Source organism: Columba livia, chromosome 7, assembly GCF_036013475.1.
Source record: "Columba livia isolate bColLiv1 breed racing homer chromosome 7, bColLiv1.pat.W.v2, whole genome shotgun sequence".
NCBI classification, from domain to species: Eukaryota; Metazoa; Chordata; class Aves; order Columbiformes; family Columbidae; genus Columba; species Columba livia.
The window spans coordinates 25,615-556,117 of record NC_088608.1 but is presented as its reverse complement, the minus strand read 5'-3'; the positions used below and the strand labels follow the sequence as shown (position 1 = coordinate 556,117).

General features: G+C 48.8%; 9 protein-coding genes and 5 long non-coding RNA genes across 94 annotated transcripts; 7 read left to right on the top strand and 7 right to left on the bottom strand.

The window, feature by feature from the left end:
* Positions 1–12,499: 12,499 nt before the first annotated feature.
* Positions 12,500–63,378, bottom strand: ACVR1 (activin A receptor type 1). 3 transcript variants are annotated; one of them, XM_065070122.1, is made up of 10 exons: positions 63,214–63,378; positions 32,996–33,069; positions 28,677–28,943; positions 28,086–28,303; positions 25,958–26,057; positions 24,654–24,800; positions 22,242–22,517; positions 18,741–18,938; positions 14,239–14,369; positions 12,500–13,773 (listed from the first exon to the last, which is right to left on the bottom strand). In XM_065070122.1, exons 1-10 carry the CDS (start codon positions 63,219–63,221, stop codon positions 13,639–13,641), a joined length of 1,554 nt encoding a protein of 517 aa, XP_064926194.1. In that variant the 5' UTR covers positions 63,222–63,378; the 3' UTR covers positions 12,500–13,638. The 3 variants fall into 3 exon arrangements, with proteins under 3 accessions (XP_064926194.1, XP_064926195.1, XP_064926196.1); XM_065070123.1 differs by lacking the exon at positions 32,996–33,069 and having other exon boundaries at positions 63,214–63,368; XM_065070124.1 differs by lacking the exons at positions 18,741–18,938; positions 63,214–63,378.
* A 21,543-nt stretch (positions 63,379–84,921) lies between these two features.
* Positions 84,922–89,086, bottom strand: LOC110364175 (keratin-associated protein 10-7). Of its 3 annotated transcripts, none has more exons than XM_065070120.1 (3): positions 87,500–89,086; positions 86,861–87,080; positions 84,922–86,756 (listed from the first exon to the last, which is right to left on the bottom strand). In XM_065070120.1, the coding sequence occupies exons 2-3, from the start codon at positions 86,983–86,985 to the stop codon at positions 85,721–85,723; spliced, it is 1,161 nt and encodes a 386-aa protein (XP_064926192.1). In that variant the 5' UTR covers positions 86,986–87,080; positions 87,500–89,086; the 3' UTR covers positions 84,922–85,720. The 3 variants fall into 3 exon arrangements, with proteins under 3 accessions (XP_064926192.1, XP_064926191.1, XP_064926193.1); XM_065070119.1 differs by having other exon boundaries at positions 86,861–87,096; positions 87,500–89,084; XM_065070121.1 differs by having other exon boundaries at positions 86,903–87,096; positions 87,500–89,080.
* A 4,016-nt stretch (positions 89,087–93,102) lies between these two features.
* Positions 93,103–148,612, bottom strand: CCDC148 (coiled-coil domain containing 148). 6 transcript variants are annotated; one of them, XM_065070114.1, is made up of 17 exons: positions 148,408–148,610; positions 147,765–147,910; positions 145,590–145,694; positions 136,449–136,529; positions 131,405–131,532; positions 127,675–127,778; positions 126,738–126,820; positions 126,441–126,604; positions 126,105–126,200; positions 125,838–126,019; positions 122,378–122,516; positions 120,100–120,306; positions 107,436–107,576; positions 105,245–105,363; positions 99,386–99,503; positions 95,826–95,966; positions 93,103–94,082 (listed from the first exon to the last, which is right to left on the bottom strand). In XM_065070114.1, exons 4-17 carry the CDS (start codon positions 136,507–136,509, stop codon positions 93,936–93,938), a joined length of 1,830 nt encoding a protein of 609 aa, XP_064926186.1. In that variant the 5' UTR covers positions 136,510–136,529; positions 145,590–145,694; positions 147,765–147,910; positions 148,408–148,610; the 3' UTR covers positions 93,103–93,935. The 6 variants fall into 6 exon arrangements, with proteins under 6 accessions (XP_064926186.1, XP_064926185.1, XP_064926184.1 ...); XM_065070113.1 differs by lacking the exon at positions 145,590–145,694; XM_065070112.1 differs by lacking the exons at positions 145,590–145,694; positions 147,765–147,910.
* Positions 148,613–148,738: 126 nt separating this feature from the next.
* PKP4 (plakophilin 4) lies at positions 148,739–219,492 on the top strand. Of its 12 annotated transcripts, none has more exons than XM_065070106.1 (22): positions 148,739–148,897; positions 174,874–175,004; positions 185,828–185,940; positions 196,852–196,886; positions 201,136–201,261; positions 201,422–201,612; positions 202,446–203,001; positions 204,679–204,870; positions 206,362–206,542; positions 208,848–208,980; positions 209,899–210,112; positions 210,914–211,097; positions 212,115–212,232; positions 212,714–212,905; positions 213,037–213,210; positions 213,581–213,731; positions 215,770–215,965; positions 216,230–216,314; positions 216,419–216,536; positions 217,026–217,157; positions 217,868–217,941; positions 218,451–219,492. In XM_065070106.1, exons 2-22 carry the CDS (start codon positions 174,879–174,881, stop codon positions 218,697–218,699), a joined length of 3,540 nt encoding a protein of 1,179 aa, XP_064926178.1. In that variant the 5' UTR covers positions 148,739–148,897; positions 174,874–174,878; the 3' UTR covers positions 218,700–219,492. The 12 variants fall into 12 exon arrangements, with proteins under 12 accessions (XP_064926178.1, XP_064926176.1, XP_064926181.1 ...); XM_065070104.1 differs by having other exon boundaries at positions 201,136–201,267; XM_065070102.1 differs by lacking the exon at positions 148,739–148,897 and adding an exon at positions 161,622–161,640.
* A 9,782-nt stretch (positions 219,493–229,274) lies between these two features.
* On the top strand, positions 229,275–236,358 carry DAPL1 (death associated protein like 1). The gene is made up of 4 exons (XM_065070099.1): positions 229,275–229,431; positions 232,670–232,757; positions 233,819–233,882; positions 236,095–236,358. Exons 1-4 carry the CDS (start codon positions 229,374–229,376, stop codon positions 236,212–236,214), a joined length of 330 nt encoding a protein of 109 aa, XP_064926171.1. The 5' UTR covers positions 229,275–229,373; the 3' UTR covers positions 236,215–236,358.
* A 1,401-nt stretch (positions 236,359–237,759) lies between these two features.
* On the top strand, positions 237,760–242,927 carry LOC110364202 (uncharacterized). Its single transcript, XR_010473928.1, has 3 exons — positions 237,760–239,488; positions 241,443–241,532; positions 242,159–242,927. It is a non-coding gene; the product is annotated as an uncharacterized LOC110364202 (long non-coding RNA).
* Positions 242,928–244,742: 1,815 nt separating this feature from the next.
* TANC1 (tetratricopeptide repeat, ankyrin repeat and coiled-coil containing 1) lies at positions 244,743–312,396 on the top strand. 3 transcript variants are annotated; one of them, XM_065070088.1, is made up of 26 exons: positions 244,743–244,902; positions 271,969–272,043; positions 277,154–277,354; positions 281,375–281,476; positions 283,947–284,068; positions 284,943–285,171; positions 288,996–289,244; positions 290,488–290,613; positions 291,340–291,621; positions 292,432–292,568; positions 293,582–293,813; positions 294,868–295,034; positions 297,044–297,651; positions 298,376–298,484; positions 298,701–298,823; positions 299,676–299,912; positions 300,444–300,620; positions 302,518–302,596; positions 303,429–303,562; positions 304,052–304,175; positions 304,291–304,466; positions 307,003–307,135; positions 308,088–308,179; positions 308,981–309,127; positions 309,481–309,581; positions 309,881–312,396. In XM_065070088.1, exons 2-26 carry the CDS (start codon positions 271,983–271,985, stop codon positions 311,202–311,204), a joined length of 5,472 nt encoding a protein of 1,823 aa, XP_064926160.1. In that variant the 5' UTR covers positions 244,743–244,902; positions 271,969–271,982; the 3' UTR covers positions 311,205–312,396. The 3 variants fall into 3 exon arrangements, with proteins under 3 accessions (XP_064926160.1, XP_064926162.1, XP_064926161.1); XM_065070089.1 differs by lacking the exon at positions 244,743–244,902 and adding an exon at positions 257,952–258,174; XM_065070090.1 differs by lacking the exon at positions 281,375–281,476.
* Positions 312,397–312,583: 187 nt separating this feature from the next.
* WDSUB1 (WD repeat, sterile alpha motif and U-box domain containing 1) lies at positions 312,584–332,112 on the bottom strand. 9 transcript variants are annotated; one of them, XM_065070093.1, is made up of 13 exons: positions 331,299–332,109; positions 329,344–329,765; positions 327,592–327,776; positions 325,884–325,976; positions 325,379–325,498; positions 325,019–325,112; positions 323,486–323,519; positions 321,959–321,999; positions 321,755–321,861; positions 320,730–320,909; positions 314,804–314,944; positions 314,111–314,226; positions 312,584–313,016 (listed from the first exon to the last, which is right to left on the bottom strand). In XM_065070093.1, the coding sequence occupies exons 2-12, from the start codon at positions 329,739–329,741 to the stop codon at positions 314,153–314,155; spliced, it is 1,467 nt and encodes a 488-aa protein (XP_064926165.1). In that variant the 5' UTR covers positions 329,742–329,765; positions 331,299–332,109; the 3' UTR covers positions 312,584–313,016; positions 314,111–314,152. The 9 variants fall into 9 exon arrangements, 8 of the variants coding, with proteins under 8 accessions (XP_064926165.1, XP_064926164.1, XP_064926163.1 ...); XR_010473927.1 differs by having other exon boundaries at positions 312,918–313,016; positions 314,111–314,197; positions 331,299–332,108; XM_065070092.1 differs by lacking the exon at positions 314,111–314,226 and having other exon boundaries at positions 331,661–332,105.
* A 2,060-nt stretch (positions 332,113–334,172) lies between these two features.
* Positions 334,173–442,519, bottom strand: BAZ2B (bromodomain adjacent to zinc finger domain 2B). Of its 22 annotated transcripts, XM_065070078.1 has the most exons (38): positions 442,320–442,502; positions 414,414–414,456; positions 396,547–396,623; positions 390,985–391,140; positions 386,259–386,420; positions 384,653–384,846; positions 384,153–384,353; positions 383,121–383,519; positions 380,213–380,822; positions 378,778–379,074; positions 377,215–377,275; positions 376,574–376,682; positions 376,197–376,298; positions 369,616–369,826; positions 366,642–366,734; positions 366,453–366,514; positions 363,348–363,413; positions 362,544–362,609; positions 361,831–361,875; positions 361,554–361,586; positions 360,301–360,366; positions 359,233–359,373; positions 358,227–358,481; positions 357,280–357,494; positions 356,385–356,459; positions 351,097–351,328; positions 349,387–349,449; positions 348,049–348,193; positions 344,451–345,112; positions 343,638–343,914; positions 343,313–343,468; positions 342,701–342,861; positions 341,513–341,823; positions 340,996–341,131; positions 339,211–339,357; positions 337,641–337,900; positions 336,640–336,783; positions 334,173–335,625 (listed from the first exon to the last, which is right to left on the bottom strand). In XM_065070078.1, exons 4-38 carry the CDS (start codon positions 391,136–391,138, stop codon positions 335,472–335,474), a joined length of 6,465 nt encoding a protein of 2,154 aa, XP_064926150.1. In that variant the 5' UTR covers positions 391,139–391,140; positions 396,547–396,623; positions 414,414–414,456; positions 442,320–442,502; the 3' UTR covers positions 334,173–335,471. The 22 variants fall into 22 exon arrangements, with proteins under 22 accessions (XP_064926150.1, XP_064926149.1, XP_064926152.1 ...); XM_065070077.1 differs by lacking the exon at positions 396,547–396,623; XM_065070080.1 differs by lacking the exon at positions 414,414–414,456.
* A 3,299-nt stretch (positions 442,520–445,818) lies between these two features.
* LOC110364499 (uncharacterized) lies at positions 445,819–451,190 on the bottom strand. Its single transcript, XR_002423294.2, has 3 exons — positions 450,621–451,190; positions 448,856–448,950; positions 445,819–446,541 (listed from the first exon to the last, which is right to left on the bottom strand). It is a non-coding gene; the product is annotated as an uncharacterized LOC110364499 (long non-coding RNA).
* Positions 451,191–456,070: 4,880 nt separating this feature from the next.
* On the top strand, positions 456,071–459,117 carry LOC135579967 (uncharacterized). The gene is made up of 2 exons (XR_010473903.1): positions 456,071–456,242; positions 458,820–459,117. It is a non-coding gene; the product is annotated as an uncharacterized LOC135579967 (long non-coding RNA).
* LOC135579968 (uncharacterized) lies at positions 457,848–461,137 on the bottom strand. Its single transcript, XR_010473904.1, has 2 exons — positions 460,847–461,137; positions 457,848–458,969 (listed from the first exon to the last, which is right to left on the bottom strand). It is a non-coding gene; the product is annotated as an uncharacterized LOC135579968 (long non-coding RNA).
* A 19,729-nt stretch (positions 461,138–480,866) lies between these two features.
* On the top strand, positions 480,867–504,830 carry MARCHF7 (membrane associated ring-CH-type finger 7). Of its 29 annotated transcripts, none has more exons than XM_065070055.1 (12): positions 480,869–481,038; positions 485,459–485,514; positions 486,053–486,251; positions 489,269–489,466; positions 491,153–491,324; positions 492,921–493,088; positions 495,928–497,044; positions 497,310–497,479; positions 498,672–498,781; positions 500,144–500,257; positions 502,079–502,127; positions 503,910–504,830. In XM_065070055.1, exons 3-12 carry the CDS (start codon positions 486,096–486,098, stop codon positions 503,933–503,935), a joined length of 2,280 nt encoding a protein of 759 aa, XP_064926127.1. In that variant the 5' UTR covers positions 480,869–481,038; positions 485,459–485,514; positions 486,053–486,095; the 3' UTR covers positions 503,936–504,830. The 29 variants fall into 29 exon arrangements, 21 of the variants coding, with proteins under 21 accessions (XP_064926129.1, XP_064926131.1, XP_064926123.1 ...); XR_010473922.1 differs by having other exon boundaries at positions 480,870–481,038; positions 486,095–486,251; positions 489,308–489,466; positions 498,672–498,804; XM_065070061.1 differs by having other exon boundaries at positions 480,870–481,038; positions 486,095–486,251; positions 489,308–489,466.
* A 6,892-nt stretch (positions 504,831–511,722) lies between these two features.
* On the top strand, positions 511,723–516,234 carry LOC135579991 (uncharacterized). 2 transcript variants are annotated; one of them, XR_010473925.1, is made up of 3 exons: positions 511,723–512,344; positions 514,271–514,356; positions 514,568–516,234. It is a non-coding gene; the product is annotated as an uncharacterized LOC135579991 (long non-coding RNA). The 2 variants fall into 2 exon arrangements; XR_010473924.1 differs by lacking the exon at positions 511,723–512,344 and having other exon boundaries at positions 512,832–514,356.
* The last annotated feature ends 14,269 nt before the right edge of the window (positions 516,235–530,503 follow it).

Here is a 530,503-nt window from a genome sequence, read left to right as displayed (position 1 = left end):
TACCGGCACCCTCAACCCTGCCCGCCCCATCTCCCTGCAGCATCCCAGAAGCTCTCTCATACACTAGAAACCACCACGACATTGTTTAAAGCCATTGTGTCACTAGAAGCTAGAAGTGCTTACAGGTATCATCATAAAAATCAACTAAATTTAAATCAAGATACAATAAAGTCTATTCTAAAACTGCTTGTTAGAGGACCAGACCATATAGTCTAATTTGTCTTTAGGAAGGTGTTGGATGATTCATTTCTCTGTATTCGTTTTAAAGTAAAAATACTAGAAAGATCCCCATTTCCCACACATTGTTAGATGCATCTCTAGATTTTTATCACCGTCACGTAATAGTTCATTATTATTATTATTATTATGACATACCTATTAAGCCCCAGACAGTAATTCCTAGCAGTGATTTTTTCCATTTTTTTTTTGAATACAGAAGTTAGTGACATTTGTCAAATCAGCTTTTTCAGCCTACCTTGTTCTGCCTCATATTTCCACATGTGCTGGCTGAGGTTCCATAATTGTACTAAAATCCTGAAAAAAAAATTACCTTCTGTTGATTTTGTTAATGTAGTTTTCTTTATGTATTTATTCGGGGTTACAGCACTGGCCCTATTCATAAGGTCTTCACAAGCTTCTAATCCCAGGGTTGTCTCCACTGTAGGAATCACACAATCATTTTGGTTGGAAAAGACCTTCAGGATCATTAAGTCCAACTGTTACCCACCCCTGTCCCTGCCCCATGTCCTGAGAACCTCATCTCCGTCTCTCCACCCCTCCAGGGCTGGTGACTCCAGCACTGCCCTGGGCAGCCTGTTCCAATGCCCCACAGCCCTTTGGGGAAGAAATTGTTCCCCTGATCCAACCTCAACCTCCCCTGGGCAACTTGAGGCCGTTTCCTCTGCTCCTGGCGCTTGTTCCTGGGGAGCAGAGCCCGACCCCCCTGGCTCCAAGCTCCTTTCAGGCAGTTCAGAGATCAGAAGGTCTCCCCTCAGCCCCTGTTCTCCAGCTGAACCCCCAGGTCCCTCAGCCGCTCCATCACACTTGTGCTCCAGCCCCTCACCAGCTCCGTTCCCTTCTCTCCACTCGCTCCAGCACCTCAAGGCCTTTCTTGGTGTGAGGGGCCCAGAACTGCCCCCAGGATTCATGGTTTGTCCTCCCCAGGTCCCAGCACAGGGACGGTCACTGCCCTGGGCCTGCTGGCCACACCAGTGCTGGTACCAGCCAGGATGCTGGTGGCCTCTTGGCCACCTGGGCACACACTGGCTCATGTTCAGCTGCTGTCACCAACACCCCCAGGGCCTTTTCCAGCCGCTCTTCCCCAGCTGCAGCGTCCATGGGGTTGTTGTGACCCCAGTGCAGGACCCAGCATTGGCCTTGCTGTACCTCCCTGACCCGCTGCTTCCACACACCGTGAGGGCTCATGCTGCTCCCAATGCCTTTTCCAAGGCAACTACAGTTAGGGAGCTTCAGCAAGGTCCTGGGATTTGGGAATTCCATGCATTCCAAGGCTTTGCTGCTAACATTAGAAAATTAATTTAGAGCTCGGTTCAATTAAGAGTCTGACGCTGTGGAATGGCGACCCAAACAACCCAAATGAAAACTCACCTACAGTAAATGCTCGCGGACCTGCCGCTGCTCCTGCTCTGTCCCTCGGGCTCAGACACCACGGTGAGGCTGCGCTGCTGCCCTGGGACCCGAGCCTCGCGTCCCCCTTCGCACCCTGCTGTTGAAAAGTCATTGTGTTAAACTACCCCAGCCCCTGCGCAGGCTGCTGAGCCCAGCACGGGGCTGTAACCCAGGGACGTCCAACCCTCAGCTCGGGGGGGCAAACCCAGCCTGGCTGCTGTTCGTTCCACTGTTGTGAGTATGGTCTGTCCATTTTTGTGTGTGTTTATCTGAACTGATGTGCTCAAATGAATATTACTCAATCTCCATGTTTCTGCATTACGCTTTCATGAGCAAAAATCATTTGACGAAATGCTTTTAAAGAGAAAATGAATTAAGCTATACCAAGATACAAATACAGCGAAGATGAAATCCAAGTAGTCTAGGATTAAGTAGCCACTAAATAAGACAAAAAAAAACCCCAAACCAAACTAAACCAAACCCAACCAAACCAAACCCAACCAAACCAAAGCTGCTCTTCTACAACTTTTTTTTTCTTTAGTTGTGATCCAAATATACCCAGGGAAGGTATTCTGGACTCCCACATCACCCATTGCCAGTTAAACACAATGGGAATTACATCATCTATTTACAATTAAGTCCAACATGTTGACTATTTCATAGCAAGTACGAAAGGTATATGTAATATCCTACTGCAATATAACACAGCAGCATGTTATATAACTTACCGTTTTATAAATAATGGAGAGTTTAGAAAATGGAGAGTTTAGAAAATACATGCCAAGATCCAATTAAAGACGCAGGTTTGGGTGTCGAAGCAATGAAACAAGGCTGGCGCCAGCAGCCGCTCCTGCTGCACCTCGCCAGCGCCCGGCGAGGCCAGCGGGGACGGTCCCCTGGAGCCGGGGATGCCCGTGGGGACGCAGAACCTCCCCACACCCAGCCAGCGCGCGGCTTCCCGGCGGCACCGGGCGAACACAGCACCGCTTGGCAAATCCACCTCTCCTTGCTCTCCGAGACTTACAAACAATTCACTCTATTTGCTCAGTGCTGCTAGAAAGTGTAAATACATCTCAAGCAATTACTACATCTGCTTTTTTGTTTGAAGGAAGACATAGCTCATGAATTATGTAATTAAAGCAGTTAAGGTTATTCTTCAAGTTTATGGAACACGTTTGCTCACCTTTTGCAGAAGCGATGGAGAACACAGCGTCTCCTGCGCCCGTTAAGAACAGAGCAGCACGTGCACAGGTTCCCGTCCATCTGAGGAGCGGGGCCCTGGCCGGAGGAGGGGAGCGCTAATTACCAACTCCAATTAGCGCTGCGCCCCGGCGTCCCGTCCCGCGGCTCACGGCCCCGGCTCTTGCTTCGGTCGCTCCTCCGCAGCGCCGCACACGCTGGAAGGGCCGCGCTCCGCGTCCTCAGCAACGCCAGCGCCAAACTCCACTTGTCCTCGTTAGTTTGTCCTTAGCGTACCATGGCTTTTATTCAGTAAAATTTGTGAATGTTAATGGTTTTTAGTTTGATTTCCAGAAAGACAAAGACCTTGCGCTGAAGTCAGTGGGAGCTCAGGTTATAAATAGCTGCAAACGCTTCTCTCCTATGTACCAACCACTACAAATCAGATACATTAGTAGTGGGCAAAGTTCTATCAGAGGTTTGGTGTCGTTAACCCTCGCACTCCCGCCGCACAAACACAGAGTGGCTGCTAAATCAGCCAGGCAGACAACGCAGAGCCTCAGCTTTCACTCAGAAGTTCAGGAAGAGGTCGGTGTGCAGTTCCCTGTTCCTGCCCCCTGGCTCCCCATTGTAACAGCTTTTTAGCTGCATCTGCATTATTCCTTGAATAATACAGATACTGAGGTTTTTTCAAGAATTACTTTGTTCTGTCTCCTGGCTTTCAGGTTGGGTTTTGGGTTTTTTTAGCATCTCCGTTCCTTCTCGCATCCACCATCGTTATTGCATTTTTTTTCTTGAGAATCCATAATGTATAAACATTTAAATGACTAAACTCTCCCACAATAAGTTTGCCGTTTTAATTACTTATTGCAGCAACCCAAATCCCTTCCTTCCCCACCGTCCCTAATAACACGTGCATGAGTTTACTTGTTGAGAGCAAAAAGCATCTCGTAGTTAAACAGATCTAATCCAAGAACTGCTACCTACAATTAATATGGTAGATAGAAAAGTCTCATCAAATCTCTACTGCTTCCAAAAAATGAGGGCTGCTCTATAATCCATTGTCGAGGAAACATGTATATGAAGAGCACCTTAGAAACTCATGAAGAATAAAGTTATTTTAATGGACTTATTATTATTATATATGAATGATTTGCAACCAGACAGTGCCTCTTGTTATTGCATCTTAGTCACAGAGGCAGGGGCTGAAGTGGCTCATTACTGCAGAGCTTTGGTATGTCACTCAGCTGCCAAGTGCTGCATGACGTCTTTATAAATCTGAGCGAAACCTCTGACAGTAACTTTAGTTCTTGTTTGGAGCAGGTCTAACCACGACCGTCCGGCTGAGAGGATGCACGAAGGTGACAAGGTTGTTTTCCAAGGGCCGCGGTGAAGCAGGGGGGCTGCGCGGCCGGTCACCGCTGAGGAGCTGCGTGACCACGGCTCGGCCGCCGACCCCAGCGCTCGGCTCCGGAGCCAGAACCCTCCTGCCCACCGAGTCCTGGTGCAGGTGCGGCCGAGGGCTCCCGAGGTTTGCTCGCGGTTTGGGGGGGTGTCAGTGACGTCCTACCTGGTGCCAGGTTTTAAACCCTTGTACGCAATATTCCCTGGGTGTTCGGGCTGCAGGGAACCTCCAGATTCACACCCTTGTACTCCTGCTGTGTGAAGACAGTGACTCATGTGGAAATCCCATGGCATCATTTGTACCCGGCAAGGGACATCACAGCAGTGCAGGGTCTGTCCCACCGGCACAGGCTCTGTCCCACGGGTACATGGTCTGTCCCACGGGTACATGGTCTGTCCCACCGGCACAGGCTCTGTCCCACGGGTACATGGTCTGTCCCACCGGCACAGGCTCTGTCCCACGGGTACATGGTCTGTCCCACTGGCACAGGCTCTGTCCCACGGGTACATGGTCTGTCCCACTGGCACAGGCTCTGTCCCACGGGTACATGGTCTGTCCCACAGGTACATGGTCTGTCCCACTGGCACAGGCTCTGTCCCACGGGTACATGGTCTGTCCCACGGGTACATGGTCTGTCCCACTGGCACAGGCTCTGTCCCACGGGTACATGGTCTGTCCCACTGGCACAGGCTCTGTCCCACGGGTACATGGTCTGTCCCACAGGTACATGGTCTGTCCCACTGGCACGGGCTCTGTCACCCCGAGCAGCGCTGACGGCGAGTGATGCTGCAGCGGGATGGCCCGAGAGCAGCAGAGCAGCGGGAAAGCAGTTGAGGCCAGCACAGCGGCTGTGACTCTGCGTCCTGCCCTGACCAGCGCCACCCATCCCACAGCTCCTCACGGAGCCCAGGCCGCAGTTCCTGAGCAGCACAAAGCCGATGAGTTGACCCTCACCTCCTCCAAGCTTCTGGTTCCTGGGACAGTTCTCATCTCAGGTTATTTTTTACCCCCGGCAATTTTCTATCCTCAGTTCAACATAACATTTTTAGGGTGAGGAGATTCATAGTAAATTATCTCTCACCTGAATATACTCCATTTCAGAACATTTTATCTTCACATCGTGACGAGACCCGGACACGCAGATTTGCACCAGGAGCAGCACACAAGTGCATGATAACCAAAACCGAAATAACTTTGAAAAGGAAGAAACCCTACTTAGGAAAAATGGAACTTTTGGGTCTGCAATCAATATAAAACAAAACACCACCACCACAAAGCCACAAAACACAACCAAGCAAAGCCACCAAAAGCAGAGGCAAACCCCTCGGCCCCGCGTGCGCCGGGCTTGCTGCGCCTGCCCGGGGGCGCGCGGGGCTGAGCGCTTGGCCAAAGAACACTGCTCGCTGGAAACTGCGTTTCCTCTTGCACCACAACACCGCCTTGGTTCCAGCGTAACATCCATAACAGCAGTGCCATGGAGCCCTGCGCGAGAGGTGATTAATGACTTCTAACACACTGACAAATTACATCAAAAAACTTATTAAAACTACAGATATTTTTTTTTGAGGGCAAAGAATCCAATCATTTATTTTTCTGTTGTTTGATTGATGATAGAATACTGATGATGCATTAAGGCAAGAAAGTCTCAGTGAAATAGATCCTTGAAATCGAGTTCCACTAAAGTGGACAGCAAGAAGTCCACCCAAATTGGAGAATGTATCCACGTGAATGCGGCACCCACCAGCGCGAACAAGCAGGAACACGGGTTGCGTCCGTCCAGCGCTCGCTGAGGTCCCACCGAAGACTGTGCACTGAAAGCAGGGCTGCAGGCACCCGCACACCGAAGCTGCTGTGTGCTTCTTTGGGACCTCAGTTCATATCTACCACAAGCTTTAACGCTCGATCTCACAAATCAAACCATACTGCTGAGAACATGGATATTGGCAGTATGAATACCTGACAAGGCTTTCCATTTCCTCCCTCGTTTATATTTGTATTTATGAAAGTAGCACAGCAGAATACTGATCAGTGCTCTGCCATCCCCACCAGGTCAGACGCTCTACCCAGCTTTTCCACCCATCCCAGGGCATCGCTGCCAGTGTTATCTGTTTCAAACAAGACCCCCTTCACACTGTTTAACACTGATAATGCTGCGTGTCTTCAAAACACACTTGAGACCTTTTGTTTCCATCTAGGCCATTAAAAACTGATTGTCTGGGCACTACATATGCGATTATATTCTGTATTATAGGATGCCTGCAAAATCTGAGAGAGTGCATTTTGAATTGTCTGTTGGGTCTTAACCCTCGACTTCAACACTTTTCATTAAATAAACATCATTATAGCTACCATCGATACAGAATTACAAGCCGCTTACGTTTCAAAATGGTTCTGAAACTGATTTTGACAAACAGGAAACAAACCACCCCCCACTACCAAAGCCGTTCGCCGTTTCGCCCCCTCTGCCCAGCGCTGTCGGCATCGGCTCGTCCGCAGCGCCCAGGCGCCGGGGAGCAGCCGGCACGGCGCTGCGCGGCACAGCCCGGCGCGGGGCAGCAGCACCTGCACTCGCACACCTCGCACGGTTCGTGCTCCGAACTTTGGCCTTCTCTTGTTTTTGCAGGATTACCCACATCGCTTAACTCTACAGCCACGAATCCGGTGAACTGCTTGAGATGCGATAAGAGCAGAAGAGACAACAGCATGCATTTAAACTGAATTTCTGTGATGTAAGAGCAGAATGCTCTCTGTTTGTGTCTCCCAGCACAGCCATGAGAACGGCTGAGCCACCCGCCATCGCTGGTCCCTCGCCCTGTGTCTCAGCGTCGTCAGGCCTTTGACACACCAAACGCCAGCGAGACAGAACAACAACCAAGGGGATGGAGGAAAAACAGAACCCACCGTGTGCTGAGGCTGCTGTGAGGCAAGTGTGCTCCCAGGTTGGATGTTCGCATGGCACAGTTCATCGTAGGACAGAAATAGCGCATCCTGGGGACTTAAGAGTCTTTGGAAATGGTAACACCATAAAGACATTTGCCAACTGGAAGTACTTCTAGGGTTGGCTGCAAAACAATAATTTTGTTTTGTAATTTGTTTTCCTCCGCATCAGGACAAAACTAAGACCTATTGAGACTTTGTGCAAGCAAAACAAACCGAAATGCACAGACAGCCGGAACGGCAGGTCGGTACTTACCGCTCACCCGGGTCCTCCACGTCCCGGGAACCGCGTTCCCAGAACCGTTTTACAATTCTCCAGTGTCGCCACCATAACGCCGCTTGCTACAGCTCTGACCTCTATTACACAGTAGCCCATACATCTATTGCTAAGTTCATATTAATCCGAGTGGGTGCCTTTTTGATTAAGAGAGTAACGCTAAAGATTTGGGCACAGTAACAAACACATGGAGTTGCTAAAACCGCTGCTGGCATGTGAACGTTGTTATCTCAGGGGTTCGGGGTGTCGGTGGAATCCCCAGCAGCTGCTCTGGGAAACGCGGCCAGCGTTTGGCGGGAAAGAGCTGTTGGTACTGACTGACGGTGGGTCGCTGCTCAAACCCGCCTCACATCACCTGCAAATCACCTGCTTTGTCACTGGCGCACTTTGCAAAGGCGAGGAATCTGGTAAAGACCCGCGGCACGCTCCGAGACCCCGCAGACGGGCGAGGGCCCGCGGGAGCACCGAGCCCTGGTTTGGGCTTCCCCTCCATCGGGGGTGCCGGTCCCCGCAGGACACAGCCTGGGGACACACAGCCTAGGACAGACAGCCTGGGGACACACACACAGCCCCATCGACGCAGCCATAGGTGTGAGGGAGAACGTTTGGTCAAGGACAAGCAGAGATACTGATGGGATGTGCAGTACGAGGGGTCCTGGGGAGGCCCAGCGCCGCAGGTCCTGCCCGCTCTGCCAGGGCCGCAGCCCCGGCTCACACACGGCGCTGGGACAAACACCACCACGCACCAAGCGACACACAACGACTGTGGTGAGAAGGGGGAGACCTTTTCTTGTTAAAGACCACAACAGCACCAAGCGTCCCCGTGCCGGGGTGGGCAGGCGCTGCGGTGAATGGTGTCACAGGCCGCCGTGCCCAGAACCACGTCCGCAGCTCCCGCAGCCGGGCTGGCCCTGCCAGCACACGTCCCAAACCCTCCGAGCGCCCTGCACCACACAGGGCCCGGGGCGGCGACACCAGGCTGTGACCCGTGAGAAACGGCACTTTGCACAGACACGGTCCCGGCTTCTCGGGGACCAGAGCTCCATCCGCAGCCTCTCCCACGCCGCCCGCGCCCACGTGGCTGGTCCTGGCTCGGTTTGGCTCGGCACGGTTCCCGGGTTCAGGCCCTGAGGTGTGGGGGGATTTTTCCTTCCAGCTGGGGATAAAGCAAATGTGCTGCTCCCAGGTGAGAGCATCTGTCACAACACAATTAACTCTACACGTGATGAAATACTTACTTTTCCCACACAAATCTTAGCTTTAAAATGTAAAAATGCATTCTGTGTTTGAGGGAGGTCTGTGCTCTCTCTAAATGAACGAACAGCACCTCTAACAGCCTTGTTTCCCTCGTCCACCACGCCAAGGCGGATCTCTGCACAGCAGACACTCGGCCCTGCAGGGCAGAGAATTCTGCTTGTCCTTCCCTGTCAAAATAGTTTAATCCTGGTAAATAAAACAAAACCTAGAAGGCTCGATAAGGATTTTTCATGGACAATTCCAGCACCGGAGGCCCATGAGGGAAGTTACGGTCAAGCGGGAAGAAGCCTTCAGTGACTGCAGCGCAGCAACACCAGCACAAGTTGGTGTCCCCAGGACAGCAGCCGCAGTGCCAGGAATAAACACGCAAAAAGAGAAATCTAAGCAAAAAGCAACAGCCTTCCCTCCCAAACCTGAAGCACCTCCATTTCCTGCCCAGCCTTCCTCCTGCAGCCGGCAGTACGTGCCAGCAGGACGGCTGAACCAGACCGACACCCCCGCTGATTTAGTTTTCACGTGAGGAGCCTCCTCTGACCAGGGCTCTGGTGGACGGGCGGCACCGCTCGGTGCCGGTGACACCAGTGCCAACCCATCAGACACATCCGCAGTTCAACTACGGAACTGCTTGTGCCATCTCCATAGTAATAAATGCAGCAACGCCCTTAATGCAGCAGATTATATATAAGCATTCCAAATCTCTTTAGAAGATTAGATTTTACAGGGGTTCTGGAGGAACATCAATTAATAAACATGCTGGAAAAATAGCGCGGGAGGTGTGGGCGTTATCTCCAGGTACATCACCCGCAAACCTCCCGCTGCCCAGGCCTTGACACCCCGAGGGGAAAAGCAGCAACACATTTTCTCCTACGACTGTCCAGACACTGGAGACCGAGGTTCAAGACGCCAGGCGCAGACAACCCTTCACTGGCCGCCACCGGGGTCTCCTCCTCTGGTTCCCAAGGGCCTGCTCAGAGCTGCCGCTCCTGCTGGCGCGTGGAGCGCGGCCCTGCCCGCCCTCGGCAGTGCTGCACGTCGGACAAGGGCAGCGCGGAATGACTTATCCCTGAGTCGAGAGACAAGAAATTGCTGAGAAATTACTCCTTATGATGATTTTCCACTCAGTTTTCTCAATTCAAGTTTGTAAAGGAGTTACCTAATTAGAAAAAAACCCCAAACAAACAGTTAACCATTCGAATAGTCCAGTCAAAGCCTGGACCAGGGCATGAATGTGAATTTTGTTTAAAGTAATCCCGGGATGTTTGGCCATGCCAAAGGAAGCTGTGAGCAGCAGCACCCCTAAGACGACCTTGTCCATCAGCACGGTCCCAGCAGCCCCAGCACTGGACAGACACCCCCTGCCAGGAGCTCACGGGGATAATCTTCTTTACCTAACGCAGGATGAACGGGATATTACTGGGGTGGTTTTATGGTTTGTGGTTTTATCCTTTGGTTGGTTATTCCTGCTTCATGGACAGGGACAGCCAAGGCTCCGGTTTTAACTCACGCTGAAGTTCCTCAGTCTGGTCCATATCCAAACTGGAAGAGGCCGGTGGTTCCCAGTGCTGGCACTGGCTGCCCTGGAGACACACACTGCAGATCCCTCCAGCACCACCGACCAGCAGCACCGCCGACCAGCACCACCGACCAGCACCATCACTGACCAGCACCACCGACCAGCACCGCCGACCAGCACAGCCGCCGACCAGCAGCATCACTGACCAGCACCGCCGACCAGCACCATCACTGACCAGCACCGCCGACCAGCACCACCGACCAGCAGCACCGCCGACCAGCAGCACCGCCGACCAGCAGCACCGCCGACCAGCAGCACCGCCGACCAGCAGCACCGCCGACCAGCAGCACCGCCGACCAGCAGCACCGCCGACCAGCAGCACCGCCGACCAGCAGCACCGCCGACCAGCAGCACCGCCGACCAGCAGCACCGCCGACCAGCACCGCCGACCAGCACCGCCGACCAGCAGTGCCCAGGGGCCCCAGCTCACAGCTGCAGAGACAGCAGAGGGAAGCACTGGGGAGCATACGGAGCTGTTTCCACCCAAAGTCACGTCGTTCTTATACATACACAGTGCTTTTGAGAAGATGCTTCAGTGCAGAGAAGATACGGATGAAGTATCTAACATGACTGTCTTCCCTAACATCTAGTACGATGCTGTGACTCGGTACCTTAGTGATTGAGAAAGGCACCGCAAATTCAGCCAAAGGGGTCAGAACTGTTGTTAATCATCAGCATGACAGACTGTCGCTCTCCTCCAACACCTGCACTGGAAGTGCTGGAGATGTGAAAACTCAAAGCAAAAAGCCGAACCAGGCACTTGGCACTTGCCGCACTGCAGAGCCGCATCCCCCCATCCTCTCTGGCTACCCCGGGACCGCCGCGAGCAGCTGCCTCGCGTCCTTCGCTTTTAAATGCTGATGCCTGTTCCATCTCATAAACACATAGGAAAGAAACACTCACGCGTGTGCATCAGGCACCCAGAGCTGGAGAAGTCCAGGCAAAACTCTATATCGGAAGACGATCGCTAACATAACACAGCTCCTCGTGCTGCAGTTGAACTGTCACTAGACACCTCCGTTCCCAGAGCATCTCCAGCCCAGACCGACCCCCTCGAGTCACTGTCTGTCCCTCCTGCACCCCAGTTATTTAACAGCCCAGCACCCACCACATGCACAAACCAGTTTAGAGCAAACTGGAATGCATTCAGGCAACTGAGCCTTTGGCTTCCTATTAAAAGCTAACAATAAAAACTAATCACATTCTGCTTTTCCTGTGTCTTTTGCAGCACTGGATCTGCTCAGATTCTCATCAAACACAATTTAGAGACCTAGCAAGCGGTACCGAGCCGGCCAGCCCCGCAGCGCTGCTGTGCACGCAGCCTCTTGGCCCTGCCAGCCTGCTTCTCTGCGCCAGAAATACAGAATGGGAGGCGCGCCCCCGGCCAGAGCCGGCGAGGGCGACCGGGCCGGCACGGAAACGTTAGAGAACCGGGAGAGCGGGATCCGGCAGGCTCAGAGGGAACCCCGGACAAAGATTGTACCCCAGAGAAGACATGTCCCAATGGCTAATTACTGTCCAGGCCCTCAGGTCACCAGGGTTCCACCTGCCCCACAGCCGCGCACAGCCGCAGCACCGGGGGTTCCACCCGCACAGCAGCAGAGCCGACCTAACAGCCGTGCACAACCACAGCACCGGGGTTCCACCTGCACAGCAGCAGAGCCGACCTAACAGCCGTGCACAACCACAGCACCGGGGTTCCACCTGCACAACAGCAGAGCCGACCTAACAGCCGCGCACAACCACAGCACCGGGGTTCCACCTGCACAACAGCAGAGCCGACCTAACAGCCGTGCACAACCACAGCACCGGGGTTCCACCTGCACAACAGCAGAGCCGGCGCCACAGCCACACAGGAACAGCAGAGCCGGCCCAACAGCCACACAGGAACAGCAGAGCCGGCCCAACAGCCGCGCACAGCCGCAGCACCGGGGGTTCGCCCTGCACAACAGCAGAGCCAGCCCCACAGCCGCGCACAACCACACACCTGCACAACAGCAGAGCCGGCCCCGCAGCCACACAGGAACAGCAGAGCCGGCCCAACAGCCACACAGGAACAGCAGAGCCGGCCCAACAGCCGCGCACAGCCGCAGCACCGGGGGTTCGCCCTGCACAACAGCAGAGCCGGCCCCGCAGCCACACAGGAACAGCAGAGCCGGCCCCACAGCCGCGCACAGCCGCAGCACCGGGGCACGGCACAGCCCTTCCGCGCTGGCGGCAGCGAGAGAACTAAACCACTCTGTTGTTTGACTTGAAAACATTCTATTTAATTTATACAAATAACTACTAAATAGAAAAAGTAGATTAAAACAAAATAGTTATTTTTCTGGCAGAGTTTAAATGCATATTATATAGCTTAGAAGAAATAAAATGCATTTTCCCCACAGCATTCATGACCTAAAATTGTAGTTAATTCCTCCATTGCTCTCCTTTTCTAGATCAGTAAGATAGCAGACACAACGTCATGTGGGTAATGGCTATATATATGTTCCGTATTTGAACTGAAAATATGTTACAGACCACACACCTACAAATGTGAAGCACTTAAAATGTGACTATTGAGTTGTAATATGATAATACAGAAAACAATTTATGTTTCAGGTTATATTGTGTTACAAAAACATCTGTGTAAGAAATCATGAAAGAGGCCACATAAAAATAAGCTTTAACTTTATGCACTTATTTTACAGTTTAGAAAACTGGCAAGTGCACTAGTAATAAATAATTTGCAAGTTTTGTATAAACGAGAAATTCCTAATGTTCAGCATTATTGTAAACATCAGTACACATGTAATATGCAGCTAAAATCTGACAGTTACATTTTCAGTTTACCAAATTCGTTTCCTATTAATCAGGCATAGATCAATGTAGTGTACAGCCAATCTTATTTTTGGCAAGTCATGTCATTAAAATTAACAGTGACAGTGCAAGTAAGGAATGCAAAGAATTCCTAGTGCAATAAAGAAGAGAAGCACAGGCAATATTGCTGATTAAAATTCACCACTTCCACGTGTTCACCCTGGGAGTGATCAGGAGAATTAAAAAAGAAAAAAAAAGGAAAAAAAAGAAACCAAAAGAAAAAAGCCGTTCAAAGCCATTATTTAATGCCCTGATCTTGTCTTAGGATTTCTCTGTCTTCCTTCAGGCCACTACCTCCGCAACAGTCCATCCGCGCGAGTCCTTAGAGCTTGACCGTCTGTGAAATGCCGCTGTGCTCACCGAGCAGAGTCCACGCGGCGCCGCTGTCCCCAGAGCGACGGCGCGGCGACAGCGCGGCGACAGCGCGGTGACAACGCGTGCCGGGCCGCGCGGGGACCAGGCGCGTGAGCGTCCGGCCGGGCCGCGGCCGCCGTCGCCTTCCCGCAGGAGAGCACCAGAGGGTCAACAGTCCGCTTTCAGTTTATCTAAGGAATTGTCAATTTTGGTCAAAGTCTTTTTGATGCGCAGGGCTGTTAGTCTCGCTGATGGGTTTTGATACCAGCATTCTTTCATCAGCTTGGCAAGAGACGTTAGTGTCTGGGAAAAGAATAAAAACCAAAACACGAGCGTGAGTCCACAAATCACAAGCCAAGGCAGCCCTACATTGGGCTAAGCACTAACACAACAAGGTTTTATTGCTGTATTAATACTCAATTTTCAGTGTCTACAGGGAGTTTATGGTTATCTATCAAATATACAGCTTTCATGTGTTGAAAAAACCCAAGTCTGCTAAACTGGTTAAACCAAGAGCAGCTTTAGAAGAGGCACCGCTGAACGGTGCTGCTGCAAGGCCGACCTGTGGGGAGCTCAGACTCGGCAGCCACAGATCTGCCCGTTGTGTTTCCCCCCGGCGCACAGAGCCAGGCGCACGCCGGCGTGCTCCTGAGGCCTCACCGGTAGCGCCTCACCAGCAGCACCGAGACCGTTCCCGTTTCCAGCGATAACTGGAAAGCACGCTCGAAAGCAGACGGGTCAGCAGGCATCGCCGGCACAGCCACTTACGGGGTCTGAGAACCATCTGTTGGGAATGTTCGGCCTCTGCTGATCCACACAGACCACCTTCCTCATGTCTTCAAAACTGGGATCGTTGGGAACCAAGTCATAGAACGGTGGTTTATAGTCCTCCACGATACCTAGTGAGACACAACCGAGAGGCGTTAGTCAAAGGCTGTGCCAGAGAAACAGCACTTTGCACACAAACACAACAGACGGCCGAGCCAAGAAGCTCAAAAATCTTCTAAGAGTTAACACCACAGCATCAAGCAGCCATTGAACTACAGAAGAGCACTTACTGTCATAGGAACACCTTCTTCTACCCAAAATGCTAATTAATTGGCTCATATTACAATTCTCTAAAGAAAGAACTATATCCATTTTGCAGATGCTCGAGCTAAAATGACGAGAAATAAATTCACTCGCCAAAAGGCCTTGTTGTAGAAAGCAGGGAGGTTTGCTGACTACGCAAAACCGGGATTTCTACTAGCAAACGTAAAACACTTGAGGTCTGCGTTGTGCTTTTCCATATGTTTACCACGCACTGCGCGGTTTTATGATTCCTGGAATAGTCCAGTGAGCGTGTCAGCATCGACGCACCCTCCCACTGCTGCTCGGAGTAATTGGGTTTCTGGTTATTAAGGCAGTAAACCAGCCAGGGCAACTGGCAGCACATGCCACCACAAAGCCAAACACCGGCGAGCGTGTGGCTCCCGTGTCTGAGTGCATCACCCAGGACTCAGGGCTGAACACGTGAGCCCACGCGTGCGCCCTCGCAAGCGTCACCCGGCGGGCTCCGAGGCCTCGGCTGCTCCCCAAGGCACGGTGCCGCGCTGCCGCCTCACCGGCGCACTGACTCGCAGGTGATCAGCTTGCTTAGGAAGCCGGTTTCAAGACTGGTGTTCAAAGACAGGCACTCGGGTCTCGGCTTGTGCAAACACCGGGCGAATGAGGCCTTTGTGTCCAGTAGAAACACGGGCAGAACCATCTCAAAACTGCTTTTTAGCAGCCTGAGAGCTGTGCCACAGCCAGGCATACACAACATCCAGGAGACTTTCTGTTGCTTTGGATATATTGAAATAGAGAAGAGATTCTCAAGCTTTGCTACAGTGGTTGGGATTTAGTTTTCTTGTTCTACTGGGGATGAAGATCAAAATCCCACAGATCTTCTGTAAAAACCTGTAAACCCCTCCCTGTGCTGACAACCGCAAAGGGGAGCGGCCTTGAGGAAACGACAGCTCCTCCGGGAGGCAGGGCAGCGCGGACCCCCGGAGCCCTCCTCCTCCGAGCAGTTCACCACCGCGCACCGAGCAGCACCGGCAGCGCCCACTGCTCCTGCTTCCTCCCACAACACACAATGAAGTCTGCTCTGAGAACTCAAGAACACAGAAACACTGCCACGTCAGATAAAGCAGAGGCTTTACACTCAAACGCAGAGCTTCGGCGCTATGGCACACGGCTCTGAAAACGGTCCCAGGGTCCGTAGGGTATTACAGATGAACTCTGTCACAAAAAGAGAGAGTTTGGCTCTGATTTACTATTTTCACGTGGTCTTTCCAAAGCATGGGGTGTGTAAGCGGCTATTCCAGCTAAGGCCCATGGCAGTAAGTGTGAAGTGCCCTGGGTCTGGCCTTTGCTCCAGCAGAGCCGGGTGCCCAGGCAGCCGTCCCGGCGCCCGCCAGCCCGTGTGCTGCCGCCAGCCCGGCCACCGCGGCCACCCCCGGCACGCTGCCCCGGCCGCGGCCCCCGGCACGCCTGGGCTCGCTGCCCTCCGCGGTTTACAGTACATTGTAGCTTTTCCCCGGGGCTGCTGGCTTTCCGCTGCTCAAATCCACTAAGGCACGCACACGCAGCAGCGTTTTCTTCACCTTTAGTTCTCGTTACTCAACGCCAGCTTGTCCTGTGCATGCAGGAACCTCGCTGCCGGAGCAAGCGGGATCCGCACCGCGCCCGGCACAGCCTGGTAGCGGTGACCACACACCGTGGTGGCTCGGGCAGGAACCAGCTTTCGGCTCTGGTCTTGTGTTAATATTGAATAACATCCCAACGCTGGAAGGACGGTGAAGATTCACACGGAATGGAACCGTGAGCGCCGGGCGAGCAGCGACGCGAGGCACCGTGCGCTGGGGAGGGAGCGCGCCCCAGGGCACCGCACCTGCGCTCTGCCAGGAACTAGCACTGCTCTGTTCAAAGACAGCAGATCCACGATCTGGGGCTTAACCCGCATGTTCGAGTACAGGGAGAAATGCTGAGTGGCTCCTGCTACAGCACAGAGACCACGCACGAGCACTCCTGCTTGTGGAGGAGGCATTTCCGAGCACACGTTCCTCCTTTCAGTAAGCCACAACGGGAAAGTACTGAAAACTGCTGTGCCACCTTGAGAACCATTAGATAAGTTTAAAAAAAATAAATAAATTAAAAATGTAAAGTAAACATTAAAATAATAAAAACACAAAAACAATTTTTTCAAATTTTAAAAACTATCAGGCTTATTATTAGTCAGAATACAACTTCAGAGTCTCCGTGAACTGAAGCACCAAGCCAGGCTGACTCCCTGGAACAGACTCTGCATTTCCACCCAGTAAGAGGTGACACGCGTCCCTCGGCAGGGGACAGCAGCGAACGTGCCAGCACACACGGCTGACAAGGCAGGCGGGTCACACCGGCGTCCTCGCCGACCTCGGCAGCTCACCCCAGTACCACAGTCTGCTGCAAATCACACAGGGTGACCCCAGCGACCACCTGATGGAGCAACGACGTCCGCACAGCTAAGCACCCGGCGGGGAGGGAAAAATGCCTATTCCATTTCAAACCAGCGCAAGGAAACGTGATTACCTACGGCAACAGCCAGAAATACAGAGCGACTGGAAAGAAGTGCTGTGGAATAAGCATCGCTGTTGTCTTAAGCTTAAGACGTTATGGCCCGTCTCATGTCATACCTGCGCCACCGTTCACAGTGCTTCCTTCCCCGGCGGCACCGAGCTCAGCCCGAACCGAACCCCCCAGCGCCCCGTCACCAGCAGCTCCGCAGCCCACGCCGGGTTCCACAGCCCTCGCTGCAGCTGCCGGCACTACCTGAGCTCCCGAGTTTCAATGTAGCTCGGGTGAGTTGTCTGTGAACTGCAGTTACTGCAGTAGTACATGTATATCTAAACTTAAGCATGGGAACATTTAAATAATACATACAATTTAATGAAGTTTTTATTGCAAGAGGCACCTAGGTAAGACTGTGTGTATTTTTATATATGCTATGTACAGCACCAAATCACACAATCATTTTGGTTGGAAAAGACCCTCAGGATCATTAAGTCCAACCGTTCCCCACCCCTGGCACTGCCCCATGTCCTGAGAACCTCATGTCCGTCTGTCCAACCCTCCAGGGCTGGTGACTCCAGCACTGCCCTGGGCAGCCTGTTCAATGCCCCACAGCCCTTTGGGGAAGAAATTGTTCCCACATCCAACCTCAACCTCCCCTGGGCAACTTGAGGCCGTTTCCTCTGCTCCTGGCGCTTGTTCCTGGGGAGCAGAGCCCGACCCCCCTGGCTCCAAGCTCCTTTCAGGCAGTTCAGAGATCAGAAGGTCTCCCCTCAGCTCCTGCTCTCCAGCTGAACCCCCAGGTCCCTCAGCCGCTCCATCACACTTGTGCTCCAGCCCCTCACCAGCTCCGTTCCCTTCTCTCCACTCGCTCCAGCACCTCAAGGCCTTTCTTGGTGTGAGGGGCCCAACACTGACCACAGGGTTTGAGGAAGGCCGACTGCCTCCTCCTCCTCCTCCTCCTCCCTTCCCCTCGCAGCACCACGTCCAGCACAGGGAATTCACCAGGGCCCGGCAAGCCCATCACACGATGCAATGGCTGAGCTACCGTGCTCACAGATTGCTGAGACACAAAGTGTGGAATATAAAACTGTGTTTTTCAGTGTTTTCACATTCTCAAGGCATTCGCACTGATGTGAACTGCAACCCAGAGGCATCCAAGTATTGGGAAATGCAATGAGCAAGTCTTCGTGACTGTCCATGACAGCCATTTGCCAATAAACAGAGAACATCATAAAAAAAAAACCACTGTGTGTTGGCAAGACTTTACTCCTTTGTCTAATTAACCACATAGACCTTCACCCGACATCATCATGCTCTGTGATTCAGCTGACATACGTTCTTGTATCAGAACAATACCTGTTCCCGATGCTGCCCACATCTGCAGGTAACTCCTCTGACAGAAAAGTTTTGAGACTTTATGATCTGACTATTTGGCATGAATTATTTCTCATCACAATTTGGGATGTGTCAGGGAACCCTGTCTCTTCTGTACCTGAACAGAAACGGCAACAATATTCAGCCATGGCACCCAGCACACCAACGACTTCAACACGGGCAGCAGTGTCAGGAACCGAAGTACTTTGGTGGTCTGGTACCTGCGGGGCATGCTGTGCGCTTTGGTGGCAGATGCTTTGCTGTGAATTACCACTTGCTGAACCCCTTCTACAACCAAGCAGAGGAGTCCCCGAACTTACCGTTGCTAACCATGCGCCTGGCTACCTCCCAGAGGACCAGCCCGAAGGCCCAGATGTCGACCCTCTTGTAGGAGTCGAAGCAGTCTGCCTGGATGCTCTCGTCCAGCACCTCCGGGGCCATGTAGCGCTTGGTGCCCACGCGCGGGTTGTTCCCCACGTCCAGCTGGTTGGTGCTCTGGGAGTGCATCACTGCCAGGCCTGCGGGACACACAAACGTCACTCGTAAGGCCCCTTCGCAACTACAGCAGCGTATGTTCAAAATCACATGCGAGCAGTGACACTCAGACAGTTGCTTAAAAAGAAGGAGCTGAGAGTGCAACTGTCCAAAGACCAACTGGGTCAGCTCCAAACGCGCCGTCAAAAACAGCCCCTGTGGCCTAGACCGAGACCAATTATCTCCTCAGGGATTACCATTAAGCATGTTATTGCACTGTTGCAAAACGTCGTCATTAAGTGTTTTGCGGCCACTGGATGTCACCAGCGCTCTGGGCACGTATACACAGAGGGCCAAGCATCTGTTACTTAGAAGAAAACAATTTTACACTGCATTCGCATTTATTTATAGAGCTTTTGGGTAGGTGGATATATCCGAACCGCGGGGCAGAGAGAAGAAAAACACTGCCTGACGGATATACACAAGTTAAAAAAATCAAGCTGGAAAACAAAAAACACCATATTTGCAGCAGCTTGAAAAATAAACATCCTCAAGCGGATCTAAAATGAGTCAGTCAAAACCACTCTACCTGGTTTCTACTAATTACTAAACATTTAAGCAAAGAACATGATGTGAGGGACTAAATGCCTGTAAATTTGGAAACACAGAGTACTCGTTTTGCCACGGTAAACAGAGAGCACTGCAAATTGAACAGCAACAAGTGCACGACACAACCAAGCAATCGAAAAGATGACACAAACTCTCCCTAATTTCCTCAACAACTCCTGGAAGAACAACATATACTATTTACATTTAACATGAGGTTTTCAGAATAAACTTCAAAAGCTTTTTAACTCAATCTCACAAAAAATACCCTATCAGCTGATCAAGATTCTTTTTCTTTCCAAAAAGCAGCCTGTACTTCACTGTAATGGCAATTTGGAAAACACTTCACTACAATCTCAATGCACTTCCAAGTCATTTCAAGATGCTACGAAAATGCTTCTGGCACCTCCAGAAAGGCACCATCTACTAACCCGTGATGGCTAAGGAGATCGTTCAGAAAGCCTTTTCGGTCATATCCATGTATACACACATGGGGGACATATATTGATAAACACTCTTAACATGTATGTATTTTTTATATTTATATTCATTTATATTATACAATAGATATGAATTCTAACACTAAAAAAACCTGAGTTGCCCAATTTCCTGGCAAAGTCTGAAGACTTCAAGACTCTGGAGAAGGCTCTGATAAGAACAGTAACACTCAAGCCAACTGGGCAAACCAGATTCAACAAACTGACAGGCCAAAGGTTGCAGGCTGAGGGAGCGAGCGGCCGTCCCGCACGCTGCGAGCGGACAAGTGTTGCAAGGGGGTCAGGGGCCAGCAGTGTTGTAACCGGGCTCTCGCCGCGGGGGCATCTCCGCAGCCTTTGCGCTGCTTTGGCTCTTCTCACAGCAGACCTGGGTGCGCACCGGCCTTCAGGCCGCGAGGGCCCGTCCCGGGAACTCTTACAGGAAGACTCCAATCCTTTACAAAAATGCTTTTTAGAAAATAAAAAGTTTGACAGGAATACAAATTGATGAAACACATCGGTTTTCAAGACACCAAAAAATCCTCTTTAGTATACTGGTATAGCTGCTAGAAACAAAAAGTGAGCAAAAATAGTTTTTCAGCATTCTTTGCACCTTCCCTACAAATAGCAGTGCTTGTTTCAGACAGACATTCACTACTCTGCATGGACAGGGAACGAAGGAGTAAGTGGAAGGTTGGGCTTTTTCTTCTTTGCCCTAAGCATTACTCTGCTGCTCTGTGCAGCTGCTCAACTGAGACCTGTGACCATGCGTGTGAATTGCGTTGGAAGGGCAGAACTCCTCCACAGCGCGGACAGACTGACGCCAGACTGACATCCTCGGGCTTTATCGCGCCGCTGCTGCTCAGCTAGAACGTCCTGCAGCAGCGGCCTGGGTGCTCGGCTGCTGCTCCGGGCAGGACGAGCGGCCGGTTCCCAAGTGCGGGGGACGGGACCGCGGCAGCAAGTCCAGCCCGGCTGCCGGCAGGACGGGCGGGTACCACACACAGCCAGGTTACCGCGCTGGCTTTAGAGCTGGCACCTCATCCTAACGGGTACATGGAAGCGCAGAAGCCGGTGTGACGGACAGGAGCCCAGTCCAGCTCAGCTCTGGCAGCTGCAGCGCACCTTTCCATCTGCTCACACCATCTTTCCTGTGCCGTGCATGTGTTTAAACACAGAACGAGACCAGAGGAGGAAAAGAACGACAAAGCTCTACAGAAAAAAAGGGCGTGAATATATCTGGCAGATGCAACAAACTCTTTGGTAACTCTCCTTTACAGATAAGGAACAAAGGGAAAACACGTCGGATACACGCCTGAAGATTTCGTGTTTAAAAAATTGCGAATTCATCACCGAAAGAACTAACTGGGAAATGTTTATTGCTGCACTCTCTTCAAAAATCTCTCCCATATCTGAAGTCTCTCAACAAATGATGTGGTAGATTTCACTTTATTAGTGTGATGTCAATCAACGTCAGCGTGTGCTGCCTCCTCCTCAGTGTCAGCTGCAAATTTATTTAAAAGCCAATCTCTGAAGTTTTGTATTTTCAACTTACTGTACCACCTTTCACTTACTATTCCCTCTGCAAATTTAGAGAGGCCTGGGTGTGTGGCTTTCATGTCTGCCCTGTAGCTCCTGCCCCTCAGGCAGAAGGGATAGGAGCTATGCAGTGGAATCATTACGGAAAAAATCCCATCTCCCAATACACTTTTTACCTAGCTAATGACTCCCAATACTGCTGTTCTGCCGCTATCTCCTCCCTTGTCTTCAAAGAACAAAACACCAGTGTCAGACACAGCCGGGAGGCGTGAATGAGCCACCATGCTGCAGCTGTTCCTCAGCACCCCGCCAGCTCCAAGCCTGAAACCCGCGGGTCACCGAGAGCCCAGCTCTGGGCGCACAGCAGGGGGCTCGGGCTGGACAGACAGACAGAGCCCGGGACAGACACCTAGTTCTGTACGCGGAAGGACGTTGATGAGTTCAGAGATGGGCTGAAGCCCAACAGCAGCTGTCTGCCGGGATCCACGAACAGCATTTAACACCAAACACCCGAGAGGTGCTGGAGTGTCGGTGTCAGGGCTGCTCCTGGTCACAGTGACATTCCCGAGGTCTAAGTGCCATCTAGTGGCTGTTGCAGACCTGCCCGCAGCACCGCACCAGAGTAAGGCTGTTGTAAGTTACTCAGGACTTCTACAGCTGCAGTTATCCAATGGATTTGATTTCCACAGGAATGTGCAGAGCGCACCAGCACTGAGGCGGACTCACCCAGATCCGCTATGCAGCACTGCCCGTTTTTCTTCACGAGGATGTTTTTGCTCTTCAAGTCCCGGTGGGAAATGGCAGGCTTGCCCTGGGTGCCGAAGATCTCGATGTGCAAATGCGCCAGGCCGCTGGCTATGGAGAGCACGATGCGCAGGCAGCTGACGGTGTCCAGCGTGGTGAGCTGCAGGTAGTCGTACAGAGAGCCCATCTCGTGGTAGTGGGTGATGAGCCACAGCTGCGTGCTGGAGTTCCTGGACGTCATGTCAGACGCAATGAAACCTGAGAGGGGGAGGAGGAAAGGAGGAACAGCCACGTGAAATGACAGAGCTCCTTCAAGACCCCCCCAAGAAGAGAATCAACACTACACTTAGGCACTGCTTACAATTTAAAACTGTTTAATTAAAACGCTTCCACAATTGTTCTGCACTGAAAACAAACTACAGGTGTTACCATGATGAAATAAGCTGACATATTCTAGAACTCGTCTATTCACAAGAACGTATTCATGTATTTTGTCAGCCTCACCAAGCACAAGCACAAGCACTTGTTAGAACCACATCCTTTAAAAGAAAAAAAGGTTGTTTTGCTCCGTTTTCTTTCTTTTTGAAGAACCTTGGGTGGGGAAGTTTCCAGTAACGGACCGGCCGGTCACAGCACATCTGCTGCCCACTGCAGAGAAGCCATGCCTGCGACACACAGCCCAGCACATCTGCTCTGCACTGCAGAGAAGCCATGTCTGCAACACACAGCCCAGCACATCTGCTCTGCACTGCAGAGAAGCCACGTCTCCAACACACAGCCCAGCACATCTGCTCTGCACTGCAGAGAAGCCATGTCTGCGACACACAAGTCCTATGGAATCCCGTCCACTTTCAAGGCCTCGGGGCACGCTGGCTTTGCCGGTGGCAGAAGGCACAGCCCCTCCACACATCACAGCTGCATCTCACTGTGACTTTCTACAAAGGAACTGAGCAAAACTTCTCTCTGGAGCTCCAGAGCTGCTTTCCAAACTGTGGAGTCCTGGCGAACCCGAACGACAGGAGCCGCTCCCGCCCGTCCCCGCGCTCGCTGCGCCTCGGCACACACTGTTGACCTCAACAGCCTGAGCTGGGAGCAACTCCAGTTTCATTCCCCAGTCAGAGGAACAAATCACCTTTATTAAAAGCCTGCATATGACATTTGTCAGGAAGAACACCCGCTGCTTCCTCTCTTGAACTCAGATTTCTGCACAATGACATACTTCTGTAATCTCTGATATTGTTTAGTACTGCATCTAAAAAAATTCTATAAAATAGCCAACAAATGTGACAGTTATCAAGAAAGACTAAACACAGACAGAGGAACATGGGAAACGTGTAATGTAATTTCAGCCAAGTTACTTGCTCTCTCGGGAAGGAAAGTTCAATAATTCACATTTCAGAAAGCCACCAAATTATTTTTGTAGTACCAAAGGAACTGCTTCAGGAAACATTAGACAAACGTCTGGAGGGTGAGCTATGGAGCCAAGGAACATTCTCTGACAGGAAACAAGAATAAGGAGCCCAAGTGAAACTGATTGAAGAAAGACGGATTGCGGGCGAGGTAACGTCAGCACACGGAAAACGCTGTCCTGCCTGGAGCGCAGAAGGGGCACAGCCCTGAAAGGAGGTTGTGTCCACCAGGAACCAAAGGGCTGCTCACACCTCAGCCGCGCCTCACAACGCACACCAGCCATTTTCTAAGCTCTCAGAACTGAGCGCACAATGTACGAGGGATGCAGAAGATTCAAAATCATCACACTTTCATATTTACAGGGAAATGGGATACATCATAGAGGGGCAAATCTAGCTGAAGCTTAAACACCAAGGGAGTTTAGTTGGTGCCTGAGCAGAACAGTTAAACAAAGAAAATCATGGGTTCACACTGCAGGTTATTCAGGCACAGGGAAAACTATTCAAGGATTTACATCTCATGATAAACTCCTCCCCACCGTTTCTCCCTTTGCTTTTCCCAGGTAAACCGAAGCTACGTGAACCCAGGCGCACCGGAAGCTCGGCACTGACGCTCCGCACGCCGCTCTTGCCATGTGGCTGCCCGCAAGGCTCCGTCCTTGCCGTGCAGGCCTGTGGCGCCTCCTCCCCTGCACACTGCACGGCCAACAACCCCTCCACCTGCCCGGCTGCTCCTCCCGCAACACTCCCACAGGAAGACAACGATTCACGGTTGTTTCGACACTTCCCCCAGCTGAGACTCAGACTTCAGCACCCCCTGCAAGTCTCCTCCTCAAAATTTCCCTTATTTATGGCAAACACAAGAGCCTAATCTCAAAGAGTGCAAGATACCTGGTGAACCCGCAGTGTTCGCAAGGGAAGTGTTCAGTGAACTCACCTTTACGCCAGCTACATGAGGAAACGCGAGTACGGTTGCTCTGCTTACCTAAAATATTCTCATGCCGCAGCAACACAGTGTTGTACAGTTCGGTTTCCCTGAACCAGGATTTTTCATCTCTAGAAGAGAAGATCTTCACAGCGACATTTTCTCCTTGCCACTGCCCCCTCCAGACCTCTCCGTATCGGCCCTTTCCTGGGGGCGAAAACACAGCAGAGTTGTCAGCTAACCGCCGCACCGGCAGGACGGGAGCAGCTCACAGGAGGGAAACTCGGCAGCTCTGGCCCAAATATCCCGCAGACACCCTCTGATCACCCCCGCGTACACTTGGCACCACTCCACAGTCACACAAAATGCACAACGACAATCAGAAAAAACAAACAAACCAGCCCACGCAGATCATGTTCTACAGTTTCCGATAAAGAGCAATTGCAGAGCCTCAGAGCACGTACACGTGGATTTAAAGCAGGTGTGAACATCTGCGCTACTCAGTGAACACAATAAGCCAAAAGCAAAGGACACTGGTAAAATGTGGGCCCAGATTCCCTGCTTTAGTCTAGGGCCTGGTTTAACACCCTGAGGAGCTCAGACTCGCAGTGACCTGCAGGAAGGTGTTAACTCATCCAAGTTCAACTCACTGAAGAAGCACCACAAAACATATTTAAACCAGTCTTTTTGTTTCTCTCAATAGACAGAACGGCATCTTGGCTCAGTGGCCCTGCCCCAGGGCCTCTCTGACCCAAATGCCTCCTAAAATTACTAAATTCAATTCTAACACTATTCAAGTAGCACACAAATATACCAAAGAAAAAATTAAGGCATCCTGAAAATGAACACTGAAGGCCCACAAAAAAGCCTTAGGACCCAGAAGAGTTTTAGGGGAAGACAGCGAGAGCGCAGCGGTGGCACCGAGCCGGTGGCAATCACCACGCTGCTTTAAACGCCACTTCAGCTCCACTCCTCACACCTGCACTGTTCCCTCCTAACTGAACAAAGGATTGCATCAGTTTGACAGTTTCAGACTGCAAACTCAGCTTGCTTTTCTAAATAAAATAGTTTCTTGTGCTTACACAGTACCCAAACAAGCCTAGTTTGTATTTTCTAACATCACTTTACCGAACAAAGCTTTAATTCTTTGATCATAAAGCACAGATGATATTTGCCTTTTTTTCTGCATAGATCTGAAAGGAGTTTTTTCACTTCACTTTCCAAAACCAAATATGTTCCATACACCAAAGCCTGAAAAGTATCATATGCTATATAAGCAACAAAGGCAAACCAGTTGATTAGCACGGGAGATCAAAGCTTCCTCTCCGCGTTTGGCGCGGGACACGAACAAGGTTGTCACTGACCCACACACTCCACGAGCGTGATCTGGCGAGCCACTGTTCTCTGCACCAGGAACGGCAGCCCCGAGCCACTGCCCGACGTGCAGGAATGGTCCAACAAGTCCTGTGCAGAAGGAAAGCGCAGGTTTACAAGCCATGCGAAGCCCCGTTCCCGCCGAACGCACCGCGGCACGCGGCTCCAGCGGGCAGGCCAGGCCCAAGCCCACCGGGACCTCGGCGGCCCTGCTGCTGCCCAAGCTGTTCCAGTTCGGTACAGCCATTTAAAACTGAAACTAGTTTGAAATAAACAAGGTGACAGGAGTATTACCTGTATCACCCACACTAGATATGTCACTGATACTCCAGAAAATTGTCCATAATAAGTCCTTCTTAGAAGCTTTTTATGAGTTTCTGGTATTCTCGGTGCCTGGAAGCCAGCCTTGAAACTGTAAGCTCACAAAAACCCCGATGAGGGAGATTCTCATTGAATGTTAAAATCTTATTAGCCTTTTGAAATGCTAATAGCCAGCTACTGTTATGGCTGGGCATTCTGAACTAGTTGAAGTATTACCAACTGCATTAGTGCACAATTCTTTCTTCACAAAGGAAAATAAGATCAAAAAACCCATAAGCATAATCAACTTTAATATTTTTAGCAAACTGCACTACTGGGCTTTAACCAGACCTGATGAAGCCCCATGTTTCCTAATGGTGTTTTAAATGAGTACTCAAGAAAAAGATAATCTAAGAATGACAGGAGGCTGCTATTTAACGTTTTAATGCAAACTGAGAGCTCGTTTTCCTTCCTGCTTGTATCAGAGGGAGAAAGAAACATAAAGAAAAAAGCTTATCTTCTGCAACTGTTAAAACAAGATTTGCTGAGGCCACAGCTCTTCCCTTTCCCCGTTAGGAAGCTTAGGGTTTTAAGCATTTGCTACACTACAGAGACTAATCCTAAATGTAAAGTAATCTAACGGGTAACAAAGCCGGTGATTTAAAACGCACAATGGAGAAAATGTGGACTGTAAAAAAGGCCTGCGGTTCAGACGAACATTTGGAAGCACAGGGCTAGCGATGCTCCTCCATCAGCAGCAGCGGCACCACGCGCGCCCTGAGAGGGCTGCGGACAGCGCCGCTCCGCCAGACCAGCGCTCGGCAACTCCTCCGCTTGCCTTTAAAACCAAGATTGATTTATTCTCCCCAGGCTTTATCACCGTTTCCAAGTAACATTAAATGACTGGAAGTGCAAAAGGTTTGCAAACGGAATGGCAATGGTCTCACACTGATAAGAGGTGAGAGCTGGCAACAGCTGCAAGTCAGGCCCAGAGACAGAACCAGCTGCACACACGCCTGGTTTATGGTGACCAGACCAAAACCGGCCGTTTTAAAACACTAGCACACAATCAAGCCTCGGGGGCTAATTAAAGAGAGACAAAGGCATTAAAAAGAGAGTCCCGGTGCAGTTTGTCTAAACTGCCTCCGCAGCCTCGCTGGCTCCGTCTCCATAACGCACGGGAAAGCTGCTGGCAACGTTTCTTTTCTGGCCTCAAGTGAAAGGGTAAGAGAAACAAGTCTTTAAAAAGGAAACACTGCCCCGTGTCATTTTATTTTCCAGAGAACGCACAAACAAGAACATATTTTAAAAACTGAATTCTGAGTAAGCGGTTCTTGTTTCTTTAAGTTCCTACTGCACTTCTGTCAACAAAATTCCAGTGATTTCTTAGAGCCCCTCTACTAAGGACATGGGAGCCAGGTTTGGAGTTTGTAAGAGTTAAACATAGCAGTATTTTCTTCTTCCACTAACACCTCATCTTCTTCAGCCTTTCATATATCAAATTCGCAGGACACTCTGCACCTTTCCTATCCCTTCAGGCTGCCCAAGGAGCAGGCAGGCTCCGTTTCGCTGTTCAGACATCGCTTCTAGGAACAGCCGCCTGATTCTCCAGGTCAGGAGCTACACTTGCCACATCTATCTTTTGGTTAAAATCCATTTAACTACGGCTTTAGCACAGGGATGTCACCACAGACGTGCTGCCTGGCAGCAGCCCTGGCAGCCGGAGGCCTGTCCCCTGCGGATGTGGCCGTGTCCGGGGGGCCCGAGCGCTGCCAAGGGCAGAAAGCGCGCCCAGATTCACCACGCACGGGTACTTACTGCCAACGTGCTGTCTCCAACGTTTGATGCGATGAGCCCCTCGATTGTGCCATATTCTGCATCTCTAGAATTCAGCCTCTCCATGTGGTTCTTCTGTATTCTCCGGATGATCAGCACAGCTACCGCAGAAAACACTATCAGCACCGTCACAGGTGCCAGGATGACGATGATCAGTGTTTCCACGCTGTAACCTGCAGCTTCTCCTTGAAACGTTTGGCCTTGAAGATGGGGGAAAAAAATAAAAGCGGGGGGGAAATAACTGTGAATTCCAAATTGCGAAAACCAGAAGCGCTGAACTTGGCAGCCAGCCGGTGTGACAGAGAGGCCACCCGGTGTGACAGAGGCCACCTGGTGTGACAGAGAGGCCACCCGGTGTGACAGAGGCCACTGGGAGCCAGCCGTGTGCCCCCAGAGCCAGCCGCAGGCCCGGCCCTGCTGGACTGCCCCACCGCTCACCCCGCGGCAGGACGGGCCGTCCCGTGCCGACTGAGCCCCCGCTTCCAGCGCTGAGCCAGCTCGTCCCAGCACACCGGATGAAGGCACAGCCTTCGCACTTTCTCCACACCCAGCCCTTGGCCGTTGAGCTCTCACCTTTAGAAGAAGGCAGCTGCGCGGTGATGTTCATGTTGCACAGGTACCCCTGGCAGCACTCCACAGCCTGGTCAGGGGACGGAGGGGTTTTGCACGTCATTTTCCCTTGTTCGTAGACTTGGAAGCAGCCTTTCTGGTAAACCTTAGCACCATCGTTAATGCTCAGGGAAGCAAAACACTGCTGGCCTTGGCAACGGTCTCCATTCCCACAGGACATGCCTTCACACACACACTCGTAGTGGACCATACTGAGCTTCAGTTCGTCATCTGTCAAAGGGGAGAGTTAAGGAGAAAACACCATTGTATGCTTAATATCTTCAGAGAGATAAAGGAATCACTAGACAACAGAATCTTCTGTTTAAGAGAATAAATATTACCTGTAGCTAGTGCTGAAGAACCACCAAGTAGGAGCTAACGACACTAATTTAGCCGCTTCAGCAAGACAAAGATATGAGCTTGAACCATCAAAGAAATACCAGCCATATCTGCGCACCCCAAGTCATCAAGTTTTGAGAGTTCAGTGACATTCTACATCACATCTGGCGCACACACTGCTGCGGGTGCACAGCGCGGGAGGGGAAAAACCTATCAAACAGCGTACATTTAAAATTGCTTTATACTTCTACATGGAAATAGTTGTTCTCAAGCATTGCAGAAATTAACCAAATCAAATGAAGGCCATTTAAATTTGCAGTGGACTCGGCCACACAGGATTTATCAGGTTTAACGACTTTGTTTGGAAAGTTCATCTGTAGTGCCTTTGAGGAGAGAGTGCGGTCCCAGCAGCCACGGGCATCACAGCCAGGTGAGAAGCAGCGCCCGCTGCCAGCAGCTACAGCGCCTCCTTCCAACCCCAGGTGCTCTGGCTGAGTAAGAGGAAGAACTTCTACGAGAGTGCAGAGGGCAGGAGACTGAGCCGGCAAGCACCCTCAGCAGAGACGGCCAGCAGGGAACAGCCGCTCTGCCGGCGCGGAGCCGCGGGCACAGAGCCGCTTTCCCAACGGACGTGCCACGAAGCACGGGCACTGGGTCACGCTGGTGTCTGCGGGAAGGACACGGCTCCACGGGCTAACGGACAACACGGGAAGCTCCTCAGTGTCCTGCAAACGCCAGGTGCCGTGGTGGTGACAGCCAGGGCTGGCGGAGCACAGGCAGAGCCGCCGGGACAGCACAGGTCACCGCTCTCCGTCACACACACGACAGGGCAACTTAACTCCTACCGACATCGTCTTTTTCAGTTCTAACACACAAGAGAAATGTCCAGCCACAAGTACAGTGGATGCTCCTAAAATACCAGCTGAGCATACCATGTGCTGGACTTCTTCGAGCCTATCATTAGAGTCTGCCCACAGGGAACATGACTGTTTTCTGCCTTGTCCTCCTTCCGCCTCCCAGAGTGAGCAAATACACAAATATAATTTTCCATTTTTGAACCACTAACGGAGTAAATTAGAGAAAGAATCCTGCAGTCAGACAGCATCTGTCACATTGAGTTCAAGTACCCGTATGCACAAACCGTCACACACATACCAAGTAATAACTTCACAGAATCACGGAACTTTGCTAATTTTGTGGAACTTTTTTAAAAGGAAGAAAGAAAAAAATATGGCAAACTTTCCTATAATGAAAGCTCCGGTCCTTCTCATCCCACAAGAGCAGCAGTTAAGACACAACCGGCACTGTACCACACAGGCCCTTCATCTGGGGTGCCCAGGCTGAACGGCAGAAGGCCCTCGAAGCCAGGGACCATGGGGACCTGTCCCGAGCCACGGTCACCACCTGCCTTGTGAAAGCACCGACTGGGAGCGCTGGCTCTGAATGTCCGGGCATTCCAAGGGAACGGGAACCCAGCCGCCCCGCGTCTGAGCGCAGGGGAAGGTGCAGTGTCAGCCCTCTGGTGACAGGGACGTGTCACCGCGCGTGGTGAGCAGGCCCGACACCGGACCCGGAATGGGCTAAGTGGACAACGACACCTTATTCGCTGCTGTGGGGAGTTTATTTCACACGACCCCTTACCCATCTAGACAGTTTCATTTCATATTTTATAAACAATTCCCGGACTCTAAACACTGTCAGCTGTTTGGGAAAATACTAAACAACAACTCTCCGAGGAGATATACACAACCTGTTTCTGGTAGCACATCTTAATTTTGAGGTGATCTCTTCAGCAAATACCGAAGTAATTTTTAAAAGCATAAAGAAGTAAAACCAAATACCGTAAGGGTCTCAGTTTCTTCCTAAAGACAGTGTATCTAATTCCATTACACGTACCTTTTAAAGGAGGCTGTTAGCAACATCCAGCATCCCCCCAGCAACGCAGCCCAGAGCCACACCGCACCTCCAGCTGCAGGGGACCCACAGGCACCAGCAGGCCCAGCTCCCGCCCCGCGCAGGTAACACCGGCACACCCCACCGCACAGCTAAACACACAGCGAGCGCTCCCGCCAGCGACTGCTCAGCGGGATGACGCCGGCACCAGAGGCCGCTCAGGATGCGGCTGCGACAAAAGCCAGCTGGCCAGGGCGACCGAGGCGAAGAACTGGCGCTTTGCTCACCCAGACGCAGCTCTGTAACTCTGCAGGTTGAAGAGAGCGGTGCCGGCGGGTGGATCCCTCTTTGCTGCCGGCACTGGGGGCACGGGCAGCACTCACCGCGCCCGGTGCCGGCAGCTCCGGACACCGCACGCGGGCACTGCCAAGGACAAACCTCGCCCTCAGCAGAGCCGCGGTGTTATCCAGCAAGTGCTCTGGTTCAGCCAGGCTTCCGCTTCTTGGGAAACGAAGAAAAGCCTCCTTCCCCACCTACCACGGCTAATAAGAAGGGGCACAGAAGTTAGTGCTGCAATAAACCTTTAGAATAAAAGGATTTTCTGGACACTCAGGTAGGGAAGAGCCATGTTTCTGCACTTAGATTTCTACACAGTTTGATTTGTTCGGGTTGGGCTGTGGGGTTGCTTTCTCTCTCTTGTTTTTTTGAGTGATATCTAATCTCGTCATGTGAAGCGTCCTGGCAATGCAGAAATGGCCAGTCTGCCCCCGAGCGCTACCCAAAGGCATGCCCAGACATCTTTCACCGGTCAGAAACGCAGAACTCCCAGCAGCCGGAGGTGCAAGAGGCGGGTGTGCGGGGCGGCTGCTCCGCAGGGGACACTCGCAGGCCCTGCACACCGAGCGAGAGAAGCCCACCAGCGCTCCACACCTCCACACGCACCTCCTGCCCCGCTGCCCCACCACGGCTCTCCGCTTTAGGGTGTGAGAGGCAGGGCCTTTAACGACAAGATTTTTAACATAAGAAGCTCTGAAAGCTGAAAACAAAAGTTGTAGAGAAGCAGACAGATGCATGTCAAGAGTGATAAGAAGGTACAGTGTGATAACTGCTACCAAGCCTTATTTCAAGATAATGTTGTATCAATAACATCAGCAGTTTAATGTGTTTCCAAAAACACTCAATGTTTCTCCCTTTTTTGCCCCAATTTCCTATTCACAGACAGGACTAAAGTCAAGCACTAGACCTCCATGTGTTTTTAATGTTCACCTTCCACCATCCATTCTGGCATTCCACTTAATATACTCCGCCTTTTATCATTTGCATCAACGTTTGAAAATAAATGCATTTCAGCAGAGTATTCAGAAAGAGATTTCACAGGGTAAATGCAAAAGAGCACAGATAGGCCCTGACAAACACTAGATACACCTCTCAAGTCACTTAAAATTTAAAGCTGAAAAAACCAAGTCACTCACAGGAAACCTTTATTCATCATTTTTAAAAGGCTGGTTGCTAAGTAGCAAGTATGAATCTTTCAGGTCTTGTCCCACAACATCCAGACGACCTTCAGATGAGCCACTCCTGCCTCTCCAGGGCAGCGAAAGCCCCTTCTCCTGTTCCGAGGCAAACCTGGGACACACTGCGTGCCATCAAACCCTTACGTGCACGCAGCTGCGGAAACCTCTTATGAAAAAGTCACTTCCCATATTCAAAGGCCTTACTGGAGCAATCATGGAAAAACATCAGACACCATACTACGTACTCTGAAGAGCCTTCCCCAAGAAAAGACTTGGCTTTTAAGAATGCGACACAAACTGCACCTCAGCCCGCGGGCGAGAAAGACCAATCCATGACACGGCTCGATGATTTGCCTTCAAACAAGGTTTCCCACTTTCCCCCCCAGGCCCTGCAAGACCCACGCCAGTCACACGTGCTGGGAATTCTATCCACGGGCGGGCTGCGATTCTCTTCGCGCGCGTTGCAGCGGGCAGCAGGGCGCCACCGGTGCCGCAGCGGCGCTGCGCCGGCTCCCCCGCGGCACCGCGCACACTCACCTTGCCAGCTCGGGGACGGCAGCGCCAGCAGCAGCAGCACCGGGAGAACCATCACTCCGTGCACCAGGGCAGAGCTGCGGGGAGAGGAGACACGTGAGAGCCGGGGACCCCTTCACCGTCCTCCTTAACTGGAACCTCCCAACACCCACCCTCGGCAACCCCGCGTCCACTCCTTTACAGCCCGCAGAGCCACCCAGCCTGACTGGTCTCCTTGTGACTGTGGCTTCTTTCCCGAGTCATGTCTCCATTTATAACATTCCTAATTTACTGCAATTTCTTTTAATTTTTTTAAAACTTTTATTTAATTTTATTTTTTTTAGAGCCACAGAAACAGCACATGCAACAATAGTGCATGTATAGAAGCACGACAGCAGGAAAACATGAACCCTTTCAGTACCCAGCAGGCACGTAAAAGACAAGATGCCTTCTTTCAACCAGCTACTAGACCGTTAAATTGCGAGCGGAGAAGAAGGTTTGCAAAACTGTGTATTATTTGGACTTGGAGGGGAAACAGAAAAGATCTCACCCACAATACCTACATAACTATATTTAACCAGCAGAAACCATTGCTAGACGGTAAGAAAAAAAGTCAGACGTATCTAAGGGAGACACCACTCTTGGAAGAGTAACTCTGCAGTTTAAGTTGCTTTTCAAAGGGTTTTCCTTTCAATGGCCCGGCTTCATTCCCCTGCCCTTGAAGACGGGTGACTACACCTGATGCGGCAGCTACACCTGATGCGGCAGCTACACCTGATGCGGCAGCTACACCTGATGCGGCAGCTACACCTGATGCGGCAGCTACACCTGATGGGGTCAAAAGCAGCGCTGAGCGGGGTGTGCAAAGCAAAGCTGCCCTCCTTCAGCAAGGCCCCGAGTCACCACCATTCTTGGGTTTGTGTGTACGTGTACGCATTTGTCTTCATTTTTCAGATTTAATTCCAGTGAAGCAGATGAAACTTGAAAATAAATTGGATATTGCCATTTTTCCTTCAGATATCTTCTGTTGCTGCCTTTTGAAACCATTAGCAGGCTGCTTAAGTGCTTGGTGATGAAAGCCAAGCCATTTACTTCTATATTTATTTCCTGACATGGATTTGTTTTGCAGAACAAGAAACATTTCAGTAATTGCTTCATCATCAGTTAAAATGAACCCAAATTTCTGAACCCAAGCATTCAAAGTTCCCATCCTCGCAGAACGGGTGAGGCAGCGCTCGCTACTGAACCTCCAGGAGGGAAACTCTCCCTTGCAAACATCCATTCACCAAATAACTCTGTGTTCCTCATTCCTGATACACATCAATGCATTCTTAATGCTTAATCCAACAATTAACCTTCAACAGCTAGGCTGCAAACACGACGACACGGCCACCTCAGGACGGCTGAGCGATCCCACGTGCAAGTCCAGAGCAGCAGAAGGCTGTGCCAGGGAGCGGCGGGCTGCTTAAGGCTCCCGTGGGCTCAGAGGGGCCCGAGTCCCAACGGGGGCGGCTGCAGGGCACGAGACGCGTCCCCCAGCCACCCCGCGCTCCTGCGGCTCCACGGCTCCGGCACGCGGAAAACGGGCTTGACAAGAGGGGTCCCGTCCCCCCGGCCCCAGCCGGCAGCGAGCGGGGCTCAGTTCTGCCAGAGAGCAGCTCCGGTGCGGGAAGCACGAGCTGCCTGGAGACAGGAGTTAGAGACGCTGCAAGCAAACAGCAGCACGGAAACCTGGACACTCGGTAAGCTGCATGTGCCTCTTGGTTTTCTTTTCAAACAGTTTATTTCAATTTCTTAACAAAAATATATCCACATACCTACACAACCTCCACCCTGTTTTCCTCAGAGGGAGGAGGAAGGAAATGCAAACTGCACCCCCAGAGAGCAAACACCATCTCATAGGAGCTGGCCTGCGGTGACGATGTCCATCTCGAGAAGGCAAGCGTAACACACTCAGGGTGCTAAACCACTCCTCGTCCTCCGATTCCATGTGTCCCAGGTCCCCAGCCCATGTCTGCTCCTCGAGGTGAAGCCAGCACGGCTTGAGACAGACAGCAGCTCATCCACAAGCACCAGGACTCCTACCAGTCCTCCCCAAAGGGACCAAACCAGGAAAAAAGCCACAAAACCATTACAACAGTCATTCTTGATCCCAGATCCTCGTCAACACAGCTCAGGGATGACTCCACTGAGTAACGCTCTGGAAATTACACCAGATTTGTCTGTTAAATGCATTTAAGCACCTAACGCCGGAACGCCGGCATCTCTCCCGCGCTCCCGGCTGCCGTGACCAGCAGGGACGGGGCGCTGGGCCAGGGCTGCTCCCCCGGGTCTCGCTCCCCAGCTCCATGGGCCACAACAGCTCGTCCAGGGCCGACAGAAAGGCCCGAGCACCCGCATTCACTCTGCCGTAGCGAGAAACCGGTTGTGCAAGCCTCTTTGGAAAGGTTACATCTATGAATGGGCTTCTGCTATCATAAACGTGAACAACAGAAATCAGACTGTTAACAGACTTCATGCATTTCACAGCACGTATGGTCCCAAAGATGAAAGTCAAATCCTAAGAACTGGAACCCTGCTTCTGTGAAACTTTGTTTCTGCACACATTCGTTTTCCCCAAAGCTTCAAAGAATATTCCGTCTGCTTTCGCTGAGAAGTGCTGTGCGTGCTTACAACCACCCATGAAACCCATCCTGTGTGTGCTTATCAGCGATTAAAGCCCTGTGCTGTGTGTGTGCCGGCTGGGAACAGCTCCCGCGTGTTTGGCAAGCTGCCGCACAGCCCCGTTTCGCCACCTCACCTGGCTCTGCGGAGCTGGGACACCAGAGCCTCCTGCCTTTGAAAACACTGATTTTCCTTCAAAAATGATTTGAGAGCAAGCGCACCCACTGCAAACATTGAAAATGATAAATGAAACTCTTCACCATATTAAAAGCGTGTCACGTGCTTAATCCCTGTTCTGAGACTAAGGGATGTTGCAGGTGGGACGCGGCGAGGCCGGCGCTGCCCAGACAGCTGGAACGCCAGCGGGTGGCCGTCCCTCGCGGGTGGCCTGCGCTCGGCCGCCCCGTCTGCCGCGGAGAGCGGGGAGCTGGCACGGCAGCGCCGCGCAGGGTCCCAGCGCCACCGCCCGCGGCTGCAGAACAGGGCTCCGAGCCGCAGCCTCCGTGTTCCGCCCGCACGCAGCGCTGCAGCCAGGCCCTGCCTCTGCTTCGCTTCCATGTCACCCAGCTGCAAACCGCAAACGCACCAGGGGACGAGCTTAACAGTCCTGTTTCTGTTGCTTTAGAAAATATTGCTTTTCAAAAAATGCAATTAATAATACACACACATAGGAACCACAACCTGGTTCCAGTGACAGCAGCAAGCATGTCTCTTCCACTTGCTACCTGTTGAAAGAGAAAGGAAATGTAACCTTTTATTAAAGAATGTTTTGCTCTTTACATTAACTCCATAGCAAGTTGCTATAGATTCAGAGATCCGCAAGAGATCCAGCTACTGTCTGGTGTTTTATTTCACAAGAACTTTTTCCAAATGGAAGGACTGGTGTTTAACCCAGATAAAGAAAGAGGAACTAGGGAGCAACCAGCGAATGACGCACAGAATTCATTGTCCTCTCTGGACACACAAGTCTCGACTCCTCCTTGGCGCTGGAGGTGTCCAGCGGGAGGGCACTCACCGCACACACCGGCTCCGCAGCCCGTGCTGGACGCCGTGTGCCGGAGCTGGAGCCGGCTTGCGGGGCTGTGAACTCCACCCACGGACAGAGGAAAAACACCTTTTGGTTTTAACTTTTTCCTACAAAAGCATCTCGTTAGAAACCCAAAACTTGCTACAGGTCGCAATGGAAAAGTCTCATTTAAAGCGGCAGCTAGCAAATTTCCAAACAAACCCGTTGCGAGGTGTAGACAACGACGTGAACCTGTAACAGCTCCAGAGCAGGCTGGTATCTGCTCTGAGGCCAGCTCTGGACTCCAGCTGCATTCAGAAGCCTAAATGAACAACGGCACACATAATACTTGGTTAGGATACCCAACTTAACAGACAGATACACTGCTAATTGTTCTAGACAAAAGAGTTGTCAGAATTCTTACAGTTTGTATTCATACAGTCCCAACACTTTAAAGAATCTACCCTGAAAACCCCAATACCTTTTCCACTTCTACAGCAAATATAAACTGCTTTCTCTTTTTTTCCTAAGAAAACCATTTGTCTCCTGCCAAATCGTTCAGCACATGGGGCAGGGGAAGCCTCGGGCCCACGGCTGCGGCTGTCGGGATCGCTGCTGCGAGAAGCCCCGGGGGCCAGAAGAACCGGGAGTTAACAGGACACAGAACCCCAGACACCGGCACGGGCTGTTGGCAAACGGCATCGGGTCTCTAATGCCACCACCCGCCACCGAGCAAAGGCCACGCCGCGACAGAGCAAGTCCAATCAGTGAAGAAACTTCAGATTACATTTCATCTTGATGTGACGCAGCCATGGGAACACGAACCATTAGAGGAGTCCAGCCTTTCCTGATGAGATCAGAAGCACCCACGCCATCGCTGACAGCCCGCCTGGCAACCCGCCAAGAGCCCAAGGGCTGCACATACTTTGCATGTACCTCACCGGATTTGTATCAAAAGAAAACATCCCTAATGCTGGATTGTAATTCTACCATCCACAGTAGCCACACACCAGCTGAATTCATCAACAGCTGCGTCATTAGAAGGAAAGATGTGCGCTTAAAAGCAATCTTTCACAGCTTGCCTTTATTTTTTTCTCAATTGAAACTCTCACAAACCACCAAGCTCGGAGCAGCACACACAAAGGCAGCGCTGGGTCAGAGAAGAGCAGCCTCGAGCGTTCCTTCCTCAAGCTCTAAACCTCACTGCCCGAATCCAGCAAGATGGAAGCTGGCCACAAACTCCCTTTGGCGCCCAGGTGCGAGCACACGAGGCGCACACGCAGCACACATAGCGCACGAGGCGCACACGCAGCACACATAGCGCACGAGGCGCACACGCAGCACACATAGCACACGAGGCGCACACGCAGCACACATAGCGCACGAGGCGCACACGCAGCACACATAGCGCACGAGGCGCACACGCAGCACACATAGCACACGAGGCGCACACGCAGCACACATAGCACACGAGGCGCACACGCAGCACACATAGCACACGAGGCGCACACGCAGCACACATAGCACACGAGGCGCACACGCAGCGGTGCGCGGCATGAGGCGCACACGCGGCACACATAGCACACACACAGCAGTGCGCGGCACGAGGCACACACACAGCACACACACAGCACGCACACAGTGGTGCGCAGCACGAGGCGCACACACAGCGCACACAGCGGTGCATGGTACGAGGCGCACACACAGCGCACACACAGCGGTGCATGGTACGAGGCACACACACAGCACACGCACGGCGCACACGCACGGCGCACACAGCGCACACACAGCGCACACACAGCGCACACAGCGCACGCGGCGGTGCGCGGCACGAGGCACACACAGGGGTGCACAGCACGAGGCGCACATGCAGCGGTGCACGGCAGTGCCAGAAAACATGCCAGAGACTGCTGCCCCGAGAGGCTGAGTGCCCCAGCTGCAAATCACCCAACCCAGACCTGTGTTGTCCTGTGCTCCTCACACACAAAGCAAAATCACACCACCGCTGAATGGAAACAAAACCACCAGTAGGAAAACAACCCATACAACGTAAAGTGCCATGAAAGTTACCACTTAGGAGATTAATAGCTCCGAATATGCTCGTGAAGAGCTGCTCCCTAAGTGCTTAAAAGAAAGAGGTAAAAAGCACAAGCGGTAAAATCCTGCTCAGTCTCCCTCCCGGCATATGCAAGTAAGAATCCATGTGTTGACCATGCTGTCACCCAAAGGCTGCGGCTGGCACAGCAACTGCAGGAATGGTAGAGCAACAGGCGGCACACGAGTAACGTTCGGTGTCGGGCTGGGGGACAGACACATGGTGACATGGAGGGACAACACAACCACTTACCCAAGAGAAAAAATCCTACCTAGGCAGCCAGCAGGGGACCAGCACCCGCTCCTTCCTGAGCCGGACGGGGACGGCGGGGGACACGCAGACACTAGCAGAGGGACACAGCGCTCGCTGGTGCTGGAGCAGGGGCGGCCCTGGGGACAGGCAGAGCAGCTGAAGGCCCAGACGCAGAGGGACACAGAAGGGACCAAGTAATGCAGGTCACCAGCGAGCAGGGACTCCGCAGCTGGCGTGGGCTGCACAACTCCTCTGGGGGAAGCGGACGGGAGGCAGAAGAGGCTTGTCGTGAGACAGCCCCAACGTACGAGCTGGGCCTGTGTCTTGGGCAACCTGCCGCTGGATGGCTTACTCACATGATGAGGTAAGCACAGACACTTTCAAATTGATCTGAAAACCCAAATACGTATTGCAACTTCCTGGTGCCTTTGAAGCCACATGCGTATCTTTCTGTATCGTTCACTGCCTTGCAGGGTAAATAAGGTCACAGAAGAACACTGCAGCACGGAGCACCTTTCCTCCGCAGAGCCTGCACACGGCAACATCCCTTCAAATGCTCATTCACTGAGTTAGTGCATATGGCTCACTGAGAGGGTCATCGCTGGGAGCGCCTGGAAGGCTGGTGTGCGACTCCACGTGTGCAAGGACCCAGCCACACGTGCTTCCATTTGTACGGGTAAGTTACACACAGGCATTCGCAGTTTCATGAACAGTCGAGCAGGCAGTAGCTTCGTCTTACAGCTCCTGTGCCAGAGGCATCGAGGAGGTATCTGTTCAATAGACTGTCAGATATACATGAACTATTGTGGCTTCTCACATATTTCACACATAAACAAAGATGCTATTTTATTATGCTACATACATCTTATTGCTACACAGGTATTATCACACGGTGCACAGACAGTTCCCACCAGCAGAGAACACTGCACTCTGCAACTGCCACGAGAAAGGCTCCCTTGCACAGCTGCAACATGACATTTCTCAGACGTTTTCCCTGTTAGAAGCAATCCAGGGCTGCAGACAACCCTGGGCACCACTCACCTGGCCAAGGCCATTCCAGGTGCCCACACAGAGTGGAGACAGCTGCCACTAACACCTGTTGACTTAATTTGTGCTGGGGCCTTGGGCATAAGAGGCAAAACAGCCTTGGAGATGCTGCTGCAAGACACGGTACTTTTCCCCTAGAACTGCTCTCGGAAGCTCCTGCTGTCCGATCTCAGCACGGAGCTTCCAGAAGATACAAACTCCCCCTAATCTAAACGGAACACCTGGATCTATCCACCTGCTGTGAATAAGACCCAAACACAAATATTTGCAACTGACAAATTATCAGAAATCGCCTGTAAAAGCTGTTTCTGCACTCTTCAGGAGAAGGAACCACACAGACCCAAAACGCACACAGTAACAGCCACTTCCTTTTAACTTGGCCCAAGTCTCCTCTTTGGGCCTCGGCCTGCTTTCAGCCAGCTCCCAATGCTTTGTTTGTTAAAGATCTTATCTGTGCACGACTGATGAAGGAGAATACACCTTCACAGCATACAGGAATTCCAAAATCACCCATCCAACCCTGCTTGTATCATATCCCGGGCACGTCTGTCTTGACGGGTGATGGAAACAAGAAGTATGGGCAGAAACCCTGAGCTTAATTCATATCTGCACAGAAAGGGCACACGGTCTGACCCAGGATCAGAGTCAGGTTTTATTGGGGGACGTTTGACAACCAGCTTGGCGCACCCTAAGACACAGCCGTGCCCAAAGCGGCTGCTGGGCCGTGTCCTCCGCTCCTCAAAAAGGTTGGGGGTTTTTCTTTCTGTCTTTCCCCTTTTTTCTTTAGACAAATTTTAAACACCCATTTCTTTGCCCTGGGCTGGTTTCGTGGTGTGGTTTGTGTTTTCTTTGAGAAGGCAGGGTCTATGATATGACATGAACAGCATTTACAGACCATCTCTCACCCTGGCAGCCCTGCAGACAGATGTAAGTGTAGACTAGTTCCCCAAACAGATGATTCAGCAGTGTCTCACTGCAGTCCAGTTCTGTGCTTTCAACATGCAGGGACCCGATGAGGTGCTAATGGATTTATTTCCAGGCCCTGGTGCTCTCGGGGTGGGGGGGGCCCTGTGCAGGGTCTCACCACCGGGACCCTCTTTTGCACAGCAATGATCCCAGCAGGATCTTGCCTGCCTGGGGAAATCTGAACCTCTACAATTACTTTCACAGGGTCATTTTCACTTACATCCCTTAGCTCAAGCATCATAACCATCATGCAACCCATGGTATTTTGATAAGAGTGAGCTTAAAAAAAAACAATCATTTTTTTAATGCATGTCATTGCATTGGCAGAATACAACAACTGCAGCATGACACAGCAAACAACACAGCCCTTTGCTAAAACAAAGCCAACCAACCTGTGAGGGTGAGCAGCACAGCAGAGCGAGATGCACGGGGATCTCTGCCAAGGGACACGCGTCTCCCCAGGCGATGGCGAGGGGCGCGGGGGGCGCGGAGGCTCGGGCAGAGCTGGGCTTTAGCCCTGGGGCTCATCGCCCCCCGCTGCGCTGGGCTCAGAATAGCGTTCTTCAGCAGCCACGGGTGCCCACAGAGCAGCAAAGCTGAAGGGACATGAAAACGTCAGGTATTCATTTCACGCGCCACTTGGAGCTCCACCGCTCCCAGACACCGGCAGCCCAAAGGAAGCCAATCACAAACTAACAAAATATTTTTAGAACAAATCAGACCGAGAACAGAAGTTCCCAACACCCCACAGGCACGTGTCGCTGAACAGCCTTTCATCTCATCAGATTCTTTCATTAACTATTACTTTGGAGTCCAAAAAGCTGAATGCAATTAGCAACCCAGAAAAGAAGGAAACACCCTGCTGCACAAGAAAGCAAAATTCTTCATGGGTTATATTACACCACCACAGAATTTTAACAACATTGTTCTACAATTTGGCCTTGCCTGTTCGGACAGGCCAGAGCTGTATTACTCTGTTCTCGATACAAAGTTCAGACAGGCCCAGGCTATATTACAGGCGCGGTGGTCCACGTGCTTCAAAGCAAAGCCGCAGCGGGGGCGCGCGGCGCGGGCCGCCCCGGGCTCCGGCCAGCCCTGCAGCTCCCGCTGCTGCCGCCGCGCGCTGGACGCTGCCGCACAGGGGACTCAGAGCCTCACCAGACCTGGAGGTGAACACCGCAGGGCCAGTCTTCGCTAAAACAAATGGAACTCAACGCTGAGTTTAAGAAGCTTCTAAGGTAAAGAACAACCGGGGGTTTTCTCCATCCTAGCACTCTCCCCGGAGCACAGCAGGCCTGGCTGCCAGCAGAGCTGCGGCTCCAGACCCCTCTTTCCAAATCGCTCTGTCCCGGCATTCCTTAGCTGCTGTTTCAGCTGTGCTTATCTTGATCTTCCAGGCAAACATCTGTGTCCCTCCTGGTAATGGAATTACCCGCATAGTCACAACTGCCATCCAGCATTGCCATATTACACAAGCCTCGGTCCAATAATTGGGCATCCTGTCACCTCTCCCTATGTCAAATTTACTCTAAATATCTACAATCCTGACACTTCTTTCCAGAGCTGTTGTAAGTATTCCCTTTCCACCTATTTACCTGTAAGCTTTCAAACTCACACATCTCACGTGGTCTTGCCAAACCCAACTGCACTTGTGTGTATCTTCAGAAAACCATTCCATACATTCACCCAGAGTTTTGTTTTAATAGCTACTACAGACGCCAAATGCAATCAGATTATATTTCACAGCTAACTTACGGCGGCTGACCTAGCACAGCCTCCTAGCTGCAGACGGCAAATGTGGAGTAGGATGAAAGCCAGAAATCTCTCAGCAGACAAGCCCAGGTTTGGATCTCTGAATGAGGGACTAGGAGCAACCCATCCACCATCACACAGGAACAAAGCCACACTTCTCTCGATTAAAGCGAGCCTGTGATACACATCCAACCGGCAATTCCCGAGAGCAGGCATCTCCAGAGAGGATCCAGCCACTCCTGTTAACAGAACAGACCGCAGACAAGGCAAAGACAGCCCTCACCAGCTGCTTCTGAAAAGGAAGCACCCAAATGTGCTCTGGGTCAATGGCCATGCTCACGAACGGGAGCAGATGGAGTAGGAGACCGTTCGGAACAAAGACAAGACAGCACTTGTTCAGACAGAGGTGACACACCACTCTCCTTCAATGTCAGGAATTATTTGGTATGAAGCCATTTTCCTCCGAGATGAGTACGCATGGGTTCAAGGAGTGAATATATTTCCCACAAGTAAGCTTTTATGGAAACTGTTCCTACAAAAGGGGCCGAGAGCACTGCCAGAGGCGCAAGGAACTGAATTGTGCATGCGCTGGATAGTTAGTGCCAGATGATAACACCGATGAAAGGCTCCAGCCTTCAGTATGAGAAGGTTTCCAAGTCCTTGCTGCTATTAAGTGGAAACACAAAACCAGATTGGTCGGCAAGGCAGGTCCACAGGAACCTGTTGGGCTTTCACCTATGTCCTGGTCACAAAACAGACTCTCCTAGTTTCATGCTGCAAAACTTTCCCCTCAAGGAAAACCAGCATCAAGAAGCAAGCTCGGGCTCCCAGGAGCATGGCCCCAGTTCAGAGCGCTCTGCAGCGCGCAGGAACACAGCTGCAGAGACAAAGCAGCGGCTGCCATGTCTGCCTGCGAGTGTCCAATTAGGCCAGGAGTCATCTTCACTTCAGCTGGACCAGACACTAAGGAAACCACAATAAAATGGACTGAGGCAAACAAAATTATTCTCAGCAAACAGGCCAGACCAGGCATGAAAACATCTGGGCTTGGCTTGACTCATGAAGCACATGAGCAAGACGGCCCAGCGCTGCCCGCGGGCAGCCGAGCGAGGAATGCAGAGGGCTCAGAGGCAGGCAGCAGGACTCTCCTACACCCAGATTTGCCTTCTGTACCTTCCTCCAGCAAACATGTGCGGCAGCCCACTTATTCTGCAGCTTTTCCGTAGGACTGCTGGGGATGGCGTTCCCAGGGCACCAGGCGATGCCCACACAGCCACAGCGGGTCAGCAGGCGGCTCCAGGCACGTACTCCCACCTCTGCGGCAAAAATGGGGCACAAAGGGCCAGAACATGGCAATCCTAGCCTACGTTAACATGCATGGCCAACTGGCTAAGACTGTACATGCTCCACGCTTTTCTTACTCCGTTACAGCCACACGCTCCAGCTTCCTCCCACCCACCCGAAACACACAGCCAAGCCCTTGTTTCAATGAATTACACAAATCGTGATGTGGACAAGCAGCAAACAAACAAGACTTGAGATATCAGAAGTGCTGTAACAGCCCGGCTCCTCTCTAACTTACATATCTAAGTCAGCACTACTAACTTTTAGCTTTATAGTATTAAACAGGGCAAGGGAACAGAGCATTCTTACAGGAGCTGAGGACAAGCACACCCCCGGGAGGACCGGGACAGGGACAGCAGCCCGCTGCCGAAACCTGCTGTTCTGTACCCTCAACAGGGACAAAAACGTAAGGAGGATATAAGCAGAACTACAGTGATAATTTTAAAAAACTGCTCATACACTTTAGAAATAAGCATGAACAGGTCAGGAAGAAACACAGCATATTTATGGATTTAATATAATGTAACATGGAAAATGGATATACGATCATACACAAAACCTATAGACTAGTACAGGAAATGGCATTCCTGCCCACCATATATCCACCTAACACACATTCCAGCAGTCTGACTATACTTCAGGGTGGATTTAGCCTGGTCCCTTTACTGGAAGTTGCCCAAAGCCGTCCAGAAGAGCCGCGCTGGCTGGGCCCTTTCTGCCCGCGCGCCAGGACGCGGCACAGCGGGCACGCCCGGCAGAACCCAGCCCCTGCACGCACACACTGCGCGGCAACGCACACGCAGCCGAGCTCACGGGGCCCAGCGCCAGAACCAGTGCGGTGCTGCAGGACAGAGCTCCGGGGCAGCAGAGAGCCAGAGCACGTCTGGTGCCGTCCCCGCGCTCGGCTCTGCTCCCAGCGCCGGCACTGGGGGCACAGCACCACGGGGCACGTGGGGCAGGAGAGGGGGCAGAGAACCAGCTCTTGGCTGGAGCAGGGCCGGATCGGCGCACCCAAACAGAGCGCCCTGCTAGCCCCGCCAGTCGGTGCTCGGTTTAGCACCCGGCCGCGGCAGCTGTCTCCGCCGGCAGTCGGCACCCACCAGTGCCGGGTCGGGGCGCGTTTCCAGAGACGGCAGCACTGGTTTATTGGCTACTTACGCAGTGCAGGCACCAGTAATGGAGTTTTTATCTCTCGATTTTCCTGTCAGTACAGACCCAGCCAGTCTGACTCTGTTGACATTAAGAACGCTTATTTTTCCGCCATTCACTATCTCCAAGCCAAAACAACATCTGGATCTCCAGCTTGCCATACGAAGACAGACTGATTAAAACTGGAAAAAGCAACACATCAGCTTCCAGAGCTCTAACACTGCTGCTTTTATCCAAGTTTCCCACACGCACCTTCCAAAACGGCTCTAGTGGGAGAAGAACCCAGTCTCCCATACAGACTCCCACACACAACGTAAAGCCCGTTTCACTTCAAAATAACCTCAAAAAGCATTATCAGAAAAACAACAGGAACAAAACTGATACAAAAGTTTAGAGTAAGAATTTACCATAGCTCTTTAAACAAAACAAAGGTGACATGCCAGTGACCCAGCAGAGGAAATTAAATAAAGAAATATTACTGGTGTGTGTTACTTGATAAAGTAATGGAAAAAAACCTGGCGCCATTTCAGCATACAGAAACGTCCCCTTTAACAGACAGCTGTCTCCAGTGTCATTTAAGTACGCTTTTTGCTTAGATCATGTGCAATGAATCATGAAAATCAATACAGAGAAAAAACATCAAACCACGCTGCAGACATGCACAGAAATCGAGCGTGTACCAACAAGCACCAGCCTTTTCTGGAGAAAGACGTGCCAAATAAACACAGACTAGTTTTCCCAACAACATTTACTTAACTCTTGGTAGTTAATTAACAGAAGTCATGACTACTGGTTATTTTCTAACCAGCCATCCCACTGGAGTTCTGAACCTCAGGCTCACCACCCCAGAAACGCTCTCCCACCCATGTGCTGCCTTCCCCGCCAGAGGCCACGGCGAGCCCCGGCACACGCCTTCCACCCAAGCCCGCAGGCACGGTGCTGCCTGCGGCACCAGCCCTGCCCAGTGCTGCCCCAGCTCTCCTGCAGTGCTCCTGGCCAGTGCTGCCCCAGCTCTCCTGCAGTGCCCCCGGCAGTGCTGCCCCAGCTCTCCTGCAGTGCCCCCGGCAGTGCTGCCCCAGCTCTCCTGCAGTGCCCCCGGCAGTGCCGCCCCAGCTCTCCTGCAGTGCCCCTGGTCAGTGCTGCCCCAGCTCTCCTGCAGTGCCCCCGGCAGTGCCGCCCCAGCTCTCCTGCAGTGCCCCTGGCAGTGCTGCCCCAGCTCTCCTGCAGTGTCCCCGGCCCTGGCAGTGCTGCCCCTGCTCTCCTGCAGTGCCCCCGGCAGTGCCGCCCCAGCTCTCCTGCAGTGCCCCTGGCAGTGCCGCCCCAGCTCTCCTGCAGTGCCCCTGGCAGTGCTGCCCCAGCTCTCCTGCAGTGCCCCTGGCAGTGCCGCCCCTGCTCTCCTGCAGTGCCCCCGGCAGTGCCGCCCCAGCTCTCCTGCAGTGCCCCCGGCAGTGCTGCCCCAGCTCTCCTGCAGTGCCCCCGGCAGTGCTGCCCCAGCTCTCCTGCAGTGCCCCCGGCAGTGCTGCCCCAGCTCTCCTGCAGTGCCCCCGGCAGTGCTGCCCCAGCTCTCCTGCAGTGCCCCCGGCAGTGCTGCCCCAGCTCTCCTGCAGTGCCCCCGGCAGTGCTGCCCCAGCTCTCCTGCAGTGCCCCTGCCCAGTGCTGCCCCAGCTCTCCTGCAGTGCCGCCCCCAGCCCCACAGCCGCGCTGCCGTGCGGAGCAGAGCGCTGCCAGAGGAGGAACCTTCACTTTCCCATGCACAGGCCCCCTGCACAAACCATCCCGCCCGCCGTCCTGGGCCGCAGGGAGCTGCCTTGCTGCTGAAGTGCCGCCAAACGCAGTGCTTTTTCAGCTGACAATCACGTAAAACAAATTAGAACAAGCAAAGCGCAATAAAGTGTATGTTTTCAGGAACAAACAAAACACATGTCACAGGTTTTCTACATCCAACAGCAGAGTTTTAACATAACACAGAGTGGAAACCAATTAAAATAGTTCCCGTTGACCAGAATCCATCGCGTTGCAAGTGGAGGGACAGAGTGCCAACCAGTACCCTGTACAGCCGTTCTAACAAAGTCTCGTAGCAGTGACCATCGGCTTCAACCAGACATCTCGTGCCAGCTTCAGGGAAGCAACAACAGCGTACGCTCCAATGGTAATGTGCTGCTGAATATATACAAAACCCCTACGCGACACTTTAGAAATTACTACTCTTCCAGTAGATTTTTGCTTTGCACGCAGCTGCCGCCTGTTCCCAAGGCATCCACTAACCTATTAGCTATTTCCTTTTTGAAAAGAAGGATTAACCAAAAGCAATAGTGCTGAGGAGCACTGACACCTCAACGGCTTCCCCACAGACCCAGCTCGGCTATCAGCAGCTCAGTGCCACCACCCCACAGGGCCCAGCACAGGGCCCTGTCACCCCGTGTCCCCCCAGCACAGGGCCCTGTCACCCTGTGTCCCCCCAGCACAGGGCCCTGTCACCCCGTGTCCCACCAGCACAGGGCCCTGTCACCCCGTGTCCCCCCAGCACAGGGCCCTGTCACCCCGTGTCCCCCCAGCACAGGGCCCTGTCACCCTGTGTCCCCCCAGCGCAGGGCCCTGTCACCCCGTGTCCCACCAGCGCAGGGCCCTGTCACCCCGTGTGCCCCCAGCACAGGGCCCTGTCACCCTGTGTCCCACCAGCACAGGGCCCTGTCACCCTGTGTCCCCACCAGCACAGGGCCCTGTCACCCTGTAGTCCCCCCAGCGCAGGGCCCTGTCACCCTGTGTCCCACCAGCGCAGGGCCCTGTCACCCTGTGTCCCCCCAGCACAGGGCCCTGTCACCCTGTGTCCCCCCAGCACAGGGCCCTGTCACCCTGTGTCCCACCAGCGCAGGGCCCTGTCACCCTGTGTCCCCTGCAGCAGAGGGCCCTGTCACCCTGTGTCCCACCAGCACAGGGCCCTGTCACCCCGTGTCCCCCCAGCACAGGGCCCTGTCACCCTGTGTCCCACCAGCACAGGGCCCTGTCACCCTGTGTCCCCACCAGCACAGGGCCCTGTCACCCTGTAGTCCCCCCAGCACAGGGCCCTGTCACCCTGTGTCCCACCAGCGCAGGGCCCTGTCACCCTGTGTCCCCCCAGCGCAGGGCCCTGTCACCCTGTGTCCCCTGCAGCAGAGGGCCCTGTCACCCTGTGTCCCACCAGCGCAGGGCCCTGTCACCCTGTGTCCCACCAGCACAGGGCCCTGTCACCCTGTGTCCCCCCAACACAGGGCCCTGTCACCCTGTGTCCCCTGCAGCAGAGGGCCCTGTCACCCTGACACTCCAAACAACACCGAGCACCCGCGAGCAAACCGATTAGAGCCGAGTTAGTGAATTCTTTATTATTGCGTTTAATACACTATTTTTCTATGTCAGTTGGCTGACGAAACACAGAAATTACTAAAAAAAAAATCTCAAACACTCCCAGAATTGACTGAACAATATGAGCTCACTTGAGCTAGCAAAAGTCACCTCTATGATCTGTGCAACAGTTCTTTGCCTTTTGTTTGTGTAACACACCGCGGACACGGCTAAGAGTGAATGTGCCTGGACCAGCGCTTTGGGCTGAACTGCCTCACTGCTGTGGAGGGAAGGTGCTTCCTCCGTGTCCTGCCCACAGCTTTCACAAAGTACCACCTGACACTGCCCACGGATTCCCAGAGCACAGACGAGCAAGCCCAGGCCAGCAGGCTGCGGAACTACCGGTCAGGTTTGGTTTTCACCAACAGCCATTTATATGATCAAACAAAATCTCTCTGCCTGGAGTTTCCCTAAGTTAAAGGAGCAATGCAGCATTTTCTTAATACCTACTTCATGGCAATGCACTACAGTGAAATTTAGCTACCTACAAAAATTACATGGCATAAATCATTTAAATAAGAAAAGCACTTTGATTGCTCCTCTTTTTCTGTTCTTTCACTAACATGATCGTTTTCCCTCAGTACAAGTCCATCAAAGCTATCTTTCCTCTCCACCACCTTTCCGGACGTCTCCCTCACCTCCACGCTGGCCGCGCAGTGCAGGCACTCCCCTCCCGCCACCTTCTGCACCGCAACAACTCCACACACACCACACAGCAGAAAGCTTTCAAACGCTGTCACCTCGCTTGCAAAACGATTAGACTGAACTTGTGCTAATGTCAAAGGAAGACGTTCAGGGAGGCAATAACGAGGTGTCTGGACTATTTCCGCCTCCAGCCCTGCAGGAACGCAGGTGGACCTCACCCGGGACAGCGGGCAGCAGCCGCTGAGCACAGGGAGGTGACCGGCCGCCTCTTCCACCCTCAGCCTCTTTTTCTTTTCTTAAGTAGTTTCTATGACTGCATACAGTGCACGATCTCAAACTGCCTTTTCCCTAGCTGGGCCCAACACCTTTTTGCTCCCCATTGCGTTCTGAAGGGCGCACCAGGTGCCAGCCCACTGCGATCTTCAGCAAACACACCGAACGTTCGGCAGCACAGCACCTGGGTTCTGGTGAAGACAAGCGCTGCTGGTCACAAGCCAGCACTGATCCGTACGTGTAAAAAACCCTGCTGAAAGAAACAACAATTAACAACAGATCTTCAAATAACAGCCCTTTCCAGAGGCGACTTCTTACCTACAGCTGTTCAGAGAATCGTGCATTTCTGGACCTGCAACTGCACATTAATCGCTGCTTGAGAACTGGCAGGTAAATATATATGTCACCACAGCACTCAGTCTGTTCTGTTTCTTTAAAGCACTGTGACTGCTATACCTCTGTATGACCAGAGGCACACCATCTCACATTAGCAGCGTATGGAAGCCAGACGGCACAAGGCAGCTCTGGTCTACAAAGTGCTGGGAACACAAAACCTGAGCAAAGGTTCTGCTCGACGGTCTCTATTTGACCACATAACAGCTGGGCTTGGTCTTACAGGGTCTCTTCCAGCCTAAACAATTCTATGATTCTACATCAACGCAGCCCTAGCTCACCTGTCCCCCGGCTGGGCAGGAGAGGGTGCGAGCCGTCTGAGCAGCTCTGCCACTGCCCGTGCAGAGGCACCGCGGGCAGACTGAGCCGCGGCACAAAGCCCGAAAACACGGAGGTTCCCACAAGCAGCGCTGCAAAGAAATCAAACGGCTTCAGAATAATCTTGTGGTAAACTTCCTAGGGGCAGAGTTGCCAAACCAGCAGTTCTGGGGAGGGCTGTGCAAGCCTGGGATCTGTGCAGGTCTGCACTGCTCCCCAGCAGCAAAGCGTCCCCGGCCACCTGAAAATCCAGCCGGTCTGCACACGCTGCCGCGGGCGAGCCGCGCTGCCCAGCGCTGCCCAGCGCTGCCCCGGCACTACACGCAGCGTTCCCGCCTTCCCAGACTGCCCCAGCCCTCTGCACCGCAGCTCCGGGGGCTGGGCTACGCCACACCTGGCATTAGAGAAACCTTCTTAGAGAAGGGGAAAGGTCTCTTTGGACCTTCCACACCGCTTTAAGATTTCACTCCATCTTCATCCCCTCTGTCCTGCCTCCTCCCTCAAACTCAATCTCTTATTCTTACAAGTGCACAAAATGATTGTGGCATTATTTCAAAGCACTTCACACCCCTAACCGTTCTCAGCTCACACTGGATAAACCCAGAGAAGGACCGTGGGACCCCCTGACCACAGCCACACTCCCTGTGCCGCAGCCCCTGCCACAGGGAATCCTGCACGGCGTGGAAGCGCGTTTGGACTGCTACCAGGAAACAGCTACGGGAACGCAAAATAAACCCTACTGAGTAGCTGTGGGAGCAAAACGATCCAAATAAAAGCTAAGCAAAATTCAAGGTTAAAACAAACAAACAAAACACAACACGCCAGTTGGAATTTTTCGTGGTTTTGTGAAATTGTCAGAACAGCGTTTTGCGTTTGCACAGGTGGAATATTCATCTCACGTTTGGTATGTATTTAAATACTTCCAAGTTGATCAAGGTGATATAAGTTACCAAGTTGAGTCACAATTTAAACAACCAATTTTACATCTGGTTTTGCACTTATTTTTTGGCTCTTTTCTAAAGAAAGGTTAATTACTGTCCAACACAAATGAACATAATGTTAGGACTAACTGAATACGGACTTTGAAGAGCATTTCCCAGGGCAAAAGGCAGTCTTGGCCAGAGGAACGGGGGCTGGAAGGGCAGAAGATGACTGGCGGCTGTTACGGAGCACCCGCCGTGCACCCCAGGTGCCAGCCCTGAGCCCCCGCTGACGGGAAAGGACCCAACAGCCCTGCGGAACCGCCCCAGCCTGGGACCGGGACGAGCGCTCAGTCACCTTTACACCACCCTCGGCCCGCAGCCAGGGCCAGCAGCTCATCAACGTCACGCAGCATTTACTGTGTTCTTTTGCAAAAAACAACAAGCAAACAAAAACATGAATTAAATTAAACCCAAAACAGTTCAAGCATTTAGGTTCATTTTAACTTTTATACTCGAAACACACCAGAGCAAAGGTGACGCCTGTTTCTGCAGGACCTGGCTATACCTCAGTACTGCTGCAGGGCCAGGTCAGCTCAGGGACCAAAACCTCATTATTTCCTCAAATTCTTCCACAGAGGTGTAAGCTTTAGCTTTCTAGTTTTAAACTCAATTCAGAGTAAAAATCAAATGCTAACTCTATTTTGCATGTTTTACATGGAAAATCTTTATTATGTTTGTTTATTTTACTGAAACGTTAATTACTTGCAACAGAGAAGACGTGTTTTTGCAGGTTTTTTGTTTTATAAGAAAGTGGCCTTTCAAGAGCAGAGAATAAACAGCATCTCCTTTTAACATTTCGATACTCAAATATTTCCTCTGTGTCTCAAGATACTCATCAAGCACCACTCAGCAAACCCACTGTACTTTCTCTTGCTGTGTGACAAAAGCCACCTCCACCCTATGCTGTAACTCATGGTTTGCCATACAAGCCGAATTTCTTTCCTTTGGTGTTGGTTTGCTTCTTGACACAGTAGCTGCTGCAGCCTTCTTGATCGGTAACTATTGCCCAAAAAGAGAACATATTAAGCATCCAGTTTTCTTCAGTTGTTAGAACCAAAGATGACTGCGTGTCAGCTGTAATCCTAAAAACAATTTGGGTAAAAACCATAAACTGCATCAAGCTGTCGACACATTTGATAGACATCTTTTTTTATACCATTGTGATACATAAATTTAGGGTTAACTCAGGTATTCTTGGCTTGTCCAACATTCAGTTTGTAATTACCGTGACATTAGGAGCTGCCGTGCGGCAGTGCTAAAGGGGCACACAGCACCGGGGACACGCAACCGCCCACACCGAGCCCAGGCAAACGGGAAGCTGAGAAAGGATCCGTTCCACCCGTCCCAGGCCAGCGGTGGCTGCAGAGGACGAGCTGCAGAGAGCCCGGCGGAGCTGTCTCACAGCACCCCGAGAGCTGAGGGTCAGCAGGCACTGCATGTTCATGCACCAACTGTCTCAACTGCAACATGTTCCTTTGCTGAAGAATCCCTCACCTCACATAGGACCGAACACACCCGTGGGACTGAAACGAGATCAATCATGTCAAAAGAGCCTGGACATTTTTGGAAGAACATTTCAGAACTTTGAGCAAAAAAATACACTTAATATCCTTGCACACTACTGGCACGCCAAACCCTGAGAGATTTCATTTTACAAGCTAATCATTCGCTTCTGTTTGCAGGTTTGGTTGGGTTTGTTGGGTTGTTGTTGCTGTTGGGGTTTTCAGTGTCTTTTGTTTGGTATTTGTTTGTTTGTTTGTTTTCCCTTCATGTTCACATTGGTCAGCACTTCAGAAATAAACAGTTTCTACGCAGGCTGATGCTCCCCGAGCCCCGCGCCTGCGAGGGCCCGCGAGGCCGGGCCCACCGAGGGGCAGCGCCCGTGCGGCCCGCGCCCGGGACAGCGGGCGCCCAGCTCGCGCCCCGGCGGGGTCCCTCCCACCTGCCCCAGAAAGCTGCTAAAAGCCACAGCCCCCACCCTGTAAGGTGCTGCACGTGCTCCTAGAACTGTTCAGGGAAGACAGTCCCGAAGCAAACACGCAATCCGATGTCATCACATTTCTTCTGACTTGTCACCAAGAGCCTCACCAGGGTGCTACAGCACCAGGGCATAGCAGGTGGTGCATCACCTGGGACACTGCGGGTGACACCCCGACACACCACCCCAGTCTCAATGAAACATTCACAGAGCTCTAAGTGTACACACAGAGCTGAAAAGCACCAATTAACAGCTGATAAGCAACAACTTTTTTATTATGGACACTCAGCCACATGCCTGGCCTGTTGCCATCTGTCCCTCTCCCGGTGACATCTAAGAGTCCCATGCGGCCTCCGACGCCTGTTCCACCCGCACCATCCCCCTGCACCTGCGCAGAGATGCAGAGCACAGCCCGGCGAGCGCTGTCAGGCCTGCAGAGCAGACCCTTGGCCCAGAACAGCCCGCGCCCCAGCGCCACGGCCACCTCCAGCTCACAGGCACTGCAGCTCCCAGCTGCACACCCTGCACAAAGCAGGTCGCATCGGTTCTCCGAGCTCCAGGCTGGTTCCAGTCTCACTTCTCCAGGCAGTTACCTCCACCCAAATTCCACGGTCCTCTTTGCCTACCAGTCCCTCAGGTCCCCTCCAAACTTGTTGGAGGAGGTTCCTTTGCTCTCCCAGATTCTCCACAAACTCCTCCAATTTCCCCAGCTGCTGTGAAGTCCCACAGGCACAGGATCCTGCCAAGAAGCCTATCTATCCTGTTAGCAATCTTCCAGGAGCAACAAGGGCACAGAGAGAACTCTTCCAGGAAAGGACCGTGTGCTACCCTCAGCTAGGCAGCATCAGGGAAACAAGAGCCCCAGCATTCCTACCAGAAGGCAGTCAAAAGTCATGAGTCGGGATCCTTCCCTGCCTAGAAAAAGGGGGTTTTGCCAATTTGTTTAGCTTTCAGTCATCTTGTGGCACACACATGCCTGACAAAGTGAAGTTGCTTCTCTTTCCAGGTTTTCCATCATGGCCAGGAAAAACTGCAAATCTCCCTGTTGATTTATTCAACCGGGTGCCAAAAGAACCATCAAGTTCCACAAGACAAACGCCACAGTCCGCAGGTTGCAGGTTCCTGCATCAGAAAGCGGCTGGGAACAGCCCTCACTGTTCCCTGGGGGACACTCGCCTGGGCCATACAAGCACTGATGCTGCAGAGCAAGAACGACAAGGGGACTGTGCAGGGGAACAGGAGCCTCTGAACTGCATCTACTTCACTTCTGAATAGCCTCAAATACAAACAAGCTCTAAAATCGCTTTCTTTTGTCTTCATCTGCCACTGCGTTCGTGTGCTGTGGCTCTATTAACCCAGCCTTGCGGAACAACTTCAAGTTAATTCACCTTTTCCATTTGCTTTAGCCCGGTCCCCAGAGGTCTATAGCCAGTAGATATTTATTTTAAAGCTAAGCCAAACCCATTCAAATGCTGATATTTCAGGGCCTTCAGTGTTCTTGTTTGCATGCAGGAGGGCCCCTGTTCGAATAAAGAGCATCCACTTTGGGAACTAAACCAACATAATTATAATTGGTCTACACGTCAAAGTATTACAAATCCCCGGACTGGACACAAAGCAAGTTTTACCCCTAGCGAACCCTTTGTGAAGGAAGGCATCAAACTGCACTGCAGACTCGGAAACACTGACTTCTCACCAGAGACTCCAGTAACTGCATAAGAGAACTGACAGCTCCAAAAGGGAGTTTGGTCTTCTGGCTCCTACCTGCGCGGCATTTTGGCCTTCCTAACGAAGAGACGGGATCAAACTCCCCCAAAATCCTGACCTTGTTGTACACCAGAGTCCAGCAAACGTTTTAGTGGAATGTCTAACCAACATCCAGGTCAAATCCCAACCAAAAAGATGAAGTCAAAGACTTTTCCAGGCATTAAAGAAATGCCACTTTTGCACAAAGTATGGAAATACCGTACTTCTTTCAAAAAGTATTTTAATGGTGCTTAGCTTTTTATTTCCATAATTTAGGAACAGTCATACTGATGCACTCATTCTACAACATATTATTTATGTCGTAAGGAACATGTATGGAGGGAAGGGTCTAAATAGCTTCAGATTTTAGAACAGGTTTTGCAGAACGATTATGCACAAGTTTACTTCAGAGGTATGGACATGAGCCTCACAAATGTGTAAAACGCCTACACAAAGACAGAAAAAACACCCTATTGTTCAGGCAAGTTGGAACATGTTACTCATTTAGATTATTCTCTACTAAAGGCTGATGCAAACATGCTGGGTCCACAAACACACACAAAAGTGTCTACGTGGCATTTCTGGCACATTTGCAAAGCCCTACCTGACAATCAGCTCATGGGAGGTTAAGACATGGCAAGAGCTGAGCTGAGCCCAGGAGCTGCTCAAGGACTGGAGAAGTGCACAGTCCCAATAACAAAAGCCAAGGGGCAGGATCCATGAGGACAGACATGGAAAACAGTCCAAGCTACAACACATTCGATAATGAGGGGGCCACCAGCCCCCTCCGAGCTGCACCTTCAGCGGTGCTGCACGTGCACCATGCAGGAACTTGGAGGCAAGGACACCAAACCCCAGGTTTCTTCACAGGCTCTTAGGCGGAGCTGCTGCTTCTATCCCAGGGACATGAAGCACCGTGCATGTTTCTCTCTGGACAGAGCAGGGTTCACATGACGTAAGGATGCCGGGGGCAGGCCGGCACTGCAGCGATCTCCCCTCCAGCACCACAAGGCGAGCCGGGCTCTGCCCAGGGCCGCTGGCGGGGCACCCGGGGACCACAGCAGAGCTCTGCCCGGGCTGCCCCTCACCTCCAGAGGGAAACTGCCCTGCGAGCAGCTTGTTGTCATCAACTCTGCATTCAGGCTCCACGTGCACACGAGGTTTTACACTTCAGCCCAAAAATACCAGTCTAGCGGAAAAAAAGTTACTTAGATCAGTGCCCAGTAAGAACGAACGTCCGGAAATGAATTTCAGCCCAAGTTTTCAAAATATTCAAAATATCACAGTCACCAAAAGCATATACCCACCCTTTTTTTTAATTCATGACAATTGGCACGTTTTTCATGACTTAAGAGTACATCTAAAATACTTTATTATAATTTAACTCGAGTCAGTATTTAAAAGTCAAATTGAAAATACCTTTTTTCTTAAAAAATGCACAGCTTATTTTAATTCCACTCCTAAAATAGGAATTAACTAATCTAGTACTCAGACAAGTACACAACAAGTCATGTACCTTCATTCTGACAATAGAAAATAAGGAGTCACACACACTCTAGACTACCAGAGTGACTGTCACATCAAATCCGTTGCCACACCGTCCTACAGGCTGAGCTCCAGCAGGCTGAGCTCCAGCAGGCTGAGCTCCAGCAGGCTGAGCTCCAGCAGGCTGAGCTCAACTGCCGCTGCAGCAGCCGCGCACGCTCCAGCATCAGCGAGGAGTGCAGCTTCACACACCACAAACATCAAAACCACTCCTTACGAAGTCAAGAGGAGTTTCAACGTGCAACATGGACATGATTTCTACCAATAATAAACAACTGTAAGGTAACATCTATCTTTTCTCTAAACATAACACGATGCAATTTATTCTCTTAAACCAAACCATTATCTTTTCATTTTATTTTCTCTTTTAAGATTCAGCCTTTAAAATGACTTAATTGTTGCAGTCCACCCACACAAACACAAGAGACAACTTTATTGCAGTGAAGCACCCTAAATAGCACAGTCTGTTTTAGGCTGACTAATACAAACACGCATTTTGTTTAATTTTACATTTGTTCCTAGGGAGATTCAGATCTCTCCTACCTCCCGGTGCACACTGCCTGACGCCGCAGGGAGCTCTCTGTCCCTAACCGAGCACTGCGTGTGGGTCTCACGGCTGCCACGCTGGTCACAACCCTCACCAGAGACCTGAGAACCACGGCAGAGGAGCCCTGGTGTGCACAGCGTCCAAAACGTGCGGCTGAGCCGGCCGCGCTGCCAGCCCCAGGGACGGAGCCAGCAGGGGCCCTAACCCGGCAAAGACAGACCACGCTTTTACCACATTAATGGCCACATATAGCCACAGAGATGCCAGGCCTGGAGAAAGAACTGCACATGGAGAGGGAAAAGCACAACTACTCACTCCCCTGGCATTAGCAGCCAGGGAAAAGGCTTGCACAACCCCAGCACCAGCTGCCTGGCATGGCTCAGCCAGGACCCCAGGCCATGGGGACACACTGACCCCCCGGCCATGGGGAGACAGGGACACACTGACCCCCCGGCCATGGGGAGACACTGACCCCCCGGCCATGGGGAGACACTGACCCCCCGGCCATGGGGAGACACTGACCCCCCGGCCATGGGGAGACACTGACCCCCCGGCCATGGGGAGACAGGGGGCCTGTGGGGCACACCGGCTCACCAGAGCAGGGACCAGCAGCTTGCAGCACTTCAAAAAGCAGGCACTTGGAGCCCCTGAGCTATCTGTCCAGCCAAAGGCAGCTGTGGAAAAGCTGCCAACCTGCTCCTACAGTTACAGGATACTTGCCAGACAAACAGCAGACCTGCAATTAGAAGAGGTGTTTGTTGGCCACTCTTCTGCAGCTTATTAGCAGAGGTAAGGTTTGCAGTCGGAACAAGGCCTGACCTCCAGTGAGCACAACTGGTTACAACTGCTCCGCGAGACAAGGAAGGAGTTCTGAAGTTCCATTCGACTGAGGACAATCTGTGGCTTCAGCATGCTGAGGAGGAACGTTCCAGGTACTCAGGACAGGAGGCAGGAGTTGCAGCATCATCTTGTCTGTAAGAAGGCCCCGATGACAGCCCTTGGTGTTCCCCTCCACCATCTTCCTTCATTTCAAACAAGACAATTGGAGACTCCAAAGTCAGCCTCAGAGAAACACCAAACTGGAGGTCTGCTGTTTTAATAAGCTTTGCCTAATCAAGCCATAGCCTCCTTTTCCTAAGAGAGAGCTAATTTAAAACAAGCTACAGACACTTCCATCTGCATCTTTCCAGAAGCACCTCAGATAGAAAACAGCAACAGGGATGACACTGCCAGGAGCATTTCAACACGGGGAGACTCACTGACAAGCATTATTTCTGGGGATGAGCGACCATTTAACTGCCTTTTCAGGTCAGCAGGAGAAACAGGAAAACAAAACGTACGCCTAACTGGACAACAGCCTGCCGACTGCAGAAGAGGCCGGCAGCGGATGACGAGGAGACCTGAGGACACAGCATGGACCGTCACTCTGCCGCCCTCCTTGCCCCCGGGCCATGCTTCCCAGCCAGAGGTGAATTCCCAAGCCCAAAACTGCATCTGGACCACTGCATTTAATGGTCTACCACAGACCTACAAACATGTCCAACTCCTTGCTTAAAGAACAAATCTCTCTTGAATTTCCCATTGCAATCATTCTATTGTATAACTTGAACAGGCACCACACAAAAACTACTTTTAAAAACTTTTAAAATGGCTATTGACTACACATGGTACTCCCTATTTCTTACATCATAAGAAATAAGGTAAAAGCATCACTTCCCGTTTACTCAGAGCTCAGCCATGACCTTAAGGCCCCTATAATATTTCCTTTCACACATTTTATCTCCCGAGCAAGAGAGTTGGTTTATTTGGACATGCTGCATCTACACCATCTCACAAAGCCTTGCAGAAGACGACTGAGCCAAACCCGTGTAAAACTAAAACAACAGGTCCTGAGCATGAAGGAACTGCCAATCTGAAGGACAAGATATCCCAATTGTTGAGAGACTTACGCTGCCTTTGAGCTTCAACAGAACAGAGCATGATCACTTGAGACGAGGGACGATGACCCTGGGGGCTCCAGGGGGGTTTCAGAGCTGGTGGCACGCTGATGTGCGCACACAGAGAACGCAGAACATGTCCTAACGAGACCAAGGCAGACTCCTGCGTCCAGCAGGCCCTGGGCCGAGCAGACGGCCCGCCAGGCACAGCCACCCTGCGCAGGGCCACGGCCACGGCCAGCACTGCTCCAGCAAACAACATGGAGCACCGGCAGCCAGGCTGAATTCAGCATGAAACGAGCACATCAAAAGAACCCTGGTTACAGACGGGACCGGGTAATGACTGGCTAAAACCGCGATGCAGCACCTGATGTTGACTATTCACCAGCAAATGAATCACAAAGTCAGTCCTGGCCTTCCAGGGGAAAGGCAGCATCTGAACTGCTAGCAAAGGCACCGGTACATTTCTAACATACAGTACTACTTTCTTTCACATAAGGAAGCAGTAACGTACTTATGTCACTAGGATTATCGGTACACTCTTTAAGTTCCTTCTAGAAAACAGTCAGCATGTCACGGAATGAGCGTCAAAGGTTTTCAGACAGCGCTGGATACCTCTATAACTAACATGCTCTTAAACTGTCTCAGTCTTGACCACCGTCAGGTCTCAAAGCAAATGAACTACCCCAACGCACATGCACACCCTCATCAAGGCTGCCTGCACCCCACCCCAATGGGTCTCCAGGAATTCCCATCCACAGAGAGGCTGCAAAAGCACAATTATCACTCGGAAATCGACCGCAATCAACACCACCATTGTAATCTGTAGCTCTATACAGCTGCACAGGTGAGTGGGCTAAGCTTTTCACCTGTTCATGTGCAGGGAAAAGATAAAAGATACAACAGCAGGCACTGAGATGCCCATTTGAGAGTTCAAATACTGAAGAACACCAGTGAATTCAATCAGGGTTTTTTTTGGCAGGGACAAGGGGGCTAAAAGGGTGCCTAATTATTTTACAACGGCTGTCCCTCGATCCTATTTTAGCATCAGGCTTTCATTAAATTTAAGCATGACTTCAGCGTACCAGCTGGCCAAAAAAAAAAACAACACAACAAAACCCACAAACAGCCCACCCACAACACCCCACTGGTGTTCTTTCCCCCGCCTATGTTCTCTTCCTACCCCAAGAGCTTCTTTGCTGCTAACGAGCCCACTGCTTTGTACTTCCCCAGAAGCAGGCAGCTTGTGGCAGAGCAAAGCAAGGACGGAGCAGGGGCTGGCAGAGAGGCCGTTTCTCTAAATGACTTCTGTCCCTCTCCCAGACTCGTCTGCATCCCTCCCAAAGAAGCTGTTTGCTGCCCGTGCAGTCGCCGTGCCCGGCAGCCCCGCAGGCCAGCACAAGCCTCCGTCCCTGCCCCGCAGCACACGGGCTGCAGCCACGCAAACCAGCCCGGTGGGGCTGCCCCGTGTCCCCAGCCCTGGCCAGCACCCCTCGGTGTGCCCCCACGCCTGCACCGGGACCTGCCCGCCCGCCAGGTGTGGTAACTGCAGCGCTAGCCGTGAGCGGCAACACAGGAGCAGAACCGCTCTCTGCGGGCTGGGGCAGACACGTTTCATGTGGACAGCGAGCCCCAAACCCAGATAAGTTCTGCAGGAAACGGCTATATTTAGCCCTCCCCTTTCACCTCAGCTCCTCAACACATTCACATTCTCCTACAGAAGAACCTAAGTGGTGTTAGAGGTAAGCTTTATCAGGTCACCTCAGCAGAAAAAAATGCAACCAACTTATTATATCTTAATTTAGAAGAGCGTAAACAACCATAATAATATCAAATATACAGCTATTAAGGCTTAAAAAAACCAACTCATGTCTCTGAAGTGTGTGAAACTCCAAGCTCCAAAACCAGAATAGGGACAAAGTTACTTTATGAGTTAAGTCTATGGAGGGCAAAGCTGAATTTCTGCGTGCATCGTTCAGGTCTTCACAAGTACTTTCGTAAATAACTAGTGCAGCTATAGTATTCTCTACTGAGAGTAAAAACACTAAGGAACAACCTCAACAGCTACACAACCAAAATATTTCCATTTTCCTAACGTACACACAAGTCATGAGAAGACAAGTTATCAACAGTTACTGTGCAGTGGGACTTCTGCAGGGACTGTCAACAGGGTCTCTGGAAACACCCTCAGGACCAGGTCAGGATCCACGTTTCTCATCTTGCAACTTGGAAACATGGTAGAAGACTTAAAACAAAAAATATGTAACAGAGTTTTCTCCCCTCAGGCTGTTTCATTTAAACAACAGACTCACCTTCTACAGTGTTGGCCTAACTATGATTTAAGCCTGTAAAAGCTGATTATTTACAAACCGAAATAGTTGAGAGGTGACCTAAGTCACAGCAACAGACCTCAAAGTCTGTCCTGACGCAGACAAGAGCAGACAACAAACGAGCAGAGATTTACAGTCAGTCACTTCTCCCAGGCGTGTGGCACGGGCGAGGACAGCACCCCCGCCCCCAAACGCAGAGGAATGCGGGTCTTACCCCAGCAAACCCCGTCCTGGAGGGACCGCAAACCTCCCAAGACATTGCACACACTTAGCACCTCCCAGGGACAGCACAGCGCACACAGGAACTTTTGGTTCCCCTAAAGCAGGTCTGTAACACCTCCTCCAATAAGAAGTTACGGTCATGGTCATCAAAGGAACCAGACATGCACTTGAGAGCTTTCCACATCCAGGATTCCAGCTTTCACGCATTTCAATTTCAAGGCGCCCCAGCACTCTTCAAACAGCACTAGACCTTCAAGGGCAGGACCTGGAGAGTATTTACAAAGTGCCTGCTGCATTCCAGGCCACTGCCCTTTCTCTGAAGATGAGGTATAAGGATCACTGTGAAAATCCTATTACAGCAAGCAAACAAACAAACAAAGAAACCTGAAGAGTTGAAAATATACTTGTCATTGACCACAGAAACCTGCTGCAACCAAAAGAGTTTTCATGAATGAAAAGCTGAGATCTGGGACAGATTAACTTTAACACATACCAAGAAAATGTGAGATTTGGGAAAAGAATCTGTTCTCTTCTGAAAGCTCATTGCACCATTTCTAAAAAGTGTTTTAATACAAGAGTGCCAGTTCTGCAGCTCCATCCTGAATCTGAAAGCTTCCAGCTCACGATGCCACCAGTAACAAGACTGTTGTGATGGATTAGTCCCTACAGCACACCTACACAAACCCCTGCTCTCCCCAAACCTCCTGAAGACGAGTTTCTCTTTCAATTTGGGAACAATGAAGTGGTTTAGTAAGTACTGCTGGAAATAAGTTATTTTAACACATTTTTATAGACTAGCAGAGTTGGAAAGACTGCCCAGACAGCTTCCCCCGCTGTATTCATGCCACAGACTTCACAGCCCAGCATGTGGTTCTAAAAGCCTCGAGGTGAGCAGGCGGACCTGAGCAGGCTGAAGTGACTGCCGGCTTCTAGCGACCCGTCCTCGTCACCAGCAAAGGCCCTGAGAGGAGCTCGGGCAGCAGTCCCGCCACCCCCTTTGTCTCCTCCCGAATGCGGAGCTGTAAATAAGCCGGCTGACTTAGACCTCTCCTGACTCACTGTGCGAAACGCCATCATGTTTGGCAGGGGAAGAAGCACCTTCAGCTGATTAACACCACAAAGGAGACACTCTGGCCTGTAACTTTATTTTCCCAATCAAACTACGGAACTCCAGCACGGCCACGCTTCGAGAGCTCACCCTGATACAGCACAGCTTCGCACCTCCCATTTGGATAAGCGTATGGAGTTTGCTAAAAATGAAGCCAGAGGCGCAGGGCAGGCGGTGCGGGCAGGCAGGGCAGCCCCGCTCCCCGCAGCATCAACCGCTACTCGCGCAGTTTCGGGAGCCCCAGCGAGCCCTCTGTGTCCCGCCCGCAGCGCGGCCGCGGCTCCGTGCGGGGCTGACAGCCCGGGCGGGGAGCGGCGCCCGCTCCACCCCGCTGCGGGCCCGCCGCCGCTCCAACCCGCTCCGGGTCTCAGGGCGCTGCCCCCCGCCCAGGGCGGGCACCGCGGCGGGGCCGGGGCTCGGGCAGCGCGGCGGGGGACAGAGCCCCTCCGCCCGCCCACAGGGCCCGGCCCGGCCGCAGCGCTGCCCCGCTCCCTCGGCCGCTCACCGGCGCGGCCCAACCCGACTCCTCCCGCAGTCCCGCTCCCGGCCGGCGGCTGCACTCACCTCGTCATGGCGGCGGCGGGCTGGCCATGGGCGGCACGGCCGGCGCTCTCCGCCCGGCGCTGTCCCGGCCCGCCCGCACGCCCGCGGCGCGGCGCTCACAAAGGGGCGGCGGCGGCAGCGCCCGCCCGCAATGGCCGCCGGCAGCCGGCACTCCCGGCCCGCCGCGTCACTTCCGGCCGCCGCGCAGCGCCGCGCCCCCTGGCGGCGCCCCGGCGTCCCCGCGCTGGCCGAGCGGCACTGGGGGCGGCAGCGGCACTGGGGGCGGCAGCGGCACTGGGGGCGGCAGCGGCACTGGGGGCGGCAGCGGCACTGGGGGCGGCAGCGGCACTGGGGGCGGCAGCGGCACTGGGGGCGGCAGCGGCACTGGGGGCGGCAGCGGCACTGGGGGCGGCAGCGGCACTGGGGGCGGCAGCGGCACTGGGGGCGGCAGCGGCACTGGGGGCGGCAGCTCGGGACACGAGCCCTGCGTGTTAGACCGCCCTGGGCGACCCTGAGCACACTGCCCGCACCGGAAATCCCCGAACGGCGCTGACCCCCGGGGCTCCGCACACCCTCCCGACCCCGTCCATGACACGGGGCTGTCCGGGAACCTCCCTTTCCCTCGGCACGGGGACTCGGCGGGCAGCGGGAAGGCGAGTCCCAGCCCCAGCCGCTCGGGCTGTGAGTCCGTCCTGCCGGCGCTTGTGTGCCAAACCCGCCGGGACACGGACCGTGTCCCCGACGGCTCGGACGGTCCCGCCGTCCCCCGTCCCCGCCGTCCCCCGTCCCCGCCGTCCCCCGTCCCCGCCGTCCCCCGTCCCCGCCGTCCCCCGTCCCCGCTCCCGCGGCCCGGCCGTGCGGACAGCCCGTTAACGCGCTCCGGGCGGGCCGGGGTTTGACTCGGCGTGAGTAACGGGGGTGTTTTAAACTGGGAAAAGAACACTAATTCCCTTAAAATACACACAGGTCTGCATTCGGCTCAGCGGTACAAAGCCAGTCATTCCTCACAGTGTACCGCCAAATCACCACATGTGACATTGGAGCAGCTCATGTGTAGCTGTTCCTCAGGAGAAAACGCAGCTCCAACAAGGACCATTTTCCAAAAGGGAAGACTAGAGGTTGAGTATCTAAACACAGCTTTACAGAACCTAAGTACACAGCTGAATTTCCAGACACGCCAAGGCTTCCCTTGGGGCTCCACAGGTGGTGCTGACAGCCAACACTTCTGAAAATCTAGGTGCTTATTTGCAGCCCAAGGCACTTTTGGAAATAGTAGCACACGTGGTTAATAGAGCTCATAACAAAGGGTGACGTTGTTGGATTAAAAGCCATCTCCAACTAATGACAGGTTGCAGGATTTCCAGGCAACATGAGAAACTGCATGGGTTAGAAACTCTTTGCACGAGGAAGTTTCTGCTTCAGTTTTGGTAAAACAAGGTCAGTTTAGGAAACTGTCGTTTTCTGAAGAGCCCGCCCGCGGCTCGCTGCGGGACAGCTGTTGCCAAGTGCTCGTCCAAGGCCACGGAAGGAACCAGTGCTAGAAACTGGAATTAGGACCCAGCAGTGCTTGCCCACAGCCTCCCATAGCTGGATCGTGTGCAGTTTGCACGCAGCTGATTTTTAATTAATAGTGAAGATCAGGGAAGAATTTCGTTAGTGATCTCAGCATAATCTGTAAATATAACTAATTTTCTGCCCTTTTGAATACCATCATTCATCATCATAAGCATCCTTACAAATAAATTTGCTTTCCAAAAGATGCGGGGGGTTTTTCAATTAACTTTTCTGTCAGTATCATAAGTGTTGACAGGAAATTCCAGCTGTAAGTAGAATTTTATCTGTAATAACATTATTTGAGGAGAAAACCAGGGCTGCAATGTAAGCGGAATGCGGTGACAAGGTTGAATGGCTGCGGCGGTGTCTCGGAAGCAGGGCTGCTGGTTGTGCCTCAGGCTGGTGTGTCGGGAGGATCCCGGGGCCGTCGCTCTGTGCTCGGTCACCGGGGCAGCACAGCGAGGACAACGAAACACGGCTTTTCGGGTGTTCTACAGCCCCCCAAGGAAAGGTGTTACGGATTTAATGAGCGTGTTCATGCGTAGCTGACTCTGCACGGCTGTACAGGGAGCGGCGCCTGATTAAATTTGGGGTTCACAGCAGAGCACCTCTTGTAGCTGCTCTTGCCATGTCAGAGTCCAGCCTGAACATTTTTCCTGGATAATGTTTGCATTAATCAAGGTGTAATAATGGCGTGTCCCTGTGAAAGGAGTTCTATGCACATAAATTGCCGCACACAGACATTAGAAGAAACCCACTAATGTTCATGCAAATACCAAGCTCTTTGGAAAGACGTGGGCCTCAGAAGAAAACTGCATGCAGAGCGCGGCTTGGGCGGCAGAGCAGGTTCGCCCTGTCAGCCTCCACCGAGAAAACGCCCGACAAGACAGCCAGCACAGCAGAATCGGGCTTCTCTGTTTTGAAGTTATTGCCATGGTAACCTGAAGCCCCTTGTACTTCACCAGTTCTGCCGCCCTCTGGAGCAGCTGCAATTTCCAGTCAGAGCGCGTCGCAGTGCTTTCGAGTGCAGAAACAGCTCACACCGTTCAACGATGACAGACAGGAAACGCTTGGAGGACTGAGGAGCTGTTGGACCCCCGACCAGCCACCTCACTCAGCAAAACGCACTCCGTGTGTGTTTTCAGTGCAGCGGGGGGTTTGCATCCCGCCGGCCACGGCCGCGGGTGAGGCGCGGGACGCTTCTTCGCACAGGAGGGCTGTATTCCTTCTAAAATACACTGAAGAAGAGATCTTTTTTTTAAGTACATAAAATGAGGCCGTACATGAAAAAGCCTTCTTAATAATTACTTGGAGCGTTGCTAAGGTTTTAAACTCTTTTAGCATTATTAAAAACAGTACATAAAGACTTGGCTTATGTGTTGGAGGTGAGCTGCGGTACAGAAATAATAATCCTGGTGACCTTCCAAGCTGCTGCTTGTCATGAATTATTTTCTTTTGCCTTGGGGAAATTTCTAAATATATATCTATATATATACATGCAAATAAGCAAATCTTTCAGCTGTAATGTGGCAACGGTTACATCACTGCCCCTTCTCAAGTGAACAGCACAGCGTCGTTCTGAGTGCAGCTGCTGAGAAAACCCCGGGAAGTACTTGGGTTTGAAATTAAAGAGTTGTTTTAATATTTAGCTGTGACAGACTGGACTGCGGGTACATGTGTTTCATCAGGCGTCTGTGAGTCAGGCGCGTGAGTCACCAAAGGAGCTGTGCTCGGGCTGCTGCAGACAGGCGGCGAGGCCTGTCCCAACAGTTCAGCGCATGCAGAGCTCCCATTAATTCCTCTAGGAGATTTAATTAGCGTGAGGACAGGGCTGAGGACACGTGTGCGGTCCCAGCTGCTCGGAGGGGGCCTGACCCCGGGCACCTCCTGTGTTCCTCGCTGTCCCTCCATTGCAGGTACAGCTCTGTTGTGTGAGCCCAGGGACCGCGGGGGCGCCGGGGGCCAGGTGAGCGCAGAGGGGAGAACCCATCTCCAAGTAACTAACAATAGCGTGGAGTTGCTACTAATTCACTTTTACACAAATTACACGCTGATACTATTATAAATCAAGCTATCCATATTCTTGCATCTGACCATTAGTAGCACAACTCATATTCACTCGATTTTTTAAAATAGCACTTGTAATTAGTCATCTCTGCTTTCCAAACCGATCACATGCAACATTTTGTTTTTACTGAAACACCCACCAAAAAGTGTTCGAGTTCTCTAATTGTGAAGATTCGCTTCACGTGGCTGAGCAACTTCTTTCTGCTCTGGGTGTTATTTAGGAGCAGCCAACTGGAATTTATTGAAGTTATGTCGAAAAATCAATGATTAAAACTGCTCCCCAGCTGGGTGGGAGGCTGCGCGTGCCAAGTCCCAGCCCACGAGAGCAATGCCGCCGGCGGCGCGGGGCGCAGGGCTGGGCGCGGGACGCTTCAAAGGCCAGAACCCTCACCGGGTGGGTTGTCCCCTGCAGGCGCTGGGCTGGGACACGTCCCCGCGCACACCCGCGGGTGCAGCTCGGTGACTTTGCTGAGCGATGCACCGGCCCTCGCTCCCCGGTGCCTGCGGCTGGGCTGTCCCCCTGCCCGCTTCCACCTGGCACCAGTGTCCCCAGCATGTCCAGCACCCATCCTGCACCCAACAGCCCTGCTGGCCCAGTCACCCCCTTCTCTTTCCGCTTGGCTGGGGACGGTGCTTTTTTTGGCCTCTGCTGCTGTCATCTGGCATTTAAATGTAACGAGATCACTCGTTGCTAACATTTATAGCAGCAAAATATTTAAGTTCCAGGGTTTGTAACACATGTTAATGTCCCGTTGCCAAGCCCAGCTGAAGGCTGAGTGCTCTGCGCTCGCTCGGGTCCGTGCCAGCGCATGGCCGGCACCCCTGGCTGCACCGCGGCTGCGTGGGAGCTGCCGGGGGACCACTGGGCGCCGGTGCCAGGAGGGAGAGGACAAGCCCCCTGCACCCCCAGTGCCACCAGCCATGAGGGGCTGCCGGTGATCCCCAGCTCACAGGCGCTGCCAGGTACCAGCTGGGTGGGAGGTGTTGAGCTCAGAGCTGGGACAGCCACAGCACCTCTGCAGTGACAGCCACGGCACCTCTGTCACCTCTGTCTCTGGCCAAGGCCTAGGCTCACGGCCGGAACCGACTCCAGTGCTGGTTAGTGCCACCACATGAAGGACCACGTAGGGTTTGTCCAACGGGTCCATGCAACAGGGCTGAGGAGGAAGCAGGAGAAGGACAAGCTACGATCATCAGCCTGCCATGACTTCAATCAAAGGCAGTAATTAAAGAGAGAAGGTGGTTTAATGTGCCTGATTTAGTAACGCCTGTGCCAGGGCATGTATTTACATGCTCCCACTGCAGCCTGGGCAGTCAGCCTGAGAACACCCTGGAAAGGTCAGGCAGGGAACAAGCACAGCAAGGCAGGGAGCGAACACGGCAAGGCAGGGAGCGAACACGGCAAGGCAGGGAACGAACACGGCAAGGCAGGGAGCGAACACGGCAAGGCAGGGAGCGAACACGGCAAGGCAGGGAACGAACACGGCAAGGCAGGGAGTGAACACGGCAAGGCAGGGAACGAACACGGCAAGGCAGGGAGTGAACACGGCAAGGCAGGGAGCGAACACGGCAAGGCAGGGAGTGAACACGGCAAGGCAGGGAGCGAACACGGCAAGGCAGGGAGCGAACACGGCAAGGCAGGGAGCACACACGGCAAGGCAGGGAACGAACACGGCAAGGCAGGGAACGAACACGGCAAGGCAGGGAGCGAACACGGCAAGGCAGGGAGCAAACACGGCAAGGCAGGGAGCACACACGGCAAGGCAGGGAACGAACACGGCAAGGCAGGGAGCACACACGGCAAGGCAGGGAATGAACACGGCAAGGCAGGGAGCACACACGGCAAGGCAGGGAACGAACACGGCAAGGCAGGGAGCACACACGGCAAGGCAGGGAACGAACACGGCAAGGCAGGGAGCGAACACGGCAAGGCAGGGAGTGAACACGGTAAGGCAGGGAGCGAGCACAGCAAGGCAGGGAGCGAGCATGGTGCATCCTGCGCACGGGGATGCTCCCATCCCTCAAGCCCCTGCTCTCCATGGAGCCCACAGTGCCCAGCTGGACGCTACTGCCCCCCTGCACCAACACGGGAGGGCAGCTGCAGGGGCACCGGGGCAGGCAGAAAGCAATGCCTCAGCCCCACAGTTGTCTGATAAAGATGTTCCTGGCTTTTGAGTCAATCTTCAGATGTCTCCCTGTGGTCTGAAGCTCTGGGGTCAACTCGAGAGAGCCGTGGCCTCTGCAGGAGCAAAACAAGTGGGCAGCAGCTGTCGTGAGCACTGCCATGAGCAAAACAAGCGGGCAGCAGCTGTCGTGGGCGCTGCCATCCCTTCTGCCACTCCTCTCTCCCGGGACTCGCACCTGCCCGTGGGCTAAGGGTCTGGTCAGCCCCAAAGGTCTGGTCACCTGCACCACCGCTGACAGACCCGCTCCGTGACAGGTTTCTTCAGCCTTCTGCTTGGGGTTCGTGGCCATGCTCTGTGCTGGAAAATCATGCCAAGTATTTGGAGTGGCTCATGACATCTGCTCTCCTGTTCAAAAGTGGACACAGGAAAGAGAAGTGGGCTGCAGCCGGTGAATTTACACCTAGGAGTGAGAGGAGGAGCTGGATGTGAGCTCTCAGTCCCCCCTTTTCCTGCATCTGCCATCAGAGACCATGGTTCAAATGCCTCCCAAGCACAGGGCATGAGATCAGAGCAGCAAAGGACAGGTCCTTACCGCTCCTCTGAGGTAAAGGCTAAAAGGGCTGGCAGCCTCGGTATGAACATGGTTCTCATCAATCAGTTCTCATGAAGCCAGGCACCATTTTTATTTCCCTCTCCAGCAGCAGATTAAGTAGCTGGTGAAGGGAGGACGTGTAATTCATCGTCTGACTCAGGAGAAGGAAGCGAAGTCTGCTCACTGTGATGCTTCTGAACAGCTGGAAAGGGAAACAGGGAGAATGTCTGTTAATATTGGACATGACAGAAATAGCCCAGCAATATATCAGAGGGCAGACAGCCTAATGCAGCTAAGGGCAGCGTGTGCTGCGAGATACCATTATATTTAAAGTAAAGCATTCTGGAAGGTCCCAGATTTCTTCAGATCTTTGGCAGCTGGCACAGATAAGGCTGCAGCCTCACTGATGTCCTTCTCTCTTGGACAAGCTCAAAGCGACTCAGCTGGATGCTGACCTGCAGGACCTTTCTGGGGAGAGCAGTTGTGTGTGTGACAAAACACGGCTGAAATATACTCTGGTCCACGGCAAAGTGCCCCTGCCGCTGCTCAGCCCCAAACAGCGCCTGCGCGGCTGAGCGGAGGGGCCGGGAGCAGTCACAGAACCTCCCGGAGCGGCTGCTCGCAGCAGGTAGGATTGCCGGCCGGAGGTAAGAAATAAAGCCAGGTCGTCGTTGTAGAAAGGATGCTTCGCTCTACTGGCCTTAATGGGATTTATTTGGCTTAGGTTTCTTTTTGCAAAGCAATAAGGAAATTTTACAGATTTGGTGATAATCTGAGATTCATCTATATGACAGAATTGCAACTGCTGGCCAAGTAAAGGAGTGCTTTCAGAATTCAGCAAAGTGAGACCTATGTGAAAACTCAGAGCAGCTACACAGAAAATATACTATGTGCACCCCTGACTCTCTTGCCGCATTATAACCCTGCATAGTTGGATAATTGGGAATTAGAGGAGTTAACAGCTCCTATATCAATTGTCCAGAAGCTGTGAGTGCTGAAATCAGGCTCCTCTATGGGTCGATTGGTAGGCTGTCCGCCCCGGCGTACTGAATTAAATTGTCTTTGTCTCATTACCTGCAACGGGAAATGAGCCAGCGGAGCTGTACCAGGCGTGGGGCTGAGCAGGCGGGAGGGCAGCCCCAGGGAGCACCCAAAACATGGGGTCAGGCAGCCCCAGGGAGCACCCAAAACCCAGGGTTGGCCAGCGCGCAGCTCAGTGCTGGGGTGACCGAATGGGCGGAATGAGCCTCCTTCACCAATCTGCCTTACTTCTGCCTTCTTTGACTGTCTCCTCCACAAAACAGACACCAGGGCTGTAGGGACAGGGCAGGGCTGCTCCGCAGGGAGTTTCCCTGGGTTCCCCATGGCCCCAGGAGATGTGCACATGCAGACCCTGTGCAGCCAGCAGCACCGCGCTGCACCGTTCTGTTCCTGCCTGCCCTCACCTGTGGCCTTTTCCAGCCCAGTGCAGAGATAAAAGAACTGCAAATGCAGTAGGAAGCAAGTGTAAGCTGGGATTTTGCTTGGCTGTCGGGAAAGCACCTGCCTGCTCTCAGCTGACTGGTCATGGAGCACTGAGTGACCGTGGGTGGCCCTCGAAATGCTGTTAATGCCAGAAGTGACATGTGTCCCTGAGCCAGGCACCTCCGGTGCACCGTCCGCCCCTGCCCAGCCCCTGCCCAGCCAGACCAGGCCCAGGGCTTGGGTGGAACTCGCCCACCACAGGACATTGAGCTGAGCCAAGACAGTGCAGGGAAGGGGGAAACCGTGCCTGGGCAGAGCCGGGGGGCGGGGAGCTGTCCCTGGCTGGGGGGGCTGGGACCAGCCTCACTGAACCAGGGCAAAGACAATAAAAGGGATGTGCTCTCCTGGTCGGGGATGCCTGTTTAACTTCACAGACGTGTAATTAAAAAATCTCTTCCAATAAAGGCAGAAGAATATTCGCACATTTTCTCAAAAAAGCCCATGAAGTTACTGAAATGAAGAGCTGGCTGCATTTCAGTGATAAGTGAAGAGTTTATCAAAGATGTGACCAAAAAAAAAGGAAAGAAATTCTCTGTCCGTGCCTCCTGCCTGAACAGAGGATTCCACACAAGGTGGCAGCTGCCTCCTTCCCTTCTGTCCTGCCGGCGAGAAGCTACGGGGTACCTGGGACTCTTCTCTGAAAATTAACTCCTAGCAACTGGAATGCATAGTTCGTCATTAATTCATTCATTAGCCATCATTTCTCCCCAGGCACTAACCAGACGTCAGTTTTGCCCTGATCAGCACTGGCACCCAGCAGGGGGGAGCGGGCAGGACAATGCTGACGGAAGCTGGGTCAGTGTCCCGGCTGTGGGACAGGTGCATGCCCCCGAGCCCCCAGGGACAAGGACAGTCCTGGGCCAGGGCTCCCGGGCTGGGGACACCTCGGTCCCCGGTGCTGCCCGTCCCGGGGCTGCTGGGCAGAGCCTTGTGTGCACCCAGCAGATCTGCCCTGCGCTTCAGCCCATGGAGCCTGGTGTTTCATGTCTATGATTCTGAACCGTGATTAAGGTATTTTACACAGAGCAGAGCAGTGACAGCTCTGCTGACCTGTGACGAGCTTTGTGTTCCCACGTGGGGTGTTGAAGGGGCCTGCCTTCCACTGCAGGCTTCTGCTTTCGGTCCTGACCTTTCCACACTAAGAAAATGCTAGATCATTAAATATTAGAAATGCAGTGTAGACAGAAACAGCCTCTTGCATCAAGTAGCGAGCTGTTAACACCGTGGTGGCCTGACGGAGATGCCGGGCGCGCCGGGCAGGGTGCTCACTGCCCGTGCCAGCAGGATGGCCCGAGTGTGACAGCCCAAGGTGCCGCCTCATCTGAGCCCATCCCGGCCCCGTCCTGGAGCTGGGCCATGGCGGGTGCCCTCGGAGAGGGGATGTTCCGCAGGATCTGTCCAGGTGAGCAGAATTCAGAGAGCAGCAGCGTCATGCAGGAGTCACAGAGAGAGCCTGTCATGTGTCCTGTAAAAAATGGAGGATCCGGGATGACGTGGCTTTGGCAAGGGGGCTCCATTTAGAGCCAGCTCCCCCCTGCATGCCCGGAGCTCAGCCTCACCGTGGCACAGCGCCCGCAAGCACCGGGAGCGCACAGGGTGTGCTGGGCTGGGGTCAGCGCAGCGGGGCACGACCCGTGCACACACGCCCGGGGACACGCACCTGGGCACACAGACCCTGGGCACCCAAACCCCTGGGCACCCACAGCCCCTCTGGCTCTGCAAACTCGTTGCCTGGAGCCCTGGGCATGCTGCAGTGCGGCTGTTAGAGCCATTGCTCCTGTCGTGGGATACAAACTGTCATTCCTGCCAGCAGCGCCAGTTAATGTCTGTCTCAATAGCGAGTGGAGGTTAAAGTTTCAGTATTCCTCCTAAAATCAGAGCTGGGTTGGGGTAGGCGTAGACTTTTCAGTGTGCTGCAATTTCAACTTCTTTTAAAATGGCCTTTTCTAACATAAAAAGAAACATATTTCAAAGCCATGAAGTTCCTATATGGCAATCCAGGCATCAAGTTGTGAGTGTGTCAGCTTGGGATGACATTAATGAATCCTCTTTTGTTTGGGTACTTTGCTGAAGTGGAAGTTCATCAAAATGGTCTGTCTCCACTTAAATGGATTTGCTTTCAATGAATTGGCCTTTTACAACGGGAAAAGGGTCTGTGTGGAAACAGCAGACAGCTGCAGCCAAGAGGAGCCCATTTTCCCTTCCGAACACGCCTGCCGCCGGCTGCAGCCTGTGCCCAGCTGTGCCTCACCTGTGCCGCTGTGACCCCCCAGCCCTGCTCCTCACCTGTGCCGCTGTGACCCCCCAGCCCTGCTCCTCACCTGTGCCGCTGTGACCCCCCAGCCCTGCTCCTCACCTGTGGGGTTGTGACCCCCCAGCCCTGCTCCTCACCTGTGCCGCTGTGACCCCCCAGCCCTGCTCCTCAACTGTGCCCCCGTGACCCCCCAGCCCTGCTCCTCACCTGTGCCCCTGTGACCCCCCAGCCCTGCTCCTCACCTGTGCCACTGTGACCCCCCAGCCCTGCTCCTCACCTGTGCCGCTGTGACCCCCCAGCCCTGCTCCTCACCTGTGCCGCTGTGACCCCCCAGCCCTGCTCCTCAACTGTGCCCCCGTGACCCCCCAGCCCTGCTCCTCACCTGTGCCACTGTGACCCCCCAGCCCTGCTCCTCACCTGTGCCACTGTGACCCCCCAGCCCTGCTCCTCACCTGTGCCGCTGTGACCCTAAAGCCCCTGCTCCTCACCTGTGCCGCTGTGACCCCCCAGCCCTGCTCCTCACCTGTGCCACTGTGACCCCCCAGCCCTGCTCCTCACCTGTGCCACTGTGACCCCCCCAGCCCCTGCTCCTCACCTGTGCCGCTGTGACCCCCCAATCCTGCTCCTCACCTGTGCCACTGTGACCCCCCAGCCCTGCTCCTCACCTGTGCCGCTGTGACCCCCCAGCCCCTGCTCCTCACCTGTGCCGCTGTGACCCCCCAATCCTGCTCCTCCCCTGTGCCACTGTGACCCCCCAATCCTGCTCCTCACCTGTGCCACTGTGACCCCCCCAGCCCTGCTCCTCACCTGTGCCGCTGTGACCCCCCAATCCTGCTCCTCACCTGTGCCGCTGTGACCCCCCAATCCTGCTCCTCACCTGTGCCGCTGTGACCCCCCAGCCCCTGCTCCTCACCTGTGCCACTGTGACCCCCCAATCCTGCTCCTCCCCTGTGCCACTGTGACCCCCCAATCCTGCTCCTCACCTGTGCCACTGTGACCCCCCAATCCTGCTCCTCACCTGTGCCACTGTGACCCCCCCAGCCCTGCTCCTCACCTGTGCCGCTGTGACCCCCCAACCCTGCTCCTCCCCTGTGCCACTGTGACCCCCCAATCCTGCTCCTCACCTGTGCCCCTGTGACCCCCCAGCCCTGCTCCTCACCTGTGCCGCTGTGACCCCCCAATCCTGCTCCTCACCTGTGCCGCTGTGACCCCCCAGCCCCTGCTCCTCACCTGTGCTGCTGTGACCCCCCAACCCTGCTCCTCACCTGTGCCCCTGTGACCCCCCAGCCCTGCTCCTCACCTGTGCCGCTGTGACCCTAAAGCCCCTGCTCCTCACCTGTGCCACTGTGACCCCCCCAGCCCTGCTCCTCACCTGTGCCACTGTGACCCCCCAGCCCTGCTCCTCACCTGTGCCGCTGTGACCCCCCAGCTCCTGCCCTCCCGTGGCTCAGCCCCAACCACCGCAGCCCTGGAGCTGTGTCAGCACCGATTGTTCCAGAGGGTGACCATTATCTCTGACTCCATGGCATCCAGCAGTGCCCACCCCACTTCCTCGACCTTGGCTCTGCCGCTGGCCCGTGGGTCTCTGCTGCCGGCCTTGCCCGTGGCCGTGGTGCCGGCTGGGTGCACTGAAGCCTCCAGCCCGGTGCTGGTGCCCCAGCCCAGCTGCACAGCCGGTGCAGCCCCAGCGGGTGCAGACATCGCGGGTACGCGGAGCCCAGAACAGCCCCAGCCGGAGCTGGTTCACACAAACCAGCTTCTGAGCAGGGACAGAAACCTGACAGAGCAGACATCTGAACCAATTAACAAAACTACATCCTGAGGCTGTGTCTCCAGCCCCTGCTTCCGAGACAAGCCATCGTTTTATCATCCATGAGCATCCGTGCTTTTGGAAGGAAAAGAGGTCTCGCGCCTGACCCCGCAGCTTCCCGCAGGCGAGGGCTGGAGACACACACGTCTGGGCTGTGCTGTGCAGAAGCTGCAGCCGCCTCTGCCTCGTGCTGCCTGTCACATCCCTGCCCGCGAGCCGCTGGCCCGTTGGGGGCTGCTGCTGGCAACGTGCTGGGACCCTGGGCCGCTCTGCCCCTGGCGGTGCTCTCAGTGTGCCGTGTCTGCACAAGCCTCCACAGGGGCTGGGGGGACACGGCCAGAGAGGGGCTGGGACAGTCCTTCCTTGCACCCACCGCTCCCCTCACGAAGGCTACACAGCTTGTAGCTGCCACCAGAGCGGTGCCGGGGCAGGAGCCGCAATGGCATGGAAGAGCACAAGGCAGCCTGGGACAAGGGGACAAAGGGACCCTGCGCCCATTGGTGCGGGATCCCAGCCACGGGATGGAGTCCAACAGCAGCGAGAACTGTACAACATCACAACACTGCACCGTGTTTACCAAGCACTTAAGAAAATTGCCGTTTTGGAATAAAAACACTTCACAGGATAAAGCGTGCTTATTGGCCGTGCCCCAGCTGAGGCGGGCCAGGGTAACAACCCACCCGCAGGGTGATGGCAGGAGCCAGAGGGCATTTCGGGGCCGGGGAGGGAGCTGCTGGCGGCAGGAGCAGGGAGGCAGCGGCCAGCCGGTGGCACAGCCCTGGCACAGGGCAGGGGGCACGAGCTCACCACGATCGCCTCGCTGTGCGCTCAGGCAGTGACATCCCCGGACACCGAGAAGGGGACCGCGCTAGTGATGGGACAGGGTGGCAGCTGCTCGCCCAGAGCTCTGCTGGTGACACGGCGTGGGACTGGCAGAGCTGACGGGCAAGGCTTCTGCTCACCACAGGCTGTTCTGACATTCACCAAAGTCTTCCAGGATCCAGTCCTGCTGCAGCAGCCCTGCTGGTTCAGCCCCCTCCAGACCGTCCCTGTCATCGGTCCTATGTGAGGGACGGGCAGGACAGCAGCGGCCGTCCCCAAAGGTGGGCTCACCACGGCTTTACCGCAGGGTCCCGGGGACCTGCTGCGCTGCCCTCCCACTTCCAAAGCACAGGTTGTGGCTGCAACAAGCAGGAACACAAAGCAGCTTAAAGGACAGCAAGGTGACACCTGACCTGGCGCCCCTGCCTCCAAACAGCCCCTCTGATGATCTGTCTCCTCACTTTGACTTCCACCCTGCACGAAGGCACAAAAGGAACACTGCGTGTGGGAAGCCACAGCCAAAACCAGTGTTTGCTGCGGGGGCTGATCCCCTGCGCTGGGCTGGGGCAGGAAGGCGTCTGGGAAGGGCAGTGATGGGCAGCAGAGACAGAGCAGGACACCCCTGCCCAGGCACAGCCCTCCCACATGGGCAGGATTGGGGCAGAACCGCGGCAGCACGCCGGAGCGCGGCTGCACGTGGGTACGGAGGGAACAGTGACCCAACCTTGTCCAAACCGCCAAGAAACGTTCCTGCAATGAGGCAGCAGCGCTCAGCGCCTCCAGCGCAGCAGACACCGGGGCTGGGGGATCAGCGGCTCCTCAAAGAGCTGCACAGGTCAGGCAGCTGATTTCTGCCTGAAATAAATGGGTTTAGGACCGTGCTTCACCTCAGGGGAAAACATGTCCTGCCAAGCTGTAGTTACCCAAGTGCCCCAGGGATTTGTGATGCCTGGTCTCAAAGCCAGAAACAGATTTATACCCAAAATGGACAAGGCAAAATAAAGAACCAGAGTAAACAGTTGACAAAAATGTGCATTTCGCCCACCTCATTAGTTATTCTGGATCTGCAGCACAGGGCAGGGGCTGGGAAGGGGAAACTCTGCTGTTGGCATGCAGCCTTGTGTCTGTCAGGTACAAACTCTCCCCCGTGCTTTTTCTGTTCGCTTATGCTGATTGCCAGAAATCGTTACTAGAGGAATACACCAAACATCCCCTAGGTTGTGAATTTTCACGAGCTCTCTGCTAACGAACCAGGACGGCTCATTTAGAAGCTGCCACTAATGCACTGGTGTGAGCTGGGCTGGCACACGCGGCTGTGTCGGAGGTGGCAGAGTCCCCTCCTGCCCCCAGCGCCTCCTGTCCCCCTCCCAGCCCTCGCGCGGGTCAGGGCAGCTCCGGGCTGTGCAGTCTGTGGATCAGCAGCAGCTGCAGGAGCAGCCCTGCAACAGCGGCACCGCAGGGAGGAGCACGAATGAGCTGACTCGAGAAGAAACTGCTCGGGCTTGTTGAGAGCAGCAGCCCGGGCAGGACACAGCGTGGAGCGTCACGTCCTCCCGCCGTGCAAGGCTGACATGACTGTCTGGTTTAAAATAGCGTTTAACATGGTGAGAGGTGTTGGATGGGTGCAGGGGCGCTGGCTCTCCGCAGCTCTTCCCTTGCTGAGAGCCTGTTACCATATGTTATTCTGCCATATACTTCATCGTGCTTTATTTGTCATCCGCTAGCACATATGCTTACAGCTCCACTGCCTGGCACTCAGAAAGGCTGAATTTAGCTCTGAATCAGTTACAAACAAACACTCGCTTAGGGCAGTAATCTCTGCTTCTCACCATCCTCGCTTCCCCACCCTGCCTCGCAAGAGAAGAGAAGGGTCAGGCAGTTGGACTAAGTGATTATTGTAGGTCCCTTTCAACTGGAAATCTATTATTCTATTCTATTCTATTCTATTCTATTCTATTCTATTCTATTCTATTCTATTCTATTCTATTCTATTCTATTCCTGCAGCTCCTGCTGTGGTGAGCAGGAGGGCAAATCATGTTTGTAGCACACCGAGTCACCCTACAGTCGTTGACAGAGCAGCCACACTTCAGTTTGGAAAACATTTAAAACCATTCTGAAAGAGAATAACCACCACAAAGGAGGGAACCAAACGTGAGGGACGTTTTGTACGGGCCAGGCAGCGCGCAGCCCTGCGTGCAAAAGCACAAGGCAACTGTTCCCCTCAGTGCAATCATGTTTACTTAAAAAGAACACACTTGTTCCTTTTATCTTGAATGCAGCAGGCACAAACGGCAGCAGGAACATTGCTTACTCAGGATTCCACAGCATACCTTTCCAGGCAGAGCCGCGGCACCAGGAGATTTCTGTCTCTGCTCCCTCAGCAGGGCCACCCTCCCAGCCCTCGCCTGTTGGCACAGAAGGTGCAGGTCACCATGGGGGGCACGGCGGGTGAGGATCACCATGGGGGGCACAGCAGGTACGGGTCCCTCCTCATCGGCACGGTGGGTGCAGGTCCCCATGTGGGGCATGGCGGGTGCAGGTCCCTCCTCATCGGCACGGTGGGTGCAGGTCCCCATGTGGGGCATGGCGGGTGCAGGTCCCTCCTCATCGGCACGGTGGGTGCAGGTCCCCATGTGGGGCATGGCGGGTGCAGGTCCCTCCTCGTTGGCACGGTGGGTACAGGTCCCCATGTGGGGCATGGCGGGTGCAGGTCCCTCCTCGTTGGCACGGTGGGTGCAGGTCCCCATGTGGGGCATGGCGGGTGCAGGTCCCTCCTCGTTGGCACGGTGGGTACAGGTCCCCATGTGGGGCACGGTGGGTGCGGATCCTTCCTTGTTGGCACGGTGGGTGCAGGTCCCCATGTGGGGGGCACGGCGGGTGTGGGTCCCTGCCCCACCAAGAGCCAGCACCTCGCTGCCCTCACTGAACAGCCGCAGCAGTGCAGGGGAAGCCCTGGGAAGCCCCGGCCCCAGCTCCCGCAGCGTGTGCACAGCCGCCGTTTGCCAGCAGCAATCCTTCCTGTTGCTTTCTCTAAACCAAGTAATGCTAATTGGACAAAACTGTGAAGATCTGCATGACAATCACTGCATTAACTGCAATGTGCCTGAAACATGGTGTTTTATGCTGAAAAATACAGCGATTGCACTGAGTGACTTAGGCAGCTGAAGACTGCAGGAGGAAGATGTGTGGATCCCTAAGGAAAGGTTTTTCTCTGTGCCTCGTGGTGCAATCTGGTGCACTCTGAAAGGAAAAAGAGACTCCAGATTCTTATTCTTCAGGAGTGCTGCGGAGTGTCAGTAATAAGTCATCTTTGGCAGCCGTGTGTTAACAGCATCCAGGGAGGGGAGAACTTCATCAGAGTAGAGAAATCGTTCCAGCCTGACTTTGGTACGGCTCCAGCAGTCTGAAATACCCGTTAGGGCTCTGCTCCCATCCCTCTCCAGATCCATCCTGACGCTGTCTGGGACAAGATACCCAATTTACACTTTTCTGTACCACTGGTTTGTAACACTAATTTGCTTTCACACAGCGTTTTGCCTTTTTAAGGGTTTGGACATGTGTTTGCTCAGCAAAAGGCTGCCTCAGTCACAGCAATTACCTTCCCCGCCCCGTTAGCGAAGCAGGACCTCGTTGGCGCCTGCACTGCGCTGCAAGCAGGCCAGCACGATGTGCTGTTAAGCAGGGCTGCAGCTTTGAATGGATGGCAACCATGCTTTGACTGCCTTTTGTTTATTTGTAGTGCTTATTAGCCAGGTAAATGGCAAAGAAGAAAACCACCATGCACGACGGGTAAAGGCATCTGGAAGGAGGGGGCCTTGCAAATCACTTTGAGAGAAACTGACACTGTTGCCAAGAACCAGAGGATGGGGGTGGCAGGAGCGGGGAAGCCAGGAGCCCCGTCCCCCAGCCCCGCGGGACACTGCGCAGCAGAGCTGCTGCCGTCCCCCAGCACCTGGCCCATCTTGGGGTTTGGTGCTGCTTTTGGGTAACTCTGGGCTGCCGGTTGCCCCACGTCACGAGCCCGGTGCTCAGCCCAGGACCTGGAGACGCAGGCACGGGCAGTGCCAGCTGGAGCAGGACGGCAGGGGACCAGCTGTTGGGCTGGGGGCATGGGGGCAATATGACAATAGTATAATATAGTTAAGGTCTCCCAGAGGCTGCGAGGAGCCCTGGCTGCTCCTGGTGCCTCTCTGCAGTCCACTGCTGGGACGAGCACTTGCCGAAACAGCTGGGGGAACTGCGATGGTGACACATGAGTCACAGAGAAGTGGCCTGAGACAGCAGCAGATCAAAAGCGTCGGCTGGCAGAGTCTGCACTGAAGTCAGACATGGGTTTTGGTTCAGCTCACCATGGCAATTAATTACCTAGCACTTATCTTATTAACCAGAGCTTTCATCTACCATTCCCAGAGGCCAAGACCAAATGCCAGATTCTGCCCCTTCAGCCGCTGTCTAAAATGTTTTCCAGAGCAACACCCCACGTTGTATCAGGTCGGGCAGCAGGACCAGCATCCCCAGCGCTCTCCTGCGGCTGCAGCAGCCCATGCACATCTGGCTCAAACAGCAGCTCGTTGCTGCCCAGACAAATGCAGGATGCAGAGCCCGAGCGCCCACAGCCTGGGCAGCAGCACCGTGGTGGGAGCTCGGACAGACCCTTGGCTCGACACCGTCACCACAGCGGGCAGGCATGAGCCGGCACGTGCCGCGGTGACCGGGCACACCTGCACAAACAGCTGTCGGGGACCAGCCCCTCGCTCCCACCGCGCAGAGGGACCGGCTGCAGTTGGTCTTGGGAGCCGCACAAAGCAGAGAGAGCGTATCTAACCCCGCAGAGCCCTGCAGAGCCCTGAGCTCCACAGCCCGGCACCTGAGGAAACAGCGGCGCCGCCTCTTCATGTTTTTGCAGAGTATCGCTTTCAGCTGACCCCGGCAGAGCCACTGGGGCCCAAACAGCGGGTTACTCCCAGTGACTAACACGAGGGGACTTGAATTTGTTTTAGTAAGACACGAAAAACATTCTCTGGGTTTTATTTAAGCCTTGTTTAATAAATGGACCTGTATTGTGACTTAGTTGCTTTCCCTCTATTGAAGCAGGTGAAAGGGGAAGGCAAAGTGGCCTCCTGCTGTCTGCAGAATCTGGATGTAATTTGCACTTGTACTGTGAGGCAGTTATTTGGGACAATATAAATGTAAAATCCTGATTTGCTAAGAGCTCAATAAGCTGTCACACACAAAATACAGCAGTACATTACTCTCAAGATATTTCTGGCAGAATTATATGAAAGAAAGAGCTAAGGTTCCTATTGGCAAAATTGGTGATAAATACTGAAAGACATTTTTTGCCAAAGACACAGACATAACAAGAGGGGTGTTGAAGAGGTTATCAGCGGTGACGGGCGGGCAGAGGGGGACAGCTCGTGTGGCCACAGGGCTCTGACAAACAGACAGACGGACAGCCCGGGCACCATGCAAAGCTGGCCGGTCCCTGGCACCAGGGCCGTGCGTGCCCCTTGCAGGGTCCCAGGCCACCCGTGCCCCGTCCTGCCCTGTCCCTGTCCCCGTGGGCGCTGCCTGACCCATCTCCCTGCAGCCCCAGCCTTGCCCATACCAGAAACCTGCACTTGGACTCAACACAGGAGGCTGTTCTGTGTCACTTGGACTTGGAAAGGAGCACACAAGCCGCTGGCAGTGTTTGGGAACATAGCGGTAAATAGCAGGTGCAAAAGGGAGGCAGCAGCTTCCACCCCGCAGGCTCTGCGGCCCCTCGTCCCACAGCTCTGCCGTCCCGCCACCCGCCGCTGCCGGCGCTCCCACCAGGGACAGGGACCGGCTGCTTGGCAGAGGGACTCGGCAACCCGGAGCATCCTGAGCAGGGAGCTCATCAGTCCTTGCTGTTCTGGGCAGAAATCCCAACCAAAAACTACCTTTTTAAAGACCTGTAGTTCTGCAAAAGCTGATTCTATATTGGCTCCTGTATCAGAGGACAGACGGAGAAAGCATTTGTCCAAAGCATCTGAGCGTCATCTACTGCAGACAAGGCAAAGAGGATGGAATATTTCTGGCAGAGACCTGCTGTCAAACCCAGCCTGTCAGGACCACATTCCTCTTCTGTTTTAAGCTACACCATTTCCCCAGTGGCGGGGGAAGATCCGCGGGGCCCCGGGGCTGCAGCAGCCCGGCAGAACCTGGTACAGCCCAGTACAGCCCGGCAGAACCTTGTACAGCCCGGTACAGCCCAGTACAACCCAGCAGAACATGGTACAGCCCGGCAGAACCTAGTACAGCCCGGCAGAACCTGGTACAGCCCAGTACAGCCCAGCGGAACCTAGTACAGCCCGGCAGAACCTGGTACAGCCCAGTACAGCCCGGCAGAACCTGTACAGCCCGGCAGAACCTGGTACAGCCCAGTACAGCCCAGTACAGCCCGGCAGAACATGGTAAAGCCCGGTACAGCCCAGCAGAACCTAGTACAGCCCGGCAGAACCTGATACAGCCCGGTACAGCCCAGCAGAACCTGGTACAGCCCGGCAGAACCTGGTACAGCCCAGTACAGCCCGGCAGAACCTGGTACAGCCCGGTACAGCCCGGCAGAACTTGGTACAGCCCAGTACAGCCCAGCAGAACCTAGTACAGCCCGGCAGAACTTGGTACAGCCCCACACGGCCCTGTCAGCGTGGTTCCCGCTCCTCTGTGCTGCTGGCAGCCGGAGCAGCAGCGCTGCCCTCACAGCCACATGCTGATCCCCCTCCTATCTCCAGGGAACATTTTTCCTTTAAAATGTAAAATTTGTCCTTTTTCCTCCCTGACTTTATGGCCTCTGTGTCCTCAGCAGTGCTCACTAATTGCTGTCGGCACTGTTGATAGAATAAATTAAACGATGAGCTACCCTAACATCTGGGTTTGCTTTGCTGTCAGTAGGAATACTAACAGCTTAAATTTGCTAAATTAATTTAGATTTTCTTGGCCCGGGACTGATACCCAAACACGTACAGCTGTGTGGACCTGCACAGCCACAGCCCCAAGGCAGCACCCGCTCGGTTCTGGTGCCGATTCCTTTGTGAGACCGCGGGTGGTTCTGATGTCCCTGGAGCACCTGTGGGGAAGCAGGGTCCTGCTGCCGCGGGGACAGCAGGGACAGCGGGGACGGTGGGGACGGCGGCACCGCACCTGCGTGGCCCCCGCGGGCACTGCCGTGTGACACCCCCTCCCTCCCACTCCCACAGCCCCCACCAGCAGGTTTCCCCCTCCTCTTTTCAGTTTTCAGCCGTTGCCACCAGTACAGCCTTTCAGCCGTGGTAAAGCTGCTTCTGTCTGAATGACGCTCCTGGGCACTCTGCATGTTCGGTTTAAACAGCATCGTAGTGAAAATGAACACACGCATGTTTTGCTCAGCTCAGCAGTCTGGCAATTGGAGAGGCAGAGACCGCTCCCCACCGTGCACCAACTACGAGATATTGCCGTACTAGTACATTGACATGAGCTCTGAAGTCAAAATCTTGCTTTATGATCCATCATTCTCTAAGAGCAGCAGAATTTTTGGCACTGCACAAAGGAAAAAGCAAATGCAGGCTGTGCCGTTGGGTGCTCATACCCCAAGGCTCAGACCTGGTATTATTTCTTCAGGCACAAGATTAGTCTTAAATCTGATATACAGGAGATGGCGTCACACAACAGAGCTCATATTTGGTCCCTCTGACAAATCCAAACCAAACTGACTGCCAGGAAAGCCTGAGGGGACCCAAGGGAAAAACCCCCACAAGTGCTGCTGTTCCCAGCATGGCAGCAGCTGTGACACTGCAGCCTGTGCTGAGCTCTGGGCCGTCACCACTTCTGCAGCTGTGACACTGCAGCCTGTGCTGAGCTCTGGGCCGTCACCACTTCTGCAGCTGTGACACTGCAGCCTGCGCTGAGCTCTGGGCTGTCAGTCACCACTTCTGCAGCTGTGACACTGCAGCCTGTGCTGAGCTCTGGGCTGTCACCACTTCTGCAGCTGTGACACTGCAGCCTGTGCTGAGCTCTGGGCTGTCACCACTTCTGCAGCTGTGACACTGCAGCCTGTGCTGAGCTCTGGGCCGTCACCACTTCTGCAGCTGTGACACTGCAGCCTGTGCTGAGCTCTGGGCCGTCACCACTTCTGCAGCTGTGACACTGCAGCCTGTGCTGAGCTCTGGGCCGTCACCACTTCTGCAGCTGTGACACTGCAGCCTGTGCTGAGCTCTGGGCCGTCACCACTTCTGCAGCTGTGACACTGCAGCCTGTGCTGAGCTCTGGGCTGTCACCACTTCTGCAGCTGTGACACTGCAGCCTGTGCTGAGCTCTGGGCTGTCACCACTTCTGCAGCTGTGACACTGCAGCCTGTGCTGAGCTCTGGGCCGTCAGTCACCACTTCTGCAGCTGTGACACTGCAGCCTGTGCTGAGCTCTGGGCCGTCACCACTTCTGCAGCTGTGACACTGCAGCCTGTGCTGAGCTCTGGGCCGTCACCACTTTGGCAGCTGTGACACTGCAGCCTGTGCTGAGCTCTGGGCCGTCACCACTTCTGCAGCTGTGACACTGCAGCCTGCGCTGAGCTCTGGGCCGTCACCACTTCTGCAGCTGTGACACTGCAGCCTGCGCTGAGCTCTGGGCCGTCACCACTTCTGCAGCTGTGACACTGCAGCCTGTGCTGAGCTCTGGGCCGTCACCACTTCTGCAGCTGTGACACTGCAGCCTGTGCTGAGCTCTGGGCCGTCACCACTTCTGCAGCTGTGACACTGCAGCCTGTGCTGAGCTCTGGGCCGTCAGTCACCACTTTGGCAGCGATGCCGAAGCCACCGGCGCCGCGCTCGTCCCTGCGAGGAGCACGGGGCAGAGCATCCCGCAAATCTCCCCCAAAACGCCTCGTGCGGAGCAGCTGCCAACATCACATTTTTGCAAGTTGCTTAGAAACACAAGTGAACTCGAACACACCGGAGGCAGGAACTGTTTCCTGCTTTGAATATTTACAATGAGAATAAATTTTTTAGGCATCGGCAAATAAGTCAGGCTGATGTTCCAGAATAACAACATGCAAAAAGTTTTCATATTTAAAGCACGACAGAAGCCTGATAGACCATCAGTCTCACAGCCAAATGAAAAGAGACAAAGCAATATGAAACCTGACTGCATATGTTACATTAACTGCGCTTCTTTGCGTTTGCTTCCTTCAGGTTTTTGAACACAACAGCAAAACCAGAAAAACGTGAGGCATTTTTCGTGGGGACAAAACAAACCCCACAGCAAACACCTTCTGCTTTCAAAGGTAGAGCTGAGAAAAGGACGTCAGGTGAGCGACGGAGCAGAAAACTGAGAAGACACTTGAGGGAGCGCTGGGCAGAAAGCAGAGGCAGCCTCGACAGCTCCAGACCTGCAGAACATCTGCCAGCCCAGAGGAGCAGCAGGGACAGGGCAGGGGACAGGGGACACCCCAGCTGGGGACAGGGATGGGGACAGGGGACAGGGGACACCCCAGCTGGGGACAGGGATGGGGACGGGGGACACCCCAGCTGGGGACAGGGACAGGGCAGGGGACAGGGGACACCCCAGCTGGGGACAGGGACAGGGCAGGGGACGGGGGACACCCCAGGTGGGGCAGGAGAACAGGGGACACGCGAGCTGGGGCAGGGCTGGTGCCTGTGGAGGGGACAGCCGGCACGTGGGCAGGTCTGGTGATGGGGAACACCGGGGTGGGCTCGTGGGCCAGGCAGCAGCACCGGAGGCACGAGGCTTCACGCGGCAACTGCCCGACCCCAAAACCAGTCTCAGGGTACAAAGCATCCGCCGTCCTTCACGCGCAGTGGGGCGGGCGGGGCCGGGGCGGCTGGGGGCGCTGGGCAAGCACAGACTCGGGCCGTCCTCACTGAAATTCCCCACTGCGGGGGCACGAGCGGGACGCGGCAGCAATTGGAGGTCGGCACATGGCAGCAGATGATGGAGGTCGGCACATGGCAGCAGATGATGGAGGTCAGCACATGGCAGCAGATGATGGAGGTTGGCACATGGCAGCAGATGATGGAGGTTGGCACATGGCAGCAGATGGAGGTCGACACATGGCAGCAGATGGAGGTCGACACATAGTAGCAGATGATGGAGGTCGGCACATGGCAGCAGATGATGGAGGTCAGCACATGGCAGCAGATGATGGAGGTTGGCACATGGCAGCAGATGATGGAGGTCGGCACATGGCAGCAGATGATGGAGGTTGGCACATGGCAGCAGATGATGGAGGTTGGCACATGGCAGCAGATGGAGGTCAGCACATGGTAGCAGATGATAGAGGTCGGCACATGGCAGCAGATGATGGAGGTCGGCACATGGCAGCAGATGAAGGTCGACACATGGTAGCAGATGATGGAGGTCAGCACATGGCAGCAGATGGAGGTCGACACATGGTAGCAGATGATGGAGGTCGGCACATGGCAGCAGATGATGGAGGTCGGCACATGGCAGCAGATGATGGAGGTCGGCACATGGTAGCAGATGATGGAGGTCGGCACATGGTAGCAGATGATGGAGGTCGGCACATGGCAGCAGATGGAGGTCGGCACATGGCAGCAGATGATGGAGGTCGGCACATGGCAGCAGATGGAGGTTGACACATGGTAGCAGATGATGGAGGTCGGCACATGGCAGCAGATGGAGGTCGGCACATGGCGTGAGGATGGGCAGCACAGGCAGGAGCTCTTGGAGCACCAGCCTTTGGGGTGTGTTTGTGCAGACCTTTCCTGAAGGACACGAGCCCTGTGCCTCTCACGCTCCAGTCCCAGGGATGAAGGCCAGCTCTGTGGCAAGAAGAGCCTTAAAAGCATGGGAGGAGGAGAAGAGGATTAGATGCTTTACCTGGACAGGCTACAAAGGCCCCGAGATGTCCCTCCCCACTAGAAAAATGCTGTTGGCCTCACCAGTGGAAAGAGGCCACAGCTGGGCCGGTTGCAGTCACACACCTGTCGCCTGCCGTGTCACATTTTCTTTTCTCTCCTCCCGGCAGCACGGGGAGGACATCCCTTCCATCTCCGTCCCACTCCATGGACTAAACGAACTGCTGCGCCGTGCAAAATGCCGAGATGGTTCTGTTACACACGTGGGCATTCCGGAGGCTTAGGTGAGCTATCCGTGGTCTTCCTTCAGAGCCAAAATGCTATTAAAAACAGATATTCTTAGCAATAGGTCATGCAATTATAAGCCTTAGCATTTTGCCAGGTCCCCAAATATCAAGCATGATATTTTGTTTTGTGTTAAAACCCAGCACACTTCTAGAGACCGGCTTCGCAGAGTGCATGTTCTCATAACGAACAAAGGCTCTGAATCCCCACCAACGGGTGTCACTTCTCAGACAACACACCTGAGCGATGCCCTTCTCGAGCCTGGGGACGCTTGGGCTGCGCGGGGACCTGCCGGGGGGGCACCTTCTGCCAGCCGGGAGCAATTAAAGCGGTCAGCATGTTCCCAGTCACTCATCATGTGCTGATTCTGGACATTTTACTGGCACATCTGTGCTACTGCATGAATCTCAATTATTGTCTCACATCTGCTTTACTCACCGAAAGAACCACCCCACAGTCGCACATAAATCCATGGAGATTTTCCCGTCAGGCTGAAATTGCCGAGCAGGTGACAAGCGCTGTGAGCTCTGGCTCTGCCTCAGCCTGTGTTCACAGGGACCGAGGCCGGGCGCGTTGTGAGCAGGGACACGGCTGTGGACTCCTCCTTCCGCCGCGGTGTGGGCGGGTGAGCTGGACCAGGCGCTGGGGCAGGGCACTGAGCGGGACAGGGAGCCACCCGCCTGCAGCGAGGAGACCCCGGCTTTCCCACACTCATCGGCCACCCCGCCTGCGCCTCCGACTCCTGCAAAGGTAAAACGGCCTTTGACTGCCCTTCCCCTCAGACATGATGACAAACCTCTACGTTCTTATGAAGGCAGAACCATGCCCAGGACCGCAACCTGAGAAGGGCTGCAGGAGCAGACCCACTGACACACCAGAGCCCGCTCAGCAGCCGGGCAGGGGAGCACCGGGTTCGGCACTTTGCCAGGGAACCCCTCTGCTCGCTGGTCTCTCGTGCAGCTCACAGGTGATTGTTCACTCTCGTGCAGCTCACAGGTGATTGTTCACTCGTGCAGCTCACAGGTGATTGTTCACTCTTGTGCAGCTCACAGGTGATTGTTCACTCGTGCAGCTCACAGGTGATTGTTCACTCTCGTGCAGCTCACAGGTGATTGTTCACTCGTGCAGCTCACAGGTGATTGTTCACTCTCGTGCAGCTCACAGGTGATTGTTCACTCGTGCAGCTCACAGGTGATTGCTCACTCGTGCAGCTCACAGGTGATTGTTCACTCTCGTGCAGCTCACAGGTGATTGCTCACTCGTGCAGCTCACAGGTGATTGCTCACTCTCGTGCAGCACACAGGTGATTGTTCACTCTCGTGCAGCTCACAGGTGATTGCTCACTCTCGTGCAGCTCACAGGTGATTGTTCACTCTCGTGCAGCTCACAGGTGATTGCTCACTCGTGCAGCTCACAGGTGATTGTTCACTCTCGTGCAGCACACAGGTGATTGTTCACTCTCGTGCAGCTCACAGGTGATTGCTCACTCGTGCAGCTCACAGGTGATTGCTCTGTCTCCTGCTGGGCCATGGCAGCGGCTGTCCCCGGACAGGCGGGTGCTGGGGACGGCAGGCGCCCTCCCGGAGCCGTGCGCGGGAGCACAGCCTCAGCTGCAGAGGAACGGCCCCTCGGCCCATCGCGCAGCGGGCCTGCGGCGGCTGGGAGAGCTCATGCCGCAGGACTGTAAATCCAGAGCTACCAGACACCAGCGAACCGTCAGCAAGCGTGCCTCGGTTACATAAACAAACTTTGGTTATCTGTAACAGTTTCCTTTGCAAAACTAAATGCTGATTGCAGAGTAGATGAAATGTAACCAATAAAGAATTAATAATCTGAGGGCTATTTACAAACCTTTGGATCTGTGTACAAACATGACCATCTGTGCATGTTTTATTTAAACAAAGAGCCACTTGAGAAGGTTCACAGCAGGAGCAGCGCTGGAAAGCAACACCACCAGGTGAGCACAGGTACAGTACAGTACAGCCGTTCCCAGCACCGCCAGGTGAGCACAGGTACAGTACAGTACAGCCGTTCCCAGCACCGCCAGGTGAGCACAGGTACAGTACAGTACAGCCGTTCCCAGCACCGCCAGGTGAGCACAGGTACAGTACAGTACAGCCGTTCCCAGCACCGCCAGGTGAGCACAGGTACAGTACAGTACAGCCGTTCCCAGCACCGCCAGGTGAGCACAGGTACAGTACAGTACAGCCGTTCCCAGCACCGCCAGGTGAGCACAGGTACAGTACAGTACAGTACAGCCGTTCCCAGCACCGCCAGGTGAGCACAGGTACAGTACAGTACAGCCGTTCCCCGCACCGCCAGGTGAGCACAGGTACAGTACTGTACAGCCGTTCCCCGCACCGCCAGGTGAGCACAGGTACAGTACAGTACAGCCGTTCCCAGCACCGCCAGGTGAGCACAGGTACAGTACAGTACAGCCGTTCCCAGCACCGCCAGGTGAGCACAGGTACAGTACAGTACAGCCGTTCCCAGCACCGCCAGGTGAGCACAGGTACAGTACAGTACAGCCGTTCCCAGCACCGCCAGGTGAGCACAGGTACAGTACAGTACAGTACAGCCGTTCCCAGCACCGCCAGGTGAGCACAGGTACAGTACAGTACAGCCGTTCCCCGCACCGCCAGGTGAGCACAGGTACAGTACTGTACAGCCGTTCCCCGCACCGCCAGGTGAGCACAGGTACAGTACAGTACAGCCGTTCCCAGCACCGCCAGGTGAGCACAGGTACAGTACAGTACAGCCGTTCCCAGCACCGCCAGGTGAGCACAGGTACAGTACAGTACAGTACAGCCGTTCCCAGCACCGCCAGGTGAGCACAGGTACAGTACAGTACAGCCGTTCCCCGCACCGCCAGGTGAGCACAGGTACAGTACTGTACAGCCGTTCCCCGCACCGCCAGGTGAGCACAGGTACAGTACAGTACAGCCGTTCCCAGCACCGCCAGGTGAGCACAGGTACAGTACAGTACAGCCGTTCCCAGCACCGCCAGGTGAGCACAGGTACAGTACAGTACAGCCGTTCCCAGCACCGCCAGGTGAGCACAGGTACAGTACAGTACAGCCGTTCCCAGCACCGCCAGGTGAGCACAGGTACAGTACAGTACAGTACAGCCGTTCCCAGCACCGCCAGGTGAGCACAGGTACAGTACAGTACAGCCGTTCCCCGCACCGCCAGGTGAGCACAGGTACAGTACTGTACAGCCGTTCCCCGCACCGCCAGGTGAGCACAGGTACAGTACAGTACAGCCGTTCCCAGCACCGCCAGGTGAGCACAGGTACAGTACAGTACAGCCGTTCCCCGCACCGCCAGGTGAGCACAGGTACAGTACAGTACAGCCGTTCCCCGCACCGCCAGGTGAGCACAGGTACAGTACAGTACAGTACAGCCGTTCCCAGCACCGCCAGGTGAGCACAGGTACAGTACAGTACAGCCGTTCCCCGCACCGCCAGGTGAGCACAGGTACAGTACTGTACAGCCGTTCCCAGCACCGCCAGGTGAGCACAGGTACAGTACAGTACAGCCGTTCCCAGCACCGCCAGGTGAGCACAGGTACAGTACAGTACAGCCGTTCCCAGCACCGCCAGGTGAGCACAGGTACAGTACAGTACAGCCGTTCCCCGCACCGCCAGGTGAGCACAGGTACAGTACAGTACAGTACAGCCGTTCCCAGCACCGCCAGGTGAGCACAGGTACAGTACAGTACAGCCGTTCCCAGCACCGCCAGGTGAGCACAGGTACAGTACTGTACAGCCGTTCCCAGCACCGCCAGGTGAGCACAGGTACAGTACAGTACAGCCGTTCCCAGCACCGCCAGGTGAGCACAGGTACAGTACAGTACAGCCGTTCCCAGCACCGCCAGGTGAGCACAGGTACAGTACAGTACAGCCGTTCCCCGCACCGCCAGGTGAGCACAGGTACAGTACAGTACAGCCGTGCTTCCCAGCAGCGCCAGAGCACGGGCTGTGCTGGGGCAGCCAGATCACCGCGGGGCACAGGAGACGGTTGCCATGGCGCCAGTGCCCCGTTCATCTGCTCAACACACAGCAACAACCCAGAAAACCATCTTTAAGTGTCTCCACAAACTGCAAGAGACTAAACTGTGCCTGGGCTGCACGGAGGATGTTTCCAGAGGGGTGCTGACAGCCTGAACAATCTCCACCAAAATCACCTCCAGTTCCTCATGGTTCCCAGTTTCTATTCCAAGGCTACAGTTTTTAGGCTCAACATGAATCTGACAGGGGAGGAACCGCAGAACAGGGCCAGTGTCCCCCCAGGACAGACACATCCACTCCCCTCACCTAACATGCAGTCTATTCAAACTCAGTCCTGCTACGTCCCATGTCCACTTAAGAAAATTCTGTACTAATAGCAATGTACCTCGAGTTCTTTGTGAATAATGTAAAAGCACTGCAGGAAAAGCAACGTGGTACTCGAGCAGTTTGCCTGGTTTGGCAGGCGAGGTTTGCTCTGCCCGGCTCACAGACACACAGCCCTGGTCACTCACTTTCTGGAGACAGAGAACTCTGTTTTCCAGGACATTGTCCAGCAAAGAGACTCCTGTTCCTCTTATTTTGCTTTTAGCTTAATGATTATGTTGTTAAACGGGTTTTCTGCTGCACCATTCTAAGTGTGACCCTCTGTAGGGGTTTCGGGTGAGTCAGTAGTTTGGAGCTCAGAACACGTGTCCTTGGGCTCCTTTTCCAAATATTGACCGTTGCTGCAAAGCTCTCTGTTCTCAGAGGGGTCAGAACTCATGTTTTTCTTTTTCTATAAATAAATGCAGAAATATGCATATAAGCTTACGTGCACAGAAGCTGGCACAAACTCTACATGTCCTGCAACAGCTGGATACAGCACTGACCGCCCTTGTGCCAGCTGGGTGCTTGGCTTTCAGGCATTACTCGACATTTAAGCCACTTTTCTCACTACCAGAATTCACTGGTAAGAAGTATCTCTTGAAACCAAATAACTTGATTTTCACAAAGAAGTTTTCCTCAGGCTTTAAAAAATCAGATTGTTAGACAAACTGCATACACTTCATATACGCTGGCATAGGGGACAGACGAATTCTGAACTGTTACCTCACTGAGTCAGAACCAACAAAGCAGGGCTGCAAGAGATGCTGGTTGAAGAGTCTATTTCCCATTAATAGCAATTTTATAAACTACTGGGTTTATATACAAATAATTTCCTGCATCTTTCCCTGGCCCCGGTCCCGCGGAGGCGCCGGCCAGGCCGGGACAGCGGCCGCGGGAGCTCCAGGAGTGGTGCTGAGCACAGTCCCCACACCTGTTCACACCGACCGCACCTTTTCCATGCTCCACCGGTGCAGGAAAACCCCTCTAAAAATCCTCATCTGGCCCCACTGTATCAAGAACAAGACCCGACCCACAGCTGCAGCGAGCAAGCACGAACTCATGCATGTGAGCGAACCTTCGTCCAGCCTGTTCCCTGAGAAACAACAGACCCGAGGACGATCACGAGACACTGCCTCAAAATCAGTGCCCTTCACTTTAAAAAAGTCTGCTTCGTTTAGATTTTTTTAATAGACGTTATAAAAGATAACTATAATCTGAAAAGATTTTGTACCGCCTAAATGATCTTAGAGATCTGCTTTTAAAGCTCTGTCTGCGGGAAGCCGGCCAGCAGCCAGCCTGCGCTCCACAAGAACGAAGAGCAGTGCTGGGCCCAGTGCAGAGCACCCGACAAGCAGCGAAGCTGGCCAAGCGTGCCTTGAAAACCATGAGCTGCCCCAAACGAGACACCGAAATAAATGCACAAATATACACAGAATCGTAATTTTAGCCCAAACATGCAAAAGCCAAGTGCAGACGACACGCAGCTCCCACGGCTTTCGGGCAGTCCTGCAGCGTTCCCCCGCTGGAACGACCCGGCTTCGACGCTCGGGCTGTGCTGCGGGTCGGGAGCGCGGCCGGTTCGCACAGCAGCTGTCGCTGTCCCCGTCCCCGTCCCCGTCCCTGTCCCGGGAACTTCCCGCAGTGATCCAGACACAGCCATGGATGTTCAGATCCTTCTCATGTCAATCATTGTTAGAAATTTTTGGTTAAACTGCTAATTGTCACTTGTTTACATACATTTTACACTCAGGTAAGGCTTGAAAACATAATTGGTTACAAAATGAAACTACATCCATTTCCCTTTCATTTAATAGCATCATTTTCGGTAATAATTTCAGCTCCAAAATAAAGATCCCAGATCTGAAATGTTATTTGTAATTTATACTGAAAGACCAATCTGCAATATAAAACTGCACGGCTGGTTTGCAGTAAATGTGATGCAGCAAATTGCTTTCTAAATATAGACAAAGGTTATGTTTCTTCTTATAACTATCAAGAAATAATAGAAACATTAATGATAATGAGGATTTTGTAATTAAAATGATCAAATTCTCAAGAAAGCTGGAATGAAAGTTGTGGGATGTGTTCACGTATCATAATATAAAGTGGCTGTTCTGCAAAGCTGTTTTGGATTTAGGGTGCCAGTTGAGCCCCGCCGCTCGCACTGGAGATGCCGTGAGTCGGCGCGGGCCGGCGGGAGGCTCGGTGCCGTGTCCTCGCTCCAGGACGGGACGTCAGCCCAGCCCTGGCCCTGCTGGCACGGCACGGCGGGGGGGACACACCCAGAACACAGCGGTTTGGGGACACATGAGAACGCGGCGGTTCGGGGACACGCCGAGAACACAGCGGTTCAGGGACACGCCGAGAACACAGCGGTTCAGGGACACGCCGAGAAAGCGGCGGTTCTGGGACATGGCCCCAGGGAAATTTATTTACAGTTTCCACATTATAGGCCGCACAACACCCCCGAGGCTTTTCTGCTCCTGATGTGAGCTACTCTACATCTTAAACGCTGTAGATTCCATGTCTCTTCTTGGAAGCTTCGGTGGAGGGATTTTTGGTAAGATCTCTCTCGCGTACGGTGCTCCATGAAGCCCAGCTTCCCGAAGAGCCAGCTCCACACGCAGTCTGGGGTCGGAAACGATCTGTTCAGATAAACCACAGCAATGAGAAGCAGAAACAAAACAATACTCTCCTTCTACACACAGTGTATCTTACTGGTTATCTGTGGATGTATATATTTTAAAAAATTTAAAAGACAGTCAGCAAATTAGGGCCGTAACATGAAGTCTTCAAAAGCAGAGAAACTCTACAGTGAACAACCCTGACATCACTGCACATATCTTCACATTATCCTTTTCAATATTAATGATCACACAGTATTTAATGATGAGCCCTAGTTGTCATTCCTCAGCAAAACTCGAAGGGTAGGCGAGAAGCAGGGAGACCTTTAGCTCCAGCTGCTCCTGGATGAACCGCGGGCTCCACCAGCGCTGCCATCAGCGCATCTGCCATCAGCACCTGCTCCGGCGCCATGCCGGAGCCCTCCGGCCTGTTCCACGGCACCCGGGTGCTTCCAACGCACCGACCGTTCTTCTCACGGTGCTGCCTTGTGACTACGTGGCAGCGCCACTTCCATTTACATGACAACAATCAGTGCCCAGGGAAATTACTTCTAAAACTTGTTGAAAGGTTATTTGACAAAACTGTTAAGCCTCTTTCAAAGGCTTCTTCCATGGGCTGCAGCGGGGGAGCACTGGAAGCGCAGGAGTCCCGTTGTGTCCAGTTCCAGCAGCCCCGGAACGTGACCCAGAGCCAGAGCCACTGCGGTGCGGGACGAGCACCCCAGATGTGGCAGGAATCGCCTGCGGCAGCACCACGGCTGCTGGGAGCCAGAACACGAGCCATAGTCCGATCATTCAGGTACCAGTCCCAAATACGCATTTTCTCAGAGCATTTTTAAGCGAAGGCTTTTCAGAACCTCATACATAGTTCAGATTTGGCTAAATTTTAAGAGCCAAATAAAATGTACGTCTCTTGTACCACATCTCTCCTTTACCGAACTGAGAAGCTTTAAAATGTCTTAAAATGGGAAGTGCTGGCCAAGCTTAGTTACACATACCATTACATTTCGGATTATTCATTGCTAAAAGAAAGCTTTTGTGCCATAGAATTATATCATGGCACTTCTCTTTCTCTAAACGTAACTTTCAAATTCCAGGGTGGGAATAATGTCAAATGACTGAGCAGATGGGGACAGTAAGGGAATCATAAAGTCCTCCCCTATGCTGTTGAATTCCATTTGCAAGTGAGCTAGCACTGTCCTCAGCAATCCGAGGGACCTGAAACTGGAGTGCAGTCCAGTTCCCTGCTTCGTTTACACTGGTTGCTTCTCCTTCAGCCCTTGCACATCACATCCCAAATGATCTTCAGTCCAGCAGTGGTGTAAAGACAGCCAAGGTACTACCTTTCACACTGAGCCTACTTACCTCAAATACTTAGTACAACGCAAAGTGGAGCAGTGGAAAGGAAGAAAAGGAGGAAGGGCTCTCTTGAACAGGCGTATAACAACGTGAAAGGGTTCTGCTCCTTGCAGGTTGCAGAGGATGCGCCCCGCACAGCGCAGCGGGAGACGCTGCTCGGGGAGCCCGGGACGCCTGCTCCGGCTGCAGGGACCCCCGTGTCCCCTCCCGCGTCCCCTCCGGCGCCTGCGCTGTGTCTGAGAGATCACCCCGCCTATTACTCCTAGTGTTTTTATTTTTACACACATTATATTCTATGTTCTACTGTTAATATTGCTGTTTAGTATATATTTTTAACATTATTATCATATATTGCTATTAAAATATATGTGCATACAATAAACTATACATCATGATTACAATTACCTGCTGTTCACTGTATGTGTGCAACTTAAACAGCGGCTTTTGAAGACAAAACTCTTCTTCGGCTCCGATGCCCATCCGAGCTCTAGAGGCCACCGTATCAGCCACTGCTCTGGCTGGATCTAACTTTGCAACAACGGCGACCTAAAGTACAGGGCATGGAAATAACAGTTACTCTATGTCACCTAACAACTACTCCATCTATGCAGACCTAAGGTGAGAAAAGTTATTAGCAATAAGCTGTCCTTTGAGAACATCACCATTTACCTGGTCTAAAAATGTCTGAAGTTGTCTAAAGCCACGTTGTACCCGTACATAAAAGTTGTAAAGCCTAGAACCTGAATCCAGAGAGGCCTGTCCCGGCGCAGCCAGGCGACCCGCGGCCACACGGCCGCACCGCGGCCCCCGAGGAGACGCCGCACGCGCTCCGACGCTCAGCGCCAGCGACCAGAACCAGCACACTCCTGACTCAGCAACACCCACAGCTCCTGAAGTACAAATTGCCCTCTTTTCCAAGGCGTTCACATCAGTAGTTCACAGTTTTAGAGTCCTGGCCAACAACATTGAGTGATTCACCACAAACCACACAATTCCTTGGGTGTTTTCTTAAGCCCCTCGGTTTTAACTGTCTGATTTCCCACGGGCAGATTAGTATCTAGATTCTCCCAGACACTACTGTGAAAGAATCAATCTTTCTCCATTGCTTGTTTCCTCCGTGTTAATATTTTCAGGTACCGGCTAACACTACTTTGGTAAATACAGGAAGATGCATGAGCAAAATAACCCAAGTCAGGACACCACCTGAATGGTTAAAGCCAGAAAAAAGATCTAAAATTGTGTATGATAATATTTTTTTCCGTCTCTTCAATAAAGTATCATCTTTGTATTTACAGGCTGTCAAAATATACAGACTGGATGACTTTACTAAAGATCCTTTCTGTTTTTCCACAAACAAGCAAGGGGCATGTTTTATGAAGCAATATTTCATCAGTGTGAAACACAAACGATAAATGTTAGTCAGCAAAATGCAATGAAGCGAGGCCTCTGCCGCCCTGGTCACAGGCCACTCTAGAAGCTTCTGCTTTGGTATGAGAGTTGGGTGGGTCAGAAAAGATCAACAGATCAAGACGCTCTTGTTAAATCCAACACAAAAGATAATGCAATTCAACCAGTAACTCCGAAAAGATGGAACAGAGTTATTGTTAAAAAAGCAATGACAACCTAAAATAACACTGTTAATACTGCAAAATGTTTAATTGAAGCAGGTTATTAGAAACAAAGCACTATTGACTGGAAACAAGCCTGAGTTCAGCAGCTGAAGAACGAGTGCAATAAGAGCCTGGTGAGGTTTGTGTGCTCCCGTGGCGCTCAGCTCCCCCACAGAAGGTGCCTGGGGACATTTGACCCCGCCACGTTTTTGTTTCTTCCCAGCTGCTGAAGGGTGAGCACCACGAGGCCACCAACGGCCCGCGAGGGACCACGGACCAGGTCACTGGGCGCGAATCCTGAACCAAGGGACGCGCCGAGGTGAGGTCAGGGCCGCTTCCGATACCGTACCTTGAACACGGGCAGTCCCGGGCAGGAACTGCTGCACTAACGATGTTTAAACTACCCCAGATCAGCAGGATTTTAGAGCACCTTTGCTCCCTCCCTTGCTTTGCTTTAGCTGCACCTTTGGGCTGCAGCTCCTGGGCTGTAAAGAATGTGAACTCCAGATTTTTGCTTTTAATCTTCAGAGGAAGAAACAAGGAGATAAGATACAAAAATATAAACAAAGGTAAAATTACTCCTTCAGAAGTCAGCACTAGGAAAAAAATCCCCCTACATTTATTATGACAAACATTAACAAGCATTTTCTGGGATGTCCTTCTGAAATAACATGCAAAAGTTTCGCAGAGTTAAATGTCTCTCTGAGGAAAAGTTGTCCCAGGTCTGTACATTTTCAGAATTTAAAAAGAATTTCAATTACTCATAAATCTCGTCTAAGACTCCAGGCAGACTTAGGATTATTAAAAAAAAGAGAAAGGAAGTCACATCCAACCCAGAAAAAACAGTATCTATCTGCTTTCGGATATCACCAGCTTCTACGGTGCAATTTAACATCATAATGTTAATGTTAACATTTAACATCATAATGTTAAATCATACTGTTGTCGGAGTGATAAAGCACAGAAGATTTACAACGCAACAGAATTACTGTTAAAGTCGGACTAAAAGCGCATTTTAACTTGTTCATTTATTTGCCTTTGCTAGGTTGTTCTTCCTATGGTTCACACAAACACCAGCGTGTGCCTGTGTCGCGACTGCATGTGAATGCAAGCAGGCGGTGCCAGCCGCACCTGCCGTGACAGCCCCACCTGCCGTGACAGCCCCACCTGCAGTGCCAGCCCCACCTGCCGTGACAGCCCCACCTGCACTGCCAGCCCCACCTGCACTGCCAGCCCCACCTGCCGTGACAGCCCCACCTGCACTGCCAGCCCCACCTGCACTGCCAGCCCCACCTGCCGTGCCAGCCCCACCTGCCGTGACAGCCCCACCTGCAGTGCCAGCCCCACCTGCCGTGACAGCCCCACCTGCACTGCCAGCCCCACCTGCACTGCCAGCCCCACCTGCCGTGACAGCCCCACCTGCACTGCCAGCCCCACCTGCCGTGACAGCCCCACCTGCACTGCCAGCCCCACCTGCAGTGCCAGCCCCACCTGCCGTGCCAGCCCCACCTGCACTGCCAGCCCCACCTGCCGTGCCAGCCCCACCTGCACTGCCAGCCCCACCTGCCGTGACAGCCCCACCTGCAGTGCCAGCCCCACCTGCCGTGACAGCCCCACCTGCATTGCCAGCCCCACCTGCACTGCCAGCCCCACCTGCCGTGCCAGCCCCACCTGCCGTGCCAGCCCCACCTGCACTGCCAGCCCCACCTGCACTGCCAGCCCCACCTGCCGTGACAGCCCCACCTGCAGTGCCAGCCCCACCTGCCGTGACAGCCCCACCTGCAGTGCCAGCCCCACCTGCACTGCCAGCCCCACCTGCACTGCCAGCCCCACCTGCCGTGACAGCCCCACCTGCACTGCCAGCCCCACCTGCAGTGCCAGCCCCACCTGCATTGCCAGCCCCACCAGCCGTGACAGCCCCACCTGCACTGCCAGCCCCACCTGCACTGCCAGCCCCACCTGCACTGCCAGCCCCACCTGCAGTGCCAGCCCCACCAGCCGTGACAGCCCCACCTGCACTGCCAGCCCCACCTGCAGTGCCAGCCCCACCTGCCGTGACAGCCCCACCTGCAGTGCCAGCCCCACCAGCCGTGCCAGCCCCACCTGCACTGCCAGCCCCACCAGCCGTGACAGCCCCACCTGCACTGCCAGCCCCACCTGCACTGCCAGCCCCACCTGCAGTGCCAGCCCCACCAGCCGTGACAGCCCCACCTGCACTGCCAGCCCCACCTGCAGTGCCAGCCCCACCTGCCGTGACAGCCCCACCTGCAGTGCCAGCCCCACCTGCCGTGACAGCCCCACCTGCAGTGCCAGCCCCACCTGCAGTGACAGCCCCACCAGCCGTGACAGCCCCACCTGCTGCCGGTGCGCCTGGCGGCCCCGCGCACTCTCCTCCTCCGCGCGGGCTCTTCGCAGGGCCAGCTCCCTTTTCTGCAGCAGCCGCTTCTCCAGTAGCGCCCGTCTATACCCAACCCTGCAAACCAGCACACACACAAACAGAAACAACATCGGTCAAGCGTGACTTCACACTTCTGTTATGTCAGTCTGAAACTAGTCTGATGGTTTCTGTATCTACCTAATAATAATATGGTGGTTCATCAAAACACCTGAAAAATGCCAAAAATGCTTTTTCATTTCAATGTGTTATTTTTGTTAGCTTTTTGACTTGGAGTTTTGGGAAAGTGGGGTTCGGGGAGTTGTATTTGTTACTTGTTTGGGGTTTTTCTTCTTTGGTCATGGTTGTTTTTTTAAACAACTTGGCCAACCTTTCAGATTTCATTTCCAGCACACAGACGTTCTCTAGCATGCTTTATATAGCCCTGTTACTCTTTTTTCCCTCGTTTTCTTTGCCAAGAGGAGGCACAGACATCTCTGACTTCTGTTCCCTGACATCCGTGTATGGCAGGAGAGTTCTTTCCTATAACCCTTTTCCATTATAAGAAACATCACTCCCAAGCTTCTTACTGGAAAAGGCAAGAAAGCTTTTCAAAAGGAAAACCCAGGAGGTTAGCACAAATCACCCTGGAATCCGCCCTACAGCGTTACTTTTGCTGGTCAGCCTGCCACCGTGGGATTTTCCAGCCCCGGCCGCAGCCCCACGGCCGCATTTGCGACACCCCGAGGCCTGTCTCTGGGAGCCACGGGCGGTCTTTGCCGAGGCGCTTCCAGGCCTCGCCCAGAGCTGCCCCGGCCATGCTTTGCATTCAGACAATCGTCCTTCTTTTGCCCTTCGCATTTCAACTTGCCTTTAGAGGAACGGGAAGGAAGAGCTGCTTCAATTACAATGAAACGTGCAGTTTTCTTTTCTTACTTTCGAAATTGTAGTAAGCTCAAAGGAGCATATAACTTGCGCTACAAACTGCAAAATCAGAATTATACATGCAGTTATGCTGGCAGCTGGAAAGCCCCCTACATCAACAACGCAATAACGATTATCTGGGCAAAGAAACGTGTCCCAAGAGTGGAACGAAGTGCCCGGGGACGTCCCCGAGGCGCCCGCAGCTCCCCAGCGCAGCCCGGCAGATGGACGCCTGCAGCGCTCATCGCCAGGAGACAGCACGGCCAGCTGCTTGTGGGATGGAAAATAAAAAGGAGATGTTCATATTTGTATGAAAAATTACAAGAAAAACACCCTATTGAAAACCTTTCACTCTGCTTGAGCTGACTGCTATGATACCTGTTCTAAAATACTCCAGGGTTACCAAACATGAAACTCAGTACCCTGAAAACTTCTGTAAATGGCCAAGAAGGAAAACGGAGGGGCACTCACACAGCCCTGAGTTCAGATGCTTCGTCTCCGCTGCGGAAGTTTCCCTGTACATCGGAAAGCAAAGTATTGGCAATGGGAACCTTTCTGGCATTTCCAGCCCCAGTGTGAGCAGATGTGATTGTAACCAGTGTGACCACGGGCAGCCGGCACAGCGAGGACGCGGCACCTCCAGCAGCAGCCTGTGTGACCGTCACCGGTGTGACCGTGGGCAGCCAGCATCTCCAGCAGCAGCCGGTGTGACCGTCACCGGTGTGACCGTGGGCACAGCGAGGACGCGGCACCTCCAGCAGCAGCCTGTGTGACCATCACCGGTGTGACCGTGGGCAGCCAGCACCTCCAGCAGCAGCCGGTGTGACCGTCACCGGTGTGACCGTGGGCACAGCGAGGACGCGGCACCTCCAGCAGCAGCCGGTGTGACCGTCACCGGTGTGACCGTGGGCACAGCGAGGACGCGGCACCTCCAGCAGCAGCCGGTGTGGCCATCACCGGTGTGACCGTGGGCACAGCGAGGACGTGGCACCTCCAGCAGCAGCTGGTGCTCCTGAGAAGGTGGCTCCTGTTTGCATGACCTGTCCCAAGATGTCACGTCGCCCGTCTGGAGAGGCCGAGGCCAGGATTAACAAGAATGAGGCTTCGCTGCCCGAGGGCAGCAGCAGGGCTGTGTGTGAGATCTGCACTCGGGGCAGGCAGAGAACCTTGTAAATACACACCCAGCCGTACATTGTGTTCCCAACTTGGAACATTCTTCCAATATTTTTATACTTGGCTTTAAATGTTTACTTGAGCGGTGGTTTCACAGTGTCCTCATCCAAATCAAGTCGTTAGTTCTCTTTCACCCTCTTATACTTAGTACTATTTTAGCTACTTCACAAATTTTATAGGAAAGCTTTAAATTAAAATGTTTTAATACTCGATTTTGGCTTTAAGTACCATGGTGAGTAACAATTTTACTAAATCACCAGCTTAAAAAATAAGCTTAGCTGCTTAGTTTCAGTAAAGCTACTTTTTTGAAGTATTGTGGATACACACTTATGTAATTTTTGACAAGCATGATTTCATTAAAACTCTGCTTTCAGACACCATCTCATAAGCATTCAATAGGAAATAATGAATTACTATGGTTATTATGAAAGCTTTAGCAAAACTTTAAAAAGCTGGGTTACTATATAGGGTTTTTTTCCATGTATCACAACTTATCCTGTTCTCTGCCGTCAGTCACCCGGCTGAGATGTCTGCTTGTGCTCCCAGCTGTGCAGCGGTGTGCGCACCGTCACAGCGCAGGCGGCGGGCGAATCTGGCGCTCCCCTGCCCGGCAGCGCGGCGGCACCATCTGCCCCGCACAGGTAGGGAGGAAAACACTTGCACAATTTCGTGCCAGTTTAATTCTTACCCTGCTACATTAATGCAAAATGTGTTGCTTGGGAGAGGTGGGGGAAATACTATTTCAGAATATTTTATGTACATTCAATCCAGTGCGTACCTACGGGACCTGATGGAGAACCTGACTGCAACTCACTGCATGGATCAGAAAAGGGAGAAGCAGGCTTCTGGCTACAGCCAAACGTGCCCTTTTGGAAGCTAATTCTTGAAGCTCAGTAAGACCTAAATGCAGTTTGTTGTTCTTGACACCACATTAAAAGAGCTTACAATTCAGTATCCTGAAGACACAGGTGCACAGCCCCAACTTCAGCCATAGGGAACAGCTGGCTTGTGAACCTGTGTCCGTACAAAGGCCCAGCTGCAGTGGCTGTACATCACCCACGGCTCTGCTGTACATCACCCATGGCTCTGCTTGCACACACGTGTGGTGTGTCAGTGCTCAGCTCTGGGCCTGCACTGGCTGTACATCACCCGTGGCTCTGCTGTACATCACCCGCAGTTCTGCTTGCACACACATCGTGCCAGTGCTCAGCTCTGAGCCCGCAGTGGCTGTACATCACCCGTGGCTCTGCTTGCACACACACATTGTCAGTACTCAGCTCTGGGCCCGCAGTGGCTGTACATCACCCATGGCTCTGCTGTACATCACCCGTGGCTCTGCTTGCACACACACATTGTCAGTACTCAGCTCTGGGCCCGCAGTGGCTGTACATCACCCACGGCTCTGCTGTACATCACCCACGGCTCTGCTTGCGTGGGGCTGCGGGCACACGTTTCGCTGTCACACACTCTGTCAGCTGCGCTCACCCCGCGCCGGCCCCGTCCCCCAGCCCTGCTCAGCGGGTGGGTGCGGGAAGGAGCGCGCTTCCCCAGTCCCGCGGCACCCGCTGTGCTTTGGGGCGTTCCTGTCCTGCAGCCCTCACCCGTCAAACCTTTCATTTGTATTGAAAAGGAGGATCAGAACTCTCTGCTTTCCTTTTCAAACGTGGCCAGACCCTTTATGATACACATCAGTAATCTGAGCTCTTATCCAGACAGTTTCAGTCTCAGGTTCTTAGCCTGAAAAGTTTAAATCTGTATTTCCTGCATTATCAGCAATTATCACCGTTAGAATATACAATAGTTTAGGTAAGGGCATGTCCACCCATTTTAACAGCAGGATCACTATCAGCAAACAATACAAAATGAATGGGAGTAGAAGAAATCGAAAAAGAAGTCTAATTTTTGCCTACTTGTTGGGGCATTTTTCAGAATCTCGGCAGACCCAGGTTCTTACCCCAGCCCCCACCATTTTTAAAAACAGTTTTACAATTCATTTTAAAAGCAAATCAGGATAAGAGCAGACCATTTTTTCATGTCTTACTGTACCTATTAGAAACTCTACGCACTGTATCTAGGCTACACCTTGTACTTGGAATAGTCAGTCAGCTCACAATCCAAAAACCTTTTCCTTTCCCAAAAGAGCCTGGAAACACATCCGAGCAGAACCGCGGTGCGGCCTGAGCTGCCTTCCTCATCACTGTGCAAAGACTCGAGCCAGCTGCGGTGGTGCGGCGGTGTGGCAGAGCGGCGGTGTGGCGGCGCGGCGGTGCAGTGGTGCGGCGGTGCGGCAGAGCGGCGGTGTGGCAGAGCTGCGGTGCGGCGGTGCGGAGGTGCAGTGGTGCGGCGGCGCAGCGGCGAGGGGCGAGGGCTCCGGGCTCTGCGCTCTGCGCTCACCGTGCCCGCGGCTCCTCAGCCCAGCCAGGACAGGCTGCACGCTGCCCTAAGCCAGACGTGTCGCACCACGCTACCTCACAACAGCAACAGCTCTCTGCCCTTCTGTGGTTAATGTTTCTAAGGCTTTGAAGATGAAAAGCATTAAGTAATTTCAAAGAATTATTAATCTCCACAAACAGTAAGCATTTTTCTCTAAACCGTGTTATTTTGTACAGTATGCCAATTCTGGGAAGCATAATGCTGAGCTTTTACTGGCTTTTGATTCATAATAGCCCGAAGGTGCGATTATTTCCTTCATGTGTTCCTCAATGAGCTGTGCCATCTCCTCACCTTTTATTCTGCAGCATTCATTAGCACCAGAAAAGAGCAAAGCTCAGCTGTGTGGCATAGTGCCGGACACAGGTTTAAATAAAATCACTTTTCCTGATCACTAGCTGAAAACTCAGTAATTCAAGTATGTGTTCCTTTCGCTATGTGCTAAAATCATTGCAGGTATGTGTAAGGAACGGTACAGATACATTTGTAGCATAAGGATGCAGACATTTAAGTTGAGCTGTCAGCATGGTATCAGAACACAATCCCATTTGAAGTAGTGTTTCCCACAGAATGCTTAAGACCAAGTTTAATATTCTAATGCCAGTGGTACTTTAATCTTAATTACATTTCTGGTCCATGCAATTTGGTGGCTCCCTCCATGTAAACAAAGTAAGCTTGTGATATGAGAGCAGTTAGAACCAGACCCCATATGGGGTTTCTATGCTCCTCTGTGACAGAGGATTTCCCTACGAAACCAAGTATTTCTTCACCAGGTCATTAGAGGGCATGTTCGGCAACAAAGACTTGGCAAGGATGCAGATGTGGCAGGTTGAACTCCTAAATTACATCCAACAGGCGAACAGCATCTACAACTACACACACAGTTTGAGACCCTCTAAAAGAATTGTAATTAGCTTTGAGGCTGTTAAGTGCTTAATGTGCTCCTCTCACTTGCCTCTCAAACAAAACAAACCTAGTTATAAATAATTTTGCAAAGTGGAAACGTAGAAGGTCTTATTATCAAGCTACAATTGAAAAAAACACAAAGGGAGCTGGTTTTAACGTGTGCAGCCTATCGTGATTACAGCAGTTGAGCACTTACAGAGGTCTAAAACCTCAATGGATATGAATGAATTCAAACTAAAGAAAAACTGACAGCCAGGATCCAAGCATGATGCAACTGCGGTGTATGGACTGGGCTAACCGTGAAACAGAAGTTAAAAACATACTTATCTCAATTTATTCTAATTTAGAAAGTCAATTATAAAAAGTTCCTACTGATACTATAGGTATTAACATTTGATTTCTTTTACCGTTCTCTGTCTCTAACTGCTTGTTCAGCCATTCGTTTTCTGAATTCCTCCAGACGCTGGAGATCTTTCTCTTCCTGTTCTTGCCACCTGAGTTGCTTCTCAGCCCAGTACTTTTTCACCTGGAGTTTGAACAAATACAGTAAACAAAAAACCAAATCACTCACAAGCCAGGACAGTGAGAACAAATAAAGTAAGAAAAGCATTAAAGAAAATCCAGGTTTGATCTGTTTAGAATAAAATTTGTATTTCAGAACAGTATGGGCTAACAAAAGGTTTGCAAGGAGAACAACAGAAAGAGTAAAATCAGACTGCAGGCACTACTGTGAATACAGGTTCTGACTGCGCAGACTAAAGATCACCCTTTGACGTGCTCCTCGCTCTCCTGCTCTGCCACCAAAACCTTCAGTCGCGCTGCTCCAGGCAGCCAAGGTTCCGGAGCAGGAGGCCCGGGGCAGCCCGGCCGCTGACCCGCGGCCCCAGGAGCGCTGGGCGGCCGCATGGGCGTCTGGAGCTCCGCAGAGCTGAGTGAGAAACTAAGGTCAGAGCAGGAAGGTGAGACCTGAGCAGGGAAGCCCGTCTGGAAAGATGAGGGGCTTTGGGTGCAAAATGAGGAATGGAGGTTTAAGAAAATATTGCTGAAGTGAAATTCCAAATTCTTCCTTTAAAAAAATCCTACAGGACTGTGTTCCTAAACCCAGGACAGTTCTTCAAAGACAAGCTGTGGAATTTGCAGCAAACTTGTAATTCCCACCTTGCCATGACATCTGTTACAAATCATAGAATCATTCAGGTTGGACAAGACCTTTAAGGTCATCAAGTCCAATTGTTAATGTAGCACTTGCCAAATCCACCATTGCCCCCTGTCCTGAGAACCTCCTGTCATCTGTCCAGCCCTCCAGGGCTGGTGACTCCAGCACTGCCCTGGGCAGCCTGTTCCAATGCCCCACAGCCCTTTGGGGAAGAAATTGTTCCCCAGATCCAACCTCAACCTCCCCTGGGCAACTTGAGGCCGTTTCCTCCGGTCCTGGCGCTTGTTCCTGGGGAGCAGAGCCCGACCCCCCTGGCTCCAAGCTCCTTTCAGGCAGTTCAGAGATCAGAAGGTCTCCCCTCAGCTCCTGTTCTCCAGCTGAACCCCCCAGGTCCCTCAGCCGCTCCATCACAGTTGTGCTGCAGCCCCTCACCAGCTCCGTTCCCTTCTCTCCACTCGCTCCAGCACCTCAAGGCCTTTCTTGGCGTGAGGGGCCCAAAACTGAACACAGTATTGGAGTTTTGTCCTCCCCAGGTCCCAGCACAGGGACGGTCACTGCCCTGGGCCTGCTGGCCACACCAGTGCTGGTACCAGCCAGGATGCTGTGGCCTCTCGGCCCCTGGGCACAGGCTGGCTCGCTCAGATGGCTCTCACCAACACCTTCAGGCTGCCTTAAGAAGAAAACCACTGCCACCCTTTTTAAGGATCTCAGGTGTAATATACTCAGATGAAACATGCGCCTCCTGACCTCCAACAGCTGCAACTCCACCTGTTCTGCCCCGGGGTCCCTGCGCCACCCTGGGGTCCCTGTGCTGTCCCGGGGTCCCTGTGCCACCCCAGGGTCCCTGCGCCGCCCCGGGGTCCCTGCGCCGCCCTGGGGTCCCTGTGCCACCCCGGGGTCCCCGTGCTGTCCCGGGGTCCCTGTGCCACCCCGGGGTCCCCGTGCCGCCCTGGGGTCCCTGCGCCGCCCTGGGGTCCCCGTGCCGCCCCGAGGTCCCTGCGCTGCCCTGGGGTCCCCATGCCGCCCCGTGCCGCGCTGGCTGGCAGGCGGCTCACGAGGGCTGGCTTGCTGCATTGCAGCACGCTGAAGTGCAGCGCTGGAGCCTGCAGCGGCTGTGCCACACTGCTGAACTGCAGAAGTCTGCAAGCCCCAGAAATCCAGTAGTGCATCTGCACAGACGCTTGTGACAGGGAGACAGTGACATACTCTTACTTGTGTACGCATTTTTCTTTTGACAAATGTAATGGAGTACCATAGCTGGTGTGTAAGAGCAGGTAGCTTTAAGGCTAAAATGGCCAGCAGCAAGGCTCAACTAACCATTCGCTCATCTCTATACTAATACTTAATACTTTACAAGAATATAAGGCAGTGAGATCAGTTAGGGATTTTAAAGGCAACTGTGCACATGAACATATGTAAAAATGTATAAAAGGTTCCCATACTTTCTCTCTCTCCTGAGCTCTGCGAATCATCTCCTGCTCTTTCCGAAGCCTCTCTTCCTCATCCTGCTCCTCTCTCCTCCTGGCAGCTCCAGCAGCCTCGAGCCTCGCAGCCTCCTCCTGCTGCGCCTTCCACTGCAGAACCTGCCGGCACGGGCGAGGAGACAGCGCTGCAGCAGCCGTGTCGCGCGGAGCTCCTGCCCACCCCACGCAACCCAGTTACAAACCACGATTTGTAATCCCATCAGCAATACATAATCATTGAGCAAGCACCACCTTTCGGCATGTTAATGTGCAATTCACACCTGACCGGCATAATATGCAATAAAATCTTATACGGAAAAGATTTTAGGCAAAATTGCCAAAAACATTTCAGTAACATCAGATCATAAATTCCTCTTCAGCACTCAAACTTTCAATACGTGTAAAATCCTTTAATGAACCTATGAACTAACAGAGGCCAGCGCTGCCAGCCCAGAGTCCACTCGCATCCTTCAACTTGGGCACGCCTGTAACCGCACGTCACTCCCAGCCAGGGCCCATGGAACTCAGCGGGCGCCGGCGACAGACGCTTCACCTTCTGGCAGCTTTTGAGCGGTGCAGTTAGCCAGGGGTCCCTGTCACCAGTCTGGGGACAGCAGCTCTGGCCAAGGGTCCCTGTCACGAGCCCAGGGACAGCAGCTCTGGCCAAGGGCCCCTGCCACCAGCCTGGGGACAGCAGCTCTGGCCAGGGTGGGCAGATACGGGGCAGGGCCCAGCCCCACGGCTCCTCTTGCCACCGGGCTGGCACCATTCCCAACAGAACGTGGCTGGGACAGCACAGATCACTGAGCCCAACGTGCCAAAATCCATGCCTGACGTACTCCTGGCACGCGGTGCTGGTTGACACAACGGCAAGCTCCCGGATCCCGATGCACGCCGCCGCTGTCCGGAGCAGCGGGATGCCCGTCCGCTCCACGCTGCTCCCAACAGGATTAACCACATCCCTCCTTTGTTGGCCTGCCAGCTCTTTTTGCAATGGATTCGTCAAGCACTAACAGAACTCTGTACTCCTCAAAGGAACAAGCATTGCACCCATTTTTCATCTGTTTTTCTATGCTACAGTAAGTGCTTTAATACCAAGATATTAAAATACTTTTTTTCCACCTCTAGCGCATTTCATTGTGCACACAGCCTCCAGTTCTTCTGCTCTGTGCTTGGGAAAGACTTCGGCTCAGAAAGCCAGCGCTGCCCGGTCCGAGCTCTCGGTGAGCGCCATCTCCAGGGACACCGTGCCTGCCCCACTTCTTGCTTAATAGCAATTCTGTTTTGTTCCTTGCAAAGTGTCCCACCAGGCTCAACACTGCTGTGAGTTCTCATGAAGTACAGGCAAATTAATAACATGAAAACAACAGGAAATTTTACAGTGGTTGTAAAATCAAAGTCTCTGTTAAAATATCTGCAGATAACTTGTTAGAGATACTCTGCCTGCAACGAATGCCACATTGACACAGACAAGCCAGCAGCCACTTTGCCTCCTGCAACCTGAGTGAATCTTCAAAAGTTCAGTGCAGTTTGTTAGCACAGCCAAGCACAAGCATTAACTGGTGTGTTGTCATGTTTTAATGAAAACTAACGAGTTTTGAGGTTCTTCAAGCAACTTCCATTTATGCTGCTATTCTCTCAGAACACACACAACTTTCCCCAGCTCCAACTCTACCTCCAAAGTTAAGAATTACGATTTAGCGGAGCATTAAACTCTTTTTAACCTATTTTATTCCATTTTGTAACTAATTCTCAGTGGAGGCCTGTTCACAACTGTGTTGCACTTGCTGAAATGTCCTTTCTAGAAAAAAAGGCAGCTAGAAAACAGCCATAATTGCTAATTAGATGTTTTAGAGGAGGAGAGCAGAGGCCCAAGACAAAACTTACCCTTGCAACCAGGGAAACACAGGCAGCCGGGAGAAAAAGGCACAAGATCCCAAAACCCAAAGCCCTCCACTTCCCGCCCTCTCCACCTCACCCGACAGCGCTGCCAGTGATCCATGGGCCACCGGCGCGGAAACCGGGTACGTTTGTCTGTGCCACCAAGGATTAACGGCACTGAACCAACTCAGAAACTGTAGTGGAATGGTTTGCGGTGGTTTACAAACACAGCAACTGCAGCTGGGCATGGATGCTTGAAATATGCAAGAGGGATTAATTAGGATATGTACATGCAAATGGCACTTGTCCATTCGCATTCCAGTGATGCAAAGGCACACAGCATGGAAACGGCTGCTTTTCTTTTAGCTATTCTTACAAAATTATTTCAAGCTAGAATTCAAACTTACACAGTATGGAAAGAAAAAAGGAAAGTGTTACAGCAGCGTTCCTTCACACAGACATTACTCTTCACATATGATCTTTCTCCTCAGAATTTTGCAGGCGTTCCCTTAGCAGGATCACAATTATGTAATAATAAATAAACAGTAATGAGAGACGTGTTTGGTAGAGCTGCTTTAGCAGTGGTAAAGCTGCCATTTCATTCCTAAAAAGAAGTAAGCACGCACCGCCCGCAGCCCCGAGCCCTGGGAGGTGCCGGGCCAGGTCTGCCGCCCTGCGCGAGCGGGGACGGGCGGAGCGCGCGGGGGGCGCACACGGCGCCCGCTCTCCCGGCGCCGGCGCTGCGTTAGCTGGGAGTGACGTGCTGACACAAACAACCCTTCCATGTAAGCACTGTGACACAAATAGCTCCAAGCATCCTCACTAAATCATGTCATTTTTCACAAAACAGAACTGAATGTGACTGGTCCCACCTGAAGAGACGCATATGAAGCATTTACCTTAATTTCCTCAGAAGAAATTATTAAAAGAAGTACTGGGCAATAATTTTTGCTAAGTAGTAGGTTTCCCCTCCACAAATTTCATGCTTTCGGTCATCCCAAATATTTAAATGAATTCAAGCAGTTTCCAAATTTTCCTTTAATGACTGGATTAATCAAGACTGCCATATCCAGCATAACTACCTTGAGCCCTCTTAGCCAAGCTGTGGGAGCCCCACGTTCAATTCTTTATTCTGTAAAAAAGCAATATGAAGCCATGTTTATTGTTAAACCTGTTCCAGGCTGCAGGAACCAGAATCAGAGCAGCTGAGGCGGGAAGGGACCTCTCAAGTCTATCTAGGTCGTGAGTGCGTTCACAAGTTGAAAACATCAGGCCAACAAGCGGATGCTGTAAGACTTCAGCAAGTTTCAAGAAAAAGAATCAGGCATTTAGCTCAGATTTTGTGCACAGCAGAAATGCATTTTCCTGAGGAACACACAACGCAAGGCTCTAGTGACGCAGCTGGGCGCAGGAAGGCAGCAGGTGAGGGATCTAACCCGCTGTCCCGGAGAGCGGCCTGAGCAGCCCCGGCGCTGCGCAGAGCCGCTGGGGGCGAGGAACCGCCAAGCAGAGGGAACAAGATGTGTGCAGACCTTATCTCAGGGCCTTCCCTAGTTCTGACGTCAGTACCAAATTCAGCACTAGACGGGGTCTAAACATCTTGCTTCGCCTGGCAAGAATGAAAAAGCATCAATGAGGACTTAGGTGAAACATTTGCTATGTAGCCAAGGTTTGTGAGCCGGATCCCGCAGAGGGCAGCGGGCCGGGCCCATCTCGAGCAGGGGAAGGGCAGATGGCCAGTCCCACGCCACACAAGGGTCACAACTGCAGCACCCTAAAGCAAGCGCCTTCCACGAGAAGTGTCAGCAGAAGAACGTGCCTCACGTCATAGAACAGCCAGCTATTAGTACAACTCTGAGCCATCCGTCTAAACAAACTCTCTCAACAGTCTTTCACTCTCTTCAGTAATGAGGCGCATGCCAGGGTAATGGGTTCGTGATTCAGCTTCAGTCTCCTCCAAGTCTCAGACCCTCTTGACCCTTTACTGGTCTTCACTAGATCCTCATTTCCCTGTCAACCAGGGATCTTTTAGTTGGTCGTTTGCAGCCACAAGTTAGAGTGGAGAGTCCGCTAAACTGGTGTCAGCACGAGCTGCAGTTAACTCGTACTTAGGGGAGCTGCTGCTGGAGACGGGTGTCGAGAGCAGAACGGCCCGGCAGAGCCTGTCAGGACAACCACCGGCCGCAGGACAGCAAACCACGGAGCGCTGAGCAGACACAGACACTGACCTGCACTCAAATCATCTCAAGCCTCCTTAATTCATTTGATTAGCAGTGGTTTGCATGGCAAATCTTACACAGCAAGTTCATGACAGGGCACAATCACTTTCCATAGCTATTTTCATGTAGCTCTTGTGTTATAGCCTTGTGATTCAAGAAGAAATCAATACTGGGATACAAGCTGGATTTCCAACAGCTTTCATACAAACCAGAGAGCACAAATAAGCATCAAATAGATAACTTTGCTCAGCTGACAAAACATGAATCGCACAATCGTGTTCCTCAGACAAAACTGCTGTGCCAGTAACTCTGTGCTGTCTCCACCGTTTGTACAGTGCTGTCTGCACTGCCCTAAATCACTGCACACACCTACCCACCCACTGCATAGAATCTGCTTTACATTTTTATCTTGTTAGTTTTTTCAGATACATGAGCCCATTGCCAATCAAGAAAATGGGTAATAAGAACGGCAGAGGGAAGGGAAGTTTCCCATAATACCCATTCACTTGTTCCTGTAAGCAGCATATGAAGTTAGTTTACATTATACCTGCCCTTCCCACGGTCATCCAATCCAGCCTTTTTATTAAGGCAAAAGAGGAGTCACTCCCTTTAAAAACAGATCCATTATTAGGGGAAAACACACAAGCAAACACACACACAACACCAAAACTAGTAAAAACCAGAAAAGCACTGTTTGCAAAATATTCACGAAATGCCATTCAGTAGGCTGGCATTGTGCCACATGAAGAGCTCAAGTCACATAGGCCAGAATGTTCTTAACAGAGCTGAGCTAAAAAGTGTTTTATTATGTAAGAAATATAAAAAATCAGGAATTAAATGGCTGATTCAAATGTCCAAATGCTTCACGTTTCCAACCACGTTCAAGCACTGAAACGTCTCTGTACCAGAGGGCAGCTCGGGTCCCACAGCCCCCACGTGTCTGGGGCCAGGCGGCCCCACGGGGCACGTCCCACGGGTGGCGTCCCAGCTGCAGCAGGGACCGAAGGGACAGGTTCCCAACCAGCCCACTGGCCACACGTTCAGCAATTTAATTCAGGGTAACAAGGGATACAGCCAGCTGCCTCGGACGCTGGATTTGCAGCATTCTGCACTTCACACTTCTCCAGGAAACCCACTGTATTCATCACATTTTTCCTCCACAGGTAGTTTCGTGCAGATCTGAAGAACAACAACAAAAGCCCTGAACAGTGATTCTGATTCACTAAGGCAGTAATGTGGGACCACAGAATCCACACCAAAAAATAATGTGTTCTTGATTGCATTCTTTCATTCCCATGAGTGCAAATCAGAAGGGCAGAGATTACTGTGTCAATAGTAAATGTTCTGTTTAAATATCTAAGAAATACCAGCAGTTGAACTATTACTGAACACAGACTGAAAACTGGATCCCCTCTCGCCTGTTTCGCAAAGCATCCACGTTCTAGCAGTGCATGTACTGCCAACGTGAAGTTTGAAAGTTCTTAATTACAACTGGCATTTCAAACACATTTCACAGTTCATGTATTATTAGAGGAGCTTTTGCCAAGTGAATTATTAAATTGCTGTGCTGAACAGAATGCACACATACCTCTTTTCTGTTCATTGTTTTAATATCGCACATTACAATAATGTAAAGTACACTACAAACTAATTAAAGTAATAAATTAGTTCTTTCTCTGCAATATCTGAATATTAACAATGTACTTAATGCCACAGATACAAGTCTTTTAATGACAAAACAATTGTTGAGATACTTTCGTTGGGAATTCCCATTGAGCCAGCACATGTACGGTTTGCTCTTTAAGCAGCACTGACACACGTTATAACCAGGTTACAAACGGCTGCCGGGGTGACACAGGGTTGGCATCGAGCTCCTTCTGGCCGGGGAGGGACATGGGCCGAGGGGCCAGTGCGCGGAGGGACATGGGGCGCGGGGCCGGTGCGGGGAGGGACACGAGGCGAGGGGCCGGTGCGGGGAGGGACACGGAAGGAGTGAAACCAGAGCCTGGGGGAAAAACGCACTGCAAACCAGAAGGACAGAAACGATCAGGAGAAACCGTACCAGGAGGACTACACAGAGCTCCAGCTCAGTTCTCACAGGCTACCCTGTGCTACACAGACAGAATAAGCTGCTAGAATTCCAATTCTAAGCAAGAATTCCCAATAACTGTGATAAGGTCAGCAGTGTTTCTCATAACTAAAGGCATGAAAAGAAAATCCTCTGATAGCCCTTCCCTGATTCTCTCTAGCTCACTTTTTCAGCCCTATACAATGACTCAATCCCAGTACACTTTCAAAACCTCCCACAGCTTTGCTAATCTTTGAAATATTTGTGCACACCTTTCTCTATTTTTATGACGGTTTGCAGGTTTGTTTCCTTCTTCCAGCTGTTCACAACTGGTTCACAACTGATTCTAGGAATGCCTGGGGAAAAACTCAGAGGATGTCTTGAAGAAGAACTTCACAAAGGATGCTGCCTAGCGCGAGGAGGACAGTGGGCTGGGAAGGACAGGCTGCGGGTGCACCAGAGCACCACTGCAGCACTGCGGAGACAGCCAGCGCTTCCTCGGCGCTGTCCCCACGCGGCGGAGAGCAACGGCAGCCGCAGCCATCGGCAAGCACGGCTGGAGCCGCTGAAACGCCACTGTGGGATGACTAGAGATTCAAATACTACTTGAAGGAATTCAATGTAATAGTAATGCTAATCATAAAACAAGCAATCACAGAATGCATGTACATACATTTGTTCCATGGTTCTCGCTAGTTGCTCTGCAAAGTGGTTGGGAAATGGCACCAAGTAATAGCCATAAATTGCTATTTCATGTTTCACAGTCAGGACAGCACAAACTACCCAAGATTAGTGTTGTGTCGTGCATGCCATTCTGCCAAAAGCTGGTTTAAGAAGCAATAAAATACCTCTTGTGTGGCAAAGTTCCACGTTAGGCTGCTGAAGGTACCCAAGAAAACACAGAACATCTCAGCAGCTTTTTGGCTTGACCAGCTAGAGCCCAAGTCACCACTCAGAACCACGAACTACGCTCTGGAAAGGAGAGTGCCCAGTTGTGTGGGAACCCGCTCCCTTTCCACAGGATTATCAGCCGGAGTCCTGCAGGTCACCTCGGGTCACCACAGCTGCCGGCACCGCGCTCGTGACACGCGGCAGGAAGAGGACGCTTGGGACCAGAGTCCAAAAGCTGAGCAAGAGACGTCCCCAGCTCGGCCAGCGCGGCGCACGGCTGCCGGCAGGACCGCTCCTCTCCCTTCCCACCCCTTCCCGACTTCACCGCCCCATTGCCACCTCGCTGTGCCCAGCTTTCCTGCCCTGCTCTCACTCCATATGGAATTGAGAGTTAACCCATTTATGGAAGTCAGAAATGCCTCTCTGTTTTTCCAGATCGAAGCCACAAGGCACAGAAGGGAAAAAATCTTACCCTTAATTGCAAGTTGGGATTCAAACCACATCAACCGTGTTGTTTTTCCTTCCTGTCTTTAAGATAAGGACTGGAGCCACAGAACGAGTTGGTGACTAAGGGATTCTGTTTACACAGAAGAGAGCTATGCATTTGTAGTGTGGCCTGAAAAGCAGAATCAAGCAAAGCAGATGTAAAAGCTGATTAAGTGATAAAAAGTTATGGGCTAAAGGAATTACAGGATTGCAACCTCAGGTGTTCAGTGAGGATATTCTTCTCAGTTCAGTTCCTAAGGACTCACCATCCAGTCAACTAAGTTGATTTAATAAATCTGTCAAACTTATTTCCCTGCACTAGAGAAGGTCATTACTTTTTATCTACTACAGAACTGGTCCAAGAGCACGGCCAAGCTGAGATCACTAGGAGATTAACATGGAAAGCTCATCAAGAGGTGACTCTCATTGCCAGCAGTGCAGCCTCTTCACCAGCGATCCGGCTGAGTCGTTAACGCTTCAGGTAAAAGCGCTGCATGCTGATCCACGTCTCCCGCCTGAGCAACTCCCTTCTGTTCCAAGGCGGAACAGACAGACTTCCGTGAAAAGGAGGAGGGAAAGGCAGAGAAAATAAAGAATTAAAGACCTGGTCTACCATAGGACAAGGATCCACCCAGATCATTTTTACTAAGGTTAATGGAAGTTAAGCACGTAAATTCCCCTTGGGTTAATGGGGTAATAGATCCCTCAGACTTAAATATTTTATAAACGGAAAATGACAATAGAAGCCTGTGTTACAAAATGAAAACTTTTTTTAAGTCGCTAATTATAGAGAGACGCCTGTTCAATGACTATTAAAAAGTAGCCCATTTCACTGAAAACAAAAAGCAGTTTTCAGCCCTGCTTGCGTTCACTCCGTTTCCCATTGCAAACCCTAGCTCGTCTGCTCAGATGTTAAGTCTTTCTGTGGGGACTGGGGAGGGAACCTTCTCACACCCGCCTGGTAGCAGTGCTGTAGCACCCTACAGCCCCGCCAACTTCCTGAATGAGGATCTCTATTTAAAACTGAGGTTATTAAAACTTCCCTGTATTTCCCATATCCAATAGACGAACAGGTCACACTTCTGAATAGAAAACTCTTCTTTTAAATATCCCACCTTTAAATGTTTATTTTTTTAAAGTTTTCTGCAAAGTATCAATTATTGTAAACATACTGGATTTTATACCTATCCAGGCTTTTTTTTTTTTTTACGTTCAGTTGTAGTATTTCAATGTTGATCTCCTATGGCAGCCAAATCATTCAAACCAGTGCTTGACTACATGCTAAACAGGGAGACACAACTACTCTTCCCCCAGGTTTCCTGACACATCCTTTCTTCTCCTTGTACCAGAAGGGAGAAGGAAGGCGACCTGCAACACACTTTACATGATTTGCAATATCCCAGGTAGCCCCACCCAACTCTTTTCCTTTTAAATGAACAGAAGGGACGCGAGGGTTGTGTGCGGCACTCGGGACGCGCTGCAGGGCGCGTGGGCCGGAGCGGGGCTGAGCGGGCGCAGCAGCCGGCAGGGCGGGCGGCACAGACGTGCGCGGCGGGAGCAGCCTCCTCCAGCCTTTGTACGTGAAGATGGGACGTACTGGGTTGTAAATACTTGAAGATACATTCAATGGAAAAACAATGTTCTGAACGCACGCAGATACCTCGACTGAATTTCTAAAGGTACCAGAGCAAGCACTCCGATCCTTCCCAGAGGCACCGGGAAGCAGCGCCTCCTAACCCTCCTGCGAGATCACGCTCTCACTTCTGCGCTTAACTACAGACAAGAATTTGCTCCTCTGTGTTGAGCAGAAAGAGGAATTTTATGCAGAAAGAGCGTTTTCCTTGTTTCACACGGTACCAGCCGCAGACCCCTGGAAGCGGTGAAATCCACCCGGGTCCAGCCCGTCGAATGGTGGTGATCCTGGCCACTCACCGAGGTGTAACCCCACCGGTTTGTTGTTGTGGTTTCCCACCGCAAGCGGTGTTGGAGACACACACCAGAAACATCTCCTCTTTAAGGACGTACAGGAGAGCCTCACTAGTGCTACCATTTCACACGTTATCTCATTTGGGTTACTGCCATATGGCCCTTGTGATTTATTCCACCTGAGCTTCTTGAGCTGCTCCAGAATTCCTCCTCAGAGACCCTGGTTTCTGTCGAGGATGCACATTGATCCGCTGTGAGATGGAACGGGGAATAAGAATTTGGAAGCGCTTTCCCAAGTAAAAACTGCTGGAAACACTCATTTAACTTCTCTGTTGCTTTACTTTTTAATTGTCAGCACCTCTTGTCAGTCAAAAGGCCTAGAATATCACTTACGGCATAGTTGCTTCTTGTGCATTCAAAACAGCTTTAAACAAAGTATTCCGTAGCATACTTTCTATGCCTTTGGTTTGTTGTTGACAGATTAAAAGACCTATACAAAAGCTAAGTTGTACCATGCGGTTATTGCAGTAATAAAGGTACGTAGCCTGTCATGTATGACTATTTTCTCTTTTCAATTGCTCAATCTGTACTACAATTAGGAACAAACTGATTTTCACACATGAAGAAAAACTCTTTTGAAAAGCCCCACAAGCTCAGAGCAGCATAGAAATTGACAGCAAGATATTCCTTTAAAGAAAATCAGTAAACCAGGCTGAGCGGTTTACCGACTGGAAGGGGTTGTATTCAGAGCCCAGTCTTCTCCCACGCTGTTGTTAACAGCTACTCAAACAATCCGCTTTGATTTTAAGGTCTTTCTGTATACCCTGTCTGCAGAACGGATCTAACGAGCCTTTGCATTTCTGGAATTGCTGACATCTCTTACAGCGTGTGTTATAACTCCATTTTACAGCTGATTTCAACAGCCCGCTGGCGTAACGAAGGAGATCTGCGCCTCGCGTTCAGGATGCAAGCTCTTCCCAAGCCTACCTGGAGCCTACCGCACAGGCAAACCAGAGCAGCTGCCTTTTCCCTCTGGCAAAGCGGCACATGTAAGATTTCCTTATGCTAGACTTACTGAAATGGGAAAAATAAAGTCAATTAATGGCCAAAAAGAAAAAGCGGGAGAACAGCCCTACTCCCCGATTTCCAGCTGCACGCTCGTCCCTTAGAGACAGGCTCACTTCTCAGCCCGGATGTGCGATGGCTCCTCGTCAGGACGTGTTCGTGCGGGTCGCCGTGCCTGCCCGCCGCTCCCACCGCGCGGGACTCGGAGCCGCAGGGAGACCGGTCTGTAAAATGAGCTGTAACGGGGTGAAGTGTGGGTTTCCAGATGTGTGCACCCATTGAATCCAAACACCGCCCGCACCTTCGGAATAACTTCTTTGAACAACAGCTAGCTCCTCACCCCATTTCACTTCCACCCGTCCAGCTGCAGAGCTGATCAAAACAAGGTCACAGTGATATCCTTCTTCAATGAAGAAAAAGTACCTTTTCCATTCCTCTTTTCTGGGAAACAGGTGAATTGGTTTTGTTCAAACGTTCGATATTGTAACAAAGCTGCCTTTGAAAGCCACCCTTAAAAAGTGTCGGCTTAATAGGTTTCCGTTTCAAACAGCTCCAGGTTACTGGAAACAGGAGGTCAGAATCCAAACAACTTTCAGACAATGTTCAATGCACCAGGGAGAACTTTAAGCTACGTGGAGACAACACAAGTATTCCAACACCGCTTGTTGCTGTTGTGGGGAGTCAAAAACTAGACTGACTCATAAATCTCATAAATTCCCAGCTCTGGAATAAATGGCCCTTCTAGCTCCAACTGTGTAGATAAGGGACACACAGCAACGCCAGAAAGGGTGGCCGAGGTGACAAAGAACCAGAGCCCCAGCTGCAGAGACACACTCCCGAGTCAGGGGACACGGCCCAGGAGGGGACACGGGGGCTCCCGCTCAGCCAGGTGTTGAGATCCAGACCTTCCTGCCACAGACAGCTCAGACAGCAGGGGTTTGTGTTACTGCTACAGCAAAGAACTATCATCCGCATCAAAAATCTTAATCACAGTAGAGGTTTGCCTGTGTTTTTCTACTGTAGAAAACCAAAATCAAGGGTTTAGTATTTCTGTGCAAAGTAAGGGTTCGACAGAGATAACGCTGGTGAAGCGAGAACAGCACAGAGTGTGCTCCGTGATTCCTGTGCTAGTGGAAGCCACGCCGAGCAGGTTAAACGAATCTTAACACGCCTCTCATGCCCAGAAAAGTGATTCCCCTTACAAACACCTGAGGCATCAACATCCCAACACCTTCCCCTTGTGCCCAGGCTCTTCCCATTTTAGGCTATTATCTGACAAAAAACAACAATTTCACCTCTTCACACAGTAAATCACCTTTCAGAATATTGTGAAACCTCCATAATAAGGGCAAACAAGTTATAGGATCCATTTTTTCAGGTCTTAAAAGCATTCTTAAATAGAAGGAAAGACATATTTATTATTTCTCTGAAAACAGACTAGCATTAATCTCAAACTCCTGTGGCTCTGATGATGAATAGAATGCTTTGCTTCCACTGCTGAGAACGCCAGTGTTAACAGCAGATATGAAGGAAGCCCCAGACAGTGTGGATACCAATCCCACTGCTGAGGAAGAAACAAACACACAAACAGTTTGTGACTTGCCAAGCTTACACAGGAGCCCAAGGAAGACGCTGCCAGACCTTCACTTCTGTAGCTTGCTCACAGTCTCCTAGGCCGTGAACCGCAGAACAAATCTGGTTCTTCCAACACTGAAATACAGTTCAAACTCTTCGATGGTGCTCAAAATCCACCAAAATAAATGTGATCGGGGCTTATACAGGTTATACCCACAGCATGAAACTCACAGTAGGGTCTAAAGTATGCTAGATAATCAAGACAAAGGTCAAGAGCTGGCTGAAACACTAACGAGGATCCTTGTCCGTAATGAAACAGAGCGTCTTCAAAACCACGCGCAAGTCGGGCTGCACCAACACCCTGATCTCTGCCAACGGATTACAGTTTGCTTTTTTCCTAACCACCCAAAACAACCACCAGGCCAGTAACAACAGGATTATGACAGCTAGCTTCAGTTCATTTTTCTTCACTTAAGCACTGTAACGGTAAACCCAGCAGAGGAGGACGCGGTGGGCGTGTAACTGACCGTACCTTAGCTTTCAGCTGAGCGCAGAGCTGCTGCTGCCGCAGCCGGGTCCCAGCCAGCGCCGCCGCCTCCTGCTGAGCGGCAGAGGCGCGGGCGGCGCTCGCCACCGCCCTGAGCAGGAGGGCTCTCCTGGCCTGAGCCCAGCCCAGCAGCAAGGCTCTGCGCTGGCTCCTGCCCAGCTGGTGACGATCCCAGGCTTCCTCGTGGACAACCTGGGAAAGTAAAGCATATCACAAACGTTTTAAACTACGCATCAATGAAATAACTCCAGATACTTTCGTAAACCTTGGCAATGATTGATTTAGTTATTATATCTCAAGTACTCCTATGGAATCCATGGCTTAGTGCCCAGCAGCTCTCTCAGGTGCCAGGTAGCTGCAGCCCCGGTGCGGGTGACACCACCCCAGCTGTTCCGTTGCCTGTGCCACACGGCGCTGCCACAGCGACATCCCGCTCTTCTTTTCTGAACTGTGCTTTTGCAATATGAATACACTGAATGCAATGGTTCCTTCCTGCCCTAAAGTACATCAATGCAATTAAGTCCTTTCAATATATCTTCAGAGATATCGAGCACTTTTAGCAAGATGAGGCTCTTTGTAGGAAATTACGATCTATAGAGAAACAGAACACCGATTAAAGCAATTGCACAAATGCAGTGCAGATGAGAAGTAGCTCCATGTTTTCTTTCCTAACAGGAAGTTTGGAAACAGATTTCTAGCTTGCCAGCTAGATTTCTAGCACAGATTTCTAGCACTGCCACCACCAATGTCACCACCCAACAAAAATGGTGTTTAATCTTCAATACACCTTAGTTGGCCTTATTCAGTGAGGTTCCTGAGGACATTCACCCTTCAAGATCTTGACAGATCTTGAAAACCTATCAGGTGAGGCTACATAGACCGATGCATTAGAGACTTGGACCTATCTTATATCCCAGCAATCACAAGCGACAGGGCTGAAGGAGGTTCTAGAGACGGCTGTCTGCTCACACGTGGCAAGGGGACCATTTCTGACACTCGTTTCCAGGCTGCTGGCAGGGACAGGGGATGCTGACCCGGCTGTGCCCAGCTCGCAGATGTTGCTCTCAGCTCACAGATGTTCCCATCAGCTCACAGCTGGATTAAGCTGAAGTGGTACCGCCACCTCCGGACCTTCTTTTGGGTCAATGGCACAAAGGCCACCGCACCAGAAGTTCCCGTTGCCAATGCTGCCGCGGACTCTGGTGAGCGGGTGCGAGGACGGAGCTCCCTGGTGAGCTGCCGCGGGCCCCGGCGCTCGGCTGCCGAGCCGCCCTCCGGGGCTGCAGAGCCTCCAAGGTCAGCGCTCTGATGTACCACAAACGTCTTCACAACAGGTTCTTAGTGCTGCTGTAACAGTGCTGTATTTGGCAAGCTCATATACATGTTAAGATGTATCAATTTAATGCAGAACTATGATTTTTAAATTTAGACTTTTTAAATTTTAAATGAACCTTCAAAGAATTACGGAAACCCATTAATAATGGCTATGCTTAAAATATACCTACACTGTACAAAGCAGGTAATTATTTAGCCCAGTTCTCCTAGTCAAAAGTTCTGAAATGCACAAGAACTTTATTTTTGGTGCAACTTTGCTGATTATCAGAACCGCTTTGGTGCTGCTCTCTTGCACTAGACCGCCCTCAAACACCAGCAAGTAGATGGTCTAAAAATACACACAGAGATAAAAAAAGATTCCTGCTTTACTTATGACATCCTGAAGTGTCCTGGCCTTGCAATGGGTTTCTCTATTAGCCGCTATGTGCTTAGTCACTGTGGAGCATAAAAGGAATCAGCAATCAATTTGAAAGGCATTATGCATATAAAAATAGCCTCTCCCTGAGAGCAGGAGATAACTTTCCTCTCTTCCTGCTATATATGTGCCACAGTCCAATTAAAATAGCTATTCCTAGACAGCGTGACGCTGCTATACATCCTCGTAAAGAATAAAACACAAAGAGCAGCAGACCAGCACGACACAGCTGTAAGCTGTACAGCAAAGCAACGCTAACAAACTGATCCTGTGGGTTTGGCTGTGAGAGTTATGTGGAACTATAAACTGCCCAGGGCTTATCTGAGGAAGAGATGGGTTTTCAGGTTACGCATTTTGAAGACAGGGACATCCCTTCCTCACTGTGCATAGTAAAATGAATTATTAAGAAATCTTTAAGTAAAAGCCTTTGATAAACATTTTTAACACGAATCTTAACTGCATGATTTATGTAAGAATTTCTGTATTTGCTGTGCTGTTTAAAACAAGACTGACCAGCTCATGCCTGGATTTGTGAGGAAGGTACCTCTGCAGCGCGTCCAGGTACAGCATCCTCCTCCGCTGAAGATCGCTTGGGTACTGGTGGATAACGGTCTGAAAAACCCACCGATCTTCCTCCGTCCAGTCCATGTTCCTACAGAAACACAAAACTATCAGCCCCGGTATAACTGGGGTGATTCAAAACAGGGGAGAGAAAAGACCTGGCTCCTGTAAAAAGGTCGTTTGCAGCGACTGACGGCTACCGAGCAGATGTTGGAGACAACATAACAAGTGAAATTACGTTAGCAAAAGCAGAAGAGCAATGAAGGTGTTTCTTATAGGTGACGGCTTAGGTTTCCCATGACAGACAATGAATATAGATGCCTGAGCTGAGGGTTTTTCGTACGCTGTGTCTGAAGAAGGTGAGAGGGACTGCAGCACGGCTGCAGGGACGTCTCGCAACCTCCAAGCTGCAGGCCCTGCAGGGCAGACACGGCTCTCCGGAGCCCCCGAGCTCTGACACCGAGGTGCTGTTGGACAGATGTGCTATTTCTGCAACATCTGCCGCGTCTCAGGAAAACATTGTGCAACTCATCCTCTGGAGTTAATGTCTTCACCGCCTTCCTTTTCTCTAGAAGGAGCTTTGCCATGAAATCAGTTCACTTATTAATTTTAGAATCTGTGTCATAATTTAATATAATGAGGTATAGGTTTTCTGAAGAATAACTTTAATGAACAAATTAATTATTCTTTGCTATGATTTAAATCACCTTTACCACAACTGCTCCTACTGACGCCAAACTGAGTACAAAAACTACTTTTTTCTTCAGATAACACCTGGCATTCTTGTCTTTCCAGCCCCCATATTTTACTTTTTTTTTTTTTTAGAAGAACCACCATAAGCTCCTGCTATTCTTCACTCAGATAGAGAACCAGCGATCCCCTCTGCCTCCAGCACACGGGGCGGCTGGACCAGCTGCCGCATCCCTTGCTGCTCCTGCATCCCTTGCTGCTCCTGCATCCCTTGCTGCTCCTGCATCCCTTGCTGCTCCTGCATCCCACGTCTCCCTCCAGGTTCCCTCTGGCCCAGACACTCCTCTAACAGCCATCTCACAATGCATCTGTGCGCCAACAGCTGTCGAACAATGCATCTGTGCACCAACAGCTGTCTCACAACGCACCCGTGCACTGCTCAGGAACAAGACAGAGACAGGAAGGTTTGTGGGAGCAAGAGCTAGAGCCACAAGCAGTCTATTGTAAGTAGGGACAAGCCACCCACCAATGCCTGGTTTGTCAGCAGTGCCAACGTTTGTCAGCTGTGCTGAGATTTTGTCAGCTGTTCACGGACAAACAGCCAAAAAAAGGAAAGAAAAGGGCATGATCCAGCCCTGTGTATTCGTTGCCATTAAATGCACGGAGAATTTCAAAACATCCTGCCCGACTGAATTCAAGTTGTCACCTCACTTAAACTTGTGTAAAATTCCAGAAAGGAAGATCTCATCTACAATGAGTTTGAGAAGCACCAACACATTTCCCATTTAATATTTGAGCTAATATCAGCTCTTCAGTGTCAAGATATTGACAACCTTTTACAAGGCTGGATGCATGACCCAAATTTTAAACATAGTGCTTGCTTCTCTTGTGTGAATCATTCTACTAGAAAACAGTGCAATCTTTATTCCGTGCCAGAACTGAAACACAGCAATTGTCTCGCATTCGCCAGCCCTGGGGCAGCTGCTTCCCTGGGAGCAGACGTAGCCAGCACTAATCCCCGCTCTGCGGGTTCTGAGGAGCTCAAGGCGGCGGGCGGGAGGCCGGTCCCGGCGCAGCAGCGATGTGCCAAACACGGGGAGAGCCCGGCCCGACCGCTGCGCCGGTGCTGCCGGACCGGGCACGGCCGGGAACAGCAGCGTGACGGAGTCCCACCGTCCCGCCCGTCTCACAGGATGCTGCAGAGCACGCAGCACTGCACACGTCAGACTCCATTCATCCTTCGCTTATTTACTGGATTCAGACATCCTTTTGACGTTGTGGCAAAAAACGTAACAGTGCTTAGAGAATCATCAGCTACAACTAACATGTCAGTTCCAAGCCCACCATTTCTGGGATAACTCAGGACTTGGGTATTTCCCAAACACAAAGATCTGTGTTTTAGCAGCAGTAAAAGCAGCAAATTCAGATGATAAAACATTATAATCCTATATTATCCTTGGAAAAACCCCCAAATCCTTACCCAGTTTCCAAAAGCAATAAACACTGTACCATGCATTCTAGTAGGACTACAAAGCACACAGAGAATGTAGCAGACCAGAATACAGTCTTATTCTGGTTTTTCTTTGGAAATTCTATGCACGTTCCCAGTTCTCTGTTCCAGACAGTCCCAACAGCTCGGCAATGAGATGTGCAGTGCCAGAAGACCGTATTAACTTCAGCTTTCCTCAGCTTTCCGTGCAGTCAGGCGCATGATGAGAGAGGCACAGCAGAAGTAATGCTAAGATAAAGTGACTAAATTACCACGTTATCATCTAATCACATTGTTCTTCTGAGCACCTTCTCCAAGTAGGAAAATTACTAAAAAAATGTATTGCAGGAGACTGTTTGGTATCTTTGTGTATAGAGCAATGACAGTAATTGCCGAGGCTTCAGTGAGGCTATATAATCAGTAGAGTATGGTGGGTGCATACCAAGGTCAAAAATCCATCACTCAGTTTTGACAGTTTTCTCTGTGTTAGTTGGATCAAGGTTGGTTCCGTTAATTATAGAATACTTAAATCACAAAGTTATATCTTTACATACATTAAAATATTTTTGTGCAAATTAGCCAATATAAAAGTAAGAGGTATCAGTGTTTTGTCTTTTAGAAAGCCCAGGTCTTGGAACCAAGCAATTCTACAACAACAGAGTCTTGGGTTTTTGTAATTGAAAACACATTTTTAACATTGTTGTGGCTGAAAACATAGAAACCTAAATGAGCAACACATGAAAGATTTGGAGACCAGAAGGCAAATTAAACAAAAATACCAGGATCTGGATTTAAACAAAACGCCTGAGATAATTGCTGGTGGTTCGTTTCTGATTTCATTCACTGCCAGCTAACGACACCGGCAGACGCTGGTGCCAATGGGGTGACCCGTCCTGCCCCCGTGGGCTGTGCCTCTGCCACCACCGCACACAAAGAACCACTGCGAGTCATACAAAGCCTGTGAAGAGGACACCTGATGCACACCAGATGGATCTTTATTCCACAAAACGTTTTGCGCGTCGTTTCCGCAGAGAGCTGACGGGGGAGCGCCTCAGCTCTCTCCTGGGCACCGGCTGCGCAAAGCGGTACCGAGCGCTCAACCGCAGCAGCTGCGCTCTGCTGCGCGAACGCCAGGCCGACTCCAGCGGCACGGGCAGCGCAGCATCCACAGGTCACAAAATGCATTAGAGTTATGTATTTTACACCCAACAAGAGAAATCCAGATGTCATTACCTATATGAAACTTGTAACTGTTCATCGATCTCTTGAAGCCTGGACCAGAATGCACCGGCAAGTGTTCGGTATTCATCGATAATTAAGGTCTTCAAGTCCGGGCAGGGGCATTCCAAAGACAGCAGTGCCGACGGAACTTCAAGGACAAGTCCATTTTTCTCTTCAAAAGAACGTGCTAGTGCCTGTCATGAAAACACGCTGCTCAGCAGACTACTCAGCATTTCTCTCTCAAGAAAGTGCTAATTAAACTTGTAAGGAAAAACTTACTTCTGGTTTATATTCCTCAAGCTCTCTTTCCAAAGCCAGACTTTCAAGGGCAAGGAATTCCAAAATTTCCTTCTGTTGCTTCTTCACAGATTCAATCTATTCCATGAAATACGTTAGTGTAACTTCTTTCTCGTAGTACGAAAGCTCTTTCTTATAAACAAAGAGCCAGATCTGCAGCTCTACACTGCTGTGCTTTGACAGACCTCAGTGGAGCAAGTACAGAGCTTACTGGATACTCCGAATGGGAGTTATGTTCTCAACATACTACAGGAAAATAAATGAAAATGCTAAAAATACATTTATAATAAATTGTAAAAATAAAGATAAAATACCGACCTGCTGTAACATGTCAAGTGGATTGATTTTAGATTTCAGAGGGGACTCTTCTGGGAGGTGACACTGCATCTCAGACAGCCTGGACTTCAAATCTTCTTTTAGTTGCCAGATAGGAGCTACAGTATTTGCTTGGTGTGTGTCCCGCTCCTTTGATAACTTATGTTCTATATCCAAATGAAACATAAAGCTTTCTCAAATACACAAGATACTACACAGCAATGTAAATTCTAAATCTAACCATGTCATGAAAGGGATCTAAAAACTCAAATACTCAAGAAACAAATAAAAAATTCTCACCCAAGTCGCTCATATCTGAAAAAAAGCCGTGCTTATGGCTTTCTTCATCCAGAAAAGTCTTTATGTCTGCTTCCACTTTTTGCCTGGAAGGTATGAATGTGAGTTTTACAGAAGCTTTAATTTCTTATTCATTACGTTTTCAAGAATTATAAGCCTCAAATACTCTAATAATTAAGTAAAAAGTGGAATTCTCTGCCTGGAAAAGTATGAAGTGCAGGACTCGGACAAGAAGGTGGTACAGAAGCTACACTCCTCTGAGCAAAACCAGGCTCCCGTGAATCTGCTGCATGCGTAACGTAACACACAGCTAACAGACCAGAACAACGTTAGCGCTCCCTGCTACACGTGTGAGCTCAGCACGCACATCTGGGGACAGTCGTGAACGGAGCAGTGTCCGAGAGCTTCGCTGTTCCTGCACACAGCCGCGCTCCCGCCGTGGACGGGCCAGCTGGACAGCTCCGGGATCCCCGAGGGGGCCGCGCAGACCCCCGCCCTGCTCTCCTGGCGCGTCCCCTGCAGACCCTGCACTGCAGACCCCGCACTGCAGAGCCCATCCCCTGCAGAGCCCGCACTGCAGACCCCGCACTGCAGAGCCCATCCCCTGCAGAGCCCGCACTGCAGACCCCGCACTGCAGAGCCCATCCCCTGCAGAGCCCGCACTGCAGACCCGTCCCCTGCAGACCCCGCACTGCAGAGCCGTCCCCTGCAGACCCCGCACTGCAGAGCCGTCCCCTGCAGACCCCGCACTGCAGAGCCGTCCCCTGCAGAGCCGGCCCCGCAGAGCACATCTCCCACAACACATCGTCTGCAGTGCAGCTATTTTGATTGTTTCCTCTTAATGTCCAAGTATGGACATTAAATCAAGTATGTCACACCAGACCCCTGCCTACTGCAGTATTTCTTCAATAACGGCTAATTACAATTGCTCGGCTCTTACCTGCTCTCCCTCAGTCTTTCATGCTCTCGCCACCACACCTGCCGATGCTGTTTCAGCAGCATCTGCTCTCTGTTCATTTTTGAAACTTGCTCTGTTTTTTTAATCTGCAGGAAAAATTAAAGCTTGTGTTTTGAGTCTGTTCAATGGCTTTATCAAATACCTTCCTATGGAAACTTCTAACTCCAGAATGGTGAGCTTATAAGACTTTTTCAAAACTGTTTTTTTCTAAAGAACAGCGGGTTCAAATGTAGCCAACTTTCATGAAAAAACATATACCATTTCAAATCACAATGAAACAAGAGGAGAAGGCAAAAAAATGCAGTACATTTTCTTCTTTCCTTTCCCAGCCGTCTCTGGGCGGTGGAGCCGGGGAAGGCGAGCGGGAGCAGGGAAAGCACACCTTCTGCGGGCGGGGATGGAAGCGTGTCTTTTGAGACAAAGAATTCAAAAATTGACTACTCAAGAAAGAGTGCTTTTCCAAATGTACCCAATTAAAGAGGGTCTGACGCTGTCTGAGGGCTTCACAGAAGCATCGCTTCCACCTTCAGATAACGCAGAAATACTCCGTTTGGAGACAGATGGAGTTCCGCCGAAGCAGAGGCCAGGCCGCCGGGAAGGGCGTGGGGCGGCAGCCGGGGGCCTCAGGGCACCCCGCAGCGGAGGGGAAGCCTCAGGAGCCGGGAGCCCCGGGACACGTCACTTCTCATCCTGCCACCACCACGGCTGCCTCTGGCCTCTCCATGGGCACTCGGCACAAAGCATTCCAGCTTGGAACTGGCTCCTTTCCTGCTCCTTCTCCTTTTGCCACCGTCCTCCCCTCAACACCAGCCCCGGCCCTGCCCCAGCCAGCGGCCAGACCCTCCGATGGCAGAGGCTCCCGCAGCTCACACCCGCTCCTCTCCGAGCTGCCTTCACACAGAGACATCCCGCTGCTGCAGAATGCAGCAAGGCAGGACAAGGATCTGGAAACTCTTGCCCTAGTTTGTAACAGGGACAAATGAATAACATCTCGCCCCACATCTAGTTCAGGAAAGAAACGCTGGTTTTCCACTTGCCCGACATGCAAGCAACCTGCTCTGTTCAAAGGCTTAGTGGGTGTCACTGCCCAGTGATGGCTGGACACAAGGACACGCCACCCACGCTAGAGCACGGAGACCAAACCCCTGTGGCATGTCCTCTGTCCCTGCTGCATGGGCACGCGTGTCAGAACACAGAGAGCAAACCCCTGCAGAGTGTCCTCTGTCCCTCCTGCATGGGCACGCGTGTCAGAACATGGAGAGCAAACCCCTGCAGAGTGTCCTCTGTCCCTGCTGCATGGGCACGTGTGTCAGAACATGGAGAGCAAACCCCTGCCCTGCAGAGTGTCCTCTGTCCCTCCTGCATGGGCACACGTGTCAGAACATGGAGAGCAAACCCCTGCCCTGCAGAGTGTCCTCTGTCCCTCCTGCATGGGCACGCGTGTCAGAACATGGAGAGCAAACCCCTGCCCTGCAGAGTGTCCTCTGTCCCTCCTGCATGGGCACGCGTGTCAGAACACAGAGAGCAAACCCCTGCCCTGCAGAGTGTCCTCTGTCCCTCCTGCATGGGCACACGTGTCAGAACATGGAGAGCAAACCCCTGCAGAGTGTCCTCTGTCCTTGCTGCATGGGCACGTGTGTCAGAACATGGAGAGCAAACCCCTGCCCTGCAGAGTGTCCTCTGTCCCTGCTGCATGGGCACGTGTGTCAGAACATGGAGAGCAAACCCCTGCCCTGCAGAGTGTCCTCCGTCCCTCCCGCGTGGGCAGGTGACATCGCGGCTGCTCCAGAGGAAGCTGCAGACCGGCGGGCACAGCGCTCCTGTGCAGGTGAGCAAGAACCCTCGCAAACCACAGCTACAACCTTACATCCAAACAAAGTACCTACAAAGTCAAAACCAGAAACACGTACACCTCTCAAATGAACCTGAGCTCAGCAGATCCGGTTGAAAACGCCTGGTTGTAGACAGTCACGTGAGGAAGCACCACAACCAGAATGCGGTTAATCCATTGTGCTCTTGCGGCAAACCTGCTGCACTCGCATCATTTGAGCAAGAAGCTGCAGTAGGTGCTGTGGAGAGATTTTGTGATGTGCTGAGAAGCAAGGTGTTCAGCGGAAGCTGCATACGTGACTGCTCGACAAGAGCCTGCACACGCCTGCTTGAGGCTTTCGGTCAGTGTCACAACGCTTCTGAATCAAAGACAATGTCTCCCTATTTTTATTGTTTGCATATTTTCATGCTTAAAAAATCTCTCATAGATTCATCTTGGTCACTATTAGGTGCATAAAACCAGACTGCGGCAAACAGGATACTGTATTTAAAGTATATAAAAATAAATACATCTTCAAATCAATTCTAAAACTAAAGGGAAACAAAAATTGTAGTAGATCTGTAGACAAAGTTTAATATGCTCTTGAAATTATTTTACCACAACAGCAATGACATTTATGCAGAACTGCTGCAGTATTAGCTTCTTTCTGTATGGGCTGTATTTTTCTTTCTTGAACGGTCAACTGATTGACCATTTGCTGCCTTGGTTCTACCGAACGGAGGAGGAGCTCAGCACTTCAAAAACGGCACAGCCTGAATCAGCAACAAAAAGCAGTAGGTGGGAACACATTCTATTCTCTGCGGAGCTTTCCGCAGATATATTGTACTGCCTACTCGGTTGGAAAACACTTGAAAAGGTGAAATACCAAAAGACAGATGACAAAAAATTAGTTTAACGCTTGAATGAATTCAGTAGGATTTTGTACTGCCGATTCATGAAGAAATAGTTGTCAGAACTTTTGATGTATTATACTCATCTGCATTAAAGGAAGCGATACTATACAGAAAGTATGTATTTTTTCTCCTGTCTGAATGAAGACCTCGGTTATATTTTCTACAGGCCAAAGCCCTCAGGCGATCGGGTCCCTCTGTCAGCCACGCCAGCACGCTCCCGCCACCGCAGGCTGCGCAGTTCCCGTTCTCTCAGCGCACTCCTCCGTTCCAAAGGCCACCCACGAATCGCAGCTGTTCAGGGCAGCGGCCAAGGACTGAGACACAAACGGCCATGGCAGCCCAGGTTAAGCCTCAAAACTCTGTAATCCTTCGGCTGCATTTGCAGTTCTCTGAAAAAGCATTCGAATGACGTTACTGCTGGAGCAGTCTCTTTCAAATCAATGTGTTTTCCGCTCTTCTATTGTTTCTCGGCCCAAAGGAACTATTTCAGCTGACTGCATCAGTGCCCGTTTCTTCAGAAGTCACTTTTTTCTGGGAATGTGACCGCCTTTTCAAATCGTGACACCCCAAGAGTCCCAGTGCTACACGCTGCAAGCATCTCCACGCTCAGGAGGAGCCGCTCCACGGCGTTTCTGGACCAGCGTCTCTCGCTGTTTCCGCCGAGCCGGAAGGAGCGCCGGCGGGCCAGCTGCGTGCCGGGACAGCCGCACCGCCGGGACAGCCGCACCGCCGGCACCGCCGCACCCAGCGCTGAAACACACACTGCTCCTGGCTTTGGGGAAGCAGCATGCAAACATATTCCGCACCTCCCATTCAAGGAAATCACAGTAACACTGACTATGATAAACGTCCATCTTTTGCCCCATTTTGCCGAACAGTTACAGCAATTGCTATCCCTACTCATTCTCAGATTCCTTGGGGCACTGACAAGAAATACGAACATTACATTTTAAAATAATTCCCATTACAAATACTATAGAAATCCTACCTTTAGTTGAATTTTTGCGGACACCAGTTTTTCCGCCGCAGCAAGTTCCCGCAGATGTTTGTAGCCGCCAGGTTTGGGTTTGTACCTCTGGCTGCAGAGACCGCTCCTCAGGGGAACAACCCGGTGTTCTAGTCAGCACATACAACACACACAGTCATTTCAAATGCTGCAGAAATATTTAAAGTCCGAGTCATAAAGTGAAAGCATCATAGATAGAAATTAGAAACAGTAGATTTTAAACATTAAAAGTTTCCATAACAAAGAGATTGTTAGTTGGTGAATCAGAATGTGAAACAAACGCCAGCTAGCAGAAGTTATTTGAGAAACATTACCCACTTTTCTGTTTACAAAGAGTAAATTTAAAAAGTTTTTTTAACATGTGAACTTAAATAATAATTCACTTTAAACTGAGTTTACTGGCATTTTAGTAAGTTCTGCTACAGAAGTACCTGGGTTTCAATATACGCACTATGGTTTCACGAATTGGAAAATGACCTCAATATGTATCACAATCCACAGACTGAACAATAGGAGCAATTTCTTTCTAAAAGGTATGCAGACTACTAGTTGTGCGTAAACAGGAGGAGTTGCAGTTACATTTCCCCTTGAACCTCCAGCCGTAAGAACAGCATCATTTGCCCACTAAACTTCTGTAGGGCCCTGGGAAAAGAAGGGATCTCCTTAAAAAAAGAGAAGGTGCTAAAAGGCAAGGAAAACGTCATTCTGGGTTTCTGCTGCGTGCACTCTGCATTGTAACGTCCACTCCACCAGTATGTGAAAGACCATGGCAGTGTGGGAAGACTTGTCCAAAACACCCAGAGGAAGTAGTTTTGCTGAAGAAGCATTTAAAGCCAATAAAGACTGAACCAGGCTGGTCTTTGGCCACACAGTGAAGACAACTCCCAACGGTCCCTTTGGCAAGTGCCATCGGGCGACTGCCATATTCGCTGAGCTGCAGTTACCTCAAGTTCACCACAGAGTCCCAGTTTGAGCTTATGTTCACACTCCTAAAACCCCCCCACTTCGTTTCCCCTCCCCCTCGCCAGCCCCCCAAGGACAGCCACCCCCAGCACGCATCCCACGAGCTGGCTGAGGACTGAGCAGAGCAGCAGCCACATCAGAGCGAACACAGAAACCCGAGGCTGCAGATCCTGTTTGAACGAGGTGAGTCAACAGACAAAGAGGAGGACGCTCAAGGTAACCTCAGACACATAGCTGCCTAATATTAATCAACACGTTTTCCTGGCTTATTGGCCTGTGCCAGACTCTCACAGAATCCCAAACAGCACCGCGTCCTCGTCCCCTGCAGCGGCGGCCGTTCCTGCAGGAGGTGTCGGGGGAGCGGGTCACCCGCGCGGGGCACGCCTGGCTCCCCACCCCGCACTACTGCCTTGCTCCCGCTGCCCCACACTCCTGCTTCAGTCCCCCAGCCCCACACTCCTGCCCCGCTCCCCCGGCCCCACACTCCTGCCCCGCTCCCCCGGCCCCACACTCCTGCCCCGCTCCCCTGGCCCCATGCTCCTGCCCCGCTCCCCCAGCCCTGCGCTCCTGCCCCGCTCCCACTCAGCTGCGCAACGTGCCAATTATTTCACCAAATCAGTGTTACGCTAACCAGGTTACAGCTTTGATCTTGTATTATGACTACTTTTTTTATTCTCTAAATACCTTACACAAAAAGCTATCAGTAGTTTGATTCACTCATTTCTTCCATTTTACCCCTCCTATGAGCTTGGTATGGATCTCCTTTCTCCCAGTTTTTAGGACTTGACGCAGCTTTGTTCATCTGGGGGCTTTTATCATCCATCCAAATTTGAAGTTCTCACTCCTAATTCAGCAAGATTTTGTGTGAAGATTTTTTTCCTTGTTTTTGAGATTGCTTCCAACATCGTCCAGCAGAGATTCTGGAACATAATTCCATGTTCAAAGAAACAAGAGTCCGGTCTCCAAACCCTCTGAAAAGCCACTGGTTCAGTTCTTCCTCCTAAGCCTATTACTCCTTCGTCCCTGCTCCCAGAGGCTCGCGGTCCCTTCCCACCCACAGCAGCCCCGGTGCCCACGCTGTGCAGGGCAGGGCCGGAGCTGCAGGGCAGCCCGTCACAGGCGGGGGCAGGCGGACGCTCAGGAGCGCCGGGGCAGCTCAGCTGCGTCCTGGCACGTTCACTAGGAGTCACTGAGCAAGCCTCCTTGGTACAGTGCTTTTGAATCGCACCATACTTGAAAAGCATGCTCGTGTGACGTCCCAGCATCAGAGATCCTCAGCTAATCCCAGGACAGCAACCTGTGTGCAGGTAAGTGATGGAACAGAGGTGGGACATGGTCACCTTCCCGAGGAAATGGAGATCTGAGTTGCTCCTTGCAGCACCTGCTGCAGAGACCTGCGCAGGCACCCGATGTCGGTGTTTCCGGAGCGTTACGCGTGTCAGTGCCTGTGTTGCCAAAGCCCTTGTGCTACAGCCAGCTCCTAGCTTTGTGGCTCCTCTTCTGTCCAGGGATCTGAGTTATTCCCAAATCATTTCACTTGTGTGCATCTCTCACATGGCTTGTTGTGAGTTGTGGTACCGATATCCAGGGGCAGGAGCCCTGTCTGGGTATGGCACTCAAAACTGCAATATCTTGACTAATTCTCTTTTCTTTGGCCTATATGTCAGCATTGTCATCTCAAACTACTCAAAGCGATCCCAGTTTGCAGTCCCTGTTTGACAGCTCTCACCGCCGGCTTTGCAACCCTACTTTCTCTATGCCACCTTTGTTCCTCAGGACAGAGCAGTAAGGATACGACGTGACCGCGAGACACATCCATGTAATCTTTTTTGCACCCTTTCTCACAATATGAAGTGAGAGAAGACGGTTGACAACAAAAAGCATGGAAAACCAGAATTAAAAATGTAAAGTGTATACTGGTATACAGGAAGCAATAACGAACACAGCCCAGAAGACAACTAGGAAGGGGGGCTGCGGGATCCCCCTGGATGAATAGATGGGAAGAACAAGGAATGCTGTAATTCAACAGGGAGAAGCACTGTTTTGCTTTGGCTGGGCTGTCTTAATCTGTACTACCCACAGAAAAATGTACCGGAGAGCAGTGAATAAGCAGAGAGAACCCATTTATGTAGAAAGGTTAAACACGGCGGTATGTAGATTGAAAAAATGTTACTATATTGGGTTTCTAAACAAAAGAGCTTGTGGTAATGTTTGGAAGCCTGAAAGTTGTCTCTGAAAGAACCCAGTTTAATTTAGCAACATCATCTGGTGTTTTCTACACTCTTAAAAATGTTTTGCATAGAACATATAAATATACATAGCTATACATAGAACTAATGTAAGAGGAAGTAGGTACCCGAGGTACTTCCCCAGGTAACTCATTCACCATCCCCCATATCTAAGAAAAGAACGAGGAAGAGTGAAAGACAGACAGACAGACATCTGCCCCCAGATAATTTCATTTATCTTTGCTTCTGATATGCTTTTTCCTTCAGCCTGTACATCTGAACCCCATGGATTGTTGCTACTAATCTTAATCTCTTTCTTCTTCTACTGAGGACTTAACTCGGAAGAATTTTCTGAAGTCAACAGGGTCTATCTGTGGGAGATTAACTCCAAAATCTGGCTCTTGTCCTGTAGGATGTAAACTTTGTATTTAATAGCTAACGTGTTGGATGTGCCTCATATTTTACAAAGAAAATTAATTTTATATCTTTTTATATGTATGTACATACCCACAAATATATACGCATGAATAAAAATAGAAAATATTAACCATTAAGATTTTAAAACGCATTTTCACAATCTTCTCTAACAAACATTTGCTAAAGCCTGAGATACAGTTATGATGGTATATGAAAATACTTGAACTTCTGTCCCAGTACTGTAAAGCATTAGCGCACAGATCCCCAGCAACTTTACATAAGCCAGGAAGCTTACAGGGATAAGGAAAGGGCCTTTTCATTCCAACCTCTTTTTTAGGTTCCCTTGGTAGTGAAACTTGCTGTCAGGTATTAGCAGAGAGATTTCTTGCCATTCACTGTTAGAACCACAGTGGCTGGAAGCGATGGGTCTGACAAACGGTTTTGCAGAAGAGCCCCATATAAAACAATAAGGTAAATCCCACCAAGCTATCTCATGGTTCTCCTTCGAGTCTCCCCTAAGGGTTTTCATTTGCCACCTGCCTACAGGCAGTTTGACACCATGACCCCAGGCAGTTCCTCACTGTGGAAAGATCCTTTTCCAAGTCAACCACCAGGACCATCCCCAGCGTCAGGGTCAGTACACACCGGGTGTTGGGCAGACCGGGAGCAGCCCTGCAGAGGACGACCTGGGGACTCTGCTGGACAAAAGAATGGGACAGGAGCCAGCAACGTGCACCCTGGGCTGTGTCCCCAGCCCCTGGGCAGCAGGTCAGGGAGGGCGTTGTCGCCTGTGCCCGCTCTGTGAGCCCCCTGCAGTGCTGGTCCAGCTCTGGGTCCCCAGCACAGGACACACATGGAGCTGCTGCAGAGGGGCCAGAGGAGCCCCAGGAGTGACCGAGGCTGGAGCAGCTCTGCTGGGGACAGGGGAGAGAGCTGGGCTGGTCAGCTGCACAGGAGAAGCTCTGGGGAGACCTGAGTGCGGCCTTTCAATATGTAAAGGGGGATCATAAGGAAAACAGAAAAAGTTTTTACCGGGGCCAGCAGTGACAGGACAAGGGGAAGTGATTTTGCACTAAAAGAGGGGAGATTTAGATTAGATATAAGGAAGGAATTGTTGACCTGAGGGTGGTGAGAGCCTGGGCAGGTACCAGAGAGGTGGTGGATGAACCATCCCTGGAGACATCCCAGGCCAGGCTGGACGGGCTCTGAGCAACCTGATCTGGTGAAGATGTCCCTGTCATGGCAGGGGGGGCACTGGGGGAGCTGGGGAGGTCCCTTCAACACAAACCAGCTGTGATTCTACAATCAGAATGCCATAGCAGTTTCCATATGTAGCTATAAATTTCACATGAATTTCATAAGTAGTTTTATTCTAGATTGTCATAAAGCAATTAAATTGAACATGATAGCATACCTACCTACACCACTAATCCTACGACTTGTAAAGGATGTTCCATGGTCTGGTTCGCTCATTTTCATTTTTCATGTATTTTTTGTATCTGTTGAGAAACAAACGAACGCTTTGAGAATACCAAGATTGTGGACACATGCTAAAAGCACATTAAAAGTATGTATTGTTTTCTGAGGAGAGAGGAAACATCTCCCTAAAAACATAATTGAACAGAAATTCCAGAAGTTCATCTTTGATTTTAAGAGAGATTTCATGTGCCTCTCTATTTAATAGCTAAGAAAAGGAAAACGCAATATTATTTCCTCGATGAATCTGTAATGCTGTCACATAGATCACCTATTCTTTGCTTTGTGCTTTTCAAAATATAACAGCCCTCTTGACCCAAACGTAAGTATTTGAAGTGGTCTTTGCTTTTCAGAAACAGCGCCTGAAATGATCCCTCTTTTCCTGCATTTAGAGACCACGGTTCATGTCTGGAACCCTGTCCACCCCTGTATGGCCTGTGCACCAGCCCTTGTCCGCCGAGGCCGCAGGGCAGTGCAGTTCAGCTCCCGAGGAGCAGCTCTGACAGGCGCCTGGCGAGCATCCATGTCATCCTGCCATAAACTTGACATTTAAGGTACAATAAGATATACAACATAGTAAAAAACCTTGATGTTTTAAAACCTGTACTTTCACCTTCATTAAACACGGATGGGCACCGTCGCAGGTCTGGCATACAAGGAAAAACAATCAATCAAACCAGGTGTTGCATTTGAGCTGAACTAATTGCTGCACAGTGCCAGAAGGTGAAGGTCACGTTCAACCAGCCTCACAAACCCTCTCCCTCAGACCCAGCTCTACATCGCCAAGATTTCCTACACACAAGATGCCGTCCGCTTTGTCACACCTTTGGCATTTGTCTGCTCTCACATTAATTCTGGACTTGTTAACCAAGCAAGACACAAGGCAAGTGATGTCATGAGCACCAGGCTTTGTACAGCGAGTATTCCGCGACCAAACCAACTAGAACACAGTGAACGCTCATTGATAAAGCGTGACGTTTCTCAGTGCTTCTTCATGGGTATTTGTCACTGCTATTTAACAATGCTATGAAACTGGCCCTTGCACTAAACCAAAAATATCAAAGTCTAAATGTCACCTGTCTTCACCTAGGAGTCACCCTTCATTAACAACAAAGGGCCCTTTTCCAATTTGTTCTGAAACTAATTGACAATATCAGCTGGCCAGAAGCTACATCAAACATCATCTAATGACAAAGGCTGACATTAAAGATACACCAGAGTTCATTCCCCTTTTGAACGATTAATGTGTATTTTACAATCTGATAGTAACCTGTAAATGAGTTCACAGTTTTATCTCAAAGTCACCACACTCCTCAAGAGTCGAGGGAAAAAGAGAGGGAGAGGAAGAGAAAGCTCAGCCCGCTCATCCCCTTGGTTCCATTTTTCCCCACTTAAAGTAACTATTTAGTTTCGACCTGTAACCACAGAATCACAGAAAGCTGGGGTTGGAAGGAACCTCTGGAGACCCCCAGTCCCACCCGCTCTCACGCAGGGGCACAGGGCGGGGGGGGGCACAGGGCCGGGGGGGGGCACAGGGCCGGGGGGGGGCACAGGGCCGGGGGGGGGCACAGGGCGACCCCTCACCCGCCCTGGGCAGCCCGGGGTGAGCTGTGAGAACGGAGCTGTCGCAAACACACTCACTGGCCAGTTGGTGTGCCCACTCCTTTCCAGCCTGTGTTTGTATTTGATCTCAGCCTTTTCATGGACATTATTTTCTGTTACGACAAATTCAACATTATGACTTGGCTAAAACAATGCAAATGAACACTAAGGTGGTTTTGGAAAGGGCAAGATCTGTATAACTCTGTATTTTGTCTTCAGTAACTAGAACATGTACCAATCAAAATTATAAAAGCCCTGCAAGTTAAATTTACTTCTGCTTTAATGCTGCTGCATGTAAAAACCCCTTCAATACTACGGAAGTTCGTCTGAGCCTGAATTCAGACGCCCGCTGCGAGGCTTTGTTCAAACTGCAAGGCAGCCCCTAGGTCGGGAGCCTGGACGCATCTCAGACAGCAAGAGTACAAAAGATGAAACAGGCACCCAGCAGAAGCCTTTAGTCCACAGAACACTGCTCCCCAAGAATGCTAAATCAGCTCTGTCTACAACCAGCCATGACTAAACCCTTTAGGAACAGGAAAAAACATGAGGTTTATCCATGCCCTGCTTCTCCTCCTGCTGACAGTTTGTAAAGATTATCTTCCAATTCAGCTCAACACTTGGGCGGATTCTTAATGTAAACACTTGCCGTGGCCTGAGGTGTATGGCTTAAGTACATTCTGAAGAATGGGAATAGCCAATAATAACGAAAGACCCTCCTCCCTTCCATCCGAATAGAAGTTGAACACTGAGTGTGGTGAGTCCGCTCCGGAGCCAGCGCAGCCGCGGCGGCTCCAGCCGTGACCCACCGGAGGGTCCGGTCCGCAGCCAGCTCAGCACTCCCCCAAAGCGGCCCGGAGCCCCCGCCCAGCTCACACCGTTTGCACACACATCCCCGCACACTCCCGCCCAGCTCACACCGTTTGCACACACATCCCCGCACACTCCCGCCCAGCTCACACCGTTTGCACACACACATCCCCGCACACTCCCGCCCAGCTCACACCGTTTGCACACACACATCCCCGCACACTCCCGCCCAGCTCACACCGTTTGCACACACATCCCCGCACACTCCCGCCCAGCTCACACCGTTTGCACACACACATCCCCGCACACTCCCGCCCAGCTCACACCGTTTGCACACACACATCCCCGCACACTCCCGCCCAGCTCACACCGTTTGCACACACACATCCCCGCACACTCCCGCCCAGCTCACACCCCCGCACACTCCCATCCAGCTCACACCGCTTGCACACACACATCCCCGCACACTCCCGCCCAGCTCACACCGTTTGCACACACATCCCCACACACTCCCGCCCAGCTCACACCGTTTGCACACACACATCCCTGCACACTCCCGCCCAGCTCACACCGTTTGCACACACATCCCCGCACACTCCCGCCCAGCTCACACCGTTTGCACACACATCCCCGCACACTCCCGCCCAGCTTACACCGTTTGCACACACATCCCCGCACACTCCCGCCCAGCTCACACCGTTTGCACACACACATCCCCGCACACTCCCGCCCAGCTCACACCGTTTGCACACACACATCCCCGCACACTCCCGCCCAGCTCACACCGTTTGCACACACATCCCCGCACACTCCCGCCCAGCTCACACCGTTTGCACACACACATCCCCGCACACTCCCGCCCAGCTCACACCGTTTGCACACACATCCCCGCACACTCCCGCCCAGCTCACACCGTTTGCACACACACATCCCCGCACACTCCCGCCCAGCTCACGCCGTTTGCACACACATCCCCGCACACTCCCGCCCAGCTCACACCGTTTGCACACACACATCCCTGCACACTCCCGCCCAGCTCACACCCCCGCACACTCCCATCCAGCTCACACCGCTTGCACACACACATCCCCGCACACTCCCGCCCAGCTCACACCGTTTGCACACACACATCCCCGCACACTCCCGCCCAGCTCACACCGTTTGCACACACACATCCCCGCACACTCCCGCCCAGCTCACACCGTTTGCACACACACATCCCCGCACACTCCCGCCCAGCTCACACCGTTTGCACACACACATCCCCGCACACTCCCGCCCAGCTCACACCGTTTGCACACACATCCCCGCACACTCCCGCCCAGCTCACACCGTTTGTACACACACATCCCCGCACACTCCCGCCCAGCTCACACCGTTTGCACACACACATCCCCGCACACTCCCGCCCAGCTCACACCGTTTGCACACACACATCCCCGCACACTCCCGCCCAGCTCACACCGTTTGCACACACATCCCCGCACACTCCCGCCCAGCTCACACCGTTTGCACACACACATCCCCGCACACTCCCGCCCAGCTCACGCCGTTTGCACACACATCCCCGCACACTCCCGCCCAGCTCACACCGTTTGCACACACACATCCCTGCACACTCCCGCCCAGCTCACACCCCCGCACACTCCCATCCAGCTCACACCGCTTGCACACACACATCCCCGCACACTCCCGCCCAGCTCACACCGTTTGCACACACACATCCCCGCACACTCCCGCCCAGCTCACACCGTTTGCACACACACATCCCCGCACACTCCCGCCCAGCTCACACCGTTTGCACACACACATCCCCGCACACTCCCGCCCAGCTCACACCGTTTGCACACACACATCCCCGCACACTCCCGCCCAGCTCACACCGTTTGCACACACATCCCCGCACACTCCCGCCCAGCTCACACCGTTTGTACACACACATCCCCGCACACTCCCGCCCAGCTCACACCGTTTGCACACACACATCCCCGCACACTCCCGCCCAGCTCACACCGTTTGCACACACACATCCCCGCACACTCCCGCCCAGCTCACACCGTTTGCACACACATCCCCGCACACTCGGGTCACGACGGGCAGTTTTCCTCTCAGCTAAGCTGTTGCTAATCAACACAAGGGCAAAACGACCGGGCGGGGGCACAGTGTTTAATGACCTGGGCATGCTCCTTGAAACAAAACTTTCTGTGCATCTTTTAAATCAGTCAAATTACTAAGTGTAAAATCAATGATACGAAGCCACATCAGCTCTACACAAAATACAATTTAACAGCATAATCAATGCCAGTTTAATAGGTACTCATATTTTGTGTGAATGAAGGTTAATTTTGCAGCAGCAGGTGCTGCAAACCCGCCCGGGTTGACGCAGATTACTGGTGGGCACACACAACTGAACCCAGATGTGAACCGCTGACTGCGCTGGAAGCTTCCAATACAGCTCCAGTGGGCTGGGATTACAGATTCAGACACGTTTCCTAAAACATCCAAACCTGGCACAAAACCCCAAACATACCAGTCCCTTATTTCAGTGATCTCTTTTCAATACCTGGAGATTTCTTAAATATTTTGTGGGAGGTTTTTTCTAGGTTTTCAGTTTTAAAGGAAATGTTAATTACTTATCTCCTGCACATTTCCATTCAAAGAGGAGGAATATTGACATGCAGTTGTTGGGTCCTAATTATTGCTAGGGAAAAGAGGCCGAAAAATTACTCTCCTCATAGGGCATGGAGTAAAAACAACAAACCAATAACCAGCTTTATCCTTTAATCAGATCCCTTCTCTGGTCCAGTTGAACTGACCAGCTGGAAATGGCACTCGTCCAGAACGCTTTAATCTTGCAGCAGCCAATCCTCTCCCCAGAAGAAAACACACAGTATAATACTGGTACCATTCAGTGTCAAAACAGTTGCTAGAAAAGTCCCACAGTTTGATTATCATTTAAATTTGCATTCCCTAAAGAAAGAATTATGGATCTGTTTGAAATAAAGTCAAGTATCAGAAATGGTGCATTCCCAAAAGAGACATAGTCCTTTTTGTCTATTATAATCTCGTTACTTCCTCATTAAGTAAAACTTAATCCAAAGTAGGAAGATCAATTTGAGTAACACTTAAAACAATCAGCTCCGTGAGCACCCTGTCACTGCACGGGGGACACAGCTCACCCGCTCCCGGAGCGTCTGTCCATTACGGGACCGCCACTGCTCGCCCTCGCTCTTTGCACATTGCAAGTAGCAAATACAAGATTAAACACACTTCAAAAACGTTTCATGTAGAGGGAAAACATTGCAACAAGCAAATAAAAGAAAGGAAGTCAATGTTTTTTGAGTGGGCAAGGGCCAAAGAGAGGGCAGGAAATGAAGTCACCCAGGCCACCCGCCACCTCGACCCGAGCGAGGCAGCTGCGCCTCGGACTGGTGGCTGGTTCTGAGCAAAGGTCCAGGCCGGCAGCGCAGACGGCACGGCTGCGGCTCCGCGGGGACCGGGACACGCGCCGCGCTGCCGCGAGCCAGCGACACCGCGGGCACCGGGAGACCCCGGCAGACCCGCCGCTGCGGCTCCGCAGGGACCGGGACACGCGCCGCGCTGCCACGAGCCAGCGACACCGCGGGCACCAGGAGACCCCGGCAGACCCGCCGCTGCGGCTCCGCGGGGACCGGGACACGCGCCGCGCTGCCGCGAGCCAGCGACACCGCGGGCACCGGGAGACCCCGGCAGACCCGCCGCTGCGGCTCCGCGGGGACGGGGACATGCACCACGCTGCCGCGAGCCAGCGACACCACGGGCACGGGGAGACCCCGGCAGACCCGCCGCTGCAGCTCTGCAGGGACCGCGGGGACTGGGACACGCGCCGCGCTGCCACGAGCCAGCGACACCGCGGGCACGGGGAGACCCCGGCAGACCCGCCGAGCTGACAGCAAGAGCTCACAGGCAGCGTTTTCAGGCTTTTGGATTCGAACATGAGAAATTTGGGGTTTTATTATATACTTTTTATATTCTTAATGTTCCATCTAGCTTCCTGGATATAAGTTACAAATTAAACAATATACTTCAGCATACTAATTTAAAGATGCGAGTCTGAGTCATCCATTATAGCACCCTACAATTTTCTCCGTTACTCAAGAAATAACAAAGGTATAGTTAAATCGACCTTTAACTGTCTGACTTGTAAAGCAAATCTGCTTGTTCGCTAGTCCACGTGGAAAGCAGGATACTCGCAATGGTGCAGCGAGCAGCCTCCCACACGGCTGCTCTAGCACCCATCAGGTGAAATGCTTCGATCCACGGTACTCATTTAGTGCAACAGAAGATACTGTAACAGAAAATTGCCCTAGAATCAACATCCTCTGCTTACAACAAAGCACCTGGGCTTTGCCTTGACTCTTTCTTCACTTTGCCTTTTTTCTATTAGTAAAAAACAAAGCCAAAGGAGTAGCTTGAGAGCCTATAAATAGATTTATTAATATATTAGTGGAACAAAATATTGCAATTTCATTATCTCTTAAGGCATTTCGGAACCAAGTGTTTCAGCCACCCATATAAAAATGATAGTGTTCTTTCTGTTTTAAACCAAAAAAGATCCAACTCACATGAACAAGGAGACCAGACCTAACAGTGCAGAAAACCACTGGGAAATAACTTCCTTGATTAGGATTTCTTTGCTTAGTAGCACCAATGAAATGATGCTCATGTCCAAAATTTGACCTGCCTTCTAAGTGCTAAAATGGATCAAACGAATGCTGCTTGCTTATACAGAACTAGAACATTTGACTTCACCGTAAGAGGAAAACGCGAACAACCTATCACTTTAGTAGCTTAAGAAAACGCTTCCTTGCCCTAGCAGGCGGTACTCGGAGCTGCACAGGGCACAGCACTTCAAACTCCATCCGTGCGAAATTAAAAACTGCAACGCTTTCACCATTTAAAAGATATCTCAGAACAAAGTCGTATTACCCATGTAGATAATTTCAAATGGTGCAAGAAGAAAATCTGCCTGTTGTTTCCGCATAAGAGTTCCGGTGCCGTTCTTCCGGCCGCGCAGTCAGGCCTGGTGCTGAGGGCCTGTTCTGCAGGGCACCGGCCCCTCCGGTTACACGGAGCTGCAGGCGCAAGTTAAACGCACCAGAGTGTTTTGTAAAGTTTGGGTCGATACTAAATACTCTTCATATTGTACAAATACACCACAGAAAGGAAGTGTTTGTATTTCTAAGAGAACTAACACACATTGAAAGACACACACCAACAACACCGAAACTAACTAAGCAACCGGGAGAGAACGTGTCATAGGACTAATACCATCCGCTAACATCTAACTTTGTGATGATAACCTGAAAGCTGGAAGCATCCCCACCTACCCCATTTCCACGCAGGCTTTGTCACGGCTGGCGCGTGGAGGCGCTCGCTGCCCCACGGCTGCGCTGGCAGACCCTTTGCTGTGCACACCTCTGGGATTTCTTGATGAGCTCCAGCCAGAAGTCAGCTGCCTTACTTTATGCTGGATGCGGAGCAGTTTTCATTTAGCAGTGCTTCCAGAACTCACTACTCTGAGTAAGTCAAATTCCTCTTTAAGCCAAGCTCTTTTTTCCTATTACACTCTATGAGAAGCTACGGCTTTCTCAGTTGCAGTGATCTGCACATTTCTGGCTGTATTTCAGAGCAAGTGTGCACCAGGCCTCTCACAGATTGTTTCACAAACCGAGCTTAAGGAGAAGACACAGCCAGGCCTAAGGGCCACTGGGGTCAGGGGGAAGCAGGACCCCGTGACCCCAGCCCCGGATCCCCTCCCGCGAGGGGCCGGCAGCACGGCTGAAGACTCAGCAGTTTGTCTGCAGCCTGTGAGACGCCGGCGAGAGGGACAGATAACCCACGTGATTTAGGAGCCCCTGCGGGTTATTCTGTCAGCAGAACCAGTATCATTTTGTAAAGCTTTTGCCAGTTTGGCCAGGCCAGGCGTTTGGCACACCTTCGCTTTAAATCAATGCATGATGTTGTCTGACATCCCGCTGCAAAAATCAAAGCATGCTTCTCTGAAGCACCTCATTTACAGCCCTTGGAAACGTACAGTCCATAAATAAGAACCAAACTTCTTTTTGCATATATATATTTTCTTCATTGCCTTCTTATTAAAATTGAAGGCTGCTATCTGAAACTTTAAGTTCCTGTGAAAGCCCTCACTGAAAGAGAAAAATGTTAGCCCACCCTACTTCAGAAATACGCCTTCCATCAGGTGCCACACCTCCCCAGTTCAACAATAACAAAGCAGAACATTCATTTAATTTAGTTTAAAAAGCAGTAACCGTTTCCAAGTTACCCAAAGCCAATTGTATCATGATGGACTGAGTTCTCATGACACCAACACATGGCCTGCAGTAACATTTGAAATCAGATTGCAGGGTTTAATGGGGGCAGAACCCCCCATGCCTCTGAATCGTTCCCCGTGTGCCCGCGGCTCAGCCGCCCCGCCGAGGGCATCACACTCTGCTCCCGTTATTTCTTTGCCAAACCTTCATAATTTCAGCACCTGTTGGAAATCACAGATAAAACAGGTAGCACTGCATAGTTTCCAGAAAAAGAGAAACAAGGGCAACACTGTTTTTGGGAATGGTATTTATCTTTATAACCCGCGCTTCCAAAGGCCGAGCATCCTGGGCAACAGTTACCATTTTCTCACCACGTTTACACCCAATGGGAAAACCGAGGTGATCTTGCAACCAGAGAAACAATGCTAAACTTCAAGACAGGCGTGCCAGTCCTGCGAGGAACATCTGTGCAATATTAAAGAAGACAATGCAATTTGGATTAATTTCAGAATAGATTAAATGAAGCAAAACAACATATTAATGACTTGAAATACTGAAGGAGCACAGTAGCAACAAAACAACCAGCAAATACCCACTAACTAAATTGCTCGTGTAAAAAGCTGGAAAAGAAGCACAATCGTTTTAAGACATCCCATTTAAGGCTCATTAGAAACCAGGAAGGATAAGAAGGAAACCATGCCATGAGATTTTTATAAGATTTGCAAACATAATGGAGTCAGCGCTTGCTGAACGATGCTGAGAATGAAAACCAAAGATCATCTTACTTTCAAGTCACTGCCTGAAAAAGGCAAATAAAAAGAAACAGTTCTTGTTTGTTGCTGATCCTAAAATTGATACAGGGGTTTAAATATGTAATTGACGAAGGCTATTATCAACTAGTGGAATAAGAAGTCAAAAGAATCACTACAGTATGCAGCTTTCTATTGGGAGGTTAAAATGGGGTGCCTTTCCGTAACATATTTTGTCCCTATTGGGCTCAGTACAGGGGCAACTGGGTGAGAATCAATGGCCTGGGATGGGCTGCAGTCAAATTAGATAATGTAGTGGCTGCTCTCCCTGCCAAAACAAGTTTTAAAAGCTATGCCTGTATGACTAATACCAGCTAGAACGAAATAGCTGTTCTTCACTGATATTCAATATATTTGCAGATCTGACAGGACCTCAAAATATTTTAATTCTTTATACTTCTACTGTGCCAAACCAAACTGGCTCAGGACCACTCTCTCCTCCCCACCGCTATTTCTTCCCTTCCCCATGCTGCTCCAGCGCAGAGCCCTGCAGCGCGGGGCTCCGCAGGGATCCAGGGCACCGGGAACAGCCCGCTCCAAACCTGGCCAAGGTCGCAGCCCCCGGCCGGAGGGCCTGGAGACGGCACCGTGCCCCCCACGTCGTGCCGGGGCCGTGCCTCCCGCAGCACGGCAACACCCAGCAGCAGGGGCAAGGAAGCAGCTGCCTTTTCTCCCAGCTGTGTGGCTGTGGACGCTAAGACAATGCAGCCATATCCAAAGCACAGGTGAAAACCCATTAAGGCTGCTATGAAGTTGATTTAATTAACACAGTACACCTTTGGTAGAAGCAACCCTGCAACCAATGGAAGTCATTGCGCCCACAGGTTCTTTGCTTTCTCCTCCCTTTACTTATCCTGACTGCACATTTTATTTTTCCTTCTTTCTTGCTCTCCAGTCTTGTTTGACCCTTCCCATGCTTATCTTATTTTACCCTTGTTACTCCTTGTTTTACTAAGTTTCTGCTATTATTTCTCTGGACTCCGGTTTCCTAGAAGGAGACCACCGTTCTGGTTTGGTAACATTTTATATCCACTTAACACAGCACGAATCATGAGATTTTCAGGGCAGTGAGGAATCAAGACCCCTGTTTACATCTGCCAGGTGTTTTCCATTTGGCATATGATCGTACTGTAAGAGCTCCTACTGTATTAATCCATACAAAGCGCAACAAATATTAGAAAGGTTAAAATTATATCAATAACCTACATAGTTTCCAGCATAGCAGCCATATTGCCAGTGGGAAATTAAAAGAAGGGACTATATGAATTCTGAGTTTATAGGTGACTCCCCCTGTTCAGCTTCCCCCTACTTGTTATCTGCAGCTCTTGTCTGAACAGAGGCTAAGGACACAGTTCTACCTGTAGTGTCAGCACTTACTAAACCACATCAGTGTTATCACATGTCCTTATGTCCACACAGAAATATGGCACCTCCCGTTGCACACTGACCTGGAGAACCAACCCGGACGGAAAAAAAGGCACCAGTAAAAGTGCAGGTACCATTTTCATGTTAGTTTTCTGCAAGATTCCTGCACAGTCTGCACCAACGCAACAGGGGAAGGGGGTTAAGGAGACAATCTCTTAAGACAATCTCAGCATGGGCTGCTGAGTTACACCCCAAATCCAAGTCTGCCAACAGGAGAATGTCTGGAGACAACTTAGTGCACCAGCCAAGCATCAGGAAAAGATAAAAGGCAAAAGCATAACAGAATAAAACGAGAACATACGCATTTCTGGCAAGATTCAAGCAGCAAGCTGATCTTGCTTCTTTCAGCTGTTTACAGCATCATCCTCATATTGGTCAATGCAGCAGTGAGTGTCCCATCGCAGCTGTAAGAGCAGCGGGCTGGGGAAACGGTACTGTCGGAAACCCCTGGGAAACAGGGAGGGTTTGAGTTTGGGACAGTCACGTAACTCAAAAGGAAGGCCAAGCATTTAACACAGACCCTCTCACCCAAAACCCATTTTCAAAGCGTTTTATAGTATCTTCAAACATATTGGATTTTCTCTGCATCTATAACTATTTACAACATAAATTTTGTTAGGCCACTAGTAGAAACTTCAAAACGGTGAGATTTTAAAACACTGTAGAAAGCGTTCTTCTGCTCTTTCACGAACACCTCGACTGGACCCGCCAGGGTGTGAGCAGAGGGAAAGGCTGTCGGACCCGCACCCGGCACTCGGGGCTGGCTCCCGGCAGCCCGGGCCGCCCCGGCTCCGGTCACCGCTCTGCCGGCTCCTCCGGGGCAGCCCGCCCCGCCAGGCGCCCTGCCGGCGGCAGGACCGCGCCGCCCCGCAGCGGCCATTTTGCAACCGGTTGCTCCAGCCACCTGCGCCCCGCCCGCTCCCGCCCCGCGAACGGACACTCACCGCGAGGAGGCTGGCGGGCTCCGCGGCGGCGCCGGAGGAGCCTCTCAGCCCCGCGGCTGGCTCGGGCAGGCGGCCGCGCCCAGCAGGCCCGCCGGGCGGTGAGGGCCCGCCGGGCGGCGCGGAGCCGCCTTGCTCCGCGCACCGCTCCACCGCGAACCCCGCGCGGGGGAACGGCGGCGCCTCCCGCTCCACCGTCTCACAGCATCAGTAACCATAGCAACCTCAAGTGCCGCCGCCATTGGCGGATTTAACGCGAGGCAGTCACCAATGGAGTGCCGCCTTGCGCCGCGCCTGGCCAATGGGCGCGGCGCAGGGCAGGGCGCTGCGCTGACGTCACGAGCGGGGCGGAGCGAGGCCAGGCGGAGCGGGCGACGGTGCTCGGCGGCGCCGGCGCCTCCACCGCCACCATGGAGACCCCGGGCTAGGGCCGCCGCGGCCCGCCGGCGTTGAGCGGGGCCGGCCCGCCGCCCGCTGGCGCCTCCCTCCGCCGGTGAGTGTCCGAGGGCTGGGGAGGCCGTGGGCTGCCCGGGGCGCCGCGCGGGCGAGGCGGGAGGCGAGCAGGCGCGGCGGAGCCCATCAGGGGCCCGGGGCAGCGGGGCCGATGAGCCGCCGCCTCAGGCGGACCCGCGCCCGGCTCGCCAGCGCCGCGCCCTCCCGCGCGGGCGAAGCACGGCGTGCCCTCCGCGCCGCCGCCGGTGCCAGCCGCGCCGCGCGGGCCCTGCGGGCGGAGCTGCCGCCGCCCGGCTCCTGCCCCGGGCTCCGGGCGGGCACCTGGGCGGCGGGGGCAGGCGCCTGGGGCGGGCGGGCGCCGCGGGGCAGGTGTGCGCGGGCCGGGAGCCGCAGCGGGGTCGGGGTCGCCGAGCCCGGGCCCGCCGTCTCCGGTTCGCCTCGGCCGCTCCCTCCCGGCGCTCCGGCTTCCCGCGGCGGCGGGCGAGCCCGCGGCGGATGCGCAGCCCGCGGCCGCGCCGTAGGGCGCCGTGTGCGCGGGGCGGTGCGCGGCGCCGCGGGCGGGAGCGGCAGCCGCAGCGGGCTGGGCCGCCCTGCCGGAGCGCACCCGCGGGACCGCGCCCGCAGCGCCCGCGGCCGTGGGGCGCGGGGCGGAAAGTTCAGGGGCCCACGGACGGGCTGGGCCTGCGCTCCCGTCCGGCAGGGTCAGCGCGGCGGCCGCCGAGCCGGGCAGCACCGGGCCCGGTGCCGGCTGCCGCCGGCTGCCCCGTCTGTCCCGTGTCGGGCTCCTCGGGCCGCGGAACCCAGGAACGCGGTGTTTCCGTATCGGGTGCCGGTGTCCCCGGTGCGAGGCGGGCTCCCGGCGCTTCGTTCCCTGAGCGTGGTTTACCGTGAGAACGGTTGCTCACCTCTGCGTGACCGCGGGGTGCGCCGGGGGGTCCGCTGCCCGCGCCCGGGGAGCGCGGCTGCCGCAGCCGGCAACTTTTTGCAGTTCCCCCCATCTACCCCCCGCTCAAAAAGACAAAAAAAAGGAAAGAAGCAGGAGCACAGGCACGGGGTGAGCACGGCTGGCGGGTGTTGCTTGTGGCCGTTCGCTAGCTGGGGTTTGGGCTGGAGCAGAGTGCCCGGCGCGCTCCGCAGTGCTCTGGCCAGGGCATCCGCAGATACGAATTACTGAATGCAACTTCCATCTCTAGGGCTGGGACAGCTGGGAAATGAAGTCTTGGAAGAATAAAATTACACTGATGCTGAACCTAGGCTGTTTCAGCAAAAGAATATATTTAGGTGATTGTAATTTCTGCAGAAGGTAGAAATACCAAAGACCACAGAAAACCAGTTTAGGAATTGAGCCGTCTCTGGTCCTGTTCCCCTCCCAGCTGGCTCCTGAGAGTGCACCAGCACCTCACCGGAGAGCCGGCTGTTTCCAAAGGGCTTGTGTTTGCCCGGTAGACCTTTGTACTTTTTTTTCCTAATAACCTTCTGCTCCGTGTTAATTTTACATTAGTCATTGCTTCAAGATCTGTCTGTGTGAAGGAAAAGGTGTGGTTGGATTAGCAGGAGTAATGTTTCATTAACCAGCTTTTCGTTTTTTTTCAGCATTCTTATTCCTGATAGCTTGGAGTTTAGAGATTAGGAGAGGACAAGGATGATAACATTTTCCCCTTTAACTAATAACTGTATTTTTGAGGTAAACGCTAAGTATTATGTACACTGATATGAAAACATGGGAACCTGCTAAATGTACTTGTTTAGTGTATGGAGGTACATTCATACGGACTCGTCTGTCACGTTTAAAATGGGAGGAGTGGGTTTGGGGGGCAAGAGCTCATTGTTGGCACTGATCTGCGGCAGCGTCTTGTTAAATGTTACAATATTGCATGCAAATGAATGTAACCTATCCATGGAAAGACAGGGTGCAATAACATTATTTTGTTGAAATGGCTTGTAAAGTGCTATATTGCTACTGAAATGAGTTGCTATTAATATTTTTAATTAAGGTAGAAGAGCTGATGGGCCTTTTCCAGTAAAAATTATGTCTTTTTTTCCTTTCATCTTGGTAGATGTTAAGGATAAATAGCAGTAATAGTAATAAAGGTTCTCCTATAAAACTCAGTTGGAGCAAGTTTTGAGAGAGCAGTCGTCTGTAAAGGAGGAAGATTTGTTCTCATTTTTCTTAGAGTCTACAATATAACACATCTCTTGGTGTTTGTGTTTTCAATAGTACCGCAGGGTCCTTTTCGAATGGACAGACTAATTCAGTCACACAATGTAAACAAGGAAAGTGATATTATACTTTTTTTGAATAGCAGCTTTATATACTAGCAAAATAACATCTGTAATGTGTTTTGGGCTATTTTTATATTGAATGATAGCATGTGCCACATAAAAATATTAGTAATCTTAATTAGTAAGCCGTGTCAGGTGTTTAGTATAGGAAATGTACATGCACGGCAAGAGAAGCCTCACTGGAAGAAACACTGCATATTAAAACAGGAAACAAATAACTCTGTACACTTCCACTGAGGTAGGTTATTTGAATATATTTATAACAAGGGAAAGGCTGAAGCGGTTCCAAGATGTGCAACTCGGAGCACTGTCTTAATTTTTGTTTTCCTTAATTGTGATGCTGAAAATGAGCAAGTTCTGCAAACGTTTATCTGCTTATTTACTTGTCACAGGATTGCACTGACTAGATCAGGCACCTCTGTGAGCTTAATGGAGTTGTTGTAACTATAATCAAGAATGATTTGGTTTATTACTAGAATGTAGTTATTGTAATACGATACAGAAAAGATGCCTTAAAAACAAGTAGACCTTGTGATACTTGTCTGGAAAAATTACCTGTCAGCTTGTCATCAGACATATTTTGTATTGCTCTCATTGACTTTCCTATTATATTCAACCAAGTCAGTGAGTGTAGGTTAGAACTGGGTTCTGCACTCCCTTAAAGCTGTTTACAGCCCGGTTAACGAGAGCGGTCCCCGTGAGCAGTTTTATGGGCAGTACGGGAGGCTTGGGCTGGTGGTGGTGGGGAAGCCCCCGCCCCAGCCTGGGCCCCCTGGGCCCGCCCTGGTGTCCTGTGCTGCGGACTAACGAGCTTTGAACAGTAACTTCATTAGCCAGGCTCCCTTTGGGAGAAACAACTTGGGGAGTTGCTGCAGAAGGAGCAGGTTTTGTCGTCTTGAATAAAAGCCGCGTGAGTACCTTGTGTTGGTGCAGTTCAGAGGTTTTGGTTAGGTTTGTGTGGGTTGTTTTCTCTGATGAAAAGGAGGCAAAAAATAGTTATGGATATGGCAGGTACTGTCACTCCAAAAGTAATCTGAACTGGTTTCAACTTTGCTAGTTGGGGAGGGAAAAATACTGAGCTAGCGTAGCTTTGTGTGCAAGTGCACGGGAAGCCAGAGCTGAGCTGGGCTTCTGGGCATGGCTTGTCAATATTGCTGCTGTTCTCATCCTGATTGCAAATATTGCTGACAATGAGGCAGCTCCAGCACTAGTGAAGACAGAGGAAACACGGAGCAAGAGCTGAGCGCGGCCCTGCCACTGGTGTGGGTGAGCGCGGCCCTGCCACTGGTGTGGGTGAGCGCGGCCCTGCCACTGGTGAGAGTGAGCGCGGCCCTGCCACGCTTGGTGAGAGCTGCACCTGGTCCCTGCGCAGGGGGCGCCCAAGGAAGGAGCGAGGGCAGCGGAGGCACCGCCAGTCCCAGCCCTCCTGGGCTGCTCAGCAGCTTCTCTGGGGCTCAGCTGTGCTTCCTAAGGCCTGAGGTATGTCTGGATACGTTGGAGAACTTTTCATGTCCTGTTTATCTAAACAGAATACTCATTTATTCTGTTTGGGGAAGGTTTGCCCAGGGAGGGAAGAGGTGGGTGAGGACAGCCAAAATCCACCTCTCGTGACCTTCCCAAAGTTGCTGCTTGCGCAGAACAATCTGCCGGTTCAGATCTGTGTGTCTGGCACCAGCGCTGGGACCTTTGCTCTTTCCCACTCGCTGCCCTTGGCGCCCCGCTGGCTTGTCTGCCGAGGCAGAGGGGAGACACGTGTGTTCTGGGAAGAGGGAAGGACTCTCCAGTTTCGCAGTGAATTAATTTATTGCTTTTTTAATAATGAAACTCCCAACACTATCATCAGAAGGAAAAGCTAAGGAGGCAGATCTTGGGATGGTATCTGGCAGAGGTTTGGCTGCTCTCCCAGCGCTCAGAGGTGGGAGGACGTGTCTGTCCAGTCCGGCGGTGACCAGGCTGGTGACTGTGGCACAGCTCATCCTGGAGGCTGAGTCGGGCCTGGCTGAGTCGCGCCTGGCCGCCCGGCTTTGTGAGGCTCTGCTGGAGCCGCCCGTGCACACCTGGGCACAGGAGCCGGGAGCCCTGGTCCTGCTCGCCGCATCCCTCTGGCTCAGGTGAATGAAGGCAGCTCGCTTTGGGAAAGGCAGCGAAAAACTCTTCTTAGTGTTTCAGTGTTTTTAAACTAGACACATTTTTAACAGAAATTCTTTTAAAAAGGCATAATTTTAATATACATGTGTTTTCCTCCTATCATCGCAATTTTAAGATGTTGTGGTAACAAAAGAAAAAGAAATCACCATTTTTCTCCAAAATGTCTCCATGGTCATCTCTTACATGTCTTCCACGTCCTTTTTCAATTGCATAGCATTTTACACAGTTCTTACCTAGCACTAGAAATTGAAGACCAGTCAGCTTCCTGTTCAACGCCTTTCAAATTTACCTTAAGTACGCCTTCATTGCAGTGGAGAAAATGAAACTGGGAGCTATTACTTTATTTGAGAGTGGTTGATCCATTCTGGAAGGGATAATTAAAATGAAGACTTCCCCACCCCTCAGCTCCCCTATGCAGTGAGGCCTTTTACTTATAAAATACCTGTGATCTCAGTGATCTAAGTGAAATGTAGGGGGTTCTGTGAACCTTAAATCAACACTATAGCTAATCTAATATTCTGATTGGTATTGCGATGAATTCATTATTAAAGAGGAAAAAAGGAATGTATTGTAAGCGCTTTGAAGGCATACAAGCTGGAACTCGCTCTCTGCATCACAGCTCAATGGGGAGATAGGTGAAGTATTTACTGTTTATGCAACCGTGGGGTGGTAGTTGTGGGCAGCGAGTGAAATTACCCTTCAGCTATTGGATCTGCCAGGCAGACGCTTGCACACAGTGTGTGGGGTGTGTAAGAGCCGGCTTTGGTTGCTCGGGGGTTTGTCCCCGCTCCGTGCTGGGCGCGGTGGGGCTGGGGCGTTTGGGGTGCGCTGGGTGGGACGCAGCTCTGCAGGGGACACGTGCTGCTGCAGTGCTGCCCCTGGCTCCGGAGCCGCCCGAGCAGGAGCAGCGAGGGGACACCCGGGCCAGGACTCACGGGGGCCGGGGAGCAGCTGGGCTGGCTGCGGCCGGGGCTGCTTTTCCCAAACGAGGTTCAGCTGTCAGGAGACAGGGAAGAAGTGTTAACAGAAATCTGGATTTCTGTTTGTTTGTGTGGCTGCAAAAAACTTCTCCTCACCCTCTTAACAAAACGTCATTATGGCACACAAGGGGTGTGGAAAGCCCGAGGCTGTCACCTGTGCTGTACTTTGGGCATTTTTAAATAAAAGTTCTCAAAAGCATTTGCATTGCACTTGTTCAGATAGAGAGCACCCACTGCAGATCTTAATTTGCCTTGAATGATCCTAGTTATGCCATCTCTGCTGGAACACCAAGCCAGCGGGAGGCAGCGCGTGCTGTGCAGTTCCGCGCGGCTCCCGGGGAAGTCCTCCCGGTTCCCACACCTGCTTCATCCGCCCGGCGAGGCAGAACCTTCTGTGACTGCGCAACACGTGGGGCGAGTGCTTGTGCTTGTTGCCATGAAGGTAAATCCGGCTGGTGGCCCCCGGGGCTGTGGTGGCGGCTCCGCTGTGTCCCTGTGGCACGGGGACAGGGCCGGGGCAGCAGAGCCCCCTCGCTGCCACGCGCCCTCGGGAGCTCTCGGTTCTGACACACTAGCGCTAATATATCTTATTTAATCTGCTGAGATTCAGCACAATATCTCTCATTTCGTAGTGACAGGTTTTGTAGTAACTCCAGTTTAAACAAACAATTAAAATTCGCTGATCTCTGAAATAATTTCAGGTAAATTATAACTCCTTGACCCCTGTGTCAGTGTGACATGCTTAAAAAGGAAGCGTTTCTTTCACAAAAATAAAACCAAGGTGTGTGTAACACAATTGATTTAAAGGGCTTCTGCACAAGTGAAGTGCTGGAGTGTTAGCTGGAGCGGTTCTGTGTACAGATGTTCGTGTGACACTGGTCACGGTCTTGTCCTGATTCCTCCGCAGGTCTTGTGCTGTCTAACGATAAACAAGGAGACTGATCTTAGAAAGAGCTAATATTCTTGTCTTGTTTTTGTTTAGGAACAAACTGCCACATTTTGTTATTAAGAAATAAGACAACAATATCAAAATGATAGCCCATAGTGAAAGGAGATGCCATTTGTACTGTCAGAGTGCCTAATCTCCAAACTGGTGTTCCCTCCTATGGAGCCGAGGGAAAGCCGTGCTCCACAGAGCTCACGGGCAGAAAGGCAAGAGTAAAACACGTGGAACAAGTGGAGGAGAAGAGATCAAGAACATGATTTTTGTAGGATATGCCTTCATCCAGGGTGCTTGTGAGCCAGGAGTGATACCGAGTTCTTGGTATCTGTTCTTTGATATAGCCTTAATTGAAGATACGCTGCAGAATTTGCCGTCTGTTGCTGCTCTGTATCCTTCGTATCGGGCTTAGTCCTCACAACCAACGTCATGAAAATAGCCAGTGCCGTATTTTAGCTGGAGCAGAAAATATCGGCATGCAAGATGACTGATACAAGGCATCGCTTGTTTCTGCGAGCGTGTTTATGTTTCAAATGAGAGATGAAGGAGCACCGAACCCCAGATTTTAGATGGGCCTAGAGATGGGAGACGTGTCTGTTTTCTCTGTCCTGTTTGGACTACCCAGTAAGAGAATTACTAAGTTTTCTCAGTTTTGCCATTGTTTCTTAGCATAAATCACAGCAACAGCACGCACCGAGATGAGTAAGATTTCCCTCTAATTACATACATTCTTTTCCAGAAGATACTTTTAAAAAACTAATTGTTTCTCATTCTTTACAGAATAGAAAGTGACACACAAACTGGTTCGAAGACTGGGAATATTTTAGGGAGGTTGGGAGGTCTGGTGGGCGGCACTGCCTGTTGGGGGGTGCTCGTTTCTTCTGCTGTGGTCAGTCTTCCAGTACTGAGACAGCTTTTTGCTATTGTTGTGGAACACAGAGTTGACTTCTAAACAACAGAAGAAATTCACCAAGTCATGTCCCGAGACAGAAATAAAATCGATTAAAAAAACCCAAACAAACAAAATCCAAGCAAAACAGACGAAAGCCAAAGAAGCAGCTCTGACCCAACAGGGGCAGCCGCCGGGCCGGGCCGGGCCGCCGCGCACGCTGGCCAGGGCGCCGCCTGGGGCTCGTGCTACCCCGCTCTAGGGGAGCGGGCAGAGCGCGGGGCCCCCGCCGGCCGCTCCGGCGCTCGAGCGGGCGGGCGCGCACTCGCACAGTGCAGGGAGACAGCGCTCTCTGGTAAACTTCATGTGTTCGCTGGTGTTCATCGTGGTGTTTTCTATCTGTTATACTGTAACCGATGTGAAAGAAGGCACCTTAAATCACAACTTACATCTGTTAGGGAGCGTGTAGTTCATCAGGTTTAGAAAGCCTTGACTTACTTGAACTTGAGCAAATGCTGTTTTAGTGATGCAGCTAATTGTATTATTTTGTGTTGTATTATTAAATTGTCTTGTATTACCAGTATGTGGATTTATTCTATAACGTAAATGTTTATTAATATATTGCAGAAGCTCTGAAATTTGAAATAGAAATTGTTTTAGACAGCAAGGAAAACTCAAGTTATTGCAGTTTTCCCAGACTTTTCCCTTCATCTCAAAGCATCACAGGAATCATATTACAACACAACAAAAGTATTTTACTCTGGTAATATTCCAGATAATTTTTATTCCGGAAAGCTGAAAATAATGCTGTGTGTATAGCATTGCAAGCTGTTTGTGATTTCCACATGTTCAAATTCTATGTTTCAATAAGATCCACTGATTAAAAGCTCGTTTATGGGTTACTTAGTCCTGTGTGCATGTCTTTGCAGTTTGGAATGGTTGATGGAAAAATACCAGGTTGGTAGACTAGTTGATTTACATGCACTTGTGCTGTCAGGATGCATCGATACAAGTAGTGCAGATATCGCATTGTCACCCGTAGGAACAGTTGTGAGCAGGTGGGTTAAGGGCTGTTCTGGCAGCTCTGTCGCGCACCCGTGAGTCCTCAGCTTCCCGTGCTCAGGCTTGTTTCCCGCTGCTCACTGAATAACGTCCTTCTCGATGGATGGTTCTCAAACTCGCGTGTTGTGAAAACAAAGGTCTTGCTATGCAGGCGCTTTCTGCCATCAGAGGTGTGGACGCTCGGTTTTCCGTGTGAACGGAAGCTGGGACTGATCGCGCCTCAGCACAAAGTCATTGTGTGAAAGCTCGTGGCAGCGTCTCCTTCAGTCACGTTTTGTCGTCAAACAGCTCAGAAATGCGTTGTCCTACAGTCCAACAGTCAAACGCGTTCTTGTACACAAGTCTTTTGTTACAGAATCAAGAGCTACTAACACGTGTAACTTCTTCAATATTTCATGCGTCCCCTGAACGGATGTTTGGTTCTGTGCGATCCTGCGGGAGCGTTTTCCCCCAGGTTCACTGGAACAAGCGGGCGGTTGGCGAATCCTGGCGCTGTTGTCTGGGTGGCAAACACCCCCTGCCTGCTCCGGCTGCGCTCTGGCAGTACGTGACGTGTCCGTGTCCCCGGCCAGCCCCCGGCTGGACGCGCGGGGCCGGGGCCGGGCTGCCTGGCCCCGCTCTGCTCCTGCCCTGCGGCTCAGCTGCTGCCGCGCTGCGCTGCGGCCCCGTGGGGGCTTCGCTCTGGGGTGAAGGGCGCCTTCCAGCTTTAGAAATTCAAGTGTGCTGTGTCCTTTTTCCCCAGCATGAATAAATGCCAAGCGTGAAGCCCCTGCAACGTCATCGACTAACGTTCATTAACTAATTAACAACTAACTTCAAAGCCTCTGCTCTGGCAGTTTGTAAGAGCCTCGAACAGAGGGACAGCAAAGATGTACTTGTGATAATTAAAGGATCTTCTTAACTTTCTTAATTTTTCCAGCTTTTGTCAACCCTCCCATTGTACCGCTCTCTTTTGTATTTACACTTGTCAGTGTGTTTTATGATTTCTTAAACTAAGACATTAGGTGAAAATCCTTACGGAATTGTGTAGTCTATTGAAATACAAAACTCTTTGGCTCGCTCGGCCTGTGTTTCCGAATGCAGCTGGGTTCCAGACAGCAGATTAATAACTACTGTTCTTCAGCATCTTCTGTTGCAGGAATCTGGCACTTGTATTTAAAGGTTTCAAAAGAAGATGCTTTACAGAATATGGGGCAAAAACCACCTGGGAAATAGCTGATATTCTGTGTTCCTTCAAAATATTTCTCCTTCGTTTTACACAACCTTTTGGAAGATTGGGTCTTTTTTACAAGTTTGGTCTTTTTATCTGCTTTTGCATCAAATTCCCATAACCCAGCGGAATGCGGTAACTGGGTTGGAAGCTGTCGTGTGGTGGGGGAACCCGGGGGTGACAGCAGCGCGCCCTCCCGCGGCCGCTGTTCTGGGCCCGGCCGGGGGCACACCAGCTGCGCCCCGTGTGGGGCGCTGCGGCCTCGCTGCGTTTACCGCGTGCAGCTGGTATTTGGGCTTTCTCATTCTCTGTTTGAGGCAGGACAATCCAAGCTGACGACGATGGGTATAACGGAGGATACGCTATTTTTTGAAATATAATGCCCTCTTATTTTTACTACATTTAATAATCTCTAGTGCATGGAGCGAGCAGCTATCTTAACAGTAGTATTGGTGACTCAGTTTGCCTTTCAAACCTCACTGATGGACCACCCTGGATGCTCCAAAGTTTAGACTTCTTACCAGTTTTTAACATGAGCGTGAGACAGGCTGGCGTGATGTTGCCTCATGATGCGATGGTTAAATTTGTAAAACGTGACTTCTTAGGTGTGCGAACACAAACTTTGCCTTTTCGGTTGCAGGTGCACAGCATCTTTTCGCCCAGCCTTTCCTGAAAGGCAGAGCTAGTGTCCAATGTAATGAATCCTGCCCAGTTCCCTGGCAGTGACCTAGGGACACTGCGTGACCTGCTGCTAGTGTCTGGTTTTATTTCTGGTTTGCCTTTTCTATTTCAACGCGTGTGTTGAGAGATGCGGTGACTGTGCCTCTCCCCTGGCCTCATCAAGATCATTTCTTCATCTAGATGAAAGAATATGTGCTGTGGAACTTTGCACAGGGTAGGATTTATGTGTAGGTTCGTACATTGTCTTCTATTAGCATAGTGACTTCCCTGTGCAGATTGACTTGGGTAGCGGGCGTTCAGCTGCTCCCCAGGTGTAAGGTGCTGTTCACCATGGCACAAGTACGCCTGCAGAAGTCTTACCATAAAACCAGCAGAAGGAGACGCAGTGGCTTGAACTGATTGTTTTCAAATGCCAATTCGTACCTTTAGACATGGTGGAACCTGAGTGTGTGACTCTCAAAATCCAGTGGATGTCCAGACGTATTTGGCATTGTTACAGTGCTATGGATAGATTCTAAATGTAGTAATAGCTGTGATTATTAATGAGTTTAGCTACTGTATGAAGTTATTTATGTATATTTTATTCAAGAGCCCTAATTAAAATGACCCTACCACGGAAGGAAAGCAAGGAAGCGAATCACCTTGGTTTGACTGTAACGTTTTCCAGTTGCAGAGCAGCGGCAGGATGTGACCCAAGCCGGTGCTGGCTGCCGACGCGGCCGGAGGGGCCGGCTGCTCTGCTCCGTCAGCCGTGCGCCTGCAGTGGGCTCGGCCTTCCCTGTGGCAGATAGGATTTTATTGTACACCCGTGTGCCCTCTTGCCCTAAGAAATAACAAATTGGATATACTGATATGATAGGAATCCAATCTAAGGATCCTAACAGGGCAATTACAACTGTGTGGAAAATAGCCACAAATAATTGTATTCTCAGGTAATAAATTCCATATATATTTTTCACTTTTTGAGGATGTTCATTAGATTGAGAGGTTCCCCCATTTATATTTTTAGAGATCAATTTCTTTATTGTCATTTAAGACCTATTTGGTCTTCTTTCAAACGTGTCCTTATCCTCATTTTTACCCCCAAGCATTCACAGAAAACAGTGTCTCCTTAGTCTGTTTTGTGGGGTTTCTGCCTGTCCAGAGGAAGGTTTGGTCCATTTATTATCATGACAGCCTTTTAATTCAGTCAGACCAGCACAACCAGCTGCAGATGTGAGAAGCAAGGCCTGTGCCAGACTCCGGGTTAATCTGTGTTTCATGAGAATGGAAGCAATACTTTGGAACTGTGTGTTTTTGGTGTGTTCTGCCCTGGCATGACCATGTCACAGAACAGCCAGCCGGCCCGTGCTCTGCTCCGCAGGCCTCCTGCGCGATGAGCTCGGCGTCTGTCTGGGAAACCCGCGGGTTCCCCTGTGCCGTGCGGCCCAGGACAGCAGCAGGGTCAGCCCCTGCGCTCTCCACGACAACGCGCCTTCCCCGTGCCCCCAGAGCCCCGCAGCTCTGGGGCACGTGTGAGGGCCGGCTGTTCTGACGATGTTCAGCGTGATCAGTCACGAGAGAATTTCTACTGGAGGAGCTTCTTACCAGATGGAGCTTCTCGTTAACGCTACTTTTTGTGTTCCTTCCCGCAAACAGGCTGAATACAAAACCGTGATCATTTTCAAATAGAGACCACGTGAGGTTATTCTGTCTGGGGTACCTGGCAGAGTACTACCTGGCCGTGTTTTCTCTACAAACAAGTGTTTTTGTCACTCTTGGAATTTCTTTGCTGTTCTAGCCAGTCTTGTTTGGCTTGTCTGTAACTTTCACATAGTTCCATTAATATTTGACTTGGAAAACAAAACAACAGTTTTCAAAATCCACGGCTCTGTAGCTGTGTCCTCTGCCCTTAGGGTGCTCTACTTTTCCACTCAGATCTCCTTTCAGGTCGGTTTGCTTCCCGGATAAGGAGTGCTTTGTTGGCCCAGGTGTACGCTGCGTGAACCCGTGAGTCATCCCCTCCAGCGCTCCGGACACATTTATCTGGAGCAGCGGCATCAGACAGCGCTGCTGAGCTCAGCTGCTGCATTCCGCCGCCTTGTTTTCTGTTCCATAAGATCTGTTCTTCCCAAATGGATGGCTCCAGTCACGGGTCTGCCTACTTAAATGATCCTTTCATTTAACATTTAAATCAATCCATAACAATGTGCTCCATGGCTGTTTCAGCAACAGGTTTTTTTTCTGTTCTGACTTCAGGCTCGGGTTTGTTGAGCATGTAATCTTCTATGTGGGTTTAATTGCTCTTTCGTCACCATGTCCATGAAATGAATACCTGTGCCCCATCATTATGATGATTAATCATGCATTAGTCAATGTCTAGCAAAGGTAGGTCTTATAGAACCAAGCTTCCAGTGGCATTTCTTTCCCGTGGAGTTTCCCCACCAAAGTCTGCGTGGCCACTGCCCGCAGCGAGCTCCGCTCTGCTGTTGGAGGTGCGCTGAGAGCTGTGAATGGTTATGCCGTGAGCTCTGCCCATTTCACAGGAGGAGCAGCAGTTCCAGAATGACCAGTCTCCAGAGAGATGGCTTCCCTCTGAAGCTGAAAGCTGGTAACCTGACTATTCTCATCTTTTGAATTTTGCTTGGGTCTGTGGGTCTTACAGTTCATCAATGGATTGAGTTGATAACTAATCAACTGGAAATATCAGAAAAGTCTTTTGTGAAGACACCAAATCAATAGTTTATTAAGGAAGGCTTTTTTTGTTGAAAGTTGGTAGCTTTGAGCATGCTATACTGGGCATGGACACGAGCCTTTCCATGCTTTGCAAAGAGGTCATCGGTGAGGGTGGATCATTGGTTCTTCAGAATTCGGTGTCAAACCTGAAGTTCATCCTGCCATTCCGGTAAATAAACTGTTTGATGTTCATGAAGGCTTACTTGGGGATAATGAGGTCTAAAGGCTCAGCCCACCCCTCTGAGGTGTTAGTTGGTGACAAATGTGGAACAGGTAGCCAACCTCATGTCTGAGCTTTGTCCCGTGCTGGTTCTGCTACATTTTCCTTTCTTTAAGTGCTTTATATTTCTAATTCCTATTGAGGACAGTGGTGATGGTGGTGACCTCGGTTTTGAAAGAACTTCAGACTGGCTCCTCCAAGATGTGGGCTGGCTGGCATCGCTCTGAGCCCTGAAGCACAGGCGTGCCATGCAGTGGCTGTGCTGGTGGTGCCGTGGCCGCCCTGGCTGTGTGGTGGCTCCCCTGACCATGCCGTGGCCGCGCTGGCGGTGCGGTGGCTGCGCTCCCCTGCTGTGCCAGGCGCTGTCCCTGGCGGTGTGGTGGCCATGCTGGCGGTGCGGTGGCCGCGCTCCCCTGCTGTGCCAGGCGCTGTCCCTGGCGGTGCGGTGGCCGCGCTCCCCTGCTGTGCCAGGCGCTGTCCCTGGCGGTGCGGTGGCCGCGCTCCCCTGCTGTGCCAGGCGCTGTCTGCGGCACTGGTGGTGCCGTGGCAGCGGGCGGGCAGGCCGTTCCTGGCAGAAGCCGGGCTGTCCCGGGCTGGGTACCGCCCTGGCGCGGTTCCCGTGTCTGTGTCACCACAGCCGGCGCTGCCGCGTCCCGCTCGGCTGAGGACAGCAGCTCTGCAGAGCACACGGGCACTTTGCTCCAGCAGTTCGGTTGCCGGTAGACGCTGCCTTTTAAGGTGGCTGTAAATGACAAGCAAAGGGACTTCTGGCTTATTCTGTGTAGCTGACAAAATTGGGCACGTCCTTCCTGCGGCTTCACGAGAGGATGTTGACAAGCAGCAGCATCGGTCTTGAAACCGGATAAAAATGGGACAAGGTAGAATGTGAGTGTATGTTTCCCTTCCCGTATTTGGACATGTTGATCCGAGTCTGCATTAACAGCCTCGCTGAAGTCTATTTTTAAAACATATACAAAAAGATTGGAACAGTGTTCACTAGAAGGTGTGTTGGCAGTTGTTTGGGGTTAACCAACAGCACTACTGTAGAGAAACAAGTTACAAGCTGCATTTGCCATTGTAAGGAAGACATTTCTTCAAAAATGTTATTGAAGAAATAATTGTATGCAGACTGTACCTTGTGGACATTTTAAATTAAGTTTTTATTGTGCTTTCGTTTGTCAAAAGAAGTGGAGCATTATATGCTTCCCTTAAATGAGACAAGTGTAAGGTGGATTTTGGAGCCTATTCCTGCCCCTCCTTTGCTGGGCACGTTAACATTGCCCTGGCACTGGTCTGGTGGCAGGAGAACTGAACTAGCACAGGGTGCCCTAGGCAAACTTCAGAAGAAAAACCAAAGGGGGTCAAACCCTCTGTGGAACCTCTTCTGCGCCTTTGCGGAAAAGCTCAGCTTTAAAACGTTTGGATTTGAAGTGGGGTCTCTCTCAAATAGAAAGGCAAAAAGTGCAGTTAGGTCCGTAGGTATCCAGTTAGCAGCTGTGATCTATCCCGCCGTCCGGGATGTTGGAGAGATAACTAGCAGCTGACAGCACCTTGCTGAAATGCCTCGTTTTGCGACAGCACAAGTGATCTGTGTAACAAATACCCTCCTTTCTCGTGCCATGGCAACACGGGTGTTCCTCGGCCATTCCCCTTCAGCCGGTCTCGCCGTTCTCCGTGGGGCTGTGTCCTGCTCACAGCAACACGGGTGTTCCTCGGCCGTTCCCCTTCAGCCGGTCTTGCTGTTCTCCGCGGGGCTGTGTCCTGCTCACAGCAACACGGGTGTTCCTCGGCCATTCCCCTTCAGCCGGTCTCGCTGTTCTCCGCGGGGCTGTGTCCTGCTCACAGCAACACGGGTGTTCCTCGGCCATTCCCCTTCAGCCGGTCTCGCCGTTGTCCGCGGGGCTGCAGCGCTGCCCTCCCTGCTCCGCTCACAAAGCGCCGGCACCATCGGCTCACTGAAATGTATAGATGTTTATGGACCTTAAGTAAGACATTCTAAAAATAAAAAGAAATGCCTCTAACTACAATGACCATTTAAGCGTTACGTGAAACAGCAACCTTGCCAGTTGTGTGAGTGCATTCTTTTCTGCTGTTGTCATCCGTGAGCCTATTTCCTGAGCTGCTGCACGGAGGTTTTCCTGGGCTTGCACAGTGCAAGCAGGAGCAGGCTTTCTCTGCTTCAAAGTGGAAATCCCCTAAAACGGTACTTAATGCTTGTGCCTTTTTAAGACCTAAAATCATGTAATTTTTCAACTGCTTCATATTATTAAGAGGATTTGCTTTTGATAGATGTGTCTTAAACTCCTCATTTTAAGTTTTATGTTAAAGCACAGTGAAAATAACTGATTAATTTCATAACTTTTCTGATGGTAGAGTTGCTTATTTAAATATGTCAGTATTAATTGTCAGGCACATCTAAATCATAAACTTGACCATTTCATTTGTTCTAGTACCTGTAGTTATGAAAATCTCTAAAAAATAAAGTTTGCTTGAATTTGGAAGGGGGGAGAGCACCTCAATATCCCATTTAGAAGAGACAGCAGCGCTTAAATAATGAATGTCATAGATATTATTTGATACCTGGCAAGAAGAGAGCAGTGGCTTTTAGGTATTATCCTTGATTATGGCTTTGTCTGTCCTGCAGTGACTTCAACACTTCAGCGGTTCCCACTGTTGCCCGTAGTCTCTGTTGTGTATCCAAACACAGGCAACTCCTGCATAAAACGTGCATAGCTTTGGTTGCTCTCTCTGACTTTTCAGTTATCTAGCTTGAAACTGGGTGCACAAAACTGGGTGTACTTCTCTAGCCCAGCAGACTGGGAAGATCACGCATTTCAGCGCAGTGGGACACGGAAAAGAAGCAGGAGTGACAAATGAGCTTTGTTCTTTTCTTTTTCCCCTCCTTTCCTTCCCTTTCCTTTGTCACAGGAACGTGTGCTCTGGTTACAGGCATCCCAGCTCACCCTGTTGGGCAGCGCCTGTGACAGAGCCCCATTCCCAGCCTTCTTTCAATGCAAGTGAGCCACCAACTGCTGCTTTGGTAACACCTTCCTAACCGTTCCGTGGTTACCCGTCCCCACCTGCACTATCTGGGCTATTTGTCCAAAGGCCATGTGGCAGCGTCAAAAACTTTCGGTCCAGATGTATTTCTAGTCCTCTCGTTGAAGAACAAAATGAGGTAGATTTGATGTGATCTCTTGACAAACCCCTGCCTTTCCTTCACGCTTGCAGTGCCAGTGGCAGACAGTCTGTTCCTGGTTTGGTGTGCTTCATCTTCCCTGCTCAGAAGTTGGAGTTAGACTGGAATACGAGGCAGGGAATTAGAAGGTTGAAATAAGAATGACGTTGTGACCAGTACTTGAGTTCCTCTGAATGATCATAGGGCCATTTTGGTAGAAGAGCTGTAGGACGATGCGGTCGGCCGTGCCGCTGCAGCACTGCGCACGCCGCCCGGGACCCGCGCTGGGACATCCTTGTTTGAACCGAGCACCAGCAAAACCCAACTCTTTGCCATCCTTCAGTGTTTGTTTCCCTTCTTGACTGTTTCCACGCTTGATCTTCATTGCTTTGGTCTGTAGCTTTCTGTCCCCCTGAGTTTTCTTGTTGCTGGATACTGAATTGTCACATTTGGTTCTGTGGGCCTCTGTTTCACAGTGGGCTTAAAATTATTGACGTTCTTTAATGGATCCTTGACCTGACTTTTTTCCCTTATGGCACTTGTGCAAAAAGTCTTCATGCATAGCCAAACATTTTATCCTGAGTCTCATTTGTAGTTATGCTTCTATCTTCCACCCCCAACGATGGGAAGGCATATGGTTCACTTTGATAGGAATAGTTAAAATCGTTTTTATATTTGTCAACATTACCTCACTCACCTTGTTTTATGGTTTTCCTCAAGTTACTCAGTTGTCTTTGATCTCTAATCACGTCGTTTGTAAATGTTGGTGTTTCAGAGATCTTCATCTCTTTGTAGCGTATTAGCAATACTGTGTTCTCTCTGGAGTGGAGGTCTGTGTAATCCTGCTACCGGCACTTACGGTTTTGAAGGGTAACCGAAGAAAAGATACCTCAGAAAAAATGATACTGGTGATACCTGCTTTTCGGGGCATTGGAGACTGACTGAAGTAGTGGTAATTTTGCTCTTCAAAGCCAGACACGTGTTGTCTGTTTCATGGAGGGTTTGCTACTATCTGCACCTTTTTCAGCTTCTAACTTGGAGAACAGGAGAAAGATCCAATTGCTTAAACGGAGAAGGTTGCATGGAGAGCATTCTCAGCAGCAGACTGAGTTTTGCTGTCCAGCTCTGTTTCAGAGCAAAATGAAGAGTAAACTACAGTTTAGCAATTAATAAAACTTCAGTTTAGTAAAACCTTTTGCTAAGCTGTAGCCGTGTTCATTAGAGAACAGTGGTATTCCCTGATTCTGCAAGAAGTTGGTATTGCCATAGTAGTCACCTGAGTAGGAAAAATCACAGGTTGCGTTAAAGACCTCACAAATGTGTGCCAGGTAAAAGCAGAAGTTTTAACAGCATCACGTCCCAGTTTTGCAGGGCTGTAGTTGGATTTTTGTGCCATGTGACCGCACTGGAAGCTGCTGCTCGCTGCTCTCGTTGCTGAGCCGCGGTTCCCCCAGCAGAGCTGGGGGCGCAGGGCCCGGGTCCTGGGTGAAGCCCCGGCTCCGCTCCGCTCCGCTCCGGCTGCCTGCAGAGGAGGGTGCAGCGGGCTCCGCGGTGCGCGGCTCAGCGCGGCCCTCCGAAACCCGCGCTGGCTCAGCGGGGACCTGGGGAAGCCTGCGCTCCTCAGCTGCCTTTACATTGTGCTTCTAGCTGGTAATTTCTGTCATTGGGAAAAATACTTATATCATATTTTTATTCGGTGTACTATATGACAAACTTGAGAACCATACTTTTATAAATGCATGTAAAATAAAATTGGGTTTATAATTCTTCCAGTTGGCATATAGCTGCATACAGTTAGTGTGCAGTAATGTATAGTGTAATACTTCAATAATAATTTTACAGGGCTAGAAGAAAATGTAAGTGGAAATTGAATAATGCCAGCGGCTGTTGGTAGTGGTTGTGTCTGTGCCGGGGGTGTTCTCAGATTCAGCCGGTGTGTGTGTGTCTCGGGCGGGCGATGGAAGCGTGTGGCTCCGGAGCCGCGGCCCCTCGCAGGCGTTTGGCAGCTCTGTGCTGCCGTTACTGGGCCCTTCGGTTTTCGGGTTGTGTTGCTCTGCCATGTCCATTCTGAATGCCATAATACTCTTAATTAATTGAGAACATCTCAGCACCAAACTAAGAATTTATCCTTCTCTGAATGGTTGAATGAATAATTGATGGCTGTCTTTGTCGCCTGCCGGCGTGTGTGGAAAACCCGAAGCCCATCTGTGGTGGCGCAGCCGCCGCCTCCCTGTGCGCTGGGCAGGACCGCGCTTGGTCCCTGCGCGGGGCGTGCGCTCAGCTCGCTGCCCGGGGCTGCTCCGAGCAGCGCTCTGCGAGGGGTCCCGCGGGGCTCCCCGGCCCGCGCGTGCGGACGGCACCTGCAGACCGGGCTGGCCCAAGGGGAACGCTCGCGTCTGGGGGCTCTCCTTTGTCTTGTCTGTGAGGCACGGAGCCCTGTTGGCTTAAACTACTGAAAACTGTTCATTGCCAATTAGCTTGTGGTACTTCATACATCTGGGAAGCGGGAATGTTCTCCAGATACCCTTTCTTCTTTTTCTAAGGTGAGCTATAAATGGCGCCTCAGGCCTCGAAGGAGATGATCGTAAATATGTCTTTATTCAAGACGGTCGTCTTGCCATACCTGTCTGATCTCTTCTGTTGAATGGTTAGTTTGAAAGCTATAAAAATATGAATCTTATGAGCGTGTTACAACTGGATATTTGCGGATGTAGAATCTTGCCTGCTCGCTGCAGTGGAGTTAAAGTATGTAGCCATCGGCCAGAAAAAAAAGGGCTCTCTTTTACTAGGAACTTCAGCAAAAATACAGTTGTCCAAAAAACAGGGTAATAATTTTTAACATTTTAAAAAGGACACAGCACCAGACACCTTTTGGACATGCATGTTTTTGAAAAAATACAGGGAGAGAGCGAGGAAAATGTGTCCTGGAAAGAAAAGGGGATGAGGCAGGCGGTGCGTTCGGCAGTAAGGCAGCTGGGGGCATCTCCACCTTGCTCGGGCGGCTCATCGGGTGTGCGCCGGTTTCTGTGCTACTGAGGGACTCAGTCTGCACAATTATGTCGGTCAGTCATAATTAAACTTGTCATTACAGAGGTCAGTTTCTTCCATGTTTTCATCAGATAATATGTTTACTTCCCTGGTTTCATCCTAAAGTCCACGTGAAAAAAACTTCTGCACTACTAAGGTCCATACAGAAAAGTGATACCTTAACAGAATGCTCAGCCCAGAGCGTGATCTTTGGAGTGTCTTGCCTTACTGCATCTGCAAATTTTAAACCTGTTTTTAATGTAAACTTTCGAGCCACCTTTTGCAGACTTGCATCGTCTTTGCAAGTGGAGAAGTTGTCATCTGCTTTCTTTTCATGCAAGCCCGTGGCTGTAGGCTGGTAGGGTAACAGGGTTTGTCGGGGTTCAGCGGGCCGGAGCATGTAAATGTCAGCTGGGCGGGGAGGCGAGCGGCGACGGAGCCAACGGGAGCCGCTCGTGCCTGAACTGCGCTGACATGCCTGGGGAGTAACTCAGAGAATCAGATACATTTTAATCACGTCTTCATCTAAAAACTGCGGAACTGTAGCGAGTCTTGTTTTGGTTTCGACTTTCACAGATACTGTAAAGGATGAAAAAAAAGAAAACCAAAATACCACAAGAGTGTTTGACCAAGAGCGGAGATGTGCCTTGCTGCTTAAACGTAGAGTTCTGAAAATAACATGTTTGTGCAATAACATGTCGACATCCCAGCAAGCTGATTTGATCTTACTGGAGCTTTTTTCTTTTGTGTATTGACTCTTGCTCCGATGTCTTCAGTGATTTACTCCTGTTGCCTGAGTTCGTTTGTAGCTAGATAAATACAAGGATATTTAGTGATGAGATGTTGCTCATGGTTTTTCTCATGTTTCCCTCATGAACTACAGTCTGTTGTATTCTAGTTGGCAGCGTTCATAAGAATTCTATTACCTGTTCAGTGCAAAGTCCTCTGGTGACCTTTGTTACGGGCTTGGGTCAGCAGTGGGAGGCTCCAGGACAGGGAGCACAGGTATGTGCTGAGAGCATGGCGGGTGTGAGGAGGGCAGGAGGGCGGCGAAGGGGAGAGTGGCAGCTGCAGGAAGCAGCGCCATCCCCGAGGGCAGGCAGCGGCCCCGTCCCCGAGGGCAGGCGGGGGCCCCGTCCCCGAGGGCAGGCAGCGGCCCCATCCCCAAGGGCAGGCGGGGGCCCCATTCCCCGAGGGCAGGCAGCAGCCCCGTCCCCGAGGGCAGGCGGGGGCCCCATTCCCCGAGGGCAGGCCAGCAGCTGTGACCAAGGGGACTGGGTTTGGACAGGCAGGGACGGACAGAGCCGTGTCCTGTTCAGTGAGGTCTCGCTGCTGAGCTGGGCGCGAGCAGCCCATACAGCCACAGACCTGCTTTCCTGAGGGTGAACTCTGGCTGCTTGTTTTCCAGCAATGAGCCAGTTATCTGTGCCCAAAGGAGCGAGTAATGCAACTCGGGAAGTGTCTTCAGCCAGTAAATCCCAGTCTTGCGCAAGGAAGAAAGAGGTTTTCTTGTTAACTCCTCCTGAGTTTTACTCGTACCTGATGACTGGTATGAATCCTGCGTTGGGTATTTCCTATTCCTGTAACGTGACCATGAGAATCTGAACTGGGCTGGTGAGTGCTGTTCCCCAGCAGGTGCCCAGGCTGGTGATGGGACGGGTCCTGCGCGGGCTGGGCCGTGGGGACATGTCCTGATCCCGCGTCCCCGCCCGCACCCCGCACAGCTGCCGGGGCACCGAGAGCCAGAGCGGGAGCGCTTGTCTGACGGCGCCAGGGTTTGCAGGGTCACGGCCAACCGCTGTCTGCTCTGCACACCGTACTGAGGTCACAGCACTGCTGGCCGTGCCAAGAAACGCGTTAATCGAAAGGACAGCAGCCAAAACAACTGCGTGTGAGGAAGCGTATAGCTCTAATCACACCTCCTAACACTGACATAGATGTGCACTTAGCACTGGCATCTTCACTAATAATTAGACTGATTGGTTTTCATCTGAGTGTTACCATTAGAGACTGAATATTGGGTATATTATCTATTCCAAAAAATTACTAGTTCAGATGTACATTTTCTTGACTGATTTGTTACAGAAATTTACTAAAGAGAGGTTGAAGAGTTACTTCACGATGTTGGGGTGAGCAGAGATCGACAGCTAAAGTTATGGAAAAGACAGAGATAGTCTCACAGCTGTGCTCGTTAGGTCATGTTTTCACAGGGGTTTGTGGCTGGTCCAGTTGTAGGCATTCGTTTAGACAATACACTTTGAAAGTGGGAGCTTAGAAGGAGCTGGCACTGCCTTTTGTAATACTTTTGTGGTACATCACAGAAGCTTCCAAAAGTCACTGTTTTGAAGTAAAGTTAAAAATCCCGTGCTTTTCTTCCCCACGTGTCTTAAAGAAAATTAAGAAGTCTCTTGACAGAATAAATATTGATGGGAAAAATATTGCACTGATTTTAGTGTTTTAAGGTATCTCATAACTTATCTTTTTTTTTTTTTAACCATAGTTAGACCTTTGGAAGAACCAGAAAGTTATAACTATGACCACAATGGCATGTTGTGCTGGTTTTGGCTGGGAGTTTAATTCTTTTCATGGTATACAGTATGGTGACCATAAGAGCCTTGGTGACACTGTATGGACAAGAGAGCAGCCCATTTCCGCAAGAAGCTCATGTGTGACTTGTCAGAGTTCTTGAGATTCGGCCTTTTGATTACTTGGCAAATAATCCTAAATGAAGGAAAAGCTTGACTGGGTAGTTTTATTGCTTCATTATATGCTTGCAAATCTAACAGTCCATTTAGAAACCTGAACACTGAGCTATAGTCATAAAAGAGCCGTGGAAAGTGATTTAAAAAATCAGGTATGACCCAGGGAATTGTAACATGTATTCTGTTATTCTTTGGGTTATTACAGCTTGATGAAAAAGTTGATCTTTAAAAGTAAACGCTTGAAAGAATACATTTTAATGTTCTAAAACCTGGAAGTTACGTCTTTACCTTTGACTTTAAAAAAATCCTGTTGTATAACTGAGAGATCCCGTTTTCGGTGCTGCTGTCGTGAAAGCTCTTCAGCTTGCTCTGGCAGGAACAGGCCCTGCGGCTCCAGGTGTGTGCCAGGCTCAGCCTTTGTACCTCAGTCTTGACGTGGATTGCAATGTTGTTCCAAACGCAGGCAGATCTGGCTGGTCAGTCATTTGGTGTCGCTCTGCAAGCCAAGCGGCGTGTGGCACCGTTTCATGGCTCCTGTGCCAGGTCTGGCAGACCCCCGGGGGCTCCCTCAGCCGCCCAGAGCAGCGGAGGCTGGAAAGAGACGGGGAGAAATGGTTGTTATCCTCCTTTTCCCTTCTAGTTTCTTGTGTCGGTTTCCTTGTCCGTGTCCGTTTCCTTGTCTGTGTCGGTTTCCTTGTTTATTTTTTCTTGTTAGTTTCTGTTTCCTTTTCAGTTTGTTTTTTTTGCTGTGTTTGTTGTGGTTGGTTAACCCGGGCAGCATTCCAGCCCGTGTGCTGAGGCAGGACCGGCGGGAGGGGACAGAGCGGGCAGGACGGTGGCAGGAGGGGACAGAGCGGGCAGGACTGTGGCAGGAGGGGACAGAGCGGGCAGTATTGGGGCAGGATGGTGGCAGGAGGGGACAGAGCGGGCAGGACTGTGGCAGGAGGGGACAGAGCGGGCAGTATTGGGGCAGGATGGTGGCAGGAGGGGACAGAGCGGGCAGTATTGGGGCAGGATGGTGGCAGGAGGGGACAGAGCGGGCAGGACGGTGGCAGGAGGGGACAGAGCGGGCAGGACTGGGGCAGGATGGTGGCAGGAGGGGACAGAGCGGGCAGTATTGGGGCAGGATGGTGGCAGGAGGGGACAGAGCGGGCAGGACGGTGGCAGGAGGGGACAGAGCGGGCAGTATTGGGGCAGGATGGTGGCAGGAGGGGACAGAGCGGGCAGGACTGTGGCAGGAGGGGACAGAGCGGGCAGTACTGGGGCAGGATGGTGGCAGGAGGGGACAGAGCGGGCAGGACTGGGGCAGGAGGGGACAGAGCGGGCAGTACTGGGGCAGGATGGTGGCAGGAGGGGACAGAGCGGGCAGTATTGGGGCAGGACGGTGGCAGGAGGGGACAGAGTGGGCAGGATGGTGGCAGGAGGGGACAGAGCAGGCAGTACTGGGGCAGGATGGTGGCAGGAGGGGACAGAGCGGGCAGTACTGGGGCAGGATGGTGACAGGAGGGGACAGAGCGGGCAGGACTGGGGCAGGATGGTGACAGGAGGGGACAGAGCGGGCAGTACTGGGGCAGGATGGTGGCAGGAGGGGACAGAGCGGGCAGTATTGGGGCAGGACGGTGGCAGGAGGGGACAGAGTGGGCAGGATGGTGGCAGGAGGGGACAGAGCAGGCAGTACTGGGGCAGGATGGTGGCAGGAGGGGACAGAGCGGGCAGTACTGGGGCAGGATGGTGACAGGAGGGGACAGAGCGGGCAGGACTGGGGCAGGATGGTGACAGGAGGGGACAGAGCGGGCAGTACTGGGGCAGGATGGTGGCAGGAGGGGACAGAGCGGGCAGTACTGGGGCAGGATGGTGGCAGGAGGGGACAGAGCGGGCAGTATTGGGGCAGGACGGTGTCAGGAGGGGACAGAGCGGGCAGTATTGGGGCAGGACTGTGGCAGGAGGGGACAGAGCGGGCAGTATTGGGGCAGGACGGTGGCAGGAGGGGACAGAGCGGGCAGTACTGGGGCAGGATGGTGGCGGGAGGGGACAGAGCGGCTGCTCTCCTCGGGAGGGCAGGGCCTCGCCGCGGCCGTGGCCTGGGTGCTGCGCGTGTGGCGGGAGAGGTTCCATTGGGAGCAGGGCGGGGCGCGGGCAGCGTGGGCAGGCCTCGTGCTGCTGTGGCGGTGGCTGTGTGCTGTGGGAAGGTGAGGGGAGAAGGAGCAGCAGCTGCTCTTCGTGTGGCTGAACTAGCGTGCTCAGGGGTCCCTCTGCAACCCTGCCTCAGAAACCCGGCAGCACGGTGTTTGTGCAGTGTCTTTTCCCATGTTCCAGAAGGCCGATGCAATGTGGACACGTGAGGACGGGTACCGGAGGGTCCCCGGGGTGCCTGGCGCTCGATGAGGGCAGGATGGCCCCTTGTCCAGACGTAACTCAGCCCAAGTGAGGCTCTTGCTCCAATGCGGTTTTAGGAGCGGCTCTTATTTTTCCAATCCAAGAGGTAGAAGCTGATCTGTGACCAGACTCCTGCGTCTCATCCTTCACCTCACTTTAGTTTCTCTGAAGCTGTTGTGGCTTCAGCAGCTGATATGAAGCTGCACATTAACCATGTTACCAGCTCTTGCAGCAGCCTGGAGTGGTGTGGTTAATAACGGCCACCTACTCATGCACTTGAAGCGGTTTGAGCCTCAGCAGAGTCCTTGTCCCTCTCGCGATGCTCATACCGCTGTACGTGAAACATGACAAAAGTACTTTTCCTCACATCACCTCTCTTCTGGTTTCCACCGCCCGGCCCCAGGCTGCCCGTAGTAGCTCAGAGGTGCTCTGGCAGCACCGCGCTGTCTGTGCTTGGCCTCTGCGGAAACGTCCCGAGGGGACGGTCGGTCCCGTGGGGTGGCCCAGAGAGATCCCTGAGGGTCAGCTCGGCTACCCATCCGCTAAATCGGAAACGCCCAGCTCCACAGCACGGCCGCTGCTCTGGTAGGTTGTCCTGTGCCGTCAGGGTGGCCGTCAGCTCTGTGCCGGTTCGGCGTGTAGAAGGCAGGTGGTGGAGAGGGACGGTCATGGTGAAAATAGGTCAGGACTCGGGTCTTACGGGGTCATTCCCGGCCTTGTGGACTGTTCGCAGTATAAGTTGCTCCGTGTGAAATGAAGGGAAGGAAGCTGCTGTTCGTGTTTGTGTCCCCTGGGAACATTGTGTTTGTTCTGAAAATCTAAAATGAAATATTGACTACTTTTAATATTAGACCTCACAAGCTTTGTTTTCTTTTTTTCTGAGGGAAAGTAAAGCGTGGTATGTGTGCAGAAACTACAACGATACTACCTACTTGCTATTTTCAAAGTATTAAACACATTTCGTAGCTATCTCTGTAATATTAGTTACTAGAGACCTGTGTAGTTAACCAAACGACTTGCCTGGAGTTGTTAGTGTGCTGCCTCGCATTCCCGCATGCCGATCCTGTCCTTTCCACACTATCCATAGCCCGGGGCAATTGCTTTAACTTCGGTGTTTTAATTTCTTCTTTTGCCAAAAGAACACTAGAAGCGTTGTTCCATATAACTTGTTATTACCATAATTAGTGTCTCCCATGGTTTGTTCCCAACAGGAACGTGTTCTGCTCTTACATGTCATTCTTCTATGCTAAAAACTGCACGTGTGGTAAACTTTTACTGATCCTGGGTATTTGTCATATTTAACCCTAGGATTTTTCATGCATCTTGAATTTTGCTACTTTAATAACTTCCACAAAACAGTATTTAAAAAATAATTGTTGAGTTTCTGCCCACCCCTCGTGTTCTGTATGGAATTCTGGTGTCAACTGGAGAAGGTGAAGCACAGTGATAGCAATATATGTTGATACTAATAATACAAAGTTTTCTGCTAGTTTGGTTAAGTTTGGAAAGGTTTCATAAAAAAGATCATTTGTAATCCTGAAAACATGAATTTTCTTAAACGTCACTGATCCAAATGTAAAGTATGTTACCCTCTTGTTGTCGCAGGCGCGATGCCAGCCCCCGAGCAGCCCCCCATGGTGGACGAGGGGCTGCGGCAGACACAGGAGCCTTCCACGGGCCCAGGCATGGAGCTGGAGACCACGGCCACCACCATCCTGGCTTCTGTGAAGGAACAGGTATCTGCCTTCTTCCACGAGTTCAGTAGGCGCTGTGGGGTTAACCGTTGTCTGTTGCTGTCTTGCTCAAAAATAACCATCGCTGGTTCTAAAAGTTGGTGCCTAGTGTTGGTGTGGTATATTTTGTGGGTCAGAGTGTTAGAATCTGAATATAAAGGGCTCGTTTAATTGCATTGAACAGAAGCATCATTATGGTATTCTCTGTCCCTAGGAATGTCCACGCTGTTGTTGTGAATCAGACTTGAAATGCAGGTTTATTGTCTAAGACAGAAGAAAAGCTGGTGTAGAACGATTCCTTTTTGTACATTCTGCAAAGCTGTGTACAGTGATGCAGAAATTTGCACATAACAGTTTAGGTATCATTAACTGTATTTTGCTAAAGAATGGGTTTTAAACTGTGAGTTTGGTTTCAGTGATCAATACCAAGGTAGTAACGTATTTTAAATCTGCAACACATTTATGGACATGTATCTTGATCACAGTTTCTACACAGAAGATAAAATTGTGTTTGAAATCAATGAAGCCTTAGTTTGTGAAGATCATCGGGGGAAGTGACTTGCAGCTTTACAAAGAATTTGAAGTAAAGTTTCTGTTTATAACAAAAACAAAACCAGCCAAGAAACCCCGACAAAACAAAACAAAAATAAGACACACCCTAAAGAGAGAAGTACTAGATTGGTTTTCACTGCCAGAACTAGAAATAATGATCATCTTTCTTTGCTTAATATGTAAATTGCAACATTTGAATTTCAGAATGAATCTGCTTTGCTGTCTCTGTTTCAGAACTTCTTTGAAGATAAAGCGATACTCAATTCAAGATATTAACTCTTAATGCAAACACTTGATGTATTGGTTCTCATGTGTTGTCCCATATTAATATTAAAAAAAGTGAGAATTAGATTATATGGTCTTGATATAAAAAGATTCATACCCATAGAACCTTCAGTCTTGAATGAAAATCTTCTACATGATGATGAAATTTGGATCTTTATTTCCATGCTGAAATTAATAGTTTCAAAATTATTTTAAGATTATAATAGCAACCTAATACTTTGTTAATGATATTAAAACTAATATTAAATCCTCCGGTGTGGAGGATATTAATGGTGGAGGCTGTGGAGATGCGAGTGATGCAAGTGATCCTGAGCCAGCTCCCATCGCCTGGGACAGCAGTTTGCCTTGTGCTGCCTTAGCTTGGCACAAACATCAGCTATAACTCGTTTGCTTGCAGGGCGGATGTGCTGGGTTTGAGCTGGGCCGTTGCGCTGGGTTTGAGCTGGGCCGTTGTGCTGGGTTTGAGCTGGGCAGCTGTGCTGGGTTTGAGCTGGGCCGTTGCGCTGGGTTTGAGCTGGGCCTTTGAGCTGGGCCGTTGCGCTGGGTTTGAGCTGGGCCGCTGTGCTGGGTTTGAGCTGGGCCGCTGTGCTGGGTTTGAGCTGGGCCGCTGTGCTGGGTTTGAGCTGGGCCGCTGTGCTGGGTTTGAGCTGGGCCGTTGCACTGGGTTTGAGCTGGGCGGCTGTACTGGGTTTGAGCAGGGCCATTGCGCTGGGTTTGAGCTGGGCCTTTGAGCTGGGCCGTTACGCTGGGTTTGAGCTGGGCCGTTGCGCCGGGTTTGAGCTGGGCCTTTGAGCTGGGCCGTTGCGCCGGGTTTGAGCTGGGCCGTTGCGCCAGGTTTGACCTGGGCCTTTGAGCTGGGCCGTTGCGCCGGGTTTGAGCTGGGCCGCTGGGCCGGGTTTGAGCTGGGCCGCTGTGCCGGGTTTGAGCTGGGCCGCTGTGTTGTGCAGCTCAGACGGCGGCTGCAGCGGTGCCGGAGCCCCCGGGGTGCCGCAGCCCCGCCGATCCCAGCGCTGCAGTCGCCGTCCGGGCTGCTGCGGGCTCTCCGGCGCCGTCGCGGTTGCGAAGGCTGAGCGTGCGGTTCTGACAGCACTGGATATTGAGTTAATACATGATGAGTATAGGGTAAAAATCCATTTGCTAACATCTCCTTTCCTACCCAAGAAATGTTTTTATCTTGCTCTTAGAGAAAAAATGTTAATGGAATCTTTCTTCATTTTAGAAAAGAGGTTAAAACCTCTTCCCCTTTCCATTCATAAAAAGACTATTAAATATGTGGACTGTTACGTAACTCAATTCTGATGAAAGGAAAAAGCAAAACTAAAATTGTATTTAATAGTTAGTGAAACACAAACTTCAGAACTGTAGCCGAAGTTTAAAATGTATAGGCACATTAGAACGGATACCAGAGGAGGGAGAAGGAAATTGTACCTACTCTTGGAAATGATAATGAGAAAGAATTAAGAGCTGAACTGTTGCTTTCTGGTATTATTTTTCTGTTGATAATAATTATGGACACTGACATATTCGCCACCCTTCCTGTATGGCAGAAAGCCCAGAACAGAATATTTTCCAGTGCAGTTATTTACTTTATTAAGCTTGAACAGAAACCACTGTGCTGTTCGCCATGGCCTAACTTCCTTTTCCACAGGAATCTGCTTGCAGTGGCTCTGCACTTGTGAAATAGTGGCCACACCTTAACTTCATCACTTCTGCAGCACTACGGTGGAGACACAACTCAGAAAAGCCTTTATTATACTCGTCAAATTGTGCAAGATTTAGCTTAATAAAAGCTTAAAAATCACTACAGTGGTTCTGAAATAGGTAGATACGTTTATCAAATGACTTTGTTAAGCCTTCTACCGTAGTCGCATAGATACGTTTGTATAAAATTTGCAGTAGTTAGTCTACGTACCCTACAAGCCACTTCAGATAAGCTCCCCATTGGTCTGTTCAAGAGGAGCCAGGACTCCTGGTGTGAACGGGAGGTTGTCTGTGCAGGGACAGGAGCTGGACCCGTGATCCTGTGGGTCCTTCCAACTCGGGGGAATTCTGTCATTCTAGGATTATTTTTCCTATGAGTTTAAAGCAACTTTTTAAAACTAGAGCATGTCCCCTGGACTCTGAACCGTGTCTGATGGAGACAAAATTGTCAGATGGCTGCGTACATCTCCCTTGGTTATATTTTAGGAAAGAAACATTTCAATTTACTTTCAGCTTTGTAGTACTATGAGTTCTGTTTAAATGTGCACACACGTCCCTACCAGCACAGCCCCGGCCTTGGCTGCGCTGGGGTGGTTCTGGTACCCAGTTAGGTTGTCCTGTTTGCATTTAGACCAGCGCAGGTATTTCTGGCTGAACATCCAGGCCGGACTGGCTGCCTGGGGTGAGCTCTGTCTCCACGAGGGGAATTCCTTTTGGATGCAGGGAAATCCTAAGGCCAGCTGTAATGAAGCTGAAACACGTTTTGGCCTTTTGATTTCTCGTAGTGAATTTGATGATGGCTCGTGTTGGTTTGGTTTGGGGAGGGGGCTGTTTTCTGTGCGTTTGGTTTGGGTTTTGTTTGTTTGCTTTTTGTTTGTTTTGTTTTCCAAAACGTATTTCACTTCTAAAATGTGACAAAGTTCCCAGCTGTAATGGACAGAAGTATCTTAGGAAACGCTGAAACAAGTTCTAAGTAAAACTAAAGCCTTGAAATGTACACGTCTATATTTCTGAATCCCGCGGAGTGTTTGGGTAAAAGTTTAGCTGAGTTCTGTCGGGAGTCTCTTATCCGTGTTGAAAGTAAATGGAGTATTTTAATGCTAAAGTTAAAGTTGTTCCAAACTGCAGGGCGACACGACAGCAGCAGCCCGTTTGGGCGGAGGCGGTGCAGGAATCACGGCCGCCGCGCGCCGCGGAGCTTGGGGCGAGCGGCTGCTGAACAGGCGCGATTACATGGGGTCGCTCGGAACCGTGAATTTCCCGCTTAGCACGGTAGTTTTTCCGTTCCGGGAGGAAAGGCCTCACGGGGAAACTGCCCATGGGTCCGGTTTTCAGAAGCCACGTGGACGTGCTGGTTGGAGTTCTTTGCTGAGAGGGAAGCACTCGCAGCAGTGACAGGCTTTTTCATTACTTTGGTCTAGTTGTTTGTTGATGGACAGCTTTTCACCTTTTCTTTTGGAAACAGGCGGCAATAGAGCAAGAATGGTCGAATATGCTTTTGGATGAGTAATCGTAAATCTCTTGAGTTTCCCTAAGTGTTTTCTGTAAGTGTTCACTTCAGTTCAACACTTGAGCAAAACCTTTTCATACAACTGTGTCAAACCATATCAAGTTCTTAGAAAGTGTGCACTTTGCTTTTTTCCCTTCTTTAGTGTTTAAGTACAAAATTCTTCACGTAGTTCTTGAGATATTTTTTTAATAGGGTTTGCGGGGGGCAGGAAGGCAAACCCCGAAGTGTTTCAGATGGAAATGGAGGAAAGAATGCATTCTCCATACAGCAAAGCATTTATTATTGCATGGTTTAAAACATATTTCCTAGAATGACAGTATTTTAATGTTAAGTTTGGGAGATGTCTTTAGCAGTTCTGATAGTTTGCAATCCAACCGTGTTGTCATGTCGCTCCAACAAGATCCCGCAAAAAAAGACTCAGTGAATGCACTTTCAGTAATTGGGCACAAACATTAAAGAGCCTCACTTTGAAATTCCGATTTGCTTGCATCTAGTGATCCGTTGGGTGGATAAATGTGTATCAGTTCTGAAATGAAGGCCATTCTTTTTATTAACTGGACTTCTGAGCTTTGCATGAATGGAACAACAACTTTGTCAACGTTTTCCGAATGACTGGAAGGGCTGTTGTGGTTTTGGGTTGGTTTTTTCCAACTCTCTTAATACTGTGTTCAGTTGAATAGGTCATTCTTCCCTGTTAGATCCCAGAACCCTGAACTTTGCTGTTTCTGCTGTTTACACACGCTTCCAGTTCTGGTGAGTCGGGTCTGAGAAGTCCACTTCCCCGGGAAGGACCAACGCGTGCCGCTGCTTCTTAGATGAAGTGACTAACTCATTTCCTTAGTCAAAGTCGTGTGTGCTCCTTCATTCATCTGAAGGTCTAGAAGGCTTTTTTCTTTCTAGGATGCCCTGTTAGGGTTCTGGGGAGAAACAGCCCTTGACAAAGAGCCTGCCTGGAGCTGTGGGCACCCTGAAATACACAGCGGTGTTTAGACCTTTTGCAACACTTTGATGTTCATCTGCTCGGAGGTGACTGAACTCCAATTGCCCGCTGACAGGACAGTGTTCTTGGCTTTAAAAACCCCGGTTTCCACACAGCCAGCGGATACCCCAAGCAGCATTCCTCTTTCTGCCACCGACTAAGAGTAAGCTTTCTATTAATTGCTTACATTTTGATCCCTCATCAGCCAGAGCAGCACTAAACTGTTTTACCAGACTAGTGAACAATGTAGGTGTAGAAGTATTAAGGGCTTTAATGGTCTGCTGCCGCTGAATACAGAATAAGTGTGATCAGCCGGTGATTGTAGCTGTGTCATTTCACATCCTGGAATCTGTAGTTCTCTTTACCCTCGCCAGTTTTTTATCTTTTGTCTTCTGTTTTGGAAGATGCTGAGATACTGAAAGCATGCAAATGCACTTGTGTGCATGAGTAAACTTTATTTTTACAAAAGGTGTTAAGTTTTATCTGGTATGGTTATTTAAAAGTACAGGTTTTTTCCTCAGTAGATTCTGGTACAGAATTTATTATATCACTGCAGTGTGATAGTCATATTGGGAAAAATACAGTATTCGGTGTGCCTTTAGGGAGTCAGTTGCTTGGTCTGGCTCAGAACTGCAGTGAGTGGAGATCTATAGAGCTCTGTGTAGATCGGTGCAGGTTAGTGAGAAGAAGGTATGCATGACCGTAATGCTGTTTGTCCTCCTCTTTGTTGTGCATTTGTATCATAGAAATGTCCTAAATGAACTTACCCTTTCCTCAGCACCGTTTCAGTTTCCGTAGACGATGGCAGCCGTGTGGCTCTGCTCGGTGTGTGCAGTTGCTTCAGAAATGGGACATGCCAGGTAAAGCATCCTCTCACATGCTGGCTGCCATAGATCAGCTCAAACTACTGGAAGAGGCTCAACTGAATTGTTCAACAGGCAACGTTTTTATGATGAGAAAAACATTTCATAGTTCAGCTTACAGTCACCTTCTGAGTGTTTCACAGTGACACTGGGCACCTGTAGCACCTTGGCACACCCTGTGTTAGTGCGCCTCAAAATGCGCTCCAGCGCTGCTTCTGCGCAGGAGCCGCGGGGATGCGGGAGCGGCAGAGGCCTGTCGGTCAGTGCATCCCCTGGGGCGTCCCCCCTGCTGACCGTTCCGCAGAGCCGGGGCTCGTCTCCCTGCTGGTGCCGTTGCCACTGGTTCTCGCACAGCCGTCCCTGGAGAACCTTCGGCCAGCCAAGCGGACCACTGGTTGTGCAAAGTTTGAAGTTATCTGTTTTGCCAGAGGTTTTCAGATTGCAACAGAGCAGGAAGGAAAGTAACTTTTACTTTTTGTCATAGTGAATGCGGACTCCTCATTCTCATCTGTTTTACTGAGGAATGAAAATTCCTCATTAACAAAAATGAAACTGTTGAATCTCTGCAAAATGGTGTCATAATGGGATGCAGATAGAAAACACAGAATTGCCTCTAAGCCTTTTATTATCCGCAGTCTGCAACAGGAGAATGAGTCTTCATGGCCCGTCATACAAATTACATCCCCATCACTTGCCTGTTTTCAACCGTTGACTGTTAGGAGCCCAGCGTGGTGTGTTGGCGATTGTCCTCCCTGTCAGGGGCACACGGCTTTCCAGCCACAAGTCTGTTGTTTGCAGGACTGCGTAACGTGTCTCGCCCGCGTCTCGCGGCAGCGAGGACCTGCAGGTGTGTTCTGGGGTGAGATCTCTGGTGGCCGCAAGGAGCGGCTGCTGGGCGCGCCGTGTGGAGCAGGAGCTGCGGGGCGCGTTGGCTGCTCTGCGGGCCCCGAGCTCCCGGTGCCGCGGGCCGTGGTTCCCGCGTGGAAGCGGCGCTGCCTGCGCGCTGTCCAACTGCCCTGCGAGGCAAGCTGCTTGCTTCTCTTTCTTGAACCATCTATGGCATTCCTGTTCCTTCAATGTCATTGTTTTTAAAGCCAGCGCTTTTTGTAGCTTCGCGTTAAGAAATGTGGTCCGTGGTTTTGCAGTGGAATTTAGGTTATGTACAAAAACTGTAGTTTTATAAGGTCATTAAGTAGTTACTGCTGAACAGATGAATAGAATTGTAGTGGTGGTGGTGGGTTTTTCCCCCTTTTTCCCCGCTCCCAGATGTACATTGAACAATTTTGACGATGTAGCTCTGGCCGAGGCACTGTAGTGGTATGTTTCAGAAGGTCTGGTTCATCCTTCTGATGCAGTATGGCAGTGTATTCTGTAACCGACATCTGTAATTTTAGTATGTTCTTGCCACATAGATGCTGTCCCGCAAATGCAAAGAAGCTTATTAATTGTTTGATTTGACTCCTGTCATGTCTGTTTGTCACAAGCCAGTGATCTACATGAGGAGGTGGTGACCTGTGGCTGGGCCAGCAGGCTCTGTGTCCCGGTGTTCTGTCCCTGCTCGCGCAGGAGCACGTTCACGGATCCTTCACGACAGCACACCGGCTGCTGGATGAGCTGGGGGTGGTAGGAATCTGGCTAGAGTGGGAGAAAATGTCATTATAGGGAAGCAGAAACTATGCAAGTGATCAATGCACTTATTTAGAATTGATTAGGACTTAGTTTTCTGTAATAATGTGGTGATTTAAGCTAAAAGAAAATAGGTTTAAAACATGAGGTATCCCAGCTGTAAAGAAGATGGTACCTCTAAAATTACCCTCTTATGTATTTATACAGGTATTTAAGACGTATCAGCTACAGCTGCAGATACCCAGTTTAAGGAGACACACACAAAAGTCAGCACTCATTGTTTCAAACAGTATGTAAACTTCGCTGCTGCGTTGGGACGGCCGGCTGCAGGCACAGAAGCATCGTCCAGGCTACAAAATAGAGTGGGGGCGGGTTACTGTGTTACTCATACTTGCAAAAATACATTAGGTCTTCCTAAGCATCAGCTTGATTTACAAATGGCAAGTTGGTTTCGTGCCTTTTACACCTTTGCAGTTCAGTTGCACCAAAATACAAAGTTATGAAGAATATTGTAGATAGACAACTGGCGGAGTTGTTCACTAATTAAAAGATCGGCAAATAACAATAGGCAACTTGAGTCTTGTGTTCAAGTTCATAGTTTATATCAATGACATTGCTGTTTAAAAATTGATTTAAAAGTAAGGAACAGGAAACAGCTTTAAACGTAAGGTAAATGTTTTATGTGATTTCTGCAAGCAAGCAGTGCAGCACTGTGTATTTTAAAGATTTGTGTTTGTTACATACTACATAATACCTCATGGTTTACTTGGGAAAAAGCTCGTCTTGCTGCTTTTGCTTCAAGACGTACAGAGCTTCAGCATCTGATTTATTTGTTTTCCTAAATCACAGCATTTTCCACCAGCATGTTAATAGCCGGCTGGTGAACCAGCGTTTAGATGGATGTGTTATCTATTGTCACACTTGGAACTGGAAAATAAATTCTCATTTATAATTTTCTTGGATTTTTTTCCTTAATACACTTGTTAGTGTTTTCTGTCTGCAAGACAGCGTGTCCAGGTGCAGTGCCTGGGCGCGTGAGCCTGCCGGGAGCCGGCACCGGCCTGCGAGCCCTGGCTCTGCGCTGCTGGGTGCGGCTCCATCTGCTACACGCCTTCTGATATTACCTGCGCTTTCTCCTGCACATACAGGCCCGAGAGATCCGCCGTGGTCTGCAGTTGTCATGTTCATGAGACTTTTCATATCGAGTCTCAGGATTAAAAGGGTTAAGCTTCAGAATTCTGTTGAGAAGCAGGTTTTAATAAAATCCAAGTTTGGGACATATGCCCTTTCATGCCTGAGCACTGACTGCACTAAGCTTTGCTAATGCTGGAGCTTGACAGCAAGTGCCAAGCCAGTGCTGCTCCCGTGGCTTGTGTACTGATTTTTAACAGCGCTGCAGAGAACTCTGTTCTGTTGAACTGTTTGTAGGAGAGCAATGGTACAGAAATGCCGTCTGTTCTGTGGGTGCCTGTGCCCTGTGGCAGCAATGGGCAAGTTCCACAGCCCAGAGGCAAGTGGGTTTGCTGGCCAGTGCCAGGAACAGCAGAGCTGTTTATTCAGCTCGGTGATGAGCTCTGTGTTGTGTGGAGCTCCAGTCAGACTTTCAGAAGTAGGTTTGGTTGGTGTTTTTTTGGTCATATAACGTGGAGAGTAGTTTTATCGGCATGGCAGCTGCTGTTTGGCTCAGCCCTCAGCTGGCTTCCTGAGGAAATCAGTGCTAATCAGCCTCTGTTCCGAGGTTCTTGGAGGAGACCTCAGTGTCTTGTCAGAGGGACAACTTCAGCCCTGCTCCTGCAGGGCACATCCTGGCTGCAGAGCAGCTCTGTAGCACAGTGTTCCTCTGCCCCTGGGAGCAGAGATGAGGAACCTGCAGGCTGCTGTGCCCTGGGGTGCTCTTCTGTGCCCCCACTGCTGCGCCCTCTCCTGCTGCGCCCCCTCCGCTGCGCCCCCTCCTGCTGCACCCTGGGGTCCTCTGCTGCGCCCCCTCCTTCTGCGCCCTGGGGTCCTCCGCTGCACCCCCCCCGCTGCGCCCCCTCCGCCGCACCCCCTCCTGCTGCGCCCTGGGGTCCTCTGCTGCGCCCCCTCTGCTGCGCCCTGGGGTCCTCTGCTGCGCCCCCTCTGCTGCGCCCTGGGGTCCTCTGCTGCGCCCCCTCCGCTGCGCCCCCTCCTGCTGCGCCCCCTCTGCTGCGCCCCCTCTGCTGCGCCCCCTCCGCTGCCCCCCGCTTTACCTGCTGGAAAGGCGTGCAGGCTGCAAGAAAGAGCCCTCTCACAGGCACCAAGTGAAGTGTTTAAGCCTCGTTCTGTGGGATGTCGGGTGTGGAAGAACAGTTTGCCTTCACCATGATCTATGGGTGAGGGTGGTTCGTGCAGCGTGGCAGGGCGCACAACTACTGTCTAATACAATGTAACCATTGACGTTCAGAAAAAAACCCTTATTAGTAATTTGCACTTTGAAGGAATGCTCTTCGCTGTATTTGACTTGTGTGTGACACCTGCATCATCAGATTATTCAATATTGGTCTTCATCTATTTTAAATAGTGTTAAACAGTTTACTTAACTTCAGGAGATGCAGAATATCAGTTTGTAAAACGATACAGTTGTGCTGACCGCATCCTTTTACCCGGTTAACAAAAGCTAGCTGTGGGTGAGAGCGTCACCGCGTTCCCTGATGACACAGTACGGCTTGCGGAGCACCGTGTTCGCAGAGGTTAATAACACACATGTTCTGTGCAGTGTGAGCATCGGCCGTGTCTTCCTCGAGCTCTGTGTTCCCAGAGCCTGCTGCGGAGGGTCGGCACCTCCGCCCGGGGCGCGGAGACAGCTGCGCCAGCGCGGTGCCGGAGCCCGAGCCCGTCCCTGCGCCCGCCTGCAAGGGAAGGCGCGGGGGCGTTGGAATACCAGGGCAGGACAAAACCTGGGGTGGCATCTGGAGTTTTGCAATTGGCCGGGTTAGGATACAATCTTTTCCAGTGTACCTCTGCTACAGGTGAAACTGAAGAGCGACCCTATAGGCATTGGTTTGCTTAGATTGTAGCAACATACGGAGATACAAACATTTCAATTGCAGGAGGAATAAAATCCACAAATGCTTCAATGTGTTTTTCCTTTTGTAACAGGTGATAAATCAATATTTGCGTAAATCACTTATTTAAAGAACCATTAAATTCCCACTTTAATCTTCTAATAGGTTATTCCACTAAGGAAGAGTCAAAGCAAACATGATTGTGATGAAACAGTGATTGTTTCAGAATTAATCCACACCCAATTTTTAACATCAAGAATGCTTTTCTTTTTATTTTGAACTTTCAGGAGCTCCAATTTCAAAGGCTTACCAGAGAACTGGAGGTGGAAAGGCAAATTGTGGCTAATCAGCTAGAGAGATGTAGGCTGGGAGCAGAGTCACCAAGTGTCGCCAGCACAAGGTACAGGTCCTCATGACTTTATTTCATATGTCCCATAAATCAAAGGGCTTTCTAGTGGTGCTTATGTCCTACATACATCTATTTTCACTGCTATCTATTCACCTTCCATTAATATCTGAAGTATTAAAAAATTGCTGTAAAGAGTTATGGGACAGTTTCCAGAGGCCTCTCTAATAGTTGGTTACATAGTCTATAGATGGTATGTAAAGCTTTAATTTCTCTTTAAATAAGTTTGTTTCTAAGATTCAGCCCAAGAGAAATGCATTAGACTTATACCTATTTGTATCAAGGAAACAGTACTAGTTAAATGTAGTAATCCAATTGATTTTTCCCTGAATTAACTTCAGCTTTTCTGAAATACTTTGTGGTTACATTTGTTTCCAGGCAACACATTGCTATAAGTGTATTGTTAGCATGTTTAAATAGTGTGACACGTACCCAATATATTTCACATACAGTGACATGTAGCAAAGCATTTTGTTACTATTTCAGCTTTAGCTAGTATTCTGATTTTGTTTAATTCCTTAGCAAACTTTTAAACTCGAAATGTATTTGAGCGATCATTCACCTCAAGCATATTAATGATTGGTAGCTCTTGATTCTGAAAGCCTTGATAAAAATGTCTTCTCTTATGAAACATTTATACCTGCAGTTCGGGTTACAGCATAACTTTTTGCCTTCAGTACTGTTTGTTTCTATATTCTGTCAGCAATAAAGTTGGGCATCACTCTGACATGGTTCCTCCCGTGACCATAATAAATATTTCTGCCAGTTAAATGGGAAGTTTTTCCTGCAAAAACTTGAGAAACAGGAGGTGATTATTTAGAAATAGGTTTTGAAAGTCCAGTGTACCGGCTACCACAGCTGGTTTTACACATCCAGCTGCTTGACCGGGGTTGTCGTTTGACAGTGTGGTTACTGGCATGAGAGCTTTTGTTTGGGAAACCATGAAACATTCCAAAACGTTCCTTGGACAAGAGAACTGATTTATACCCTTCCTGCTTGCCTGTCTTCTCTCTGGATCCACAGAGTTCTCCAGGTCTTGCTCAGATTTTGTTTTGAAAGCTAAACAAGTTAAATTCCTATGGAAGAATTTAAGAATTCAATTTCGGGAAGCGAAACTAAACATGAGCTGCATTTGCCTTTTTATCCGTTGTTCGAGGCTTGTGCCCCTGAGGAATCGGCAATGCTTTATTTCAAAGAGAGCTCTTTAAGCTGCTTTAGTGAGGTTGAAACACTGGGAGCGTTTCATTTCAGAGGTGCAGGTGAAGGTTTTGTTGAGTTTGGCAGCAATGCCCCGATTTCCCCGCTCTGAACCGGGTTCCTGCAGCAGCGCTGGCGGGAGGTCTGGGGGAAGTCCCGGGTGCTGCTGTGCCAACACTCGCCTGTCACCTGTGGCGGTGGCCGCAGCTCGGGCCTCCCGCTGTCCTGTGGCAGTCAGGCCACCCTCTGAGCCACCCGCCACCAGCAGGACGCGTTCCACCCACGGGAAGTCGTGGCGACAGCTGCCGAGGGAAGGGGGAGATACATCAGTGCCCTAAACCAGCCTAAACTTCTTTGCAGCTGGTACGGGCAGCTCCTCCGCTGGGCTGTGTGGCTGGGAGCCCAATGCTAGTGTAGGCGTGCAGAACACACCTGGATACACCCATCTGCAGGAGGCACCGGTGACCGGGCTGTCACCATATGGAATACAGCTGTGCAGAGCACACCTGGATACACCCATCTGCAGGAGGCACCAGTGACCAGGCTGTCACCATATGGAATACAGCTGTGCAGAGCACACCTGGATACACCCATCTGCAGGAGGCACCGGTGACCGGGCTGTTACCATATGGAATACAGTTGTGCAGAGCACACCTGGATACACCCATCTGCAGGAGGCACCAGTGGCCGGGCTGGCACCATATGGAATACAGCTGTGCAGAGCACACCTGGATACACCCGTCTGCAGGAGGCACTGGTGACCGGGCTGGCACCATATGGAATACAGCTGTGCAGAGCACACCTGGATACACCCATCTGCAGGAGGCACCAGTGACCGGGCTGGCACCATATGGAATACAGCTGTGCAGAGCACACCTGGATACACCCGTCTGCAGGCGGCACTGGTGACCGGGCTGTCACCGTATGGAATACAGCTGTGCAGAGCACACCTGGATACACCCGTCTGCAGGCGGCACTGGTGACCGGGCTGTCACCGTATGGAATACAGCTGTGCAGAGCACACCTGGGTACACCCGTCTGCAGGCGGCACTGGTGACCGGGCTGTCACCGTATGGAATACAGCTGTGCAGAGCACACCTGGATACACCCGTCTGCAGGCGGCACTGGTGACCGGGCGTCAGCGCCTGGCGTGTGCCTGAGCAGGACGCTCATTGCAGAAGCGTGGCGGCTCTGTGGCTGCTAGTCCTCACCAGCTGTACACACGAACAGAAGGTACTTGCAGTTCAGGCTTGTTAGTCTGTCACCCACCTGTATTACAACCATATTTTGAGTACAAGTAGCACACAGGAGTAGTTGTGTGTTTTACTCTCTTAAGAGTGTGAAAGATGAGAACATGAGCAGATCTGCAGATCCTAAGCAATTGTAGTGTCATGGGTGGAGAAGGAAGAACCTTATCAGCTGCAGCCCTGGATTCCAATACAGCTTTATTTTTGTGTATCTGTAGGTTACTTGCCTGTTAAAACTATTTCTTCTCATAATTATTTTTATAAATGAGTGTTGCGCTCAGCACTTTTAAGATCTTTCATGGCATCTCATACGCTTTCAGACCTCTAAAGAGTCTGAAATGATACCTGCTTAGTGTTACATGTAAGCATTAAATATTTTCATCCATGCTGTACACTGCAAGATCTGAGATGATAGGCTGGGGCAAACAACGTGTGCTTTCAGTTGTATGTTTTCAGGTCCGTTTCATGCGGTAACATGCGCAGGTTTCTGTGAAGCAGCCGCGGGCTGCTCAGGCTCCTGCACTCACACACGCTCACTCGCGCACTCGCACACACTCACCCTGTCCAGCACCCTGCCCGTCCGGCCGGGCTGTGTTGGTGTCGGTGTCTGGCGAGGGCAGCACCGGCCTCGGCAAACAGCTCTGCGCTGGAGCTGCCCTGTGGCTGCTTCGCATCGGGAACTGGCTCCTGAAAACCCAGCGGTGTTGGCAACCAAAAGACTCATGCTTACTTAATTGTAAAATACTGCACTCGTAACAGCAGCTTGTCACAAGCGCTTTAACAAAAGCATGTACATGGCACACTGCCCTTTCGGCAGTACAGTAAAGAATGTTTGAAAATTCAACTTTTTGAGTACTGAACAGTCAGTTTGAGTAATAATGTGCCTACCTGAAGCCAGCTGGGTTTTGTAAAGTTAAATGTGTTTCATAGTTACTAGGATGGTTTACTTTCTCTGCTTTAAGTTGCAGATAATCTTTTTTTCCCAATGCCAGCTGACATACAACGTGCACTCTCTGCAGCAGCAGAAAATATTCCAAAGGGCTTCAGTATTGTGTGCTGTGAACTTGCTGTGAGATCAATGTGTGTTGCATTTCATGGTCACGGTTTTTCCTGTGAAGTGGGAGAGGCCAATAAGGAGCGTGAGAGGGGTGGCGGTTCTGCTCGTGTTCCCGGGGAGCGGCGGTTCTGCTCCCGTTCCTGTGGTTCTGCTCCCGTTCCTGGGGGAGCGGCGGTTCTGCTCCCATTCCTGTGGTTCTGCTCCCGTTCCTGTGGTTCTGCTCCCGTTCCCGCGGGAGCAGCGGTTCTGCTCCCGTTCTGTGGTTCTGTTCCCATTCCCGGGGGAGCGGCGGTTCTGCTCCCGTTCTGTGGTTCTGCTCCCGTTCTGTGGTTCTGTTCCCATTCCCGGGGGAGCGGCGGTTCTGCTCCCGTTCCTGTGGTTCTGCTCCCGTTCCTGGGGGAGCGGCGGTTCTGCTCCCGTTCCTGTGGTTCTGCTCCCGTTCCTGTGGTTCTGCTCCCGTTCCTGTGGTTCTGCTCCCGTTCCCGGGGGAGCGGCGGTTCTGCTCCCGTTCCTGTGGTTCTGCTCCCGTTCCTGTGGTTCTGCTCCCGTTCCCGGGGGAGCGGCGGTTCTGCTCCCGTTCCTGTGGTTCTGCTCCCGTTCCTGTGGTTCTGCTCCCGTTCCCGGGGGAGCGGCGGTTCTGCTCCCGTTCCTGTGGTTCTGCTCCCGTTCCCGGGGGAGCGGCGGTTCTGCTCCCGTTCCTGTGGTTCTGCTCCCGTTCCTGTGGTTCTGCTCCCGTTCCCGGGGGAGCGGCGGTTCTGCTCCCGTTCCTGTGGTTCTACTCCAGTTCCCAGGGGAGCGGCGGTTCTGCTCCCGTTCCTGTGGTTCTGCTCCCGTTCCCGGGGGAGCGGCGCCGGGTGAGCCTCAGCATGCTTGTCCTGACGAGACCGCACGCTCCGCGCTGCTCCGGCTCCCGTTGCCCTACGCAAACTGGTTTCGTTTTGTTCCTGTGGTGTGTCGAGCACTTTGGCATTTCCAAAAGGTTTATTTGAAATTGCCCGTGTATGTTGCACTATATGATGTCACCAAACTTCCATGGCGCATTATAAGCTCTGTAAATATTACCTTTAGAATCGGTATGTCCTTTCAGGACGAGGAGAGGAATCACAGTAATTTAAACTATTTATTTACTTACACTAATATCACACTTACTGAAATTTGAAAATAAATCAATTACAGGGCTACATTAAATTTAAAAGTAAGAAAAGATATGCCTAATTTTCTTTGCAAAGCTTCAGTGTACTGTAAAAGCAGGACTGAAACGTATTTGACAGAATTTAGCTAAGTAATGAATAATTTAAAATCGACATCTCCTAGCTGATCATAGTAGAGCTGTTGGGAGAGTACTTTTGGCACTGATATTATGTTTCTCTCAACGATTGAGAAGCAGTAATGATGAATTCAGTCATCAGTCGCTAGCTGGGCACTCCTTACCACGTGCAGTACCCCGGGTGGTCCCCGGGTCCGCTGGCAGCTGCCGGCGCTGAGCACCAGAGGAGCGTCCGTCTCGGCTGCGGAACGGAGGGATCTCCTGTGGCTCGGAACCCGTCTGTGCTGTGCCTGGTTTAGGCCTTGCGGTTCTTAGTGTGCTATAAATCTTCTGCAGTCTGGCTGTGGAGCTTCTGTTCTCTCTATTACAACAATTACATACAAAGATTCCACTTTTATTTTATTGCGCTGTAGACTGTAATGTTAACCTGTGACCTTGATTTCAGAGCTTGCGAATGGACTGTTAGGTTTGTTCTCCTGGATTTTCAAGCAGTTTCATGGAATGTCTCTTCCTTCATCTTTACTACTTGATTTAACTATGAGATGCCCTTACTCTACAATTGTCTTAGGAAATTAACTTATTTTTTCTTTTCTACTAATTCCCTAGTCAAAAGAATGAAAAATAAGAACAAAACCATTAGTCTATGTAACATCAGCAGATTTTGAGGATTTTTTCCTGTTGTCTTCACAGCCTGGTTCGGATTTGGGTTTTTTTGGCTGTACTACCTGTTAGACAGAAGTTTCCACGGATGGGTTCCCTCCGGTTTGTACAGTTCCCTGCTGGCTTGCTGGAGGCCGCCGGCGGTCCCGGGGCGGCGGCGCCGGCGGAGCCGCGGTGGCGGTGGCGCAGCCCTGCCGTGTGCGCGTCACGCGCGGTGCACGCGTTGTAGGTTTGTCAGATGGCTTCTGGAAGCATCGCAGAGTCCCCTGCTCTGACTCGGAGGACCTGAACAGTCACTCTATTTCCAGTCACTCCATCAGTTAATAAGGCTAATGCAGATGTTTAACTTGGTGCGTGGGTGATCAAAGCACAGATCTGCAGATACAGGAGACAGTCCAAGTGTCTGGCGCTGAGTTTACAATTACAGGGTGTGCTGCCATTGGTCTTGAGTCCACAGAAATTTAGAAGTGCTTGTTTTTTGCATGTCTGCATCAAAAATGAATGAAATTTGCAAAGATTTCTTGTTGCGGCTCCAGTATTTATATTTTTGTCCTGTTTACCCAGACTGTCAGCCTTTCTGAAATTCCATCAAGACTTCTGAATGCCAGTAGACCTGAGGATCTTTGGGGTTTTATGCAATTCGCTGATGCTCATATATGAAAGAAATAAAAAAGCTTGCTGTTGCAGGCAGATAAAGGACAATTGAACAGTATGCTGAGTCTCAGCCAGCCCTGAGGTCCTGGCTGGCAGCTCCACGCAGGCAGAGGCGCCATCCCCTGAGGGAACGAGCCGCCTGCGCCGGGTGCCTGGCGGAGCAGATGTGTTCCAGCGGAAAGCTCGGCCGAGCGGTGAACTAACCTACTAAAGAAATACCCATGAGGTACATGCCTTTTCAACAGAACTGTATCTTTGGCTAGTTACAGCTTTTCACAATTTTAGAAATATTTAATAAATAATACTTATTTTTTTTCTGCTGTTGCCCTTTTTGATGACAGCACCAGTATATTCAAGCACTTAAGGTAGACAATGGACATCACTACTTTTCTCTCAAGCAGTACTGGCTAAATGAGAAATACATTTCGTCTTATGGAATACTTGCTAAGATAATAAACTTAAACGTGAAGCTTAAACTGCCCCGTGTCATCTAATACCCGCAAAAGATGTATGCGGCACCGAGAATTCAGTTGCACGGCCCGGCCGGGGGCCGGCATGTCCGCCAGTGGAACGCTGCTGCTGCTGCTGCTGCTGCTGCTGCCGCCACAGGAAACATTTGCCATTTATCAGATAGTTTCTTCCAGATTGGCAACTGATGAAATGTCGTGTGTAAGACATCGGCTTTGAACCGAGGCTGTAAGATGGCAAAGAAAAGGTGTGAAATTACATTAAGAAAGGAACAAACAAACCCCAAATCAACGCAAAACAAACAAATCAAGATAATTAGGAAATAAAAGTGAAAAAAAATGCAAACAGATACTTACAAAATACAAGTGAGGAAAAAAAAGTAGAGGATCAAACCAAAGTTAACAGATTGCCTTCAGCAGAGTCTGTGTGCGTGCTCCATCTTCGGTTACCAACTGTCGTGTTACTGGCTAAAACATAGTGTCTCAATGTATGCATTGTATATGCACTTAGCGTTGAGTTATGGTTTTATTTCACTCACTCTTTGTGCTCTTGCAAAGCAGATTGAGAAGGAAAGAGAGACTTCTGTTCATGTCCGTGACTGTGTGTCTGATATTTCATCTATGCTCCATAGCATTTAAAAATGGCTGCTGTACTGTAACGGTATTTGTCTCTAACTTTACTGAAAACTTTGTACATCGTACCGAGCTGTTCTGAAAGAAAAAATTGATTTCTGCTTGCCTGCCCTACTAACCTGGCTCATTTTCAAGGACAAGAGTGGGCCGGAATGCAGCATCTTCAGAGCGCGGCGCATAGGGGCGCTCTGGCATTTCCACCTGCGTGTGCCAGGACGAGGCAGCGCGGGGGCTGGTTGGGGAACAGCTTCTCCTTGCTGGGCGGTGTTTGGCTGCACTGGGTGTTAACAGCGGGTTAAAATGCGTTAGACTTATCAAAGCTGGAAGATTTAGTCACTTAAAGCATTTCATCTATAAGGTGACAAAGTTAGATGATGAAGTCAATAGGTGGTGGATGCTGGACTTTAGCAAAAATAATTTAGTAAGAATCAAGTTAAATTCCTAACCGGTTTAATTGCACCCCTGGAGGTGTTAAAAGGCGAGGTTCCTAGGGACATGGCTCAGTGTTAGAGCTGGGTTAGACTGTGGTTGGACCACGATCCTGAGCATCTCTTCCAAGTGAAATGACTCTATGATTCTGCGTTCATGCAGCAGCTTCCTCCATATGACCCGCAGCCAGAGAAGGCTTTCTCATTTGTGGTGCTGAGCCTGCACAGAAGCTCCAGTTAGGCAGATGTGTTGGGCAGAGATACGTTTGGGGGTTTTGTAACCTGGTGTGTGGAAGAGTGAAGTATTTCTGTGTGCTGAGCACTCGTGCCTTTGCCAGCACCACAGAACATGTCATCTCACTGGAACTGGCTTTCCCGAAACTCTGAGGGATGAAGGAGGAGGTGAAGAGTGTGAAACTTGGTGTTCAGGTAGTGCGAGATTTCTGGGGCCAGTGGTCACAGTATCCATCAAATACTCTTCACATTTCTTCATTTCAGTGGAGCAAAGTATTAATGAACTCGCTAGCAGGAACTGATTCGAGAACCCGTTGTATCCAAGTTTGCTCGGCAAAGAGTAAAGAATATACTCTGTAAAGAATTCACGTAGATGAACTAACATTCAGAACTCAGCTTTCCATAATTAAAAATCATTCAGCTTTGCACAAATTATTTTGAATTCAGTACCAGTTTCAGTACAAATTTCCCCATGAATTTTTAACAGAAATATTTTTAAAGGTTACATCAAAATAGTTACAAGGTTCATTTTGCAGGCAAAAAGCCAGTGAAGTTGTATGGGATGTACTGTGGCATGTAGTGACAGTGCCACAGAAGGGTTCGGGTGCGATGGAGCGACCGGAGCCCACGGCAGCAGGTTTGGGAAGGCAGCTCTGGTGCCCGTGGGGGAGGCTCTTCAGCTGTCCTCCGCAACCCCCAGGTGACAGTCAGCTGAGCTCGTTCCTTCTGTCAGCATGTTGCTTGATTTTGTTTATGGGCTTGTTTAGTGTTTCTGGCATTCGAGCACTGCTGAGTGACTTGGTCTTAGTCTAAACTTCAGATGTCTGTGCTGCTGGGCTTGGACAAGGTGGTCCTTGAGGAAAGGGAAGCCCTCTGTGGAGGTTCAGGCGTGCATCTGACCGAGGTGGAGTCTGGTTGAGCAGCCTCCTCTCCACAAGCACCTTGATGGTAGAACTCAGAGGACTCTGCAGGTCGGGGCTGCGGTGTCAGCGGCAGTTCAGCTCGTCCCCTTAGCTCTGCACACCCAGCCTGGTCTGCTGTGCTGCCCCTTCATGGACACGCTGGAGGAGCAGCGGGGCATGCCCAAAGACTCTGAACTGGAGGCCGAGGGAAACAATGGCCAATATGCACTAAAAATGCTGGCTCTATCTTGATATGAAGCTGTCTTTCAGGTACTCGAAAACGGCATTTGAATTCTCCTTATTCTCTAAATTTCATTGTAACTGTAGCTTAGTTTGTCCTAGCATGCAAGTTTAGTACTCTCCTATGCACAAACACTTTGTTTCCAAAAAAAGCTCCTAAATGACTGTTTGTATTTTGGAAAATAAGTATCTAATGCTGTTCTTGCTGCTGTACTTAAGGGTTTTTTTGTAATTGATAGCTATGTTAGAAGTAAAACAATGCTAATTTAGAAATAGATATGTCCTACACAAAATTAGTTTCATACTGATGTTTAGACATCATAAAGTCTGATGGATTTGCCTGTTTTTACTCTAAATAGTTTTGTTTTCAAAAATAACAATAATCATTGCAAAAATGATTACATATGAATTATCAAACTTTGAATATTCAGAGTGAGAAAATACTGACTTGGAGTGTATGTGTTTGAGTGTGTCAGATGAGTTCAGTTCCACCACATGCAGAAGCTCGAGATTCTCTCTGGAAAACTGGAAAGTGAAAGAGCAGTAAAACTTGTAGTTCTATTTCTGTTCAGTTTTTTTTGAACTGCCTTGCATGTAGAAGCAAAGTGCTCTGGAATTGTGACTCCTCGTTCCCTTTGCTAGAGCCCCCGGGAGCAGCAAGTGCTTTGCTGCTGCAGTGGCACTCGGGGCTGGGGACACTCTTGTGTCACTGACACCCTCACAGCTTTCATGGGAACCCGCTGCAGTGGCACTTGGGGCTGGGGACACTCGTGTGTCACTGACACCCTCACACCTTCCATGGGAACCCGCTGCAGTGGCACTTGGGGCTGGGGACACTCGTGTGTCACTGACACCCTCACAGCTTTCATGGGAACCCGCTGCAGTGGCACTCGGGGCTGGGGACACTCGTGTGTCACTGACACCCTCACACCTTCCATGGGAACCCGCTGCAGTGGCACTTGGGGCTGGGGACACTCGTGTGTCACTGACACCCTCACACCTTCCATGGGAACCCGCTGCAGTGGCACTCGGGGCTGGGGACACTCATGTGTCACTGACACCCTCACAGGGAATTCCCAGGGATTAACACCAAATTCAAGTCAATACCCAATGGGTCCTGGGGACAGCAGGGTGACCATGAGCCAGCACTGTGCCCTTGTGGCCAGGAAGCCAATGGTACCTGGGGTGAGTTAGAAGGGGGTGGTCAGTAGGTCAGAGAGGTTCTCCTGCCCCTCTGCTCTGCCCTGGGGAGACCACACCTGGAATATTGTGTCCAGTTGTGGCCCCTCAGTTCCAGCAGGACAGGGAACTGCTGCAGAGAGTCCAGCGCAGCCACCAAGATGCTGAAGGGAGTGGAGCATCTCCCGTGTGAGGAAAGGCTGAGGGAGCTGGGGCTCTGGAGCTGGACAAGAGGACACTGAGGGGGGACTCATTCCTGGGGATCAATATGGAAAGGGGCAGTGTCAGGAGGATGGAGCCAGGCTCTTCTGGTGACAGCCAGTGACAGGACAAGGGGCAATGGGTACAAACTGGAACACAAAAGGTTCCACTTAAATATGAGAAGAACCTTCTTCCTGGTGAGGGTGGCAGAGCCTGGCCCAGGCTGCCCAGGGGGTTGTGGAGTCTCCTTCTGTGCAGACATTCCAACCCGCCTGGACACCTTCCTGTGTAACCTCATCTGGGTGTTCCTGCTCCATGGGGGATTGCACTGGATGAGCTTTCCAGGGCCCTTCCAGTCCCTGGCATCCTGGGATTTGTTTGGTTGTCAGGTGTGAAGTGCTGCCGAGTGTTGCTTTACCTGGGCTACTGATCTTTATCTGCTGGGTGTTGTGTACAATTTTGTCTGCTTTGGTTAAAGAAATAGAAAATCCAAACTAGCCACCTGGTTCTTTTTGTGATATGTTTTTTTCTTTCTGCAGCTCTACTGAGAAGTCGTTTCCTTGGAGATCATCAGGTATTATCTTTTATGTGTACATTTTGCTTTAAGCTCAAAAAACTTTATTTTTGTTGGCATTCATGGCTTGTTTTGAAGTGAGCTGAACATCAGCAGCAATGCTACATATCTTTCTAAAGGGTAATGTTAATATCCCCTTTCCCACACATGAAGAGGCTGGTTTGTTCCTCTGTTGTATCAAAGGTGGTTTTGGCTTAGGGGTAGTCACAGGTATTTTTCTGGCACCTTTATGTGCCTTTGAATTTTTGTGTGAGATTGGCCATAACAAAGTCTTGTGTGTTTGGTGTCCTTTGCAATTAATTCAAAAATACCTTTGAGTATTCCGCTTGGCAGGTAAGGAGCATGAGAAAATACTGTATATTTTAAGCTTGAAAACTGATTTTACAGATATTCTTAGTTAAGAAAATCTCCAGTGAGTGAAGGCTTTTGAGAGTGCTTTTTCTACTTTTGTATCTCAGCCTGAACTTTCTTTCCAAAACCAGTAATGTTTGTCTTGTGGTACTTGTGCATCTGCTCTTGAGTAGATTAGGTGGAGTGGGTAGGGCTCGATATTAAAAGTAACTTCGAGTGTCTGTTGAAATAATCAGGGCTGTCCGTCACGGATCAGAGCATTTAACTGGTTGGGTTCAGCTGCGGTGGAGGCGCAGACCACAGAGGCGTCCCTTTGCGGGGGGGGGCGGGGCGGGGCGGGGCGTCCCTTTGCGCGGGGGGGTCCCTTTGCGGGGGGGGGTCCCTTTGCGGGGGGGGTCCCTTTGCGGGGGGGGTCCCTTTGCGCAGAGCCGCGGGTGGGTCCGAGCCGTGTGCGGAGCAGGACCTGACCGCGGGTGGCGCTGGTTCCGTCCTGCGCTCCTGGCACGGCGTTGGTTAAACAGACCCCAATCAGAATTGTAGGTAGCATGTTAAAAGCTTTGTTAACCAAGTTCCTATCTGTACCAGGATGCATGCACTTTAAAGAGCTGTCTAGTTTCTGCTGTATAGAGAATAACACGTCAGTTATTTGCTTGTTCACTCAAGCATATTTATAATTACGATTAATTGTGACTATTTTAGGCAAATAAGTCTCTCTCTGCTTTCTCTTCCCCTTCCTGTTTTTTTTTGTTTTATTTATGGATTAAGCTCTTCTGTATAATTTTATTGACATGGTTTCAGTTGCCACCATGGCATCGCCTCAGCTGAGGTGAGACACACATGGGCTCTTTTTCCTTTCTTTTGAATCTCACGTTCTCAGCAGCCTTACATGTCTTGGCATTTAAATTTTGCTGGTCACAGTGATGTTTTTCAGGTATCCCTTCAACAATGTTTTTAAACGAGTCCAATTTGTTCTCCTAAAGTAACTGAGAAATTAGCTCTACTTATTCTTTCAATGTGGAAATTATTTGTCCGGGCTCATCGTGGTTTTGGTGGTGTGATTTGCTCCGGTTCTGCGGTGCTCCCGGGGCCGCTCCCCGCCGGAACGGCTCCTCCGGCAGACCGTGCTCGCTGGCTGCTGCGTCCCAGCCGCCCGCGCCCCATTGCCTCCCTTCTCCTCGGCTTTTCCTGAAACTGGTGCTGCTTTTCTCCTTGGCTGCCTATTAGTTTCTTTCTTTCTGCTCCTATTTGTATTTTATCCTGTAATTCTTTCCTCCCATTCCTGTGTTTCTTTTCTTTTAGAAATCTCCTGGGCACATCCCTGCTAAGAAGCCATTTAACATATGGCAAGAAGTCTTATTTCTACTTAAATGCTCTTGAGTTAATATAAATCTAGATGTATGTTTCCCACATCTCTGTGTATCTAAAGTAAGGCTTTTCTGGAGTAATTGCTCAGAAGTGAGCGCGTTTGAGAAAAACAACATTTTTTGCTTAGAATTTTCTGTCATGGTTTCATTTCTTATTTACGTTTCTGTTGTGATTGTAGCATGTGGTGGGTTTTCCTTACAGATTCACTCCTAAGCTGTATTTTAAAGAGGTGTCACTAGATGATGCTTTGCCAGCTGCGATCTGAAAACTCCTGAAGTTCAAGATGAATGCAAACACTCCCTTAAGTCACCTTTTTCCTATTGCAGACGGTACATATCAAAAACCATCAGCAGATGATGTGATAGGATGTGACCGTGGCTGAAACTGCTTTATGCGTCCGTAGAATTATCCAGAATTTTTAACAGAAACATAAAATGATGTTGTTTTGCAGTTCCTTATAAATAGAATATTAGCTCAGCCGTTCATAAACAGGCTATTATTTTATTCAGGGTACTCTCCCCATGGTTTCTAGCAGCAGAAAAGCTAGAAAGGCGACAATTGCCGGCATTGAGCATTGTGCCCGAGCAGCCGGTGTTTGAGCCCCGGGACAGCCCTGGCTGGCGGCAGATGTGGCGCCGGTGGCTGTCCTGGGCACATCTGTACGCTCCGCACAGCCCGGCTTTGTTCTGCCCGCGGCTCCCCACGCCGGGGCTGTGCCGGTTTGATAGCCCTTTAGTAGCATGGCACATCGAGTAACTAAAATAACAGGGCTTTGTACTACTAAAACAACAGACGCTGAAGATTAAAATCTTGACGTTGAGTATAATTAGAGTAATTTAAATGTCCCAGTCCCCACAAGCCTTTTCTGCTGAAGAGCATCTGGTACCAGCCGATGTCTGTTATGGTCTCTTGTGGAGCTGGTGTAACAGCAGCTGTAAAACTTAGTTTATTTCAGTGTTGTTTTCCGTATAATTTCTAGGGATACCGATGATTTAATTAGTTGAAGTGTTATAACACTTCCTATTAAATCTTAAGTCAAATTTGATCATAATACTCCTACTATAGTAAATTAATTAGTATCATATTTTACTAGATACTTTTGACCTAAGGATGTGCTACTAATAAATAACTGCACTGACAGCCTGTAATTGCTAAGAGTTATCCATTGATTTTTTCTTTTTAATCTAGTGTTTGAATGGTGTTCAAACCTTCATCATAATAGCAATTAATGAGTGACATATCTAGTATGAGTGTTCCATTATGGCTAATTGTACAAATAGTGAGACACCAGCATTTTGCGTACAGAGTATTTCTTTACAGCTTGGCAGGTGCAACACTCTGGTTTGGTGTCTCTGTTGAAGTATACTGGAATAACAGCTGTTATAAAGACTTGCCCCTAGCTCATCTGTTAGGTTTGTCGTGTTCTGTTGGTTTTCTGGGGGACTTTTTCCACGAGTGCCAGTAGATTTTATGTTGGAGTGTCTCTTGTGAGCCGGAGAGAGTTTCGTTGGCAGTTGGTGGGATGTCTCCGTCTTGCCCGGGCGCTGCAGCCCGTGGCGCAGCCTCCCGGCGCGTTTCCTCTGCAGCGCGCGGCCGGGGCGCAGGCACAGCGCGCTCTGCCGCCCGCGCTGCCCGCCGCTCGCAGCTCCTGACGTGGAGCCGCGGCTCAAGCTTTGACTGGCCTGTTGCTTCCTAGGATGTTTCTTCTGGTTTCCATTGTAGGCTCATCCATACGTTTCTTCAGCAAAAATGTACGTAGCTGGTGTTCCCTTTAAACATAACCCATGTTTCCTGCTGCATCTCTGATGCCTGTTCTGCATCCATCGGTGTAACATGTTGGCAACTGAATGCTTAATAATTCTGTAAAAATCATTCCGATTCCAGTTTCTTGTTGTTCGTGTCCTCATCTTTGTCCTTCATTTCCAGTCCTTACCTTTTTCCTTTCAGTGAGGCATGTGCGATGTCTCCTGTGCTTTCCCCTGTGTGCACTGACACTGCCCTTGGCTGCCGCTGGAGTTCAGCTGATGTTCTGAGCACTGGCCTCAAGAGTGGGTAAAGAGTGGATAAGCGTTTGGATAGCAGTATATGAAGTAAAGATGTATAAAACGTGTGCTAACTTGTGCTGATGGTGCACACACAGGGATGAAATCCAGCTCAGCCTTTGCCCTGTGGAGCTCTTGAGACACCGGGACCCTAGGGGAGCGCTAGTGACCCCCCGTGCGCTGCAGCCTGGCTGCACGAGCTTTTTACTCCGTAAGACATACTTACTAGGTGGTTAATTACATTTTTCATTAAAGTAGGTTGGAATGTACGTTTGAAAAATTAGAATTGTAGAAATACATCATACTGACAGGAAGCAACATTCTCAGACATTTGTATGAACGTTGTTAGTTTGGCAAATGATACCTGCCTACCAGGAGACTCTGTCGATGTTGGAAGCCCGTTCTTCGTTAGTGTGCATGAGAAAATTATTGAATTTGCAAGAAACGTACATATGAAATGTTGGATTTATGTCATTAACTTATTCTTTCAGATCCTCCAAGCAGCAGTGTAAACAAGCCCCGAGTGTCAGACAGTGTTCACACCAATGCCTATGACGTTAGGACAGAACCCGAACAAGGGAACCTCTACTCGCCAGAACAGACGTCTCTCCATGAAAGTGAGGGTCTGTTGTGTGCATTTTAAATATTAGAATATATTTCTGTATTGACCGCATAAAAATGTAATACGGTTATGAATGCAACAAATAACAAACTTATACAATGTTTTTGTGAAGTTGTTAGATGCTTTTTCTTCTTACGCTGGCTTCATATCTGCAGGGTCTGTAGGTAACTCCAGAAGTTCAACACAAATGAATTCTTACTCTGACAGTGGTTACCAGGAAGTAAGCAGTTTCCATAACAGCCAAAACCTGAGCAAGTCAGAAAGCAGACAGCAGCATTCCCTCGCCGGGCCTGCGAACAACCACTTGGTGCGGAGCTCGCGCGCGGAAGGGCAGGCGTCCGTCCAGGTACGCTCCAAACGGGACACTTGCTCTGTACAGCATCTCTAACACTCTTTTAAAGACTAATTGTGTAGCTGGACCTGCCTTTGTGTAGGCTGGAATTCATGTTATTAAGTGGCACCTCTATTTAACAGCTTCACTGGTTAAAAAGCCGCGGTGGCTTGCAGCACACGTAGACTCGCTTGCTGCAGTCGGCGCCTGTGTGATCTGGTTCATCCACTGTACCTGACGTTAAGTGAAACTGAGGAGTCCTGAACGCAGAGTGTGCTCCTAATACCATATCGACAAAGTATCATTCACTTAAAAGTCGGTTGTGATGTTGGAGAAAACGTCCTAGAATTCAACCCGCATGTAAAAAGGTTGCTTAAATGAAGACGGTATTTGTGTTCCCTGTACTTTCTGATGTTTCTGGGTTTTTTTCCCCTCCTTTTTCATTATTCAGAATGATAGTAAGACAGTAATTGACAAAACTTCATTAGCTTATACTGGAACTGTCTGCATTACTGTTCATGATTTTCTGAAGTGGTAGAATAATTAATAAAGTAAGAATAATGAAGAGAGTAAGCACAGGTGCATATTAAAATAGAAAGCCAAAGAAGAATGAGGAATGGAAGGTTTTTTAATGTTAATTCGCCATTTATATATTAAGAAATACTGGTAAGAAGTTATTTTACAGGAAAACTTGAGGAAATTATGTTTAGGGTAGAAGCTACTCTTCATCTGCTTGTATATGTTGTTAAATTGTGTGCAATTCTTGTTGACTTCTCTGTCTTACGGGAGAAGGGTCTCCAGCCCATGGCACAAATGCAGACACTGACGAACGTTTGTGTTTCCAACAGCCCGCAGTGAACATCGCCAGCACCCGCGTCATGAGGCGCGTCAGCTCCGTGCCGTCCCGGGCGCAGTCCCCGTCGTACGTGGTCAGCACCGGCGTGTCCCCGTCGCGGGGGTCGCTGCGGACGTCGCTGGGCAGCGGGTTCGGGTCCCCGTCCGCGGCCGAGCCGCGGCCCCTGGGCTCTCACGCCTACTCCTCCACCACGCTGCCGGCGCCGCGGGCAGCGTCCCCGTACGCAGCGCAGAGACCCGCGTCCCCCACGGCCGTGCGGCGCGTCGGCTCCGTCACCTCCCGGCCCGCCAACCCCAACGGCGGCAGCGCCCTGTACCAAACGCCCCTCCGGGTCGGCTCTCCCCTGGCCCTCGCTGACGTGCAAAACAGAGTCGCTTCTCCCACCCAAACGCAGCTGGGATCGTCGTCCCCAAAGCGTTCTGGCATGACCGCGGTTCCGCAGCATTTGGGAGCGACGCTGCAGAGGACAATTCATGATATTGAACAGTATGGACAGCAGTATGACATCTATGAGAGAATGGTCCCTCCACGGCCAGACAGCCTTACAGGTCAGTAAAAAGGTGAAGACGCAGCTTAAAACTTGCTCCAAACCTGCAACTGTAGAAAACCCGTAACCAGGGTACTGCTGTGCATGAAACCTTGTAGCACCAGGGCATAATTGCAGTGCATCTATCAAACCAGTTGCAACCACTGGTGTCAAACCCTGTGATCAGTCTCACCATAAGTTTGCAGTGAACACTGTCTTTAATTACTAGGTTGCTAGGTATGCGTTAAATTGAATCGCATGTTTTAAGTAGCTAAGTGAAATTCTGAGTGTTCCAATTCCGGAATTGTTTTAAGAGCAGGGGTAGGGGAGGAGCCGATGAAGGCGGAAGAGCTTTTCCCTCAGGTGAGGCGCCCTGCAAAAGCTCTGTGCCCGCAGCCAGAGAGCATCACACGAGCTGGCGACGCTCAACTAGGGAATGGTCAAGAACCCTCAGAATTAACTACGTTCTAACTGGGTTTCCACTAGTATATTATATATTATATGATTATTCTCTTTAGACTTTGGAAGCATAACTTAGTAGAGGAGCTAGGATGCTTTAAATGAAAGCTTTAAAAACAGATGAGAAGTTGGAGGAGGGCAGCTCGTAAGTACAGCAGCAACAGCGGGAAGCGAAGCAAATACAAAGTGTGCATTAGATAGTCAATGGGAGCGCTGGTGCTAGATGTCAAAATATGTCCTGGGGCTGGAAAAGAAGACTTACAGGAAACTTACAGACTTACTGCACCACCAACCTCCTAATCAGGATGGCAACAGTGAACTTAATAGGAGGTTGGTTGCTAATTCAGTTAGCAAAATAGTAAGGGAAAAGATATTGCACATCAGTGCTGGTTACGGAAATAAAGTAACGCTCTGGAATGCACGGAAGGAAATTCTAGGCAACGTGAATGAAGTTTTCGTGGCACAGATAGAGGGGGAGCCTTCTCCAGGAGCAGCGAGTCTGAACGTGTGCAGGGCTGTTCAAAGCGCTGCTGGTGGCGGCTGTTCTGCACCACTGCCTGTAACGTGCTTGGATCTTGCGCTGCGACAGCGGTAGCAGGAGGTTCGCTGCTGGGGAATGCGAGCAAATGAGACAAGGAGGAGGTAAAAGGCACTGCAGAGGGACAGCTGAAAGGCAAGGGGAAAACAGAGTTCTCACACAGCTGCAGCATAGCACTGTATATACACACATCCCGGGCTATTTAAACCTTGATAAAGACTTTTCTCCACATGCTGAAATCTCTGCTGCCACTGCCAGGACGACTTTTGCTCTTACTGCTGCGTATTGTTTCATTTCCAGGGTTATGACCCCACTTTACGCTGTGCCCTGTTTCACAACCGGATTTCTGTTGAGTTCACAACTTACCTTGTCATTGCTAAATCTGTGAACTGCACATGCTGACTTAGGTTTTACTCTGTATGTTTTAGATTTTCAACTGTAGATGCTATCAAAAAGAATTGAATTAGAAATGTTAAAGCTGTCAGTGTATAGACAAACTTTTCAGCAACGAAATGTGGCTTTGTCAATGAATCTTTCAGTATGGATCATTTAAGTATGGAAAGAAGTTGAGTCAATAAGTCTTTATAACTGTAGATGTAACCAACACCTTGTCTTGGCTGAAATAAGAAAGATTCAAGCATGACAGCTTTATTATTTTTAACTGACATTGGCCGTGGGCGTCTTTCCCTTTGTTGGCTGTAGGCCTGAGGAGTTCGTACGCCAGCCAGCACAGCCAGCTGGGACAGGAGCTGCGGTCGGCGGTGTCCCCGGACCTGCACATCACCCCCATCTACGAGGGCCGGCCGTACTACAGCCCGGTGTACCGCAGCCCGACCCACGGCGCCGTGGAGCTGCTGCAGGGCTCGCAGGCCGCCCTGTACCGCGCGGGCTCCGGTGGGTGCAGCGCCGAGCGCCGGGTCGCGGCCCCGCTCGCGCTCGCGTTGCGCACCGGGGTTGTCTGCAGCCCACAGCCTCTGGGAGAACGCACATGGGGTACACAGTGCCAGCTTAAAAGGGAAAACCAGGTGTTACAAATGAGTGGAGGCAGAAGCTAGGTTTGAAGGACTTAAAATAATCACCAGGAATTAAAAAGCTCTTGCGATGTTTGCAATAAATACTTGGGGCTAGATATAGGTGTCAGCTTAGGGTCAGAATATTTTCTGTTTGATATCGTGCACTCAGGTACATCCAAGCAAAGTGTGTTTCATTACACAAACAAGGTGTGGGTTCCTCTGGCATTCTCTGTGCGTCATTCTCTTCTGAATTGACTTTGTTTGTGGGTTTTTATTCATCACTGCAGTTCAACGATAGCTTTCACCCTCAAATTACCTACCGCATCTTTCACAGCAAAAATGCTGGTTTTGTCCAACTTTTCAGCAAAGGATAATGTTAAATTACTGTATCTGAAGATGGTATATTGAAATGGAAATATTTCTTAGAATTGTTACTCGTATTTTATGAAGTGCACAGGCGTTAGATTAGTATTTGAAGGGATTTTCTGTAAAGAGAAATGTGATGTGTGTTGCAGTGCAGTTTGTTCTATAAGACTGATTAATAGTTTGTATAGTGGAGTAGTTTCCAAAAACTCTCAAAACATTAGAGTGATTTGACTAAGTAACTCTCTAGAAAGATTTCTAGAGAAATGTCTAAATCATACATAGTGTTTTCACTCATTTGAAAGTTGCTTTTTAATGTTCTTGAACTGAAGCACCGAGAGGACAGGATGTTGAAGGAGGCAGCGCTTTCTGCAGCTGTGCAGCCTAGCGTTCGGTCAGGATGTGCCAGTGAGGAAATACTGCTAGAAACTGGAATTCTCTCTTTACTCCTCTACGTAAGATCACTCGCTTGGAAGAACAAGAGCTGCCAGAGCAGCCCTGCTAAGTCAGGAAGATACACGTTCCTGGTTTTGAAACTACCAGCTTAATCTTTGAAATCATCCTTTTGTTAGCTTTTTGTACATGTCGTCTGGAAAATGGATATATATAAACTAAATCAATTTTTGTTTACTTATTTTTTACTTTTTAGTACAGTTGGCAAGTTAATGTTAGTGATTGAATTCTACTGCAAACCTGGAAAACGCTTTGCATCCTTCTTTCTGCTTAGAGGCACAAGGCCCATTTCTCTCTTTAAACCCCTGTTGAGGCAAGCTGAGCCACCAGCCCGGGGCCACCGGCTTTGGTGCTGGAGCTGAGCTGTCTGGCTGCCCCGGGACGCTCAGCCACTGCTCCCTCCGCCTGGCGGTAGCTTTCCGTCTTCAGCACCGTACACGGGTTTAGGGCTGATTTTGTTATTTATTATTTTTGCTTGCACTTTCAACCACGCATTGCCTCTTCTCTTCAGCAGACAGCTGTTACCTGGCTTGTTTTAATGCTGATTATATCGTAGGAGTTGGGAATCTGCAACGATCATCGAGTCAGCGTAGCACCCTCACACACCAAAGAAACGCGTACGCGCTGAGCACGGCCGCTCCGTACGCGGAGCCGTTCCGGGTGCAGTACCGCCTGCCGCCCGCCGACGAGCCCACCACGCGCTCCCCCTCCATCGACAGCATCCAGAAGGACCCCAGGCAAGTCCCTTGTGCATGCAAGAGTCACACCTGTGTGCCGTAATGAGATTTGTCATACATTCCTTGAACATACACGGCACTTTGGGGTGTGTGTGTTCCAGTTTTACATCGTTTAAACAATCGTTGCTAATTTAGATATTAAGATCTATACCTTTATAGCCACAGTAACAAATGCAGTCCACTTGTTACAGTAAGAAAGAATAACTTTTATGTTTTTGGCTGTTATTACATTTTCTTCCATGTTTCTTTTCACGTAGAAGTTATTACAAGAAATGAATTTGAGAACTGACTAGATTATTCGAAATAATCTTGAGTAACTCTACAGAGCCTCCATATGGGAATGAGAATCAGGGTTTGGAAATTAGAACAGTACATACCTCATTTATTTGAATTAATTTTTTGTGAGCAGCCTGTTTAAATTTCAGAACAACGTAACTTTAAAAATTATATATAAAGGTACCACTTTGAAAGCGAATACACGTTCACATTTTTAAAATAGTTACTAGTTTGATGTTGTAAACATATGTACGCAGTGTGGGCATGTGAGAAGTGTAGTGTTATACTCAGAATTCGTTAGAGACGCTGTTCATTAAAGCCTTGTCTTGTCAAACGGGATCATCGCCGCCCAGTCCGCAGAAGGCTGGGAGGGAGTTCTGGTGCTGTGTGTGTTCCGTGTGCGATTGCTGGAAACTCCAGCCCGTCTCAGCTCGGCCAGCCCACTGAGGCCCCGGTCGCGGCCACACGTGACGTGTTTGCGGCTTGAGAAGCACCAAGAGCCTGGGGCTGGGGCCCCGGCGGTGCCGCAGAGCCTTCCCCACGGCACACCGGGGCACCGACGGGCGCGGGACGGGGGCGATGGCTGCGCCCAGCCCCGGCTCTCACCAGAACTTCCTGGGTTCCCCCCTTGCAGAGCCTCACAGCACCATTCGCTTGTCTTCTAGTCTGGCCCTGCCTTTCAGTCTCGAAAATAAAAGCACCATTTTTAATAGATTTGGTTGTTCTGTTCATTTGTGGAAATTAATATATTTCTTTTTTTATTAGATATTGAGAGACTGAATTAATTTTGTTTCGCTGAATGGCACATTTGTCTAAGTGATGTTCATAGGATAACCTTAGCTCCACGTCATGCTTGCTAGCTGCGTGCTGACCTGCGCCGGCACGGCTGCAGGAGAACTACTTGTAATAGGCATGCTTCACATTCCTAACAGGGAACTTAGAGAAATCCTGACTCGGTTTCCATTGCTGCTGCACCTTCTGAGCCTGTGTTTCCCAGGGGGTGGTTTTACCTCACGTTTACCCTGTTTCAGTTTCTGACGTGCAGTTTCTGACGGTTTCTGCCACGGCAGCCTCGGGCCGGCTCCTTGGAGCGTCACTCCGGAGGAGGGGAGGGGGCGCGCTGGCGCTGCTTCCGTGGGAAAGGCTTCGCCCTGAGTTCCTACTGTCACGAGCCTGGAGGGATAAACCTGCGAGTCGTTGAGCAGTTCCCAGCAGGCACGGAACTGAGAGGCTGGCAGAGCCCTGGAGCAGCTCCTCAAAGGCTCCTCCTGGAATGTCCTTTGGGCGGTTTTGGTTGCGGGTTTTGGTTTTGTTTTTAATTTACTTGTATTTGAGAACGGGAAAACTTCGATAATACTTTCCCAAATCTTCCTTTACAGAAGGAAGATAGCCCAACAAATGTTAATGGGTATGTTTCTAAATCTGTGAACTGGGCATGGATATGTTTTATGAATTTTCCAAGATTTGTCTGCACAAAATCATTCTGTTTAATGGAGGAGATTTGATTTTAATGATTTTAAGTTTACAATCCCTGAGTAACTCAACTGACGCAAACATCCTGCTTCTGGTCGTGATGATGGAATTTCAGGCTGTGCAGCGTTTATTGAAGTATAATTGACGTCAGACTAGGAAGAACGTTGAGCACTGAGGAAAAGGTGTCGTGTGGAAGAGATGCACCTGAGCAGCATGGTTAAGTGGGTGTCTGTTGCATTGTGTGTTTCAGTTTTGGGAGATTTAGGCAGGTTGCAGTGTTTGAGTTGGTCTAGTTTTAGTGTTATACGTATTTGTGTAATCAACAACCAAGCTAACTGAAGACCATAGGATACCAAGCGTCCTTTTCCAGTTGGAAGACTGGAAGGTGGTGCGGCTCCTGGGTGTTCCGATATGCCTGTTCTTCCTCCTAGCCCCGATACTCCAGAACAAAACCAGAATTGTCGAAAAACACTTGAGATGCTCTAGTAATTCTACTTGGTAAATAAACATGCGTTTGTAACTAATGCCTGCTCTCGCCTGTGTTCTCCTAACGAAGGGAGTTTGCTTGGCGAGACCCAGAGCTGCCCGAAGTGATCCACATGCTGCAGCACCAGTTCCCGTCGGTGCAGGCCAACGCGGCTGCCTACCTGCAGCACCTCTGCTTCGGGGACAACAAAGTCAAAACGGAGGTAGGGCACGGAGCGCCTGGCTGCTCCCGGGAAACTGCCAACGGGAAACTAGACTGCTTGCTTTTTCTTTTTTTCAGTATAACGCAGTACATATACATATATATATATATATATATAAATATAAAACGCAGGCATGTCAACCGCACCGCTCAGCGTGGTGTCATCCACAGACCTGCCGAGGGTGCGCTAGATGAAGACATCAAACAGCACTGGCTCCAGTACGGAACCCCGAGGCACACCACTTGTCTCTGGTGTCCATCCAGACACGGAGCCGTTGACCACGACGCTCTGGATGGGACCGTACAGCCAGTTCCTTGTCCACCCACCAAATCCATATCTCCAGTTTAGGGAGATGGATGTTGTGGGGCAAGCAGAAAAGTACTGCATGGAAATGAGATCTCAAAACATAATGTTTAAATTTTGTTTAAATGTATAGCGAGAAATAAATGCAACTAACCTGCTTAAAGCAGACAATAGAAGGATTTTTTAGCTTAGGAAATTTCTGCAGAGTAGACCTTTCAGATATACCAATAGGACAGGATATATGCTAATTTGAACTGATTTTGTCTGTGTGTGTGTTTGTGATTTCTTATTTCTAATATTCCCTAAAAAGATATTATGCGGTATAGGAAATTACCTAAAAACTGCATTATGGGGAAGCAAAACTTTAGCAGGAAAATTCTCCTCTGCACACAGCCAGTGACTGGAAATGGCCATCAGCCTTTTCAACAGCGACGCGAGTGCTGCACAGGAGTTTTCAGTACGGTGTAACAATCAACTTACTAAGATTAACCAACAATATTTCTTCTTGAAGTAGAGTGGAATGTGCTGGTTTTATTTAAAAAAAAGCCTTTGGAAGCTGTAGGGTGAAACGGGTGAAATCAGTGGGTGCTGATGATCCCCATGCTCTTTTTGCAGGTGTGTAGGCTGGGAGGAATCAAGCACCTGGTTGATCTCTTGGATCACCGGGTCCTGGAGGTTCAGAAGAACGCCTGTGGCGCGCTGCGGAACCTCGTGTACGGGAAGTCCACGGATGAAAACAAAATAGCAATGAAGAACGTCGGTGGGATACCTGCCCTTTTACGATTGTTGAGAAAGTCTGTTGATGCCGAAATTAAAGAGCTTGTAACAGGTACATTTTGAATAGAAACAAGCAGAGAATTATACTACAGATAATTTTTCTCAAGTGGACAAGATGGGAATAACTGGCAAGTGACTGGAATTGAGTATATCAACTGGATTGTTACTGGGGTATTGGTATTCTTTGCGAATACAAACCCACTTATGTTGATAACTGGTAGTTAAAGTGTTAGCAGAGAAGTGTAGATTCACCAGGAGCAGTGAATCTTGAGATAGTTGCGCTAAAGCTCCACTTAGGGTACATTTTTCCCAGAATGATTCTCCTCAATACACAGCTCGGTCTTGGATAAGTATTTCTGTATTGACTCCTAACATTTGGTTTATTACAGGCTTTTTCTTACCATCCGCTGACAAGGGTTTTAAGTAAGATCTTGCAGAATTCATAAGCTGGGCCCAAACTGTGTAAACGTGTGTTAAATTACAGACAGAAAATCGCTAGTAGTGTGCGAATGATGGAAGTATCTCGGTGCACAGCCCGCTAGTAGAGTCGTGGCGCGTGACAGTGCACACACCCCTCGTCTCTTGAGTGGGGGCAGTACCTTCAGCTTAGACCCCACCAGCCTACTTGGTGCAGAAATGAAAGTGATTTGCAGTTCTAAGATGTGAAGGAGCTCCATTTCCATCAGAACAAGGCAGATTTGCTGGGTGCTGCATACATCCGCTATCTCTTTTTCACAATTTTTTGCATAGGTAGATTATCTTTCTCCTGTTTAGTGACGTCTTTTGGGTTGGTAATGCTGCTTTGTATTTGCTTGCCAAGTCTGTTCTGACTGTTCTACAATGAAATCTTCAGGGGTGCTCTGGAACCTGTCTTCCTGCGATGCGGTGAAGATGACAATCATTCGGGACGCCCTGTCGACGCTGACCAACACTGTGATAGTGCCCCATTCCGGGTGGAACAGCTCCTCCTTTGATGATGATCACAAGATGAAGTTCCAGACTTCCCTGGTTCTGCGCAATACCACAGGATGCCTGAGGTAGTTTGCTCTTCTGGAAGGTTCCCTTGCACGGAGTAATCATGTTATCCAGCGGGTCCTTCTTATACTGTCATTTTTAAGACACAAGGGTTGTTACATAATTGTATCATTTAGGCAGCTTTTGCATCTGGGGTTTTTGTTCCATATTAGAAAAACATGAAAACTACCAAGTTAGTGACTAAGAGATGGTAGCTATAACAGCTAGTGGTTAAATTTCACTTGTGGTTTTTTATAAATTACGATCATAGCACTTTTCCCCTATTAATTACTGCAATTTTTTTGTATTATGTGTAGGGCTTATGAATATTATTTAGGGAAAAAAAATGTGTGGTGGTTCTTTATTGTTAGATACATATTTGTGTGTGCATGCATGTCAGTAAAGAAGTGTTCAACTGTTCCCTTTGTAGATTTCTTAAACAGTAGGAAGAAAGAAAAAAGCATTTGGAATAATAAAAGGCAGAACTAAAATATCTGAAGCGAATTCAAGGGCCAGGGGTATGAGGTGTTTCTGTGTCCAGCGCGTGCAGGCACAGCGCGAGCTGCGGCCCTGGCCCGGCGCACATTCTGCCTGCACCCTGCGCAGCCCGTGCCAGCCCCTCCTTCCCCGCGCCCTCCTGTGATCCGTTCTGCTCCGGCCGGGGCAGCAGCGTTACACCGTCCGTGAGGCTGCGCCAAGGTCACCCGCTGGATCCGGTCTCCAGAAGGGTATTTCTAGCACAGACCAGCTCAGTGATCAGTTCTGCAGTGCATACGGACATAGAGCTGGACGTGTACAGCAGAGAGGGCTCAGGGTGCGAGAGCGTTCTGCTTGTGCCAGGCTCTGTCAGGGACTCGGTGCTGCCGTGAAACTGGTTTGGAATCGTGTTTATCTTTTATAAGAATGGGGGTGGGTTCCTGCACAGAATGATGTGTTTGCCTTTAACTTCTCCATATCAATCAGCTGGAGAAAAGACTGCCACAGACTGTCTAATAAGACCATTGCGGATATGTGTTGTTCCTTGTCATTCCATCCTGCAGGAACCTGAGCTCGGCGGGCGAGGAGGCGCGGAAGCAGATGAGGGCTTGCGAAGGGCTGGTCGACTCGCTGCTCTACGTGATCCACACGTGTGTGAACACCTCAGACTATGACAGCAAGGTGTGTGCACGCTTCCTGGAAAAGGGTAACAGTGCTAAACCGCGTGTCCCATAGGATCGTAGGGGTCTGTGGAGCATCATTTAGCGCTGTGATGTGCTTAGCTCAACTGGGCTTCTCTCCCACTCCTGGTTTACTGATGCACAATCAAATTCTGTTGCATAATACAACTTGTTCTGTGCTTTTCATTTTCATCAGTGTTGAAGTAGTCATTCTTTAAGAAAATAATAATAAGCTCTTGTGCTTTTTATTTTCAGGGTACTAGAAGTCCCACTATAGTAGAGATTTCTGTTATATTTTCATATTTGAGGATATCAGGAGAGAGATCGCAGTTTTCACAGAGGAACAGACAAAGCAAGGCCTAGAATTACAATGTGCTGCTTGTGCTCTAAATGCCTTTCACCTCTGCTTAGGTTGTTTGCCTTGCTTTATCACTATGTAAGAAAGTACCTAATTGCCCGACATCTCTGTGGTTTGGCTCCAGACAGTGGAAAACTGTGTGTGTACCTTGCGAAACCTTTCCTACCGTTTGGAACTGGAGGTGCCTCAGGCACGTCTGCTGGGGATCAATGAACTGGACGACTTGTTAGGAAAGGAATCACCCAGCAAAGATTCAGAGCCAAGCTGCTGGGGGAAAAAAAAGAAGAAGAAAAAAAAAACTTCACAGGAGGATCAGGTTTGCCGTTTCCTTTGTATCACAGCGTGTCAGCTGTAGTTCAGCTAGTGGTGGGGGTACATAGCTTGGGGAACTACCACATGTTGATTGAAAATACAGAGGTTTGATGCAGCTCCATGTTCCTTTTGCAGTGGGACGGAGTTGGGCCCATCCCCGGGTTCTCCAAGTCCCCCAAGGGGGTGGAGATGCTGTGGCACCCGTCGGTGGTGAAGCCGTACCTGACGCTGCTGGCCGAGAGCTCCAACCCGGCCACGCTGGAGGGCTCGGCCGGCTCGCTCCAGAACCTGTCTGCGGGCAACTGGAAGGTCGGTCACCTCCTGCTCCTCCTCCTGCCGTCCTGTTTCAGCTGGGTTTTTTAATAAGAATGTGGAATGTGTTTGGAAGGAACACGTAATTTTCAGTATGCATGTGAGTGTTTCTCTCTAGTGCGTATCATTAGTGCTTATGTGCTACAGTAATGTCATTTGCACAGTGAAAAGCAACATTGCTTTGTAAGAGGCGTGAGTAAAAACAACAAAGAGCCAAGCCGTTCTAATAACAGACAAGATGCTCATTTAACATGTCAACTCTTCTTTGGGAAACAGCTCCTAACGTACTCACAAATTCCAATGTAGTAAGAGATTATTTCAGTCGGAACGTTGTGGTAGAATGGTGAGTAACTGGCGTGTGTCACAGTTCGCAGCGTACATCCGAGCCGCGGTAAGGAAAGAGAAGGGGCTCCCGATCCTGGTGGAGCTGCTGAGGATGGACAACGACAGGGTCGTTTCGTCCGTGGCCACTGCCCTCAGGAACATGGCGCTGGACGTGCGGAACAAGGAGCTGATCGGTACGTACAGAACCACGGAAAAGCGCCGTCGCCAGCGTGTCAGACCTCCGGCTGCACAAACACCGGGGTGGGATTTACCAGTACAAATAGCAAACTCCATCTCACTGTATCATGTCATTTGGGGCAAGAAATTCATCTTTTTGTCAGCAGTAGCTTTTCAGTAGCACTGACATTTCCGTTCGCCTTAGCCAGCTGCACAGCGATCTCTTTCCAAAGGATAGGTGACCTCCGCTAAACGGCTCCGGGCAGGAAGCCGTCAGTACAAAACACGACGGAGAGCACACCTCTGCTTCCTTGGAGCTGAGCAGCGACCTTCTCTGAGCGTTCCAAGGCCCTTCGTGCCCTACGAGGACAGGAAGCTCTGCTGCCGCTGCGTCAGTAAATACTTCATTTAATAGTACGGGATAAGGAGAGAGGGAAGAAATCCTCTTCTAGTGAAGTATTTCTGTGAAAACTCAGAGGCAGAGCAGTATGCATGGGTGTCTGCTGAATTAAGTAATCAACGAGTTCTTGCTAGAAAAACTTATTGTTTTCCTTTTGTCAGTTTTAATATTTAAAAGTTAAAGTGTTCATCTGTGCCTTTCTCATGTCGCATTTAAGAATCCCAAATAACACTTTTCCTGCCTTGATCGGGAATCTCAGTCGATTATGGCGGGTGTTGAACACACCTCACCCTCAGACTGCTGTGGCCTAAAGGAACCCTACTAACACCTGTCGTGATCTGAAAAAGTTCCCGTTTTGTTACAGAAGCATTTTCTGTGTTGTAGACAAGTGGGAGAAGTATATAACAACTATTTATACAGAGAAGAGTATCATTGTTCTTAAAGATATCAATGCAGGTGAACAGAATGTTGTTATTTATTTCTGAAGCTTGTCCATCCTGGATGTTCAGAACATGTTTTCTGGCAGTGTAGGTATCACCTCCATGAGAAATGAGTAAAATAAGAATCCTGTTGTATAGCAGCAGCCACAGACATGTCATACGCAGGTGATATTGTCTTTCCAGGATTGTTTTCCAATCCTGGCAGAACTTCTCCATTCAGGAACACACCTCCGCCCGCTCCCTCTCCTGGCCAACGCCTTAGATAGGAAAGAGCTGTTGGCTCATCTGGGTATCAAACATCTGGAGACATGAAGCGAGTCCCAGGTGACCCATGCTGGTCACCTGTTTCTTGCAACTTCGCTGCCGGTGGCAGGGGCAGGAACGATGGGTTCTCAGGGCCGGAACTCTGCAGAAAGCTCAGGCGAGTAACAGCCTGCCCCGGTGCATGCAGACGTGCGGATGAGCTTGCCGAGGGCTGGCGGGACGGGGAGCTGCTGCACTGACAGCTCCGCGGTGGCTTTGAGAAGCTTTTGTTTGCACAGTTCTTTTTAGGATTTTTTTTCCCTGAGGTACGTTGTGCAAATAGATAACTAATGGCTTTGTAAAGCTTCTTCATTGTTCACTGTTATGTACAAATACATGTTTTCAATAAAATCGATTAATGATTTAATTAACAACACAGCCTAAACAGGAAAAAAGAAGTTCCCCGAGCTGTAGTTCATTTGCTTTGTCTGCAGTGTGATTATTCCTGTGCCTCAGTGAGGAACTGGGATCTGAGAGCACTGGGATCTGATCTCTTAGGGTAGCCAGTAAAGTGAACAGAACGTCTGAAAGAAAAGAATCCAGGTTACTGTGAGGATTTCTTTAACCATACCCTAAACAAAGCCTCGGACCCTGCAGCGCTCCGCGATCCGAATCAACAGTGTGATGTTTTTCCTTGGATGATTCTGCTTTCACCAAATAATTCCTGTTTACAAGTGTTCCTGTTTTAGTGCAAAAATGCAACTTGCAAATTTTTAAGGTAAAAGGAAAAAAAAAAGTCAAAAGTCTCTCTTGACTCTCTGTAAAATGTCAATTCTTGGAAGGTTTCCATGATTTTGATCCTGTGTTTCATTTTGTTGCTTTCAGATGCAGTTTTGTGATGAGTCCTGTAATTTCAAATCCTAAGTACCAAAATGTATCTCTTCACTTGGTTCTGTCGGTGGGTTTTTCTAGGTAAATACGCCATGCGAGATCTGGTTAATCGACTCCCGGGAGGCAACGGCCCGAGCGTGCTGTCGGATGAGACGGTGGCCGCGATCTGCTGCGCTTTGCACGAGGTGACCAGCAAGAACATGGAGAACGCCAAAGCGCTGGCGGACACCGGCGGCATCGAGAAGCTGGTGAACATCACCAAGGGCCGCGGTGACAGGCAAGTGGCAGCTCCTGCTCGGTGCTGGGCGCAGCGACCCCGCGCGGCTGCGCAGAAGTGATTTCCCGCTGGCTCGGGTTCCGCAGCAGCCTCCGGGTCAGGCTGCTGGCACCGCTGTGGCCACGCTGCGCTGACGCCGTGTGCGGTGTCGAGACCCCGGACTTGCTTCACGGCATCAAGGTTTAGGCTGTTTTGTAGCTTAGGAACATAGTTCTTTTTAAATGGAGTTAAGTGGCTTTCTACAACGTCATATTCTTTACTTAGGTCCTCACTGAAAGTTGTCAAAGCAGCTGCCCAGGTACTGAACACATTATGGCAATACCGAGATCTCCGTAGCATTTATAAAAAGGTAAGTTACCAAATCGGCCTGCACTGGAAAATAGTTCTACAAAAACTCCTGATTTAATGAAAAGTGATTTCTTTTGATGTTTTTTTCTTTCTGCCGCTCCGCAGGATGGATGGAATCAAAGTCATTTTATTACACCAGTATCAACACTAGAGCGAGAGAGATTCAAATCACATCCTTCCTTATCAACAACAAATCAGCAGATGTCACCTGTCATACAGTCAGGTCAGTCAGGAAACGTGGAGATTTACTGAAGGGGCACCCGATAGCCCTTTTTTTAACTCAGATAGCCCTCAGTTGACTGCTAATTCTACCCAAACCACAGAGGCCGTGCTGCCTCTCCTGTACTCGAACACCCGCTGGTCACACACCGCAGTGCTGCTCCGCTGTCCCTGTTGGACGCACAGGGCTGGGGGTGTCTGCGCTGGCCCCGTGGTTTGGGCACAGCACTCTGAGCACATCTCAGTCCCTGCTGACGTGGCTGAGCTCTCCCGTTTCAGCTGATTTCTCCACCATTATGGTATGAAGTTCTCATCTCGGGGTACGTCGTTCACAGGTCTCACACTGGGGTTCTTCATGCAGGAAAAAGGATGGACGAGTTTTGTCCATTCCGCACATCTCTGGTTTGTTAATCCTCGGGGACAAGGAGGGTGCAGAGAAGGCTGGGCACGGCCACAGCTGTTGTAGATACCGACAGTCCTCTTTTCTCCTCAGTCGGCAGCACGTCCTCATCCCCGGCCTTGTTAGGAATCAGAGAGCCCCGCTCCGAGTACGAGCGAACGCAACCTTCTATGCAGTATTACAATAACCAAGGTGATGGCATCACACACAAAGACATATACACCGGTAAGATACCAGTCAGGTGGGCTTGTAACCGAACACGTAACATTGCTGTGCGAGGGGTTTATGCAGTCTGGACAGCCGCCTCAGCAACCTTGTCACTGCGCGATGTTGTTCCCCGTGTTTATTCATGATATTCCCTGCACGTGGAACAGAGCAGGTGTTTCCTCTGTCTCTGCTATTCTCTTTAAAATTGCACATTACCAGAATAAGAGAAGGTCTGGTTACATATTGGGAGGCGAGAGGTGTTTGGAATTTCTATTTTTATTTCAAATCCTATTATAGATCTTTTTTAATGCATGTTACATTATTATTATCATTATCAACATTTTATAAATAATAATATGTGGTAGTATATTATAATAATAAAATGTTATTATTGTTAAATTATACCAGTATTTCATCTTTTCCCTGATCTCCCTTTTCCTTCTTACTATTTGACACAAGTCACAAAACAATATAGAGATGACAGTAAACAAAGAGAAGGAAATTCCTTGTTTGAAAGGTTATTAGTCTGTGAAACAAAAATCAGCAATGCAAAAGAGCCTCTTGGTTTCAATTTAACTACTGCTGGGGCACAACATTTGCCTGCATTGTGTTGTTATTAGTAGATACTGAAATCCGTAGACTTAATTGTTTGGGTAAAATAGAAGTAAATAGACTTACAGACGAAAGAATAAAGACTGAAGTTTATGCCATCAATTGCTTTCTCCCAGGTTCCAGCAAACCGTCACCAATTTACATCAGTTCCTATTCCTCACCAGCAAGAGAACAGAACAGACGACTACAGGTGACTCCCAATGTTCTTTGGCTCAGCGTACGGTGTTCAGCAGAACCTGTTGTGGTCAGGGTGCTTTCTGCAGCGGGTGTCCACAGCAGGCTGTGTTACTGGGCATTAGTGCGCGTGAACTGGCCGTTGCTTCTGTACCTGTTAGCTCTGTTTCCCTCTTCAGTCACATGCTTTAGCATGTTCTTGTGCTGGGATCTGAGACCGCTTTCCTGACTCGAGTGCGGGGATTTTGGGTCGGTGCGGTCAGTGCTGTACTCTACCCTAACGCGCCGTTCTGGAGAGTGGGGAGCAGACGCGCAGACAGGCTCAGCCGTTCGTCCTCCCTTTAGTTTAATTAAAGATGAGGTTCATTTCCTGGAGGATTGAAACCTCTGTTACCATCACCGTCGGCAGAGCCGCACTGAACTTTGTATGGGGAAGTTCTGTATAATGTGTGTACGTTTGAGAAACAAATATTTTCTCTGCTGATTATATTTTGAAAGCTTCTTTTTCTACCATTTTGTCAACAGCATCAGCAATTGTACTACAGCCAAGAAGACGCCAACAGGAAAACGTACGACGCGTACAGGTTGTACCTGCAGTCCCCGCACAGCTACGAGGACCCGTACTACGACGACCGAGTTCACTTCCCCGCTGCGTCGGATTACGCAGCGCAGTACGGACTGAAGTCGGCCACAAACTACGTGGACTTTTACTCCACCAGGCGCTCCTCGTACCGAGCGGAGCAGTACCCGGGCTCTCCCGACTCCTGGGTGTAGCAGCGAGGGGACGAACCGCAGAGGCTTCTCACCTTGCTGGGGAGGAAATGGAACGGCCTCGTGTGCTGGTTTGGGTGTGAATGTGAAAGTGAAAGTGAAGTACAAGAAGGAACAAGGAAGATTGATTTTTTTTCTTTTCTTTTTTTTTTTGTTGTTTGTTTTTTGGTTTTTGAGTGAGGAATTGTCAGGAAGAAAAGCTGGAAGGGAACTGGAAGGGATGGTTTGGGTTCCGCTCTGTTTAGGTGTTAGGTATCATTACTGTAGCTCCTGTAGTCTGGTGAGGGTGTGGGCGATGTGATGAAAGGTTTGAGAACTGAGTCAAATGAATTTGGAAAGCGTGTAGGTCAGAGCAAATTAAAGCTGATTGTTTTTTTTTTAATGTGAATAAAAGTCTTGTTCTGATAGTTTGTACAGAGAAAATAAAATGGATGCCCTTGTTTTATTGCTCCTACTAGATGTCAGATTGTATGCTCTTCCGTCTTGTAAATTTCTTCGTTGGTGTAAATATGGAGATGCCACATTGGTTTCAAGTGCCATCCATTTGTAATGCAGTGTGTCATTTTAAAAGGAATTCGAAACATCATGCACAAAAAAAAATCCAAGAAAATGTTATAAATTTTAAAAGGAGAAAAAAGCAAACTTTTAAAAAAAATGAATAGTGTAATTTTGAAGCACAAGGTCCGGTCTGGTATATCTGCACCTCTCCCATTCCCTGCCTGTTTCATAAGAAACTTCACTGCCATTTTCTATGCACATGGAATAACAATAAATATGGAAGTCTCATCCATGGAAAGCTGTGCCCTGTTCATTCTTTTTCATTTTCCATGATGATATTGGAAACAATTACCGTGAATGTGAATCTGATTGTGTGGCTTTAGCGAGGTGAAATGTGTCAAAACCTTCGGGCCACTTTCCCAGGTGCTTTCTGTGCATATCTCCTGGACTGCCAGGCGGGCAGACCAAAGTGTGAAATATGCACTTTCTCCCCATTGTTCCTTCGACCGCTATTTTGACTTTTGCGATGGGCAATCCAGGATATTTCAGAACTCTACCTCGTTTTCTTCCCGTCACTCCTGTGCTTGCTCTCCCCGAGAAAACTGAGGTGATCTTGATTTCAGAGAAATTATAGTCTCCATTTTTACTACATTCTGCTCGATTTATTTACAATAAAAATCTTTGATTATTTTAAGTAACTAAATCACATACTTTGCCCATGCCTAGATTCTCTTAACTTCCTACTGTCTGAGACTGTAGTTGCCGTTCCGCGTTGTTGCGCTGCTCTTCGGCCGTGTTCCCGCGTGCCCGGGTGGCGCCAGCGCGAGGGGCGCGGGTGAGCAGACCCCCGGGCGTCACAGGGACGCTCCCTGCTCGCGGCGTCCGTGCGGCCGCAGGGGCGGGAGCGGGGCGGCCGGAGGGTGCTGGGTGCCTTCCCTCTCCTCAGATACTTCATTTCTTGTTCTCAGGTCGAAAACTGTTTCCATCTGCCTGAGTGGGAGCTTGTTTCTCGTGACGATAGTTCAGCGCTGACCATCGCTGTTCCGCGGGCAGCGCCCTGTGCGAGCTCGGGTACGCCGGCTCACGCCAGTCCACGCTGATTGTCCGGTACGTCTGTCGCCTGCTGACGGTGGTGAGCTCTCTGAGCCACGTACACTTATTTGGCGTTTTATCGTCCCAGGAAAGTTTGAATTAGCTTCAGGTAACAAAATAATAGACTGAAAGTGTCATTGTCACTATTGGCCTCTTGGAAGCTGTTAATACCTCTCCAAAACAGAGGGAGGGACTCAAAGCAACTGTGCAATGCAATGATTTTTGTTTCTCATCTGAGGCAGTTTCATCGAGGTCAAATCCAGCAAGGTTTGGGACAGCATCCCCACTTTGGATTTGTTATGCTGTAGAGTATTTATGTGTTGTTCATGGTCAGTTTTGTTTCATTGGTCTCATTTACTTGTATATTTTTACACACTATGTCTTGGTGCTATACTGCTTTAAATGATTCGTACAGTATATTTATTGGTTAATACCCCTTTACGTGTAGTTCCAGACTGGATGTGTGGGAGTGGGGCAGAAATAGGGCACGGTTTCGTTTCACTTTTCACTGCCATGGTGCAGTCTGGCTTTGGGGATGTTTCCAAGTGTCAGGACTATGAATCTAAGCTGAATGCATTTAAATCATGTTGTGTTTGCGATTTTGTAATCAGATTGCTAGGCCACTAAGATACAAATTGTTAAGTTTTGGAAAAAGTGGTTGTCCTTAGAAGGTGATGCTGATTTGGAAATAAATAATAATAGTGGCCTGAGAGATTTAACTTTGTTTCCACCTTTCTGACAGTCGCAGATGTGGTGAAGGAAGGGGGGAGTTAACGCTCACACTCGGCGGTCCGGCAGGAGCGGGTCGGAGCGGGCGCGGTGGTGCCGGTGCTGCAGCCCGAGCAGCCTGGCTGGGGAGCAGGGACGCTCGGCGCCTCTGCCGGGGCTGCGGCGGGACAGCCGCTCCACACAGCACCGGGGGAAGCCCCGTCTGCACCGCGAGCTGCTGTGTCCGCTCAGCCGGCGCCCCCGTGGTGCCGGTGGGCTCCTGTATCCAGACTGGTCATTGCTGCATCAGAGGTTCGAAATGTTCTGTTATGCTTAGGTGCATACAACTAACAGGGTATTCATCAGTCTAAAATGCACGTATTTTCAAAGAAGATGGAGGGGTTTTTTCACTCTTATTAAGTTTTTCAGACTATCAAAAAAAATAATGTTTACTTAGCTTTCGTTATGGCATTTTAATTAACAGTAGAGTTGATAATTACATCATAATTAGACATGCTAGTGTAATCATCCTAGATGTGTTATTTTCATAAAACCTAATCAGGTGAGCTTAAAACGTGTAACGGGGACATTCGGGAGCACTTTTAGATTAACCCCAGAAACCAGCTCTGACTGGATTCCGTGAACGTGCCATAGGACGATCAAACCCCTGGTCAGCTGTGCAGCTTCCGCACCAGACATCTGCTCTGAAGCCCGCTGGAGCCCCTCAGGCCGCTGTGGGGCCCGCCTGTGTCCACAAACCCACTGCGAGGGCCAGTACCGGAATAGATTATTTCCCAGAGTAAACTGCCAAAAGCCTGTGTTCTCCATTTTGAGAAGAACATGGAGACTTCTCTGACACTTGTGTGCTGCAAGTTCAACCTGCAGTGAGCACAGCTTCGTTTATGGCGGTGTTTTAAAATGGGCAGCACCGAAACAAAGAGACAAAGCACCCATGGCACTGCATCTCAGAGATTTCTGTCGTCGATTTCAGCAGCTAGAGCATAGGTGGTAGGTGAAAAGCAATGGCATGTGTTTGCCCGATAAAAGAAGCCAGGTCTTTAATTCTCTAGAAAGTGAAGCACCCACAGATGACACGTTGGCTCGTGCCAGCACACAGTTAAGACAACAGCTTCCCCTGCCTGCGGAACCTAACCTGGTGGGTCTGAAAGAACAGCAAAACAATGAAACTGGGGGAATCAGCTGCCCATTCCTTTGTTGAACATGGGCACTCATACACAGTATTAGGGGTTTGGTTCTCTTTACATGTTCAAAGCATTTCTGCCTGCTCAAACTGCATGAAAAGTGGATTCAACTCCTCCACATTATTTGAGGGAACAGGGAGTGGCAGCGCAGCCGGGGCAGGCGGGTCAGCACAGACGGGCAGGCGGGTCAGCACAGACGGGCAGGCGGGTCAGCGCGGACGGGCAGGCGGGTCAGCGGGCAGGCGGGTCAGCGGGCAGGAGGGTCAGCGGGCAGGCGGGTCAGCGGGCAGGAGGGTCAGCGGGCAGGGGGGTCAGTGGGCAGGCGGGTCAGCGGGCAGGCGGGTCAGCGGGCAGGCGGGTCAGCGCGGACGGGCAGGCGGGTTAGCACAGATGGGCAGGCGGGTCAGCGCGGACGGGCAGGCGGGTCAGCGGGCAGGCGGGTCAGCGCGGACGGGCAGGCGGGTCAGCGGGCAGGCGGGTCAGCGCGGACGGGCAGGCAGGTTAGCGGCCGGGTGGCCGGGGCAGGCGGGTCAGCGCGGCCGGGCTGGCGGTGCGCAGCGCAGGGCTCTGGGCAGGGTGCTGTTGAACTGCAGAGGTAGGAAGGTTCTTGCTTATTCTTAAAGGTGTAGGTGGGCTCATTTTTCTTGAGTAGGACGAGTGTGAGATGAATTATCCACCTGTCCATCAGCACAAAGGAATCGTACGCTATGAAAAGATATTGATCTCCATTAGGACTAAATACAAAGGACCTCCAGCCTGTTACAAAAGTCTTATAATCGAGTCACTGCATTCTCACACAGTTCATTTGACTGTGTCCTACAATTATTCAAATAGTTGAGTAAATCCAGAATCTGCCAGTGCACCAGAATGTCTGGTGAGATACAGGAAACTGAGATCGTATCACATGAAATGCTGAATTACTGCTGTTGACAACCTCCCCTCTGCCCAGAAATCAATCCTTGTATATGAGTGCTTAATAAGGGAACAAAATACACATCCCTTCAGTTTGGCTGCACATTCTCCGGCAGCTATTGATCCAGATCCTGTCTAAAGCCATCACTCATCCAGAGAGGTTACTATGCTCGTTTGGATGAAGATACATCTAATTTCAAATACTGCACACAATTATAAACCCATACAATGAAACAGGGATAATGTCACTCATCAGTTGTCCAGAAGGTATTTAGTTTGTATAGCTTGCTGATATTATGAAACATTCAAACATTGGAAACAACAGCAACAGCAGAAATGTTAAATTGTGTAGGTCTGTTACCCCCTGCTCGTGCGTGGCACACTAAGGCCTACAGAGGAAACTGTTATAACCCTGCTCCTTCGTGCCCTGTAACATCCGTCCTGTTTGTCTATGGGTTATACGTTTGACACTGAGGCTTGTCAAAAGACTACGCAAAATGACTCTCAGCTGTTTTTTTTTTATTTTTCCCATCTAACACAAGTAAACTTCCAAGTCCATTTGTTTGAAGGAGGTTGAAAATGACCCATATTTGAAACTAAACCTGCAACTTGCCAAGTTTGGCCGATGCGCAGGAGCAGCTGTGCAGGTAGCGCTGTCCTGTGGGCTGCAGGGACAGGCTGGCTGTGACCTCTAGGGCTGTGGGCACAGACAGTCCCCATAGCGCTAGAGCTGCTGTCCTGCTCCGGGGACAGACCCGCGGTGGAGATGTCCCTTAGAACAGCGGGAAGCGCCCCAGCGACGCACAGGGCTGCGCGGTCTGCAGAGCCGCCGTGTGGAGAGCTGTGGAGCTGGGAGCGCTCCTCTCAGCCTTCCAGCTCCATCCGCCCTGCCGATGCTAAAACCCGCTGCTTCGTGCCGCCATCCAGTGGCACTTACCTTACGCTTGCCTTTGTAAGAATATGAAGAAGTTTTGTTTCCCTGTCAACGCAGCACAGACAGGTGACCCCCTGCGCTTTCCAGGCAGCACACAAACAAGGTCGAGAGGACGATGTGCTTCCCCAAGGCTTCTGCTTCCACGGTCTGTGACACATATTATTAATCTAGCATCATGTGTGTTACTCCCCCATACATGCTGATCCGTTGCGCAGTCCGAGGGGGACAGAGAGGAATCCCCGTGTCCCTGTGTCCTCCTCGCTCTCCCGGCAGGGATCGCCCCTCGGTGCGGCAGGACTGACCCGTCTGCGCCAGCCCCACGGAGACCTGCCGCCTGCGTGTCCTCCGCCCTGACCTGCAGGCGGGGAAAGGCTGTCGTCCAGTTCACAGCACGGATCTTCTCGTAACTATCCTGACAACACAGGCAGAAGAAAAATGGCTGTACCAAAACTCATTCTGAACATTCAGTTTCAGCATCTTTGTATATTTTTTATGACATTCTGCAAAGACTATCAATTATGACATTTTCCTTTCATTAAACTTTCATTTTTAGTCCTCTGTGCACATACAGCAACTACATTTTAGCTCTGTCCTGCTGCAGTGTCATCCCAGCCCTGCTCTGAATGCCAAGCAGGCAACACGAGCAGCGCAGCTCCTGGCTCCTGCTCTCGCCGCCCGTCGATGGGCGTCCGTGACCGGTGCTGTTTCGGAGAGCTGCTGTTCCAATGGCAGTCACTGCAGAACTTGAATCCCTTTCTACCCACCACAAAAAGGCACATTTCTCACTTACAACTGGGTCCAGTAGGAACTTACGTATGGGAAGGAATTAATTACCATTCAATTACTGTCACACGCTCTCTAGTGGCCGCTCACCCTATTACAGACAGTTGCTTTCGTGTATTTGTTCAGAAACCTGGGAACGATAACAAGTAACTCGCAGCCGGCTGGTTGCAAGGAGTTCAGTATCACGTGATGTGTAAACCTCCAGGATACTAATAAATATTTTGCTTTCCTCTGCTTCCACCGTGCAGCTCCTCCCTGTGGTGAAGGTCCAAGGCCACCATGACCAGCAACAAATCCTCATGGTCAGCCTTCGAGGAAACGAGTGTTGCTGTTACAATATCACAGAAATAGTGAAGCTTGTGTAGGGGCTTCCATACAGCTCAATGTGCAGCACTTTAATTCTTTATAAGTGATTCCCTTATTCCACCACCCAGTAATATTTTTTTAACAAGGAACCTCGGGTGGATAAAATGTGATGACAAAGGTGTATCTTTCTAGGCGATCTCTCAAGAAAGTTTGGTTCCATGACCCAGAATGAGCCAGTGAGGTTTACCGTCTCCTTAACGGCGTCCCCCTTCCTCCCAGCGCCGCCGCACCGTGTGCCGCCGCACCGTGCCTGGAGCGGCCGTCCCTCTCGCGGGCTGGACGCAGCCGGATCCAGACCAGAGCCGGGACCGAACTCCGCAGCCTCCCCAGGAGAAACGGGTCGGCCTCTCAGGTACGAAACCAGACCTCCTGCAGGGTTTGTCCGAGGCATAATATACGCACTAGTCAACATCAATGTAAAAATCACTGAACGTGTGGCTGCCTTCACTGATTGATCTTCTCTATGCTTTAGATACTTAGCAATTGTTCTTTACAACATTATTAACTTTATGCTGAACTACTATAAAGAGACAATAAAAACCAAGGACAGATTAAAAAAGTGAAAAAGCATGTACTAATAAATAAAAGTCGTGTACCTGCACCAGAATATTTTTGTCTCCATCATGCTCCTGCAGCATCTAACAACAGCAATATTGACTCAGCTGGAGAACACGTTGCCTATCTGTAACTGAGCTTAAGAAACAGCAATGGTATTTCACCATTCCATTACCGGCTGTGCAAACACTCTCAGTTTATGTCAGTAGCCACAAATGAGTAGTTCAGACATTTGAAAATGAGCAATGCTGGAGATCAGGGGGATAAGGGAAAATACTGCAGAGTCATGAGCAGCAGATTCAACAAGAGTGATGTGAGTTAAACCACGGCACGCTGGGAGGATATCCCACATGCCTGCGTGCTGAAGTGCTTGTTTTAGATGTCGACTGTACCTGGTATGTAATTACGCTAATAGCCATGAGCTGGATTAGATCAAGGAATCAGACAGTGTGCTTGGGAAATGGTGATTCTTGATCCTGCCACGTGACTTTCCAAACTTTGCAATCAGGTCAGAATCACCTGCAGAATGTAGATTCTAGAGGAATTGTCACAAAGGGTGAGAGAGTACCTCTCAAAATTCCTGTGACTGCTGTCTCTTTATCATGGTGACAATTCCGTGTCTGTCCCCAGGTTTTCCCACATCTGCCTCCATTGGGAAAAAGAAAAACCAAACCCATACATTCTAAAAATACTTAGAACTATTACCATATAAACTCCGTTCCTAATTCGGTCATTCCCAGACTCCTACCACCAAAAGCAATCTATCCCCAGCACCAGATGGACATCCCTGACCTCCGGTGTTCCTGCGCCGGGGTCACGGGAGGGTTGTTCTCGCACTCTTTCGTCCCACCCAGACAAACCGGTGTAATGATTTCCAACGAAAAAAATCTAAATAAATTAAAGCATTAAATAAATCAGACCTTAGAATTTCCTTCTTTCAATCATTTTTGTAGAGGTCGCAGAAGATTTTACGGGAAGCGTGGATGAGAACTGCTATGGCTTTTGTGTTTGAGTAGGAATATAGCTTTGTTTTTAACTAAAAAGCCAGGAGGGGCTGGGTTTGGATACTGAAGCAGGCTCGTAGGCAACGGCAGAGGCGGTCACCTCACTGCCAAAGGCAGCGTTCTGAGCAGAACCACGAGGCCAATGCATCTCATGGGTAGTGTCACGGCATCAGAGGAGTCCCAACAGCTCAACTGCCGAACTCCGGGTTTGAGCCGAGGGCACCGAGGAGACGGCGATGGAGACGAGTTGGGCACTGAGGGGACAGCGATGGAGACAAGTTGGGCACCGAGGGGACAGCGATGGAGACAAGTTGGGCACCGAGGGGACGGCGGTGGAGACGAGTTGGGCACCGAGGGGACGGCGGTGGAGACGAGTTGGGCACCGAGGGGACGGCGGTGGAGACGAGTTGGGCACCGAGGGGACGGCGGTGGAGACGAGTTGGGCACCGAGGGGGCAGCGACAGAGAGGAGCTGGGCACTGAGGGGACAGCGATGGAGACAAGTTGGGCACCGAGGGGACGGCGATGGAGACGAGTTGGGCACCGAGGGGACGGCGGTGGAGATGAGTTGGGCACTGAGGGGGCAGCGATAGAGAGGAGCTGGGCACCGAGGGGACGGCGGTGGAGACGAGTTGGGCACAGAGGGAACAGCGATGGAGACGAGTTGGATGCCGAGCGCACAGGAGTTGGAAGCTGCAGCAGGGTAACCAGCTCGCACGGCTTTCCAGGTTCTTCTGCTCTCCCTGCTTTATTTATTCTGATTTTCTCACTCTTGCTTTTCTTCACAGCTATTTCTTCCTTATCCTACCAGCAGATTCAGCAGCATCTCCAAGATAACATCATTTTTCTTCCCAAAAAAGTAAAGTAGGCTGTGTCAGCACATTAAAATAACAGCTGTTTACAAAAAGCATCCACTGGAGAGGGTTATGTCTGATCTGAGCTCTACTAGGGCCTTAAATCTGAGATCAGAGCAGCATGCATGGCAGTCACCACCACAACCTGCCGGAGTATGGCAGTCGTTGCACACTGCAGTTGGCGGCTCTTGGACACGTCTGCCCAGACCTGCCCGCTGCCGGGCGCAGGAACCTCCGGCTGTCACGGGGCCGCTGTCGCGTCCCGCAGCTGTTGGCAATACCTAACAGGGACTTGTGTGCGAGTACAAGAACCCTCTGACACCTGAGCAGTGCAAAGAGACGCTGACTTTGGTTCACTCGTCATTGCTATCGGCAGATGCAGAGAAAGCAAATGCTTTATTAGCTCCTGAATCATTCAGCTCTGATATGAGGAAGGTACCATATGCAAGTTCATTTAAATAAACTGAAAAATCAATGTTTCTCTGCTGAGGCAGAGTAGCATTGATACAAAAAATCCTTACTACTGAACAAATACTTCAGAAATAGTTTCTTTTGTTATCTCTCCTTCAGACTGATTTATCTGAATTTCTTTCCCTGATCAATATTGTCATCATCCATTTCAAGCAAAATCCTTGTTGGCAGAGACATGCAGTACTGTTGACTTTCATATTGGCAAAGTAAGTTGTTTTTCTGGGGAGGAAGTTGCAGCATTTCAAAGCTATTTCCTGCCTCATACGCACAGAACTAAAATATCAAACAGACTTGGCTTGGTTTGAGTGTCCTGTAGCTTCTTCTGCTCTGGAAGTCCAAGCCAACAGTAGCCACCCATGAGGCAGCTGTTGTGCCGTAAGTCCTTACTGGTTGTTATTCCATGTTCTCTTCCCCGTTTTCTGCTTTATTTCTCCCTTCTGATTCTGCCTAATCACATCTTATTTTCACATTCTCTCTCTGCTTTTAGTTGTTGAGATGTAAGAACAGAAGCGATGGCAACATTGCAAAGGCAACGATAAAAACCAACCACACGCACCGCGGCGCCGCCTCGTGTCCGGCTCTGCCAAAAACCGGCTGACAAATCACTGAACACACAGGAAAGAGCCATAAGTGGACCCTTTCTCTTCATGCTGGAAAAAGGGTGAAGTGGGAAAGCATTTCGGAGGCCAGGTTTGATTCCCAAGCACTTTAATTTCTATATTTATTTATTTATCATACCATATTTAAATGAGAGGGAGAAAAAAGCTAAAGTTCTGGTTTTTAGGTGTGTGGAAAGTGACAAAAGGGATGACAAAATCAGGAACTGCAGAATGCAAAACATGATGCGGAATTATTGAAGGGAAGGGATGCATCAAACAGATGAGGCATCGTTCGGTCCAAACTGTATGAACACAGAGCTTTGCTGGGTGGGAAAAGGTGTCCAAAACAGAGAAACATTGCATTCTAGTACAAACCAGATGTGGGACTTGGAGGAGACATGAGCAAATATGGGATAAAGAGAAGTTCATCTTGAAATAAGAAATAGAAAACATATATGAAATGTATAGAAAATCATATGTGTAATGTATGTAATGTGGCACCACCACTTCTCTTGCTTGGCTTTGGGTTGAACCTTCGGTTGAGCGCTGTATCCCGACGCGCACGCGGGCCGCCCGGGCCCGCCGCACAGGGGCGCTGCGCGCGGCCGGGGCGCTCCCGCCGCTCCCGCCGCTCCCGCCGCTCCCGCCGCTTCCCCGCCGCGCTCCCGCCGCTCCCGCCGCTCCCGCCGCTCCGCCCGCCATGGCGCGGGGAACGCGCCGCTCGCCGCTCCCGCCGCGGGGCCGGCGCCGCCCGGCAGGTAGGGAATGGGGCCGGGGCCCGCCCGGGCTCCCTGCGCGGAGGCGGCGGCACAGGCGCTCTCGCTCCGCGGCAGCGGGCAGCCGCTGCAGCCGTGCCCGGGGAGCGCCGTGCGGGCGGCCCCGCGGTGCGTGGCGGGTCTCCGAGGGGCCGCCGCGATTCACCGCCACCGCGGCTGCGGGCAGCGCCTGGCACCCGCCGGACCTGCCGCACCTGCGGGCCCGGGCGCGCCCGGCCGGGCGTGAGGGGGCCCGGCGAGCGGCCCGGGCCGGGCCGGCCCGTCTGCAGGGCAGCACCGGCGGGTCCGTGTAGCCCGAGCGCGGAGCGGCCCGGCCCGCTGCTCCCTTCGCCCAGCACGGCCCGGATCGGACCCGGGTGACACGGGCCGTGGAGCGGGACCGGCGGGCTGCGCTCTCTGCCGCAGGTCCCTACGAGCGGTTATAGCCTGGAGAGCACAAGGCAGAACTTCTCTGTCCCATCGTACTGTAAAACTTGGCTTGGTTGTTAAAGTTTATTTTTTCAAGCATGCTTTTACATGAATTTGTGATGTAAGTAGTTTTGGCTTCCTTCTCCGCTTTACTTGTCTCTGCCCGTCCCTGGCTTCTTGTGTCTGTGGCAGGGACAGTCGAGTTGGCCCTGGAAGGGCCTTTGAACCACCACAGGTTTTAAACCATCCCGCCTGGACACCTTCCTGTGTAACCTCATCTGGGTGTTCCTGCTCCATGGGGGGATTGCACTGGATGAGCTTTCCAGGGCCCTCCAACCCCTCACATCCTGGGATTCAGCCGGCGGCCTGGGCTGGGAGCTGGTTTTTCTGGCTGTGCGTGACAGGAGCCGCGGCCGGTGAGGCTGATCTGTGCCCGCGGGGCGACCGGCGCTGGCACGGGAGAGGCGGTGGGAATAGCGTGTTTCAGTTCTTCACTCACCGAACAAGGCAGGCTGGAGGTGCACACCTTTGTTCTGACCATGGTGTCCATAAGTAACCCCGGGATTCAGCTGAGCTCAGTGCCGTTGTTTTCCATTTGGATTGGTTGCTTTTTGGGGGGTGTGTTTGTGTGTGTGAGGGGTTTGTTCGTTTGTTTTGGTGGGGAAGAAGAAGGATATTCCTCCCTTCTTTCTTTAAAAATAGGTAATGTTTTCAATATAGAAATCAGTAAATATTTTGGCACTTAGCTCTTAGCTATTAACTGTTAGATTACGTGGCTTCCAAGGTGTTTACAATAATCTAAAACCTGAGCTCTGTGTTAAAACTTTGACGATCTCTTAGTTGCTTTGGCAGAAGAAGCGCACACCAGTTTTCTGTTGCATTGCGAGAAGCGTCCGTGTTCCCCTTCCGCGGGGGCCGAGCAGCTCTGGCCGCGCGGGTGGCAGCTGTTCTCAGCGCCGGGAAGAGACTGGAATAACTCCTGCACTACTCCTAATTATTATAAATAACTTTCTTCTCTGGGCTTGTTGGTAGTAGACACGATTCCCAATGGGCCCGTTAGTGTTTAAATATGTCTTCCCATGTTGTATCTCTCTCTCCTTCCACCTCCGACACCTCAGCTCCTGTTTTTTATAACACCTTGTAGGTATAAAATGTCTTTGCCTTGTTCTGGGTCTGGATCTCTGCACCCTGCTAAATTAAAACTGTAAAAAATGCTTCCATTTAGAAATCGACAGTCCTGCGTGTGTGCTTGGTGCAGGTCCCAGCCCCAGAGTCGTGGATCTAGGGTCAGTCAAGGTTTTTTATCCACTTCCAAAACTTTAGGTGTGTTCCTATTTGTGGTTTGAGTCGTTCCTAAAATACTTGGGGTAACTAGTGCTGGTGTTCTGGATGAGCTTGTTCAAAAGAGAACAGAAAGTCAAGAAGACACCAGCCTAAGGACCTTGTAATACTCCAGGATATTTTGTGTCTGTGGTATATGGTGGGTTTTGTTCTGTTGTGGTTTTGGTTGGTTTTAACCCTTTGTCATTGATGTTTAAAGACACCTGCCCTGTTATCTCCCACTTCCAGAGATAAGGAGCGGCGGGTATTTAGAATCTTGTTTCTGTCCACTGGCGGATAATTGGAAACGGTTGATGCTCCCGTTTCAGGGGACACTTTCCCCTTGGCAGTGAGACCCACAGGCAGTTTTGCTCAGCCTGGCTCTCTGGTGCACTCACAGCACAATTGCCGGGGCCGCAGCGCAGCTCCCGCCGCGGTGCCGTGAGCCGCGTGCGTGCGCCTGGAGAGCAGAGCCCGGTGCCGGTGCCGCAGGACTGCAGCGCCCGGAGGCTGCTCCACACACGGCTGAAGGAGAGTTCCTCTTCCTAAAACCAAACCCGCAACCAGGAGCGAAAGGTCAGATTTGATAGCAATGGGTGTTAGTTACGGATGGACACATCTGCTCCCCCTAAAATGCCCAAATACATTTTGCGTGCTATTTAGCTGAGTAATTCTTGAAACTTTTCTCCTGTACCCAAATATCTGAGTTTGAAAACTCCAGTCTTGGTTATTCAGTATAAGACTAGGAGCCTCGCTGTAAGATGAAGCAATTTCTTCAAAATAATTAGGAATGCATACAAAATGTGTTCTAACTTTCAGAGATTTAAAACATAAAACCCCCTTGCGACCAGGAAGGAAGTCTTGCTTTCAACAAGATGGTTTGGAGAACTTTACATGTTCTGTGTTCGGATTTGAATTTTCTGACACGCCTTACAACTTCAATTGTTATTGTTAGGTCACCTGGAGCTTAATTAGTGCTAATTGGTTTTGTGATTGGCAGATATCTTAATAGGATATAATTAAACTTGTTAGAACACAAGTACAAGAAAAGTTTGTAGCTGGTTGTTATCTGCGTTATTAGGTTTATTCTAGAATACGAGAGCAGCTGATGAAACGTTTATGGCTATCAGTGGCATTGTGCAACAACCTGAAAGTGATTAGAGGTTGGTTGGTTGGTTTGCTTTTTAAACTCAAAATGGAGGCTATGACAGCTGAGGTTTGCGGGGGAAGAGCGTGTGTTAACGTACGGTGTCAGGACTGACTGCAGCTGCGTGACCAGAGCCCCCGACCGCCGGCGTGCGCGGCGGCGCTGAGCCCGCGCCGCACAGGGCGGTGCTGCGTGACCTGTGCCTGCGCTCAAAGTGAAGCACAGAGCTACAAATTGAAAGATGATTCCTTGTTAACAATTATCTGTGTCTTTCTTCTCTAAGGATACATAATGTAGTATGTAATTCTGTAGGTATTTTCACATAAATGTGTTTTCTTCTTGCAGTCAGAGCTGGAGGTATGAGAGTGTCTAAAAAGCAAGAAAACGGACCGGTGGAGAAAAACGCTAAAGCTGCAGGAAAAGAAAACGCGAGGTACCGCACTGCAGGGATTGTTCCCTGCGCCTTGTAAAGTTGACGGGGAACCCAGTGATAGAACGGCAGAGTGTAATGCCTCATGACAGGCAGATGCCTGCCTGACAGTTTTCTGACAATACATTACATTTGCTCATAGTTTGGTGCGTTCTTGAGTTTTTGTTGTTGTTTTTTAATAACTTGGAGTTCAGGTTTGTGCTGGTGCGTCGGAAGGTGCTGACCTCACGGGCTGTGCAGGTGCGGTGTCGCTGCTGTCTGGGCAGTCAGCTGCCCGGTGGCACAGACAGGCCTGGGATGACTCGTGTTTGCCAGTGTGGCAAGGTGATCAATTGCCAAAGTGAAATTCCAGTAGGAAATGCGTCTTGCCCGATCCACAGAATCGTTAACTAAAGCAGTGTCTGCTTTGCCAAGAGTCACATTTAAGTTTCCTCATTCTGTGTAAGGATCATAATGATTTTTCTTGGCTCCATTTTAAGCTGTAGAAGTATCAGTGCAAATACTGGTATCATCAGAAGAATGTGCATTCCACAGCTCTTCCTCTTGCTGAACTTGGTTATTTCACATCCACAGATCATTTGTTTGTGCAATACTGGTAACATAGCTGTTCTTCACTGGAATATAAAGAAGTTAATGGGATAGTAGTCTTGCTTGACAATTGGCTGCTGTCAGAGGAAACGCTCTCCAAAAGCAAAGGGCGAATTTCTTTCGTGGGTCTAGACTGGAAGTAAGAAAATTACAAAGCCCGATCTTGCACTTCTGGATATCAGTGCTCAGGTTCTGTGACACTGCTCCACAGTGTACAAAAAATCCCTTTTGAGATATTCAGGGACATTTTAGATATCAAATTTTTGTATAAAACTATATCTGAATAAAGCAGCCTGCAACACACATTTTGCACTGTTCTATTCTGAGACAGCGTATCTTCTTAAATATCATATAGTCTTTAATGTGATTGAAGGATTTAGCTCCAAAACCTAAATTTCCATTACAAAATGTTTTGTGTTAGGTGTGGAAATGAAAGAGAGGAGTGTTTCTGAGCACCTTTCTCGTTTGCTTTGCAGCGCCGTCGCCAGTTTTGCGAGAACTCGGCCCATGGGTGTGCTGCTGGCCGAAGTGCTGAGCAAAGTAAGTACAGCTGGAAGGGCAGGATACGTGGTTAGTGGGACATCTGCATACAGCTCAACTGAACAAAAATATCAAACCCTGAATTGTCCTTAAACCCCTGGTATCTGACATTTCCGTGTTCGTCATCTACCAGTAACTGCTCTTGAGATTCTCTGTTTCTTCAGCAGTTGTGTGGCTAAAACACTACCCTGTTTCCCTGAAAATAAGACCTACCCTGAAGATAAGCCCTAGCATGATTTTTCAGCATTTTTGAGGGTGCTCGAAATATAAGCCCTACTCCAAAAATAAGCCCCAGTTGCAGTTCACAAAAAAGTCAATTTAAATAGTGTCCAGGCAACTATACATGTAAAAAAGTAATACGTTTTGGAGCAAAAATTAATATAAGACCCTGTGTTATTTTTGGGGAAACAGGGTAGATGGTTAGAATGTACCTCACCTTCCCTCCCGGTTCTGTCGCGTTTGGTCCCGTTCCTGTTGAACACTAAGTAGTCCAGGGTGGTCGTGTGGCCCTGTTACAGGCAAGTACAGCAGGGTATCAAGGTGAGATTACAACCCAGAGCAACACCTCGTCCCGAGTTCTGTGTCCCGCGGTGGCAGTAGCTGTAGCTCGTGCGCGGGTCTGACGCAGGAAGCGGGAGCTGCAGCGGCGGGCGGGCACGGGGCAGCGGCACAGCGTGTTCCCTGGGAGCTGCAGCGGCGGGCGGGCACGGGGCAGCGGTGAGGGCAGCGTCAGGCTATGGTGGTCCCGGGGCAGTGGCACAGCGTGTTCCGGGGCAGTGTCAGACTGTGCTGGTCCTGGGGCAGTGTCAGGCTGCGGTGGTCCCGGGGCAGTGTCAGACGGCAGTGATCCCGGGGCAGTGTCAGGCTGCGGTGGTCCCGGGGCAGTGTCAGGCTGCGGTGGTCCCGGGGCAGTGTCAGACGGCGGTGGTCCCGGGGCAGTGTCAGACTGTGCTGATCCTGGGGCAGTGTCAAGCTGCGGTGGTCCCGGGGCAGTGTCAGACTGTGGTGGTCCCGGGGCAGTGGCACAGCGTGTTCCGGGGCAGTGTCAGGCTGTGGTGGTCCCGGGGCAGTGTCAGGCTGCGGTGGTCCCGGGGCAGTGTCAGGCTGCGGTGGTCCCGGGGCAGTGGCACAGCGTGTTCCGGGGCAGTGTCAGACGGCGGTGGTCCTGGGGCAGTGTCAGACTGTTCTGATCCCGGGGCAGTGTCAGAGTGCGGTGGTCCCGGGGCAGTGTCAGGCTGCGGTGGTCCCGGGGCAGTGTCAGGCTGCGGTGGTCCCGGGGCAGTGGCACAGCGTGTTCTGCAGCTGCTGCGCCTCAGGCCTCACAATACAGAGTCAAGCGTCTTCGTCACTTCTCCCTTGGAAATCCTATGAGATCATTTACAATTTTGTGTTGCAAAGCTGTTGATGGACCCTTCTGGTCATCATTCTAACAGGTACCGTGCAGTGTCTCGCCAGGCTGTGGGTGCAGACTCACACACCTCTGCTTTGCAAGAGCTGATGGAATGAGCAGCTTTTTAATTTGTGTGCCTATCTGAAGGTCTGACAGTTACTATCTGTTGTTCATACACACGCAGTCTTTAGATTCTGAAGCACACGGGAGTTCCTCATCCGTAGAGCTTGGTAAAGCATCAGTTGCGTCACTTCAACGTCAACCCTTCATCAGCAGGTCAGATGATAGCTTTAGTGTGCAGGCCCTGAAGTTTTGCTCAGATTGTTTGCTCAGGAGAACAGGCACAGCTCGTCCATTTCTCTTGCACTTGTCCCCTCCCTGCTCTGACCCACCACTCACTTCTGCTGGTTTCCAGGATCTCGTATGTGAAGCTTCCGCAGTACTTTAGAAAGTGATAATTAGATACTGTAATGATGAAGGTTTGAATCTGGGAAAGTAAGAATTTGAAGCAATTTACTGTTAACTCTGACATACTTTTTACTCCGTTTTCCTTCCTTTGACAGCTCGTTCTCTGAACCACTGAAAAAAGGGAGGGAAGAAAAATCAGTAGTTCATTGAATGTAGTGGGGCCAATAGCACTTTGAAAACAGAAGTTATAGTCACATGTACAAGTCACCATGAGTTTTATGTATTGACCATTTGGACTTTTTGTAGTCAGGTTTTACTGCCGTTTTTAAACTGCTTTTGTCTGATGGAATTGCGGAAGAGGACAGCACAAAAGCTGTATTCTGTCCCAACTTTCCCCCTGCTTTAATGTTACAGATGAGCCACAAAATTCATGCAGCAGCGTTACAAGTCGCTCACCAGAAGCCACGGCCTGCCTTGGAGAAGTTCACACTGCCTAGAAGAATTCGCATTATTCAACAGCCACAGAAATGTTAAGATACTTATTAAAATACTCATGTTTACTTAAAATTGAGTTTCTGTTCTGACTAGCACTGAGCACACTGGGGTGAAATGATTAAAAGCTGTGCCTGGTATTGTACTATATTTCTGCTACTGACAATAAAATACTTAAGAAGAAGAGTTACTAAATGTGCTTGGGATTTATTAAAATATTACGGCTTCTGTCTAACCTGGTTGTACAGGTGTACAGTAATTACTCAACACTAAGGAGTCCAACAGCTTCACTTACTGTGTGAATTGTGACTGAAGTACTGGAATCTGTCAGCCCTCTTTATATATTCTTTATATATTTGTTTATTTAAATTTAGTGATAGCAGAGCTGAAGCGAACATGACCCTAAGGAAGCAGGTCACAGCCGACAGGAGTGGTTTGTGCTTTAATTGAGGCCGTGTTCCATGCTGGCTGTACGACAGGCTTGCTGCGTAGTGACAAACCTCAGGAAGCCCTGGGAGAGATTTCCGTGCAGTGGAGAACATATTTTGCCTGGCGTTCTGTAAGGAAATGCAGCAGATCCCTCTGCTGGGCTGCGGACGGCAGGGAGAGCCGGGTGAGCGCAGCCGGTGTGCGCCTGGGGCGGGTGGGGGAGCGGGGGCGCGGCTGCGCGGGACCTGAGCTGCTGGGGGAACGCGGGGTTCCGGGCTGCACAGACACAGCGGGTGGAACGCGGGGTTCCGGGCTGCACAGACACAGCGGGTGGAACGCGGGGTTCCGGGCTGCACAGATGCAGCGGGTGGAACGCGGGGTTCCGGGCTGCACAGACACAGCGGGTGGAACGCGGGGTTCATGGCTGCACAGACACAGCGGGTGGAACGCGGGGTTCCGGGCTGCACAGACACAGCGGGTGGAACGCGGGGTTCCGGGCTGCACAGACACAGCGGGTGGAACGCGGGGTTCCGGGCTGCACAGACACAGCAGGTGGAACACGGGGTTCCGGGCTGCACAGACACAGCGGGTGGAACGCGGGGTTCATGGTTGCACAGACACAGCGGGTGGAACGTGGGGTTCGTGGTTGCACAGACACAGCGGGTGGAACGCGGGGTTCCGGGCTGCACAGACACAGCGGGTGGAACGTGGGGTTCGTGGCTGCACAGACACAGCGGGTGGAACGCGGGGTTCCGGGCTGCACAGACACAGCGGGTGGAACGCGGGGTTCGTGGCTGCACAGACACAGCGGGTGGAACGTGGGGTTCGTGGCTGCACAGACACAGCGGGTGGAACGCGGGGTTCGTGGTTGCACAGACACAGCGGGTGGAACGCGGGGTTCGTGGCTGCACAGACACAGCGGGTGGAACGTGGGGTTCGTGGCTGCACAGACACAGCGGGTGGAACGCGGGGTTCCGGGCTGCACAGACACAGCGGGTGGAACGCGGGGTTCGTGGTTGCACAGACACAGCGGGTGGAACGCGGGGTTCCGGGCTGCACAGACGCAGCAGGTGGAACGCGGGGTTCCGGAGCTGGGCTGGCGCAGCGGGTGGAACGCGGGGTTCATGGTTGCACAGACACAGCGGGTGGAACGCGGGGTTCATGGTTGCACAGACACAGCGGGTGGAACGCGGGGTTCCTGGCTGCACAGACGCAGCGGGTGGAACGCGGGGTTCATGGTTGCACAGACGCAGCGGGTGGAACGCGGGGTTCACGGTTGCACAGACACAGCGGGTGGAACGCGGGGTTCCGGAGCTGGGCTGGCGCAGCGGGCGGTGCTTGGCACAGCTGGCCGGAGCCGGGCAGGCGCAGCTCCGAGCGGCTCTGCAGTGACGTACCGACCGAGGGCCGAACCCAGCGTGCCATTTCTGACTCGTGTCAAACCGCGGCAGGTGAAACGGCAGAGAAATTACTCGTGGCAAATCTGGGAAGATACCGTGAGAGAACAGTAACAAAATACTGTGTTGCTTAAAGCTTCTATCCCTTCCAATCTGTACTTGTTTAGCCTGTTTTTCTCTAAGCAGCATGCACAGGTTTGCAAGTCGTTTCAAGTGCAGTGACCTCTCCCTGGTGTACAAAACCCAGAAGCTCTGGTAACAGGTACACACATAACCCAGGTGTTTACTGAGCGTGTCTTTAGTTTCAGTGGTAGAGTATATTTCTAGAATGTACCAAAAAAAATTCCTTGGTTTAATCAGTGTCATTTGTGCTATTCGTATTGCCATGGCTCCTGTTGTAACTCCCGCGGCAGGTTCGCACTGAAGCCCCTCCTGGCTTTGGAAGCCCTGCTGTCCCTGAGGCCACAGTTTAACGTGCTGCCGTTCCTCCTGGTCCCTCGCGCACCTTCCAGATTATCCTCTCCTGCTTCACACGAGCAGCCGACCAGTTTAGCGGGAGGAATGTGCACTTCGCACTTTGGAGCACTCGTGAGTCAAATCTTTTCCTGGGTGTGTGTTGGGATTCTGTGCAGCGGCCAGAGCTCCGTTCGTGCTGCTCCCAGCCTGTTCCGTGTCCCCCCGGTGCCAGCGTCCTGCGCGACAGCACACTGCTGGACCGGCTGGCACTGCAGCTGTTCTCAGCCCGGCTCAGCTGCTGCCAGCGGTGAAGGCGCCTCGGCTTCCCTGGAGAAACCAGTCACGCTTTGCCCTTTATTCGGCAAAACCATACAGAGAACAATGATTCAACATAATAGCATGTTTATTGTTCTTGCCAAACTTGGCCACAGACTCTACGCCTGGCTATTATTCCACTCTTGATTAATGACAAATTTTAGATCATTTTATTATCAGAAATTTCAGTCTGGCGCTTCATTTATAGCAGGCTGCCACTGTTAGCTCATTCTTCATCGAAGAGGACTTCAGATCCGGGAGTCTGAGAATGGCCGACTCTCTAACTCTCCAGCTGTTTGCTAACACTCAAGATTTTATCGAGCCTTGCGGCTCGTATCAAGAGTAGCTTCAGAAACGTCAGTGGTTCTTTATTACTCCGCTTAGCCACAAGAGGCTGCTGTGTGCCCGCAGCCTGCGCAGGCTCTGCCCGCCCCGCTCTCACAACACACGGCTCTTTGCCTACAGGGACCTGTATTGTAATCTGCTCAAACAGTTTCAAAGGAAAAATAATAACTCCTTTATGAAAGCATCATTTGGTGTTTCACAGAGGACATGACTTCCTAGAAGTTGTAAAGATACAAAGGGCATAACCCGATGGTAAACAAAAAGTGGTTTCTGATTCCGTGTCCTTCCTGCGTCCTCTGCGTTCACAGCTGTAGGCGATGACCCGTGAGAGCAGCGCAAGGAATGGGGTGAAATGTGTACTGTATTGGTACCAGGTGAGTTCAATGAGCTAATTAAGATTGGCTGTTTTTGTAGATGTTTTCTTATTGTGTTTCTAAATGTGGTCTCTTCAGAACAAATTCATTGCTTCATGACCAGGGAACACTGGAAGCTGGATACAGCATTTCCTACCCAACAGTTGGGTGGAAAGGGATGGGATTTCCCCAGCTGCCTTCAGTTACACACACCGCTTTTCCGCTTGGGTTTACAGCTGGTGATTAAGTCAGAAGTTGTTTTTATATAAAGGAATGATTAAGACTTTTCCTAAGCTACTATTAAACATGTTTTATATCATAGCCATCATTTGAGTTGCACAATATGCATTTAGTGTATACTGAAATAGAACAGTCACTAAAATGAAGATTGACTTTAAAATTTAAATCCAACCTTCTCCTTTCATTGTTGATAACTCTCTTAAATTCCTTCCAGTTTAAATTTTCCGTATCTGGTGTGCGTTCTCAGAGTTAAAGAGCTGGAGCAAACCGAGATATCCGTAAGCTACAGAAGCCTGTTTGTTCTCACGTTACTATCGAGAAACATCAAAAAGCAGTGAAATGCAAGATTTCTATTGAAAAAAAACAGCTGAAACTGAAAGCTTTTTACTTGGTTTATTCTGTGGATCTTAGCCTTAAAAAGTCCAAAAGCCCAGTTTAGAATGAGCTGGTTTTGTTGGAGCTGTCCCAGACAGGCAGGCGCACGCTTGCTGTCCGCAGGTGCGCTGCGGTTTCTAAGGACAGCACTTCAGAACGGGTTACGAAGAGCCCTCCAATTACACTGCAAACTCCAGCTGCCAGTCCTCTGGTGGCAGCGTAGAACTGGCCTTGCTGCCTTGAATTGCAAGGAATAAAGAGAGAAACCTGGGTGGGGCGGGAGAGGAGCGGATAGTAGAGTGTGCCGAAGCTCTGTAAGGATTCAGAAATGTGGCTGACAAAACTGCATACACTGCATGCACCTGCTGGTTTATATGCTATTCTAAACTAATAAGCTCACACTTCACAAATTGAAGAACCTTAAGGTTGAAGCTGGTAGGGATGATAAAAGGCTCATACCTTTAAATGTTTCATATCTTTAGTTCTAGCTTCTTAGCATCTACATGTATTTGTGCACAGGCCAGGAGTGGCTGCTCACTCGTTTTCGGTCACTGCCTTTAGAGCCGCCTCAGTTAAGGGGGCGACGTGAGGAACTCTGGATTAACAAGAATTCTCTCAAGTGCCTTCTCACTTGTGCTGTGGTTTCTTGGATTTCAAGCCGGAGGCTACGTAAAGTGCACTCACATTTTCACTCAAATGCGACAGTGCAGTACTGCCATAATCCCAGGTTTGCGGAACGGCCGCTGGGTTTGGCCGCTGGCGCCGCGGCGCGGAGCTGCCGTGCTGCGAGCAGGGCCCGCGCCCGCGGGTCAGCACACCTGCGGGACGGAATAACGAAGCGCACCGCCCGCCTCTTGGTGGTTTTCTGATTCACTGGAGCAACAGAAGAGGCCTGATCTCCCACACAAACCATGCAGAAGATAAATAAGGAATCAATGCTTATCTGCAGATGAAATAGAAAACTCGTTGGGTAACTTGGATCTACTCTTGCAATGCTTTAGTCTTCTGTGTGTGCTGTCAGTCCAGCTCCTGCAGTGAGGCAGCAGGTGTACTAGTTACCTTTTTCTTTCTTCTCTAAGCAACATCTGGTTCAGTGTAGTGAAGCCATGTGGATTTCTCTAAAAAGTAATCCTTAACCAGAAAATTTACACCTTCTTGGACATCTGCAAATCCAACAGTCACAAAGCTATTGAATATAAGGTTGTGTTGATTCTAGTTCTAGAACAAGTTGTTTTCTTAAAATCAGTAAATCAAGGATTTTCTATGAAATTATTATTTTGCATGAGAATGAATCTGACAGGATAAAAGCAGCTGCATTGAAAAGAAGCTCCTAAAATTTACAAAATTATCTTATTTGCAGAAACACTCCAAACCCAAGAATTGAAGTATTCGGCTAAGACAAGAAGTCCAAACTAACATAAACAGCCCTGGAGCTGAGCAGAAGTGAGAGGTCTGGTTTCTTATTCCCCTAGTCCCCAGCATTACAGTGAACATTGCTGCCATGGTCTAGGATTCCTGATTTCCCCCAGAAATAAATAAATAAAAAGAAGCTTTAAAAGTATGAGAAGCTTGCATGAAAAGTGTGAGACTCTGTGAGAGGAGGAAAAGGAATAGCTGAAGAATTTGGGCGTCTGGGAATGGACAAATCATGTGAACAAATGAGTGGAAGGAGCAGAGGGCAGGACAGTTAAAGTAGAAAAGCAGCTGTGGGCTGAATTCTTCCCCAAAGCAAAGCACTGGTGAGAGCACAAATGTTGGCGTTGCTACTATCAAAAGCCTTGCTCTACTGAGACAGATAGGGAAGCAGCAAAATCATGCCCTAGTTAAAAATACTTTTATTCTGAGGTTTCCTGTGGAACAGTAGGACCCAGATCCAACTGGCTGTAAATACTGTTCCAGAACTGTGGGTTCATATCCAGAGGGAGGGAGCACTGGGCCTGATGAGGAATAGGTCACGGAACACTGAAGTCATAGCTCTGGTTTTTGTCTTGGATTTTGGAGACAAAGACAAAATCATAAAATGCTGCCAGAACTAAGACGTTTCCTCCACGAGAGACAGAATTCCATTCTCTGCAGACATCCGCCTCGTCACACGGGCAAAATGGGGGGAAGAGAATGTGAAGAAGAGGATTCTCCCCTGGCAGACAGGAAAGCTGCTGGCTGAGTCGCACACGGCGTCCTGCCCTTGTTTTGGGACACGTCTTCTCCGAAGCCAGAGCCAGGAGGTGAGGTGAGAACTGCTCGGGGCGTACCGGGAGCTCGGGCTGCTCCAGCGCCGTGCGAGGCCGCGGTGGCGGAGGTTCTGGGGCTGCTCTCCGTGTGAGCCTCCCGCTTCTTCCTGAGCACCTAGGTGGATTCTCTGGGCTACCGCTCACAGACACGTCGAGAGACGTGTGGGAAATGCCTGCATAGCGTAGAAAATGTGCTGGAATACTCTGGCACTGTAATCATTATTTTGCACTTAAATTCATTTTTAGTTTTCCATGATGAATTATATACGAAAATAAAGGATGGCTTGCCCAGCAAACTTCAGCAACTATTTATAAATGTATTTTGGATTGTCCCTACATTTTCCTTTTTTGGTGTGAGGAGGATTCATTTTTTTGAAATTAATTATGTGAAACTCTATTGTAGAAGTTACATGTAGGGAAGCCAAGCGCTTTGGCATCTACACAGGGAATAGCTGGAGTGCTGGACATCTGGGGCAAGCATTTTGAGGCTGGAAAGAGAAAAACACATCAGAGGGGTATTTCTGCTACACATTATCAACTGTTGTGCTCATAATGATGGCGTTCAAACCATCACTGCTAAACTTAGTCTTCCTCCTCACCCCCTCACTTTATCACTAAACCCATTAATGTGAGATGGTTATTGACATGTGAAAAGCCAGAGAGGTGCTCCGAGTGGCCGCTTTGGTACAGCTCATCGGGATTACACAGGTGGTGGTGATCTCAAGCGCACCAAAGTGAAAATACAATTTTCTTTCTCATAAGCCCCCTGTTGAGCCATCTTTTTGAGGAAATAAATATTTTAAGACAGTTACTGCGAGGCATCATCTTGAGCCTTCCGATCACTTTTGCAGTTCTCTTCTGTACCTTTTGTAATTTTTCAGTATCTTGGAAAATATGAATAGAGAGGCTGCAAATAGATTTACCAAAGCTCTCCTCAGAGGTAATGCCACCTCTCTGCACCCCCTTGCTCAGCCCTTGTTCACACAAAGAATGCGCTAGCTTTATTCTGCAGCAGCATTCACGTTGCCTGGCTTTACAGGCCTGAATCCTGCCCAAGGTGCTGCTCTTCAGTGCGTCCCTCTGTGCTGCTGGGGACCGTGTCCCTTCTGCACGGAACCGTGTCCTTCCGCACGAAGCCGTGTCCTTCTGCACAGAGCCGTGTCCTTCTGCACGGAGCCGTGTCCTTCTGCACAGAGCCGTGTCCTGCACAGAGCCATGTCCTGCACGGAGCCGTGTCCTTCCGCACGGAGCCGTGTCCTTCTGCACAGAGCCGTGTCCTGCACAGAGCCATGTCCTGCACGGAGCCGTGTCCTTCCGCACGGAGCCGTGTCCTGCACAGAGCCGTGTCCTTCTGCACAGAGCCGTGTCCTTCTGCACAGAGCCGTGTCCTTCCGCACGGAGCCGTGTCCTGCACAGAGCCGTGTCCTGCACAGAGCTGTGTCCTTCTGCACAGAACCATGTCCTGCACGGAGCCGTGTCCTCCTGCACAGAGCTGTGTCCCTCCTGCACAGAGCCGTGTCCTGCACAGAGCCGTGTCCTGCACGGAGCCGTGTCCTTCTGCACAGAGCCGTGTCCTGCACAGAGCCATGTCCTGCACGGAGCCGTGTCCTCCTGCACAGAGCCGTGTCCTGCACAGAGCCGTGTCCTGCACGGAGCCGTGTCCTCCTGCACGGAGCCGTGTCCTCCTGCGCAGAGCCGTGTCCTGCACAGAGCCGTGTCCTCCTGCACAGAGCTGTGTCCTTCTGCACAGAGCCGTGTCCTGCACAGAGCCGTGTCCTCCTGCACAGAGCCGTGTCCTCCTGCACAGAGCCGTGTCCTTCTGCACAGAGCCATGTCCTGCACAGAGCCGTGTTCCTTCTCCCTGAAGGTGCCATTTCCAACCTGCCTCCTAAGCGCCTTACATGGCCCAGTTCAGCAAGTGATGTGGCTGCGCCGAGCGATCTGTTGTTATTTTTATTTATAATTCACCCATCTTTTTGTCCTTTGAAGACCTTACAAGACAGGATGTAGCTAATTTCAGGTTAGCGATAAAGAAGGCTGCACTGCTTGAAGTGGGATCACGGCACCTGTGCTGCGTGTGCAGCCCCGGGACCGCCCGTCCCCGGCGGGGCTCGCAGCCCCCGGCCGGGCTTGGGGCGCTCACAGCCGGGATGGGGTCACGCAGCCCCGCACGCCGCAGCGCAGGCGAGCAGGAGCCGCGGGGACGAGCAGATGCCCAGGTGTTCTCGGCAGCCTCGTGGCCCGGGCGGGCTGGCGGGCGCGGCCCCCGCGGTGTTCCTGAGGTGGCGAAACGTTCCGCTCCGCGAAGGCGGCGTCTGCCGGGCTGTGCCGCCGGGCCGGGGCCGCCCGCTCCTCCGCTCGCCGCGCTGCGGGCCGGGAGCCGCGGGGCCGCGCCGAGGGAGCGGCGGGAGCCGCCCCGCCCCGCCGAGCCGGGCTGTGCAGCGCGGGGCGGGGACTGCAGCCGCTCCTGAGCTCATCCCCGGGCTGCCCGCGGGGGAGCGGAGCGGAACGGAGCGCAGCGCCGCCTGGGCCGCCCTGCCTGGGCCGCGCCGCCGGAGCCGCCGTGCGGGGCCGGGCCGCCGGGCCGAGGTGAGTGCTTTTCCTTCCCCATGCTCCTCTCTCCGCCGGGCCGGGCGCGGCCTCTCCGGGCGCTGCGCGGGGTCGGCGGCAGCGGAGGCGCGAGTGAAACTTTCCGGCCGAGGAGCGTGTGCGGGCATGTCGGGCTGGGGCCGCGGGGCGGGGGCCGAGGGGCGGCGGGGCCGGGGCCGGGGCCGGGGCGGTGCCTGTCCCCGGGCCGGCGGGGCCTGGGCCGGGAACGCGGGGAGGCCGGAGGGCCCGGGGCCGGCGGAGCGGGCGGAGGCTCCCGCAGGCCCGGCCCGGAGCCGCCTGCGCCGCGGGATCGCCGCCCCGGCACATACCGTGCGTGTCTGTGACTGCTGCCGTTTCATGCCTTTATCAGCAGAGGTTGGGGCGAACCCAAACAAACACAAAACTTCCTTTCGGGAAAGCTTGATTTCTTTGTGGTTACTTGATGGTCAAATGCGAGAAGCCCCGCTGGAACGGGCAGCGGCCGCGGCGGTCTCGTTAGCCGCGCCAGCTGGAGTTGATGGCCGTGGCCCGCACCGCGCTGTGCGGCGGGCTGCCCGCGGGTGTTCGGGACCGCAGCGGGGCCGTGGGCCTGCCCGCTGCCATGACCTTGCTCTGGTTCCCAGAACAGGAGGTCCTGCCCTTGTGCTCGTCACTGTTGCCTGCTATGATCTCAATAATACAACGATAATTTGTTTTGTCTTTTAATATGTGAGTTACTAATAATGTATAGTAACTGTGCATTTTGTAACATGCTTCCTAAAGTTTTCTGATTTTGCCAGAGTGTTATTTTAATGATTTGTTTGTTGTAGCCCCGTAATGCATATTTATTGAACAGAGAGTAAACTGAGTCCTGAGTGATTGTTTTCGAAACCAGAATGTGACTGAAGACACCTTTCTGTGAGGATGAGCCTTGGGGGGGAATGGGGGTTCGTACCTGTTTCAGTGTGACACTGAGGGGTCCCCTCAGCCCCGTCCCTGCTCTGCACCCCGCCGTGAGATGGCACTGGCACCGGCGGGGCTGGGCTGGGCGCAGGCGCTGCGCTCGGTGTGGGCCGCGCAGCGTGCGCGTGGGAGGCAGTCTGCAGGAGCTCTGCTGCGTTACCGTGTGGTAAGTGTTGCGCTCATCCAGGCTGCTGCAGAGTTTTGCAGGACTGTTCAGAACATGTTAGTTGTTTGTGAGTCCTGTGTTAGCTCGTGTTTGGTAGCTGTTGCTTAAAAATAACCTGATGCTTATAAAACTAAAAATACCAGGAAATAAGGGAAATGAGTGTGATACCTTGGATCCCACAGAATTTCCTTCCACTGTAGTTTGCTATGCAGCTGCCCAGAATGAACCTTCCCCATTTGTTCTGATCTGACAGTTAAGTGCTGGAAAAATAGCATTATTTCATGAAACAATGCTGGTAAACGAGGTAAGCACAAAGACAATAGCTTTTTGCTATTGCTAGGGCAGTGTATTTACAGCTGGGTGTACATGGATGCTCTCAGAGCTGGTTGTCTCTCTTTCTCAGTGTAGCTAACCATTGGAATGTCCAAACGGTGAGGAATTATGTCTGCTTTAGAGCCAAAACATATTTGGTTCATGGCCAAAGTTGCTCAGCTTCCCATAACAGTCTGTAGGAAAAAGACATTTAGTGTGTGTAACCACAGTCTGAGGTGGATGCCATAGCAACTGGGGGATGTGAGCGGGCACTGCTGCACGCAGCTGAGCGCTCTGAGCAGACCTGGCGTGTCTTCCGTTAGCTGGACTGCTGTCGTCCGCTTTAAGCCTTTCTTTGAGGAGGAAAGTTTAATCAGCAAGCCTTCCAACTCTCGTGTGTGTGAGAACATTAGCCTGATCTGCCGGTTGGTTGTAATGATACCCATAAAAACATCTGTCAGTCAAAGTTTACATTAATGGTTTTAAAATTGAGATTTTTCTGTAGAGATGCTGTTTTGACCACAGGTTGGTATTTCAGGCTCTGTTAGGAGGTAGATATTTGTGTTTTGCAGGGAAACGAAGGAAGGTCAGCTTTGGGTTTTGTGGGTGGCTCAGGTTTGAGAAAACTGGGTTAGTTTATGTCTTTTGGTTGCTTAAGGCTCCTAAGACTTATTGTGGAGATTGGAGAGTTTATTTATCACAAAGCTGTGGCAATGGAAGGGAAAAAGTATATGGCCTAACAAATGTCTGAGGTCCTATTTTTCTGAAATACGTTTGCGTGTAGGAGGCACTGCTGCTAGAAAAGGGACTTCTGGATAAATAGGACAGTGTAACACCAGCCTGAAAAACAAACACACACCAAAAGGCAAGCACCGAAACAGCCTGATCCTCACTGTGTTTGGGTTTGTATTGAACTTCAGTCTCAAAAACTTATTTACATTAAAAAAAAAAAGTTTGTTGGAGCCTTAAACTGTCTGATCTTGTTCTGAAGGGCAGTGAGTAAAAGGATCAGTTGCTCATTAATGCAAAATATCTATTGTGTGGCCTAATATTAATGCATCTACTTCCTATGCAATCTCTTACAACCTCCTTCTTTTAAAATTCGTTGCTTAGCATGGCTGATTAAATCCTTTAGCATTCATTGTATGTAGGAAATGGTGTAAGGATGTTTCAGCATGCTCACCTGGTTAGGTTATCTCCCGCAGTATAAAATACGCTCGAGATGGCGAGCTGCCCTCCGCTCTGTGCTTAGCCTCACCACGGCCCGTAGGACTCCTGCGGTGTGCCCGTCCTGCTCACTGGGGACGGGGACAATTTTAAGTAGTCTGAACCAGAACCTGGTGCTTTGCCATCCAGTTCTGTGCCTCGGCAACGTCCGTGCCTTTGATCTCCTTATCGTAGCTGAAAAATGTCCCCTTGCTTCCCCCCTCCCCTTTCAGCTTCGTAAAGAGAGTAATGCCCAAGTTTGCTTTGTAGTTATTTCAGGTTTCTGTGCTGTATCAGGGACACACCACTGTATAGACTTCTTTTTGTCCACTCCTGTGTCTTGAAATACATGTGTTGTGACTCATGGTAATGCAATGACTTGGACTTTTAAAGTGCTGTTTCTCTTGCCATGTTTTGGCAATTCTGTTTGTATTTCTTCCTCTCACTGGGAGGAGTCTCATTAAACTATAGGCTCGGTCTGTAAAGGCGCTTGGTACTGGAATAGTAAACTTTGTAATATCTTGAGTGTTTGGCTTCCCTGTATAACGTGTGGAGATGCTCCGGTGTGTAAGTAGTTCAAGAGAGTCGGGAAGCAGAAGGCCAGGTAACAGAAAGTCTCTGTCAGAGTTATTTCTCTATTCTGTGACCAGCAGCCGTTGCTGGAATATATGCTTTATTTCCAATCTAGTATGTCATTTATTTTGTTTCCTTTTCTTGATCCGGAGCAATAATTTCTGAGGAGGGTTCCCATTAGGAAGCAGAAGTTCCCCGTGTGTGGGTGCACACCTTGCAGAGCAGCCAGCCCGCCGGGTTTGCCGTGTCCCCCATCAGTGCCATGGGGTGCCAGGCCCCACGTGTTCGCAGAGAACTCTTCTCTGCGCGATGCTTTCAGCACGAGAATCTCGCTGGCTCTTGAACAGGGAACAGTTCTGTGGTATCAGTCAATGAGCTCTTGGTGTAGCCATTAACAGGTTTTAGATGTCTTTGAGGTCAAATCAAGAGCTGCTTTTAGGATCTCGATGTTGCTGAAGTTGGTGGCAATGCTCAGCAAGTTGTTGCACATTTGACCTTTCTGTGTAAATACTGAGAGTCGGCAGGCGCAGGGGCTGCGGGCGCTGCTCTGTGGGTACTGCTCAGGCACTCTGCCCTGCAGATGGCCAAAGGAGTTTTGCAAATAGGGCTGATTTTGAAGTCACCTCCTTCTTCCTCATGTGCCTTGGTGAATTCAGCTATCTCTAGATGTGTATGAAACTGGAAAACTAGATGGAGCATAGAGTTGCAGTGATCTTAAATATCATAACAACGGGAGGTACAAAGCTGCAGATGTGTATTTTGAATCTCTCTGTGCATTTTTCTTATCAGCCGCCTTCAATTTATGGTGTTGCTTTAAAATTAGAACTTGTGAAGTACGAATAAATGCAGATTTCCATGTTTTGGATTTCCAAAATACCGAGTGGTGCTAAAAGAGAAAAAACTCTATAACCTACAGTAGAGTTGTTCGCAGTCTCATTTTAGCCCACTGTAGAATTTCCCCTCTGATTGGTGGTCCAGCTATTACTGAAATTGAACTTCTGTATTTTTTTTGAAGAGGAATCACTTTGCAGCATGGTAAGAACGAACCAGTCAAGGAGACGGGTGCGGCGGCGCCGGCCGTGCCTGCAGGCGGGCGCTCCAGTGCTGAGCCGCCTGCTCTGCTGCCCGCCTGTCCCCGCATCGAACGCTGGCAAATCTACCCTCAAAATATTCCAGAATTAGCATGTTTGTAACAAAGTCTGAGCACTCGGTAAGGACTCGGCTTGGCTTAGTCCCTGCTGCTGTGGTCAGTCCTGCTGTTCAGACAGTAAAGCCGGCCCTGCTGGGAGCCCTGGCTGCTGGCTGACTCCTGCCCTCCCCAGCGGTGTCACCGTTGTGCGCCCATGGCTGACTCCTGCCGTCCCCAGCGGTGTCACCGTTGTGCGCCCATGGCTGAGCTGCCCTCCCCAGCGGTGTCACCGTTGTGCGCCCATGGCTGAGCTGCCCTCCCCAGCGGTGTCACCGTTGTGCGCCCGTGGCTGAGCTGCCGTCCCCAGCGGTGTCACCGTTGTGCGCCCGTGGCTGAGCTGCCCTCCCCAGCGGTGTCACCGTTGTGCGCCCGTGGCTGAGCTGCCCTCCCCAGCGGTGTCACCGTTGTGCGCCCGTGGCTGAGCTGCCCTCCCCAGCGGTGTCACCGTTGTGCGCCCATGGCTGAGCTGCCCTCCCCAGCGGTGTCACCGTTGTGCGCCCGTGGCTGACTCCTGCCCTCCCCAGCGGTGTCACCGTTGTGCGCCCGTGGCTGACTCCTGCCCTCCCCAGCGGTGTCACCGTTGTGCACCCATGGCTGACTCCTGCCCTCCCCAGCGGTGTCACCGTTGTGCGCCCATGGCTGAGCTGCCCTCCCCAGCGGTGTCACCGTTGTGCACCCGTGGCTGAGCTGCCCTCCCCAGCGGTGTCACCGTTGTGCGCCCATGGCTGAGCTGCCCTCCCCAGCGGTGTCACCGTTGTGCGCCTGTGGCTGAGCTGCTGTGCCCAGCGGTGTCACTGTTGTGCGCCCATGGCTGACTCCTGCCCTCCCCAGCGGTGTCACCATTGTGCGCCCGTGGCTGAGCTGCTGTCCCCAGCGGTGTCACCGTTGTGCGCCCGTGGCTGAGCTGCCGTCCCCAGCGGTGTCACCGTTGTGCACCCGTGGCTGAGCTGCCGTCCCCAGCGGTGTCACCGTTGTGCGCCCATGGCTGAGCTGCTGTCCCCAGCGGTGTCACCGTTGTGCGCCCGTGGCTGAGCTGCTGTCCCCAGCGGTGTCACCGTTGTGCGCCCGTGGCTGAGCTGCCCTCCCCAGCGGTGTCACCGTTGTGCGCCCATGGCTGAGCTGCTGTCCCCAGCGGTGTCACCGTTGTGCGCCCGTGGCTGAGCTGCTGTCCCCAGCGGTGTCACCGTTGTGCGCCCGTGGCTGAGCTGCCCTCCCCAGCGGTGTCACCGTTGTGCGCCCATGGCTGAGCTGCCCTCCCCAGCGGTGTCACCGTTGTGCGCCCATGGCTGAGCTGCCCTCCCCAGCGGTGTCACCGTTGTGCGCCCGTGGCTGAGCTGCCGTCCCCAGCGGTGTCACCGTTGTGCGCCCATGGCTGAGCTGCCCTCCCCAGCGGTGTCACCGTTGTGCGCCCGTGGCTGAGCCCTGGCTGGTGTGCGCGGGCTGTGCCGCAGCACATGGTGCACACTGGGGAGCGTGCAGGGCTGAGGGGCTGCTGCTGCTTTGCTGTGTATGTCCTATGTGCCTGTAAAGTGTGTGCTGGGCTGCATTCCAGTTCCATATATGGGGGGGTTGCGTTCTTTAGGGGTTGGGTTTGGGTTTTTTGGTTTGTTGGTGGGGGGTTTTTTGGTTTGTTTTTTTTTGGTTTTCCTTTGTTTTTTGAGACTCAGTCTTGGTTAAATTTAGATCCAGCAGGAGAGAAGCTGGAACTTGTTAGCAGCGCAGGAAACGCCCTGCAAGCGGGTTTTTGATGTGTTTGTGTGCAAACGTGAGCGCGGCAGCTGCCCGCTGGAATTGGGCTGTGCGGAGCTCTGCTCGGTTGGGAGTAGCTTTGCACCTTTAAATGTTGTGTCAGGTTCTGGTGGAACTTTGCTGCTATGCTCTTAATGTAATTAAGTATTAAACATACATGACTTGCCAAAAGCCAGTAGTTTTAAGTCAGATTCAAAGCTATTGTACCTAAAATAGCTGAGGTGTTTATTTGCTGAAAAAGCCAGAGGCCACATTAAACTGCTTTGGTTTCTCTGGAAAAATATTAGTATTTGACTGTGCTTTTCTTATTTCAGTCATTTGTGATGAAACTAGTCCATGTCTTTCTTAACAGATGTCCTTTCCTTAGAGTCTCTGTTTCTGACCGTACTTTAACAAGTTAGGGTTTGAACAATATACAAATAAGAACAAACAGAAGCAAGATATAACCTTTGCTTTTTGAAACTCAAATGGGATGGAAGTTTCTGGAGAGTTCACTGTGTGGGGTTGGGTTTGGTTCGGGCTTGGTGTTTTGCCGTTTTTGTTGTGGTGGGTTTTTTGTTGTTGTTTTGATTTGTTTTTGAACAAAAATGAGAGAACTCCAAGTCCTGTCAATGTGCATTTTGGAGGGGGACGGCTTTGTGGTTTTCGCTAGAAGTGCCTTTGAGTTGCGTTGGTTGTTTAGCTAATGTGGTTCCGGGCCTGCTTTACACAGGGCCCAGTTCCCGCTGATGGCTCAAAGGGATCTTTCTGTGTCGGTAAAGGACTGAGCTCCTGGAGTTTTGTACAATCTTTGCCGCAAACTGGAGGTTTGAAGACAAGAGGGAGGAATATTAGTGTCACAAAGCGTGGACGCGGTTTTGCTATGACAAAGTGAAATTTTCAGCACTGCCCAACCCCTGATACAGAATCCCCGTGTGCACGCAGGAACTGCTCTGAAAAGTTCAAAAGGAACAATGAAGAGATGTCAGGGCAAACTTTGCATTGTGCTCAGATAAGCTGTACTTGGCAAAGGCGAGTGGAGTGCAGGAGCCCTGTGCCGTCCCGTGTGGTGCGCCAGACTGAGGTGCAGTTTGGGAGTTCACTGATGCATGTAAAACTCTGGGAATACAGGGCTGGTGTGCACAGGGGGTTGTTATTCTCTAAGTCATTGTTTGTGCCACTGTTGTATTTTCTGTAAGTCTGCAGTAAGTCAATCGGCGAGCGACGGGCGCGCTCTGTGAAGAATTACACACAGAGGAACTGGGCCTATTTTGAAAGTCTGGGGGAAAAAGATCTAATTAATGGTGGCGGTTTTTGGTGGCCAAAAATTCTAAAGCTTGTCTTTAAAAGCCAGCATGGAAAGGAGGGCAAAAGCGACATGGAGTTACTCTGGAGCTCAGACTTTGTAGAAGTCTGCACCAGAGGCAGGTGGCGGCAGGTTTGTTGGAGAGGGCTTGCTCCCGCCCCCCGTGCCCCGCAGGGGTTGCGGCGTGTGCCCCCAGAGCTGTGTCCTGCGTGGCGCTGGGAACGGGCCTCTGGAGAGCTGGTGCCGCGAGGAAGGCGCTCCGGAGCGCGGCGGCGTCCGCGAAACCCGCCGCTGTCCCTCGGCCTGCTGGAAACAAGGCTGGTTTCTTCCTGTGTTCATCATGTCTGCTAATAGGAAAACCAGGTGCTTCTCTCCTTAGAGTCTTGCTTGAGCCTCCTTTCTTTCTTAGCTTGCTTCGGGAGAAAATCGGAATTTTGTTTCTCTGCAGTTTTTCTTCTCTCTGATGGGTTTTGAGCCAAGTGGATTCTTGTTGGAGTGGTGTCTGTTCTCTTCACAAGTCAGTGAACTTGGCTCGTTTGATTTACATGGGACCTGCAAGCATGCCATTAACAGGTTACGGTGAGACATGCTGTCTTGGCAAACTTGTAAAGATTTACACAGAATTAAGATTTTCATGAATTTTTTTTTGAAGGATACAAGTTTGTGTTCCACTGCAAGTTAAATTCTGGTTGTGAAGATTTAAATTTGGGGGTTTTTGCACATTTGCCTGTGGATGGAATGTTTTCTGGCATCTGAATTAGAGGCTTTAGTGGTGCTTGGCTGTTTAATTACTGAAAGCAATAGGCCAACTGTAAAATTGTAATAAATATAGGCTTGCCAGATATTTCATATTTTTGGTAAGAGCGTGTAGGATCTTGTCTACACCAGGGAGTTAGTGCAGAAGAGGCAGGGTGTGAATGTGAAGCACTTCTCCCCTTGCATAGACAAGCCTTTAGTTTTTCTTCAAGAGCAAACTCCGGGACGTCCTTGTCCCTGGTCCGAGCTCCGTCGGGGACTGGCGCTCACGAGGGCCCGTACCCGCGGTGTGTATCCAGCTCCTGTGAACAGCCTCTTGGGCTCGGTGGCTGCTCGTGTGCAGAGAGCACACGCCGCTGGGCTGCGGCGGGGTGGGGGCGCGTGCTGGCGAGCCTGTTGTGGTGGGCGCTGCTGTCGTAGGTGTTCAGACAGCTCGCTTTAACACCGCCAGAAGGTCTCTTGGTGCTACTGCGTTGTACATTAAAATGAAAAGTGCTTTAAGGGAAAAACAATTGGAAGAATAGGGATGTTACGAGTGTTTACTTGTAGTTTACACTATAGAGGAATGCCCAAGTCTTATCCATAAAATAGCATAATCAAGTAATTAAAAAGGGAAGGTTTACATTCACAAGAGACAGCCAAAGGTGGCACAGCAGCGTGTGAGAAGGGGGGTCGGGAGGGTGGTGTTTCTGCCTGGCCACATTCCTCTGGCTGAGGGAGGTTTTGGGAGACAGCTGGGCCAAACTCACGGTTTGGGGTCAGCCAAGGGAGCGGTTTCGGCCCGCGCACCCGCCAGGAGACGCTGCTTGTTCTCCTGTGTGACCTGTGCAGCTCCGTGTGTGTCACCTGTGCTGGCCGGCACTGCAGCTCCGTGTGTGTCACCTGTGCTGGCCGGCACTGCAGCTCCGTGTGTGTCACCTGTGCTGGCCGGCACTTCAGCTCCGTGTGTGTCACCTGTGCTGGCCGCACTGCAGCTCTGTGTGTGTCACCTGTGCAGCTCCGTGTGTGTCACCTGTGCTGGCCAGCACTTCAGCTCCGTGTGTGTCACCTGTGCTGGCCGCACTGCAGCTCCGTGTGTGTCACCTGTGCTGGCCGGCACTTCAGCTCCGTGTGTGTCACCTGTGCTGGCCGCACTGCAGCTCCGTGTGTGTCACCTGTGCTGGCCGCACTGCAGCTCCGTGTGTGTCACCTGTGCTGGCCGCACTGCAGCTCCGTGTGTGTCACCTGTGCTGGCCAGCACTTCAGCTCCGTGTGTGTCACCTGTGCTGGCCGGCACTTCAGCTCCGTGTGTGTCACCTGTGCTGGCCGGCACTGCAGCTCCGTGTGTGTCACCTGTGCTGGCCGCACTGCAGCTCCGTGTGTGTCACCTGTGCTGGCCGGCACTTCAGCTCCGTGTGTGTCACCTGTGCTGGCCGGCACTTCAGCTCCGTGTGTGTCACCTGTGCTGGCCGGCACTTCAGCTCCGTGTGTGTCACCTGTGCTGGCCGGCACTGCAGCTCCGTGTGTGTCACCTGTGCTGGCCGGCACTGCAGCTCCGTGTGTGTCACCTCTGTGTGTTGGTCATCACTGCAGCTCCGTCTGTGTCACCTGTGCAGCTCCGTGTGTGTCACCTGTGTTGGTCATCACTGCAGCTCCGTGTGTGTCACCTGTGCTGGCCGGCACTGCAGCTCTGTGTGTGTCACCTGTGCTGGCCGCACTGCAGCTCCGTGTGTGTCACCTGTGCTGGCCGCACTGCAGCTCCGTGTGTGTCACCTGTGCTGGCCGCACTGCAGCTCCGTGTGTGTCACCTGTGCTGGCCGCACTGCAGCTCGGCACACATGTGATGTGTCTGAGCTTTGTGTTCCTGCTTGTTTGCACATTTTAGGGTCACTTAGGAGTTGCATCTTGCTCCTGTCTTTCTTTTTTTGGGGGGGCGGGTAGAGGGATGTGTTTGTCAACAGACGCATGTAGGCAGTTGCATTCTCTGAGGGAGATAACTGTCTGCATTGCATTTTCAGTACAGGTTTCCAGCATTTTCTGGTATGACTTGCCCTACTGGGGCAGGGCCTGGACCAGACAACCTCCCGAGGTGCCTCCCAGCCCAGCCGTTCTGTTGCTCTACCCTAATCACGGAAGTCTTAATGAGTGCGGTTACTTTTATGTTAGGCCTGTGGAGCAGGAAGTGTCTGACGTGTCCTTTGTACAGAGTTTGGATGGAGCTCTGCATTCGATTTCTTGCTAAAGTGAGAGATTGTGATTCACAACCATTTCAAGATCAGGTGTTTTATGATTAGGGATTATAGAAAACACACTGTCCTAGAATTTCTAGGGATAGCTGACATGGGAGCGGAGGAAATAGACCAGAAGATGTTTTTCAACAAATGAAAGAAATGCTGGAAGAAGCCTTCACTTATAGGCACTAAGCATATATTTTCATACTGTGTCCAACTGCATTCTCCCTGAGTTGTATGCATCTGCTAAGCAGATACTGCCGTGTTTCCCTGGTACCGGCTTTGGCTTGGCAGCAAGTGATTTCAGTTAGCGTTTGGGGCAACTCTGTTTTCTGAAGGGTCGTCAGTTGGTCTGTTGAAGGCGTTGGGGTTCAGACGGTGGTGCCACAGTCAGACCAGATACAGTAGATGCAGGAGGTGACATGTTGGGCATACAAAAGCATCCGCTCTTTAAAACGGTGACTGCGGACAGCCATGCTCTGTGTTGATCGGTAGTTTCGGGCACAATCATGTCATTTTGAGGTACAGCAAAGATTTTTAAAATCCGGAGGTGCTTAGTGGCTTTTTCCTTTGTTCTTGTTTTGTTTTCTGGTTTGTTATGTGTAGCTTTGTAGACAAAAGAAACAAATATGGACTTCAATGTGTTTGTTGGACACGTGCTATTCCAGTACGTCCAGCAGAGACCCGTGGTGTTGGATCACTTTGAAGTCACTTGGTTTTGATATTGCCTAGAGTTGTGTTTTGAGAGCTGCCTTCGCTTCCCAGTGTGCTCCACTGAGATTCACAAGACGTGACTTGTTTTGGTCAGGTCTAGTTTGGGAAAAGATAGTTTGTAATTTATTTATTTATTTATTTATGTTTAAATATTGAGGCTGCTAAGAGCTTGGTTGTTTGGATTGAAAAAGAACGAAAGTGGCTGCTTTGCAGGAACTAAGTTACAAATACACATCTTAGGTGTGAAAAAAAGACTCAAAGTTCTGCTGCCCCTCTGCTCTGCCCTGGGGAGACCACAGCTGGAATCTTGTGTCCAGTTGTGGCCCCTCAGTTCCAGCAGGACAGGGAACTGCTGGAGAGAGTCCAGCGCAGCCACCAAGATGCTGAAGGGAGTGGAGCATCTCCCGTGTGAGGAAAGGCTGAGGGAGCTGGGGCTCTGGAGCTGGACAAGAGGAGACTGAGGGGTGACCTCATTCATGGTTACAGATATATAAAGGGTGAGTGTCAGGAGGATGGAGCCAGGCTCTTCTGGGTGACAACCAGTGACAGGACAAGGGGCAATGGGTGCAAACTGCAACACAGGAGGTTCCACTTGACTGTGAGAAGCAACTTGTTGGGGGTGAGGGTGGCAGAGCCTGGCCCAGGCTGCCCAGGGGGTTGTGGAGTCTCCTTCTCTGCAGACATTCCAACCCCCTGGACACCTTCCTGTGTAACCTCATCTGGGTGTTCCTGCTCCATGGGGGGATTGCACTGGGTGAGCTTTCCAGGTCCCTCCAACCCCTGACATTCTGTGATTCTATGCAGGCGTATGACTGGATAGGTTTATGTAGGATTTTTTTACATATAGGATTTCTCATCTGCAATATTTGGCAAGTTGAAAGTGAAACTTAATAACTTTATGCTCCTTGCTATTGGTTTAGCCTCATGTTTCCTTCTAATAAAGTCTTTTACGATATTAAATCCCTCTACGTGGGATAACTTCCTTCCCTTGAAATTTTAAGGTGGTTGAAATAAACAGTGATTTATTTGTGAGCTATGTGAGCTGTAGCTGAAAAGCCACAATGAACAGCAGATGGTGGTTCGCCTGTCTCAGCTGCAGTGGCTCATTTGCTAAGCTTGTGGATTTTAGTGATGTTTAGTGAGTCCAGGAAGGTGAAGTCATTGGCGCTCAGCCTCACTGGCAGACCTTGGAGTCCTCTCAGGAGTGCCGTGTGAGGGACATGTGGCACTTGGCTCCTCACCCATCGTGGCACTGGGGAACGTGTCCACCCTCAGAGGGGACTCTGAGTAGCAATGGGGTGACCGAAACAAAACTGAGTTCTGGTTGAGACGATTCTGTCCAGGGTTATGATAGCAGATGAATCTTGTGTATGCTATCTGATGAGGAGGCGCTGATGATCTTCAAAGAATGTTCTGTAATAAAAACTGGTAATAATTCAACTGTCATGATGTCATTTTGCTGCCTGCCAGATGAAACTGGGTCTTGTTCTCCTCCGGAGGAGTGTACAGAGATGGCACGTGCAGCTGGAGGAGACAACCGTGAGCTCTGAAGCGTGATGAATCCCATCTGCCAGGTGGTGCTCTGGCTCAGCTGGCGGGGTGGCATCGCCACGCATGCAGTGAGCTGTCGCTGGGCTCGGGGTCGTCGTGTGGCGAAGGTGCCGCTTCGGTGCTGCAGCACGGAGAAGATCCCTGGTCAGAGGAGGTGGTGTGGCCATTTGAAAATCCTGCCCAAAATGGTTACGGGTCTGGTGTGTGGCCTATCAGTTTGGTATGTGAAGGTTTTAGTCTGTCCTGTAGTAATGTATTTTTGTAAAGTAGGTATTATTTCTGGTTATTGCTTGTCCTTAACACTAAAAATATTTGTTACAGCTTGATGGATTTCTTCCGCTTCTTCCCCCACTTAACTTTCTCGACCAGGGTGGTTCTTCAGAGTAGCCGCCGTCCAACAGGAGCAGCAGCAGCGTGCGTGAATACGGGGAGCGAAGACTGACACAGGCTGCCTGTTGAGCCTTTTTTAGGAGCGGGGGAACCCGCGACTCTTGTGAAGGATGTACTGGAAACTGCGTGGTGCCCGAATCGTGCAGAGATCCCATCCCGCCTGTGAAGTGTCGTGGTCACTTAGAGAGGACGGTGCTATCCTAACCCAACCATACAACTATGCGGTGAAGTAAGAGTTGATTACTATGAATTGGGGTGAGATTTTGGTTAGCAGGATTTGTCTTCATTTTCTGTACACTAGTAAAGCTGAAATGGCAGATTCTGATATAGTTTTCATCTAGTTTTATGCTCTGGATTTTCTGCCAACACTGTGTGCAAGGCATTGCTTCTGCCAGCTGAGAAGTGCTGAGTTTTCTTGTCCAGTGTCTTGACCCTTTCATAATCCATTTTAACGTAGGGGCTTCATCACTTTTTCTATGTTTAACGTGGGAGGATGGAGAGAGATGGGATGAAAACAGCCGTTACAACGAAGGCAAGAAAAAATACACGTACGGTTATATTGCATTGTTCTTTGGTCGCTCCTGCCTCAGTGCAAACGCGTCTGTGACAGCCAGGCTTTCCTGGGGCTTGCTGGCTGGGATGCTCATCAGGGGGTTTCCTCAGGACTTTCTTGTAAACCTCATGGCCTTATTTCATTCTAGAACGCCTCTCTAAATAGGGACCTTCCACTTAGAGGAGGGCCAGCTTCTTTTAACCTTTTATCGAGATGCAGATTGTTGCTGCAGACGATAGCAAGAGTCTTCCTCTCAGCCGCCCTTTGTGTTTCTGCTCCCACCACACCTGCCCACCTCCTGCCCAGGAGCACAAACTGATTTTGTGGCATAATCCAGGTACACTGATCCCTGTCTTGCAGAGCTGGGGGAAAGATAATTCATTCAACTGCGAAATAAGAGGCAGCGGGGTGATGGAGGCTTTGCTGCTTGATACCTAAAGCCAGCGGTTAGGTATACTGGCATACCAGTAAACCAGGGTTGGCTTCTGTGATGCCTCAAGATAAAAACTGAGGGGGAGAAACAGCCCTGTTAGCCAGTCAGCCAGTCAGGCTTGGGGAGATGAGACTAGGAAAGCACGCAGCAGCTTTTGATCCTCTGAGGAACTGGGAAGTACCTTGTAAATGCCGAGAGCTGCCGGGGTGATGTTCAGAAAGAAGCCTAAATAGAAAGGATACATTCAGTAGGGATGAAGAGCAGGGTGTTTTTTCTAGGTGGTGGTTGATTGGTTTTTTGAGGGGTTGTTTGTTTTCAGTTTTTGTAAGTCATAAGTGAAGAAAGGGCAGATTCTGTAGAAAATGGTAGAAGGCTGTGGTCTTGGCATTTTCTCTGGAGGGACTTAGCAGAGTAGGAAGAGAAGATGCAAAATAGTCTTGTCTGCACCTCCTCTGTGGTCAGATGTTTTTCTTACGAGAAGCAGGTGTGAATTTTAAGGTTTATGGCTCCTCTGTTGACAGCTGCTGCTCTTTCCTCAGTGTAGGCAGGCGGATGACTCAGCCGGTGAGTCGTCATCTGCATCACCGCTGAATCGCCAGGTTGGCTCACACGGGTGCTCAGGACCTCTGCCGTTAATACTGTGCCTGGCGAGCGTTCTGCGCAGCGCGGCAGGAGGGGAGTGTGCAGTGCGGCACAGGGGGGTGGTGCAGTGCTGCAGGGGTGTGTGCAGTGCGGTACAGGGGGGTGGTGCAGCGCTGCAGGGGTGTGTGCAGTGCGGGAGAGGTCAGTGCGGCACTGCAGGGGTGTGTGCAGTGCGGGAGAGGTTAGTGCGGCACTGCAGGGGTGTGTGCAGTGCAGCACTGCAGGGATGTGTGCAGTGCGGGAGAGGTTAGTGCGGCACTGCAGGGGTGTGTGCAGTGCAGCACTGCAGGGATGTGTGCAGTGCGGGAGAGGTTAGTGCGGCACTGCAGGGGTGTGTGCAGTGCAGCACTGCAGGGATGTGTGCAGTGCGGGAGAGGTTAGTGCGGCACTGCAGGGGTGTGTGCAGTGCAGGGGAGTTTAGTGCAGTACTGCAGGGGTGTGTGCAGTGCAGGGGAGGTTAGTGCGGTACTGCAGGGGTGTGTGCAGTGCAGGGGTGTGTGCAGCGCTGCAGGGGGGTGTGCAGTGCAGGGGAGGTTAGTGCAGCGCTGCAGGGGTGTGTGCAGTGCAGGGGAGGTTAGTGCAGCGCTGCAGGGGTGTGTGCAGTGCAGGGGAGGTTAGTGCAGTGCTGCAGGGGTGTGCAGTGCAGGAGAGGTTAGTGCAGCGCTGCAGGGGTGTGTGCAGTGCAGGGGAGGTTAGTGCAGCGCTGCAGGGGTGTGTGCAGTGCAGGGGAGGTTAGTGCAGCGCTGCAGGGGTGTGCAGTGCAGGGGAGGTTAGTGCAGCGCTGCAGGGGTGTGTACAGTGCAGGAGAGGTTAGTGCAGCGCTGCAGGGGTGTGTGCAGTGCAGGGGAGGTTAGTGCAGCGCTGCAGGGGTGTGTGCAGTGCAGGGGAGGTTAGTGCAGCGCTGCAGGGGTGTGCAGTGCAGGGGAGGTTAGTGCGGCGCTGCAGGTGTGTGCAGTGCAGGAGAGGTTAGTGCGGCGCTGCAGGTGTGTGCAGTGCAGGAGAGGTTAGTGCGGCGCTGCAGGTGTGTGCAGTGCAGGAGAGGTTAGTGCAGCGCTGCAGGGGTGTGCAGTGCAGGGGAGGTTAGTGCAGTACTGCAGGGGTGTGTGCAGTGCAGGGGAGGTTAGTGCGGTACTGCAGGGGTGTGTGCAGTGCAGGGGAGGTTAGTGCAGCGCTGCAGGGGTGTGTGCAGTGCAGGGGAGGTTAGTGCAGCGCTGCAGGGGTGTGCAGTGCAGGGGAGGTTAGTGCAGCGCTGCAGGGGTGTGCAGTGCAGGGGAGGTTAGTGCAGCGCTGCAGGGGTGTGTGCAGTGCAGGGGAGGTTAGTGCAGCGCTGCAGGGGTGTGTGCAGTGCAGGGGAGGTTAGTGCAGCGCTGCAGGGGTGTGCAGTGCAGGGGAGGTTAGTGCAGCGCTGCAGGGGTGTGTGCAGTGCAGGGGAGGTTAGTGCAGCGCTGCAGGGGTGTGCAGTGCAGGGGAGGTTAGTGCAGTACTGCAGGGGTGTGTGCAGTGCAGGGGAGGTTAGTGCAGCGCTGCAGGGGTGTGTGCAGTGCAGGGGAGGTTAGTGCAGTGCTGCAGGGGTGTGCAGTGCAGGGGAGGTTAGTGCAGTGCTGCAGGGGTGTGCAGTGCAGGGGAGGTTAGTGCAGCGCTGCAGGGGTGTGCAGTGCAGGGGAGGTTAGTGCAGCGCTGCAGGTGTGTGTGCAGTGCAGGGGAGGTTAGTGCAGCGCTGCAGGGGTGTGTGCAGTGCAGGGGAGGTTAGTGCAGCGCTGCAGGGGTGTGTGCAGTGCAGGGGAGGTTAGTGCAGCGCTGCAGGGGTGTGCAGTGCAGGGGAGGTTAGTGCGGCGCTGCAGGGGTGTGTGCAGTGCAGGGGAGGTTAGTGCAGCGCTGCAGGGGTGTGCAGTGCAGGGGAGGTTAGTGCAGCGCTGCAGGGGTGTGTGCAGTGCAGGGGAGGTTAGTGCAGCGCTGCAGGGGTGTGCAGTGCAGGGGAGGTTAGTGCAGCGCTGCAGGGGTGTGCAGTGCAGGGGAGGTTAGTGCAGCGCTGCAGGGCGGTGGGAGCAGTAACCCTGCAACAGATGAGCCCTCGTGTCTGCACTGTCTGGCACCTGAGCGAGAATGGTTGGTCAGTAGGGAGATGAGGAGACCTTCCCTTGCCCCCCGTTAGCTGTCCTTAGAGACACGGGCGGAATGATCAGCGATGGGTGAAGGAGCAGAGCGGAGAACAAGGTGGTTGCAGGATAGAGCCGGGGAGTCAGGCTTGGAACCAGACCGGTGGGAAAAAGCTCCTGCAGAAGCACATTCTAATAACTAACAGACTAATGAGACGTTTCTCACGCTTCCTCATCTTTCACCTCTTTCATTCTATTTTAATAGTGCTTCGGGGCGTAATTCCGCTGTGTGGAAGCGAGCAGTGAATTGGAGACTCGGTGTTGGTTCGTAGTCTCCTGTGGAATCGCTGCGTGGCTTTCGGGGTGCTGGATAAGGGGCTTGGGAGTATCTCATTGGTGAGATTAATAACAATTAGCTTGTTCAATGAGCAACAAATGAAACAAATGCAGTATAGCTTCTCAGTTTAATGTGTTGATCTTCCTGCATAAGAAATACCTACAAAGGGTAAAGGCCACAATTGTTTAGGGTGTTGTAGAAAAATATTTCAATAATAGCTGTTTAACTTCAGTGAATTTGTTTAGGTTTGGTTAAATACAGCCCATTGGAAACATACATGCCATTTACTTTTTGTTGTATGAAGTCAGAGACAGGCCTCGTCAGTGTGTCTGGTCTACCAGTTTTGTTCATGCGTTTTGAACAATCACATAAACATATCTCATAAGAAGTTGAACCTTAAAAAAAACAAGCAAACAAACACCATTCTCTTAGTTTCAAATGTTTTTGTTCATTGTTGAATTAGGGGTCTCTTAGAATTAGGAATATTCCCTCTTTATTATAAAATGTTAGATATAGGTGACTCAGTGGAGTAATTGTAAAGGATTTTCACTTACTGTCTTGCCTTGATTTCTGTTACATCAGTAGCCTTGCTGCTTGAAGTGTTTTTGTTGTTTCCCTCTTGTTTGGAAAATACACTTAAGCTTAAGGGATTCAAATTTGTCAGAAAAGGGAAATGTTGAAACTTTTCTATGTGTAAAGAACAAGATTCTTAATGCATTTAAAGGCAATGAAAGCAGGTGTGACTAAACCAAGTTTTCTGCAAACCTCAGGACGGAATATTGGGGTATTAACAAAATACACTTTTCAAAATGCTACTTTTGTGAAGTATGTGCTTAATAAATCCTACACTCAAAGGCAGTAAGTCCTTAAGTACTTGTGTGTGCATGGCAGAATGACTAAGGTGTCCCACCCTTTGTTTGTTTTCAAGCAGATGAGGTGTTGTTCAGGCTTTGTACAGCACGGCACGGGCGGACATGGAGCTCGCGGGCACGAGCTCCGTGGTTACAGCACGTGGGGGGTTTGTCTGAGCTGCTGTGGGGGTCTCTGAGTGACCCACTGCTGGGTAAGAGGTGTGCAACAGGGGGTCTCTGAGTGACCCACGGCTGGGTAAGGGGTGTGCAACAGGGGGTCTCTGAGTGACCCACGGCTGGGTAAGGGGTGTGGAACAGGGGGTCTCTGAGTGACCCACTGCTGGGTAAGGGGTGTGCAACAGGCATTCTGCAAACTCTCCGGAATGTGGGACAGAAGTTGGGGATGGGAACAAACGCCGTGAGCCATCTCGTTGCTGGTGCCCGTGTCTGTTGACAGTGGCTGTACACGGAAGGTGTTCTCTTACCAAGCGGGTGCTCAGTTCTAAGGGAGATGCACAGGCAGAGGGAAGATGTGGGGAGATTTTTGGTTTTGTCTCTTTGGAGGGGATTCCCTACATGGTGAAGTACTTAGCTTGTGAAAGATGAGGAGTGAAGTAAACTGGTGTGTGTGTCTGCCCTCCCAACTCTTTACGTAACCTTGCATTTTTGTTTTATGAACCCGATTTTGGAGTTGCTCATTTATAAGAAAGCTGATTGTACACATTCTTAAACCAAGGGACTTTCTGCCCCCTCCCTCCATGCCGTGGGGGTGCGATGGCGCCGTGGGGGTGCGATGGCGCCGTGGGGGTGCGATGGCGCCGTGCGGTGCAGAAGGGCAGCACCGCAGGAACAGGCTTTGGTGTGAGCCGGGCTGCGGATCCTGAGCTCCGAGGGCATCAGCAAAGGGTTAGTGAGGGACTTTATTGGCCCTTGGACAACAGGTCCATATCTGGTATCTGTGGTAAAAGTGGAAGCAATAGTTAAATGTTTTAGAAGACCTTAAAATCTTAACAAAAAACCCAGAAAACAACAACAAAAATAAAGCCACCAAAAAACACCACAAAAAACCCTCACCGACCAGAAACATGCGTTTTCAGGGCAGACTTTAAAAATTGGAACCAGGAAAATCTAAAGCTGAGTTGTTCATCAAAACGAAGCCATTTCAGTGGCTGGGAGTGCTTCTGAAATCTTAGTCAATGAATCATTGTATTTAAACTTGGTGGTGGGGAAGGAGGAAATGCAACGGGCTCAGGAAAGACAAGGCACCAGCATTACTGGAAATATCCTATTAATCGAAATGCTCTCAAAACAAAGCAAGGTCCAATATATCTTGTCTGTTTCAAGGGATGAGGAAATATAAATGCACAGTATTGCTGTTCAGTTTGATCAGTCTTCTTGAAGTGGGAAGGATGGGTATGATACCTTTTATCTGAAGCTGGAATGCTTTTGGCTAGCTGTCAGCTTTACAGTACGTGTAGGCAAGTTTGGGGTTTTTCTAAATAACACGTAGTTTATTTGTAATCAGTATTTCCAAGCAGTAGCATTAGGTTCATTTCCTAAGCAGTTCCAATACCCACCTTTGTGGAGTTTGAATGAGGATGGGAAGTGACCGAAGTGTTGGCTGTAGGATTAAGAAAACTGTATTTTTTGTACCTCTCAGCTTGTGAATGAATATTGGATTTCACTGTGTGCTTTCCTGCTGGGAGCTTTACTGGTTGGGTCTCTCCTCGAGTGTAATTTGGGTGGCTGAAAGGTGTGTTTCTTTGGAAGCGATTGTCTTTCGTTTGTGCGTATCGTTTATGGGGAGACAGAAGGAGATGGGTTTTGCTTCCAGGTAACAGCAGCTTTTGTATCCACACTGGATGTGTGAACAAGCGACCGCCTCGCGTGCCGTCTGTGTCTGTGTTGGAATAGATCTGGGAGGACCGAATGCACAGTAGGGAAGTTGCCCTCAGCTCCGAAAAGAGAAAACCTGGGATGGAATTGTCCTTGATTCCCAGTGTTTGCTCTCTTGTTGCCCCCTACCCGTATCCTAAAATAGGAATGAAATATACTGTGGAATTTCAGTTCTGTGTCAAGCTTCTCTGTTCTCATTAATTGAAAATTTATGCTTGTCATGTTTGCAAAATAAGAAGAAAGTTAAATATAATATGCAGGTTTTCAGGTGTTTTTTCTTGCCACTCTTTTCTAGCTGTGCATGTGCATCATCCTCAGCTTCTGAAGTTCTTTAACAGTTCCAGATCTTACCATTGCATAATGCAGACTTTCTAACATCGTACGTGCTTCTTGTGTGGAAAAGAAAAACAATATTTTTATTTAAAAAGCAGATCGTAATAATACGTTGGGACTTTTATTTTCTTTGATGTCTTATCTTGGGAGGCGATGTAGGGAGAGGGCGTTTGACTGTATTTAGAAAAAGTGCTTGGACTTGTTTTTCTTTCCTTTTGGAATCTGAGAATTTCCAGGTCTTGTGGCGCTGGGAGGCGTGTGCCACGTGCAGCGAGGCTGAGCCAGTGGGGATGCGCTCTCTGGTACCGCACAGCCGCTGCCGTCCCGCCGTGTGCTGGTCCGTGCCTGGGGCTCCGCAGGGCGGCAGCTGTCCTGGCTGCAGCCCCTGGCGCTGGGTGTTTAACGTGCTCTGTTTAATGCACAGCCGCTGCCGTCCCGCTGTGTCCCGGTGCCAGGCTGGGGCTCTGCAGGGCGGCAGCTGTCCTGGCTGCAGCCCCTGGCGCTGGGTGTTTGCTGTCTGTGCCAAGAGTGTGAGCCCAGCGGAGGTTTGGTGGAGAAGGGGAACGTCAACATCTTCATCAGTCACAGGGTGACTGAGGTCGGAAGGGACACGGGAGGTCCCTGTGTCCAGCCTCCCTGCTCAGGAAGGTTGTCCAGGCCTGCTTGCCCAGACCGTGTCCAGACGGCTTTTGGAAACTTCCAAGGAGGGACAACCACAAGCTGCCTGGGCACCAGTGCCGCTGCTTGGGTGTCCTCACAGTGCAAAAGCACTGCTGATTTCAGAGGGAACCGCTGGCGTTCCAGCCTGCGCTGCCGCCTCTTGTCCCTGGGGAGCGGCTCGCTGCCGGTGCGCGGCAGTTCGTGGGCAGCGTGCGGTGCGTTACCTGCTGTCAAGTCTTCACGCAGCTGTGGGTGCAGCACTTCAGGTTTTGCAGTGTACAGGGAATGCTTGTGCTAATGTTAGTGCCATAGTGTCTTGCCAAACTCTGCAGGCAAACTGTATTCTATGTAATATTTCAGAAGCCATGAGTTTGCCCATGTTGGATAAGAATTTTTGTATGTACACACACAAATATACCAAATTCTTCGGGTTTATACCTAATGAATTTTTCAGATATTATTGAATATTTTTGGTTTGTTTTTGTCTTGTAAGAGGGTACTCGTGTTGTGTATTCGCATCCACTGTAACTGATCTTCAGCACTGACGTTTCAGATCCCCGCTGCAGACAGGAGTGTGTGGCGGATCAGCTGCAGCGTTTGGTCACGCGTTAGCTGTGCAGGGAACCGCGGCTGTCTGGAGAACAGCGACACGGACCTGCACAGACTGGGGATCCCCGGCCGCCGCCGGCAGAGCGAGGAGCCTCTCGTCAGAGGGCTCTGTGCTCCTTTCTCTGGGGAGGAGTTCGGCGCTTTCACGCCGTTTGTCCTTTGCATTCCTCTTTGCACCCAGCGTTTTTCTGCTTTCTTTTAAGCTCACGTTTCTTCTGTCTTTGAGCTGCTGTGGAGGATGTCTTGTAGCGCTGCACCTATTCAGGACCCTGTAAATGTTGTGGTTTATTATTACCATATTGTTCTTAAGAAGGATCCAGTTCTGTTGCAACAGTGCCGCTGCCTTCACTTGCAGTAGGCTGCCCCACCATCAGCTCTGTGAAACCAAACTCTTCCACTATTACCCTGTGTACTTTTGGTTCTGATTGCATTACACCACTGAACTGTGTTGCTTTTGGAAAAAGGAACAAAGGTGCGGTGGTCTGTGTGGAGCAGAGCTGGATTAGACACGCTCTGGGGGCCTCGGCAAGGCTTCAGGTGTGCAGTTTCTTCCTTGTTCCTGTGATAATACCAGCTGAATTTTAATAAAGTCACTGCTGCTCTTCAAGACTTAGGAGGCTTTTAAATGCTGGCAAGTAAAATTTATCATAGAATATACCAACAATATGCAACACTGCATAATTTTGGAGGTAATATTTACGTTCCAAAGCCAGGCAGAAGTTAGGGAATACCAAATTAGGAATGTGTCTGCAGCTCTAATTAGACTTGTCATTCCTCTACATATGCATTATGTTTCAGCCTTAAATTACATGACTGAACACTGTTTTCTTCAGCAAATGCTCTACTGAACCTGTGAATGCCTGCTGGTAACATTAAAAGCTGCAGTTCCCTTGAGTACATTTACCTCAATAGCAATGTGCTGAAATGAGCTGAGAAATGTTTCATTTTGAGGAACTGTAAACATATAAACATATAAAAATAGGTTCCGAAGAGCAGAAGACCTTCAAATTGTACTATTAAGGTGAAATGTACGTATCTAGGTTTCTGGAACAAATGACCAGTGTCTGAATACGAAGCACCACGTCTCTGTGAGTTCCAAGCTCACGTGTGGACCAGTGTCCTCCAGTGTGGAGTGGCTGGGAGGAGTTGAGATGAGTCACAACAGCTGTTTTCAGACTTTTGCTTCTCCCTGAGGGTTTTGTACGGCATCCCAGCAGTGCGGTGCAGGACTGCGCCTCCGGAGACCCCGCGCAGCCTGGTCCTGCAGCAGACACCCCTCACTGCAGCACTGCGATGGCCCGTGTGGCCCTGCGGTGCAGGACTGCGCCTCCGGAGACCCCGCGCAGCCTGGTCCTGCAGCAGACACCCCTCACTGCAACACCGTGATGGCCCGTGTGGCCCTGCGGTGCAGGACTGCGCCTCCGGAGACCCCGCGCAGCCTGGTCCTGCAGCAGACGCCCCTCACTGCAGCACCGCGATGGCCCGTGTGGCCCTGTGGTGCAGGACTGCGCCTCTGGAGACCCTGCGCAGCCTGGTCCTGCAGCAGACACCCCTCACTGCAGCACCGCGATGGCCCGTGTGGCCCTGCGGTGCATGCCGCACGTGTGGGCGTTTGCTGCCGCTGCAGCCTATGTGGCATGCACAAGGAGGAAGCTGCTCTGCGAGAATACTTAATGAACTTGGGAAGTGAGTCATTCAGATGTTAGGAAAAGCACGTGCAGGGCGTTGGAGCAGTCCTGCCTCGGCATTGCGACCCGTCTTCCCGGGCCGCGCTCGGTGCGCTGGGCGGCCGCGGCTGGGTTTCTCGCAGCCGTCCTCGCCCGCGCCGGCGCACAGGGCTTGCTGAGGTCGCTAAAGGCTCTAGCACCGTTTGTGCACAAATTTGGATTGCACGGTCCAGCCTTTACATTTCTGATTTCCTAGCTTTTTGCTGCTTGTCCTCAACAATTTGGCATCATTTATATTTGTTTAAGCCTTCTTGTTTTATCTGCAAATTTTAATCTTTTGGTGTAATAAGTAATATTTTAAAACACTTTTTTCCATACTAGTAAGACAAATATTTTATAGGGCTTTTGTAGAGGAAAGTTAGCTGCCTGTAACATTAGGGAATATGTGTAATGACTCAAATAATGCTTTTATACAGAATTTTCAATGTGAAGTTACTCTCACTTGGTGTCTATTTCAAGCTATGGAAGATGTTCTTAGTCTCTTGATTTGTTAGTGCTATTGGAAGATGAATTGGATTTCCAAAAATATAAAGTGGTCACATGACTCTTCCTAAAAAAACCCCAGACTCTATTTAATCAAAAAATGGTATTATTTCACATGGCCTACATTTCTGTAGGAGATACCGGTTGTTAAAAAAAGCAAAACCGCTTACATCTTCATGGTTGGAACCCTTTTCTCTTCAGTGTTTTTCCTTTCTCCCTGCGTCTCGTAGCTGGCCGGTGCAGCCGCAGCGCTCGGGCGGGCGCTGCTGACGGTGTGCTGCGGGGGCTGAGCCCGGGCCCGCCGGGCCCCGCTCTGTGCCGCCGGGCCGAGCCCTCCCCACGATCGCGCCGTTAAACAGACTGTGATAGAGCTGGAAAAAAATAAGCTTTAAAGTTTACAAACTTCTTTTCATGCCTGAAGAAGGAGCTGGTGAGGTTTATGGTTTGTCTGTGGGTTTTGTGTTGTTCTTGTCCCCGTCACAGACTCCTGTGTCACACGCGTGGAACCTGTTCGCTCCGACACATCTCGCTCCAGCCGCGACCGCTGGTGTTCTGCTCTTGCAGATGGCTGTTCGGAGAGGAATATTCCACTCCTGTATGGGCCAGCAGTTCTCCTGTCGTTCATGTCCATACTATAGTACTAGGAAGCTTTTTCTCAGTGTCTAAGCTAAATTTTGGCTGCTGCAAAGCAGGCCCGTGTTCCTTGGTCTGTCGAGAGCTGATCTATAGGATAGATTGTTCCCTTCTGTGTAACAGTCTTAAAATACACACCGGGCTAACGTAGTTAGGCCTCTCCTCAAGCCTGCTTTTAAAAATCAGCCCCGTTTCCAGTCTCTCGGGTTGCAGTGTCTGGCCTGCCGGCCGCTGGCCGTGTCTTCTCCGTCCCCTCCGCCCGCTCCCGCCCTGGATTCTGGTGTCCCCAAAGGCACGAGGGCTCCTCCGGGGCCTCCTTAGTGGCAGATAGACTGGATTTATGACTTTCTTTGTTTTAAAGGCAGCGTTGGGCTTCATATGACTTAATGATGTAGTTGGTTGTATCAGTGTGTGGGCTGTTTGCAGCTGAGCGTGTCCGAGTCTCTCAGAAAAGCTTTTTTCCCTTTTTGTGGCAGTGTGCTGAGGACAGGACTTGTCCTTTCTCCTGGTCACTGCTCTTGTGGAAGCTGTTGTCTGAGGGCGAGCTGCCGCTTTCTCCCTTTCAAAGCCAGCAGGCGTGAACGCTGGGAGGGGGGAAGCTTGGGGAACACACGCGATGCAGTGGAGATCCAGGACTTCTCTCTGATCCCGCGGGAATCAGCCCTGGGGGAACATGCAGTAAGTGGGATTTCAAAGGAAGTAACCAGGGCTGCCGCTAAATTCTGGCTCAGGTGTTTCCTTCTAAACTTCTTTTTCTACTTGTCAGAGCCGTTTGTGAATCTCAGAACATTCTTTGCTGGATTGTCTCTATCCAGGTCATCCAGACAAGTGAGGAAGGGGAAGTGTCTCCTCATGTGGCGTTTAGTTTTTCCTTCTCATGTTCATGTGATTGAATTTTAGGAGATATTTTCTTATTTTCAAAAGATAGCTTGTTCATGGGGGTGTTGTTAACCGTGTTCTTTCAGTCCAGCGTTTTATGCATTGCTGGTCAGATGTGCTGAGAACTGGCCCATTCCCTTTGCCTACAGAACACGATTGGTCTTGAGCCACTGATTTCACAAGCACATAGAGCTTACGCTTAAAAAAAACAACACTTTCCTCTTCCCAGTTGCCATTCGGCATTGTATTGCAGTACAGTGATGCTTATTTTCAGAAATCTATGTGTATTCCGTAAATGATCATAATTTGCTTCCTTGTCGTTTGTTTGATTTTCCACGTAGGTGGCCCAATTTAGGGGGTGTATTTTGTGGTCTTTTTCAGTCTTTTTTCAATGCTGAGCTGGAAGGGGCTGCTTAATGTCCATTCTGTGTGAAACACCTGAAGATACCACGGAACTTGTGCTCCCGCAGCTGGCAGAGGGGCAGGGTTTGCTGAGTGTGCTTTTCCTCTGGTGACGCTCAGTGGATTCCTCCCCGAGCTGCGGAGCCCGGAGAGGGTGCAGTGCTGCCGGCTTACCCCGTGCTGCGGGGAGCTCGGGGTGTAACCGTCAGTACAGCGTGCTGGACACGTGCGGGGAGCTCGGGGTGTAACCGTCAGTACAGCGTGCTGGACACGTGCGGGGTGCTCGGGGTGTAACTGGTCAGTACAACACATTAGGGGTGTGTGGGATGCTCAGGTTGTAACTGGTCAGTACAATACGTTGGGGATGCGTGTTGCAGTGTTTCAGGGCATTATCTGTCTCTGGGTGCGGGTGTTGTGGTGGTTTGGGGCATTGTCCGGCTCTGGGTGCGGGTGTTGTGGTAGTTCGGGGCATTGTCTGGCTCTGGGTGTTGCAGCGGTTCAGTGGTTCGGGGCATTGTCCAGCTCTGGGTGCGGGTGTTGTGGTGGTTTGGGGCATTGTCTGGCTCTGGGTGTGGGTGTTGTGGTGGTTCAGTGCATTGTCTGGCTCTGGGTGCGGGTGTTGTGGTGGTTCGGGGCATTGTCTGGCTCCGGGTGTTGCGGCAGTTCAGTGGTTTGGGGCATTGTCCGGCTCTGGGTGCAGGTGTTGTGGTAGTTCGGGGCATTGTCTGGCTCTGGGTGCGGGTGTTGTGGTGGTTTGGGGCATTGTCTGGCTCTGGGTGCGGGTGTTGTGGTGGTTCGGGGCATTGTCTGGCTCTGGGTGCGGGTGTTGTGGTGGTTTGGGGCATTGTCTGGCTCTGGGTGTGGGTGTTGTGGTGGTTCAGTGCATTGTCTGGCTCTGGGTGCGGGTGTTGTGGTGGTTTGGGGCATTGTCTGGCTCTGGGTGTGGGTGTTGTGGTGGTTCAGTGCATTGTCTGGCTCTGGGTGCGGGTGTTGTGGTGGTTCGGGGCATTGTCTGGCTCCGGGTGTTGCGGCGGTTCGGTGGTTCGGGGCATTGTCCGGCTCCGTGTGGGTCAGCGCAGGTTGTGCGCGGGAGCAGCGGCCGTGCTGGCTCCGTGTCCCTTGTCAGCGCGGGGCCGATGGACTGCAGGCAGCAGTTAGACCTTTACTGGGTTTGATTTTCACCAGAGTGTCTCAGTGACTTACTCGGGTTTAGCCTTATAACCTTAATTATATGTGGAATGTGGAGAATGCTGCATTATTTTTCTGTATAAGAAGACAGTGAACTCTAATTGCTTATCAAGTATTAAAACATTCCTTGTGCATCAGGACTTTGCTTAACCGAGCTATGTTGTAAAAAATGGATGTCACTACCCAAAGGTTTCTTCTGATTACCTCACTGTTTTATTTGTGTTGATCTTGTCTTTATCTTGTTCAGTTTTGTGAGAACGGACATTATTAATGCTATTTTTGCTTCTCTGTTATCCTTTAGGAGCGACACTTAAAATGTTAAAGGCAGTTTTAAAAAAGAGCCGAGAGGGTGGAAAAGGGAACAAGAAAGACTCAGGTAAGACTGCTAATGAAATGTTGTATAACGTGGGTGGGTTGTGCGTTATAAATGGGGCAGTTAAGTACGTTCTGTTGCAGCAGCGATAAAAATTGTTCAACATAAACATAGTGAGCAGTTTTTAAGTTGGTTATCAAACTTCTGTCAGAGATTCCTGTGGCGAGGCTTTTGTTGGGACATTTTTCTTTAAAATACTAGACAGAAATTGGTTTGAGCCCAAACGGAAAATCAGGCTGTTTGGAGTGGAGCGTTGACCAGGCTTTGATTAAAATCTGACGCTTGAAAAGCCTCTTCCTGTAGGTTGGAAGACACGTTTTTTTATGTTAGGATCTCATTACATCAGCTACTCATTCTTAACTGGTTAAAAATGCTTCGGAGGTAGATTTGTGTTAGTATTTCCTGTTGGGTTTCTATGCTGCCAGCTGCTTTGCAGTGTATAATTATGTTTGTTTCTTTAAGTGCCCCAAAGCCCATGACTTGCTGCATCCTGGGAATCTGCCTTTTGTGTTTTACTTACTAAGTGAAAGACCATTCAGTATAAAATACTTGTGTTTCAACTGAAAGAGAAAATGAAGTCCCGTGTATGCAGCTTGCGGAACACGCTGGCTCGTCGGGGTGCGGTTTGGCGCCGGAGCACACTGGTGCTCCCGAGCCGGTGCCGGCCGGGCTCAGCAGTCGCGGCATCGTTGTGCTGCCCCAGCCCCAACCTCAATGTCACCTTTCTTGTGTTGTATGTCATTAAACATTTCTGTCTGAGGAATGTGCTTGTAAGCAAGCTGAGAGCATCGAGAGCTTCAGGTACCTGTCTGGCAAAGTCAGAGGCTAGAAATCATTAAACAAAGTGATTTTGCCTTTTAAAACTAAATATGCAAATTTAGTTCGCTTTTTCTGGCCAAAATCTCAAAGATCTGATGATATAATTTGAAGTGTGAAGGGGCTTTCTGGTGCATGAAGTGCACACCCACTGGCTGGATCACTGGACTTCTACCGGAGGACTCCAGCATCGACTTTTTGTTGTTACTCTAAAAATATCTCGCAACAGCAGCAGCATTGTTTCATGCTTAAAATATGGAGCTGGTTTTGATTATTCTGTGTTGCTTTGCCCAGTTTCTGCGGCTGTTGACAGTTACTTAAGAGTTTAAACTCCTCTTTTTGCTGAGCAGCAAGTATTTAATGTGGTGAGTGTGTTTTCCCAGGAGCTAATTCCAGTGAGACATCCCGTGCACACATAAACAGAAAAAGAAAAAAGATCCTGCCCTTGAAACACATAAATAGAAGTTACTTCAGTGCTCCTAATAAACCCTATTTATCACTGTTTTCTTTAAAAAGTGGTTGTTTTCTTAAGTAAGCACTGCAAGAGAACATTAGTATTTTGTGTACTGAAAAAGCATCCAGAGCTCAGAACTAAATGCCAGAAAGTGAGAAAGCAATGTCAAGTACAGGCGTAGCTGGCAGAGATTGTCCGTCTGGACCCTTCGTCCTGATTTTCCGTGCTTGCTCCTCGCCCGGTGCCTCCGTGCTCCCTCGCTCAGGCTCTCAGGAGCTTTCTCCCCGGGCCAGGCGACTTTCTCCCTTTTTCTGGTCTCCGCAGAGTCTCAAGGAGCGAGAGGGTTGAACGCTGGTGCTCCCGATGAGCCCGTTTGCGGCGGAATGCCCACCCTCCCTGCGGGGCTGAAGGTTCCCTGACGGACGGGGCTCGCCGGTCCTGTCCCCTGTCACGCGCGGGGCCGTGTGCAGGGACACGCACACTCGGCGTTCCCGCTCGGAAACACACGCAGCTTTCGAAGGACGGTCATCAACTAAAACAAAGGACCTTGTGCGCAGTCTCTGAGCTGTGCTGCCGAGTCCCGCCTGGCGATTCTGTGGAAAAGTAGGACGGGAATGGAATGCAGAAGAAAACGGGGTTTTAAAGTATCACCCCCCTGGTTTTGGTAATCCTGAAAGAGTTTCTTATGACTTAGATACAGTGATGCCTCCTTCTGGGAACCGCAGTCCAGCTGCATGGCTTTCCTCAGGCCACACAACTCACTGCCTTTTGCCCATTCACAATTTCCTTCTGAACTCGTTTGTAGTATCTCATCCCTTCTTACCGTTTGTTAAGATGAAACACATTCAGCAATAGCATCCTGCAGTGGTAACACCACTTCTTTGGATTTTGGTTTTTGTTTTTTTTTCCTTAAATCATCTTATGCAGAAGCACAGAATTTAAGATTTCTTCTGCTATAGCGCAGTTCTACATCAGTTCTATTTTTCAAGTGGTTTGAGGATCTCAGCAGTGCACGTTGAGAGCCAGGGAATGCCGTTCCGGGGTCGCGGCCGTTGCGCGGTCGCAGTCTGCGTCATCGCGGCCGTTGCGCGGTCATGGTCTGCGTCGGGGCCGTTGCGTTGTTGCAGCCGTTGCATGGTCACGGTCTGCGTCGTGGCCGTTCCGGGGTCGGGGCCGTTGCGCGGTCGCGGTCTGCGTCGTCGCGGCCGTTGCGTGGTCGCCGGTCTGCGTCGTGGCCGTTCCGGGGTCGCAGCCGTTGCGCGGTCGCGGTCTGTGCCGGGGCTGTTCAGCTTCCGCTGAAGGAACAGGGCTGCAACCTCCAAAGCAGTCTGAATTCCAGCATCTGCACCAAACTCCACTTGGTGCATTTTGGTAGTTAGTATTCTTCTGTTTTTTAAGCGACTTGTATTGAGTGAAGTGTTAGATGTGGTTTATTGTGTTTAATACTGAAATATACGCTGTAAAGGTTTTCATTTTAGTTATCCTTGCTAAACAGAAGGATTAGTTTAATCTTAACGTTCAAGTTCTCTTTTAGGATATCTGGCTCCACAAAATCATTACTTTAGGCAGCCATCCTTGTATCTTTTTGTATTTAAAGGGAACAAAAAAAGTAGTTTGTTAATCGGATGATGCCTTTCAGTTTCATCCCTAGGTGCAACTAAACTGGGATTTGATTTCCGTTCTCAAAGCTTTTTGTGTGTGGTTTTTAAAGCTATTAAGTTGCTTCCATGGTTACTTTGACCGCTGAATAAGAACTCTGGTGCTGACTGCTGCTTATGAAACTTTGCTGCCCAGAGGGTGCTTGGCACTGGAAAACACAGCGCGGAGGTTTTAAAACTAAGAAGGTGATTTCACAGGACCTTTCCTTGTGTTTTAGTTTGACTGTATTAAAAAAGCTTGTGAGATGTCACCTTCCTCCTACTCCAAAACTGATGTTTGTCTGTTTTACATTGGGATAGGGACCAAGAAATGTCATGCAAGTTTAAATAATTGTTCTGGTAGCTACAATATTTGAAAGTACTAACCTTTAAGTTAGAAACAGTTTTGTTTTTTGTGTGCATCAGTGTGTGGCATCCGATGGCACGTGGGCATTGTAACCAGTCGTGTTTTGGCAGCTGTTACCCAGGCGTTCTTCAAGGATTGCTTCCCTAACGGCAGGTGTGTGGAAGCACCATGTATTGCTCTGTGGATCCCACAAGCTGCTGAGGTTGGGTCTGTCTTGTCATGTATGTAGATCCAAATATCTTACGGGAATTTTGCTGTAAGGTGGATGAAATGTGTACGTTTGGTCAACAGCCCGGTTAATACAAAATAGCAAATGCAGGATTAGGTTAAATTAAATATACAGGCTGGGTTCAGAGACCCAGGACAGCGTGCTATGGGCGTGTGAAATGGAGCTTACCACCCCACACTGTGCCCGTGGCTGGGACAGTGTCGGGAGGGCTGCGGGGTGTGTTCTGGTGGGTCCCCCTGTTCCTGGGGTGTTGTTGGGGTGTCACCTTTATCTAACAGTCTTGTAGCGAGGTCCCGGAGGAGGAACTGTGCGGTTTCTGCTTTCTTGCAATGACCCGTGTCTATGGGCTGGCCTGCTGTTCCATTGTGTGCTAACCATTTTTCCTTTCTAAGATGCTTTTTCCTGCTTCACTAGAATAGTTGGCTGTTTAACGTGTTCCGACATGACCGAGGACCTGGTGTCCTCGTAGGTGATGCCAGCACGGTTGGGCCTCCTCAGGGTGTGATGTGTTTGCCCTAAAGAGCTCTTGTGTCTGAACACCATGCGTACGTGAGTAACAATAGGCAAAAGCTTGTTGTAAGATGAGCAAAACAGGCGATTGAAAAGAAATCGGAGCACTAGTGTAAGAGAAATTCTAAGATACAGTGGCATGTATGTATAGATTCTAAAATACCTTTCAAGTTACTCTCATGATGAAATAATGTGAATTTACTGATTAGAGTCGTGCCAGTGGTGTGTTCAGCTCTGTTCCCTGGTGGAACATTGCATGTACAAAGTACAAGAATAAGTTAGAATTAAGTCAGTGATCAGAAGTCTGCTAAGAAGACCGTGAATTAGATGGTGATTGCTCGTGTCGCAGTGTCATCTGACGAGGACACCCTGGCAGCTGTTTCTGCCGTCTTCGAGTCTTTACTGGGAGCAATGCATTTTTTGGTTGTTTTGAAAAGATATTTGTGATTTAGCTGAAGGTGCTTTTCCTTCAGCAGCAGGAGACATCTCCATTTTGAGTGCATTTCCCCGTTTTTATACGCCACTTAGTATGTTGTGAACCAATAGCTTGTTTTTCCCTTAGACAAAACCACTGCTGCTGTCAAACAGCACATAACTGGACGGACTCCAAACAGAAAACGGGAGCTCAGACTGTCCATCTATGGGTGTGCTTTTCAGTGACACGCCTTGTAATTGAGTGGAAGGGGTAACCCAACTAGATTTCTCCTTTAACTAGTTCAGCAAACAACATTTGCTGATGATTTTGATTTTCAGGACATCACAGTGATTGTAAAATACCTTTTCAGCTGTAAAAATACTTTTATCTTCATAGGAAACTTTATTTGCAGCTCTAAGGGTGACATCTGAAAAGTACTTTGTTGAAAGTGAGGCTTTTCTTCCCCCTTGCTGTCTCTATTACAGTAAAATCCAATCTCGCTTTCTCGTCTGTTTAGGTTTTCCTGGTGGTTGTCTGTGTTCTGCCCCGCAGGCTGCGCGGTGGCACCGGTCATGCTGAATGGTTGCTGGCAAATAGGTTTTCCTCTGTTAAACACCTGTATTTCAGTGCGGGTCTATGATCTCATTTCGGTGTCTGACGGATGACCGCGCTTTGTTTCCTGCAGGGGAGTGCTGCCCGGAGAGCGCCACGCAGGTCGCTGCGCCGTCGGTGCCCAGCGCGGAGGTCCCGGGGGGCACGCGGCCGGGCCCCGAGGACGCGCGCAGGGCGGCCCTGGCCAGGGGGGTGTCCATGTCCCTGCCGTCCTCGCCGCTGCTGCCGCGCCAGCCCGGGCTGCTGCACGCCAGGGCCTGCGCCAAGTCGCCAGGTGAGTCCCGCCGGGGCAACGCGCGTCTTCGCAGCACTGAACAGCTCCGGGTGCGCTTCACGTGGAGGTAACACGGTTAAACCCTATTAATCCTTTGCAATAAGAAAAAGAGCAGTGAATGCTTTTTGCATGTTCCCAGGGGAAGAGGCAGTTGGTAAATAGATTAATCCATATGGCAAATAATTATTGTAAATAGTATCACAATTGAAGATTGTGATTGTAGATTGAAGTGTCTGAATACATTTAAAACTGGTTCTTTATGATTAGTGTATCAGTTAAGTAGAAGGCAGCCGCAGAGACCCCTGTTTGCACATATCTTAGTGACTGTAAGAGTGGATGTTGTTTGTGGCTTTTATGCTTCATTTATTTTACTCATATCTACATACCTAAATGTATTAATAGATAAGTTGTTGCTGAAGTTGTGACAAGAAGCTCATTCGTTTTCAACAGTTGTGCCCTTACTAATGACCGCTCACTTACGAGCGAGCCTTGCTAAATAAGGTGCTGCGTCTGGTTCCCTCTTTATCAGCATTCTGGACATATAGATCATTCCAACACGCCAGCGTCACTTGGGTTCGTTCAGGTCAGAGCGTGTGTGTCCAGTGAAATTGTCCACGTTCCTGGTACTTGAGATACTCGACGGTTTTGAGGTTCTTTGTTGTAAAGTTTATAAGGTCCAGGAAGAAAGTGTCAAAAGTCAGGTTTTGTCAGCACCGGGAAATGTCTTGGTTAATGACCCATTTTACAGAAAACTAAAGAAAGAACATTGCTCAAAGAATTGCCACAGCACAGTACATAGAATTTGTAAAAAGCATGGTTGGTTTAAGTTGCCCAGCAATATCTACTTTCTCCTTTTGAAATTTAAAAATAGTAGTCTCGGTTCATGTTTAAATAATTTGGGGTTGGTTTTGACAGTTCACATAAAGATTTTGAGCCACAGAATGTTATTTTGTTGTTTTATCTCTTACTGTGAGTGGCTTGTGTGCCAAACAGCTCTAGAAGATAGAGAAGTCCTTGTAGGGAAGAAGGAAATGGGATTTTTGCCGAAGAGCGGAGTGAAGGACGGCTCTGACTCTGGTGACAGCAGCGGTACAGATCTACGGTAGCGCGGGAAGAGCAGAGCAGGGCTGGCGGTGAGCGACCGGGTGGAAGGGCTCTCAGAGGAACTGTTTCAATGGATTGCGCTGGCGTTCTTCTGCCTGGGAGAAACACAACTGGTGGGAAAAGGAGACAGTACAATTAGTATTTCATGCAACGTTGGGTTGACTTGCAGATAGTGCAGGCACTGACAGAAAGGCCAGGGCAAGTTCTTGGAAGGAAAACGCATCCAGAACTGTGGAACAGAAGGTGAGCAGCCGGGAGACGAGACCCACCGAGCACAGGTCAGAGCAGGGGGCCAGGGAAGAGCGGCTTCCCTAACGGCGATTCTGCTCCACTGTTTGCTCCTGGTAAGATACTGTTCCGGATGAACCTTTTTCAGACCCAGTTCAGCCGTCTTATGCTTTTGGAGAAGAGCTGCTGTTGTGCAGATACAGGTCACGTTTCAGTGGGTCCCTTTTCATCCACGTGTCCTACTCCACATTAGTGCGTGAAAATAAACTCACCATGACTTTTCCTAGTTACTGCAATGTCATGTATTGCAGTTGCAAGAACTCTAAGTCACTTTCCCATTATTTTGTGAGGAAGAAAATTCAATAGAGGATCTCCTCCACAGTGTTAAAAATACATGCTGAAGATATTTCCATTCTGATCTGTTTTACAGGGCTGCTACGTGTTGTTCTGGTTCTTTCAGAATGGTTGTGTTTTGTCGTTCAGCTTTGGTACATCTAATTGTACCTCTGCTTACAAATGACACATTTGGCTTATTGTCTCCTTAAAGAATGTGACTTTGTTTCAAAGGAAGGTATTTTTAGCTGCTTTCACCAAGGCCAATGCCCCTTGTTTTTGTTCCGGAACAGCACTGAAAGAGCACCCTCTGGTGATACTTGGGAACTAAGCTTTGAGTTTAGAAAATGGGATGAGCTCGTAGTTTCCAGACAGGGAGGTGAACAAACGTTCATATATGACGTCCATTAGCTGAGCAGCGGGGTTCGTGGCTGTCTCGCCAGATGCTGGTGTGCTGCTGCCATTGCCGTGGGGGAGCCGCGGAGTTTAGAACGCCCGTGAACCTCGGGTGCTGAGCAGCACTGCGTGCTCCGTGCTGCACCTTTTGCCGGGCTGGTCAGAGGTGAAAACGTGCACTTTTAGGAGTTCCCAAAATGGAATATTGTTGCCATTTTGTGGTTGCACTTTCTTCTTTCCCTTCTCTTCCCATCTAGCACTTGAGAGAGCCAGTAGAACACAGTGTGAGCTGAGTCCCAGCATTTTGGCTTGTGCCATTTGAATTGGACAGATTTCAGCCTTGAGGTTTTGTTTGTTTGTTTGAAGAATGGAGTGACAGTGTAACCCGAAGTTTAGGATTCTGTGGAGCAGCACAAGAAATGCTCTTCACGAAAGGTGCTGAGTTCTGCATGCTTGCTTTTGAGGCTCTGATCTTGTTATTGTTAATAAAATCGTAACAGTAATACACAAACGTGCAAGGTGCAGAAGTGGAATGCTGCCAGTAGCGTGGTTTCCTCTAGTACTTTGTCGCTGTACGTGCTTAAAAGTCATTTGACTGAAGCACATTGGGCATACTTTGAAGTGAGGAAACTTTCTTCCTGCTCTTAGGATGATGAGAGAGGGAACCCGAGACTGCAGCTCGGTAACATGGCAAGAGGTGGTACTGAAACAGGAAAGGAAGATCCCTGTGGATTGTCAAAGCTGGGGAATCCGCAGAAATAACTCTGGGTTTGTATTTTGTTAGCCCAGCCATTGACTCTGTTTCTGGGGAGTTCCAGGCAATATTTAGGTTGTTCTGCATGAAACATTGGAATCACCCACCACACCTCAAGCTCACTAAAACTTTGCAAGTTTCAAGTGGTTTGTTGCGCTCATTACAAGGAATTGGGTTTGTCTTAATGGAAATTTAGGACAAGAGTTTATTTTCAGTACCACTGCTGATGATGTTTGCATTCCCCATGCCATTTGAATATCTTAGCTTTAGAGGCTATAACTTTGCGAGCTGCCCTCTTCATGCTTCTCCACAGCTGCTTGTGTTGCAAGTGCCTTTGTTTTGCTGGCTGTCTCTCAGGATGTGGCTGGTACCCGGTGCAGCTCCAGCCGCGTGGCCGCGCTCTGCGTGCACCGTGTACGTACCTTTTCTGGTAGTTAACGTTTCCTCTGGTTGCCACTAAAACGTGTTTAGCAAAGAACAGGATCATAAAAAGCCTGAAACCAAAGCATGAATATAAAAGCGAAAGAGTGAATTGGTTGAATTTTAGAAAAGTATGCGTGTGCATGTGTGAACATACAATTCTTCTTAATACTGAAGTCGATATGTTTGAACCTCGTATGTACGTGAACTGGGAATGCTGCTGTTTAATGAAACCAGAAACCATTAGTAGCTACTAATGCTTCAGTTTGTTGAGCTCATCTTCACCATCCCGTGTGATCAGGCCCGTGTCGTGTTTGGAAAAGTGCGCTGTAATGTGAAGCGTCACGGGTGTGAATTATTCAGCGTGTTGATGCTGCGGGCTGTCTGCCCGTAGTCTCTTTCTCCTGGCTTCAGAGATCCGGTAACAACATTGTCTTCCCGTTATGATGGAAGATAAAAGCTCTGAACCAAGGAGGCCCAGGAAGGTTGTCTGAGTTGAGCACGGAACACGTCACTCGCTGCATGTATCGGGAGCCCTTTCGGGTTCGTCACAGCAAGCAGATGGGTTTGTTTTCCAGCAGGCTCTGCGTTCCGAGGAGCCCAGGGAGAGTACTTGTTTCTCACAAGAGGGAAGTGCAGCAGCTTGCTGGTCTTTCCAGTAGCAGCTGTGTATGTAAGAAATAGTTCCTCTGCTTGCTTTGTGTCGCAGAGGATAGACACTGTAAATGTGAAACCTGCGGTGCATCTGGAAAGAATTAGATACACTCGGCTCGTTGCCGTTGCAGGTCCGGCCAGGAAGCCCAAGTATGTGGAGAGCCCCCGGGTGCCAGGGGAGGCAGCGCTGCCGCCCAGAAAAGGAGCGGAGCACGGAGAGCCCGGCCAGAGCGGTAAGAACCTGCGCCGGGACGCGCTGTGTGTGCAGCAGCGGGTCATTGCGGACACTGGTACAGAGGAGCCTGCACAGTAAGACAGTAACTCTTTATTTGTGAGAATGTTCGCAGATTTAAGGTGCCCGTGGTGAGGAGACGCGTCCCTTCACCTGTGGGCGATCTGTCCGTTCTGGGGCTGCAGCAGGGCGGTGGCCACGTGTACCAATGTCCATGTGCACCAACGGCCTGCTGGACTTCCTCTGGACTTGTTTTTGGTGTAAATGGGTTCCGAGTTGGTAGCTCTGCACTGGGTGCAGGGCTTCGTTTCAGAAACATAAGACTTGCTAAATAAGAAGGCAGTAACTCCTGTGTTGGCGAAGCTGGGAAAAGCTGCTTTTCTGTGGTTAACTGGTATTCTTGGAAAATACAGCATTTGTTAAATTTGACTAGTGTGTGACAGTGTGGCTTTGACAGTGAATGTCACGACCAAAGTAAAATGACCCTTACGTTGCTGTGTGCCTCCGTGCGCTGTAACATGGATTTCATGTGCCTTCTGTTTTTAGATGAATTTTCAGTTTACCCGACCTCATTGAAGTAACTGCACGTAACTGATGAGGTTCTACCTGAACAACTTTTTGTTTCCTTTTGCTTAAATTTTAAAGGAAACTACAGTTTTAAAAGCAAATATCTTCTTTTTTTAAGAAGTGGGGTTTTTATACTTAGTGGAAACAGAGGTCATTGTAATGGTTTTCAGGGTTGTGTTCTGTGTGCCCTGTTCAGTGTGTCGTGGTTCCCCGGTCCCTCTCGTTTCTCTGTCTGCTGAAGGTCAAATTCAAACCGCGGTGTCGAGGGGCTGAGCGGCAGCTGCTGGGCTGAACGCCTTCGCTCTGGGCTCTGTCTCTGCTGCCCGGCTGAGTGCGGGACTGTGCCCAGCGTTTGCTCACTCATGTTGAACACGAGCATTTAAACATAATAATAATCGGGTTTTGTGACTTGGATAGAATGAAGATGTTGATTTCACAAACTCTGTCATTTCCGGGATTGTAACTTGAAAGACTAATTTAATCCTCAAAATGATGATTTTACAAAGAAAATACATTTTCTAGACCAGTATTCTGAACCCTGTCAGCTTGCAAAATATTCTCAGATGCAAAAGTTTTTACTATCTGCTTTTAAAAAGACACCGTTTCATAGGCTTCCTCCTTTTGGGATTAAGTGAGAATCAGGTAATTCGATCTTCCAGCATAAAACCCAAATCTGTCCACAAAACTAAGAAATATGTGTGTGTTCAAGTAGGTATTGAGCTTGAGTGGAAAGAAGGATTGTTGACCAGTGAATTACTGATGCTCGCAAACCGCGGGGTTTATGCCACTCATAAAACAAAACATCGCTGAAGTAGTGCTTGTGGTCCAGATATTCAGTTAAAATCATTGGCAGATGTTTTTCTGTCAGTCTTGGGGAAAATGTGCTATTTATTGCAAATCACAGGGCATGTCAGCTGTGTGTGTGGTTAGAGACCGCGGGTTCTGGGGAAGAATGGATATAAATACCTATAAATACATGTAAATACTGTCCTGCGCTCTCTGGCTTGGCGGAGCCCTGAAGGAAAGACCAGAGCAGAGGCTGCCCCGTTCTGCACAGCGGGCTCTTCCTCAGAGCCCTTGGGTGATGCTCCTGAATGAGTGACCATTATACCCGGGGACGGGACAGCCCGACATGCTGTTCCTTTTTGAGTGGACAAAAGAACCCATACCGTATAAGCGCTGGTGCCGGCGGGTGATGCGCAGCTGTTGGCACGGAGGCGGGCCGCGGGCCGCCGGTGCTGCGCGGTGGGACGGTGCCGGCGGCAGGGGCTGGCCCTGCGCAGGTCCGCGGGCGGCTGGCTGAGTCGAGGGCTGCCTCCTTTGGGGCCTGGGCACCAGGAGACATTTGAAAATGCTCTGCTGATAAAATCACATGTTTTTGCAACCAGAAAAGATGGGACATTTAGAACTGGTGTCACATCCTTTGCATACGAAGCACAACAAAAACGTATGGTGTTACTTGTGGTGTTGAATGTGAGATTACAAAACATCTGTATTATTAACCTCTACCTTCCACGTTTTTAGCACTATAGAAAACGTTACAGAAATTACTGGAACAGAATGCCATTGAACTCTGATAGCGTTGAGTTTGATGCTGCTGTTGGACAAGAATCCTGTCGATCGCCAGTCTGGCGGTGGACTTGTTCCACTGCCCCATTGCTGCTTTGACGGGCAGGGTGGCCTTTCTCTCCCCCGGGTTTGTGCCGATATGCAGAGAATCCAGGACCCACCAACAACTTAAAGTCTGGGGGACAGAAAGTTTAAATGGCTTTAGCTTCTCTATTTAGATATATTGCTGACAGAAGAACCAGCATTTACGTTTCATTGTCTCTTTTTCTATGTCTTGTCGCAGTTTCCAGATATAAGACTCTAACCTTCACCAACTTTTTTCCCCCTCTCCAAAGCAAAAACTGACAAAGACTCGAGCTGTTCTCCTGCGGCACAAGAACTGATGACAAGATTGGGCTTTTTGCTGGGAGAAGGGATCCCGGCTTCTGCTCACATGGAAGAGAAAAGCGAAGTCATGGTAGGATAATGGAAAATAATCTATTTAATGTTCATCCTGTTTCTGAGAGGAGTAATGTTATTTCCTCTATTTGCTAGTTGCAGTCACTTGATATTGACCAAAATACAATCTATTTTAATAGAGATATGGTAATAGAATTGTACATTAATTATAGCAAGCATGTATTTGTTTTGAAATTGAGAGTTGATCTTGCATTCTTAAGGAAGAATGGACTCATCATTTCTGGAAGTTTAATCTCCTGTGAATGTGTGCAGCTTCTAGGGCTCTCTGCCTTTTTTGAACATTTATGAGGAGCGTTGTTTTTTCCTTGTGTTTTCAGCAATTTCTGAGATGGAAAATGCCATGGTTTGTTACAATAAGAGCCTGCTTTTGGGGCATGTTGTTAATTTTTTCCGGAGAAGTTGGCTTCCGTTTGACATCTTTCTCTGTCGTTCCGGGGTTGGGGAGCAGCGAGCAGCTCCTGTGCATATGGAACTCATCTGCACCGTAGCCACCAGTCTCTTTCCTCCCCTTCCCCTCGCCACATTTAGTCCCAGGCCTCGTAAATCTCAGTGCGTCGGTGCAAGTTTCATTGATAGTGAGACTGCAGTTCTGGTGGTTCTAACCCAAAGAATGAATGCTGGGAGCGGGGGGGGGGTGTCCACTGAAATGTTTAATGGAGGAGCAATCTGCCACTCTGCCACCAAACTGTGAAACTCCCTTTGTTCTTCACAGGTCACTTGTTAAGAGCAATCTGAAATCATGTCGCTAAGCTTCTGCTTCTCGAAGGTTTTGCTTGCAAATGGGCTGTTTGCTGTGTTGTTGCTGCGCTCCCCGGGTGCGTGTCGCAGCGGTGCGCCGTCCGTGCAGTAACCGCGCTGTTCTTGCCCCGCAGTGCGCGGTCGCCAGCCGGGGCGTGAGCCCGTGTTCCACGCTGACCAGCAGCACCACGTCCCCCAGCACCGACAGCCCCTGCTCCACGCTGCCCGGCCTGGGCAGGGCCGCGGGCGGCCAGGGCAGCCCCTGCGGGACCCTGGGCAGCCCCTGCGGGACCCTGGGCAGCCCCTGCGGGACCCTCAGCAGCCCCAGCTCCACCCTGGAGAGCCGGGACAGCGGCATCATAGGTGAGTGTCTGCAGAACAGACTGACCTTCTCTTGACAGCACGGCTCTGAATGGCTCTGTTTCACTCCATTTCTTGTTGCCTTCTACCTTTGTCCTTTTCCGTTACATACGTCTCTGCAGTATATTTCAAAATGGTGAAGATCAGCGTACCGTGAAGCTGGTTTAATTGCCAGCTGAGGAAAAAATAATTGATGCTACTTCTTCTGAGAATAACTTAAATAAATCTGTTTAAAAACAGCGCAAACTTCTGAGTAATTGACATGAAAATCAAGCTAAAATGGGGCATCATGTAAGAGGTGAAATTGTGTGATCATCCACCAAATAGATGTCTGAACCGGAGTCAGTTATCCTGAGAGAGGCAGCTACCGTTACGTAGCTCCTTTTACCAACTACCTAAATATTTCAGTAAGTCTGATCAATTCTAAAGAAAAGCTCCGAGTTCTTGGCTGCCCTGTTTGTGCCATCTTCCCTCTCTCTGCTCCCTGCCCTAAGGGGTCTCCTGTGAGTATCTCCCTGTTCTAAATGAGGTCAGAACTGGCCTCGTGTTTGTGTAAAGTACTATAGATGGCATGACACTGCATCGTCCACTGCATAACCTTGTAAATACTAATATTTTTAAACCCACTGATAGAAGTTGCTTCTGGAATCAGCGAAAAGGAAGAAGCTTCCAAAATAGGAGAAACATTATTATACAGGGAGAAGAGCAAATGGTGGAGTTGTGAAGTGTAAGAGTCTGAGAGCAGGGGGAAAACCCTAGAGAAGACATGAGGGTGGGTGGGGAACTTCTGCATAGCTCCTTCGGTCGGGTTATGTGGTTCAGGGTCATGGGACCATCAAAACTCACCTGCCGGTTCTGAGCTGTCATTTGTCTCGAATTCGGGGAGAACTTGAACACCCCTTGGCAACCCACGTTGCACCCCTTCCACTAGAAAGGCCTGGAACCAGGGAGGGAAATCAGAGGCACCTCTGAAAAATGATCCCTGGTTTTGTTTTTTAAATACAAACATGTCTGTGCATTCAAATTTGTTAGTAGTAGCAAATAAGTGTTTTAAGTTATGTTAAGCAAGTATGTGTTTCCAAACATCTTTGACAGAGTTCATCCAACCATTACAATACCATAGCTTGCTCTTCCAAGCTACTTACACAGGCTTCCAGTGTATTCTGCTCCCACTATGTTTTCTGGGCCACAGACTCTGATGGGAAATCTATCTTTTCTTCTTTCCTGCTTTTTTACTTATGGTGCGGGTTTCTTCGGGTTTTTTAATACTGTACTGCTGTCGTTGAGTTCTTCTTTGCTTTTGCTGAGTGTGACAGAGTAGCAGTAGAGCCAGGTTTTAACCTTGCACAGTGAGCTAAGTAGGAGAAAAGGCTGAGCTGCTGGCCAAAGTGTGGGCTGTTCTGGATTCCTACCACTGCTTCAGTACGGAAATCTGGAGCAGCCAGGTTTCCTGATGCTGCATTTCACTCCAGAACGAATCATAGTTTAAAATATTTCATACTTCAGGAGGAGGCAGATCCTTTCGGCACTACCATAAAAATGAAATAGATTTGTCATCTGGAAGTACGATCTGAGCTGTGTGCAAAGGCCAATGGAATGCCCGAAGAGCTTTTTCTTCTGCTGCCTCTAAAATGTGTGCCGCTATTGGTGTTTCTCAGAACGCGAGCTCTGGCTCTTGGGCCGGGGGGCAGGAGCAGCTGCTCCCGCCAGGCCGCGGCGCTGCGGGGGCGGGCGGAGCGGCCGGTGCCGCGGGGGGCCGCGCCAGCCCCGGCGCCGTCTGCGCTCGCAGCGCCGTGCAGGCCCGGGGGCAGGGACGGCTCGCCTGATGGCTTGGGCAGCCAGGTGTAGACTCACCACACGTATAGCCTTAACATTTAAAACGTTAGCCTGCAGAGGACCCACAGTTCACATAGACATCATTAGTTAAACTGGCATTGATATGTGTTGGTTCTGTTGTGGTTGGTTGGTTTGTTTGGGTTGGTTGGTTGAGTTTTTTTAATCCTGATACCCTCTTGTCCTTCTTTGTATTTTCCTCTGTTGCATTCAAGTGGTCAAAGTGCATTGAGTGTTGGCTTAACATTTAATAAAAACTAGTTGTTGTTCAGTGATTTCATGAGAGTTTATTGAAAACATTTTGAATGAGACAAAGTAATTTCACTAGTAAACATAGCAAAACCAGCATATATTTGCTAAATGTTCTTATGTGGGCACACTAGTATAGTTTTATCCCACGTTACTAAAGCAGGACTTCAGGAGCACAAGTTCTTCACACCTGCAGGTATTGCAGGAGGCCTCGGTCAAGTACAGCCCCGAGGAGCTGCAGCTGCAGCACATGGGCCCCTGCAGCACCCTGAGAATGCAGCACTGTGTTTGTACCAGGTCAGGTACAGCCCCAAGGAGCTGCAGCTGCAGCCCGTGACCCTGGGACACCCGTGGGCCCCTGCAGCACCCTGAGAATGCAGCACTGTGTTTGTACCAGGTCAGGTACAGCCCCAAGGAGCTGCAGCTGCACCCCGTGACCCTGGGACACCCGTGGGCCCCTGCAGCACCCTGAGAATGCAGCACTGTGTTTGTACCAGGTCAGGTACAGTCCCGAGGAGCTGCAGCTGCACCCCGTGACTCTGGGACACCCGTGGGCCCCTGCAGCACCTGACAATGCATGTGATGCTGTTCAGCTTTCGGTTGGGCAAATCACTGCAGCTGGGAAAACTGCTGCTCTGTAGGGCAGCATCCAAAACACCTTGTGGTCTTTAGTTGCCTTTTAGCTGAGGATCTCTTTAGCTCCATGCTGCTTATTTTTCAGCTTCTGAAATGTTGGCAGTAGGATGTGCTTTTTTGCTATGGAAAAGTTTCACATAGTATTAAGAAATTATCTGTAAATGTCTCATGGTTGGTTTTTAATGACATCAGAAACAAGCAAAGAGAAAAGCCTTTGTTTGAGTCTCTGATTGACTCTATACTGCAGTACACTGAAATACTTCAAAAACCTAAATGAGTGTGTTTAGCGTAATCTGCAGCGCCGCTCATGTGCTGCAGCGGGTCTGGTCAGGCACACCTGGCCGTGCACGCTGTTCTGGGGGCGCAGGGTAGCGCTCGCGGCAGGGAGAGCGGGACCCAGCTCGGGGCGGGCGCTCTCCGCAGGACCAGTTCCCGCGTGCCGGCGGTGCTGGGTGAGCGGGTCTGGGCGGCACCCGCGGTCACGATGCTGCACGACACACGCGGTGCTGGGCACGCGAGCCTGTGCAAAGCATCCCAGCTTTGGGAGAACTGTGCAAGGTTTTTCAAATAATGGAATTTTGAGTTATTCTTGTAAAATATTAGTCTTCAAAAATTATCAAGAAGATGCATTTAAATCTTTTTCTTGCTCTAGATGCTGTTTTTACTTCTTGATGAGATGATGTTGTCTCCATGTTTACCGAATGATTTGAAAATTTGCAGAGCATGTTATAGAATTTTAATTTTTAAAAAGTTGAGATGTTTTGGTGAAGTAGGTGATTTTTTCCTATGAAGTCACACGTGTCCTGGTGGTTTGTCCATTCCGCCAGCCCGCAGCACAGATTACACAGATGTAAAGATAAAACTGGGTTCTTCAGAACACTTTCTTGCCTCCTTTCTCAGGTGTTTTTCCCAGTCTAAGAAGCTGCGTTGTTTGGCTCATTTAGATAAATAAAACTCCTGAAGTTCAACAAAACATCCAGTGAAGAAATAACTTGAATATCTGGTGGCCCAAAATGCCATTTCAGTATGGAAATTGTAACACATGTTAACACTAGCGCACCGTTTTCCTCTCGTGTGTACTTCAGTTGTTTTTTTCCTCTCTTTTTCAGCAACTATAACAAGTTCATCAGAAAACGATGATCGTAGTGGATCCAGTTTGGAATGGAGCAAGGATGGGAGTGTGAGAGCTGGAAGGCAGCAGGGGCTGAGCCACGACCGCAGGACAGACGGCTGCTCACCGGTGGCGGAGGAGGACGCCCGTGGCTCTGCGGAGAGCCTGCCCAGGGCGGCAGAGGGGCCCGCCCCCTACGCGCAGGGCTCCGGCTCTCTCGTGATGCCGCGGCCAAACTCCGTTGCAGGTAGAGTCCTGAGGCAGAAGAAAGGATGTTCTTAATGATGGGGTGTTTCTGTTCAATATCTCTGTAGATTTGGTTTTAGTATGAAAGTATTTTTATATGACGAAAAAAGCATAGGTTCCAAATGGAGTAGATGAGCATTACCTAAGTTATTTTAGACGTCAAAGAGGGTGTTTTATCGTGGTTTTTAGTAGGTATTGGCTAGGCCAGGACTTGTGGAACATCAGTCATTCTAGGACTGTATCTGGCATCAGCTAATCCTTGAGGCCGTTGCTTCTGTGCGCGCTCATATTTCCTAGATCTGTAAATTCGACTGACACCAAGACCAGGATCGTACTTGGAGCTCTGATGAACAAGTGACATGTATAATTTTTTGAAATCTGTGTGAAATTCTGCCTTATAGTTGAACCATTCTTCCAGAAAACGTGAGTCTGTCAGTTGTGATAGATACAAATGGGACGTCAGCATGACTTTTTCCAAGCTGTGGGATACAGCAAGTCTCTGAAAAAGCACTTCTGACTTTAAATCTATTCATAGAGCCCATCAAATCCTGATAGTCATGCAAATTGACTTACATACGTAAAACCCTGCAAGAAGGTGTTCTGGCAGTGCTGAGCAGCGTGGCTGCTATAGGTTTAGCTAACTGAACATTCAAAGTTAAAAACTTGGTAAATGTGGAGTGAAGAAAACTTCAGTAATGAGGTTCGGGCTTAGGAGCTGGTGGTTCTAGGGGGGAGGATATTACACTTCCTCCCAGCTTGAAAACACCGTCACTGAAAGGGAGTATTTCCAGTATAAAATCACAGAATCACAGAGTGTCAGGGGTTGGAAGGGACCTCGAAAGATCCTCCAGTCCAGCCCCTGCGGAGCAGGAACAAAGGTTAAAGAAAAATGGATACATGGAATTTCTTAGCATGGTAAGGTGTGTAGGGGAAGTATTGCTAGGAAACCAGCTTTGGAAATTCCCAACGGCGAAGGTTTGGCAAAGGTCGCGCCAGCAATTTTGGTGAGAATCTCCAACTCTGGCAATACCACGTTACCAGTTCTGTGCTTCTGTTGTGAAGATACAAACATGTTGGTTCAGCTGAGGGGAAAACAATGATACGTTCTCCAGTTCATTTCCAAAGGAACTATATAACGTGTTTATCCCAGAAAAGTCCAACGAATTGTCATATATTGGAATTTCAACAAAAAGGATACTAATATAAAGCGTGTATCAATAAGCTTCTCTCCTTTAATACTGCAGCAACAAGTTCAACCAAACTGGAAGATCTGAGCTATTTGGACGGACAGAGAAACACTCCTTTGCGCACTTCGATCCGCTTGCCTTGGCACAACACGGCTGGCGGGCGGGCGCAGCCGGACAGCAAAGGTACCGCTCTGGGCATCTGCCGTGGGGCACAGTGTGTGCCCAGTCCCGTGACACCGTGTGCCGAGGTGTTTGTAACACCCCGTCCCACCGCCACAGTTATCGTGCTCCTGATAGATCCCTCACCAAGTCTGAAACCAAGATGTTGCTGGCACTTTTTACTGCATAATGCTGTGGGTTAGCAGTTGAATGTATGGCTTTGAGTAAGAAATCAGTGTATTGTTCATCTCAGAGGGCATGGGCAGCGCAGGTTGCATCCCGTGGCGTTCAGATAAGAGCGTGCGGCACCTGGAGTGCTGCGCCGAACGCACAGCTTTGGAGAGCCCGTCGTTAGAGTTCTGGCTTAGGAAGAAAACCCATCTAGTACCATTAGACTTACTTATGACTCTGAACCGAAAAATGTTTGCCACTTCCTCATTTATAGAATTCTTAATGCATTTTCAAGAGAACTTGTGAATTCTGTGAAAAATTAACTCAAATTCAATTATAAAAAGCCCTCCAATTATACTTGTAGCCTCTCCCCTCTAGTATTTAATTCATTGTAGGAATTATGGAGAAGACCTGAACTGAGCAAATCAGTTTTATTGTTTCCATGATGAAAGCTCTGAGGAGTCTGATGATGAACACTATTAACAGAGTCACTGAATGAAATTCTCTTCTGAAACAATGGTGGTTTATTGCACGTCGAGTTTCTTGTAATAAACTTTTCTCCCTGCCATCTCTTCTCAGCTCATTTCGTCCCCTATAAGCCTCAAGACATTTTGCTGAAGCCGCTATTGTTTGAAGTTCCGAGCATAACAACGGACTCAGTGTTTGTTGGAAGAGAATGGCTGTTCCAGGCGATTGAAGAAAAATTGCAGAGCACTGATGTAGCAGAGAACAGGGGCGCAGTCATTACGGGGAATGTGGGCTTTGGGAAGACCGCAATTATTTCACGGCTGGTGGCGTTTAGCTGCCATGGAAGTCGCATGAGACAAATAGCTTCAAACAGCCCTAATTCCTCCCCCAAAAGTATGTATATTGTTTGGATTATTGTACTGATAACAATAGTCGGGATGTTGTTTGCTTTGCTGGTTTAGGTCAGTTGGGCCTCGTCAACTCAGCAAATGCTTGTTTCCTGCAGAAGGAAGCTGTTAAATGGTGTGCTTTGATAAACGTAACAGCGCACAGGCCCAGCCGGCAAAGGGCGGCATGGCGGCACCGTGCAGGATCTCGTCCTTCTGCCGGGCAGGGGTCCCTGCGCTCCGCCGGTGCCGCGGCACTAGAGCTGCTGCTCCCGCTAGTTTGGAAGGAGAGAAGCGATGGGGTTCCCCTACCCTGTACCACACGTGTTCCGCAGGATTGCGGTAGGGGCAAGAGGGAAGCTGTGGAGAAACCCCTTCTGTCTTCTGCTGGGTTCCACAGGCTTCTGTCACCCTGGCAATCCAGTCCCTTCGGTGACCAGAAGGACGTGTGACTGTCCTCACTGCTGCTTCCCCTCCTGACGCTTCGAACAGTAGTCATAATAATCATGAATTGTTTGCGTTCCTCAAGATTTCAGTCACGCAGGAACTATTAGTTGAAATGAGTCATCACACGTATAATTTTCATATGGAAACTCTTCATATCAGCATACTTTGATTTCAGTAATTGTACAGTTTTGATCTCAAAGTCAGTCAAATTGTGTAAAATTGTAACATGCCTGTATTTCTCAGACTAGTTGCAGGCTTCTTGTAATGCAGTTTCAGATTTTACTCCAGCAGCAAAGAGGTTCCGTGACGTTTTCCTGTAGAACGATCTTCTGTCAGCAAATCCAGTCTCTGGTATCTGTTGTCGTTGCAGCGGGCGGTGACCCCAGCCCGGAGGTCATTCCCTTCAGCCAGCTCCCGGCCGGCGGCGTGGGGAGGACTCTGCCCGGCCCGGCCGGCCCCGCGTGCCCGCAGCGCTGGGGGGACGCCGCCAGGCGCCTGGCTGCGAAGGTGAGCCGCGGCCTCCGGCCGCAGGGTGGCTGTGCCCGCGGGCCCTGGGCCGGGCACACGCGCTCCTGGGTGTCCCGTGGCCGGGGGCGGCGCGGTGCTGTGCGGCCTCGCAGTGAGCTGGGAGAACGGCACGCGGGCGGTGCCGGGGGGTCGGGATCCTTTCCTTGCAAAAGGGGCTGTGTGCTCTGCGTACCTTCCAAAAGATGACATGCTTGGCCTGTGTATAATCTGTATTCTGTGATACAGGTTGAGTCTGAATGTAGTCTATTTTCAATACTCTGAGAGTCTGAAATAAGCAATTGAAAGTTATTTTTGCATTAGATTATTATAAGTGTGGGGTTTTTTTCCTAATTAGTAAAAATAATTAACATCTGAATTGCTTAGTTCATGAAATAGTCGTGAGCAAAACATGAGGTTATTGTTTCAGTCGTTAAGGTGATGTGTGTTACTTGGAAACAATGTTTTGAAACCCACTGAAAACCAAACCTTTTATGTACTATGAACACGGTGTTTTCCGTGTGGTTTGATATAACTCAGAAGTATTACACACCTTTGCAGTAATCAGAACAGAGCCCGTTGTCTGCTTTCTCTGTTTGCTACGTGAGGGTGTCTTTAATAGCTGTTGTTTTACTTTTGCCTGATGTCAATCAAATTAGTCCTTGGGTCCTGACAGTGTGTGACACCGTGTTGTTAAATTAGAGCTAATAAGTTGCTCATTCAGAGCTTCAAGTTATTTTTCTCCTGCTCCTTAGTTACCTGGCTGTACCCCTCTATCCAAATGAACTCAAAACAGTTTTCCTGCCAGAATCTGACACTTTTATTTCTTTTCCGTTTTTCATGTCGTCCTTTCAGTGTCTCTGACACGACCAGTTGTGGAGTTGGACAATTACTGTAACACTGAAAAATACTCTGTAGGGGAAATATAGATGTCGTAACGCTTAATCATAAGTGCACTAGCTAATAACCAACTTAGATGTTGAAGGAGTGACGCCTTTATTTTTTGAATTGTCCAGGTCGTTGCTTACCACTACTGCCAGGCTGACAACACGTACACGTGCCTGGTGCCGGAATTCGTGCACAGCGTGGCGGCCCTGCTGTGCCGCGCGGCTCAGCTGGCGGCCTACAGAGACGTGCTGCTGCGGGAGCCGCAGCTGCAGAGCGTGCTGAGCCTGCGCTCCTGCGTGCAGGACCCGGCCGCGGCGCTCGCGCGGGGCGTGCTGGAGCCGCTCGCCCTCCTCAGGAGAGGTACGTGGGGCGGGAGCTGACCCGGAACTGGCCTGAGCCGCACACGGGGTGAAAAGATCTGGGAATGTGAGTCCTAGTGCTCTGAGAGAAAGACAAAAATCAGAACGGTCCTGGAGAAAGGGATTCCTTCATTGTGCTGCGTGTTTGTAACAGTTTTGGAACAGGTTTGGAACAGTTTTTCCATATTTTAAAATAAAATTCTATGAAACTTATTAAGGATCATGGAAACGTTACATTTTTTTGTTTTGCTAGAAAACTCAAGGATGATGTTGCATCTTGAAGCTAAGGCTGGCACACCTACATTAAAGGATTTAGGTTTGGGTGCTTTTGAGTTGTTTCCGTTGTTTTCTAATCTGTGCCTAAGCCCCTGCAAGGCGGATGTGCTTTTTGCTGGCTTTTAAGATCGGCACGGCGGTTTTCCAAGGAAGTGTGTAACAACAAGGGTTTCCTGTTAAAAGCCCAGACCCGGCAAGCCGCTCTTGCCAGCGGCGGCTCCCTGCGCGTGGCCCGGCCGCGGCGCCGCGCGGCGGGGAAGCAGCTCGTGTGCCAGCGGAGCCTGTGTCCTCCCCGCCAAGGCGGTGTGCAGGTCTTCGGTTGCCGTCATGGCTTTTGCAAATTGTAAACGCTTTTTGTTCAGTATGTACAATAAAGGATAAGCTTTAAGTAAACAGCTAATAATTAAAACCCTGGCTAACTAATGTCTTAAGCAACCTATACATGCCCTCTTCTCATATCCATACATCTCTTATCTCTTAATGTTAATGGCCTTGTTTACTCTTTTAACTCTTTTTAAGTCAGTTGAGAAGTAGATCCGTAAGAGCACAGTAAAAGCCACTGTTTTAAGAGCTTGCTTCCACTTCTTAGCATTTCATGGCATTGTTGTTTCGTATCTCCTAATATTGTTTTTAATCTCCTAAATAATGCTTAACCACCATAGAAATGTATTGTGGTGCATAAAGATATGTTTGTATTTCTTGATGTTCAAAATTCGGGGATATGTCACTGAATAGGGGAATTTGTATTCACCCTTTGCTTTTTTATCTTCATCTTTCAGAGAGGAAGATTCCTGAGGAAGACTACATAATTTTGATAGATGGCTTAAATGATGCTGAATTTCATAAACCCGATTATGGTGACACACTCTCTTCATTTATCACAAACATAATCTCTAAGTTTCCTCCATGGCTGAAGCTCATTGTGACTGTAAGAACCAGCTTACAGGTAAAAACACCTTGCACCGTTTTTCTTATCTCAAGCACTAAGTGATCTTTTATGTTGGTGCAGCTGCATTATTATGAAAAGTAGTAGTTTTAGAGGAATTCCAAGTAAAGCGTCTCGGGTTTTTTTTTCCTCCCTTCCTTGCGTGTTTCTCCACAGTGCACAGGTGTGATATTGGAGGCCTTTTTTGTTCCAAATCACCTTCTTGGGTGTGCTAGAATTCATGATACAGGTGGTGGAATCAGGGTATGTTTCCTTGTCCTTCTAGAGAGAAATGGGCAAATGAATGATTGAAAGCTTCAAAAAAATGGCAGTAATTAGAAGGCCATAGTGATTGTTCCCTTCAGTGTTTACTTGTTGGAGTATTAAACTCTGGATTTTCCCTTTTTAAGAAGAGATAAGCCACAATATTACTGTCTATGTTGATGAAATTGCTATAGATCTCTTTGCATCTCTTCATCTGTTTGCTGCCCCTGGAAGAAAACAGCCCCAGGACTCGTGGTTAACGCGTTCTACCAGAATAGAGCAGCTGAGAGAGACTGACAGACATTCCCATGCAGAATTCCCATTTTCTGAACCGGACAGCAGAGTTCTGAACTAAGTTCTGGCTTTCTTTCCAGCACTAGTCAGGCTGTCTTAAGATAGTCGCCTTCTGGTTTAAAGCAGGTGTGTCTGCTTTAGTCTTCCGCGCCGAGACAGCCCCTCAGTGTTCTGGCAGAGGGGACGTGCTGCTGTGGCAGCGCTTGGTGTCCCCGCTCCACCGGGGCGTGCAGGCAGCTGTTCTGAGCACAGCTGGGCACTGCTGGCAGCCGGCTCCAGCGCTGCTGCAGATGTGCTGACAGCTGTGAGCACAGCTGTGCACTGCTGGCAGCTGGCTTCAGCGCTACTGCAGATGTGCTGACAGCTGTGAGCACAGCTGTGCACTGCTGGCAGCTGGCTTCAGCGCTACTGCAGACATGCTCACAGCTGTGAACACAGCTGGGCACCGCTGGCAGCTGGCTCCAGCGCTGCTGCAGATGTGCTGACAGCTGTGAACACAGCTGGGCACTGCTGGCAGCTGGCTCCAGCGCTGCTGCAGATGTGCTGACAGCTGTGAACACAGCTGGGCTCTGCTGGCAGCTGGCTCCAGCGCTACTGCAGACATGCTCACAGCTGTGAACACAGCTGGGCACTGCTGGCAGCTCTCTCCAGTTCCGCTGCAGAAGCTTCTGCTGCCCGGGAGACGTCAGTTCTCAGGTCCGTTGTTACGTGTGAAAGGGTTTCCGAGGCAGGGCTCCCTCCCTTCGGCAGGCTGCCGCTGTCACGGGAACCCGCGCCAGCCTGACACTTCAGCTTGCCAAAATCCAGAGTAGAATAGAAAGGTCTTTTTTGTGTGTTGTGGGATTGTTGCGAAGTTTGTTAAACCCTTCTGATGTATGACTCTATCTAAGAGGTTCTTTTGGATCTTTATTCACATAAACATAAATGTGTTCCGTGTAACATGAACTGGTGTTCAGGTGAAGCTGTTGAAGTGTCTGTGCCATGGTTGGTACTTACCTGAAACAAAAGGGGCTGTAGATGTGTGGCTGGTGCCTTTCTGGTATGTGGTTACTGGAAGATGTAACAATGAGGTTATTTTCTCTCCTGTCAATTGCAATATTTCTTAATAAATCATGACTCCTTCTACCTCCCCTCTTTCCCGGGCCTGTTTCATGGTCCAGTTCTGGCAACTCTTTTCTGTTCCCTTAGCTGTGAAGTTTTCACGTCTACAGCTCGTTCCCTTCGGTTGCCTTGCTGAGCTTGCTCATTAAAATATTTGAGACCTTCCAATGAAAAATGATGAGATGTAGAAATATTGTTGTATCCGTTAGCAGTGGACAATGTCTGTAAAGCTGTTCCATAGGTACTGGATTTCTTTTCAATCTGTCTGGTACTCACTACAGAAGAGAAATCCGGCAAAGATGCGTTGTTTTCAGTGCTGGAATGCTGTAATGCCTGTGGTGGTGTTTTCTCTCTCATTTTTTCCCTCACAGGAGGTAGTAAGTTCACTGCCCTTTATCGCAGTATCTCTGGACAACTTTCCAGACAACAAAGAAATTCACGATGACTTGAGTGCTTATATTCAGTACAGAATAAATAACAGCCAGGAAATTGTGAACAACATATCTTTAAATGGAAAAGCTGATGCAGCTGTTATTGGGAAAGTGAGTAACCACTTGATCACGAGAAGCCTGGGATCTTATCTCTATTTGAAACTCACTCTGGATCTTTTCCAAAAAGGTCACTTAGTAATCAAAAGCGCAAGCTACAAGGTTGTGCCGGTGTCTCTGTCAGAGCTGTACTTACTGCAGTGCAACATGAAGTTCATGACAAACTCTGCTTTTGAGCGAGCCCTGCCAATACTAAACGTGGCGCTGGCGTCCCTGCACCCCTTGACAGATGAGCAGATTTTCCAGGCTATTAACGCAGGGCAGATCCGTGGCGAGCAGCAATGGGAGGACTTCAGCCAGAGGATGGAAACCCTCTCGTGTTTCCTGGTCAAAAGACGTGACAAGACACGCATGTTCTGCCATCCGTCCTTCAGGGAATGGCTCGTTTGGAGAGCTGATGGTGAAAACACTGACTTCTTGTGTGAGCCAAGGTAGGTGAAACCTGCAGTAAATCATGTCCAGATAAGTGCAATTACATTCTATATAATTGGTTGCAACAATTAGCGAGAGGAGAGAGTAGTGTTAAAACACAAGCGCACCTAATTTTCCAAAATGAAAACTTCTATATATGTAGAGGTTGACTTGACCGGAAGTATCAGAGGTTACAGTGCATAATTAACTTTGTAGAATTTGCAAATTTGCATTTGACTTTGTTGCCTTCATGGGGAAGTGAGAGTATTATGTTGTTATTAATATAACAAGATTGTTAAGCATTATGTGCAGCCACACCTTGTCTGTTTAGAGTGCAGGGACAGAAAACACAGATCGTTTGGGGTCTTCTAAACATAAATGTAGTAAGACGTTGTCTTCTGTCATGATATCCATGTAGCCTTGTTTCAGTTTGATCCGTCTCACCACCTTTGATTGAGAGCCCACGAATTAGTTAAATTGGAGACAATAAACTGTTATTGTTCATGCACATTCTCGCATTCTGCATCTTCCATTTTTTTCACATTCTTCAGGGTCTTATTTTCCCTGACGGGCAGAAATATTAGCAGTGTGCTTCAGCTTTGAAGTTTGCCTTTGCCTTATTTGTTATGGAAAGAATTTTGTTTGTAACGGTGTGTTTCGGTAGTCTGACGGGCGCGGTGTTGGGGGTCGGGGCGTTCCCTCTACCATAGTGTTAACAGCAGATCCCTCTTCGTCCTTTGCTAGGAGCGGGCATGCTCTCTTGGCTTTCATGTTTTCTCGACAAGAAGGAAAGTTAAACCGCCAACAAACTATGGAACTTGGCCATCATATACTTAAAGCTCACATTTTTAAGGTAAAGCTTACAGCTTAATAGGTTTGATGATCTGTTCATATTAATGTGTCCTAAAGATTCTCCTTTGAGTTGCTTTGATAATTTGTTAGAAGCTTACGTGAAATACTTGGTAGTGCTAACAAACACAATCGTTACTTCTCTTTATACTGATGAGATATGGATACAAATAGCATTTCTAATCCTATAGAGAGATTTCCTGTTGTGTCATTCCTGTAGGGCCTCAGTAAAAGGACTGGAATTTCTTCCAGCCACCTGCAGGCGCTGTGGGTCGGTTACAGCACCGAGGGGCTGTCCGCCGCCCTCGCTTCTCTGAGGAACATCTACACGCCCAACGTGAAGGTAGGAGAACACGCGGTCGTGTGCAGCCGCTGCTTGTGACCGCTGGCGAATGATGGAACTCCTGCAACCCTTTAGAAGCAGAAAGCCACCGCTGTCATCCGTAACGAACCCCTTTAGAACAAGTCTTCCTGTGCTTTTTTAAGTGTTGTGGAAAGTCCAGGGCGGTTTCCCTCGCTGGTTCTGACGGAAGGTTTCACCCTGCGCCTGGTGCAGCGCGCTCGGTGGCACAGACAGGTGTGCGGCTGCGTTTCCGGGGGCTCAGATGCACCTCCCGACTGCTGGACAGACTTGTTTTCAGCCGTGTTTTCTACTATGGGGAAGTATCAAGGGAACTGTAAAAGGGGAAATACTATGGGAGCGAAGGATGTCAGAACTTGGCACTATTATTTGAATCCCTGGGTTGTGGATAAGGAAATGGAAGCTGGCAAGTTGCAGTTTTAGCCAACTGCTAAGCCTTTGATTGGAGATTGGTGTGTGCGTGCAACTCTGCTAGTTACTGACGTCGTTCTGCATGCAGTCTGGTTCTTTATTAATGGAGTCAGCTACAGGAACCTGCAGAGCAGTAGCAAGCGACACAGATGAAACTGTGGTGAGAGAGAAGCGAAACTGAATTTCAGGGAAGCAGTGAGTCTTCTGTTAGGTGTTCGTAGTTCAGTAATTCAGTAAACTGTTTGCTAACTGATTATTTTAAACTTTCATATTACTATATATGTGACAAAGTCAATGTCTGCCAATAAAATCTACATCAAAATTAGAGAGTAATCTATGAGTACCTGAGTCAAGATGTTAAAGTCTCTTCATGAATTCAGAAATATCTGAATTTAAAATGGGGTTTTTTACATTAAATTTTAGGTGAGTCGGCTGCTGATCTTGGCAGGAGCAAATGTGAACTACAGGACTGAAGTACTGAATAACGCTCCGGTGCTGTGTGTTCAGTCGCACCTGGGACATGAAGAAGTGGTCACTCTCTTACTAGAATTTGGAGCTGCTATAGATGGAGCTTCGGAGAACGGGATGACAGCCCTGAGTTACGCAGCCGCTGCGGGTCACTTGAGCATCGTGTCACTGTTGTGCAAGAAAGGTGCAAAGGTGAGCTGGTGCACAGACTACAGGATTTGCAACCAAAAAGTCATGCAAAGGCATAAGAAAACTGTCATTGATTACATGATTATATAGTTAACATACGTAGACTCGGTCCACTGATCACAGCCTCTGGCCCATCCGCTCAGCCCGTTTTGGGTGCACCTCGCTGCACTTACGTAACCTTGCATAACGTGGTGTGTCGTGGGGGACAGTGCTGGAGGCCTCGCCTAGCTGGGGCAGACACCGCGGCCCTGCCCCATCGCCATGGCACCGCCTCACCGGAGGCTGCCGCGTCGGTTAAGCGTGATTCCCCGTGAACCTGTACTGACTGCTCCGAGCACCTTCGTGTCCTTCGTGTGTTCGGAATTAGCCCAGGACTAATTTCTCCACCGCCTTCCCAGGGACAAGGGGCGGCTCTTTGGCCCGCCGTCCCCAGCCCTCCTTGCCCCTGCAGACAGCCGGCCCGATGCTCTCAGGAGCTGCTCTCAGGGCCGTTCCCCGCACCGCCCGTTAACTGCGCATTTCTCCCCGCTGCAGGCTGACTGCGTGGACAAGAAGGGGCAGTGTGCGCTGGTGCACAGCGCGCTGCGAGGGCACCGCGACGTCCTGCAGTTCCTGCTGGCTCTCTGGGGCGCCGCGGCCCCCCCGGCCCCGCGCAGGAGGCAGGTGCTGCAGCAGGCGCTGACGGCGGCCGCCAGCATGGGACACGGCCAGGTGCGCTCCGCTCCACGTCCCCGGGGACCCACCCGAATTGTGCAACAGTGCTTGCAGCTATTGCTAAAAGAAGTTCTGCTTATAAAAGCAGAGCTGTTGAAACTTCTGACATTTGAAGTCGTTTACACATTTGTAGCTGCTGTTTTAAATGCTGTACTTCATTATCCAATAACATTATTTGCTTCAGGATTTGTATTATCTGTAACTTTCTGTCTGCCTTTTCCTGTCTGTTCTTGGAAGTTGTCCCAGGTCTCTGTGGCAATGATGCTGTTCTGTGTCAGCGATCCACCCCAGTATGTGTCTGCGTTAGGGTGAACTGGTTTTTCATAGTATAACAAATTGCATATTGCACGTGCTGGCACTTTTCAACCTGATGCACATGTCAGGTTACAGACGTAGCTTAAGGTCACAGCAGAAATGTGGATTGTCTGCATGTTCATGACAAAGTGTTTGCCAGCATTACAAGATGACTCAGTAAAAGGAACACTGGAAGTAAACATATACTCACAATGCCTTAGAGATTTAGGTAATACAAAAGTATGTCTTGTGTTCATTGGGAAAATAAATCTTAACCTTGATATAAAGTGATCAGTAAGTAAAGATACTTGAGTAGCGATCACACTGCTCAGGCTGGTGGAGTTTCCTGTGTGTGTTATAAGTGATGTACCACAAGGGAAACTTAAAATCTATTCCATAAAGCCAATTAATAGTTACTGACTCTAATTCTATTTTTTAATTGCTGTAAGATCAAGAGTCTGATCTTTGAAGTTGTTTACATTATTCAAACACAGAAGTGTCTGTGTGCAGTTAATGTATGGTATGATACATAAGCTGTTACTGTCTCACAATGTAAATTTGAGGATTCTGAACTATTAACTTGAATTTACAGATAATTCCTTCACTCTCAGCAAAGCCCTTCTGTGATATCCACTGAGTCAATGAAAGCAGTCAGCTCCTGAGTATCAGCAAAATAGGTTAAATTAATCGCAAATACTTACCTGAAAATGTCCGTCTTTTTCTATTGTAGGACACTAAGAAGCCTAATTTTTCTTAGTTGGAAAAAAAGACCTGTCTGTTTAATGAATTTCAAATAAATTATAGCAATTTAACTTTAGAATCTCCATACGTTGTATACAACGCTTCTCAGACAGGCAGAGGGTGCCTGTGGACTGTGTCCTTTCCTGCCTGTGCTTTTGCCCGTGGCACCACGGGGTTCGTTGGCGCGACCGCCCTCCCCTGCTTCGCAGCCCCGGGCACCGTGTCCCCCACCGGAAAGCCCGTTCCAGACAGCCACTAGGACATACTTGAATTCAAACATCTCTCACTAGCAGGTGGTTACAAAGCAGAGGTTTCCTGAACGAAATAGGAGCACAGCAAAGCTTCATTTTTAACTTGTCTGAAGTTTAAACCTTAGCAGATAACAATGCATGCTTGAACCATTTGGAAAAAGGCTAAGATATAAACCATGTAAAATGAGAAACATAGCAATGGCCATTTTACAAGATGTATGCGGACAGTGACTCCTTTTCCCTTTGTTTTAGACAATCTGGAGTGTTCTGAACTGGGCTGCCTCGGCGTTCAGTTTGGGCTCTGTTTGTCTGGCTGATTCTGGTGTATGTAGGTCACATAGGAGCTCATTAAATCACCGTCATGAAAATACCCTGAACCAATTAACAGAAGGGCACTGGGCTTGTTTTTAAACTATTAATAGTTGCAATAACATTTTATCAAGTTGTACTAAAATCCTGCCGAACTTGCTTTGCTGGAATATGAGCAATGTGAATTTTAACTGATTCACATGCATTAAGAGAGAAACAATCTCCCGTGTTGTACAGCTTTTCCTGTGGCTGTGCTGGCAACGGATGGTTTTGTGACCCTGCATCTCTGTTTTTGACAGGTGGTTTGTTACCTCTTGACAGCTCAGAAGGACCACGGAATAGACATCAATGACACCGATGCCTTGTGGGGAGAAACAGGTATGTATGTTCTCCTGTTTTCTAATTGAGTTGCTCATTTAAGAAGTAAGAGTATTACATTTTGATTTTTAACGTTTTTCTGTCATAATAGTCACGGGAAAATATCAGTTTTAATAATGAAATGCAGTTTGTAAGTACAGAGGTTTTTAACTTATTAAATCTACTCATCTCATATTGAAGAGTTATTGTGTATTAAAATTACTGTACATTACTGACTTCCTAATTAAATAGAAACTTGTCTGTGGACATACAGTGCTCCAGGCTTCAGTGCAGAGCCTCATAGGCTTACCTGTTGAGGATTTTGTAAATGTCGCTGGTTTCCAGGAGAAGCCGGGCAGGCGGCGGCCTCGTGGGCTCTGGCGGGGCGGTGCCCGCAAGGCGTGCCTTTGGACGGGTGGGAAGTGCCAAGTATTTTTTACAGACAGGCTGTAAACGGTGCAGCCTGCAGCTTTTTTACCATCTAGCATCTCAGTTTCATTGAACAGCTGAGATTGCACAAGCAGGAGCGAAAATGGTCTCTTGTAATGATTGTCAGTAGCCCCTTCACATACTGGAGAAGCAGAACTGCCTCCAGCTGGTGGGCTTATCCAAAATATTCATAAAGATTCCTTTGAACCTACAAACCGTGCACATGATGCAGTCGTTATCTTTGCGACTCATGTTTTTATTAGCCAGAGAATGCCTGTGGCATATTGATCCAACTTAATTCCGACCGATGTGAGTCCCAGAGCAGTTAGGAAAACCTGATGAGCAGCGCAGCTGAAACCGCGGGGTTTCAGGAGCGCTGGGCTACCGCGTGTGCCGGGCGCTCGGTGACGCTGTGTGTGTTCAGCCCTGACAGCCGCGGCGGGCCGGGGGAAGCTGGACGTGTGCGAGCTGCTGCTGGAGCGCGGGGCGGGCGCGGGCAGGAGCAACCGGCGCGGCGTCCCCCCGCTGTGCTGCGCCGTGCGCCACGGACACCGCCAGGTCAGCACCCGCGCGCTTCGCGAAACGGCCCGCGTTCCCGCTCTCGGCCTCTCGCAAGTCCCTGTGCGGTTTCTTACACGCCTTTGCACCAACCTCTAAGGATCGTGTTCAGAAGCTCACTTTGTATCACTTTAAGTAAGTTAAAAAGGCTTCGAACGTGCATGGGCCACATGACAACCTTAGTTATAGTGCACCTGAAAAATAATACGTGGGAGTTCAAATATTTTATTTCCAAGAGTGAGAACAGAGGCAATTTCAGATCCCCTGCACTGCTGCTGTGTTAGTGGAGAAGCCCGGGGTCTGGAGCGCTGCTCGCGCCGCCTCCTGCCAGGACAGCCCCGGGCTGCGTGCAGTTTAGACCTGAGTTGCATGGCATTTCTCAGGGGTTGCTCTAAATAACACCTTAGTCTTCCTCCTTAAAAGATCTTGCTACTGTGACTGAAATTCAGATCTGCCGGTTTATTTTTCAATGGCCATTTTCCGTTCCAGATTGCCCAGCTTCTAGTGGAACATGGGTCTGACGTGAATCTGAGCGACAGGCAAGGCCGAACTCCACTTATGGTGGCTTCCTGTGAAGGACATCTGAGCACTGTGGAATTTCTGCTTTCTGAAGGTAGAAAATAAATAGTGGTTCAAGGCAGCACAGCTGTGCTAGAGACTGCACGAGCTGGGTAATTTTGCCTATTAAACAGGACATCTTCATAACAAAAGATGTTTTAATTTTGCAGGTGCAGCTATTTCATCTGTGGACAAAGAAGGACTGACAGCGTTGAGCTGGGCCTGTCTGAAAGGGCACAGGGACGTGGTTCAGTATTTGGTTGAGAAAGGAGCAACAACTGATCAGACAGACAAAAACGGACGAACACCCCTAGACCTGGCAGCGTTTTATGGAGATGCCGATATCGTAAGTAGAACGAACAGCAGAAAAACTAAGCATGTACGGAATACAAAACAAAGCTTAGAAAAAATATTGCCATCAAAAAAGAAAGGAAATTGGAAGGAGTAGCCAGCACTGTGAGCATCGGGAGTGCAGTGCAGCATTTACTCAGGAAAGTATTTTCTAGATCCGGTTTTAGTACCGAGGTAGTTGTGGTAAAGTCCAGCATTATGCTGTTATGTTTTACAGTGTGCTGTTGCACTTCATCACAGTATCACAGTATGTTTGGGATTGGAAGGGATCTCAAAAGCTCATCCAGTGCAGTCCCCCATGGAGCAGGAACACCCAGATGAGGTTACACAGGAAGGTGTCCAGGCGGGTTGGAATGTCTGCACAGAAGGAGACTCCACAACCCCCTGGGCAGCCTGGGCCAGGCTCTGCCACCCTCACCAGGAACAAGTTTCTTCTCAAATTTAAGTGGAACCTCTTGTGTTCCAGCTTTATCCCATTACCCCTTGTCCTATCGTTGTTTGCCACCGAGAAGAGCCTGGCTCCATCCTCATGGCACTCACCCGTTATATATTTATAAACATTAATGAGGTCACCCCTCAGTCTCCTCTTCTCCAAACTAAAGAGCCCCAGCTCCCTCAGCCTTTCCTCACACGGGAGATGCTCCACTCCCTCCAGCATCTTGGTGGCTGCGCTGGACTCTCTCCAGCAGTTCCCTGTCCTGCTGGAACTGAGGGGCCACAGCTGGACACAATATTCCAGGTGTGGTCTCCCCAGGGCAGAGCAGAGGGGCAGGAGAACCTCTCTGACCTACTGACCCCCCCCTTCTAACCCACCCCAGGTACCATTGGCTTCCTGGCCACAAGGGCCCAGTGCTGGCTCATGGTCACCCTGCTGTCCCCAGGACCCCCAGGTCCCTTTCCCCTACGCTGCTCTCTAATATGTAATTTCCCAACCTATACTGGAACCTGGGGTTGTTCCTGCCCAGGTGCAGGACTCTACACTTGCCCTTGTCAAATTTCATCAGGTTATTCCCCGCCCAACTCTCCAGCCTGTCCAGGTCTCTGATGGCAGCACAGCCTTCTGGCGTGTCAGCCACCCCTCCCAGCTTGGTGTCATCAGCAAACTTGCTGATAGTGCACTCTATTCCCTCGTCCAAATCGTTAATGAATACATTGAATAACATTGGCCCCAGTGCTGACCCCTGCACTAGATACTGGCCTCCAACTAGACTCCGCACCATTGACTACCACTCTCTGGTAGTTTTAAATCTCAATAAAAAGTAGCATTTACAATTCCTGTGTTGGACCAAACTGGAATGAAAACACAGCCTGTGGGACATGAAAGGCAAATAAACGTCTTGTTCGGGCTCTGTAGAGCTGCCCAGGTAACTGAGCTGACAGGGCCCGTCGTGCGGGTGCGCACTGGAACACGGGCCCTGCGGGAGAGACGGAGCAAGAAGAACAATGCCAGAGGAGACGAAATGCACAAAGATTTTGCTTCCCCGTCCCAAGGCAGCATTACTTGTCTTTAATAGGTATCTTGCATGCTTTGCATGATGGGGAGAGAACTGTTAGAAATCCTGACGCTTTTCGTCCTGCAGAGATGGCACTGGGCACATCCCGGTGTTACTGTCCACTCTATATATGTGCAAATACAAGACACGAGGTGTCGATTCACTTTTTCTCAGTTTGTTCCACAGGCCATTTCAGAAATGGGACAACAACTGAAGTTCCTTTTTCAGTCCTGTACCTTTCTCACATACGAGCTTCTTCCTCTGTAATAAATGTTACAAGAATTTAAGGCATTTTAGGTGAAATGTTTCTGAATCTGAAATGGACCATGCATGCAACTGACATCAAAAGTATACAATAAGTTTAAAGCCTGTGATTTAGAATCCTCTGTATCTTTAAAGTCACAGATATTTTAAGTGATTGTGTGTTTTTGTTCTCCTGCTTCAAAACTCTGCTGTTAAGCACAGTTCGGAAGCCTGAGCAGACAGGGATGCGGGTTCCACAAGGCGCCTGGAAGGGCACGCTCAGGTGTGCAGGCGCTGTTGCCGACGGGGAGCTCCCCGCCTGTGGGAAGAACAGCAGGCGCAGGCTCTCCAGCGCTTTGTTTATGGAGCTCACACACACAGCGCCCTGCTGGAAACAGCAGCTCTTGAACAGACATGCTGCTGTACAGTGCAACGTGCTGTAGCGCGTCAAGTCCCATTCTCCCTTAGTCAGAATTAACTTGAAGCTGTAAATAAGCCCTTAGATTTGGTGCTGCCTGTAACTGACTTTTGCCAGAAGTCGCATCCCGGGGCTGTTCCTGCGGCCGGGGGTGTTTCTGGGTGACACCGGGTGTCCAAGCAGGAATGTCTGTCCTGCTGGGGAGCGACGGACGTCCCGACTCCCGGACACCCGTGTCTGCAGTGGTTTTAAAGTGGTGTTAGCACACCGAGCCCATGGTACGCTTCGAGGAAGATGAGGTTGTAGCTTCAGTGTTTCACTGTTCTGCCTCCCCTACCAAAACCAATGTCTCAAGGCTGTCCTGTTTCTTCTCGCAGGTGCAGTATTTGGTAGAGAAAGGAGCAACGATCGAGCACGTCGACCACAGCGGGATGCGGCCGCTGGACAGAGCCATCGGCTGTCGCAACACGGCGGTGGTGGTCACGCTGCTGAGGAAAGGAGCCAAACTGGGTGAGTAAAGCTGCCCGTGCTCGGAGAAACCACGGAGCGTGTGCGCTGCCAGAGCTGCTGCCGCGTCTGCAAGGGAGGTTAGATGTGTCCGCAAACACACACCGGGTGTTTGCAGGGTGCGTGGTTTGCAGGTGCCATCCAGAGCAGCCCATCTCTTTCAAAGGCGGGCACTCAGGACTTGCTTCAGAAAGGAGGAAATGCAAGTAGTTGTATCCTGTTCCTTTCTCTGCTGTGTCAGTGAGGAGGTCTGGAGGAGTCAGTCTTATGTGGTTACTCTGCCATGATATAGTTAAAATGATGATTATGCTGTTAGTCATATTTAATTCTGACACTATTAACAATTTAGATTAAGAAGATTTACACTTAAATAAAGTATAAAATTGTACATTTTTGCAAACGGTCCAAGACCTGTATATATGTCCAAATCATGTGTTATCAGTAGGCAAGTAGATGGTGCAGCTGTGTACATGATAATTATTGAAACTGTAGTACCTTTAAATCATCCCTATTTGGGTGCTACATATGATCAAATATGGGTCCTGTACTTAGGCCTGAACTTTCCCAGGGCAGTGCTGGAGTCACTGTCCCTGGAGGGCTGGACAGACGGACATGGGGTTCTCAGGACGTGGGGCAGGGACAGGGCTGGGTTATGGGTGGACTCGATGATCTTAAAGGTCTTCAACCACAACAGTTCTGTGATTCTGTTCTAGTCTATACTGGCTTTAGAGCAGGGGGGAATGAACTGGACCACGTAACATCCGGCTGCTGTCTGTGTGGGGCAGGAGGGGGCAGGTATGGATATATATGTATTTTAAATACATGCGCACACACTCATCATAGTTCCATGCAGGTGGAGTATCTACAGCAGTAGGGTTAGGCTTTCTAGCGCAAACAGATATAAGAAACACGCTTGCTTTCCTTTTGTCAGAGATCCTTAAAATTTCATTTGCAGGAAATGCAGCATGGGCAATGGCCACCTCAAAACCCGACATTCTCCTTATTCTGCTGCAGAAGCTGATGGAAGAAGGAAATATACTGTACAAAGTAGGTAGATTTTTATTTTTTCTAATATCAGAACATTATAATTGGACTTTTGTCTGCAAGTAGATTTAAGTTCTTTATAGCTCCTGTTCAAACAAGATGTGTCCCCTGTGCATATCCTCTCTTGTTGGGGATGAGCCCAAGAAATCTTGAGAACCCGAGGAAAGAGTCATTGAAAACTTCTGTGTAAAACCAATAAGTAAATATCAATTTAAAGCTGGATAAGAACATTTTCTTTCTGTTGCGCAAGTCGCTCTGTGAACGTTTGTAGCAGTCAGTTGCATCTTTAGAGCAGCTCAGTACATAAGGTGCTCGTGGACGTGCCTTGTTGAACTACGTGACCTTTGGGCATTTCCTTTTCTTCAGAATCGTGGCTTTTTGTGTCCACACAACAGTCCACCAGAGGACACGTTCACCAGAGGCCCAGAAACATCTGGGCCTTAGAGTTTGAATCAACTACACCAGCAGATATTTGACTGTTCTGTTTAAAAAGTAAAGACAGATACAAATAATTAATTGTATCACGCAGGAATTGTACATACGTGAATATCTCTGGTGGAAGTACGGTGTATTAATGCAAATATTATCCTGGTGAAAGGTCCGAGTTTAGAAACAAACACAGCTCTAGTTAACACGCAGGTTCTCTCGTTTGTGTGTATGGGCGATCCACACTGTAAGAAGTCTGGCTCCATCTGTTCCGTTTGCAGAGCACCTGTTGGTAGATGTCAAATCTAAACGTGCTTTTTCGCAACAGTATGGCAGTGTTAAGAGTTTGTGAAAGCCTCTCTTTCCCTGCGTGTGTAGAAAGGCAAGATGAAGGAGGCGGCGCAGCGCTATCAGTACGCCCTGAGGAAGTTTCCGAGGGAAGGATTTGGAGAAGAAATGAAAGCGTTCAATGAGCTCAGAGTTTCATTATACCTGAATTTATCACGGTGTCGCCGAAAAACAAATGTAAGCTCATGCTGTTCACCTGTTGCCCCTCTGGTCTTTGGTTTAACCAACAATTCACTAAACTCGTATTCTGAGTTCTTGTTAAATGAAGAGCAGGTGCATTACACCTAGTGCAGTTCTTCTCTGGAAGCCTCGCATACCGTATCAAAGCAAGCTCTGGACTAGTCCGGCCCATTCCCGATTTTCTTGTTTTTCTCTGGATTCCTGGGGCTTTAACTGCTCTTGCTGGCTGGTAGAGGTGACTTTTGATGCTGCAGAAGCTATCAGTGCCTTTGAAGCAGTGCCGTGACTAAAGAGCGTGCAGCTTGCTTTTACCGGCACCGTGTACTGAGTACCTCTGTTTAAATTATCAGGACTTTGGTATGGCTGAAGAGTTTGCTACCAAGGCATTGGATCTGAAACCCAAGTCTTACGAAGCCTATTACGCCAGAGCGAGAGCCAAGAGGAACAGCAGGTACTGTTTGATTCTGTGCATCTGCCTGCGCAGATTTTTTATTTAACTTCAAACACTTTGAATAACTGTTTTTCTTTTCTGCTAGTTGTATTTGGAATTTGCAACAGAAGTTATTTTCCACGTGCACTTTCCATTTGCATTAGGTCTCTGTATCAGTTAAAGCCAACCAATCCCAAAAAGCAGTACTGAATACTCATTTGGATGATTATTAGGCAGTCCAGAAAGTAACTCATTGCAATGCTGAGAACCAGATTTGCCCTGGGTTTTTAGGAAGTTTATTTTTTTGTTTTCCTAACCAGAAAGCTCCTTGCTGCTCTTGCTGATCTACGAGAAGCCACACAGCTGTGTCCCAGCAATCAAGAGATAAAACGCCTCCTGGCTCGAGTGGAAGAGGAATGCAAACAGTTCCAGAGAGCACAGCAACAGAAGCATCAGTCCCCACAGCTACTGCAGCAAATGAACAGCTCCGATAACGAGGAGGAGAGCACCGCACAAGGTGTGAATGACACCTGTAATCTCCAGGACAGGGAGGAAGAACTGCCCCACTCTGAGGACTCCGTTTCCTCGCCACAGCGGCTGCCGCGTTCCGCAGCGGCTGCGTCGTACAGCAGGACCCTTCAGGAAGGTGCTCAGCAGAAAGCTGGAACTGCGTCCCCTCAAAGCAGAGCCGGCAAGAAATACCTGAGAGAGCCAGGGTTGATCGTGCAGCCGACCAAGCAGGCACAGATCGTTAAAACGAACCAGCACCTGAGCTCCGGCCAGCCCGCAGCAAGAATGGGAAGCAGTCCATGTCATACAAAGACACAGTCGTCCTTCCAGCATCTTCCCCAAAGTCCTTTGCCGGTCCGACATGCTAAAATTCAGCATGTGGATGGGACAAGCACTCTGTCATCTGCAAGTGTTCCCACAGGGGCTAATGCTGAACTGTACAACGAGTTTATCTCCAGCCAATGTTCCTGTTCGCAGCACGATGAGAGTCTCTCCTCTCACTCTTCTAGAACTGCGGACAGGTTAACAGCCCCTACTCAAAAGAATTTCAGTGAAGGGAGGCAGCAAGGTCCTGGAACCAGTGCAGTCTCTGCTGCTTCTCCGTCCAGCAGTGTGATTCTTGCCAGCTCAACCAGCAGCTTAACCTCGGCCGGTAGCTTTTCAGATAGTGTTAAGGGCCCAGACGTTCGACTCAAGGAGAACATTAACCAAGTTCAGGGTTCCATTGCTGAACACAGACCTCGCAACACCCCGTTCATGGGGATCATGGATAAGACTGCACGGTTTCAGCAGCAGAACGCTCAGGCCAGCCGCACGTGGCACTCTCAGGCAGCGGATGGACCATCAGCAACTTCTGGGGGCACTCAGTCCTCAAACTTTGAGCAGCTCTCAGTCAGACAGCACCAAACTAAAACCTCCTCTGCCGGTGCTGCCCCAGGAGATGGCAACCAGAATGGTGTGCAGGCTAAAGACCACGACGAGCTGAAGTGCCAGATCTCTGCCCACCCCCCAGACAACACAGCTCCTAAAGCAGCTGCACACTTACACCCCGATGCTCTGAGTGGTAAGGAAGCCCATCTAAGCCATGTCACGGCTGCAAAACCAAAGCGATCATTCATTGAATCAAATGTATAAGTTTATTTTTTGTATATTTACAGGATCGTACAAAACTTAGCTCATAGCATCATGGCCTGTTATTATACTTCTATACAAATTCCACCTGGCTGGTCTCCGGTTTGGGCAGCAGCCCAGGCCAGCCAGTACGTATAGGGAACAACCACTTGAAACTGTCCCTGCCATCGCGGGCCAGTTCAGTAACTGGAATGGCAGATCCATGCAGGGGGGTCAGTCGGGATCATCAGGCCACCAAACTGGGACCTCAAGCAGAAAAATGTTTCCTTTTACCATTAGGTAAGACTTTCCTTTTCCATAGGGCTTTCATCTTGGCTTTTGGCTCTCGTCCATCTCACCACTTAGATAATCATCGTGCCTCTATAATGCTTGAGTGTTTACTGCTCAAAACAGTGTTCAGGAAGATCTCTGCTGCTTAATGCTCAGATCTGTATATGTATGGGCTTTTTTAAAATCAGATAAGAGTATTTTATCACTTTTCTAGTGGGCTCTAATTTGGGTTGCATGATGTACATTTAGGAAGCATAAATAATTTGTGTATGAGTAAATATAAGCAGCCATGTTTTGACATGTAAATATAACTATTTTTCGTAACTAGGAGAAATCAAGTAAAATAAACAGTGACATTTGCATGTGTATTGAAAGGCTTTGACCATATTGGTTATCGCACTGAAGAACACAATATTATGGCATATTAACAATAATCGCACTTTATATAGTTTATCTAATCACCGTTGGGTGCTATCTTAAAGCAAAATGATTTATTGTTTATTTGTGAAAGAGGTACAGCAGTGAAACGTTTAGCGAGTGTTCCCATGAGAAACCCAAGGGAGGGAGGGAGTGAAGATGAAAGTTTGAGGAAAACGTGTATGTGCGGTTGCACGACAGGATGAGGTTGTGAAGCTGTGTGGGAGGAAGCTGTTTTGTATCAGCAAGACCGTTCTGAAAATGGGGGCCGTGACATTCCCGAGTGCACCGAGTCGCAGCGGTCGCGCTGCAGGAGTCACGTCTGGTTTGTATACAGTGTTTTCTGTACATTGTAAACAATTCTGAGTTTGCATCACTATGCTTTAGCTTATTTATTGGTTACTGTTTCTTTGATATTTTGTACAAGTCCTATATTAGTCTTGCCCTCTAGTTCTATTTTTGCACAGCTACTGTATTTTTCCCATACAAAATAAAGATTATTAATATACCTGTGGTGTGAGGTGCAGTCACTGGTGGTTACAAATCTCTCCCGGTTGTCCCAGCTACATGTTCGGTCATGGGGACCAGAGAAAGACACATTTTTGTTTTTTAAATTAGAAAAAGAAATACAGATTAGATACTTGGCTTATCTTCTGAAAGACTAACTTGGCAAAATCAAGACTCAAAACTCATAGTGAAAATTTTAAGGAAACTTTACTGGAAAAAGTATGAAGCTGAATACTTCATTTCTTAAACAGAAATAGCACAAAGAAAAATCAGCACTAACGTTAAAAGCTTTTCAGTAATTTTCTAGGAACGTCCACAGGTGGAGGTTTTCTTTCCACCAGACATTTCAGTGACAGCCACAGATCAGAAACACAATTTTTCCTTTCCAGTTGTTTCTGATAGCATTATTTCCTTTAGCTACACGTGATTTCATTTCAGCTGATTTTACCACACACCTTCAGTCGTGTTTCGGCCGGGCCTCCAGCCAGCGCCCGATGGCCATTTTCAGCGTCCTGTTGGGTGTGAGCAGCAGGGAGGGCAGCGGCAGGTTCGTCATGGGGCTGGAGCGCCTGTTGGTGCTGATCCAGCTTTCCATTGCCTCCTTTTCGTAGGAGTAGCCATCTGCAAAGAACCACCGCAAAAGCTTTGAGCTCAGAGGCTGCGGCGCTGCTCCGCTGTGCAGCGTTGAGCTGTTTCAGTTGCAAAGGTGAGGGAATCGGTATTTCCAAACAGGAAGGCTGAGATACAGAAACAGCAGGCAGCCCTGACCCCAGGGTTGGTCACTGATTAACCGCGCTTGTGCGTGACCAAGGTACACAAGTGCTGAACAGCACCACATTTGTCGTTAAGGAATTCTACACCGTAGAGTTCATTATGAGGCTGTAAAAAGGCATCATCGTGTTGAAGACACGTAGAACAAATTATTCTGAAGACACAGTAATAGCCATTGTCAAGCATCACCAAACACTGGCAAGTAATATACCCGCTTCCCTGCCTCACAATGTCTAGATCTGCTAGTTAAGGACAACGGGAGAGGAAAGATACAGGGTACTGAACCCTTACTGGACATAAAACACAGCTGGTAGTAAAATACCAGTTGTTAGTTTAAAAAAAACCAAATGAACCCCTGTGCTTTACCAAAAATGCATAAAGGGCATATTCGGGTTAGAGTTGCTGCACACTGTAGGTTAATACAATGATTAGCACTTCATCACAATTTCAACACTTCCATGTAGGTGGATCTAAAGTTGTTGAGCAACGTCTTAAAAATTTCACTTCAGGAACGCTTTACAGTGAAAAAACGGACACGGAAAGCTGGCGGTGAATACGAACAGCTCAGGCTGCTTTCCCGCCTCTGACACACTCTACACACACAGAGTGAACGTGAAAGATCTTTCTCACTTGGCTGACAGAAATCAGCACTTGGCATTCTACGTGGGCAACACTTACTAGATCCTAAAAATACTCCAGGTGGTCACACACACACTGTGAACATCTTGTTTTAAAAGGTTAACAGTTTCTCTTAAGAAGGCCTATTTGATCGTGTAATCTGCATGTGAATAGCGACCGGCAGTCATTTTCAGATTTTTCAACAAGATTAATCTGCTCTAAAACTATATATCCTTATTTCAAAATTATAAAAAGAGAAAAATATATGCAAAACTGTCCTCCTGCTATTGTTTAGAAGCTCGAGCCCCGTTAAGTGCGATGCTTACCACTCTGACAGTCATCAAATGTTCTCGCGTTTTGAGTGGTTTTTAATTCTCAACAGCCTGGCCTGGTATGAAGTGGTTAGTCACCGTCTGCAGAGCACCAAGAACACACACTGGTCCTGTGATGATCACACATGCTCACTCCCTGCCCCGAGATCAGAACTATAAAACACTAGCTCTGCATAACGTTTCACTACACAGCACCTTCTGCTCCTTGCGTATCTCAGTTCCAAGGTCTTGCTGAATTTAAATGCATTTAATTCTTACAAACCTTTAAGTGCCACATCCATGGTGTGCTAAGAGCAGCAATGGGCTTGTTCTTTTGTTCCCATCCCCCCGGGTGCACAATTTCACTTTGCACATGCGAAGACAAGTCTGTAATTACACTTGTAATTACATGTGCAAAGGTACATAAACGAAGGAACATTTAAAACAAACAACACCACAACCCAGAAAACACTATACAGCCTCAGCAGCAGAGCTGACACTCAGCAAATCGCCTGATACAGTATTTTTCTCCATATCAGAGCTGCAATTTGACAAATTAAACATTTACCACAGTTCTATTTTGTTTCAACAGCTAATTAGAACAATTTATTTATCTTTCAACAGCTAATAAGATACGCCTATTTTTGTGTTCCTCCACCTGTCTTTAAATTACGTTGACTAAAATGAATGACTTAAGTGAAGACATACCTGCTGCAATGACAGGATCCTTCATAAGCTCCCTTGTTATGGGACATAAGAACTCCTCAGGGACAGCAGCAGAAGCAGAGGCCATCTTCATCCTCAGGTCTTCAATCTTCTGCAGGACTTTACTGCGCAGGCCCAGAGACTCTGAGAAGTTATTTGTACATGGGGAACACAGACACATAAGGCACAGAGATTAGTTCTTGCATTAATCAGCAGTTGTGTTACAAGAGACATAGCTCCGTCTCGCCAACCCACCTCATACAGAACAATCTGCAGACACCCGGCCACCGCTACCAACAGCTCAATACAGCAGCTCAGGAACAACGGAAACAGACAGTAACCAGAACACCGCCGACCCCCAAAGTGCCCACGTGAGGAGACTCAGAATCACAGCATGTCCTGAGTTGGAGGGGACTAACAAGGATCAAGTCCAACTCCTGCTGCCGTGTAGGACAACCCCAAAATTCACTCATCACCCTTGGCCCAGGTTTGCCCTGCAGTCTGGCACAGGGTCCTATTTATGCCACCCTTACGGCCATGAAGTGCTACATTTGTCACACATCAGCAGGGAGGCATTCAGATGCTGCTTCATCTCGCAGAGTCTAGCTCCAGTCAGGCTGAGCACACGGAGCACAAGGACCCTGCTGTCGGTGCAGCGTCACACAGCACGCGCGAGCTGTGACACCTGGCCCTTGAGCCCCCAGAACAGCTCCCAGGGGCTGCGCTCCAGCCGCAGCACCACGGCCACGCGGCACCACGGCCACGCGGCACCACGGCCTCACAGCACCACGGCCACCCGGCACCACGGCCACCCGGCACCACGGCCTCACAGCACCACGGCCTCACAGCACCACGGCCTCACAGCACCACGGCCACCCGGCACCACGGCCTCACAGCACCATGGCCACCCGGCACCACGGCCTCACAGCACCACGGCCACCCGGCACCACGGCCTCACAGCACCACGGCCACCCGGCACCACGGCCTCACAGCACCACGGCCACCCGGCACCACGGCCTCACAGCACCACGGCCACCCGGCACCACGGCCTCACAGCACCACGGCCTCACAGCACCACGGCCTCACAGCACCACGGCCACCCGGCACCACGGCCTCACAGCACCATGGCCACCCGGCACCACGGCCTCACAGCACCACGGCCACCCAGCACCACGGCCTCACAGCACCACGGCCACCCGGCACCACGGCCACCCGGCACCACGGCCACCCGGCACCACGGCCACGCGGCACCACGGCCACCCGGCACCACGGCCACCCGGCACCACGGCCACCCGGCACCACGGCCTCACAGCACCACGGCCACCCGGCACCACGGCCACCCGGCACCACGGCCACGCGGCACCACGGCCACGCGGCACCACGGCCTCACAGCACCACGGCCTCACAGCACCACGGCCACCCGGCACCACGGCCACGCGGCACCACGGCCACCCGGCACCACGGCCACGCGGCACCACGGCCTCACAGCACCACGGCCTCACGGCACCACGGCCTCACAGCACCACGGCCTCACAGCACCACGGCCACCCGGCACCACGGCCACGCGGCACCACGGCCACGCGGCACCACGGCCACGCGGCACCACGGCCACCCTCCTCACAGCCAAGTCTGTGCACCAGCCACACTTGCAGTAGGACACGACACCAAGCAGGACAGGAAGGTGGCCCCCATGAAGGACCACAGGTTTATTTAAGTATCACCAAACTGATCAGAGTAGTTACTCTTACTTGTTTATTGAGAATAGGCAATAGCTGTGAATCTCAAAAAAGAGGTATCTGTGCTTGAGCCAGCAGCCATTCTTCCCAACTTAATTGTGAGCAGAAGAGGAAAAAAGAAATCTGATAATGGGAAAAGTAATTTTACAGTTCTATAAGCTGTCACACTACAATTTTAACCTGTCAAGATTGGAAGTGCATCCCAGATATCAGTAATCATCTTGCAGCAGCACAAAGCATTCCTCCTTTTAAAAACTGCTCTGTGTCAAAAAAACTGCAGTGCCACGTGTCACGATTCTTTCTTCTCCTCGAGCAGTGGTACATACCACTGCGGCTCATCTCCCATGTTCAGCACTACAATAAAAAGCTGGTACCACAGCGTTCCCAGCACCGCCCGGCTCCGCTGCCGACGGACGCGCAGCCCGGCCCGAACGCCAGCGCCCGCCCCCCGCCCCCCGACAGCCACTCTGGTGCACAAACCAGCAAAGACATCAACCTGCACTTCCTTAATCGGGGCTATGAAATAACATACGTAAAGATAAAGGCAAGGTAGAATTGAAATACAAGTTCATGCTTATTCTTAGGAAGGGCTTGCATGGAAATTTTGTAAAAATCTACAAGACCAGTTTGGAATCAAGAAAAATGAAAAATATAACCAAATGGAAGGACGGTAAAAAAGAAACCAAATAATTCTGTAGAGGTAACTGAATTTTGAATTTTTAATCTTCATCACATGGGCAATTTTTCCTAAATTCCCCTCATGCAAACAGATTAAAAATATTGCATCCAGTTTGCACTTCAATTAACTACCTCCTGATTAAATCCCTAGTCAGGGATTAAAGAATTATCCGTGACACATCATCTTTGAAAACTAGTTATAGAGAACACTGAAACTAAGATTTTGCTGATATAGGCAAAGCACGTGCCATTTTCTGTTAATCCATACTGAGCAATCCCCCAAAGCTTACTCCTACCTCGGTATACATGTAAGGCATGGTGAATCACAAGTGATTCAAATTCTGCCCCAAAATGTTGTTTTGAAGCTCATTCTCAGACCCAGCGGTTCCTGATGAAGGTGTGAAACAGGAAAGAACTTACACTTTCTGTACGTACCTAGAGCAAAACCTGAGAAGCAAAGGAAGACAAAAAACCCCACACCTGAGAGAGCGCATCACTGACGAGGACAAACTCAGCCTGATGGGAGACTGCGAAACTCAGCGTATTCACCCCTGGTTTCCGTTACGTTCCAAGGACACCCTGCAGCGAGGAAAGGCCTGAATCTGCTCTCTTGACTCACCCAACCTAAGCTGGAGCCGCAGGGAAAGACGCCTCTCAATGTGCTGCAGAAGGGAAAGCGTTTGCAATGCCTCCAACCTCTTCACAACTTGTGACCTCACGGTACAAATCACTTTGTTGGGCATTAACCCCTAAACTACGGGGTGGTTTTCCAAGAATTACACCTGGCCTTTCCTCCTGCAAACAAACCGCAGCCAAGACTGACCTTGCGCTGACACATCCGGCCCGGCCCGAACAGCGAGGGTGCGGGCGCAGAGCCACGTACCCCCTGCTACCCACAACGGAACAGGACGTGCGCCGCTCTTGGTTCTGACTCAACTGCATTGCAGAATCGAACGAACGTGAGAAACCCTCAACTTTGCTGAACGTACACAAGCTTTTCAGCCAGAATGTACATAATGGTCACTTCACTTTTGCTCAACATCTCACAGAGTTTAATACAGTGTTATTTATATTGTATGACAATTGGGCTGGAAAGAGGCAAGTTCCATTTGCATGGTGATGAAGCATTCTTTCAAAAAGCTGTCAGAAACAATCAAGGAAGCTAATGAAATGTTACGTGAACCACTTCTTGTCGCTTTCCCTTAGATTAAATGCCTTCAAAGGCAAGAAGATACCCTTTTTATTAAATGCAAATCGGAGCTGAACCAAAGACTAACAGGACAAGAAATAAGCAGCTAATAAAAATAACAGAAGAAAAAGCTCCTATCCTATCGATCATCAAGTAAAATAGTCTAAAAAAAACCTCCCTTTGCAAAGACTGTAGAAAAACTGAAGAGTTTTTTGGAATGATCTTATGGAACTGTGAAATATTGGGTTTTTAGAGCAAAGAAAACAGATTACCAAGGAGAGAAAAGACGTGCTCATTCTAGTATTTTGTCGTGATAGATTCCTAAAATTTAGTTAAACTGGAATTTGAGTAACACCAAAAAGCAGTCAAGTTTTAGGCAGACAGTATTTTCCTGTTTTGTAAATGCTCGAGCCATGGCAGATAGAGAGAAACTCCTCAAGCCAAACAGATCAGGCTGTAGTTTCTATCCTGTACCAATTAGAGCTGTGGAGTGACACAGGAGCAGAATCACAGCATTTACCACTTCAGAGCTGATCGATTTGAATGATTTTATTTGGCAACTTTGAGTAGCATATTTCATTATTTTCTTTTTAAAACATCTTTCATGTGACCAGTAAAGTGGAACTCATTGCTTCACATCGTATATATGCTGGCTCGTATTTGTGGAACAGCTTATGTTCATTAAGACAGTAAGTGATTTGAGCTAGAGCTTTTGACAAAGTTTCTTACAGCTGCCCGACACCAGTGAAAATCTTCCTCCTTATCCCACAATCTTATGATGGGCGTTAAAGTACCCGCTGAAGAAAAAGCCTGGCAAAAGACCGAAGTGTGGAGAACACAGACTGAGCAATGAGCATTTTATCTGATAACGGGAAGAACAAACCGAAGGTACTTCAGCTCATCCGCACAATCCATCCTCACCGCACGCCGTCACAGCTCACCAAGAGGCGGAAAGCAGCAGGTCCCCGTAACCAGCCTGTGTTCTACACGTGCTCTGGCTATGGCCACATCCACTCTGCACCTGACAGCCTGCCTTACAATGCACAACTCCGATTTACTTTCTTATGTGACTTGGAAATGGTTCTTGATGGCGTCATTACAGATCTATCAGGCAGCACATGCTTTTGTCGCTTTTCTTCTCCGAAGAGAAAGCTCTAGTCAGCAGGTCAGTTCTCACCATGGCGTTAACCCTCACGTCACATCTAGTCAGCACTACCTGATTAGCCTCAGCTGGTGCTTGCTGCAGCAGAGCTTCAGGCTACGCCAATGAGAAAGAAAGCGTGTGCAGCAACAGACGAGGCCGAATGTCCTTCATGGATGACAATTCCTGAGAGGCTCCCAGCATCGCTGTGGCTCTCGAGAGTTCACCAAAGCTAGCTGTAGCACTGAGATGCTATGAGCTGATCCACACCAATACCAGACACACACAACAAAAGAGGAAGGGAGCGGTCTTCCTAAAACGTAGGATACTAAATTCTCAGAAGAAAACCATGCTTTTTAAAAAGTTTCTTAACTCACTCGGCCTTTTACTATACTTGATCTCACTCTGGCAAACACACCAGCACCTGATTTACACCCAAGTTTTGCCATCAACGTGAATAGAGGACTTATATGCAGAAAGTTCCAGTGTAGTTCACCATCCTTAAATTTCTTATTTAAGAATTACCACTGTGGAATCGTTCCTAAAAAGGCATTTCCTTGTGATTCCTTCTAAAACATAACCGCAATTTTGCAATAAAGCGACAGGACAATGTATTCACTGGGGCTCCTGATGAATTATAAAGCCTCTGAGCCAGGCAAGCTCTGCTTGATCCTCACTAAATGGCAACACCAGATCCTTCATCTCCAAGTAAAAACTAAAACCTTGTGGTTTTCTGTTACAGTAACAGTACACAGAAGAATTTCACTGCTAAATCCAAGAGAGTTGACCACCCGGTATTATAAACATGCACTTTTGCAGACCGGTAGGAAAAACCACCAAGTACCCTATTTACCAAAGCCAGGATCATTAAGTATACACAAAATATGAAATTCCTTTTCCACAACTTAATGAAAAAATATCGAAAAAGGAAAACAGAAACAAAAGCAGGTAAGACCATTTAGTATGGTGTTGTTAGTGGAAGTGTATTTATGTCCTTAGGTATAAGCAAACACAAAAGAGTGTTGTGGATAATGTGGCATTAAGGTTTTTCATCAGCCCTGGTAATAAAATAAAAACGCATTTCAGAGAAAGAAAATCCATGTGTGGAACTTCTAACACACCGTCACCCCAACATTTCACATGCACTCTAAAGGTGAAAAACTATTTGGATTTCTATACTCTTACCGATTTTCAATTCATTAGTCAGACTTTCTTTAGTAAGGTTGAGTAGTTCCTTGCCATCAATGTTATTAGTTTTGAAAAGCCCAACGAGGTCTGCCAAGTCCTGTGCACGAAGCCAGGCTGAAACATCGTCCTCTGACCAGGCCTCGACAGCCGCCTGGGGTTCATCTTCTGCCGTAGTTCCTTTGGAAAGCAAGGAGAAAAGACAGTTAAAAACAGACAAACAAAAACACCCCCCAAACAACAGTGAGAAAAAACAGTTGTTAGAGCAAAGGCAGTAACAAACGCTGGTTTTCAAGTGTTCCAAGTACTAAACATTCCCCAACATCTAATAAAACAAATGCTTATTAAACATTACTTCAGTGGGGGGTAATTTGGGTTTGTCTTTTACTTATGGATATTCAGCGTTTAGAGGAATTTAATCTCTCAGATGCCTGTCCTTCTATCAGATTTGAACTGAACCAGAAGACCGCAAAGCGTCAGCAGACAATGGAACCGAGTCTCAGACTTCCTTCGAAAAGCCGACCAAAGTCCAGACTTGTGCTATGAACAAACGATCCACCACTGCAGGTGCTGATACACTTTGTAACACTAATTATCCTGGTTTTCCCCACCTATAACAACTGGAAAGCTCTATTTCCTGTGGCCAGTTATGTTTGCAATTAGCATATTTTCTGTGTAACTCTTCACCAACGGTACTTGTCCAAAAAGTCTTCCAGCACTCTGGGAATAACATTAATCTCTTAAAAGCTGTCCAGAGAGTAAGCAATGGTGAATATCAGAAAAGAAGATATAGCAGTAAAAAAGCAAAAGTATTTCTAACGTATCTTTTCTTTTCTCAAAAAAAAGCACCTCTGTGGGACATTAATAAGGTCACTTCAGAGAAAACATAAATATCATGCACAGAATCCTGAGGTTACAAACTAACTGCATGAAATAAAAAGTGGGATTTTTGCATCTTAAGAAGGTGTTCAACAATATTGCGCTTTAAATTGAAGGAACAGATCACAAATACTTGACACACTAACCTGCACAGGGTTGCTTAAGGTCAAACTGCCATATGTTCACAGTTTTATCCATTGAACCCGTGGCAAGTAAGGGACTATATGGTGCAAAAGCACAAGTTGTAACATATCTACAAATAAAAATACATGTGTGAATATTCACAAGAAAATAATTTAGTTTTTTTTATTTATTAACAGTAAAACAGAATAACCATACTGAACTCTTACCTGGTATGCTGAGTCAAAGTCTGAAGGGCATTGCCAGTACTCTGTAAAAGAATTTTTGTCATTTCAAATCTTAAAGAATAATGCATTCATTTCTACACTTTCTTTCAAGATAAGGAATAATACCGTTTCTTGGCAGATGGCAGAAGTTAGCACCAGAGCAGTGACACAGCCTTGCCAAGCGGAGCCGCGGCAGGGCCAGCCACGCCACCCGCGCTCCCTGCTGCAGCCCGTCCGCGCTGCCCCGCGCGCCCTCACCAGCTGAGCCACCGACACCCGCCGCCCCGCGCCCACGCGGATGAAAACACCGCGTCTGCAAACGCGCCGTTAGAAACGCCCGAAGGTGAGGAGGTGACTGAAATTCAAATAGGACCTCATGCTACAGCCCTTCAGTTGGGCCAATAAGTAATCGCACCTGTGCTTCTCTGTGGCCACTGGATGCTACTAAAAACCAAATCCCTGAAGTTCTGCCAAGTTTTAACTTATGACTGGAAGTCTTCCTTCTACTGAAAGGTATTGTTTCTTTGACAGGTACAGACAGACTGCAAAGACAAAGAGGACTGATGGCTCTGAAGGACTCATGGGTCAGCACTCCAGTTTTTAGAGCTGTCCCTCATGAGGAAAGTGCCTCATTGTAGCTTGAAATCCTTCTGCCGCCCATGAAGGTTTATTGTTCCCACTTCTTATTTGGTGAAAACCTAAGGCCATACAGCTTACAAATACTATTAAGAAATACTTATGCTGTGGTTGTCTGCATCTTTCAGTTTTCTGGGGTTCCAAAAATCTCGGGGACCTCTTACGTACCTGTCGAAGCAACAAACTACTAAAATAATTGGACCAAAAATTGAGAAAGTATCAATTAGTGATTTTGGTGAAAAATTTTGACCCTATTGAAAAATGCTATCAGTATAGCATGCGCAGAGCCAGGTGGAGAAGCTTAAAATTTGTTCAGCCTTCATTTTCAACAAAATTATTATAGTTTTTAATACTATAAAGTACTAAAGGTAAACACCACATAAAGGTGAACCATGAAGAATGTAATAACAGTATTACGGAAAATGTCCAAACAATATGTTTAAATCAAAGACAACATATTTATCATAAAAGTTTCTTTAATTTTATTATTACACTTCTATTTTATGGGCACTTTATTTATAATTAACTGAAGAATTTTACATCAAAAGCTACAGTCCTTCCTGCTTTGGAAGCTAGGATAAATTAAGGGTAACAAAAAATCTACTTCAATATGAAGATAACATGTAAGTGTGGAATTCATTGGATAACACTTCACTGTAGAGCAATCAAATAACAAACCATTCGAAGAAATGTAACTGAAGTGAGGAAGACCGATCGGTTCTCAAGAGATATTCTTCTTCAAACTCCTTCCCCACCCAAATGCTCAGTAAATATTGTGGGCTTACATAGTTCCTGTTCTTTGATATTTCTTTACATTGGTAAGACACTGCAGAAAGAGTGCTCAGATTTAAAGTCACCAATCCAATGAACGATCTTGCACTATGCTCTACTTACCATCTCATATATTATGACACTCTTGTCCACAGACCTGTTAAAAAAACAAACACACACAACACACTGACATTAAAAGAATGCAGAGAGGAAAAACTAAACTATTTTTAATTAAGAAGAGGAAGAAAACAACCTTTTCCACAAACGAAAGAAGAGCAAACAGATTCCTTAACATTACTTTATGAAAAGCTTAGATACCTAAACCCCCTCCCTTCCTGCTCACCTTGAACCACCACCACTGACGAGCTGTACCTCCAGCGTGAATGAAGGCGGCAGTTCAAGGGGAAAGCTGCGGCTCCAGGGGGTGTGCGGCGCCCGCGCCCCGCTCCCGCCTGCACCGCGCCTGCCCGCTCGCGAGCCGTGCCTGCGGGGCACAGGCGCACCCACCGTCCGGATCGACTCAGCGCTCCGGTGGCCTTTGGAAACCTGTCCACTTCTAAAGCAAGCTAGAGGAAGCAGTGCAACACAATCTACAACAGCCAGTGGTGCAATGCAATCAATACACAAAACACTCCACGAAATACAAATTGCATAGTTATTTACCATGACAGCACTGCTTCTCGAAAGACTTAATGGAATAGACATTTCACTTATGACAATGCAAGCGAAAACAATCCATGTCTAATGGAAAACAAAATAGCTCTAGATCACAAACACTAATAATGACCTTCAACTACTGAATAAGACTGCCTTAAAAGTAAAACCGAAATGTCAAAGCAATCTACTGTCTCCAGATGTTTGTATAGTTTTCAGTGTATTTGCCAGCTATTGTCTTTTCTTTTTCCTTTGCAAGACAACAGTTTTCCTGTTTCAGCTTAGAAAATCTTCGTAAAAAAGACAATTAAAATGTAGAGTTGAGTCCCACAGTTACCTCAATCATGCACTTTTTATGGAAAAAAAAGGCTTACATTGCCATATTCTGGGTGTGGATCAGTGAGGAAATTCTCATAATAACTTCAACCAAATCTATCACAGACAAAAACCTCAAGATATTTACCTTTCTAAAAAGTTCCTGAAAGTACGTAAGTGAGAAGGAATCCTACATGATGTCCCAAAGAGACTGTAAGATCACAGTGCAGATTCGTATTTTCAGTAGGTTCTGGGATCCTTTTGGTTGGAAAAGACCTTTAAGATCGAGTCCAACTGTCACCCAACACTGTCACCTCACCTCTCCGCCCCGTCCCTGCGCACCGTGGCTACGTGTGTTCAACCCTGCAGGGCCGGTGGCTCCCCCACTGCCCCGGGCAGCCTCATGCTGGCGTATCCGCGGGAAAGGCCACAGAAACGCCCCAAAACCAGGAAATCAATCTCATGCCAACGCTCCAGAGAACTGAGCTTGCAACATCCTACATTTCAAACTCAATCACCCGCAAGGCGCAGACCAACTGGAAAGGGACTTCCATAGTTCTACTCCTTAAATACTGGAAATATATTTTGAAGTCTCCAACTCTTCTGAGCTTCCTGCTCTACAACACTGAAGCCTGAACCCGGACAGCCATCGGCGTGGCATTTAAACAAGTAAAAGATACTGCTCACCCTGAAACCAGCAGCTGCCCGTCATACGAAAATGCACAAGCCAGAACTGGGGCAGAATGTCCACCCAATGTGCATTTATGTTTTAATTCAACACCTAAAAGAAAAAACTAAATTACTACACATGCACATATTTGACAACGTATAAAACAAGCTGCTTTAGATGAATAAAGCTGCACCAAAGATCTAACTCTGTGACATACTGTCTACAAAAAAGGGGATAAAAGATCAGAGACAATTTTAACATCTCCTCACTTTGTAGCTTTAGCAGGTCTAACAATTTTTTAGATCATTAAATGTGTGTCTGTAAACAAAATGTTCACCCTTACAGACTTTTGTACAAAAGAGATTACAAAACAATACCCGCTGCAGATGTTTTGGGCCATCTGCCTGGTCTCCACATCTGCACTGCAGTTTTAGCAGGAGTCAACACTCTTTCCAGTTCTCCAGCTCTTGTACCGAAAGATGAAAGGAAACCTCTCCCTGGAGTGGTAGATTAAGAGGTTTCAACCTATCGACCTGCTCAAAGGCCACGGTAGAAATGCTACTAGTTACCAAAAACTAAAGATGCTGACTAAAATGACATGTTTATCATGACACTACGTCTGAGAGAACTGGGGGAAATTTTTAAAAAATCTTTACTTTTCCAATTGTTGATAAATAGATCACTGAATAAAACCAGCAGGGCCCAGTGTCACCAAGTGCCGCAGGCCTTCACTGCTCTCCTGCCAGCAGCTACAAGAGAACTTCCCACTTGTGCTTAGTCTGGCTGTGAATCCATGACAGCAGTACAAATGTGATCTCAGATGCAAACTGTCACTTAAAGACTTAAGACACTGGAACATGAAAGAAACGTCACTATACACACCTGAGAAGTCTGCAACCAAAAGAAGCCAGAGCTTGATCTGATTATCTTGACCACAAGAAGCCATCTGGAAGGATCTGAACCCATGTTCGCCGTCTGATAAAGTTCAAATACATTAATGGGGCTTGGAAGTACTGAACATAACAGCACATCAGTGAACCACATCAGCATTCTGACACTGGAAAATGGTACATCTCCTTAATCTCAGAACTAATTTTAAAGTGTTAATTAAAATAATTGCAGAAGTTCTAAAACCATTTAGAAGAAAGAAGTACGTACCACTGCCACACTGTTCCCTGAACCAGTAGATACAAACCAGAACTGGGCTTATATTTTAAGTTTTCTTGATAGTAAACGTTTGATTCTTCTGTCTACTGAGGGCAACAATATACTCTTTTAACCTAAACTATATGGTTATATCCATTGCTTCTACAGTTCAGCTGTTCTCAAACTTAACCACTTAAGCATGTATAAAATGTGAGAGTATCTGGTAGGCTGTTTTCATAATTTTAAATGCTCGAGTTTTCATTTTTATACACTAAGTGACGTTTCATGACTGCACTCCAGCCAACCACTGAAGAAATACTGCATTAACGATTAAATACAACAGTAACAGTTCTACAGCTTTCCCCTCTCTGTTCAGCGGATATGAACATTTCTGAATTATCATGTTCTATTCTGCAGGAGTTGTTTCAGCTTTTTTTTTTATTATTATTATTATTATCAAGTCCTGTGCCAAATGATTCCTGCTGTTGTACTCCACTGAGCTGGCACACCAGCCCGGCACGAGCTACCGAACAACCCTTCGTGGCACTGCCTCTGCCTGCACCAAGCCTCACCGTTCCTACAGGAACCACCAGGATTACAGCTGGAAATCAGAACATCACAACAGACGTTTTAGGGGCTCCTTTTCCCAGCTCTGTAGTTACCAGAAACATCAAAATATTTACTGTCAAGTGTCTTACAAAATAACCCCCGAGACTTCATCTCTATTTTTCTAACACATAAAGTACATTTTAATTTCACAGGGTTATCACAATAAAATCCTAGCATACATAGACCTGTTTGTTCACAGGAACAATGAGAGCTACGACGACTGTGGCAGATCTCAGGACTTGCCTCAAATCTGTTAAACATTAAAGCATCAAACTGCATCATTTTTGCACAGTACCGCATGTTTGTGGGACACGGGAGATTCTGGGCTTACTGCTCCCCCAAATTCCTTCAACTGAGAAAGTCAGGTGCAGGAAAACAGTCAACCTGTTCACATCCCGCAGCTCAAGCATTCAGCTTCTGAGGTTTACAGTTCTCTGCGCTGCCATAGCCCAGCCCTGCTCCTTGGGGAACCAACGCATCAAAGAGCAAAGCGGGAGCGGCAGTCGAGCACCGCACCTTGCCAGGGCCCCGGCAGCCGCGGCAGCCAGCCTTCGCTTACAGGCGCTGCCAGGCAGCTCCCGAACCCCGGTAACTAGCTGCCGAACGCTACCATAAGCGTGCTGATCACCTTGGCTGTGGACCTAGCACATTCCTTGTCACCAACCTGACCACAACTCTTACTGAAGAATATTCGGAACATTGCAAAACATCAGCTCTTCCCAATGTCATTTGTATCTCGAGCATCGATTACAAAAAGAATGTGAAAACAAGAGCTTAAGAGAAAGGAAGCAATTCTTCTTTCCATGCTCCTCCCCTGACAAGTCAAGTAACTAACCAGAGATCGGCTGTGAAGAAATATCGCAGCAGGTAACACCAAGATCATGCGCTTTTTCGTTATGTAGGCATCTCATTTTATCGTCCCAAATGGTTAAATCACCACATGATGATCCAGTGACAAAGAAATTTCCATTAGGAGAAAATGCACAGGCCACCAAAGAACCATCTTTAACATTCCCGGATCTGAAAAGCAAAAGTACATGGGATATGAATTTAGAAAAAGTAACGTTCTGAAGAAGCGATCTCTGAAATGCAATCTGACACAATCCGCCAAACTGTTCTAAGTTTTGCGCTTTGGAATCTGGTAACAGAAGGGAGAGAAACTCCCACTAACAGTGGAAAGAGATGCCAAGGAGCCTGGCTGCAGGAACCAGCACCCGCGCTCTGACTGCGGGAGGCAAAATGTGAGATGGTGCGCAAAGGCAAGGTTTAACGGAGAGAGAAAACTTTCAAACCAATGACAACCTGCATGGGCTCACCGTTTGAAAAGCACAATGCACTGTTAACATTCCATGGCAGGATATATTGTAAAAGTCAAAGATAAATATACAGCTATCATAACACAAACAGGGGAAAATAAGACACCCCCAATTCCTCTGTTCTGTTTTGAAAGACAGAACACCTGCTAACCCATATGATAAGCTGTAGCTGAGTAGAGTACCTTGTAATTTATGATACAGGGTTATTTTGGACTACTCATACACAAACAAATGCAATGTGAAAAAAGAAATTCTATATTTTAACTAAGTCAGCCAAAGCACTTTGTAAAACTGATCTTAGAAGAAAATTCCTTGCAGATATGGAAGTGTGGTCAGTCCTCAGGAAGGAAGTGAGGTCCATCTAACACTCTCCAGGTTACCCGGTAATAACCTAAAGTCTCCTTTTAACGGACACTAAATCCTCCCTCATCCTGTGCGGAACATCTCACCAGTTCCCTCAAATTCTTAACTTCTTTCCTAACTTTAGACAGACGTTATACAATTGCTGCTCTAAAACCTAAATGATGTCTTGCCTAAGTACAGATTACACCAACCAGACTGAAGACTTTACTGAAAGACTGTGAAGATCACCCTGTGGTTTATGCCTTTAACTGTGCAACATCACTAAAAATGCTCATCTGCTTTGTTTCAAATGTTTATTGGACACCCACGTGAAATGCTGACTCTCACACTTCACCCACTCAGCTCCAATACTCCTCTCGGTCACCGTTATATCTTAAACTATACGGTTTCAGGATACATCAGCAGCTCCCAAACTCTTTGATTGCTAAATTACTGTTGAGCTTTTAAGACCTCCCTGGACTCCAAATAGCCTTGTAACTAAGTATTTAATTAAAACTCACTACGTATAGTCCAATATAAAGCACACAGCACAGTCAGGGTACACTAACAAACTGCATATTACGTATCACAGTTTGCTGACGCACTGCATGCGATGCATAATGCATCCTGATTTCACGTTAAATCAACAAAAACATTTCCGTGAACTTAAAAATGACACAGGATTTAGACGAAAGACAGCTTAGTAAAAATCAAAGCTTGAGTTTGCATTGTTTGACTTTCAAAAAAGCAGACTCATCACTTCTCCCTCTCCTATTGAAAATCTTTTGGTCTTCTAAATCCTGTTCCTGTTCCTCCGCGACATCAGTTCAGTGGTGTAAGCCTGCACGTCTCGCATGCAGCACAACAAACTACTCGCATGATATCAGTGTCACTGTGAACAAGGCTGTTAAAAACTGTCTGGCGCGTACCTGTGCAGTTTCAACGACCGGGCGTTCCAGAGAGCCACGGTCCCGTCCGCGGCCCCTGACACCAGGTATGCGGCCCCGGGGGAGAAGCGGCAGACGCGGACAGGACTGCCGCCGGGCTGCTCCAGCACCGCCAGCCGCCGGCCATCGCCAGCGTCCCAAACCGCCGTCGTGCCGTCTGTGGAACACGAAGCCAAAACGTGGCCTGATGGAGAGAAGCAGCAGCAGTGGACAGCATAGGTGTGACCTTTTAAAGGCGAGTACGGAAGCTCAGTGAAGCTGTTTAAAGAATAAACGCGAACTGTTTTGTCCAAGGAACACGTAGCCAAGCACGATGATGAGAAGGCACAGTAGTTGATGTCATCACTGTGATCTGCTAAAGTGTGAATTAAGGTTGCCATTTTATCTACTTTCAATGAAAGTATCTGAAAAACAGGTTAACGGTTAGACTTATCTCTTTTATTTCATAAATGAAACATACTACCTTAGCGAGACAAATTATCCAGGAAAAACATAATAATAACATTTGCAGAGGCAGATATTTCATCTAAGCATTGTTTTATATTCAACTTAAATCAGCGATTAATCACAGCAACAACATGGGGGTTTATGACTTCATGAGGATTAACATATATAAACATTTAATGTCAACTTGCAATTCTGCAGCATAACAAGCAAGGTGACATTGTAATGACTTGCTCTTAGATCAGCAGCAAAACAAGTTATTCTAGCTACTTAATTTGTGCTAAAAAGCTCGCTGTTCAAATTTGTTATTATTTGCATCCACAGCAGACCCAATGGAGCAAACGGCCACTACAGAAGACAGCCACAGCACTAATTGTGTGACACTAGGAATACAGAATGATAGCACGGTTTGGGTTTACGGAGCACCCAGACCAAGCCCTGCCATGGCCCGGGACGCGCTCCCTGCGCCGGCTGCTCAGAGCCCCGGCCCCGAGGACCCGCAGCCGCACTGTTCCAGTCTCACACCCGCTTTAAACACACCGTCTTTCAGTTTAAAACCATCTCCTCTTGCCCTGCACTGCAGGCTCTGGTAACAAGTTCCTCTACATCTTTCTTATGGTCCCCCTTTATACACCGAAAGGCCACAATCAGCCAAGCTCTGCCATTTTCATCTTCTGTATTCTTGAACTACTACAGAGGATGCAAGCAGGAGGAGGCCTCGTTGGTTTGAACATAATACAGAAAAAAGGTAAGCCTTGTACTAGCAAACTTACAAAGTTACCTAAAAAGAAGCAGCAGAGCTAACAAAAACAGAATAACTGAGCACAGAATCCAGGGATGCCTGTTCAGAATGTTCCAGAGTAAAATGTAAATACTAGGAGAGTCCAACAGAAGTAAGCAAAGATAGTGTTCGCTGTTTAACTGCCTTAATTCATTATTATGAGACCTGTCTTCAACCATCCTTTAATAGAAAACAATCTGTGGTTCTGTGAACAGGGAAGCATAAAGCAAAGGGAACTGCCGACAGCTCTTACAAGTCGTTTGTGCTGAACGACAGCAGCAATGCTATTTATATTGAGTTAACACATCCAAGACAGTCAACTATTAGTATAGTGCCTCATTATGAACAATAATTTCAGAGCTAAGAGGCAATCACAAAAAGGTTTGGTTTTGTATATATACACACATTTGTCTTTACATGTAAATATATACACACACGTTTATATACATGTGGACATATAAATGTGTATGCATAAACGTATGCACACATGCACAAATATATATGTATACATACAGACACAAAGGTATATTAAGGGCAAAACAGCTGTTCCTTTCAGGCAGTGTAAGACATACCAATTTAGTTAAAGATCAGATCTTTGGATACTGTTTTAGCGTCAAGATTCTCACAGTTTTACTGCTATTGTCTTTAAAACCATTAAACCGATTAAGAAGAATCAACATCTCTTTATGTGTATAAAGAAAAATCAACGTACTTCTCTCGACTACGAGAAATCAAGAGTCAGGCAAAGCTGGACACCTGGCAAGACGAGGCTGAGAAGCTGCCGTAACCTCGCGGTTACGAGACTTCCAGGAGCTCACTGCAGAGCAGCAAACTTCCGAGCGAGAGGCTCCGGGTGCCAGCAGCGTGAACTAGCTGAAGGATGCCCTGGAGCACCTGTCCCCAGGGACGTTCAGCACCATGCCGCTCCCTCCTCCCCAAGGACCGTTTCCTCCCGACCCACCAGCAGCCGCTCCAGAAGAGCCGCGGCCGCTCCGGGCGCTGCGGTCCCGCCCTGCCAGCACTAACGCTCCCGCCCCGGGGACGCGGCCAGGGAGGCTCGGGATGCGGCCGTACCTCACCGGTCCAGCGGCGGCTGTCGGGGACGCCCGGGAGGACCCGGGCCGGCCGGAACCGCAGCCGTTCCGCACCGGCGGCGCCAGGCCGCAGCGCCCGGCGCCCAGCGGACCGGGGCGGCCGCAGGAACGCCGGCTCGCCGCCTCTCGAGCCGCCGCTCCCGGCAGCGCCGCGGACACGCCCGGAAGCGGACCGAACCGCCGCCGCCCAGCCCCGCGGGGCCCTCAGAGCCCCGAGCCCGGCGGCGGGAGCAGCGGCAGCGCGCGCCGCCCGACCCACCCCGTCGCGCGACACAGGCACAGCAGCCAGCGCCGCTGCGCACGCGCAATGCCCCCGGCTCCCCCCGCCTCGCCGCGTGGTGCGGTCCGAGCTGGGGGCCGCGCGCTGGGCTGCACCACGGCGCGAGGGCGCGGGGGTGTTGCTGTGTTAACCGCTCACTGCCCGGCAGCCGCGCCCGATGTGTCGCCGTTACCGCGGCGGGGGTGTCGCCATCACCGCGCCCGAGCGCCGTGCGCTTTGCAGGCAGGGCGGCCCGGGCCGGCGTGCGTGCCGCCCTCGCCGTGCGTGCCGCCCTCGCCGTGCGTGCCGCCCTCGCCGTGCGTGCCGCCCTCGCCGTGCGTGCCGCCCTCGCCGTGCGTGCCGCCCTCGCCGTGCGTGCCGCCCTCGCCGTGCGTGCCGCCCTCGCCGTGCGTGCCGCCCTCGCCGTGCGTGCCGCCCTCGCCGTGCGTGCCGCCCTCGCCGTGCGTGCCGCGCTGGGGAGCTCGTGCGGAGCCCGCGGGCGCCGCAGGCTCCGCCGGTGAGCCGGGGCAGGGCCAGCGCTGCACCGCTGGGAAGCAGCGACCGCTCCCGCTGCCGCCAGCCAGCGGTGGCCAGAGGGCCAGGGCACGCGTACCGCGGAACTGAAGTAGTTTCAAACAATAACTTCCCAACCCCACCGTCTCGCAGGTAGTTTGTATCATTTTTCACATCCAGATACACGCTTCGCAAGTCAAGCGAAACAAAGGGTTTATCATGGCACCTACCGTTTTGAGGAAAACAAAGTCACTTCCTTGAGTCACCCTTTGCGCAGGAAACGCCCTTTGCCCGTTCCGTGTGGAGGGTCTGCCTCCCACCTGTGAGCGGGGTGACCCTGCATTGCTGTACCGTAGTTACCCAGCTGCACAGCACCAGCCATGACTGCTATTGCTTATTCTGAAGCCCAGGCCACGGCTGGCACCCCGTCCCTTTCACCTGTGCGGCACTGAGTGAGCAACCCAGCAGAGCACACGTTACAAAACAAGAAACATCTGCCTTACCTGAACGTCGTACCAGTTCTTAGAGACTTCCTTCCCGAGGAGGGCAGACAGCTGATCGCGAATACCGGGCATCAAATTCTGCGGATTATGAATACCACACCAATACACTTAAAAACTCAAAATTACTTGCTAAGTGAGTTGTCACGAATCAGTAACATGCCCAGAAATTTAGCCACTGTCACTTAGTGATGATGGTTTGGACAAGCAACGCGAGTTTGTGTAAACAAAGATAACACATTCATTTATCTAAATAAACATACCAGTTATAAAAATGTCTGGTTAACTTTGAAGCCGTAACCTCAAGGTAGTTCAGAAATAGTTACATAATCAAATAGCATAACCGTGGTGTTCCCGATTTCAGCCTTTAGCCCTCTGTTTGCAGGCATGTTTTCATAAATCCACGACATCTAAGAACGATACAAGTTTAATAAACCAAGACCCCTAGGCCACCCATTCAGCATATTATATAAAGTGATTGTCCCTCAGATGTCTGTGCCCATTCCCAGCTAACAGAGCACCTCTACCCTTCCAATTGTCATTAGGGAACTACAGAAACGGTATACAAACATTAAAGGAAAAGCTTTAGACATCTCCCTAAAGACAGATCTTTTGTCCAAGACAACTACAGCCTTCGGACTCTCTGTTCAACAAAACCTTTGTTAAAAACCAGGCACTGACAGTTCTTGCTCAGAGAGACAAGATGTATAACGGCGAGTATATAAAACAAGGCTCTAAGACTAAAACATGGCAGGCCTAGCTTAAAAACAAAAACCAACACCCCACCCCCCAAAGAAACCCCAAAACACTATCTGGTGAGGCAGCTATGGGTATCGGGGTTCCACAATATTAATTTGTAACTCCCTTCCGCCCCTCTCCAGACCACGGGAAGGACAGACCCTCGCACGGGCAGTGCTTCCCAGGAACGGGACACGTGTTCACGTTACCATACGCATCCGCACTGGAACAGCTGTGAGCAGGACTAGCAGAAACGGGTCACACAGCAGCCCGGTGTTCCACCTCGCGTTACTTACGCTCGTTCAGTTATTAACAGGCCTGACTGCTTGGCAATCGCTTCTTTCTGAACCACCGCTAACGGGCCGGGAGAATCAGATGCGTTATCATTAGAACTGAATGTTAAATGCACGACTCCCAAGATCCTGTTAAAAAACTCCTGTAGACACAGGATCTGAGGTATTAAAACCGCCAAGAAAATCTGGTTTGCAAAACAGTCTTTTATTGTATCCGTGCCACACATACTAGTGAAAAATAACACTCCTAAAAAGGCAAAGGAAAAGAATGCTACCTTTCCACAACATTTCCTTTAAATAAAACTTCAAGTACTCTTACATCAGTACAAAAAGAATCTGATCTATCTGCCCCAGCAGGCCACCACAACACACAGCAGGGAAACACAGTGGTTACGAACGGGGTCGTTATTCCTGTGGCAAGGCAAATGGAGGGAAATGTCTCTATGAAAAAATACTGTGTGCGTAGGAAATTGTCACAATTTTCTTCCACATGGATACAAATGATTATACTTGAATTTGAGGCCGTGGTGGCTTGAAATTATATAACAAAATAGAAAAATGGAAAACTAATATCCCCTACACCCTGTTTTGAAGGCAGGCACTACCAAGATTAAGGAGACTCCACAGTGTCGGTAGAGGATAATTACTGTACAAGCCATAGAGCTATAATTACCTTAAGACTAAAATAAAATGCTACCGCCCTCCTAAGGCATAAACAATAATGTCTGCAAACAATATGTACACATCATACATATTTAAAACAAGACTTAATATAAACAATAATGAACAGTATATACATGTCTCAATTTTTCTTCACTGTCTTGAAATACAATTTAACTACACAAGTGATGCAGCAACATATATATATAAACGTACTTGTAACTCTACAGTAAAGTTCAATTTTTAGTGCTTTTACAGCACATCAGTGTAAACAGTTTTACTTGGCTTTGTTTTATATTTTAAAACATTCCTTGTTGTATTTTCAAGATTTAAAGCAATTTTCTAATTCTTCCTTTTCACAGAAAACGAAGATTCTGAATGCTGTATAATCATAAATAATTCATAAAATTAAATACATTCACTAAAAAATGAACTACAAAGTAAAAAAATGAAAAATAGATATTTATTGAAAGGGAAAAGTGAACCATTTCCCCAAGTAGAGCTCTGGTGGTTGAATATTCAGTGCGTTTTGATATATTTTAAATTGCTATTGCACTATAACACCCCTTTCTTTGAAATTCTTTGGGTGTGCTTCCCTGTTCTACCTAAATTAGTTTGTTAAAACACACAAACCCATAACCAAGGGGCCACGGCTGCTGTAGGAGTGAAGCCTTTCGAACGAGTATCACAACTCTGTGACGCTTTACAGGAAAGAACAGTCACCGGTCACGCGCGTGCCTCGCGCTTCCATGGAAATGCAGTTCACGTCGCTGGTCTCATCAGTCCTCGTCCAACGACAGAAAAGACAGACAGAAGAGCCCGGTGACTTCAGCTCACTTTGAGAACCTCCGTCCATTTCCTCTCGAAGTACCTCCGCATGCTGTGCCCGGCCCTGCCGATGTCCGAGTCGTCTTCGTTGAAGGTTTCGCAGTTGTCAAAAACAAGCCTGACATCCAGCGAAAACGCTTCCAGATTAGGATACCTGAGGGAACAAAAGGGTGAACCATTTTTGGAACACGGGGAGTCAAAGGGGGCATGACAAAATCGCCCTAACATCAGCGAATTTACAGCCAGCCACAGAACACTCAAGGAATGCCCGACGTGCTGCAGCGCCTCTGGAAGGAAACGCCCTCGTCGTTGTATTCGTTACTTCCCTCAAAAACTCCGTAAGGCAGAATTTCAAGCCTGTACTGGAAACAAACTTTTTATAAACCAACTTCCCCTTCGGCTGATTTCTAGTTAAAATGCTATGACTATTTCCCATTTATTCATGCACTCTTGAGCTTACGACCTTTCAAAGTAAGTGTTGAGTACAACTGCATTTCCCTACAAGAGGAACAATCAGGTACAAAATAGGCTGCCCGCATCAATCCTGTGACATCGCCTTTGTCGTCCTTTTTCTTGTCCTTATAGGTGGCCCAAATAGTGCTCCAGTATTCACGGGAATTATTAAAAAGAAAGACAGCAAAAGTTCCAGGTCTATCAGCACCAAGGAGCGTGTGTGGAGCATTTAAACCAAAGATTCACGGGACAAAAAGCCCCCTTGTTATCCTGTGAACCGTCCTTCTGTGGAGCTGACAGACACTGGCCAGGGCTGATCTTTAGTTCCCTTTGGCGGCGGGCAGTCCTTGGAGCACAGGGGAGGACACAAGGATGCGAACACAGGCAACACTACTGCATGTGTCTCTTCTAAGAAGCTGTGCAGTCTAATTCTAATGTCTCAATAAGAAAAGACGAGGAAATACAGCCTTCCTGTTGGCCAGTGTTGTGCACTTGGCCGGCAGTTCCACCGGTTTAGCCGGCTCCACAGGCTCTGCCGCCTGATGTGCCACTGAACTTAGACATGGCAAACACAAAACTGTACACTTCAGAACGTTTATTTTCACTGTAGAAGTAATCACAGATAAAAATACTTTAACTGATTTTTAAATGTACTGCATTTCAATGTTTAAATGTTTTTAAAATGTAAAGTAAAATTTACAATAGGTTTACTTACTGTCCACTACTTAGCTTGTCTCTAATGGTGGAGAAGTCCATAGGTTTTTTAATAACTTTCTTATAACCAGGAACAAGTTTCAAGTTTACAGGCAGTAGGAAAGGCCAGGCATCTTCATGCGTTTCCAATTCCGAGAGAATCATGCTGAATAAAATAAGGTGTTAAATCAGTATTTTTAACATGTTCATATATTCACAGAGGTTTTTCACTGTTCCACGAATTCATCATGTACTGCCAACCTGTTCCCTTCGTAAAAGGAAAGCACTTTATTCTGTGCCCTGTGCAAGGCTGAGAACAACGTCGATAAAGGCAGATGTCTTAACTGAGCATTTAAAAGAGCTTTACGTTCTCTCCAGGCAACCTATGGAAGATGAAATTCCAGCAATCAACTTTCTAGAAGAAAAACACGGCCCTGCAACTTCAGTGCTTTGAACCTCAATGCAAACGGACCACACGGGTGCTAACACTGGCTTTGCAGAACTGCGAGAGACTAAACGATGTCACTTCTGCCTGACCAGCAGTACTACACCAGCAGATACATCCCTATCGCTGTCTCCTCTGCAGCTCGACACCTGCTGGACACAGCGGACAACCACCCTTGCTGCGCCTGAGAAAGCCGGCGGGGGCGGGGCCGCGGGGAGGCGGGGCCGCGGGGAGGCGGGGCCGCGGGGAGGCGGGGCCGCGGGGAGGCGGGGCCGCGGGGAGGCGGGGCCGCGGGGAGGCGGGGCCGCGGGGAGGCGGGGCCGCGGGGAGGCGGGGCCGCGGGGAGGCGGGGCCGCGGGGAGGCGGGGCCGCGGGGAGGCGGGGCCGCGGGGAGGCGGGGCCGCACAGCCCAGCCCCACGCTTCGTCAGCACGCAGCAGTGACTCGAGCACACACTGAACCTTCATCCAGAGACTCGAGTTGCCACCGCCTGTGTGGCACACCTGACAAACAACAGGTTCTTGTTTTGCAGGCCCCACTTGTTTCAACAGCACCTAAGTTTAGAGTTTGTCACTTTACCTGCATATAGCCAAGTCCTTGGAGTCATCTCTTCGGGGTTTTTTAACAGCTGTGAAATTTTCTTGCTTTATCTGGCTTACAGAAACATTTTCATCCATTTTTCGTTTTTTAGGGTCTGTTTTTCCTCTTTTCAAGGAGGCGCTCGTGGTTGCAGAGTCTTCATCCTCTGTATCACCTGCTAATTTCCTGCTTCTCTTTTGTTCGTTGCTTTTTTTCCCTTTGATTTGAAGTTTTTTTATTTTCAGAGTCTGACCACTTGCCTAAAACAGAGAGAACTGAAATAAGCAATAACCGAGAGACTGCAGAAGCCTCTGTTATTACTGACAGAAAGCAACGCACATCAGACAAACAGAAGGACCAAAACAACTGAAATACTTCATATCAGAGATTATTCACTTTTTAATTTTCTCTAAAGGCAAATAAGGCCGTAGAAACTCCTGTTACTAGTGACTTCGGTTCTCAACTTCTGACAGTATAAAAGCACCCGACCTTCCGACTGGTAAAACACCACGTGCCAGCAAACCAGGCCTGGCGGAGTACGGACGAGTATTCGTCTGCTCCTAGAGACCGACACAGCCACACCTGGAACGGTATATTCATTTTCAAGCAACCATATTATTTGCAAGAATTTGAAGACTGGAAAAGAGGTTTTAAAAGCCAGAGAGGGAATCAAGGGACTGGCTGGACGGTCCCATCCAGAGCGTCGTGGTCAACGGCTCCGTGTCTGGATGGACACCAGAGACAAGTGGTGTCCCTCGGGGTTCCGTACTGGAGCCAGTGCTGTTTGATGTACGGTGTGCATAGAATTCCTTTTGCTTACTACAGAACACTAGAAAGATTTGTACATACTTGCAGTCTCAGCACTGCTCTGTACATGACTGTCCTGGTCCAAGGATACAAAACCAGTCAAGTGTATCAGTTCACATGCCAACTGAAGAGGAACGTGGATTTTCAGCCATTAGGTTAAAATCACAACGTAAGGCAGTGAGAACAGATGAACTGTCGTCACCTCAGGCCTGACTTTGAATGTGAATGTTCATTGTAAGCAGGTGGGAATGGCTGCTAATTCAGTTTTGAACAGAACTGTCCCAAAGTTCTACTTAGAATATTCTCCTTGGGAGGGCACAAAAATAAGCCTCACGCAGGAAACACGAATTGCTTCTCTCTCAAATGGACTGTGTAGCAAACAAATGAAACTGAAGTATGGTACAAAAATGACAAGAAATATTTATCAGGTATTTTCTCCAATTTTTCTTTTCAAATGGACTCTAAGACATTGGTCTGTCAACAATGAACAATGAAGCTCAACAGACAAATACTGAAAAAATTCTAGAAGAGAAATAAAAAACTATGGCACTGAATCAGCAAGAAAATTCTGTGCCCACTTACATTAAAAAATACAGTTTAAAACAAATAAAATTAGACTTCACTGCCACTACAATCCAAGTTAAATAAACCCATTGACCTCACTACTTAATGGAAGCCCAACATGAACCGTCTTCACTGCGAAAAGCACCGGCAGGCCTGTCACCCTCCCACCCGTCAGTCCCTCGGCTCCGGCCCGCGTCACCTTCGCTATGCAGGCGGGACAGAACCAGTCCCCGTCCGGAATGGTGCTGATCCTGGGCCGGTGGCAGTAGGTGTGACAGCCCTTGTCGCAGCCGTCACAAAGGAGCAGCAGCTCCTCGTTATCTCCCTTCCGACAAATTTGGCAGTACTGGAATACATGAGAAATGGCTTTAAATCAGGTGTAAAAATTTGAAACACAGGAATGGTACCTAAATTACCCTTCCCCTCCAAACACACTAGTTCACTCTCAAAATTGTTCTCCTTTCATTTTACCACAAGCAGAGTCTGCTAATGATCACATTTGCAAAAGATTACATGTAGAATGTGAGGAACTCATCTGCAGGCTACGTTTGGGAACACACCGGAAAAGCAATTCACTATAAGAAAGATGCTCTACAGTGCACAACACTATGAACAGTTCTTATATCTCATTAGCGTCCATGAAAACTAAAGCTATTTTATGTACCCATCGAAATCAGTTGGCTCACACACATCATCGCAGGAGCCCTCTCTTCATTTATGCCCAAAATGCATAGATAATTACTATTTCATAAAAATAACCTGTATTTCATAATAGGATTTTCAAATAACAATTAGTAAGGATCTCATCCAAAGGCCACCATGAACAAATTCAGTAGGGAAAACCCAATGACCCTAGCACTTCTTAAAATTCACACTCACCCAAAAGTATCTATTGTACCACTGATTTTCTAACACACAGGGTGTGATTCTGACACTCTCCTAGATCCGCGCTTCTTTTTCAGGAACTTCAAGATCTCCATATGTTTTTACCAAATACTTACTATTTCATTAAATGTATAGAACATTTCAATTAAACTGAGAAGGATACTATACATTTTTTCTGGATAATAAATTACTACACCTTGAAACATTCAAATGCCTTTTCAGGTGCTTCTACTAAATTAATACACCTTTTGCTCTAAAGATACAGCTTTCACCTTACAACCACACAAACTTAAAGGTACAGCCTTACACTATAGTTTTATTAAGATCATCCTTTAATTGTCCAGCTGTAATTAGAATCTGTATAGGACTGGTGGAAATGAAAACACGAGGGAAAACACCGCTAATGGAAGAATGACTTTGGCCACCCACTACGCAGCACTGGCCGTACTAACTCCCATCATCACCATCACTATTGCTGCAGGGGCCGTTCCCGGACACGTGAGGGTCGCGGGTCGGTGCAGTTTCGACACCCGTTTCCCACGCCTGCTCTGTACAGGCAGTTCACACAGATCTGCTTGTCCGCTGCACAAGGGAACAGGTACTTCAGCGCAGTTTGCGCGTTCAGCGGCGAGAAGCGCGCGTGCAAAGAGGCCACACGTCGGCAGCATCTCCGCTTCCTGACAATGACGTCCTTAATGGGGACACGAGACGCTGAACCTCCATAAAGCTTATGTCAGAGGTGGCATCACAAATACTTCATCAGAGAGCGTATCTTACATCAGAGGGAGCCAGAAATCACTCTTTCTAACCAAAATGTTAACAATAAACAGTAATTACCATCTTAACTAAAGCAACCATTACATTTCAGGGGCTTTTTATCTCAGAAAGTTCAGGATGTTGAATCTGGCAAGAAAGGAACAACCTTTTCCATTAGGCTGATATGTATCTATGCACAACGTACGGTTTAACCATATTAAGTTTTACACACAGTAATAAGAAATGCATTATTAACCATGCTATCTCAAAACATGTAAAGTGGGAAAATAGGATATAGCAAAAATAGTTTAGCTACAGTATTTAAAAATCCCGCAATACTTACAACTTTCATAATGGACTTTTCCCACGCTATCGCCTTCTGCAGCTGCTGGATGCACAGCGCCAGCTGCGCGGCGCTGCGCGCCTCTGACAGCGCCCTCCTCCACACGCGCAGCCCCGGAGCCAGGTCCTCCTCGGCTCTGCGTTGGAACACGGAGAATTCAGGACGTCACTTCCTTTTTGCCGAAGTTTAAATGTGGAACAATCATCATCACATTGAAAGCCAAGCAATGACAAAACGTACACAGCCAATAAGTATAAGGTTTAAGCAACTAAATTTCATGTAGTGCACAGACTGTGGCTACGTGCCTCAAAGCTTAGTCACAACCAGTTAAATGTAAGATAACTTCGCAAGATTATCAAACGGAACAAAAAATATCTTTACAAAGCACCATGCAGAACAGCATGATCCATATGGATCACAGACATACAAGAAAGTACATAGATAACAGGCAATAAGAAAATAGGCTCCAATTAGCAAAGAAGCACAATAATTTTTCAAGTTAATCTCAATAACCTACCCGTCACCATCACCACTAACGGATGGTGCAGGAGCAGGGACAGTAACTGTGCCCACATTATCCAGTTTGATCTGAATGGTGGTACTTAAGGGGCTCTTCAGATACCTTCGCTCTATGTTCCGCTCCAAGTCAGCCAGCCTGGTTACAGCTATATCTAGAGGGTTGTCACTCCTCCGCTCTAGAGAGCTGGCACTGCCTTCTCCGCCTCCAGCACAATCGCCATCGTGCTTCTTGTGCAATCTAGTAATTGACTTATGCTCGCGATATACCAAGTCGTCTCTCTCTGACGCAGGCTCAGGACACAGCCAACCCTATGTCAATAGAAAGGTTTGTGCATTTATTGGTTGCTGTTCACTTAGTGTGGAAACAGACGAACTGCTTTACGGAATCAAACTAAGTAACTGAAGTGCTCTTTCCAGTAGATCTTGGTTACTTGTAATCCATCTGTAGAGACAGTTTCCAAAATATCCAGAGAACTAAAATAATTAATCAAAAAACACAAGCATTACCAGACTTTCTGAAGGGACCTTTCTGCAACAGTCTGCATTCTTATCTCCTTTTGAAGTACCTAGTTTATTGGTCGAAATGTCACGATAGGTCTGTCTGTCCAACAGGCTCGGGAGACAGTATCAACTGGTCACACAGAAATAACATCCACCTCTAAAACTAGATCCCAAATATTACATCGGTACTACAACCAAACATACGCAATTTGACATCCCTACACCCACCTTGCAGAATCCCAAATTGTCATGGGAGCCATTGAATTCTTAACCTTTTCACACTCACACCACCACATGTTCTCCATGACTCTACAACACACAAGCAAAGCATTATGATGTACTCGCAGGCTCTTCCCAAAGCATCAACAGCGACAATCACCCAACCAGGCACAACTGTGGCAAAACCCACTACAATTAAGCAGGGCATATGCAACAAAACGCATGCATTTGTGGAAGGTTAACGAAACGCGCACTCTTCGGGAACTGCCATTCTGAGCATCTTCAGCTGAAGATTTAACTGCAATAAAGTGTTTCAAACACAAATATCCATTACGCTCCTGCGTAGATTTATTTGCAGACAATTAGAGATGGAATAAGAAGGCACTTACCAACAGCAAAATGACTGCTACCATCTACTTTAAATTCTTACCACTTAAAGAGACATTTTACTAAAAGTGGGTTTTACCTTAACTTGTAAACTAGCTGATGCAACTCTCCTCTCTAGATCTTCCACCTGCTGAAGAATGGCAAGATCCACCTCCATTGCTTGTTCTTCTACTGACCAGTTTTCCACAACATCTCGAGTTACCTGGTTATCTTCATTTTCATTGATATCAATAATTGCAACTGTATTTGAGAATCACATTTTAATTATTTTAATTAGCATCATAACTTCTCTGAGTAAATTCAAGCTGATTTACCTGTCCACTGACCAATGCTGGAGAACTGTTGTATGGTGTACTACTCTTAAGTTACCCAATACAAACAACAAATGCTGCAGATTTTCAAACTTGCAATGTAAAGGCAGCAAGAGGAACGAGGGGCTGAGCCAGTGTGTCACAGGGGTGGGAAAAGCTTAAAGGTTACCCGCACTGACGCCACCAGAGCCGTTTACATTAAATGGGTTCTCCGACCCTTTAGTTTTCCAGAACAAGGCTGGTGAAAAAGCAACTACAGACAAGAAAATCTTTACCTTTTTCCTCCTTTTCTTGCTCTGTATCTGAACACATCTCAAAGAGCTCTATGCCAGCCATCTTATGCCCCCACACCATGTGTAACATACATATCGATTACATACCATCCTTGTTTTTTATGCAAGCCAGAGTGATATAATCCATGTGTTTCTGTATTTGCTTTTGTAAGGCCTTTTCTCTTATTCCCCTGAGATGCAGCACTTTGAGCAAAGACTTTAGGTCCTCCAGATCAGTAATCCTCCACCACCCGTACTGCATTTCTAAATCGGGACAAGCACAGAAACACATTGCGGGCATTTTTTATGTGACGACACACAATCCGACTATAGAAATCGCCTAGGCAAATTATTTTAAAAAATTGTAACACTGTAGTGGGACTGTAAAAATGATCCTTCACATAGCTCTATCTTATTGCTGCATTCCACTTACCTTCTGGTATAGGTTTTGGGTGGGGATAATCCACCGGCTTGGCTACTTCGGCTGCTGCAGGAGGGGCAGAGGCTGTTTTCTCACTCTGTAGTGCTGGTGATTCGCTTTTACTCGCAGGAGCGCTAGAGGCCAAGAACGAGTTCCCATTGACTTCTGACAACGCCAACCCCGACCCAAGGGCAGGTAAGGGAGATGAAAATGGAACGTTTGACGCAAGAACTCCTGTAGGCCATCCACAAAACTGAAGTCCCATTACAGGCAGGCCAGTCTTCATCTGCTACACAGAACAGATCGTTAACACAACTACCACCAGTAGTTATCACCGAGAAACATGAATTATTATTAGGATGCTGTTTGTCAAGCAATAAACAAAACATAAATGAGGCTTTTACTCAGTACTTTGATTCGTTTAACAAAAACTAACGTCACACTAACATGTTAGACTCTTTATTAGGGCCCTGCTAATGCTTAAAAATAATAGCTTTTAAAGGGAGGGTGTGGTATGTCACATTTCTGAAAACTAGTTTTTACTCATTTATTTGTTTTTCATTTAATACTGGTGGCCAACCTCCTAAAAGCCTAATTGAATTATCAAAATACACATACAAAATAGCATACATTGGCTTACCTAATTTTACCTTGAACATTTTATCAAAAAACTTCTAGTATTATAAAACTTCTGTAATGTGGAACTAGTTATTAACATTATAGAAAAAAAAGATATGATAACAGTTCTGCGAAACAACTGACCTAACCAGAAACTCTGCCCAAGCACGCACAGCGGCTCCAGCGTCCAGGACCCGCCCGGCTCACCTGCAGCGGTGACAGCGCGAAGGGGCCCAGCGGCACCGGGCTCTGCGCGGGGGCCGCGCCCCGCTGAGGGGACGGGGCAGGCGACGGCGACTTCGGCAGGGGCTGCGACGGCGTCAGTGCCGCCGCGCTAGCGGGTGCGTCTACGTGGGTCACTGACAGGTCATCGCAGGGCGTTCTCGGTAGGAGGCTGAACCACTGTCTGCTCTTCTCAGTCAGAGTCTTCAACAACTGATCGTTTGGAACTAGCGGAGCGCTGTAAAACTTTCCCGGCCCGCTGGCACTGGGGCCGAAAGGGTTACTGGAATCGGGCTTCTCGGCGGCGCCCTGTGCCGCGGCGGGCGGGAGGCTGCACAGAGACGGCTTGGAGTTGCTCGGGTACGCCAGGGCGCAGCCGTTCGCCGCGCTGCCGTTGGGCTTCGCGGGCACCACGTCCGATTCGGGCGGCATTTTCGCTACCTCTAACAGTTTGCTTAGTTTTGAAAACGACCCAGGCTTTTGTAAAAATAAATTAGTGTTGTCCTTTTCTTTCAGATCTTCCTTTTGCTCACAGTGAGTTGTATTTGAACAGTGTAATTTTTCTTCTGTCTCAAATTCTTCTTCTTTGATGTGCATGGTTTCTACTTTTTTTAACTTCTCTTTTTCTTTTGCAATTTCTTCTAGGCCTAGAAGTGCACAAGAAATACAGATGAAATATAACAGACCAACTAATTTAGACCATTTTTATCATCACAGTTAAATAAAAAGTTACTTCACTTTTGGCTCAACACATGCTAGATCACCACGTCTTCTTTCACCTTACAGAACACTTGGCACAAGGAAACGGGCTCCAAGGCACACACAGATTTAAACCCCGCTCAATGCCTGGAGGAAGAACCTCCGCGTAGTTAATGCAGCTATAGCATCCCCCCTACCCTGCACGTACGTTTGAAGTCGTTTGCTAGTGCGAAGTCTGAAAAGGAAAAACTTTTAGTAGCCTTCTTTTTGCAAGACCCTCTGCGCTCTACTGAAAAACTCCGTTTGTATCAAGAAGGTAAAATGTTTATGGCCTTAAAGCTTACGTTTATAAAAGACCATCTCATTAAACTCACAGCCAACTACAAAAAGGACCACAATTCCTGTTGTGAAATCAGATATTGCCGTGATATCGAAGCACGACATTAAATACTTCACCTCTCCCAACAGAACTCATGAACCGCTGCCAACGCTGACAGCCCAGGCCCCAGGAGGCCCCGCGCGCCCTGCGCGGGCGACGGCCGCGTGAAGCGCCAGCAGCGGCTGTGCGTGCGCCCGCGCCAGCCTCCTCGGGCTCCGGAGTCAGAAAGCCTTTCACGGAAAGGAAGAACTTCTCTCTTCTCTGCTCTCTTAGTCGTTCTCGACCTTTCCTCCTCCACCCTATTTCTGATGTGCCAGCTTAGACTGACAGTCTTGAAAGTTTAGGGTGGAATGGAAAAACACCAGGAAAAAGGGAAGTAGGTTGAAAGTCCTACATTCCAGCTTCTTAAGTTATTTCATCAGATACCGCAATCACAAAGAAGCCAAGGTCCTGCTTGTGGTTCACGGCCCGACCGTCCACTACAGCTTACTTGCTCGTTCTGGAAAGCCATCGTTTTTGCAAAGATAATTCACTAAATAAAGGAATATCCCCCTCCCACTAAAACTTAAAAATTTGTCCACAGTTATGGCGTATGTCAAGGCATATACAACTTGAGTTCAGCACAGGAACCGAAACGACCACAGGAGAGGGAAGGAGAAGTATTTCTAAACGGGCAGATCATTCTGCAGTTCACATCTCGTAATCCCTGTGTCTAGAGAAAGGAATTAGGAACGGATAAACTGTGGAATTTACTTAAAACGGGGCAAAGTAAGAGCTGAGGGGAAGAGGGAGCAGTTGAGAACTTTACAACATGTCCGTTTTGCTATTCAGGGATATTAAACTTCCATTAAAATACATTAAATGTATATTTACTTTTACATAAATATAGCTATTTTAATATATATATTTAATAATATATTTAATGATTTTTATATTTATATTTGGTAATATAATAATATATAATGCATATATTTTAACATATAATGTTTAATATATAAATATATTTAAAAACATGGGTTGGCCCTACAGCTCTTGGCCAAAAGCTTCCATGTGTGTGTTTGTTTGACTGTCTGAAGACAGGCAGGCGCATCCCACTGATTTCCACTGAATTTCCGAAGTATTTGGGGATTCACCTGGTGACCAAAGCGAACGCGAGCAGTGCAGCACAGACAGTTCACCTCCTGCATCCGCCCGCTCCTGTGCAAAACGGCTCCCAAGGCACCGCACAAGCCAGCGCAGAACAGGGCACGCGGGAAACGCTTCCCGTTTTAGAAAGACAACCTGAAGAGCACGATCAGACCCAGGAACCGTTCTACGGCCGATCTGGGGGGCCAAGACGGGGCTCCGCCTCACAGCGCGCCGTAACGCGACAGCTGTTCTACGCAAACAGCTCCCTAGAACGACGCGGCTCTCACGGGATCACGCCATTCTCACGCAGATCGGGGATTATTTTTTATTTTGGGGGAAAATTGTGAGATTAATGGGGTTTAACTTCATCTACATTAGAATTACAAAGGATTTCTCTGTGACCAAAATGAAGGCTTATGTTTAAAAACTCTCATATCTACAAAAAGGCCAGATTAATATATGTTTTCTACATCTATCCAATTTAAAGCGCATGTAAAATTCAATCACAGTTAGTATGCAGCTGTCACAGCCACAAAATGACATCTTAATTTTAGCAAAAATTACTTCAGCATTTGCTGTATTGGAAGAAAGATCAGCTGGTGTAATGGAGAGACTAAATCATACTGTTGATTAGAAAACACAGTACTTCACACTGTGTGAAACTGATTTTCACGGTTTTGAAGACATATATCAAATCCTCGGACACAGAACAGTCTGTAATTCTGCACAAAATGTAACAACTGAAGATGAAAATAGGGTTTTTGGCATTGTATGGTCACCATGGTTTTCATACGCAGAATTCACTACCCAGGGAAATGTGACAGTTCATAAAGAGCCAAAAAATATCCCACGTGGACAGATACAAAAAAGCATAACATATAAAACTACACCAACTGAAAACTTGAAAACGTTAATCCTCATTTGAAAGCTATTACGGTGAAGCCTCAAGACCTTGCTGTACAACGTTCCAGCCTGCAGCGGAGAGCAGGACGCCTGGCGTGACACTGGGACGCTGCGCCCCCTGCGCCGGGACGCTGCTCTCCCTATGTGGGGACACTGCTCTCCCTCTGCCGGGACGCTGCTCTCCCTATGTCGGGACGCTGCTCTCCCTGTGTGGGGACGCTGCTCTCCCTCTGCCGGGACACTGCGCCCCCTCTGCCGGGACGCTGCTCTCCCTGTGTGGGGACGCTGCTCTCCCTATGCCGGGACGCTGCTCTCCCTATGCCGGGACGCTGCTCTCCCTCTGCCGGGACGCTGCGCCCCCTCTGCCGGGACGCTGCGCCCCCTCTGCCGGGACGCTGCGCCCCCTCTGCCGGGACGCTGCTCTCCCTATGTGGGGACGCTGCGCCCCCTGCGCCGGGACGCTGCGCTCCCTACCTTCGCCGCTTTCCATGCCCTCCACAAAAACGCCACCACACTGGGGCAGGATCCAGTACCGGCGTCTGTAACGATCTTGACCAAACATCATGGAACGCAAACAGTGCGACGCTTCAAATAACTTCTTCCTGTACTGGCTCTGTTGCTGTTTGGAAAAAGGGAAAGTGTAATTCAACAGGGGAACAACCATGTTAGAACAGAAAGCACCTCCTGGCCGTCAGACTGCAGAACAGGTCTGGGATCACCTGAGGAGGCTCCAGAGATCCCGTGCGTGCGATGTGATGTTCCACTCACAATCGCTGCCTCCGTGACTTTACTTACAGAGCTCCCTTCAAAACAATCAATTCAACCCCCTCCTGGTTCAGCTTAAGCTTATCAGTCTTCCATTCAAAAAACCCACATTTTGTGATGGCAGGTCCTGTCTTTTTAACGCTGACTCTCAGAGGACAATAGGATCAAAGATTTCATTGCACAAGAACAGCTCAAACCCAGCAGTCACGCAGTAACAGCAAAGGTGGGCAGAGCACTGACGGTACTGCAGCTCCTGATGGGACACTAATGAGATATTTTAACTGCTTCGTAAAAGACTGAGAACTATACTGTCTGCAAATAAATTCCCGATTCAAACACACACAGTTCTCTGAGCGGGCCAACAAGAATTCAGTACATTTACTCAATTCTTGCTCTGCTGAATTGACACTGCTGAAGTCAGGTGTAATTCTGGACTGCTCATTTATTGCAATTTGGAACATGAGAGAAACCAAGAGATAAAGTCTTAAATGATGAATTTTCAAATATGAAGCACAAAAACATGGGCCGTGAGTACACCTATCTACAGCACTCTTTCCTGTTTATGTTTCTCTTCCTGTCCCATCGTTTCTTCGTTCAAGATCTGAAGCAGGTAGAGTTCTCTGCACTGCCTGGAACACAGCTGCAGGAATCAGGCAGCTGCAGCGTGAATGGGAACTGCCACCATTTGTATAACGGAAAATTCCTTGCTTCTCCTACACAACATTTATCATCACTTTCTAAGATCAACAAACAGAAGCATATCATTTAGGTCTGGATAAAAATGATATTACTTTTTATTCTGAGATGTGCAAATATATTGTCACCAGCTTTCCAGCCATCTTTTGAGTCATGTCCACTCAGGGCCACCAGACTAAACTCACAATTCAGGTGTCATCAACAGCAGCACCTTCCATATTTTCACGAAACAAAGGCTGACCCTTATTTCAACTGATATTAAGTTGGAGCACTGAAGATGATGGTTAACATTTCAACTCATGGCATCCGCTGATCAAATCTGTAGTATAACAAAGACAAACGACCTCTCACCTTTGTCAGTTTTTCAATCTGCTTCTCTAGCTCATCGACACTCGCTGTCTGGTCCCCATCATCCTACAACCACCAAACACACTGTCAGGCTGTAGTTATTTCAGGATAAAATCATACTACCACGTCTTATTAATATTAAAGTAAAAAGATGTAACAGAAAATAAGAGGCAAATTCTAAGGGTAAAAAAGGTTCCGATTTGGTGCTTGTTTAATATATTTGGCTAGGAACAATGTAGCTGGAAAAAGATATAACTTGAATCTTTCCAAAGCACCCCAGATGCACATGAAGGAGAAAGCCTGTGGCCAAATGTCTGCTGAAAACACTCTTTTACTGGAAGAAATAATTCAGTTTGTGCATGAACACTTATAACTATGGAATTTAATCTTCGTTTCCTATGAAGCCTTTTGGATATTTTAATTCATTTCTAGGTGTTCTTCATATATGGAATAATAACAGAATCTGTCAAAATCTTATCAATCAGTCTTTGTTCAGTGCATACTTGCATTTTATTTCACAGAATCGCAGAATGTGAGGGGTTGAAGGGCCCTGGAAAGCTCACCCAGTGCAATCCCCCCATGGAGCAGGAACACCCAGATGAGGTTACACGGGAAGGTGTCCAGGCGGGTTGGAATGTCTGCACAGAAGGAGACTCCACAACCCCCTGGGCAGCCTGGGCCAGGCTCTGCCACCCTCACCCCAAACAAGTTGCTTCTCAGAGTCAAGTGGAACCTCCTGTGTTCCAGTTTGCACCCATTGCCCCTTGTCCTGTCACTGGTTGTCACCAGAAGAGCCTGGCTCCATCCTCCTGACACTCCCCCTTTCCATATTGATCCCCATGAATGAGTCCCCCCTCAGTGTCCCCTTCTCCAGCTCCAGAGCCCCAGCTCCCTCAGCCTTTCCTCACACGGGAGATGCTCTGAGCAGATCTGAGTTCCCACGTCGTGCTGTGTACACACACTGTTCAAGTGGCCATGTCCACAGCACTGTGAACACCCACAACTTTGCACAGATGGCTCATTTCCCGTGTGCCACAAGGATGTACTCGGTGTTGCTTGTTTCTTCTATCAGGTTTCATCCAGCAGAGAATCCCAGAGCTGTACAGTGAATTGTACGGGCCTGTGGCACTTCTCGTAAAAAATCTTTTGACTCCTGTAGATCACTTCAGCTCAACAAGCTGAACTGCTTCACAGATCCCTCCTGATCCTGTCTGATACTGACTAGTGAGGCCTGCCATCCTGTGACAAAGCGCAGTCAGAACTGACCACCCCGGAGCACTTACGAAGAAACACACAGGACGATCACGGGCAAGCTTTGTAATAGTTAACGTTAAATGTAACTTTACACTTCATTAGTGTTTTGTTAACTAATAAACGACCTTCATTCTCCTCCAAGAGAAAACTACAGTTATGCTCATTTGCTAACAAAGCTTCCATTCTCTGGATCTGGTACCACCTTTCAGAATTTCAGAGAAATTAAGAATAAGTCAAAACGAGTAAGCAGAAAAACCCCACACCACAGCACAACAGTTATTAAAAAATACTCTGGAAAAGAAACTTATTACAAAAAAAATTAAATATTGGAGGTAAGTTACTCTTCCTTCATTTTACTGCGAGAGTTTGGGAAAAGAGTGCCATACTGCAGAGAAACAGAAGGAAAACAAGTTTTAACTTCTAAGTTAATCAAGCTCCACTATACTTAAAATCCCTCACCTCATCCTCGCAAACTTCTGCCTTCTTTCCCTTTTTCTCTTCCTTGTCCTCCTCATCCTCCTCATCCTCATCTGCCTGGTCATCGCTGTCGTCGTCGTCATCATCGTCGTAGTCGCTGTCCCCCTTCCTCCGGCGCCTGCGGCCCGGGGCGGGCGCCTCCAGCGCGTGCTGCTCCTCGCCGCCGCCCGCCGCGTCCCTCCTGCCCGTTTTCTTGGCGTGGATGATCCTCAGCCTGGAAACACAACAAGGGGCGACACCGTGGAGCGCGATGCAGCACACACGCACCTTTCCTCCCACGTGACTGGAAGCACACCGTACGTTTTAGATTCAGATCAGCTCTTCTGTTCTAATATGACATTGCATTTGCTCAGTGTTTAGTGCCATTAGTCAAGAAGAAAAATTCAGGTTGTAAAGCCCCCTAAGCCTCTAACTCAGTTATGAACAGAACTTCTGTTTCTCCCAGGTGAATTTTACTGAGTAACTGTTCAGCAGAAATGAAACGCAAGAGGGACTTTGAAAAGTCAGGAAAAACAACTAGAAGAAAGAACCATTTTGACTTCTTAGTCTTTTGTTTTATGCATTTAAGAACACAATCATAAAATACCTGTGTCTGAGGTGGGGGAGAAGGGCGAAAATCTTTACTTGGAAGTGTGATATTATTTACATTTGCGTGGCAGCAGCAAGGTTTTATCTCCATTTCAGATTTGTATGCATTTTTAATCAATTATGTATTATTTGACTCTAGTTCTTTTGCTGATCTTTTTATTCTAGGACATGCTTTCTTTTCTGAGAAATCTTAACTACCTAAACTATCAGGAGATCACTCAATCAAACTCTCATTTTTCCTTTTATGAAAAAAAAGGGAAACTTACATACCAGTAATTATGGTTGTAGTAGACCTTCTTCTTCTATAAAACCCTATAAGACAAGATTCCACACAGCAACAATTACAGTTCCAGCCTATCAGGGAGCTGGCAGGCAAACATGCTGAATCACAGGAGGTATCAATAGCCAGGCCTACCCAGTCACTTACAACGCAGACCGAAAATGCAACTGACTTAGAAGAGATTCACAAACGGGTAGAAAAGACAAGAGATTTTGTAAGAGATGACTGGAAGAAGGTAGGATGGGAAAAGTAGAACGGTAACGACAAACACAATTACCAGAACGTAATTCTTCCTTGTCGTACTTCTCTCTCTTCCCATCCTACAAAACAAGATTCCATACAGCAAGTGCCTACAGGTCTGGAGTGCTGCACGAGAACCGGCTCTGGGCACAGGACGCACGTGTGGGCCTTGGAAAGCGCGGCTCAGCAAAGCCAGGACTGCGCAGCACAGGCCCACAAAGCTGGTACTGGGAGCAGCGCTTTAAAAGGACCATTAGCGGTATGTCATCAAGGGACCTTCTGTCCGCTCAAGAACAGTCAGGCTTTGGTTTGGTTTGGTTTGGTTTGGGGGGGTGGTCTTGTTTTGTTTGTTCAGTGGGTTGGTCTGCGGTTCTGTCCGGTTTGGTTTCTTATTGCCTGTATTTTTGCTGCAGTGGTGAATCAACTGGAGAATTTAGACAGTTTTATACTTTCATCTTTCCAATATAAGTGGATTTTTTGTTACTTTAGTGATTTTATTTTTTTTTTTATATAAAATACTTGTCAAGCTTTCTGGTGAATTTGGAAGCGAGTAACATTTTCAGGTCTGGTGCAAAAAGCCTTCATCTCCCTGAGCATCCATCCTACTCCAGGGTGCCACCAAACTGAGTTTGTTAGAAAAAAATCCTTTCTTATAAGAACAACTTCAAACTATCAAATCCTGTTCATCCGGACTGGAAATTCGGCCTACACACAGGAATTAACTGTCAGACAAAGCCACTAGTCAATGACTGGACCGACTGCTGCACGGCTGGGCGCTTCTAGGGACAAGTAAGACTGAGACCACCTTGAAGACCATTCAGTAATAAGGCTGGCAGGCTGAGTTCAACAACCTGCAGACACCTCTTCCGTACAATCCAAGAGAAGAAGCCCAAAAGTCTCCTTTTGGTGAAAGCAAAACCAGAGGTCTACTGCGGCCAAGCACTGGAAGACGCCTGCGTGAGGCAACAACTCAGAGGTGGACACGGAGCAGAGATGCTCTTTCGGCAGCATCACCAGCACGAGTGTGCACCCCAGGGGGCGCAGAGGAAGAAACCAGTGAGAACAAAGCTTTGTCGATGCTCAGGTATTTCAAGAGATAGCGCACGTTCCCCGCTGCTCCCTACACGCGCGGCTCGCCAAGACAGGAAAACCTTCGCCCAGAAACCTCTCTCATCTCTCTCACTTTGAGGCGTATACCAAACAACATCTGCAACTGCTGAGGGGATTCTAAAGCCTGTTGGCCGGTAGAAAGAGCGGGTGGCCCATCGGATAACCAGATGCGTCACTTAAGCCTGCTCTAATCTAATCTCTAATTTTTACTAGACCACTGAAGGAAAATCCACCTTTTGACTTAATTTTCATGCCTTCCTCATAACTTCGCACATAAATATTAAGGAGTAGCAAGGCAAGGAAATTCTAAACATCGCACATTTAACATACTTCAGCTTGGGTCTCAAAACGTGGAAGTTTCCCAAATCAGCCTCAGCAGTTACTGCTCAAACACAGGCCGTGACCCCCTCCTCTCGCACCGCTGCTTTCGTACGCCGCCATTGGCCCCGACGTGGCCTCCCTGGAAACACATTAGCTTACAAGGAGCATGGCGCCACACTGGCATGTTAAAAAGAACACTGTGACAAACCTTGTTCTGCAGTATTCCGCGTCTTGTACAGAAACAGATATTACCTGATCCTTCAGGTGATTTGTGTCATTTTTATTCCCTTTCATATTGACCAAGCTACAAAAGACATGCCAGGGAGAAGACTTTTAACGGAGAAAGAGATACCGAGATTCTGATTATCTAGTTGAAAAACAGCCGAATCATCTTCAGGCGAGAGAGTCCTCTGACTGCAGTTGTGATACAGAAAGCACGGGGAGAAGAATCGATTGCGTAGGACAGGCGCCTTTACAAAAATGGTCATCAGTGTCAAGATTCACATCTAAATGTGACAGAGAAGGAATTAGATGCAGCCTCTCACTGACAGTCAGCCCAGCAGAAACAGTCCAGGCACCTTACAATTCACTTTCCAACCATAAATATTATACGTATAAAGGAATTTTGTTCAATATCCTTAAGAGGGCATTACAAAAATAAAGCATCCCTATGGGCTTTTATACAATGATTCCCTTTTCCAACCTGGGATTTTAATGTTGACTTTTATATCTTACAGGTTTCATGTTATTTTTTTGGCCCTCCTTCCCACTCCCCCCAATACCCAGCTGAGGTGATTCATAAAAAGTGAGAACGTAAGCACCAAAAACCACTTAGTGAAGACACGTGGTACGAGTAGTCCCTTTCTCACCCCACCTGCATGTACGTCGAGGCAGTCTGGACACAGTGCCGTGAAGATTTACCACAGCAAACATGGTGAACCAGGCTGAGATTAAATATACTCATCCCTCAGCATCGTTATTGTACCACTATGTGCTTCCCAGGCACACCGGGCTTGTGGCGAGCGTCCCGTACAGCTCTGTGTGCACAGGAAGAGTACAGGTCCACTGATCACACTGCGGGCAGCCAAGAAACCAGATATTCCTATGCAAAACTGGGGCTGGGATGCTTAACAACCAGACTGAGCTTTGAAATGGATGGGGAAGACAACATGTATAAGAATGAAGTCTGGAGCAGAAAGAAACATCAAACAGCAAACTGAAATGGACAGATTTCTGTTCAGAGAAGCCCCAGAACACTTGTAAGAGTTTATGAAAAATGCCAACTGATATAATAAAGAAGAAAACATAGTTTAAAATTGATCAAAGAAGGCTCTTCTAAGAAGAGAGAAAAACAGAGAGAGATGAAGCAAGTCCAGAGGATTCAAAGAAGTGGAAGAATAAGGTTTCTGAGCACTCGCGCTCTACTTATGCGCAAAAATAGGGACAGCGCTCTTGGAACCTGAACTCCACGTGAGGGGAAACAGGAGCAACAGCAATGACTGTAGAGGGGCCGGAGAGCGCAGGGTACCGTGCGCACTATGTGGAAGGGAAGAGAAGAAAGATCGCGAGGAAAAGGAAGGATCCTACATCTACCAGTACTTACAGTTTGATGGAGGGAGAAAAAGACCAAGCAGCCCCAAGGAGACAAGGACAGAAAGGGCCCCGTTCCACTAACGGGCACTTGGCTACATCAGAACTCCAGTAACGCTTTTTAAACTATATCCCATAGAAGGGATACAGATGAAGACAGGAAAAGGCATTTGGATTGTCCTAAAAGATAAAATATATTAACCCTGTGCAGACTGGGATCTGCAGTATTAGTAGGTAATTGCTTTTTACTGGTCTAATTTTTTCATCTACCTCCCTCGTCGTCCTTCTTTACTTCTTTCCTTCTTCCTTCTGAGATAAATTAAAGGGAAAAAAGGGAGACACATCATTAGAAACACAAGTACCTTGAGCAAGGGCGACGAAAGGAGTCACCATTCCTAGCAAGAGGTAAAGATGACTAAGGAAAAGAAAGAAAGTAGAGTCTGGCTATGTATTTTACCCCCTGTGATTCATGAACTTTATGCCTTCAAGCTTCCTGGTAGTTGGAGCCATTACGCTTGCTGTATGGAATTTTGTCTTGTAGAATGGGAGAACAGTTGACATGAAACTGAAAACCCTTTAAAAGTTCCAATTTTACCTTAAATAAAAATATGAAAAATATCTCAAAGTTTGCATTCTACACATGATCCCTAGCTATAGGGAACAACGCAACATACAGATGGGAAACACTAAGATAACATCATACAAATTAGCAAAATTCTATTGGTAACTGTTGTATGAAAATCATGTCTTCTCAAACCACCTTTCAGAATGAACACTGGTAATTACGGTAGGTCCGAATAGACTTTGATAATGTCAATGGCAATTTGACAGCTCCTGTAACACTTCAGTTAAAAAAAACCGACTTTCTTGCAAAGCATACAAGAGCGGCCTTGACTGTGCTCCAGTCCTGAGGGACACCGATGCCCCGAACCGCATGCATCTTCAACAGACTGCAGCAGACTGGTGCTGCGCCATTCTAAATCCACAAACGGCTTTGTTAGGAGGTCGGTTACTGACTTCTTGGTAAACCTGTCACCGCATCAGCTAAATTTGTCCTTAGAACCAATTGTCTATATAGCAACACATCTGAATAAACGCAAAAAAAGCAATATATTGTAATAGTTAAGGAAACAAGACTTACTTCCGAAGTTTGCCTTCAACCATCCATTTATCTCTCCTTAAGTTTGACATATAGTCAATGTTTTTATCAATTTCACTGTCAAAGACAAAATAATCCATTAACTGTGAACTTACATGATTTTTCTGACAGATATTTACATACAGATACTTTGTCTCAAAGAACTATCTGAGAGAAACGTTTGCAATTCAAAACAACCAGTGCTAGAGCCAAGAAATCCCAGCACGAGGAGCCCTGTCGCAGCACTGTGCCGTCCTGCCGTCCCTCTGCCCCCGGTCAGGCTGCCCGTATTTACAGCACCAGCGGAGCTTGCTTTGCACAAGAACCACGGCACTCGAGGAATGCCACGCTCCTCTCCAGAGCCCTAACGCAGCGCCGAGCTGCCAGACGTGTCTGTCACAAGACCCAGCCCTGCGCTGAAAACAGACTCGTCGCTGGCCCGTCCGTGCTGTTCTCACTGGGAGCCACGGGACCTACCACCCAACTGCTACCCTTCGCTGCAGAAACTGCAGCACCAAAGTGCTTCGGTACAGCAACCACGTAAGCCCACTTCTGAAACAGCCCAGCCCCAATAGTTCAGCAGGTTAGAGTTGTTTCTATGTCATAGATATAGAAACTCCAGTTCTGAATGATCATTTCTACAAATCTGACTTAAGAGTCGGTCACCTGCAATAGCGTAACATTTGAAAACAAACCTAGAGACCAGACATGGAAACGTTCTACTCTTCCATCGTATCACAAGTACATAAAGGTAAGAGGCAGTAACGTAACCAATTTCAGCTTTCATTATAGGTATATCAAGAATTCTCCTGTAACAGAACACCGTGTATACAGTATTTCTGAACTACAACATTTTTATACTTGTATTTTTACACACCTGTTTGGGAAGAGCCCTTACCTTACTACGCTCTTGCTGCACGCTAACTCGTTGACAAGAAGAGCGAGTACTGACGCTTTCTGAGCTGGAGTGTGTGCCTGGAAAGCTTTTGTCTTCAGGCTCTCCGTGAGCTCCGTCTGCCCACAGTGAGCCTCCATGAAGATCTGCAGAATCTCGGACACGTTATCGCGATTGATACCAACATTCAGTAAGTGCTCCCCAAGAATAGTTTTAGCCTAAAAAGAATAAAGACATTCTGACCAATCACATTTTAAAATATTATTTTCCTCTGCTGGCTATATTATTGTCTGTAAAATAATGAAGTGGGTTTGTTTTCATTTTTACCTAAGGGCTTTCATCAGGATTTTTCTTTAAAACTATTCAAATGTAAATAGTGAACAGAGTAGAAAATTAGAATGTCTTCACCTCTAAGTTTTTAAGAACAGAGATGATATTCACAAAATCGGCTAAATGAAAATACATGGTCCAGCTAGAACCTGGTGAATACTGTTTTGAACAATCATGCTCTGTGCAGCTCTAGAATAGAAAAGGAATATTTTGGCTTGAAAAAGAATGATATAAGAATCATGAATGAATCCGAGCTTTGATGAAGTGACGTACAGAGCAGACTTTGGAGAAAGAAATGGCAAGATTCACTGAGTATAACACAGGGTAAGAATGAAAGGAGGAAAAAACAAGAGTTAAATGACACGTGGCAGTGCCTCGGTGCCACACACGAGGCTCCAATGAAAACACGGGAGGCTACGGAAGCTTCCCAGAAACATAACCCTTCTGGAAAACTGGAAGGCTGACGGGGCACAGAAAGCCTTGGAATGACATGAGAAGAGTGAGACTGAAGAGCAGAGTTAGGAAAGAGGATGGAAATCCAAATCAGAGAGGAGTCAAAGGCATGTTAAGAAAAACGCATTCAGAAATATGGGGTGTTTACTACGGGGTTTTTTGTTTACCTTGTATCCTGTAACGAGTCCTGGATCACAGACAGCTGCAGAGACGAGCTTTACCAGTAAGTCCTGTACTTCTCCCATGCTGTCCCCTACGTTCAGCAAACCCTCCTGAAGGACGCTCAGGGAAGGGACATCCACGTTCACATCAAAGCCAAGAACTTTGCCAAAGTTCCGCAGGAACTGCACTACCATGAGACAGTCTGAGAACGTGCTGCCCCCAAGAACGAGGCCTGGGATGCGAGGCAGCTCGGGCAGAGGCTGGAAAGCAAAGAAATGCAGTGAAAGATTCAGGAGAGTATTTCAAAAGAACGTTCTCATGACACCAGCTGGGGAAACTTGCAGATGTTTCCACGGGACCTACAGCATGGCAATGCTAGAAGGTAAAGGCTGCAGGGAAGCTGACCCCCCATCCCATCCAGTACATTTAAACCTGAAGCACAATTACCTTTTCACATGTTATATGAGGCAGGAGATTAATAAATACCTTTTGGCCAGGAGATGCTCTCAGGCCCTATTCTGAGCCAAAATACTATGGGAGGTGGTGTAAAAATATTTGGGAGACAGAGGGAGGGGAACTCTCTGGAAGAGAGCGGCTGGAACCTGAGCTGCAGCGAGTCCTGAAGGACAACAACTAAGAACACGGGGGGCTGGGAGAGTCACCTTCTTGAGTCGCAGTCGCACAATGAGAAAAGCTCTATCTAGCACCGGTGTACTGAGACATGACACATATTCCTGTCAAAGTAACTCAGAGTTATCGCGTTTTTTGAAGCAAACATGCAAGTGCTTTTTGGGAAGCAGGCCACTTCTAAACAAAATGCTTTTAATTAACTAAATATACGCTACTTCAGTGTTCATAGTGTCTTGAATTTGTACGTATTTCAAATAGCTATCTAACTATCTAGACCAAAGCTCGAATGCTTTGGGAGTGGCTGCAAGAAAAAAGTCATGTCCACAACAGCGAAACACAGAAACAAGAAGCAAGAGAAGAAGTTTTCACTATTATGACTACCTTCTGGTCCGCTAAGCACATATCTTCATTAGGCTTCTTTAGCTCCTTTGCCATTTCTAATTCCAGTCTTCGCTGTTCCAGTTTACGTTCTTTATTTAATCTTTTTTCATCGCGTTTCTCTTGTTTTAACCGTTCTTTTTCCTTAAATAGAATTTAAAAGACAGAAAATAAACCCCACGTATTTTACTTACAATGGAACAACCTAAGAATCTGAAAAGCACTACTTACGCAATCTTAGTAATTACCACAGCAATTAAGGAACCTGTATTCAAGCAAAGGGAAGGGGGAAGCTACAGAAACAGAACAAAACCACTGAATTTGTGAGCAAATCTAAGGTTCTGCTCTTTCTGTCGTGTCCACGCAGAAATGGACGCTGAGTACGTTTACCCTGTGGAGTGCCATTTCAGAACGACGGCCGAGCGGAAGCACGGTGAACCCGCCGCCCGCGCAGAGCTGCCCGCGTGCCCGGCTGCCGCTCCGCGGCCGCGCCAGCAGCAGCGCCGCCGTGCCCGCACGGGCCCTGGCCGCCGCGACGCCGTGCGAGGGGCACGCTGCTTACTCACGGCTTTCTGGAAAGTCACGCTAAAGCAGCACACAAAAGCAGTAACTTTAAGACACAAAATACCCCTGGCTTGTTTCCTTACATGGGATGCTGCTCGCCACTGTAGGGAGAAAATTAGTGTGGCCAAAGCTCACTTAGAGTTCAAGCTGGATTGCACTGTGGAGGACAACAAGAGGGGTTGTTCAAATATGCTAACAGCAAAAGGAGGATCAGAGGTAACGCCGGTTTGCCACTTGATGAGGTCAGTCACCTCACACACAGGAACACAGAGAAAAGCAGAGACGTTTAACGCCCTCTGTGCCTCTGTGTTTAACGCTGATGCTGGGCCCCGGGACCTCCGGAGCCCCGCGCTGGGAAACCACGCCTGGGAGCAAAGAGCTCTGACCGTGCTTGAGCCTTGCTGCTCCAGCTGCGTCACAACCAAGCACACCGAAGACGCTGCTCTTGTCCAGGTCACCGCACAGCGGAACCGTGACAACCTCAAGCCTGCCGAGGCTGGTACTCACTTCTGCTTTTTTCCGTGCTTCCATGGCCTTCATAAGCATCATGTGTTGCCTTCTCCTTTCTCGTTCCTATTGAAGCAGGTAAGATTAGAACAAAACTAATCCCTATTTCCAAATCAGTAAAGAAGCTGAGTAACAAATTTAGCATTAATAGACAAGTCACAGTAAATACTAAATATAGGACAAGAATGGCCAAGTCTGTGCATGTTTTAGTTCAGGTTTAGAAAGCAAATACAAGAACAATCAAAAGCAAAAAGGTAAAGGAATGAACATGGAGACAGTGTAAAAAAGAAGCATACAGATTTACTTATGGGCAGTTGTGATGCTCCTTCATAAGCTGGCAGAACAAAAAGCATAATGGTTGGCTGGAACAGGTCAGTTACCTTACATCTGCTATCACAGAACTTGTAATTTACTTCTTCAATAGCCAATTTGGCAGAAATTTTCAACTGGTCATTTTCAGACATGGCAAATATTCACATTTTTGTAACCAAGCAACAAATTCATGATGAATTTTCTCAGCTCTAGATCAGTTCTAATCAAGCTAGTGGTGGCGCATATACACACGCAACAACACCTGCGTTTACTGATGCCTGTCCCTCAACAAATTATGTCGCTAACTTTGAATGCATGGAGGAGCCGCATTCTAGAGCATTACGTATGGGATTGTTGCCTTAAATGCTGTAGAGTAAATCTCGGCCCCAGAAAAGGCTACGAGAACTTCATCCTCTAATCCAGCGAGGCCAGGGTCACATTCAGTGGTTCACTCTACACTTGTGACATTACATATTTAGGACTGACTTACAGCTAATTTCCTCAGTACCTTACAAACCTACAAAAGATGTCATCCTGATTTCTAAAAGAGGTTAATTCAAATTGTATTTAAAATGTCTGGATACATTCCCAGTGAATGGGACAACGCTTGCAAAAATTATCTAAGTGATTACCTATTAATTTTGCATTAATTATTCCCAGATTTTATACAGTAGTCCAGTTTCTATGGGGACATCAGGGACATAGACTTCTGGTTAAAAAGCTCGTGTATTCATTGACACGTTCAATTTATACACATGTTCAAAACATGCCTTTTTTTCCTGAAGAGACAAGACAAGCAGATGTATGCAATGCACTGTGCTGTAAAGCCATGCAGCAGTATGTAATATGACAGCAGCCAGTGCTACATTTTATGCATTGCTATGACAACCATATCACAACCAAATCACAATGCGGTGTTAGATGTACAAAAATAAACATACCCATACCATATCTAGTCTATGCCTCTCCAACTCCTGGTAGAAAGAGTTGGCACAACATTATGAAACAGAAATCACAAAGTCATAAAACCACTTTATAATCCCCCAAAAGACCCCAATACCAAAGCAAAGCAACAAATCATACGGTGAAAGAAAATTTGTGCAGGAATCAAACCCAGAAATTTTAAAAGGGCGTATCTGAAAGGGCCCCCCACCCCATAGCATGATGGCAGCTGACAACTGGCACCCTGCCTGTTCGGCCAACTGAAGGTTCACCAACCTGGTGCTTCAGCAGAACGGCTTGCTGCCTTCGCATCTCCTTCTCCTTAAACACAACAGGAAAACGTAGTTAAAACATCCATCAGCAGTTACTGAGCCATTTACTTACACTTTTGCCACACTAAACAGCACATCTGAATTAAATTCTTACTTCCTTGCCCATCATAAACAGACGACCGAGAAGTACAGATGGTACACATGACAGCCAGTCTACTGAGCTGGGAGGTCCATGTTAAGATACAGCACGAATGCTACAGCAGTGACAGGAGTAAACACACAAACTGCCCTTCCCAACATTTGTAGGAGTTCTGCAGCCTAGAAAACACCACACTTGCTGAGAAGCAACAGAGGTTTCTGCTAAAGTGTGCTTAAAAGAACATTGTGAACTATGTTCTTGCACGAGGTTTTCACGTTATACAAACCAAGTGTCGTACGAGCAAAACTCAGGTAACGGCACACAAAAAATTACTGTCTATCTCTATACTCATGTGTGTCTATACGAATGTAGGTATGTTTGTGTTTGCGTACGTCATGCATACACAGGCTTCTCTCTTTATGCTCCACGTATTTATGTAAACATATGTACACATTATTCATACGCCCTATTTACAGTTTCATTATAAATGAATATTCTTCCAAATGTACTGCCTTTATACATGAACATATATTATGCACAATAACACAGTTTTTGTTTTGGAGCTCCTCTAAACTAACCTTTATTCGCTTTTCGGCCTCCAATAATTTGGCATTTGCTGCTTCTTCCTTCTTTTTCTTTTTTGCCTGTGCATGCAAAACAGGTCACACAACAGCACCATCACACCTTGAAAACAATCTGACTAGAAATCAAGTTACATGCCTTTAAAAGTTCAAAACATCATCACATATTGTGTACATTGCAACAGACGTCTTCCCCAAAGCAGCTTTCATAACCAATTCACAATTCACTTCCTTTTTAAAAATTAAGCCAGAATTTCAAGTCCCACTCAAAATTGCTTCACCTGGCTATTATAATTAAGACAGTAAGTATACAGAGAAACCATAACATATAAATGGCAAAGAGATTACCATTAATTTTTCCAAGAATGAAGCCTTGAAAAGCAGCTGTCCCTGCCATTATACTAGAAACCAGGGTAGTACACCCGTATATTCTAGCACATAGGAAACCTCAGTACTTCAAACCACTGCACTTCATAAAGAGCAGAGCATGATGCTGCTTTAACATCCTTCTATTGCAAGCTTATTTTCTCACAAAGGAACAGTTATGCTGCTAACTTTAGCAAATACAAAACCATTCGTGTGGAGAGTTGGGAAATCAAGTGAACACGGCAAGACTGGGGATGCAGTAATATGGGTTTTTTAAGAAGAATATTGTAAGACCCGTTTTTGAGCTAGACTCTGGAGGGCCAGCTTGTGAGAGCTGTTAGATGTAGTTACACACCTAGCGGCACGTGTGACTGTGAAAATACAACATTCTTTATAATGGCAACACAAAAATGGCATTCAAGCCATTATTTTTACCTCTAAAATTTGCTGAGCTCGAAGTTCTTTCTCCATTCTGATTTGCTGGATTCGCTTGATTTTTTCCTACATGGGGAAGAAAGTAATTTCTTTTTAAAAATCTTGAGAAAATACTATTACTTTTATATTTTTAAAAATGACCAAGTTTATCCATGTATATTTTATTTATCGCGTCTCACACCCACTGCAGCTGATCGCTCCCACCCAGCAATGCCGGGTCAGAGCTTCACTGACATCGGACGGTGCCTGGCGCGTCCCTGAGGGAGCTGCCGCCCAGTCACACGGCTAGAGCCAGAGCTGCTAGAGCCAGAGCCGCTAGAGCCAGAGCCGCTAGAGCCAGAGCCGCTAGAGCCAGAGCTGCTAGAGCCAGAGCTGCTAGAGACAGAGCCGCTAGAGCCAGAGCTGCCAGAGCCAGAGCCGCTAGAGCCAGAGCTGCCAGAGCCAGAGCCGCTAGAGCCAGAGCCGCTAGAGCCAGAGCCGCTAGAGCCAGAGCTGCTAGAGCCAGAGCTGCTAGAGCCAGAGCCGCTAGAGCCAGAGCCGCTAGAGCTGCCAGAGCCAGAGCTGCTAGAGCCAGAGCTGCTAGAGCCAGAGCCGCTAGAGCCAGAGCCGCTAGAGCCAGAGCTGCTAGAGCCAGAGCTGCTAGAGCCAGAGCCGCTAGAGCTGCTAGAGCCAGAGCCGCTAGAGCCAGAGCTGCCAGAGCCAGAGCCGCCAGAGCCAGAGCCGCCAGAGCCAGAGCCGCTAGAGCCAGAGCTGCTAGAGCCAGAGCCGCTAGAGCTAGAGCCGCTAGAGCCAGAGCCGCTAGAGCCAGAGCCGCTAGAGCCAGAGCCGCTAGAGCTGCTAGAGCCAGAGCCGCTAGAGCCAGAGCCACTAGAGCTAGAGCCGCTAGAGCCAGAGCCGCTAGAGCCAGAGCCGCTAGAGCTGCTAGAGCCAGAGCTGCTAGAGCCAGAGCCGCTAGAGCTGCTAGAGCCAGAGCTGCTAGAGCCAGAGCCGCTAGAGCCAGAGCTGCTAGAGCCAGAGCCGCCTGAGCTGCTAGAGCCAGAGCTGCTAGAGTCAGAGCCGCTAGAGCCAGAGCTGCTAGAGTCAGAGCCGCTAGAGCCAGAGCTGCTAGAGCCAGAGCTGCTAGAGCTAGAGCTGCTAGAGCCAGAGCCGCTAGAGCTGCTAGAGCCAGAGCCGCTAGAGCCAGAGCTGCTAGAGCCAGAGCCGCCAGAGCCAGAGCCGCCAGAGCCAGAGCCGCTAGAGCCAGAGCTGCTAGAGCCAGAGCCGCTAGAGCCAGAGCCGCTAGAGCCAGAGCCACTAGAGCTGGTAGAGCCAGAGCCGCTAGAGCCAGAGCCACTAGAGCTAGAGCCGCTAGAGCCAGAGCCGCTAGAGACAGAGCTGCTAGAGACAGAGCCACTAGAGCCAGAGCCGCTAGAGCTGCTAGAGCCAGAGCTGCTAGAGCCAGAGCCGCTAGAGCCAGAGCCGCTAGAGCTGCTAGAGCCAGAGCTGCTAGAGCCAGAGCCGCTAGAGCCAGAGCCGCCTGAGCTGCTAGAGCCAGAGCTGCTAGAGTCAGAGCCGCTAGAGCCAGAGCTGCTAGAGTCAGAGCCGCTAGAGCCAGAGCTGCTAGAGCCAGAGCCACTAGAGCTGCCAGAGCTGCTAGAGCCAGAGCTGCTAGAGCCAGAGCCGCTAGAGCTGCCAGAGCTGCTAGAGCCAGAGCCGCTAGAGCCAGAGCCACTAGAGCTGCCAGAGCTGCTAGAGCCAGAGCCGCTAGAGCCAGAGCCGCTAGAGCCAGAGCTGCTAGAGCCAGAGCCGCTAGAGCTAGAGCTGCTAGAGCCAGAGCTGCTAGAGCCAGAGCTGCCAGAGCCGCTAGAGCCAGAGCTGCTAGAGCCAGAGCTGCTAGAGCTGCTAGAGCCAGAGCTGCTAGAGTCAGAGCCGCTAGAGCCAGAGCTGCTAGAGTCAGAGCTGCTAGAGCCAGAGCCACTAGAGCTAGAGCCGCTAGAGCCAGAGCCGCTAGAGCTGCTAGAGCCAGAGCCGCTAGAGTCAGAGCCGCTAGAGCCAGAGCCGCTAGAGCTGCCAGAGCCAGAGCTGCTAGAGCCAGAGCCACTAGAGTCAGAGCCGCTAGAGCCAGAGCCGCTAGAGCCAGAGCCGCTAGAGCCAGAGCTGCTAGAGCCAGAGCTGCTAGAGCCAGAGCCGCTAGAGCCAGAGCCACTAGAGCTGCCAGAGACAGAGCCGCTAGAGTCAGAGCCGCTAGAGCTAGAGCTGCTAGAGCCAGAGCTGCTAGAGCCAGAGCTGCTAGAGCTAGAGCTGCTAGAGCTAGAGCCGCTAGAGCCAGAGCTGCTAGAGTTGCTAGAGCCAGAGCTGCTCACGTTTAAGTGGCTGCTGTATTTTTAACAGCTTTAGGGGAGCAGGCATATTTCATTTCTGAACTGTGCAGTAACTTTCATGCAGAACAGAACAAATATAAATAACCTACCACACAAATATACTTTTGGTTGCCAATTATTCCTTTTTACAAAGTTTCAGATTCCAGACATACATAACTTTTCACTAATTTGTTAAAATTAAAAAAAAAAAAAATCAAAAGCCTCCTTCTGTAATAGCTTCATTTGGTAGAGTTTCTATGGACTCCCTTTTATCAGACATATTTGCTCTGCCAGTATTTCACAACACTTGCATGTTTAAAAACCTGTGCAAATTCACTGGCGTACTGAGACCCAGCCCTTGGCACACGCCTCAAGCCACTGAGAGCAGAAGCGCTGAAGAAGTCAACTATGCTAGTGCAGTATTTACATGAACAAATATAGCATTGCTTTCCCTGAAGCAGGCAAAGGCAGACCACACCACCGCACTTCTGTAGTAGTCCTCTAAATTTCTTCGTGCTATCGACAAGCAATTACATACGCTGGGTGGTTTAAATCAAGACAGACAGAACTGCAACATCCTGGCAACATGAACAACAGCTGTAGAGTTCACCATGCTAAATAATACACACTGTCTGCTCTTTAAACCTAGATTTAAAACATTCACTTTGTAATCCACATACTTAATAATTTACTAAATAATTAAAATACCCTAATACAATAATTTGAAACACAGTTAAACAGCTTACTTAGCAACCACAAAGTTTACCTGCTGCTTCATCATCTTTATCTGCTCCTTTTGCTTTCGCTTTTCTTCAGCTGCCATAATAGCTAACAAAGCAAAGCAAACAATAAATTAATATCAGCAGAACACGACAAGAGACAGTGACATCGCTTTCCAGCGATTCTTTCCCAAACCGCCTGCTCGCAGGCACAAACCTGCACGGGTCACGCTCACCTTGCTGTTTTTTCGCCTCTTTGGCAGCTCGAGCTTGTTCCTGCTTCTGGAGTTTCCTCAGCAGCTTTATTTGTGCTGCTTGCCTCGCTATTTCTGTTACAAAATGAAAATACTAAGTTCATAAAACCAGCGCTGTCCAACAATAAAGATACAGCTCATATTTCAGACAATTGCATGAGGTAAAGACAGAGAAAAGAGTGGATTTGGTTTTCACACATTTATCTTGACATTTCGCTATCACCGTGTATCAGTAACTACATAAATAGCACAAATGAACAGATACTTTTTTTTCTATAAAATGAATTTTTTTTGAGTTATCTACTAAGTTATCTATTAAGTGATAGCATCAGGCTAATAATGCTGCTTCATTTCAAAACTGATTTACTCTTTCTTTTTAAAGCAGAAAATATTTGTCTCAGAGTACCAAATCAACATCTTATTCAGAATATAATTATATAATTATTTAACCCTTTTTTAACAGTGCAGTAAGAGCGAACCCATCCGGTTACACTTCTCTCTACAGCGGAACCTACAGCAGCCACTCTCCCTCATCAGTGACCCCCCGAAGCATCCACCCCGTTGAGAGCACCTATGGAATTTGGGTACTGCTCGGGGAGCACCCACGGAACGAGGATGAGCGGGAACCGCCACGCTGCTGTCAGACGCCGCAGGAGGGGGCTCCGGAGGCCGGACTCAGCCCCCTATCCAAGGGCGGAGGCTCAGGACCTCTCTGACAGTGCCCTCAGAACACCAACAGCTTCTCGTGCAACCACCAAGGCACAGGCAGACACGTGGAAAATCCACGGACAGACAAGACGATGCTGTGGATAGCAAGCGTAGTGTAAATAGGTACCGACAACAGGAAAACCTTCAGGGCCAAGGGTAAGCCATACAGAGGAAGTTACACCTTAATCGAAACAGAACCCGTAGCTGGAAATCACAATTTATGTTACAGAGGAGAACTTAAAACCGTGTAACTATGGAAAGGCCAAGAGGTGCAGAGGACTGCTCAGTGCAAACCCGCGCAGTCCACGAGGAGGATTTAGTAAATGTTCAGCATGCATTTGAAAGAGACAGATGGGAAACAAACACCTACACTGCAAGAAGCAGGGACAACAGATCCAATGACCTGTATTTCCGGTCACTAGTACGTGCTGTACCGAGCACAATTTAAGGGCTTCTACATTGAGCCAAGAAACCTAAACAAAAGTTAGGGAAACCAGGATTCTTGGTATGAAACGACAACCAGGATGAAATGGACATCACACAGGCACAGTAGAAGGACAGTTAAGAATCCGTGGTGTTGCCAGACACCACATCACAGCAGTGCCAGAGCGAGAGGTCCAGGCAGCAGAGCAGCTTTCCACGCGGAGCTGCAGGACGAGTCAGCGGTATACAGACTATGAACCAGCAGGTGGCTGCAGAGCCCATCTGGCCGGTTCCCCAAAGAAGCTGTACCAGAGCAGTACTCAGGCATGTTGACTTCAAGCGAGCAACCTAGAAGCAGTTCAGAACAACGTACACCTGTCCAGGTGAACACTGAGCCACATCCAAAACAGGTAAAAGAAGTCCAGATGTGGCTCTTCAGAAACAGAGGCCACCATAGGAAAATGGTGAGCACGTGAAAACTAAAAGCCTGTTCAAATAACAACAGCAAAGCCTATGACACGCCAAAATTAAAAGTTAAAAAGGCCATAAAAATAGTTTGAAGAGCACCTCACAACGGGTGTCTGAGCACACAGCAGAAGTTCTTTACATGCATCACGACAGCAGGCCAGAAATGCCGTCAGTGGGACCTAACGATGAACAGGATAGAAAACAGTAATACAGGGAAAGGGAAGTACAAAGTGAAGCAAAACAGCGTAGTGACCAGGGCTTGTCCTTTTTCACTGAGGAGAGGAGGCTTCTGGAAGTCAGTTACTGAAACTCGGCAATGAGAACACAGCCTCTCAGCGAACGCTACAACGCTTCAGCAGGTGACACTTACAGCGCACTGCTTCTCAGACTGAACAAAAGGTGTTGGCGACCTTAGCACACAGGTAGAATGGCTGTGCGGCACTACAGGATACACAACCGCCTCCCGTCTGCCCGTGTGTGCAAAGCCTTACCGCGGCACGCCTGCAAGCTGTCCACACCACAGTCGTCTTTGCAGGCAACAAGAGAAAACAACGCTAAGAACTGCACCAAGACGGGTATTAAAGGCACAGGGACAGTTAACAAGGACGTTACGCAAAGTGTAAAGCAGCCACCCAAACACACGGTCAGGACAGGAAAGAAAAGTTAAGTCGTAAGTTCAAAGAAACATCCTGACTCCCAGTCTGTAAGAATTTCTCATATTGGATTAGATGCATTCAGAAAACACGATACATTTAGGGACTAAATAACTGAAATTCAAGAGTCACGTACCTGATGTTTATTTAAGATAAGGCCCTCATGCTTTCGACATATCGTTGTATCTGATATCATGAAAAGTTCTACTGTCAGCACTGGTACCACTTACTATAGGATCCTATTCAACCTTTTGGGCATTTAAATCTCGTCACTACCAGGGGTTTCACAAAAAAAGCATTTTCCCTGGAACAGCCAAAAGCTCCTCAGAAACACTAACTCCGGTGGTTCTCAATTTCAGTTTCTAGCTCCACTGTTGTTTGAAATAAAGACCTGTTAATTTTTGCCAATTTAAAACATACATCAGTGGTAACCAGATTACTGGATGTCCACTTCTTAAAATTTTATAGATCTAAATAAACTAACAATGGACTAAACTAAGACATGCATTTACACACACACTCCTTCCTTTGAATCATATATACATTTACTCATCTTGAAAAAGGCTTCAAGAAGAGCATACACATTTCCAAAGCAAAGCGTTGCATACAACATCCTGGTGAAGCGCACCAGTCCTCTTCGAAAACACGCGGGCTCCGTCTGCACGGACAGCCCCTGCTCACGGGAGCAGCAACGCAGCTCTTACCTTGAGCCTGGAGCTTCCGCAGCAGCTTCGCGTCAGCGCCGTCCAGGAACTCGGAGCCCCCGACGTTGGGGGGCCGGCCCTTGCGCCGCCGCACGCGCGTCTCGTCGCGGGACAGCGGCCGGTCGGGGTTGGGCGGCCGCCCCCGCCGCGCCTCCATGGCCCGCAGCCGCGGCACCACCTCCTCCTCCCGCAGCAGGCACCACTGCACGCCCTGCGGGGCAAACACACCCGACATACGTGAGAGCATCAACAGCAAGAGACTTTTCTTTCTTCTCAGTAAGTTACATATATAAAACATGCGAGAGCTGGTCCGCACCACCTGGGTGGTACGATGTTTTGGTGATGCACAGAAGACACATGTTGAGAGCTTTTGGAAATTGCACTACTGTGCAAGGCTGTGAAGACTATTCAGTGACATGCACGAGTACTACCCAGCAGGTATGCCACTACCATGTTGTTTCTATCATTTCTGACCAAATTGCTTATTGCTCAATCCTTTTAAAAAGGTGAAATAGATTCTTCCTTATTACGTAAACTAAAAAACAACTCCTCTGCTTTCAGGGAATCCGCTGCTCGACACGAATGACAACACGTGTCAAGCGGCCAGCCGTGCCTACAGACATCCTGACAGCACTACAAGCACAGGCGAGGGTCTGTTTTCAAATACTGCTTTCTGCAGCGTTGTACATCTCAACAACCGAGTTGAGAAACACAAGAGTCACTTTAGGCTTGAAGTTTTATTTAGTACAATTTAGTTCTCTCCTCATTCACAGCAAGAACATTCATTTCTGCACCAACCTGAAGCAATAAGAAGTTTGTAACTTTTAAGAATCCCTCTATCTCAACTAGGAGTTAACTACATTCTATAACCACACAAAGTATGCAGCAACACATTCAACTGTTTCTTCCACTATTACTGCTGGGTTTTTTGAAATCCCAACAAATACTGAAGTACTTTGTTAATACAAATACCCAAGCTAGCCCTCACATAGATACGGCTTTACTTTAACTGATAAAAGGTCGAGTTTATCATGCCTACTGAGCAGAACAGGAGTACAGTGTCTGATCCTGTTTGACCGAACACAAGGTTTCCAAAAGTGTAACATCTCTCATCATTTTCCCAAGTGCCTGAGGAACACGGGGAACAAATGGCGGCTACGCGCCCGCGGGACTACTGCGGGATCTGCCTCAAAAGGTTCCAAAACGTTTTGGAAATGTCCGCTGAAGCAAGAATGGAAGCGGACAACTTTTAGAACCCATTAATTTAATAACTATATACATACATAAATACTGAAAACAAATTTGCTGTACCCATAAATTTTCATGAGCTTATTCTGTCAATTTATCTTTTAATCCTTTCTGCTCATTCTTTATAAAGAATAAAGGATTCGACAATGAGATGCCATTCTGGTAATGAAGCTTGCAGAGTCCAAGAAAGCCACCAGCATCTGCAGAGACACGTTTCTGAAGTCCGAATCACCACCCCAGGAGCTCATCTCACACTGACCGACGGGCATGCCAAAGGCTTTGTTATCAGTGATGTTCCTGAGCACAAGCTGCTCCCAGCCGCGACCACCACACTGTGCACAAGGACCTTTCAATCCAGAACAGTTGCTGCTACCACACGAACAGGAGTTAATCCATATTCTACCTTTAAGAGCACTCCTCAGGCATACGCTTTCAATTCACTGCCTAGGACCTGACTGATGACTTATCCCAGGTCCAGTCCGATGAGTAATGTAAGCCAAGTTTAATACAGCGATGCAAGCCAGGTTTAATACCGTACTCCTCACCTACACCAGCCTCCAACCTGCGAGCACCAGAGGCGGGGAGAAACAAGAATGCAAGATAGAACTCAAAGAAAAGCAGGAGCAGCAGCCATAGTTCTAGAAGTGCCATAGATCCTGCAAAGGAAATTGTTCTCGCTCTGTTTGTATTTTCTGTGGTTACTGATAATAATGATAACAAACAGGCAGAAAAGATAGAGCCCTACAAGATCATGAGTGCCACAGAGAGCATGGGTTTTCCTAATGACTCCCAAAAGAGAAAGAAGAGGCCACCAAACGCAGCTAGAAGGTCCAAGAAGCAAAAGGAGCTGGAGTTTCAAGGAACGGGAGAAGAGCGTTTCACCTCCCGCCCAAGGACATCATGGCTGCAAGAACGTTCCACGAGCTTACGAGAGGACGAGACAAACCAGAGCAGAACAGATCCATTAAGGGTTAAGCAGCCGTTAATGGACCATCTATATTTTGTGCTCAGACATCTTTTAAAATCTGACCCAAAATACATTTCCATTAAAAGAAAGTACAAACTGATATTCTGTGGATTTTCAATATTCCAAAGAAAAATATGGGGGTTGTGCCCCAAGCTAGGAGAATCTTATTGTCAAAAGTAATTCAAATAAGAATTTAATACAATTGCTCACCTTTGGGCATCTACCATCTATCGCAACACTGTCCTATAAGGACACTTGCCGAAAAGGCGCCAGGTAACCAGGCGTGGACCAGAATCAAGCTCAGTCTGTTAACCAAACTAATGAGCAAAACCAGAGGAACTGTGCAAGAAGCACTCGTTAAATTCAGCTTAGATTTGTGAGAAAAAGTTGATAACAAAGCTTTCTAAATTGAATCGCAGGATTCAAAATATGACAAACATATTAAATTCTGGTTTCTAGAAAAGGAAACAAATAATTACTACTACACTACAAATGCATGTGACAGCTGATTTTATAGTTGGCTGTTCTGTACTGTATTTCTATTTTGTCTGTAATAAACGTTTTAGACTTCTGAATACTTATTGACAGATTAAGTCTCTTAAGTACACAACAGCAAGTTAAGAACTGGCTTAAAAGAGGTAGATTTCAGGTCTGACAGAGATGCACTGCGTCTGTTCCGAGGCAGCCTCCTCAGGCATCCGAGGAAGCCCCGTGTACACAGCAATTACTTCACACTCAGGAGACAGCAACAAGTATTTTAAGCACTTTGCTCCTTTCCTGCTGGCATGCAGGCTCTGGGAACAACAACGACAAAAGCCTAACTTTCACAGCTTTATGCAAAATCTTATTGGGGAAAAAGAAATGGTGTGCCATGTTCAGCACAATTTAATGATTACTCCCAAAGAGCTATAATCAGATTTAAAAGTCTGTATTTTGCCCTTACTGATGTTTCATCTTCAACTAAAGTGGATCTGGATGAAGCTGCATGAAGAGTCAGGTTTTCTGTGCTGCACAGCGACTGCGAAGGAAGCGCTGAGAGCCGGTCAGGCTGGGGGCTCAGGTCTGGTCAAGGGCTGTGCCGGTCAGGCTGGGGGCTCAGGTCTGGTCAAGGGCCGGTCAGGCTGGGGGCTCAGGTCTGGTCAAGGGCTGTGCCGGTCAGGCTGGGGGCTCAGGTCTGGTCAAGGGCTGGTCAGGCTGGGGGCTCAGGTCTGGTCAAGGGCTGGTCAGGCTGGGGGCTCAGCTCTGGTCAAGGGCTGGGCCGGTCAGGCTGGGGGCTCAGGTCTGGTCAAGGGCTGGTCAGGCTGGGGGCTCAGGTCTGGTCAAGGGCTGTGCCGGTCAGGCTGGGGGCTCAGGTCTGGTCAAGGGCTGGGCCGGTCAGGCTGGGGGCTCAGGTCTGGTCAAGGGCTGGTCAGGCTGGGGGCTCAGGTCTGGTCAAGGGCTGTGCCGGTCAGGCTGGGGGCTCAGGTCTGGTCAAGGGCTGTGCCGGTCAGGCTGGGGGCTCAGGTCTGGTCAAGGGCTGGGCCGGTCAGGCTGGGGGCTCAGGTCTGGTCAAGGGCTGTGCCGGTCAGGCTGGGGGCTCAGGTCTGGTCAAGGGCCGGTCAGGCTGGGGGCTCAGGTCTGGTCAAGGGCTGGTCAGGCTGGGGGCTCAGCTCTGGTCAAGGGCTGGGCCGGTCAGGCTGGGGGCTCAGGTCTGGTCAAGGGCTGGTCAGGCTGGGGGCTCAGGTCTGGTCAAGGGCTGGGCCGGTCAGGCTGGGGGCTCAGCTCTGGTCAAGGGCCGGTCAGGCTGGGGGCTCAGGTCTGGTCAAGGGCTGGGCCGGTCAGGCTGGGGGCTCAGGTCTGGTCAATGAGATGAACACCTGGAGGGAGCTGCCCAGAGCACAGGGCCGGCTCTGCTCAGAGGGGACAGGGATGGGACAAGGGCAGCGGCACACACTCAGACACCTGAGGTTCGCCCTGAACGTCAGGAGACACGTTTTCACCATGGCAGGAAACTGGGAACTGGAAGAGGTGACCCAGGGAGGTTGTGGCGTCTCCCACCTTGGAGACTTTCAAGAGCTGTCTGGACCTGGTCCTGGGTAACTGGCTCTGGGTGAACCTTCCAACCTCAAACATCCTGTGAGGCTGTGATGGATACTCTTGCTGTTCTATATTAATAAAATCCAGCAAGATGCAATCCTAGGGCACAGCTCTATATCACCCCACGACGTTCTCCTCCAGCTACTACTGGACACAGTATCCCTATCCATACTACTCCAACTCGTACGGACCCGTGCCCTCTCCATCACCCCAAATCACAGTCACACTTATCTTTTTAATCACAGTACTTTAAAGCTCCAGGTCCTGTCTCTGCATTTCTACATTTGCCCAAGTTCAAACATTCCTCTAACCCTACTACTTCACAGCCAATTTCTACCATAGACGCCTCTGCTAAAGCAGTCGATTACAGCTTTGAACAACCCACAGCATCTGATCGCTGGTGTACCAGGAGAGAGAAACACAGGCACTACCAAGGAGCAGGTAATCCATGGTGCAGGTTTGCTGTAGGTAACTCTTCAATGTAACTGGTTTAGCCTTTGAATAATTTCCTTTGCATCTTGCTCCACCTTTGAGCTTTGTGAAACTTACCCAGTCCTTTTGGCTGCATGTCTCCAAAGATGACAGAAAGAGGTAACGAAGAAAGGGAAGAGGAACTACGAAAGGCTATACAGAATAATCAAAATTACAGCAAAAGCCAAAATAAAATTCCTGGAATTACCTCTAGACATCCATGAAGATACAATTATCACATATCGTTTTGAAGCTGGACAATTAAAAAAATCTCAGTAAAAAGGGTACAAATTATCTTTATGAAGCATCAGTATCACTTCTGTTAGTGCATACTATCAGGCTGAGTGTAGTTCAGCTGTTGACATTATAATTGTCTCATTCAAAATCGCATACATAAAATGCAAACACATTTTAGCACATCTGCATTAGCTGCCCTCGGTCCCTTTGTTTTTACAAGTAAACTCTTCCTTTGTCTAGCCAAGAACAAACGGAACCTACCACAATCTGGACCAGTGGGAACTACCGTGAGATGAACGGTAACTCAGCACTCACGCTGCCAGCCTTTCTGCAGAAACCTGCCCCTCCCGATGCCTCCGTTCGGAAGCTTTACAGCATCAAGGAAGGGCGACATCTGCAAATCACCTCATCAATTAAGGGGAAAGGAAAGAGATAACTAGAGAAGGGGACAAGACTAAAGAAGAAACATGGGCAACTGGCACACAAATGGTAACGGGCTAAAACAAAAGCAGATCTGCTGACATGACATCGTGTTCACAGGACAAGGCAGGACTTCAGTCAAGCCATTCAGGTACATAATGAAGTTCACAACTACATGAACTTGCAATGGTTGTTTGATACAGGCCAAACACGAAGAGGGTTTAGTAATGCTTGGCCCTGTAAGCCAGGAATCAGTAAGCAGCACCTAGAAGCATGCCCTGCTATGAACTTAGTCTTTACTGCTTTCAGATTGATGCTACATAAACCTTGTGTATTTCTGCGGGGTATCACAAGGACATAAGGCTTAACCAGAACTTGGATCCAAGGTTGCTGAGAGCATGATGTCTGGCCACGTTCCCGGAGTAACATATTCAGGATTCTGATCTTTTAAATAAGCAAATATGTTCACTGACAAAAGTCCAAAAACTTTTGTGCGCATCCTGAAAAAACCTTAAGATGACCAAAATACAGTGACACAGTATGGCACAAACACATTAATTTCCTGAAAATTATAACTTCATTTATCCTTGTGTAGTTTATCTACAAAAAAGCCCAGCAGTGGTACCACCACAAAGCACAACTGGCGTAACCCAGCCTTCCTTCCGCTAAAAGTGTCACGCTCCAGGCAGCTCAGACTGTTTTCTCTATACAGGAAACACTTCTATTGGAACACGTATTTTATACACATTATTTACACGAATACACAAAAAGAGTGTGATTTAATGCACACACATAAATTACTATCCATATTAGGCTTATACAGTAAAGGAAGAAATGGAGTTTTAGTCAGAAATATCTGAACACTAAGATGAAATAGGCAGCTCAGGGCTGTTTGGTCCTGGGCAAAGCCAGGCCCAGAGCCGGCCACGAGGCACGCTGAACTCCTGCGATACCCCAATGAAGTCACCGAGCAGCAATCTTCAGCCCTGCCCAGGGTCGAGCTCTCAGCATCTCAGTGTAACTACTATTAACAAATACGCACCATTTTTAGAAAGAATTAGTGAAAAACAGGCAATGCTCCAGACTGCAGCAAAAATCACTTCACCTAAATTTAAGTTAATGTTCCTTGGATCAAAGACTTTACTTTTTAAAAAGCAGATACCTGCGGTCCATCTCTGGCTTCATAGAAGTCACCCACTCCTATTTTTGCACTGAAGCTGAAATTGTCCCTTGAGATATCCATTATTCCATTTCTGCTGAGGTACTGAAAAAATCACATATTTTTCCACTTCAGCGTGTAAATCATTACAACCCAGCTTTGATGTACAGCTGACTTTGTGAGTGTAATGCTTTGCATTCTCTATCAAAGGGATATGCATTTATAGGAGATCAAATCAGTAACGGACTGAGATACATTACGCCTTGCATGACGGGACATTTTGAAATAAGTATCTTTATTGGAGGGAAAAAAATGGCATATTTTAATTGCAAGCATGCTCAGTAGCATTAGAACACAGGAGTTAAAGAGAAGGAACGTACCTTTACCACTTCAGGATACTGTCTCAGCTTCTTTCCACAAGGTGCAAAATAAGCTACTTCTCCTTGAAGACGACCACCAAAGTTTCTTATTCGGGTTTCTCTTTGCCAGCTAGAGTAATGGCAAATAGTTGCATAAAACAATACATTTCTTAAAAAACAAGTCATTAATGTCAATTTAAGATTTTTACATAAAAAGGCACATGTCTAAAATGTGACAAGAGTATCATACATCAAATAGGCAAAACCAGAAATGGTTATCATGTAGACTGTCCAAATTCGGACTCTATATGGATTTGTAATCAAGCTACTTACATATTACCAGATTTTAAATGACTTAGAACTATATTTCAGGGACTTATTTGGAGTCTCCACTGGCTCAGATCTAGCCATCAGGATCCATTTCCAGCGGTAAAAATGCTGATGGGTTGTGTTTGCGAAAGAGTAAATTTGCTGCACAAAAATTAATATGACACATGTTGACACTTTTCATTAGAGAGATCCACAGTCACTGCGACTGGAAATCTCAGTTGCTGAAGCCCTTTCCTTATCACGCACGCTCAGAAACTCTTAAGCGGCCGTTTCTTTACCAGCCGACCCGCAGGCAGCGTCTCCCGCTAAAGGCGCCGGGCACGCGCACCTACCCGCACTCCAGAGGGACACGCAGCTCGCGTTCATCTGCCACTCTTCGTCTTTTTGAAACACCTGAGAGAGAATTTCTGATTAGCGCTCGAGAGAACTTACAAAACGAAAACATGCTCCTCAAATACACCTTTTATACTTTTTATCCTCAAACTAAGAGAGACATCATTTTTACATTCTAGCCATTACATACCCCAAGAACCAAGAAAATTAAGGCAACTATTCTACTTCTGAAATCGAATTGAAAACTGAGCTGTCCAGCGAAACACAGACACAGAAGAGACAGAGGCCTCTCCAGTGACTGACCGGCTCCAGGCAAGCGGGACACACAAGGATTTTAATTGTGTTATGGTGATTCTTATTAGGAAACAGCACTACACCAAAGCAAGGACCCCAATTTAATTTATTCTGCTTTCCACCCAGTGAACAGACAAAGATCTGCTACTGGTCTGTTCAAAGCACCGCGAAGCACCAGACTACCGAACAAAGAAAATTAACTTTGCGCTTAAACAATCCGGATTGCTCCTAACGCACGGCAACTATTTCACAAACTGCTCTGGCCTGCTTCCGGGCGAGACACGGAGCCGACCACGCTGCTTCAAAGCCACTGATGTGACAACGTGGAACGGAACTCCTGCTCCGCTAATCCAAACGGAAAACAAAATCCATGAGCAGATGTCCCCATCTACAGCCTACCGACTTGCACGTCAATTAAATATCAACTTTCTAATTCAAAGTAGTAAATGCACAATTTCACTTAATTTTTGCCATGCAAATTGAGAAGTGACTTTCAAAACTGCATTCGTTCTTTTGTAGCAGCAGTAATTACTAAACGTTGCATTATTAGTCACCAAATGAAGGATTATATCAGGGAAATGCTAAATGTGCTTTTCATGAACCTTTTAAAAATAACGCCTTGCCCGTAATCCATAGATCCTACTAAGAATTTTGAAAGAATAATGAATAAAAATATATTTTAACTAAATACAGTTATTCAGTTTGTTGGGAAAGGGGCAGAACTGGAAGATCCACAATGCAAACTATAATGCATAGAATTAGAAATAAACAGGAATACCTGGGTTTAGAATAAAATGGTAAAGAACAAAGACTAAATAATTAAGAGTTTCAATGTAATAAATACCAATTCTGGCTATTTCATCCTGGCTTCTTTCAGATAATTATCTGAGCTAGAACGTCCTGGACTAAGTGTAATGTTCACGTCTCAAGAACCTGTGATCTGCTGACTCGGTTTAACATGTGCTGCAAGCCCCCGCGAAAAGATCACAGGGCAGCCCGGCTGGAAGGGACCTTAGAAGATCATCTGACCCAGCCTTTCGTAGGAAAGGGAAGCTGGATGACAGGATCCAGCGCCTTGTTCAGCCACAGCTTAAGAAACCTCCGGTGGCGGGGACCCTACCACACCCCTGAGGACGTCGTTCCAGTGAATTATTGTTCTCACTGTAAAAAATGTATTTCTTATATTGAGTCTGAACTATTTTTATAACTACTTTTACAACACATGCCGCTGGACGTTACGTGCGCTACAGTAACAGACGTTCAGGTACCACAGTGTGCGCTTGTTCCGAGGGCAGACGGTGCTGTCCCAAGAAAAACCACGGGCTGGCTCTCGGGACATAAGGCAGCTGGTGCAGAGCTCGGGGTCTTTGCTACTTGGAGATTAAGCGGGGTGGAGTGAGCTGCAGGACCAATGCAAGAGCTCTTCACAGACGACGGAGTCTTATTCACTTTCAGCAGAGATTTTTCTCCCTCAGTGTCTGTATCTGATTCATCTTGATCTTTATCATCTTCATCATCTTCATCCTCAGACCCTTCTGTATCTGACTCAGAATTACTGTCAGATTCTGTTGAAAAACAAGCGTGGCAAAAGGCACATTATGATTCCATAATTAATGGCAAACACATTTCAGTTCTAACACCTGCAAAGTCTTTTGTCTTATTAAATATGCTTTTTTGACTTATTTTTAATAGCGATCTCTTGAGTATATGTAGATGGTTATAATTAACTACCTAAATTTTAAAATTACTACAAATACGACAGCACGAGGTAATTCTGCATGATAATGCACTGTTGTTTCAGATGGAATTCTTTGGCTCTGCACGAGGAGGCGAGAGACGGAAGCTGAAGCGTTTAAGAGACTGTTGACCCCAGCAGCAGCTCCGGCTCCAGCATCCCCTGCCCACGCTGCGGGCGAAGGGCGCCCCGCAGGCTGGGAACCGAGCGCGGGGGAGCAAACGGTGGAAGGCTGTAAGGTGTCAGGACTGGAAGGGCGGCCATCTGGGCAAAGGAAGGGCTGGATAAAGAGTGGACAGGGTAAGGAACTGAAGATGGGCCACAGCTGTGAGAAAACAGAGAGGATTAGCCCAGGGTGCGTGGATGATGGCGAAAGAGAGCGATGAAGGTGGAGCCGGGCCCAAGGAGGGGCGGAAGGAACGCCTGGGAACACAGTCAGCTCCTGAAACGGGCCTTACCCTTCCGAACGGCCTAAGAGCCTTTAGAATAGCAGTTCCTCTCTACAAACACTGGGGCCCTTACAACAGCCCTGGTATTTTCCTCTACTCTTGCTCACTGACTGCTGCGCTCCCGAGCGAAGCACAGAAACGCTTCTCATGACCATGTGCAGGCGCTGTTCGTCCCTCTTGGGTGGGGAAGCCTGCTGTGCAGAGGGCTCTGCCTGCAGAGTATTAACGACCCAGCCCGTTCCCTGCACCCGGGCACGGCGGCACGGGCCCGAGCCGCCTCACCAGGGCAGCTCGCCGCACGCTCGCCATCAGCCAGCACCCAGAATGCCCGAAACACGATCCAGGGATGACACAACAGGGGACTGGGAGACCATGTGCCACTGTCCAGGACACCTGCAGGACACCATGTGGGCCGTGCTACTCCCAAAATTCCTACCCATTTTTTAATATGGTGGGAAATAAGTTTTCAACACTCAAAAAATAAAGTTGCTGCGTTTCCTATTAAAAAGGTTAAACCACCTGATTGGGTATCATCAGAATCATCATCTTCGTCATCCTCATCTTCGTCTTCATCGTCATCATCATCGTCATTTGAGTCATCAGAGTCCTTGCTGCTGGGGGCATCCGAGTCCAGCCCTCGGAACTGCTCCACCACCAGCTTTGCAGAGTGAAGGCGGTGTTGGGTTTTTACTGCATTTCCTGCGTTATTGCTGACGGGTTTCTCCTTTCCTGAGCCGGGTAACACAGGAGAGGTAGAGGGCACACCAGGTGTCCGGGTACCAGCTGGCTTTTTCCCAGCTGCGCTCAGGCTCACTGGCACGGAAAAGGGGGCGCTACTGGAGATGGCTACACTGTCACTGGTCTTGGTCTGGGGCTTCAGTTTCGTAGTAAGTGCAAGAGGAGCCTCCTGGATGACGCTCTGAATAACTCCATTGGGGTGGTGATTACCTAAAAGTGCATTTGTCAGGAATGGATTGGAATGGTTGTTTTCCAAGGATGTGAGTTTTTGATGAGCTGGTGAACTGGACGTTGGTTTGGGGCTTGACAAAGCCGCAATAACCTTCTTCAGGTTCTTAGACGATTCCTGTTTCTTTAGCTGTGCTGCTGGGAATGTCTGTTTATATTGTTCCTGAAGAAATAAGAACACACAGGGATAAAACAAATAAAAACTCCACATTTAAGTATTCATGCAGGTGAACTCTATGGGATCCTGATGATCCGCTCAGCTATTATTTAGAGAATGCTCTTGGCATAGAAAAACGTTATTAAAAACAACATGGAAAAAAGGTATTAGTGAGAAGTGCTGCGAGACGCGAGTTTGTGAACTCTGACAAAGTAGCACTTGACAGTCAAACACCAGTAACGGCTCAGAAACGCGAGTAAAGCTTACGTGGCCTTTAGTCTCAAGACTTCCAAGAAAAAAGAAAATACATCATCTTTGACAGAAAAAAATAACAGAATGCAAAAAGATGGTCCATTTTAAATCAATTTCTAAATACTGAGTCAAATACAATACATTCTTGAAGTTACTCACATTTAAAACTCAATACGAAATCATGGAAACCTACAAACTAAATATTCACAGGGCACACGTTTCCAGCTCAAGTGTTAAAGAATCCGAACCACTGAACGGCTCATGTGTCACCAGCTGAAGCCCCGTAACCCGAGTGTGACAGCGGGAACATCTTCCCGCGGCAAAGGCACGTGTTGTCATAATTACCATTTCTTTAACCACTCCAGAAGAATGACGAGCTTATTTGAATTTGCCAAAGTAACCGGGAGCTGAAAGGAAAACAGTGTTTCTCTTCTAATCTAGGAACACAAACTACACAGGACAGTAATTTCCAGCGCTCCATAAGGACTGAGAGCTAGCCGAGAATCTGAATTGAGTTTACCCTCGCCTAATACTACTTAGTTGAGAACAAAGTTTGCTTTTCATTATGAAACTTGCCTTGGGAAGTGTACTTTTTAATATATTTATATATATATCTCTCTTTCTCAAGACTCAGCATTTCTAAAATGCTAGATTTTTATTCTCTTCTAGCACACATTAAATCTGAACAGAAATGAAAATTCATCACTAGTCACCAAAATCACTATTAACAAAATCAACTACAAAGACTTTTGGCAAGCTATGGAAGGGCCAAGACACGTGTAAACACATTGTAGTGTCCTGCCCAGGAAAAGGAAGATCAGATTTACTGCGATGGCCATGCTGAGCGGTAACAGCTATCAGAGCATGAACATCCTCCTGTCTTCAAACAGCAAACAAAGCCGAGATTAAACCAAACGTGCTTTAGAAAAGGCTTTCAGCTACTTTGTTTAAAATAATGATTGGAATAGGTAATTTTAATTACTTTGACTTAAACCAATCCACCTTGAAACAAAGCGAAGCCATGCTTACGCACTACATATGGAAAGTGTTAAACCAGCATTCCAACTGAAACCTGGAGAAGCACACAAAGAACTGCTCAGGCCACACAATTTACCCACAACTACTTATTTTGACATTGATTTTAGGTGCTTATTTGCCTTAAGAGATGCACGCCAACACCCTTTGCTGTCTCCGCACCCGTCGCTCCCGCCAGCACCGATTCTGCCAGCAGAGCTCCAAGTTCCACCGCGTGACGAGCGGGAGACTCCAGCCCGGCGTTAGTGACAGGAGGCGCGATACGCCACAGCACGGCATGGCACGTGCACGGCACGCACACAGCACGGCACGGCACGCGCACGGCACGGCACGCGCACGGCACGGCACGGCATGCGCACGGCACAGCACGCGCACGGCACAGCACGGCACGCGCACGGCACGGCACGCGCACGGCACATGCACGGCACGCGCACGGCACGGCACGCACACGGCACGCACACGGCACGGCACGGCACGCACACGGCACGCGCACGGCACGGCACGGCACGCGCACGGCACGGCACGCGCACGGCACGCGCACGGCACGGCACGCACACGGCACGCACACGGCACAGCACGACACGGCACGGCACGCGCACGGCACGCGCACGGCACGGCACGGCACGCGCATACACGCACCACCACAGAGAAGACTTTTCTCCAAGATAAAGGTGTGGAATAGTTCAGGGCACTTGTAAAGTACAGCAAATCATCTCCAAAATTAGAGAACGATTATTTGCTACTCTTTACAAAAAACCCCAAACACCAAAAAATCCCTCTCAAAACAACCAGCCACCACAGTTCAGAACATACACTACCCACACAATTTAGTTAATTTACATAACCGCAAAATCCATGTAATGCTAAAAACATGTCAAAAAACATTATAGGAAAATAAATACATATATCATTTTAAAACATTCTATTTCAAAGAGCTTGACAGCACAAAGCTGTCTCTTGTTCAGCAGGCAACGCACGTTACAAACGGTCAAACAAACCCAGTGATTTCTCACTCACCCGTCTTGATCTCACATCGCTGGTCACAGAGACAGACTCTTCAGAGGTATTTTTACTCCCTGCTTTGAGTAGATCAGGGGAAGGAACTATGAGTTTTAAATAGGTTTCCTTTTTGGCTTGATGTACCAAGGACAAAGGTTTCACATTGGGAACCAGTCCCGTAGACTGTATTACACTTGTGTGTTTGTTCACAGATTCCTCCTTTGCCTGAGAGCTTTGGAAAATAAAGGGAAGCTGCTGTGACAAAACCTGAGGCTGCTTCTGCTGGGACTGGAACGGCGAGGGGCTCTGGGGATCAGACACAAGAGGTATCTGCTGGTGTGTTCTCTTCTCTTGGGACTTTTCATGGGGTTTCTGGCCATCAGTTTTCGCATCAGTTACGCCACTATGCATTAGCACCTGCAAAATAGGTATTTTTGACAGTTCACATCAGATCAGTCAAAGATCCTTCAAAAAACACCTACATCAGCTTCCATTAAATAACTATACAACTGTACAATTTTTAGCAGAGGATAAACAACAACAATTTTAAAATCAATCTTGTCATAGGTTTACTGTTTAGGGATCTTTTTCCCCAGATAGTTTCAGCATGCAAAGACAGCGTTTAGTAGAGAAGTACTAAACTATGGGCGTTTTAAAACGTATTTTTGACTGTAAAGCTAAGAGGAAACTCAAGATTCCGACCTTGATTTTCTATTTCTAGGAAAAAAGCAACTGCCAAAGCATTATCCATAGAAAGACACATTTCCAACACACTACCAGCACACAGCACTTCATTTCTTTCTATTTCCCACTATAACAAGAGTAACAGTCTACCAACCGTTAAACTCCTAGCCAGTAGAGAACAAAACACACATACGCACACACGCGAGGGAAGAAAAATACCCCAGAAAACCCTGAGGCAAAACCAAATTCTTAGCATTCATTAATATGTAGTTAAATAGTTGCTCATTGGTACACACACGAGCAGGCGGGCTTTTCATAGCCAGCTTCCAGCGACCAGACCGCAAGCAGCAGAGCGAGGTGTCGTACCTTGTTCTTGGTTTTGTGATGTGCTTCGTTTTCAGAGTCAGATTCATCATCCTCACTCTCCTCAGCGCTCGGGTCCTCCTCCTCATCCTCCTCCAGATCCTCGGAGTCACTGCTGCTTATGCCTTCGCTCGAGGTGTCTGACGAGGAGCCCGAATCGCTGTCGCTGTTACTAGAGCTTTCCACTGCCTTTTTTCTGGGCTTCTAACAGGAAGAGAAATCTCTGTTCATGGTTCAGCTTTAACCTGTTATATCGTATTACTATGCATCATCTTTAAAACACAGTAAGACTTCAGAGTAATCTGCAATCCTTGAACACAACTGACTGTCTTGCAGAAGACTGAAGAGAAGGGTACAGATCTTGCTTTAACAAACAATAATAAGAAAAACCTGAAACATTTTGTACTGGGAGAAACATTTTAAAATGCTGCTGTATGCACAATCAGAACACTTACCATGTCAGGTTTTCACCTGAATCTTAAGGTTTTTTTCTGTATATTTACCTTATCTTTGATTTTGTCAGCTCTGGCATCCAAGAGCTGGACTTTGCTTTGCTCCTGGTTGTATTTGCGGCCTCCTGCTCCTGCGGCTACAGCTTTCACCGGTCCTGCAGATGTTGCAATGCTGGTGGACAGAACAGATGTGCCGACAGCAGACACTGCAGCGGTGCTGCTCCCGTTCAGCGACCCATTTATACCTTAGGGTGACAGATTACAAATTGACACTTGAAAAACTCTGAAGCTGCAGATACTATGAGATGTTCCAGTCACACCAGCTTCCATAAACCCGTAACAAGACACCAACATACACTAAAAATATGCCATCCAAGAGCCACTTTGATTTGCTCATGGAGCCATTTTAATTAAAACATGCAGGGCAGAGGACAAACACATTTAACGCTGTAAGAAGACCAAAAAAACCCCGAATTCATCCATTTTTTAGTCCAAACTATCCTTGAGTTTAGTCAGATGCAGAAAAATAAGATTTCAAAGAAAGAAGATACAAAAAAGTATACATTCCAGTAAATATCTCACAGAATAATTTGTTTCCAAGTCTGAAGTATCAATCAGCTCCAAAGAAAAGCCATGAAGCACAAGATATTGTATGAGTATTGCCGCGTGTAACAAGAGGTGGAGAAGTGCGGGAATACTATTGGAAGTAACGTCTGCTTTCAAGTTTACTAATCTGTCAAGAAGAGTTGTTTTCTAAGACAACTACCCCTATTCACACAGACTTGCTGCTCTGCAATCCCAGGTCTATTATCAGATTGATTCTGAAACACACATCAGGTCCTAAAACCTACCAAAAGTATTTTAAAAGCTTTGCTCACACATCATGGAATACAGAATAGAAGATCCTGAGTGGGAAGGGATCCACAGACATCACCAAGCCCAACTCCCGGCTCCACACAGGACACTCAGAAGTTAAACCCCAGACCTGAGAGCACTGTCCGAGCAGCCCCTGAGCCCGGCCGGCTCCGGGACCACGTCCCAGGGAGTCGCTCACCCTCTCGGTGACACGCTCCCAGCGCCCAGTGCGACGTTCCCCATTGCAGCTCCATGCCGCGTCCTGGCGGCCCACCACCGGACGCCAGCGCGAAGCCGCCAGCCCTCAGCAGGACAGTAACAAGGTCACCCTGCAGCCTCCTCTCCGCTGAACAACCCTACTATCGAGCATCGAACACACGTCTCCTACATCCCCAAAACGTGTGCAATACCACTACATAAGATGCTGCTTTGAAATGTAAGAGAATGTTCTAATGTCACTGAACTATTTTCACTGAGATCCCGTAGCCGTAGCTGTCCTTCCCTTCATGCTCCCAACAAACAACTACCTGATGCCTGCTTCTTATATGCAGAGGAACAGTAGTCACTATGGAAGTACAAGGCCTCCTAAATAAAACCACAAACTTTAAAAGAAAAGCTTGGTAGAAGGAGTATTTTGTTGTTGAACATCCATACTTTGATGCCTCATGCTTAGCTAACAGAAGCAATTTTTAAAGAGCTATTTAGGAACAGGAAGAACAATGAAAGGTAAAGCTCAAATTCACATCTATACGCACGTGCAGGAGTTCGATACAGTTATTTGCTACACAACTTCAGCCATTACCTTTCTCTGTACTGCTCCGACTACTCTTTCCTGCGGCTCTGGAGTGGAACGAGGCAGGATCGTGATTCTGCGCAGGAGGTGCAAACAGCGGTGGAATTCCCAGGAGCGGTGGGAAAAACGCTGCCCCAGGACGAGAGTGCGTGTCCGCTGCTCGCCACCATTCTGCACCGAGGGGAAATAACAAACGTCAGTTGTGCTAGTAACGTATTGAAATGCTCCTGTAAACGCGTTGCTGTGCATCATCTAGAGCAGATTTACTAAATCTGGGAGTAAGAAGAAAATGCAACACTTTGGAACTTTAAATGACATGAATTTCCCACAGCAACTCTGGTCTTCAGTCATTAAAGCCATTCTGGTAAAGATTTCAATGCAGCTTCATTTAAACGCATTCTGAAAATAAATACTTAATGGAAAGCTAGGTGACAGCGATCAGCCCGAAACGAAACTGTTGGTCTTTCAACCAGTATCAGCACTCACAGGCCACTGTGACCATCCGTCCCTACCTCAGTCTTCCTGCACCAGAACCACGAAAAGCCAACAGCTCTAACGACCGCTGCTGTCTGGGAACGTTCCCAGGCCCGCTGCAGCCAGCGCTCCGGCGCCCGGTCCCGCGCGGGACGCCAGCCCCCCGACGCACTCCCACCCGCGGGCTGACGGTGCCGCAGAAAGAAGCAGGCTCTGTTGTTCCCCTGTAAATCCCCATTATAACGGTTGTTTCACAACCAGAAGCAGGGCTGGTCTGTGCTGCTTTGTTACAGAAATTCAAGATGTTGAGCAAGGAATAAAGATTTCTTATGTTAAAAACATTATAATAGTCCTTTTAATTTTGTTGCTGTTTTAAGCTTTCATATTAAATGGTTATTGATATTTGTTTTCCAGGAAAATAAACTTCAAAGGAGTCGATACAGTCCCTACGACTTTCAATTTTTGAAGTTCTTTACTGTAGCAGCAACTATTTAGAATATTTATGCAACCCTTACGTAATTCTTTCCTGCAGATTCTTGAAATTCTGCAAGACAAAGCAACTATATTTGTAATACGGCACAGCTAAGCCTGAACGGGCAGCCCCAGCGTCCCGCTCCCGGCACAGGTTTCTGTGCGCCACCGGGAGCCGCGGAGCAGCGTGCGGGCCTGCAGAGAACTCCAGCCAGCGGGGGCGCCTGCAAGAGCTACTGCAGTACCCACGACGTCTGGTAACACACTGGTTAGTCAACGACTGGAAACGGCCCACAAAGTGTAAGTAAAGAACAAACTTTCAAATCCGTCTAAAGGGAACAAAGATCCTCTGTGTGAGAGAAAGAAAATGTGTGTCTGAAAAAAGAAATGCAGCAATACTTTGTGAGGAAAGAAAAATCTCTTCTCTTAAAAGTAACTCTTCCCACCCACCAATCGAAACACAAATTCTATCACATTACCAGAAGCAGAAGGATCAGAAACATGACACATCAATGCCACTGTGCCAAGGGCTAGAAACACAGGCTGGGTCTACATAAACCCGACAGCAAACAGCTCGGGGCGGGCGCGCTGGTCACGGGGCGAGCGGGGGGCACGTCCCCGCTCTGCTGTGCCGCACTCATTAACCAAGATGAAAAACACAGGGCTTCTTTTTCTGGCCTTGTTTATGCTTACAGTACCAGATGTGTGAGAATGCTCTCCTGCCTTACAGCAAAAACTTCATCAGGCAGCACTTAACGCTGGAAACTCTGGAAGGCACAATCCACACAAGTGACAGGACAGACTACAGGGGGTAAGAACGTCTCTTCTCACTCCTGAGACTGACCTTTTCCTTCTCTTGAAAATGATTTCTTGAGGGCTTAAGTGCAATTCTGATTCTTTCTGAACCCTAAAACACAGACTAAGTTGCGGCATCCATTCAGGACAAGCAGTTTTGCACAGTGTCCCTGCAACCAGCTGAGCAAGAGCAAGGCCTGTGGTCTGGCCCACCGGCACGCTGCATTCTTAAAGTGAAAATATAAAGTTTGTACATAATGAAAACTGTGCCATAAGTATAGGACTTGTGCTATTTTATACATTAAACCATATAACTGAGCAGGATTTAGACTAACACATTATAAGGTGGTTACTTCATATTGCTATAAAACACATTAAGAAGGCAAGGAAAGTAAGAAACAGCTATGTAAGTACATGGACGTTACATACAGTAATTAAGACCCTTAATTAATACATAAATGAAGCGTGAACAAGGCTAACAAACAAATTTTAACCTGCCAGTGTCAAGAGACACTGAAATTCTAAGAACGTACATCACAGCAATTTAAAACTGTTGTAAACGCAAGACTAATCGCCAGAAAGACAGCAAAGCTTTGGTTTCACACACCTGTGCCAGCGCTGCTACTGACACGGGGCGTCCGGCGCCCTGGGGCTCCAGGGTCCGCCAGCGCCCACCAGCCCCAGGCAAGCCCAGCACCGCAGAAACACCGCAGGAGAAACGTGTTTATACAGTCTCGCATTTTAGGCACTAGATCTGATCTTTCTCAACATGTATTTAAGGAGCTACATTGTCATTCTTCTATAAAGACCAAGATACCAAAAAATAGCTGCTGTTGAGAAAAAATAAAATCTTCCATCTCAATCTTGTCACTACAAATCAGAAAATCAAGTGGAAAAAGACACTTTTCAAATTCAAACAATCCCGTCACTTTGTGCATTATGTCCACGATTTTGAAGTCCTCCTGGGTTTCACTTGAGGAGATCGTTGCTCAGAAAACACTGAACGTTTTTGATTTCACACACGCAGCTGCTGGTTCAGAAAATAAGACTTATTTTTTAAAAATAATTTCATAGAAAGTTAATGAACTTCCTTTTTTTGAAAATTAAAGACCCTTAAAGTCTGATACCACTAAACCAACAAGAATCTCTTGTTCAGCTTTGGACAGTTTCACATGCTGGTATTATTGCCCCCCATAAAGACAAAACACTGAACTGTTGTATCATTCACTCATGTGAGAAAAGGCCATTGATTTATATTCCTACAAAGCTGCTAACCTTCTCATGAGGAGGAATTTAAGCCTCTTTCCAGATTCGATTTGCTTCTCCGATGTGCCTTCTTATTTTTAGCAACTGGTGAATAAGAAGCAAGTGAAATATCTGTTTACTTGACTGGAATGCTTCAATTATTCAGAAACTAGTGCTGCACTAACCAACTAAACTAATGGTATGCGATGTATTTCATAATGGTTTCACACAGGTGCTTTGTCTATTTGACCTGGGAATATGCCAAGATAATTTATCTGCAGCGTACTGTCGTGGCAAAGCACAAACGCGCAGCCCTGCCGCCCCGCTGCGGTGGAGACGACCAACGGACTACGGACTGCTGCACGGAAAACAGAGAGATGAATGGGAATAAAAGGAGCCTCTCCAATTTAATGCATAGATTAAGATGCCTTCACCTTCTCTTGGCAAGAATAATTGTTCATTCTTGATCATTTTACTAGATGCTAGAGAAATGCATCTTTCAATGTGAAGATAATTTAATTATCAGATTGAGATAGACAGACATTGTCATAATGTTTTTATTTAAATATCACAGAAGTGAATAACATCTCCATCTAGGAGCCAGCTGGGATACCAGCCTATCCTGAGCACAGAGCACCCTGCCAATCCAGCCGTTCCCGGTGCCGGGCAGCCCTGGGCTGCCGAACAGGACTCGCGCGGCGCTCCCCCGGGCAGCGGGTGCGGCAGCCGCCACAGCGCTGCGTCCGGCCCAGGACGGACGGACCCGCACGCAGAGCCGATGGACAGCACTGAGAGCAAACCACACGCCAGCTTGTTCCTAGGAGTACAAAGTGTCCTCGAGAAAATATATATACATTATACACACACATATACATATATATATATAAAGACTAGATGCAGCCAGGCAAAGGATGTGACCACTAAAGAAACCTAAATGGAAACAACCCGGGAATACTGGGTATTCCAATCAGTCTGTATCAGCTACCGGACACAAGTAAAGCTGCTTTTTTTCCTGTTTTTTAAAATAGAAGTTGAGAATAAAATCCTAAAACCTATTTAAGAAAAGGACTACTGGGATTTTCTAATGGAGAAAGGATCTGACAGTTCATCATCTTTACTACATTACTCATCTGCTTTAGTCTTCCAGTATTTTGATAGACCAAATATATATCCTATACATACACACAATGTTACAGGAGACACAAAATTACTTGCTGTAGTATCCACAAAGTAAAGAGAGCGAGCAGAGCTAAGTGAGTCACACAAACCCTCCGTTTGGGACTGAACATTTATAGCCATTTGTAAATTAACTCCTACTACATTCTGGGAGTGACCATTAAAATGGCACGGGCTAATTAACACAGACAGAAATGTTTTGGAGTTGAATTTGTAGTGGGGTACTGAAAAACCAAACGCATTGTTATTCGGTTTGTTTTAGCTACGAACTTTTCTGGTTGATCTCAGAGTAACTACAATAAGTAATTCTAGGTGTGCAGACGTTCTGGTTTGTCTCTCATCCCAAGACAGCCGCAGATGAGCAGATGCTGCCTGTAGCGGGGCACTGAGAATCGACTGTTCTACAGCGTCGGGGCACAAGAGTTGTTCGGTTTGGAGAACACACGCTCGCTCACCCTGCTGCAAGAACCACGCTTGCTCTGGAAGCGGCGCATTACCATATACGCGACTTGTAACGATCAAGTGCTGACAAACAGGAAGATCACATTGCAATACATACTGGAGCCGTTCTTACCACACGAGCTGATGGCGGCGCTCAGTGCCGCAGCCCCAGAGGACAGGCCGCCTTTCGCCACGGCTGAAGCCACCGGCGGGGCAGAAGGCGCTGGAGTGGAAACGGCTGCCGCGGAGGAGACCGGTGGTGACGCCAACCGCTCTGCGGACTCCATATCTGCCAGAGAGAAGAGAAGAGAAGAGAAACGCCCGTCAGAGGCAGCAAACGAGGAGCCAGGGGCTGCAGGACCCGACCCATCCCGGCTCCACAGACCTGTCGTCACGCCAGGAACTCCACACCCCAGCTCTTCATTTAGCAAAGACCCAGCAATTATGACGAGACCGTACAAATACGAGGGCTATGAGCTTTCAGAATAACAGTGAAAAACATGGAAACTATTTCCCTTCAGAGAATTTACCAAGGCAAAATATTATTAAATGTTTTACATTTTTAATTCAGGACTGCTAAATACATCCTTTTCTCCAATAAAACATTTTCTATCCACAGTTAAAGAATACCTCATTGATTTTAGTGACATATTATAGCTCAGCTCAACTGCTACTCAGTGGGAGCAGACCACTGAAAAACACCGTATGTACTGCAGACTTCAAATGCTCAATTATGTCCATTAAATGCTATAATTATTCCTAAGGATAATAATTAATAAAAATCCCTTTCACACGGGATTATGATTTAAGTCTGTATCTGTGGATTTAAGTCTGCACTGTTTGCAAAGATGCATCATTTCACACTACAAAAAACCTGCTATCTTTAGTGTAAATGTAGAGATGGATAAATAGACACCAATGAATACAACAAAGCACATTCTCCAGACACTACGGATGACGGAACTTAGGGGAGGCCAACAGGCAACCCTTGTACAAAGACCTATGGTTTTGCTGTATGTTAGTATTTGTTGTTGTATATGGCCATGGTGATTCTGCTGTATATACACATGGCATAAGGGACATGAGAAGCACATCATAATGGTATTATTACAGCAATCACTCATAAAAGGGAAGGTGTTTCCAAGCTTTAATGCACTGCATTCAGCACTCAGGATTGAAATGTTGTATTTTATCTATGTTTCCTGACAGAAGCACCCAGAACTCTCCAATTTCTAAAGAAAATTCCTGCCATGTTGTGCGTCATAATATGGCATTAAAATAAGTCTTCCATTTAACGTGTTTCACAAATAAGCACAGTTAAGAACCAACTATAAGCAATCCCAATTTGTGTCATATCCTTGGTAATTCAATACCTTTCAATACAGAAATAAACTCATCTGTGCTTGCAAGCTCTTACCCACCAAATGCCGTATGTTTGAACTGTAATACAGCATCAGGTAAGAACTGCAGGAACAGTAACAAATTGCCCTTTTAAAGCTCCTCTTCCCCCTCCCCCTCTTTTTATTTGGGGAGGGGGGTTGCCAAGGGAGGGCCCTTTTTCAACCTTTACTTAAGCTTGTTTAAAGGGATTAATAGAAAATTGCGGTATCACTGCTCCTAAATCATTCTGAACTGAAGAAATTACATTCCCTTCCTAAAGACGCACACGCTTCTGCTTCCAACCGAGCCGACCCTGGATGGGTGAGCAGAGACAACCAACAGCCTCCCGCGGGATGGGCAGCGACCGCCGCCCGCAGACCTCGTGTGTTCTGTGACTAGCACGTCCACACCGGCTACAGCAGACCCATATTCTTTTTAACCTCCGGTATAAAACAGGCGTTTGCTCCAGTCAATACTTGTGAACTTTTATGACTGGTTTTTAAGCTCTCGTATTTGTAAATTGGATAAGTAAAACTAGGGAAAAAAAGGCTTTTAAAATTATCTGGGTACAACAATTTGTGTCAGTTCCTCTCAATGCTTTGCTCAAAACTCCAGTGATTTTCCCAGAATTTCCCATAGTGAATAATAATCATGAATGTAACTGAATCCAGTGAAAACAGAAAGCAATGTCTCTATAAAAGGAACAAAGGGCGGTATGGGCAGCTTTACACAAGGAAAACGACGCCTTTTCTGAAAATAAAATTACTAATGTTGAATAAGAACACTAAGAAGAGGTAAAGGCTTACTACAGGAAACAACAATCCAGTCATTTTCACATTTAACAACATGAAACTTCTTTAAACTAAATTATGTACCAATTCCACGCTCAAAAACTCTGATGAAATGTACACTAACAAAAAAAAATACATTCTTAAACAGGTATTAACAAATAACTCCGCTCAAGAGATAATAATATGTAATTATGTAATAACATCCTGTCAACAATAGTTGAGATGCACAAAAACTAGATAAAGTGGGTCTTGAAACACCCTGACCAGCAGACTTACCTCCAGCTTGCAGTGTAACCTCTACACTCCCAAGTATTGCTGCATCATTTCAATTACTACCCCTAACACAGTGAAAAAGAAGCGGAAAGTGATGGGGCACAAAAATACTTCAGTCTTCTTCAATGACCAGGTGAAATTTGTAATGACTCTTGGGCGGCCAGCTACAAGAGGGCCCTGCAACATTAGGTGTTCTCTTGCCTCACAGCCAGGTATTCAATCATACTGATCCATGCTGCTGCCCGTGGGCGTCTCGAGTGGAAGCGAGCGCTCTGGCGCTCAGGGTGTCCCGGCTGCGAGGGGAGCAGCCCGGCGGCTCAGAGCAGCGCGGCGCGGCAGAGCTCACCACCACCTAACAGCTTCAGGGCACGGAGTAGAGTTCACCCGGCTCCGCGCCCTCGGCGGGGCAGACACACCGCGTCGGCACGGGAGGTGACGCCGAGCGGGCACGGGGTGACCCTCACGGGAGGTGACGCCGAGCGGGCACGGGGTGACCCTCACGGGAGGTGACGCCGAGCGGGCGCGGGGTGACCCTCACGGGAGGTGACGCCGAGCGGGCACGGGGTGACCCTCACGGGAGGTGACGCCGAGCGGGCGCGGGGTGACCCTCACGGGAGGTGACGCCGAGCGGGCGCGGGGTGACCCTCACGGGAGGTGACGCCGAGCGGGCACTGGGTGACCCTCACGGGAGGTGACGCCGAGCGGGCGCTGGGGTGACCCTCACGGGAGGTGACGCCGAGCGGGCGCGGGGTGACCCTCACGGGACGTGACGCCGAGCGGGCGCGGGGTGACCCTCACGGGACGTGACGCCGAGCGGGCGCGGGGTGACCCTCACGGGAGGTGACGCCGAGCGGGCGCGGGGTGACCCTCACGGGACGTGACGCCGAGCGGGCGCGGGGTGACCCCAGCCCGGGTTCCGCACCGCCCGTCACAAAGGCCGCGGAACCAGGGGAGCAGGGGTGAAAGCAGCGATCTGCCAAGAACCGCACCAACAGGTGCCCTGAGCAGAACTGCCCAGAACGGGGCAGCTCACGGCAGACGAGCTGTGGGCACGGGAGGCTCCCCACGACGCTCCTGCTCTGGTGGCACAGCCTGGTCAGACCTTCCCACATGCACACCCTGTGGCTACGGTGCTTTACACACCTGAGGTTTTTAAACTCAAATACAAGTGTCAATATAATCAATGAGAGTCACTTTACATGGCTCAAATGCTGTACAAATCTTAGAGGTCAGGTCGAGTACTAAGTAATTCAAGTTCTACAGAACTTCACTGTAATTATGTCACTTGATAATTTACATTAAGCACATTACCTAGAACTCACTAGGGAAACAAGCCACCGTAAATCAACCACCACGATAAAACTTGTTTTAGTAAATCAACAGCAAGATTAGCCTGTGTTTCACAAGTATCAGACCAACTACAAGACCCCAACGATCCATTACTGTCAGTAACACTGTGCGAGGCACAGGGCACATTCATGCATTATACCCCAAACCCTTTATAGCCCCCTTTCTAGTGCCAGGCCAGGTTCAACCAGGGCTGTAACAGCTGTTTATTGCGTCAACTATGCCCTACTTATGCACAAAATACCTATTTATTTCACAGAGGTGAAGACATGCATTTAGAACTCATTAAAGTATATTATTTCCTTTTTCCTCACCTACCAAGAAAGGACAATGAAGAGTGGTGTTATTTCCAAAATTAAGGTACGGGGATGACCAGGGAAGCGGAGCAGCTCGGTCTCTTCCGATACACTTCTCGAGCAGCTCTCTGAAGTAGCCAAGCCTGAGTGCTGAAATACCACCACTGACACAGAACTGCTTGAGTGGACTTTAACAGGAAGGCAGAGGAAAGGAGCGCCTGCGAACCCGTGGCAGACAAACCCATTAAACCTGGAGCGTTCTCACCAGCACTGCTTTAAGGACACGAGCACCCCCGCCGCAGCAGACAGATCTACACCGGCAGCTCCAGAGAAGGCCCTGGGCCTCACATCACGGAGCACTTGGGACGTGCTGCCAAGAACCACATTAATTGATCTTTTTGTACTTTAATGTATAAACATGTAACCAAACTCCTGTTACCGTTTTCACTCCAACTTCAAGTATGCAATGAAATGATAGTCCAGTAAGAATAAAGAGCAAAGAGAAGAACGCTGCCCTGCGGTAAACGCCTTCTCTTGTTCCGTTAACGCCAGGGGCTCCTGAGCTGTTCACTTCCATCGGATACGCAGGCCAGCTGTGAAAACACAGCCCCATTGCTTGACTGGTAAAAACAACGAAAACTTCTTCCCCGGTGACGCAAACCTGTTTAACAGGGTTGTACACTAGATTAAGATATGTATCCTTTACTGGACTGATGCTATTTTAAAGTCACGGTGATCCAGCCAATTTTTGACACTACCTCTGTTCTAATCTGCCTGACAGCTCTGGACCATCGGGGCGCCAGAGAGCTCCGTGTATGAAGAACTGGGTTGGGCTTTCCCAGCGCCCCGCTGCACACACACCGCCCGGAACCACCTGGAGTGCAGGTGTCTGCAGCCTGAATTACGGGTGCTGTGACGGTCACCTGCCTACAGAGGGCAACTGAAAACAGAAAAGGTTCCACAGTTTACATACAGTCATTTCACTGAAGTGCCTGTGACACTAACGTCCTGAAAGTGTCTTCGTCTCCAATAAGTACAGACCTAAAGAGGTGCCTAACAAAAGAGTTTATCTTCCCTCTACATCCTGCTTTCTCCTCAGAGATAAATATTCCTCCCTTTGGTGAGGAAAGCCTGAAAGTTTTGGCACCTCGACTAAAAACTTATCATCGAGGAATACTAATTCCTCCGCTTTGATCTCCTAAAGCTCCTTGTGCTGTCACGAACAGGAGCGTAACGGTTCCCACTAACGCCTGACCAGCAAGGCTGAGACACAGGAATGGTCTCCACATCTTCCCATTGTTCCAGTCACGCAGTTCTCTGCAAAACCAGCCCAGTCCTGGAAGGATTCTGTGCTATGCCAGCCATCCATTTAAGGCAGCTTCACCACTGGCATCTGCCCTTACTGCTAAGTATCTTTCTTAGGTTATTTGTTTCTTACACTTTTAAGGCATTATGATCTTTCAAAAAAAATAATTAAGCAAAACAAAACCAACTAAAAACAGTCCACTGAAGTTTACCTAAACAGAGCAACTAGCAGGAATAATATCTGGGTTCTTAAGATACAAAGAAATAAACCCGAGCCTGAACAGAAGCCATGGCAGATCTTACCACGTCAGACTATCCTCGCTGACTTCATCCACAAAACCAGACAGGTGCAAACTGACATCCCAGTGTTACTGACACACCTGAAAGAAGTGGTTAGACATTAAAAAACCTGACAGGTTGCATTTCTGTTTCCACATACTGCAGAGAAAGCAGACAACAAACCGTCTGTATTTCCATCTACAAAACCAAACGTCCATGTCAGAATACCTATCTAGACTTCAGGCTTCTAGCAAATCCACATGCTAAACACTACATTTTCCTACATGATTACAGAACACCCGTTAAAATACAGGAGTCCATTTTAGCTGCACCAGGTGTTGTTTCCTTGGCAAAGCCTGGTTATCATTTAAAGATTAACAATGATACACGGTATTCCCGTAAACCATTGTCCAGCAGCACCACCAGGGCTGTCCCTCCTGTTCTACAGGAACCCAGTTCTGCTACATAAGCTGAACTGAAGCTTTAAACAAAGAAACTCCGCTGTGAGGCACTGAGCCCTGAGCCTAAGAGGCTCTACAGACACGGAGTATGGAAAAAGATGAAAAATAGTGAGGGGCACATCTTTAAAACACCAGGACTGCAAGACACAGGACAAAAACTGAGCAGAGGTACAAGAAGCCAGCTCGACAGTGCAGACTGCCAGCCTGCTGGGAGATGACTCGCCCGTTTTGCTGGTATGAAGTTTTATCTTGTGAGAGGAGCAATTCCGTATTTTCTTGAAAAAAGGAGTCTTGTTTGGTAAGAGGGATTAGTACGGACCAGTACTCCAGGTCACCGGTGTTCCCAATTAAATTCCCGGTGTCCCGGGGCTGGTAAGGGGGCAGCACAGCACGCCGGGGAACCTCCCCACCCCGAGGACGCTGACTGGCGCTGGCTCCCCAGTAATCCTCACAACACCCGCCTGAGTATTTGGGGGAAAAACAGCGCAGATCAACAGTTTCCAAACACCAGGTCTCCACCACCAGCTGAAAAGAGGAGCTGTTTGACAAATTAGCGCAGATTGGATCCTCCTCCTTTCCGCACGGCGCCCGTCCCGCCCCGCTCCCCTCCCGCCAGCCCTGTGCCCACGCTCCACAGCCCACGGGTCCCCAGCAGCGGCTGCCGCCCCACGCTGGGAGCAGCCCGTGCTCCGCCTGTTCTGCCACAGCGGGAACAGCCACGGATCCCTCGTATATGCTGTTTATTTCACAAGTTCTTTAATAATGGCTATTATATTTGAAAATATATATTCTTTTTACTATCTATTATGAAAATATTTACTTCTTTTATCTGAGTCGTAACTTTTCTCCAGATTCCATTTTTGGTTCAAGTATCTGTCAACATACATAGTGGATACAGTTTCATTTAGTAACAGGAGGTAAGTCATTTTATTTCCATAGTAAGGGAATTCACAATAGGTGTTTTTCAGACTCTAAACAGCTTACCCAAAAAAAGGACAAGAAGTCTTTGGTACCATGAGCACAATATTATTTTAATACAAGTTTATATTGGAATGGCAAAATTTGACTTCACACCTTTCTAAACTTCCCTCAAATAATCAAGAACATGCATTGGTATTAGCTGGTATAGAACTTCAGTAATGCTTATCACGGTACATACAATGCTATTGCAAATTCTATTACATTTATACTGGTTCAAGATAAGACCAATCTTAAAAAGACAAAACAAAACAACAACGCCAACTCATTGCACACCCGTTTAGCAGAGCAGAGTGAGCCCCAAAACTCACTGCAGCCATCGCTTCACAGCACGAAACCGGTTAACACTGACACTCCGGAGCAAGAGGAGCCGGAGCCGTGCACCCCGTGACAGCTGCCACTGCCCCCGGCCCGGCCAGCAAGAGCCAGCAACCAGCGGAGTGCAAACACAGCAGCTACAACAAACATCCCAACAGCAGAACACTCACTGCACCTGTAAGAAAAGCTGACGAAACCGCTGTTTTATTTGAAAACTTAAGTTCATTGGACATGAAACAGTTCTGCGAGTGATAAGCCATGAAATGAAACACGTGCATTTTATGTCACTGTATTTGTCCAGCGAGTATTCACCAGAATTGTTCATAAAGTTAATACCAGCTCTCTAACACCTCAATAGACTTTGTTTTAAATCTCATGCAAATCAGATATTTGCTCATTACTACTATCAGATAAGCATTACAAAAAAGCAGTAGTTGTCTGTCCCAGAATATCGAAAAATTCAAAGTTGCATCTCTCTATATTGTGTTTGAAGCTCTAAACATTCCAAACTGTTACCGCGGGGCGGAAGGGGGAGGGAAGGGAGCGGAACACGAGCAGTGCGGCTTACTGTGCAGCGCAGCTTATTCACAAGGAGCCATTATCCTGTCGCTACCGAGCAGTGACAGCACTCCAAAACAACAGCCGGGGCTTTGCTCTTGTTTTCTTCTCTCTTTCAGGCAAGAAGGAAGAACACGAGCTACCGTGCCCCACCTCTGCCGAGCCCAAAGGTCACCAGATGTCTGCTGTCAAGAGCTACCCCGAAAACAAAATTCAAGCGAGCGTTTACAAACTGCACTGGAGGAAACACCTCAGATCCAGCACAGCCTCCCTGCGTGTTCCACACCAAACATGGCCGTCTCATTCAGAGATTAGCAATTATTGTAATGAGATCCTGCCCAGGTCAAACGGCGCTTCCTGCAGGGACAGCCCGGCTTCCTGGGAAACAGCCAAGGAAGCAGGGATCCCAACACGCACGGACCGGCGGGCAGGGATCCCAACACGCACGGACCGGGGATCCCAACAGGCACGGACCGGCGATCCCAACACGCACGGACCGGGGATCCCAACAGGCACGGACCGGCGGGCAGGGATCCCAACACGCACGGACCGGGGATCCCAACACGCACGGACCGGGGATCCCAACACGCACGGACCGGCCGGCGGGGATCCCAACACGCACGGACCCGCAGGCTGCTGGGCATGCACTGCTAATTACACCTGCCGTAATTAGCTCAGCCGGCGAGGCAGCAGGAAACTCGCAAATAACTGAACCACAAAGGAAATCTTTCAATGTTACACAATGCCGTACTTCGTTGCCTTCTTTTTAAGCCAAGCCCAACAAAACTATTGTATTGTCTTTTAAATAATGCTTATGTACATACCCCAGAACAAACTGCTCTAAAAGTTGTTTTGGTATGAGAAAGTGCTATGAAATGAAAACCTGAATCAGCCCTGGAAAACCCTGAAACTGAGGAGAAAAAAAAAATGCTTATTCCTGTGTTCAGAATTTAAACATCAATCTCCAAAAAAGCACAATTAAAGAAATCTAAAGATATTCCAAAATGAACAAAATTAACTTACTGTACACAATTTTAAAAGAAAAAAAAAAAAGCCTTTTTATTTTTTTTTAAACTGCCTAACGTTTTTGCTCTTGAAAAGAATGAATTACACATGGCTAGATACATGGCAGCGATCCAGTGAGAAAAGGTGGTTGTTTCCTACCCATAATTTTTCCAAACACTAATTTCAACAAGCTCCAGTTTAAAACCAGATTCTCACAGTGGAACTGAAGGGGGCCCCCGGCTACTATGAAAATTAAAATAACCACCTCCCAACCAACAACCAACTCCCCATAACACAGCCCTTGACTAGTGCAAGGAAATCCTGCTGCTCCTAAGCAACTCAAGTCTTTGGTCCACTGGCAGAAGGCAGAATCTCTTCAAGGGGTAAATACAGCCAACCTGCTATACAGCAGGTTGATGCAAGTGGAACCACCACGGTGCCCTAAACAACAGCACGAGGGCTGGGACTTCAGCATGGAATGAGATAAGAGACCATTTGCATACTAGAGGAACTATGCAAAGGGCGGGGAATGGATGTCCATTAATTCTCCCTCTCTCAGAAGCACAGCAGCAGGAAACAAGAAACGCAGGGAACGCACCAAAGTAACGTGACTGAAGGAACAAATCAAGGAACACAACAAAAGCTTCTAATAACAATGTTTTAAATACGCTGCAGCCATTTCTCACACTCAGCTCAAGAAAGGAATGAAAGAAACTAGGAGAACAAAACCCGCCGAAGGCATTACCAGAACAACCGCGAACCCCGGCAGGTTGTGCGCACCAGCAAACCCGCTCCGGGGACGCGCCCGGTGCCAACGCGAGGGGCTCTGCACCCGGAGCACACCCCGTCAGCGCTCTGCAAGCTGGGCTCGGCACCGTCAGTACAGACACCGCTTCCTAATCAGACACATGGACACAACTCCTTCCTTTTAGAAAAAAACAAAACTTCAGCAGCATTTTGTTCATCTCGCCTCCTATGGCTACTCATCTTACAAAAAAAAGCACTCTTGTCAAACCATCAAATCAGAAAATCTTTCTGCAGAGACAAGGAGTTATCAGCAGAACTCTTCACAGTAGTCTTGAAATAGTTTTAAAAAGCAATGTATGTTGTACTTATATTATTTGTACTAGTATCACTGCAAACAAGCTCTCACAGCAAGATTTAGGCGCTCATGATCTAAAGGTTTCTATACCGAGTTCTAACTATAAATATGGGTATTAGATACAGATCTAGCTATATATATGGGTATTGAAAAATAAATCCAATGAAGTTAAAGAATTTTGAAACGGTACATACAGTAACAGTGAGTAAAATACTGAAGTGTTCTTTTATTGAGATGTCAAACATTGCCCAGGGCAATTAAATCTATGGCCATAAAGAAAATGAAAGATACTGAATTTATTTTTTCAAACACATCCACAGCTTCTCACAGAGCGCCGTGTGCTGTGATTCACCCAGCATCGCACCACCACAGCGTAAGGGTCAGCTCAACCCGCACCAGCCCCAAGGAGAGATCTGAGCCTGGCTGCAAGTGCTGCACCATCCAGGCCGCCCCGCTCCAAAAGGAGTTTTCATTTAACACTTCACAGCTCACCTCTGATAAAGAAATAAAAACACAGTTTAAGCTATGAATGTTGCTTATGCTCATCTGAGAACATATTAACTCTACGCAACCTCTAGAGAATGCCAGCAAAGCCAGAGATCTGTATTTTGCATCATATCTTGATGCGAATATAAAAACTGCTTCAAGAAATGCAGATTACTTCACAGCAGAAACACTTGCTTAAAACAGTAAACCCTGATGAATATAAACACTATGTAAAATCCAGCATCACCTGTGAATACACAGGGACAATTCACCACCTACAGAAATCATCTGCTGGACTGGGACACCACAAGTTCTAAATCACTTTTTACTGAAGTTAAAAGGTTAACAGAAGTGACCTTTCAGAAGTGGCCCTTCACACGATGGCATCCCAAACTAGTCCTGTTTGTGTCCCTGTGAATGGGACTGACACCACTCTCAGCCCAGCGTCCCTGTTCCCACAACGCAGCCCAGCGCCGCCCGTCTAAACCTGCACCACCCACCCAACCTCGAAAAGCCACGAGCAGAGGCTGCGAAACCCGCACCCACAGGCCGGTCACAGCTCGGCACCGGGAGGGGCGGTCCTGTCCCCGGCCCGCCCCCGGTTCCGCCCCCCCCGCCCCGGTTCCACCTTCCCCCCCGCCCCGGTTCCGCACCCCCCTGAGCACACTGCTCATGATTCACCGAACGCACAGACGCTTCATCTAAAATAGTATCTCGGAATTGAAGAAACATAGCAGATACTACTGAACTACCATCGGGAAAGAGCCACATTCTGCTGTCACTAAATGTGCCTCTGACAAAAGCCCAGCGAGGACAGCACCGTTTCGGGGCGCGGAGAAGTCACCCGCACGGAACCCGGAGCAGCATTCTCCTCTTGGCGTTACCGCAGTGCCCACGAGCACTCTTCGTGCTGGCTCACCGCCTACAACTAATCATAAAACTATTCAAAACACCAAATTAACATTCATTTAGTAGCATTTCATACACTTGCTACTAGATTTTGACTCCACAAACTTCATATACGGAATAAATTCTGAAAGAGCACAGAAAAATACCTGAAATCAATCATTTCAGTGTGTTTTAGTTTTTCTGCATCAAAGCCTTCTTGTATGTTCCTTCTCATTTTGGACAGTATGTTTGTAAGTAGCCACTTGGAAACAAACGAAACTAAAGCCCGCCAGTATCTTCGTGTACCAGAACAGACCATTGCTAATAAAGTTGATGTAATTCACAACAAACCGTTTTTCGATATTTTTCAGTATATTCTGCTACAATATACAGAGCGATTTGAGTCTGTGAGATTTGTGATGATGTGTGTTTCAATGCTCTATAGACGTCACGATCAGCCATTTAAAACGCATTACAGAAACCAACCTCTTTAAACGGAATTTCTGGTTTTTTATGTGGTAAGTTCAGTATCAACTGTTACTCAGGCAGACTGAAGGTTCTGGTGACAAGATCACACGGGTAGCAAACACAGCAAAGAAATGCACAGAGAAGGAGGGTTAAACTGCTCTTTCCCATACAAGTAACCACTAATTTACCATTTTATTAGAAAATTGAAATATAAAATTATTTTGAAAGATTTCTCAGAAGTTTTCAAAGGTTAGAACAACTGTAACTATATATTCTTTATGTATCACCACAATACACACATGCTCACACACGCAGCCCCTCTGAGAATACACTATTCATTTTGCTGCAGAAGAACAGACATTGCATAACAATGAGATTTGCTAATGAAATCAGCCATCAACCTGGAATACATATGTATTAAACCAGGACCTCCGTGTCATTTTCTTTGTGCATCGTTTGTTCTCTCTCCCGTCGTCCCTCGACCTTTCGGTATCTTGTCCTCCTCCCGGTCTCAAGTGCAGCAAAACTGCAAAATACTTGGTTAGCACTGTACGTACAACACTTTTTACTTTACGAAATTTATTTCTCTCCTTATTGCTAAATGTAGATTCTAATCGCATGGCTTCTACCAGCACTGTTAGCGTAGCCCTGAAGGAAAAACAAACACCAGTGGGTGCTGAGGAGACAAAGGAGTTTTACTCCTCAGTAAAACAGCAGCAACGTCCGATGAAACTGGATGGCACTTGGAACACACTATACCCGCACAGATGAACGTGCACACTAGTTAATACAACACCATCACATTTAGGAAAATCTCCTCTAGATTTATCTAATGACTAAACAGGAACAGAGTTTAGAACCATTACATGAATAAAAGTGCAACTGCTTTGCACAAACATGCAAAACCATTGTGAAACCAAGTCAAACAAGCCAGCCGGTTCAGTACCGGTGTGCACAAGCCAGCATCAGCTATGCAAAACACCTAAAAAGAGAGAAATACTGAATGGAATTATTTATTCTACTGCTCAGAGCTGGCCATAAAAATTAAACGCTACCAAAGCATTAAAAACTGGGTTTTTTCCCTCGTTATGCTAACATCATCTTTTGGTTTTGTGGGATATATGCTGCCTTCTACTTCATAGACAAAAAGCAACCTATTCACACAGCTAGCTCCAGGAGTGTCAGAACATGGCTTGGATTCACCCCAAACTAGTAAAATTAATAATACAGCTGAACACATTTGTCCACTGTTTTCATTTGACAGAGTTTTTTAACTGAAATAATCCAATAAGATACTGTTACTATAATGCCACTATCAAGTTAGTGGTTTTGTTGATAAGCGTCAAAGTTCAAGTCCAAAAACTAGTATAAACCAGTAGAAAATAAATGTCTGCTAGCTTGTCTGGTAGGGTTGGGGTTTCTTTGGTTGTCAGTGGGGTTGGCTCGTTTGCTCTTCTTCCTTTTTCACCCTAATTCCATTAAGCCAAACCCCAATTAGTCAGTTACTTTTAGTATACAAAATCGCATACAGAGCTCCTGCGAAATAAATCAAAGTAATTTGTCATTTATTCCTCATTTTATCTTGAGGCCATGAGGAAGTCATTCAGTCATTCTATAGCTACGACAGCCATCACACCACCAAAGGAACAGGAGGCACAAGACACCACTGAAAAAGAGAGGAGAAAACTAATGAAACGTCTGAAAACAGACCTAACCAGCCCTGCCGCCAGTCACACCCAACGGGCGCTGCACAACCCGCGAAGCAAGCAGAGGTACTGGAGGTAATGAACTAGGGAAGTCATTAAAAGCATCAAAAAGCCCATAAGCTCTCTCCATACCTGCCCCAGTTGCTCCTTTTTAAGTTAACAAGCACTTCTGTCATTGGGAGCTTTGAAAGCTGAAAGCAGGTACCCACGGCCCGACCCTCCCTCGTGTCCCGCACTTGCACAGACACAGCTACACCGTACAGACAGCCAGATGAGGGCTCTTCCTCTCACGTGTACGTTGCCATGTCCTAATAAAGAGATGCATGAAGATTATTTGCAATCACATTATCAAAAATGCTTCTGTTTCAATTACAAAGCACTCGTCCTTCTGCAAAAAAGCCATCCATGTTACATCTCAAGGTGACTGCAACAGAACAGTCACTGAGAGCGGGCTCACCTTTGAAAGCAGAGGCTGCTCTGCTCCTGGCGTTTGAGAGAGACTCTAACGCAACAACCTTGACCCCCAGAGTGCTGGGTCGTTTCCTTTTGTGATGAACAGTGACTGCTTTCTGTAATTCCAACAACGGCCAAGTAGACTAAGGAGTGTGGCTGGCAAGTGATGGCTGTGAAATGCTTGCACTTTTAACAATGACTTATTACCTTGCAATATAGGTCAACTGTCCAATTGAGCATCTTCTACAAGATGTCATAGGCTCTGGAAGCCATATACTACAACAACTGATGTGAACGGATTTATTAGGGATCAAACTAGTGGATACAGAGAACTGTTAAAGGACATAGTCTTAATTCAAACAATTGAATGAGAAGGACTTTAAGAGATCCAAATCTACTGTACACATGAAATATGTGATTCCAGTACACAACTTCACACTAGACAGCCATGCATATATCTTAAGTACCGGACAAAATTCACAAATCACACAACCTGGCACAAATTTCACCGTTAGGAGTGAGAACATATAAACCAGTTACTCTACAGATAAAAGCAAAGCTTTGTTCTATAAATATGGACTCAACCTCATAGAAGAACACAGACGAAACCATATCAAGGGTACAGAGAATTAGATGGTGCCAGGTGCTAAAACACACCTGAATTTTCAATCAGTAAAGAAAAAGCATGAACTCAGAAATGAGACTGAATTTATCAGCCACATTTAACCTCTCCGAACTAACCAGAAATAGCTTCCTCAATATGTAGTCTAAAATTGTGTCTTTTATTGGGATAAATCAAACGGATATGGATGTCCACAGTAGGAATATGTTCTAAAAATTAACAGTGTCCAGTTTAGCACGCTTTGTTGTGGTTTAAAGTCATATTCCAGAGGATCAACAGCTCACACCCCGGTTTCAGTACTGTGCTATACAATATCCATGCACACAAACACCTTTATTTCCAGTACCGCACAACGCTCAGCTAAAGCTGCTTCTGGCACTTCAAGCACAAATTGCAAGCGTGCTTCAAAGCTTACTTGTAAAAAACTGGCAATGAATACACCTTTTCACAATTAAATACTCCAAATTGTACTGAATCACGGTGACTACTGTTTATCTACTTTTAAGGAACAAAAGCAGAGGACAATTTATCAGAGCACAGGAGAAACCCCCGAACACTGAAGGTCACAGCCTGTGTGCTGAGCTGCCGAGCAAAAACATCCATGACGTTCCAGAGCTGCCATTTTTCTTCCTTGACAAAGACTCCATCTGCCACCGAGCCATTTACAGCCTCCGAGCCAGAATATCAATGATTTCCAACCATTCTGCAAGCCTGCGTTCACCTTGGCAACACCCCTGCACCAGCTAAAGGAGACGACACATCCGGCCCCCCACAACCCGAAAGCCGGCGCTTCATCCGACCGGCGTGCGCCCCCGCACCCCACCGCTTCGCCTCCTCTGAGCCACGCGAGGATACTGGAACGCTGAAGCCTACATCCTTCCCTTTGTTTTAAACCAAAAATCCAAAAACAAAACCTCTCAAATATTGACAAAACATTTCAAAAACACCTGTTAATTTCATATTTACATTATGTACATGAACACAATCTCAATTTATTTCTTCTTTACCAAATAAAAACATGCCTAACAAGATACTCATTACAGACCACCATAGAGAATAAACGATCGCAGCGTCACTGACGCCAACAGAACCACACTGAGCTCTAGTCTCTTGACGTATGTACAAACCGACGAAAGATTCCAGGTCAGAGCTGGGACGAAAGGAAAGAAAATCTTGCCTTGCTGAACAAATACCTGCTTTGGTCCTCAGATAAAACAGACTGCACATAGATCAATACAGGCAGTTTTTGATAGCTATTTATCCATATATACACATACATGTCTACGCACACACATGCTCTCCAACAACTATGAGAATACACAGTCCATCCTGAGGCTCACCACAACACGACCCCAATGAATGTTCTCCCTGACGGCAGCTCTTGAAATTCAGGTGCATCTTGGTACTCTACAGAAATTTTAAAACATGCAAACTTGTAGCTTGATTTCACAGTGAAAATGGAGCACAGCAGAAACATTTTGTATTATGAATAGGTAATATGCAAACACATAGGATCACATAGCTGATGTCCAACTACTGCCATACAAACCCTTGATATGTTAAATATTTGGAGTAAACCATTTCAACACTAGTCACAACCTGCAAGCACCTTTATGAAAATGTACTTCATAACATACGTAAAGCACATATTTTACAATCTCAGCTTCACCTCCCATCTGTCTTCTCACTGCCTGTGTCTTCACGTTGTCCTGTTGCAGCAGTAACAGTATCAGACACTTGATAAATTTGATCTGTTCTATTCTATGTGCCCTCTGCCCACTATTCACTTTGGTCAGGCTGCTTTTCATATCCCAAAAGTAGACACAATTTAAGCCAAGAATATTTTTCTAAATCCATATGGAAAAAACATCACTTCATGCCCGAACACGTTCCCGCTGCGATCTCCCTGGCTAAACCCCGGCACTGCTCGGGGAGACGGCAGGATAGGCTGCACTAGCTCAGGCGTTACCTCTGTGCCTGGCTTAGAAAGAGCAGGATCAGATACACACTGATACATACCCAACATGTTTATTTTATGACTTACACATATTCACCTGACACTCTCAGATCGCATCTCTCACCCAAAGAAAAAAAAAAGTCCACCAAACTTGTACAATTTTCCATCTGCTAACAAGATACATTTCAGTTGTTTCTTTCATCTGCAATTCAACTACCTCTACCCATCTCCTCACTACTAATAGCTAATTACTTCAGGGTTTTAGTGGTGTTGAAGGAGGCTGGCAAACTACAGAATGCAAGGGAGCGCCTGCATGAAACGTACTTGTCGCAAACACGGACCTTCATGGTTCACTGTTTTGTGCCTCTGAAGAAGGGCACCACGTTGCATCCAAATCTGGGGAAACCCAGGCCAACAGAAGAGCAAAGGAATGTGTCTCCGAGAGGATGTACTACAACGCGGCGGAGCTAACGAGGCACCCAGGCCGAGGGGGTCAGGCACGGCCCGGTCTGGGAGACAGCACGGCCCTAAGAGAGATGGCACTGAGGACGTGGAAGGCGCCGGCACAAGCAAGTGCCAGTCGCTGTCAGAAATCCAATAGCTCTTCAGCGTTACATGAGGGCAGCTGCCTCCCACCCCACCTTCCCTGCTATAGAGCACTGACTTGACTCAACAACTCCTTGAACTACTGCTTCTTTCTAATTCTACCTTCTTCCTGTAAAAACCCTAGGAGGAAAGAGACAAAGCGGAAGAAAAGGAAAACAATTAAGATCTTTCTGATTAAGATAGAATCAAAAAGTTGTTGAGATTGGAAGGATCTTAGGGAGATCATCTGGTCCCATCTGCTCAGTTAACTGCAAAGTCACATCAGCTTGCACAGAGCCTTGCCCAGTAAAGAAGCAGATTTTTGCAGGCTGTCTGAGCACCCATTTCAGTGTTTCATAGAAGCACAGACTGGGTTGGAAAGGACCTTCAAGGATCATCTAGTCCAACCCCACGCTGTAGGCAGGCACATCTTATACTGGGTTAGGTTGCTCAAAGCCCCATCATCCAACCAGACTTGACCACTTCCAATGATGGGGCATCCACAACTTCTCTGGGCAAACCTATTACAGTGTCTCACCATCTTCATCATAAAAAATCTCTTACGTTCAATCTAAAACTACCCTCTTTCAGTTTAAAGCCATTTCTCCTTGTCCTGTCACTATAGGCCCTGATAAAAAGCCTCTCTATCTTATGATCCCCCTTTACATATTGAAAGGCCGCACTCAGGTCTCCCCAGAGCTTCTCCTGTGCAGCTGACCAGCCCAGCTCTCTCCCCTGTCCCCAGCAGAGCTGCTCCAGCCTCGGTCACTCCTGGGGCTCCTCTGGCCCCTCTGCAGCAGCTCCATGTGTGTCCTGTGCTGGGGACCCAGAGCTGGACCAGCACTGCAGGGGGCTCACAGAGCGGGCACAGGGGACAACGCCCTCCCTGACCTGCTGCCCAGGGGCTGGGGACACAGCCCAGGGTGCAACTGGGTTTCTGGGCTGCAAGCGAATGTTGCCAGCTCATAAAGTTTGACAACTTTCGCTCTCAGAATTTTTTCCCTTTTGTCTAATCAAACTTTCTCTTTGCATAATTTGTCTTTTGCCTCTTCTCATTTCATGGCACACTCCCAAGCAGAATCTGAGTTTTCTTCTCTCTAACGCCCTCAAGGCAGCTCAAGACAACCATCAGCTCCTCTGATCAATCCCAGTTCTCTCACACATGGTATTGCATCCCCTGCTCCTGTTCCCGCCCATCTCAAGAGAGCTCGGCACTGCCTGTCTCTGGGACACAGCCCCTGGTCTCAGCGCTGCCTGTCCCTGGGACACAGCCCCCGGTCTCAGCGCTGCCTGTCCCTGGGACACAGCCCCCGGTCTCAGCGCTGCCTGTCCCTGGGACACAGCCCCCGGTCTCAGCGCTGCCTGTCCCTGGGACACAGCCCCCGGTCTCAGCGCTGCCTGTCCCTGGGACACAGCCCCCGGTCTCAGCGCTGCCTGTCCCTGGGACACAGCCCCCGGTCTCAGCGCTGCCTGTCCCTGGGACACAGCCCCCGGTCTCAGCGCTGCCTGTCCCTGGGACACAGCCCCCGGTCTCAGCGCTGCCTGTCCCTGGGACACAGCCCCCGGTCTCAGCGCTGCCTGTCCCTGGGACACAGCCCCCGGTCTCAGCGCTGCCTGTCCCTGGGACACAGCCCCCGGTCTCAGTGCTGCCTGTCCCTGGGACACAGCCCCCGGTCTCAGCGCTGCCTGTCCCTGGGACACAGCCCCCGGTCTCAGTGCTGCCTGTCCCTGGGACACAGCCCCCGGTCTCAGTGCTGCCTGTCCCTGGGACACAGCCCCTGGTCTCAGCGCTGCCTGTCCCTGGGACACAGCCCCCGGTCTCAGCAGGGCTCGGCCTGCCCCTCACACCCGGCCGTGGCCTGGGCTGACTCACCTCGGGCTTACTCTCTGCCAAACCCCAGGGCCTTTCTGCTACTGCCCCCACCTGTCCTGCCTTGCAAAAGTCTCTGGAAAAAAAATAATCTTTTATTCTGACTCACCCACTGTTAAGATAAATTAGTAAATGATTTATGGACTTCCAAGCAACACAAGAGCAGAGCTACAACCACAAAGGAAGAACAAGCCAAGGCCTGGTGCCCTTCACACGATGCTGATGAGCTGCCGCTGCCTGGCACAAGGCTGTTCTGTTTTCACATCCGTCTCCCAAAAACACACATGTAAACTCTTCCAGTTGTCAAGCTGAAAATTAAAGAACTCTAATTGTTTTTTTTTCATTCAAGGATGCCGGTTGCCTTCTCAGTTTTGACTCTCCTGATTTCAGTATTTCAATTTTCCCTTTACTGCCACAGGATCTGCTACCTTCCTCAAAATCAGAAAAGAAATTAAACAAAGCCAATTTAGTTTTGCCTAAGGATTTTTAAGACTTTAAGAATATAACCAAATATCAAATGGTTCATAGTAGTATTCTGGATCCCAGTCACAGCACAAAAGCACCACACAGAGTTCGTTCCCTCACTGTAACCTTACCCACACCGGGGTTTTGGAGCCTGCCTGGGGTGACCGGTGAAGCCCCACTAGAAGCCGCTTTCCAGCTGAGGAAGGAACACAATACTCACATGAGCTACCAGCAGAACAGTCCCTGAAGACTGAGATGCAAAAGATAAAGCTGTATCAACTTACACAGGGAAAATTATCTTTTCAATAGTTGCCTAGAAATGTCCTTTTAACCTAAACATCTAAATTACAGAGCTACTGTATATTACAACTCTGACATTTAATTAGAAGAAAATATTTCTTGTTTCCCATAAGCAGACAAAGCTTTGTATGCAAATGCTACGAACACTTCTTCCCGTAAGAAAGTCAAAGCAAACAAAGTGAAAACTCTAATCATATGTGCTTTGAGGGACTTCTGAACTTCTAAACTTCTGAAGTACCTGCAAACAACAGTAACACTTGGTGCAAACAGACCACCATCACTGCAGAGAGAACCAGCTGCTCTTCACAATACACGGATACTACCTAAAATTCAATTTGCATCTGAGCTTCTCCAGTCGCCATCTGTACAGTAAAGCTTAATACACCTCTTATTCCTCCTAACAGATGCTAATCCTGGATTGACAATACGTAATCAAAAGCTGCTCCTTAACCCCTACAGAAAATAACTGTTCTTAAACCTGATTTGCGGCAGCAGCATTAAAACAATTTGGAGTAACTATTACAGCAGTTGCATGAGTATTGGTGGTTTCTTTGTTTTGCTTATCAAAACTGCCCTCCGATTATAAAATACAACACATCAAACATAGTCTACTAGTTTAAAAGAAAATTGTAATAAAACTATGTATTCCACACAGAAATAAGTAGCTTATTAGTTCTTTCCGTGAAACTTTCAGTCATTTTTAATTTTACTTCCATAATGATTTTATGTAGCATGCTATTTTTTTTCCTTGACAAATAAATCTAAACACATCCAAGCAAGCATATGCACGTATATACACAATGACCATATCTGCAGACATATCAGCAACTTACGGCAATAAAATACTTCAATTTCAATTTTTTAATGAGATTATTTTCTAAAAGTAGCTGCAAAAATAAGTAGGAAAAGACATAATTGTCTTCTGCCTTTTATTTACACTCTGCAGAACTACTGTAAGCATATAAAACTTGAAGTCATTATTTTCAGTTTCTTAGTCAATTTTAACTGTTATTCATTCTACTGAGCTAAAGACACAATTAAACCTGTAGGTGCTACACACGTATGAAGTAACTTGCCATGTTCTTCGGGAGATGGACCGTTCCGGAAGCTCCTGCATCCTCCTGAGCTGGCCAGGCGCACAGCCGCCTGCACCGCCAAACAAGCTGTGGCTTCCCCAGCGCCATGACCCGGAGCAAGGAGCAGCGCGTTTCCACAGAACCACGGCGCCCGGGCCCCGTGCCGCGGGCAGGGACGCCTTCCGCCGGCGGGCCAGCTCTGCGGGACCCGCACCCAGCGCCGCGGCCTGGGCCAGGGCCTCGCCGCCCACACGGGAGGAACGTCGTCCTTACACCTAACTTAAATCAAGCCTCCTTCAGTTTAAAACCATTTCTCCTTGTCCCGACACTGCAAGCCCCGGTAAAAAGCCTGTCCCCACCTTTCTTATCAGCCCCTTTTAAGCACAGAACGCCGCAGTCAGGTCTCCCCGGAGCTCGTGTTCCCCAGCTGACCAGCCCAGCTCTCCCCCTGTCCCCGGCGGAGCTGCTCCCGCCTCGGTCACTGCTGGGGCCCTCCAGCAGCTCCACACCTCTTTTCTGCTCCTGACCCAACTGTTCGAGGGACTATCAAAACAAAGATCCCTTTTCCACAACCAAATGCACCTTCACGTGAACTCTCTGCACCCTTTTGAGTATTTACATGACAAAAAAAGGCAAATACAGCTATGAATGTAGACACTTAACTTCTGAGGAAGGACGGTAACAGCTGTAGGCAGGGAGCTAACATTCAAACTGCCATAAAAGCATAGAACCATTTTTGTTAACCCGCGTTTGCCAAAGTTCTCTTATTTCTTTCCCCCTTACTCCTCCGTACAGTGTGTTGCAACTTGTTGTTAGTAGTTTCTCATTAGTTGCCAGTTCCCAGACTTCTTATCGAATTTCACTTACAGTTCAACAATCACATTTTTGTGCAATTTTTGTTCTGAGACACAGCTGCTGACAAGTGATAAAGCACGTGTTCAAAACAAAGCAAGGTGCATGTCTAACTTGCACGTTTCTGCAAGATTCTTCATTACAATCGGCTGACCTTACGGGAGCTGGCGGCGTGCTACCGGGTTACAGAACGTTCCAGCGCCCAGCGCCTCAGTCACTCTACATCCTGTACACAGTCACCCTATTTCTGTCTATTATTTGAAAGCACTTAATGACTTTCCCAGTTCTGCTTTCTTTTCTTTTCAAATTGGTTCAGGTTGCTGCTGCTCACCCCAAAACCGCAGGCGACCCCACCTCCCGCCCCTACCTGCTCTCGCATCGCTGCTGTACGCAACGGGTTCCCCAGAAAAACCCTTCCTTTGAGCTTTAATTCACTTGATCCCTCCTATTTAATTGAGCTGCTCTCTGCACATGAACCTGTCCGCTCTTTGAATTCGGCAGGTGTTGGTACGTTCCATAAATCCTGTAGTAAGTCACGTCTAGTGGTTTTAGTGTTGTACATACAGACAGTGTGCAACTGTACACCTGAAAAAGTACTTTTAAAACCTTTTAAATTCAACCTTGCAAATTATTTTAATCAGCCTGCAAAGAAGATTGATTTAGCCTTTTTTCCCCCCTGTTGTCAGCGCAAATTTTACCTTTACTGATTATAATTTACCTCTGGGATAACGGCACAAAGGACGCTACTGAAATATAAGACTCCACTGAATCACAGAATATCATGCCTGGGATCTAAACAAGGCTCTTATTAAGCTACATATTTCATTACTGGACATAAACTTACTAATTTAAGTATGTTATTTGCTATTTTCAGGGTATATTATCACAAGCATATAAAGAATTGATCGTTAACATGAGGAGCATAAAAATAATAAACTTGATAATTCATGTCAAATTCATTTCCAGTTTCCCTCTGTTACTTCAGGTACCCGACAGACAGCAAGTGCCACCACAGAGTCAAGAACACACCTGAAAGATGCACCGGTGAGCTGAGCAAAGGTTTAAATCTCTATTTCAGTTCTCACTGCCGCTTTGTCCAAAGCCAAGTACCAGAGTAAGACACAAACACCTTTTCTCTTTAGCTATCCCGAAAAAACGCAAGCAAATTGATGTAGATGTAAAATTATTGATTTAATAATCATCTAGTAAGCTATCTATTAAAAAAAAGATAATTCATGCTCACTCATCATGTAGTAAAATATCACACGTTCTCTGACTATCCAAAATATTTTTCAAAGTTGCTAAAATGGATTTTGGAATCAAAATTCTCAGCACAACCTCTCAATCAATTTTAAATATTCCCTGAACTGTATACCATCAGATATCAAAGCTACTAAAGGCATACTGAAAACGTGCAACACACTAAAATTACAGTCTATAATGTTTATATTTCAAGCCTCCACACAAACAGATCCCGAAAGCACGATACCACTGTTATTATGGACAGCATTGCTACAGATCTACTCAACAGTTAGCCTGAAGTCACAAAAGTAACTGCAGATGTGGACTAAGGATCTAGAAGTCTTAGTTAAGCTCGTGCTTAACGTCTTGTGGAAAAATCAGGACCTGGATGCAGAATTTAGCACTACGCACACAGTGCATAACATCTTCCTTCTCCCTGCACAGCTCTCGCTTCTCAGAACATCATCACAACGGCTGTGGCTGCAGGTTGGTTACTTACTGGGTTGACCACGGTCAGTTCTGGGACATCGCTGGTTTGCAACCTGCAAACAGAAACAACCGTCAGCTGCGGAAACAAAGCGTCCTGTGCCGAGCCCCTTCCCGGGGACAAACACGCCAAACAGGGCAGGAAACGGCCGCGAAACCTGCGCCTGTGAACGACACAGGGCCACGTGTCCCTTTGCATGTGCACGGCAAGTCGGAGGAATCTTCCTGTTAAAACGCAAAAAGAACTCCAGCCTCCCGGAAATCAATGGGAATTTCAATTTCATTTATCCAGACCAGAGTCTCATTCCGTTGCTGAGTATCCCTAGCATGAGGGTCCCAAATTCTCCTCTCGTTATGAGGACTGAGAGGCATCACTATGTCAGCACAAAACCACACACATTTCACCCACTGTAAAACCAGTTTTTGAAGACTTGTCCAGGTTGCTTTCTTCCCAGATTTTCTGTTCCCTGAGTAGATCAAGTTTTTCTAAACGCATCGTTCATCCCATTGTATACAAAAGAGAAAAAGGCGTAACAGATGAAACGTTTGGAATACAACCATTTCAGGAAAGTATTACTTACTGTAATAGTAGAACACTGATATTGTTGAGGGCGTCTAATGTTTTTTCACTGAAGACCAGTCAAGAGTCAGTGAAATTTCACATATCATATGGTACTATGCAAATCGCCCAGCATGACCATGTTAGCATGACATACTTTCATTAGGCTTAATAAAAAGTCTGTATTCAGTAGGTAAATTTTAGCAGCCCATTCAAAATTACAGGTAATAAAAGTAGTATTGGTGCTGAATTAATCTAACGGAGCGGTCAAACAGTGTCAACTGCACATAGTCAAGATGTTAATGAAGGTCCAAATCCAGGAATTCTGCAGACTGGGAAAGCAAGCCCGGCTAGCTGTGCACACGCAGCCTCACCGACCCTCTTCCGACGAGCCGCAGCCAGCGTCACAACTGAGTGTCGCGCACAACGGACCGACAGATGTCCTGGCTGCCTAATACTGTCTGAGGGAACGAAAAGTGCATCGATGCAACTGCTGTTTCCCAAGCTAATAAATTCACTTTTAGTAACAAAAACAGAGTTGTCTGTTATATGCGAATCTAACTTCCCATTTCTTACTCAAGTAAACAAAAGCAAATACAATGCAACATATACCAAATGCATCACACACCGCCCTATTTCCTTCTCCCATATGCTGTACATATTCACAATCAACAAATTAAAGACCATTATCCATTCTTCATCAACAAAGAAAAGCAGATTGAACACACGGTCTTATATAACTGATGTTGTTTATTCTCCTTCCAAAGACGAAAGGTTCCATGGTTCAGAGTTTAGTCCCTTGCTGTAAAAGCTACCTCAATACACTCGTAACACTCGCCACAGTTAGCAAATAAATAAAGGCCTCTACAACAGGCGGAGCGATTCCTGTCCCTTTGCAAAGGAGAAGGAGCGCCTGTGCGAATGCCCCGGCTCCACCACCAGCACGTCGGCTAACCGCACACCACCCTGCAGACGCCCCTGCCCCCTCCTCTCCAGCCCACTGCTGGCTGTGCTCAGGTCTGCGTTAGCTCACCGGGGAATGGTCCTCCCTACGGGTGTAACGCTGGCGTGGAGAAGGGCTTTTTGGAAGGAAGCTCAAGGAAGAATCCACATTTCTACATTTACTGAAGGTTTTAACAATAAACTGTAAAAGAAAAAAAAAAATCATTGTCTACAAAGAGACCCAAATTTTATTTATATGGTAAAACTAGGGGAAAAATGACTCTGACAAGTGACTGTGAGGTTCCAAAAATCGTATCATTTGCTGCAGATTTGTATACACCAAGACTGAAGCTTTGAAATTCCGAAACTAAAAACAAAGGAAGCATCTACTTCTATAAATACCACCACTTACGTATGTCAGTGTTTTTCTTCTCCCTGACTAGAAGCACCCAGACTGGTTTTGGTCCCAGCACACACCACACAGCGAACAGGTGCCTCGGCCGTACGAGCAGCACGGCGAGCTGAAGAGCGGGCCAGGGCGCGAGGGCGGAGACGGGACTCGGCGCCAGCTTCAGGAAGTTACACATCGACGCTGCCCAATCCAAAAAGCATTCAAGACCACCAAAGAATATTGTTTCAGATTAAATATTCTCTTCACGACACAACTGCACACCCGCACAAACGTGGAAAGCTCGGGATTTACCATTTAGTTGTGCAATAACAGAAGTCCTTGCGACCAGTCTGTTCTTCTCCCCCTTGGTACTCACAGTTATTGCACTAACAAAGCCCACAGAAAAGCATTTTATTGTGATTTATTTTTTAGGTTTGCTTTTAGAACTGATTATTAGAAGTGTAAAACAAAGTAGCCTTACATGCTAACAAAATCCTAATGCAACTTGACAATAAAAGGCCAGAAAGAGCCAACATTCCACACTCAGTGCACACAGGTGGCATTTGAAAACGTAAAAGAACAGAAAAGGCAGAGTGCCTGGAGAGGAGACTGTGAACTTTCTATCGTGTTTATATCATGTTGTTTCACGTTCACAGCACGTCTCTGTGTCCTGGGGTCCGCCTGCGTCCCCTGGCTGCAGAACCGCGGGTGCAACGACGCCGCTCATGGCAAGAAAGGGACAGTTCATGGACAGCACAGATTACAGTCGTCTGTATTTTTAAACGTCATCATTAACTATGCAACATTAATGGAACCTCATCTTTTTTCCCCTACATTGTTTCCTTATTGTGTACAAAGTACAGAAAAACGAAGTTTCTTCCGCTTAATATTATTAATAGCATATAAATGGAGCTAATTGAGGTTTGACTTAAGTGGGAAGACAGGGTGGGGTGAATTCCCACCTTTGTTACTGTTATCACTTTGCATGGTGGGTTTTTTTTAAGCAAGACTAGAATAACTGGTTTACATCCTTGCAATAGCATCTTCTTAATTAAATCAGAACTTAAAATCTGAAAGCACTGCAGAAAGCAGCAAAAACTGCACCATTTTCATCAAGCCATGGGCCAAAATGTTTTCTCTCTTGACTGCAATTTACTTCTTTCTCCAACGCAAACACACTGCAAAAGGTATGCCTGCCTCTTAAAAACAGACTCGCTGCCTGGTTTAATTATTTTGCAAACAAGGGTTGAATGAACACGAGCTTCCAAGCTCGTTCTTCCTGGTTTTCATGCGTAATTCAGGTGTGTCTGCTCTGGAACTGCTGGGGCAGGAGAGTTCACCAAGTCACGGTGTCGAAAATGACTGAAAAAGTGAGATGAGGGCAACGTTGACGTTTATAACCGGCATTCCTTGAAAACATGATAGAATATTTGATCAAATGGGGGCACTTCCCCAAAACTTACATAAATACTTGAAAAAGCTGAAGCAAGTCTCCCTGTGCAAGACAAGACGTGGCACTGCTGATACATCTGAAGTCTCAGCAAAAGAGCCTGTGATACCTACCGAAGACTAACGCACAGCAACCTGCTTCTTGGAAAACCCTTCTACCGAACGGCCGGGGAAAGAGAAGTTACGGCCCTGAAACACACAGTTTGGAGAAAGTGAGCTGATTTTTAAAACACATCTTTTTTAGAAATAGTTGTAAAGGCTTTATCTCCTTTGATGAACTAATGTGTGGAAAAGCAATAACTAAAAATATTAATTTAGAACAACAGATCAACAAAAAAAGTCTCAGTTAACAATATAAGCTTTGCGCAAATATATAATTCCAGAAAGATTTTAATCTGCCAAGGCAAAAATACCCGTTCTGGTTTTGGAGACTGATAATTCAACAGCAGGTCAGTATTTCAGCAGCAGATTTCAGCCACACGCACATCGGTGCTAGCAAAGGCTGGGCATCAGTCACTACGAGGAACATTTAATGCTCTCCCGAAGACTCTGGGTTCTGGGTTTCATTGTCTTGAGGACACTCCTGTAGTCAGGTTCTAGGTTTAATTGTCTTTAGGACACTCCTGTAGTCAGGTTCTAGGTTTAATTGTCTTTAGGACACCCCTGTAGTCAGGTTCTGGGTTTAATTGTCTTTAGGACACTCCTGTAGTCAGGTTCTGGGTTTAATTGTCTTTAGGACACTCCTGTAGTCAGGTTCTAGGTTTAATTGTCTTTAGGACACTCCTGTAGTCAGGTTCTGGGTTTCATTGTCTTTAGGACACCCCTGTAGTCAGGTTCTGGGTTTAATTGTCTTTAGGACACTCCTGTAGTCAGGTTCTGGGTTTAATTGTCTTTAGGACACTCCTGTAGTCAGGTTCTAGGTTTAATTGTCTTTAGGACACTCCTGTAGTCAGGTTCTAGGTTTAATTGTCTTTAGGACACTCCTGTAGTCAGGTTCTAGGTTTAATTGTCTTTAGGACACTCCTGTAGTCAGGTTCTGGGTTTAATTGTCTTTAGGACACTCCTGTAGTCAGGTTCTGGGTTTAATTGTCTTTAGGACACTCCTGTAGTCAGGTTCTGGGTTTAATTGTCTTTAGGACACTCCTGTAGTCAGGTTCTAGGTTTAATTGTCTTTAGGACACTCCTGTAGTCAGGTTCTAGGTTTAATTGTCTTTAGGACACTCCTGTAGTCAGGTCCCGCCTGCTTGCAGTCCCTCCCTGCCCCCGCTATAAACCAGCGCGCTCCTGCTAAGACTTCACGGACCAAACCTCCTTACCTCCCGTCCCACCTCACGCAGCCCCTCTTATCACGGATCAAATGCCATTTATACATTTACTTCCTTCTCCCGTCTTTACATTCCTCAGCTTTTCTGCCTAAAATTGTTCTTTATCAGCTTAACTCCATTGGTTTGAGTCCTACATTTTGGTGGGTTTTACACTGTTTTTCTGGAGTTTGTGGCCCATAGGGCAGGAGTGTGCAAGCTCTCAGTTTTAATTTTGTTAAATGAAACCAGCCTAGGTTCTACCAAATCCTTCCGAAAGCCTCCAAATTACCATCAGAATCCCAGAATATATTCTTCTAGATCTTCTGGTTTCTTCCACTAACTTGAAATTACGCATTCCTGACTCCGTTAAGTATTTGGAAAGAGAAAACCAAACATAACTTCAATTCCCCCAAAATCGCAGAATCATTTAGCTTGGAAAAGCCCCTTGAGGTCACAGAGTCCACCCGTTCCCCACCCCCGTCCCTGCCCTCTGTCCTGAGAACCTCGTGTCCGTCTGTCCAGCCCTCCAGGGCTGGTGACTCCAGCACTGCCCTGGGCAGCCTGTTCCAATGCCCCACAGCCCTTTGGGGAAGGAATTGTTCCCACATCCAACCTCAACCTCCCCTGGCACAAGACTGTCTGATCACGATAAGTAAACACCCTCTAGACACAGATACCATTCTGTGAATTGTTATCCTTCCCCCTAAATCACCATTAATTTAAATTTGCTGGTCTGGCCATTTTCAAATATTCTAAAAATATTAACTCTTATACTTCCATTTCTTATATTTCCAAATGCTGAAAATCCCTACATACACTGTAAAGAAAAAAGATCCTCTTTTACGCTTATTTCTTTCTCAGTGCAACAGACCACAGACGTTTAACGACTGATCTGAGGTTTTATTTAATTCAGTAGTACAAAACAAAAATTGCCAAGTCTTCTTCGCATTTTTCAGGTAAAACGTGTCTGAGAAACACACCGGTTTTGTGGCATCGTTATCCTCCCACTGAGACAGAAACCAAGCTAACAAATGGGAAAGTTCAGAACGCCGAGGCACAGTTTTTATTCTCGTTGCTGACTATTCCCCACAGCTCGACCAGGCGAGACTCTCCTACCAAGACAAATCATCCCTTTGGGAGCAGGAGCCGCGTGGATCATCCAGGCTCTGTCCGCACACCAGCCCGTCAGGCCACGAGCCCTTCCAGACCAGGAGCTCCACTGTTCTCAGGGATGGACACAACAAAGTCAGCCACGACACAGTCTACACCAGGATTGGGTATTTGACCAGGATTCAAGACAAAGCTTGTCTAATCGTGCTGACAGGTTTTTGCGTCATTTAATTAGTTTTCATCAACTCCCACGCTCCAGAGCCACACAGTTCCCGTGACTCAGCGCTCGCAGGACACGCTGGCGTTCGCGTGACCTGCCCGCGTGTCACTTCCGCACGTTCCATGAACAAGAGCGATGTCATGGCCGTTCCCAGCAAGCGGAGACGTGTTGATTAACAACTCTATCGTGTCAGTGTACATGGAAGACAGGAACGCTGTCACTGAAAATACAACACTGATCCTCTTCTGCCATCACCACTGGGAGATCAAGGAGAATGTGAAACAGAGTCTTTCTTCCAGCAAAGCAAGTGCCATTTTATACTTTAACATCCATTTTGAGCTGAACAAGAGAAAACCTGAGTATTACTGCACTACGAGGGCTGTATGTTCATCTCTGTTTAAAGACCAACCACCACCTCGAGACTGCACTTTTGCTGCAGAATGCGTGCACTCTGGCAAACAATGGAGACGTAACTTCAGCATCTGCGGAGCTGCTTCCATTGCCAAAACCACAGAGTTTTGCATTCTGCCCCATCAGACAGAAAGCCCAGACACAAACGCAACCGCACTGCATTTTCCATCACTCAGGGAACCGTGCACGGTGCTAAAAAGCAACAATCACACAGACAAATACAGCTGGGAAAAGAGAGGAAAAAAGGATGAGAAAAACAGCTAAGGGAAGTAAAAAAAACCTATGAGAAACGGGGAAAGCCCTTTAAAAAAAAACCCACACGTAATAAATTAGTTTACTTATTGTACTTATCGTAATTATTAGAACTGCGAATACAAATGGTTTGAAGTTATTTTGGTTTTTGCAAATGCTCACCACTGATCTAGGTACCTTTGTTATGCATGTGTTCACTGGCACGGCCAGGACAAAGTTGAGACATCAGATTTAAAAGGCCAGTAAGTCACTTTTATTTATTGCAGCACTGCAATCTCCTGATAGCACGTTTAGATGAAGTCAGAAATATAGACTCGATTCCAAATTAAATTATATCAAGTACATAAATTGCACCAAGCAAATATCAAGAATTCTATCCTGCACATTGTAACAAGAAGCCACTTCTTTCCAAGTAAACATCTGATTCCCAGGTCCTTAAGAAAGAAAGTAGTTTGATGTCTAGAACTTGAAATTTGCGCTCCCTCTGATGTGACAAGCAGCCTGTCTCTCCTCTAATGAAAGCAAAGCACTTTAACAAATTAAACTGGAAGTTAATTGGTTATCAAGTATAGCTACATTTAAACATCCTTTGCATCAGATCTTGTGTCTCTGTATTTTTATATCAATGACAAAAACATTGCCCTGCCTGCTAGCAAAACCAATTAATCCAAACTGTAAAAAAATATATATACATATCTATATAAATATATAGAATCATAGAATATATACATATATATCTTTCCTACTCTTAAAAATTCATGGATTCACATAATCACAGATTGTTTGTGTTGGAGGGTCCTCCCCAGCTCCCCCAGTGCCCCCCCTGCCATGACAGGGACATCTCCCCCAGCTCAGGGTGCTCAGAGCCCCGTCCAGCCTGGCCTGGGATGTCTCAGGGATGGTCCATCTACCCCCTCTCTGGTACCTGCCCAGGCTCTCACCACCCTCAGGACAACAATTCCTTCCCCATGTCTAATTTAAACCCGCCTCGCCAACCAGCTGCCATTTAGAGCCTGGGATTCCCTGGGACAAAAAGACCACTTGTGTCGGGTGACACTGCAGAGTTAATTTAGACCTCATGCAGAAGTACTATTTTTGAGACAGAAACACGGTTACTTTTAACATTTACTTGTAATTGTTCTCTTGATGTGTGATACATTTAAAAAAAAAAATCATTTTTAGTATTAAATATACAAGAGATTAGATGACCTGAAGCAGGTAGGACAGCATATTTTCATAAAACAGGGGAGGGGGATGGCATGGAATTCTGTGCCATGAAAGTTTATTCGGCAAAGGACTACTGGAACCCAAGAACAAAACCACTTCCAGAAAAAGCAATCTTACAAACTGCTACGATCATACTATTTACTATATAACAGTACATGTATTTTATAGACACGTCAGAAAAAAACAATAATAGATTTAACAATAAAAGCATTACAGGAATGGAGACAATTTTTACCCACAAATATGTATTAAGGAACAACAATAATCTACTGTAATTCTAATTCACTCTTCCCCAAGGTAACATTATCTTCTTTAGGCACAACTGCGGAACACTTCCAGGCACCGGAATATCCTGCTGATGGGACCAAGAGTTTCCGTGTCCCCACACACGATGTCCAAACCCAGCCCTCGGTCATCCGGGCACCAACACCACAGCTCCTGCACCAACACCGTCCTACGAAACACCGAGCGACCCCCACTTCACCTGTCGCGTAGTCCCTGGACAGCACCGCCGCATCGCCTCTGCCGTACTCCACACGCAGACTGTTCAGCTCTGTCCTGGAGACACACAGCCTGCTGCTCTTACACAGCAGCAGCGCATACTCAAGCCAGTCACTCAGCTTTGTGCAGGGAGGAGCCTTTAACAAATACCTAGTAATATAAATAGCAGCAATACATAGCAAAAATGTATCGGGATATGAAGTAGCTGTGATAATAAAATACCCCATTTATGATTCAAATATTGCATCTTCATTCTCATTTAATCCTGTTTAGTGAAATATTTTAAATTAAAAATCTTGTAGTAAACTTTTTTCATTTACATCACTCCACTACAGTTAGAACCCTGCTCTTACTCATGACAGTGAGAGTTAGAAGATAACGGGTCATACAGTATGTTTCCTTGTTACATGTACAGTGAAGGCAGCATACTTTTCAAATCCAACACAAGATGTAAAAATGGCCTTTGTTACTGTAGAGAGATTTTTAAGTATTCCTTTAGTTTCTGAAGTTTACTGTCTTTCCAAAAAAAGGCACCCAAGTTAGTAAGCTAACTTCAGCACAGCACAGCACCGGGGGAAACGCCCGTGTTCCGAATTTGTAAAATCATGGTACCTTTACACATTACTTGATGTCTATTGTGAGTGACTATTAAAAGGTGGAACTACAACCATAAAAAAACAAAACCAGTGAACGTACTTTATCGAATTAAAACAATTACTTCAAAAGGCTTCGAATTGGTCAAAGTGCAAATAATCGTATCACAGGCACTATAAAAGCCTGCATCACAGAAAAACGACAGCAGTAATGGAGACCTTGGGTTGTTCATGCCACACGACAGGCGCACCTCGATGACTGACACATCACTTGTACAGGTGTACAACAGGGAGCCTGAAAACAAAACCACAGCAGGCTGCTGGGGGAGGGCTGTTCCAGAGGCCCTGAACACAGAGCCCGGCTGCAGGGCGTTCGCTGCTCCGAAGCCGAAGGGCAGAGCAGACCCAGCAGCACGCACAGCTCTGCGCCGGGGAGGGACCCTCCCGGCCACAGGCACAGCGCAGGCGCCGGAAACGCCGCGCCGGCCACGAGGCCGCGGCCAAACACCGCTCGCGCGCGCGGGAACGCTGACACGCACCAGCTGCACTGCCAGCGCGAGGAAAGAGAAGACAAATTCCACTTCTATTTATGCCAATAGTGTCATTTATACCACGGCTCCGTAATGCTTGGTTAAGGAAAAGAAGCAGGTAACAATGATTTACATCTAGTTGGACTCAGTAATTATTTTATTACAAGCTTAGTAACAAGTTCTTCAGTTCTATCTCTGACAGATTACGGCGCATATTTACACTGCTAAGTTCTCTCTAACCCAAAACCTAAGGTGAAAGGGAGAAGAGTTGATTTTTCTTTTATTAATATTAAAATTAGCTCCTTTGTTTTTCCCTGAAAAATGACGATTATCTCCTTCCAACTATCTCCAAGCCAAAACAAAATACACAACTTTCTCGTCTGTAGCTCCATTCCGTTAACATACAACATTTGTATTATTCTGAGGAAACGCACCAAGAAGAACGGAAGTTTAACCTATAATGCTCAGGCTTCGCTGTATTCACACAGTTTACCACAAAGTTACTAAGAGCTCCGTTCTGTCGACCTTCCCTCACAACATGATAGCAGCAGGATTATAAAAAAAGCCATTTTTGTGCTTTCTACATTTGTCCTTTTCCTTAAGGCACACTTCCATGAAGTCCTTCTCTTTCAGGACATTGTGCATTGACTGTCAAAACAGTATAAACTACGAAACAACAAAAAGCTAACTTTTCAAAGTTCACATTGGGTAGACCGTATTTTAATCCTCATGCACCTTATTCCAATGAAGCTTAAAGACCTCTGAATTTTAGAATACATTACTTTGAGACCATAGCAATATTCTACCCTTCTGGTCAGAACTTAAGACCCTGCATGTGCTCCTAGCATCGCTCTGACACAAAATCAGTTTAAACAATTCACCAAAACATCCTAAAATATAGAACGTCAGGATCATCCTGACATCCTAAAATATAGAACACAAGATCACAGAGTGGTCGAGATTGAGCGGGAGGTCACCTCACCATACTCCCTTGCTCAAGCAGGGTCACCCAGCGCCAGTTGCCCAGGACTGTCCCCAGATGACTCTGGAGTATCTCCAGGGGTGAAGGTGTCACAGCCTCTCAGGGCAGCCTGTGTCCGTGCTCAGTCACCCTCACGGTGAAAACGTGGCTCCTGACGTTCAGGGCGAACCTCAGGTGTCTGAGTGTGTGCCGCTGCCCTTGTCCCATCCCTGCCCCCTCTGAGCAGAGCCGGCCCTGTGCTCTGGGCAGCTCCCTCCAGGTGTTCATCTCATTGACCAGACCTGAGCCCCCCAGCCTGACCGGCCCAGCCCTTGACCAGACCTGAGCCCCCAGCCTGACCGGCCCTTGACCAGAGCTGAGCCCCCAGCCTGACCGGCACAGCCCTTGACCAGACCTGAGCCCCCAGCCTGACCGGCACAGCCCTTGACCAGACCTGAGCCCCCAGCCTGACCGGCACAGCCCTTGACCAGACCTGAGCCCCCAGCCTGACCGGCCCTTGACCAGACCTGAGCCCCCAGCCTGACCGGCACAGCCCTTGACCAGACCTGAGCCCCCAGCCTGACCGGCCCTTGACCAGACCTGAGCCCCCAGCCTGACCGGCCCTTGACCAGACCTGAGCCCCCAGCCTGACCGGCACAGCCCTTGACCAGACCTGAGCCCCCAGCCTGACCGGCCCTTGACCAGACCTGAGCCCCCAGCCTGACCGGCACAGCCCTTGACCAGACCTGAGCCCCCAGCCTGACCGGCCCTTGACCAGACCTGAGCCCCCCAGCCTGACCGGCACAGCCCTTGACCAGACCTGAGCCCCCAGCCTGACCGGCACAGCCCTTGACCAGACCTGAGCCCCCAGCCTGACCGGCACAGCCCTTGACCAGACCTGAGCCCCCAGCCTGACCGGCCCTTGACCAGACCTGAGCCCCCAGCCTGACCGGCCCTTGACCAGACCTGAGCCCCCAGCCTGACCGGCCCTTGACCAGACCTGAGCCCCCAGCCTGACCAGCACAGCCCTTGACCAGACCTGAGCCCCCAGCCTGACCGGCCCTTGACCAGACCTGAGCCCCCAGCCTGACCGGCACAGCCCTTGACCAGACCTGAGCCCCCAGCCTGACCGGCACAGCCCTTGACCAGAGCTGAGCCCCCCAGCCTGACCGGCACAGCCCTTGACCAGACCTGAGCCCCCAGCCTGACCGGCACAGCCCTTGACCAGACCTGAGCCCCCAGCCTGACCGGCACAGCCCTTGACCAGACCTGAGCCCCCAGCCTGACTGGCACAGCCCTTGACCAGACCTGAGCCCCCAGCCTGACCGGCACAGCCCTTGACCAGACCTGAGCCCCCAGCCTGACCGGCACAGCCCTTGACCAGACCTGAGCCCCCAGCCTGACCGGCACAGCCCTTGACCAGACCTGAGCCCCCAGCCTGACCGGCGCAGCCCTTGACCAGACCTGAGCCCCCCAGCGCTGCCCCGCGGCAGCTCCAGCCTGTGCTGCTGCCCCAACAGTCACCGACTGCCACAAAACTGGAGAACTTTGCCTTTGCATATCTGGCCTACTCTCAGTTATGGCTGAAAATGAAGAGCCAGCAAAAGTTACCGCATGGAACAGACAGGCACATGGACAAACAGGTGAAAAGACACAGCGTGGTCATAGAATTTTATGTGTGTTGACAAGTACTTAAAAGGGAAAGAGCCACAAACGGACATCCTGTGTAATTAGGAGTAAACAGAAACATTATGGAAACAGATCAGCTTTATCAGAAATTTCCCATTCCATTTCATAAACAGCATATGAGTTCCATTTCTAAACGGAGTGTAAACACAAGTTAATCTGCAGCTCCAAGGCTAATGAGGCTCTAGATCCATGACAATAACTATTTCAGGATTCTCAAAACTCTGTATTTTGTAGAACCAGTATTCAAATGCATGTTTCATTTTTTAACTAATGCCATCCTATGTGTAACACGCAGCTTTTTAATTGGGATGGTACCTCACATCATAAAGAATCACAATGTGAATAGTGTATGTGCACCAAGGCCTTCCCAAAGTCCAGGTAAACAACATCCACAGCCTTTCCCTCACCCACTAAGCAGGTCACCTTGTCACAGGAGGAGATCGGGTTGGTCAAGCAGGACCTGCCCTTTATTAACCCGTGCTGACTGGGCCGGATCGCCTGGTTGCCCCGCAGGTGCCCCGTGACAGTCTGCTCCACGGGCTGCCCCGGCAGCAACCTCAGACCCACAGGCCTGCGACTCCTCCTCCGCGCCCTTCTTGTAGGCGGGCGCCACGTCTGCCAGCCCTCAGTCAGCTGGGACGTCCCCGGTCAGCCAGGCCTGCTGAGACGTGCCTGGAGCTCTCTGCTCCGCCAGGCCGGCCCTCTTCCGCACCGCCTCACCTGCTCCTGCGCCTCCGCCACCTCCTAAAACCTCTGCTGCAGTAGAGCATAATGTATTCCAGCTCTTTAGAACTAACCACCCAACTATCACACACCCAACTATCAATCTTTCACATCCCTGGCACTGCTATTTCTCTGTTGCTTGCAAAGGAAGTTAAATGCAGTATATCCACATACAGAACAGCCAGCCTAATACTTAAGCCTGTTTATGACAACTAATACACTCAGGCTTCTGTGTTTAAGAAAAATGTTGTTTGCTATTAGGAGCAATGTCATAGCAATTATAACTCTGAGCTGTTGTTATTTTAAAAGCTGCATTTCAGCAATTTCCACCAAAAATGCGGTTACTAGCACCACGTCTTTCACACTGGCAGCGCTCACAGTGCCTGTCGCACTCAAACGAACAAACAAACCGACACGTTTCTGCGAGTTTCTGGTGAGTTCCACGTCCCTGCTCTCACGGGGTCCCGCGGAGAGCGGGCCCAGAGCCGCCTGTCGCAGGCGGGCTCCCGCGGCGCTCCCGCGCAGAGCCAGCGCAGGGCCAGCGCAGGGCCAGCGCAGAGCCAGCGCAGGCCAGCGCAGAGCCAGCGCAGAGCCAGCGCAGAGCCAGCGCAGGGCCAGCGCAGGGCCAGCGCAGGGCCAGCGCAGGGCCAGCGCCCAGCTCTGCCCGCGCGGCGCCAGCGCTTCCCCGCCTCGCGCAGCGCTCCCGCCAGACGCGCCAGCTGCGATCCAACCACAGCTTCCTTGCAACCTTCCGTGAAGTCTTTAGGACAGGACATTTCTCATTTCCATTTAAATTAACGCTAACGATATATACTTCCAGTTGACACCTACCACGGTTTCTCTTTTGGGTTTTCTTTAGATGTTAATTCACAAGACATTGGTACTTTCCATGTAACAGTTTTGTTGTTTACTACATTGCTATCACATTTTTTTCCCGATGAAAAGAACTTCTATTGACTAAGTAACTAACCTACTTATACACTTTATACATTTTTACTAGTAGTTTCACACTATTTCCATTCCTAAAAGTTCCGTTCAATGTTGAACACCTTTTCAGAGAGTTCTTAAACATACTTGAGATAGACCCAACACGAAGTTTTATATAAAAACTTTCTTGTACATAAAAAAAGATGTTTAAGAAAGTTCTACCATCGAGCTGCGAGGACTTGCCCAAACCCCTTGTGCAGAAACGTCACGCCAGCACCTCTGCTATTGCTTCGCATGGCTTGGGACTCCCACGCTTGTCAGGCAAACTCGAACTCCAACATTAGAAAAGAACTGGATTTTCTTGTTATTTTTCTCATATGTGCTTTAGTTTGTATCTCTAATATGCCAATTGCTACATTTTAGCTATAATATGCATCATGCACACTAAAACTGTTGTGTTTTGTAATTCTGTCACCCAACTATTGAAATGTTCATATATGCTAATATACAAACACCTACACACTACCCAAAGCTTAACTAAATCTCCTAAAACTAACAAAGGATCAGGTCCAGTCAAAGAACAGTCACACAGAACAACAGCTACTCAAATGCATCAAACAGTTTATAGTCTCAAGAGTTCTCTTAAACTAAGAAAAAACATACAATAGAACTATGTAGTTGGTGCTCTAGGAAATAGTAGAACTAGTACAGGATTAACAGTTGAGGCCTGCAAGGATTTGTTCATGGCCCAAACTATCAACACCAAAGGAACTGGTTTAATGGCATGTCCCTGGTATTTAGAATGCTTTATTTGACTAAAATACATGTTATTTTGCCTGTCAGACACCTGTGCAGTTTGCTCTGAATGAAATTTACTTGCATCTACCAAACTTTTATGAAATCAGTGACTGAAAGGCATTTATGGACACATGCACTATAGTCAAAATTGTTCATTTTCAGGATTTAATGGAAACTTACACAAATTAAAACAGAACATACTTGCGTATCAAATCCCAAAACCATGTGTCAAATCCAAAACCGAAGCAGCTCTTCAACTCTGTCTTCTCCTGACACATTAACCTGACTGCTCATGGCCTGTTCCTCAAACTCACAGAAAAACACCCTGTTCTCACGTGCTTTCTCCCAAGTCACAAAAAGGTGAAGCAAAACGTGCCACAGTAATTTAAGTATTTGCTTTATTATCCCCTCTAAAACATCTGTTCCCATGAAAAGACAAGGAGAAACTAAGTCAGACAGTTCTGGCACTGGCTGCTGGTTCTCGGGTTCTGCTTCTGTTCCCTCAGCAACTCATGTGGCATCAGGGACAACAAATCCAACGAAAAGGGTAAACCACAGCTGGGGGTGGAAGCGACCTCTGTGCTCCAAACTGCTACCGAACACCAATGACATTGCCAGCGCAGCGCATCAAATCCCAAGCACTGTCGGCAAGTCCTGCCCAGCCACAGTTACTCTCGGGCGCTGTCTCCAGAGGAAACAGAATGAGGCTGCTGATGGCACAAAGCTTTAACCACGTCTCCCAAGTAAAATATGGCAAAACAGAAGGGATTCCTTTGCTCTACGCACTGGTCCTTCACTCTGCCATTCCCTGGGCAGTTTTTCCTTCCAAACACTTTCCTCTTTAGATCCTGGAGCTTCTGGTCTGTTTTTCCCTCTGCTGAAACTTGACAGTCAGTTACAGCCTACAGCCTATGACGATCTTATTTTTGCCCCCATTTTTCCAGCTTGAGCTAGGATTACATAAACCAGTATATATTTACCATAAGCAACACTGCAACAGCTAGTTCAAGACTATCTCCCAAATACAGAAAACATCCACAACAGGACTAAGGGCTAGGTACAGAAGGGACTCCCTTCCACCCTCCCCTTCCAGTTTTGACAATATTTGAGATCCAGACTATTCAGAAATGTATGAGCCTCATCAGCTACAGTGTCAGGAGAATTTATTCAAGAAGCAGAATGAAAATGTCCTTTTCCCCAAACTAAGTTTCTAGAGCTGGAAAGAAGGTAAAGAAACTTAAACAGCAGGGGTGGAATAACGACTGAGTTTACAGTTATCACAGGTGATATACCTGAAGACTAAATATACATACAGGGACAGAGAAGGAAAGGATACGGGAAAAATCTGTAAGGCTGAAGTTACAGTACCTAGAATTATTCTCCATTACACTATGTTAATGGAAGAACACACGTTAACGAGCTGTGCAAAAGCAGCACAGTACGGAACCAAGGATGAAGGGCGGGATAATCAACTGTGCTGAACAACCACAACCTAAAGAGGAGTACTTTTCAATCCCTCACACGAAAACATGACAAAACCTCTATATTCGTGTAAATCTTAGAAGAACTTGCGTATTATTTGCATCTTTATTATTCCATCTATACAAATTACCAAAGACAAAAAACATCAAATATTAACAAAACCAAAATTAACTAATTCAGAATAAGGTCCATCTACACAAGTAATAAACATTTTGAGAAAGAATAAAGGTACATACCCTTCTCTCAGCAATCACACGTATGAAGATGTAACAAACCCAGTGCTGATTTCAATCGCCATGTTCAGCAGCCATAATAAACCCACCTTCCATTAACACATCTCGTCATTCTAAGTGTGTTGCAATCTTCCTCCCCGCAGTATCCAAGGACTATTCCACAATTGAACCCAGCACTAAGTGAAAAGCACTACTTACTGGTTTATGTTAACAAACTACTGGGTTCTTTTAATTCCAATATTACATTTCAGTCATAGCTGAAATGCCAAAAAAATTGTTCTCTATGTACTCTACTATTCCAAGCATGACTTCGTAGCACCTGGTCACAGCCCAAGCTGAAGACTTCGGTATACTCTAATCTCACATCGAAAGTGTTCCAAAACCGATGATTCTTTCAGGTTTATTTGCTTTTTATTCCACTTGACAGTGGTGACCTGAATTAATAACACAGTACCCTGCATGCTTTCTGTTTTGTCCTTTTTTTCCTCTCCCGGTACTGTGCCAGACTTGCTCTGGGACTGCTGCTGCTGCAGCTCGGCATTTCTACCCGATGGCAGGTAATTAACTTAGAACCCATCACTGTACGTTTATTCACGTTCTTCTCCCTGCTCCCCTCTTCTCCACGAGCATTTCTTCAAATTCATCAGTGCTTAATCTTGTGCAGCCACTTAAGTCTCCTGAGACGTTCGGTTTGATCTTTTATAGACACGGTGGGTTTTCCATCACGGTAAAACTCTTTTTTGTTAACAAATAATCTCAGCCTGTTCCCTACAAGGTCCTTTGAAATCACATCCTATCAAGAAAAATATCCTGCATTGTAACCAACCCATTAAAAATCTGACATCGTTCATGGTAAAAGCATCTTAACTTTTAATCTGCATGTCCCTACTGCTTGAGTAAATATAAGAAGTCAGAATTCCAGTAAACCAAAATATACGAAGCATTTGGTGAATTCCTGCCAAAAGTGAAATTGTCTTACAAAATTAGGTATATACATGAAGAAATCTGATGCCCCTTTGCCTAATTCATGCAACATTTTAGAGTCAGTTTTGCATTTTTCTGTCCATAAACACTAAAATGAATGTTGAATAATTCAATAATATCTTAATTTTTATTAAGATACTGCCATGGGACAGGTTACAGCCAACGGGCTGAGGCTGCAGACCAAACCACCACTGACCGCAGAAGAGAACTGTCCTTTTGAGAAACCGAAGGCCCATTATGCCCCTTTTTCAGGGAAACAGTTTAGGTTGGAACAGTTTTACCTGAAAAATGGGCACGACCTGCCCCTGTGAATGTCTGCCCGTGGCCAGTGAGACGGGCAAACGCACTCTGAAAGGGCTCCGCCAACCCCGCGTGCCCCAGCGCTCGCCGCTGCCTTCCACGACCAGCGGCCCCGCCAGCTCCGCGCCACGGCTCGCAGCGACCCTCTTGGCCAGGAGCACGCACTCTCCGCCTCCGGGTCACGTTCCCTGTCACGAGTCCCCCCAGAAGGGAGCATACAATTTTTTTCTAAACAATTTGAGGTTATTGTTGTAAAGAGACAGATTTGAGACTTGGCACTCAAACAGCTCTTTAAAATTTAAACTAACTTTTGCAGAAAACTGCAGATTATTTATTGATTCATGAACCACTAAAATTAGACATGGAAACAGACACTTGTAAGGGGCTGCTAAACTAAAGAATAAGACTCTGCGTATAAACAGAACATAATACAACCGACACAAAGATTCGCACACATCACCTAACCATCCTAGCACTCCCATTATCTATTATCGCCTGCGCTGCTGGAAGCAACAGGGACAACAACCCGCGAGGCACAAACCCTTCCCTCAGTCCAGGTCTCATAAAACTGACAGAACGCCGGCCAGTTCTGCTGAGGTCAATGCAGGAGGCCAACGGGGAACTCGGCTTTACCAAGAGTGTTAGAGACCCCACCTACCTGCATTTCAAACGTCTCCTGCAACATGTAACACAGATCATTCCGGAAGATGATTGCTCGTGTATTGATTTTAAGCACTTCACAAGATACCAAAACTACAATTGTATAAATTAAGCACTTAGAGGCAAAGAAATTTTAAAAGTGATTGTCCTCCCTACACCCCTGGTTTACTACAAAGCCTTTGCACTATGAACAGATCCCTCAAAATACATCATTAATCTCCATGACAGCAAAAACACTGTAGGCTACATTTAAAGGCCACTCTGTATAAACCACTTGTATCAACACAATAAACTTTGCAATATGCTGTATGTCCATAACTGTTAACACGGAAAATTTACTGGTATCTGCAAGAGTGCAAAGATGACAAATTTACCTCAGTGATAACCAAAAACAGCTTGACATACAAAGAAATGTGTCTCAATGAACAGGAGAGTATTCCAACCTGCTCTGTTTCTTTATCACACACAAATAAAAGGAAATTACCTGCATAATGTGTTCCTTCTACTTCCCAACGTCAGGAGAAAAAAGGGCATTTTGTAACTGTGTGCCCTCACTGGAGCACCTATCACCTCTGGCACCCCCAGGCAGGGGCGAGTTCCCCCGCGTGCCCGGCCCCGCTCCCGCGCACGAGCACCCTCCCGCAGCCACAGAACCCGCTCCACAACCAGCCCGCTGGGCCAGGCTCGGCTACCGCCCCGTTCCAAAGTGCGTCTGGTTCAGCGAAGGCCATTTGCTACACATTTAAGCCTTCGCGGGAGAAAACAGGGCTTGAAAAGCACTTCTAGAAAAGAAAAAAGATATGACAGCTGCAGAAAACAGTGCTAATATCATAGTTAAATGCCAAAACATAGCGAAATTGTCATTTCAGGAATATATTCTTTCCTTACGTCTTTTTTCCTTTCCTAAAATTTGCTAATTTGCTTCTCCAAACACTCTTAAATGAAATAAGCAGCAAGTAAACGATACAAACCCTTTAATATAATTTTTATTTGGTAACTCCTGGCAAGTTTGAAAAACAAACCAACAACCGATCCAAACCCAGCCCAACCACAGCTGCCCAGCGGAAGGCCCCCAGCACCCCGTCCAGGGACTGCAGGGACGGCCCCGTCTGCTGTTCAAACATCCACCCACCCCGCTTCAGCTCCCCCTCCAAACCTTTCCCCGGTATATTCAAGGTGTGACAAGATCCAAGGGCTTTCTCTACTAAATTGCCAGGAAGACAAAGAGAGCAAGGTATTACTGTGGGTTTTTTTTCCCAATAATCTACACCCTTTTGTTGTCTTTTATCGGGACTTTGGATCTCGGACTTTGGGACAGCAGCTTTTGCACATGGTCCATTTGACACCACTGCTGTTCTCCAACTATTCCCATTCAGTATCTCAAGCAGAGGGAAGACGGGGTGGGGGCAGGAAAACCATGCATTTACTTCTTTGGAGTTCCGCTTAAGGTAACTTCTCTGAAAGAGCCAAAACAGGACTCGGGATTGCTTCTACTATTAGGCTTGGTGAGCCAAGCACGGGGCAGCAGAGCAGCGGATCCTGCAGGACAGCCGAGCGCGGGCTGGCGCGGGCAGAGCTCCGCTGCCTCTCCCCCGAGCCGCAGTCTCAGCTCCCATCTCCGGATCCAGCATTTCCATCAGCATGGAAAAGCAGCAGTGAGGTCCTGATGGGGAACCGCGAGGATAAAAAATGATCAGAGCTGCAATGGAAAAAACACCGGTTTGCATTTCTTACCGTTTAGCCTCTTTTAAACTGCCGTAACTACTTAGAGAAGACCACAGCTGTAGGGAGTGATAATACCTTTTACTAAATCAACTGATACAGCTTGAAAAACTCGACCCTCGCTCAGGCATGTATGCCTGATATTCTTAACTCACTAACACAGTAAGGAACCTTCTTAACAGCTCCATATTCCTGGATCCATTTGTATGGAGTGAAAATCAACTGACACCTTTCCTTAGCAATACTTTCTATTTACGTGCCAGATTATGGCTCAAAAGATGTATGAGAGTGGGAATTCTGGTATCATTCTCCTTTCAGAAGCTCCAGTCACTAGGGCAAGCAAAGACATTGAAAAGTTGTCAAACTAAGTGTATAAACTAGTGGAAATGCTTTGCTTTATTTCTAAGCTGGAAAGGCAAAACTGAAAAAGAGAGGGGGAGAAGGGGAATCAACTTTACTAGCACAGCGTAGAAATATTGCTTAGTAATACATATAAGTCTGGTTTTTTTCTAATTATAATGACAGACAAGCTTACCCATGTAGAAGTAGAGTCATTTCTAATACCTCCATCATTTTTCCCGTGTGATACTGAGCAAGACTGTGCTCACTGCTATTTTATCACACCATCATTTTGTGTAACATAAGCACATTTTACACTTCTGGGTTTTCCTCCAAAAGCACTGGGCATACGATGCACCAATGCCACAAATCTCAGCAACTACAGTTTTAGCAAGGTAACCCTGGGTAAATCATAGAATCGTAGAATCTAAAACAGATTTCTTATTCAGAATAACAAAAGCTACCAAAGGACTTACAAAGGTTGGCTGATGTTACTTTTTCAGGCTGTTGTACATAACAAAATCTTGTATTTAAGATCTATGTCACTGCTCACCCTTTCACTTTGCTCCTTCGAAGCTCACAGTTTATTATTTTATTCAGCATTTAGTTAAAATTAAATATTTAATACTGAGGCTGTTCCATGATGCAAGCACAGCTAAAATGAAAGGCCTCTGTGGCTGCGGTGACCAGATTTCAAATGCAGGTAGATCAATAAAGAGAAGCTCAAGCGCAGCCTCCATGTGTGAGTGGAATGGTTGATAATCGCTTGCAAACGACTACATGCTCCTGTACCCAGCTGTTCTTAAATTATGAATATGCAACCAACTCATATTAAAGCCAAATCCCAGCACTATTTCTACAGGGAAATCCCAGTAGTTTTTCCTTGTTCTACATGTTAGTTCTGTTAAGGATACAAATAGCAGTAAGCTTCAGAACAAACAGGACCAAACTACCAGCATTTCATGCACTCAGTCCATTATCACAGCAGGGGCTGTCCATCTCCAGATCCTTCCTGCAGCAGCTCAGGTGATACAACAGCGATCCGCCAGCCACAAAAACAAAAGGAACATTAAAAACGGAGATTTCCCAGCACACAGGAAAGCCCCGCTCGGCTTCGGCCAGCCCGGCGGCCAGCCCTGACCTGCGGGAGAGCTCGCACCGAGCTTCGAGCACTTAACAACATCCATCAAAACCAACGACAGGACATTGAATTATACAGTATTAACCTCCAGGGTTTGCATACAAAGACCTCAGATTTATTTATGTCCTAGTACATTAAGAGCTTCAGTACACTGTTCTTTACACCACACTGGCTGCCAACGTGATGAACCTTCCTACCCTCAGCAGGAGGACAGTGTCTTTGATTAATGAGGGCATGCTTGTGGAAAAGTGTAACAACAGAAAATGGGGCAAAATCCACACAATTATGTCCCTGCGCACCCCACAGACCGCTGCAATATGTTTGTCAAACTGGCTTTCTTTGGTACAAGAAGAGACTGAGGGCTGAGAAGGGGGTTGTGGGGTTATCTTGCTGATTGTACTTGGATACCACACACCGCTGTTCTAAAATAAGTATCTGATAAAATGTGATGCATTGTTTATTAAAGAATCTTTCTGCGTTAGAAAAACATGAATTCATTAATACAAACCAATTAATAAATAGGGTCACCATCCAAAAACCTTAGCTATGTATCCAAAGTGAAGGAAAAATACTCCCTAGAGGATTTCAAAGTTTTAGCTTGTCATTCCACAGTCCCATGACCGAGATTCGAGCTCAAGGACAGCTGGGCAGAGCATTTTGTGCCTTTGTATCACCGTATTTAACGAATATCCTAAAGAAAATCTAGCTTATACTCCCTGCAATCTGCAAGAAAACACAAGTAGGGTTCTCCATTATTCAAAAATTACAATTCTTCATTATCCCTCCCAAGAATTCCAGAGCAGTTTTGTGTGAGGCTCCAAAAAGACAACATTGTCGGATGGTCACTGCGTTATTTCTAGACCGACCATCTTTTCCAAGGTTTTATACTGCAAACATCACCTGAGATGAAATGTGTGTACCCAGCAGCCCCACTGATTCAATGGGACCATTACAAATGTAAACTGTCCAGGAGGTGGACCAGTTTTTCAGATGGTGCCTTTACCCTTCCAGTAGTTTGAATTTTCAGGTTTTGTGTGATTCCTCCCTCAGGGACTAGAAAAATCCCTGCAATCTCTTTTCGCGAATTACCAAGGCTTAACCCATTCAGCTCTTGACAATGCCTGACCCACATCACATGAAAAGAGCCTGATGTCCTTTGCACACAGAGAACAAGACACTCGGGGGCCCTGGAGGGTGTGAGCACGGCGGCAGGAATCGCCCTTCCGAGAGAGGGACAGGGACCCTGACGAGCCCGGGGGGGAACGGGGACCCCGACGAGCCCGGCACAGCTTCTGGTAAGACCCAGCTTTCAGACACCATGTCTGAGAGATCATCTGTCGCTAGGTAAGGTTTAAAAACATGTACTTCCTTTCATATTTTCCTTATTGATCTGAAAAACATTCACATAAAAAGAGAATGCCGTCAAATGTTTAAATTAATTCTGTTAAAGTACACAGAGAAACCCCTGTATCCTCCTTTCCTCGCTGTCACATTACAGAACTGAACCGCACAGACCCTTGCTCTCAGGGTGCCTTTCACCGGGTGGCCTCATCCAAATGCTAACACCACAATAAAATAAAACACCATTTCTCTTCCTTCCCCCAAAAAAAAAACAAAAATCTAAACTCTACTGTAAAATTACTGAGTTTTTCTGGTTTATTTCCATTTAGATCTCAAAGGAACTTGTGGATAAAACTTTCAAAAGTCCATGGATCTTTTTTCTCTTTAAGGAATAGCTCAGCACCATGGCAGCATGTAACTGTAAATTTAAGGGCAATAAAGAGATAAACACAGCTGGTATGTGAAACTGTGTTAATTGGATTAAATGTTCTACATTTTTTAAACTTAAAATTTTATTATTAAGAAACAAAGTAACAGAAATGACTGCATCTTGCTTGGCCCTTTTGCAGACACTGGATGAAAACCCGGTCCCAGTTTCCCTAAGGACTCTGTGCCCTCAGCTCACCCACTCGGGCGGCATCGGTGCACAGCACCACCCACAGCCACGGGACCCGCGGGTCCGGGCAGGCAGCCGTCCCTTCCGCCCCATCCACCCGCTCTTGGTGATGCTGGGAAGACTAAACCCTTCCGTGCAGAGCCCTCACCGGTGCCACAGTGAAACTAATACATTCTCACCTTCATAAGAAAGAAGGCTAAGAAACAGAAATTTAAAAAAATCAATGTGAATGTATTTTCCTTATCCAAATCTTCCAGTGACTCCTTGTTGATTTTTTTGTCGCTTCTTTCTTGCCCCCTTTTTTTTAATAAAGAGGCAGAAATTGGGGAGTGGGGTGGGGAGGATCTATTCTCTCTAGTCTTACTAACACAGCCTCCTTGTTTCTGTTCCCCACCAGTAAAGAGCGCGCAGGGAAGAACTCCAAGCTCTGCCACTCGCTTAAAACAAAGATACACTTTCATTCTACCATTACACAGAAAGAATACAATAAAACTAGTTTTAAAGTTAAGATGTAGCAGCATAACCAAAATTTTTTAAAAGCATAAACGCCAGTCACAAGGCAGACATCCCATCTCCTCCTCTGACGCAGCAGGGAAGATCATCTGTACCTGACGTCGGAATTCTGCACAGTGTTATGCTCCCCACAAACCACCAATTTCTTTGCAATACATTGACTGACACATACTCACTACCTGTTCAGGATGTTGTGAACTAGCAAACTATCACTAAAACAATTGCCATCCTCAACACCTGTGTCAGTGTTTCTTCTGATGGCAATTTACCACACCAAACTAGTTAATAACGTGGTATGACATAATTTACTGAATTTACCTCAAAAGCTGAAGCACACTTGGAAGGAAATTGGTAGACTTTGCAAATCTTTGTTGGGCCACATTAGCTACGTGACAAAAACACAAAGTACCACTATTCTGCAATCTTCTATTAGAATAAAGTTATGAAGTCGGCTGTTAAAACAAACCAACCAACCGCTATTTGGCTTTACTTAAAGACACCTGTACTAGGGACTGGGGAGTGGCAATCACAGTGAGCGGTTTGCAGGGTCAATGCCCTTACTGGGGTGGGGGTACAGCAAATCGCATTTTTGGTAGCGTTAAATCCGCCTCCAAACAGCTAAAATCTCATCCCACAGCCACCACTAGAAGAACATTATGAAACTGAAAGCGGCCAAGTACTAATGCCCGGTTTCCCTGATTTAGGAGATGAGACAGAGAGCGCAAACTTCCCTTTCTTTGCAACTGTGATACTCCACGTCTTGTGCACACCGAGGAGCAGCAACAAAGCCCTGAACGGCTGCAGCTGGAGCGGGGAGCACCGCTCGGCTCCCGCGGCCGCCCTGCCCTGCCCTGCCCTGCCCTGCCCGCCCGAGCCGCGCTGCAGCGTGTCGGGAGGGCTTGCACAACATCTGCGCCCTGCGCTGCAGCTCTGCAACCAACGCGCAAACAAAGAAAATGGGGAAAAGGGCAACAGCGCCCAAACAGAAAGGCTTCCATGACTTCCTTATTTGCATTTGCCGTTTCCCAAAAAAGACAATTCAGTCTCCAAGCACTCCTTATCATAAGGTCAGTATAAAGACTAAACAAATATACTGCAATGCTCAAACAGGGCTTATTCCCTCCATAATATAAAAATATTGCTAATATATCTGCTGAAAGTACAAAGCATCTTGTTCCATGTTCACAAAAACGAACTATTTCCCACCAAAAGGTACAAAGCATGCATTTAGTTATCTTTTCCCTAACACTATTCAAATAATTTTGCAATGTTATTGACCACCTACAATAATCTACAAGAACAGATCTTAAAAACAACTACTTTTTGTTGAAACACTGACTTGTAAGGAACTTAACACAATGGTATTTGGTTAAAAAAATAAATAGGATGAGAAATACCAGTATCAAAATGCCAATATACATTAGTCATAAAACATTATTTTGTGCCACTCAGAACAGACTTCAGGTCAGTAATGAAAAGGGAACACTTCCCAATCTTCCGAATGAATATTTTTTACTCTCCAGAGACTTCTATTTGTTAAGAACGCCATTACAACCTGATATTAATACTCCATTGCATGCAAAGAATTGGTGCCATCTATGATTGAACAAACGTCCCCTGCATGGAATTAGCACAAAATTTCAAATGAATCCCTTAAAAACTCCTAATACTTCCTCTATACACACTACAAAGTTACCTTGGCTATCGTTTTCTTTATATTACATAGTTTATTGATTTTGCAGCATTGTGACAAACACATGTATGTAGTTTATCACAGGTATGAGATGTCACGTATACCATCATTTTCTGAAACTACTTATCCTGTGTTGTTCACCATTTATACTCTGCCAAATCTTCCAGACCTTTGTCGCACGTATAATTCAGAACCATCTGTTGTACATGCTTTCAGCTACTTAAACATTTTCATCTACCAAATATCCATGTAGCTGGCAAATACTCAATTCAACCCCTCTTTATGGTGTATTAAAAAACCACACACCACACACACAGTCCTCGAGGTAAGCATCTGACATTTGTTCCAACGTCACCTTAAGGACACTTTGTTTTTCTATCCAAGTCAATATTGAATGATGTACCCAGTCTTGATGTACTAACAGCTACTCCCATGACTTTCTGCATTTCTACATTAACTGCTGTCCCAACCCTGAAGACAAAGAAAATGCCAATTAAATACAGGCAGTTTCATGTCCATGTGACTGTAATATGCAAGTAAGACAAGCACAGGAAAAAGAACGGAAAACCAGAACTTGGCTTACACTAGTTACTCCTCATCCAGTACCCCGCGTGTCACCATGTGACCAGAAAAACTTCTGTGAGATTTCAAGAGAAATATTAGTGCAATTGAGAAGCAAATTAACAGAACAGTGTCTTTTACTGGTTCCCTTTTCACAAGAGCCGACACGGAGCTCGTAGCCACAGGTACAGGGGCTTGGGGGTTGTTCTGGGTGGGGGTTTTTTGTTCGTTTTTAATCAGTTTAGCATAGTGACTGTGTTTTGCCACCCATGTAATACAGTATTTGGAACACAACCCAAACTACACGCAACACCTCTTAACAACATAGTTTAATAAATTTGTTCCTCCCAAGTATGCCCCCAAAATCTGTCATCTACAAATGGAATAACTGTGTATTTCCGTGTTCCTCATCCCAAGTAGAAACTGTTTATTCCTCAGGGAAGAGAGTGTATTAAGTGTTTCATACAAACTTCATGACAGATTGCGACCTGCTGTAAACAAAAATAATGCAAACCTCCAGAGGATTTGTTATTTAACATAAGAACTTCACAATGTTGGACTTTTTTTTTTTTAAGTAAAGTGAGCATTAAGTATCAAAAGGCCAACAAAAAAAAAAAAAAAGCGCCGGGGAGAGAGGAGTGTAACTCCAGAGCAGAGTTGTTTCTCCCTGTTACAAACCAGACACCGGATAAAGCAGCGTATTCTACACGTCCCCTGCAGTCTCAGCAGGAGCCCTTCTCCTCAGGGTTTGCCGCAGCTCCATGAGGAATTCCGGGAAAGCACACTCTGGGAAAATTCCCCTTAAACTTTACATGACGTCACCATCCGTCCCTGTAACATTTCCCAAACTTCGAGTCTCATCCAAAAGGGCTTTCAGGATTTCCACCCGCTCCCTCGCTCCACTCACGGACAGACTTGGGAATAAAAATTTGCCCAAGATGGCGAAAGGCTCGTTGTTTAGAGGGCAGAAAAATGGAGGATATTGTAATATACACAAAGGGACAAATTTCAACAACTCGGCCAAGGGCTGCAGCTGCTTGTTCCTGTGCACAAGGAAGCGACACGCACAAAAGATAAAGGCGAGGGGCGCGCAGGGCCCGGCTGCTGCCGGCCCGCACCGCCTGCGCGCCCGCGCACACAGGAGCACGCAGGCCGGGCCGCCCGGCGCGGGGGGACGCGCTCCCGCCCGCTCCCCGCGGCCCTGCCCAGCGGCCGCTCCGCGCGGCCCCGCCGAACGGCCCCCGCCGCTCCGCGCCCGCGCACCGGCCCGGCCTGACAGCTGCAGCCGGCGGGCAGCGCCGGCCGGGGAGAGCGGGGCGGCTCCGCAGCGCCGAGCGGAGCGCGGGCGAGGGGCGGAGAGCCGGCCGGAGCGCCCCGCCACACAAAAGAGCCGCCGCGGAGCCTGCGGGCCACCGCCGGCAGCGACGGGCCGGCGCCGCCCGGCCCCGCGACGGGCTCGCTGCCATGAGTAAAGTTTAAAACCGCTCGGGACCCCGCCATCCCGTCAGGATACACCGGCCGGGCCGCCCGGGACTCGCCTCCCCGCGGCCTCCGCGCCTCCCGGCCGCAGCCGTGCCCGGCAGGGCCCTGGCGGGACGCGCACCGGCGCCCGGGGCCGCGGCCGGCCCTGCACAACAAAGGCGGTAGCACCGGCAGCCGAGCGGGCGGGCAGGCTCCCGGGCTCGGCGCGGCAGCCGCGGTAACGCTCCAGCAGCCCACCCCGAGGAACAACTCCGCCGGCACTCACCTCGCAGCGCGGCCGCAGGTCCGCGGGGCAGCCAGGCCGCGGGCGCGGAGCGGCCCTGCCCGGCGCTCTCCAGCGCCCAACGCAGCCGGGGGGCGAGCGCGCGCGGGTGCGTGTGCGCGCGGCGGGCGCTCCGCTCCGTGCCCCGGCCCCTCCGCGCGGCTCGTGCTGCTGCACCCGCCGCCAGTGACGTCAGCAGCCCGGCCCCGCGCCGCGCCGGGAGAGGGAGCGGAGCGTCGGTGCGCGGCGGGCGGGCCCGGGAGCCGGTGGGCGCCCGGACAGTCACGGCGGTGCGCGCCCCCCGGCGCCCCGCGTTTGGCCGCCGTTCAGCGGCGACTGCCGGCTGCGGGAGAAACGCGGCTGGCCGCCGCAAGAGCGTGAATTAACTCCTACGCGCCGTCTTAGGGACTAAGTTCTGGGAAAAAAAATAGCAACAAAGAATCTGTAACACAACAAATTGCCATTACCGAAGAAAGGGAAAAAAAGGCGACCCATTTCCGAAAGAGGAGACATTGTAAAGAAACCAGCAAATCAGAAATTCACACGGGAAGCAACATTCAACTTTCATGTTCTAGAACTAGATAATCAAAGTAGAACAGGCAACAGGGTGGGGGAATTAAGTTGAACACTGAAGTATTAAAATTCACCAGGTGTTGACACAAGAGTGTAAAATAAATACAGGACATCTTCTAAGTACCAATGTTCCTGCCCTTCCTGCAGCGCCCTACGCAGGTTGTTTGTACAGAAAGAAGAACTGTGCTTCCCACCGCAGCCCTGCAAACTCACGGAGGGACCCTCCTCTTCCCTTTCTGGGCTCAGCCAGGCCCGGGCGGGTTAAAGGTCACTTGAGGAGCCCAGGACTGCGCCCCAGGAACCCTCACACCACAAAGTTATACCACAGCGCAGCCGACAAAATGTAAGTGATTTCAGAAGGAGCTGGTAAAAATCATCCTTGCAGGATTCAAAAATGTGTATGGCTTGTTAACCCTCTTCAATGCTACATACCAGCATTTTTTAAAAATAAACATTATTTCTAAATAAAGCTGATCTCAGCATAAAGAAATATGTATACGTAGAAAGATGCCATTGTTTTCTGTTTCCTCTTCAGCCACTGGCTGTGATTTTAATTGTGCTGGAGGATCTTCATTAGTATTAACACATGGGGAGATTTCACAAAGCTGCTTCATTAGGAAAAAAAAAGCCTGGCAGCCCAGCTCTTTTCGCATGCAATGAGAATGTCAGCCTTACCTCGGTCATTTGTAACATAATAAGTGCAAGCACAATGATTGCAATGCAGGAACACTGGGGGAAGGGCAAACTGCTGCCTGATGCGGGCAGGAGGAAAGAAAGCTGCTCATTACACAGTAAAATGTATGCTAAAAATTAGTGAAGATGATGTCTCACGAGACTCATGCTAAATACATTAATGTGCTGATATGTTTTTAATTATTATTTTTGTACTAGTCTATTTCGTTCCCAGCATTCACATCCAGCAGCAAAGGTTTACTAGCATTTATTGATTTTTTTGTCTGCCACATTCCCGGAATACAGATTTTAATCATTTCACTACACCACATTGAGTAATTTCATTAAAAACTGGAACCTTCCATCCCCAGAAAGGCATTTAATTCCAATGACACACAATTCCTTTCAGCGGCAAACTGTCTCAACAGCAAAAGCTGGCCTAAGGTTCAAATGCATAATTTAGTCCTGAGTTCTCCATGCTCTGCGTTCCTTTGAAGCTATAATTTGACTAGCTACCTAGTAATTGTAATAAGGACAATGATTTCCCTATAATATGTTATTAACCCATATTTAATTAACTCGGAGGCCAAGCTCTGTACACGTTTGATTGGGTCAGTACCTCTCCAACCTCAAAATTTACTAATAATGGTCTCAGAAAAAGAGTGTAGGATAAGAAGGAGTATGAGTACAACAAACAGCTGTTTTGCTCAGAATGTTACGCATCAAAAGCTCATGCATTTTCCAAGACACAATATTGTCACTCAGGAGATAACAGGACTTTATAAGGGGAAACAATGCGTGTAGATAACACACTGTGAAACCTACTGGCTGTTATATACATATTTAATATCACTGCTTGTAATATTTAAAACACATTCTAGTATCTATGATTATTACGGCTCCTCTAAATAACCATTCTAAATCTATTTTCTGCTGTTAATAAGCCAAAGCATAGTATGTTGTGAAAAATGAAGAGGCGTGCATGTCTGGACAATGTTATGTAATCTTTGTTTTCTATAATGCTCAGCAGGACAGAATTTAATCGACTTGAGTGCAGAACCACAGGCCCCAACACGTACTTCTCCTCTTCACAAAGTTCAGCCAACTATCCAGATTCAAACCACTGGGACGTATTTGACATCAAAATACGAACCATATCTTTCTCATTGTGCTGAATAGTAATTTGGCCTTCAGTCAACAACTTAAAATGTTTTTAGGTCACTACATAGTATTTTATAATCTGCACCAAAATATGTTTAAAAGTTTATTATTTTTCCATCGGTCACAAACAAATCAGTTTTATTAGCACAAAACTTACAAGGTTTCAAAAATGTATTAATAATTCCTTTGTTTTAATATGCTTTTTCAAAAGAAGCGGTTGTTAGTGGACACCACTGATGCCCTTAAAGTGATTAACTGTTACGTCAGAAGGGTTCCTGGCTTTCAAATTTGGCTGTTCTCCCCCAGGCAATATTAGAGCTGTAATTCTCGATTTAAAAAAATGCAGATTCCAACTGCAGCATGTATTCTACAAAAATAGGATTCTTGTTTCTTTTGTTTTCTTTGTATGGTGGATTAATTCCACATGTAGTTAGCCTTTGCATTCTTTTCAGGCTTCTGGAGTAAGTGCCATAAAAATACATATATATATATATATATATATGTGTGTATGTATATATACGTACCATGACAGAGTATTGTTTTGTAGTTCCTTTTGTCTTTTCTGCTATGCTTTTTGACCCTATCATTAATATTTCTTTAACTAGTTGCACCCACTGACAGAAAAACTTAATTGCTGAATTGGACAAAAACAGAAATAAAATCAAGTAAGATCCACATTTACGGGCACATAACCTTACATGTCTGAATCCTCACGCCGGTGTCACCAGTGACACCAGTGATGTGCCTCCCACGAACAGCTGGAAGGCCAAGCCCAAGGTTTGCCCGGGACTGAGCGGGTGGAGGTCACGCTGGGATCTCCCAAAGGCAGATGCGGTTCCGAGGTTCCTCCCCCAGCCCCCCAGCCACCAGCCTGGTTCTCGGCCTGCGTCTGGCGCCGTCCGGCTGCTCGTGTGCGAGGCTGAAACCACGCACGGGTCCAGACCCTGGTCCTGCAACGCGCTCTGTTCTAGGCAGACTTGCTTATCCACCTAAACACACAAAAAGTCCTTTAAAGTGTTTTAAAAGGCTATGCGGTATTCACTGGAGGCTTGAAACCTTACTATATACTTCTCTTAACAGATGTCCCGGAGTAGTGTTTGCAAGGCAGGTATTTTATTATTTTAAAATATATTAAGACAGACTGGTCACACAGTAAGGACCGGTAGAAAGTTACCATCCAAGAAAAAATAACAAAGCTTTTGCAAGGTTAGTAGAACTAGCCACTCTTCTAACGAAGGGTAGAAACAGTTAGCATTTAATGCACGCTATTAATTTTTTTAAAAAAGGTCATTTTTAATAAAAAACTGAATACATAACTCAATTCTTATGTGTAATCTATGTTTTAGAACATTACGTTCAAAAGCAATAACAGTGTAAACCAGTCAAAGGCATAGCTTTTTTGCTGAGTTCACTCTGTGCTTAGGAGGTTCATTCTCATCTCAGGTGCCTGTTGGCCCTGCAGAGGTGACACTGGCACTCACAGCTGTTCATGCCAGCTGACGTGTCTCAGTACTCCTGCCCTCACGTTCCTGCTCCGCTGGTTTTATTACGTCGTCCCAGAGTGGCCAAAGGAGGATCTGCGTCTCACTGTAAGAGGTCAGAAGCACAAAAGGCCAGGGCACCTTTAAAAGCACAAACAAGTTTATGTACAATATAAACCGAATGTAATAGCTTTGCAACTGGATCGATGTGTTCACCACTAAGTTGGTTCCATTAAGAAATGCTGTTTAATTGCTGAAAAATCAGTATGTAGGTAGCTTTTCTTCTGCAGCTTTGCAAAGGTGCTGAAGCAAATGAATCCCCAGAAGAACAGCCGTAACTGTTTGCAGAAAACACAAATTTGAAGTCAGATGACTGGAACAAGGGACAAATAAGAACTTCCAAAGGGTGGGAAAGAATCTAGACTGCAGTTTCACATGGATTATCAAAGTCTGAAAGTCTTCCCTGAGGAGCTTCTGCATCAGCATGTGTGACAGACAACTTCCCAAAGACACTCGCTAGAACGCGCGCTGCGCTCACCACGCACCTCTCTGGGAGAGACAACACCAGCTACGAGTTATTTCAGCTCCCTTTCAGTCCTGAGCGGCCAAAGGGTTCTTCACTCTTCTGAAAGGACCGCCAGCTCGCCTTTGTTCTGCCGGCCCCCTTTCAGCGGCCTCGTGCTCCAGCCCCGCCGGGCTCCCCCAGCCCCTTCCATGTCTCCTCCCACCTGGAAGCCCCAAGTGTCAATAAACGTGGTATTTTTATTAACCAGTTTAATCCCTAACAATGTGAAAGGTCAGTTCATTCTAAACAGTTAAATTATTAAGCCTTCAAGAGTAGGCAGATAAAACATTATTCTTCACTCTGTTCCCTCCATCCTGCTCTTCTCATTCCGTTTTATGGTTAAAATCCACAGCTCTGAATGTTTGACTCTCGGTACTCGAGGGCTTTCAGTTGCAGCTTATTGGGGCCAGATACCCAGGGTGTCATTTTGACCTTCTGAATGAATGAAAACTAAGCTAATTTTAAATTTTTCAGTCAGGTAATAAAATACTTCTACCTTAGGAAAGAATTAGGTGACTTGTTTCTGTTTGACTGGAGAAACACCAGCCTCGCCAACAGGAATGTCAGCAATTACGGCACTAAAAATCCTTCGCTACCATGAGACCTCACCTTGTTCCATCAACTTCTTTGTAAAATAAAGTGACCAAAAGAGATACATAAAAAACAAAAAATCAGGATTTTTTGGTATCCTTTTTTTCTAAGTCCTTTATAAGAAATAAGACAGGGAAATACTAACTTGCAAATCCAGCTCATTGTTATCTTCTTCCAAAAAAATCAGATGCTTTTTGCTATTCAGGCATATTTAGCATTTCCCCTTCCCTGTGAAACCCTCTGAAACACCTTAGAAAAGAGCTTGGTTAATTTTCTTTATGTCGATGAAGTTCTCCTATCTCTGCACCAAAACAAAAACTGAGTTTTCTCTGATCAAAGGATGCAGTGGTTTGGGTGTTGTGGCTTTTTGAACTCCTGTTGCTTCTTTAACCACAAGGATTCAAAAATCCAGCCTCAGTATTTTTAATGTGGATCTGTAGCAATTACATCCACAAGTGAAAGAAGCTTTTTCAGGGCAAGTACAAGAGCTGTTGCACAGCAGACAAGACTGCACAATAGTTTGGGACAGGAAGTGATGGCATCTCTTATTAGCAGGAAATAACCTTATATAATTAGCCAACTTGGAACCTGGCCAAGTCACGAGGCCTGAGAACTCTTGCAAAAAGTTCAGCACACTCTTCGTTAATTGTCCATGAACTTAATTTGAAAGCACAGCGCATTACTGCTGCGTGTGTAACACAGTACATACCAAAAGAAGCCATGACAAACTATTGTGTCAATATTTACATATTCAAGTTGCACTTGGGTTATTAAAGATAAGTTACCTCTAGTGTGCTTTAAATAGTTTTACTCATAAAATGCTATGCAGCTGGCTACCTTTAAAGCTACTTCAAATTTATACATATTGTCGAGCTGATTTTAGTGTATTAAACCGGAGTAATGCAGAATTTCTTTTCCATACCCACCAATACTGTGACACAACAGAGAAGTTTTTCAGTTGGGTTTTGGTGTTTTGTTTTGTTTGTTTTTTAAGGAGGTGCATACTGGTCCAATTTTATTCAACGAAAACTGCTGGTGCAGTTTTGAGGCGCAAACTGTCTTTGCTTCTGCAGTTCAGATGCTACCTCTTCTCTTAGTCCATACTTACTGTGTTCACAAATCATGTTGCTGAAGACATCATAAACACTTTTCTCTTTCAAGAACATCCATAAAATGGAAAATGTACAAAACCCAAAAAGGATAACTGCAAGAAAGCTAACCTGGCGGATAAACTGGATTCGTTTAAAAAACACGTGTTCATAAAGAAAAAAAATATGACATTCTAAAATACAGGTGTATGTTTGACCAAATTAGCCCCCAGTACTTTTCAGTTACAAAAGTCTCTATTAACTGCTTCTTCCCAGCAAATGATTTCGCTTAATCTGATACTGCATCATTGCAGTGAACTTCACCGATTTGACTAAATATTGTGGATACAATAATGGCCGAAGCAATTCAAGACAAAGGATGCCATCCGCCCAAGTGCTCTGAGTTACCTGCTCAGCCGTTGGGATGAAGACTTTTCCAACAACGCCGCTGAGTGAAAGAGACACAGAGGACGTGGGTCTGGTGTCCAGAGAATGTCCTTAACCTAACAGAATCCACCAATTAATGAATCTCATTTTCCCCTATCTCATAAGTGCTATTCCAGATGACAGCTAGATTCAAGCTAAATTATACAGTGATACTTAAAAGTTACATTTACTTGTTATTTCTTCATTGCCTCACCAACAGTAACCCTTAAATTTGAAAACTGCTAGTGACCGTGTCCTTTCTATAGATGAAGACTGAGGCAGAACAAAGAGCTGGAATTGTAAGCTTGTGATTCTAAGTCTTACAAAGCTCTACCTTCCAAACACTAGATAGAAACTTTTTAGGAAGAGTTTTGTAATAAGGTTATTTGTACATGTTGGTAAAGAAATGCCCATTCCAGAAACAGACGGTTTTCTCTAGGAATTTGGTTTATAATAATACAGTTTGTAGAAAAGTTCAGAAGTGCTCTTCCCACAAGCAACACCGACTACCGTCAGGTCTCTATAACGTTTATCCTGTCTCCATGCCTCCAGAAACTCCTGCTAATCCACTGTTTCTTAATATGAGCACATTTTCCTCATCACCAGTCTGACTCCCCGACCCACGCGCGGCGCGGGACCACGGCTGCAGCGCCTCCTGGGAGCCACCATTGCGGCTATCAGAACCTGAACGCCTTCCCAAAGGGTTTCTGAAAGGATTGAAAGATGTATTAAGGAAATTTTACAGTGTTTCGTACATCGAATAACCAGCAATGCTTCATATGAAATCAAGTATGAAAAGGACCTTTTCCTTACTAGTGAAAATTGGAAGCACCCTTGGTTAATTGTTATCTACTCGGGGCACCTTAGGCAAACAATTGTAACAAAAAGCTACTTATTGTAACTAGAAAAGTAGGAAGCTGACACCTACATATCGGTAACTCAAAACTTTCAAACTCTTGGCTGTCCTGCTGCCTTTTCCCTTCTTTTCTGCCCCCAAATTACATTGACTTCCCTTGCTGGAAGTTAAAGCTGCGTAAATTCATTGCTGTCCCCTACAGACCAAAAGCTCCGTGATCAAACCTCGCCCGAAGCGCTTGCTGGCCTGCTAAAGCAACGATTTGTTGTTCTGTGAGAGCACAGAAGAATTTTCACAAATGGGAAGAGTGTATTGTGTTTGAACTTTTTATTATTACTGTAATAGATATTGTCCTCAAATTAACTATGTCAATTACAATTTTGGCTTCTCAAAATTACTTTTCTGATCACACTTTGATTAAAGAAATTAGTAAAGATTCCTTTGATGCCTCACATGCCATTATTTTTTAACATAAACAGGGAAATACTAAAAAAAAAAAAAAAAATCCAGGTGTCCAGTCTTGAATTTCAACATTAAATCATACTCAGCAAATATAAATACAGCTGCCTGCCAAAGGCTGCATACATTTATAAAATGCAAAAGTTAAAAATAACCTTGACGCTTCCCCCAGCACTCCTAACCAGCTGCACATGCTAAATCCAACCCCTTTTCCTGCGGCACGTCAGCAGTTTAACCGAAGCTGGGCCAATGACCAGCAGCAGCAGAGCCGCGCCGGCCCGGCTGCCCCGCGGCCCCGAGCCCGGCCCGGCGCAGGCCGAGGCCCCGAGCCCGGCCCGGCTGCCCCGCGGGGCCTGGCTGGTGTAACGTGGACTGGACGTGACCTCACGCTCAACCTGAGTGGTTCATTGCGCAACTACATTTCTTGCCTACCTCACTCCTTGGCAAGCATTCTTCTAAACACAGTGAAATCCAGTCTGTGCCCCTTTGTTGAAAACGTCTGCAGGTGTCACGTAGGGCGGTGCTTCAGAATGAGTCACTTCATGTACATGAAGTGTTAGGCAACAGCGAGTGAAGTGTTTAATGTAAGATATGTGAGCGTTTTGAGTAGTTGTTTGCACACGGAGGAGTCAAGGCAGACAATGGGGGAAGTAGTATCCACTGGCACATACTCGAGCTGGAAAACATTCATTAAGCTTTTGTTTTCCAAAGCAGTTACACATACGGGTGAATAGGTGTTCTTGTTGCTTAAAAGACTGCACCTTTTATGGAAGACTATGAAAAAGCTGGACTAGGCATATTTATCAACATTTTTCACTGCTGGGTGTAGCTCTGGTATGGAACTCTGCAGTGAAGAGACTGGCAAACACTGTTCTCAATCTGCTAATAACGGCATCTGAACAAAAGGCCCGGGAAGCAATTTGTAACATTTTGAGGCAAATATATAAGCTTCAACTCAAAAGGAGATGTGTAGATGGTCAGAGAAATGAAGCCAAGAACCCTGAGCTTTAAGACTGTCACTGTAAAGGTAATAACAATGCCTCTGGACTAATCTTGAGTGCAAGTCTTCAATTTTACAGGGGGAATAAAAGCCTAAGCCAGTTTTGGACCTTTTTCTCTCAAAACATATAGAAAGAGATTAATAATTATTCCCCAGAGATACCAATGTAGAAACTGAACTAAGAATTCCAGTAAGAAATAATTATTTAAAAAAGCTTGATCTGTATTAGACATATTATCTACTGTCAAAAATAGGTGTTGGTAGTAGGTGCAGTTCAACAGGTTTGTCCGGAGTTGAACATTGTTTAAGGGCGAGGACAAATCTGCCAACAACAGGCTATTTTCCCACTGCAGACTAACCTCAAATGATTTCATTCCGTATGATTCAGGGCATGTAGAAGACAGCCAAAAAATCTATAGATACTGCTGACTGCAAGAGAGAAGATCAAGGCAAGTGTCAGGCAACCTTCACAGCCAGGCTCACCAGCACCCGCATAGCGCTGCTGTCCGGAGGTCGGGATGCTGGCTGGAAACTGCTAGCAGAGAATTCCTGTAGTGACGTCTGGGACCTGTCACTAAGCAAATCCTCACGAGTCTTGTCCTTTCCTCCGTGGGGTATTTATTAAGAAAATGTGTTCGCTAAGGAAACACTGAATTTCTGAACCCATTCTCACCAAGCATGAATTTTAAGTCTTACCAGATACAAAAGGCTATGCTTCTGCTCTGAGACCTTGAGCTATGCATTGTTTTTTACGAATATTTTTCCACTCACTCTACTGAAGAGTTCATATAAAAACAAGTGGGTTTATTTTCCCCAATGTCAAATATATTCAGTTCTCTGAGACATCCTAACTTCCATTAATTTGTATGAAGTCAAATTTATTGACGAAAGTAATCTAGTTTTTATTTCTTTGCCCTACTTTGCTGCATAATATTAATTGTAATGTTTACAACATGTCCTTTCATAAAAGCCTGTGTTCTATAAGCACACCAGAAGTATTTACTATTAGCTATTAAGTTACTTCTTAAGGTTGTCCAAGACTTACCTGGATCTTCCCTCTTGCAGTCATCAGCATTTATAGATTTCTTGGCTGTCTTCTATGTGCACTTAAGTAAATGGAATGAAAATAAATTGGGGTCAGGTTTCATGGTGTAACAAGCCAAAGCTTCACGCACAATTTGAGGAAGCTGAGAAGTGGCCAGACACAAGGTGGGTTTCAGCTGGGGCTGGGCTGCGAGCGCAGCGCGACCGGCCCGCTGACGCCGTGTGGGCGCCGGCGGCTGCTGGGCGCACCGGCCCCGGGATTTCTCCCTCCCACACCTGCCCGCGCGCTCTTGAGTGGGCTACAAATGGTGTCCCTGGGACCCCTTCAACCTGACCCAGCTGCAGCTGGGTGGCTTCACATTCCGTAGCTTCGTTTACATATTTTCAGTGGTGTGCACTGTTCATCATTGTTGGACTTTGGGGTTGTCACTGTTTTTGTGTGTGTGTTTTGGTTTTGGTTTTGTGTGTTTTTTGTTTGTTTTATGTAAGAAAGTGAAAGTTCCAAATACCCCTCATTCATGTGTGCTTGAAAATCCACACCAGAGGATAATACTGGGTTTAGTTATATGCACAAGAGCTTTGTCACAACAGACAACTGTATACTCATGCATATGTCTGTAGGAACAGGCTGGTGTGTCTGGATTCCTAATTCCTGGCAACTGAGAAAGAGAGAGAGAAAGAGAGAGAAAGAGCAAGAAAGAAAGAGAGACAGGAAGAGAGAGAAATGGAGAAAGACAGAGAGAAAGACAGAGAGGAAAAGAGGAGAGAGAGAGAAGGAAGGAAGGAAGGAAGGAAGGGAGGAAGGAAAAGAGGAAGGGAGGAAAGGAGGGAGCAGTGAGAACTTACAACTTTGATTCCTATTCCATTGGTTTAAATTTTTCAGTACACTGAAAAGATGATCTCAGGTTTAGCTTCCTGTCAGGACTACAAAATCGACAGCTGTTGAATGCCAGTCATCTGTGAGCTGAGCAGGCCTAAGGACCGAAAATGTACATGTATTATAGAAATAATCCTATACCTCTTCATTGGCATCACATTTTGCTGTTATATAAAAAAACTCTTGTCAAGACTGCAAGGACAAGCCCTCAGAGTCAAGAATGAACAGAATGAAAGCTGCACCAGTTTGGGCCCCTGGTACTCATGAGTTCATTATTCTGTTGTGGTTGGTGGGGTATCGGGGCTGTATGTGGAGGCAGCTGCCTATTGAATTCCAGTCTCATTCGCTGCAGGAGTTGGAGCACGGAATTGATGAAATACTGAGCTGTTGGTGTCTAAGGTAAGGAAAAGGAACACCGCACGGGAGAGCTGGCTTTCTAGCTCTAGCTCTGACATGAAATGGTTTTTCCTTAAACTGATTTTTCAGAGCTGGTCAGTAATTAATCTTCATTACCTAAATAAGCAGTTTGAACAGCTGTTTTCTGAAAGCATAGGCTGTTCACAACTGCGATTGACAGTAATGTAGAGTTGTTGTTTGAGCATAGGTGCTTGACCTGAGTATCCAAACTGGCCAAGCCAAGTTAGCAGATATGTATTCCACTAAGCCACATAGCAAAATGAGAAAATCATTCATAATACATATAAACTGGTATGCTGAATGAGGACTTCTTTCTTGAGAATAAGCTACCACATAAACAAGGTCTTGTGCGTGGCCTAATCACCCCATTGTAAAGAATCTACTTTAAATTCATGTCTGCTCTTGTTCCAGTTTAGCTTTCACCTGTAAAAAATCGTTACTCACAGCCTGCTTCTTGCCTCTGAATTGATATATTCCTCATGTGCCTTTCTAGCGGCTGCATTGCTACAGTATGGGAAGTAGAAGCTGCTTGTGCTGTCTTCATTTTGTACACACAAGCAATTACCAACATAATTTGGCTTTGTAGTTTGACTTCTGTTGCTTTCAAACAGGGCAATTGATTCCTGGTCAGTGCAGCAACAAGCACATGAAGACTTGTCCTAAAGACCTCCTTGCGGCCTGGCGGGCGTTGCCCGTGCTGCAGGGGCACGGCGGCAGGCTGGGCCCCGTGGCTGGAGGCACTTTGGCTACAGGTTCCTGCTCCCAGAACGCTGGCGCTTCTGACACTGATTTACTCGTGTGCCTCATTCCAAAGCTGATTTTTCTCACTGCAGCTTCGTAAGTGTGGCAAATGAAATTAAAAAGAACTTCTCAAAGTCCTCGCTTTGTGGAAAAGGTGATGAATCTATTTTATTTTGTCACTAATTTCGGGGGTATTTTTGTCTCCATAAATTAAACAATTTTCTTTTCCATAAGCTTAGTTATAATTTAAAAAAAAAAAACAATTTGTTCAAGGAAACTTAATTAAAAGATAGAGATTTTAGTTTAAAAACTTTGTAATAACCAATGCATTCATTCCATTCCATTCCATTCCATTCCATTCCATTCCATTCCATATTAACATTTTGTTAACTACAGAAAAAGCTGCAATATGTTCGGCTTTGCTAGTTCCACTGGTCATAGAACTGTTTTAACTTGCATTTATTGGTGTACTTAAAGAAAACCGTCCAGCTGAATATTTATGTTCGCTCAAAATACAAGTTTTCAGTGAACAGAAGAATCAGGAAAGCGTTGTTTCTGTGGATTTTTGTCTGCTGACTCCTTCTTTACTGCAGTAGTCCAGTTTACCCCGGGATCCCTTGGATATCCTTCCCGGGGAAGGACACAGCATGTGTTATGCGAATGTAAATCTGTATGTGTCGACTGGCAAGAAGGCTTGTTCCAACCAGAACATATACCATATGTATCCTGCCCTTCTTTTCCTCTCTTAAAAGTGTTAATTCGTACTGATGTTCTTCATGCCTGGAAAGATCAGCTACCGAGACCTCCAGGGAGGGCCCAGGACCTTCCCCACGCAGTTCAGTCTCAGCAAGAGACTTCTGTCTGCTCAGGCTTAGGAACCTCTGCTCCCGGGATGCTGGGTTTATCGCTGAACGGCTCCTATTGGTTTGGCATTCATCTCTGTATAGCCACTGATTTTCAGAAATCACACAGTTATCTTTGAGATTTCTGTTCATCTTTCAAAATGGTTAAAATTGGTCAAGACATCGACTGATGCACCTGGTAAGGCATCTGTATCAGGGCCATTTCCTTGGGAAAGCCCAGTGGAACTGGGTCACCCAGCCATGCTGGTGGGAGCAATGTAACCCATGCAGGGAACAAGGAGCCCCAGTGATGGGCCGTCAGAGGGACATGGTTCTGTCATTCGAGAACACAATTCTCTCCATCGTGGTCTGACCACCAGGCCTGGGCGCATTGCTCCTGGGGTTTTACAAGAAGCCTCTAACAAGACACTGGAATTTATGTATGCTAAATGTTTAGATCACACAGACATGTGAAAGAGAAAGCAGTCGGTACATAACTTACAAAATTATTCCTGCATTTTTCAAATCCAAGAAAAGGCGATAACCAGGAATGGCAGAAGAGCTGAAAGCGAGCCCTGCCGGACAGGCAGCAGGAGGCAGCTGCGTGAGGAGAGAGGCCGAAGGCAGGAAAACCACACGGGGATTGCGGGGAGCCCTGAGTTTCTGACATCTGCAAAAGATCCATCTCAATGCAAACAGGGGCATGCTGGAGGAAAAAATATCTAGGGGCTATGAAAAGGAATCTGTATCAAAATTTGTTTCAAATACATTTTTAAGACTGACTCTGATCTTTACTTGAAGTTCATGTTCTAAGCAGGAGCGGGAGCAGGAGCCTGCCAAGATGCGCTGTGACATGGCGCACTCAAACCCTAACTGGCTCAGTATTTAAAACCGAGCAGGTACATTGTCTTTATGCAACACTCAGGTGTAAGACTCTTGGCAATCTTCTAGACAAAGCAAACAGTTGTCACACACACACTAGTTAATAGTTTCAGAAAGGTTTCATTAAGTGAGGCAGTGGTGAGAAGGCGCAGCTGATCCCGGCACGCGTGTGTGCCAGCAGCACGGGCTGACTGGCTTTCTGCTGGGTCCTGAGCGGGTGCGCATGGTTGCCTGCAGGTTCCTTCAAGAATGTGCGTATATTGCTTTCTGTATTTTTTATTGCAGAGTGCTGGAGAAGATGCTGGGATAGATATAATTTTTAGTAAAACATTTTTAATACAAAAGGGAGGCAATTTCCTCAAAATAATATGACTCCTTTTTCCAACTTTTTGCATTATTCCTATACTTTCTTACATTATCTTTATTTCTGTACTTTCTTCCGTTAGCTTTGTTTCCACATGATAAAGTCACAAGTTTCTCATGTTTGTTTGTTCTTTGCTCTTTGACAATAGTTACGGTTTCTCATGAGTCTTGTGTTGTCGGCTGTAACAGGATACTCTTTTGTGTCATTATGAAGTACCAGTGGAAAGCAGCATATATTTGGCAAAAGTGGACAAAAAAGTAAAATAAGTATTTGGTCAAGTGTGATGTTAGAAAAGCTACCCACTTCATATTTGGAGAACTCCCAAACCAGTCGCTATGTCTACGCAACACAGAGGAAGCAAAGAACACAGACCCATTTTCCAAACTTCAGAAAGAGATGCGCAGCAGAAGTTGGGTGGAATGAGTGGACTATCATCGAGTCAATTACTGGTTTAGTGGTTCATTTTTCCCCTTGTCATACGTCATCTTTCCCTCCATCGCTCGGAAGCGATCCCGACAGATAGCAAGCAAGCATCACAGGCTGCAGCTCGTCTTTCCAAACGCTGCACCAGCCAGGGCTGCAGTGTCCGCGCCCCTCACGACAGGGACGGGGAGCACAGAGACCCCTCCCATGGCCTCGGGGCTCATTGGCACCAATATCTCAGGCCACAATAACAGCCACCTATCTAATGAAAAGACACTGCAGAAAGCACCAAGCCTATTAGTAAACAAATCTTTGGAGGGCCACAATATAACCTTTAAAATAGTCTTAGACAGAAAACAGCAATTTGTGTTCATGTAAAGCACTTAGTATCATGCCAATCAAATAGGCACCTGTGAGCCCAAGGCTTTGAACATCAGTTTTATCCAGACTTCTAGAAATCCTCAGTGAAACTTCAGATGGCTCTGGGCTTTTAAATGTCTAGAACTATTGCCTAAATGATTTCTGACAAAACTGCTGCAAAGGTGTAATATGTGAACGCCCTATTCTGGTAATTCGTTTTTCTTTTGTGTGTTTGCTTGTTGTGGTGGGCTTTTTGTTTGTTTGTTTTTTAAGGTCAGTAACTATTTGGATTCAGGACCATAGTCAATGTTAATTGCGTATGTTTGTTTTGGATTATGCTTGGATTATGGTAAAGTAAACACTACCCTTACCTGGTTATTTCAGAGCTGACCATGGCAAATGCAGACCAATTGTTTTAAGGGAGCACTGTATCTATTTTCACCTGTCACTTGCAGATCATAGAGCTTGGTGCTGGGATTAAAACCACGTGTTTTCTTTTCCCCTGCACTATCTCTTAATAAAAACTGCCAGTTATGCTTATTTATTAGGGCAAACAAAAGAACCTGCGGTTTTGGTATCAAATAAAAAGTACTAAGTGATTTAAGGAATTCCAAGAATGTGCCTTGAACTATGAGAAATTATGAGTATTTCTTACCGTGTTTGTCCTTTATCTTACGAAGTGACAATAATGCAGAGGCTAAATGACACCTTCTGAACAAAACACATTCTAAATTTAATTTTGTCAAGTGTTATCACAGGAATCTAAACATATTAGCATAAGAATATTATAATTCTGTACAGTAAATAGAAGACTGAGTTATGCTATAAAAAAATTAAGATATAAGCTTTCATTTTGTCAGACCCTTATTTTGCTCTCCAGAGCGAGATTCAAATCCAGGGTTTTTAACTTCACAGATAAGCAATAATCCATAATTCAATCCATTTTTCCTCAAATGCAACTATTTTTCTTACTGCATCTCCATCATCCAAATTCCAGACAATATTACTTGCTCAGCGATATGCTAAACCGTGGCAGCCCGAGCTGAGAAGACAGACGATCTTGAAGGTGAAGCAGGAGACAGCTCAAAGTCCACGACTGACTTCAAAACAAACCAACACTCAGTTGATGGAGACCCAGAAGCAAAAAGAAAATAACACCAGCCTTTATGATTGTAACTGAATAGAAAGTCTCTGACGTATTATAAAAAGAATCTCTAACATTGATAATGACATAAAAAAAAACAAGGCTGGTGGTTGTGCATGCAGTTACATGGATGCAAGTCTCATTTGCGAGGGAAACAAAGAAAGAGAGTAAATTTATTAAAAGGTGCTATGGTTATGCTCAAAACTTAAAGAAGATTACTTATCCCCAGCATATACACTCAGCCTTTTCAGCGGTGTAATAAGTGACCTTGTCCTTCTCCCTTTACATTCAAAACGTACACATAAATTACACAACAAAGCAGCATAATGTCTGCCAACAAAGCGATTTCTCAAAGGTATTAAAAGCAGTTCGAGAGTATTAGGATTGGGGTGGCTCATTTTGTCTTGCTGTGTGGTCTTGCCCCTCTTTGTACATCGCTAGGATACGTTGATCAATAAGAATTCAGTTACAGAATTGCTCCAGTGTGTGGCTTTCCAGGGCAAGTTCTACCCATCTGGACGGTTTTCCTCACAACAGGAAGAAGAAATGGGAAGAGTACATCAAAGTCAGTTTTTACTGCAGCGTGGGGTTTCCCATGTCACCGGTCAGCATTCCTGTGCCAACCCGTGCTGATAAACTCCTGTAACGCACGGGAGAAGACATGCTGCATCGTGAAGAACATGGATCCTGAGATACGAAAAAAGAGAAGAGAAAGCACAACGTGATGTGTGATCGCACAACAGAGTCATTGAGACCGGAGCATGCTTTAGAAACCTGTTCTACCTACAGATGGGATTTGGTATTTTAAGGTTAATAAATTATGGTGAAAGCCTTATTTCTGCTTTGTCAGTTTACTATTGCTTGCTTTGTTTGCTGGAGACTACATTTTGGCAGTGTGTTGTTTCGGTGAAATCTAAGGAATCTAACAAACGGCACCAATGCAGATGTTCACAACCCCACCTAGCGGCCCCACACATTTCCAATGTGTCCATGTAGTTCGCAGCCTGTACGTTTAGAACTCTCTCCATTTTTTCTCGCCATGTTCTTCTTACTTTAATACTTGAAAATTCAGTTAAAAACTAAATGCATTTTATTTACCCAAGGTTTGCAGTATCTCTATCACAGCAGTAATTATTTTACAGATATTTAGCAATTTTCATCTGGAAGAGTCAAAATATTTTATGACCACAGCGTAACAAACCAGGATGCAAGCTGTGTATAGGGGTCCTGCAGTGACAACTGCACCCATTCTCAGAGTGGAACTCAACACCTGTTTGACAATATACAGCCACATTACAGACCGTTTAAGCCAAAGAGCAGTAGTGTTAAATCTGAAACTGCAAAGAGTCAGATAGAGGCTCGTCCTTCCTGAATGAAGATACAAGGACTACGCAAGTACCAATATTTTAGCTCTTGCAAATAATGACCTAGAACACGTAGTCGCAAACGCTGAGGATTTTGACCCTGTATCCAAACTGGGAAACGAAGCGCCGGTCGCCTGTAGGAGAGTGCTGTCCCGTTACACTGCGGGACACGGGTGCTCGGGTTTCTCAGGGGAAAGGGTGCCATCTGCTGAACTGGCAATGTGCATAAGCAAGTTATTTCCCAACATAACCTGAGAGAGAGAATCTTGCGTTTAGAAATCTTTAAGCACTTGCATCTTAACCATCTTTACATCAGTCTGCTGCACACAGGGATTAGTATTCAGTCTTTAAATATATAATGACCTTTTGCTGAGACCGCTGTCTGTCTAGTGAGAAATATGCTCTGATTGTCCGGTGTCCTATTTCCTTCTACTTATTTCACATGCTACTGGGGTTAAGACCATCTGTTTGGGTTTGTTCTTTTCCTTTCTTTCTGTATTAGAACAGCAGCTATTTCAAAAAGATCCAATATGTTGCTACAGCTTATGTGTGCTTCATGCTGCAGATAACACAGAAGTATCACTAGGGTGTTGGCTAAAACCTCATGGACCACATATGAAGTGTCACTAAGGAGTGAGAAATACATGCATTACAAAACTGTATTTCTTAGAAAAGAAAGCAAACACAATACTTTGGGAAAAGAAAAACATGCCTTTGCAATAAGCAATTTTTCTATTTGGATTTAGGATGAGGCCTTCATAAATGCATTTGCCCTCTTTAACATTCCAAATAGACCCTTAACTTTTAAATAATGCCCTGGATGTGAAAATCTATATGTAAAAGTTGTGTTTTCATCCAGAAGAATAATTTGTTTCTGTGAAAAAAAAACCACACAATTTTGCCGATGTGATTATGTCTGCTTATTAGTGGTAAGGGCAATAATGTTTTAAAAGCTATAATCTTATTTCCTGGTGTCAAGGGTTTAGATTGCGGGGTGACAATAAAACCCTGGCAGATGTATTGTTAACCCCGTCTCCCCCCCACTTCCCCCGTTTGCCCCTCCCGCTCCCCCCTTCCCACTCAGCACAGGCGATCGGGAGGGACAGAAGGACAGAGAGAAGAGAGTTGGAAAAGTTAACAATGTTTTACTGATGCTACTAATAAGAATAGAGAAAATAATACAAAATATACAAAACCAACCTTGAAAGTCTCAGCAACTGCAGAGCCGGCACCTGAAGTCCTGGACTGGACTCTGCAGCCAATCGGAGCTGGATTCAGTCTCTCACTAGGCCTCAGTTCGCAGGGACGACTAGCAAGGTCCTCTCCTAATGTCACCATAAGCAGAAGGGAAAAAGGAAGGGATCCTCGTGATCTCCCGCTTTTATATGCAGTATTCACGTGAATGGAATGTTATACACAGTTGGTCAGTTTCTTGGTCACCGGTTTCTCGTTGCCCCTCTCGCGAGATGTCCATCCGTGTTTATCAATAAGTTTGCATTCCATTGCTAGGTTTACCAAAACATGTGTCTGGTTCTGCAGGAAAACGCAGCTCATATGAAGCTTTAGCTGACAGGCAAATTCACTAAAAGAGAAACCTGTTTTTAACAAAACCAGGACACCTGGTTTCATGGTTATTGAATTATTTTTAACATTTTTCTGCATAGTAGCTTCCAACGACAGGACCCATCCTTCTCACTTTTTCACATGCACAGCCTAGCCCTAGTGTAATATGAGGACATTTCATAGAATATATGAGTGAGCATCTCCAGAAGGAGACGGAACCTGATTTGTAGCTCTCCTGGGCAAGGGTTCAGCTGACCACAAAATGGGGAGATTGCCTTACAGATCCAAGTCGTAGTTTGTGTTTCTGATGACTTCATATTATGTAGGAATGATCTGGAGTTCCCTTGTTCAGTTTCCATGGCAAGTTTCCTGAGTTCCTGACTGTAAGGATTTGCATTTGTTTTCCTTACGTTTGTGTTCCAGCATGAACGGCAATGTTGTACGTCCAGAGCCACCCGCGAGGGCCGCACGCAGATGGAGCGATGGTTGGCAGCAGCTCGGGAGGAGCTGAGGGGACACGGAGGTGCTGAGCTCTTGTCCCTGGGATCCAGGGACAGGATGTGTGGGGTCAAAGCTGTGCCAGGGGAGGTTTAGATTGGACATTAGGAAGCATTTCTTAACGAAGAGGGTGGTCAAACACTGAACAGGCTTCCTAGAGAGGTGTTTGGTGCCCCAAGCCTGTCAGTGTTTAAGAGGCATTTGGACAATACTCTTGCCATGCTTGACTTTTGGTCAGCCCTGAACTGGTCAGGCAGTTGGACTAGATGGTCATTGTAGGTCCCTTCCAACTGAAACAGTGTGTTCTATTCTAAACCTTTTGCCGGAGTTAGTTGTACAGTATCTTTGTTTCAAATTATCCATTCAGTTTATTATAACCTGGCTGATACTTTATCTCATTTGTCATTAAGTGCAATACTACTTGATCACTGATCCCTTTTAATTATTGCCTTAAACGCAGAAATGAGTTTAAGGCTGTGTTTCTATTAGACACTTAAGCTGATTTAATAGATAACTACAGAGAAAAAAGGGAGATACCATTCATCTCACGTCTTCCTCCCAACTCCCTGCTATTTACTCTTACCCTTAACTTTTACTGTGACATTATTTTGACTTAATTAAAGTGAAACAAAACAATCCCACCCCCCGGCAAACAAAGATTGTTTTCAGCAGTTTAGTGCTATAAACTCAAACATGTACAAATCACAGAGGAAAATCGGTATAAAGGAAGGGTATGATCTGTGAATATCCAGGGCCTAAGGGGGAGCAAGAGAGGGGCCAGGTGGGGGTGGGCAGATGGAAAAGGCAAGGAGATTACATAACCAATAGTCGTGGGCCACTGGGTGAGCTCAGCTGCCCATGGAACCTCCTAAGGACAGTAACACAGTGACTAGTAACAGGCTGTGGCCAGGTCTGGTCCTTGAAGCAGAACATCAGCAGGTTGCATGAACACGGGTGACTCTGCACAGGCCTGTGGACCTGGAACGAGATGGAAGCTCCAATTACTGGAATTTAACTGCGTATCAGGTGACCTGTCCTAACTACCTGTGAGTGCTCCTTACTCATAGCAAACTTGAGGTTAATTTGGCTTACACTGAAAGGGAAGAGGCTTGAATTAGGATATGTCACCTAATATTTACCATGGTCCAAGACTGGGCCCTCTACCAGGGTGCACATGGCTCAGCAAACAAGCAGGATCTTGCTTAGCCGCAAGAACCTGTTCCTGTGGATACGTCCTGACTTGGTCCATCGCACGTGTCCAGCTCCCAGCACCCAGACCACAACACACGTGTGGTCTTGAGAAGCTTTAGCATGAGCTGCAGCTGGCGGGGTCCAGGTGGCTGTTGCTGGAACTTCATGCAGCTGTAGAACTCACTCTCATTCCCAGCTCCTGCAGCGCCTGCTTTCGTACATCTACACCCCCACTTACGTGTAATAAGCAACGTATTACACCGCTATTAAAAATCCATCAGTGTTTCATTATAATAATTCTGGTCATGGTCTGTTCTTTCGGTTCAGATGTACTTTAAATTGTCTGCCTTTACCATATTCAGAGTGTTTCCTCCTATGCAGCCCTTTTGCTTTTTTACTCCCTTTTAAGTCCTTGCTTCAAAAAGGTCAAAGCCATTTAAATTCTTATTTAAAAGTGATGCAGCTGCTTTGATAAGTCAGTTAATTATTTTGCAGTTTTGCATAGGACCTTGTACCTTGCATTTACATATGTTACTTCAAGAGCTCCGCAGAAATACACATATCTACATGTAAAAAAAGTTAATACGCATTGTAGCACCTAATCCACTTTTATATTCGGTCATAAGTTTTCTGCAAAACAAAACTGCATTCCTATTTGGTGAATGCAGTTCTGCACATCCACAGCTACAGGATGGTGTCAGCTTCATCACATTTCAAGCTTTTGACACTGCATTAAGCAAATAGTAGCTTGTATAAATTTGTTTCCAAAAGTATTTGGGGATTCCGTGTTTAATCAAGGTGAAGAGCAGAAGAAGAATCACGCGCTTGGCGCAGGTCCCGTGGCACTCACAGGCCAGCAGACCGCGCGCTGCTCCGCGACGAGGTGCCCGAGGGGACGGCAGCGCTGCGGCTGCCGGAAGAAGGGAGACGCTCGTAGCCAATAGGTTGGCAAGTAAATGTTTTATGGCTTTGCTGGTTTGAAATCGAGCCTTCAGAGAAACAGACAAATTCAGCAACATTTCACAATAACGTTTTTATTGGAGTTTAGATTCACTCTTGGGTGGATACAGAGAAGGACACCAAACACTGAGTTATGTTATTTTTGCAGATATAATATGATTTGAGCAATATATAACTTCATTTAGAAAGAAAAGTACAAGCTACAAAAGAAAAAGACGTTGTAATAAGTGAAATGAGAGTTTGAGAAGGATGCGAACTATGACCTGTTTACCATGATACTTAGTTCTCCATATTATATTTAAATCTTTTTCACTTCCCACTCAATACATAAATATTTACTGAAGTAAGGTGGCTCTCGAAATTAACTCCTTGTAAATTCACATCTAGGTCTGAAATAAACTTCAGTAGCAAATAATCCTCAATCTATCCAATATCACTTTGATATTTAATCTCAAAATGATGAGCTGCAGCAGGCTGAACTCTTCTGTCACTAGTGAAACAAAATGTAGCTTGTCAGATGGAGAGGAGTTATGCACATAGAGCCGAGGGAAGAGCACGAAAACCATGATCACCGAATGGAGACGTGACCAAAGGAAACAGATTGCAAGTTTTTATACAAGGAAACACTTTTCAGTGTGTATTACCAATGGAACTCTAATTTGGGCTGCCAAAACATTTGCCAAGGTTAAATCCAGGACAAAAACCTTATCTGCTTGAATATCAGTTCTGAACTCACTGAATCTCACTGTACCAAAATACATTTCAGTCAAAGAAGTTGCAAGGATCTTGATGTAGGCAAGTGTTTGAAAGATTCCAGAAAGTATACAACCCAGTAATGAGATCTAATATCTATGAGAAAGCTTCTGTGAATTGCAGGAGTGTCGTGTCAGGTAAAAATGGAAGTTGATAGATCAACATCAGTTGCCATGAACTATTGATTTGATCCTATTTATTGTAGGGCAAACATGTTAGCACAGAATCATAGACTCACAGAATCATTTCGGTTGGAAGGGACCCTCAACATCGAGTCCAACTGTTACCCACCCCTGTCCCTGCCCCCTGTCCTGAGAACCTCATGTCATCTGTCCAGCCCTCCAGGGCTGGTGACTCCAGCACTGCCCTGGGCAGCCTGTTCCAATGCCCCACAGCCCTTTGGGGAAGAAATTGTTCCCACATCCAACCTCAACCTCCCCTGGCGCAACTTGAGGCCGTTTCCTCTGCTCCTGGCGCTTGTTCCTGGGGAGCAGAGCCCGACCCCCCCGTCTCCAAGCTCCTTTCAGGCAGTTCAGAGATCAGAAGGTCTCCCCTCAGCTCCTGTTCTCCAGCTGAACCCCCCAGGTCCCTCAGCCGCTCCATCACACTTGTGCTCCAGCCCCTCACCAGCTCCGTTCCCTTCTCTCAACTCACTCCAGCACCTCAAGGCCTTTCTTGGCGTGAGGGGGTAAAACAAGTTTGCATTCTGCAATTGTCGTATTGTACAGCTGCCTTAAAACCAGAAAAGCTCCACTGGCACAAAACTGGACTTCTGGGGAATAAAAAATCATCTTCTGCATATTTTGATTCATGTCATTGCAGGTGTAGGGAGCTTCACGTGAAGGAAACGTGAAATAGAATTCCAACTTGCTATAACATAGATGAAAAAAGGGTATAATAGCCCTGTACTAAACCATATATATTCTGAAACTGCTTGCATGAGGAACTCTGTCTTTCCTGAAACCCAAAATAAGCCATGTTAATGGTGCTACCAGTAGATGCAATTGGTCTTAAATACTAAGTAATACATGTACTGGGTGCTCTACAGGCAAGCAATATAAGCAGAAGTGTTTGCGTTTCCATGCATGCCCATACATGAAGTTCTTCTTAGGTATGCTTTTCTGTTTAAAAACGTATTTAAATTATCATTGCAATTGTAAGTTAATCCTATGCAGTTTGACTTTCTTTGGATAAACGCTTCTTTGAAAACATTTAAGATGGCTTGGAATCATGGGTTATGTTTTTGTTGATCGTAAATATATCAGGTGGATATTAATTAGGACTAAGCTTTGGTGCATTTATACAAAAACATTTAGACTATGTACATTTGGAAAAGGAAATTAAACCACATTCTAATTTTGCACAGGTCTCACTGGAAAAGAGAAATGCACTATACATTATACAAGCAACCTGACCATAGGCTTCTCAGTCTTTGCAAGACAAAACATGACAGTAGTTAGTCAGGTAGAGTGGCAAGATGTCGAAGTAATCACTGAGTAAAAACAACACTACATTTCCAAAACAGAAATATATACCCAAATTGTTTCCAGAGACAACCAGTATGCTTTCAATAAATTACAAAACATACTTTTAATATGTGGCAACAATGTACAAGCCCACATTCCTATTGCAAACTTAGGAACACACTGCCGGTACAGCCGCTATCTCTGTATCAATATAATTGTATAATTTGCTACTCTTAACCTCCGGCATTACAAACATTTATGACTTGGAAACTGTCATGGTTTGTGAGAAGTTCCATAACCCAGGTAGCAGGTAAGGGCAGCTGCCAGAGATCTAAGTATACATGTCACGGGCTGTTACAGAGAGGGTGTCAGTAATATCTGTAAATATAAGCTTAATATTAATTTACCAGTTGCATATACAAAGCTTGTTTATTTGAGTGAATTCTGTAGGACCAATTCCGATATATCAGCAATCACTCCACTAGCAGATACTAGAGGCACTACTAGTTTTTACTAGACTGCGAAGAGCATGATAAGATCTCAATATCTGCACAGGTCAAACCCAAACCACATACCTGTGATTCCTTGGAGAATATATGAAAAATAAACCACAAAAAAGGCAAAACATAATATGTATGTTCATTGTTTAACAGATAAGACGATAAATATACTATGGTAAGTGTTATTCCATTTCTACAACAGTGTGTTACACACATTTTTATAATAAAAGTAAACGTATTAACTACATTTTCTGTAACATTGCTTACATCTGGAAACGGTTATGGCTGAAAATGGAGTTTACGAATCCTAAGTCTGGGCGCACCGGAAGGAGCTTCAGCACCCAGGGGACGCTCCAGGGAAAGCGGGGGCCGTGCCCCCCAGCGCCGGCGCCGCAGCTCCCCGGCAGCCCCGCGCCGCGCCGTGCGGGCGGGACCAGATTCCTCCCGGTGGCCACGAAAACCTGATTTTGCAGTGATTTGTCTACTTTTTTGTCTTGCACATAAAGGAAGTTAGAAATACTGCAGACTATCATTTCTGGAGATCGTGATCTCTGACCTTTATCTGCATTTAACAACGGCTTAAATGCCACGTTTTGTTCAAAATAGCATTCACACAAAACCCTTCTAAATAGCCCTCTGCCAACTGCTATTCGGCGTGTGAGAGCCGCCCTCGTTGCAAAAGCCTTTTCTCCCACATTTCGTTGGTTTAGGAGTACATTTTACTGGTTGCATTTTTAGATTTTTTTTCTTTACGTGGTTAATGAGAAGTGAAAATGTTAATAGTCTGACATGCAATTTCTTCCTGTGACTTTCTGCCAAGTACAGCTGAACCAGCAGTCAAAATACTAACGGGTTTTACGTTAACAATAAGAATAATGTAATAGTGGTTTCAAAGCTGATTGTTTCACTAACACTTTAGTGATTTCCATCCACCCAGCAGACATTTACAACGAAAGCAGATACTTCCAGCGGTGATCATTTCTCATTTTCACAGCTGGTGCCCAAACCCTCCCTTGACTACTTTAGGAACAAACAGATTTATTAGTAATCTCAAGCTCCAGTAATGAAAAGGTTAACAAGTGCTAAATAACAACATGGAGAATATGATTTAAAATGTAAGATCTAATTTTTCTTATTCTATCTTATGAATATGATGTTATATATCTGTTACTCAGGCCACAAAGTTTGGTTAAAACCAATTTATTATTTACAAAACCAAAACATGTACAAAACACCTAAATGGAAGATTTTTATATTGTATTTGACATGTAAGAGGAAGAAAGAAACAGAAATAAATTACTCAAAGCTAGGGGAAACAAATACATTCTTACTTTCCTAAAAAGCAAGTTATAAATATATAAAGTTAAGATGCGTGTGAAATAAGAGAAGCCTGTATTTAATTATTCCTGAATATTCGGTCCTAATTTCCAGGATGAAGAGCACAGCCCTCCGAGTCACTGGCATGTGCCCCAGTGGAACACGAGAGCGACGGGCCCTGTGTTCAGCAAGGACTGCGTGCTTCTCCTGAGACTTTGGCCAAAGCCCCGGGACAATGGCTTTGTCGGGTGGGAAGGTGCTGCTCACCCGCTGCCGCGTCCCGAGGGGTCCTGCTGTCCCTCCTGTCCCTCCTGTCCCTCCTGTCCCTGCTGTCCTTCCTGTCCCTGCTGTCCCTGCTGTCCCTGCTGTCCCTCCTGTCCCTCCTGTCCCTCCTGTCCCTGCTGTCCCTCCTGTCCCTCCTGTCCCTGCTGTCCCTGCTGTCCCTGCTGTCCCTCCTGTCCCTGCTGTCCTTCCTGTCCCTGCTGTCCCTGCTGTCCCTGCTGTCCCTCCTGTCCCTGCTGTCCCTCCTGTCCCTCCTGTCCCTCCTGTCCCTGCTGTCCCTCCTGTCCCTCCTGTCCCTGCTGTCCCTGCTGTCCCTGCTGTCCCTCCTGTCCCTGCTGTCCTTCCTGTCCCTCCTGTCCCTCCTGTCCCTGCTGTCCCTCCTGTCCCTCCTGTCCCTCCTGTCCCTGCTGTCCTTCCTGTCCCTGCTGTCCCTGCTGTCCCTGCTGTCCCTCCTGTCCCTGCTGTCCCTGCTGTCCCTGCTGTCCCTCCTGTCCCTGCTGTCCCTGCTGTCCCTCCTGTCCCTCCTGTCCCTCCTGTCCCTGCTGTCCCTCCTGTCCCTCCTGTCCCTGCTGTCCCTGCTGTCCCTGCTGTCCCTCCTGTCCCTGCTGTCCCTGCTGTCCCTGCTGTCCCTCCTGTCCCTGCTGTCCCTCCTGTTCCTGCTGTCCCTGCTGTCCCTGCTGTCCCTCCTGTCCCTGCTGTCCCTCCTGTCCCTGCTGTCCCTGCTGTCCCTCCTGTCCCTGCTGTCCCTCCTGTGCCTGCTGTCCCTGCTGTCCCTGCTGTCCCTCCTGTCCCTGCTGTCCCTGCTGTCCCTCCTGTCCCTCCTGTCCCTCCTGTCCCTGCTGTCCCTGCTGTCCCTCCTGTCCCTGCTGTCCCTCCTGTTCCTGCTGTCCCTGCTGTCCCTCCTGTCCCTCCTGTCCCTGCTGTCCCTGCTGTCCCTCCTGTCCCTGCTGTCCCTCCTGTCCCTCCTGTCCCTGCTGTCCCTGCTGTCCCTGCTGTCCCTCCTGTCCCTGCTGTCCTTCCTGTCCCTGCTGTCCCTGCTGTCCCTGCTGTCCCTCCTGTCCCTGCTGTCCCTCCTGTCCCTCCTGTCCCTGCTGTCCCTGCTGTCCCTGCTGTCCCTCCTGTCCCTGCTGTCCTTCCTGTCCCTGCTGTCCCTGCTGTCCCTGCTGTCCCTCCTGTCCCTGCTGTCCCTCCTGTCCCTCCTGTCCCTGCTGTCCCTGCTGTCCCTGCTGTCCCTGCTGTCCCTCCTGTCCCTCCTGTCCCTCCTGTCCCTGCTGTCCCTCCTGTCCCTGCTGTCCCTCCTGTCCCTCCTGTCCCTCCTGTCCCTGCTGTCCTTCCTGTCCCTGCTGTCCCTGCTGTCCCTGCTGTCCCTCCTGTCCCTGCTGTCCCTGCTGTCCCTCCTGTCCCTGCTGTCCCTGCTGTCCCTGCTGTCCCTCCTGTCCCTGCTGTCCCTGCTGTCCCTCCTGTCCCTCCTGTCCCTCCTGTCCCTGCTGTCCCTCCTGTCCCTCCTGTCCCTGCTGTCCCTGCTGTCCCTGCTGTCCCTCCTGTCCCTGCTGTCCTTCCTGTCCCTGCTGTCCCTGCTGTCCCTGCTGTCCCTCCTGTCCCTGCTGTCCCTCCTGTCCCTCCTGTCCCTCCTGTCCCTGCTGTCCCTCCTGTCCCTCCTGTCCCTGCTGTCCCTGCTGTCCCTCCTGTCCCTGCTGTCCTTCCTGTCCCTCCTGTCCCTCCTGTCCCTGCTGTCCCTCCTGTCCCTCCTGTCCCTCCTGTCCCTGCTGTCCTTCCTGTCCCTGCTGTCCCTGCTGTCCCTGCTGTCCCTCCTGTCCCTGCTGTCCCTGCTGTCCCTCCTGTCCCTGCTGTCCCTGCTGTCCCTGCTGTCCCTCCTGTCCCTGCTGTCCCTCCTGTCCCTCCTGTCCCTCCTGTCCCTGCTGTCCCTCCTGTCCCTCCTGTCCCTGCTGTCCCTGCTGTCCCTGCTGTCCCTCCTGTCCCTCCTGTCCCTGCTGTCCCTCCTGTCCCTCCTGTCCCTGCTGTCCCTCCTGTTCCTGCTGTCCCTGCTGTCCCTGCTGTCCCTCCTGTCCCTCCTGTCCCTGCTGTCCCTGCTGTCCCTCCTGTCCCTCCTGTCCCTGCTGTCCCTCCTGTCCCTCCTGTCCCTGCTGTCCCTGCTGTCCCTGCTGTCCCTCCTGTCCCTGCTGTCCTTCCTGTCCCTGCTGTCCCTGCTGTCCCTCCTGTCCCTGCTGTCCCTCCTGTCCCTGCTGTCCCTCCTGTTCCTGCTGTCCCTGCTGTCCCTCCTGTCCCTCCTGTCCCTGCTGTCCCTGCTGTCCCTCCTGTCCCTGCTGTCCCTCCTGTCCCTCCTGTCCCTGCTGTCCCTGCTGTCCCTGCTGTCCCTCCTGTCCCTGCTGTCCTTCCTGTCCCTGCTGTCCCTGCTGTCCCTGCTGTCCCTCCTGTCCCTGCTGTCCCTCCTGTCCCTCCTGTCCCTGCTGTCCCTGCTGTCCCTGCTGTCCCTCCTGTCCCTGCTGTCCTTCCTGTCCCTGCTGTCCCTGCTGTCCCTGCTGTCCCTCCTGTCCCTGCTGTCCCTCCTGTCCCTCCTGTCCCTGCTGTCCCTCCTGTCCCTCCTGTCCCTGCTGTCCCTCCTGTCCCTGCTGTCCCTGCTGTCCCTCCTGTCCCTGCTGTCCCTCCTGTCCCTGCTGTCCCTCCTGTCCCTGCTGTCCCTGCTGTCCCTGCTGTCCCTCCTGTCCCTGCTGTCCCTGCTGTCCCTCCTGTCCCTCCTGTCCCTGCTGTCCCTCCTGTCCCTCCTGTCCCTGCTGTCCCTGCTGTCCCTGCTGTCCCTCCTGTCCCTCCTGTCCCTGCTGTCCCTCCTGTCCCTCCTGTCCCTGCTGTCCCTCCTGTTCCTGCTGTCCCTGCTGTCCCTGCTGTCCCTCCTGTCCCTGCTGTCCCTCCTGTCCCTGCTGTCCCTGCTGTCCCTCCTGTCCCTGCTGTCCCTCCTGTGCCTGCTGTCCCTCCTGTCCCTGCTGTCCCTGCTGTCCCTGCTGTCCCTGCTGTCCCTCCTGTCCCTGCTGTCCCTGCTGTCCCTCCTGTCCCTCCTGTCCCTCCTGTCCCTGCTGTCCCTGCTGTCCCTGCTGTCCCTCCTGTCCCTGCTGTCCCTCCTGTTCCTGCTGTCCCTGCTGTCCCTGCTGTCCCTCCTGTCCCTGCTGTCCCTGCTGTCCCTCCTGTCCCTGCTGTCCCTCCTGTCCCTGCTGTCCCTGCTGTCCCTGCTGTCCCTCCTGTCCCTCCTGTCCCTGCTGTCCCTCCTGTGCCTGCTGTCCCTCCTGTCCCTCCTGTCCCTGCTGTCCCTGCTGTCCCTCCTGTCCCTGCTGTCCCTGCTGTCCCTCCTGTCCCTCCTGTCCCTGCTGTCCCTGCTGTCCCTCCTGTCCCTCCTGTCCCTGCTGTCCCTGCTGTCCCTGCTGTCCCTCCTGTCCCTCCTGTCCCTGCTGTCCCTGCTGTCCCTGCTGTCCCTCCTGTCCCTGCTGTCCCTGCTGTCCCTCCTGTCCCTGCTGTCCCTGCTGTCCCTGCTGTCCCTCCTGTCCCTGCTGTCCCTGCTGTCCCTGCTGTCCCTCCTGTCCCTGCTGTCCCTCCTGTCCCTCCTGTCCCTGCTGTCCCTCCTGTCCCTGCTGTCCCTGCTGTCCCTCCTGTCCCTGCTGTCCCTCCTGTCCCTCTTGTCCCTCCTGTCCCTGCTGTCCCTCCTGTCCCTCCTGTCCCTGCTGTCCCTGCTGTCCCTGCTGTCCCTGCTGTCCCTCCTGTCCCTGCTGTCCCTGCTGTCCCTGCTGTCCCTGCCCACGCCGCTCGGGCACAGCGCAGAGCTTCCTGAAGCCGCCAGGCTGCACGCGTGCTCGGCGTGCAGGAGAGGACAACACGTGGACTTAAAGACTGCGCGTGAAAAGAAAGAAGGAAAGGGCATTAACAGCTTTCTTTGTGCATGTGGATAAGAGCTACACGCACTACGATAACTGAACAGAAATTAACACATATAAATTCTATAAATTCACCTTCTCTGGATCAAGGCAGTACAATCAAAAATTAATCCTTTTTTATGCAAGACGCTGCATGTGAGACACCCAATGGTTTTAGACACAGCATCAGGAAGGAAATAATCCAATTAATTTGTTTCAAACTTGCCTAATTTCATGTAAGCTTGCCTTAAATGAAAAAGGCCATATATCACTAACTGTAGATGCTGATTTCAGGTTCGGTCCTTCCAGGCAGGAAGATTCAGGTTTATTTAGGGGCACACGTGGAGCAATAATTAAGTCAGCTAATCGTGTGGCTGTTTTGTAAAGCAGTGGAGATGCTGCCTCTGCCTCCTGCTGAATCAGACTGCTGGTGTGCTCTATGCTGAATGTGTTGTCTGGGTTCTAGGTATGCTATCAAATCTGTCATTAGAAGTCCTACAGATGCCTTTTTTGTGCATGCAAAGAGACTTTGTCCATCCGTGGCAATGTCTTTAGGTACTTACGCTGGCAGAATAGCAAGTGCCCACAAAATGCCAGTGGAAAAAACATGCCACCTACAGACAGACACAAAAGAGGTTAACTGCTTCTGTTGTTTTGTTTTAGCTTTTCTGAGCCCTACTCCCAGACCTACAAAATTCAATTCCACTTCAGCACCTAAATGTTTCTAGAAATGAACCTGAGCAAAATCAGTTCTGAGTTCACCGTATCACGAGATTGTTCCACAGCTCGGTGTTTTCAGCTTGCTGTACTGAAATCTCCAATGACCGTATAACCGCAGACATAGCGGAAACAGTAAAGATATTTGCTGTGTGACAGCTACATGTCATTTTCCTCTAAATCTCTTTCTGTCAATCAACTGTCTGGTCTAATTAAGAGACCTCTCCTCAGGCTGATGTAGAGTCATCTTGCCAGTAGAGCTATCAAACTCACACTGCAAGAAAGGATCAACTCGGTAACTGAGAGGGATTTAGTTTGACACCTTTCCCACTTACAGGACATTAAAAGAATGTGAGTAAACACACAAGTCCACCTCTACAGGGTCAGAAAATGAGCATATCCAGGCCAGTATATTGTTTCAGTATCTGTCAGACTGGTACTAAGTCCCTGATCACAGTCTGCATGTAGGAACATACGCTGGGTGCTGGCTTTGTTCAAAACGACCGGCTCGGCCCAGCAGCATGCTATGCTCAATTGTGCCAGGGCTAGGACACACGCTGTATTTTTGTTGAAGTCGTAATCTGTCCTGTTTTCTGCTGATAGAGTTAATTTTCTTTCTAGTAGCAGGTATAGTGCTGTGTTTTCGATTTAGTATGAGAAGAATGTTGATGATACACTGATGTCTTGGTTGTTGCTGGATAATCAAGGACTTTTCAGCTTCCCACACTTTGCCAGGTGCACAGGAGACTGGGAAGGAGCAAAGCCAGGACAGCTGACCCACGCTGGCCATCACGTATTCCTGACCGCGAGACGTCATCCCCGATCTGTCTCCAGCACTGTCTATGTTGTCTATGTCTATGTCTGTTGTCTATGCTGTCTCTGGGAGGCAAAGGTGAAGATGTGCTGCCCACGGGGCCTCCCTGATAAAAACTAGAGTTGCCTGGAGGCAAATGCGGCTGCTTGGGAATGGGTGCACTATTGGTGTCGCGGGAGGTGAGCATTGTGTATCACTTGTTTTGTAGAGTCTGTTGTTGTTATTACTATTATTATGATGTCTTCCTTTGCTGCCCTATTAAAGTGTTCTTAACACACCAGTGGTTTGTTTTCCCCCTTTGACGCTCTCCCCCATCCCACTTGGGGGGCATATTGAATGAGCAACTGCGTGGTCCTGGTTGCCGGCTGGGGTTAAAGCATGACATACTCCTTTTCAGAAACAGACGGAAGTATAGCTCTGCTCACATGCAAAGCATACTGGCCTGTACCAGTCATGGTAGGCAATGTGGAATGCAATTGCACAGGTATGCTGCCCCTTACTATTTCCCCTTCATTAGTCAACTAAGTATTAACACCCATGACTCTAATTTATAAATGCCCTCTCCAATGCACACACAAACACACTCCACCCAGCTCCCTCTCATTGACATTTCTTTTTATGGAGGTCAGAACAGCTTGGTGTGATTCAGCACACAAAGAGCCAGGGATCGCACAAAGAAAGGCCGGACCTGCCCATGGGGCTGCACCCTGCACACAGGAGTCCACGGCGGGAATTGCCCTGTGCTGTCTGAGATCCCCGCCAGCTCATTCAAATCAGATGAGCACAGAATTCTGCTTCAGGTAACTTGCTTATAGAAAAAAAGACACGAAACATTAAAACCAGTTATGTTATTCCTTGGCCCTTAATGGCACCTGAGAAGGAAAAGGTACCTTGCAGCATCAGTCTGTGTCTGTGAGGATAAAATAAACAGTCATAGAAATGAAGACTGAAGATGTATTTTACTGCCCGTTTTCAACGTGTAGCTCTGGGCTGTGAGTCTGGTATTTGGTGTCTCTTCTACAAACACTGTGAGCATCCAGTCTCACAGTCTGTACAACACTGGCAGTGTTTATCATCACATCAGCAATAAACTCAACGACAGGCAACGGGAACGCCTCGGGTGTCCAGTGTCCCGTGGAGTCAAGGAGCATCTTTACTCCCCGATCTGTCTCCAGCACTGTCTATGTTGTCTATGTCTATGTCTGTTGTCTATGCTGTCTCTGGGAGGCAAAGGTGAAGATGTGCTGCCCACGGGGCCTCCCTGATAAAAATCTCCAAGAACGCCTTACACCAAAAGCAGAAGCGTGACCTCATCTTCTCTCTTCTCCCTTCCCATCTGCTGGCTGGTGGGTCCCCATCCTCGGTCAAAACAAAATCCTTTTGTTTCCTCTTTCAATTTCTTAAGCTGGTATAAAATGGACACGCTAGAGAATATGGTTTGGTTCTTTAGTGCAAATCACTCACTATCAGGTAAACTCAAACTAGGCCTTTGTTCTATTAACGTACATGCCTGTTATGGAGTGGCTTAAAGATAAAGGACATGAATCTATGGAGCAGTTGCACGATCAGAGTTTGTTCTAATAAGAATTGTGTTCTAATATTTGTTCTGATAAGTGTTGTGTTCTGATAAGTTAATGGTTTGACATGTTTTAGGAGCTTAACATGACCAGGCCTCAATGCCTCAGTAGGCCTCAGCAGGGACTGCTGATCATGAGGGCACAGCAAGGACACTGTGACCTTGACAAGTCTTGTAAACAACTCCAGGGAGGGGGGCGTTGAAAAGGCAGGAAGCTCAGCGGCCAGCGAGCCGCAGGTAGGAGGGTCCGGGCAAATGTAACCCTTGGATCTAAGCCAATCAGCAGGTGACAAGTATGCATAATTACTGTAACATGTATAAATCTGTGTCGTTAGCGGCAATAAAGTTGAACAATGCGTTATCACTCACATTGAGTTGGCGTAGCTTGTTCCTCCGCCGCTCGCACATGCCCTTCTGTTTTAAATCAATAATTGTATGTTTTTAAAAAATTACATTAGTTCATCTCCCACATCTGAACTGTAAAGCAGAAATCAGGCAGCCAGGGAATAGTTGAGCAGCTTTTCCACAGGTGAAATGCACTTCAGGTACATATAGTGAGTGGAGATGGCAGCGGGCAATGGCAAAGTTGAGAACCCCTGGGCAAGGATTAAGGGTCAGACAAATAAAGCGTATGTCATTGTGCGTGTCTACTACAGGCCACCCAACCAGGATGACAACACTGATGAGTGATTCTTTAAGGAACTAAGCCTTTAAGGAACTAACACGCCCTTGTCCTTGTTGCCACAGTGACCAAGACACAGTGAGGTTTGAAATCTTGGCTAATGGGAGGAAAACTGTCAACAAGACCTGGACACTAGACATGAGGAGAACAGACTTCAGGTTGCTCAGAGAACTGCTCAGAAAGGTCCCCTGGAAAGAAGCTTTTGAAGGTGTTGGGGTCCATCACTGTTGGTTGTTTTTTAAGTACCACCTACTAAAAGCACAGGACCAGGCAATTCCAGAGCTCTGAAAGTCAAGCAGGCGAGGCAGAAAGCTGGCTTGGCCGAGCAGGGATCTTGAACTGTGGTGGAAAAATACATTACATGGTCAGTGAAAGCAAGGTCAGCCATCATGGGAGGACTACAGAGATGCTGCTCAACACAGGCGACCAAAGCTCACTTAGAGTTGAAGCTGGCCAGTACCGTGAGGGACAATAAAAAGGTTTTTCTAAAATATGTTAACAGCAAAAGGCAAACCAGAAATAACATTGGCCCTTTGCTTGGTGAGCATTGTCGCCTCATAAACAGAGATGTAGACAAAGCCGAGATGTTTAATGCTTCCTTCACCTCGGTCTTCAACCCCGAAGATGGACTCGGGGCCCCGACAGCCCTGGGCTAGAGAACCGCGGCTGTGTGAACAATGAACTCCCAGTCAACGCAGAACTTGTGCGGGATTTGCCAATCCAGCTACATCCCTACAAGTCGATGGGGTTTGATGGGGTTCCTTCTGTGATTCTGTGATAACCGTAGAAGCTAGGATTACGTTCCTAATCCCACATTTGATTTATTAGTCAAGTCCTCTTGATATTTATTTTCTTACTTGTGTTAGGCACAAGAAGAAGATATTTGCTCTGGTCTTATTATGTGCACAGCAAAACACAGTTGTTCATTTTGACTTTTTCTTAGTTGAACCTCAAGAAAGGGATATCGATTTTTTCAGCCATAGGTTGGAAATGTCTTCTGTTTTAATCATAGTCATTTTTTACTGCCCATAAAAATGATGGACATAATCTACCTTAAGGAAAATAAATAGATAGATAGATAGATAAATAGATAGATAGATAGACAGATAAATTCAAGTAGCTATTTTGAGAGGGAGAGAGAGAGAACTCAGCTTCAGTTACTGGCAAAGGACAAAGATCCCCTTGTTGTGTGTACGTGCCACTAACAATTACTGATGCTTTGCCCCTCCCACTTCCTTCTCTAATTTAACATTAAATTAGTCACAACAACACAACAACAATAATTATGTTGTTCTTGGATTCCAATCCATTCTCATCAACGCAGTGGTAAAACATACTGTACTCCCCACCCTAGTTACACACTGTCCCCAGTAAGAGAGCTCAGATGGATTTCAATGACATTTATATTGCTGTTCTTCTTGTTAAAAATCTTCTTAACCCCATTTTATGTATATATATATACAAAATATATCTGTTGGCTTTGCACAATTGTTTGATTCCTATAACGTAGGCACAGAGAAAGATATCTTAAAGATATCTAAGTTTTACTAAGTTGTCAGTAGCAAAATTTTCATCCTAAATGGCAATAAGCAAAGACATTTTAATCTTCAAAGGAGCAATTTCCACTGCTCTGGGCAGGGTTAATCAATAGAAATTACCTGAACCTGCAGAGATCAGGTTTCTCGGACTGTCCCTAGCTGAAGACAGCATCCTGGGCAGGAAGATGGAAGATTCGTTTGGTTTAGGTAAAGTTTGAAAGTCTTTTCATTTCAAAGCTTCCTCTATCAAAATTAGTTTTTATTTAAACTAGTTTCCTATAGCAAAATGTTTAAGAGCAGTGATTTTGACCTTGCCTTAAAAAATTACTATGTTCAAAATGCCTGCATTGTAAAGGCTGAACATATATATTTGATAAATAATTGATTTCTCTAATAATTATGAAATGTTTCTGGCTGGTATTATTACAGTAGTTTCTTTAAGGTTTTATCTGTTCTAAATTATTTTGTGTCTACGTCCACTTTCGTTTCTTTTTTTCCATTTTCCTACTGTGTGCTTTCAGTTTGGGTGGTCGGAATGAGCCTTCCGCAGCCACTGCGCTTCCAGGTGTGTTCTGCTGTGGACTGTGATTTGCATTTGTGCTCAGAGGGCAACTTTCTGGTCCACTGTCCACCCTCAGAAACCTTTCTGTGTAATGTTTACCACAGACCTTCCTGCTGCCATTTCTCACTGAAAGGAGAGGGTTAAAGTTGTTATGATATTGCCTGAAGTCCTTCATAACAAATTAATATTCAAGATGCAATCTAAACTTCATTTAAAAAACGAAACCAAACCAAACCATGAACTGGTGCTCTCTAATAAAATTCTTGAAGTCTGGTCAGAAATGTTATGAAAACTCTTTGGAAAGTGTCTATCTCCAGACGGGTATTAGAAATTAATTTTACTTAAGTATGACTTACCAACATGGATAGATTAAAACTTGAAAACTAAACATCAGTTTCAGTTTATCTTAAAATTTCAGACAATGATCTGCTGAAGCTAAGGACAGACTCTACAAAATCTCAGTCGTTTGTGGACAGTTTCTGTCAGAGGGTGTAAGAATGAAGAGTTAGGGATAGTAACTCTGACTTGAATCTATTTCCATATTCTTGCTGTGGTTATGGCATGACGAAGCAGATGTATTCTAAACCTGCTGCTCTGCCATTTAGAAGCATGTTATTACACAGGCTTTCGTGACTTCAGCTGTTATCACTCAACATTTGGACATTTTCCTTAAGGCAAATCCCAAACTGTATTTCAGGCTCGTTAGATTATGTCATTTTAGCAATGATTCACAACGCAGAGCAGTCTTTGTGCAATGTGGTGATATTGGTCATTATATCTTAAGCTTTCCTAATTTTGTATATTTGTAATGGAACTAATTTACTTACGCAATATTACAGGGTAGATCTTTGATCCATTATGCAGATTAGAAAAAATATGCAAGCCTATGAGCTCAGGTGATAGCATCGGTTTTTATTCTAAGAAGAGGAACAAAGTTGTGACAAGAGTATGGCCAACAAATGGCTCATAGATGGCTAATGAAAGGGATATTGCATCAGCCCTCAAGTAATACAGATGGTGCATTGTATTGAACAGGGCTAATGAATGGAATGGTATCACATCTTTCTGAGCAACCCCAGTAAATCCTCTTCTGATGACAGTGATACTGACTCAAAGAGCTCTGAGGTTTTGTGTTGGACAGAGCTTACCCTACTCACCTTCTAACTCGCTGTTAAAAATAAAGCATAACCGACCTGCTTCGTGGTGGCCGCGATCTGCTGTGGCTGAGAAGGGCTGTATGCTCCGTGCTACATTCACAGTGAGTTCGCTTGATCTATGCATTGCAGCTGATCTGTGCATGACTATGAGACAGGACGCCTCCTTTAAGTGTTGAATTTAACACAGATCTAACTCTTTCTAGAAGTGTTCTTGTTTGCTAACCAGGAGAAAGGGCAGTTGCTACTGCGGGAATGACTCATGAGGTCAGCTCGCCGCTGTCCTCCGTCCCTGCAGACAGAGAGGCCAAATAAGTGGTCCTGGCAGGGGCAGCAGCCTGCTTCTGGCTGCTAGAGACAAGATTTTCCCATGGCCAATAAGCATTGCTTGGGGCATTCTGGTGAAAGGCAACATGCCCATCAGCAAAAAACGCAGCAGCCTTTCTCTCCTACCAGTTTTCGTTTGGTTGCTTCTCTCTCTACTTACAGCTGTTCCCAGTCCTTTGTCTCCAATTCACTGATACTTTGCCCAGCATTTCTCTATGAAAGAGAATTGGTAAACAAACCCTGTCACAATCTAAACATATGGAAAAACACATTTAAAAGCATAAATGAGAAGCAGAGTGAAGGATATTGCTAAACATAGGACTGCCCTATTATTTAGGGATGCCACCTGGCCAGTTTCTAACCAGCCTGGCTGGTCCTACACGTGTCCCAGATCTGTCAGAGCTATTAGGCATGCATGCATTGAATTTCTATGTGTTGTAGCCCTGTGCCAGGGTGTCTGGTCATGTTTTCTGGGTTTTGTTTTTGTTTTTTGCTTCCCTTAAAGAATGAGCAGCCTGGTACTATTGCACACCACTTTATCTGAATTGCAACAATGCAGTTGAGGACACTCATTACAATATTGGGATTCGGGAAAGCCCTGCTGTAGACTGGTGACAGATGGATATTGAATCAGTGAAATACTGAGATTTGTGACTGCAGTGCCAGAAGCCCACACTCCATAGTAACAACACGTCTTCTCCAGAGCCTGGTTCAGAACATACAGCGGTGTGAGCTCTGTGCCATCTTCTGTAGCGGGCAGGGACGCTGGAACCAGGACTTGCTCAGGACTGACAGGTTTTGTGAAGGCTTGGCATTTTCAGTGTTTGATAAGGTTATCTCCTGCTTTCATAAAGTCATGCAAAATCTCCCCCTCAAGTACAAATGTCTGCCAACGCCAGTTCAGGAGGATGAGGCTGAAGTCTGAACACAGTTAAAACGCAGGGCACCTCCGTCACTTTGCAGTTGGGGAGGCTTTCTCCAGCCTCCTCATCCAGGGAGCCGAAATCAAACGCAGGCTCACGAGAAGCCGCGAGTCATTTATAAACAACATCGAAACGGGAACACGTAGCGTAAGGAGCAGACTCAAATCCTCTGCTTGCAGTTTTAAGGCTGAACGTTGAATATGCAAGCCGATTCAAACTGTGGCTTTTGGGATGTTTCTCCACAAAAAGAAATCCCGTATTTAACACGAGGGGTTTCCACAAAAAGAAATCCCGTATTTAACACGAGGGGTTTCCACACGGCCTGCAGCTTGCGGAGCGTGTTTTCAATGGCCAGCAGCCGAGGGGAGCGCTGCTAAACGGCACCCGCCCCCGCGCTGCCGCCACCCCGGCCCCGCGGTCCCGGCCCCGCGGCCCTCCCCCCGCCGGGCTGCTCCCGCCGTAGCTCTCGCGAGAGCTGCGCGTGGGCGGGGCGCGGGCGGTGATTGACAGCCGCGCAGTCTCCGCGCGGTCGCCATTGTGCTGCAGGGAGCGGCGGTGGCCGTGGCGTGTCAGCCGGTGGGGCGGCCCGGCTGGGCCCTTCGGGGGATCCTCCGCTCCTGCGTGTCGGCGTCGTGAGGGCTGTGCCGCGGCAGTGAGTACCGGGGAGTGGCAGGTGGCCCCATACGGCCTAGCTGCCGCCTGTGCGCGGGGCCGGGGGAACCATTTTGTCTGGGCTGGCGCCCGGCTCCTCCGCCGGGCCCCTGAGGGCCGCTCGCCTCCTCCGCAGCGGAGCAGCGCGACACCCCTGTCCCGTGCTCCGGTCCTCCCTCTGGGGCTCGTCTGCCCCGCGGGGCCGGGCCGAGCGCTCGAGGCTGACTCGCAGCCTGACGCGAGCCCCGGGTCGGCGTTGGCCAGAGCGCGGCTGCGGCCGGAACCGGCGGGCCGGGGCCCGCGGGCCGGGCCTCTCCGTGCCAGCCGGGGGTAGTGCCCTTTTCAGTGGCCCCGCGGAACACCCGCTGCACGGAGCCCGCAGCTCCCGTCTCGAACAGCAGCCCTGCGTCCTGCAGCGGCTGCTCCAGCGGACGATCGACGTCGGTAAATACTGTTCTCGCTTATGGGACTCCCGAGAGGCTGCGGAGTTTTTGGTCAGTCTTTCTTGGCTGAAAGTTGAAAAAATAGCCTGAACAAATAATTGTGAAAACTGAGAGAATTGTTCCTGAACTCCATCTTGTTTGTCATAAAAACAATGATTGTGAGTAAACGCTGAGGAAGATTCGTGATCACAAGTTGCTTGGGAGAAATGAACAGGTGTATATCAAACTGTACAAAAACTTGCAGTCATAAAAGCTCGAGGCTTAGGTAGGAGTGTCACCACGTAGTTCCAAGGTAGAAAAGTGAATTTAGGAGCTGGGAGCGAAGCGTGTGGTTCTTTCTGATTGAAGGTACCTTGAGCTGTTAGCAGAAAGCGTGGAAGTTGGTAAAGGCTTCTCTTCCTGGTGGGCAGGACTGCCTCCCATTGCCCCTAATTTCTCAGTTGAGGGGTCAGGGCAGAAGAGAGGAGGAAAGGTTTTTATTTGCAGTGCTTGCTGTTTGTGTTATTTTTACCTTTTGAGATTACACTGCTTTCCTGTAAAGACTTCTTGGATCTGTTATCTCTATCCCGTGGCTATGTTAGGTCTAGTTGGCCTTTTATAATGTAGTTGGAGGGGTGACAGATCAAGAAGGGCAGGACACTTGAGCTGTGTACTCAAAATAGGCTGTTCAGCCCCACCTCTCCTTACAAGCTGGTCATCTGTTTCCCAGGTACAACCTGGAACTTAAAGTTTTATTTCAGAACTTGGTTTCTTTCAACTCTTGAGAGGTACGACAGGTATCCATTATTCCAGTAGACACAAGAATTATTTCCAGAATTTTCCATGAAGGTTTGCTACATTGTGTAACATGACATGAGCTGAAGAAATACGTTGCATTTTTTTTTGTATTTGTTCCTCGGAGAAGTAATTTCAGGTTTTTTTTGGCCTCACTACCTTCTGTGAAAATTGAGGTGACTACTTTGTCATTGTAGAACTCATTACAGCATGTTAATTACCACTTGGGATTTGTTGAACTCCAGGGTGGGTAAAAAAAGATGTTCAAGGTTTTAATTTGAGTGTCTTTGTGCTCATTCAAAAAAACCCTTAAGATGCTGATACTGTAAAAGGGAGCCATTCTCATTCCAAAATATCTATAAAAACACAATATTCCTCTTGCAGAAAAGTATTATTGTGGCTTTAATAATATGACTTCTTTTTAAATTGTGAGACCACTGTCCCATTCTGCCCTGCCTTCTCTGATAGGGTGTTCACCTTGGCCACCTCCTTGTGTTACCGTGATCAGCATTAGCCTTACGTGTCTGTTGTGTGTGTTCAAGCCAGCTATGAAGACAGTTCTCAAGCTTCAGAGGTGCAGTGCTTAAAATGGTTTTCAGAAAACTCTGAACACGAACCCAGCAAAACACAAACCAGAAGACCCTTACTAGTGTTGATTACCAAAGTGGCGATACCTAGTATCTGGTTTTATCTGTTTAATATATTCAGGTCATGGCTCCATTCACTTCAGTTGCACATACATGCTTTCATGATTTCTGCTAGCTGGATTCCAGGGAAATTTTATGATGGATGCCCAGAAGTTGAAGAGCTCTTGTGTAGCGTTTTTTTTTTTTTTTTTAAATGATTAATCTGAATTACATGCTTCACGACACTGAATCTTTATTGAAAGGCAAAGATAAAATCCAGTTTCCTTGAGCAGAAGTTATTTGCCTAGACCATAAAGCCTTTTTTGGGTACCTTTCCACCTCTGCATTGAACAAGGCAGCGTTCCTCTTGTCAGATGCCTGCTCTTATACAACTCTGACTCATCTTGATAGCAGATCCTTCTTGTTTGCTGGCTGAGGCCATGACTGCAGAAATTAATCATAATTTGTATGCATAAACTGACACTAAATTTCATATTTTCTAACATGCTACTTTTAGTTTGTTTATTAAGTCATTTTTTGTGTATAGCTTCTGCAGTATTTCCTCACTTAGAGAAAGAAAATACTATATAGATAGGATCATCCTGACATACTCAGGTTGAAATCACAACCTGTGCTCATTTACAAGATTAAGATGATTGATAAGAGTGTCCTCTTGGAATTAACGCTGGAGGAGTCTTGTGCCTTTTTATGTATGTTTGTAGAAGCGATTTGCTAATCTTGGACTCCATTTCAGCTTCTAGAGATAATTGGCTCTGGTGTCCACAGGCTTCTACTCTGTCCTTTCCTATCAGAATGCTCATTCTGTCCTGTGGCTGGTGATAAGTATTAAATTATCTCTAGTCTTGACGTTGTTATAAATTCTTACACTTCTGTCTCTTCCTTCTCTTCATCCAGACATCAGTTTCTACTAGTAGGAGCTTCCATCCCTTCTTCTAGCACTTTTGCATGTTCTACATATGTATGTGTCTGACTTTTATCTATGTTCTTTCATTCATCTGGTTCCACACTCATCTGAAGCAAAGTGGTCCAGAGGCAGAATGATCCATAACTAAAGTGATAGCGGTAGCGCTGGTGCTCTTTGTCAAGTACTTGGTAGTACAGAAACGGATTCATTATTCTGCGTCTGTCTCTTATATTTTGTATCAGGGTACAATGTAGATTAGCAGTGTTTTGGATGTCAGTTCTCATCAAGACCTACAACTGTCCTGTCCAGCATATACCCTAGTGTATAGTACATTAATTTAGCCTCACAGTTTGCAACTTGAATAGTTACTTTTTCACACTCAGTGCAGTTTCGGACAAGTGCTAGATTTGCAGTGCACATTATGGCAGATTACTCTAAATCTTAAATTAGCCATCGTTATGGTGTCATATCTAATGTTACAAATAAGAAGTATGACTGTTACATTTTGTTACGTTTTGATGTTACATGCACAAACAATCCACTTGAAGTGTGTAGCTTAGGTTATTAGGTTTGTCCTTACTGGGTTTCTTGTAAAGTTCCATGATTGACTGTGTTCTTCTGTATGTCAGAACACTGCTTAGAGCATTCTTACCAATACAGCTTTGACAATTGCATACCATTGCTCCATATTTACTTCGGGGTTTAAATGTAATCTGAGAAATGTGACAAATTCGTGGTTTCAGGTTCCTAATCCAAAGTTTGGCAAGTGGGAATTTTGGATTCTTGAGCGGATCTTTTTTAACTGGTGATGTCTCTAGCAAAGGCAAATGTGTTGATAATGTCTGGAGCGTGGTCTAGAAGCTGGTGTGCTTCTCTGTAATACAAGCCAGTAGCTCTGTTTTACGTGAATGTAAACATTTGCGTAAACTTGGTATGCCTAGTGGTTGATTTCCTGCCCCGCCCCCTTCCAAATTAAAAAAATCCTACTTGCAAGATGAAGCATTTAGGCTACTTTAGGTTGTCACCTGTGTTTTAAAGCTATCAACTGAACATGCACCACAACACTGGTTAAAAACCTTCCATTATGGAAAATTAACCCAGCTGTCCAACTGTTTGGTCAATAGAGTTCTGTAGAAACTGGCATTTACCAGGTAGAGTATGTAATGCAGAGTGACCTCCAGCTCAGATTAGAAGTCCTGAGTATGTGAACTCAACTTGAAACTGCACCCAGACATAAGGTACGTCTGGATGGATGCAACAGCTTTTTGCAGGCTGTTACTGGTGAGCATGGCTAATGTGTGGAAAAAAATGTGCCTTGCTCATTTTTTTCCTTGATATAACTTGTTCTCAGACGGTTAGGCCAGAACTAAAAGTGGTTAAATCACACAGGTTGTACCACTTTACCACTTCCGCAAAATACCTTGTAGCACTGGAGTTCTTGGCTGTCTGTTTTAGAGTTGTTAGTTACCATGCTACTCTTCCTGCATCCCACCAGTGAGGATAACCCAGTTTTCTTAAGTTTCTTAAGAGATACCTTTTGTGGTCTGATTCTGTCTGTACTATCCTGAGGAGGAAGAATCTGGGAATGTTACTAAAAGGGTTAGGTATCTCTCTGGAGCTTTTGAGCAACATTAAGTCAAAATATTCTTTCAGGGACAGGGATGACTACAGGATCACTTCTCATGTGGAAAAAAAAGGCAGTGACAAAGGTAAATTTATATATGTGTGTGTGAGAGATCATGTGTTCTTTTGTATACATTAATTTTCATGGGAGTTGTCTTTGGAGAAGCTAAATGTTTGTCTGAGGCAGGGAGACAGGAAATGTATTTTTTTCGTGGGAGAGTGAAGCCTCATAATTCTGACTGAAGGATAAGTCTGAGTGTAGTTCCTGCCAGTGTTGAGATGTGGTTCACTAACAGAAAAGTAATGTATGAATTTAGGAAATCCAATGACTCTTTCCCTGGCTCCTGGCTTGTTTTCTGTTAATACTGGTGCTGCAGAGTTCTTAAGGGAGTTCTACTTGTAGCACAATAGCAAGAATCTTAAGAATAGCAAAAGGGGTTATATTTCTAGTTTTCTAGTATGGAATGGGGAGGACGTGTAAAGAAGGGGTTACAAAAACTAGGGTAAGAACTCATTTCCCCATCTTACTCATGCACAGTGAGACCACAGTGCTGTGTAAATATTTGTATGTGTGAGTCATATTTATGATACACTCAGAATGACTAGTGTGTGTTTTGCATGTAGGTCCCTGCTGCTTAAAGAAAAACTAAGCGTGTCCTTATGCAGGATGCAAAGAATGGAGTCAAAACCCTCAAGAATTCCTCGAAGGATATCTGTTCCGGCCTCCAGCTCTCCACTAGGATCTAGAGCATTGACTGGAAACAGTTTAGCTGGTGCATATAGTGCAAGAGAATCTTCACGGAGATTAGAATCTGGATACCAGGTAATATATTTTGTTGCTTTCTGTGAAGTGTAAGTTAATTTAATATCTTGTTTTTATCAAGAAAATCCCTAAAACCCAGACAAAAAAGGGAAATACAAGGAAAAACCCCATCCATGGCCTTGCATTTGTGAACGAAACCCAAGGTTAGTTCTAAAGTGCGAGAATTTAATAACCAGGCCAGTTACAGTATTCTGCAGTGTGAGTGGGTAGTTCTAGGTTTGCCATCTTTACTTGCTTTTGTTTGTAGCTGTATCTTTAAAAATCATGGGTTCAATGAGTGAAGGTCACCCTGATGCTATGGGTCTGTTTTGGCACAAGGCGCTGCAGTCTTAACCCTGGGTAAATGGGGTTTTCTGTTGAGGGGCGGTGAGGATTTAATCGGAATTTTGATGTATGTATCACACTGAAAGCTGTTGATGACAAGATGAGCTGATCTGGTGCTGTGAAGTTAGATGTGTTACTGCTGTTCTGAAGTTAAACCACAAGAGAGTTACGTGTTTCATTTATGACATGAACTGCAGTGTATTCACTGCACTGTGTATTATTTTTTGATTATTTCCTGTTGAGCAAAGTGCTTCTGAGGAATGATCTTGATAACACTTCCAGGTTAAAACAGAAGGGAAAATAATTGTATAGAAGATCATGTTGTATCCTGTCTTTTCACTCAAATGCATAGAAGGTAGACTGAGAGCTTGTTACCCAAGACTAGTGCTTAGTGATAAAAGCAGAGGGAAGCTGCCTTTCTTGGCTAACTTTTGGTACTTACAGAGCTGGTAGGAGCAAATTCAGTTATTGCTTGCAGTCTAAGATTACAAGTGGCTGGGACAAGAAGAAACAAATAGTCTAAATGAGATTAAGTTTGGTCAGATAGGAACAGAATGGGCAGGCCCTTTTGCTTTGCTAATCCACTGAGAAGCCTACCTTAAAATACTAAGAACTGCTTCAGTTCCAAAGCATGTAAAAGATATGTCATTTAGAAGAAGAAGTAGTATGACTGTCAGTAGTGCTTTGGGTGTTCAGAGGCAAGAGAACTTGGAGCCTTGCTTTTGTAATATAGCCATTTCTACAGCTAGAGACCATGGTTATAGCTTAGCTCAAAAACTTTTGGCGACTGAGCAGTCAAACCTCAAGTGTTTGATTTTGACTTGGGCCAGAAAAATTAAGGTTTCTGTCAGGTGGGTTTGTTCTTCTTGCCCTTACCTTTTTTTTCATATAGGTGTGAACTCTTGTGTGTCATACACTTTTGAGATCAGTGCCTCTCCTCATCTGAGGAGGCGTAACAAACGGGTTAATTGTAAACTGTATGATCTAATGTATGTGACGTAGCGCTGTTTCTAGGTGACTTAAAATACAAAAATCAAGTTAGTGTAATGGCACGAAGAAAAAAATTCCTGTGCTTTATGATACAACATTAAGCGTTTTGTGAGAAATGAAGTGGAAGTTTGTTGGTTTTTGGTTTTGTCTTTTTAATGGTGTAATAGTGTCAAGTGTAATATATAAAATTTTGAATGTTTTCCCCATGACATTTTTATGCTAATGAAAATAGACACCAAAAACAGAATACCTTTATAATGCTTCAGTTATTAAGTTCTGATGAGGGATGTTTAATAGTCCTACCCTTTTTAAGTTTCAGACATAGTGATTAGGTTGAGCTTTCCTCACGTCATGCCTGATGATTACTTTCTCTTAAAGCCACTTTTTGGATACCAAATATGTTGCTTTTTTTCTTTCTGTTTTGGCTTTGGGACATCTTTACAAGAAATGAGCACAGTACAGAGATGCCGCAGCTCCCAAAAGCTGTGTGGGCATTAGAACGGTAGACAGTGTAATTCCATGAACTGTCTTTTAGAGCTCTGCGAGTGTGCTGTTCATGGATTAAGGTCTTTACTGTGGTGATCCGGACACTTAAGACAAAATTCGAAGATCTTGAGAATCTTAACAGCTGGAGAAAAAGGAAAGGCACGTATTTCAAGACCAATTAAATCTGCAGGCATGGCTCTTATTAAGAATGTTTTAAGAGAGCCTTACTTTTCTCTTGAAGTTGTGGAGCCTTATGCTCATGGGTAGATCATCCATATAAGAAATAATTTGGAAGCCTGATGAATCCTACTGAGACTTTGAAATACGAGAAAAGTTACTGGGTGATACTTTATTTTCAGGTTTAGTTTTGCCTGTGACAATGATGAGCATGAATATTCCTTCAGCTTTTTACATCCTAATATTACAACTTTTAAGAAATAGTGATAGAGACTATGGTAGTTGTAGTGTTAATAGGAAGAGGATGGACAAATAGTCACCTAGGAACTCTGTTTAACTGTAATAAAACAGTTGGATTTCTGTTATTTCTATTAATTTTACTAAAATCAAAAACTTAAACAGTGGTAAAAGGGAAGTGTTTAAAACTGGGAGAAGATACTGTATCATCTGCAGTACTATGCTGTGTTTTTTAAGGAATAACAACTTGATGACATGCTTTGCATTTCTTGTACCATGTGTTTCACTAAGACAGATCACGCTGCTTATGTAAAAATAATTATCTGTTAATAGACCTGAAATTGTTTTATTTCCCCCCCCCTTCCTCTTTGCAGCCACTCTTTCCCACATTAGAACCGATGACCAGGACAAGACAGACAGATTGCTTTAGTGGCCAAAAAGCCACTTTTGCTGTGGCACTTTTCCTGTTATAGACACTTTTTCTGCACATTGGGGTTTCTTTACTTAACATTTTAAAGTGAGGTCCTTAATTCTGCCCTGCAGCTGGAGTGTCTAAGTTGGGGTAATGCCACAGAAGCCTTACATTTCAAGTTTTTGTTGTCTGCAGTCAGATATGAGGACAGATAAAGGAGCTGATAATTGCTAGAAAGTAATGTAAAAAAAAAAATAAAAAAAAATCTTTCCTTTTGCTAGTGGTTCCCTCTCAAGCCTGTTTAACTTTTTGTTGGGTATCCCTTGAGATTTCTTACGAAAGGTTTCTAGATGTCTTAGTCCCTTCATGTCTCTGTATTTTAAATATTCAGATCAGACAAGATGCATATGATAAGCATGTTGTTCTTCAGGAGTCCGGTGTGTTGAATAGTTCCAGTAGAGACTGGGGAATTGGAGAAGGAGACACCCACGAAACTCCTTGGAAGCTTACAACGTCCTCTCCAACTCGCTACTCAGGGACACTTGATCATCCACATGCTGGAAGATTTTTGGGAAGCAGAAGCAGACTGGTGAGGATTGCTAATGTGTAATACCTAAATAAAAAATCAGAGGTTTACCTTACACTTGCCAATCTGAAAAGCTGCTAGCAGGGGCTCACTGTAATGTTTCTAGGTAAGTAGATCTTGTCAAGTCAAGATGAAGGGAAAGCAAGAAGATAGCAATGTTAAGAAATGATTCAGAGGATGAAAATAATAATGTATATTAGTTTTACAAGTATTTAAGAAATAGATTTTAAGTGAGAGTGGCTCTGCAAGTATCCATTTAAAAAGAAAAAATGAGGGTGATTAGAATCTGATGTTGTAGTCCTGTGGAGGGCAGAATTAATCTTGTTTGTACTCAGCTTGTTCCATCATGAATTTCTAGGGGTGGTGGGTTTTGGATGGTATCAACTTTGTGGGTTAACACCAAGTTCATGGTTTTGGCCACCTGCTGCAGTACGCTTGCTGTGGAGGAGCGGTTCCTGACTGTGCCTGCTGGTGTGCTGCTCTCAGATACCCTGAGAGACAACGAGCTGCCGTCTGACTGAGCTCCAGGGCTCAGGCCCTTACAGCTTAACTGGGCTCTAGAATGTGCTTTCATAACTCCGAAAAGAAAATAGCTTGCTTCTTTGACATGCTCATGCACTACCAATGCCAGTGAACACTGCAGAAGATACCCTGAAACTTCCACTTATCGAATAGCAAATGATTAGAAGACAAGTTACGTGTTGAAAAGGTGATTTGTGAGGGAAATCAACCTGGTTTTGTACTTGGTTTGTGACATTTGTTTCTGTGTCTTCCGATCTGTCTCTTATGGTGGGATAAGAGAAGTACTTAGATACTTCTTAGTTTTAAAGGTTAAAAAGTAGTGACATGACTTTAGTAAAAAAAACATAAAATACAAATAAAACACAACTATAATGACTACTGTAATTTGGTTCATACTTAAAGGATCCTGGTTGTAGGTACTTTGCGGGAGCTCAGCTGAGCTTTTTGATTGAGCTCAAGGGTTTTTATATTAAAAAATAAAATCAAAACATTTCAGATAGAAAACAAATTCCTTGGCTGCGGGTAATCGGGCTAACAGCTTTATAGGCTATCCCGATTTCTAGTTTTTAATATTTTTTTAGTACTGCTTCTGAAAACTGATTTATTTCAGTGCTGTATACTGCAAAAATTGTCTTATACCCGTTCTTCACTCTGAACTGTTTCAGTTGCACTTGAATTTAATATAATAAAAATATATCTGGTCTAGATAGCTTACTAGAAGCTAGAGCTGACTCCTTAGTATACTATTTTAGATTAGTAAAAGAAAAGATGGATTAATTAAACTACTAAATAACATAATGAAGCTGGTCAGTTTTGGCCATTTCTGGACAGCAAAATTATGTTTCCTTGGAGATCTGTAAAGCTATATTTGATCATGTTTATAGCATTTTACAAATCAGGAATATCTTTTTCCACTGTAAGCCACATCTCTCTATAAAGGTAGAAATAATGCTGATTGTAATAGAAACCAGCTATTAGTAGGACTGTCTTGAGTAAACCTGGTAATACTGATTGAGAGCATAAATCCTATGTTATTTTTCAATAATAAGGCTTGCATCTTAAAGTTGTTCTTTACTATTTTTGTGAGTCTTGCACTATGTACACTTTTGTTCAGTGTAAGCACATCTCGAATACTGTGTCTGTATTTTTTTTTTAATGTTATTTCAGTCTACGTCGTCTTCCTCTCATTTTACATCTCTGTGTTATGGTGAGTCTGAGAGAACTCAGGGAGCATACTCAAGACTGCACAGCCAGCAGCGAGATAGCGATTCAAAGAGACCGAAGCTGTCTTGTACATCTACCTCTTCCGTGAGAAATAATGGCTTGACTGCCTTTTCAGGTGAGAAGTTGATTACTAGAGCTTGAGTTAAGTGAAATTTGTCTAAGTAGTAAGATGAGGTTTTATCTTATCAAGTTTTTACAAACTTACTTTGAAATGTTATGCTATTGTTACTTTTAAATATCGAAAGCCTGTACCTAACAGGAGAGTGTGTTGGCACTGGTAGCAGCATTGGAAGTACTGAGAATGCTGTTAACGTGGTCTGTTGAAAACCCAGTTGTATGCATGTCATTTTAAAATTATTACCTGTACCTATTCCATTTGCAGTAAAGCTGAACTTTGTGCCTTAAATATGTCTTAATTGGTTGAGATGTCAAGGAAAGAATGAGTACAGCTGCTGTTATGAGTCAGATTGTGTTGGCAAACCTCCAGGTGCCAGGGACAGCAGAAGGGGTATCTGCATCGCTTAGCTCTGTGTTTCCAGAAGCGCAGTGTTGTGGCCTGTTAGAGCTGGAAGAAAGTTCTTTTTTAGCAGCAGGGCCTAAACTCATTCTATAGGCCGAGCGAAAATAAACATCCCACACTGAGAATGTTTATTTAAAACTGAGATTCTCATTGAAGCTCTATGTGTGTGATACTTGGATAGATGTAGGCTAACCAATATGCTAATGGCAGTCTAAAGGTCAGGAGATAAGGGTCAAAAACTTACATTGAAAATAGTTCTAGAACGTTTTGAAACAGACTGTTGGATCCATTCAGATTACCCTTGTGAGTGTGGATCAGCGTTCTTTTACATCCCTGTGTGGAACCGCACAGACATCCAAATAAAAGTGAATAAATTATTGTTCAAAACCCAGTACTGTTGATGCTAGAATGACCATTAAAATTTCTCATTATGTTGTAGGACTCAGTCTTTCTATTTCTCGATTGTTGGTCATCACACTGCCAACCAATGAATGCTTGAATTTGGATTTATAAGTTAGCAGTAAAATGAAATCAAGGTGGATTTTTCAGAGCTGTTGAAAAATGCTGTTTTGGAACAAGCACTTGGTTCACAGCTGAAGTATGTACAGTTCCCTGTTTAGTTGTTGGAGCTGTTAGCAAAAGAAAAAAAAACAAGATCCCTTTTTAAACCGAAGTGGTTTACTCTGCAGTATGAGCAAGAACAGTATTAATCATTGTTCTTAAAGTCATGTCTAAGTGGCATTTAAGCTTCAGCTGTCTTTCTGGAAAATTAGTTTTAGGAGCATCTGAGAAGCATAATTAGAACAGCAGCGTTTACCAAGTCTCAAGCTGCTGTTTTGCCGTATGGTGAAACCTATTTAGTAACTAGCTAGCATCAGAAAGCAAGATGCTATTTCTTTTCCTCCTCCTGTCCCATATGAGTGTTAATGGGTCTGTCTCTTCACAAAAGTATTATTACTTTTTTGCCAGTTTAGGTTTCAGAATTAACTCACTGCAAGATTAAATAAGTGCCAGCATCAGCAGAGTGCTGCTTTATCTTGGCTTTATGCTGGTGGCTGAGACTTGATCAGCTTAGTGGTATTGTTAAATTCTCCGTGATATGGTATAACCAGAATGCATGCGTAAGTACCAGCTTTAATGGATTTTTAAATGATGACAAAACCAGGGAATGTATTTACTTTTTCTTTCTAGATTCCTCTTGGAGGTACAGTAGGATTCCTAGATCTTCTTCAGTGATGCTTGGCTCCCTTGGAACTGAGCTGGTGAGAGAGCGAAGAGAGTTAGAAAGAAGAACAGATCTGTCTGTTAATAACCTGGTGGATCACAGCTACAGAAACAGTGACTTTTCATCTTCAACGTGTATGTATTGTACAACTGAAAGCTTGTAAACCCATAGGTTGTGTACCTGTTGGTTTCTTCACATGTTCTTTTAATAATTTCTTCAAAACACAAAGCCAAAGGACATATTTAATTTTAAGGTTTCCTTTTAAATAAAGTTGGTTGGCTGCTTTGCATGCATTGGCTAAACCATCAAAGGATACATGAATGTTCTAGCTTGCAGATGCATTCAGTCATAAGAAAATGCCATATTGGTGTTTGCCGCTGGAACTGTGTGAATAGTCAGCAAGCCTGTTTTCTTCTTGTTCATCTTAAGATCTCTTTGTATTTAGCTATGGGGAAAGAAGTAACTTTAATTCAAGAAAGGGTTTTCATGTAGGTTCCCATATTGTATTCTCCATTTCCCTTTGGGTTCTTGAGTGGTTATTAGGGAAAACTGCTAAACCACTGAAAATAAAAATGAATAAACTTATGCTTTACATGAGGCGAAAGGTTTGTTCCAGGGTAACTGCTAGTTACCTGGTAGTACAGACTTCTGCTCTCTTTTCACTTTCCATTCAGAGTGTTGTGGCCTTTTAGAGCTGTCTCAGGAGAAGCCCGTCGTCAGTCGTGGTCTGTCACCTTCTGCAGATATATTAGTGATATTTTATAATACGGCATTTAGAAAAAAAAATATTTTTTTTACAATTATAGAAGATAAGCAGAAAAGACAAAAACTAGTTCCACATTTCATCTTGCAGTTTTGCCTTTCCACAAGAGTGTGTTTAACATCATCATACTCTACATTTCTTTAGTAAGTGGGTGGTTGGAGGTTGCCTGATCGACCCTAAAGGGTGAAATGGATGGGTGGACAGCCTCGCTGTCCGTGCTGCATTTCTAGGAGTAGTGCCACTGTTAAGTGCTACAAAAATAACTCACAACTGTTTCCTGCTGTGTAATCAAAGCCATTTGACAGACCATTGGCATCTATGCAGGTGTTTCTTTAGTAAGAATCTGCCACATGCATAAACCTCAGCTTGAATGGTGATGGCATTGCAGGAGCTGTTCAAAAGAACAAACCAAAACAAACCTACAAATGTGAAAGGTTTCAGTTCCAGAATGCGTAGAGAAAGCTTCAACCTCCTACCTTAATCTACTTGTGCTTGTTAATTATTTGAAATATTCAATAACTTTCCTTTCGTACAAGGTTAGCAGGCTTCAGCTGTGTCCTTCTTCCCCCTCCATGCCCCTCAAATCCAGCCATTTGAGTAAGGAGGCTGGCTGATGTTTGCCGCCCCAGCTGCTTCAAGTCATGGTAACTACAGTTCAGCTATGGTAGAATTCTTCTTAGTGTGCTGAGGTACTTAAACAGTGTTTACAGAAATGTGCTTATAAGCATCGTAGAATGGCTTGAGTTGGAAGAGACGTTCCCAGCTCCCCTGCCATCTGCACCAGCTCAGGGTGCTCAGAGCCCCGTCCAGCCTGGCCTGGGATGTCTCCAGGGATGGTTCATCCACCACCTCTCTGGGCAACCTGGGCCAGGCTCTCACCACCCTCATTGTAAAAAAAAAATTTCTTCCTCGTGTCCAGCCTGAATCTCTGCTCTTTTAGTTTAAAACCATCACCCATAACAGGCCCTGCTGTCTGTTCCCATCTTTCTTATCAACCGATTTGAATAAGTACTGAAGGTCCGCAATCAGGTCTCCTTAGAGCCTTCTCTTCTCCAGGCTGAACACCCCAGCTCTCTCAGCCTTTCTTCACAGGAGAGGCCTTTGAGCCTCTGATCACTGTTGTGGCCTTCTCTTGATCTGCTCCAGCAGGTCCATGTCTGTCTTGTACCAGGGACCCCAGAGCTGGACGCAGCACTGCAAGGGGGTCTCAGCAGAGCGGAGTAGAAGGGAAGAATCTCCTCCCTCCACCTGCTGGTCACTAGGAAACACTGGGTGATCAAATGTAGGCTTTAAAAGCAGGAGAGGACACAGTGTAGTGACAGTTATCTAATTGGTTATAGGTAATCAAGGTAATTGGGAGCGCAGACAAGATTACTGACACAGAATGGTTAAGTCTGATTGTGCGAAGCCAGTTGCATAGTTGAGCATGTGAACTTGCTTAGTCGTTCCATCGATAGCAATAGCTAGATAACCCTTTGGGGCTGGAGCAGTTCAATTCGAGTGTTTCTAGGGTATTTTTGAGGTTTTGGTTTCAAACATAATAAGAATAGCCATCTGATTTAGATACTGTTCCATTTCTGTTATCCAAAGTAAATATTTTTATGCTACCTTTAAGTAGTGTTTTTAGCTGCAGTTCTTGATGTTGTTATGGTGAGAAGAGTAAGGGGAGCTTGTAATAGATGAGGAACATATGTGACTTTATCCATGTGTCTGCTTCAGGTGCCCTGGTGTCTGCTACATTGCTGAAATTTTGATTAATCCATCTTTCTCAGTGTACAAGCAGAATGGACCTTTAAGTTATAAATAATATCCTATATAATTTGCTGGTTTTAATTCAGATGCTATTATGTGGCTTCTGAAAGATGGTCAAAACCTTCATAGTTGCATATGAGAAAGTGAGTCATACCTTGATAATCTGAAGACTTTGGGGGTGTTAGATTCCAAATAGATTTACCAGACTGAAACCAGTCTAGGTTTTAGTTTAACTTTAGAATTCTGGGAAGTAAATTTAAACTTAATGCTGCTCTGGAATCTGCCTGCCAAATTTGAAGTAGTTTTGAATAAGGATCACGAAATCCTGCACTTTTGCATTTACATTTTAGAGTTATTCATCTGGAATGTAATTATCAGAGAGCTGTAGCATTATGCATCTGGAATGTAACAGTTGGAGCACATCTTTTCATAGTATTTCCTCTGCTTTTCTGCAACAGATCTTCAAGACAGACCTGCCTCTTCGTATGCGGAGGGAGCAAGACCAAAAGAGAGCTCATTAAGCACTTTGAGGCTGAATGCATCCATGAACCGCCAGTTGCCTTCTGATCATCAGCCATCCTTTTTCAACAGAGACTCTAACATGAGCTCTTCAAGATCCAGCTATTCTTCAAGACAAAGGAGAAATGAATTTGAATCTCCCCAGAGGACCATGCAGCCAGCATTTTCTCTTACTGCCATTAGAGACGAAACTCCTTCCTCCAGTGGTTCTGAAAGGGTTTTATCTTCTCGGAGGCCATTGAACGAGCCTGCAGCCGACAGCGAAGGGAGGCGCACAACCAGACAGCTGCTGTCTCGTTTAGCATCTACTATGTCATCCACATTTTTCTCTCGACGCTCTAGCCAAGACTCATTGCACACAAGATCATTAAGCTCTGAAGAGTCAACAGTAGTCCCAAGAGTTCAGGCTTCTACCTTATCAAGTAGTAGTGGAGCTGTGACTCCAGATGTTCCAGGACTTCAGACATCTGAAGCTTCTCAGGGATTTAGTTTTCTTAGACGAAGGTGGGGTTTATCAGGAGTTTCACAAAATCATAACTCTGATTCAGATGGGGAAAGTTACAGACCAGACTCTGAAAGCAGGAGCACAGGATCCTGGTTGTCATCATCTTTGAGGAACAGATGTACGCCTCTCTTTTCCAGAAGAAGAAGAGAAGGAAGAGATGAGTCTGCAAGGATCTCTACCTCCGATACAGCTGCTAGGTCACAACATGTCTTCAGAAGAAGAGAGCCAGGTGAGGAGACCTCTCTTGAAGCATCAGATAGCTCTCCTCGGGCTTCTGTTAGCAGATCACCAACGCCTGCAGTATCTGGTGTTCCTACAGCTACTGCCTCCCCACCGGACTCGGCCCACAGCAGGAGAAGTTCTGGAATTCTGCCTGGTTCTCTCTTTCGCTTTGCAGTGCCTCCAGCATTAGGAAGCAGTCTGTCTGACAATCTTATGATAACTGTAGATATTATTCCCTCTGGCTGGAATCAGTCTGATGGACAAGAAAGTGGCAAGTCTAGAGTACCACCTTCAAGAGATCCAGAAAGGCTCCAGAAAATTAAAGAGAGGTAAATTACTATGGGTTTTTTTGAGATAATAGAATGTACCTGATTTACCATGAGAGGGTTTTCTGTAACCATGACGTTAGAAGGAAAATTTCCTTCAGGGAAGGTGGCAACTCAGTTCTCTGTCATCTGTGTTCTCACTTTTGTCTTTGGAGAAACTTGTTTTAAATCTCATTGGTTTGAGAACAGTTGGATGAATGGAATTGTCATTATAAAAAGTCTTACATGAAATGTGTCACAGCATTTGTTGATATTCCTTCCTATTCAGCCTGCTTTTAGAAGATTCTGAAGATGAAGAAGGTGACCTATGCAGAATCTGTCAGATGTCCTCTGCAAGTTCTGACAACCTTTTAATAGAGCCATGCAAATGCACTGGAAGTCTGCAGTATGTTCACCAGGAGTGCATGAAGAAGTGGCTGCAGTCAAAGATTAATTCAGGTAAAGCAGACTTCCAGGTACACTGGGAGGCTTAGCAGGAGATTACTAACATGGAGGTATTCGTTTGAAAAACAAGCAGTTGGGGACAAACAGCAGTGTGGCACTTCCAGGCTTATTGTCATTACACAGCTTCCCATGTTAGTTCCGAGAACTGTGTTTGTCATTCAGATAATTATATTTTTGGGATCGTCTACTAAAGATATTAGGCCAAATATAACCCTGCAGAAGTGTGGCTTTAGAGTTACTCTACCACTTGGGGTGAGCTTGTTCCCCACCATTCCCCATGCTTGTGCTTCTAGCTTTTTAGACTTTTATAGCCAGGCTGCCTGTAGTAGAGTGATAGGAATTTGATAATCCAAAAATGTTTTTCTGTTGTAACTATATTTAAATATATATACTCTTTTTTTTGTTGTTTTTTTTTTTTTTTTTAGGATACTAACACCCGTTCAAGGCCGTTAAAACTGCTTGTTCAAAAAGTTGCTTCAGAGGGCATATAGAATTTTTTTTTAAGAAACACTTTAGAAATCGCACACTGTACAGTTGTTGTAGTAGATTGACTAGTTTATAACTAAGTTATCTGTAGTGTTTTTAAGGCTTAAAAATAGGTGGCTTGGTAGAAGACATGAACATCATGGTATACTTTTTACCAAAGGAAGGTGCTGGCATCTGGTTACTTTTTTACTCAGTATCAGAGGACTCACAACAGTGTAGGGATGTATTAGAAGCCCCTGCCTGCAGGAGAAATTAATGAGGTATTTAACCATGGAAGACATAGATCTACCATAAACTTTATTAATTTTTTTGCTTATGGAGCAGCTTGTTTTAAACCTTGTACTGTATGACAAAATATTACTCTAGCAATAACTTTAAGCTATTCCAGTATATTTATTGTAAGTTTTGTGTATATTTGGGTTACACTGTAAAATTCAAACAGCCCAAGCAGTGATTTTATGCCAGGCTTGCAGTAAGATGCATGTCCAAAATGAACGTGAGGCAGAGAATAAACATTCTATAGTGTTTAAATTCTGACACTAGCAGATGGTCACTGCATTCATATTAGAGGCTTGCTTTTCTTCTAACATTGCTCTGCAAAGTGAAGTCAAGAATTAGTTATGGTTTGTAATGCTTGTCTGTCATATGTTAGAGATTATTGCAACTCCACACTGACTGTCCCTCTGCTCCTCTCCACCAGGTTCTTCTTTGGAAGCAGTAACAACGTGTGAGCTGTGCAAGGAGAAGCTGCACCTGAATCTGGAAGACTTTGACATTCATGAGCTCTATAGGGCACATGCTAATGAACAAGTTAGTATATTTTGCGTAGCTTGGTAAGTGTTGCTTTTGTGCTGGGAGGGCGCTCTTCTTTAGGGAAAGAAAATGCGTCTCCTTTTCAGAAGGACTGTTACGCACCTAAAGTAATGTCAGCATGGGACAGATATTTTTTTCCTCAATATGCAGACAAATTCTATCTTCCTGCTGTGCTTCCTATAGCTGAGCTTTCAGTAAGTGTCTCATATCTCTTATCCGTTTCTTACTTGTGGATCTGTCATAGAGCTTTGCAGTCCAGTGTCTCTGCTGCGTAGGCGCAGTGGGAATACTGGTATGGTTAGATTGAATTTCACGTCATCATTCATTTTCTTTGCTTTGAGCTGTTTTTTTTTTTTTTTTTTTTTTTAACGCATTTAGGCAGTTGTTTTAAACATTTAAAAACTTGTTTCATCAAAGTGGTACAAACTAACCTGTTTTCTAACAGCTTCCTGCTGCTCCTTCAAGTCCGTTCCTAATTTAGAACAGCTAAAGGCCATTAGTATTACTACTGTTATATAAATACATTATCTTGGAACTACTGGATTGTTTAGTATTTAAAAGTTAATAACAAAAATATGGTGTTTTAATTAACTTAGTTCAGGGTTTTTTCCTCATCTTCTGGCTTGTATTTTGTGAATATAGAAAGACTAAACATTTCCCTACCACAGAAGTTGAAAGAAGATACAAAGTGACACCAGTGTCTAATTTTCCTATTATTTAGAGTAGGCCCTTGCCCTGGTACTGTCGTGCCTGTCACTTGCGCCAGACTCTGCAAAGTCTTTCTAGAGAGTGCCCTCACCTTATGTTCTAGCGGTGGTTACTGTCATTATGCTTTGATAGAAATAAGAGCTTTAAAACCTTTTCTTAAAGAATTGACTCTAAATGACCAGTTTGGCAGTAGCATCTTCAAAGTTTATCTTATTAGGGAAAATAATTTCTAAAAATATTCGTAGCATCATAAAGTTTTTTACAACGTTTCCTTTTATTTTGGCTTTCTGTAAAGCTTTGGGAGCACTGAAAAGAAACCAGAACCGTTTGTTGTGGTTTTTTGGTTTTTTTCCCCCAGTGGTAAATCCTCTGACTTTGATTCCTTCCTGTGAACTAACCATGGTGAGATTTTATTTACAGAACTCTGTCTTCAAGGATAACGTGTTACATCTGGGGTGGGTGGGAGGAACCAAACGTATAAATACTTTCAGTACTTAAAATTGTTTTAAGTGTTACATTTCCCTAATTTTCTTCGAACAACCAGAGATCAAATACATGTTTCCAGTAAAATTTAATTCTTATTCTACTTCTTGAATTGTATATGTGGACTTAACACTGACATCTGGAATGTTTGTTTTGATCTCCTTTAAGGCAGACTATGAACTCATCAGCTCCGGTCTCTACCTTGTAGTGTTGTTACACTTGTGTGAGCAGCGCTTTTCTGATATGCTGGGAACTGCCAGTGAGGCCAGCACACGTGTCAGAGTAAGTACGGTGATTTTATGGCAGGAATTGCTCATACAGAGAACTTGGAACTAGAATGTTACCTTGAGTGACCTAGGAGCTCGGTATCTGGGAAGCGTGCTTATTTAACAGATTTAGTTCTGAAATGGTCTGGGTTTGTCAATGCAGTAACACCATGTTTGAATTGAAACTGAAGGTGCTGCTTTATTGCAGTTACTGTGTTGCAAAATAATTTTTTGTCAGGGTTGTTGGTAATACATTGCTTTGTACATGTGTTGTCGTGGTTATTCTGAATTTACGTAAAAATGGAAGACTAGCCTCCCTCTGTACAGGACATGCAGGTAGAGAATGTTGGACTGTCTTATTCAATTAACTTTTCTCATTATGTCAGTCAGTATTGCACAGTATTGCAAAGATCTGGACCTTGCAATGCTTGTCAGATGGATTGTGCCTGAATATGTACCTTCATATTACATTCTGAAGCTGAGTAGCTATGATGTGGTTTTCTGGCATTAGTCAAAACTCTTATTAGCTGTATTTCACTAGCTTCTTGTCACTTAAATGTCTTGGCTTAGAAATGCAATAAGTACACATTTTACCAGTAAGAGCTCGTCATACACAATTATTTCTGCATAGTGGCTCATTCAGAAATCCTATATTCTACATGTTTATTTGATACTAGATAATGAAGTGGTGCTCTTCCTCAGCTAAGCTCCTACAAGCCAATTTGTTTTCTTAGTTACATGCAAAGAATGGACCGTATTAAGTTTGTCCAACACTTACTGGAATGGTTGAGAGCAGGTACTAGGTCCCTGGGGCAGGGGCAGGACTGTACTCTGACCTCTCACTGTGTTAGAACAGTGGTTCTCTTTTCTGTAGACATATAACGTAGAGCTTGTATTCCTTGATCTACAAATGGCATGTCCGGTTTTCTCTGCTACAATTGTAGAGACAAAAAAAGACATATAGTCTAATAGTAGCCAGCCTCAGTACAGGTTATTATATTGGGTGTATTGCAGAAATAAGGTGTTTTTACTGTTTTTCTGTCAGATGTGGCACTGCGCGGTTGCGTGCCAGTGCGTTTCGAACCATGGAGGGCGCTGATGTGTGTTCAATACCGAGCATACAGCTGAGCTATGGAAACTGTAGTGATCTTGCTCCATTTCATTTGTGTGTCTCAACATGTGCGCTAGCACTGAAACAGGTGTACATTGTCACTGACAAGAAACACTTGGTTGAGACTTTGGAAGTTGCTTGAGGAACTTGTATTCCAAGGGATTGTGGTACCACAGACTTCTAACACTGAACTGCCACCATTGCCTAATAGTAATCCTGCTCTCAAACTTTTTGTTTATTATAGCTAAAATCTTAAGTGTACGTATGCATTTTTCGTTATCCTAATTCAGAGGGCTGTGTTTTGACATATTAATGTTGAATTGAAAGGATCCAGCTAATGCCATCTGTACAGATTATGGTTTTCTGCATTACAATTTCTAGGAACGGTTTTTGTAAAACCGGCCCTTGCTTATGTGTGCTGCCTTCAAAACTGATGTGTTTTACAGACTGTAGAACGTGGAGATGATGCCACCAACTGCTGCCAGAAACATTTGACGTAGAGTGGAAGCTGAAATAACTCTGCAGTAGCAATTTGAAGTCTAATATGTGGGCATTTGCATTAAATTTTGCACTGATTTTTCTAAGTTGGGCAAATGGGTTAGGATAATCAGCATCTGGGACAAAGCTTTGGGATGTAAAAAGTGAAGAAAACTGTGCTAACTTGTTGCAAATTTCTGCAGATAACTTTGCAACTTTTAAACTACTTTCTCTCTGCCTTGTTTCTAGTTTATTAACCTTGCAAGAACTCTTCAGGCACATATGGAAGATATTGAAAGTAGGTGCTTCCCCTCTTCCCCTCCCCTCCCATTAGGGCAACTCAAAATTAAATGAGTACAATCCTCCTTGCCAAGATTCATAATACTGAACTTAATTACTGAAAATTTGACTTTACCCAGCAGTCCTTTTTCCATTATCAGTAGCATTATTGCAAGAGGGAACTGGTTTTAATTCTCCATGATTAATTTCCCAACAGCATAGATTTGTTTAGACCACAGAAGTGTTTTCTGCAAGTGATGACGAGATTCATGACTAGTTACAGCTTGGTTATTTGAATTCTAGCAATATGAAGTTATGGAATTGGTGGTGACCTTCAGCTTGTAGCCTTTTACATGAGTCCTAGCAGGAAAGAAACATTTGAAGTTGAATTGCACTTCAGTTATCCTATTTCTCCTGCCATTTCGTCTTCTCCCCTTTGTTTTTTTTTGCCATGTTTTCTACCACCTGCTTCTTTTTTTCCTATCCACACACTTTTCAGTTGTGTGCATCACTTGATCAGACCGTGCACTTCAGGCATGGAATTGAACAGTTGCCGGCTGTGGCAGAGGACCACCCTGCTCTTCACCTAGCGGCTTCTTCAGTGTGCTTGAATGAAAAACTGAGTGCTGACTTGTGGTGCGTGTACCCAGGATCTCAGGCACTAGGTGAACAGGCAGTGGAAGGGTACTTGATCTGCCTTTTTTGGTTTTCCTTCTAATGTGCATGTGAATGTCAACGTTCCAAGTTTGTATATGAATTTTCAGTGCATGGGACGCATTTGGAGTACGGTAAGGAATGGTGTGGGTGTGTAAGTTTTAGTTCAAGGAGCAGATGATTATTTTTACATTCATGGCAGCCAAAGGTAGACTTGAGTTTAGAATTTATTCCTAAATTATGTGCATCCTTTTAGAGTAAAAAATCTGTATTTGATTCAGTCTTTATCTGACTTGCAGATGAGGAATACTGAGTTTTAGATTTATTATAGATACTATTTTGTTCACATTTCTCTTTGAAGAACCGGAGAAGTGAGGAGACAGACCTTGCTGCTTTCTGTGTTCAGAGATGGAACAGGTTACTCAAGTGGAAATACTTTATTGACTGCAGAGTTTGCTTAAGAGGACAGATTAAATTCCTGTTACAGACAGGCTAATGCTTTGCAGACTTATTCTAGTTGTCTGTACTGACATTATTTAGTTGACAAGGATGTATTTTTCTTTTAGTTCACCTTGTGACAGTAAAATCCTATGCATATGTGGGCTTTATGTTCCTTCTGCATATGTTGAAAGAATGAGGGTGGAGAGAGGAGCTTCTTCCAAGTAGGCCTGGCTTTACTGCATTAAGCAACGTATATATGAGAATTTAGGAGTCTCTCTGTAGTTTAGTCTGCTGAACATTTCTAGATATTTTAGTATCCGAATTGTTAACTTTGTGAGCCGTTTCTTTCCCTGTGCTGGGTGCTGCTGTCATGGACTGGATATACTCTCCTCTGACTACTGTTGGAATTAGCTGCTGTAAACACTACATAGAAGTTGAATCTCTGGCGTAATTAAGTTTTCTTCCTTTTATGTTGAGGAAGGACAGCAGGAGGAGACTGCATTTTGTAATGTTGAGTTTTGATTTGAAAACGCCATATTTTTCAGACATGAGATGCATTTAAAAATTAATTACACAGGGTTTGGGCAAGTATTACAATGTGCTGTTTAACATTATAAAACTACTTGTATTTCCTCTGCTGATCTTAAAGTGCTCTAATTTCACAGACCTTTGTCAAGGCTGCTGATTATACTGTGTTGTTCAACAGTTTCTGAGGATGATTCTGAAGACTGATGCCGGCAGAACTTTGATACTGCAAGAGACAAGTGGAATTGCTGCAGAAATGCTGAACTGGCAAGAACAACATCAAAATACGTTTGTTTTTTTTCCTCTCCTTAGTAAAAAGTGCATTGATATTACTGTAGTATCTGAAGCGTTGTTGAATTCAAAATCAACTGCTGCACAGCGGAACTCAGCGGACTTGAGAACTACTCAGCTTGTGTGAGGATTAGAGATATATAAAGCAACTTGGCTTTTTAAATGGTGAGGATGATGTGCTTTGTTCTGGAAGACATCGGATTTCGAATATTTAAGGGAGCTCTATATCTACCTTGATGTTTCCTCCTTATTGTAGTTGGCTTTCTGGTGTTGTCTGTCGAGTTGTGCTCCTCTCCTGGCACTAAGTGGTGATCGTGGGGCTCAGGGTGAGGGGGGGCAGGGAGGGCGGGGGTGTCCATGGACTTAAATAAGTTTTGTTTGGGGTTTTTTAAACGCCTCTGTTGACACATTGTATAAAAACTGATTGCTGCAGTGTTAATGAATGAACAGGAGGATGAGCAAGAGACTGTAGAGATTGTTTGGGTTTTGGTTTATTGGAAGATTATTATTTAACTCAAAAAGCAATAAGATCTTGCAGTGGTCTTCTCATACTTAGTGATAGCTTTTTAATGTACTGGTTTGGAACCTTGAGATTATATTTGATATGAAGTGGCTGTTCCATTGTGGAGTATTGCAGGGGTAAACTCTTGCATTTCAGCATTTCTGGCAGATCTGCAACTTGATAAAGACCTAAGGTTGTTTAGTTTAACCAGACTTTTGTACATCCCACCTTCACTGTTCAAAGCACTGGCTGTCAATGTGTTTTCTAGCGTTGTCACTTCTTTCTAAATAAAGATGACAGAGGTACGCAGCTCTACTGGTATTGTCTGTTTTATTTAAACGTGGACATTTACAGGAACTTTAATGGGAAAGCTCAGAAAGCCGTGGTCTGTGGTATATCTTTACTGATGTTTGTAAATTCTTATGCAGATATTTACGATTGTTTCTGATCAATTTGGATTGAAATGCTTTATATTAATGGCAGTACAATAAATTGTCATACTTATGTTAGAATTGTATTTGCTATAAATATTTATATTAGCTTTTAAAAATTACTACAGTAACAATGTATCTGCAAAGAGTGAGGTAAATTGAAACACCTTGAGTTCAGTTTATTGTATGTAAAACTAACTTTGGCAGAAGAAAGAACATGCCTCAACAGCCAAGATGAACTTGTGATGCTAGAGTTACCTTTGCTGGCGTTACATGAGATGGGCTGTCATCAGCCTGGAAAGAAGATGGAATTTGAAGGAAATGGCACATTTTTGTGCTCGTTCAGGTAACCTTGGGGCTGGATGTGCAGCGCCCACACTCAAAAGTATCATTCTAGCAAGTAGTTGAAATACAGCTCTCTTTTAGACATGAATTTGAAAAGTGAAGGTCCAGGCATTCATGAAAATGTTTCTAAGTCATTTCTGAAGAAAGTTAATTCAGGTTTGTAATAGAAGTTAAATGTTTAATTCTCTCTGAGTTAGTTGGTATAGCTTAATAAAACATTGTACAGTGAAGCAGACAGTATTTTATATGTGCTCAACACATTTAGAGTTACACGCATGAGCTCTGATGTCCTTCAAGTCATCAGTTTATTAGAGTATTTCTCACTTTTTTTTCCTGTCCTTGTAACAAACGTTCCATGGAAGTGAGTAATTTCAGTTCCGTGTGTAAATTTGATTCAAGTGAACTGTCACTTCGTCTTGCAGCCTCGTTGAGCTCTAGTGCAAATGAAGGAGGGACGTGGGAGTATCGTGGTGGGATGGGCCGAGAGCAGAGGGTCTGACGCACTGGACGGGACGCTGCCCCCAGGAGAGCGGTGCTGAAGGGCAGGGCCGGAGCTGTCTTGCACACACCGTGCTGTGAGATCTCTGTCCGTGGCAGCACCTGTGTCCATGCACGTGGCTGTCCAGGCAGGCGTTGGTCTTGTCTGCTGGTGCTGTCTCACGTCTGCGCAATCCTCTTTCTCTGGGTTTGGAGACATGGGGAATGGCCACAGTTTGTTGCTGGCCCCAGCTGTTCCCAGGTGTACCTGACCCTCACTGCTGGGCCCAGATCTCCCCAGTGGGGTCAGTAACGACTGAGCCAGGTGTGGACGGCACCAGGCTGATGGGAAGCAGCTGCAGAGCTGAGCACCTCCTCTCATCTTGGGGCAAGTTATGAGCTGCGAGGTTGATATGGCCCACGGGGGTTGCTCAGTGCTGTTGAGAGTCCTTTGGGCGGGAGCTCTCCCAGATGGAGATGCTTCAAGTGTCCATCCTGGGGTTCTACAGCTGCTTCTGTGTCAGCAGTTAGAGGGAGTGCGTGTTTTTCCATGTCGCAATTCTGATATTTTGCTACTGTGTGAGTGCTACTCTTCAGTTGTGTGCCAGCCTTATGTTCCAGGTTGCTTACACTGCACTGGGTTGTGTTGTTTCAAATGTCCTTTGTTGTGTGCGTTGTCCCAAACCTGGCTGTGGTTCTGGCTCTTCTGCCACTCTTCCATCATAAGGAAGTGACTTCAGGCTCGATGCCACTATCAGGGAGCTCAGAAGAGCCTGGAGTTGTGGGTCACCCAGCAGGTAATGAGATACCACAGGAGAATTAAGCCCTATGCCCTTCCCACTCCAGTGCTATCTGTTCCAGGCAGTTACACCAGCTGGTTGTTGTAGGTCCCTTCCAACTGAACTCCCTTCTTGAGTCAGGTGGGTTGTGTGTGTGGAATTCTGGGTGTTTCTTGTTTCAAAAATGATGGGGGGATGATCCCTGTGGGCCACCGTGTGTGCTTGATGGCTACATGGTGCAACTGGTGTGATATTGAAGGCTGGGGACATCTGGAAAAGGAGTTGGTGCAAGCTCTGGTGCTGGTTTCTGTAGATGTGTGTAACCTCGTGTACCCGGGAGAGGTTGCTGGGGTGACAAAGGAATTAGGTGGGAGGCTGCAATGCATTTCTGTGTTGCAGAACATGACTTGCAGGCTTAACTTTAAAAAAGCATATAGTGGAAGTTAATGTGACTTGTAGATCATCCATCTTATGCTCTCCGTTCCCTCCAATGCTCCCATTGATGGACTGTTCACTGGAAAGCCAGTGACATCTACAACAAGCTGGCAATTTATAAACTCAAAATCAAGAGGAGATACCAACACGGTACTATCTTCAGAAATTCTAGAAATGTATATGTTGGACAAATGGTTTATCAAGCTCTTCCTGTACCAGCTTCCTTCCCAAACAATTTGGTTCTTTAGCAACAGTTTTACCATCATAATCTGGATGGCAACATTTCTGCATGTGATCTTAGGTCATTAGTTTAGAATCTGATGGTGCTTGTGTTTAGTTTTATTATTATTTTTTTTTTTCCTTTTATCTCTCTTTATTTTTGCAATTTCTGGGACAGTTCCAGGTGTATTTATATTGGTATTATGCTTTGAGGAATTTCTGGTTAGGTTGTTTGAGATTTTCAGTATTAGATGACTCATAACCACATGTATTTATTTCCTCAGCCTTAGCATATGATTCCAGGTCATAATTAGGGCCTCGGTGTCAAAGTGTACCAGCAGGTCCGTAAAACACAGCATATGGATATTATGATGAAAGGAAATTGAGATATTGCTTTTGTGAACCTGAGAGCTGCAGAGCAGGCGTGGAAGGAATGACCACAAAGAATCTCAACCGGCCTATAAAACGGAAGCTGAAGTTTGTTTTCTTTTTATGATAAAAGAAAGAACACTTTGCTAAGGTCACAGGGAGCTGAGTTGTGCGGGACTGGCTGTGCAGCTGTGTGCGCTGACGTGACACTTCATGGAATGAGGTTCTTTTCTTTCAAATATTCAGTTCTAGAACTTTACTCATTGATTATAGAACACGGGGTTTAAAAAAATCTGCATTAAATGTAATTATGCTCCCTTTTGGGTGAGAGGGCCGTAATAGATATTGCAAAGTTCGTGTCCTTTTTCAATCTCATGAGCGAAGAGGAAAGCCGTGATCACTCGTGGTGCAGTACGACCATCTGGCTGCTTATGTGGGAAGTCCTGGTCACGTGTACTCGTTTCCGAATAAGCGCAAGTGTTCCCGCACCGTCCCGTTCTCAACACCTGATCAGCCAACTTGACTTTTTAGCAAATGGTAGATTATTACCTACTTACCTTCTACAGATTTCAGTAAAGCATTGGAGTGCCTTCCAGGCTAAAACACGGTGCTATAACAGTGCTCCAAGATTTTTCTCCCTTGAATTGAATTAGTATTCATGACCTTTCAAAATAATTTTGGCAGACAATGGATTTATCTCCTTTTCATAAAATGACTGGTTAGAGCATTCTGTTAGTTGTTTTTCATTCCATTATTAACAGTTCTAGAAAGAAAGATGATGTGGCAAAGCCATGTGCATCTTTTACATCCCTCAGTATTGAAGGAATTATGTTGAATTTATGTATCGGTCAAATGCTGCTGGTAGTGTAACCGTATGTTGCTATGACGAGCAGCATGTACATGAGCACAGTGGCAGCAAAAGTCGATATATTAACAGGACCATGGAGGAAGTTGGTCTGAAAAGTGGATTGCGTTTAACTGTAAAATTTCAGAATGTAATCTGCCATCACTGATGGGATAGGTGGATCCTGAAACGTATTAACTGTCAGGTGTTTATTATTGATCTTTTTATTGGTAATAGTACCAAGTGTCTAAATAGTGGGCGAAGCAAGATCTTTTGTTACATGTACAGAATGCACATGTGCTCGCAAATGCTGATCAAAGCTGGTAAAACCAACAACCAAACCTCCACCTAATAACTGGTGACACACTGGAATATCTGAATAGTCTAATCATGTTTTCTTTATAGAGTTCATTCTGTTTTATTTTTGCCAGATTCAATAAAATTACTGTTTAAATACATGTTGGAATCTACTTCAATAGCTTTTAATGAGAAAAACCACAGCATTACATGCTCATTGAGAAACTAAATTTGAAGAAGACACAGGAGGGGCCAGGCTTTTTTAAACACTGTGGTGTGGCTGGGGCTGCCCAGCAAAACCAGGTGGTCGTGATAGCAAGTTCCAGAGCTTTACTGAACCCATAAGCCTGCGATCGGGGAGCAGGCGCCCTGCCTCGTGAGCTGCTGCTGCTCTTCTTCAACATGCTCTTCCTGCTTCTGTAGATCTAAACTGCTCCACGGGCTGCTGTATCACAGAAACAGACAGTGCTATTAGGGGAGGCTTTTTGGGACTGGACAGACAAGGTATGGAAGTCCTGGATGTGGGCGTCTCCATGCTGGGGCTGAGCTCTAGAAAGGGGGCTGTGTTGGCCAGGCCCCCGGTGGGATGGTGCTCTGGAGGTCGTCCTTGCTTAGCTCTCTGCCTCCCATAAATGGTCCAGCCAGTTTCTTCACCTCTGTTCCTGTTTTTATTTTCTTTTCTTTCTGCTTCACATAACGTGTGAGTCCTGTGAGGGAATGGGCTATGCAGAGGCCAAGGATTCCTGATTACTGGAAAGGCAGTTATGGCGTAATGACTTTGTTTCCTTGTATGAGACACCACCTACTGACTGGTTCTTCACTTTGTGCACAGAGATACTGAGGAAAAGGAGACAGCGATTGTGGGGGACTGCGGTGGGTGGGTGGATTCCCTGGCGGAGGGCACGGGAATGGAAATTAGCCTTGAGGATACGAAGGCCCACCCCTGAGGAAGATGGGAGTAACGGAGTATCCGGAGATGTTAAGGATGTACCCGTGAGAGAGAAGGGAGTAGACGAGTAACGTTGATGACAGCAAAAATAGCCAATGAGATGTCACTGCTGTAACTTGTAACCAATAGTGAAGAGACACATGAATTGGTAAAACTGTATAAAAATGCACTTGTGGCAAGAAATGGCATCTGCTACTTTCATCCTGGAAGAGCTTGGTCGTTTGTCCGTCTCAACCATGACACCTGGTGACCCCGACGTGATCCTGCATGAAGAGGGTCTCGCGCGAAGAGACAGCGCTGAAGCTGCAGCAGCCGCGGGCGAGCTGTGCACACGGAGCCGGTGCAGCCGGTCGAGCAGCAGGGCGAGCTGCCGGAGATCCGGACCCTGGAAGAGGCGCCACGCCAAGAGCTGGTGAGATACCGGGAACGGGGGGGCAGAACTTATCTAAAGAAGAGGGTATTATATTATCTACATGGAAGTTGCTTCTGAAGAAGGGAGTGTTAGCCTTCTGGAACTGACTTTATGAAGGACGTTACTATGGGGCAAAGCACTGCTGAAAGATCCAAAGAAACAACTGAACTGTTAACAACATGGCACTTGTTGCTAGAGACTTTGAGAGGATTACAAGAGCAACGGGAACAGGCAGAGAACCACTCAGCTGTGTGAGGATCAGACACGTACAAAGCAACTTTGCTTTTTAAATTATGAGGATGATGCACTTTGTTTTGGATACATCAGATTTGGAATGTTTAAGGAAGCTGTCACTACCTTGATGTTTCCTCCTTATTGTAGTTGGCTTTCTGGTGTTGTCTGTCGAGTTGTGCTCCTCTCCTGGCACTAAGTGGTGATCGTGGGGCTCAGGGTGAGGGGGGGCAGGGAGGGTGGGGGTGTCCATGGACTTAAATAAGTTTTGTTTGGGGTTTTTTAAACGCCTCTGTTGACACGTTGTATAAAAACTGATTGCTGCAGTGTTAATGAATGAACAGGAGGATGAGCAACAGACTTTAGAAATTGTTTGGGTTTTGGCTGTGGTCGGTGGTATATCTTTGTAATGTTTGTAAATTCTTATGCAGATATTCTTAAGCCAACGAGCACGGAACGTTTGTGAGTGTGACCTGCTGTGCAGTTCAAAGGAAGAAAGATGTGTGAGCTGCAGCAGCAGGAAGGCTGCAGCCGTGTAAGCCGGGGGTGCAAACGGCACGAAACGGGCTGCAGCGGCGGAGCCCTCGGTCCCGGGCCGTCCCGGGCGGGCGCCGGAGCCCTCGGTCCCGGGCCGTCCTGGGCAGGCGCAGCCCGAGCGCTCCCGGCCCCGCTGCCGCTGACCCGCCGGGGCCGGGGCCGCGCTGCGGGCGGACAGCGCCGCTCTGCGCCGCCGGCGGCTCCGGGCCGGGAGGGGGGGCGGGGCCCGGTGGCGGGCGCGGACGGGATTGGCTCCTGCGCGGGATGGGCGGGGCCACGCTGCAGAAGCGCGCGGGACGAGGAGCGCGTGCCGCCGGTGCGGCGGCGGGAGCAGCGCGCGAGGAGCGGCGGGGCCGGCGGTGAGCGAGGGGCGGGCGGACAGCGGGGAGACTGGACGGGGCCGCCCCGGTCCCGGCTGAGGGGGGAGGCTACAGGGGGAGGGACGGGCTGGGTTCGGCAGGAGGAAGGCGAGGGGCAGCCAGCCGCAAGAGCGCGGCCCCGGGCCGGGAAAGGGGCGAGGGGGAAACACGCGGGCGGCTGTGAGGGAAGGGAGCCCCGGGCTGAGCGCTGCGCGGGGCTCGGGCGGGGCCGTGGGGCGGAGGGGGGAGCCCGTGGTGCCGCAGGGCAGAGGGAGGAAAGCGAGCGGGAGGGGGCAGCGCCGGGTCGGGAGCGGCGCAGGCGGGGCCGGGGCCGCCGTGGGGGCGCCAGGGGGCGCGAGGGGCGGGGGCGGCGCTGCCGCGGGGAGGGGCCGGGAACGGGGGGAGCGGCGGGAGCGGCGGAGGAGCCTGAGGGCGGGACGGCGCGGAAGGAGCTTGGGCGGGAAAGGCTGAGGGACCTCAGGGAGGGGTGACATCGGGGAGGCTTTGGCGGGAAAGGCTGAGGGAGCTCAGGGAGGAGATGGCGTCGGGGAGGCTGCAGTGGGCAATGCTGAGGTAGCTCAGGATGGGATGGCACTCAGGTGTGGTTTCAAAGGGAAATGCTGAGGTACCTTGAGGAATGGACGCTGGGCTGGGAACTATGAACACATCAGATTGGTTCAGAGAGTGTTCATGACAGAAATTTGTGCAGTGAAGTATTCCAGCAGAGAGAGGGAGAAGAGCCAAACTTAGATCAGGCCTCCTAGGACGCCTGCAGGTTTGGGGACAGGGATGATGAGGTTGTTAATCTGGTCCTAACTTTTTCTCTCTCTCCCTTTTGCAGCACCTGACCGAACGGAGGAGCAAGTGGATGGGAAGTTCCTGCACCATGTCACAGATCACATTTATTACTCTCGCCCTCAGAGACCCGGAGATCCAAACCGTTCGCATGGTGCCTTGAAGCAGCCTGTGCTCATGCGCTTCTCCCAGGGGGAAGGCGGAATGGCAGTGACTGGCCACGTTGAGCCACAGGGTGCACACTCTGCAGCTGTCAAGCCCAGCTCTGCGTCAGCTCACACCTGCGGTTTTTCACTGCACATGCAAATCTGAGTTGTCGCTGGTTGTTGCAGCGTTTGGCTTTGGTGAGGACAGCGTGTGTTTGTCAGCAGTTGGTGTAGGTGGAATCTTGAGGAGAAAGCGATATTTCCGTGCCAGAACTGGTTGGTGTTTGCATGGTATTGTGGCGGTTGTTCCCGCAGGTGATGAGTGCTGGAGTGTTATTGCAGGAAAGGGGATTTTGGAGGCTTGTCTGTGAGATGCACCAGAGGCAGCAGCTGAAAGCGAAAGGCTGAGATTTGGAGGGTTTGTGGGTGGGTTTTGGGCGGTTGTCAGCTGAAGAGTTGGCTGTTTGCAGGTGAGGTGTAGGGCAGAGGGTGAAGCTGACTTTGCCTGGGCGGCGCAACTGGCTGGGTGTGCAGAGCTGGGGAGAGCGGGCTGCTGCGGGTGACCCTAAAGCTGGAGAACCGGCCGGCAGCTCCAGAGGCTCCCGCTGCCGGGCAGGGCCGTGCAGGCCAGTGCCCTGGGGCACAGCGACGTGACCCTCCGCAAGGACCAAAGAGCAGGTGAGGGCCGTGGGCATTTGTACTGAGCTGTGACATCTCTAACCCGTGACATTGGGGTCCAGCAAGTACCAAAGAGCCGGTGAGGACCGTGGGCGTTTGTACTGAGCTGTGACATCTCTGACCCGTGACATTGGGGTCCAGCAAGTACCAAAGAGCCGGTGAGGACCGTGGGCATTTGTACTGAGCTGTGACATCTCTAACCCGTGACATTGGGGTCCAGCAAGTACCAAAGAGCAGGTGAGGACCGTGGGCATTTGTACTGAGCTGTGACATCTCTAACCCGTGACACTGGGGTCCAGCAAGGACCAAAGAGCAGGTGAGGACCGTGGGCGTTTGTACTGAGCTGTGACATCTCTAACCCGTGACACTGGGGTCCAGCAAGGACCAAAGAGCAGGTGAGGACCGTGGGCATTTGTACTGAGCTGTGACATCTCTAACCGGTGACATTGGGGTCCAGCAAGGACCAAAGAGCAGGTGAGGACCGTGGGCGTTTGTACTGAGCTGTGACATCTCTAACCCGTGACACTGGGGTCCAGCAAGTACCAAAGAGCCGGTGAGGACCGTGGGCGTTTGTACTGAGCTGTGACATCTCTGACCCGTGACATTGGGGTCCAGCAAGTACCAAAGAGCCGGTGAGGACCGTGGGCATTTGTACTGAGCTGTGACATCTCTAACCCGTGACATTGGGGTCCAGCAAGTACCAAAGAGCCGGTGAGGACCGTGGGCGTTTGTACTGAGCTGTGACATCTCTGACCCGTGACATTGGGGTCCAGCAAGTACCAAAGAGCCGGTGAGGACCGTGGGCATTTGTACTGAGCTGTGACATCTCTAACCCGTGACATTGGGGTCCAGCAAGTACCAAAGAGCAGGTGAGGACCGTGGGCATTTGTACTGAGCTGTGACATCTCTAACCCGTGACACTGGGGTCCAGCAAGGACCAAAGAGCAGGTGAGGACCGTGGGCGTTTGTACTGAGCTGTGACATCTCTAACCCGTGACACTGGGGTCCAGCAAGTACCAAAGAGCAGGTGAGGACCGTGGGCGTTTGTACTGAGCTGTGACATCTCTAACCCGTGACACTGGGGTCCAGCAAGTACCAAAGAGCAGGTGAGGACCGTGGGCGTTTGTACTGAGCTGTGACATCTCTAACCCGTGACATTGGGGTCCAGCAAGGACCAAAGAGCAGGTGAGGACCGTGGGCGTTTGTACTGAGCTGTGACATCTCTAACCGGTGACATTGGGGTCCAGCAAGGACCAAAGAGCAGGTGAGGACCGTGGGCGTTTGTACTGAGCTGTGACATCTCTAAGGCGTGTGCGAGGGGCTGGGGCCAAGGCAAGGTGGGCGCGCTGTGGGGTGTGGGGAGGTGTCAGCCCCCAGACTTGTCCCCTGTCTGACTGTAGTGCCCGTGGGCTGCTGTAGCTCAGTCCTTCGTGTGTTTCTCTTCAGGTGGAGCAGCGTGCGAAGGAAAAAGGAAGCAGAGGAAGACGGTGAGCCTGCGAGGAAGAGTGTAGCGAGTCGGGCATGGACTCACGGTAAGGTGCCGTGAGAGACATTAATTACAAACTCAGGTTTGCGTTTATACTCGCTATGAAGCTCGCTCAAGCATTTGCTGATTAGCTAGGTTAGACATTACATAAGCGATGTATTTTGTGTTCCCACCAAAGTTGCTGCCAGTAACACATCTTTTGTCTATCATAATCTGTCCCTGCTGGGGTAGCTCAGTCCTCTGTGTGTTTCTCTTAGGGGAGCAGCGTGCAAAGGAAAAGCGAGGAAGGAGGCAGAGTGATGGATACAGAGGGTTGGAGCGCACCTGCCGGCCAGGAGGGATCAGGGAAGAAGACACCGGTGGTGGAACCGCAGGTCAGGAGAGCTCAAGGAGGGAGAAAGGTGACTGTGGCCATATGGGTTTTTCTAGCTCACACACCAATGAAAACAGTTTGGATAATAAAAGAAATGTATGCAAAACCAATAAGTAAAGGCAGAGAATGTTTATATGCGATGTATGGGATAGACCTGAAGGTGTATTTATTCCTACGACAAAGGAGAATTCGCAATGGTAATTAACTGAGGATGTGAATTTCCAGATTGCATTGGCAACATACGCAGGGAACATATCAGTTTATTACCCTCAACATAAAGTGTGGGCTGAAACTGGTAATTTACCGTTGTGCAGCAAACGCTGCTGTCAGCAACGACCAGTAAGTGACAAGACTGTAATTACTGATGGCTCTGGTCGCTCACGTGAAGTTGTAATGACGTGGCTGAACTCAGATACCCAGTGCTGCAAACACAAGGTAGAGAAAGAGACCAAGGGTCCAACAAGTTCCTGAGCTGACAGCTGTTGGGATCGCTGTGAGGTGTTCTGCAACAAACCTTTGAATGTTGGAACTGGCTCGTATTATGCAGCTGGCATACTTAACCGCCTGGAAGCTTCTTTTCTTAAGGAAGAGGACAATCCTCTTTTGATGGCTGAATTGAGAATGCTATGGTTTCTAATCAATCACAGACATCATGGTTTTTATGCAATGCACACCCGCTCTCGCACGGCCCTTCCAGGACCTCTTGCGGAAGGCAATAGGAGGGCCGATGCACAAGCTGTGCTGCTCACTGTGCCTGAAGCCTTGCAGCAAGCTAAATGATCACATGAATCCTTTCACCAGAGTGCAAAGGCGTTAAAACGACAATTTCAAATGACAGTGGATCAGGCCAGGAGCGTTCTTATGTCCTGCCCTGATTGCCAGCAGTCGGCGCCCGTGCCGTGCACAGAGGGTGTGAATCCAGGAGGGATTGCTGCCAGTGAAGTACGGCCAGCTGGGGTGACGCGTTGTTCTGAATGGGGTAAATACGTACGTGTTTCTGTACGCGCTCATTCCGGATTTCTCGTTGCTGCTGCACACGCTGGTGAAAGAGCACGAGACGTCTGTGACGTTGGTTGACATGTTCACTGTTTGAGGAGTTCCACGATATGTAAAACCAGAGGAAAGCGGAACGCACGCTGGATTAGAGGAGCGATCCCCCGAGTGCCCAGCGCGCTGTAATAGAAGTGCCTGCTGTTTAACACTTTCAAAACAGCGATAGCGAGTCTGTTTGCCGACTTTCCGGTATCATGTTCTGGCGACGAGGATGGGATGATCTGCCTGACCTGCCGTGGTCCCCAGGGTCTCTGGGACCTTGTGCCGGCACCGGGGAATTCCCGGAAGGGACCACGGATCCTGGGACCAGCTCGGACGCGGGTGAAACCCCATCAGTGAGATGAGGCGCTTTCACTGTAAAAATAAAGCTTTCCCCCCTTAATTTTTGTCACATATTGTAATTAGAATTAATAGAGATATTGAAGCCCGTCCTAGCTGAACTGGAGAAAAGACAGCAGCCATGTGTATTTTTAAATAAAGAGTAAATCAAGTCTGCTAGCTCGTTATCTTTAAGCGTTTTACTGTGGTCACGTCCCTCCCCAGGTTTTGTGTCTGTCGTGTCAAGGCCTGACACCCACGGCCACAGGGATGAACCACCACGGGCACAGCACCAGGAACCCGCCTGTGCTGTGCTGTGCGGTCCGTTTCCCAGGGAGCCCGCGGGGTGTCCCCACAGCCGCAGACACAGGTGACCCGGCTGGGTGGTGCCCGCAGAGCACAGTTTGTGTGACCTGACCCGCTGGGCTGCCTGGGAAAGCCGGGGACAAAGGGCCGGGCCGGGCAGCGGGAGGTTGGTTCCAGCTCACGGAGCAGCTCGCAGCGGCTGCGGAAACAGCCCCGAGCCGGGACGTGCCCCCGGCCGTGTGCTCCCGCCCCACCGCGCGGGTGTCCTGGCTCTGGGCATCGTGGCGCAGGATCGTTTGAGAACCGTTCCTGACCGTGGGTGAGGGCTGGGACTGCCCCTGTCACTGCCCAGAGCCGAGTTGTTGCTGCAGACAAGACACGGGCACAGGCACAGGCAATATATTTTACTAGGCCAGAAGACATCTTGAGGAAAAACAATACTTTATAAATGTCGGGGTTTTATCTGTCATCAGTGTGTCTGCCGTGTGCGCGGCTCCGGGAAAGCGCGTTCAGGGAGCTCCGGCTGCCCCCGGGCCAAGAAAAGGCCCGCGCTGCGGGGCCCGGGGGGCGCTGCGTGACCGCGCCCGGTGCTGCCGCCTGGTGGCCACAGCCCGGTACTGCAGCTGGGGAGCGGCGCGCTGTGCCCGTGCCGGGGGACGAGGGGGCGCTGCCGCTGCGGGCGGGGTCGTGCCGGTCAGAAAGGGGCGGAGGCGGACGGACGAACCGCCGCGAGACAAAGAAGCCCCGGCTCTCCCGGGGCAGCCCCGCTGCGAGGGGAACGGGCGAGGCGGCAGCAGGAGGCGGCGGCGTCTCCTCGGCCCCGAGCACGGGGGAGAGAAACCTGCCGGCCGGAGCTCCTTCGGGCTCTGTCTGTTCACAATGAATTTATGGGTAGGTGACCAGCCGCCCCCCTTTTCCGCGTGAAGCAGAGGAGCGCGGTTCGTTGTCGCCCTTTAAACGCGGCGGCGGCGGCGGCAAGCCGCGCGGCCGGAGGGCGCGGGGGGGGGGGGGGCGGTCCCGGCAGGGCGGCGAGCCGGCGGGTGAGGATGCAGAGCGGGCCAATCAGATGGCGCGGGAGGGCTGGAGGGCTGGAGGAGCGGAGCGCTGGTTGGCTGCCTAGGCACGTCAGTTGCCTTTCTGTCTGCCAATCAGATTGCCGGGGGGGCGGGCGTCGAGGGCTGGGTACTGCGCATGCCCCAAAGAGCGAGCGCTGATAGGCGGAGAGATGCTGATTGGCGTGCCGCCCGCAGCCAATGATGTTGCCGAAGGGGCGGGCGTTGCGGCGTCCCTACTGCGCATGCCCCAGCCGCGATCGCTGATAGGCGGCGAGAGAGGTGATTGACGTGTCCCGGGGAGCCAACCGGGATGCGGCAAGGGGCGGGTGCTGCGGTCTCCCTAGTGCGCATGCCCAAACCGCGAGCGCTGATAGGCGGCGAGAGAGGTGATTGACGTGTCCCGGGGAGCCAACCGGGATGCGGCAAGGGGCGGGAGCTGCGGTCTCCCTACTGCGCATGCCCCAATCGCGAGCTCTGATAGGCGGCGAGAGGGGTGATTGACGTGTCCCGGGGAGCCAACCGGGATGCGGCAAGGGGCGGGAGCTGCGGTCTCCCTACTGCGCATGCCCAAGCCGCTAGCGCTGATAGGTCCGCGGTGTCTCGGTGCCGCGCCGTGGGGGGAGACCGGGAGCGAACGGGAACGGGGGTCGGGGCGGCTGCGGAGCGCTCGCTGCGGCCGGCGCCCGGGCATCGGGAGGCGGGCGGCTCAGGGCCGCCCTTCGTGAGGTTTCCCGGAGGCGGCAGAAGGGCGGAGGGGAAGGAGGGGACAGCCGGGGACCTCCCGCCGCGCGCGTGTCCGGGGCGCGGCGGCTGTCGGTGCCCGCGGAGCCCGGCGGGGGAGCGCGAGGGGCACGGAGCGGCGAAAGAGGCGGCAGGTGAGTGCGGCAGCGGCGAGGGTGACCGTGCCGTTGGAACGGGGGGAGCGGGAGGGGCCGGCGCGGCGCGGCGCGGTGGCGTTCGGTTCCGGTTTCCCCCCCCCCCCCCCGCCCCCCCCCGCCCTTACGGCCGCGCTGGCGAAGCTGCTGGGAGGCGTGCGGTCCGGAGCCGCGTCTCCCTCCGGCGCAGCGCCCGTGCCCGGTGCGGCAGCCCCTCCGGGAGCGGCGCAGCCCCCGTCGGTCGCGGGGACGGTTACAAGCAGAGCTAAGGCGCGGTTGCGGGCGGGCTGGGTGGCGTGGCGAGCGGGGCGCCGCTTCGGCGGGAGCTCGGGGCGAGCCCCGGCGGGTTCCGTGTCCTGCGGGCGCGGCTTTCGCGCCGCGGCTCTCTCTGTGCGCTTTTTTGTTTGGTCGCGTTTGTTTTTTGGGGTTTTTTTTGGCGGGATTCCCGCGAAACGCGGCACGACCGCTCGCCCGGGGCTGCCGCGGCGGGTCTCAGTGGCGCCGTCCTGTGGGCAAAGCGCGGTACTGCACCCGGCCGCCCCAACGCGGTGCCGCGGCGCGCCTCGGTGCTGCCGCCCTGTGGCGAAACTCGGGTACTGCAGCGCACGGCAAGGGGGGGGGCAGAGACGCCGATCGAGCCGCGGGGGTTCGCGGTCGGGTCTGTGCGTGCCGGTGTCCGTCCCCCCCCGACGGGGGTCAGGTCCCCATTGGTGTGCAAACGACATCCCTCCCTCGGTGCCTCCTTAAACGTTTAATGATGTAAATATTGCTCCTGCTAACGTTGTCGGCGCGGCTTCTTTCCTCAGTGGATCCGTCCGGCAGTCGGTGGCCCACGGTTGCTCGGCAACAGCAGAAGCGGATTGAAGGGACCGGCCGCTGGAGGATGCCGAAGCCTCCCGGGTCAGCGATGGGAGCAGCTTTGCGTAAAGCGAGGGGTACGTGAAGCCGGGCGTGCGGGGCCGACCGCCCAGCAGGTAAGGGAAGCTAAAGCTTTACCTCCAGGGACTTCTGCCCAGAAAGCTGAAGCAATTGCTCTCGCGTGAGCTGTAGAGTTACGCAAAGAGAAGAAGATTAGTAGCTGCACTGATTCTAAGCAGGTTTCTTGAAGGGTGCGGGCCCTTGAAGCCGTTTGAAAAGAATAAAGTGTATTAACGGCACAAGGGAGGCAGATTAAACGTGATGCTCCGGTTGCTGGAAGCTGTGCTGTTGCTAGGAGAGTTGCCGTCACGCGTTGCAACGGGCCTCAGAAGGGAAACGCTGCTCAGGAAACTGGCCATAAATTGGCAGGCGCCGCTGTAAAACCAGCCGCCGAGAGGACAGAGACCGGTACGGAAGCCGCGTCTCTGAGCCCAGGTGGCCGTGTCCTCCAGCCAACGTCAGGGAACTGTAACAAAGAGGATAAGCAATTAATAGGAGATTAATAGCCCGATCAGAATTAGGGTCCAAAGGAGCCGTCACCGGCGACGGGAGAGCAGCGGCGCCTCGCGGCGCGAGGAGCTGACGCGCTCTGTCGAGATCGGACGAACAGGTAAGAGCGAATTTAGAAGCCCTGTGCGAACGAGGCAGTGGGAAACGTGCCTAGAAAACCGTCTTGATGGTGCACGCGGGGTACAGACAAGAGCAGCCGGACGAGGGAAACGTACCAGGACGACGCTGGCAAAGGGAGTTCTCCGAGCTGCCTGGAAAAGGGGGGTGTCGATACCGGCCGGCACGAACGGCTCCCTTCTCGGGTCGGCCGGAAGCGTTGCCGTGCCGGGGGGCGGCTGCCGGCCTGCGGGCCGGGGCTGCGGCTGTTTGGGGCGCTGCCCCCGCTTTGTTTTCCTCGGGGAGCCCCCCCACGCTCGGGGGCTTGTGGGACGTGCACGTGCAAATGACACGGTGTTCCCAGCTGCTCTGTTCTCTGCCTTGTTTTTTCAGGTGCCTGTCCCTGTTTTCTCTTCCCGCTTTTGAAGAGAAGCTGCCGAGTCAGCGTACGCTGCGGTGAAGTTCTACTAGATGCGGCCCTCAGGAACCGGTTGCTGTGGGGTTGCTCGTGCGGCCAGCTTTTGGTGTCGGTTGTTCCGGCGCTCCGTCGCGGTGTAGAGCCGGCCCCGTACGTAGCGGTGAGGCGTACCGCAGTTTGGTTTGATTCTCGGATAGGCCTCGGCTCTGACTGTGCACTCGAACGCCAAAACCTACAGCGGAAGCTGCGGTGGCTTTAGCGTGCAAGGGGCGCGAGCGCCGTGAAGCCGCCCGTGTGGCCGAGCGTCCCGATCGCGGCGCTGAGCGTTAGGCGGACTTGAGCCGCGTGCCGGAATCGTTTTGTTTTGGAGAGGGCGGGATAAACCTGGAGCACAACTTGTGAGGGCGGTACGTCGTGGGCAGGTTTTAGTATTGCCTGTGGAGTGCCGCTAGAAGCGTTCGTAGTTCTTGCTTGTCTCTGTTACAAGATGAGCCGTGTCGTCCTGCGTGACGCGTAACGGGAGGACGGCGCGGTAGCGGTGCTCTGCACAAGAGCCCGTTGGGGGGTATTTTAGCTCGCGGGAAAGGGATTGGGGAACCACCTGGTGGGAATGCGAGGAGAGCAGCCCTGGCGGAATCTGAGGAGCCGAGACCGTTGTATAAATTGGACAAGGAAGGAAAGGCTGCGGGCAAAGCGCGGTACTGCACCCGGCCGCCCCAGTGCGGTGCCGCGGCGCGCCTCGGTGCTGCCGCCCTGTGGCGAAACCCGGGTACTGCAGCGCACGGCAAGGGGGGGGGGGCAGATGCCGCGATTGAGAGACGGGGACGCAACTTGATGCAAGCAAAGTGTCCACTTTATTGCTCTTCACACAATTCTTTTATACTGTTACATGCATAACAACTACTATCGTGGATTATGCTGATTGGCACAACAATTAATTATCTCATACATATTACAAAGGCTGAGCTCATGATAGGTTAGTAAGAGCATGCAAATCTGTCCTAGCTCCTTGTTACTATCGTGTCCTGTGTGCTGGGCAAGCTTTACAGGCTGCTTTCTCACAGCCACAAGGTCCTGTTGCTAAACAGGACATTCCCATCTATCATCACAAGTTTCTGCTCTTTGTGCTTACATCTGCATGTTGTAACTTTTCACGGCCCTTAGTAATTTTCCATGCTAACACAACAGGTCTAGTAGCTAGAACTAGCATATTAACTATAGATATATATTTTTGCTAATATCCTATAAGCCTAGATAACCCACAGGCAGAGACGCCGATCGAGCCGCGGGGGTTCGCGGTCGGGTCTGTGCGTGCCGGTGTCCGTCCCCCCCGACGGGGGTCAGGTCCCCATTGGTGTGCAAACGACACCCCTCCCTCGATGGCTCCTTAGGAGGGTTAATCCCAGTCCTCGTTCTTTTGGCAGCGGCGGGTCTGTGACCTCGCGGGAAGCCCAGGCTGCTGCACAGAGCTCGTCGGGAGCGGGAGCCGCGGAGGCGGGGGGCCTCGACGAGCCAGAGCTGCGTCAGACGGAGGGGGCGCGCGCGCTGCCCGGGGGCCGCGTCCGGCGGAGCCGGAGTGACCTGCGGCGGCAACGAGCGGGAGCCGCTCGGAGCTGGAGCGGCCGTTGGCCGCGCCTTCCCTGGGGAGGTGAGCGCGGGGAGCCCGGCCTCTCTCTCCCTCGGGGATTAAACCCGCGCCCGTCCGCGCCCTTCCCGGGGGCGGCGGCGAGGCGGGTTCCCCCGGCTCTCCCGGGGCGGCCCTGCTGCCGGGGGGCGCGGGCGAGGCGGCGGCAGCGCCTCCTCGGTGCCGGGGGGCGGAGGGGAGAGAGACCTGCCGGCCGGAGCCGCGCGGCCCCTCGGGCAGGGCGCTCCCGGTCTCTGGGCCGCAGGCCGGGGGCGGCAGACGGGTTCGGGTGCTCTGGCCTGCTTTTTAGCCAGCGTGGCCTTCTCCGCGCCGTGAAGAAAATCCCGCGCGGTCGATTCCGCTCGCCGCTCGGGAGATGCCGCGTCTCCGGGGCCGTGGACTGGGGAAGAACGTTTGCGAGTTGGAGGGCGCTACAAGATATTCCGCGGGGAAGCCGGAGAAGAGGCAAATTGGCTGCCAGCGGAGTTGCGTTCCTTCGGTTTAGGACGTTCAGCTTGTCCTTCCAGAGAAGGAGCAGTCGTGGGTAGGGCCGAGAGAGGCTTTTAAGCGCGTGATCGGAATTGGAGCCAAATGGCACTCGACGTTGCCGCCGTGGGTCTTGGCTTTCAGTGGTTTCCCCGCGGCTGCCTGGTGTTTGGGAGCTCGGAGCGGGCATTTTTTTTCCCCCAAGGAGAGGCTGTGCTTGAAACAGAACTTGCTTGAAGAAGACAGACGGGGCGGGTGAGGATGCAGAGCGGGCCAATCAGATCTCTCGGGAGGGCTGGAGGGGCGGAGCGCCGATAGGCGGGGAGCATGGCAATTGATGTGCGTAGGCAGCCAATGAGGTTGCCGGGGGGGCGGGCGTTGCGGCGTCCGTACTGCGCATGCCCAACTTGCGCAGTCCTCAGTCAGGTCCGACGCTGAGGCGGGCACCTGGGGGCGGAGCGCGGGAAGGAGCATCCAATAGGAGGACGGCGCGGCGGGGTGGAAAGCAGCCAATCAGAGCGCGCCGTCTCAATCCCGTTTGAACAGCTGCCTCCCTGGCAAACGCGTCCGTGGGGTCCCGGGGCGGGTAGCGGGAGTTAACGGGGAAACGGGGGTCGGGGCGAGGGAGGGGAGGCTGTGGAGCGCTCATTTTGGCCTCTCCGTCCCTTTTGCCTCTCTCTCCCTCTCTCTGTGTCTCCTTGTCTTGCTCCCTGTCCCTGTCTTTCTCTGGTAAGCTGACCTGCTCTTTGCCCTTCTTTTTTTGTGGAATCACAGGCTCCTTCTGCTTGGAAAAGACACGTGCAGTTTTAAATTTGGGTTTGAATTCTAGGGTTTTTTCCCCCCCATTAGCGTAAGTGGACGGCACGTTGTCCTGTGGCTCAATCCCCGTTCTGTTCCGTGGAGCCTTCAGTTTAGGATGTTCAGGTAAGACAGTTTGTCCTTCCAGAGAAGGAGCAGTCACCGGTAGGACCGAGAGAGGCTTTTAAGCGCGTGATCGGAACTGAAGCCAAATGGCACTTGACGTTGCCGCTGTGGGTCTTGGCTTTCACTGGTTTCCCCGCGGCTCCCTGGTGTTGGGGAGCTCGGAGCGGGCACGTTTTTTTCCCCGAGGGGAGGCTGTGCTTAAAAAAGAACGTGTTTCCTCGGAGAAGTGCAAGTCCGCGTGCGTAAGACAGACAAAAACCCCAGCCAGCCTAGTCAAGTTCTGAGCGTGCGTCTGTCAGGCGGCTGCTTTACGTTGAGGAGCGCACGGCCGTGCAATGGTAAGGGCGAAGGGCAAGGCAAGACAGAAGGGTTTTTCCTGCTGCGGGTGACCAGCCGCCCCCCTTTTCCGCGTGAAGCAGAGGAGCGCGGTTCGTTGTCGCCTTTTAAACGCGGCGGCGGCGGCGGCAAGCCGCGCGGCCGGGGGGCGCGGGGTGGGGGGGCGGGTCCCGGCAGGGCGGCGACCCGGCGGGTGAGGATGCAGAGCGGGCCAATCAGATGGCGCGGGAGGGCTGGAGGGCTGGAGGAACGGAGCGCTGGTTGGCTGCCTAGGCACGTCAGTTGCCTTTCTGTCTGCCAATCAGATTGCCGGGGGGGCGGGCGTCGAGGGCTGGGTACTGCGCATGCCCCAAAGAGCGAGCGCTGATAGGCGGAGAGATGCTGATTGGCGTGCCGCCCGCAGCCAATGATGTTGCCGAAGGGGCGGGCGTTGCGGCGTCCCTAGTGCGCATGCCCCAGCCGCGATCGCTGATAGGCGGCGAGAGAGGTGATTGACGTGTCCCGGGGAGCCAACCGGGATGCGGCAAGGGGCGGGTGCTGCGGTCTCCCTAGTGCGCATGCCCAAACCGCGAGCGCTGATAGGCGGCGAGAGAGGTGATTGACGTGTCCCGGGGAGCCAACCGGGATGCGGCAAGGGGCGGGTGCTGCGGTCTCCCTAGTGCGCATGCCCAAACCGCGAGCGCTGACAGGCGGCGAGAGAGGTGATTGACGTGTCCCAAGGAGCCAACCGGGAAGCGGCAAGGGGCGGGAGCTGCGGTCTCCCTACTGCGCATGCCCCAGCCGCGATCGCTGATAGGCGGCGAGAGGGCTGATTGACGTGTCCCGGGGAGCCAACCGGGATGCGGCAAGGGGCGGGAGCTGCGGTCTCCCTACTGCGCATGCCCCAGCCGCGATCGCTGATAGGCGGCGAGAGGGCTGATTGACGTGTCCCGGGGAGCCAACCGGGATGCGGCAAGGGGCGGGTGCTGCGGTCTCCCTACTGCGCATGCCCAAACCGCTAGCGCTGATAGGTCCGCGGTGTCTCGGTGCCGCGCCGTGGGGGGAGACCGGGAGCGAACGGGAACGGGGGTCGGGGCGGCTGCGGAGCCCTCGCTGCGGCCGGCGCCCGGGCATCGGGAGGCGGGCGGCTCAGGGCCGCCCTTCGTGAGGTTTCCCGGAGGCGGCAGAAGGGCGGGGGGGAAGGAGGGGACAGCCGGGGACCTCCCGCCGCGCGCGTGTCCGGGGCGCGGCGGCTGTTGGTGCCCGCGGAGCCCGGCGGGGGAGCGCGAGGGGCACGGAGCGGCGAAAGAGGCGGCAGGTGAGTGCGGCAGCGGCGAGGGTGACCGTGCCGTTGGAACGGGGGGAGCGGGAGGGGCCGGCGCGGCGCGGTGGCGTTCGGTTCCGGTTTCCCCCCCCCCCCCCCCCCGCCCCCCCCCGCCCTTACGGCCGCGCTGGCGAAGCTGCTGGGAGGCGTGCGGTCCGGAGCCGCGTCTCCCTCCGGCGCAGCGCCCGTGCCCGGTGCGGCAGCCCCTCCGGGAGCGGCGCAGCCCCCGTCGGTCGCGGGGACGGTTACAAGCAGAGCTAAGGCGCGGTTGCGGGCGGGCTGGGTGGCGTGGCGAGCGGGGCGCCGCTTCGGCGGGAGCTCGGGGCGAGCCCCGCCGGGTTCCGTGTCCTGCGGGCGCGGCTTTCGCGCCGCGGCTCTCTCTGTGCGCTTTTTTGTTTGGTCGCGTTTGTTTTTTGGGGTTTTTTTGGCGGGATTCCCGCGAAACGCGGCACGACCGCTCGCCCGGGGCTGCCGCGGCGGGTCTCAGTGGCGCCGTCCTGTGGGCAAAGCGCGGTACTGCACCCGGCCGCCCCAACGCGGTGCCGCGGCGCGCCTCGGTGCTGCCGCCCTGTGGCGAAACTCGGGTACTGCAGCGCACGGCAAGGGGGGGGGCAGAGACGCCGATCGAGCCGCGGGGGTTCGCGGTCGGGTCTGTGCGTGCCGGTGTCCGTCCCCCCCCGACGGGGGTCAGGTCCCCATTGGTGTGCAAACGACATCCCTCCCTCGGTGCCTCCTTAAACGTTTAATGATGTAAATATTGCTCCTGCTAACGTTGTCGGCGCGGCTTCTTTCCTCAGTGGATCCGTCCGGCAGTCGGTGGCCCACGGTTGCTCGGCAACAGCAGAAGCGGATTGAAGGGACCGGCCGCTGGAGGATGCCGAAGCCTCCCGGGTCAGCGATGGGAGCAGCTTTGCGTAAAGCGAGGGGTACGTGAAGCCGGGCGTGCGGGGCCGACCGCCCAGCAGGTAAGGGAAGCTAAAGCTTTACCTCCAGGGACTTCTGCCCAGAAAGCTGAAGCAATTGCTCTCGCGTGAGCTGTAGAGTTACGCAAAGAGAAGAAGATTAGTAGCTGCACTGATTCTAAGCAGGTTTCTTGAAGGGTGCGGGCCCTTGAAGCCGTTTGAAAAGAATAAAGTGTATTAACGGCACAAGGGAGGCAGATTAAACGTGATGCTCCGGTTGCTGGAAGCTGTGCTGTTGCTAGGAGAGTTGCCGTCACGCGTTGCAACGGGCCTCAGAAGGGAAACGCTGCTCAGGAAACTGGCAATAAATTGGCAGGCGCCGCTGTAAAACCAGCCACCGAGAGGACAGAGACCGGTACGGAAGCCGCGTCTCTGAGCCCAGGTGGCCGTGTCCTCCAGCCAACGTCAGGGAACTGTAACAAAGAGGATAAGCAATTAATAGGAGATTAATAGCCCGATCAGAATTAGGGTCCAAAGGAGCCGTCACCGGCGACGGGAGAGCAGCGGCGCCTCGCGGCGCGAGGAGCTGACGCGCTCTGTCGAGATCGGACGAACAGGTAAGAGCGAATTTAGAAGCCCTGTGCGAACGAGGCAGTGGGAAACGTGCCTAGAAAACCATCTTGATGGTGCACGCGGGGTACAGACAAGAGCAGCCGGACGAGGGAAACGTACCAGGACGACGCTGGCAAAGGGAGTTCTCCGAGCTGCCTGGAAAAGGGGGGTGTCGATACCGGCCGGCACGAACGGCTCCCTTCTCGGGTCGGCCGGAAGCGTTGCCGTGCCGGGGGGCGGCTGCCGGCCTGCGGGCCGGGGCTGCGGCTGTTTGGGGCGCTGCCCCCGCTTTGTTTTCCTCGGGGAGCCCCCCCACGTTCGGGGGCTTGTGGGAGGTGCACGTGCAAATGACACGGTGTTCCCAGCTGCTCTGTTCTCTGCCTTGTTTTTTCAGACGCCTGTCCCTGTTTTCTCTTCCCGCTTTTGAAGAGAAGCTGCCGAGTCAGCGTACGCTGCGGTGAAGTTCTACTAGATGCGGCCCTCAGGAACCGGTTGCTGTGGGGTTGCTCGTGCGGCCAGCTTTTGGTGTCGGTTGTTCCGGCGCTCCGTCGCGGTGTAGAGCCGGCCCCGTACGTAGCGGTGAGGCGTACCGCAGTTTGGTTTGATTCTCGGATAGGCCTCGGCTCTGACTGTGCACTCGAACGCCAAAACCTACAGCGGAAGCTGCGGTGGCTTTAGCGTGCAAGGGGCGCGAGCGCCGTGAAGCCGCCCGTGTGGCCGAGCGTCCCGATCGCGGCGCTGAGCGTTAGACGGACTTGAGCCGCGTGCCGGAATCGTTTTGTTTTGGAGAGGGCGGGATAAACCTGGAGCACAACTTGTGAGGGCGGTACGTCGTGGTCAGGTTTTAGTATTGCCTGTGGAGTGCCGCTAGAAGCGTTCGTAGTTCTTGCTTGTCTCTGTTACAAGATGAGCCGTGTCGTCCTGCGTGACGCGTAACGGGAGGACGGCGCGGTAGCGGTGCTCTGCACAAGAGCCCGTTGGGGGGTATTTTAGCTCGCGGGAAAGGGATTGGGGAACCACCTGGTGGGAATGCGAGGAGAGCAGCCCTGGCGGAATCTGAGGAGCCGAGACCGTTGTATAAATTGGACAAGGAAGGAAAGGCTGCGGGCAAAGCGCGGTGCTGCACCCGGCCGCCCCAGTGCGGTGCCGCGGCGCGCCTCGGTGCTGCCGCCCTGTGGCGAAACCCGGGTACTGCAGCGCACGGCAAGGCGGGGGGGGCAGATGCCGCGATTGAGAGACGGGGACGCAACTTGATGCAAGCAAAGTGTCCACTTTATTGCTCTTCACACAATTCTTTTATACTGTTACATGCATAACAACTACTATCGTGGATTATGCTGATTGGCACAACAATTAATTATCTCATACATATTACAAAGGCTGAGCTCATGATAGGTTAGTAAGAGCATGCAAATCTGTCCTAGCTCCTTGTTACTATCGTGTCCTGTGTGCTGGGCAAGCTTTACAGGCTGCTTTCTCACAGCCACAAGGTCCTGTTGCTAAACAGGACATTCCCATCTATCATCACAAGTTTCTGCTCTTTGTGCTTACATCTGCATGTTGTAACTTTTCACGGCCCTTAGTAATTTTCCATGCTAACACAACAGGTCTAGTAGCTAGAACTAGCATATTAACTATAGATATATATTTTTGCTAATATCCTATAAGCCTAGATAACCCACAGGCAGAGACGCCGATCGAGCCGCGGGGGTTCGCGGTCGGGTCTGTGCGTGCCGGTGTCCGTCCCCCCCGACGGGGGTCAGGTCCCCATTGGTGTGCAAACGACACCCCTCCCTCGATGGCTCCTTAGGAGGGTTAATCCCAGTCCTCGTTCTTTTGGCAGCGGCGGGTCTGTGACCTCGCGGGAAGCCCAGGCTGCTGCACAGAGCTCGTCGGGAGCGGGAGCCGCGGAGGCGGGGGGCCTCGACGAGCCAGAGCTGCGTCAGACGGAGGGGGCGCGCGCGCTGCCCGGGGGCCGCGTCCGGCGGAGCCGAAGTGACCTGCGGCGGCAACGAGCGGGAGCCGCTCGGAGCTGGAGCGGCCGTTGGCCGCGCCTTCCCTGGGGAGGTGAGCGCGGGGAGCCCGGCCTCTCTCTCCCTCGGGGATTAAACCCGCGCCCGTCCGCGCCCTTCCCGGGGGCGGCGGCGAGGCGGGTTCCCCCGGCTCTCCCGGGGCGGCCCCGCTGCCGGGGGGCGCGGGCGAGGCGGCGGCAGCGCCTCCTCGGTGCCGGGGGGCGGAGGGGAGAGAGACCTGCCGGCCGGAGCCGCGCGGCCCCTCGGGCAGGGCGCTCCCGGTCTCTGGGCCGCAGGCCGGGGGCGGCAGACGGGTTCGGGTGCTCTGGCCTGCTTTTTAGCCAGCGTGGCCTTCTCCGCGCCGTGAAGAAAATCCCGCGCGGTCGATTCCGCTCGCCGCTCGGGAGATGCCGCGTCTCCGGGGCCGTGGACTGGGGAAGAACGTTTGCGAGTTGGAGGGCGCTACAAGATATTCCGCGGGGAAGCCGGAGAAGAGGCAAATTGGCTGCCAGCGGAGTTGCGTTCCTTCGGTTTAGGACGTTCAGCTTGTCCTTCCAGAGAAGGAGCAGTCGTGGGTAGGGCCGAGAGAGGCTTTTAAGCGCGTGATCGGAATTGGAGCCAAATGGCACTCGACGTTGCCGCCGTGGGTCTTGGCTTTCAGTGGTTTCCCCGCGGCTGCCTGGTGTTTGGGAGCTCGGAGCGGGCATTTTTTTTCCCCCAAGGAGAGGCTGTGCTTGAAACAGAACTTGCTTGAAGAAGACAGACGAGGCGGGTGAGGATGCAGAGCGGGCCAATCAGATCTCTCGGGAGGGCTGGAGGGGCGGAGCGCCGATAGGCGGGGAGCATGGCAATTGATGTGCGTAGGCAGCCAATGAGGTTGCCGGGGGGGCGGGCGTTGCGGCGTCCGTACTGCGCATGCCCAACTTGCGCAGTCCTCAGTCAGGTCCGACGCTGAGGCGGGCACCTGGGGGCGGAGCGCGGGAAGGAGCATCCAATAGGAGGACGGCGCGGCGGGGTGGAAAGCAGCCAATCAGAGCGCGCCGTCTCAATCCCGTTTGAACAGCTGCCTCCCTGGCAAACGCGTCCGTGGGGTCCCGGGGCGGGTAGCGGGAGTTAACGGGGAAACGGGGGTCGGGGCGAGGGAGGGGAGGCTGTGGAGCGCTCATTTTGGCCTCTCCGTCCCTTTTGCCTCTCTCTCCCTCTCTCTGTGTCTCCTTGTCTTGCTCCCTGTCCCTGTCTTTCTCTGGTAAGCTGACCTGCTCTTTGCCCTTCTTTTTTTGTGGAATCACAGGCTCCTTCTGCTTGGAAAAGACACGTGCAGTTTTAAATTTGGGTTTGAACTCTAGGGTTTTTTTTCCCCCATTAGCGTAAGTGGACGGCACGTTGTCCTGTGGCTCAATCCCCGTTCTGTTCCGTGGAGCCTTCAGTTTAGGATGTTCAGGTAAGACAGTTTGTCCTTCCAGAGAAGGAGCAGTCACCGGTAGGACCGAGAGAGGCTTTTAAGCGCGTGATCGGAACTGAAGCCAAATGGCACTTGACGTTGCCGCTGTGGGTCTTGGCTTTCACTGGTTTCCCCGCGGCTCCCTGGTGTTGGGGAGCTCGGAGCGGGCACGTTTTTTTCCCCGAGGGGAGGCTGTGCTTAAAAAAGAACGTGTTTCCTCGGAGAAGTGCAAGTCCGCGTGCGTAAGACAGACAAAAACCCCAGCCAGCCTAGTCAAGTTCTGAGCGTGCGTCTGTCAGGCGGCTGCTTTACGTTGAGGAGCGCACGGCCGTGCAATGGTAAGGGCGAAGGGCAAGGCAAGACAGAAGGGTTTTTCCTGCTGCGGGTGACCAGCCGCCCCCCTTTTCCGCGTGAAGCAGAGGAGCGCGGTTCGTTGTCGCCTTTTAAACGCGGCGGCGGCGGCGGCAAGCCGCGCGGCCGGAGGGCGCGGGGTGGGGGGGGGGGTCCCGGCAGGGCGGCGACCCGGCGGGTGAGGATGCAGAGCGGGCCAATCAGATGGCGCGGGAGGGCTGGAGGGCTGGAGGAACGGAGCGCTGGTTGGCTGCCTAGGCACGTCAGTTGCCTTTCTGTC

Coding starts and splice junctions, on each gene's coding strand:
- ACVR1 (XM_065070122.1), bottom strand. Junction 26,058..28,085: donor TTGGAGACAGCACGTTGGCA/GTAAGTACCCGT, acceptor CCTTCTGCACAG/GACTTGTTGGACCATTCCTG. Junction 22,518..24,653: donor GCGGCATGAGAATATTTTAG/GTAAGCAGAGCA, acceptor TCCCCCTCTCAG/GTTTCATTGCGTCTGACATG.
- PKP4 (XM_065070104.1), top strand. CDS start 174,879: ATGCCAGCCCCCGAGCAGCCCCCCATGGTGGACGAGGGGCTGCGGCAG. Junction 213,211..213,580: donor TGTCTGCGGGCAACTGGAAG/GTCGGTCACCTC, acceptor CGTGTGTCACAG/TTCGCAGCGTACATCCGAGC. Junction 216,537..217,025: donor GTCACCTGTCATACAGTCAG/GTCAGTCAGGAA, acceptor TTTTCTCCTCAG/TCGGCAGCACGTCCTCATCC.
- BAZ2B (XM_065070079.1), bottom strand. CDS start 391,138: ATGGAGTCCGCAGAGCGGTTGGCGTCACCACCGGTCTCCTCCGCGGCA. Junction 386,421..390,984: donor CGCCGCCATCAGCTCGTGTG/GTAAGAACGGCT, acceptor CCCTCGGTGCAG/AATGGTGGCGAGCAGCGGAC. Junction 361,587..361,830: donor CCGTTCTGCTGAAGCACCAG/GTTGGTGAACCT, acceptor TCTTTCTACCAG/GAGTTGGAGAGGCATAGACT.
- CCDC148 (XM_065070114.1), bottom strand. CDS start 136,509: ATGAAAATGAGCGAACCAGACCATGGAACATCCTTTACAAGTCGTAGG. Junction 131,533..136,448: donor TCGTAGGATTAGTGGTGTAG/GTAGGTATGCTA, acceptor TGTGCTGACTAG/AACACCGGGTTGTTCCCCTG. Junction 105,364..107,435: donor GAGCTCAGGAGAGAGAGAAA/GTATGGGAACCT, acceptor TTCAAACTCCAG/GTGAAAAAGTACTGGGCTGA.
- MARCHF7 (XM_065070042.1), top strand. CDS start 486,096: ATGCAAAGAATGGAGTCAAAACCCTCAAGAATTCCTCGAAGGATATCT. Junction 486,252..489,268: donor GATTAGAATCTGGATACCAG/GTAATATATTTT, acceptor TTAAATATTCAG/ATCAGACAAGATGCATATGA. Junction 500,258..503,909: donor AGGCCAGCACACGTGTCAGA/GTAAGTACGGTG, acceptor GTTGTTCAACAG/TTTCTGAGGATGATTCTGAA.
- TANC1 (XM_065070088.1), top strand. CDS start 271,983: ATGTTAAAGGCAGTTTTAAAAAAGAGCCGAGAGGGTGGAAAAGGGAAC. Junction 277,355..281,374: donor GGCCTGCGCCAAGTCGCCAG/GTGAGTCCCGCC, acceptor TTGCCGTTGCAG/GTCCGGCCAGGAAGCCCAAG. Junction 299,913..300,443: donor TGTGCAAGAAAGGTGCAAAG/GTGAGCTGGTGC, acceptor TCCCCGCTGCAG/GCTGACTGCGTGGACAAGAA.
- DAPL1 (XM_065070099.1), top strand. CDS start 229,374: ATGGCGCGGGGAACGCGCCGCTCGCCGCTCCCGCCGCGGGGCCGGCGC. Junction 229,432..232,669: donor GGGCCGGCGCCGCCCGGCAG/GTAGGGAATGGG, acceptor TTCTTCTTGCAG/TCAGAGCTGGAGGTATGAGA. Junction 233,883..236,094: donor TGGCCGAAGTGCTGAGCAAA/GTAAGTACAGCT, acceptor TTAATGTTACAG/ATGAGCCACAAAATTCATGC.
- WDSUB1 (XM_065070092.1), bottom strand. CDS start 329,741: ATGGCAACCTTAATTCACACTTTAGCAGATCACAGTGATGACATCAAC. Junction 325,977..327,591: donor TTCTTCACAGCCGATCTCTG/GTTAGTTACTTG, acceptor GAACTTTATCAG/ACGGCGAACATGGGTTCAGA. Junction 323,520..325,018: donor GGGCAGCTGCTGGTTTCAGG/GTGAGCAGTATC, acceptor TTTTTTTAACAG/GTCTGTGGACAAGAGTGTCA.
- LOC110364175 (XM_065070120.1), bottom strand. CDS start 86,985: ATGGAGTGGGACGGAGATGGAAGGGATGTCCTCCCCGTGCTGCCGGGA. Junction 86,757..86,860: donor GCTGTGGCCTCTTTCCACTG/GTGAGGCCAACA, acceptor CATGCTTTTAAG/GCTCTTCTTGCCACAGAGCT.